This window comes from Apodemus sylvaticus, chromosome 14 (genome assembly GCF_947179515.1).
Source record: "Apodemus sylvaticus chromosome 14, mApoSyl1.1, whole genome shotgun sequence".
Taxonomy (NCBI): Eukaryota; Metazoa; Chordata; class Mammalia; order Rodentia; family Muridae; genus Apodemus; species Apodemus sylvaticus.
The window spans coordinates 67,823,511-68,400,226 of NC_067485.1; the positions used below are offsets into that span (position 1 = coordinate 67,823,511).

General features: G+C 41.6%; 4 protein-coding genes and 1 pseudogene across 6 annotated transcripts; 3 read left to right on the top strand and 2 right to left on the bottom strand.

Annotated features, from left to right (window-relative positions):
- The first annotated feature begins 12,178 nt into the window (after nt 1-12,178).
- On the top strand, nt 12,179-218,997 carry Cubn (cubilin). Of its 2 annotated transcripts, none has more exons than XM_052157465.1 (67): nt 12,179-12,294; nt 12,669-12,798; nt 14,077-14,172; nt 14,738-14,776; nt 17,009-17,110; nt 17,732-17,835; nt 24,388-24,514; nt 25,353-25,515; nt 26,697-26,828; nt 27,428-27,523; nt 28,900-29,021; nt 30,172-30,358; nt 30,790-30,902; nt 32,524-32,758; nt 39,375-39,556; nt 41,827-41,989; nt 43,060-43,250; nt 50,941-51,085; nt 51,861-52,039; nt 52,769-52,934; nt 53,388-53,604; nt 57,262-57,392; nt 66,226-66,415; nt 68,443-68,603; nt 69,137-69,318; nt 70,045-70,201; nt 72,216-72,403; nt 92,586-92,736; nt 108,388-108,569; nt 113,510-113,684; nt 115,666-115,835; nt 131,139-131,298; nt 133,089-133,202; nt 135,256-135,366; nt 136,581-136,709; nt 137,586-137,721; nt 142,246-142,451; nt 143,400-143,584; nt 145,248-145,440; nt 145,731-145,928; nt 150,204-150,350; nt 152,622-152,812; nt 152,949-153,132; nt 156,766-156,940; nt 158,090-158,268; nt 159,451-159,660; nt 160,280-160,420; nt 161,066-161,247; nt 166,608-166,779; nt 168,033-168,239; nt 170,299-170,448; nt 172,026-172,147; nt 173,166-173,391; nt 174,904-175,091; nt 180,380-180,536; nt 181,068-181,217; nt 184,654-184,854; nt 186,891-187,020; nt 189,288-189,505; nt 201,758-201,966; nt 207,501-207,663; nt 208,000-208,205; nt 210,418-210,565; nt 211,503-211,684; nt 214,547-214,712; nt 216,567-216,802; nt 218,574-218,997. In XM_052157465.1, the coding sequence occupies exons 1-67, from the start codon at nt 12,182-12,184 to the stop codon at nt 218,679-218,681; spliced, it is 10,869 nt and encodes a 3,622-aa protein (XP_052013425.1). In that variant the 5' UTR covers nt 12,179-12,181; the 3' UTR covers nt 218,682-218,997. The 2 variants fall into 2 exon arrangements, with proteins under 2 accessions (XP_052013425.1, XP_052013424.1); XM_052157464.1 differs by having other exon boundaries at nt 12,182-12,294; nt 27,428-27,529.
- A 5,784-nt stretch (nt 218,998-224,781) lies between these two features.
- On the top strand, nt 224,782-425,844 carry Rsu1 (Ras suppressor protein 1). 2 transcript variants are annotated; one of them, XM_052156656.1, is made up of 9 exons: nt 224,786-224,982; nt 225,163-225,274; nt 251,284-251,334; nt 269,661-269,781; nt 273,744-273,862; nt 275,586-275,668; nt 275,945-276,059; nt 320,896-321,028; nt 425,190-425,844. In XM_052156656.1, exons 2-9 carry the CDS (start codon nt 225,166-225,168, stop codon nt 425,290-425,292), a joined length of 834 nt encoding a protein of 277 aa, XP_052012616.1. In that variant the 5' UTR covers nt 224,786-224,982; nt 225,163-225,165; the 3' UTR covers nt 425,293-425,844. The 2 variants fall into 2 exon arrangements, with proteins under 2 accessions (XP_052012617.1, XP_052012616.1); XM_052156657.1 differs by lacking the exon at nt 251,284-251,334 and having other exon boundaries at nt 224,782-224,982.
- On the bottom strand, nt 351,364-354,295 carry LOC127665187 (high mobility group protein B1-like; annotated as a pseudogene).
- Nucleotides 425,845-484,629: 58,785 nt separating the features above from the next.
- On the top strand, nt 484,630-491,121 carry C1ql3 (complement C1q like 3). Its single transcript, XM_052157219.1, has 2 exons — nt 484,630-485,255; nt 490,928-491,121. Exons 1-2 carry the CDS (start codon nt 484,668-484,670, stop codon nt 491,105-491,107), a joined length of 768 nt encoding a protein of 255 aa, XP_052013179.1. The 5' UTR covers nt 484,630-484,667; the 3' UTR covers nt 491,108-491,121.
- Nucleotides 491,122-493,725: 2,604 nt separating this feature from the next.
- On the bottom strand, nt 493,726-568,475 carry Pter (phosphotriesterase related). Its single transcript, XM_052157410.1, has 5 exons — nt 568,378-568,475; nt 518,224-518,681; nt 516,274-516,539; nt 500,541-500,681; nt 493,726-494,529 (listed from the first exon to the last, which is right to left on the bottom strand). The coding sequence occupies exons 2-5, from the start codon at nt 518,653-518,655 to the stop codon at nt 494,319-494,321; spliced, it is 1,050 nt and encodes a 349-aa protein (XP_052013370.1). The 5' UTR covers nt 518,656-518,681; nt 568,378-568,475; the 3' UTR covers nt 493,726-494,318.
- Between the last annotated feature and the right edge of the window lie 8,241 nt (nt 568,476-576,716).

The following is a 576,716-nucleotide window of genomic DNA, read 5'->3' on the forward strand; positions in this document are numbered from 1 at the left end:
AAATTTATTGAAATGTGCAACATGTGACCATAAATTGAGTCCCGGGATGTGCTTTTGGTTTAGGGAATATGTACAGATAGAAACAATTCTTAAAATACTGTATTTTGATTTCTAGGCTCCACCAGAGAACACAAATTTATCCTTCGGTTTTTCCCTCAGCATGATTTTAAAGTCAGTGTAAATATAGTTCTATAATATACAAGAACTAGTCGAACTCCACAGATGGAAAGAGTAGCAGAAGCTGGTGTAGGTTCCCATGGCTAGAGGAACGACAGTTACAGGATGTCTACCTCACAGAAAAGAGGTGACTCAGTGCTAGCGATCTCATTCATGCGTTATAGAAACAGAAAATAGACATGGAAGGTCATCCAGTCCAGATAGAAGTGCATCTTGTTCATAACATCAGGGCAGTGGCAGCATCTGCTAGCAGTGTGTCCAAAGCCCTATGGAGGAGGTTCAGGCTCCACTTCCCTGCTAGGTCTCAGATTCCTACACCTGCTCAAGGGCATCATGCAGTGATACTGTCAAGGGACGAAACCACACAGGTGCCTGACCCAGGAAGACTTCCTCACTGGGGGCCATACACTCTGGTCTATCAGAGTCACCAGGTTAACCTGGCCCAAGGAAGATGATGTTTTCACTTAAAACCTTAGCATCAATTGAACATTGAGACCCCTGCAGGACCAGATAAGCCAAGCAGGCCAAAATAACAAAGGACTTGAGAACTAAAGTGTCATCAGAGTAATAGCTTATAAATGTAAGCTAAGACCTCTATGGTAAAAATAAATAAACTTAATGCCTGCTAAAATACAAGATAGACCTGTATGCCTATAAATGGAACCCTTGGCAGGATTACAAATTTGAGGCTAGCCTGGCCTACAAAGTAAGTTCTAGGCTACCCTGGGTCATAGTAAAAGCTCGTCTCAAACTTACCACAATAAAATAAGATCCAGAGTCTCATCGAATATAATAATCTGGTCACCTGCCACACTAGAACCAGGACGATTACAGTTTGAATAAGAAAGGCATGGCATTAGCAAGATATATCAAATGCGGATGTATCAAGAACTAGTTAAGTTTCGGCTTCGTTTACAGTCTGACGTAATGTAATACAATTCCCCATGCACTGGACATTTTTGCTAGAGGACAAAGGCTGTTTCTTACCCAGTTCTATACTCACGGCATCTCTCTTGGCTGCTGAATGTGGATGCCTAATAAAAAATTGTCTGGTTACCTGACTTGAATATGAATGTGCTCAGTATCATCATTATAAATTCTTTCATGGCTTCGAGGAAGTTTTTAATTATTCTATTAGTCAACCAACACAGTGTGAACAAGCTGATGGTATTGGGAAAATATTTGATGGCAGAATTGTGTACAACTCTTAAGGTATTGTTTATGACTCGTCTAAAGATAGTCTAGGAACTGTTGACAAAGCCTGATTTAGCGGTACCTCTGTAATAAATATAGACCAAGCCACCATAAAGAAAACATCCAAAGGGCAAAGGCTTTGTTTTATATAGATCTTAGAATAATGATACTGGAAAAGCCTTAGAGGTGAGGTCATTCCATCCTTCTTCCTGCCCTCAATGACAACACTTTAAATCTTCCCATGGGTCGGTGCTGCACTTCAATTAACAAATCCCCTAGCAATGACAGGCCTTTGGAAAGCATCAGCCTTGTTAAGTTGCCCCCATCATAAATCACACTGGCCTCGCAAAGCTTCTTCTAAGATAAAGGTGCCTCTGTGTGCCACTTTTATTAGTGTCCTCCTAATTAAAATCGCAAGAGGTCTGAGGAGTGCCAGGGATCTGAGAAAACGATTCCTCTGCAGACAAACTCTCACATACTTGCCTCCTCTCGTCAAGCATAACATTTGCTGAAAATGTGCTTTACCCTCATTGAAAACAAAACCACGGTACTGTATTTCTGCCACTGTTGCCTCATTCCCTCATCCACAGTGGAGCCTGGTGCAGGTGTCTTCAACTATAATGCAAATAGTGTCTAGTGTCACACCACTGTCCTGTTCAGAGAACCTGAGACATCAACAAGTAAAAAGATAATTTTGTCCTTTTAAGTTGTTTGGGAAAGGATTTCATTTTATTATTACAGTGTTAATTATGATTTTATTATGGGAATCCATGGATGTCTCCACCAAAGATAAACCCTTAACCCATTACCATACACCTTCGTGGAAATCCTGCTTTAATTGGTCCTAGGAAGTGCTCTACCAGGGGGTAGCAGCTGGGATAGAGCTGTGCTATTTTCAGCTAGCTTTTAGAACCCTACATCCCAGTAGTTACGTTGATTTTGCTCTGTGCTGTGTTTGTAAGAAATCCTTTATGTTTTATGGAACACATTAACTGAGGGCCCTTTAGTGCCTGTGTGTGCCCATGTGATCACACATGCCATTAACCATTAACACTCCAAAGTTTCATACCCAAACTTTATTCTTTTCCCTTACCTCTCTAGTTAGAAAATTTGGGGTTGTTCTTGTAACTGTTTTTTGGCAGGATTATTATTGTTTTAAAAAAAAACGTAAAAAAATAGAAGTTTCTCAAATCCTCAATAGTGTGTAACATTCTACTTGCTAAGGACCGCCCCTGCCAACGCTGAATTATTCACATGTAATGATTAACCTCTGCTGCCTTTTCCTTCTCCCTGGTGATAATTGTAGTCACTATAATAATAAGCATGGGGAACACATGCAGGCGTTATATTACATGACTCAAGATCACACTGTATTAAAAAAGCTCAGCTCAGGAATGGATTTGTTTATTTTCCAGGTGATAATACACTTCCCAGGAAGGAAACAAGTGAATGATTTTAAACTAAATGCTTCTCAATAATTATGTCATAATATCATTCATGGAAAATGAAGACAATTGGATCAATGTTGTGTGGCCATGAAATTTTGTTAAACAAACAAACAAAAAAGAAAACAACTACAGTGGCATGTATAAATGTAGAATTCCTTAAAGTTTTATTTTTATTTATGTGTGTCTACAGGTGTCTGGGCGTCCCCACAGACTAGAAGAGGCCATTTAGATTTGAAGTTTGTGAGCCTTGTAACCTGAACTTGCTGGGATTTGAGCCCAGATCCTTGGGGGGCAACAGTAAGAGGTCTCAGTTGCTTAGTCATCTCTCTCACCCCATAACTGTAGTTTTAAACCAATGCAATAATCCTAAAAAAGAGAATGAGTTGGCTTTTAAAGGTTAAAAGAGATCATCCTAGTCACAAATATTGTATTTAATGACTGAATTTCCAGTAAATTCTAATATTTGATTTAAACTGATGGGCAAATGGACTAGAAAAAGCACCGAAGTGATACTGAAGAGATTGAAGGTAACAGCAATTTTCCTCGGTCTGTCAGAGTCTTGTCAGCAGCTTCAAGCCACCTTTTTATCACAACCATTTCTGCTTTTGTGACTTCCACATATCGATGCAGCTCTCCAGATCAATGTGTCTGACTGTCAGAAATATCACAGAAGGACTGCAGCCTCCAAGGCCCCTGAGAAGCTCCTTGTTACACCTAGAGGTTTGGCCAGCGGTCCCCACCCTGGCACATGCGTCCCTTTTCATATCTTCTTTACCCACCTTTCTCTAAAGATAGCACAGCTGGCCAGTTGCACACTGTCTTCTCAGGCTTCACATGATTGGCTCTGGGCTCCTCTCCCAGGTGGAAGCACCTTGTTTCCCTAATAGCCTGCTGGGACACAGTCTGTCCCACGTTGTCATGTCTGTCTATGTAATACACCTTCACTATCGCGCCACAGATTTGCACAGCAACTTTAAGCCAAAAAAGGCCATAAAGTTGACTTTTTGGGAAATTCCCGTTATAATTGAGGACTTTATGTTATAAACAACAAGTATCTGTCATGACTAAGAAAATGGAATTTTTATAATGCTCATAGGACTATCTAGTAAGCCCTCGGCTATAAAATTAGTTGTCAAAATTGTACTGATGTACCCGTTAGGTAATTTCCAAGCCTGGGGAGATCAGAATAGTCTGTACAACTTTTAGTGAAATATCCAGTAAAAACTTGATTCTAGTAGCAAATTTGAAGAATTCTTTTTATCTCCTTGCAGGAAGTAAATGCCTCAAGGGAAAATGTCTTCAAAATTGATATTTGAGGTTCAAACCACCTTGCTGGATGGTTGTAACACCACCCGTGTACATGGGGCTTGTCTGATCTCTAGTATCTTAAGCTGAAACTGATGTGTTCGAAAAGGTTTAATGGGTCCTGGAGAACAAGCCCCACAGGAAATAGAGCTAGACAAGCCAGCAAAGTATAGACAGCGAACTTAGAACCAAGTCATCAGGGGAAACAAAAGAAAGTGTCAGAAATCGGTCTCACTTTTTTAAATTAATAGAAGACACCAGATCTATTAACAATAAGTTATGAAGTTAAAAGATATAAGATCGTGAGAAAAAAATGCTTTCTTAGCAAGTAGAGCCACAGAAAGCAAAGTGGTAGAGTTGAAGAAAACTTTGAAGAGTAAGAAAAATGGAAACACAAGTACAGTTGTTCTGTTGTAGTGACAGTTGTATCTATAACTGATCATAAATGGGGGTGTCTTTAGAGGGAAAATTTTGATTCAGTAGACCCACCGTAGAAACAGATGTTTGCGCCTGAGTTGGGCTTGACTGGCACATCTGGAATAACAAGGTTCTGGTCTAGGCCACTTTTGGCCTTTCCTATGCCCATGGGAGGCAAGTGGCAGGGTGAGGGGCTGCAAGGCACTTGAGTGGCGCATGTTCCTAGGGTCTCTGTTGGATCTTCCCTCTCATAATCTTTCTCTGATTCTACAGAATGACACCCTATCCTTCTAATTCCTCAAGTGAGAAACATGAATGATACCTCTCCTGATACTGGAAGGACTATGAAGTGTGTCTTTTCCCAGCAGATATTATTGCTAACGTATCTTTCCCACCGTCTCCCATCACCTGCTGCACCGCCATAGCCACGGCCTCCTCGAGCCGAGTCCCCTTTCCTGTGAGTCTCCTAACCCTGGATCTCAGACTTCTCCAACTGGAGGTGCTTGTAAAATGTAAACATGCTTGTGTTTATCGCCTCCCTGGAACACTAGTGTAATTATCCATCATTTAAAGAGCTAGGCTCATTAGATGGCAATTAAAGATGATCTGACTTCCTGGCCATTTTTAAAATTTCATCATCCACACAGACACACACAGGTTTTCTGTAAGCTCTGGAGTGCTCCTGGAAGCTTTGCTCCCCCATTTCTCTCTCTGCATCTTCAAACCCCAAGACTTAACCTGAAGAAGTACTTATGTGAAACCCCAACGGTCTCTGGCTCAGCTCACACTGCCCTGCATAGGATAGTTGTCTCTACATCACATCACCACTGTGTTCCAATAATGCTTTGTGGGTCTCTCTCCCCCTCTCTGTCTCTCTCTGTCTCTGACTCTCTCTGTCTCTGTGTCACTCTGTTTCTGTCTTTCTGTGCGTGTGTGCATGTGTGCATGTGTGTATGTGTGTGTCTCTGTGTGTGTGTGTGTCTGTGTTATGTTCATTACAATGGACCTTTCCTAACCCCAAATCCCCATCCTGTGCAGTTCTTGTGCCCAATATTTACTTCAGTGTACACTCTTGATGATCATATGATTTTCATTTGTATAAATTTAAGATAAAAAGTGGAGGCAGAACTAAGAATTTAGAATATAAAAGGAGATGGACTGGTGTCACAGAAAAAAACAGACATTGTGCCACGATCTTGGAAAAGCTATAAACCAGAGAAAAGAGAAAGCTGCTCAGGTTATTAACACTCCTCCTGGCGAAGGTGGGCGGACTGAGACATCTGTCCGGAAGGCTGTGGAGCTTAACCCGGGAGAAGAAAGGGGACTGGGAACGGTGGAACTGCGGTTAAGAAACCACACATGATTGATTTATTAGTGATGCACAGACCATTAGGAAGGAGTAGCAGATCTCAGCCTAGTTCCATGGAGTGCCTAGGGTCGCAAAGGAAAATACATTTGTCTGTACTTGGCTAAAGCAAGAGAATAAAGAGAGAGAATGAAGGCCGGTGAGTGTCACAAACACCGTTAGGAACTTTGTTGAGCCTAATAGGTTTACTTTAATGAATTAAAAACTTTTCTGGGGGTATTCATGGGTGTTTTAGGCAACACGTTTCATGTTTGGGTCCTTTCTCCAGTATTTAGAAGCTCCTTAAACAAACCTTGCTTATTCAAGGGCTCAGCAGCCAGCACCCCATGAAAAATCCACTCCATCCTGTTTGCCGGTCCCGTTTGGTCAGACTGCTCTTGGGTATTGGATTGGAGTTAATCTTGCGTTCTATCTCCTAAGGTGGCCTTGCTGCTGGCTTCCCGGATCCACCCTGCCTCGGCATCTGACAGCAGCTGACCTTTGCCTTACACTCGTATCTCGGGGTCAGCTATCTTCTTCCCTCAGAGTCCACAGGGAACGATTCCATTCTGGAATCTTCCTTCCTACCCATGGGGTTCATACACTCCTGCATGCACCTAATGTTTTCTTACAGTAAAATGTGAACCACCGTGAATTCTATATTTTATTATTGGTTTATTCATCTGCTTGTTTTACTTTAAGGAATCTGAACCCAAGGGAAGGTGGAGGAGACTGAGGGATGATGCCCTATATCTGTTTATTAATACATGAGCCCATAGCAGCATTATATATGTAGTGAACAGTCCTTACTACCAGAAATTAAATGTGCTGTGCCTTTTCATGTCCCTAAGTATTGAAATCTTCTCTCTGCCGTGCAGAAACAACAGAGAAATGAGAAGGGACCATGAACCTGGATGAGAACTCCCAGGGCCCAGGCTTTTCCTGTCATTTGTATGGTTTTCTCTAGAAGTGAGCCTTTGAGGGAAAGAAACTTCCCCTTATATTAAGTCTGTAGCTTTGAGAAGTTTGCTGCTACAAAAAGGCCCGTGTAGACTTTTAGTAAGTATCTTCTGGATTAGGGAGTAGACAGGAGCTCTGTTAGTCAAAGCTGGACTTCCACGGTAGTGGTGCTTTTGGGAAGGAGAGGAGGTTATTCTGAATGCCATGCATTGTAAAATGATTTCACCTTTGCTGAAGAAATTCTGCATGCAGCCAGGTAACATAATGAATGATAATGTCCCAGAATGAGTGATGGCTTTTCCCATGGATCCCAGAGACCTCTGAAACAGATGACCTGTCTTGTCTATGGATTTGAGGAAAAGCTGAGCCAATGACCCAGATGTAAAATCCCCCAACTCCTCATCGGAGGTCAGCCAGACCTTGGGAGAATTAGCCTCTTTTTTCTTTTCTAACACGATTAAGAATCAGACGTAGGTTGGAATTAGAGTAAGGATTTTACTTTGTCAAACAATAAACCTGTTATTAAAACAGAAAAAAAATGCTGTAAAAAAGCTTTTTTATTAAGGAGACTTTTTACATGAGACAGATCTGCTGAGTCAGGCATGTTTAGGAAAAGCGTAATCAAGAAATAGGTTTGTTCAGACCTTAGGGAGTCTGAATTGTTCTCTGCACAGGAAAATACCAACCAGTCTTATCACTGTGTAAACTTGCCAAATAGTTTCCATTGTCAAACTTCCCTCTTATCTCCCTGCCAGTGGTTAAATTGTCAAAGGCTGGGTCATTGTGTAACTCGTACCTGTTATTATTTATGAGAAAGATAGTGGGTGTTTTTCCATACCATTCATGGGGACAGCAGTATTTTATATCTATCATTTTTTTCAGAGGGTGACTGGTGGTTTGGATGACACTGTCTCCCATAGGCCCACATATTTGAACACTTGCTCCTCTGTTGCTGTTATGGTTTAGAGAGATTTAGGAGGTGCAGCCTTGTTGGAGAGAACACGGGAGGCAGGAATCGAGAGTTTGAAGACTCTGACCATTGTCATGTCTTCTCTCTGCCTGCAAGTTCAAGGTGTGAGCTCTGGGCTTGCTGCTCCTGCCTCCTTGTCTGCCTTGTTTCCTCACCATGATGGTGATCAACATTTATTCCCCTGGAACCATATGCACAAGCAAACCCTCCCTTCTAGAAATTGCATTTCTTGTGGTTTGCCTCAACAGTAGAAAGCAAACAAATACAGTGGTATTTAAAAATATGACAAAAAATTTAAATTAATTTTTAAAAGTTAGAGTTTATACTCATAACAGGTCGTATATTTTAAGCATGCAGTTCTAGAAATCACACAAATAAGGTACCAAATCTTTGTCATAAATGGTCCCCTGAGCTTTCCTATTGATGGTGCCCCCACCGAACCTTGGACAACTCCTAATTAGTTTCTATTAAATGTAACTTTGGCTTTTGAAATAATATCATTTGGAATCATTTACCATATAGTCTTTTTTTTGTTCGTTTCCTGTTACTTGAAAAATACTCTTAAACAAATGAATAGTTGTACACAGGTTGTGAGAAAACACTTGCGAGATATAGATATATTGACTCTTAAATAAAATCGGTTACCCAAATAAATGGTCAACCCTGAAAACCTAACCGTGCAAGAAACATTACAGGATAAGCAAGAGGCAGGCTCTGGAGCAGGCTCTGGAGCAGCAGCATGAGACGCTTCCACTAGTCCCGCTCCATCTCTAGTGTTTTTATTTTTCTCTTTTACCAAACAAAACAAAACAAAGCTTTGCTTTTTCAACCTTCATTATTCTGGTCACTTTCCAAGAATTTGGGAGTTTGAGCCAAAGTCCTAATCCTGAAATATTCCACTTAAAAAAATGTCTTAGGTTCTAGTAGTTTTAGAAAAGTTTTAGGCCTGTGTGACTTTGGGCCTAGAGAAATGGTGAACAGCAAATTTGGATTCACGAAACTTAAAACATTTATATTCAGCCTCAAATACTAATTATTATAAATTTTATCTCTCTGAAAAGATTCTTATATTTATAATTATATGTGTGTGTACATATGTGCATGTGTATGGGTGTTCCCATAGGCTATAGCTGTGAGAACTACGGGGGCTGGAGTTGCAGACAGTTCTGAGCTACTTGATGTAGGTGCTAGAAATGGAAAGTCTGGTCCTTTGGAAGAACAGTCCATGCCTTTAACCACTGAGCCATCTCCCCAGCACACTGCACCACATCTGTCTCTTAAAACAAACAGCAAAACCTGTCACCATTGAATTATAGTAGCCAAAGAGGACAGGAGTCACATTTATCCACTATGTCAAATTGTGCAGCTATATTTGAGAAATTAAGATTTTAAAATTTTAGATGACAGTGCAACTTTTTTCAAATACTGTCTTATTGTACTTTTAATACTAACAAATTGAGTTGAAGAAGCAACTTTTCTTGAGATGGTGATATGGTTTATTTATCAATTTATTCAGTGTGTGTGTGTGAGAGAGAGATGGGAGAGAGAGGAGGAGGAAGAGAGAGAGGGAAGGAGGGAGAGGGAGAGAGAGGGAGGGAGAAGGAGAGAGGGAAGGAGAGGGAGAGAGAGGGAGGGAGAGGAAGAGACAGAGGGAGAGGGAGAGGGAGGGAGGGAGAGGGAGAGAGAGGGAGGGAGAGGGAGAGAGAGGGAGGGAGAGGGAGAGAGGGAGGGAGAGGGAGAGACAGAGGGAGAGGGGAAAAGAGAGAGGGAGGAAGAGGGGGAGAGACAGAGGGAGAGGGAAAGAGAGAGAGGGAGGAAAAGGGAGAGAGAGGGAGGGAGAGGGAGAGAGAGGGAGGGAGAGGGAGAGAGAGGGAGGGAGAGGGAGAGAGAGGGAGGGAGAGGGAGAGAGAGGGAGGGAGAGGGAAGACAGAGGGAGAGGGAAAGAGAGAGAGGAAGGGAGAAGGAGAGAGAGAGGAAGGGAGAAGGAGGGAGAGGGAGAGGGAGAGAAAGACGGAGGGAGGGAGGGAGGGAGGGAGGGAGAGAGAGAGAGAGAGAGAGAGAGAGAGAGAGAGAGAGAGAGAGAGAGATCAAGTATCCTAGATCCTTGCAGTTTAGGGTATTTCCCAAGTGAAGGAGAAGGAGGAAACAGAAGCACAGGAGTCAGAGCTGACTCTTCTCCAGAAAGTTCTAGAAGAGGAGCCACTCTTCCGTCCATTCAGGTGGTTGCAGCTCCCTTGAGCTGCTGTTGACCTGGTCAGAGCCTGTGTTGAGTCAGAGATCTGGGATGAGCCTTGAAAGGCTTGCTGGGAAAGAGGTTGGGGTGCAGACATTGGGGGTCACCCGCTGGGCTCCTACAGTTACACGCCTAGGAATTTCTCTTGGGCTCAGGTAGCCTCTCTCTACTGTGTGCAGCATCTTCAGATGGCAGAAAATCAGGATTAACTATACTTTCAGTGTAAAAGTCATTGGGAAATATACACGACCATCTTTTAATTTTGTAGTTGAGTGTCAGGAAGTCTATATGCTACTTCTGCTTATATGAGCTACAGAAGGACCCAAGGAGCTGAAGGGGTCTGCAGCACCATAGGAGGAACAACAATATGAGTCCCCAGTAACCCCAGAGCTCCCAGAGACATAAACATGAACCAAAGAATACACAGGGAGTTACCCATGGCTCTAGCTGCATATGTATCAGAGGATGGCCTTGTTGGACTTCAAAGGGAGGAGAGGCCCTTGGTCCTGGGAAGGCTCGATGTCACAGTGTAGGGGAATACCAGGACAGGGAAGTGGGAGAGGGTTGATTGGGGAACAGGGGGAGGGAAGATGGCTTATGGGATTTTCAGGGGGGAGGGGAACCAGGAAAGGGGACATTTGAAATGTAAATAAATAAAAGATAGATAGATAGATAGATAGATAGATAGATAGATAGATAGATAGATAGATAGATAGATAGATAAAGGGAGCCCTTGTTCTCCTGCACTGCAGCCTGGGGGAATAGTTCACTATTCTCCTTTTCGGTTACCAATGAGTCAAACTCATCCCGGCACCTCATATAAGTAGAATCATATGGTTTTCTTTTAGTTTCTTTTATCCACATTGTAGTGCTTGTTGATTTTATTTATTTATTTATTTTTTAGTGGCTGAAAAACATTCTATTGAAATTTGGGTGCGGCAGTGCGACCCTGTAAGCCTGGCATCTCTTGTCTGTTCTCTATAGTAGCAGTACCATTTACTGGGTATGGAGTTATGTCTCCTGGTTTTGATTTAGATTCCCCCCGCCCCCCATGACCAGAGCTGCTAACCATATCGTCACAAATGTCTGTCTTTTGTAAGGGGATTTCCACCTAGTTCTTTGGCTCAGTTTTTTTTTTTTTAATTGTGTTGCTTACTTTGTTGTTAAATTGTGGGATTTTATTTTTAAGTTCTGGATATTAATCTCATTTCGTATATAGGGTTTCCAAATACTTCCTTTAATTCTTTGAGAGACTTTAAAAATACAACTCTTTTTTCCTTGACAGTTTCATATGTTTCTCATGTAATTTGATCCTATCTGTCCCATAGCCCTTTCCTATCCTCTCCCTGCCCCCACTGAGCCCCTTGATTCAAAAAACACGTCCTTACTATTTTCATGCCTTTCTGTGTGTGTGACCTACTGAGTTTAATTGGGGTTGCCTATGTGAGCATGGTGAAGATTATTTTCTGGAGAATGGGGCTACTTTCCTGTGGCTCCCCACTAATGTAAGCTGATCCCCCTCAAGTTGCCTTTGAATCCTCTTGAAAAGTGTCCTTGGTGACATGTAGCAGCTTCCAGTATTGACACTGAATCTTTCTCCTCCATTCTCTTTGCTTTACCTCTTCCTACTTTTGTGGTTCGGGGCCAAGAAATGAGTGCAAATTCACAGGCACAATTTCTTCCCTGTCTCCTTCTTTGATTTGGGGTTCTGAAGAACACTCAACAGTAACCTGTATGCATAGTCTGAGATAAAGAAATCACTTCTTTTGCAGACATTCTATTTCTCCAACACAATTCACCAAAAGCCGAGTGCCTCCTGAGCCGGGATTCTTTCAGTGGATGTTTCCAAAGCTGCTGGTTACTGTTTCAAAGGTTAAACAAATAATGATTAAGTTGTGCATCACTTAAGATAGATTTTGACCCCTTACAGGTTGAACAGTACTAGAGATCTAAGATCATTGACATTCTTCAGGAAGGAACAAAATAACTTAAGCCTTCTTGGAAAGACTGGAAAGTTAAAGAATATTCTGCTGATCAAAGTGCAACCGCCCGGTTCGCAGCCCTCAAATTCTGGACTCAGTTGGCTGGAGTGGTCTCCCTCTTGCCGGCGAGCTGGGAGGCTGCTGAGGAACATGTCCTCACGTTTTCTCTGGGGTTTTGTTACTTTATTGATGGTAGCCGGATTAGATGGCGAAACTGGAACGCCGGAGCAGAAGCGACAGAAAAGGATTGCTGATCTCCACCAGTAAGTAGACCCGTGGCTTATTTCTGCTAAGGGACCGGGGGTCTATTCTCACTGTCTGTAAGAAATAACCTGAGAGGTCAAAGTTTCTGGAAAGCAGCGATGTTAAAAAAGCCACTGCTGGTATAAAGAACTGTTTTCTGATTTACAAATGGTCTTTGTTCACTTGTAAGTGAGTTATATCTGCAATTCCTGGGAAATATATCATTAAGAAATTTCCAGAGAAATAGCAATAAATGAATAGAGAGGTTTGCTTAGATTGATGTGTGGATATGTATAGCAAGTCTATCATTATTCAGCAAGAAACTTGGTTTAAAATTTAAAATTCTATGTGCTAATTACCGCTCAATTGAGAATTCTCTGCTCAAATTGTACAGGCCTCGGATGACTACGGAGGAGGGAAACTTAGTGTTTCTTACAAGCTCTGCCCAAAACATTGAATTTAGAACTGGTTCCCTGGGGAAAATCAAATTAAATGATGAAGACCTTGGCGAATGTTTACACCAGGTAATGCACTGGAAAAACACAGATGTTGCTTTGGATATCAATATATACTAGCTTAATTGACCAGCTCAATTAGTCAGCACATTGAATCCTGAGCATAGAAAACACACAGTAAAAGCAGTTCTTAAAAAAGAAGCCTTATGCTGGAGAGATGGCTCAGTGGTTAAGAGCACTGACTGCTCTTCCAGAGGTCCTGAGTTCAATTCCCAGCAACCATGTGGTGACTCACAACCATCTGTAATGGAAAAAAGAAGCCTTATAAAGGCTTCGTGGTGGGGAGAGAGGGGGTCAATGCCAGAAGAGGAGGCTCCTTGCTTAGGGACAGATTCCACAGTTCAGGGGAGATCCAGAAAGTCAGAACTCCTCTACCAGAGAGGGAATAAGGAGGGGACCAGAGCAGGCACAGATGTGCTCTGTGCAGGGTGTGTGGTGGGGAATAAGCAGGGACCAGAGCAGGCACAGATGTGCTCTGTGCAGGGTGTGCGTGTTGTGGGGAGGGGGATAAGGAGGGGGACCAGAGCAGGCACAGATATGTTCTGTGCAGATGTGTGTGGTGGGGAATAAGCAGGAACCAGAGCAGGCACAGACGTGCTCTGCAGCACTGTTGCCACAGCAGAGCAGTCAGTTACTCTCTTGCTTTATTGGATGCTTTCTGTACTCGGCATTGATAACACCGCTTGCTGTGTATCACCCACAGAGGTAGAGCCGGCATTTAGAGCTGCACCAGGTCACGTACTTGTGTTATATTGCTTGACTCTCAGGACTTCCCCATGAAGGTGTTGATTATTATTCCATTTATGAGTTACAAAGTGGGCAAATCTGTTTAATGTCCAAAAATAGACAATAAATAATTGGGGCAAGATTTAAAATTCAAAAGGTCTCCATTTCAAAACCATACATTTTTGTGGTACTAGGAATTGAACCCGGGGAATTTTACGTCGTAGGCAAGTTCTCTCTCGTTGAGCTATATCCGCAGCCCACCACACTTCTTAACACACACTTTAAATGTTATTTTTTAAAATTTTTTTATTCAATATATTTTTATTTACATTTCAAATTCTAAATGTTATTATCTTATGGGAATACATATAGAAAAGTCGATATGTTGCCCTAGAAGAATCAACTGAGCTTTGCCACATCTATTTTGGCCTAATTATTATCATATATGGTATTGCTCTGGAATATATAATAATGAGGCTTTTAGTGCTTGCTCCTGTAAGATGGAAAGAGTTTTCCATATTGTTATTCTTCTCCTTTTTCTTCTTTTTAAAAAAATATTAGATCCAGAGAAACAAAGATGATATTATAGATTTAAAAAAGAATACAACCGGTCTTCCTCAAAATGTACTAAGTCAAGTCCACCAACTTAACTCGAAGGTAAGGCCGACATACACATTACGCTCACGGTAAGAGCAAACGAATTCTTGTCAATCCATCTTTGTACGTAGTGTGCTTTTCAGGTGAACTGTCTGCTCTTTCATCGTTAGCTGTTTATCGTTACATTGTGAACTTTGGGATCAAGTGGCATAGCTGTAATGGAGGCTGGGGAGTGGTAGTGGCAGCACTAAGGCAGGGGTCTGTCGCAAGACTTGGCTATGTTCAAGTCCTGATAGCATCTTCCTTGCCCAAGGCTTGGCTTTGTTCAAGTCCTGATAGCATCTTCCTCGCTGGGAGGGGAGTTATCACTGTCTTTGTGCTGTAATCATCACGTGAAGGAAACAGAGAGTCAGCTTATCAGTCGGCTGTACTTCTTTTTAAAAGATCTTTAAAATTTTACCGGTAGAAAGAAAGCCCAGAAGGGAGGGGAATAAGGAGGGGGAAAATAATGAATGAACACCAAGCAAAGTGAGTCCCTAAAAGACCTGCGTAGCGCAGGTTACCATCACGTGACATGTCTCTGCGCTCTCTAATTGGTGCATTTATTTTTCCCCCACTGCTACAGCTTGTGGATCTTGAGAGAGATTTTCAAAACTTACAGCAGGTAAGTTCTGCGGATGGACAGTCACCGAAAATATGTAAGCAACATTTCTAAGGTAGATACGGCTGCTGCTCCTCGGTAAACCTAGTACTCAGGAGGATGGAGAGTTTGAATCCCGCTTAGGGTACATTGCGAGTTACAGAGCACCTTGAGATGCATAGTGTGACTTTACCTAAAACAACAACAAAAAAAAGCAACAGCAATAATAATATAATTAAGTCAATCATTTCATTTTAAACGGTAGATGATCAATACCAAGGACTTGATTTTTCATTGTTTGATTCCTGTTCCCGCTGCTTATGTTCCCATTTGTACAGGAAACCCCGGGGCACTATGCCACCCTAAGGTCACTAAGAATGTCAAATCTCCTACCTCTTAGTTCACAGCCCTCAAGCCCCGCCCCTTACTGCCTACTTTAGGCATCCTGCTGTGACTCTACTTACAGTGCTCCCCCAGCTGGCAACAATAACTGAGTCTAAAAAAGCGTGTAGCCTCTCTGCACTGAGCTCAGAATACTGAGGGCGTGCACGGAGTTCTCAGCTCCTTAAAACTACCCTGGCTGACAATTCAGTTTGGAAGCACTTCCCAGCGCAAATACACCATAACCTTGCTATGTGTAGGCACAGCTACGTACATTTAGGATTTTCACCTTCCTTGTGAGTAAATGACTAAAACTTCGGTTGAAACCATAACCCTTCTGCCCAAAGAAATGTATAGACTCTACCCAGACTTATGATTCCGAATGCAGTTTCTGCAATTCCCAGTTAATAATGCCTGCTCAAATAGTCACAACTTATTTCCATAATGATCCAAGCATGACTTCCTACTTTGGGCGCTAAGTTTGGTGAACAAGTTCATGTTCTCTGTTCATCACTTTGCAAACGGATTGTGCCTCAGCCTTCACATCTGTAGCTGAGCTCCTGAGAGCGTGCAAAGGGCAGTGGCTGCTGTGGAGCAAAGCATCATGGGGATTTTCAAACTCCTACAGTGCCTCCCAGGTTCATGGCTGATCAAGAACTGGAGATTCCGATTAAAATGAGCTTCCCCTCTGTCCTCTCCTCCATCATCTGGGTAGAGGTTTTTAATGATTTCCAATGTCAATTTCCTTCTACTCCTTCTCCTCTTCCTCCTGAGGGCTGACTGATTTTCATTCCTACTAGAACCTTCAAATCTATGGCTTTGAACTGTGGGGTTTGTTTGTTTGTTTGTTTGTTTGTTTGTTTGTTTTTAACCAAAAACTCGTAAGCTTGTGACCAATGTTCTTTGGCCCTTTACTGGACACACCTCATTGTGGTTCTGAAAAGACAAATCATAGGAGGGAAGAAAGCAGAATTCATAATGAGACACACACGTGTGTAGTCCTGGGACTCGTGACAAGGGCAGAGAAAGAATGGACTTTGCAGTAAACAGCACTGGGTCAGTTGGAGATCTCCTAGCTCTGAATGTTGTCTGCAGAGTTAAGTTGATTTTCTCTGAGCCTTTGTTGGTACATATATGTATGGATGTAACAGACACGCTGTCCCCTGTCTTAAACAGGATTTGACTAAAGTCAATATATTAAAATTCCTTGACTGCGTCATTACTTGTCCTCTATGCAAGTTGCTTCCTCACCCCTAAATCTTTACAAATTGTACAGAATAGAAACCGGCAGCTGACGAAGGGTGAGATCCCCAGTTTGTGTGGACAAAGATAGCCCTGTTTGCTGTGCTGCTCTAAAAAGTGGTCAGGTGAGCAGAGAGCCAAAGGTGTATCTTTGCTGGCCACATTTCAAACAAAGGGGCTTGGAGAGAAAAGAGTTCAGTCATCTGAGCCAGTGGCAGGAGGGGTGGTAATAAAAGATGATCAGTTTTCAAAGGCTCGTCTCCAGGTCCCTGAGATAAGACCACTAGGCAAAGGACTGGAAATTTCCATTCCATTTTCTTAGTGCAAGAGGAACAGTCACTCTTACACCCACCTTTGAAATCTTTATCCCGATCTAGTAGCACGTGTTTCTCAGATGAACGGTACGCCTAAGGAACAGGAAATCTTCTTTCCTATCCATGTCTAAAGTATGTAGGGTGTTATGGAAAATGTACATGATTGATATTTTTACAAGAGAATTGATTAGAAGGAGAAAGAGAGTCATTGGAGGGAGTCTGGAGGAAGCCCTCACAGATGAGGAGAAACCCGCAGGCTACTGTGTACGGAGGACAAGTACTATTCTTTCACTGACTTAACTGCCCTGTCCTTTTTCAGAATGTGGAGAGAAAGGTCTGCAGTAGCAATCCCTGCTTCAATGGCGGCACCTGCGTCAACCTGCATGACTCCTTCATTTGCATCTGCCCTCCACAGTGGAAGGTGAGTCACTCGGTCTTTCACTTAAAAATCGATGAGTGGCTGGCAGGCAGCCAGCGGTGCTTCTTTGGATGCATTCAGACACATCTAATTATCTACCAAAATTTCTAGGATTCTGTGGCCTCACGAGTCACAGTGACTTGTGCCAAAGAGTGGCAAGAATTGATGATTTAAACCCAGGGCCATCTTGTGCAGCTCTCTCAGACGGAGAACTGAGTGGCCAGGCATGCTGGTTCTGTTAGCATCGGCTTGAGTAGTTGAGCGCTGGAGAGCATGGGCTGAATCTTGGGGTGCACATGTGGATATTCTTGCCCTCTTTTAGAAGTAGTGAGAATACTGCAGATGCGGACATCAACAAGATTACTAAGTAACCACCCCCAAGCATAGCAGTCTTTTGAAATAAGGACTCTCTCCTGTGACCACTGTACTCTTGTGAGGAGCATCTTGGTCCTGGTCATTTGAGTTCTAGAAGAATCTTAGCTCCAGATTAATATTATTAATATTGTTTTTACCTTCACCAAGGGCTTATTGTCAACATATAAGTCATTAAATATATTGTGCAAATATTAGCCCATAAATGCCCATGTCCTATGGTACCTGACTGGGTTCTTTATGTCCCTGCAGGGTCTCCTCTGCTCAGAGGATGTTAATGAGTGTGCACTTTATGCCGGAACACCCTTTGGCTGCCAGAGTGGATCCACCTGTGTGAACACCGTTGGGAGTTTCAGGTAACTTCTTTTTAAAATGTCATTCTAGAGGACAAGAAGAACAAATAATTAAAAGTATCCAAATGAACGTCTAAAGTACCAGAAAGCTAGGCACCCATAGGGGTTACCAGACTTTTATTGAACATATTCAAAGATATTTTTTTCTCAAATAAATAAAACTTTTTATCCCATGAAGATGTCGTTTTGGTAGCATCTCTAAGGAAGAAGAAGGCCATCATGACTGCCACAGAGTGGTCAGAAAAACGTGGTGCAGCCTGAGCTGATGCCTGAGCAGGAATCAGATGCTTAAAGGGCAGCTATGAGATGAGTTTATGCAGAGCAGGCACAGGCCACTATTCCCGTGTCCCAGTGCTGTGATGATGTCATGTACCAGCATGCTTACAGTTGCAATGTGGGTGCTTCATTCACACTGTGTAAGAATGTTGACCAAAACACCAAAGATTGAAGTGACATTCAGAGACTCAATTAATCCACTGCATTCTCAATTAGCCACGAGGTCCCAGCCACCATGCCCCACGCAGCTTGTCCCATTATCAGGTTATCCTTTTGCTCAATTGATGCATTGATGGCATCTTCTGATTACCTCACCCACGGTCTCTAAAACCGAACCAGACATCACAAACCTCTGTGTTCCCACTGGGCTTTGGCAGGGTTGGTCAGTAAAGCCAGCTGCCTCTGAAGCACATTCTGATAATCAAGTCGGGAAGTTTATACTTGATCCTTGTCAGATTTACTAGTGTAGAGTTTCTTAAAATCACTTCTGAGAACAACTTGACAGCATCTTTGGCTATATTTTGGCTGGCTGTCTGTGTTTTGAGGCCCCATAAGGATTAGAAACCAGTTTTGGTACCCCATGAACTGCTCATTGCTTGGCAGAATAATCTAACTTGATTAAAGGGTGATTATTTAGTCCCTTCCTGGCACCTCTGGTGTCTTGTAGAAGTGTCCTGCAGAAATGAGTGTAATAATTTTGCTTTAACCTGGTCATCTCTTAAGACACTTTCTCAAAAAAAGGAACCACGGTCTTTTTGTTCCTTTGATCTGAGCTTTAAAACTTTGGTTCGCTCTAGGTTAATACATTTGACTCAGGCAAACTTCTGCCACGCATGTTTACAAATTCAATTATTGTGCCAAAGCAAAAATGGCCACCTCTCCCTTACGTCTATTACTGTGTTCTCTGAGAGGCCAGGCCCTGATGAGTGGTGACATTAACGAAAGCCACAGCTTTGAAGGACATCCAGTGAGCTGTTTGGACTTTGCTGTTCAGACTTTGGATCTAATTGAAACAATGCCCAGTGACATCGCTGCTTTTCACATTCTGGCTGCAGCTGACTTTCATTCCCTTGAAAGCATTATCGCTTGGGTTCTGTTTATGGCCACTTATCAAGCAGAATGTCCAACTGGAGATATCAGTGACAAGTGTCCCAAACTGACTCCCAGCACATTTAATTGCTTGCCTCCCCAATATCTGGTAATGCCCTGGAGATTAGGTATCATTCCAATATTCCTTTATCTCACTACCTTTTGGTGCATTCTGTGCCAGTAAAGCTGGGGTGGTGCGGGCCAAAGGGGAAGCATTCATGGAGGCCATTGCTATTGGTTTTATACCACAGTTTTTCATACTTACCCTATAAAAGTGGAAAGGGGATGGGAACTGGTAGCACTCACAGTTCACAACTCTTCTTTGCATGTCAAGGATGAGATACACACAAGAGAAGGGAGAGAAGGGGAGAAAGGGTTGTTTCTCGGTGGGAGGAAGCATTTCCTTATAAGACAGTATTGGGCTCGCTCTTGTTCCCCATGTAAAGGAAGGCACAAGGACTTCTGCGAACTCTTGGCTCCATATTGTTTCTAGATGCTGCCCCTCATAGGTTGGCTGGGGGACATTTGAAAGCAGAGCATTGAACTCTTAACTTGGTATAAAAATGGTTTATGTGGCCTTGGGAATCCAAGTTGAGTAGTTGGATCTTAAATACATGAATTGAGGTGTATTCCAGGAATGTGTGTTTCTATGTATGTTTTCCTGTACGCATACGTGGTTGTGCATGGATGCACATGTATGTAGCAGCCAGAGAACAACCTCAGATATCTCTTCTCAGGTGCCATCTACCTTGGTTTTTTTGTTCGTTTGCTTGTTTGTTTTGGCTGTTGTTGCAATTTTAAGTATTTTTAAAATTTTATATGTCTGGCTGCTTTGCTTGCATGTATGTCTGTGTACCACATGCATGCAGGCTCACAGAGGCTGAAAGACGTGTTGACTCCCCTGGATCTGGAGTTACAGATGATTGGGAGCCACACCCAGGTGCCCTGGGAAGGCAGCAAGTGCTTTTAACTGACTATGCACCTCTCTAGCCCCTTGGCTTGTTTTCTAGAGTGTCTTCCATTGGCCTGGAAAATGCCAAATAGATTAGGCTGGCTGGCCAGCAAGACTCAGGGGTCCTCTTCTCTCTGATGCTCCAATACCAACATTATTAGCACAAGCTACAATGCCTAGACCTTTTTTTTCCCCTCTCTCCCTTTAAAAAAAAATTAAATTTTTTATTTGTTTCATGTATGTGAGTGCACTGTCGCTTTCTTCAGACACACCAGAAGAGGGCATCAGATCCCACTACAGATGGTTGTGAGCTACCATGTAGTTGCTGGGAATTGAACTCAGGACCTCTGTAAGAGCAATCAGTGCTCTTAACCACAGAGCCATCTCTCCAGCCCTCTCTCCTTTCTAAATAGGTTCTGAGCATTGAACTCTGGTATCCACACTTACAAGACAAGCAATTCACTGGCTAAGCCATTACCTACCCTCAACATCTTGAAGGGATAAAGTAAAATATATAATGCTCATTAGCATACAATTTAGTTATTGCTTTGTGAGTCTGAATATAATAAAAGGCTGAGCATTTAAACCATTTCTTGAATTTTGTTAAGTCTGCGAAGTTAAAATGCTTGATTTCCAGTAGTTTCCCTGGGCCCAGAAGCCTCTTTCGGAAGCTGAACCATGGGTTTGGTGAGGGAAACAGGAGCTGCTTTTGAATGATCTGTGTTAGCAATGTGTAGGTGTGGTGGGCAAAGCCACCTCAACGAGTTCAGGGAAATGGAATTCTTTCTTCACAAGATTAACAACTCATGATTATAAATGTCTTTGAGAAGACAAGGCATCATACAAGTACTATTAGTTGAGATCCTTGTTTTATTGGCAGTTTCCTTTCTTTCATTTTTTTCCCCTTTGGCCATATTTCTTCTTTAGAGTGTTATGTTCAGGACAGGCTAAACCTTCATCTGCTTCCTCCACTAATTCCTGTGGCTCGGGTCCTGCCTCCAGCTGCCATGACAGCCAACAGAAAGGCAGTTTTCCTTCTTGATATTATTGTCTCCTAATCCTTGTAAAAGTCGCTTCTGATTGTCTCCTGACTTGCTTTGTATGTAAGATAGCTCTTGGGGTCTGACTCTGCCATCCCTGGGTGGTGCATGCACTTACAGTGAGGACCTACAAGGCTTTCTAGGAAGAAAACCAGCTGTGCTTATTCCCAGGCACACAAAGCTGACTTGGCACATCTTACGTTATCTCTATATCATTGGCAGAATTTAAAGCATTGCAGCATTGAAGTAGTGAAGATAATCCTGTTTGGTATCAGACCGTAGTTAGGTATTAAATTTATTAATTCTTTTCAGTTATCCAGTACACTGATATTGAGCCATGGACTCTAAGACAAATTAACTAGGACTACGGAAGGATGTTTTAGTGTTTCTCAATTGACAAGTACAGTTTCTGAAGACTGAAATGCCTAGTTTCATTCTACCAGGATGAAACCAACAATAAAAAGTACTAGTAACCAAGGGCTTGAGAGATGGATCAGCAGGTAAACACACTTGCTACAAAAACCCAGTGACCTAATAGGATCCCTGGATCCTATGGTAGGAGAGAACCAGCTCCTAATTTCAACACACACACTATGGAATGAACATATGCTCACACTGACCTACACATCATACATACACATACATACATAGTAAATAAAATTTAAAAGGAATTAATATCAAAGACAAGAATCATACTAAGGTAGTTTTATTATTGCTTCATAAATATTTATTCCTTTGAAAGCCATACTGAGTCACTTTGAAAACATATTTCACATACAAATGCTGTTGTCTTAAAAAGACACTCATGGAAAGTCTCCATACTCACTTTCCCCTTGAGAACAGAAATGTAACAAGGAAAAATAATGGAGAGAAGTAGAAACAGACCTGGGTTTCTGTTTGTTTTCTGTCACACATTGGCTCTGTGGCTGTAGGCAGTCTTATTTGCTGCGTTCCTGTAAAATGAGATGAAAACACTTGCTTTCCAAGATCACAGCAAGGAAGAAAGCCTATAGTTTACTTGGTTGGTTTCTTTTCCCCTCCTCCTCCTCTTCCTCCTCCTCACTCCTGTTCCTCCTCCTCCATTTCTCCCTCTCCTCACCTTGTTCTTGTTCTTCTCATTCTTGTTCTGATTCTTCTTGTTCTTCTTCTTCCTCCTCTTTTTCTTCCTCCTCCTCTTCCTCTTCTTCCTACTCTTCTCCTTTTTCTTCTTGCTTTATTATTTAAATTTAAGTGAAAGGAATCTATCTTGTAGCTGGTTAAAAAGACTCTAAGATTTATGTCCACTCAGCTCTGAGTGACAATAGCTAGGAAGAGGGAAGTGAGAGGTAAGGAGAGAGGGTTGCCCTCAGGCACTTGGCCCCAATCTCCTCTGACATCTTAAGTAATTTTCCAGTGGTTAAGTACTTAGCTATAAGAGAAACACACTACTGAGTACTTCCTCAAGGGGAAGGCCTTTAGAAGAGGCATCATGGGTTAGTAGTACCTTGTCAGAGGTGAATGGTTAGTGCATTTGTTCAGGATTTAAGCTTGCATCACGTTGTCCCCGGGGTTCCCAAATACCCTAATATGGAAAATGCATTTAAAAAAATTTGCAATAATTGGTTCTGAGTTGTTTTATTTTACATGTCAAACTTACAGAGTAAATATTTAGCAACGAATCACATGCTTAAATATGTACAAGAAATGCTTAAAAATATGATAATCCCAAAGAGTATAATTAGCTTCCTTAGAAAATATTCTACATAAAAAATGAAATAGTAAGGAGGAGAGGGAACAGGAAAGCATGGGAAAGGTGAGTAGCTATTAGATAGGGAGCTAACATCAAATCTAATTACTAATTATTATTAATTCATGACCTGGTTTTAATGAGTAAAGAAATTTTGGAATGCTCATAGATGCAATTTATTAATTAAATAACTTTTCTACAATTACACAGTGGTCCTGTAAATTTCATGGATTATGCTTAAATATTTTACAAATATTCATTTACCCGAGATAGAAATTTAGCTGTGCCTCCTGTATTCTAAGTGCCTCCTGTATTCTGAGCGGGTAAGTCTGGCAGCTCTATGGCAGTGCATAGATGCGGTTTTCTACATCTGTCCTCTCCATTTCTGACAATACACATTGTCCTCTTTGTACCTGGAAGTGACTCCAGGTATCACCTCAGCAATTGTTTCTGGGTCCAGCTGTGGCATGCCTTGATTGTTTTGAAACTCACTTCTTTCACTATTACCCACACGTTGACATCTGTGATTATTACCTGAGCTCCTGGTACTGAATGCATATTGCTACAACAAGCTTTCTACTTTGTAGCAAGCAGCTCAAGGTGGGGGGTGTGAGAGACAGACACGCCCTCCAGCGGCTCCCTGATCCTCCTCTTTGACATCAGCACCGACATTCCGTTCCCTTTGGGACGAATCTCTACTAGAGTCTAACCACGACCCTGTGTGTGGCCTTTTTACTCTCTGGGATGTGCTCACACTTAGCCTTTGTGAGTCCTTCATCCCCACCACATCTTCCAGCCGTACACACCCCCTTTCCTATGCTTTGCAGAGGAAATACAGCTAAGCCAGCAACTTAAAAAGTCAACAACTAAGCAAACTTTCCCCATTTGATTTTTGTTTACCTCACATTTTCTAGTGACAGTGCATCTCTTAGTATTTTGGTACCGTGTGATAATTATATTTTGTCACATTAAAATATGACTGTGAAGGAAATGTCCCACCACTGACTACCTCTCCTCCTGAAAGCATACATATGTCCTCTGTAATACAAAGGCACCTGGAGGAAACCATCACCTCTGCTTCTTGACAGCTATTGTAGGATGAATGCAGTGAATTTGCTGATCTTTCGTTTTCCTTTCTTGAATGGACTCCATCACCCATGGTTTACAGACACCTGACCTTTGACAGTACTGTTTGGTGACTGAGATCAAAAGAATTTATTGCTGTCGTCCTATGAAACCTGGAATCATGATTCTCTGACAGTTGATTTGCAAAGATAACACAATCACTCAATGCTTTACTTGGAGGAGAACTGAAGAATTTTTATTCTAAGGTTGCAGCTGACGGAACTATAGTGCTGGTTTATTATCAACCTGATTGGCTTGCAATGATGGATACCTTTTACTGATACCAATGGACAGAGTCTGGTACTAAAACTGCAAACCCTGATCTTGTGCTCTCCTATAACCAACAGATGTGACTGCACGCCTGATACGTATGGACCTCAGTGTGCATCCACATATAATGACTGTGAACAGGGCTCTAAGCAGCTTTGTAAGCATGGCATCTGTGAGGATTTAGAGCGACTTTATCATGGACAGGTGGGTCCCTTCCCCCCAATGCTTTCTGTGGAAACCTGAGTTACTCACTCCCCATGCTGTTACTGACTCTACCAGCACTGTGCTGTTACAAGAGTCTGTAGAGGCGAAGTCCCTTCCATCCCTTAGTAGGACACATACAGGTAAAGGGGGAGATGATCTATACAGAAAACTGAATTCAGAAAATTGGGAGGCAGGGTCTCCTGGCCTGTATGTTTAACAGTGACAAGACCTGGAAACATTACAGGCTCTGTTTTGTCAGCAGCATCTTGTGTCTGGGTTTTTCGGGCCTTGAGTCCCTGAGAAGGGCGTAGTTTATGGATCTCCATCTCCAGTCTTCCTCTCAGCTCTGGGTCCTAGATGCCTAACTCTCAGGGTAGTCTCAGTAATTTGGATGTTATGCAAATTTAGTTCTTTTTAATTCAGTTTAAAAATTATTAAATGATGGAAAACAGTCCCTTCTGGCAGTAGGGGTGTAGGGGAAGGAGTGAAGAGGGGAAGGAAATGGTTGTCCAAAGTCTGTACCTAGTTGGGTGTTTACCCTTTAACTACATAGCTAGCCGAGTCTGTTGACTGTAATTACAGCTTTTGATTACTGTTACTCTTTCCTGGGTATCTTTGGGATAAATTATAGGATCCCTTTGTCCTGAAATAAAGATGTTGCTTTTCCATGGTCTAGTCTAAATGATTAAATCATACGGGAGAGAAAGAGAATCTACTCAACTGACCTGATGCAAATGAACGCTGGGCAAAACACAGTTTGGGGTTTGGTGAGATTTTCAGCCTTTTTCTCTCCTCTTCCCCACAGCCTTTGTTTACGTTGTTGTTGTTTTCCTTTCAGCCGAGATTTAGCTGCATCTGTGATGCTGGGTGGACAACACCGCCCAACGGTGTCTCCTGCACAGAGGACACAGACGAATGCAGTCTCCAGCCTTCACCTTGTTCAGAACACGCACAGTGTTTCAACACACAAGGCTCCTTCTACTGTGGGGCCTGCCCAAAAGGTACTTTCTCGGGGACACATGCGAGGCTCTGAATGCCACACAGACAAGGTACCAGAATCAATTTCCCTCTTCCACTGATGGATGAAAAGATCATTTTTTCAGAGGTTCCCAAACCTACTTGCACGTCCTACTCAAGAGCATCTTACGGCTAGAGCAGGTTCCTGGAGTTGGAGATTTGCTACAGAGTGTGCTAGCATCCAACTTTAGGGTATCACGAAACATGGTAAGAGTTAATTCCATTGTAAATAAGAGAAGTTGAGACTTAGAGGGACTAAACAACTTCTCCACATACACAAAGCATATTCAAGGCCAAATCCAAATCCAGATCTGCCTGGCCCTGAATCTGAGCTGAGCTGCAGAGTAGCCCATGGCTCTGTCACGCCAAGGCACATGTGCACTTAGAGCTGCATTAGAGACTTGCAGTTTAGTGGGTGCTTGCGTGGTGTTGGTTTAGAACTAGCAAAGCTTAGGAGGAGAAAGTTCTAGGTGTATGGATGTGCTGGTGGAGGAGTGTTACTAAAATTACTTTTAGAATTCAATGCTGCAGATGAGTATTAAGGTACCCAACTGTTTTTATTGCCCCTATAAGCAATGCCTGAGTAGGTCTTCTTATATATTTTGTAATATGTTGATGGTTTTATCTACAAAGAAGAAATTTCAAGAAGTAAAATGACTTACTGAGGAATTTATTTGTAAAAATTAATGAATGTTGCCAGATCTCATTCCAAACTGGTTTTAATTAACATCCAATCAACGGTCTGCAATTGAGCCCCCATTTATCTACCACTTTACCAGAATTAGATTCTAAACATTTAAAATAATTATTGGACCACCTGTTAGGAATATCTCATTTTAATCTATAGTTTTGTGTAGAACAAAATTTTATTCATCAATTTTTTTAATTATTCTGTCAATTTTGAGTTTATTTATTTATTTATTTGATTTGGGGGGGGGTACATGCCATAACATGCCTTTAGAGGTCAGATGACAAATTGGAGTTAGTTCTCTCCTTCTACTATGTGGGTCCCAGGCCTTGAACTCAGATGATCATGCTTAGCGGTAAGCATCATTTACCCACCGAGACATGTTGCCAATGCAGATTGATGTTGTGTCTGCCTTAACTATCTGTATTTCTTTCTTGTTGTTACTGATCTTTTAAATACTCTCAATATTTCTTCTAGGTTGGCATGGAAATGGTTACGAATGCCAGGATATCAACGAATGTGAGATCAACAATGGTGGCTGTTCCAAGGCTCCACTGGTCCCCTGCCTGAACACCCCTGGATCATTCACCTGTGGGAACTGTCCAGCAGGTACTACACCTGACTTCCTGATGCCATCCCAAGGCAATGCCCTTGAAATAGAATCTGTTCTCACTTTAAAAATGATTTCTAAGAGAGAGAAAAAAAAGGAATGATGGTCTTGGATGCTTAACTTAAAAGTGTAGATTGAGCATGCAACAGGACAGCAAAGTTAGAAAGGGACAGAAAACAGTGTCAGCAGCAAACAGCAAGACAACACAGGACTGGGAAATGCTTCTGTGAGAATCTTTAGATCTGTCACTCCATCGTGTCCATACATGTGTAGTATGTGCACTTGTGAACCATTCACAGATAAGGCTTACAGACATGATACAAGTTAGTTTCATTTTTCTTCTGGAAAGAGGTCATTCTGACTGTCCTCTAGTTCAACTAAAACTAGTCTCCAAGAAGTTCAGAGAGTCCTAAGCAATAAACTAATATATGTATATGTGTATATATATGTGTATGTATATGTATATATGTATATATAAAATTAGGCATAATATAATACTTGGATGACGACTCTTCAGTGTTGGCTGCCTGGATTCTAATCTTAGACAGCCATTGTCTTTCCCCCATATTCTTGACCTTGTTCCTTGTTCCTTGGTCAGGTTTCAGTGGCGATGGGAGAGTGTGCACTCCCTTGGACATCTGCTCGATCCATAATGGAGGCTGCCATCCAGATGCAACCTGCTCCTCATCTCCTGGTCTAGGTAATGCCTCACCCCCTTTTGTCCTTGGATGTTTCATTCAAACCCTCTGCATGTCTTATTTTTAAATCTTGCAAGTCCTATGGCATAAAAACATAAAAACACCACTATCCATTCATGCTGCACATTTGTCATGGTAAATAATTTATTCCAATTGAGTTCTCCAGCGAGATTTCCTATCCATTCTCTTCAGCATTTGCTGGAGGAGGAATGTGTTTACATTCACATATTAATGTTCATGCTTTATTCCAGCTCTTTTGTAGTGATAAGAGCAGTGTGTTTCTGCAGTGACATGTGATCTTCAGCAATTAAGGAATCTGAAAATCTCTGGATGTTACATTTAGTGGGATTTCCTAAAATATTAAAGGGGGGTACTTGTTCTAGGCATTACAGTATAAAACTGAAAATCTTGGATGTTTTAGTGTTATTTCTAGCTTTTAAGTCACTCATAATTGTTAATGGTACTAAAAGATTCAATCATTTAAAAAAAAAATCAGCCAACTTCTTCCTGCAACCACTTATTTGGTCTTTGCTTGAATTTTTAACATGGAAGTGAAGAGCTTAGAATAAAACATTAAAGAAGCATTGGCGTTTCTATTTCAATTATTGTGTTACTGTATTGTTTTAATCTGTAGTTTCACGGCAAAATTCCCTTGAATGGCTCAAATTCATTTTTTTAAGTGGAGTCGTACATAGGTGAAATCAGCATGTATGCGTGCCTGGGGCGTGAGAACTGCCCCTTTAATGCTAACCCTGTGCTACACCTGGTGCCACGTCATAACGTTTCTCTTGAATTTTCACATTCAAACTGTGTCTCCTTGGCAGGGCAATCTGCATGCGCTTTTATCTATCAAGGTGTAGATATTTATAGCAGAATCTGTTTATAGTTACCAGGAGGATTGAGCAATGCTCTCTGTATGTGTAGACACAGGTATATATTGCTTGCAACATCTGCTTATAGGGTTATTGATAGGACTCAGCAATCTCTGCATGTGTAGACACAGATATAATTGCTTGAAACAGATATTGCTGCCATAAAACTTTTATTCTGTACTGAAGATCCCTTTCTAATGAAGAAGTGCCATTTCCTGTTTTATATTTCCTTATTTGTATGTAACCTTAGATCATCTGTCATGAGATGAGAGCATGATTGCAAACTTCTGTAAGAAATTAGAAACATTTAGTGCTTTGTTTTATAACAAAATGGGAAAAACAGAGATTCTAATCATTTCTCCTCTTGCTTTGTCTTGCCTGCCCAAGACAAATTGTACTTGATGTTGGTGGATTCTTATCTAGACACCAGAATTGAGTTTCATGTCTGCCTCTGAACCAAGAATACCTGCACTTACACATCCATTTTTATTTCTGAACAGGGTCCTTCTTGCCTGTCTGCACCTGTCCTCCAGGATATACAGGAAATGGTTATGGGCCTAATGGATGTGTACGCCTCAGTAATATTTGCTCCAGACATCCGTGTATAAATGGACAGTGCATAGTGAGTCTTGCTCCTCTTGGGGAGATTAAAAACTTGCAAACATTCAATCATAGATTCACCATTTTATTTTATATGATTCTTTTTTTTTTCCTGACAGGGTTTCTCTGTGTAGCCCTGGCTGTCCTGGAACTCACTCTGTAGACCAGGTTGGCCTCAAACTCAGAAATCTGCCTGCCTCTGCCTCCCAGAGTGCTGGGATTACAGGCATGCACCACCACCGCCCGGCTCCTATATGATTCTTAAGTTAGTTTTTTTTTCCTGGTTTTATTTTGTTTGGGGGAGTCATTTTCTCTTTCTCTTCCTTCCTTCCTTCCTTCCTTCCTTCCTTCCTTCCTTCCTTCCTTCCTTCCTTCCTTCCTTCCTTTCTTTCCTTCTTCCTTCCTTCCTTCCTTCCTTCCTTCCTTCCTTTCTTTCCTTCTTCCTTCCTTCCTTCCTTCCTTCCTTCCTTCCTTCCTTCCTTCCTTCCTTCCTTCCTTCCTTCCTTCCTTCCTTCCTTTCTTAATCTGAACAGGTTGGCCTCAAACTCAAAAATCCACATACCCCTGCCTCCTGAGCTCTGGGATTAAAGGCATGTACCACCAGCACCCAGTCATAAGTTTAAAGATAATGATTCAAGCTTTATGTTAAGGTCTCTGGTTCTCAGATTAGAGATTGGTAGTGACTTTGGTTCCCAGGAAAACCAATAAGCCAATCAGTTGATTTTTTTTAAAGATTTATTTATATTTTTGTATGTGTGTGTCCTCGCATGGACTTGTGTGCGGCATGTGTATGGAGATGCCTGCTGAGTTAAGAGAGTGTCAGGCACCACACAGCTAGAATTACAGGCTGTTGCAAGCTGTCAGATATGGGTGCTGGGTTCTACATCTTGGTCCTCTAAAATGCAGCAAGCCCTTCAAAACTCTGAGCAGTATCTTCAGCCCCCATTTAGTTTTTTTTTCAATCAATGATTTTCAAACTAGTAAGAAAAACCTGTAGTATGACTAATTATATTCCACAATTAATGATTTTGTCTACTGGAAAATACATGCTGTAGTTCAATCCCTGTTAGCTAGGTACCTTACGTTGTCACTTCTTTTTGTGATTTGGGTTGGTTCTCTTATATTTTTTCTGCCCATTTGATCTGTAGTATGGTGTTTTCTTTTCTTCTTAGGAAACAGTGTCAGGTTATTTCTGTAAGTGTGACTCAGGTTGGTCTGGACAGAACTGTACAGAAAACATTAATGAGTGCCTGAGCAACCCCTGTCTGAATGGGGGCACCTGTATTGATGGCGTCAATGGCTTCACCTGCGACTGCACAAGCTCCTGGACTGGCTACTACTGTCAGACTCCCCAGGCAGGTAGGGAAGACATTCCATCAACCACAGCTTGCGGTATCGTTGTCCTCCAATGTCCCTTTGCCTGTTTGACAGTGTAAGCCGATTTCTTCGGTTTAGATGCTGAGAAGTAGATTTCTCCTTGCAGAAATAGCATAGAATCCACAAAGTGGTATTTTGTAAACCTTATTTTCAACTGGAAACATTTTTTCTTAAAAAATATTGTTAGTATTTTCCATGTTCTGTATATTCTTTCAAAATGTACCATATACTCAGGAATTTGCATTTCAGTGGATGCGGGAGGGAGGAGGCTTCATGGATTATGGATGCAGGAAGGAGGAGGCTTCATGTCAGCCCAAAGGGACCAGAGAAGGGGAAAGTGTGGGCTGGCAGTACCTGGTCTCTTCCTTTCGATAATCTATGACAAACACAATTCATCCCTTTTATTTTTGCAGCTTGCGGAGGGATCCTCTCAGGGACACATGGAACCTTTGCCTACCACAGCCCAAATGATACCTATGTCCACAATGTGAACTGTTTCTGGGTTGTCAGAACCGATGAAGAAAAGGTAAACAAAGTAACTTTTGTCTATGAGCAGATCTCACTTGTACATTAAAAACTATGGTGCATATGACCTGTACGTGCATGTGTATACACTCATACAAAGTACATACGAGAGTTCCACTGCCACGTATTGGGCGCTTACTGTGTGCTGGGCTTTGGGCTTTGCACTTTATCTTTCTCTAACTCAATTCAAACTCTTTGAAATACACAACATTTATTTTACAGTTGAGATAACAGAAAGTGAGAGAAGGGTTGTAGTTTTTATCTTTTAATACTACTTAGCTTATAAGAGGAACTAAGTCAAGTTTGGTTCTAGAATCTCTCTCTCTCTCTCTCTCTCTCTCTCTCTCTCTCTCTCTCTCTCTCCTCCCTCCCTTCCTTTCTCTCTTTCTTTCTCTCCTCCCTACCCCTTGCCCAACCCTCTCTTACCGCAGTTAATGAAGGATTCCCAGCATTGGTTGTCGAGATGCAGGCCAGTAGTTAATGTGTTAAACCATGCTGTTGCTGCAAACATATTTGAAGATGACCACTGACCTTAGTGGGTTGTCATGAAGTTGGGGCAACTGGTATTAAGATGGCTTCCTATATAGTATTCACTTTGTGCCAGGCACCATATGTATTCTTATACATCAGCGTACTTTAAACTCAATTTAAGAATTAATTTTTATATGTGTATAAATGGAGTCTAAATTGTTTGAAACATTTGTCCAGATATGTGTGTTTTTTAAATGGCACATGGTTTTTTAAAGAAATTTAACTTCTAGCCAACTGACTCCAGTGTTCGTGACTCTGAGCCACTACATGGACACTTAAAACTAAGATCTGAGCCCGTGATTTTTTTCATCGTTTCTGAACTTTCAGATTTCTAAAGTACTTGTTTTCCAGGCAATTCTCAAACGTAACGTGGTATGCCTTAATAGGTAAAATTTCAAGGGGAAAATAGTTAAGATTTTCCCATGAAATTGTAATTTTTCTCAGCAAACTAATGTTATGGAGGACATTGTGCAAAGGTCAAAAAAATATTATTTCCTGAAAAGAAGTACAACCAGTGGTAGCTTGGTCATTACACAATAGAATGAATTCCAAAAACTTTTCCCACTGGGCATGTTGTATGAATTTCCTTCCTTCCATTTAGTTCTAGTGAATTCTATTTCCTGACATTGAAAATATATTTTTCCAAGGAAAAGATTCTGTGAACATTTTTTGTATGTTTATTACCATTTTAAAGAAAATTTATCTTGTTATTTCTCTCTCTCTCTCTCTCTCTCTCTCTCTCTCTCTCTCTTTCTCTCTCTCTTTGCTGATACAATTTTGCATAGACTGCTTGTCATAAGATCTAATAGAATAGAAAACATAAACAACTAATTAACATTTATTTGATTTCCATTTAAAGTTCTCCAAGTAAGAAAATAATTAAATTTCTTCCATTAAGATAAATAGCATTTCCAAAAGTCCCCAGAGACTTTTTCATATTTCTGTGTGAATTATTGTTTGGTTTAAATGATTTTAAAGTAGACTTACTGTCCATATTGGTGAGTAACTACAAATTGATGGCTGTCTCATTGTGTGACTACTTGCTGGCTAATGCTTTTCACTATTAACATGGAAATGCTTTTATCTTCTAGGTTCTGCATGTCACGTTCACGTTTTTCAATTTAGAATCAGCAAGCAATTGTCCCCAGGAGTACCTTCAGATTCATGATGGAGACTCCTCTGCAGATTTCCCACTTGGTAGATACTGTGGCTCCACGCCCCCCCAGGGGATCCACAGCAGCGCCAATGCTCTCTATTTCCACCTCTACTCCGAATACATAAAACGTGGGAGAGGCTTTACCGCACATTGGGAGGCAAAGCTGCCAGGTGAGTGGGAAATGAGAAAAAAAAAACCTAAACAAAATTAAAAAAAAAAACCAAGCAAACATATTTTCATGATATTATAACATGTTTGGAGACCTACAAATAATGCAACATTTTAAGTAATCATTTTAAGAACAAATAATTTAAAAATGAGTTTGATTTTGAATTCAAGGGCAGAAAAACTAGGGTGCATTGCAAAGCTAGAATACATAAGAAGTAATGAGGCCCTTATCAAATTACTGGACAGATTTTTAGGGGAGTTGTTTTAATATAACACTCGTATTAATTGTTTCAGAGCTTAATACAATTTATTCAGATTGTATTTACCCCTCTAGGCCCCCTAATTCCTTCCAGATTCATCCCTTATCTCAGTCAGCTTCATGCTGTTTTTTTTTTCTCTTTTGGTTGTGAATACTTCACCAAGTTCAGTTTGTGCTTCCAATATACTCCTAGATGTCCAAGGACTGCGTACTAGCTGGGCAGGAGTGACAGCTGCCTATAAGCCCAGTGCTTGGGAGGTGGGAAAGGTAGATCCTCAGAGTGAGCTGCCCAGTTAGACTAAGAAAACCCACCAGCTCCAGGTTCAAGTGAGAGGCCTCGCCTCCTTCTGTACGGTGGTGTGAGACTGAGAAAGACACCTGCAGCCAGCCCCCTGCCTCTGCATACACATATACTTATGTACATGACATATACACACGCAGCAAAACACCTTTTCATGTGTGCACTGAAGTGACGTGTTTTACTCTAATCTTCACCCATAGTTTCGTACATGTGGTCTTACTAGTACTCAGTCTGAGATACTTTCCCATCTGTATTTTCGTTTGTCAGTGACCATAGCTACCAGTGTGGTCATGAGGTATTGATGCAATGTATCAAGTATTTGGAATATGCTTCATGGACTTATATGTTTTTATTTTGGTGTTTCCCATATGGTGAGGCAAAACATGCATTTTGTACTAATTGGATATGGCTGTCTACGTCAACTTAATCAGCTTGGTCAGCAGTGCTGTTCAGACATGTTATTTCTCCAGTGACTTAAGGCGCTGTTCTCCACTGACGAAAGAATGGCACTGAGGGATCAAGCTGTGATTACAGATGTTATTAATTTTGTTCTGACAACTTTGCTTAATATATTTTATTTAATTTTCCTTTTTTATTTTTAAATATGTATTGTTCCTTTTTGTTCTGTGTATAGTGAGGATGCATAAGAACAACTCTCTTAGCATTAAGTGAAATCAGTTATTGGCTGGTTACGCCTACGTGCTTGGGGCCAGCATTGTCCTAGCATATCTTGCAGGCAGGACACCACTGTAGGTCAAAGTGGCTAGGCTGGCATTTACATTTTTCTTATGGTAATGTGTAGTGTCTAGCATCTTCCTGTACCAAAGATGCTAGAACATAGGGGTGAGGGCTCTATGTAGGCACCAGCTCAACTTCTTCCTGTTCAATTAGTTGTGTAGGTGTTGTCTTTAACAAATGGGACCTTGATTGGGATTGTTTGGGATTCCCTTGGGGCCTTTGACCTGTCACTCAATTAGATGTACCCCAGTCTTGTTACTACAAGTTTCATTTGGTGACAAAAGAGATGCTCAGTTGGAACTCTTTGCTCTCCATTTCTTCATTTCATTTAGATCTCCTTGTGTGTGTGTGTGTGTGTGTTAGGAAACTTCTACTATATTAGGCTTCTATACTGCCCCTCAAATAGCACTTAATTTTAGCTGTCTCTCCTTGTAGTTCCTCCTCAGGTCCCTCTCATTTGATCCTCCTGTGTCAGCCTCTGTCCTTCCCACCAACCATCTAGAACTATCTACTCTATTTCCCCTTTGTAAGATGAATCTGTATACCCGTCCCTTACTCTATATCTAACCTCTGTGGTTCTATGAATTTTAGCTTGGTTATCATTGACTTGATAGCTAATGTCACATCTATCATGGTTTTTGTGTTTTCTGTTGAAAGCATTGAGTCTATTTTTGTCAAATTTCCCCTCTCAGTCTCACTACAGTTGTCATGGAGCTCGCGTTGGGGAGCCGCACTGTCAGATTTGTTTCTGGCTTTGCTCAGAGTGACTCTTTTGTTTATTGTTGTTTACTTTCTCCTTCGTGGTCTTAATAGGTTTGTATCATGAACAGAGCATCACAGACAACCTGTTATAAGGCCTCTGAGTTGTATTTTCAAAACTGATTTGTATTAACAGGGAGTTGCATTACTGATGGATTGCTTTGATCCAATAATGTCAGAATTGAGAGGGGTGTGTCGAAGTCCCACGGTTCCTAAGAACATGGTTCTTACCACTCTAGCACAGGTTTTCTGAACTTTCAGCTCTCTTCAGAATCTTCACAAAACTCTTTTCCTTCTGACTGGGTCTATGGTAATAGCATTAGGCCTATTCATTCTCTTCAACCTTGGTGTTCTCTGGCTCCTCACCTGGAGCTGGTGGTCTCTGTTAGGCATTCTGTAGTCTTCCTCTATGTATCAACAGTTAAAGGTTCCTCTAAATACCTGGGAAACTCCTACAAAAATATTTCGTACTGTCTCCATGCAACTGCTTTCTTACATAATATGCTGCTTGGCAATTTTGAATACTTGAGAAGCTTCAAATTCTGGGGTTTTGTTGACTTAAGCTAAAAGAAGTCTTGCTGTCTTCTTTGTTTACCTCCCTACCATCTGAAGTTACACACAGGATGAATTCCAGGATAAGCACAGGATTCAACTCATTAGCTTCTCCATTGCTCAAAGAGCACAGTGCAATGTTGTTTGTTCCTTAAGCCCTCCCCCAAAGTAGCGATAAGCAATTATTCTAATACCAAGAATCAAGCATTATTGGAATTTGTTAAAGAAACTAGTTGTGCATTCTATACACCATCCACCCTTGTGGAGTGTGATATTTGCATCCTGTGTGTCAGGTTTCATGTTGTAAACTGGTACCTGGTTCCAAAGTTCTAATTAATTTTTTTTCAGGACAATGTACCCACTTTTGGTAGCATGCCACATCTTCTTTTTCTTGATTACTACTTCTGTCTTGATCAGATTGTTGATCTTCTCATTCCAAAGCATCTCTTTTGTGCTTTCTGCAGTTTTTTTGTTTTTTGTTTTTGTTTGTTAGCAGCTCTTAGATTCACAGGAATCCACAAAATGATGAGAGTATAAGTGCATCATTTACTATCATCTATCTATCTACCAATCTACCTACCTATCTATCTATCTATCTATCTATCTATCTATCTATCTATCTATCTACCAATCTATCTACCTACCTACCTACCTATCTACCTATCTACCAATCTACCAATCTATCATCTATCTATCTATCTATCTATCTATCTATCTATCTAATCTATCATCTGTCTGTCTATCATCTCAGGAGATCAGGAGGTTTATAAATTCCCTACATCAGGTATTTGCTTACAAGTAGATCCTAGAGGACGTTCTCCGTATTTTTTGTCAATTTGATGTAAACTTGAATCCCCTGGGAAAATGATCTTCAGTTGAGGTATTGCCTCTTTCAGAGTAGCCTATAGGTATGCATTTGGGTCCCTTTCTTAATTGGTATTTGAGGAAGTAGGGAGGGCCTATCCCATTGTGGGTGTTGCCATTCCTAGGGAGATCATCTTTATTTGTATAAAAGATCTGGCTGAGCAAGCCATGGAGAGCAAGCCAGAAAGCAGCCCTCCTCCTGGGTCGCTGATGTTTCAGCTCCTGCCTTCAGGTTCCTGCTTTGAGTTCCTCCCTCCGTTTCCTTTATGATGACCGTCACCTGTAAGCCAGATAAGTCCTATCCATCCCTAGGTTGCTCTTGCTTAGCTTTTGTGAGAAGAATAGGAAGCAGGTTAGGAGAGAGGAAATGCGTGATGCATTTCTAATTTGTTCCCTTTTCTGTTGGTATTGGAGTTAATGGCTTGGTTCTCTAGGATTCTTCAAACTGATTGATTATTATTTCATTTTGTTTTGTTTTTCATAAATTAGTAGACTTGATAAAAATTGTTTTTTTTTAAGAAATATCTTAGATTCTCTAAAAATTTTTTTTCATATTTTTTTCTACTTAGTATCTGAGTCTGTTTGAGTGGACCCCCCAGTTACTTTTGAATGTTGCTTTGCTTTCTGGTTCTAAAGGATGTTCCAGGCCCTTTCATATTTTGATGACCTCAGTGCTGCAAATAGCTGCTTCTGGAAAGAACTGTCATTCTTTCCATGGGAAATGAACTTCAGCTCCTACATCTGGGTGCTACAAATGATTTCTGTTGCTGGGTCTCTCCAGAACACTCCATGGACACAAGTAGAAAACATCTTTTTAATATTATTATTAGGAGACTTTAATAATTTATTTTTAAGATTTTTAAGATTTATTTTTCCTTGATATTTATGGCTCTTCTCTCCACACAAAAGTGATCCTATTAGTGTACAATATGAGTGTATAATTTTAGTGTGCAATATTAGTGTACAATATTAGTGTGTCATTTCTGGATTTGATCCTACAAATTTTCCTAAGGCCAATGGCAATATTATCACTAATAATATAATTGGAAACTATTTAATATTTTGTTGCTGATTTTTTTATACTTTATATACATTTTTTCATGGGGGCACGTTGGTTGGTGTACATCTGTAGTCCCAGCACTCAGGAAGTAGAAGCCAGGAAGATTACTACGAGTCCCAAATCTGTATGATATATGTAGCATGGCCCTGTTTAATTAAGTAATTAATGAAACAAAAGGCACATTGCTTTGAGCAGGATCACAGAGTTTTAAAGTCACATGTTTTTAGTATTCACATTTAACTTTCCATTCAGTGAAATTATTTCCTCATATTGGTGATTTTAGAGATTCCCTCCTAAATTTTTTAATACATGTCATTTTATAATCGTCTAAGATGTATGCACAGTGCTAAGGCCTTCTTAAGAATGTCATGCACTTTCCAGCTGTCTAGTTTCCCTTCCTGACTCCTCTCCTGCAATCTGCTATAAGTAGATGGTTTGTAAAATTAGCTTTACACTCACATCCCCAATAACCATATAAGCTAATAGTTCTCCTTCTTAGATAAACGGCAGGACTCCATATGCAGCGGTATTTACTTGTCCTCCCTGGGCCTGGAGACTGCATCAAAGCCTGAACGGAGCCCAGCATTACATAGATGTGTCCTGGTCTGCTAAACCATGTGTCGACCGGACACTTGATCTGTTTCTTGATCTCTACCTTTTTGGAATTCTAAATTTTATGGCAACAAATACCTTGTGTGTTACCCTTCCTCCAACTTCCTTACTGTGCCTTTGGGATTGTTTGGGCAACAGCGTGCATAAGACTTTGCTATTTTATATATTTCTTCTGAATACAGAATGTACTGTATTTTTATAACAATGCAGGGATACTGACTACTTCACAGCCAGTCTTATAGGCTGTTTTTAACATTCTGGACTTTTATGAATTTGAGAGTCAAGAAACCTTATCTCAGTGGTAGCAGAGATCTTCCTATGTGTGCAAGGGATGCTGGGATCTTTTCACTGGACTCTCTCTTCATAATACTCTTCTTTTTTTTTTTTGAAATTTTCTATATTATGGATGATAACTTAGATATTTACATTTGATCTTTAAAATTTTACATTGATTATGTCATTTTATAAATTTAAAAGTTTTATACTCATAATCGGCTTTTAAGTTTTAAAAATGCACTTCTGTCTGATCTTGGATGCTCCCTGCTAGGAGCAATGAAAACCATGAAACTAATTGTTTTGGGTTTTTCTTGGGTAACAACAGCTTTGGCTTAGTGTGTATAATTATATAACTATCATATTATATATACTTAAAAATGTCATCTTAGTTCTTTTCTTTCTTAAGGTATAGTTAATGAAGTTTAATTGGTGTTTCTACTACTTTTTGATTTTAGAGTAACATTTCTTGCAAATCACCAAAAATTCTTCACTAAATAAATGTGAATATTAAAGAGAAACATTTCTTGTAGACATTTATAGTCACTGACCAGCCACAGAAGGAGTCGTGTGGTGTGCTGGGGCTGACATCCGGAAGCTCTGGGCCTGGCATCCACAAGCCCAGTTCAATGCTGTGCTTGCTTCAGTCCTGGGACAGTGGCTTAACCGCCATGTACAATTATTTATAGACAGGAACAATATATTTATTTTATATTTTTTATGTTATAAAATTTATATGTGATTTATATAAGGCTATTTTGTAATTATGTAATTCATGTAAGTTTAATAATTTATTACAGCATAAGAAAAAAACTTTCTTAAAAGAAAATTATATGTGTTCTTTAACTATTTTAAAGGATTTTTTCAATTGCTATATAGAAACTAACCTTCTAAGTGTAAGGGACTGAATTTGTACTCCCATGGTTTATGTCTCAAAAGGGTCAGCTCTGTGTCTTAAATCATATAACTATATAATGTTCTGAGGCATAGAGTTCTTACATGGGTGATTTACTTCCTTATCAGTTGGTACTAACTTTATAGACGTGAAACTGGGCAGCTTGAAGTACTGTATAATTTATGAGGATATCCTAAATACTTCATCATCACATTAATGAAGCTTGCCTTCTGACCACAGAGTTTGGGAGAATTCTATGTGACTTTATCCCACATATGAATTGTCCCACTTGTCTCTTCTTTCAGAATGTGGTGGAATCCTGACTGATAGTTACGGTTCTATTACATCCCCGGGGTACCCTGGAAACTACCCCCCAGGAAGAGATTGTATCTGGCAAGTTCTAGCCAATCCTGGCTCCTTGATAACATTTACCTTTGGAACCTTGAGCTTGGAGAACCATGTTGACTGCAGTAAAGACTATTTGGAGGTAAACAAACATCATCATCAACAACAACAACAACATCCCTACATTTACATAGGATTTGATATAGTATAATTAGCACTCAGGACACTGTGGTTAATGATGCCCACGGATGGTCCTGATTTGTTACCAGTGCTTAGGCAGCTGATGCTTAGTCTCTACTCTCAATTACACCAGTTGGTTATACCATTTTCTAGGGTCCACTTGAGTGTAGAAGAGCTTGCCTTGTCTTGTCTCCCTCCATCACTTACTGGAAATTCAGACTCCTGGAGTAATAGCAAAACCTAGCAATGATTGCCTCTTCCAATACAGATTTTTATTTTTAGTTTCCCAAGATGAGCCTTCAGGGTATCACACCACTTGACTCTAGGGGGCCATAATGATTCTGTAGGAAGTGGTTATCAGTGTTGAATTTCACTGGAAAAAGGTTGACAATTACCCTTGGGAGGGGAGGAGTCTGCCTGCTCTATTCCATTAGCAAAAGGTTAAAATAGGGGAGAAGAAAGGGACTGTTACATTCACATCCTATCCACAATTAGATACATCAAAAATGTGGTTCTCTATTTGTAGACTGGAAAGGTCACCAAGGAGATTGAGTTCTCAGCTAGCTCCCATGCTTTTGCCACTGCAAATCTCCGTACCCCACAGCACTGCCAAGGAGACAGTGAGCCTTTCTGAGTCCATTAGAGAGGGATGGACTGCTGTGGAATTATTCATAAAGGATGAAGGAGACAGCTGTCACACAGGTCTCCAAAGTTGAAGTCATTAGTCATTAGCAGTGGTAATAATGGATTTGAAACCTTTGGGGATGACTCAAATATCAGCTTCTCCTTGGAAAGTCTTAGCAAAATATCCTTTTAAAAGTTGACAGTAAGAAGTGAGTTATTGTGCAATTAATATTCAATAAATCCTATCAAATTAAGATTAAAGCCTTTTTATTCTTACATATTAATTTCTGAATAGCATATTATCAAAAGTATCAATCACCCGGACAATATTGAACTCCCTCTCATTTCTCATCTGTGAATCAAGGAACTAGTTACAAGTAAAAAATAAAGTAACACTGCCTTATAAATTTGCTGCCAATGGAAAAACTGATTTGAGTGAAAGAAATTGATCGCAGGAGAATTTTCTTCGGTTTCTTCACTCCTTGGTACTCTGTGTGCTCTGGCAATTATGTCAGAATTATAGAGTGCTCAATGTGATTTATTCAATACATAGAAAGCCAACAAGGGTTGTTAAGGGCTGGAGATTACAAGAGACACTGGGATCAATCCTCAATCCTGTGAAAAAGGAGAGCAAGAGGGAGAGGAAGACAGGGGTAGAGGAACAGAGAGGAGGAGGAAGAAGAGGAGGAGGAGGAAGCCATCAAGTTGAGGTTGCATCATGGATAGTTTGGGTAGGTGAAATGGCTTGGCTGGTGAAAGCACTGGTCCAGCAAGCCTGAAGACCTGACTTTGATGACCTGATTTCATAATGGATGAAAACTGATTCCTGAATATTGTCCTCTGACCTCCACAAGAACTCCCTGCCCACAAGTATGCATGCATGCTTACAGATATGCATATACCTTTATGCACACATGAACATATATGCATGTATGCATATGTACATATATACCCATATATATGCACACACAAATATATAAATATATATCCATACCTATAATATATGCTCACAAGCATATACACAGAGAATTCACACACATGAGCACGTAGAAAAAGAGTTTGTAAGTTCACACTCTCCGCATGCAGTATACACTGTATGCAGGGCTGGATGACAATCACAGGGATGTCTTTTAAAGACAACTGTATGTTTCTTCCTTCCCAACTGCACCTCTCTGCGTACCCCATGTACCCACCCAAGTTGCAGACTGTTCACATCACTACAACCCATTCTTCTATTTCCTTTGAAATACTCATTTTCTTCTTCTAAATTACCAGGATTTCTTCACTTTGGGGGAGGGAGAAGCAGAAAACACTGAGTTTTACGTCATCCTAAGAAAAATCCTAAGTATGTATTCAGCCCCAGAGTTGAAATTCTAGCAGAAGATGAGGCATCTGAGAGGACTGTGAGGATACATTCTTTACAGAGCATAGACTGTGCGTTTGTATTAATATGTATATGACATGGAGACACCTTCATTTGTAAATAACTGACTTGTAAATACTTAAGTGACAGATTTTCTGAAGTTTATGTCCCAAGTGACTTGGTTAATGAGAACCTGACGACTTTCAACTTAATAGCTTGGTTTTTCTTCTGTTGTTTTGTTTTAGATTCGAGATGGTCCTTTCCATCAAGACCCTGTTCTTGGGAAATTCTGCACTTCACTGTCTACCCCGCCACTCCAGACTACAGGTCCCGCAGCAAGAATTCACTTCCACTCTGACTCTGATATTAGTGACAAAGGCTTCCATATCACCTATCTAACCACACCGTGTAAGTAACCTGCCCACCGAGGACTGACCACACCTTGGGAGTGTGGTGCTAGTTATGGTGATGCATAAGCTGAAAGCTTTCTTAGGTTAGTGACTCGCCTTCATGAATACTTCTTAATTTGCTTCAGATTCACTCTCTATCTCCACAACATTAGCTACTACAACACTCCTTAACCCTTCAATTATGGGATTCATACTATGATGGAGACCAGAGGTACCTAAAATTAACTAATTCAGAACCCCAATTCTTTAGTGGTTTTGTTGCATGCAAGATTGTTCATGGGAACAGTGCTTTCTGTTTGAGAAACACCGGCCTCATTCTTGGATCACGTCCAGTGCACAGAAGCCAACATCCAGGAAGATACTGTTCCCGTTCCTAGAGCTCACTCCCATACACATTGCTATGATGCTCTCAGTTGCATTTATACCTTGAAACAAAGGACACAAATGGAATAGTCTATCGTTTTCATTTGAGTGAGTTAGAGAAGTTTCCTTGCGACACTTATTACTGTGTGTTTAGAGAGGATTCATGGGGGAAACACCTTGTAAGTCTCTGTATTAGGAAAAATAATAAGCATCCTCCTTGGTCCCTTCTCCCTCTGCTTTGGCTTCAGGCTGAATGCACAGTCAATCTCCATAATTCCTAGAGTTGTGTGTACACATGTGTGTACTATTAATGACGACATGATGCTCCTCTGTACCCCCTCACTCAATATGTTTCTTTTATATAGTTATATTTTTTATTCAGTCACAATATTTTATAAAGTGACTTAAATCTCTATGGAATGAAGCAAAGCATTAATGTACTTAAAAGGCAATTTACATAGGAGAACCATAGATTAGAAGTTAAATCACACATCTTGGTATCTACTTCTTTAGTATCTACAGTGATATCCTGAATATATTTGAAACTGGAAACCTTGTAATGAATGGCATGGGCTCACACAGGGTGGCCCGAGCAGAGTGGGTATTTAAATGTAAGGGGGAGCTAAAGTTTTGAAAATTGGACCTAATGTACAGAAGTCAGTCGCATGCTATCTCCATGACCATTCCTTCTTTGTCTGTCCTCAGCGGATCTGTACTGTGGCGGGAATTACACAGACACGGAGGGCGAGCTCCTCCTTCCTCCCTTGTCTGGACCTTTCAGTCACAGCAGACAGTGTGTCTATCTCATCTCACAACCCCAAGGAGAGCAAATAGTTGTCAACTTCACCCACCTGGAGCTGGAGAGCCAGAGGGGCTGTTCTCATACTTACATCGAGGTAACCTTTCTACTCTGTTACCCTTGGGGGACACTCATCCTAGTTTTCATGGTCTGTAGAGTGGTGGTCTTCAAGTGGCCGTCAAGCCAGGTGCACCTAGATCACCAGAGAGCTTGTCAGAATGTCTGCCCTTGCTCAGCATCGCTGAGGTGCTGGGGAGTGGGATGGCAAAGCAGAGAGTAAAGGAGCAAGAGTTCTTAGAGGCTCTGAAAGAACCTGTCCAAAGCAGACCTAAGAAGGCAAAACCAGCAAGAGCTTCAAAATGGAAGCGGCAAAGCTGTGAAGGAAAGTTGAAGCTAGAAACCCAGAAACCCAGTGTAGGGCTACATTCCAAGCTGCTCAGTGAAGCTCTAATCACTGAGGCACATTCGCGTGAGTAAACGTAACTGCATTTATGGGTGGCCTTAAGGCTTCAGAGAAGTTTTCTAGAGCAATTTTGTGTGTCAGACATCATAACCTAGAGAGAGTCCACGATTTGCCCATGGCACCCAGCTAGTCTTGACACAGCATGTCCTTTAAACTATTGTGGGGTTGGAGATCACAAAACTGGCACTCAGCAACTTAAGTCTGTAAAGCAGAGTGACTATTTGTAGTTATAATAGAACTTGGTTAATTTAATTCTTATTTTAGTTCTGTTGGTCCATGTCTATATAACTTCAGGCGATTCTTTTGAGTATTCAGTTCCTTCTTCAGTGGGATACCTTACCTTTTATTTAACCTCTGTGAGACTAAAATTCAGGAAAGGAATGAGAAACACAACCTTAAATGTTATTACAAAACATTATACAAATATAAGGTCTCCTAGACCTAATTTTTCCTCTTGTCTCGATTGTACCAGTTCAGAATCAGCTAGTAAGAGTCTACTGTAGCTAGCTATACACTTATTTACATTCTGATGTGTGCACAGCTTCATAAGGTATTGATGGAGATTATAGAAGAAGATTGCTATCTTAAACAAAACCACTCATTCACACATACACATGTATAAACACACACATGCACTCACATTTTCATGCACAGACAGACACACAAACACACACACACACACACACACACACACCTTGACTAAAATTTCTACTTCTAGAAATACATTTTGCCCATGGTCAGTGTGATATGGCTAAAGAAGAATGAGTTCAAAGACAGATTAATTTTTAGTTCATTTGTTCTTGCCTAAGAAAGCTTTTAAATTGTATAGAACAGTATTACAGATATGACAAAAATCATCTTTTCAGAATAGAAAGCAATGTCTCATTAATATCTTATAAGTGGCTCAAGCTCTCAGAACTACTGTGCATGAAGGACACAGAAGGTAATAATAAAAGTTCAAATTTTTACTCCAAAAAATGCAAGTTGTGGATTGAATAAGAATATTTAAAGTATATGGCGTTAAGGTGGAGACTTGGAAGGAGGCTGTAGAGGGAAATGAATGGGATTTTATACCCCATTTATATTTAAATCCCTAGAACCTGCATTTCACTCAGGGAAACTGTAAAAGAAGCATTACAGGAGAGGCTGATGGACTGGCGTGGCGTGCCTCCTCGCCAAACAGAGGGGTTTCTGGGAAAGATCTTCATGCTTAGAAATGTGTCACATCCTTGCACAACTTCAGAGACCAGCTCTGACTGGGATGGAAAGAGAATGAAAGAAAGCAGATACATAGACAGACAGAAGAGCAGGGATGGGGTGTGCTATGCTCTGATGGAAAACCTGCAGCACCCCAGAAGCTTAGCTTACTAATTATGTTCAGTTGGGCAGAGAGGCAGAGTTCTTGCATACAGCTTAACAAGAAGGTGGGCTATTACTATCAGACAAACAAGGAAACAGAACTATTGTATACATATGAACAAGGAGACTGGTTTAGCTGGCCTCAGTAGGAGCAATCACCCTAGGTGAGGAGTCTTCAGGCCATAGATATCCATAGGGAGAAAGGCAGGGTGGACATTTCCCAAGCACACAGGGCACAGGAAGGCTCTGCTATCCTTTTGAGCCTCATCCCAGGGCAAAGCTTTGACATTTTCCTGTGGGCCTGAGGCTAAGGTGCTTGGCATTGCCACTCGCATATCAACATCACACTATCAGTCAGAACTTTACTCACCCAAGCCTCCTCTACTCCTCACAGACATGGAAATAATGTTATATTTATGATAAAAAATAAAAAATGTATCATAAATGTGAGAAATATACTGTGAAAGAAAAGTATGGAACTATTGACTCGAGTCCTGCTGTGACTGGTTGGAAATGCTCTCCCGGGCACATTACATAGTGGGTATATGGTTGAGCAGTTGGCAACAGAAATATTAAAAACAACAACAACAACAACAACAACAAAAAACAAGGATGCCAGGTACAGTGGCCAATATAGTCCCAGGGACTGGATAAGGCAAAAGTAGGATAAAACAAAACAAACAAACTTAAAAGCAGACTGCAGTGACTAGAATCACAAAGTAGAAAATAAGCTAATATGGGAAGCACTAAGCCGGTGTCACCATATATAAAGATAAAGAGAGATAAAGAGGTTGGGGTGTACTCTGACAGCTGAGGTTCTTAGAAGGCTCTTAGCCCTGTGTCCACCCCAGTGAGTAGCTACAGCAGCACATCCACGATGAGAAGGATGGGGAGGAGATGAAGGAGGATTACATGCTGAGTTTAGAATTAGGAAAGCTGATACTTCCAGAAAAAAAAAATAGATCACATTTTCTTGATCTTAGAAAGTTCATTTAAAGATCAAATAATTTTCTTAGCAGAAATATTCGAACCAACACTATCTCATGAGAGTTCTTGTGTTTTTAAAATGCAGAAATGCTGGCCACAAAGTGGTCAGACATGATAATGAAGAATAAAAAAATAGTAGCCAATAATAATGATATTGACAATGATATTAATAATATCGTTATTACTCAGATACTCTGCCTGGTGTCTCTCAGCATCTATCCCTTGCATGTCATTCTCTCATTTGGGGCTACACTACAGTCCTTTAGTGTGTACCGATTAGCCTAACACAGTAAGATCAGGTCCCTCTGCTACAGCATTATCTGCCAGCCACCAGTTCCGTTCACAGGGAGTATGAATTCACAGTTCACACACTGAACGTTACCATATGGTCAGGCTCTCTTTTCCACCCTGGGTTGGGCCAAACCTCATTTCAGCATATTTGATTTGCTTTGAATTAAGATTTCATACTTACATGGGCTTCAGAATCTGTGATGTAAAAGCCAGTCTGGAGAGTTAGCATGCAGAGAGATGCGCTCATGCATTAAGCACGGCTTGGAGACCTGATCTGTTCCACGTGTCAAAGCCTCTGGCTCACTCAGCTCTGCAGTTCACATTTAAAAATTTGTATGAACTGTGTTTTGCAGCCCAGTTAATCTTAGCTCTCTGTACAGGAAATAGTTCCTTTATAAGAACTCAGGGTTTAATGAGTAGTTTTTCTTTAGGAGCTAGTTCAACCTCTAAATGCCATTTGCAATATATCATAGGCTAAAAAGTCTGGGTTATTCATTATATCCTGGGGCTCTGGGTTTGTAGTACTCAGCATTTACAAAATGAATAAATAAACCCTCGAGAGGCAGGCAACAGTGCTCAGTTGCTAAGGAACTTGTGGGCCTGAGTTTGATCCCTAATCCATGCGCAGGGCACGTTTGTAATCCCAGCGCCTGGGATACTCAGGACACATGGCCAGCACCTGGTTTGTGAGCTCCGGGCCAATTAGAAACTCCATCTTAAAGGAGGCAGAGGGCATTTTTCAGGATGACGCCCTACAGTGTCCCTTGGCCTCCACATGTGGATGCCCCTTCATACCCACGTGTGTGCACCCTAACATACATGTGCACCTGTACAAACATAAACACCCAGACATGTACAGTGAAACAAAATAAATCCTGGAGAAACCTGAGCCTCATCCACAGAACACTGGTGTTTTGCACCAGGTCCTGTCGTTCCTTTGCAAACGTGACCACCAAATTGGTGAGTTTACTGTACTCCCTCTGCAAGGGACCATTGGGTGATATCCATGACTTCTTAAAAGAAGAGAAACTTGGTTACTACAAACCCAGTTTCAATATTAGTTATCTTTCTTTAGGTTGTTTTATGGTAAGCAATTAATAATGTTCCCCAGGGAAATCAAAAGTGATAACAAACAAAAACCACTTCATGGTTCATTAGTGTGTTTATTTCCTGTCAGCACGTTCATTCAGAATCTATTCTGCTCGAGGTTAGGTTGATGTGCCTTTGGCTTTGTAGGACCCAGGCTCTTGGTTTCTCAAGAGGAAAAGTAAAGAAAGATTGAGTCACCTCTGACAGTCAAGGCCTCTGTGTAGAGAGGTTCATCACGGCTACTCACGCTCCTCAAGGCTGAGCAATTGCTGTGACAAAGCCCACAGTCAATGGAAGGATAAGTGTTCACACTCCATCGGGAGACGTGGCAAGTCTCACGGCAGAGAGCAGATATTCAGTCCTCCCACGTAAACGGAGCCAGTAATCACGGAACACGAGATAGTCTATTCTAGCTTACGAGCACAAAGGAAAGAGATTTTCTTTTCTTTGTTTCTTTGTTTCTTTGTTCTTTCTTTCTTTCTTTCTTTCTTTCTTTCTTTCTTTTTTTGGATGAGAGTACAAATTTACAAGCGCTCAGTCATTAAGTACAAATGAATCTGGGGTCAGTTTGAGCACTTGATAAATTTTATTACAGTATCTCTCTTTAAAGTGTGATGGTTAAAGTATTGCTATGCCTGGGGTCCAGAGAGAATACAGGCTTCCAGAATTAATAAGGTTTCCTTCCAAAAAGAGAAACACAGCCAAAATCAATTGTACCTTCCAGGACTAGGGCCCTGGAGGCCTGGAAGCTCCTCTCATAACATCTGGATGGCAGCTGTGTTCCCTTGCTAATGTCCTTAAGCCTCATTAATCAGGACCCAGGGGACCCAGGGGACCCAGGGGACTCAGGGGACCCAGGGGACCCAGGGGACTCAGGCCCACTTCACCTAACTCTGATGCTGTCTGGCTGTTTTTCTTCCTTCTTGTCATCTTCTAATGGACTAATAGGAAAGAGAGACCATATTGTGGAAGAAGCAAATAGAACCCAGGGGATGAGAGCAGGGCACAGTCTTTCTCGTGTTTCCTGTGTTCTAGTCTTCGAGAGCGATAGTATGTACACTGCCTCTGCTAAAGACTCAGTTGAAGATTGTGCACTCTCACGTTAATTGATCAACAGGAATTTGTCAACTACTATAAATGCCTATTTACAGAGGCTTTGTTTTGCTTGTCTTTTTTGGTTTGGTTTGGTTTGGTTTAGTTTTGTGAGATACTAAAGGGACACTTGCTTTTCAGCCAAGTGGCATCACTTGACTTAAGAGTAAGAGATTAATTCATGTTGCAGATGTCAAGGGCTTAGACGAAGGAACCGGTAGAAGCCTGACTCAGTGGCGTGGCCTGCGATTCTCTCAAATGGCTGAGCTTTTAAAATAGCTTCAGCTCTTACCTTTGCAGAACATCCTTGGTTATGGATCCACATGCAAATCTTTTTGCATCTCAGATGTTCTTATGGTAGCGATACAGGCTTAATACCAATGATGCATTGCTGACAAGCATCTTTCTTGAACTTTGTACATCTACTAGTTTTGGATGGACAATATCCCACCAGTCACTGCCTTTAACCTAAATAGTTCTTACCGACCTTGGCTTAAAGACATGTCTCCTGAGCATTCCATAACCACCTGTGTGCATCCATCTTTAGAGTATTCCATAATTCCCTGCCGGTGTTCAGAGCACTTTCCTACTGTAAGATTGCTGTATGTCACTATTTTACTATTTTGAAATGAAATTCACCTATATAGATTTCCATGTACTGTATTAAAACATTGTTATGAGTAAAATGAAGGCAACAAGACAAATAACATATTTATCCCAATATGTGAGACACCTGGGCAAGCCCCAAGCTTGAGATAAAACAGTCAGCTGTTCTTCTCCCAAACTGCCACGACTTCTCCACAATAAATGTGACCAGATGAAAACAGTATTTTTTTTCACTTGTGTTCCATTGATCATCCTGGAAAACTGTGAATATTTAAAATTTCCAAAAGTACCTTGTTTACTATGTAAACAACATCTTGTCCTTCAGAGCAATGCTTTCAGCCTAAGTGACAATCACACAGGACGCCAGGGAATCCTTGGGAGTGACCATCACATGCTAGACTCTCTAGTTATTCCTGTTTGTTTGTTTGTGTGAAGGCGGGGTTTTCCTGTGTAGCCCTGGCTGCAGTGGAACTCATTTATATAGACCATCTCAAACCTGGAGAGCCTCCTGCTTCTGCCTCCCAAGGGCTGGAATTAAAGTCACATGCCACCTCTGCTCCACTAGTTGTGCCTCTCAACTGTTCTTCGCTAGTCACGCCCCACCAATCTCAGAATAATAGAAAAAGCAAACAAAAACAAAATTAAAGACCCCACAGTTTCCCAGATGCCGAATTGTGGTACCCACTGAACTGCAGTCTTGAGCTACCTGGCTGAGGCCTGCTTCTGCACAGCCATTGTGTTTACATGACTCCAGAGAGTGTCTGTGCCTGTCTTAAGTTCCTGCGAGCACTGAGTAGTACTAATATTAATGTACTCTCAATTAGCATTATCAAGGTATTAGTAAGTAACCAGCCCTGGGCTGCTAGGAGCCCCGTGGGAATGATCTCGTTCTTAAAAGGGCAGAAGGCTTAGCAAATACATATCGTCCTCTCACAGTGCTTCCCTCGCAGGGGAAGCAGGTGGAGGAGCTATTCAGCCATACTCTATTTAATTCATGGGGCAGTCATTCCTCTTTTCCTTTTCTTCAGGTCCTTTTACTGATTTATATAACTTATTAAAGTAATCTGTCTTGAGCATTCAAATACATAGACAAAAAACTGTATACAGGATTGCATTTAATTAATTGCATGTTTCTTAGACTGTGTGTTTGTAACTTGTTTATATTTTTTTATTTTGTATACTTAGGAGGTATATTTTTTCACTTTCTTATTAGATTTATCTAAAATTTGCCTTTGGTATCCCCATTCCCAACCCTCCTTTAAAAATCTGTTCTTCAGTGCATTTATGATTCTACTTTCTGTTTTAATAATGAGGTTTAAATCTTAGCATTTTACTTTTTCTTTAATGGATTGATTCTCTCTTGTTCTCTCTCCCTCCTTCCCTCTCTTCCCCTCCCCCTCCCCCTTCCTCCTCCCTCCTCCTCCTCCTCCTCCTCCTCCTCCTCCTCCTCCTCCTCCTCCTCCTCCTCTTCCTCCTTTCCCTTCCTCTCTGGCCTTCCTATCCTTTTAAAAATGTTTTTGGTAATGAACGGAGTTTATTCCTTGGATTGCAAACTTACTTGAACTTCATTTTTTGATATGCTGTATTCTTGGTTTTCATTGATTGGGGAAACTGTCTACAGTTACAATTTATGACCTCTTTGATATTATATATGGAAATTAAGACATTTTAAGAATCACGTAGTTACAGGCTATATTGACTTAATATTGTTATCAATATTTGATACCAGTTGTTTGTATTAAAATTGACCCACTGACTACTTCTAAATGTAATATAGACACTACTAAATTAAACTTTTATTTGTTTTGGATATGCTATTGACTAATCTCCAAACACTACCACATCTACCAAAGTGGCTTTCTAATTATCATTACAAATCCTTCTTTAATTTTCTGCTTAGGTTCGAGACCATGACTTCTTACTTCGAAAGATCTGTGGCAATGGAGACTTGTTCCCCATTAGATCAATTTCAAATAGTGTCTGGATCAGACTGAGAATAGACTCTTCAGTCCAGAAGGCTAGTTTCCGAGCTGACTATCAAGTTGGTAAGGAAACTTCTGCTCTGTATGTGTGTGTGTTTCTATGTGTCTCTGTGTGTATGCATGTATGCACATGGTGTGATGACAGAGGCCAGGGCGTTGGTGTTAAAGCTCATTCCCTTCCCACCTTACTGAGACAGGGTCACTCACTGACCATTGAGCTCTATAATTCAGTCGGATGTGCTGGCCAGTGAACCCTCAGACCCACCCCCGCACCCCCCCACCCCCAGGCTGGGATTGCAGACACACACTACTGTACCCAGCTTCGTGGGTTCTGGAGAACAGAATTCACGCATATACAACAAGCACTTTATTGACTGAATCGTGTTCTCATCACTATCTATTTTTACAATTATTTTCTTATTTTGCACGAATGGGCCTTTTGCATGCATGACTGTCTGGACCCAGCAGATGTGCGCCATGCTCACAGAGGCCAAGAGGACTGTCAGGTCCCTTGAGACTGGACATACAGCTGGTTGTGAGCTGCCTTATAGGTGCTGAGAATCAAACCTAGATCCTCTGAAAGAGCAGCCAGGGCTTTTAACTACTCAGCCATCTCTCTAACCCCCTAACCATCCCTTCCTACTTGTTTCTTAAATGTCAAATTGACACATTATTCTAACATTTTAATTTTAGTTTGAGTTATTGTATGTTCTTGAATGGTAGGAAAATATTTCAATAAAAGTGTCACATTTCTGCTGATTTCTTAGACAGTTTGATTTGTAGTGAATGAGGTCAAGAATTCTTTATTTCTGAGCAAATATGGTTTTTCTATTTACAGCTTGTGGGGGTGTGTTAAGAGGAGAAGGAGTCATTCGCTCACCTTTCTATCCTAATGCATATCCTGGAAGAAGAACCTGTAGGTGGGCCATCTCCCAACCCCAAAGACAAGTCGTTGTTCTTAACTTCACTGACTTTCAGATTGGAAGTTCTTCCTCCTGTGATACAGATTACATTGAGGTAAGAGCAAAATACTAGGGCATTATTACTAAAGGCACTGAATACATTTATATGAAAAGAACCATTGTTCAGATTAACATCTCATAAATATAGACACAAAATTTCATAGCAGAATGCTACTTAATGGATTCCAGTATACATGCACATATATACATAAACATACATACATACACATATATAATGAAAATGGATTTATGCTAGTGTATGTAGATTATTATGTCCTAAAAACCTGTGAATATTGTAGTACAAAATAGAATGGTATCAATAAAGTAAAGGATAACATTTTCACTTAGTAGAATGCACAAAAAAAGCACTTGACAGAATCTATCTGTATCTTATAATTAAAAACAGCCAAAAAAAAAAAAAAAGAGCCATGGAAAGAACTTGCTTACTTTGATAAAGGCACCACAGCCGCTGGGATGCTGTCATACACAGTGACAGAGGTACCAAATGCTTTGCCTTGGTGACTAGTTGGTAGACAGCCTTGTCATCTCCACACCTCTGCTCAGCATTGTACTAGAAACTCTCACTAGGGCCACAGGGACCAAGCATGAAATGGACCCCTAATGAAAAGCAAGAACTGAAACTTGCTCCTCTCATGGTTCCCAAAGAAGATTGATGCCGTGCTTCCTCCACAGTCACAGGCTGCCAAGAGCTTCGCCACGGGCAGCAATTTTCCAAATGGATATTTAACAAAAGTTGACTTGGTTATATCTTATTTTTCCTTAGATTGGTCCCAGCTCTGTCTTGGGATCTCCTGGAAATGAGAAGTTTTGTGGCACAAACATACCGACATTGATAACATCTGTATACAATGTTCTTTATGTTATATTTGTGAAAAGTTCTTCTCTGGAAAATCGTGGCTTCACGGCTAAGTACAGCAGTGAGAAATTAGGTAGGAGCATGTTTCTCTGTCCCCTTTCAAGCTGCCATCAGAACAAATGGACACTTGTACAGGGATGTTTATGTGTGTAAGGCTCTGGGTTCAATCCCAATCTCTCAAAATACAAGTTCTTTACAATAAATAAATTATATAAAAGTCAATTGTTCTGTGAAAAATTATAAAGTTCACTTAAAACAAAGACTATACTTTTGACAAATACTTGACAATAGTTATCCCGTACCTATTAATGAAAGAAAATACTAAGTTATTATAAGTTGCATAAAAGAACAACATTTTATCTTTTGTGCTTTTAATCGATGATGCACACATTTTATACTAGGACCCATGCAGATTAATACTAACTGTTGTGATGACGATTATTGTTTTCATTTGGGGACCCATGTAGCTCATTTGTTAACTGTTGTGATGATGACTATTGTTTACTTATTACTAATTATTACACAGAATGTGGAGAAGTTCTCACAGCACCTTTAGGAACCATTGAAAGTCCTGGTCATCCAAATGTCTACCCAAGTGGTGTAAACTGTACCTGGCACATAATAGTCCAACATGACCAACTGATTCATTTGGTGTTCAATTCCTTTTACCTGGAGTTCCATTACAACTGCACAAATGACTATCTGGAAATTTATGACACCGTTGATCAGATATCTCTTGGGAGGTAAAGAATTCTCTGCTTTTTTATGCTGAACTTTGAAGCATAGTATTTAGATTTTTGTACATAGACAGAGGCAATAAATGCACTTAAATAATTTTATATTTATTTTATTTTATAAATTAGCATCATATTTTGACCTTATATACCATTTTATTTTGAAGTATAAAGTACATAGAAGGTCAACCTTACTGATGAATACATGATTTAACATAGTCACCATTTCATGGACAATAACGCAAAATATCCATCTTGTGTATCATTTTTAAACAAACAATATGACATTGACTATAGTCACCTTCCTATATAATAGATACTCAGAATTTCATTTCCTTTCTAACTTGGATTACCTGTCTTTTACCAACATCTTTCCTTCTTTACCTATACCTCAATTACTATAGTTTCTGGTAACACCATTCATTATGTTCTCTACAATTTTAGAATCATGTATTGGTGAGATCATGTGGTACTTCTGCTTCTGTACCTGGCTTATTTAACTTAATATAATGGCCTCCAAATTTACCTATTTTTGTTCTGAATGGCAATATTTCACTCCTTATAAAATAATGTTCTATGGTATTTATATCCACACCACATCTTCTATATCCATTCATTTGTCTGTTGATGGACACAGGGCGTTTCTATATCTTTGCTACAGGAATGTAGTTACCTCTTCAGCATACCAATTTAATTCTCTTCAGATACAGTCTCAGCAGTAAGATCACTTGACCATAGTTACATTTTTAATTTTAAAGAACTTCTATATAGCTTTCTACAGTGGTTTATTCATATACCCACTCACAGTGCATAAGAGTTATTTTTCTCAACAATTCCTATCCATATATGTGTATATATATACATATACATATAGTAATATATAATATAAACAATAGTCATAATGGGATTAGATTGTAGTGGTGAATGAGAATCGCTCCATTAGCTCATAAGTTTGAATGCTTGATTCCCAGTTATTGGAGATGTAGAAAAAGATTGGGAGGTGTGGTCTTGTTGGAGTAGGTGTGGCCTTGTTGGAGAAAAGATGTCACCTAGGAGTCAGTATTGAGGTTTCCAAAGCCCACTCCAGCCCTGGTATTGCCCAGCCTGATGGCTGCTGATCAGGCTGTAAAGCTGTAAGCTAGTCCTCTAGTGCCATACTGTCTGCTTCCTGCCATGTTGCTAATGGACTAGCCGTCTGAAGCTGTGAGGAAGGCTCCAGTTAAATGATTTCTTTTATCAGAGTTGTGTTGATCATGGGGTCTGTTCACAGCAATAGAACAGTGACTAAGACAGCAATAGTATATCATTGTACTCTTGATTTTACATATCTTTGTTAATGTGCAAATAACAGTTTTCTCATAGATCCATGATTCATCTCTCTGCCTTGTTCGTGTGTCTATTGCCTACTGATGGCTTTCATCCATTGTTTTGATTAGAGCATTTGCTTCCTGTTGATAATACTAAGTGATTAGTAGTTTTCATATTCCTTGGTATTAACTGCTTCTCCAGTGTATGTAGTTTGCCATTCATTCTCGTTCCATGGGCCGAGTATCCATTCTGTTATGTTCTTAGCTTTGGGGAAGATTTGTAGATTGCTAGAATCCTACTTGTCTGTCTTGGCTTGCCTATGCTTTTGAGGTTGTAGCTATATTGTCCAGACCAATATCATAAAGTGTTTTCTCTGTGTTTCTCTAGTCTAGTCACTTCATTTCTCCCACTTAACAGTATTTGAAATGATTTTTTAATCTCAATTTTTTTCATATGCGTGTTTGGATTTGCCATCACTTTGTCCACATGACTGTGTGTAGCCTGTACATGGGTATTGACTTTTCCACGTTTCCGTACCTTCTAGATTTATTTGATACAGTTATAATTATTTTACTATCTTTATCCATTTAGTGATTATGTAATTACTTGTTATGCTTTAGCTGATTATTTTTACTTGACAATATTTGATAGACTGTTCAGAATTTTTAATTTCATGTTTTGGACACCAGGCATTTTACATTCTTGTAAAAATGTATTTGGATTTTGTCCTGGAATGGTGTTAAGTTACTTGAACCCAAGTTGGTCCTTTCCAGTTTCCCTTTTAGTTCATTTATTTCCTGTCCTTGCAGTTTTTCCTTCCTCATTTGATATTAGTGTCTTGAGAGGCACTTGTGTATTTTCCCTAGGGTTTCAGATGTTTGAGTGCAAAGTTAAACCTGGCTTCTATTATTATGTTTGTGTTGAAAGTAGAGTTCCTCTGATTGCCTTTTAAATGTTTAAATATCTATCTATCTATCTATCTATCTATCTATCTATCTATCTATCTATCTATTGTGTACCAGTTTCTTGGTTGTATGTATGTCTCTGTGCCATGTTCATTGGTGCCCACAGAGTCCAGAATATGATCCCTGGGACCTGGAGTTGTAGACATTTACTAACCTCTACACAGATGCTGGGACTTGAACCCATGTCTTTTAGAAGATCAGCTAGTGCATTTAACTGCTGAGCCATCTTTCCAACCTCCTCTGCTTCTTTTTAAAATCCTTCTTGTATCTTCTTTTCTTCTCATCTATTAACTTTGTAAGCATCTTTTTAAAGTAGTCTCTAATGCTGACTTCAATGATCCTCACCTTCTTTTGCTTCTTATCTTAGTCTTTCATCTAAAGTTGCCTTCATCTTTCTTTAAAGTAATATATGAGTGTCTTTTAACTATGACAAAAATGTAGTATTTGCTGAGGGGAATAAGCTTTAATGATCATGTCCCAGTTTAGTATGCAAGGCCATGTATACACAGTTATTTAATCTATCTTTCTTTAGTCATGTTAGGATGATAACTCTCTGTTATCACTAAAATATTATTCTGCACCAAACTTACTTAATTTTCCTGTTTATCATATTCACATTTTAGCTTATTTTTAGTTCCATATTATTTTCCTTTCTTGTTCTAAGCATGCATCATCTCTAGATTTCCATTTTTCTAAGCTCTTCATCCTACAAGTGTTTCCTCAGATAAAATAACATGACATCATGTCATGTACTGTAGCTGTATTTGGGAGATTATGAGAATTGATTTTCTGAATAAAGCTTTCTTTGTTCTGAAGGAACAGTGACATGGTTCACACTCTTACCTGTTTGTAAGTGAGCTTTTTAAAGACAGCAGACAACATACACAGAGGTCACTATTCAGGCACTGTTCTCAATGCTTAGCTACAGTGTCTTACCTGATCCACCTGTTCAGAACAATGTGTAGTCTACAGAGAAAATGACTCAGAGCAATTAAGTCATGTGTCCAAAGTTACAATGCACTGAGTGACAGGGCTATCTAGGACTGTGATGGATGAGTTTTAGATGCTTTAATATGGCAGTAAATATAGTAAAGGAATATACTTCCTTTAATATAGGTCTATGAAAAGTTCCTCAGCACGCTGACAGCAGGTGATTGCAGCCCTTGCTTCCGAGTCTCATTACATTTTTCATGTATGTCAAAGCATTCAGCATGGCACACAGCTCTTCCTGTGTGTTTATGTTTTACTGAAATATACTTGGTTTCAAAGTTGATGTGAAATAGATAACAGTCCATTATCATTTGTATTATTATCATCTTTACATGGCCTATTGTTTGGAATATAAGTTCAAATCTACTAATCCGTGTGTCTCTTCTTTCTTCATTTGGAATAGATACTGTGGAAAATCCATCCCGCCTTCTCTCACCAGCAGTTCTCATTCAATAAAGCTTACATTCGTGTCTGACTCTGCTCTTGCCACGGAAGGCTTTTCCATAAATTATGAAGCAATTGATGCATCATCAGGTAACATTTTCTCTATTGCAAAAGAGATCTAATACCTAAAACACACAAATAATTGCTTGGGATAAAGTATAAAGACAACGTCCACCTGATTAAAAATAGAGTAATTCTGTTAGCAGAAATGTGTGCCTTTTTAGGAATTCTGGGACTTAATTTTTATATCATAGTTAGAAGAAGTTTGATACAGAAAAGTAGCATCCAGTACCCCTACTTGCCAAGAATTCTACAGCTTGGAAGATTTTTTCTGGGCCTGGACATATTCCTCCTGAGAGTCTAGTGTCCAGCCACCTTTGAGATATTTATTTTCTTAAACCTTTTTTCCCATCATAAATAAAGATAAAAAAATTTCTTACTCAAAATCCCTAGCCAGTTTTTCACTTATTTCTCCTCTAGGAATTTTGGTCATTATATTTTGATCCAGGCAAAAGTATTTCAACTTCTGTGTTCTGGATGCATGGCTTTAAAAATTGAAAGTGCAAGAGAAAGATATATATTGATCACTGGTGAAACCCACTCTAGCAGATACCCCATTATCTATCCCAAGCACATGTTGTGTTGAAGCCCAAGGATTTAAAGTATGGTGTGTTGTGCTGTATAATTGACATTTTCATCGAGCCTTATTCAAGTGGTTAGCAGCTAAAGACCAAAGTGGATGCCTCAGAAAATTATAGTGTGTGCACAATTTTCCATACTTCTGTAGTTTCATCTCTCTCATATGTTTGGCCCCAAACCACACCAAATATTAGATTTGGAGTAAGTCAGTTGAACTCTGTGGGGTACAATTTTCTCATCTGTGTAATTAAAAGATTAGATTTGATGATCTTTGAATGTTTTCTGGTTCTAATCTTCTGTGAACACAATTTTAATTTGCTGCATGAATAAACTGGTTGTTTCTTAAATAACATGTAATTCAGGCAGTCCCTCCTGAAAATATCATGGTAATCTCTGCAGTAGTATAAAAGAATGAAACATAGTTCTGTAATGACTGAAGTGATTGTGTTAACACTGCACTAGATCGGGGGAGCAATGTGAAGGGAAGAGATAGCTAGGAGACATTAATATACGCTGGAACGAGGAGGATAGGTTTAAAATTTAATGAAATTATACAGAAAGATAAGATTCCGATAAAACTCCTCAAAGTAATAGGTCCAGTAGACGGGAAGGAAAACTGATACAGAAAGTAGGGAATGAAACATGCTCAACTGCAGAATGTGCTCTGCATGCATGACTGGGTTCAGTTCCTCCCAAATACGTGCAACATAGAAGAGCAAATGGGAGGGAGGAAATGTGTGGGGAGAAACCCCAAGGGCTCAAAAAGAAGACCCTGAAGGAGCAACTGCAAAGACTCCACCCTGTTTCCATGTGTGCTAGTCATGATTATAGCCCCTGCTTGGTCTAGACAGAGCAGAAATCACAGACAAGGGAGCACATCTTTTTCACCACTTGACTGCTCACTATGCAGCTGCCTTTTGTTGGATGAACTCATAGGACTGGTTAACACAGTTCCAGCATTTGAAATAGCGATCAGACCATGAAATGCAGAAAGTCACATGGGTGACTGGATTGCATGCGTTGTTGAAGCTGGCCCTGTAGTATGTCTCAGAGCACAGCTGGCTCAGGAGACTAGAATAGAGATGGTGGCCAGGCAGTTGGCTAATGTTCCCAGGAGTGTGGGGGAAGCAAGCTGCTGGCTGGAAAGACAGAGGTGAGGACTCTCTTTTCAACTAGCATCTTCTTCTGGCTAATTTCTGTAGACTGAAATCATGTCAGATAAAAGCACCAGAAGACAGACAATCATTGCCCTGTAAGCTATTTCCTTGTTCCAAAAGAAGTTATTTTTGGAGTAACGGTGGTGGTTTGGACTGCTGAGGTCTACTTTCCTAACACAGCCCATGGACATTTCCCCTGACTCTGGCCTGAGTTCATTAAATAGAGTCAAGTTTTCCTGATTTGAATCCTGTTACACTTCTATCTGTGGTTCCTGCAATAAGTCTATGATGTCAGCCTTTAAATACGTGTTTGGGAGTAAGGAGATTGGCTTCTTGTTCATACTCTGACTCCCTCCCTAAGCATTTGGCTGCAACTCTCATTCAAACGTTCCCGAGGAGATAAAGAAAACAAATGACATAACACAAATAACAAGCAACGCTGTTGGGTAGAATCTCATAAGAACTCTTTACCACTGATTATGACTTTCAGCATTTACTAGCATGAAGTAGAAAGTATCTGCATATTGAGATAATGTAATTGGTATACTTTACAATTTAAATTATAATCTGATATACTATAGCAGCTATTACTTATCCACTGATTTAATATAGAACTAGTAAGAGAAAACTTTACAAGTATAAATGAAATAACAAATGTACTTAACACTTTCAGATTAAATAACATCTATATAACGACTATTAGTCTTCAAATTAATTCCTGATTCACTCATGACTACATTTATTAAAATATGAACATGAAAGACAAAAACAGTGGAAATTATCAGAGGTACCATACAAAGTTAGACATCACTTCATGAAATCTGTCTAAAAAATCTCAGTAAGCATGATTGAATTTTATTTTTATGAAATATCTAGAAAGTATAAGTAGAGTCTACCCCGATTAATGGAGGCAATATAATTCATCTAGAATGTTGAATCTGTTGTCTGAAGACTAAACAGCTGGCTGGTGTAAGAGCCAAACTAAGCAAGCAGGCTTCACTGTGCTGCCTGACTCTACTGCCATTCTCTCCAGGGCTACACTGAAATTATGATGAATGCTTCTTACATTTTACAACTCGAAGAGAGTCACAGTTATCCAGGGAAGTAGCTAGCATGGTCCAAAGCACAATCTTATGAGCAAATATCCATATAAAAAGGTGAATCCACTGGGATTTCCCAGCCTCTCCTTCCCTCTTCAGTGTGGGTTCTCATCTGTCACCATAGAGTGAGCCCAGGACGGAAAAGCATGGAGTTAGGAAGTGATAATCAAGATGGCCACAGAGGATTTATCTCAAAGAAATGGGCAGAGAACATTCTGTGTCTGTTCTTATATCTCAGTGTGATGAGAGCAACATTCTCAGATTAGAATGCTTATTTTAAAACATCTTCAGAAAGAAGTGATTATCTCAGATACCATGGTTATAAGCTCAAGTACCATGGTTTGGTTAGAAATCCTGATTAAGGTCTTTGGTATAATTTTACAGAACAACTCAAGCAGATCTAATTGAATTTGCCTTTATAGTTTATTTAAAAACGGTTATAAAAGATAACAAAGAACTATTACACTCATGATTGTAGGTCCTAGTCACTGTAGATTGAAAGTAAAGCTAGAGTCGGTCTGCTGAGTGACAGCTTGATACTGGTCTGGAATCCTCGGGCAGGTTTCAGGCCTCCTGCTTCTATACTTTTATCTGAAATTTCTGATATTACATGTTCAAATATTTTTGAGAATTTTTTTAGCAAATATATTACTCTCTAAAATAATTTTCTCCAGTAAATCTTTTATTTAATGTTTGGCTGCACTAATAACCTATCGATTCTCTTCTAGATTGTGTGTGAATGTGTGTGTGCATGTGTATTCATTGGTCCTAAAATGGAAACAGTGCTTAATTGTGATATTCTTAATCCCTTACTAGTCTAAATTGGCATTCCCTCTGTAGAAACCTAGGAATCATAGGCTGGGAGATGGCTCTGTCTGTTATATAAGCATGAGACCTGAGTCTAGATCCCAGGTATCCATGTAAAAAAAATTAAAAGCCAGGATTGGTAGAATGCACCTGTCCTCTCAGTGCTGGAAAGGTAGGAGAATCACAAGGTCTTAGGTCAAATAAGGACCCCATTCTCAAAAACGAAATGGAAATATGATTGAGGAAGCCATCTGACAATCAACCTTTGGTCTCTGTACATACTTCACACACTAATACACATGTGTACACACACGTACACACATGTACACATACACAGAAAAAGAACCTAGGGGTCATTAAAGAGTTCAAGATTTGAAGAGAAAAGAGTTCGAATTTTATCTGGTGTTCAATCTAAATGAATTTTAAAACTAATCTCAAAGTCTCAGATTCTTCTTCCACACCTCTTTAACTAGAGGTGATGGTATGTTATTTTGATATAAAAGTAACATTATTATGGGCTGGGAGGATAGTCCAGTGATATAGTGCTAGTGCCTGCTTGGGTTTAGACCCCACCATCTATGTTAAAAGGTAGACATGAATGTGTGCATCTGTGATCTCAGTGCTGGGGAGGAGGAACCTGGAGGATTCCTGAGGTTTGATGGACAGCCAGGCAGAATCAGTGAGTTTTGGGTTTAGTGACAGATCCTATTTCAAAAATTAAAGTGGGTAAGTGGTGAAGAAAACATTGGTGTTGATCTATGGCCTTCACGTGCACACACACACTTGCACATGAATGCGTATATACACAGAGACACACAAATTATATTACATATGTAAAGGGCGTGGCTTTGCCAGATTTAAAATGTGATTCCTAATATCCCCCATAGTTCTGTAATAGCTTCTTTACCTTTATTTAACATCATCTGATAGGTTATCTGTGAGGTCAAACAAAAATCAGTGACTATAATCTCCTGGCAGCAAACTATACCAAATGTTAGGTTGTTCTTCCCTGAGAGAGGAAAATGTGTAATTTTATCTTCCCTCACATCTTTGCTTTAAAAGTGTAGACTCCAATACAAGATGAAGGCCTCTGATGTTTCCATATCCATTTATTTTATATCTAGAACAGCAGTTCTCAACCTGTGGGTCACAACCTTTTTGTGGTTGAACAACTCTTTCACAGAGGCCAGGCAAAACCATCAGAAAACACAGATACTTACAATTAATAGCAGTCACCAAATAAATCACCATTTTGAAGTAGCAACAAAAGTAATTTTATGGCTCTGGGTCATCACAACATGAGGTATTAAAAGGTCTCAGCATTAGGAAGGTTGATCCTACCACATCTAGAGAATCTGAGGTGATATGCATTCACTCAGAAACCAAGTCTTTAACATGATATTGGAAAACACAACCACGCCTCCCTGTGCAATGATTGCTCTGTCCACAGTACCTTTCTACCCTCTTCTGCCTTCATCTCAGCAAGCTGATATTGTCATGGCTTTGTGGGTTGAAGACCTCCCCATGGTTCCCAGTTTTCCCTTTGACCACCTCCAATGCTAGGGTGTAGAAGTTTTTCTGAAAGTGCTTTATCAGGCAGAAAAACATGGTCATTTTTAGAAAAATGTAGTTTTATAATCTTTGTATTAGTCTACATAGTTCATTTTGACAGTTTGTATATTGTCTTTTGTTGGGTATCTATTAACCTTTGTGTGTATTTGTGTGTGTGTGTGTGTGTATGTGTGTGTGTGTGTGTGTGTGTGTGTGTCTGGGATACAAGTGCATTCTTGATCAGATGATATACTCAAGTCTTTTTTTTCCTTCATTTTATGGTTAGTGGGCTTCTGTTTTCTATATAGAAAATGTTTGCTTGTCAAAATTTTGAGAGCACGTCTCTATGTGTCTTCTAGAAGTCTTATAGCTTGAACTTTTAGGTCTAAAATTCATCTTGATTTCCTAGAATAGTGGCCTAAATTTCCAAGTCTGTTCATTTAGGAACGTGATATTTAGTGGCAGGCCATATCTTGAATCCATCTCCCCTAACTCTACCTACCTCCACACATTGAATTTTCTTTAACTAATTGCTGGCCATTGTCCATGTATATTATGTGGGGGGCTCTCACTCAGAAACCCCTATCCTATCCCATGATGTTCATATTGGGCCTTATAGTAAAAGGACAGTCTCTTATACAATATTATTGGCTTCCGGGAGAGGTTTAAAATAGCATTTGCATTTCAAAACTTTTCTTTTGGTGATTTTAGATCCTATTCATTGTTGTACACATTTTAGAAATGGCCTTTTGGCTTCTTACTATTTTAAAATTTTGACGGAAATTCTATTGAGTTCATAGATCAATTTTGGATCTCAGGACATCTCAAACTATGTCTTCCACCCCATGAGCACATTCTAACCTGATGGTTAGTCATACTTTCTCTATTTCCGTGAGCACTGCTTTAAAGCTCCGAGCATTGACTTGTACATTTTCCCTAAGGTCATCATGTGCTTCATGCTGTTGCATGCTGTTTTGTGCATTACATTTCAGTTTGGCCAATACACCCATTCTAAACTGATTTTCCAGATATTAATCACGTATTATGTAGACTTTTAAAGCTCAGTTATTAGTACCAACAATTTTTTTTGGATACGTGATATGCATAAATTAAACTGCAAATTGCTGGGTTTTTTGCTGTTCTTCCTTTCTCCTTCTTTCTTATTGCAGTGAGTAGGACTGTGCAGTGTTCAGTAGAAAAGGTGAGGCTGGACGCATTCTCATTCTTCATTTTGGCAAGAATGCATTTAGTCTTCCGTTCTTTAAGAACGATGATGGGATCTCATAGATTTCTGTTTTAGCCCTGTTTACTGAGAGTCTCATCAAGGGTAGATGTTGAGTTTTCCAAACAACTTAATCAGAAGATTTTTTAAAATCCAGTTAATACGGTAGATTATTTTGACTGATTTTCCCACATTAAACAATCTGATACTCCCAAAATGAACAATGCTTACGATATCATCTTCACATTCTCTGGAACTGTATGCTTAAGTTTTATATGAGGTATTTTGTCTGTATTTATGAGACTTATCTGTAGTGTTTTTGTTACAAGTTTGTCTGGTTTGAGTATAAATAATAATATTTGGTCTTATTAAATGAGCTAAAGATAGTCATCTCTTCTTATTTCCCAAGTCTTTGATAGTTTTAGTATTTCCTTAGTTTGCTTGACTATCACCAGGAGTTATTCGAATACATTGTTTTCTTTGTAGAAAGGTTTTAATGACAGATTTAACTTCTTGGACTGATTGAGGCCATGGAAGGAGTTATTATTTTCTTTTGAGTTAGCTGTGGCAGTTGGTAGTTGGGAACAAATTTGTCAAGTTTATCTGCTCTGTTCTTTTACAACTGGAGATTCTACAGTGATTCTTCCTCTTTTACTCTTAAAATAACAATTCATATTCTTTCTTCTTCACATGATCACTTGTGCTAAAAATCTATCAATTTTAATTTTTTAAGCAATGGGCTATTTTGGGGGGCTATTTTTTTATATCGTTCTCTATTTCTGTTCCATTTTACTTGAATTAAGTTCTCATCTGTGTTTTTTTTTCTAACTGTATTTCTGTCTGTCTGTCTGTCTGTTTGTTTAACTTGTTTCCCTGGAGAACTTGTTCAAAAGGGAGGGGCATGCAGCTAGTCTTATCCCTGACTGAAGCATGATGGTATTCTGTGTTCTATTGCATGAGAATTTCCTCAGAGTACAAATGCCACTTAGGGAAGGGTGCCCACGCAGCTGGGGCCAGGGTATGCCCACCTAGCCAGATTCAAAGAGCAGTCCTCACAGCAGATGGCCCTCAAGTCCTGTTTACTTTCCTTTCTGTAGTATATTTTGGTGAATATTTCTAATTTAGCCTGATAAACTTTATCGAGTAGTATTCATAACAGTATGAAGCATTTAAGATAAGCGTCTTCCCTTTCCCATTATTGCTTCGTCTCATTCCCACCATCTTTTCTTCCTCTCTTTTAAGTTGATTCACTTCCTCCTTTCTTGCCTTCCCTTTGAGAGAAGGCAAGAGCTTCCTCAATACAGCAAAGCCTTGATTTGTAGAGTAAGCTCAAATATTTGGTGACTGTTTGTTACTCCATGGGACACACATAGAGAGTCGAGCCTATTACATTTTATATGTGTCTGTGTGTTCCCAGTACCAATGATGATTCTCCCCATCATGGATGAACATATGGCAGCCATTGAGAAGATGTAACTGCACATCGTCAGTCTTTATTTCACTTGTAATAAGTTATATACAATAGCTCATTCTCTACAGTCTTTAGTCGTAGATTCTGCTACTCCGATATATATATATCACAGTTAAGCCAGACTTTCTTTGTCAAACATCTCAGATTGTAAGGTCATAAGGGAGTGATTGGTTAGTTATTGAACAGAGTCTGAAGAGACTGAATAGGCAAAATTTAAACAAACTGGAGAAGTTGCTGTTTAATTAGGATGCAGCATTCCAGGTAGACTGCTAATCATCTCATGGGAATAGTTAAACTTACTCCTTATAATTACACTTCTCTTTGGCCTATTCTGTTTGACATATACTGGGGTTTATTACTATGTATATATGGTAAGGCAGATACTTTAGCTGTATCAAACAATACTCAAGGTCAGTAACCATCTCTATCATAGAAAAGAGGGAACTGATATTGGGAAACAGCATGGCTTGCTCAAGTAGCCTGTCAAAACTCAAGACAGGCTTTGATAGAAGAAGGTCTCTTCACCTGTGGGTGCACATAGCCACACCTAGCTCTGGCTTCCCACTCCTCCTGCATGACCAAGACTCCTACCTGGTCACTTCTCATGAATATACGTTTATAAAGGGAAGTTGTGAAGAGAAGTACAGAAATGAATAATTTTTAAGTCTTCTGGTATCTATGTAGTTTAACCTAATTTTAATGTTTATGGTAATTTACACAAATTAGAAATTAATACTTCTAGGACCCAAACAGTTATTCTGCCAAAATACATATAACTGTCTTTCTCATTGTTAAGACTTTAATATTTGATTGCAAATGAAGTTTTAAAAACATTGTTTTAAAATGAGATCAATCTTTAAGTATTAAAAAATACTCCTGAAATTCAAGTACAGGAACACAAATTAATGCATTGTATATTACTAGGCATGTGCAAATGTACAATGATTTCCATTTTTCTCTCTGTTTCTTTTCACAGTGTGTTTACATGACTATACAGCTAGTTTTGGGAGCCTCACCTCCCCGAACTTTCCCAATGATTACCCCAATAACGAGAACTGCATCTACAGGATCACTGTGGATCTCAACCAACAGATTGCACTGAATTTCACAGACTTCGCCTTGGAGGACCATTATGGGACAACGTGTGCAGATTTTGTGGAAATCAGGTATGTGCTTTTATTTCATTATAGCCTTTATTTTGATTAAAAAATCTTCTCAGAAAAGACTAATTGGAACATGGAACGTTTTGTAAAAGTACCTTATATGTTCTGCATTATGAAATATAAAATTTGTCATTTTCAACATGATATAGAAGAAAAAGAGAAATTGTATAAGATTTGATGGTTTAGTTTTAGTTTTTGATTTAAATTATGGTTCTAGGCTTGTATGTGAGTATGGTTATGTGCATGTAGGTGGCTGTGGAGGCAGGGAGAGGATGCTCGATCCTCTGGAGTTACAGGTGATTGTGAGCTACTCATTTTGAATATCGGGAATTGAACTCTGCTCTTTCGTAAGAGCAGTACGTGATCTTAACTGCTGAGCCATCTTTCCAACCTCTTAAGGTTTCTTCAAATTCTTGTATTAGGAATATTTTGCAATAATTGTCAGAGTTTACTCAGGTGAAGGAAGGAAAATTACTCCAAAGGTGGTACTCAATGCTGTTGACATTTAACTTTCGTTTCTGTTGCTGTGATTAAACTATCTTAACAAAAAAGAAACTTAGGGGAAATGGGGTTTATGAGCACACAGTTTCAGGTTATAGTCTGTCAGAGCAGGTGTGCGAGGCGCCAGGCACTAAGTGAGTCACATCATACCCTCAGTCAAGAGCAAAAAGAAATACATCTGTTCATGCTGCTGGCTAGCTTGCTTCATTGCTTGTGGCCAGCTCTGTTCCTCTACTGTCATACAGTTCAGGATCCCCTGCCTAGGCAATGATGTCACCCACAATGGGCTGACTCATCCCATGTTGATTTAATTAAGGCAATACCCTCATGGACAGTTGGCCACTGGCCAACACAGTTGCTGCCCTGAGATTCCTTTCCCAGGTGATACTGGGTTTGTCAATCAATACCAACCACCACAAGTCAAGTGCCTTCATTGTTTATGAGAAGATCAGTCTAAGTGTTTGGTCTTTGCTGTCCATCTCATCTAATTGCATCACTACTCTCACTGTTATAACAGCATCCTTACCTTTTGTTGGAATAATAGAAGTCTAGAATTGTGAATTTCAGTGTGTGACATTTTCTTTCACTGTACTTTGAAAGAATGTATTTTAAAAATTATGTCACTGGCAGTGGTATATTAGTATAAAGATATTTTATTATATTATTACATCAAGTAAAATTAGGTTGACTGTTTTAGCAAGCAGCTATAGCAAATATTTGACTTGTTTCAAACTTGGAATCTTTCAACATTTTATAATAAATTTTATTCTTTGGTGTAATGATACAAAATTAATAAATTATAATTGAACCATATCACACTAAACTAATGCTTTATTTTGGGGAGGTGAGAAGTTTAAGAGTCTCATTCTATAGCCTGAAATGGTCAAGAATTCACTAGCTTGTCCAAAGTGTCCTCAAACTCAGAGAAATCCTCCTGACTCAGCCTACTGAGTGCTGTGATTATAGGTGTGAATTTTCATGCCCAGTTTAATTTTTTTAATTTATAGCAACTAAACCATTCAACATGTCATCCACTAAAAAGATACCTTTAGATTTAAAAATCCCCAACACTTCTTAGGAAAATAATTATTTCTACAATTGTCCCAAACTCAACAAATATGTCATACTGCATCTTGATGATTTCAAAATCAGTAATAAATATGTAAGATTTCTCTTTAAAATATTCATTTATATTGTCAATATCTATAGTTTCTATATTCTGTATCCTCTGATCTATTTGGCAGATGCCTTAAGAAAGTGATGGTTTAAAGATGCCAGACAAGTCATAAATAATAGTTGGGTTTTTTTTGTTTTTTGTTTTTTTGTTTTTTTTACTAAAGTCATTCAAATCCTAGTCAGTTAAGAACCTGGGAACTTAAAATAGTGTTTTTTTTTTTAAGTCCTGTCCAGGTGATGGCAGCTGAGGTGTTGAGCTTCTTTCCTGTATCTACATGCTTTAAACTTACGTGTTTATTGTATGCTCAGTCAAGTTGTAACCTAGTCCATTTTTATGTCTGTCCCTGTAACAGAAATGGAGGCTTCGAAACTTCACCACTCTTTGGGATTTACTGTGGCTCAGTTTTACCTCCTATAATCATCTCCCACAGTAACAAGCTATGGCTAAGGTTTAGTAGTGACCTCATATTCACAGAGAGGGGTTTCTCAGCTTACTGGTACGCATCATCAACAGGTAAGTAGCAAGGACCTTACAATTTACTGGAGAAGCCAAACTGATAGGGTTCTTCATTTGTCATATGATGTTGCCACCTGTCAATTTTTCTAGTTATCCTTTGCCATTCGTCATTCTTTATAATAAGCTCCAACATCCTGGGTATCTTTGGTGTCATAGCAGCACACATTTTGAAGGAAGAGGAAAGTTGTAGCTCCCTGGGAGACTTCCAAGTCACTCATCTTGACTAGACAAAGGAAAGTACATCAATGTGAAGTGGAGCTTTAGAGATGACTTCCTATTTGTGACGCTTTAAAGTAGAGCACAGTTTGGGTAGTGGGGGCTGAACCCCTAAGATCCCAGTGAGAGGCAGGAGGATTCTAAGTTGGAAGCAAGCCTGGACTACATAGTGAGTTTTTGCCTCTAAAAGCCACAGGATTGAGGTGCCTGGCTTTAGCGTGTGAGATCCAGGGCTCCAACCCCAGCACCGGCTACAGAGGTCAGCAGAGCAGCAGTAAGGTGCTTTAGGAGTGGTTTATCTTGTTTCCCTGCAGGCTGTGGAGGCAATCTCACCACCTCCACAGGGGTGCTCACATCGCCCAACTACCCGATGCCCTACTACCACAGCTCCGAATGCTACTGGCGACTGGAAGCCAGCCGCGGCAGCCCATTCCAGCTTGAATTCCAAGACTTCCACCTGGAACACCACCCCAGCTGTTCTCTGGATTACTTGGCCGTATGTGTGATGCGTTTCTATGTCATCTGTTGCTCCCCTCTTACTCAGTGCACAAAACAAATTTAGAGACTATTTTTAAGATTTAAAAAGCAGCGAGATTTAAGAGCATTTACATAAGAGATTTAAGCAAAGTAAAATCTTAAAGTAATAAGGTAAAAATGACAGTCTTCTAAGTATGATATGTACCTAGTGACTTGATACAGTAAATACTTAAGGTAATTTACCATAAGCTATAAAGATATATTTAACATATCCTGAAGAGATATGACTTTATCCTAACTACAACATTCATGATTTTAGATAAGCATTGAAAATTCACAATGCTCTGATGTATTGAGAAGAACTAGAGGATGTGTTGAACTTATCAAGCTATATCTTTTTGTATAGTTCCTGCAGTTTACCACATTCTTCTAGAATCCTGTAAATAAAATGGGCTGATGCTTTACAAATTATACATTTTGGAATAAAAAAAAAAACCAGCAACATTTCTCAGTTATGGTCTTAAATGTTTTATTGAAGTTTCTTCTTGCATGTTCAGCCTTCAGTCTTAGTCTACAATCTCAGTTCACATGCTTATGTCAAGCATCTCAGCTTACTGACCAAGTTTTGTAGAATTTAGGTCGAGCTGTTTTTAAAGCATACACCCATTTTGCCCTCATTCATTTACTGAAGAGTCCTTTGCATCCATAGTCTTGACTGTATTGTGTGTAAAATGTCTTATTAAAGGTGTTTGATGGCCCGAGTACCAGCTCCCATCTGATAAATAAACTGTGTGGGGATACGACACCTGCTCCCATCCGTTCCAGTAAAGACATTGTATTGTTGAAACTGAGGACTGATGCAGGCCAACAAGGACGTGGCTTTGAGATCAAATACCGACAGAGTAAGTGCAAACTCCAGCAGCACAGGGGCCCCAGCAGACCTCCAGACCGACTTAGTGAAACAAGCCAGATAATTTAACCAGTGGTTTGAGTCACTGGAACTAGACTTAAATTCTTATGTGAACACTCCAGAGTCATTGAAAGGGAAAATGCTTGAATATTAAACCCAATCTCATATTACCAAAGCATCTGTTAAACCAAGAAACTCAGGGTAGTTTTTACTCTGTGGAGACAGCTATAGTTGAGCTCACAATCATGTAGCACTCTAATGACATGTAGATATTAGTCATGCTGCATGCTACAATCCTTTAACTAGACAGTGTCCAGTGAACAAAGATACCTCTCAGCCTAGGTTCTGTCTTCTGCCTGAGTTTTATTAAATATAGAAGCATGTATGGAGAAGCCATGTCCTCTACTGTAGAATGTATCTTCCTGATCTTTCTTGTCCATCTCCTTCCCTTGGCATGCTGAGTTCTTCAGAAATTCCTTATTATTCTACATGCTAACATCTTCTTAACTCTCCATGTGAAGTGTATCTGTTTGATTGAGTATGCTGTCATTCCTTTAATTTTGGTATTCCTCTGCCTCTCTTTCCATTGTTTCTTGTCAGGTTATTAAACCATTCACCTTTGATATTTTCCCCCCTCTAATCATTTTTATACACAGGATATCAGTCCTTACAGGTAGAACCAAAGGCTGGGAATATGGGTCAGTTAGCAGAGTGCTTGAATTTCTAAGTTCCATCTACAGCACTCCATACAACTATGGGTGGTGGCATGTGTGCACAATCTAGTATTTGAAAGGTAGAGGCAGGACGGTAAGAACTTCAAGGTCATCCTTAACTATATAGCTAGTTCGATCCTAGCCTGTGCTACATGAGTTCCCTCCAATCAGTCCCTCTCTGAAAAAATTCTTGCCATTTGAAATTGGAAACTTGCTGACAATGTGATTTCTGAGATGACAGAGCCAGTTCTATGAGTTTGGAATACATCACCTCTGTTGTTTTGACCTGCCACTATGTGTGTGTGTGTGTGTGTGTGTGTGTGTGTGTATTTATAAATCCTCTGTTAACAAAACTATGGCCTAGAAATTTTTAGGAATGCACATGGTTATTGTGTCTGCTTCAGCAAAAGAAGAATTTGAAAGGCCACATGATACATCCCCAAGTCTTTAAGTGGTGTCCTGACAGTGCTGAGTAAAAAAATTATCTAGGAGTCACTTTGCAGGGACAACTCTTTCAAAACAATGTTTATTTTCTCATTTACTTTGATCGAAATAGAGAATACTAGAAGTTATCTAAAAGATGGGAAAGGGTGGGTGGTGCATTTTACTTCTTCAGGTCATTTTGATTGAACTTGTGCTGAACCCCAAGATTAGGCATAACTAGTGCTGCCAGGGTGGTACGGCTGAAACTCTTCTTTAGAAAAATGCTACACGTGATATTTCAAAACTTGTTCACAATTGAGGGGTTTTATTTCATTTTTCCCCATTTTGTGTTCCCTCTGTTCACTCAGAACTTCACAATGAATAACTTGAGGAATAAGGGACCTTTGTCAAGGACTCATACTGACAGCTGTGTGTTCTGTTACTCATGTGATAGTCACAAAGGACTTGTATTCTAAATGGCTGCAATCCAATATTAGAATGTTCATTTCTCCAAAATATGAAAGGCTTGAAAACGGAACCACAGAATGCTCACTACACATCTCTAATTCCAGCAGAGAGATGGGAGTAAAGCCAAGTTATTTGCCCACCAGTATATAGGAATCGAATGGCTATTTTAATGTAGATTTTTAATGATACTTCCATGCCTAAATTTACCTATCACTTTACATTATTGTAACTGGGGACTTCTTCAGCATAAAAATTATATGTCATGTACACATATGTATTTATTAATATAGAAGGGAAAGTGGAAAAATCTAGATGTCTTTTAAAAAGAAATGTCCCATACATCTCAGAGACATTATGATATAGATGGAAGTTCTTAACACTCATGGCTGTTTTCCCCCCCAGCATGTGACAATGTGGTAATAGTGAATAAGACCTCTGGCATCCTGGAGAGCATCAATTATCCAAATCCCTATGATAAGAACCAACGCTGTAACTGGACCATCCAAGCAACAACAGGCAATACTGTGAACTACACATTTCTGGACCTTGATGTGGAAGATCACGTAAACTGCTCCACAGAATATTTAGAGGTAAGTGTCCTGAAGTTCAATAAGTAATTCCATGTTCATATCAAGTTAATATAAAACAAAACTATGCTAGAAGCCCTTCCTACTTTTCAGGATTAAATCCTTAGCCCTACCCTGTCTGTCTGAAGTATATCACCCATCACTGTTATATGAATGGGTGTTGTTCATTGAACCATCTTAACACTAACTTAAAATTATTATCTTGTTAGTTACTTTTGTGTTTAATCTATGTGCATAAGAGAAAATGTTTGAATATGCTCAATATTTAATTTTCCAGATACTAAGTATTATTTTTATGTTTTAAAATTCAAATTCACTTGAAATAATTTTTCTTTCATGAAATATACATTTTCTTTGGCATTATGTTTAACATGTAACATTTATTCAAGTTTCTTTATGTAATACTAGTCAATAAAATGTGGAATTTATTAGTCAGGCAATGTAGATTATGTGATAATCTGCTATTTTAGTCATAAGAAATTTCACTTAAGAGAGTTGTTCTGATGATTCAGATATGCAACTTTTAGGATTATAGATTTTCAAAATTAGGAAGAAATTTATTTTATCTAGTTTAATATTAATAATTACTCATGTGAACATTAGATTAGGTTTTGGTTTATATTCTCATGTATCATACAACAATTTAAATTGAACAATGAGCATATATGTGACATCTATTCTATATAATTAATGGCATCACTCTTTGAGTCAGCTGACATATTTCTTTTATTTACTTCTGTGTTGTTAACATATGATACTACTGTGTCCACATCTGGCGCTTTCATTAGAAATGTTTTCCGAAGTGTAGAGGACCCACTCTGACTACACAGGTCATTTTTTTTTATAGTCTTCCACTAACTCTATAACAATGACTTAGTGTAGTATTTTTAAGATTATTAGTGAGGATGTAGCTAATGGAAGAGTGCTTGCCTAGAGTATTCAAAGTCCCAGGTTCAATACCTGTTGCAAAAAAAAGGGATTTGTCTTGTTTAGAAATCTCCCTTGCAAAGGTTTACAGCATTAACACTTGTCAGCTGAAGCCATATCCCCAGGGAAAATGACCTCTTGCACACTTTCCTTAACTCTCTTTTACCAATTTTACTAAAAGACTGATGTGATTACACTGTTGTCTGAGATCACATGCCTTTTCTCAGTACTGCATCGGCTTTTCACACAAAGATGGCAGAACACCATTTCTTTGAGAGACTTTTGCTTGAAGACAAAAATATAAGGATATTCTTTTGTCTGGGGAAAAGTTCTCTTGGGTTAACAAGCACCATCACCACCATCACCACAACAAAAATCATCCAAAACTTTAACCAGCCATGGCGATGCATACTTTGTAATCTCAGCACTAAGGAAGCTGAGGCAGGAGTATTGTTAGCCTGAGACAAACCTGGGAAATAACCAGATTCTATCTCAAATGAAAAAAGAGAACAGTCTAGCAAACGTAAAACATCCCTTCATTTAGGTGTAGAAGCAACAGCATGCAGAAATAGGATTTGCACATCAGAATGCTATAGATACTGGTTGCTCTATATAAATATGCTGCACTACACATCAGATTTACAAGCATGAAGTTAGAATGTTGTTTGCTATTGCTTGACTCTCATGGTTTTGAAACAGAGTCTCCTGTGGTAGGTCAGGTTAGCCTCAAACTTGCTGTGTAGCCGAAGTTGGCCTTGAGAGCATGGTTTTGGGCCTCGGCCCTCTAAATATTTGGATAATAGGTGTGCATCAGCATGGCTGTCTTGTAAATGGTTTTAAGGTCCTCTTTGCTTCAAGTCAGAGGAATCCATGAGCTCAGGAACTGCCTTTTCATTTTACACAACTGAATCATACTTTTCTTCACAGAGGAGATTTTGCTCACGGTTTACATAGCAAGTTTTAGCAGTTAGGACTCTCCTCATCTCCTGGACTCCTAATTTCCCAAAGTGCCAGCTGTCTGCTATTAACTTTAACCAGGCCCTTGCTTTCCGTTGAGACTGCACAAGCCTGAGAAACTGAGGGTAAATAGTCACAACCATATTTCAGCTGTAGTCTTATAATTGCTATTAACTAATGAGAAAGAACTGAGTTTGATGCCAATCTTTCTATAAATTCCTACACATTCAGTACAGTCTTACCTTTGAACACAAGCCACAACATGGGACAGATGCCAAGTGTTGGATGTGTAATAAACACCATGCTAAGTGGGCACCACGGTTGGGATCGGAGATAGTACCCTGAGGAGAGCTCATTAGAAGAGGAAGGGACTGGACTGGTCTTTACTTGGGAGAAAGAATGGGGAGGAAGTGAGAGGAAACACTTCCAGGAAGTACACCTACTTCTTTGGATTGGCATGAGAGTTCAATGCTCCCCAAAATCTCTTCAGGTCATTTTGAGAGGTGTTTAAAAACTCAAATAAGAATACTTGGTCCAACAGCTACAAAACAGCCCACCAGAGGCCCCTCGCGATGGATGGCGTGCCTGTCGTGTTCCAGGCGTGCCACTTCCCTTGTGCAATACTCATGGTGAATGCGCCCAAGCACAAAATGAGAACCAGAAGTCCAGAAAAGCTTTCCAAAGAATGACAGGATTGCCAGAGGGAAGAGATTTTTTTTCCATTGCTATAAGCCAAGAGGCAAGACCAGAGCATAGCCGCAAAGGCTGGTCTATGATGGAAAATTTCAAAACGCAACCATTTAAGGAAAAAAAAAAACCCTGTAGGCATAAAAACTGTAGCTTCCATTACTTTAATAACTTCTAGTTAAAAGGTTGTTTTTCTTTCCCCTTTTCTTCAAGTGACCTAGCCAATTCCCCAATGAGTGACAATTACTGGAGCCAGAAATTAATTATTTTTAATTAATAAATCTGAAACTATAAAAAAAGACTGTATTAGGTCTGGTCCCCATCTCATTGGGAAACAAATCTACCCTTTATGGTTTCATCCTCTGGCTAAACAAAACCCATCAGGCTTAGAAATAGCACCCCAGTGCGAGGACTGGTTGCTTGTTTAGGGAAGTTAGACATTACCTGTGGAGCTTTGTGAAGTCAGTGTCAAGGGGTTGTTCTGTTTCCTAACTTGATCTTGTTCTTGTCTTCATTTTTGTCCTAAGTTTCCACTTAGAGGACATTTCTGCTAGGTGACTGAGGACACAGGCAGAAGTGACCCCTATGTATAAACCCTGTGGCAGGTGTTAGGTCAACAGGGTCATGTGAGTGAGAGGAAGAAGCCAGACAAAGGGGTTACCTCAGTAAAACAAAGAGAGGGTTATGGAAGGTGAAGGAGATTGCTGTCAGAAGGGTGGAGAGAGGGAGGCAAGAATGGAGACAATTCATTGGAAGATCAACATGACCGAGCAGGGCCATGCTGGGGATTAGCAGGAGGCCAATGGCTATGGGGAGACATGATGGGAAGAAAGCAAAATTCCATTGGGTTCTTTGCCTCAAACCAGTATGTGAGGCCATGGCCTTGCTCCTCTAACCCTCCCTTGTATTTCCGTAGCTGGTTCTCATGCAGTAAGCTGTCATGAGAGTGTCCTTCTATATGTTCTTCTGCATGCCAGAATGCTCTAAATGTGACCCCCAAATTGGATAGCACCTCCCATTAAACTGGGAAGAGATGACTTGTGTGAGAGTATATTATGTTTCTGGTATTATAGGCAGACATTACATGAGGTTTATTTCCACCCAAGCTATAGCAAAACCTGTAATCTCCAAGTTGCTTCTTAGGTAAGTTGTTATAGCTAATAGCATTGTGGCTTATAAATCATATTCACTTGTGATCATACAGTTTTTAAAAAGTCACAAAGGGCATTATTTCTAGTAAGTTATATTGGAATTTTTCTGGGAATTTCTTCATATCATGATCCCCTTGAAACTTACATCCATTATTCTTTAGAATTATTCATTATCTATCATGAATGGGCATACAACTTCCTCAAAAATAATTGATAAAAAAACATTGCAGAGGATGGCACCTGATTTAAATATTCTCAAGCAATGGTTTTAGTTTAAATGGGTCCATTGTTGAATATTTTGGGGATATTACTATTTAAACATCCAGGAAATAATAATAGCTAATATTTACTAAGCATATATTATAGCTAGGTAACACAGGAAAACATTGTCTTCATTTTACAGGGGAGAAAAGTCTTGTAGATGTGGCCTTCTCAAAGCTAAACATAATAGTTCTAAGAGCCAGGCAGGCTGAACACCAGGAACTATGCCTTGGACCAGTGCCATTTGGCAGTGACACTTCTTCACACATCATAGATGGCATGTGGTAACTTTCTGCCACCTTCACAGAAGTCATGAGGGAATGCTCATGGGTCCTTGTGACATTGTTGACAAGAGGCATTGGACTGTTTTACCATGGTCTCCTCACGGAAATAGTCTTCTACTATAATCACAAATTCTTGTATAGCCTAAAATTACTTTTAGTATCTAATTTAGAATTTTAGCTGAAATTCATGTCACTCTCACTCATTTTTGAAATGTCAGAACAGAACTTTTCTATATTTTGCCAATTGAAAAGACATTGATGTGGGATTGCTGCTGTGAGAGGCATGGGCCACACTGGAGAGGCTGAGAACCCAGGAAGGGCACAGGAGTAAGCTCTCTGCCCCATCTCCTCTTCTGAAGTTCTGTCGCTTCTCTGTGGCTGTTTCCATCTAGTCTTTTTTCCAGAAGCTCCACAGAATTTCTATGTCCTCGTCATTGCAGCTTCACCATGAACACTGAAGCCATGACTCTGCCTAGGACACTAACCTCAGGCATTTAATATCAGGGGTTCAATGTTTTAAAAGTAGCATCAAAGGTGAGGATCTAGCTTGCTTTTGCAGGGCATCCCTTGCATGCCCAGTCCTCCTCACATATGGTGTCTGCACGAGTGGCAAAAGCTCCCAGCAAGGTCATGATTTCACTGCCATTCTAAAATATTTTACAACAGCCAAACGGTCACCAAGATGTCATTTTTTTTTCTGAGTGAATAGCTATTGCACGATAGAGTTCACTTGTTCCTGAAAAGATTTAATTCAAGTAGCTGGCCTATCTCCTGAACGGAAATTCTATGTCTCTTCCTCCAGTTTCAGAATCAAACTCTCAACTACCTTCTCTGTGTCAAATTCTTCTTTAGCTGAAGGTATCCACCACCAATTCGGGCCTCTTCTTACATCAGTCATAGCTTTAAAAATTAGAAACCGTTTCCTAGATACATTAAGCCCCAAAGTTCAGCTGCTCTGTATACTAATAGGATACTCAGAGAGCTTTGAAGGTCACTTCCTTCCTTCAGAAGTGTCCTCTTTGTTACCTGTCCGCTCCCATGTCATTTCTGATTCATAATTTACATTTTTAATAATCTATCTTTTATCTGGAACTTTCTTTTCCCCTCTTTAAAAACATTTTTAATAGATTCTTTCTTAACCTATATTGAGATACAGAGTATTTTCTCACTTTGTAATCTCAGTTATTCAAATCATAGGTTGATGGCTAACATGCTCAGCTTTCTCAATAGGTATCTTAGTATCTTCCTTAAGATCAGGGTCAGTTTACTGAGCGTTTGACCACTCCCCAACAACCGCTCCTTTTACAGCATTACAATGAATCCACAATAGCACTTCTCATTTCTGAGAAATAACCACGGAAATGATTCAACAAAATCTATGGTTTTGTGGAAACATGACATCTAACAGGGGCCCACATGGTTGGTTGGTCTTCCAATGATCATTTCTGCAGATTATTTGGGTATACCCATGTGGTGTTGGTATTTTTCTTTTGTAAAGACTGCAGTCTAGGAATTATAGAGTTGACTTAGTGGTTAAGAACACTTGTGGCGCAAACATAAGGGCCAGAGTTGTTCAGATCCCACAGGATGTCTGTAAATCCATGAGAAGAAGAGATGGAAAATTTGCTGGGGCAGATTATGGGGTTTGCTGGCTTCCAGACTAGCTAAGAAAAATGTGAAGCCCAGGCTCAAGGAGAGATTCTAGGAAAAAAAAAAGAAAAGAAAAGAAAAGAAAAAATCAGAGAATGATAAAGGACACAAGATATTCTCTTTTTACCACCTAAGGTGTGCACAGAGTACCCACACATGTGACCTACACACATATATTGATAGATAGGTAGGTAGATAGATAGAGACAGACAGACAGACAGACAGATAGGTGATTGGTAGATGATAGAACTTTCAGAAATTGTCTCTATTGATTTAAAACTATGATATTTAAACCTGGCTATTAAAACTAGCTGCAGTCCAAAATCAACTAGGAATCTCATTAGATAGAGCTGACTTTAGTCATTACTGATGGTAATATCTTCATTTTAAATCTCTATTGCAAAGTAACAAGTGTTCTAATAGGTATCTTAGTATCTTCCTTTGTGTACAATAAATATTTCTCTTTAAAATGAATCTTACCGTCTTAGTCAGGGCTTCTATTCCTGCACAAAACATCATGACCAAGAAGCAAGTTGGGGAGGAAAGGGTTTAATCAGCTTATATTTCCACATTGCTGTTCATCACCAAAGGAAGTCAAGACGAATTCACACAGGGTAGGAACTTGTAGGCAGGAATAGACACAGAAGCCAAGAAGGAATGTTCCTTACTGGCTTGCTTCCCCTGGCTTGCTCAGCTTGCTTTCTTATAGAACCCAAGACTACTAGTCCAGGGATGATACCACCCTCCCTCCTTGAGCCTCCCTTGACCTCCAGCCCAGGCACCACCCACAGTGGGTTAAGCCCTCCCTCCTTGATCACTAATTAAGGAAATGACTTACAGCTGGATCTCATGGAGGCATTTCCTCAAGGGAGGCTCCTTTCTCTGTGATAACTCCAGCTTCTGTCAAGTTGACACACAAAACCAGCCAGTACACTTACTTTCCCATAGCTACAAGGGGTAGAATTTCTCCTGCAAACAGTTTGGGAGGACCCAAACTAGCATTAGAATAAGAGCAGCATTAGGCCAAACCCACTACAGGGATGGGTCCACCCACAATGGACTGGGTCCTCTCCCATCAACCACTAATTAAGAAAGTACCTTACAGCTGGATCTTATGGAGACATTTTCTCAATTGAGGTTTTCTCCTTTCAGATGACTCTAGCTTGAGTCATATTGACAATGAAACTAGCCAGCACACTCTTCCATCCCATCTTTCCTCCCTTTCTGTCTTTTTCCCTTTTCAACTTAAGGAAGTTTCAAATGTTTCCTAATTATGTCAGCACCTTCTGTCAAATGCATTTCCTTCCAGTGTGTAAAATCTATCTCATCTCTTGCCAGATCTTACTGATGTCATCCTTCTCAGCAGATGTTTACATCATTATATATTTTACTCTCACGTCCTCTTTTTAATTGAAAAACAACCACTACACTACAGAAACTTTCAATTACAAAATAATGCATTTCAAATAAAAAATGGGTTAACAAACCCATCACCAACGTCCCTGAATTCTCCAGTTTGGCACCATACTCCCTAGGTCTATGTCCTGAGCTATTTTCCATCCCACAGCTGTGAATCACATGGTATCGTAGTCACCCAACACAAGGTTGCTGGGTTTTGTGGAGAACTCATACACACTTACTGATGCTTCATACAAGTTCATTGCTCAGTCGCATCAGAGTCGGAACACGTATTCTTAGCTTTCCTCACAGTGATTCATGAGCGCAGACAACGGGGAAGTCGTTCAGGGTCACCACATTGCTATATGCCGCAGAAGGTAAGGGGCGATTCACCAACAAGAACTTTGAGTTGTACTAAAGGAGGAAAAAGCTGAGGTAAACACAACTTAAAAGGGCTAGCTAATTGCTTTTTAAAGTAGAAGATATTTTAGATACCTAGACTGTGGAAATTAACTGTTTATTGTTAGTTTTTCCACGTCATAATAGATGAAACAGATGCTAGCATATCACACAATAACGATTCTACCAGGGGCTCTGTCATCTGTTGAGAGCGGAAGCTGGTGGGTGCTCTGAAGGCTTCATACAGGGAAGCGATCAAGCTTTTCTGAGGACCAGAGAAGGCAAGCCCGAGAACGGTACCCAGATATCAGAAAAACTGAGAACTGGCAAGGGAAAGCTGGGTCTGCAGACCTGAAGATGGATTGATCACAAAGGACCGCTAGGGTATTAGTAGGAAGGTCATGAATTTCAGTGTTCTTTTTCAGAGCAGTAAGTTTCTCAAGGGCCAGATCAAAGAAATAGCATGATCAAATAGGTATTTTTCATAGTGTAATATTTCCCTTGTATGAATATGTGTGTGTGTGTGTGCTTTTGTTTTGTTTTGCTTTGGTTTAGTTTGGTTTGTTTTTCTTGGAGGGGGTGTTTGAGCCAGGGTTGGCCTTGAACACCTAACTCTTTTGTCTCAGCCTGATGAGTGTTGGGATTGCAGGCAAGGACCACCATGCCATTTTCAGATCCATATATTTTAAAGATGATTCTGGCTACTCCATTACTGGGCTCGATGTAGAAAGTAGAAGAGGTAGCGCCAAGTCGGGCATTGTTGTGGAGAAAGAATGTTCAGACTGAGGAATCTTAAGAACATTCTAGAATTGAATTGTTTTCTTGACTCTTCCTCCATACTCCTGGAGAGAGCTTGGCAATCATCCTTTGTCATTCCTGGTCTTCTCCGGACATTCGAGGAGGATGGTTTTCGCCCATTACAGTATCCCTCTCTTGAAATTGCCATCCGTGTTCCTCCAGCTCACCAGCAGCTCAGCCCAGTGAGATGTCTTCCTCCCCCAGCAGGGAGCTGGGTTCTCAGCAGCTCCCACTGTTCACTGTGGGTGGCCTTTGACTTCCATGTCCCCTTACTTCACATATGCAGCTCCAGTTAGGATTTTGTCTTCTCTTTCTCTTTTGGAATCTGTTTAAAGACAAAAGTTTTTTATCCAGTTCAAGGGCTTTTTTTTTTTATATCCTCTTTAATAAGGGAAGTGAAAGAGGATGTTTGTATTTGCACATAACTGCTGGTCATGTGACCATATAACTGCTTCCATGCAGGACTCCAGAACAGTCTCTCAGGATCCAGACATTCTGGTTTCAATCTATTAGACTTCTTTAGTTCTCCATGAAAAATAACATTGGGAATGATAATTTCTTTCTCGTGCTGTTGCAGAGCCTGTTATTAGAATCAAATCTGTTCAAGGATGGTTTAATCAAATCAGTTGAGCCTGTTGATAGCCGTGGGCTGGTAAGAATAAAGTTTAGTGTTCCCCAAATATTCCCCGGCCTGAAGGAACCCCCCAGTCATCAGGCTCCATGGCGGACCTACTCAGTCCTTCCTTTGCTGCTCAGTGGAGCGTGACATTTCAGAGAGAAGCTTCTAGAGCCAGTGAGCCTGGATTTAAACCTAAGCTTGAATGGCCTTGGGTGGGTTGTTCAGTCTCTGTGCATCCTTTCCCTCAGTAAAATGGAACTATCAAAGTAAATGAGCTAATATGCACGAAGAGTGAGAACAGTGCTTAGCACCCAGCAGACAAACGCTAACTGCTGTTAGTGGTTCCAATGGAGGCAGAGCCCCTGAACCCAGACACAGGAACTCTAGTGCACCCATCCTGCAGGCGGAGGGAATTAGTGGTCCCTCATTTAGGATTCTTTTCTTCTTGCTGTCTGACTACAGCCAGCTTCCTTAATGCCTCTTGGCACCTTCCACAAGTTATAAATGAGAAATGACAACACCCGTATTCTAATCCACTGATTTAACTGAAGCTCTGTGAGGAAACAGAATGGAGAGGTGCCATTGACATATCGAAGTTTGGAAACTGTTATTACAGCTTTAAGAACACTGCTCTGTGGTTTTCTCTAATTCCTTAACAGAGAATGAGTATATTCGATACAATTTAACAGTTTTTGGCTTTTTAGAAAGACAATTTTGGTGAAGGAAACAGTTTTTTTTTTCCCCTTGAATGGTGGTTGCATTTCAGGACTGTATTAGTTGCACCTGCACACACCTCAGTTTGTAGAGCTCCGCAGAGGAGATGGCAGTACAGACTTCATTACAGAGTCGCTAGGCATTTTAACCCCAATAACGCCTGGCAAGGACATGTGCCCATAAACAGTGAGTTATTCTTTTAGCATGAACAGAATCTTCCAGATTATAGTTCAGCCCCTAGACCCTTTTTCACCACATCAAAAACTGTATTTGAGACCTGGGGAGTTGTTTCAGTTTCTGATGTATTTGTCACACAAGCAAGAGGATCTGCATTCAGACGCCTCTGACAGTAACAGCTCCCATGTCTGTAACCGCAGCACTGGGGTAGGGGTGTGGAAACAGGAGGAGCCCTGCATCTGGACAGCCAACCTAGCTAAATTGGGGAGAGACTGAGTCTTGAGTAGAGAGCAGTTGAAGACACCCATTGTTGGTCTCTGGCCTTCACACAGGAGCACGCATGTGTGCTTAGGCCCACGTGTTTGAAAAAACATCCTCCACACATAAATACTTACCCACCTGGAAGCTATAGTCTATGAAAGCTTTCCTCACTATGATTTACAGAGTTGTACACAGGATGTCCCCATGTAAGAACATCAGAGCTCCATCCCTCTGCCTCTTAGCCTTCTTCCAAAAGCCACAGGGCTCCTTTGAATCTGAGCAGCTCGGTAATTAAAATCCCCCTTCCTGGTTAGAACAAAGCAGAGAAACACAAGAGGCTCTGTGTGTGTGTGTGTGTGTGTGTGTGTGTGTGTGTATCCCTCCCCCCCTGCGCATCTGCACGCCCAGCCACAGTGGGTCTGACTCTTCGATCAGGGTGCTCCTCCCTGATCACTTCCTGAGCAGATGAGCAGATGAGTCACACTTCCTGGAACTGTCCTTTAGAGGAAGTCAGCTTCCAGAGCTCTAGCAGTTTGCTGATAGCCCTGCTTACAGTAGGGCGCCTGCCACTCACTAGTGAGTTCAAGAACACTCTATAGGCAGACATTCAGTTTTGTCTCCATACCAGCTGGAAGAGTAGCTTTCTACCAGGATAATCTGCATTCAGAACTTTGAAAAGTAGAGCCATGAAGCTGATCTCTCTTATGTTGTTAAGCGCCAAGAGGCATCCTTGACAAATGTTGACTCCAAAATTGTCTGGGTGAATTGTGATTTTTTTTAAATTATAAAAATATATGAGTTCTTTATTTTAAGGCGATCAAAATTATTTTCAGGCAGGGAGTAGTAGCATACAGCACACACACACACACACACACACACACACAATGCCAGCACTTTAGAGGTTGACTTTAGAGGTTGAGGCAGGAGGATCCATTTAAGACCAGAGGGGCTACATAAGATTTCTGTCTTTGGGAAAAGAAAAGAAAAAAATCTGCCCTTTTCTGACCATCCTCATGGTGAACTTTCAACTGATTCATTTGCTGTGCATCATGATGCTGAGGGACAGCCTTGGAAAGGCAGCCAGCCAGCCCTTGGTGCATAAGAGCTATGGCTTCTGCTCCTCAGATTCTCTGGGATTTGAAGCACAGGATACAGACGAAGAAGAAGAAAACCCATCACAATTTCCCAAACTCCTTTAAGCCACTTACAAATCCCTTTTCATGCACAAGGCATGAAATTATTTCTCACTAAACACTTCCCACTGCTCTTTCTCTCATACGTAGGCCAAAAGCAGGAAAGTACAGAGGTGTCCGCTATTATGCCTGCAGGCACACTGCACAGGGAGGACCATAGGTGCAGGCTCACTGCACAGGGAGGACCAGGGGTGCAGACACACTGCACAGGGAGGACCATGGGTGCAGGCTCACTGCACAGGGAGGACCATGGGTGCAGGCTCACTGCACAGGGAGGACCATGGGTGCAGGCTCACTGTACAGGGAGGACCATGGGTGCAGGCTCACCTGCACAGGGAGGACCATGGGTGCAGACACACTGCACAGGGAGGACCATGGGTGCAGGCTCTCTGTACAGGGAGGACCATGGGTGCAGGCTCACTGCACAGGGAAGAGCATGTGTACAGGCACACTGCACAGGGAGGACCATGGGTGCACACACACTGCAGAGGGAGGACCAAGGGTACACACACACACTGCACAGGGAGGACCATGGGTACAGGCTCACTGTACAGGGAGGACCATGCATACAGACACACTACACTGGTAGGAAATGCTGGTCACAAGGTAAAGTTTTAAATATCATGTATCCTAGTTGTGAATTCTGGTTTAATTTTTTAAATGGGGAATATTTACAATTGCAGCATTAGAGACATTATATACATACATACACATATATGCATAACTACATATATTAGTTTTTTAATTTAGCTTACAGAATAATCACTGCATTTTCACATCTATTTTGATCTTGTGGGCCCCTCTTCATAGCTCCCCACTGCTTTCATTTTTGCATATTAAAATCATGTGAAACAGATTAGTTTTAGTTCTTAGCAGTTTTATTCTTTCTGCTCTGGTGACTTGGAGGAAAAGGCAGGTGCAGGCTCTAGGTCTCCAAGGCTCACGCTTCCATGGTTTGGTTTTGTTCTATGAACTAGACTTTTCTCTGTCCCAGACTCCATCTGCAGCAGATGCTCAGGCCATTGCAAGCCACAATACTATATACTGAAAGCATTTAGTGTTACGCTATGCCAAGACAACCGAAGGCTGTCGCTTATGGAATGAACCATTTATGTATCCGCAGGAGGGTGTTCTTGGCTCTCAAAGTCTTTCCCTTCTCCCCGGGGGAAGGACTAGGCATTCACCGCTCCATCAGTGGTCATAAAATCCAATATTTATAGAAGTTTCTGAACTATGAAATCATAATTTTAAGTAAAAAATTAGAATAATTAATAATAGTTACCATGAAAGAAGATATATGCAGGATTAAAATGGTTTGAAAAAAGTGCTGGAACAGATTACTTTCTATAACAACTTTTAAAGACAAATGTTGATGTTTGATTCTGAACACAGAAAAGAGCTATGGAAACATTTTTAGTGGGCCAGCTGAGTGTCTGGAAACCTAGAGGAGAATGTAATTCTAATAGGGCAAACATTACCAAGACATATTCATATTATAATGTCAACAGTTCTTCAAAGATAATGTATTAAAAATAGATTTATATAATCAAAAAAGAACACATGGTCATTGCAGGAGATTGAGAAAACATAGAAAAGCCCAAAGGAAACAAGACAAAAAAATTTAAATTGCACCACTTCTAATGATATTTAGTGGTATTCATTTCCTGTTCTCCTTCTTATGTTTGCTTTATTTTAATATTCATAGATTATCCCATGCATTCTACCCTGTAATGACATTTTTCTATGGGGCGTATCTTTTATATGTGTTACTTTCCATATTCGAATTCTGTTGCTACGGTTCAGCCTGCTGGGAGGCATTTTGGGCCCTTTCTGAGATAAACATCTTTGCAGTTAAATGTGAGCCTACATCCATGGTTATGCATTGATAAAAAAAAAAAAATGAAACAAAGCACAACCAAAAGAACTGAAATCAGCCTTTGTCCCTTTTGGCATAAGTGATCCATAGAAGGCAGAACTTAAAACCATAAAGGCAGTGGTGAAAGCAGACGGAGAGCAGCCAGCCCACAGAGAGGCCACTATGCCATCTGGATCTGAGATAAACCACTAATTCAAAGTGACACAAAATAACTCAGAATAACTCAGAATGTGGTCGTCTGCTGGTCGCTCGCTCGCATGTGAAGCCTGGCATTATGAGTAACCATTGACCTTAGATGGGCATTTCACATGCCCTGCCCCACCCTGACAGCACGTGGCATCATGGCTTTTCCTGTAGTGAGAACATATGCGTGTGTGTGTGTGTGTGTGTGTGTGTGTGTGTGTGTATGTGTGTGTGTGTGTGTGTGTGTGTGTGTGTGTGTGTGTGTGAGTCCCCGGTGCCAGTGTGCCGTGAGTGAGGAGAGGCCCCGAGGCCCCACAGAGCCATGGTGGAGCACCATCGAGTGTGTCTCACGCACTCTCAGCCTTCAGCAGCCTTTGGTTCCTTTACCTTCTGCAGTTCCATGATGGATTCCACACACCCCAGGCATTTTCCTGTTCCTAACGACAACTCTGTATCAGTATCCTACTCTGTAAGCTTTATTTGGCAGAATTACAAAAACATTCCAAAACCTTTAAATTTTAAAGTGACCTATAAAGGTCACGCTTCCTGAGATAATGTGTGTAAAACTCAACAACATCCATAAGGATTACTCTTCTGCTTGGGGTGTAGTTCACAGGTGGGGTACCTTCTCTGCCTACACAATACCCTGGCATCGTCTACAGCACTGGAAAGACAGAGTCAGTACCATAGGCATTCTGCAGTTGTGGCTTTCGGGAGGAGGAGGAATGAACAGGTGTTTCATCTCCTGCCCTCTTGAGTTCCAGGGCTTAAGCCGCAGGAGCCACAGCATGGCTGGGCAGTGAGGAGGAGCAAGGTCACTAGAGAAGGAAAAGCACATTCGCTTCTGCTCATCCTTTGTCACATGGTGCCAGCCTCAGCAGCTTCTGATATCCTCTCTCTTGTTGGGCTATCCTCTGCCATGATGGACCACACTTCTTCACCCCCCACACGTACACTTAAGTTCCCTCCCCACACTCAGGGTGATCTGGGTGGCTCTACACCCAGAATGTCAGGGAGGGCTGCAGTCACAACTCAAACCAAGGTTACCACAGCAGCGGGATGCAAGTAAGCGAGCAAGGGCTCCCCATCTCCAGGCTTGACTCATTCCTTCCCTGCCTGCTCAGCCAGTGATCATTCAGTCTAGTGTTAAGCATGAGTCAGCCTCAGCTGTCTAGACTCATATTTCATTTCCAAAGCTGCTCCTGGGTGGTTTTTTTAGTGAAGAAAAAAAAAGTAAGTAATGTTCCCCTTATATCAAACCAAAAGTTAGAAGAACTTTTCCAACAAAACTACCATGTAGTTTTCTCTTTCGCCACAGACTGTGAGTGCCATGGGAAACCAAGCTTACATATTCATAAAGAGAGTTCACATTCAAGAAGTTAATTAATTTCTGCAAGAATGTGTGCTAAGCAAAGTCCCTGTAGCTAGACTCTGCCTGACTCCACCCGTGCTCTATGAGTGCCCTGACAAGAGAAAGACTTGGCTGCTCTTTCATTGATGACCCTTGACCTCAAAAAGCCCATTGAAGAACTCCTGCCCAGAGTCTTCATCAGCTTCATTGTATTGACTAGAGTTTCCCTTTTTATAAAGATAGGGGAATCTTTGCTGCACCGGAAGGGTCTTCTTTAAGTTCTTTAAGTTATTTCAGTTACATAAAAATTCCTTCAAATCTGAAGTAGTTTTCCTTGGAAGTTTCCAAGCATTCTATATATAATAGGATGTGATACAAATTTCCCAAGTTTAATGTCATCATACAAGAAATCCTTAATTTGCCTTCCATGTCTTACAATTAATCTTCTGCCACTGAGAAAATGAAGTTTAAGTCAGGCAGTGGTGGCATATGCCTTTAATCCCCACACTTGGGAAGTAGAGGCAGGCATATTTCTGAGTTCAAGGTGGCCCACCTGGTCTACAGAGTGAATTCCAGGACAGCCAGGACTACACAAGAAACCCTGTCTCAAAAAAAAAAGAAAGAAAGAAAGAAAGAAAGAAAGAAAGAAAGAAAGAAAGAAAGAAAGAAAGAAAGAAAGAAAGAAAGAAAGAAAGAGAAAGAAAGAAGCATTACTTCTAGATATGCTTCAAGAAAAGAAAAACAATACTTTTAATTGTGTTTGTGGCTTAGTGGTGCCTACAGTAGGTGCCTAGCAGTGGAAAGATGCTGGGATTGAACTCCAGAATCAAAAAAGAAAAAGTGAAAAGGAAAGGAAAAGTAATAAATAAAGAATGAATTCTCTGTTAATCTAAAGTAGTCACATTCTCATCCTAAAAGATTTAGGAAAATGCCAGTCTATTTATCTGCTCCCTTGTGACAGACCAATTAATTACCATTTTTGTTCATTATAGTCACGATTCAAAAATCACAAAAGAGCATCATAAAACAACTCAAAGTAGAAACCTTTGAAGAACACATTTCTGTTCTTGACAGCTCTTGAGTTTAGTGACCTGCTGGGGCCCAGGTCAGAAAGCATGTGGCACAAGGCTCTGCTCACTAAGACTCTGATTTCCAGTCATTTGAAGGAGCCCACCTAGCTAGGGAACTTTTTTGTTGGTTGGTTGGTTGGTTGGTTGGTTGGTTGCTTGCTTGCTTGCTTGCTTGTTTGGTTGGTTTATAAAGACAGGGTGTCTCTACCTAGCTCTGGCTGTCCTGGAACTCGGGACAACCAGGCTAACCTCAGACTCATAGAGATCCACCTGAGTGCTGGGATTAAAGGTGTGTGCCACTGTGTCTAAATGCCACGGAGAGATGGTTCAGCAAGTGAAGGCACTTGTGCTGCAAGGCTGGGAGTTTGTGTTTGATTCCTAGATACCATACCGTGGTAGAGGGGAGGATTAATTCTTGAACATCGTCCTCTAACTTCTAGATATACACCTATACACACAGGACCCCATACAAACACCATTAACATATATATACATACAATGATAACAAATTACAAACAAACAAAAGGTATCTTCCTGTGCCAGTGAAATGGCTCAGCAGATAAAAAGCACCTGCTGGGCACACCCTGCGAGCTGAGCTCAATCACCAGAACCCACATGGTGGAAAGAGAAACAAATCTCTGAGAGTTGTACTCTGACCTCCACGTGCATGCTGTCTCCTTGCATACCTATACATATATCACGACCAAACACACTAAGCATAACAGACAAAACGTTAAGACCCGTTAATATCACAACAATTGGGCTGTCTCTGTCAGTTACTGACATGCTGTGATTTTAATTTTATACCATCTGCTTTTGGGGAGCCCTTAATATTGAGAGGGGCCTGTGAATCACTGTAATTGAAGTCTGAAGTTACTATGGTTTCTGTGTTTGTACCAGATTGTCAAATACACGGGAAGTAACCAAGTAGGCCATTATTTTAGGAATTGTAGCCTGGACAATGAACTCCTTCCCTGTGTGTCCTGAGAAGGGCTGAAATGTTTCCGTTGGGGGTGGGGAGGATGAAGGATACTTGAATTATAAACATCACATATAAATTGTGTTTGTAAGAGACAAACTGACAAGAGTGAACACAAAGAGTGTACTTATGGTACACAGTATCTATCACATTTGAAATGTGTTTGATGGCCAACATGGCAAAGTGAGAATCATTTCAAGTGTTTTATTTTAAAAAAGACCCGCAGTGACACAAACTAGAACTCATAGCCAAGGTGACGACAACATCTCATCTGCAGTCCTTTGTTTCCCTTCAATGAGTTCAGAGCTTCTCGATGGTTCTTTGGAGTAGATCTCAGGCTTGCTAAAAGCAGAAGAAATCAGAGTTTTACCAGATTCAAACCAGCAAGTTTTCTGGTCGTGCCTGTGAGTCACAGCTGGAATGTCCTGTGGTTAACATTCTGCCTTGAAAACAGAATCAAGAGCAGCAAGACACCACTGGTTTCCATGGTGACTGGTATTTGTATACTTTGAAAAATGACTGTTGCTTTGTGTATGGCGAGTTTACTAGGGAATGAATTGTAGAGGTGACATTAGTCATCTGTGTGAAGATAAACAGACAAACAAAAATCCCATTTAATTAAATGTTAATGTTGAAAGGATATAAAACTGAAGGAGCAGGGTGGGTTATCCCTCCCTCTCTAGTAGAAGTAATGATGTGCAGTAATCAGTTCATTAATTTATTTGACATTTTATATAAGCATTTTCAAATATGTCCACTTGGTGTTTATTGTAATGCATCTTTCCATTCTTCCCAAAGGATAAAAATTAGGTATCATTCATCAGTGTTTCCACAAACCCATATTCCTAGCCCACCTGCCCTGCCCAGTCCCACACACAATGTGCTATTTTTAAGACCACTGGATTCTGGTATAAAGGTTTTTTCAGGCTTCTGGCATTTAAGGGCTCTTCTTCATTGACAAAGATCCCATTAGAAGGAAGAAAAATACCCTCTACATCATTTAAAAGGTCACAGCTCTTAACGTTGTTGATCTGGAGAGATCAAGAATGCTGTACAATTATTGTAATGCACAGTGAGCTTGTGTGGAATCAGACTTTGGTCCTCAGCTTGCTGCCGCTCAGGGCTTACTACAATCCTCCACGTAGAAGGGGCCTATGGCCACCAAGGTGTGTACCTTAAGTTTTGTAAGTTAAAAATCAAGTAATTTCAGCTTTTAGCCACTAAACCACAACCCAGAGTTAGAACCGTTTGGGCTTAAAGACTGTAAGCTGAAAGACTTTCTTATTAAGTCAGTATTTGATGACAGTACATTTATTTTTGCATTTAGTTTCAGAGTAGACTTCACACAGTAAAATTGGTGAAAACCTTGAAACTGAGACAAACACTCTGCTGTTAGACAGTGATTCAGGAGCACTCCTGGTACGGCCTGGGAGCACTCACAGCACACCCTGGGCGCACTCATGACATAGTCTGGCTTTATCTAGTCCCTACCTCCAGCTTGACAGGGTGATAGAGCCTAAGACTCAAGGGAAGGGCCTTGGCTCTTCTCTCTTTTGATTTCCTTTTTATGTTTCTTTTCCTTTCTTTCTTTCTTTCTTTCTTTCTTTCTTTCTTTCTTTCTTTCTTTCTGTCTGTCTGTCTTTCTTCTTTCTTTTTCTCTTTTTTTCTTTCATTCTCTCTCCTTTGCCTGGCTTCTGTCAACAAGGAGGGTTATCAGACTTTTTATTACTGCAATAAAACACCATGTCCAAAAGCAACTCAGGAAGGAAAGAGTCATTTTAAGTTTACAGTTCCACATCACAGTCTATCACCAAGGGAAGTCAAGACAGGAACCAAGAAGCAGGAACAGGAAGTGGGGCCACAAAGGAATCCTGTTTATTGGCTTGCTTTTCCTGGCTTTCTTATGCCCCTTTCTCATAGTGCCCAGGACCACTGCCCATTGTGAGCTGGCTCCCTCCCACGTGAGTTATTCATTAAGATAATGCTCCAGGGCCTTACCCAGAAACCACAAATGCCTCAAGGTTGTGTGAAGTTGACTTGACATAAAACCAGCCAGTGCATGTAGTATGCTAGAAATCTGACAAGAAATACAGGTTTTTAAGCACTAGTATTTACAAAACAAAAAATGTGAATGCTGTGCTCTTAACAGTGAGGGACAGGAGATGTAGAACTGGCCTGTGCCCTTAGGAAACTTGTAGTCACAGGTAAGAGGATGCTATGTGCATCACTAGAAAGGGAGGGTATGTGACAGACTGCCTAGCAGCACAACTGAAGAGCTACGAGTTCACTAGGCATGGTGGCTCAATCCTGTAAAGCCAGCATAGGAAAAGCTGAGGCAGGAGAATTGCTACAAGGTTAAACCACACTAGCTTACATTGTGATTTTTCAAGTCTGCCTAGGCTACAGAATGAGACCTTGTCTCAAAACAAACCAAAGTAAAGCCCAAAGGGGTATGGCGGTTTATTCAAAGGTTAAAAAAAACCCACATCTAATCACTGCAATTAGGAAAGGTTCCACAGAAATACTTTGCAAAATCTGGTTATGAGGGTTTTATAGCTGAGTTTAAAGCACATCATATCACGTTTTTGTGCACAGAAGAACTTACCGTCAGTTTGAGAATCACTGATTCCATATGATGGGTGTATTCACAGATGTTCAGAATGTACAACCACTAAATGGTGAGCAAAAATGCCAAGGGCACTAGAATGATAGGGTGCTTGGTGAGCATGGGGTTGGGCGGAGCCACACCGGGGCAAAAGAGCCTGAGAAGAAGAGCAATCAGAGGCCAGGCATAGCGGCCTTTAATCCCAGCAGTCGGGAGGTAGAGGCAGGTGGATCTCTGAGTTTAAGGCCAACCTGGTCTACAGAATGAGTTCCGGGACAGCCGGGGCTATATGGAGAGATTCTCAAACAAAACAAAATGAAACAAAACAAAAAACAACCACAAGAAAAAAAACAATAGTCCAGGAGGTCTATGTGCATATTTTCCAGTATTTCTCAATTTGTTATTACGGGCAGCCCATTCTAAGGTAACTGGGATAAAGTGATATAGCTGGACTGCGGGAGTGGGGGTGGGGATTCAGAGGCAATCTGATGGCCTGCCAAGTGAGGAAGCCACATTTTGAGGCATTCTCTCTTTCCTAAGTGAAAAGAGAAAGGTCCTTTTCCTGAAGAACAAACAACCCAATGTACACACACAAACCAAAACCATGTGCAGTGGTTCACTCACGAAATTTCTCTTTGATTTCAGCTCTATGATGGACCACAATGGATGGGACGCTACTGTGGAAAAAATATTCCCCCACCAGGGGCTACAACAGGCTCCAAACTTCATGTACTGTTCTACACAGACGGGACTGAGAATGGAGAAAAGGGGTTTAAGATGCAATGGTTCATTCATGGTAAGTAAATCATTGCTCTTGGTTGTATTAATAATTGTTATTTGGCCAAGAATTATTTCTTTGCCAATTCCATCCTTGAAAACAGTAGCATCAGCAAATAATGAAATCAAAGTAGTAAACTAGTGCTAGGCTTTGGAGAATTTACTGAGTCATCTGTGGAATTCAAGGAGATAAATTTTGCTGGAGGTCTGAGAAGAAATGAAGTAGAGGAGATTTGAGTAACTGCTTGAGCAAATGGATAATCTGCCTTAGCGCAGATACATTACACGGTGGTAACATGTGAGTGTCCCAGACCTAAGGCTCACCTTGACATTTCTCAGAGAAAGAATGAGCAGGACAATATAAAGAGAGGTGTCAGAAATGTCAAAGAGGAAAGAAAGGACTGGGGTGAGAGAAATAACAGAAACCGATCATTTGAACTGGATGCAAGAATCTAGGATTGTGTCTTGTATCTGCTAAACAGACTAGGGGATACTGAAGACCACCTAGGAACCAGTGATTGAGGAGCACATGGAAATAATTACTTCCCTAAAACTTGCTACTAACAAGAGTCACAAGACTTCAAAATTCATCTACTGTGGGTCAGTCTTCAGGCTAATGGTCCCAGAGCAATGGTTTTTTAAAATATGCCCCACAGTAACAGGAGTAGCACAGGAACTTTCCAGAAATGGGAATTCTTAGTCCCTACCCTATATCTACAGTAGTTTTTAACCAGGCAAACATGGTGAATATCAGTAAATAGGGAGAGGTAGAATTGAAGTGGTATACCAGAAGTCTCACAGATACCTAAACTACAATCCTCCTGTTAAAATCAGTGGTAAAGGCTGGTGATGTCTCAGTCAGTAAAGTGCTTGCCTTATAACTATGAGAATCTAGTTAAATCACAGAACCCAAGCCACACCCAATAGCATGCTCCTATAAAGCCAGCGACAAAAAGATGGGCGGTGAGGCCGAGCAGAACCTTGGTGCTCACTGACCAGCTAGGCTATATGCTGTTGGGCAGAGTTCTAGATCAATGAGAGGCTTTGCCTTAAACAAAAGGTGGATAATACCTAAGGACCAATACTCAACATTGTTCTCAGACCTCTACCTACAGGTGCACAGTGCATATATATGTCCCTGGTATGATCATGCGTGTGTAAATGCACACAAAACCAAATAGACACAGAGAGAGTGGCAGTCAGCGCAAGCTGCATGTGTGTGTGTGTGTGTGTGTGTGTGCATGAGAGACAGAGATAGAGAGGGAAAGAGAGAGAGAGAGAGAGAGAGAGAGAGAGAGAGAGAGAGAGAGAGAGAGAGAGAGAGAGAGAACATGAATCAGAGGTACTTAAGCCAGCACATGAGCATTTGAGACTTGAGATTTATTGGCATTACACCCTTCCATGTAAATCTCAATACAATTCCCAATTGTAGATCCCTTATTTATCAAGATGAAAGCCTTTCCGGTTTGTGTTAGAGATATATACCAATGAACATACTATAAGGTCAAAATATCTAGAGTCATGTCATGTGTCTAATTTAACAAATTTCATTTTTAGCCAACCTACTTTAAAAATCCCTCAAATCACTTAGGTAACCTACAATTGGGAAACTCATTGAACATAAAGCTTATTTTATAAAGTAACAAAAAGTATTTCATATGAAATTAAAATTTCAAAATATGTTTTCTCTTGATTATCACTTTCAATCATCTGAAGGTAGGAATTGTCCCCATCCATAAGAACATTAGATGCTCTTCTGATATTGTGCACTGAGGGATGAGTATATTTTTATGTTAAACTCTGAATGTAGACTTTTCCATATTTAAGTATTCAGCGGTAATCCACAGGGCTACTGGTAACTTGAAATATAGATTATGATTCTCAAAAGTAAATGAGATATAGTGGTCAATCTTGTAGTTTCTGGATGTTCCTCTTCATCATGTGTGGTTTAAACTTAGAATGGCCAATTTATTAATTTGACTTAATAAAAGGATTTGATTTCTCTCCCTAGTATATTGTATTTCCACTATTCTGCTGTTCAACAATATTGTGATTCTAAGTAATCCAGAGATGATCTAAAAAGACTGAGCAAACAGGAACATTTTTAAAAATGGCCCAGACTATCGGTGCCTGGGACTACTCTTAAAAACAGTGTTTGTCAGTTGTTTATAGCCACAGAACAACTAAAGTTCTCTTTATCTTGTATTTAGTTTTGCAGTGCCTAGGACTCAAAATTAGGGCTTCCTACATGCTAGGAAAGTACTCTACTGATGAGTTATATCCTTAGCCCTCATTGGCAAATCTTGTAAATATGGAGTAGTGAGTTATACCAACTGGAATCTCTTTGTGGACAATAAGGTTACTATTACATGTAACTCAGTTTTAGGGGCAAGACAAAATGGCCTGTACTTGATGAAATAAAATGGTAGAGAATTCTGCTAAGGCATTCAAATCACATACTGTCCTATGTAAGTTTTAAATGGTACCAGGATGGTAACTAAGGTTCCTGAAACAGACAACTTTCTGCTTCAAAGATCTAAAGGGCCTAGAAAGTGTCTTGGGCCAAAGACCTTAGAATGTGGCCCTCAGTCCTAGGTACACATAGGAATTGTCCAGGAGTTTAAACACAGGGGAGCCCTGAGAGATAGAATTCTATTGCTCTGTTTGACCATTGCCACTTTCACTCTTGTCCTAAACGGTGCAGCCATGCAGTCCGGTTGGAAGAATGAGGAGATACCAGCAGTCCTTTTGCTAGCTGATCTCTTTATTCAAGAGGCTACTTACCCTCCCCTCGAGGCTGTTCTAGCCATTCTGGCTAGAGGCCACCCTTGAGTTTGATGGGATGGTCATTGCTGGCTACACTCAACTTACTGTATCACTGGGCTCTTCTAGCCAATATGCCAAGCCCTCTGTTGAAAGCTCTAAGGTTTTGTTGAGCCAAGATTTTTCTTTCACTTCTTTTTGGAACATGTCTTCTTTCAAGAGACTCAAAGGCACCCTCTGTCCATTCTCTTTTCCTGTTTACTATTACAAAATTTTTCCCCATTTGATGAAAATTTGCTAAATTCAGAGCCAGAGTTATGCAACAATATTTTACTAATTAGGACAAAACTTTAAAAAAAATATTTTAACTCTGTACTGCCCACTGTATGTGGACGGTACTTGACAATCAGCTTCTGGAAGGAGATTGTGGGCAGTTCAGATACAAAATGAACTGCTGTGGCATATCATCACCATGTTGTGCTAGTGTAGCTTAGGTTCTATATCTGACCTATGTAACTTGAGAAGGCTTGAGAGGAGGAGGAGGAGGTGTCACAAGTGAGCATCCGGCCGAAGGTCTTCATTGGGAATAGTACCCTGACTAATTATCAGAGGAAAACTGAAGAGTAAGCTGTCATTACTCTGTTAAATCTACAGGCTGAACACTTCTGTACCAGATAGCATGCCACGACTAGAGACACACAGAGCCCTATGCTATGACTAGGGACACTGAGATGGCTTAGTTCTTACATCAACTGCTGGAAAGGGAAGACATTAAGCATGCAAATGAATATGCACAATCAAATCATTAGGGATGAGGGAACACATAGAAAGAGATTGGATAGGATTGGGGGGGGCGGGCTGGGGGGCGGACAGGCGGAGAAGTCTTCTATAAAATTACAATCTCTGAACTAAAACCTGAAAACTAACCAGGTGCTATCTGGCCAAGTAGGGGAAGGGCAAGGAAAGACTCGATGATATAAAGAATCAGGGGGAGCAAGAGAATCAAGATCAAAAGGTAAAGCTCTAGAGGAGACTAGAAAGTCCAGCAGTAACTACCACAACTGGCCCCATAAGACACAAACTGAATTCATAAGGGCCACAGTGTCTTCCTCTTTGCAAGTCCTTCATACTTCATACAAACAGATCTGATATAGGATCCCCCAAGGATGGAGAAGCACGATAAATTGTGGGTCTTAAAAATACAGGATGCAATACAAAATACGCACTAAACAGAGTCATGCATTGTTTAACAACAGGGTCATGTTTCAAGCAATGCCTTGCAGTTAGCCCATTTCATCATTGTGTGCATGATGGAGAATTCTCACAGGTGCTAAGATTGCTACAAGGTCACCTGCTAATCTGTGGGCTACCCAGGTTTGTGCTACCTGAGCATGACTGAGCTTCATTTTGCAGCATGTGACTCTGTCTTCCCACACAAAACTGATACTCTTACATGTGCTTGTGTGTGCTTACATGTGTTTGTGTGTGCTTACATGTGCTTGTGTGTGCAGGATGCATACAGTGTGTCAGCAGACACAATTTAAAGATGAGTCTCTGCATTGCCCCCTCTGGGTTTCTGCTCAGAATCCAATCTCATGAAGCCCCCTCCCTTCTGGCCCCTCTCCACATGATGCTATAGGAGCTCAGCTGGTTTGACAGTGACATCATGTCCTGAGCACTGTGACTGAGGAGCCCCTGCACACTTCATTCATTCTGCTCAGTGATAAATAAATCCGTTTACCCAGTGTGCCTTTTGGTCAACAGCACAAATCTTCTCTTTCCTTGGAGAAAACGGATCTACAAGGGAGCTTTCTTTCTCTGTGGGTCCGTTTTGAAAGTGGCTCTTTAGACACAAAATAAAACCCACACTGCAGTGCCTTTATGCAGATCTTCAAAGAGAATCCCACCCTGGAAATAAAGAAATAGCCACATTGGCCCTGCCTAGCTAATCGGTTCACAGGATCCGGCATTGACAGCATTGTTCAGAGGCTGAATTCTATCCTGGGAGCCTCGGTCTGGGCTGCGGAAGGGTATATAGAACTTCCCATAAGTTGTGTGAATAGGAGCCTCCCAGCCAGCTGCACACACCCCTCCTCCCTTCCCCTGCAGCTCCCTCAGGCCTCCTCTCCCTTCAGCGGGGTATTGCATGCAAACAAGGTCAAGGAGCTTTGTGAGCAGAGTGACATTTGCAAAGGCAGCCCGTGCACTTCAGCTAGGGACCCAGCAGGGGAAGAGCTAAGTGGCATGTGATCAGGAGGTGATGTCACCATGGACTTCCACAAAGGAAAGTGTGGCCTTTTCTTTGGGGAGATAGATGACATCATCCTCCCAGATGGGGGCCGCCCCATTCTCCTTTCTTTTTATTTGTTAATGAGATTTCTGTGACTCTAGCGTTTTTTAAAGGTTGTTTTGCAAGAACATTTTAAAACATTTTTCAAGATCTTCTGTGAGTGACTAGGTTCAAAAGATAGTGCCTCCCTCACTAACTGGACTTTCAGGCCTGCACCAAGGACTCTTCAAATGTTCGCTTACAGAATGCTGGCCAGGAGCCTCTACTGCGTCAGCCATGTTTCTGTCAATCCTCATTCCAGCTCTTGGGGACAGTCAACAGTGTGTGACTACTGTTGGTCTTTCCAGGGAATTTCTTCTAATCGGACACTTTTCTTTGTTTATGAGACTCTGAGTTGAATGCTTGGGTTTCTGTGAGCACTCAACTTTTCAATATTGTCCTTTTCTTAGCAATTCCACAGGGTAGATTCGCTCACAGCCCACAGCATCTATGATCTCTGTCTTAAAAAGAAAACTTCTTTAAAATATGTAGATAACAAGCATCGTGGCATAGCACAGGCACACGCAGTGCACAGGAAATATATCTCAGTATCAAATGCTATGAATAAACAATTAGAAGATATCTTGAAAGGCTCTGTAGGGGACCAGCTGGTAGTGAACAAAAGGTTGAAAAACTCTAAGCAAAGGATATGATAGAAATTAAGGTAGAGCTGGCTGTCCAACAGATAAATACAAAAAAAAGCTAATCATTTTTCCTGCCACCAGGGAAAGACCATAGATAGATTTTTCTCTCTGTTGCTAGGGTTGGATCTCAAGGCTTTGGGTATCCGGAGCAAGCACTCCGTAACTGTTTCAGTGCATCCCCGACCCCCAGAGATGGATTTTTATTTTGTGCTCTGGGTCTATAGGTATATAAAGAAATGTAGTGACTTGCACAGATGGACGTTTTGTGGTAATAGCGTAGGCACTAGGGCTATCTTTCACAGGCACACAGAAACAATGATCTGAAGGAACCTCTGAAGAAATGACTCAGCAATTAAGAGCACTGGCTGCTCTTGCAGAGGACCTGGGTTCAGTTCCCAACACCCATTGGCATCTCACAACAGCCTATAACTACAGCTCCAGTTGATCCAGTGCTCTCTGGCCTCTGTGGGTGTCAGGCTCACACATAGTACACAGACATTCAGGCAGGCAAAACACCATACACATAAATTAAAAACTAAAACCACACATACATATGCATACACATAGGCAAGAATACACAGAAATGCACACAAAGAGACAGAGACAGAGCTGGAGTAAATTGTTGGTGATACAGACAGCACTGTAACAAATTCCAACACCTAAATGCCACATTTTCTTTCCCTGATACTGTCTCCAAAGTTACCGTATAGAAATCATATTATTTAGGTTTTCATGTTTCAACATTATATTGAGACCTTTTAAACTATTTCATGATCACTCGTTTGTGTCTGTCTTGAGCCATGTTTCTTCATGGTGTTCACAATGGAAGCAATATCACGCATTGTGGTCAGCGAAGATCTAATCAATAAAAATGGCCCGTGTGTCACCTGTCCCGGGAGAGCCCTCCTCTCAGCTGGCGATGGAATTGCTTTCAGGGTGGCACTTCCTGCCAGGCTGTGACATGGATAACATCACAGAGAGGAGAGAGCACACAGGAGCTCCTCTGCCTCTCAAGGACCCTCAGTTATGATCAAGGTACACCTCGCTCATGCACCAGACCTTTATGCGAGTGATTGGAAAAGATGACAGAAGAGATGCGGTTCTGCCATTGTTTTGTGGTTATAGTGTGACGTAATTTCTGTTTGGTTTGGACAGAGATTTGAGGAAATGCAAAGGAGAGGCCACTAGTTGTGTTCATGCACAAAGGCAGCTGTTTATCAGCTCACCAAATCTCCCCTCAGATTTTTGTGTACTCTACACGTAAATGTGTGTTTCTATTTTGCCTTCTGATAGTTTAGACTTCTGTCTTTGTGCTACTTGAAAACATGTTTAGGGTTGACGATTAGAAAGGAATACTGCCTTAGTATAGAGACAAGTTCAGAGTTTTGATTTTGATCCTGTACCTGACTCTTGATTTTTGGCAAATTCTCAGTTGTAGCTTTGTTCAAAACAAGTCCAGAATGAGTGACACTAATTTTAAAAACTCTGTTTACCCAGGAAGACAGTGCCTGCCTGTATTTCCAGACATTTAGGAGACTGAGCAAGAGACTCATTGGAGCTCATGGTTTTGAGATTAGCCTGGGAAATGTAGAATGATCTTGTCCAAAAAACAAACAAAGAAATCTGTTTGCCAATAATCCTACTGTTGGGATAATTTTCTCAAAAACAGTTTTTAGGCTCATTTTGCCTCAGGCTCAAGAGTTTTCATGTCAAGTTCAGTGAGTAAATGCAGTGAAGAACTTGTGCAGATCTTTCACAAGGTGTGGAAAAGGGAAATTCCTTCTTTGTTTACATTTGTGTTTTGTCTCCTTGACAACGACAGTAAATACACATACACATACACATACACATACACCCATAAGGTTGACCTTCACTTAGTGTTGGCTCTGAGCCTGCGGCCAGAGCCTTTAGGACCTTATAACCCAGTTCCCACATTGCCAGTGTTTGAACCCCTCTGAGGGCTATTTCCACTGCTGCTCTTTCAAACCGTTATAAAATGGGAAAAAAAATAATAACCCTCAAACAATCATGACCTTCCAAAATCATATATTGCACAATTTAAAATAGTCCTTGATTTGGGTCCAAAGGGAGAGTTTTCTCAAATCTGCTGTTTGTGTTCTGGTTTCTTAGCAACCGCATCCCTGATAGCAATTACACATTCTTTCCAGGAGACTCCTCGCTTTTTCATACAATGTGAAAAGGGAAGCAATCCGCTATTTCTTTTCAATTTAAAAATTGTAGCAAACACAGATGACCAGACTCACACAGGAGAGTCATTATGTTCAGTATGGAACATGATTTTTTTTCCATATCTCTTAACCATTACCTATCTCCAGATTAGTTTTATTTGGTTGCTACTGCGAGCTCAGCGAACACACCATCTTCCTCTCACCAAATAGAGTCTCTGGTGTAGACCAGAACGATTGAAGTTAGGAGAATTATACTCTGCATATATGGAATGAGTGATACAAAATCATTTTATGCTTTTCCTTTTCACTATATAAACTAAACAATGTAAGTTTAATCACCTAAGAATAATTTTAACTCTATCTTTAGAAATTTTTTGAATATTTTATTTATTCATAGTACGCATTTATTTATGTGTATAGTAGGTAGGTGTACATACCATATATGCATGTGGAGGTCAGAGGTCAACTTAGAGCAGTCATCCCTCTGCTTCCATTACAGTAGCTGCCAGCAAGCCTTTACCTGTTGAGTCACCTCTCTGCCAGTAAATCTTTCTCAGGTTAATAATTATGACAAAGCAAATTACATTGGCCTATGAAAATTGAATTAAAATATGATTAATATTTACTGTGCTGATCTTACTGGCATGCTGCTTTTTATCACTCTTGGTGTTGTTATTTAAAAACTAATCATTTCAGTGTACTGGGTACTTTAAAATATTATCTCCTATCTCATTTAATATTTCTGTGAAAGAAGCAACATTGTCTCATATCGTAGATAAAAAATGGCTGAGAAAGGCACCTTCAAGCCATTAAGTGACAAACTCAGACTCAAGAAGTCCAGAGACAGTGGGATCAGCACACAGAAACCTTTGGCGTCAGACCCCAAAGTCTGTGCTTTCAGTCGTGGCCTGCTGTCTGAGATCAGCAATCTCTCCTGTAAGTTTCATTGTGAACAGATGGCATCACACTGTCGTCTGAAGAAGTCCAAAGCTTGCAGCAGCTAGTTTCATAAATGAACTCAATAAACATTTAAATTTATGGGATCTTTCCCATGTAAGTTATATTCTTGTTTCAAGAGCTTCTCACAAATTTACACCATTCATTCATTCATTCATTCATTCACTTACTCACTCATTCATACATCCTTTTTCAGTTCAAGCAGTAATTATCTGTGGAGTCCTGCAGTGAGATTTGAGCACATTGTCAGACAGAGGACTAGCTTAAAATAGCTCGTGTTTGTCCACCTTTCTGCATAATGTCTGCCATTCTTTCCGCGCCTTGAGCCCACACATGTTTGCGAAGCATGTGTCCTACCACTAGCTATGCTAAGGTCCAGATTCATTTTTATAAAGTTCTACTGGAGTCACCAGACATGATTGAAGGAATTAACTCATCTGGAAGAAAACCCAGGGTTATCTAGTCTGTTACCCAGGGTCAGTTCCAGAAAGCAGCTTACAAGGAGGAGTTAGGTTACGATGAGAAGGGTAGGCTAGCTGCCTTCCAGAGAGACTGGATGGTGCTGCATAGACTCTGAGGGTGGGGTGAAGTGAGTGAGAACGTGGCTGAGGTAGTTGTTCTGTTTCAATTTAGAGAGACACCCAGGCTGGCTGGTTCACTGACTGCAGCCCTGGATATAGTACTAACAGAAAATGATCTTGGAATCATCTGTCCCTGTAACCACGACCTGCAGCCATCTTTACATGGCCTCCCTACTTCCATATGCGTGTCTCCCTAGTTTCCCTCTTAGAGGACAGTCTTGAACTTCATCCCAACTGTAAGGCAGCGGCCTTTCCTTGACTCTCCTTGACTTGATTACATCTGTGGTTATATCAACACCATCAGCATGGTGCTGCCTGGTTTTGTGCATTTTTGGATGTGGAGCAACGTCCCTGTGGAGAAGGGCTTGGGAACTGAGGGCAAAGTTCACAGCAGAATTAGAGAGAACTGGGAGAGGCAGAGCCCTGGAGGCTCCCTGAGCTTCTCCCTGGAAAAAGTGCTCTAAAAGAATGACACTGATGATTTGAAGGTTTGAAAACTTTCAAATAGAAATGTGAATGTTGTACTTGCAAATGCTTAAGCCATTAGTTTATTAAGTGTCAGTAGTCTTAGGTACAACTTCTTATTTTGAAAAATATTTGTCCCATTTTATTAATTTCATTTCCTTTGAAGATATTTTATACTACACGTTGTTTAGAAATCTTAAATAATTTCAAAATTCTCTGAGAGGCAGAGACGATCGATGATAGAATAGCTATAATTAATGAATTGATTTATCCTAGAGAACTATAAGCAAAGAATTTCTACTGGGAAAACATTCTGAATCTGATTAGAAATTCAAAATAGAAAAAAGTAGATTTGAAGGAACTGTGTACAGTTCACCTCAATGAAAAAGTGCTGAAACCAGATATATACTTCTCTGGGTTAAAATGAAGGATGTCTATCCTTTATGTATAGGAAATTAAATTTAATATAAAATATGGCCATCCAATTTATCTCTTTCACTGGTGTGCTCAGGAGAAGAACTTCAATATTCAGATCCGGGTCATCTCAGATATTTAGAGGCTGTGACTGCCTTAATCTTACACACCTATATGATAGCTTGCATAGTCATTCCTGTAATTTTATAGCTATAGGTACCATTGATTTTGCACTTCTGATTTTTTTGTTCAGGTAACATACTTCATGATAAGGGGTTTGTTTGCATTGCATTTTGGCCTATACAATTAAAAACAGGTAATTTTACTCCCTATGGCTATATAGAAATCAATTAAAATTTACTCTCAGAAAGTGTGGAGTAGAGGTAAATTCCCCATGGAAGATGGAACTGTCTAACCCTTCAAGACTTCTTAAATCTTTAAAAAAAAAAAAAGTCACTCTTTTAACATGGTACCAGACCCAGGGTCTGTTGCTGGTTTTATCAATGGCAGATCTTTTCTTTTTCTATCCTCATTCTTCTCTAAGCATCATCCAATGTTCAAGAAAATAAATAGAAAGTGGTTAGTACAAGATGCAGGGAGAACTTACATATCACCCTCCTTCCCATGTGACTCTGGAGCTGCTCTATCCTCATGTTGTCAGCCTGGGAGTTGGGCTGCCTCGGTTATGAGCAAAACAAAGAGCTGTATTAGCATCATAAAGCCATTGTACCCAGAACAGGTAGCTTAAGACAACAGGCATGTATTACTTTACTCAAGAAGGCACAGATCTAAAGTCAAGACCATAGCATCAAATGCTGCTCTGGGGAAGCATCTTCCTGCCTCTCCCAACTTGGAAAGTGTTGGGGTTTGTGGCTTTTAGCAGCTACAACCTCAACTTCTGCCTCTAGCTTTACCCAGGAGCCTTCCCTCGGAGTCCAGTTCACTTTCTCTCCTCTCACAAGAGATTTCAGTCCTACGCTAACACAGTAACCAGGTCTTGACTTGATAATGTTACAGAGACCTGCCTGCCACATTTCCAGGTTCCTGGCAGACATGAAATTGGAAAATGACTCCACTTACTCCAGAATGTTCTGTTCTATGACTTTGAACAACTCTTCTTCACTCTGACTTTGTCTGGTTTTCTTGTTCCTGTCTTATTTCCTCCATTTTCCTTAGGAGAATGTCACGTTTCTTGCCTTTGAAGACAACGCAAAGACAAATTCTCCCAAATTTGTCAGGACTGGCCTGAACTTCAGAATTTGTAGACTGATTTTCTAGGGAACACTTGTAGGCTAGCATTTTTCTATGAGAACAAGGACATGAGCTACAGTGCTCACTGAATGAAGTAAAACAAGAGATCCAGGAAATAGTTTAGTTTGCCATGGTTCAGAGCTTCCCTCAATTCCCAGCCTTTCAGTCCTCGTTCCCATCAAACCTACCCCACCAAGAACAGAACTCCACTCCCAGATCTTCCCAGTCCTCTCCAGCTCTTCCTTCCCTCTTCTCTGGCTGTTGCTAAAGTTGCTTACTTTTAAGAATAACTTAAAGTTCTTTTCATAAAAAGAACTTTTTCTTCTTTTCTCCTAATATTGTTCAAGTTCTCCTAATATTGTTTCTGTTTCATCTGACACAAGTCATGTGTTTTAAAACTTCTACAAAAAGTAAAATAAGGCTCTTCTGTGTATCCTCTACCTTCAGGCTTTTGTGCTTGTGTGTTTAAATAAAAACGAGTTGCAACAACACAAACCAGAGAGGAAATAGTCAACTATAGGCAGGGGCACTAAGAAGCCTTTTATGTGATAGAAGAAAATCAGCCTAACCAATGAGCTCATTTCAAGATATTGCAGAAAATGGGTGTGCGTTTTTAGGTCATAGAAAGATTATTATAATATAAATCAACATCTAGTTGAGTATGGGAGCCTTCTCATTTTGTTGTATTTAACATTTGTTTTTATTGTCGTTACTGGTTTTGCTATATGTTGGCTCTTGGGCTTTGGATAGTGATCTCCTGATCTCTCAGGCATGACTCCCAGAAGCAGAGAAGAGGATCTGAGGGTGCCCTGAAAGCTGGGTTTGCAGTTACTCTCCTCCAGCAGTAGTGGGCTTTAGCCTTATTCATTCCATACAGGCACGTGCCTCTCCTGACAAATTGCCTTTCAGATTATAGTGTTAGGAAAAGAGAAAAAAATGAAGAGGTGACACTTTGAGTGACCTTGGGGCACAGGAGGATGAACTGAAACATGTCGCCTGATCATAATTGTCTTAAAGACAGAACACACGGAAGACCCATGCTATATTTTTGTGCTGCAATTTAAAAATTCATACCTTGTTTTAGACAAAACAAAAACAGTATTAGGTGAGTTCTTTCATGAACAAAATTTTAAATTATCTATCAAAATAAACAGACTTAGCAAGGGCTTTCAACTCTTTCTTGTTCAGAGCGCTGTAGAGCAGTGTGCTTCCTGCTGATAAGGTAAACACTTCCTTTTAGCTGATGACTAGGATTTGGAGGGAAATACAATCAAATAGATTATCAGCCACAGGGAAAGGCTTTATAAAAATCAACTGTTTAAAACTGGGAAAACATGTGAGTCTCTTCAAAGCACTATTGTAGCCCAGTTCAGCTCCGTCCTAGACACTAACATACAAGACAGTGTCAGGTTTGCCTTGAAGTCAATGGGAAGATTTTGCTGTTTCCTTTATCCAGGTTGCTGGGGTAGTTCTTTGTTTAGTCCGTGAACAGAGCAGCCGTGAGGATTGGGTACAGTGCTGTCATTACAGCAGTACACGTAGTGTCAGGCAGGCATAGCCAGTGGGCTTTAATGGAGACAGCACAGAACTAGAAATGAAGAGGGGTTGTCTGGGAGGTGTCTGAATAACAGGATTTTCTCTAGAGGAATTCACTACAAGACTTGGACTCACAGATCATCTCTAAAGTGAGCCCCATACCATTCACACCTACTTCATGTTGTTAGGAATTTCAAACAAGATACTATGTTTATTAAAATCATTTTGAAAACTAAACTGCCATATACATATAACGGTTTTTAAAAGTTTACAACTTAATGAATAATTTTGTATCTTTTTTTCTATTGCTAACTAAATTTTTAGACAATAACTCTACTTTAACTCCAAGGTTTTTTTTTAATATAGTATATTCTTATATCTAGATAAACTCTTGCTAAGAGACAACACAAGCAAAATAATTATCCCATCCAAGAAACATTCCCCAAAATCTTATTTTGACTCTTTTATTAACCTATTAAACAATGCTGACTTGGGTACTAATAACCCAGCAGCTGATCAGAAGATTACAGATAGAAAACCACGTACCTGCTAAAGTACCTTACTCAGTATTGGAGCCCATTTGTGTCTTATGTTGTAACTCCCGTTCAGCCCGTATGCTGGGGTGCTTCTGAAAGTGCTTGATCTACCATGCTAATTAAACACTTCTAAATCCTGTTCTCTCCATGAAAGCCTTTGACAAATGGTATGCAAGGAGCCACACCACTGTTTAAACTCTGGAAAGTTTTTATCCATCGTGCCCCTGGTCTCTCATTAGTTGACATTTTAACCATTTTATCTGATTCTCCAAGCAGAGCCCTGGAGTGTCTTTCCTAAGTCAACTTTCATCTATTTTAGTTACAAATACACTGTTATCAAAACCCTCCCTGTTTTTCTATATTTTGTGATGTACATAAAGCAGCACTGGAGTCTGGAACCTGATATTACTACCTCAGGGTGCAGTGATGGGTTGGGGTGTTAGCACCCTATTACATGCAAAGGAATTTACAAGGAAACCTAAAACCTTCGGGAAACACAATGCGGAAAGGGGATGCAGAGCCTTAGATGAGTCAACTATGACTTTGGATTCACTTGGCTGATAGACTGAACCTACGTAAAGATGTAGAGAGGGGCAAGCTCCTCCTCTCCCTCTCTGTAAGAGCTTTCTCGCTGGGCTTTCAAGCACTTAGCATGTAAGCAGGGTGGCTTCAGCTTCTTGTAATTTAGGGGAAAGCTCTACGTTGGAACACAAGGCAGGCTCCTGGGCAGCCCAAGCTCTGAAGAACCAGTTTCCAGAGTAAGTCGTCTGTGAGTGGTGCCCCCTAGAGCTCAACGGAGGTACTGAAGAATTGTACCAGCTGTGCGGCTTTTTGGCTTCAGGAATATTTTCAGTGTGGCTTTACAGTTGGAAAAAGTATTTCCTAATCTTTGATGGCACCTATTGTTTATACCGCTCTCCACAGTCTATAAGTAATATCAATACGTTTGCTTTTAAATAGTGATTTTCAAAATGGGACACACACCACTCCCTCCCTGAAATAAAAGGAGAAAGACTATAAGACATGGGAAAAGTTATATCTTGAGCTACAGATGTAAAGTCTGGAAACACAAGTTTCAGGACAAAGTAGGAGAAGCACAGGAAGAAGGTGGTAGCACTCAGAACTTTGAGCCAGAATCAAGGGCTTGGGCCCTTTCCTTCTCTCCCTCCCTCCTTCTGTCCCTCCTTCTGTCCCTCCTTCCCTCCCTCCTTCTCTCCCTCCCTCTGTCCCTCCTTCCCTCCCTCCTTCTCTCCCTCCCTCTGTCCCTCCTTCCCTCCCTCCTTCTCTCCCACCCTCTGTCCCTCCTTCTCTCCCTCCCTCTGTTCCTCCTTCCCTCCCTCCTTCTCTCCCACCCTCTGTCCCTCCTTCCCTCCCTCCTTCCCTCCCTCTGTCTCCCTCCCACTGTCTCCCTGCCTACCTCCCTTTCCCCTCCCCCTCCCTCCCAAGGCATTACAGGCTATTACCTCTCAGGCATTACAGGCTGGGCTCAACCTTGCTGTGTAAGCAAAGCTGACCTCATCCTCCTGATCACTGATCCTGTCTCCATCTCCCCTGCTAGGATTGCAGATGTGCACCACCATGCTTGGCTAGCATCGGGCTCTTTAATAGACTGGAAATTCTCCTATTGGCTTCTATTAGGACCCCCACTCCCAGAATCCACTGTGTTCCTCTTAGGTCTAGATGCATAGGAATAAGAACTCAGCATTATTATAGAAATAATGTAATAAATGTTTATCTAGAATGAATAAATTTAATAATGATTTTCCCCTCTTGCCCTCTCTGCTGGGGCTTAAAGCCCAGGTCTTATATATCATAAGCATGCGTTCTACCACTCACTTTATCCCTTGCCCTTCTTCCTGCTCTATGGTGGCAACATAAACTTTTGTGTAGCATCTCTCCTATAGGAGTCATGGCATGTTCTTTGCCAGCTTTGGTGAGACGAAGGTTTGAATCCGTTCTGGCTGCTGTTGCCGCTGTGTGCTAACAGATTCCTTTTGCTTGACAGGCTGTGGTGGAGAGATGTCTGGAACCATGGGCTCCTTCAGCAGCCCTGGGTACCCTAACAGTTATCCTCACAACAAGGAGTGTATCTGGAACATCCACGTGGACCCAGGGAATAGCATTCAGCTCACCATCCATGACTTCGACGTGGAATACCATGCAAACTGCAACTATGACACCCTAGAGGTAGGAAGTCAGCTTGTTCTCCAGTATATATCACAAAATCTTGGGTAGAACTGGAGAGCTCCTCATGTTCTTCCCTGTGGCTAATCCTGTTCTGTTCTTAGGCATTCCAGCAAGTATCCTCTCCTAATGGATCATGTTAGTGGGCACAAGGGATTTATAGACCAGTTTGGTTTCTCTCCTAGTAGTGCCCGGGGGCCTTGGCTAGGTGCAGTCCACCAGGAGGTACGTGGGGGTCAGTAGGAGCAAAGAACAGGGAAGGAGCCCCAGTGGGCAGGCAGGGGTGGATAGGAGGCTGAGTCATTGGTCTACCATCTCATGTCCTTGTTGATAAAATCTGTGCTTGGGCTCATTAACAGCCCACACTTCTACTTCTGGCCTGAGGAATCTCCCTTAGAGAAAATGTTCTGCAGTTGGGAGTCAGTGGGAAGATAGGCCCCAGCACACTGGTTGCAAGTGCAACTGACCTCTTCACAGCAGCAGAGGCTGCTTGGGGGCAGGGAACAGGGTGCTACTGCTGCAGCTGCTGCAGAGGGCTGGTTTTGTTTTGTTTTGTTTTGTTATTTGCTTTTGCTGCTGTTGTTGTTACTTAGTGTGGCCTTTATCTACAAAAACTTTCCAATGCTATTTCAAGAGTTTATCTCGCGAAATTAAGACAACCATTGTGAACTTTGGACCTTAAGGCTTATTATAGTCAACTTGGACTTATCAGCAAAATTAAATGGTTTCTAGGCACACACAAAAATTCCCCATCTTGTCAGTGCTGGGGACTTCTATTTCACATAATTCTGCAGCTAATAGCTTGTAGACTCCATGAGGTTGGGTATTTGGTTTGTTCTATTTTCCCCTGGGTTCAGAGTGCCAAGCACGTGACCTAGAATAAGCACCTGAGGCTTATGAATGAGCAAAAGCATCCAAACCTCTGACTGACACTTGGTAAGAAGGCACATATGGTTCCTGACAATTGTACACAACCACATCCTCACTTGGTTGTAAATAGTCCAATGAAGTAAGAGGAGGATGCTGTCCACATAATTCAGTTGTCAAAAAAATCAAGTCTCACAATCATGACCTTTTCTATGACCACTGGGATGGTGGCTGTTATAGGCTTGGATGACATTGACCAAAGTTTCCAATTTCCTGTGTTCCAGGGCAAAGAAGTGGACCTTATGAGTAGACATAGAGTTATTAAGAAAGGGAAATGATAGTGGGCTAGTGAGCTGAGGGAAAGGCATGCACTTGAAAGTGCTGCGCCCAGGGCACCACCTTCCTAGGTCGTGTGCACAGCCCAAGCCTCTCCCACCCACACGTGGATTCCTTGGGCTCTACTTAAGCACGCCTGCCCTTTTCTCTACAGCTAGGGGGTGAAGCATTTCAAGGCTTTCTCTGCTAGCTGACTTCTTCCATATGCTAATCTTCATATAGTTTTCTCCAGAGAGCACTCTCCTCCGTAAATGGAAGGCCTACAGAATGAACTCGGTCACCCCTCTATGCTCTGCCCGGATAAAATAAGACATGGCAGAGGATTGAAAAGAGTAGAGAGTATTTTATGGAAAGCTTTAACCCTTAAAAATTATGTGGTAAGAAGAAATAGGTTTCTCAAGCTGTCCCCTAACAGTGGGTGCAGTCACTTGGAATTATATTCAACACCCTAGTTCCCTCTGCAAGGAGACAGTAGTCAAGGAGGAAAGGAGTCATCCAAAGGGTCATGGGTCAAATCCACCGCCTTCTCAGTGACTCACTTGCTACTATGTGATGCCTGCATCTTACAAGAGGAATGGTGTTTAAAAGAGAACAAGATACCTCCCAAAATTTACTCTCATAGTTTGAAGAAAGACCATCAGCACTGACCCATGAGGTGCTGAAGTGGTTCCTCTACCAACAAGGATACTACATGATTGCATAAAACCCATAACACTTAGAAAAGGCTGGCCACCAAGTCTCTGTTAGGAAAACACTCTGTTCCAGGTTCCAAGTCCTTCATTTTCATATTCCCAGTACTTGTGATTGGTGCCCATTTGGCAAAATGTAAATGGATTCATTGTGCTTTGGGCCTTGTCACACCCATTACATGAGAAAGCAGACACTGGGGGTGTTCTCTACAAGCAGCCTTGGGAGCATAGGACAGCGGAGACTCTGGCCAGCAAGTAGCACTGTTGGGGGTAGGTGGTCCTGTGCCAGCTCAAAGATGCCTATGAGAGAGGCGGCAGCCTGCTTGAATTTACATTTATTAGGACAAGCTGACAGTTCTGTGGGCTCCTAAGTTCTATAAAGAACATAGTTTGAAGGAATATGTCAAGATCCCGAAGGCTATAAAGAGCAACTCCTTTTTCATATCTTTGCCACAGATGGAAAGTTCTGTAGTGAGTCAATGTTAAAATGGGCATGAGTAGGTTAGATTTTTTGTTGTTTTTTTGTTTTGTTTTTTCATCCTTTTGCTTCTTTTCCCCTTAGTCACTGACAATATATTGACAGTAGGTTTCTAAATATGTTTCCCGGATTGGTGTGTGATCCAGAAACAAGGCTAACTTTCTCAACTTGCACACTTACTTTTTTGTTTTTTAATTCTACCAAGCTCGGCCAAATAAAACTTACCATCACAAAACACTGGACTTTCTGGGGTCCACTAAGTTTTACCAGGGGCCATTTCTTCCCCGAATGAATTGCTGTCTGGAAAACGGCCAGTTGCACAAAGCAACTGTCATATAGCTACTCATAACCCCGGAATGCTGACTTGATCCTCAAAATAAACGGGGCTAACAGAGCAGAAAGCAGTGTTCAGAACACATTAACACTGCAGGCTTTGAAATACTCTCCACCCTGGGCATTTTGCTAAAAACACACTTTAATCTCTGACCAGCACACCATTTCTTCCTCCCACAGGGTTTAGTCACCCGCTGGAGTGGAGTGAATCACACCCTGAAATTCTTTCCGTCCTTTCCCCTTTGTGACCATACACTAACTATCAGTTTTGTTTATGGGCACAAAAAATCACCATTCTGTTGTTTTGGTTATGGAAATCCCAGGCAGGTTTTGTTTTCAGTCTCCAAGAAAGCTCTGTGCAGAGCCTGGATCAACATCCAGGAGAGGAAATCCCCTCCCTGGCACAATCAAACAAGACAATTGCTTGGTATGGGCAGTTAGCAGTCAGGGCCTCTCAGCAATGGTCCTTTGTGAGTCCTTTGTGGGGAAGCAAAGACTGTCCGAAGTGGCCGTGTTTACTCTTTTGGAGGCTCCTAGGCCTAGCCAACTCAGAGCCATTATGTTCATCATCTCCAGGGGATAGATGAACAAGGAAAATAAAGATTATTTTGCCGACTTGTAGGTTTCTTTGTCAGCACCTAGTGCCAGCCCTGCATTCTCTGGAAATATGTGCTGGTGCTTGCACTCCCTTGATTAGGAGTACAGGCTGCTGGCTGCATATGCTGGAGACTGTAGCCTGGGCAGGAAGGAAAGACAGACAAGGGGAAGGGGCTCTTGACAAGATGTCCATTCACATGTGTGTATGTAGAAGGAACCAAAAGGAGGCTCTTCCTGAAGCCCTGCCTTTTATGGCCCTCTCAGGGCCTCACAAACAGTAAACATCAACTCCCAGTGAAGAAAAGCCCAGAGCAGTTGCTGCCTTCATTCCTTTGCAATTACTGGCCTTGTGCTCAGCCCTCTGGGAAACAGCAGTTTCTTCTTACTTTAATTCCTGCTTTGCTGGGGGGAAACGAGGGTGGGTTAATCAGACAAAGAAATCATTATAGATTCAAGTCATGTACTCCTCCTCCAAAGTAGGTTTCTTGTTCTCACTGTCTCCCCCAGGGAACTCTGCAGTGAATTCCCCATCAGTCAGCTGAGGCCCTGAGAGTGAGTAAGGAGGGAGGGAATTAGGGAGGAGCAGGAGGAGAGAGGCCCAGTGAGAGGTGAAGGGTTGCTGCCCATTGAGACATTACCCAGAGCTGCCTTCCTGCCTGGCTTAGGCCCTGGGTGCTGCGACAAGCTCAGACACAAACATGCATGAGAACTGTCATCCAAAGTGGTCTGTCTTCTACAAAGCAACTTTGATGAGGCCTTGGATATGGGAGTACGGGTACCAGTGTTTTCTCTTTAAGTCTTATATTTCCTTCACCCGTAGTTCCATGCACACTTAAGATAAGTGGTTAGCATGTAAGTTCTGCTGGAGTAGGGTTGAGGAAAGGAAAGCCCTTTCTGTAGAATATACCCCTGAGTTAAGGGATCCCAGTTAGTCATACAGTTGTGCAAATGTGGAGATGCCCATGAGGGTTGCAGCCATGGAGGATAGTCTTAGAGGGTTTCCGTACAGGAGGTAGGAGCTCCTGGCCATGGTCTTCAGTAAAGACATGGGAGAATGTATGTCACTCCTGTGATGTCCAGAAAACACCTTTGTAGGTTGTATTTTAACTTCCTCTGAAGAAACAAACCTGTTATGTTTCACTCCTAATCTTGTAAAATATCCAATTTTCAGGATAAATGAGATTTCCTAAAAGTGTAACTAGAGAATCAACAGCCTTCAGTGAACTCAACATTCAAAAGTAAAACCAGCTTTCACCTGAGACTTCCAAGATTTAGAAAATCAATGTTTTTACTGTATTATATGCAATGTCTCTCCAGAGAAAGCAAGAATCCCTAGACCTATGAGAAATAAGAAAGAAAAAGATGGAGAAGATTCTAGAGTAATCTGGGTGTTTTCCATCTGATGAAGCAAATAGGTACTTTGTAAGTGACTGTAAGTGTGTGTTCCTAAGGCAGAGGGAGTACCTATAAATAAATACTCAGTTCAGGTTTATAGTTCATCCCACCAAGGGAGCAAGGGAGACTGAGTACAATCACTAATCATAATAGATTCCAAGAGGTGGTTGCAAAAAGGAGCTCAAAACAGGGCTGATATTCCTAGATGTATCTTTTAACTAATATCTTTTTTTTTTCATCCTTGTTAGATCTACACAGGTCTTGATTTTCACTCTCCAAGAATAGCCCAGTTGTGTTCCCGATCCCCATCAGCAAACCCCATGCAGATCTCCAGCACGGATAATGAACTAGCAATCCGATTTAAGACAGACAGCTCTTTAAATGGAAGAGGTTTCAATGCCTCCTGGCGAGCAGTCCCTGGAGGTAGGTGAACACATGAAGGCACCCTAAAAACCTTTGAGTCAAAGTCTAGTTGAATTTTACAACATTATTAGAAGACATGACAGGATAACTGACGACTTTTCAAGTAACCAGTATTGCTGTGCAATATGGTCTTCCTTAAATATCATGACAGGGTTTAACTTTCTAAGGATATGAATAAGCCGGTCCATGTACAAGTAGAATCGAGGTGGTTGGAGAGACTTGCTAGTTGAACACATGACTGGTTCCTATTCTCCAGGCGGCATCAGTAAATTGTTGGAGACTGGCATTAATGCTTTGATTCAGTCGCAAATCCGAATGTCCAGACGCTGAAGATCCTTGTCCCCAATTGGTTTTTGATTGATCAGTAAAGATGCCAATGGCCAATGGCTGGGGCAGGACACTTATAGTTGCTCAGGTAGTATGCAGAGAAGAACAGGAGGTTCCCCATGACTCTGTGAAGAAGGATAGATTGCAGGAACTGCAGGAGATAAAGCCAACCAGTCACGTGAGATTTCGGGTAATTGGACACTTCAGGGGAAGGTTTAGAAGTGCCCAGCCTTTGAGGTAGCCAAGGCATTTAAAAATAAGATAGTGTGTGTGTCTTTCATTCGAGCATCCAAAAATAGCTCCTGGGTGGGTGTGCATGTGCTATATACCAGGAGCTAAAGCAGTGTAGCCAAAACCCCCGCAAGAGTAAGTGTCCAATTACATACATCATGCCAGAGAATAGGCTTTGGATTCTTAGGAAATGTTAAAAGATTAAAAAGCATTAAATTTGTCAAATCCAAAATTAGGAGTTACAATGCTGATTTTTCTGCCCAAGATCTCAGGTTGTCAAAACAAGTTACTTATTGCAGATTTTAAACATTAAATATTATATCACAAAGTGTTTTAACAGACACTCAGGCCTGGTGAGGTTAGTGGTGCTTATGGAATGGTTACTATAGCCCTGGTACTTTTCTAACTAATAAGAATTGTGTCATTTAATCTTTACAAATTACACTGTGAGGGAAGTCTCTTGTATACGCTCATCTTATAAGCACAGACAGGAAACTTAGAGAACTTACTGACTTGACCAAGGTTCCATGACTGAATGCTAGTGCAGAGATGGGACATGAAACCACTTCCTTACTGCCAAGAGAGTATGGAGCTATGTGAAATCTCAGAGTGAATTACATATTAATTTATATGTATAGCAATCAAATTAGCTCCACTGCCCACAAACATTACTGAAATTTTCTATCACTTGTTTGTATTATCATAACCAAGGAGCACTGACAGATACTTGACCACACTGTAAGAATTAAATACAACATATAGAATCGGTCTACCTAGAACATTAACAATTGCAGAGCCATATATTAAGTAATTTATAGCATCATAAGCTATTGGACTATGAAACATTTCAAAAGCAAGGATGATTCTTAGAGTGTATGTTTGAGAGAACAACAAAGGGATACTTTATGACCCATGAAAGCATCAATTCACCTGTACTTAGGTTTATTGCTGTTTTTATTACTTTGAGACAGGGTCATATATAAACTCTGCTGACTCTAGGTTTTCCATGTAGTATCAGATAACTTTGAACTTCTGATCTTCCTTCTCTACCTCTGGATAGGATTGTGGTATGCATGGCTGTGCACAGTGTATCCAGTGCTGGAGTTTGAAACTAGGTTCAAATGCATGTTAGACAAGCACTCTACCAGCTGAATTACAGCTTAAAATATTATTTTAATTAACTTTTGACATCAATATTCATAGCATTTAAAGTATTATGTTAGTATTACCTGTGTTTCCTTATTTGTGTTGGAATGAATGATTTAATATGAATATTTAGTTCTAGCATAGAAAGTTTTAGCATAGAACCAATACTGTAGTCCAGGCAAGTGGGATACTAGCTGCCTGTGGTTGGCACCAGATTGCTTACATTTTTATATAACAGGGACTTCTCTTGTGGCTGAACTGTGTCTCCTACTTGCAGGTTGTGGTGGGATTTTCCAGGTTTCCAGAGGAGAGATTCATTCCCCAAATTATCCCAACAACTACAGAGCTAACACTGAGTGCTCTTGGATCATTCAAGTTGAAAAACATCACCGGGTTCTCTTGAACATCACTGATTTTGACCTTGAAGCTACAGATTCTTGTCTTATGGTAAGTGACACAAATTTGAAACATTGTTACCACTGTAGTGTAGATAAATCTTGAGGGTGTACTTATTTTAGATGTTTTCAGGATCAGCTCATAGGAGAGCTAATTTCTAGCAACTTTAAACATAAAGACATCATTTTGGGTTTGTTGTTTTGTTGTTATTATTATCATTATTATCATTATTTATTATTATTATTATTATTTGCTTAAAATCTGATCAGGAGGTGGATGATCTAGAGGTGTGTTCAGCAGCTGTGTTGAAATAGCTTCAATAGCCCTGTCTCAGTCCATTATCTGGCAAAAAGAGGAAGAGACTGTATGTATGCGCGTGTGCGTGCGCACGCGCGCGTGTGTGTGTGTGTGTGTGTGTGTGTGTGTGTGTGTGTGTGTGTGTGATAATTTCTACAAAAGCCTTCCTATGGGCATGACTGGCTACAAACTAGATCTGGGAAGCTGTGGGCAGCCTTGTCATACCTAGTTTAGGTAGGTTATCATTAAGCTTCCGGGGTTCCAGGAGAGTTTTACTTTTCTTATGATCAGAGTTTTTCAGTTCTAATCAGTACTCTGGTACGACCAAACAGGCTGGGAGGGGGGGGGTTCAGAAAGGGATGCAGCTATTACTGGGTTTTATGATAAAATCCTTTTGCTGCTACCAACAGCAAAATCTTCTGTCTCGAAGTTAATATGCTGCAGTTAATGTAAGAATGAATGAAGTATTCTTCATCCCTGTATTTTAAAAAGTTTTGGATGCTGATGTTTTTATTTTTTTAGCAAAAGATTTTCCGTGTTTTGTTTGTTTATAGGTATTTTATTCTAGCACAAACCAGGCTTTCTTGATTAATGGATCTTCCGATTTTAGCTTTCTGACAGTTCCTTACACACATTCCAACTGGCTAGCTTCTTTTGAATTTGACTCAGGAAAATCCAAAAGTTTTTCCATGTTTCAAAATCATCAGGTCTGATAGTGTGCCCATTTTAAGTATTATTTTCCAAGGTTGGATCATTAGAAAAAGTTTATTTGACTTATGGTTCTATACTCGCACTCCAAACAAGCCTTTATGGTCAGAATGGGAAAGATATCATGTGTAGGACATCCATTCCCCTTAATGCTAATTTGGATCAACTCTCCTGAAAGGAATATTTAAAAGTTGGATGACATTTAAAAACACCTTTCTAAATGTAGCTGTTTCTCATTTAATATGTGAGAGGAAAGTGAGCACAGAATTTGGAGCAGCCTTTGCCTGCTAGGGCTTTGACCATTAAGGAGAGAAAGGTCAGCGATACTTCCAGGGCTTCTGGAGTGATGAGGGCAGGGAGCCCACGGCCCAGAAAGCTGCAGGTACTGCAAAACATTACATCCTAAGGAATATGAAAGTACAATAGCCTCCACAGGGACTGCTTCCAGGCTTCCAGTTATCTGAGTGTCCCCACAAATCTCAAGATAGGGGATGAAGGAGAAAGAATCGTGTGTTGCTTATATGTTTAGCAATGGAAAAATACTCTAAAGCCTTCTGAAGGGCAAAAGGATCATTCCCCACTACCTGTTTTCATGCGCAATGGCCTGCGGCCTGTTGCAGGCATTCATCTACCTGACGGGATGCTATTAGATAAATGAGATGCAGGAGAACAACACACAAAAACAAACCTGCTGGCATGCCAAGCACCGAGGCCACCAGACACATGATTACTAAGCTCCTGAAGATAAAAATCAAACTAAAATATTTCAAGAATTGCGAACTATAAAAAGTCACAGTGCAACCATTAAAAAAAAAAAGCCAACTGACAAGTTTAGAACAACAAAGACAAAAAATGTAGTGCCTAAATTGAAGACTCCATGTTTGAGAAAATTAAATTAAGACAAAGTAAGAAATAAGGAACTGGAAGATAAGTCAAGATAATGAAAGTGAAGAAAAGGACAGGTGAACACGAGAGGCATAGACACATGAAGGAGATGCATAGAAACCCTAGAAGGAAATGAGCAGAGAATAAAACAGAAGCATTATTTAGTGATATAAATTCTGCTTAGAGTAGAAATAAATTCTGATTCAAAGATGGGTCTTCAATAGAAGTTTAAAAGGGTTAGAACCATACTGTTTACTCATAGACTGGGGTAAGAGGCAATTCTCCACTCCCCACTCCCCTTAGCATCCACAGTGTAGCTGAGTGGAGACACAGTTATTCCTCCATCCATTCCATGATCCCTAGAGCTCAACATACAGACTGTGATAAGGTCAGAACCCAGGTTGGAGGCACACCCAGTTTGGGAGTGTTTTTCCTTTCTGTGTTCATGAAGCGACTTTTTCCCCCATGGACCTTGGGGACAAATACACAGACAAAAGTTTGTGTTAACTACTGACATGTCTCCATGCACAGCAGGGCTTGGCTTAACCAACCATAGTAGGAGAGGATGGGCAAGAGGAAGTGAACCTCAGATAGTGTGTCATCAGAGGACGGAGCTGGGCGTGTAAACTGGCAAACAGGTGCTGGGTGGGATTCAGCTTGGCAGATACATCAAAACACAGGATGCCATCATCCGGACACACTGACAGGCTGAAACAGCTGGAGTAGCCTTGGTAAGTGGACAGAAGGGTGCTGAGAAGCAGTACCCTGAAACACTCAGCAAGGCATGGCATAAAGAGTAAACCGCATCCACACTGTGCGTCACCGTAGTGCAGTGGTCCAGACATCTAGGTAGGATGGACCTGGGTCCAGCCCAGACGTGGTCATTACTAGATGTGCTGCTTGAGAAGAGGTCATCATTCAGCTTTAGTCTCATTAACTGGAATAGGTTAATAAGAGGGTTCCTGCCACATTTGTTTTGTTATTTGAGAAAAATGTGGAAGACGTGATTACTGTCAAAGAGAAGCTTCTCGACTATAGACTTTGGCATGCTTCTGTTACTGAGGGGATGTATGATTTCAGGCAGGCATGTTCAATAAAGAAAAGAAAAGACAGCATGGGAATGCTAGGAGAATCATTGGGCTTAGGGGCAAGTAGAGTGCGCCTCATCTCTGACACTGGGCTTCAAACTCCTTAGATGCAGGTTGTCAATCTTCATTATAGGATCCCAGTTGGCCCTTAGTATACCTAGGACTTAGCACACTCCCATCATCACAACAAGAAAGGGGCAGAGAATGATTCTCTAGGTCCTGGAAGCTTTCACACTGGAGGTGGCATTTAAGTGACAAGGATCGTGTAGTGAAGCAAGGGGTGAGGGAGGCTGCCAGAGAAGGAAGGATGGAAAAATAACATGTGGACTTCAGAAGGGGAAAGACAAGCTTTGTGCCTGGACTGTAGACAGTTAAGAAGCATGAAGAACAAAGCCAACAGAAGCCATCCAAGTCGAGTGCTCTACCATGCCTTGGTTAAAAAGAAGAGAAAAAAAATAAAGAACGTATCTTATAGGTAGAGTCAGTCCATGAACATTTTCCATATGATAGAGGAATAACTCACTCAGAATTGTGTTTTGCAATGAGTGATGTAAAAAATAAGTTGGCAGAGAAAGAAAAAAGTTCAGTAAAGACTATTGAGAATCAGAGGGAAATTCTTGGGTGGTAAAGCCTTATTTTGGGCAGTTGTCTTGAGAATGGAAACCAGGTACCATTCATATTGGAGATTTGTCATGATGCCCTAGAGGAAAGCCCATGGGCTAGTTATGTGCTAGGAGGTGACCGGGTGATGGAAGGCAGAGTTAACTATTTGTATAAGGAAGACATGAATGACAAAGCAATCAACTGAATAAAGAGTTAGCTATGATGGGTTTGAATAGGAAGTATTTACAGGGCCACCCTACAGAGTTTGGTGCTCAAGGTAGGAGCCCTTGGTAGAGATGTGTGTGTGTGTGTGTGTGTGTGTCACTGACCAAGGGGCAAAGGAAAGCTAGAAGGACAAGAGAGGGTAGGCACAAAGGCACCTATGGTGAAACTGAATATAAAGAGTGGGTGACTAAAGGTGTCACACAAACCAGAAATGACAGAAATAGGTCACTTGGAACATCCATGTGACAGTTATACTTGTTCCATATTCTGAATTTATTGTTTTCTGGTTTGTGCTATATGAGTAATTCAGCTCATGTGTTCTTGCTACCAGAGATGGAGCCTATCTGCCACCGTGCTTTGTCTGTTATGATGAATTGACGAGGCTGGGAAATGATCAGCTGAGTCAAGACCTCCCTCCCTTTAGTCACCTCTGTCAGACGTTCTGTTGGTAACACAAAATTAAACAAGGCAGTGACCCGGATGGATCCTATAATTGTATATCTTTATAATGAGAAATTAGAATACATGCTCTATTTTTTTCTGATTTATACATGTTGTAAATGGCACAAACTAAGCTAAGTCATCTTTCTTATATAAGTTAGAAAACATCTTCACAATAACATCATTAAATATGAAAAAGGAATAAGGTAAATTAGGATAGAGATCTGCTGTGCGCAGTTACCAAGTACACTCAATTGTGGGATCAGGAGCTCTACAGAGGTTTGGAGCCAGTCTGGGCAATGCTCTGGTGAGGCTGGAAGCCTGGCTCCAAGATATAGTTAGTTATCCAGAGATTCATGAAGGCCAGCATTGAAACCCCAACTATTTATCTTTATGACCAGATGGGCACTGGATGTGAAATGTACCCCGGTGTCCAATACCTTACATAATAATCTCTGTAGCTTAAGCTCATACAAAGACAATCATTCATTTTAGAGACACCAAAGTTAATTTCTTGGTCCTGGTGCTTAGACAGAGCCATTAGCAAGGAGAAAAATAACAGAAGCCAATTTTGCTTTCAATAATGGTTGTATTCAGGGCATTTTTAGCAAAGCTCAAGTGTACCATCAATACCATGGTAAACTGTGCTTAAAACCAGGGACAAGTCATCCTGTTTTTGTGAAAATGTAGTAATTAGGATGATTATAGTAAAAATATCAACAGTTATCAGTCATCGGGTGGGTCATAAAGACATAGAATGCTGAAGTCAGGACGTGTTACAAATCATTCAGTGTCATCTCTGTTAAAAAGAGGGAGATTAATAGGGTCTATGTCAAGGTCCAGCATACATTAGTAGCAGGCCCAGTACTTAAAGGTAACCCTTATCATACATACTCCCTAAAGTAAGAATCAGTGTTTTGATAAAATATAAAAATTGTCTTCTATTTCTGGTGAACCTAGACTTGACTTATCACTGAAAGAAAACATTTAAATATGGAGTGGAAAATGTCCTTGTTTAGAAGTTTGGAGTTCTATATTCCAAGGACTAGCTGATTGACTGTTGCTTCATTCACTCGTCCATCCATCCATTCATTCATTCATTCATTCATTCATTCATTCAGTGTAGGTATTGATTATGAGCAGTCATCACTAGGCCCTTGGTATTGAGTGTGGCATATCCCCCACTCCCTCTGCTCTTGACCTAAGAATCTTAGTTTGCTACAGGCTCTGGGAACCTGGGACATTTGAGAAGAGCATCCACTTTGAGCCTGTGCTTGTGAGAAGGAAGAGGGAAGGGGGTTACAATGGATGCTAAGGGCAATAACCTATCAAAGTCTCAGGACCTCTCACATTCAGTCTCTGGAATGCAGGACACTGGGGTTTGAGTGGCAGTCTCATCTTTCTCTCTGTATACAGCTGACAGCTCATTTAGAAGATAGGGGGAGCCCACAGATAGCCACAAGCTGGAGCACCTAGAGCGGAAAGGTGAACTTCAGCATGAGGAGGAAACATTAAAAATTAAAAATAGGGCCATCAGCCAAATACTACCTTCCCTCTTGAGTTGTTCCTATCAGGAGTTCTGTCACTGTGATGCACAATTAACTAAGGAATAAAGCAATAACTACCATCCATCTTCTTTCATATAACCCACAGCAGTTCATACCCAAAGGCAGCAATCCGATGCTTGGGTTCCTCCCGATAGACACACCGTGAACACAAGAGTGAGTGAGCCCTTGCCATCTGTGCTCCTGCTGGGATCCCTGCATCTTAAGATTTGCAGAGGACACCTGCGGGATTGTGCAGCAATCAGATCACTCCTGCACTGTTACTGACAGAGGACCTCATTATTCTGAGTTGCGTGAGGACTTAGAAAACATGGCACAGGATTATTGTCTAGAATTTCATTCTGCTCTAATGAAAAGGGGTTTCTTTCAACACTTCTATTAAAATGTCGAGGCCCCCCCCCAGGGCTGGCCTGAACTGGCTTCATCTAATTTGGTGACACACGTCTGTGCTTCCTGCTCATCGCTTTCCAGCCTGGCTTTGGAGAATGATAAGTCTTGAGTGTTAGGATCTGCTGGCTGGGCGTGGCTCGGTGTGGTCATCTGGGGAAAGGGACTCCATTACGCTTTCTTTCCTGAAAGCTAAGTGTTAAAGTGACCTCCAGCTGCCAGTTTAATTGCTTCATTAGAATTTCTCCTCTGAGCCTGAGGTACTACGGATCTGTAAGTTCTTATTGGTCTGGGAGAAAATGGCTGCACTTAGTGTGAGAAGGAGGAGGAGGGGCAGACAGAGGGCGGGAGGGGGAGAAGGGAGGGCAGCTGAGGGGAGGGGACACCTAGGGGGCCCTGGAGGCTGACCTCTGTTTCCAGCAGCCTCTGTGCTCAGCTCAATGGAATGTCTGCCCTGTGGGAATCAGCGCTGATAAAAAACAAGCAGAGCACAGGCCATCCTGCCTATTATTTGCAAGGAGAAATACACTCCCTGAAGCAAAGAGCTGGAGGAGGAGGGGAGAGGAAGAGGAGGAGGGGGAAGGAGGAGGGGGAGGAGGGGAAGAAGGGAAGGGGAGGAGGGGAAGAAGGGAAGGGGAGGAGGGGAAGAAGGGAAGAGGAGGAGGGGAAGAGAAGAGGGACAGGAGGGAGAGGAGGAGGAGGAGGAGGAGGAGGAGGAGAAGGAGGAGGAGGAGGAGGAGGAGGAGGAAAACATTCCCTAACTGGTTCGCTTGGGGTTGTTTGTTTTTCCTGAAGCTTTTGGTGCCTATCTAAGGGAAAGGAAGCCAAGTGTCTGATCTGAACTGAAACAATCCAGACCCCAGGCCCCACTCCAAGGCAGCAGAGCCTGCTGTTCTCACATTATCTGCCTACAACACCCAGGGCTCAACAGGACAGGCGCCTAAGGCAGGGTCCACAATTTGTCTTTTTCGACCCCTCCCCCCTTGCAATACAGCCCATGACATGCTTGCTTTTAAAATACAGTCATTTCCCAGAGGATATCAAAGGGAGGCCAGAGTGACAACAGATAGCTGGAGTTTCAGGGAGAGAAAGGGAAACAGCCTTCTTTAAATATTGACTGTTTTACAATGAATCCAGGACAGTCACCCTCCCCCCTTTTAAACCCTCCCCATTCTATCTCTTCTCTCTCTTCTCCCTTCTTTCTTGACCCCCATCAGACATTTTAGGTTGCACTGAGCTGTCTGAGCAAGGGCTTTGAAATGTTTGTTTTGTGACTCACTTGTGAGAATCTGTTTAGCCATTCCCACGCCCAGGCCAGAGCAAAGCAAGGAACTGAGCTCCAGCCACAGCTTCATGGGCCAGCATAGTTATCCTGTTTAATGTCCATGTTGGCTTGGTCTCCTTAAACGTTTCCTTCTTGAGGAATCTCTACAGCACTGCTCCCAGACCCGTTCCCATCTCCCAATCTTCTGAACAAAGTGAAGGCGGAGTGGCCTCAAGTACAGTAACAGTGTAGGAGCAGGGGTCCTGAACTGAGATGGAAGGTTGTCAGTTTAACTCGGTTTTCCATTTCAGAACAGTGTCCTGGGAAAAATCACTGACGCGGAAGCCCGGCTTCCTTCCTTTCTCCCCTCAAAAAAAAAAAAAAAAAAAAAAAGCCCCCACAAGAAGTCATGTTTCTGCATCCTTCCCTGATTACATCTATGACTCTAACAGCGCGGACCATATCCTGAGAGACTCCCTTCTTTGTCATTTAGTACTTCCCCTCTCTTGGGGCCAGATTTGAAGTTGGGAATTCCGTTAGTGGCTATGCTACCGTACATAACGTGGAGGCGGCTCATGAGCTCTCTGTTCTCAAGGTTGAATTTGTACCTCGATATTGTATAAACTAATGACACAACTGCTCTGCGCTATGGGAAGGTTTGACTGTGTGTTAGAGAGAGAAAATATACAGAGGCCTCTGCAAGAGTCTAGAGCAGGTAGAAAAAAGCAGACTGAACACTGCCAGCAGACTGGCCACAGCCAGTGCTAGCAATAGCAGGGGTGTAGAGGGAAGTAGCAGGGGTGTGAGAAGAGAGAAAGTTTAGTGAGGATAGATCTAGATTATAAGAACTGGGGCATGGAGAGGGGAGCAGAGACCAGCGGGAGAGCATAAACGTACTTGTGACTGGGGATGGAGGGAGCCTGGGGCCAGCATGGGCATTGATGTTCTGAGAGGTGCCAGAGGTGTATGTTAATTGGTGAGCCTTTTGTCTCTTTGGCTGGAGGTAAAAGAAAAGACTCCTTTGGTGGTGGGACACTGGCTTCACTAGTTCCTGAGGAATGCTGATTTTTATCTAGCTTCCAGAAACCCACCTATAATGCAGGTTGAGCCCTCCATATTTCTCAATATTTGGAGTGCCTTTTGGAGTTTTGGAAATCCAAAAGTTTCCTTTGAACCTGACAGATATGAATGATTCTTTTACCCGTTCCCCCCCCCCCCACGTATATGGCCCTTCCCCATGCTTCTTTTACTTCATTCATTAAGATTTAATTCATTTAAGCAGAGACATGAGTTGCCAGATGGAGTTCAAATCTAGTAAAGAGAAAGGATCAGGTGGCCAAATGGAGTCAGGATGGAAGTGAGAGACTGTGCTGTGCTAGAGACCGCAATCAGGCCCGGGAAAGGCAGCATACAGTTACTAACATACCCAGGCCCAGAGCACAACCAGATTTAGCAGCCAGAAATATAAATTTTAGGTTTATTTATTAGCCTACACCCTGGGCTGTTTGTCAGACACCTTGATGCATTAGCCATGCTGGGAATGTGGTGCTTGTTCAGTGGAATGCATGGTAGATGTCCAGCACTCTGAAACCCACAGGGGCCCAACACAAGGAGGAGCAGGCTAGATGAACTTGCCTGTTAGAATGAGGGCAAGCAGGCAATAAGGCAAACGCTTCCTTCTTCCTTACGGTCTTATGTGAGCTTCTACCGGAAGGAAGGTGTGGCCCTGCATTCGAGTGAGTTTTATGACCTCAAACGATCCAACCAAGAAGTCCCCCTTACAGGTATGTCCAGCTGCTGGGCTTCTTATTAATTCTAGATGAGTTGATAAACGAGATGAACCATTACAACCCCCTTATTGCAGCCTTCGAAAGGCAGGAGACTCCAATGATCATCTTTCTAAAAGGTCATGGGGAACTCACGCCTCTTCCTAGAACTCTGGCCTCTTAATATTGAGCTAAATTAATGCATTCTGATTTACCTTTCCCCTTTGTTTAATGATAATCAATAAGATGTCAGGAAGACATGATCTGCACTGTTCTGTTTGAATACAAGTCTTTTAAATTTCTTATGGCAAAATGGGGGCATAAGAAGAACCGCCTTACAAACTGTATTTGTGGTACTTAAAGGTGCCTCATACTGCGATGTGGCTGTTACCGCCAAAGTTCCCATTGCTACTACTTCTAGTAGGAGCTACGTTAAAGGTCCCACTTATCACTTTACGTCGTGGTCCTTAGAACACAGAATTGGATCCAGAATCAGCTCTTTGCCCATGATCATCATCGAATCGAAAACAGTCCCCACTTACACATTTTCAGATCTATGATTTTTTCAGTCGTCAATGTATCAACCTTATGAAATTAACACTTTAAGCACACTTTTTTGTTTTAATTTTGTGTACACATGGATATGCCTATGGAGGTCAGAAGACAACTAACTCATTAAAGCTGCTTCTCTCCTTCTGTCCTGTGAGTGGATACCAGGGATCGAACTCAGGTCGTCAGGCTTGTCTGCAGATGCCCTTACCCACCGAGCCATTTCACCAGCCCCCACCTAACACGTTTGGTCATGCTACAGTTGTATTGCTCTGCTATTTCTCAGAAGACTTGCATATGAGGGAACAAGAGTGCCACAAATGGAAATGAAAGCACACACTCTACATTCCCAATTTCTCCTCATACAAAGCTCAACTTGGAAGTTTTAGAAAGTGGAGTATGTGTTACTGCCAAAGTTGCAATTCATTTTGGCCCTGCAATCAGGGTGAGCTTTGGGTCATAAGTGGTGACTGAAGTTCCATTGGGTGATCATGAACGATTTAATCACTTCCAGGTCACTAACAGAGCAGAGCGGGTACTCCAGGCTGCAGTGGTTACTAACTGCCACATCAGTAATGTGTCCTTCCATTCTCAAGGGGAGCCAGTAGTAACTGCTTCTCTCTGATACTGAATACCTGAAGGGCCATTCAGCTTTCCCTTGCATTCCATTCAGAGATGGCACATGGCACAGTGGCAGTTGTTTGGAGACTGAACTGAAAGATGACACAAGGCCGAGGCAGAAAATGGTGATCAAGGCAAGAACAGAATGCTAAGACACCCAGGGGAGGCTCTAGGCATGAGGAGAAGAGACAGAGACAAAGATAAACCAGAGTGAACTGACAGCGGTCTGATCCATTGGGCGGAAGCTAGAGGAGAGATGTAAAATGTTTTGTCACAGGAGTCACGCTCTTTAATGTCTATCTGTTACACACCAACACTATACCAACACTAAACTCTCTTAATGTCTATCTGCTACACACCAACACTATACCAACACTAAACTCTCTTAATGTCTATCTGTTACACACCAGCACTATACCAACACTAAACTCTCTTAATGTCTATCTGTTACACACCAGCACTATACCAACACTAAACTCTCTTAATACTTTTTACTCACTTAGCTCTCCCAAATAGTATGTGATGAAGACTAATATTGGTTCCCTTGCACAGAGTAGGTAACTAAGTCATTATCAGGGAGAAAGACAGAGATGCACTTGTCCCCCAAAGAGGAAACATTACCTCCATTATCCCAGTCCCACATAGAAGCTTATAAAGATGTTTTGCTAAATAAGATTATCTTTTCATCTAAAAGAAATCTGCCATCAATATTTCAATAGCTCATATAGTTCATTAATAATGAATATTTACATCAACATATTATATACAACAGAGTAAAAGATTCTTACTCCATTATCTCAAATAGCCATTCTGTATGACTCGGAATGTAAAGCCCCTCCTCCCAGAGCTGTAAATGTCACACAGAAGGAATGTCAGTCTCTCACTGGAATGATTTTCTTCCTAATGCCACTTGATGTATGGTGGGTGGGTGGGGGGGATGTATTAACTTGGCAATGGTTGACATTTAGTTAAATTTCATGATATTGAAATGTCAAACATGAAAATCCCCAATCCATTAGCTCAGTTCTTGTTTCTTGACTAGGGCTCAGGCTATGGAAAGAGCACACACATTGCATGGTGTATCCTATATCTCACAGACTCTGGGCCGTAGGATAAGTCTGGAGTCTTGGCCCACCTCAACCTTCCCCCCTTCTCTCACTGTGCCAGAGAAAGGCACCTGGCAGCTGAGCGTGTAGAGTTGGCTCTGCCCTGTGACTGCACCTCTGCCATTCACTCCCTGGGCCCAGAATATAGAAAACCTGGCATGACAGCAGCCACAGGGGACCTGGCAGCAGCCACACCTGACCTCACCTCCTCTAAAGAGCTTCTTCCTGTTAAGACTACTTTGGTTTTTATAACTCACCTCATGCGGGAGAGGAAAGCTTCTTAGGGCTTTCTCGCAGCCCATCCATCCCTCTATTCTCAGAAACTATAAACTGACACATCTGGCCCTTCCTGGCTGCTATTATGTTCCAGGTTCTGTACTTTTTCTTTCTTTTTATACACTAAAGTTAGCTTTTTTGGCTTATTAAATGTGTTGCACTAGATTCTTGTGATTTTTATACCATCCCTAATCCTTTCCTGTGGAAATGTTTACCAGTTAACCAAATCAGCCTCAGTTTGAGAGTTCCACTAGTTGGAAATGGTGAACATGGTTGCTATTTTTAATTTTGTGGATTCAGCATCAAAAAAAATCTTATTTCATTAGTGTCACCTAGAGGAAAAGAGCAAGTAGAGAGTTTCGTCTTGTGTGTACACTGCTCTGGCATTTCCTACTTAAGTAGCAGGTCAGAAAGCCAATTCCTAAGCTTAGTGTTACTTGGCTGCCAACTTAAGGATTACTTATGTTATATGAATATATTGACATATATCCAATGATGATACAATTGCTAGCCCTGCTTTGGAAGGTAAGTAGAAATAAAGGGCCATATGTACTGATAGTTTTATGGCAGTAGAGCTTTAAATATGCCTGAACAGAGTTTCTCATATTTTCTTTCTTGAAGTGTTTCTTTCTTGTATAACTTTGCAAATTAAAAATTGAAATGCGACACCATTGTCTTAATATTGCAAATGTCAAAAGCACTCACAAGTAGAATTGATATTTCAAATGCAATTTTAAATACTGTCTCATTGATAGTCTGAGGCTTGGGAATTTTACCAAATGACTAATGTGCATAAAATATTTATTTACATAGTAAGTGTCTTATTATTATAGCCCACTATGGGCTTGAATTGATGATATCTTCCAAATTCTGGGGTTACAAGCACATGACAATAGACCAGCTATCACAAATGCTTTAAAAGAAGCAATGTTACATAGAATTTGATGAGTGAAGATTCATGCTCACTAGCTGTGTGATCTTGGATGAGTTACTAGCTTGTCTTGGATAGGGCATAATTTCATAACAAGCACATTTGTTTCACTTTATTTAAAAACAATCACATGTTGGTACAGACTAACTTGAGACATTTGTAATGGTGCTTATAAAATTACAACACACACAAACACACACACCTGGTACATAACTTCAATTCAACCATGAGAATTGCCTGGGAAGATAATCTCAAGGAGGCATTGTCTTCATTGGTCTATGGACATGTTTATGGTGGATTTGTTTTAATTAATTGACATAGGCACCAGTCCACTTTGGGTGGCACCATTCCTTAGGTAAAATGTTCTAAACTGTAGAAGAGTAATCAAGCTGAGCACAAGAAAGGAAGGACTTTACATGCATCCATTTCTTTCTGGTCTTTTCTTAAATGTGCTGTGATTAGCTCTTTGAGGTTCCTGTTGTGACTTTCCCACAGTGATAGACTGTAAACTAGAATTATAAACTGAAAGAAGTCCCTTTCTTCTCTAAATTGCTTGTTAGGGTATTTTGTCACAACAGCAGAAATTAAACTAGAGCATTTTAATCTTTTTTAAGTGTGGACTTGGAGAGGTTCAAATTTCTATTATTTGGGAAGTTAGAAAATACTTATCGAGTCTAATATTTTAGTAGAGTTTAAGAAATTAAACCAATTAAGAGGTGTGTCTGTGAGAGTTTATATGTTGTTTTGGCTATTATTTGTCTAAAAGAAGCAACCATACCAGATTGGAAACAATATTTATTCATTTTGAAATTCTTATTATGTGCATACACAATTTAGTTTGACCATAATCATTCCTGAGATCTTCTCCCACTCATCCTCAATCCCTCTTCACAATTTCTTGCCCTTTGTTTGTTTGCTTGCTTAATAACTGTATAAACTGACAAGATGTCTATGCCATGGTACGGTGAAGAGGACGGTTTTTACTGTATTGTGTAAGAGAGCGAACAGCTAGAGGCAGCTGGAAGAGTCCAGAGCACAGAGAGCAAGAAGGGTGAGAAGCCTGGGTAGAGGATAGAGAAAACAGAAGCACGAGCAGATCGTAGAAATCACATGGAGCACAGCAGGGCTGTAAAGAGAATGGGTGACTGGGGGATAGGGGTGTGGAGAGAAGCCCTGGAACCAGAGGAGTTCAGAAGGAGGGGAAGGGAGAAAGGCTAGCACACTAGCATGGACTGATGAATACTTTGAACATATTTTGAATTGGCTACAAGAACACAATTCAATTTTCAGTCAATGTTTGTTGGATAAAAATCATTTTTGAAGTTTCACTTATGGAATGTTTGGATTTAAGATATGAACATTAAATGATATGAGGGGAGGTAGAAAGAAGTACTGTTCTAGAACCACATTGACTTTGTATTTGTTACTTTAAAAGCCTGGTCCCTTTTTCTGAGACTTTAAATCCCATTGCTATCTTATCTATTTGCTCGCACAAATCAACTCAGAATGCCCTCCCAACCCTGCTTATGTGAAAGAATTCTGATTATAGCCAGCACTATATTTTCCAAGTTACTTGTGAATACTTTCCTTACTTTAGACTGTTATCTCCCCAAAATATTTAACAAAATATAGATGGCAATTGGTTTTGAATGAGATAGTTGTTATTAATTTACATTAACTTATTTCAGATACTTATTATACCAATATATCTACCCTGTTCAAATGATATCTTACATTGGACAAAATAAGAGTTACAAGTCTATTTTTTCTGACTCAATGTGACTTATTCCCTCTTAGGAGTTATATAATTTATATATGGCTTTGATTGTCTATGAGTTTGTTGATAGAGAAAGAGGTAGAGAAACTGCTTCGAAGAATCAAATGAGAAAGGCTGAATCCAGTTAGAGTATGTAATTAGTGGTAGCAAGTATTGCCATACAAACACAAGTTCACTGGTTCACATGTAAGTGTTCAGAAACTCATGTTCGCTCAGAGTGCCAGACTGATGAGGGCATTTGAGTTTCACAGAGTGATGTAGGGATTTGGGCATATATGATACAAACTTCACTCCACAGGCACAGAATGTAAGTCAGAGTAGCTCCAGCACAGTACTGGACAGAGATGGAATTTAATAGGTGTCTTTGAATGAGGTAATATTTTCCTAAGCCAAGATCATCTCACTGACATTATTAGAAGAATTCTGTCATTTCTCTAGCTCATTACCCATGAGGCAAAGGGTGCCAAGAATGCTGTGTTTCTAACAACGAATGGTTGCTCTTTATCTCTCATCTATTTTGCTTCTGTGTTTAACTTTGCCTCAAACATTTTCAGTACACACTGTGTGCATAGATTGAGGATCATAAAAGAAAGGAGGGTTGTGTGAGGGTCAGATCTTAGAGAGGTGATCGTGGTGCCAGCAGTAAACCTCAGACTGAAATCCTTATAGTGTCTCTAGAAATGACCAAATACTCAGACATGTCCCTGGAATTCTACAGCAAGATAATGAAATATAGCCAATTGTTCTAGATCCAGCCAATGTGCTATTTTACTGGTTCATTGATACACAGATAACCCACAGAATATGAGTCTTATACATGTAAACTTTCAGTATTAACACGGTTTTCTGTCTTCCATCTTTGTAGACATATGATGGCTCAAGTTCTGCAAACACCCGTGTCGCCAGTGTGTGTGGAAGGCAGCAGCCACCTACCTCCATCACCTCTTCAGGGAACAGCCTCTTTGTGAGGTTCCAGTCCGGATCTTCCAGCCAGGGCAGGGGCTTCCGAGCTCAGTTCAGGCAAGGCAAGTATCCCGGGGCTCACCTGAGCCCTCCTTAGTGGTAGAATTGCACCAGACTCCAGAAGCTGATCACAGCTGCCAACATGATATGCAAATGTTCAGAAAGGGAGACTCGTAAGTATTCTACCTTTTATACATTTTCTTTATCTTCATCTACTTTAAACGATGATGATGTCTTAGGACATGCATATCTCTAAAGTGCTGTGTTTTTAGAATAATGTGCAGTGGTATAGTACCAGTGATACATAAGACAGAATTATCTGAGTTAATTTGCCTAGCACTTATCCAAGGAGACACACAACTGTGAAAGAGTTGGGTTCTACTTGCATGGAGTGGTTTTCCTTGTTGCTGAATCTCACAGTTTTCTATTGTTTTTGTCCTTAAGTCACCGACATTTCTCCATTTCCTCTCCCAAGCATTTTCACCCACTGCCATTCACCAGAATTTTCTCAGAGATTAATCCTTATCAAATCATTAGACAGGGAAGGAACACAGAGATTAGAGGGATCGTTAACTGGTTTGAATGGGGCCATGATTTTTATCTGGATGACTCAGATCATCTATTTCAAATAATTTTTTAACTAAAGCAATTGTGCATATATTTACTTGTGCATGTGTTGGTGCACATGTAGAGGTCAGAGGACAACTTATGGGATTCAGAACTGGACTCAGTGCTCTCACCATCTGGATCTCAGGGACTGAACTCATTCAGCAGGCTTGGTGGCAAGTGTCTCTACCCACTGAGCTATCTCCCTGGCCTCACCTCCAATAATGTTTGCCTGCTTCGTCATCATATCCCTGTCTATATCCATATTAGGAGGCTTATAGGTATCACCTTCATGAATGATCCTAGATGGATACAATTTCTGAGTCAGTCCTCCCAAAGGTACACTGGAGCAAGACACTTGGTGTGTTCTATCATTCTCGGTGATTTCAAAGATAAAGCAGTACTTAACAGTCCTTTTTTTATACTCAATATTTCCTTACGTGCTGCTTCACAGTAAAACTTCTCTATAGGCCTGTCTGAACTTCAGTAACAGCCTCCTCAAACTCACCCACCCTTGCTCCACCTTTCTCCCAAGTAACTTGTAAGAGATGCACCCTGATCAGACTGAGCGTCCTCATGGCTACTACTCTGTGTGGCTTAGAAGACGAAAGGCAAGCCCCTGCAGCTGTTAACTCCAGTCCCCAAACCAGTCCTGACCCTTTTACAATGCTGCTTCCAATTCTACTTAGGCCTCACATGCTGACTGTATAAATATGGCCCTCTCCTCACCCAAGTCTTTGCTTAGGCAATCCTTTCCCTCCACCACCCTTCTCACCCTCCAGGTCCTGGCTCAGCCCCGCCTCCTCTGGAGACCAGGACCCAACCATGCAATAGCCTCCTCTCCTTGGTTCCCACAGAGAGCATTGGTCTTCTCTGTTTAACTTGCAATCATCTTTATATATGGAATGTTTCCTAGAGAAAAAACTCATCTATGAATAAATTATTCCCTCTTATAATTTATGAGCAAACAGAGTAAGTGAGCCAAGGCTAGAGTATTAGTTGAGTGATTCAGATAATTCACAACCATTTAATGTGCTGCTCTATACTGTGTGTCCCCACTTCCTGTAATTGAAAGGCATTGTAAATGTAAAGGGTTTTCTTATTATCTGATGGCTTATGTGCGGCTTCCTTGGCAGGTGCTATGGAAATAAGAGGAATGTATTTGCATTTTCACACACCTAACGATTGTTTGCTAGAGTTGATAGGAACCAAAAGTATCTGACATGTGTGTGTCTGTGCTTCCCAGAGTGCGGAGCCCACATCATTACCGACTCTTCAGATAGTGTTTCCTCCCCACTGTTCCCTGCCCCCTATCCTGACAACAAGAACTGTACCTGGATAATTGAAGCTCAACCTCCGTGTAAGTAACAAAAATAAAAAGGAGGGGAGTTGGGACAAGTGGTTCTTTTGGGAGGTAAGGCTGTGGGTTCCGTTTAACCTCTTCAGTGGTAGCAACTGATGATTGACTTCTTTTGCAAGTCCTGGCTCCTGAGATGCATGAAAGCAGCCATTTTCTGGTCTAGTAAGAAAGCATTTTTAAACCGATTCATCTTAATTTAAAAGAATTTTTAAGGCTGGATGTGGTCATCCTAACACTCTGCAGGCCAAGATAGAAGGATTTTGAGTTGGAGACCAGCCTGGGCTCAACAGTAAGTTCAAGGCTAGCCCGAGTAACATATGGAGACCTTGTCTCTGACAAACAAACCAAGGGCTGGGAAAAGCTGTGCTTGCCACTCCAACACACACTAATGTAAGAGAATCAGAAGGTCAACATCATCTTCTATTCATAGCCAGTTGGAGGCTACTCTGGGATCAGTGAGATGCTTTGTTCAACAAAAACAAACAAACAACAAAGAAGAAGACAAAGGATGAGGACACAGTTGCTAGAGCACTTACCTGCCCACAGTGCACAAAACCATAGGTGGGACCCCAGCACAGTTAAAGAGTAGTTGTGTTCATCTTTGTTGCACTAGAAGGCATGTGGGATTGAAGTTATGCAAAAGCAATGCATAGATAAACCGCTCTTGACTTGTGTTCCTGAGCACAGTAGGATAGAGATTGGAGAAATACCTTGCAGTTGGAGGACACAGGGTTGCAAGTTATTGATCACTAAAAGGGAAACTAATTGTAATACCTGATCTCTCCTGCAATGTATATATTTATGAAATCAGTGAAGGCCTAGAAGCCTTCAATAAATGCTTACTTTCACGTCTTTGGAGCATGTTAGAATTCTATTATGTGGCATGGTAATAGTCTGCCCACATTTTTCAGGCTGAGAAAATGAGATGGCCCTTACAGGCATGGCAGAATGGCTCCAAGCAGACTCTTCTAGGCCCCATAATGAATCCTGTTTCATCTGAACCCTACGCTCCTTTCAGGTTCTCGGATAGAAGTTGTGACTTAAGACAAAACGTGGGAAAGCCATTAAGTTCTCTTCTCTCTTCTGTAATTAATGACCTTGTGAAAACAGAACAGTCACTTAGGCTACTCAGGTCCCTGCACAAAATAACTTACCAAAGAGCTGGCCTTAAATATGTTATCTAACACTTTCACAAACTGATAGTATTTTGTGGCTGTGCATGAAATGTGGGAGCTGATGGGTGATGTAATCCTTAGCCTTTGCACATGGAGAGGGTGGAGCCCCAGCCAAGCCAAGATAAAGAAGCCCCCTGCATTGAGCTCAGCAGTTTGGTGCCTCCTGCTTATTTTCTAATGAGCTGCAAAAACATCTAGATGAAAGATCTCGCCGCTACAAGGACAGCAACAGGAAAAGATCCCTTTCTAAAGATTAGAAACGCTGTAAAAACAACAAAAGGAAAATGTAATCCGGGCACTGGCTGTTCCTTACATGATTCAAAGCTTTCTTGATGGATGATTCAGAAGCTCTAGGGCACTGCCTCTGACCCCTAAGTAAGCTTGAGTGTGCTAGGATCCATGTCCATGGGAAATGGACGCCGTAGTACAAGTGCATTTAAGGAATCAGAACCCAAGAAAGCCAATCTGTTTAGGCAAATGCTTTTGAGAGGAACATAGCAATGGCTAACAAACAACACAAAATAGAGCAAAACATAACAAAATGAAACAAAGCCAGCCTAAAATTATGTTTTCTGATAAGATGTCTCCATAAGTTCCTGGGATGAACCTACCCAAGAATCCTGATTTACTGTGCCTGGCATTTTGGATTCTACAGGCATTTTCAAAAGCATTGGTTCTGTTACTCTTGAAAGGAAGCCCTTTATCTTGAGGCTGAGCCCTTAGCTCTGTTAACTCACCCCACCCCCGTGCAGAGCCGCCAGATTCCTTGCTTCCTTGCTGGAAAAGCCTCATCTGAGAATACGGGGGTAAAAATCTCTCCTTTCTGCTTGTCAGTGTCTTATTAAATAACCAACGCTCTTCCCTCTCTTTTTCTACAGTCAATCATATTGCTCTCTCCTTTACTCACTTTCAACTTCAAAGCAGCACCGATTGCACACGGGACTTTGTAGAAATTTTGGATGGCAGTGACTATGACGCACCTGTCCAAGGTACGGGAGATTCGGTCATCTCATCTGTAGTCTTGGCATGCAGTGTGTGTGTGTGTGTGTGTGTGTGTGCACGTGTGCGTGCTTGCATAAGTGTACTTGCACAAGTGTACACACATGCACGCAGGCATTCACAGGGTTGACACTCGAGGTTACAGTGTTTTCAATAAGCACGAAGAGCCTCAGAGCCACATAAGAGTAACCAGAGGGCAGGAAAGCAGGATGATGTGGGCCTCATGAAATTCAACTTATTTGTGTTCAACAGGTAGTTGTGTATTCTAATTTCTAAAACACAAGTCACAGATTCTAAATGGCAATCTTAGGCAGGGGCAGTAGTGTAACAAAGACTATTTCGGCATTAGATAAAATTCTTTCGGAAGCTTCTGGACAGCACTTTAAAATATGTCTTATATTCCACTGGACATGTTTCTTCTGTCTCCAACAAGAGGAAAGCATTTAAAATTAAATAATTGACTTAATTAAAAATCCAACAGTTGGTGTGCTAGACATCCGTGATAAAGTGTGTGATGTAGCTCTTAAAGTGGTTCAGACAAAATAATCTCATGTGCTTTAAGCTTTCCCCATGAGACTATCATGGAAATGTCTCCCTGGCAGAGGGCAAGCTCCACCCAAGGAGGCTTCAATGCTTATTCCTGAGCCCAGAATGGAGCCTGAGAGAATGGTGGGCAAAGAAAAAACCTCACCCCCCCCCTCATTGTAATGTTTGAGCTATTAATCCATCCACATTGGACCAGGATATGTTACATAATGCACACTCCTACCCAGTTACCTCCTGTGGAGTACTGTTCGAAGTATCTTATAAGTAGTAACTTGGTCTTTACATCCCTATGGCATGTATTTAATTATTTCTAATCTGCCCTCCTCTTCATCTGGGGCAACGGAGTCACTGTGCACCCAAGTTACTTGTCTCAGGTTACATAGCTAGTAAGTGACAAACCAGGTATTGTATCCATGGAACCTGGTCCATCATCTGTAGCCTGGTCACACCACTTTTCTTGTTCTCCTGTTGTTTTTTCTATTGGGTTTATAAATCATTCTGGCTATGCCTGAATTTGAGGTTTTTTAGTGGTCAGGCATTGTCTCGACCACAACACTGATATAAGAGGTTCTCATTGTGATTTCTTGTCTGTGCCTGGTAAAGCTGTGTGTGGTCCCATGTCACCACTCACCTCCACATGGTTCTCTTCACCCTTCAGGCCGTTACTGTGGCAACTCCCTGCCCCATCCCATCGTATCATTTGGCAACGCCCTGACAGTGAGGTTTGTCTCTGATTTTGTGCAGAGTTTTGAGGGTTTCAGTGCCACCTATTCTGCGTCAACATCAGGTAAGTAAGAGGTATTAGCATTATTAACAGATGACCTCAGGGTTGGCAGACATGTGATAGAAGTCTTTGGCTTGTTATTTGGGATTCTTTTCATTTAAAGTTGGGAGTTAATTCCTGAAATTTCCCTTGTACCTTTTTTATAATTCAATGTCTACATTCTGACAACCATGAGGCCTAGAAGTGTGGAGAGTCAGCTGGAAACTTGGCCATCTCTTAGCTAAACCTTATTGGCTGGGAGACCTGATCTCTACTGTGACAGCAGTGTGTTTGCTAAGGTGCTCCATGGTTGTCAGTTTGATAGAAGCTCTTATTGGATATACAGCCTCGTGGTTATTCTTCTGTCTTCTGCGCTTGATGGTGGGTTCAGGTAGGTCTGGCTGCACAGGTCCAATGTGCAATAAGACATATAAGCAGAAAAGGAAAGAAATGCCATCCAGCACTGCAGTTTGCAGTTCCAGCCGAAGATAGAACGGTGAAGAACAGTGTGTTTCGCTGCCCTCCCCAGAGGGAAAAGCTGGAAAGTTTCTTTTTTCATGGCAGCCAAGGAAAAGTACCTTCTCTTCCAGGCCAGAGTTGAAGATCATCCTGGCCAAGATTAAAAACAAGTCTTGTATTACGTAAAGTTCTAGTTCACATGGAGAAAGGCTTTTAGAAAGGGGTCGCCTCTGACCCACCATACTGTGGAGTTCTTGGGTTTTTGTTTTCAGAATCCTCCCTCTGTTACTGCGTGTGACACAGTGGCTTCTTAATGTGGAATGGAAGTGCTTTGTCCTTCATTCATAGATACTGACTCTAATGCCTTTCTGCTTGGGGCTTGTGGTGTCTTTCATTTGTTCTTTGCTCTGAAAAAAACCCTTTGTTACTTTCACCTTTCAGCTTGCGGTGGAACCTTCCATGGGGTTGATAATGGCATCTTTAATAGCCCTGGCTACCCAGAAGACTATCATGCTAATGTAGAATGTGTCTGGAACATTGTCAGCTCCCCTGGCAACCACCTGCAGCTATCCTTTCTGTAAGTCCTTTTCAGGGGTGTGGGTAAATCTGCAGGGAGGAAGCACTGTTACTGATAGAATGGTTTACCAGCAGTTCTTGTCGAAGGCATCAACAGAGAGAACATATGGAAGCCATAGGAAGGCTAGCTTCAGTTGTATAAAGCATTAAGAATCTCTCATGAGTATTCTTTCTTTCAACTGGGAAAAGAGAGAGAGGGAGGGAGGGAGGGAGGGAGGGAGGGAGAGAGAGAGAGAGAGAGAGAGAGAGAGAGAGAGAGAGAGAGAGAGAGAGAGAGAGAGAGAGAGAGAAAGAGAGAACTGGAGTCAATTTGGCCTTCTTCACCCACACACTATATTTATATTTCAACCCACCCTTCCTTTCCTATAAGAGAAGTGATCTTGGCTAGGTTTGTGACTTAGGGTTTTTTTTTTTAATTACCTATTGATTCACTTTCAAGTTTCTCATTGAATCTTGACACTTTTGGAACATGGACTATGGATTGGAGTGAATGGGAGATCCTATATGTTTCAAGTAGACCTAGGTCAGACTAAACAGCCATGCTAGTATTTTTCCAGAAGTAGATGTAATGAGGAGATGTTATGTGATATGGGGTTGTCTCATTCCTCAGTAGAGAGGCTCCAATGAGCAGCCACACCTTTAATCCCAGCACTCAGAGGCAGAGGCAGGCAGATCTCTTTGAATCTGAAGCTGACCTCTATGCAGTGTGCTCCAGGACAGCGAGGACTACATAGAGAAACCCTGTCTCAAAATGAATAAATAAATAAAAAGAGACAAACGACAGATAGAAGAATAGATATGGAGCAAAGAAATATTTACTGAGGACATGTTAGCACTTAAGTTGCCATTTTGAGTTTAAAATCATGTGCCATACTATATTACATTATTGGGGCCAGATTGAAATCATTGATTCTTTGCTGCTGCTGTTTTTCCTGTGTCCTCAGTGTGTAGCCCACAATGACCTTACCTTGCTATGCAGAGATAGAAGGCATGCGCTGCAATGATCCTCCTGCCTTTACTTGCCTGCAGGGACAGCAGGCATGCATGGCAGTGCCTGGCTATTGAATGCCTCCACATTGAGAAAACATTCTTTGCTGGCTCTTCCTTGGAGACATGCCCGTCTATGCAATAAGAACCAATTTAAAATGAGGCAAGCTCAAACATTTCGAGTTGTTTTCTTGAATCCATCAGGCAGCCCGTGCCTCCTCGGGGTGCAAGTGACATAAATAAAGACAGTCTTCCTGCACCTGAAAGACAATGCTAGTTTAAACTGCCGTGTGGCAAGGCTTGGGAGTCTTTGTCACTGAAATCCTGACTTTCTTATGTAATAAGAAATTGTACAATTGTGCGTCTAATAACCTCTCCGTGATGTGTGTTTCTATTCAACACATGTTTAGCAGCTCCCTGAGCACATGGAGGATGCATGCTTCTTCCCTGGGGGTGCCTTATAGACAGTGATGAGAAAAGTGCTCTCCTGTCTTAGTGATGAAGTTCGAGGTCCCCCAGGTAACTTGTTATAGCTCCCAACTTGCCAAGTACTTCAACTTCTTTTCTTGGTCTTTTTCCTCTCACTTCTACCACATTTATTTTGCACACCTCTCTGATGTTCAGTGGTTCCAGGAACTAGGGTGGGTCCTGGGAATATTTAGTACCCCTATGCTCCTCTGTTCTTTGTAGCAGCGAGTTTGGGCTACACCACTTAGTGCTCATGGCAGGCCGAGCACACCCACCCAGGAACCCTTTGGGTTCTCGAATGGAACACACACACACACACACACACACACACACACACACACACACCAGTTAATTTTACAATGCCTTGGCTACCTTTAAGGCTGGGTACTCCTGCTATCCCAGGCCACTCACCTGAACTGAGTGACTCATGGCTGGTTGGCTTTCTCTCCTGCAGCTCCTGTGATCCCTCCTTCTTTTCCAACTCATGGGCTTTCCCTTTTCTGTCTTCCCTAGGCCCCCATGTCCCAACCCAAGTAACTCTAAGGGTCCCGCCCCATCTTCCTTTGCCCAGCCATTGGTCACTGGCATCTTTATTGATCAATCAAACACCAATCATTGACAAGAACCTTTAGTGTTTGGACATGCAGATCCGGACTGAATCAAAGCATTTGTAGCAATCTCCATCAGTTCTTGACAAATTTACTGATAAATCAACTTTAGGAAGCTGTTGAATTGAAACCTCAAAAGACTCATTTCATCCTTAGAGGGACAACAATAAACTAGAAGGGCCCCCGTTAGGATTAAACATACTAAATTTTAAAATACATAGCCCAAGGCCTGTAAAGCAGTGATAAAGCAGTGTTCAGTGAAGGCTTTCATTCTTTGTTACGACTGAAGAATCCTCTGTGGTGTTTCAGGAACCACAATTCATGGCCCACACTAGGCTAGGTACTTATCTTGGTTTTCAACTTGACACACAAGGACCACAACAGAAATGTAGCCTGTGGGCTGGCCTATAGGGCATTGTCTTGATGTGGACAGTACTAACTGCTGTGGGCGGGCTCAGCCCATTGTAGTTCTGAACTGTAGGAGAATGGTAGGTGAATGTCAGCCTGGGCTTAAGGCTGCAAGCAGTGTTCCTTCTTGGTCTCTGCTTCAGTTCTTTCTCCCAGATTCCTGCCTAAAGCCCCTTGCCAGATCTGTCCATATGAAGGACTGTAACCTATAAACCAAATAAACTCTTTCCTTGTCAAATTAGTCTTGATAATGGTGTCTATCACAGCAACAGAAAGCAAACAAGGACAGAAAGGGGCATCCATTTCACCAGCTGACAGATATGAAGTCCTAATTACTAAATAGAAAAATCTTGGTGACTCAGTTGTACCCTTGATCACTTGGAGGCTGTTTCTTCGGCCTTTGTGTTCCTTGCTTGAGTCTTTTTTGTTAAAGTGGCTTTTGGAGAATGCAAGTTGCTTTTGCTGTGTGTGTTAATGCTAATAAGAACGGCTTCCTGGCAAGGCCCGTGAGCTATTTCTGCCCTGATCTAAACTATATCCAGATGTGTACTAGAGCTCTTCCCTGGGCTGTGTGAGAGAGAGGCACATGAGCCACACAAGTTCTCACACATAGGGTTTAGATGACAGATGCTGTGGTAACACTGAGCAGGGAGGAAAAGAATGGATTTGTAATGAAAAGGAGAGAGGAGAAATAAAACTTATATAAAACAGATATTCAAAGGGGTGAACAGAAACTGTACTTTATGCCAGCAGAGGGCTTTGAAAAAAAATGGTTGGTTCTGGTAACCAAACAGAAATGAGATAATGAGAAACAGAAAGGGTATTATTTTTGTTACACGTTGTATTTTTACTGATAGATCTTTGCCAAAGGGTAGATTTGCTTATAAAATGTACTAGTCTAAAACAAAGACTTCTAAGAATAAAGCTTTATAAGAACTTTTGTTTGGTTTTTGTAAGTATCACCACTGTGATTCTGATGGGAAGCCATTCTGGCTGTTTACTCTGGGAAGACAGCCCGATAGTTAGGAGAGACAGTCCCTGTGTCATCTCCCTGATCATTAGTCAGAAGTTCAAGGAACATTCAGATCACCTGAGTTTTGCTAATTCCATACCCTGATTTAGTTGCCACTTGGGGCTAGAGTCTCCCTCCAACCCACTGAATAAATAATTATCTATTTTTTATTGAAAATATATTTTCATATAATAGATTCTGATTGTGGTTTCCCTGCCTTGAGCTCCTCCTAGGTCACCCCTCTTCCTCATACAACAAAATCTACACGTTCTTCCTCTAATCAGAATATAATTACATAAAGTAATAATTATTATTATAAAAGAAAATGATATAAAACAAACAAGAATAGCACAAAACAAAACAGAAAAACAAAAAAGGAGAAGCACAAAAAAACACAGAGTCTGAGACACAGTCACACACAAAGAAAATTAACAAACAAAATTAAAACAAAATTAGAAGTTATAATACACATAAAACAAAGTTATAATGCCCATAAAACAAAATTAGAAGTTATAATACACAAGGAAAAAATCTGTAAGGGAAAGGGGGGAAAATAAAGCCCAAGAAAGCACGTGGGGCCCAGATTCTCTATTTCAAATGAGCTCTCATGTGGTGCTGGGTTACTGGGTCATGCTGCATGCTTCAGTAGAAGGCTTTCAGAGTGAGGCCCAGGATTCACCTTCTGAGATGAGAGAAGATTCACCTCTCTCTTTTCTCCAAAGCAGAATAAAATAGCTTCAGTATGTTTCACACTGGGGGTTTATTTCACTAAGTGTAATAAAATTGACCCTGAATTATAGTTTATCTTCTAAGTAGTGCTATTTTGCATTTGCTTATTTCAAAGTTCCAAAGATAGTATCTTTTGTAGAAAGAGATTATATTTCTTATATTTGGGGACATATGTGAAAAATATAAATTTTAGCATATAAAGAAATTGAGTTTCTCTTTCTTACTCCAGAAGGATATCCAATTATTGCAGCAGGATCAGGATAATCTTATATTTGTTCCATGTTTGCTTTCTAACTGCTTGTTTCCAATTCAGATCCTTCCAGTTGGAGAACTCTCTAAACTGTAACAAGGATTTTGTGGAAATCCGAGAAGGAAATGCCACAGGACACTTGCTGGGACGATACTGTGGAAACTCCCTCCCTGGCAATTATTCATCAACCGAGGGACATGGTCTGTGGGTCAGATTCGTCTCTGATGGCTCAGGCACTGGCATGGGCTTCCAGGCCAGGTTCAAAAATAGTAAGATGCTTTGTTTCCATAACGGCTTCCCCAATGTATCCTACCAACTAGGAATAATGATACAAATTTTAGTAATGTATTAACTAAGAAGAATCCTACACTCTTTTTCCAAGATTGTAAAATAATATACCAATAATATACCAGAAAATAATATACTAATAATATACCAGAAAAATAATATACCAGAAAAATAATATACCAATATACCAATATAATACCAGAAAAATAATATACCAGAAAAATCAATTATTTATGGATGGCTCACTGATGGAAAAGAAGTGTGTGCTTGATGCTTTGAGTGTTCTTTCTATGTTCCAGTCTCCACCTGATATTAATGTATATTGTGCAAACCAGCCTTTTAATTTACTTTAGGTAGTTCTATCAAAAACATTGATTTGGTCTTTTAAATACATTCTTCGAACTTAGACCTTTAGAATTATTTTAGGATTGGCTTAATCATTCAGATAAAACCTGGGCTATTCTTCTAAATGCAGATAAAATATTAATTACTTTTATTCTTTAACAAGTTTTTCCATGCTTGACAATACTCAGTATTGATTCTCATATAGAATTAAAAAAATCTTTTCTTTCATAAACAAAGAAAATTCACTCATTATAATTAAGATGTGGGATGGCACCCTACTCCCCAAGTCCCCTGGAGTCTGGGAAATCCTTTTCACATAGGAAGATGCCCCATCTTTTCATACCCTGAGACCTTCTAAGGAGATGGAATTCCATTCAAGAGTCATCCTTGAGCTAATAGTCCAGAAAAACCAAAGGCGAAGCAGTATTTCTTTCCGTGGTCAGAAAAGAAATGGCAGTCAATTAAAAGCTCATCTTTCCCAACAGTCTTGCCTTTTGTCTTTGTTCTCAGTTTAGTTTTGTTTTACATTTAATTAAAGAATGATCATTAATAGATCTGATGTACAATTCTGTTTTCTTTCGTAGTATTTGGCAATGATAATATTGTGGGAACTCATGGGAAAATCGCATCTCCCTTCTGGCCGGGAAATTACCCCCATAGATCCAACTACAGATGGATAGTAAATGTGGATGCATCTCATATAATTCAGGGTAGAATCTTAGACATGGACATAGAATCGACAGTGAACTGCTTTCATGACAACTTAAAGGTAACTTTCTTTTGTGAGGGAGATGTTTATATACTTTGATGGATACTGTTGGCAAAAATAAGTTGAAAGTCATACCTATTCAAGTAAATAACTGACAGAAGGGATGGTCCTACTACTTTATAACTGTTGTCTTGCCACCATTTGTACAAAAGTAATCCTTGTATTGGATTTGTGATTTTCTATTCTATATCAGATTAGTTTTAAGCATTTTAACTGTGCTATTGACTCTGTCTGAGCATGCCTATTTGCCCTTGTTATGTGTTTATTCTAGTTTCTATCCTGTTATCCTGTTTCTTCTTTTGTTTGCTTGTGTTGCTTTGCTACTTTTGTTGAAGCAGCATCTGGTAGAATCAATTTAAGCTTATCCCCAACTAGTTTTCAAGTAAATGAGACTCAGACTATGGTTAATTTATTTGGCTTTGACCATTATTGGGGGCTAACCCCTCATCTATCCTTCTAACTGCTGGCCTGGGTATCCTCCCAGCAGTATACCCCAAATACTTGTTTCTCCTGGCCATGGTCCATCTCCCCTCATGGAAGCTTCCTCATCTTCTGTTCTTCCTCCTTCCTCTCTGGTCTCTCCTCACTCCATGGAGTAACTCAAACCCCACCTTCCTCTAATGCCTCTAGTAATCGGCTGTAGCCAATTCTATGTAACCAGTAGTATCAAATTAAGGAACAAGGTTCTCACAATCAAAGCTTGTAAATGTGAGAACACACTCATAGGCCTAGACTTTAGGGTACAAAATTTAGTATTACAATATGTAGCAAGAGACAAAACCTCAACAGCAACCTGGGCATTTTATTAAAAGAGGTCTTCACTATAGATGGAAGCCCCAGTGTTAGGGAGGAGACAGAGGAAGGAGGCATAGTGCATATTCAGAGTCAACAGACTTAACAAGAGAGAAAGTTATCTGCTTGTTCTAATGTTTCAGACTTAAAACTTAAAAGAATGATATAAAAATATGAAAATGTGACAGAAGAAATTGCCTCCATACATTGGCTATTCTGTGAATTCAGGAAAATGCTTTCATATCCCATAAGGCCATAATCTAATCTCTCTTCTTGGCAGCTCACTGCTCAAAGCAGAACCCAGTGACTGATGGCATGATGCCCATAGGTGTGGAAATACATGTAACATGATTTGAAAGGAATAAACTTAATAGAAGATTTTATGGTTGTTACAATAAAATTGTTTACAGTTACTTGAAAACTATCATAAAATAAATCTCTACATAGGTATGATAGTATTTTAAGGCAGATGGAAAAGATTTACTAAGTATTTTGAGTTTACAAAGCTCTGCCAGCTGTGGTTCTTTCCCTGTTATTTACTCTTTTTCTCTCTTAGACCACAGAATTCTTTACTATCATTTGTACTTCCCCACCCATAGATTTGACTATAAACTGCCAAGTAAGCTGTAGCCTGCACGCATGTTTATTAATATAATTCTGCAACAGAGCTATATGGAACACCTTAAATTATTTATATTAATATATTTAATGTTTCTTTTTGCTTTAAACAAGAAGAATATTCCTGATACTCTTTCTACTTTGGTAAAATCATAAAATGCAAACCATTCTTTAAATTTTGCTTTTAATGAAGAAAGTATATGTAGTTGCCTAATTACGATGCTTTATTGTGCTTTTTTTTTTTCACACGCAGATTTATGATGGGTTTGACATTCATTCCCGTCTGATTGGCACTTACTGTGGTACCCAGAGAGAATCCTTTAGCTCCAGTAGAAACTCTCTGACATTTCAGTTTTCTTCTGACTCTTCCACTTCAGGAAGGGGATTCCTTCTGGAGTGGTTTGCAGTAGATGTTTCTAATGGAACCCTTCCCACCATTGCTCCAGGTGTGTTTGACAATGTATTGGGATCTTTCTTGGACTGGTGTGTGATGTATTGTGTTGTTGTGTTGTGTTGTGTTGTATGTGTCTGTGGGTTTACAGGCCAGAAAAGAGATTGAGTTTCCTGGAGATGGAGGTGGTTGTGAGCTACCTAACGTGGGTATTGGGAATACGACTTTGGTCTCTTGGAAGAGCAGGAAATTCTTTTGACTGTGGATTAGTTTCAACTCCAGAGTACAGCCTCTTTGAAGCACTTCCAGAACAAGTGTCTAAAGGTGTTGTTTTTCATTCCACAGGAGCTTGTGGAGGGTATATGGTGACAGGAGACACCCCTGTCTTTTTTTTCTCCCCGGGTTGGCCTGGGCAGTATGGTAATGGTGCTGACTGTACGTGGATCATTTATGCTCCTGATTCTACTGTGGAACTCAACATTCTCTCCATGGACATAGAACTTCAGCTGTCATGTACCTATGACAAGCTGATGATAAGAGATGGTAAGAAACACTGTAGAAATCACTCGTTAAACTCTGAAATTACTGTTATATTTTTATACTAGCTCCATACATGTTGTATAGATACTGTACATAGATACTGTAACCAATAAAGCCATCAAATGGAATAAGTAGCTACAATGTTTAGAGAATGTAGGGGGAGTATTATATTACCTATCACAAAATGTAAAGGATAGCACACTCTGCAGAGAAAAAAGAAGATCCTTTGAGTGAAATAAATCTGGAATTCCAGACTGTGCTAAATTTTTATTGATACCATGAAAACAGTCATTGACATTTGTACCTATAGCTTTAAGATACAAGTGAAAGACCAAAAAGTATCCAAGGCAGGTAATGTATCCTTTTCTCATCATCTAGAGAATCTATGGGCAGAATAGATAGAGCTGAGAATGATATAGTGTTTCTATATAATGAAGAAGGGGCATGAATAATGAGACCATACAATAGATGTACATTTTCCCTTCACCCTCTGCATGGATTAAGTACAGAAGGGCCCTAGGAAGGCCACTTCCTCCATATCACAGTTTCTCGGTGGATCCCAGAACAGCAATGTCAGCATCACCTGAAAACTTGCTGTAGATGGAGATTGTTAAAAAAAAAAAAAAAGAAAAGATGTTTGACTGTAATATTCAAGAGATTGCTTTCGTACACTCCCATCTCTATCAAGCCTCCCAACGAGAAACATCACTTTGTAGAGATGCATCTCCCCATCTATAGAATGTACTAAGAAGCCCTCAATCAATCATGCCAACGTGATGTGATCATAGACCTTTTGTCCTGTGAACAACCAGCTTTTGGCTCATGTCCAGAATGACTCCTCTTTTCAAGACATCCGTGGAGACGCTAAATTTTATTTTTATAGTGTAATTCAATGGATGCATCCTGTTACAAGTAATCCTGAGTATCCACGATACCATTGAAATCATTTAGAAATCTTCAGGGGGAAATGGAATCAATGGAGTAGCTTGCTTGTTCTCTAAAAATCACTATCTACTGAGTCGCCTTTTGTCCTTTAGTAAATTGGCTTGGAAGCCTGGCCTCTAAGGTGTACTCCCTTTCTTGTGAATTACTTGTATAAGCCTGTATTATCATCTGAGAAGGAGATACATGCTGCTCCTGGGGCCTTTCCTCCCCCAGCATCTTTTTATGAGTATCTGAAAAAAAGCAGTGAATGGAAAATTCTAACAAAAGTCCAAGACTTTTAAAGACAGAGAATTCAGAATCGTTTCAGCTTACTTTATTTAAGTATACACTGCTGACACATTTTATCCATTTTCTTGCTCATAGGGAAAGTTGAAAGAGCTCAGAAATTGTGCTTTGTGCCAAAACAACAAAAGCATTTTATATCGCTAGAGTAACAAGTGGATATGGGTCCTTTTTATCCACAGCCATGAATAGATGGCTTTTAGCTTCCTTCCTTCTCCATCTCTTTGATTGTTCAAAAAAGCCTGGGTTGGGTGCCTCTGTCCGTTGTTGGGTATTTTGGCTATTTTGTCCACTCACATCCTGTTAAAATTCTTTGGAATTAAATTTTACTTTCTCCTTATTTTGTTTATTTAGATTTTTGGCCCACTGGTTATTTTGCCTCTGATTAGTAGGCATACATGGCATTCTGAAGCAAACATCTAAAGTTCATTGACCGCAGAACAGTGAGACAGATGTCATGTGCAATTAGTCAGTCCTCATAGGTGCTTGGCACTTGGTCATAGCATAGCTGTGAGCATTCTCGGGCAGCCCAGGAAGCAGCAATTTTGGAAGTAAGTCAGAGGTTAGTCTCCCAACTAGGATTCCTTTTTTATTATTTAAAAATGAATCATTCTTTTCAGACAACACATATCAAGACATATCAAGTTTTATGTACTAAACATTTGGCCAAACAGATTTTGTAGAACTATCCTGAGCATAGACGTATCTTAGAGAAAGGAAGAAAAGAATAAATGGAGAGAGAAAAGGAGAAGAACAGAAAGGCAGAGGAAATTATATCTGAAGTCAGTAACTGTGGACTGGGATATAGTTCAGTTGGTAGGGTACTGGTGATCCCAGAACTCAGGAAGTGTAGGCGAGTGGGTCCAAAGTTCCAGGTCATCTTTTGCTACTATGTGAGTTCACAGTGAGCCTGGAATACTCAAGACCTTGTTTCAAAAGCAAAAAATAAATCAATCAGTAATTCTTTTTTTTGTAGTCCCACCATATATATCATCTTGTAGAAGAAATTTGGGGTATCTAGACTTAATCTACCAGGGTTACAGTCATTATTGACTTCTGTGTCCTTAAAAATGGTAACCAAACTTGTGTCCCTTCTGAGGCTCTTTCTAAGTATAATAATACCTACCTCACGATGTTTTGTGAAGAAAACAATTAGAATCCACATGTAAGGCACTTATGAGGGATAATAGTAACTGCTCAATGAATGACAGGTTTTTATTATACCTGTTTCCACATCTCTAAGACAGTCGGGCTAGCCTGAATAATCATCAACCCATCTTCTAGACCTGATGTTTATGGTTCCCAGACTTACTGTCCCTTTAAATATAGCTTTCAGGTCTAAAATTGCCATGTTTAATATTTGGAATTTTATCAAAATGCCCAAGAATTAGGTTTGGAGACTAGAAAGATGAGCGAAGAATGAACTATTTTATAGTCATTGAATTATACAACTAAGGAATGAACTAAACAAATGATCGTGTAGGGCTAAGCAATGCTTCATCAACCAGGCTGGGTTAGGACTTGCAAAATAAATAAAATTAATAGGTGAAGCCTGGGATTGCCGAGAAGTAAAGCATGCATTGTATGAACAAACCAAAATTCTGCAGCTTTGATAATTACAGGAAAAGTCATCAAAATGTTAGATGAAATGTACATTAAAATAGTGTGATGAAGTCAGCAAGTAAAAAAAATAATTTAAGAAATAAATGTCATTTATAAAAAAGCATGAGTTTACATGGATGGGAGATACCTGAATGAATAAAGCACTTGCTATGCGGATATAGGCATCTAAGGCCTCAGCAGCCCCGTGAAGACGCTGAGTGTAGTGGTACACACTGTGATCCCAGAGATGAGGCGGCAGAGACAGGCGGCTCGCTGGGCAGCAGGAGAACCTTGACTGCTGAGCCCTAAGTCACAGTGAAGAGATTCTGTCTCTAAAGACAAAGTGAACGGTCCTGAGGAGGAACTCTGGAGGTTGACCCCTGACCTCTGCACACACATGCATGCACATTTATATATCAGAAGCTTAAGTAAACAGGCACACACACAGAATATGAAAAGTACATGTGTATAGATGTAAGGCACTCTCTGAAGAATTCTGTTCCAAGCTTCTTGAAAAAGTTCATATTTATAACTGCCAGGGTATTATTGGTAATTACACGGAAAACAGAAACTGACTTGTCAGTATTTAATGTGTGTGTGTGTGTGTATGCTAAAAGAGCATGTTTCCTCCTGTCTCAAATTCTATATTATTTTCTATAAGTTTGAAATATGTCAATTTTCTGCATATAGGAGAAAGCAAATATTTCCCCATCTGAGGACCCCAAGTCTGTTCTATTCCCCTTTATCCCGCTCAGCTCCTGCCGGAAACAGCTCACAGTTTGCTTGATGAAAACTTATATTCAAAGGAAGCCAAAGGGAAAGGGGGCGGCATGGTGGCCTGATGTCCCTTTGTGTCTTCCTGGGGGCCACATTTACTGGGACTGTCTCTTCTCAGCTTCCACATAACTGTCATCAGTTCACAACAAACCAAAACAAAACTTAAAAAGTACAAAAAAAAAAAATCTCCAGACTGAGGAAATGGTCACATAAACTTTTGGACCTCCTGGTGAATGATCTCTGACTGTGAGCTCTGAGACTGAGGAGTCAGCCTCTCTCTCCTTCAGATACCTGACCTTCAGCCATCAGAGTAACTGAGATCAGAGCCTCTTACCGCCCCTTAAATAAACGTGGGCCTTGATCCCTTTCCAGACCCTCTTTCTGAGTTTTAGTGCCAGGACGATCTGGCAGGCAGTTTTAGGAAGGCAGGAAGACTTGCCTCAAAGATTTTTATTGAAAGGGTTAAGAAAAGGGCAGACAGACAGTGGCAAGCTGGAGCCAGGGTGATGATGTAGAGCTGGCTGCCCCTCTTATTGAGAACACTATCATCTCCAGGGAACTTGGGTGTTCTGAGGAAACTATGTGAGCGGTTTTGGCTGGGCTGAGAATAATGGTGGAATAGATTCTTAAGACCATATATTTCACACTGACATTTCCCTTCTTTGGTCACAGGAGACAGTAGCTTATCCCAGGAGCTGGCTGTTCTGTGTGGCAGAAGGGTTCCCGGGCCCATCCGGTCAACTGGAGAATACATGTACATCCGGTTCACCTCAGACGGCAGCATCACGGGAGCAGGCTTCAACGCCTCCTTTCAAAAGAGTAACGTGACCTAGCATTTGCCATTTTATTTCCTCCCCTCCCCCACCTCCTTCCTTCTTTTCCCTTTTCCTCCTCTCCTCTACTCACTTTTCTCTCAATTTTTTCTGTCCTCTTCTTTTTAAAGAAGTCTTTTTAAAAAATGTCTCCCTCCACCTCTCTTTCTCCTTCCCTTCATCTTTCCCCTTCTAGCTCCTCTCCCCTCTTCTTCCTCCCCTTATCCTCTCCCCTCCCCTCCTTTCTGCCTCCTATCTCTCCTTCTATCTCCTTTCTTCCCACTCTGGTGTTATCTTTTTACTTCTTTCCTAATCATTCACCTTATCTTCTCATACGACACAAGTCAGATCAAATGACATGGAGTTGTCTAGTTGTACAAGACTTTCTCTTAAACTCAGGTATCTGAATGGTACCTCTCACTTCTGTGAGAGGCATGCTTATGATAGACATACTGGAAAGTTCTTTTGAGGATAATTCTTACCCTAGCTAAGGGCTAGACCTGGAAGATAATACCCATAGTTTCCATCAAAGGGATTATGGATCCATACTGCGTCCACTTTAAGAAATCACCAGTAGATAATGATACAGGAGACACCTTCATGAAGGCCTCGGTTGAAATTAATTGACCTGTGTGTGACAGAGAGCCAGTTGCTCTTGAAATAGAAGCTTGTTTAGTCAGAGAATGTATGTTGTCTGTGACATAGCATCATAGCACTGAGATTTTTCAAAACGTGACAGGATGTGAAATCTAATACCTTTGAGGGTAAGCTAGACTGACAAAGAAATTGTCTGTGGAATTTTGAGAAACAGCCATGTATGAAAAACAATTTTAATGTGGATTCTTAACCTAATATTGCAGTTAATTTAGTATTTTCTTCCCAGGTTATAGGTAGCTTTTATAAAGAATAGAACAATCGAGGAAAATGATCTACCTTATACTCAGTGGAAGCAGGCTGTGTGAGGGTTATAGGAATGGGCTTTGGAATTGGAGCTGAAACAAATGTCTGTCTCTGCAGTTTGACTTGTGTGAAGTTTCTGCTACAGGCTGCCTAATGTCTGAAAATGACAACGTAAAGTCTGCCTTATCATTTTCTTTCTTCAACTCATGATATCAAATATAGAAATAGCCCATCTTGATAGATAGATGCCAAATAGGCAGATTGATAGATGATAATAGATATGATATTGATAGATAGATAAATAGATAGATAGATAATGATAGATATGCTATCAATAGGTAGATAGATATGTAAATAGACACATAGATGCATAGATATAGATAGATGATGGGAAAATAGATAGATGATAGATACATAGATAGATAGATAGATACATAGATAGATAGATACATAGATAGATACATAGATACATAGATACATAGATACATAGATAGATACATACATAGGTACATAGATACATAGACATATAGATATAGATGAAGGGTAAATGTATAGATAGATGATAGTTACATAGATACATAGAGATAGATGGTAGGTAAATGGATAGATATATAGATGATGGATAGGTAGACAGATAGATAGACAGACAGATAGATAGATAGATAGATACATACATACATACATATATACATACATGATAGGCAGACAGACAGACAGATAGACAGACATGTAGGTAGGTAGATAGATACACAGGTTACCCCCAAAGCCTTCTCATTTCTTGCACAGAATAGGTTCTCTCTGCTCCCTCCATAACCTCACCAAGCTGCTCTCTGAGTTGTTCATGCTACCTCATCCATTTGGAGTCCCAGCGATGCTCCTCTCACCATATGAAGTCTTCATACCGCTTTCTGGATTTCAGTGGGTTTTTTTCCCCATGTTCACCCAGTTTGATTTCCTTTTCCCATCTAGGTCTCTACTCAGGCCTTATGCCCCTAACTTCTCAAGCATCAGAATATGCCTTTCCCTTGCTCCTTCATTTTTGATTATTGGATTCGCAGCTTTTCCACATAGTACACATTTGTTTCTTTAACATGTCTTCTGCCTCTGTAAAGTCAGCCTTTGTGAAAGTAAGTGCTCTTTCCTCTGTGGCTCAGATCTTAACCGCCACACCGTGAGCATCCAACAGTGTGTGCTCCTTCAGCGACTGTGCCTCCCTCTAATCATTTCTTGATCCCATTTACTCTCAGATTTCTCATCTGCTGCTTACATTTTGAAAGTCTCCAGTTTGGGTGGGGGAGGGGGGGTAGGGAGAAGAAAAGCATGAAAGCCCCATTGTCAATATTGTTTAAATAACCTACCTCTCTTTCTCCCTGCTAAGGCTGTGGTGGATATTTGCATGCAGACCAAGGGATTATCACATCCCCCAAGTACCCAGACACCTACCTTCCCAATCTCAACTGCTCCTGGCATGTTCAGGTCCAGAGTGGTCTCACCATCGCCGTCCATTTTGAGCAACCTTTTCAGATTCAAAACAGAGACTCTTCTTGCAGCCAAGGGGATTACTTGGTGGTAGGTCCTGCTTGTTACCCTTTGTAGTTACTGTCTCTGCAGACTTAATCTAAAATTTTTAAGTATGAAACTTGATAGGAATGTTAATCCTATTTTGGAGAATAAAGGATGTTATATCATTTTAATGTCTTTCCAGCTAAGAAATGGACCAGATAACCATTCTCCACCACTGGGACCCTCTGGAAGAAATGGTCGTTTCTGTGGAATTTATACTCCATCAACGCTGTTCACCTCAGATAATGAAATGTTTATTCAGTTCATCTCTGATAATAGTAACGGTGGACAAGGATTTAAGATCAGATATGAGGCAAAGAGTTTAGGTAAGCATTTCCCCCTGATTATATCTTTATTTTTCCTGAGATTGTTTGCTTTGGGGATTTTAGAAAAAAATACAAAGTTTTTTGAGGTAAAAGCTGCCTGTGATCTAGGATTCAGAGCACATTTCATACACTAGCTATTCAGCCTGACTGTTCAGGATGGTGCTTCTTAAAGAGTGTATTATTCTTTCTACTTTACAGGTAAGCAAAACGCGGCTTTGAGTTTTCCAAGTTACTGTTTTGTTTTCTAGTTAATGGTAAAAGTTAATTTTCCATCTGTAGCAAATGAACTGATTTTAATGGGCCCCCGAAATCCTTTAGCTTTTTCCGTGAGGAGATGTCTAAGTTAAACCCAGTGACAGTAGCATGGTAAGGGTTGGAACCGCTCTCTTCATCGCTGTAGTCTTGCTTTAGAGGGAACACTGACCTATGATCCTATTGTTATTTACTTAATTATCATTCTTATTATATTTCAGTGGCAATCTTTATGCCATCTTCTTTTCTTAATTATGTCTAATTATTATCGTATTTAATTTTACGGCAATGATTTGTTTTTTGTGACATTTACTTTTTAACACCATTTAACTAAATGTCAGTGGAGAGTAAGCAGCAGAACTAAATCTCTTCTTGTCCCCCCAAAATCAGTATCATGAATGACTCTGTGACCTTAATCCCAGATTCTTGGATATGCATCAAGAGGTGCACTGGTCTCAGCAGAGCCATGGGGGCACTGTTGCCATTGCTCCTGCTGCTGTTGCTTGTAACCAGGTCTCCTGCAGCCCACAGTAGCCTGGGATGCACGGTGTATCTGAAGATGACCTTGAGTCCCTCATCCTCTTGCTTTGGCATCCCAAACGCTGGAAATATAAGCCTGTGCCCAACTGAAACTGTGTGTTTTAACCTAATATGATCTCGAATGTGAGAGAATGTCGCTATCATTTCTTCACCTGGGAAAAGGAAACAAAAATCTCTATTAATCAGTCATTCCCCAATCCGCTTACTGGCAAGCAGTGTGCTCAGTCACCTCCTAGTGCACTGAGCCCAGTTACTCGGTGACCTGTTAGTAGCTCTGAGCACAGCTGCGTCACTGCTGGAGGTTGGCATCTTCTCTGGCATCCCTGTCCTCATGCTGGCATTCAGAATGACTTTGAACAGGCTGGTTTGACCTCCTTCAGGACCCACTTGTCTACTTGTTAATGCCAGGATAGAGACAGTTCAGACATACTTAAGCATATTTTCTTTTCAGTTCCTTTCTAGGTGCACCAGTCATGCATTTAGGCTAGCAACCATTATCATCTGTCTTTACTCACACACATGACTGCCCTTAATATTAATATCAAACAAAGGTCTTTTGATTTCAAAAGCTATCTTAGGGCAGCTGAAATCAATGATTGTGCTTATCTCTTCCTACTTACTAAGCCAGACTTCTCCCTGGCTCTCTTCCCATGGTGTCTACCTCATACCACTTCCCATGTCTTCAGTTATGTTCTGGGTGAATAGCTCTTGACATCACTTGCTGAGCTTTATACCATCTTTCTCTTTGGCTATAGCTGATTGAGATTTCTGTGGTCCTGTGCTAGATGGCTAGTGGTCATCTATTCTATTGGCTTGTTAATTAGTTAAGTAAACATTTGTAAAGAGCTTATACTACACCCACTACCTTCTTAAAACATCCCTTTGGACATCATCTATCTATCTATCTATCTATCTATCTATCTATCTATCTATCTATCTATCTATCTATCTATGTATCTATCTATCTATCTATCTATCTATGTATCTATCTATCTATCTATCTATCTATGTATCTATCTATGTATCTATCTATGTATCTATCTATGTATCTATTTACCTATGTATGTATGTATCTATTTATCTATGTATATATGTATGTATCGATCTCTCCTCTCTCTCTCTCTCTCTATATATATATATATATATATCATCATATCATCTATCTATCTCCATAATATCTATCATCTATCTATCTTCTCTCTGTGTCTATATCTATCTCTCTCACCTCTGTCTTGTTCGTTCTGTCTTGTTCACTCTCTCTGACTCCTGGTCTGTCTGTCTGTCTGTCTGTTGGTCTGCCTGCTTGTCTGTCTCTATCTCTCATGTCCCTACTCCGAGACTGCCTTTTGCTCTACTCCCTCCCCCAATAAATCTCTTGCTTTAGATCTCTTGTGTGGCATGATACCTTAGCTGCATACCTTGGCCCCAAATCATTCATGACTCTATCCTGACAAACACAGTAACACTATCACGAAGGTTTTGTAGAAATAGAACAAAAGAAAGCCATGGGTCATCCTGGCAGTTGGTGGCGCACGCCTGTAATCCCAGCACTCTGGGAGGCAGAGGCAGGCACATTTCTGAGTTTGAGGCCAGCCTGGTCTCCAGAGTGAGTTCCAGGACAGCCAGAGCTATACAGAGAAACCCTGTCTCAAAAAACAAAACAAAACAAAACAAAACAAAAAAAAACCCAAAAAAAAACAAAAAAAAACAAAACCAAAAAACAAAAAAACAAAAAACAAAAAAAAGAAAGAAAGAAAAACAAAGTCATAGATCAAAGCTCTTTTCAAATGCATTGCTGAACACAATAGACAAGTAGTTTATAATTATGCAAGGAAATCTCTACTGTCCTTACATGCTAATGATGACATTCTTAGCCATTGGGTATAAAGGCTAGGGATCTCTTAGTATATTTCAAAAGGATATACCTAATACTCATGAAAACAGATGCTATATTAAAGACATTAGGACAATAAATGACTATTAAGGAAAGCTAAATATACCCAAGGTGATTCAGTTCCAGACTGCAACAATCCTCTCTATAATCCTGAAAGATCAAATCAGTTAATCTACCTTGTAGAATGTCAGCTCACATATTCATGTGATGCTGTAAAATGCTTTGTACAATCATCATTTTGTTAGCTTTAATGAAAAAAAGTTCCATCAGAATAGATAATTTGAATATCAGCATGGTGGTGTTTATAATCCCAGCTCATGGGAGGTAGCTGTAAGAGAGTCAACATTTCAAGGTAGCCTCAATAACATAGACAGGCTCATCCAGGACTGACTCAAAAACAAACAAACATGCTAGAGAGATGGGTAGTGGTTAAGAAAATTAGCTGCACTGGCTCCTTTTTGAGACCCAGGTTTAATTCCCAGCACTCATTTGGCAGCTCACAACTGTCTATAACTCCATTTCCAAGGGATTGAATGCTTTCTTCTGGCCTCAAATGGCACCAGACGTGCATATGGTGCACAGACATACATGCAGACAAAACACCCATACAAATAAGGTAAAAGTAAAATTAAGTTAAAAAGTAAAATAAAATGAAAAACAAATAAGCAAACAACACCCCCCCACACACACATACATACACACATTTTAAAGAGAAACACCTGACCTGACAAAAGAGCAGTACAGAAGACATGACAAAATAAAAAGAGACATTCATGGTAGCTTGTTTTATAGAAAATTTGGGGTTTATTTCCTTAAAAAGAACATGAGGATAATTCTGATGAAAGGAAATTGGGAGGGAAATATAGACAAACTCACAGCAGACAGAGATTGTGGTAGCTATGTCTTCATTCACCAGACTGTAGATTGATTTAACTGTTTCTTGACAGCCTGCGGGGGTACTATCTACATCCATGATGCCAACTCTGATGGATACCTGACCTCCCCCAACTACCCTGCTAATTATCCCCAGCATGCCGAATGCATTTGGATCTTAGAGGCACCTCCAGGGAGAAGCATACAGCTACAATTTGAAGATCAATTTAAGATTGAAGAAACACCCAAGTAGGTCACCTCCATTTTAATGTTCCTCCAACCCAAAGTTAGTTTTTTTAGCTGTTGTGTCTCAAGACCATTTATTTCTTCTTTGCTAAGCAGTACCTGCTGCCCAGAAAAATGTAGGGACAAAGAGATAAGTCAATGCCTGACTCCTCAAAGCTTTGCCTGGCAGCTGCTCCTACCAGCTGAGTAGATCATGTGTGCAGGCGTCTGACTTTACTCTCAGCACATTCTCCAAGAGACACTGGGAGTGATGCTTTGAGATTTGTGCTTCCTCTCACAGGAAAAAAAAATCTCTCTTAAATGAGTACTTTTTTTTTTTGGTCTAGCTGCATTTTTCACTGTCATAGGTGACAAATTTATCTGCTTAACAACTAAGAATTTGTGTGGTGGGGCATTAGAAGCCACCAGTGCCCCACACAACACTGAAGCAATCTCTTTACAGTATCCCAGTCTTGGCTGCATTGGGATTCTTAAAGGATCTTGACTTGCACAGCGTATGTGACTGTGCTGAAAACCAAGGAAACTACATAGTCTGTAAAACCAAAGCAGAGCTAAAAGCTGAAGCACAGATCTATGGCTCTTTTTCATTTGTCTGAAACATCCCTGCATTTGTACGAATGGTCGCCTGTCAAAGCAGAGTTTCTGCTCAGCAAGTTTTGATGCCACATATGATATGATACCAAATAAGCATGCATGGTCTGGCTTTACTTTATTAGGGAACATTAGTAAAGACTTGTCTTCTTTTATGGGCATAGAGAGTGCAGCTGTACCCCTAAGTAGCCATGGTTATGGAATTAATAAGAGATGTTGATCTTTCTCCTATGAAGTATATTCAATTATCATGTCTGACAAATTCCACTTTAGCTAAGTCCATAGTTCATCTGAAATGACTTTTATGTTACTAAGACAAACACAGAACAAGGAAGGAGCTATCTCCTATGGTAAAAGCTGTCTGCTTCAGTCACCCATGTAAAGTTGTATTGTCATTAGAAAAACCTATGACATTTAAAAACACTCCAAAACTTAAAGGGACTCATTCGTGTTCTATCATTCAGAAATAATAATTAAGTAATGTCCTTAAAGAAAGAAGTATTTTATTAACAAAATAAGTCAAATAAAAGCTTTTTAAGTTTGATAATTTCTTTCTGCTAGCTGTTCTGGGAGCTATCTTGAATTGCGTGATGGAGCTGACTCAAATGCACCTGTGGTTTCCAAACTGTGTGGGCACACACTGCCTCGTAACTGGGTATCCTCAAGAGAACTAATGTACTTGAAATTTCATACTGATGGTAGTTCCAGCAACATGGGATTCAAGGCCAAGTATTCTATAGGTAATATTTTATTTTTAAGTAGGAAAAAAATGGTTCAGGGGAACACTACAAGTTTAACTATACCATACCTTCCATCTGTCTACTTTTAAGATTAGGAAGAATACCATGTATTAACACATAATACCAATTTTGTTATTTTATATTAGGCTAAAATGCATTTTTTAAAAAAAACTTTAGTATTGTATATTTTCCTAATTTGTGTATAAAAATGATTTCAGCTGTATCAAACTTTGTTTCATTCTCTTACCATAAAATAAGTATAATATACTCACAAATGATAACATTCTTTAGTGGTCCAACAATTACACTTGGATAATGACTTGGAACACTGTATAGCATCCATAGAATGGTTAGACCCTTTCCTGCTGAATCTCCAATGCCGAGCCAGTCACTCAATGAAAAGCACATAATACCACATATTGTATATAATTTAGTGTCTCGTGGGCCTAAATACTCTCAAAACAAATATACAAATCACCAAAAGTGCAGAAAGTCTGCTTTTAACAGTATTTAATCTATACAACTTACATTATAACTTGAGTTCAATTGTATGTAGGTTAATCTAGCTCTCATATCCAAGTGATAAATAATAATTGAATAGTACATTCAAGTCCTAATATATTATTTATTGCAATACAGTGTGTACTTAATAGTTAATCTAGAGTGGTAGATATCCACTCTTGCCAGCCAACCACTGTGCCCCTTCCAGAGGAGTATGGACAGTGTTTGGAATCATGAGTACCAAGCCTTCCCATTCTACCAGTTGCTTCCAGGATGAAATTTACATCCTGTAATATAATAAGTAATATATAAGTAATAATATAATATTATAATATATATAATATATATATAATATAAGTAATAAGTAATAATATAAGTAATATAACAAGTAATACAATAAGTAATAGCTCTTACATTCGACCTCAAGAGAATGAATGCACCATTACAGAATGTGACATTCCACAGTCGCCCTCCATTTCCCATTACTAGGCAGGCTTATGGCATGTTTCTTTTCATTCATAATGGATTTCAAATAATTAGGAAAACCTTAATCAAACATTTTCAAATTGCTCCACTTCGGTCAATATTCACTTGGCTCCTAAAAGTTTTAAATTATCCTGGATTAATCAGAATAAGAATTTGTAATAGAACATCATTTGTGTGTGTGTGTGTGTTTTGTAGCCTCCTGTGGAGGAACGGTCTCCGGGGAAAGTGGAGTCATCGAGAGTATTGGTTACCCGACAATTCCATATGCAAACAATCTGCTTTGTCAGTGGCACATCCGAGGCCTCCCAGGACACTACCTCACTCTCCGCTTTGAAGATTTTAACCTTCAGAGCTCCCCTGGTTGTGCAAATGACTTTGTGGAGATCTGGGAAAATCAAACCTCCGGTCAGTGAAATGCTACTTGCTTTTTTTGTTTCGTTCTTAGTTTATCCAGCCTTTGAAGCATCAATACTTCTGATAAAGGCAAAAGTTTGTCTGATGTCTTTGAAATGTAGATTCATGGGCTCCGGGGCAAGATCAGTAGTTCTCTTCTGTGATTCTAACAGATCACAGTAGATGCTCAGTATCCCAGGAGCCATTCTATGGCTATCTTAGAGAGCTCACTCAAAGAGTCATGCATTGAGAAGGTATCCTCTTCCTACGGAGACCTCTCAGTGCCACATGTGGTTACTGGAGCAACCTCCTGAAACTTAAGGAGAGGGAAGGAATCTCATGTTACAGCCGAGAAAGAGGCACTTGGATATTTCTTTAAACATGTGAGCCAGCCTTCCTCAACTGGCCAAGTCACACTTACCCTAATTGGTTCTCCTCCTTCTACATCCGAGTATTTTTGAATATATTGATGTTTGTTCATGATTTTCTCAGCAGTGGTTGTCATTTCTTCACGGACAAAAGCTGGCCTCATAAACTTGATTTTCTTTGTCCATGCAAAACAACTTAAGTAAAGATTAACAAAAATCAATCACCCAGGCAATGTGCATAACTAATTATTTGCCCCTTACAGGAAGCTTTCTGGGGAGATATTGTGGAAACTCTGTTCCTAGCAGTGTTGACACTTCTAGCAACGTTGCTTCAGTAAGGTTTGTCACAGATGGCTCTGTCACTGACTCTGGATTTAGGCTGCAGTTTAAGTCCAGCAGAGAAGGTGAGTTTAACAGCTTGTTAGAAATGGTACTGATCTCCTCCAGAGGATAGACGCTATGCTAGGTACTGACATGGCAATGATTTGAAAAAGAAAATGGGATGTTCTCTTCTTGAGATAAAAGGCAACTCTAATAAACACTCACCAATTAAAGTTACCAATTAAAGTTACCACTTGAATAAAAACCAAAAAGGAGGTAACTTGTATCATGAGAGATGCAGAGAGACTTCCCTGCAAGGCCCATCTTGAGAACAGTAGTCCATTATGACGCCCTGGAGCTATCAAGAACTCATATTCCTAAATGCCTTGACAGACCTGGGTGATTGAGATCTTGTTTAAAAAACATAGTAATGACTTTAGTTTTCCTAAGTTTGCTATCTTTATTTGTCTTTTATATATTCTGGGCTCTGACACTTATTTAAATGTTGCCAGTGGACTGTTTTCTATGGAAGAAAATGTCAAATATTGATAGAGACAAGAGCTGAATATAGATATAGATACAAATAGTCAAGAGATGAGTACAGATGAGAACTCTCATACCCGTGGAGACAAAAATGATAACCAATAACTTTTCTAGATGACTCATTAAAAACTAATTTTAAATGCAAAAAGACATCTTGATTAAATGTTTTTCTTTCTGTCTTTCAGCATGTGGTGGGGACTTATACGGCCCTACTGGCACATTTACTTCTCCCAACTACCCAAATCCAAATCCTCGTGCCCGGATCTGCGAGTGGACAATCACAGTACAAGAAGGAAGGCGGATCATCCTAACTTTTACCAATCTGAGGCTAAGTACCCAGCAATCCTGCAACACTGAGTACCTCATGGTAAGTGTTCCCTGGAGGCTGGGCTCTGTGTTTCACTGAGTACGGAATTTATCCATACAGACGTGGTAGTACGAAAACTCAGTCAAACTATTACCACCCATGCAACTGCATTTCATGCAAATTCTGAGTATTTTAGACAGAATGAAATCACTATAAACTTCTTTCAGAGACAATAATAATTTCAGTCATCAATAATTGCATGCACAGTTTATATTAAGTAAGTTTTCAGGGCAAACCATCATTAAATGTGACAGGATGTGCAGAGAACAGCAAAGCACACAGGTCAACTTTACCAGTCTCAGTACGAGCGGGCACCAGTGAGTTTAAGCAGATGAATGGTTCTCCATAATCTCGCTGTCTGCCAGAGTTATTGAAAGGTCCCATGTAGGAAGCCAGGGCTATAGTCCTGCCATGTTGCCACTTTATAATGTAAGAGGCATAACTTCAGCATTCCTAGCTTCCTTATGCTGAAGAAAGCAAATGAGCTCCACAAGTATAAATAACAAATATGTTATTGACTTGGAAGTGATATGTACACCCATACATATTTGTATATATACATATATGTACTTATCAATATATTTCTCCACCCATCTTGCTCCCTTTTTCAGCCTTTAAAAATTTTTAAATTTATTCTTTCATACAATACATCCTGACTCTCCTCTCTCCTCTACACCTCCCCAACTCCTCTACTTTTCTCAACCACACCCCGTCTCCCCCATATCCACTACTTTTCCATTTCCCTGCAGAAGAGTAGGCCTCTAATTGATGGCAACCAGACATTGCATATCAAAATGCAATAAGGCTGGGGAAAGACCCTCATAGCAAGGCTGAATGAGGTAGCTCAGTAGGAGGAAAGGGGTCCTAAGAGCAAGCAAAAGAGTCAGACACAGCCCCGCTCCCACTGTTAGGAGTCCCACAAACAACCCAAGCTAAACAAGGTTTCTCTGTATAATCCTGGCTGTCTTGGAACTCATTCTATAGACCCAACTAACCTCAAACTCAGAGATCCGCCATCTTCTGCCTCTTGAGTTCTGGGTTTAAAGGCATACACAACCATGTCTGGCCTCTTCGGCTTTACCTGGGTAAATAATATTTGTAATTGCCCAAGGAAACAATTTTGGTTTATTTTGGAGTTCTAGTTCCTATACTCTATAACTCCATCTATACACAAGAGCCATTGTTTGAGCCTTAGAACAACCGCAGCACCTAACTAAGTTCTTAATCCACCCACTGGCACTGCCTTCCTTCACTTAGATTGTCCTATTAGTCCCAGCTGGTCCACCCTTGACTTCCTGTGTTCTCAGCACAGCAGCTGGGATAATCGTTTTTAGTCTAAACAGGATCATATTGAGGCTAGGAATGTATCTCAGGGGTAGGAACCTGGCCTGGCATCTATAAAGCAAGTCATATTATGTTTCCTTCGAAAAAATCCTTCAGTGATCTCTCATCTCATTCATACAAATCCCAAATCCTAACAAAAGCCACCCAGCCCATCAGTACCTGCTGGTCCTTCCTCTCTTATTTCTCTGCCTTATCCCCATCCTATCCCTACCCCTCTCTGCAGTTATGACAGCCATCCTAGCCTCTCTTCTGTCCCATGATTATGTTCAGAGCTCCGACTGAGCATACATAATCTTGACTGCTGAGTATGGCCTCTATATAGACTGTTTCTCCCAAGATGGCTGCCTGGATCACTTTCCTTTTCTTAGATCTCCACTCTAGTGTCTGACCTCCACCATCTCACTATAAGACCCTAAACAAAGCAAACCCCACCTTTACCTGTTCCTGTGTTGTCATTTCACAATACTTCACACCAGCTTCCTGAGCACCAGAGCTAGGTTTCCCTTGGTGAATCCCCAGTGGTCTGTATTCTGGGAGATAAGGGTTTGATGAATGAATTAGAGAAATAACGGCAATACCTTTAAGGGGGGGGAAGCTATTTTTGTTTTCAGTTTAGTTGTCTGCTGCTCAATAGGAAATTCCAAAATAATGTTTGCAATTTATTTTGAGATCCCATGAGATCCTCTCATCACTTTCTAGTACCCCAACATGGCCTCTTTTTGCTTTCAAATTATAGTCTCAGGTCTAGTATCTGAAGTACTGAAATGTTTCTCCCAGGTACTGAGTATGGAACCTGGGTGGTTTTCTATTATGTTTCTGTTTTCTCTTTTCCTCATCTACATCTTCTTTCTGGGATTCTAATTTCTTCTTGTAGCATTTACACCATTGTTTCTAGCTAGCATTTCCTATTTTGTACCTCTTCAGTTGGTTTTGGGTCTCATCTACCCATGTCCAACTATAGATCCTGGGGAATTAGCTTCCCCCCATGAGAAGTGCACATTGGGAATTCAGAGTTCACATATTATGTCAACTCCCTTACAAATCACACCTGTCACAGTTTCCATGATTGTGGCCCTTTAGTGCTTACACTTGGATGGTTATGGAAACTACATTCAGGCTAAGCCTGGTGGTATGCTGTGCCCACATTTCCTTTTGCCTTTTCAAATAACAATAACAACGGTTGCACTATTTTTACACTTTATGGATGTTAGTCACCAATTTTTCTACACATCTTTCACCAAAGGCATGCAGGCCTATTTTTGTCACCAGTGTCCTTCTGTGAATCCCTGGCCATCTGCAGCAAGCCATCTGGGAGCCATTGTTTGGGGATTTCCCTGCACCATTGTGTCTGTAGTCCCTTCATTCCATTCTGAACTGGCCAGCTGGCTCCATGATGCTGCACATTTCCTTTCTTAGTCAGTTTCCTGTTTTTGCCGAGGTACATGTTCTTGTAACCCTCTAAGGACACGAATATGCAGGACAACCTTTGAGAACCTGTATGATTTCTACTTTATCATAATCATTTGAATACACATATTAAACTATCATAGAATCACAACTTGAAGTTCCATATTGCTTCTCTCAATTTCCATCTCTATTTATACTGGTCTCTGAATTTCATATTGGTTGTGTCCCCCAGAGTCCTGTTTGTTCTTAATTCATGTTTAAGAAATCTGTCAAAAAACTGATTGGGCACTCTATGTACATACCTGAGCCTGGTAACTGGGTTTGTGGAAATAACTAAGACAGACCTTAACTTGTGATCTGCAAATATCATGGCTTCAGATCTTTCCTCATGGGGAGGATGAAACTCCATCACTTTGGGGGTTTATTTCTGTAGGATGATGTTTAAATTCCATTCCTTTACATCACTTTTATACATTGATGTTTACTTTTCTCCTCTGTCCTCCAAACAAGTATATGAATTGCCTTTGCCCACCCTCTGTGTACTTGAATGCTTGTCCGAATAGAGGAGAAGAAAACCCAAGCTCTACAGGCAGCATGGGTGAGCTCTGAGCATCCTGTTACTTGCTGAACACCACACCCAGCTGGACTGTGTGTGAAATTCCAATCTGATGGCTCAGATGGAGGAAAGGCTGTACCGCACAGCACATGGGGTCATGAGATGAATTCCAAGATTGTTCCTCCTCATAGCAATTCTTAAAGCTTGACTGCTGTGTCTGCTCCTAATTTCTGACTACAAAGGATGTTAAAGGACAAGACACGAGGTCACACTTTGGTTGCTTCTAAATGCAGAAAGAAGTCCATACACTAACTGGGTGGCTGCACATGGCCTAGTTCTTATAGTTCTATGGCACCGTCAGATGCAGAAAGAGGCAGTGAAGACCAGTGGTCATTGCCTACACCATGTGCTATCAGCCTTGCAGTTGGTTATAAATCCTTTTGATTCTGAGAACACATTACCCATTCCTGTTCGTAGTAGTATGAAATGTGGACTGTCTTCTGCAGCTTTGCTTTGTGAGAAATTTGGATCCAAATTCAAGTATTCCTAGTTCTTGGAATTTCACCAGACTATAAATCTTTGTACTGTATTGTCTGCATTTGCAAAACGGAGTCCTACTACTTGCCTGAGAGGGAGAGGCATGATAATGATCAGATAAAATAATTCAAGTAGGTAATTAGCAGAATCTAGCTTTGAATCTGCACAAGGATTGATGAGAACATTTCCTTTACTCCTGTAGCTAGAAGGCATTTTAAACCAGAAACCACCAAAGAGCTGAGTTCAGCCATTAATTACTGTAAATGAAAATGCTTGTATCCCTGGGAATACAGCATGTCCTACTTCAACCACTAGAAATAACTTTTAGTGCTGTTATTTCTAATAGGGAGCCATTCAAATCCTTTTTAAAAGTAGGAATACCAATCACCGTATAAGTTGCTATTTATTTCTTTGAATTGTTTCTGCATTCTGAAAGCGTTCATAAAGCCTTGTGCAGAAGCAATCACCCTTCCAGTCATAACTCAAGCCATTAATTGTATTTTGATACCAGTAATAACACAGTTTTTAAAAGCCCAATAAGTAAGAGCACAGCAATTGGTTGTCCAGCGCCAAACAGAAAGTCCTGAAAACATACATACAAGGAACATTATACAGACTCAACAAGTGATATTTAGGAATATCTGTACACATACATATATGCACACAATAACAATTAGTAAAGAAAGGAGAGGCCATGAAAATGAAGGAGAGTAGGGAGGGTTCTAAGGGAGGGTTTGGAGTGCAGAAGGGGAGGGAGAACGGTTATAATTCTATTATAATATCCAATTTAAAAAGTTAAGTCAAATGAGTAAGAATGTAGAAGCTATAAATCTATAAATAATTAAGAAAAAGCCGTTATAGTTACACAAAGATAGATTTATTTTGTACGTTACTTTCCAAGGAGCACTGGAGAACTGCCTTCGTGATTAAGAACATGCGATACTCTTGCAGAGGAAGGAGCTAAGCTCCCAGGAGTGTGAGCTCCGGGCAAACCCAATGCCTCTGGCCTCCTGGCCTCCACATGCACCTGTCCTGATGTGGGCATGGCCATAGGGAGATAGGCACAAGCACATCTCATTAAAAGCAACAAAGTAAAACCACTTAACAGTACTTTTCAAGGTCTTTAGAGTAGATGAGAGACTATATACACGGGTAATTGCTTAAGATTAAGATTTATTTTCATATGTTAAAGCTTCCAAGGCACAACTAAGAAAAGCCACCATTAGTGAACTCTGTGAAATATAAAGAAGGCGCAGTGGCATGTTTACCTCATACACAGAGCAGGGTCTCCATTTATCAAGTGTGCAGTAACCTCACACTTGTCACACATAGAAGAGGACATAGTTCCAAATCTTCCATTTGGTCAACATTGATGCCAAGGCCAAAAAAAAAAAAAAATGCTCAGTGTGACTCTGTGGCTTGTGTTCCTGGGATAGGCTGAGAATGCTCATCCCTGAGGGATGGATATTCAGGAAGGTGGGCAGCATGGCTATAGGTCAAACTATCTTTCTAACAGGTATTCAATGGCATTAGAAGCAACTCCCCCCGACTCGAGAAACTGTGCAGCCGTGTAAATGTGACCAACGAGTTCAAATCTTCAGGAAACACGATGAAAGTGATATTTTTCACGGATGGCTCCCGGCCGTATGGTGGCTTCACGGCTTCCTACACCTCCAGTGAAGATGCAGGTGATCTAGGATGCTGCAAACTCATCTCCTGGTCAGACTCACGCAGTATCCACACACACACTGCCCCAAGCAGCCAAGTCTTCTGTTTTCTCTGTAGCGATCAAAAGTGTATCCACAATCTTCAACACAAGAGCAAAATCTGGAACAAATAGAACATCTGGTTGGGGAATACAGGGTCTGGGAGGAGGAGCAATCATTGTAGTTTTTTGGGGGAGGGAACTTGCATTTTGATTTTTTTTTAAAAAAGATTTATTTGTTTATTGTATAAAAGTATACTGTTGCTCTCTTCAGACACACCAGAAGAGGGCATAGGATCCCATTACATATGGTTGCGAGCCACCACATGGTTGCTGGGAACTGAACTCAGGACCTCTGGAAGTGCTCTTAACCACTGAGCCATCTCTCCAGCCCTTGAATTTTTTTTTTTTTACAACAACATTTTATTAGCATACTTTCTAGCACGGTTCCATGTAAAGACACTGCTAGGATTGAATACGAATCCACACTGTCCGATCCATTATTTTGTGTTAAAGAAAGCATTTGCCTCCTAGGTAACTTACTACCAAAGATTAATTAATTTCACATAAAACTGAATGCATGTTATAATTTTTTGTTCATCTACTTATATGTGTATTTTCAGTGAAAATACTGAAGGGGTTGCACTATTACAAATTATTCCCAAATTAAACATGTGGCCTAGATTTAAAGTATCCTCTTCCTTTTGGGGTTGCTGTTATTTTCCAAGGGTTTTGTATTGTAGGAAGAATGAAAATAAATACATCTTTAATTTTTTAAAATGTATTTCATTGGCATAAGAGATATTTGTTACCATATTGAAAAGAGTGGATTTGTCAACACTTCAGTGTTATATTATCTATTTGATGCAAATAAATTATTGGATCAAATGGAAAACTGTTCATCAAAAGCCACTAGGACCTATGAGCAGTTTGTATATTTTTCTAATTAAAGTATTAAATGAATACTGTGCCCAATTTTGGAGAAACACATGCACAGCCAAACCACAGCCATCTGCAACATTCCAGATGGGAAATAAAGAAACTTAGCCTTGTGTATTTTTCCTTCATAAACCTAAAGGCATTTCTCCTATACTTTTCATGTTCTTTTCCTACTAGCCTGACTACACGTAGAAAAGCTAATCAATACAATCCTATTTACTCATTGAACCTTGATTGTTGGAGTCGGCTCTTACGGCCTGGATCTCGTTACTCATTCTCTGCCTTCTGTTGCCTTAGTATGTGGTGGCCCTCTTCCAAGTGTCTCTGGTGGAAACTTTTCCTCTCCCGGCTATAATGGAATCCGTGATTATGCAAGAAACCTAGACTGCGAATGGATTCTCCATAATCCAAATCGGGAAAATTCATCCATAAGTATCCATTTTCTAGAACTTTCCCTTGAAAGTCATCAAGACTGTACATTTGATGTCCTTGAGTTTCGAGTAGGTAAGTTCAATGTAATAGCATGCTCTCACATTTATCTGCATGTTCTCCTTATTCCTGGGCAATGGCAGGGGTCAGATGAATACTCTCTCAGTACAGAAGATACAAAAGAGCTTTGTCACTACAATGCTGACATCCTGGCTTCCCATAGAGGAAGCGTGACTTATGAACTGCAAATGAAGCAGGTCCTTGGCAAGGAGAACTTCTAGCTCAGGTTTCCTGTATGGGAGGTTCACCTGAGTTTGGTTCCGGAGAGTCTCTGGCCTATCAGTGTGCTCCACTGGTCCCACAAGACTCAACTCAGTGTGGTCAGACTGCCAGTAGTTTCCAGAACTTGCAGGATTCACAGAAGGTTGTTCAGTTCTTTTTAGGTCTTAGAAGTTTAAACACCTTCCACAGAGTGCCAATGAAGAGAAGCACATGGGGCTATTTGGGAAATTATCCTCAAAGACATCATTCATCTTTTTTTCATGATACAAAAGATCAAGGCATATCTGATGAACCAAGCTTCTCCTAAGATTTAAAAACAAACAAAATAAAACCTCTGTGTTCATGAGCAGTTGATTCTAGCTCCTTGTTACAGTTCAGGCATAGATTATCTAACTCTGGTGTCCCCATTGTCACACACTTGCTTCCCAGAAAATAAGTATGTAGACAGCAGAAGAAATATAATAGATAAGCTATACTGTCAAATGTTGGCTGTGTTCTTCTTAATCCCCAATTTTAAAGAACAGAAAGATGAAAGCAGAATGTAGTGGACAACTATAATAATCAGAGGTGGCTGCCTTTTTTATTATTGCCATTTTGTTATTATTATCATCTTTTATTTTAGGGGAGTTATTCTTCAAAGGTCTCCCATAAACTTTTGGATGGTAGAGAACAGAATAAAACACAGGAGAGAAACAATCTTAATGTAACTACATACATTTCTATTAAATATCAAGCTAGAATCATTTGTGTCTATGCAGAAAGTCATATTTTAATATTATATGTAGTGATTATAATATTGGAGTATTGTTGTCAGGCTAAGTAGCCAGTTTAGGAAATCAAACAGGTTAAAGAATGTGTTTCAACTCTAAAGTGTTAAAGATAAGTTCCATCCAGTCTTCATAGCAGCCCTGCACCAACGCCAAAATTGAGAAGGCCTGTCCAGTTACCCACAGTCTCTTTTGAGAACATAGAAGGCAGAGTTTTTATGAAGGACTTTGATATGATCTGTGGTAACAGATCGGGGATTTTTGCAAGAGAATCATCCCAGCTCTCTGAGGCAAATGAGTCTGAACGTGGCCATGGCCATTAGAGAACACTCTCCATGAAAGGCTGATAAGCATTTACTCTCTCTGCCTCTTGCCAGGACATTCATGGAAATAAGGAGAATGGCTGTATATTCAATTTCAGTTGGTTAAATTCAATTTTCTACTTATTCCTCCTGATTTACAGACAGTCAGTAGAAATACTCTCTTGCATGATTTATAAGGTCAGTGGTGTTCATCTGACATGATAAATTGGGAGCAGATAAATGTGCACTCTCCAGGAACTCTGCAAATATTAATCATATTTCTGTTAGAAGCAATTGTCGTGAAATCTATTAAACTCAACCCTGGCAGGTCTTGGCCCATGTGACAAATATTCTGTTCATTTTAGATGATCAAATGCAGCAAAGACTCTTAAGAAGTTTAGGGAATTATTGCCTTTATCCTAAGAGCGGACTTATTATCACTATTGGCATTACATTTCTTCCTCCTTTACAAAGCACACAGCTGAAGGGAGAATTAAATTGGTTTCACCTCTATTTAGGTATGTGAAAGTATGTATGAAGACACAAGCTGGCACAAATTGGCATTGATAATAAAGGCGTCTCTACACCCAAACAGCATGTCTGAGAACTCTATCCAGTGGAATTGACAATGATTATAAAGGAATTTTTTTAAATGTCTGCCACTGAACCACGATTGAAATACACCAGGGGGAGGAGTTGTTATTTTTATTATTTGGTCCTATTAATTAATGATATTTGTCCAAACCCTGTAAGCCATGTCATTTGCTATACTGTTTTGTTCAGGTGATGCTGATGGGCCCCTGATAGAGAAGTTCTGCAGCCTGTCAGCACCAACAGTGCCCTTGGTCATCCCCTACGCTCAGGTGTGGATACACTTTGTCAGCAATGAGCGCGTAGAATATACTGGCTTCAATGTAGAATACTCCTTTACAGGTAAGCCCTGAAACATAACACATACAGCTATATAGATTTACATCTTCGAATATAATGGCTGCATTGCTAATTTCAATGAAAGTTTCCAGGTGAAAATTGTTGATACTGATACCAAGAAATGAATTTTATGGTTTTTATATATTTTCCTTTATCCCAGAGATCCTGCTATACTCTTATGGTTTTAATACTTTAATTTTTATTTGTTTCCCTGTGTAGACAATTTTGTCTTCTTCAAACTGCAGTCTTTTCATTTTGTTTAATATGGTTTGGTTTAGTTCCCAAGTTTGGTCAACTTACATTGACATATTTTCTCTTGTAAACCATTCTTGAATTTCACAATAAATTATACATGGTCCCAGTTTATGTTTTATTCAGATTACTGAATATTACTTATAATTTGTGTTGGATATGCATGTGTGTTCAGAGTTTGTATGTGGAAATTCAATCCAAGTTGGGTAACATAACTTCTTGTCTTGGTTCCCAGGGGATTTTTTTCCTGGCCCCTTTCACTAACATGCTAATTCTTTCAGATTTGTGAAGATGTTCCCTTATGTGAAAGTCTAAAGTTATACCTTCTGTACCTGCCTTGTCTCCAAAACCTTAGTTCCCACCCTGAGCCCATGCCTTGGTCCTTTATTTATTTATTTATTTATTTTTATTTATTTAATGTATATGAGTACACTGCAGCTGTCGTCAGACACACCAGAAGAGGTCTTCAGATCCCATTACAGATGGTTCGGAGCCACCATGTTTTTGCTAGGAATTGAACTCAGGACCTCTGGAAAAGCAGTCAGTGCTTTTAACCACTGAGCCATCTCTCCAGCCCCTCATGTCTTGGTCTTAACCTTCTCAGACTGCCAAACTTTCTGCTTGGCACTGCTCCTCTGTGTTTGAGTACACTTCTTGTTTACAGATTTTAGAAACTTACTTTTCCCTCTGTTGAGTTTGACTGTGATCAACATGTTTTGCATAGTTTTATATACTGTTCTTTGTGTCATCACAAAATTCATGGTTGAAGGAGGGAATAAGCTGAAACATAATCTACATGTGCAACCTTTCACCATCCATTGTTTTTCCTCCTATTGAAAGAAGAGTGAGGCAAAGAAACAATGCTGCTTATATTGAACCACAGATCATATGATGTCCTAGACCCGTAGCATCTTTTCAACATGCTACAATATCTACCCTCTGAAACCCAAGCACTTGTTATGAAATGATGAGATGCTTGATTGTGGGACAGATCATCTCTTCAGGGTACCTATATTCTCATAGCCTGGTGTTCTCAAGAAACACAATGTTATTTATGCTTTCTGTAGTACATTCTTAGCTACGTACTTTGGACGATTACTCTCCATTTACACTAAAGACAATCTCCTATATTCTGTTAAGCTGAGGCTGTCTTTACTATGAAAATCTGTTTCATGTAGACTATTAGGTAGTCAGTTCATTTGTTCCTGTTCTTCTATCAACTTTGTTCTTCTTCAGGATTGTATTATTGATTGATTGCCTGACTGATTGTATTTTTACCAGAAAGTTGCATGATAATAATTAAGTATGGTTTACCAATCTAATTTCAGATTGTGGTGGAATACAGGCAGGTGAGAGTGGAGTGATCTCAAGTCCTAACTATCCAAACTTGTACGGCAGATGGACCCAGTGTTCATGGCTGCTGGAAGCCCCAGAAGGGCACACCATCACTGTGAGTTCTTACGGCTGAATCAAATGTTGACAGGACTGAATCAGGAAAATGGTGTATGTGAGTGTGTGTGTAAGAGTACATAAAAGTGTAATCATGTGAGTATATGTGTGGGTGAGTGGGTATGTGCATGTATGTGCAAGTGTGTATGAGTGTATGTGTATGTGAATGTGTGTGAATGGATAAGAGTGTGAGTATATGTGTGTTTATGAGCGTGTGTGAGCAGAAGAGTGTTTAAGAGTATGAATGTGTGTGAGTAGGTAGGTGTATGCATGTGCATGTGTGTATGAGTGGATGTGGATGTGAGAGTGTGAATGTATAAGATTGTGAGTGTATGTGTGGCTTTGAGTGTATGTGAGTGTAAGAATGTGTAAGAGTGTGAGTGTACATGTATGTGAGTGGGTGTGTGCATGCATGTGCTTGTGTGCATGTATTAGTGTGTATGTATGTGTGTGTGTGTGTGTGTGTGAATGGGTAAGAGTGTGAGTGTATGTAAAATTGTGTAAGAGTGTGTGAGTGTATGTGTGTATGTGTGTGTGGGGGCGTGTGTGTGTGTGTGTGTGTGTATGTGTGTGTGCCTGTGTAAATAAGTGGCTAGACTTCATGCTTATAATCAGATATATGTTTTCTATGAAATTCTTTGTTTAAAGTACACATTTTCATCTACAATTAATGTGAAGAATGTTATCTTTTCCGATTAGTAAAACTTAGTAGAAGGTAATTTGGCCTCCAGGAAAGAGACAGTTCAGTAATGGCAGGTGCTGTCATTTTAGCTTAACAGATTGTTGGGGTTCCCCCAAATGACTCTACTTCTTGGACAAAACTAAACTCTTTTTAAATTCACAAGAGAACTTTTAATAGGGAAAACAGTGTGGCGATGAAAGAATGGAAGAAGAACCAGAAATAAAAAACCACATGGCTTACAAAGAAATGAAATCATCTGTAGAAAGCTTGTCTGCCTGGAGGGGGGGTGGCTCCTTTACAGCCCAAGGTGGCTCACCGTGTCTTTTCTTGTCTGCAGCTCACATTTAGTGACTTTCATCTTGAGGATCATCCAACTTGCACTTCAGACTCAGTCACTGTCAGGAACGGCAACTCCCCTGGATCTCCCATCATAGGACAATACTGTGGATGGTCAGTCCCTGGGCCGCTACAGTCTGGTTCTAACCAGATTGTAGTGACTTTTAACACAAACAATCAAGGGCAAAGTCGTGGATTTTATGCGACATGGAACACAAACACTTTAGGTAAAGAGAAAAAATATATCTCTCTATACTTAACATTTATTGTTATCAGTGAGATGTTATTTTAAACTAGTTTAAAGTATAGTCATTCCTGAACAGGAGTGGGCTTCAGGACTCCACTCAGTACCCGAATCTGTAAGTTCTAAAGTTTCTTGTACAAAACGATGTAGTACTTGTATGTAATGTATGAATGTCCTCCAGAAAACACTATCTCTAGATTATTTGTAATCCATAGTATATGTGTGTGTGTGTACATATGTGTGTGCGTGTGCGTGTGCGTGTGCGTGTGTGTGTGTGTGTGTGTGTGTGTGTGTGTGAGTGATATAGTTGCTACATATCATATTGTCCAGGAGACAATGATAAAAGACAAACAGTCTCACTCTCAACTAACAGGAAGAATTTTCAAAGAGCTAAGACAGCTAGCTACATGAAGATTCTTGATTTATGTATTGTACCTGGAGACATGGCGTGTTATTGAATAGTTTGAGGATGAAAACAAACAGATGTAACTTGTGTTTTAGAATAAAAATAAACACTGCCATGGATTCTGAATTGAAAGAAGACAAGGGATGTGATTTTTAAAAGTAGCATTGTACCTATGAAATATGAACATTGTAAAGTGTCTCAGAAACCGTAGGTGCTTATATTGGATAGTTATGCAGGATTTTAGTAAATCCTAACCATCCCAGGACAATTCTTCATCACAGAGTTGATTAACATGAATATCTCTATAGAATGAGTCTAACTCCACATTAAACCATTAGCTTTTCCTGAATTCACCAGAGAGTTGCAGAAGAACTATTGGCTCCAGGGCAAAAGATTGAATGCCAGAGCAATGCCCCTTAATTTAACTTCACTCTGTTCGGAATCTATGCTTTTCTTTGTTATCTCTTAGCTGTGTGTTTTAAGCTTGTGCAAATAATCAAAGACTTTTTTCTCTTTATATCCCTATGATTTATTCAGAACTATAAATCAGTTTCAATATGAATGAGCAAAATTACTAAGTAGGAGAACCTTTTCCACTTTAAAAAACAAAACAAAACATCTTCTTTAGTTCACTGTCATAACCTAAAATATCAAAGTCTCATAGACGTGTACTCTCATGTGTTAGGAGTAAGACAATGCACAGTGAGTGTGGTCTGGCTATCTGCCTACTACACAGCCTTAATAAAGTAGAAGAGATTGATTGTTTGGAGACAGAATGGAAGCAGACTATCTACTATGATCTGCAAGGCTCAGATCAAATGACTTCAGATGGGTTAAGTGTGAGTGTACCAAAATGGTGAGAGTCATCCATTTAAAGCCCTTCAGATAATGGGTTCCTGCTTATTCCATGCCCCAAAGATGAGTCAGATAGAAGAAAAGATGAGTAATGATCTCACATATAGAAATATTCTCTAGACATCTTTGGTTTCCAAAGTTGATATTTTATAGTTTGGAGATTTTATATATTTGAAGATTGATTTTACATCTTGAAAATTGATGTGTCTTCCTTTCCTTATGGAAATTTTCCAGGTTGTGGTGGAACACTCCACTCGGATAATGGTACAATCAAATCTCCTCATTGGCCTCAGACATTCCCAGAAAACAGCAGATGCACCTGGAAAGCCATCACTCATGAGAGTAAACACTGGGAGATTAGCTTTGACAGCAATTTCCGAATCCCCAGCAGTGACAGCCAGTGTCGAAACAGCTTCGTGAAGGTTGGTACGCACCTTTGTTTAGCTGATTTTGTGAATGGAAGCATTTTGGCTACAGAGGACTCAAAGACATTTTTCAAAGAGAAGAGGGCACAATTTTGCTGCTTGAATTGTTTAGATGTAAAATGGAGAAACTTCAGCTGTTAGAAAGTAAGATTTGAATCCACTGGGTACCTGCTGTACTGCAGCCTTCCATCTCAAGATCAGGGCAGAGAGACTAAATTAAGGACATTTTTCTCTGACCTTTTCTCTTGAATTGTAATGAGTATTGATGGATGGTTTTTCCTTTCCTCTTTCATTTCTTCCTTCTCTACTTCCCCTCCCTCCTTGCTCTTTCTCTTTCTGTTCCTATCTTTGTCTTCCTACCCAAAAAGAAAGTACAATACAAATGGTAGAAGGTCTCACCACAAGGCAAATTTAATATATGCTATGAAAATTAAAGGAGACTGGAGTATCCAGTGACAACCTTTATTCTGGACATTAAGAGTCCACATGGTAAAATAACCATGAAAGATCCACTTAAAAATGAGAGCAACCAGGAAGGTAGACAGGCAGCTATCTCTAAAGCAGCATTTCTTCTCACACACCATTGATTGGCACTTTCTACTTACAAGACCATAACTGTATGTAAGTTCACTTTAGTTGTGCCGTTTTGCATCTTGCATATGGTATCACAGGGAGACTATGCCTTTTAGTAGAGAGACCCATAGGCCCAAGTTATCTCTTTCATACTTACCACCCACATGTAGTTTTATGATTCAATTTAATATTTTCACTTCATCTATAGAATGAAGAGAATGTTCTTTACTTCAGTAGAGTTGTTTTAAACATTACAAGTAATATGACATAATCACATAAATACTACCTAGTACTTTGGAATATAAAAATTGCCTAATGAATGGAAATGCCCTTTTAAAAATCAATGCTATTATTTCATATTATCTCCCAAATTGTTTTATATTACATTGATCTATTCTTCCTATTTAATTGAAAGCCTAATGCTTACAAAATATGCACATAATAAAATAGGTTTAATATACACTCTCTTTAATTGAATTTTCTCATGAAATAGGAGAGCTCTCTTTTTATAAGATGAGTCAGTGCAGTATACAGGCGTCAGTGAAGTCTTCTTAGTTTCTGAATGGGAAAAAGTTAATCTAGGGATCCAACTTGGAATCATATTTCCTCTAGATAAAATAGAAGTTCCTCTGACAGTGTCATACAAGCACAGGGCCAGCACAAATTGAGATCAATTGGTAATATTGCCAAAAATAAGTAACAGAAGAAACACTCTCACTGAGTGCAAGACTTTTCATTGGCAAGATTATATTAACTATGTCATGAAACTCTTTTTATACCAAAGGATGCTTCTATATAGATAGAAGTCATGAGTAAAGAACCCAGGGATAGCAAACTCCCTGGAGTGGGCAGGTTCTTGGGGACTTTGAGTCAAAGATTATTTTCTTTGTAGAGACAGTAGGAAAGGTAGAGAGAATGGTCAAAGGTCCAAAACCCTTCTTTGTTCTGAAAGTCAGAGATGCTCTTCTGATTCCCTACTAGGGTACTCATAGGGAAATGCTACTTGGCCCTCTTCTTTGATGGAGATAAACACAAAGGTAACAACAGATGACTGGATCTCTGTAGACCTGGGAAGCATTAACTAGAGTAGGCCTGACCTTACACTTGTAAAGTAGCATTCGAGAGGTAGAGGCGGGAGGACAAGGGTGCCCAACTCACTCTTGGCTATGTAAGAAGTTTGAGGACAGCCTGATCCATGTGAGAAACTATCTCAACAAAATAAAAGGAAGAAAATACAAGTAACATCCTAGAAGTTCCATAAAAACCAAGGTAAAGACAAGTATACCATAGAGCTTCAGAAAATCCAATCACCATTAGAAACAGAGCCCAGAAGTATGTGCAAAACACTGAACATAGACAAGCAACACTGTTCTGAAATAAAACATGAAAATAGGATCCACAGCCTACTAACATAAAAACTAATATGTTTGGGTCACACAAATGAGGAACCCATCATAAACAAACAAAGACTATTACACATTGAGAGAGGAAAACTAATCAAGTTATGTCCACCCTGTGATGACACAGATTTTGGACAAGTGTGACAAGGATGTTAATACTGCTGTCATCAAACCTTCTCAGAAGTCACCAAAGAGTCCTCTTTAAAGCCTTGTCATGACAAATAAGTAATAAAAAATCTTGACAAAGAAACTGTGTTACAATGAGGAACAAATGGTAGAAGGTCTCACCACAAGGCAAATTTAATATATGCTATGAAAATTCCAGGAGACCTTTATTCTGGACATTAAGAGTCCACATGGTAAAACAACCATGAAAGATCCACTTAAAAATGGGAGCAACCAGGAAGGTAGACAGACAGCTATTCTCTAAAGCAGCATCTCTTCTCAAGCAAATTGTAGAACTAAAAAATACAATAGAAATAACTGTTTAATCTCAATAGGTAGGTAGAAATGACAGAGGGCAGAATCAGTAAGTTTCTGAACAGAAATCACTGCTTAAAACAATAAAGAGAAAATTGACTTTAAAATAGCAATCGAATGTGAGCAGAGCCTTAGGGGACCATGAACAATAACCAAACTATCCTATCACTGTATTTTCAGAAGGAAACAATTCAACTGACAGATAAAGAAATTTAGTCAAAGAAATAATGAGTTCTAAAATAAAAGAATTGTCAGCAACAAATTTAGCATCTTAAAAATGACTCTTAATGTACAAGGGAGAATTCAAAAACTCCCATACAAAAGGAAGCTAATAAAAATATACATAAGGTACTTACCATTAAAGATTGTTTAAGGGAAGATATTCAAACTAAATAGAATGGGGTGGGGAGGAGCCTTAGAGTACAAGGAAGAAGGAAGGAACCAAGAACTGAGCAGAAACGTGAGCATGAGTTAAAACATATCTTCCCATATAAGTTCATGGCTTATATGTAGTAATTTAAACAAAAGACTATAATGATATCCGACGATGAAAAGGGAGACAAGCAATTAAGTGCAGGCTGCATTTCCACACTCCCCTCTAAAGGGCCCTGTGTGAATGTTGGCCTAAGCTTCAGCAGTCATACACATCCATTTTAATACCCAGAACAATAACATCTAACTCAAAGGATAGGAAGCCTAGGAGAAACAGTGCATGTCAATACATACATATATATAATCCAGAAAAAGACACAATGGGTCAAGGAGTGGAGGAAGAAAACAGAACACAAGCAGAAAAATTGAGACACAATGTGTGTGTGCATGTGTGTGTGCATGTGCGTGTGCATGCACACACGTGTGAGCATGTGTACATGTGTTTTAAATAACTTAGTTACACCAAGTAAAATAGACAGGTTATTGGGGCCCATATAGGTAGGTTGAAAGAAAAGGATATAAAATGACAAAACATGGAAACACTAATTTAAAAAAAAAATCAGTCATGGTCATATTAACACCTGCTAAAATATTGTCCAAAGGTAGAAATAAACAGCTGTAGAATGAAACAATCGGTCTACCAGGAAGATGAGATGAATCTAAATCTTCATTCATGAAGAAATAGAGCTAGGAAATATGAGAAAGAAAACTAGAGAGAGCTATGAAGATAGCTTTTCAGTTGGGTTACAATTTCCACACTTGCTTTCCTCAGTACCTCACAGGGCACCCAGCTAAACAACTCACCCAGGTGCAGGTGAGCTCTGAAACTGTGAAGCATTAGGATCCAATCGATGGATGTAAAAGAATCCATATGCTAGCAGCAACATATACATTTCAGATGTCTTTGTCACATACCAGAACAGACAACATGCTAAGATTTAAAAAAAAAAAGAAAAAAAAAACTCAACAAATCAAAGAACTAAACTGCAGAGAGTATTTTCTCTGATGGGAAATGGATAAAGGCAAACTACAAAGTAATAGTAGAGAAAGAGCTGGCCTTCCACACATGAGAGCAAGCAGTCAGCTAAAACAATCAGCCAGAGTAAATATAGAAATCAAGTCTTTAATTGCTTCCTGAAATGGCGCAATCAAGAGGTGAAAGGGACAAAATCGTGGACTCTTCCCATCTCTCTTTTTGATAAGTGCCTGGTGAGGGTCAAGTGGTCAGCATAGAGGGAGGACTGATGTATGACCTGTCTGAATCCCGAATGCAAGCAGAAAACACTCAGTACTGAGTTAAGAGGGAAGGAAACCATTTTCAACTCTCTCCCTTACCCTCACAGAAAGGTCTTGGCAAAGGTGCCTGGGAGTGCCTCCCGCTGGGGCCTCCTGAAGAGGAGACCTTGCAGGGAAGGTGCCTGCCCTAGGAATGCACCAATGTGTGAGAGTGTGCTTGGCCACCAGAGCCTGAGTCTGGTATGGCAATTCACTTCAGAGACTGGAACACATTGGCTGTGGAAAAGTCACAGGAGGAAGTTGTACACAGGGCTTGGCAGGGAAAACTGTCATTACCATCACTGGTCAGGCCTGAAACTTCAGAGAGGAGTTTGGCAAAGAAGACCTCCTCAAATCTCTAAATACACTGACATTAAATACCTTAAAATAACCCATGGCTCAAAGACGAAGTTCAGAGGAAGTTCAAAATCACACAGAAGGGGGAATCAGACCAATAAAGTATATAAATTATGGCAAAAACGTAGTTGAAAAGTGAATTGATTACACTGAAGACTTTGTGTACATTTTAAAAGAAAGTCAAAGCCAACAATCAAGAAAAATAATGATGATAATAGAAATCTATAAATTTGACAATAGGAGTACAATATAAAAATCAATGGAATTCATAAATTTATTGCAAGGCTAACAAAAATCAAAAGTGTAAGTGCAAATCACCAGTATCAGATAGGGTTGAGTTAAGAGACATCAGTATGTTCCTACAGCCCCTAAGACTTTTAGAAGGTACTATGCACAGCATCTTTGCCTTATTTTCTTTAGTCACTTCCTACCAAATCAAATAAGACTAATTTCATGGCCAAGTACCAGTATAGAAGGCAAAATCACCTAAAATAGACCAACCAGAAGGAACTGGATCAATCCTTAAAACCTATTTGCCCCACTCTAAAAAACCAAACAATCTTTTTACAACAACCAGAATGAGGCAAGCCACTCAAAAACCAGGTTCAAAAATTATTCTAAAAAAAGAAATACATTCCAGATTTGCGTGTGACTAATTTAATCTTATGGTTTTTTTTTAATTGAATATAGTTGTTTTCAAGTCTAAATATGGTAAAATATGGACAGGTGAAAACTGTTAGTACTAAGTCATGTTTTTGACCCCAACAGGTATGGGAAGGAATGTTGGAGACCAATGATACCCTGTTAGCCACAAGCTGTGGGGATGTGGCTCCAAGTCCCATTGTCACATCAGGAAACATTTTCACTGCTGTCTTCCAATCTGAGGAGATGCAAGCCCAGGGCTTCTCTGCATCCTTCATTAGCCGTAAGTAATCTAAACTGTTGGGGGAAGGGTGGGGAACAGTGGGAGAGCCACATCAAGGTTGGCTGGATAGGGGTCCCCCGAAGAAACATTGGAAAGGCACCCAGTTCTGATGGAATATCCTTCCTTCAGTAGTCAGTGAGATGCAGACATGGCTGTCTATGCCTGCAGCTTGATAAAGCAAAGGCAGGGAAAACTGGAATGTGAAATTAGTGTAGAGAGTGTCCTCTGTGTTGTTTCTTTACATGAACTATATTTAATCTTTGATAATTTATCTTCTTAAAAATATTGAGATTTGAAGTGTATTGTGTGGCAAAATATCTACTACTTAGCATCCTCGTGATATTCTAAAATGTTTTTATTTTGCACACATGTTGACTTATGAATCAATGACTCCTTCTCTTGGTGCTTTTCTTCCATTTGAAGTCTCTAGTATTTCTAGAGACTTCATAAAATGGAAATCATATCTTTTTTATGAAATAGGCACTACAGATGATAATGAATATCCTGATGATGGTTTTTATTCTCCTGTAGGATGTGGACGTACATTCAATAGCTCCACAGGTGACATCATCTCTCCCAACTTCCCAAAGCACTATGGCAACAACATGAACTGCAACTACTTCATAGATGTTGAGCCTCAGTCTCTGGTCATCCTGACCTTTGTGTCCTTTCATTTAGAAGGTATATTCATTCTTTTCAAAAAATGAATGTTAACGGATAAAAATCATATATCTACAGTGTTGACATAGGGTTTTAATAAAGGTTTTGGTAAAGGAATAGATTATAGCTATGTGAAGCTAGTTAAAATATCGACTAACGTATTTACAATGTCTTCAATTTGAGAATATGTAGAATCTATTCTCTTAGCAATATTAAAGTAGATAATGCATCCTTATTAATATAATCTCCATGCTATACAGAAGATTTTCTGGTTATTCTTTTTGAACAATAAGGTTAAGTACTATGATCTTTGATAAACATCTCCCCTTCCTTGCATTTAGTAACCAGTGTTCTGCTCTACAAGTTCAGCTGTGTTAGATTTCACAGAGAAATGGGAATGTGGCAATGTTTTCCTGTGTCTGGTTTCTTTCATTTAGAATAATGCTTGGAAATCTATCCATGTTGTCACCAACTACAGTATGTCCTTCTTTGTAAGGACAGGATAGTGTTCCCTTGTGTTCTTTCATCTGTCTGTCTGTCTGTCTGTCTGTCTGTCTGTCTGTCTGTCTGTCTGTGTCATTCTCTTGATTAACCATGCAAAGAACATTTGGGTTAATTTCATGTCTTGGCACTCTTGGATAATCATGGAACAAACGCGGAAGGACAGATGAGTCGTCATTTCCTCAGGGCGTATGCCCAGGAGTGGAGATACTGGATAATACCATATGTCTATTTTTAACTTTTTGATATGGCTCTCTCTTCTATAATGGCTGAACCAATTTACAAACCCATGTATCCACACTTACTCAACTCTTGTCTTTTGATAATATCCAAGATTCAGTTTATCTTGAGCAAATTACAAATAGTCAAGGGATTAATGAGAGAAATGTAGGCAGAGTGGTCTAAAACCTCCACTTGAAGATAACAATAAACATCTTCTGAAATGTGATGGAAGTAGAAATAAAACTCCATCCTTTTATCTCCATACCAAGGACTGGACTTGGGGCCCTAATGCACAAGCAGCAAGCACTACAACCAAGCTATAGTCACACACTTTTTATTGAGAAAGTGTCTCATTAAGCTGCCTGAGCTGGACTTGAATTTTGATGTAAATCAGGCATGCCTATAACTCCTGCTTCAGTCTGCAGAGAAGCTGAGGTCATAGGCAGAGCTTCCTTCTGACTTTTAAAGAGCATCAATACCATTTTTTATATTCCATGCAGAACTGAAAGAAATATAACTTTAAAGACATGGGCACCACATAAAATTGCTTAAAGAAAATGCATCTGAAGCCTGTTACATTTTAACAGAGCATCTTACTTTTCAAGCACAGGAGATTGGATTGAGGGATCTATACCAAGATTGGCAAGTGATCTGCCACTGAGCTATGTGCCCAGGCCTATTTCACTTTTATTTTGAGTCTGGCTAAACTACTCAAGTTGGCTATGAACTTGCTGTATTGACTTGGTTGGCCTCAAACTTGTGTAATTCCTCAGAGTTCAAAGTAGCTGGGATTCCAGGCCTGCGCCATCAGGCCAGACCCGTAGCTTTTAATGTATCCATCTGCATTTGTTCTCAGTACACATGCATGTAAACACGTACTTACAGTCTCTGTAAACTAGCCAATGAGAGAAGAGATCCTCTGAGTCAGAATGGGCACCCAGCCCATACTGAAGGAGTGAGTGTGTCGATAAGATTAGAATCTGCTCTGCTTTCCTGAAACAACACCACGAGGATATCCTTTCTGAGAGCACCATCCCCCTTGTTCAGATTCCCCAGTGGCAACGTTTCTAAGTGCACACACACACTGTTCTGCTCATCTCCAAGGGCAGGGCTGTTTGTCCAGTATGGTTGTTAGTGTGAGCCAGGCTGTGGTTGCTAATACACATTAGATGTTTAGTGAAGACAAGGACAGAAATCCCTTCAAGTCAGTGTGTATTTTCACCTACTCATGGTCATAGTTAATCTTTCCCACAAATCAGCAATTTATAAACTTTGATTTAAGTAATTACACTAATATATTTCTGTATCTTCAAGTCTTAGAGGATACATAAAAATCAGGCACATTGACCTAATGTTGAGACTAGGAATCAAATCCAGCATTGGTAATGTTTCCTTGCATTGTGTGACTTTCAGTTTAACAATCTTATACATTTTTGCTAACTAAAGGAATTTCCATAGTCAATGTGGTTGACTAAATAAAACAAACACAAAACATTGCATATTCGGTGATTTCATTTGTGAGAATAGTCTAGAATAAAGAAATTACACACAGAGAAAGTAGTCTCATGGGGCCAGGACCACAGTACAGAGAGATGGGGATTGATTGCCAATGGACATAGATCTCTCCATAGGACACAAGAATGTAGAACTGGGAAGACTATGAAATTTTTTAAGTGTTGTGGGAGTGTCAGCTGGGAGTACTTTGCCAAAGAGCCTTTGGGGAAAACTGGTAAACATTTTTGCCTCAGTTCTAGTAACTCAAACGCTATACATTTGTTCTAACAAATAAGAAACTTCAAATATTTTTGTACAATATGTTTAATTGTAAGAATGCTGAATTTATTCACCCAAGGGCTTTGACTGAACATGAAGTGGTAACTTTTCCATTAAAACCTAATGAGTACATTAATAAAATGTTTGAGAGGACTACCTACTTACATATGATGCTTCTTTATGCTAATAAAATCAGGTTATAATGATTGTGTTTCTATGATGCTCTGAGAGTTGACACCTACAAAACCAAGTGCATAATGGCAGCAAACACCTTTCTAATGCCATTGGAAGCTACTTTATGCTGTCTTGCAGGGGGGGAGTTAGAATACACCTTTTCTTTGAGCTAGAAAACAATGTTGATGTAAATCCCTGAAATTGATGTTCTGTATGAACATTGGAAATAGTCATCAGGAAATATCAAGGGAATCCTCATGTTCTACTCATGGTCACTCTTACCTGTATTCAGGTGCTGTAAAAAGGTTTTCTTAGGAGCAGCACTGTTGACATTGTGGGCTGCATGGTTTGAGGGTTTGTTTGTTTGTTTGTTTGTTTGTTTTGTGGCAGCAGGTCTCAGTGTTTGGGTATGGTCCTATGTGTGCTCAAGCCTGTTTAACAGCTTCCCTGTCCTCTATCCCATTCTCCAATGTGACAGCAAAAATTATTTTCAGATATCACAACACATATCCCCTAGGAGACAAGTTGCCTTTGGTTGATAATTCCTGGGTAAACAGAGTGGTTCCATATAGGAAGGGAATTCTGAGTAATAACCGAATTTACCTATTATGGTCTGCCCATGTTTTGTCTCTTGGAGAAATATTTTATGTGGAACTGAAGTTACAAATTGTTCTCAGAATTTACAAACCATTTCCTAATTTTGTTTGTAATTTCTGTATCAGTTATAGAAGCATGGTATTTTGTCTGCATTTCTGCTCTGATGCTACTTGTTGTATGCTCTGTGTAGATCGCTCGGCTATAACAGGAACCTGTGATCACGATGGTTTGCATATCATCAAAGGTCACAGCCTCTCTTCCACTCCTCTTGTGACCATATGCGGTACTGAAGCCTTGCGTCCCCTCACTGTGGACGGCCCGGTATTGCTCAACTTCTATTCTGATGCACACACCACAGACTTTGGGTTCAAGATTTCCTACAGAGCCATCAGTGAGTAACTGCTGTCCATTGTAATTTTCGTGTCTAGTGTAATTCATAGATGTAGTTTTTGTTATTACTCATCATATGTCACCAACTTGAAGGCTCAGAAACATTAAGGCTAAAAATGATTAATTAGGCACATGGTACAAAAGTAGTTATTTTTCTTTAAAATAAACAGTCAGAGGCTGTGGAGATGGTTCTGCGTCTCTTTCAGAGGCTAAAAGCACTCTCTGCTCTTGCAGAGGACCTGGGTTTGGTTCCCACACTTACACAGCAGCTTAAATGCCCTTTCCATTCCTCTGTGAGTATTCCATGCATGTAAGACAGACACAGATGAGCAGACATATACGTGTGTGCATAATATTTAAAATGTTTTTTAAAAATAAAGTAAGAATTGACATTCCCCCCCCCACCCTGAAATTTGTCTAAGATTACGCCATGAACATAAAACAGAGAATTGAGATTGATTTTGTGGCAGAACCATATCCTGCTCGGCCATGTCAGTGAAACAGGCACACAAAACCATTCCTGAGTTTGTTCTGTCTTTGCCTAACCACACAAATGGCTAATGGTAAGAAATAAAGTAGTTTCTCTTCAAATAAAGTACTTCTTACGTCTACAGAGAATACAAACATGTATATATGCATGAAAAGAGCCTCACAATTTGTTCTCAGTAGCTGTTGTCTGGTTCCTAACTCTCAGTGACTAAAAAGTAAGATTCTCTGTTGCTTTTTATGTCAGATTGCATCAACAGAATAAAATGCATCTTCTCTTGTACTCTTAGATGAAGAGGAAGAGGATTTTTTTTTAATTAACTAATTAGCTAATCAAACAATTTGGATAATTAAGCCCCTGATGCGTATTCTGCTCTTTTATCCCTTGGTTTACTAAAGTATAATGAACATGGTTCAATTCCCCCTTTAAGTCTTATTTTAAGAATATTGTTGCTTCTGGCTTCAAATCTTGGCAGTGTATGGAGATAGAAGTTGTTTGGGCACTGATAAACTTTTAGAGATCACATAATTAACCTCACGTAAAATAGAGCAGTTGCTGCTCAAGCCAACATTTAATTCATGAGCTGTATCCAGGGGTCTGAATGCATAAAGACTTTTGGCACAGAAAAGATTTTGCCTAGTAAATGGGCAGAGTTGAGGCAAAACCAAATAAACAAAAGCCTTAAACAACAGCCACAAAGTTTGTCTAATCTTGGAGATATGTCAGTGGAGTGTGTTCACTGGTAACCATAGAAACATAATCAAAATATACAAGCTTCCTATAATTTTAGAATCATAAAACAAATAAACATGCTCACAAGAAAACCAGCATTAGGTGGGAATATCTGATCCTTCCTAGATGAAATCTATGTAAAAGCAATACCTTAATCGTCATAATGGAACATTATTATATTTCATAGCGATTCCATTGTTGACTATGGGGTATAGGAAACTGCTATTAATGGCTGGAGTTCGAGCAGGGAGTGGGTCAAAAATCCTCATGCTTATTGAAGATAACACAAATTTGTCTACGTATGAACTTTACTAATCTCATAACTAAATACGAATCTGTAGAACCCGAGAGCAAGGCATGTGACTCACGAAAGTGACTGTGACTGACTGTAACTGCCTTCTCACATTTTACTCTGTGTGTATCTGTCCCTACCAGAGAGGACTGAATCCATGTTTCAGATTTCTGCATTGTAGTCTCCTCTATGAACAGAGCACAGGAGGGTTCTGCACGCTGTCTTTGAGTATCTAGCCACCATGTCATCCCAACAAACACATGAAGTCTTTCTTGTTGCTCTCACACTGTTTGTCTTGGATTTATTACCTTCCAAAATGTGTCTTAAAATATTCTTCTATATTTCTTTTCTCTGGAAAAGTCAAATTTATTTATAAACATGATGAAGGAAGTTTAGGTCATCTGAAGAACAATCAATATAAATTTCCTTAGGAGACAGTAAACAATAGCTTATACTATCCCCGAATGATTTGCCTATGTTGTAAATACTCACCACCCTCTGCACATTCCCATGTCTTCTGTTCCAGCCTGTGGTGGAATCTACAATCAGACCTTTGGAATCCTTAAGAGTCCTTCTTTCTCATACACCAACTACCCCAACAATGTCTACTGTGTCTACAGCCTCCACGTTAGAAGCAACAAAATGATAAATCTCCGGTATGTGATTTAAAAAAAAAGAATTTACTTAAGAAAATCCCTTTGACTTTATTCACAGGAAAGCTACCGTGCTGACAGAGGATATGAGTCCTCATAGTAACTCAGCTGGAATCTAGAGAAAGTCAGAGGGGTTCCACAGGGTGGTAAAACTTCCACCCTCCACCCAGTCCAGTAGAGACTGAGGTGAAAATAGAAGCTTCATGAGTTAAAACAGTCCTTGTGGGTGCATGCCTTTAATCCCAGCACTTGGGAGTGAGAAGCAGGCAGATATCTGATTTTAAGGCCAGCCTGGTCTACAGAGTATGTCTCAGGACAACCAGGGAGACACAGAGAAACCCTGTCTCGAAAAACCAAAACCAAACCAACCAAACAAAAAAACCCCAAGAAAAATAAAACAACAACAAAAAAACAGTTTGTAATTTCTCAACAGTTGTGAGGGAGCTTCTCACAATAGCTGTCAAGTTACAAGCTCTTCTTAAAAATCAAAGGATATAAAAGGTTAGGACGAACAGTTGCCATTTGTTAAACATTTTCTGTGCATGAGAAGCTTTGTTCAACACTTTACATGAATGTTTTACTGTACTGTAAAAACCATTATGGGAAATGTACATGTGTGCTTGTATGTGTGTCTCAAAAGCTCTCACATCTTCTCTAAGGTAACACATATTTAAATGAAGAGCAAAAAAATTGGATTCTCATTTATTGCCTCCCAAAGCCAATGTCCTAAATAATTTTTGCCACCTCTTGTCTCCTAAAAATAAACTTTAATCCCACAAAGTGGGATTTATTTTTATTTATTAAACAAAGCAACTCTAAATTGTTGCTTTACGTGATATTGCCTTGGTTAGGGTTTCCATTGCTGTAAAAAGACAGAATGACCAAGGCAACTCTTATAAAGTATAGCATTTAATTGATGCTGGCTTACAGGTTCAAAGGTTCAGTCTATTATCATGGTGGGAAGCAGTATCCAGACAGACATGGTGCTGGAGAAGGAGCTGAAAGTTCTACATCTTCATCAAAAGGCAGCTAGGGGAAGATTAACTCTCAGGCAGCTACGAGAAGGGTCCCATTGCCCACCCCCATACTGACACACTTCCTCCAACAAGACCACACATACTCCAACAAGGTCACATCTCCTAATAGTGCCAATCCCTGATCCAAATATATTCAAACCACCACAAATATGTCACTTGTAAGTTTACATTCTAATTCTGCTTATTCCAAGTAAGACTAATAAAGGAAATGCAGCCCCCATTACCCAGAAGTATAAAGTACTAGTCTTCTTTCTTCTAAGATGGTTTATTTCCATCTCTTCAATCTCACTGATACCTGAAACTTCCAGCATGTAATATGAAATCTGAGGATAGTTGGTAAGAATATAGAATTTTCTACATAGAAGCTTGACAAGCTGGGACAATACCTACTTGGTCCCCTATTTGTGACTAATGGTTTATGATCTCTGAGGCTTAGTTTCAGCATTTGTGTGGCTATTTTAGAAGACAACAAGAGACTGGAAGAACCACAGCCAAGCTATATGAAACCAGAATTTCTTTCACTTGTCTTAACATTTCCCTATAAATAAAGAATTAAATAACACTTCACTTATCGTACGACACAAGAAAAAAAGGAAGAATATATTTTCGGTGATTCTGAAAGTATCTAGCATGTTATTGAGGTGATAACATAGACCAACTTATCAAAACTTGATTTTAGGATCTATAGATAGGTAAGATATGCTGAAAGGGATTAGGTTTCTTGAAGGTGCAATTGCCCTTGCTAAAATGCTAACCTCCAACTGTGCTCTAAATGTGGTAGAGCACATCAAAACAGGACATGGAGGTAGTGGGGTAACTTGACAGATACAGGAAGGGGTTCAGCAGGAGAGAGGTGGGTGAGAGCCAATAATGGGAATCACTGAGGATCAAAAATATGATCAAAACACATTATGTAGATGTGGAATTATGATATCTAAAAATTGGCCTCTGTTGAGCATAGGCCCAGATTATCTTGAAGTGTAGAACTGTATCTCATTCATTTTTATATCCCCAGATCCTACCACAGTTAGTTACAATAGCTATCTAACAAATACTGGCTTCAGTCCATCAGTAATGTCTTATTTACAAGATTCCTTTCCAAGAGAAACTTGAGTACTGTGCTGTCAGGTTTTTGCTAGTCTTCTTTATTGTTACAAGAAGGTAACAATACCTACAGGTATGGTTTAATGGGCATAAAAGAAGACATGAGTAATAACGTGGTGCCCTTTGCAGGTTCAGTGAATTTGATGTAGCTCCCTCCAGTCTTTGCTCGCATGACTACCTGGAAGTTTTCGATGGTCCAAGCATTGGAAATCGATCTCTTGGAAAGTTCTGTGGTTCCACAATTCCACAATCTATTAAGAGCACCAATAACAGCCTGACCCTGCTATTCAAGACAGATTCTTCTCAAACAGCAAGAGGTTGGAAAATAGTTTTCCGGGAGACAATAGGTGAGCATATGAGATGTAAAAGTCTTTTTCTTGTGACTTCTTCTTTTTCTGCTTTTTAAAAATTCCCCCCACCCTCAGAAAAACACAGTTGATTTTCCTATAAATATATAAGAGGCCCAAACAGGTCTCATTGGTGATGGTCCATTTAAAGAATCTTGGGAATTTTAAGCACTGACTTTATGACTGTAGAAAAAGGAATGCTTCAAGGACCCAACACCTAGGAAAAGAACTTAGTGCAGATGTCTTGATAGGAGATGGCTTAGGCTCTAACTGTTACAAGTAGGAATGGAGGTAGAGAAAGGACCAAAGCCCCAAAGGTCCTTAGAAGGCAAAATGCATCAAAGATGTAGCATCCGAAGCTTGATGGGATGCTACTAGGGGATGTAAGTTGAGAATGAAGTCTTATGTACAATTTGTTGAACAGTGATACCTTAGTCTATGTTTTCCAGGAAGAATGTTGTATTTAGTTTGCCATATTTGTAGCTGGCAGGCCTGTCAGATATTTCAGTGAGGATATCTAGGAGAGAGTTGAAAAGGCGTTTGGTATGGAAATGGTGGTCTCAGAGTCATGTGAGATGGCAGGGATGGCTAAGTGTGGGAATAAATTGAAAACAAGAGCCGTGCTCATGGCCATGGCACATGAAAGATGATTATCTACCTAAGATTCGTACAGGAGCACCTGTCATTTAAAATAACAGGCACTTAATCAGTTCTCTGCACTAATTGCATCAATCGTATAATTTCTATTTGACTCTGCAAAATGTTTTGACTTTTCCTTAAATATTGATGAGATCAATGTTTTGAGATCTATGGATCCTCAAACAAACCCCGTACTCTGAGAAGATGCAGAAAGGATGTGAGGAATTTCCCACAATCACCTGGGCTCTTTTTTCCAGGCCTCCCTCTGCCTATTCACCTTCATCTCTGTGACCTAAAAACAAAAGAACGCGTCAAACATCATTTTGTTTTCTGTGTTGTGCTTTCCTGAATTTATTTTAAGGACTTATTTTAGTTATCTGTATGCAGATATCTGTATGCATGTGTCTGTGTGAGTAAGTATGCACATGTATGCATGTGTCTGTGTGAGTAAGTATGCACATGTATATGCAGATCTCCACAGAAGCCAGAAGAAGGTGCTTGGAGCTTAGAGTTACAGTTATGGGTATCTGTGCGCTGGAACATATTGGGCTGGTTCTTAGGTTCTTATGGCTGAGCAGCAGGAGATCTTGACTGCTGAGCCATCTCTCCAGCTTCCTTAAAATACCTCTGAAGGGGATTTATCAGGCAGACATTGATGTTCTATAAGCTCTTCGTAAATTGCAGACACTGTGACAATTGTACCAGAAAGACCCTTTGCCACCTACCTTTCTTAGCTGTCATGACAATGACTTGAAAGCAGGTCTCATAGGACACAGAATGAGGCCTCACTAAAATGGTGAAGCAGGTCTCATAGGACACAGAATGAGGCCTCACTAAAATGGTGTAAGTGAAGCGACATGTAAAACACAGAAGGCTATTTAAAAGGAAAGCCCACTTTCCTTTGAATACTTCAATTTTGTCCACTGTGCTTTATATGAGGAGTTTTATCACTTTCCCATCTGTATAAATGCCACTGTCCACACGAAGACACTCAAGACATAATTTAAATGATTACTTGTGCTTTTGGATGACAGCTCAGGTATTATAATTTTTAATTATAATTATTAATTATAATTATTAATCTGGTCTCACAAAGAATTTTTAGTCCAAACAACTAAGTGTCCTGGCCAGTCTAAGTAGCTTTCAGCTTTGTTTGTTGTTTTGTGTGGTAAGAAAAAGAAGAAGTAAGAAATATTGTAGTTCTAGGGATTCTGGAATCTTTTCATTACAGACTTGATAAAAAAAAATAATAAAAAACCAAAAGGTCAGACTTGCCTAAGAGGATCCACCTTCCTTTCTCATCTCATCCATTTAAGCCACCCCGTCTTTTCTTTAAGAAGACACCTACTCCGTGGACCAGACCGAGTCCTCATTTCCAGGAGAACCAATCTGCCCGGAGAGCAGGGCCTTTCCTAAGTAAACAGATGGAAAGAGGAAACCACTGTAGCCTGCAACATTTCTGTCTAGTTTTATATAAACTAAATTTCTAAATATATCCTTTGGAGCTTTGCTGTTTAAATTATACAGTTGGCAATAATTTATAAACACCCGCTATAATTTTTCAAAAGCCAGTAATTTATATAACAGTGTAGCATCTCCTAGAGCATTTGCTACATTTATATTTCTCATTGATAGAGAGAAGTTCAGGGAACTATCTAGAATGGACAATTAGTAAATAGATAAGGAAGTGGGTCTTCCTTTTGTGTGGAATGTCTGTACAAGGTGAGAATAAGTGAAGGCAAAGCCAGCACCCAGGAGCTAGAATCTGTCCATGACATAAAATTTTCTCATATTCCCATGAATGTCAACACAACATGGGTGACTGATCCAGAAAGAAGTCAGAAATGATTGTACTGAGCTTCCAGGATCCGTGAAACTGAACTTATCTAAGAAGATGAACATGTTTTCTGGATTGAGTGAGTGTGCATCCTTTATTAGACCACCAATGGCTCTGAGATCCCACCCGTCTGTGGGTTTAGATGACCTATGCCAGGCTCCCTGCCTCCTGCTGATCACAGCAGATATGCTGACAATGGAGGCCACTATCTGTCTTCCTTCACTTGGTTTATTAGTCATGTAGAGAATGAGCCAGATGTCTTTAAGGTCAAGCCCTCGGGCTGTGGTGAGAGGAAGGCATAAATATAAAAAACACATGTCTAGCGTGGACAGAATGTATCACAGGTCAACAGAGGAAAGTATATGGCCAAAGAGGAAGAACTGTGTGCCAGAATTCAGATACCCAGGATGCATTCAACCCATCATGCCTGTGATGGAGCCCTAGAAAACCCGTAACCTCTCTACACTCAATGTTTATTTACTAAAGGAGATCACCCTGAAATATTAGCACTTTCTACCTTTTAGTATCTGTTATAGGTAGAATAGATTAGATCCTGGAGCACACCATGGTTATCCTAAAGTATATTTTATAACTTAATCAAATCAGAAGCTAAATTCTAATTAAATCCCAAGGCCTTGCAGAGACTTCAAACATAAATAAGTGTTAATCTGTCACTAGTGGTTAGTGAAAGAAATAAAGATTAATTGGTTAAACTATGCTTACTTTGAAGTTATATTTATATGTGCCATATATATATATATATATATATATATATATATATATATATATATATATATATTCACCTTATTCTCAGAATTGATTCACAATTCATAGAGTTTTTACATGAAAGAAAATGGAATCCCTTTCATCCACTTTGGGAGATACAGGATCTGACTCAATAGTGGATCACATGAGCTTGGTCTCTGGACCTGTTATCATACTCCGGGGAAACATCTCTCAAATGTGCTAACAGTACAGTCAGTGGGAGTAGTGGGAGGTAAGCAACGGGATAAAAATGGCTACCGTCTAATGGGGGATATGAAGGGCAAAGGTTGCAGAGAGCCTGGGGTCCCAGAATGGAAAAATCTTGACTGAACAAATGGAGAAGACTCTCACATGCCCACTTGAGAATTCTGCTTCTAGTTATATTTAGCTTTCCCAGTTGTGGTGTCAAGTTTAAACTCTGATAGGAATTCCAAAATTGTGTAGCCCAACAATAAAAGAATTCTCTTACGTTCACTGATATTAAGAATATGTGTAAGTGTTTCTGGGCGCCTCTGAGCAGCTGGAGAAGGGCTACCTTCTACTCTGACTTCAAGAAGCAAAAATGTAGTCAGAGCTTAGCTGGGTTATCAGTTGAATATTTGGATAAATCACTAGTCATGTAGCTCTCTGAGAAGCGATGATGGGGTTTGACTTGAAAGCAGCCAGAGGATGCTGTTGGTCTGCCCCTTAATGTCATTTGTGTCCTTTTATGAAGTCTGAGAATGAGCTGAGCTGAAACTGTAAACCTATTAAAAGAGAACTAGACCAAGCTCATTTCTGCCCTTTGTAAGCCTTTCAAAGCTTTCACCACTGATTAGCAGTCCTCTCTTTTTAGAGAAAGCTAAACACAAGGTTATCTGCAGGCTATTCTTTGGGGATTCAGGAAAAAGAGTATTTGCCTAGTTTAAAATGCGTGAATGGGATAAAGAAACCAGATAGTTCACAGCTCCTCAGAACCTTACAGAATCATGCAGGAGACAGGAGTTAAATTTTGGATCAGCAAGAAAAAGAGAAAGGTTTTAATAAACATATTCCAGTATCAACCACAATCAAGCATCCATTTTTCTTACCCCTGAATGGCTATGTTTGCCCTGAGTCTGGTAGGGTAGGATTGTCTGTCCTTCAGCAAATAACCAAATGGATTTTTAAAGACCAAGCTATGTGATGAAATTAATGGTCACATAAGGTAATACCATGAAAAGCATTCAGGATAGAAAGAGCTGAGAAGAAAAGATTGGGTATGCCTGAAGCCACGCCCTCTGTAAAATGCATCTCAGCATTGTCTCCAACTGGATGTTCAGGTTAAGTTGTTATAACCATAAATTTCCTGTAGTCATTCTTCCTCACATTTGGATTGGTTTTGATATAGTGTTCTCAGGAACATAAATAGATAAAATAGCAAAATAGAATCAACAATAAAATTTAAACATTCTTTGGTTATCAATGAGTCATTCAGAAATATTGTAGGTCCTATGGGATTGGCTTTCTCTTTGTACTAACTTGAGAGGAGTCTGCTCACTTGGTCTGCTAGCTTCATATTCTGTCCTCTCACAAGCAAAGATGTCACAAAAGCACAGAGCACAATGAGAGCCCATCGCCTGTTTGATCCAGTCCTCAGGACTACCTCACAGGACAGGACTTAACACATTGTACAAAGGAGGAAATGAGAAGCTCTTATTAGAGATTAAGTAATTTGTGGTCAAACCAAGCATTGAAGTAGGTTTGACCATCTCCTAAACCCACACTTTCCTAATTGGCCTGTGCTTTCTCCAGGGCAATTGATAGAAACAGCCAAGGCTAAAGAGAGGTCCCTGGAAGGTTTCCTAAAAGGAGAGTTTGCTTTCCTCTCTCTCTGTCTTAGAACCCATTATTTCCATGATCGTCTTCTCATTTGAATCTACCTGCTTTTAAGTCATAGAATGTCATTCATGAATAGTTCACTCCTGCTATTACTGCATGATACTACAACATGGGATAGTTATATATAAATATTTACATATGGTACATTATAACATAAATAGTATATAACCTTTATATATTTCACTTCACATCCATATGTTATACAATATATACTATAATATAATACTTAAATATATGACTTATTAAACTTTATATCAATAACAGAATTATTCTTTAAATATAATTTATGAAATTTAGTATATAATTATAAACATAATAGGTATATGTGTTGTGTGGAAACAAATATATGTTGTAAAAACTGCCTTTTGGTGTTGGTAGAGAAATGTCACATCTGTCCTGCTGGCTTTGCATGGTGTAGAGGTGAGGGGATAGCACAGCCAAGCACAGCTATAGGGAGTGATCAATACTATACTAAAAGATGATAACTATGTACAACAAAAAATTAGTAACCCCAAATTATGGGCTTCAATTTAGTGAAGTTTCTTACCTTAGTATTCTGACCAAACAAAGGGATTTAGATACTGTATTCTGATGTTGGAAGTATGATTGTTACACCTGTCAAGTCGTCCAGTCTAAAAGTTGGGGAAGTAAGTTACAAGGGAATTAAGAGACATGTCAAGGACAGTTAGCAAGTTCTGAGCAGAGGAAAACTGATCTCTGTCACCATCAAATAGTACCTGCCACCACGGTAGTCAAAGTTAAAAGGAATCAGCAGTATACTTAGTATGAGGTTTCACATTAATGAAAAAAAAAACAGTCCATTAAACTATGGGTTGTTGCATCTGATTTTGTATAAATTCCACCTTTATATCACCATCTGCTTTAAGACATCCAAGTAACACATGACTACTAACATTTCTCTCTTTAAACAGAATGTTTTCACTTTTTAAATTCCTGCTTCTGTAATTGTCAATATTCAGCAAATTCGTATCCCTTTAAATAGGGAGTATGCTCATTAATATGTGTCCTGAACTCTTCAACTTAATGGAAGTGCTCTATATACTCAGAGTATACTGCTGAATATACTCTGCTGTCAGTACACTGTATAGCATACTGATACACTGATGTGCTATACAGTACACTATACAGTATGCTAATACCCTGATGTGCTAAACAGTATACTATACAGTGTACCAATAGACTGATATACAGTACACTATACAGTATACTAATACACTGATGTGCTATACAGTATATTATAGAATGTACTGATGTGTTTTACAGTATACTCAGTACCTACAACGAGACTGCATGTTAGGCAAAGTAGTCACTATTTTGGATCTTTTGGTGAAAATTTTACTACTTTTCTGCTAAATATGCAATTAAATATGGCATGAAAGCTAGAAAAGTTGGCTAACACTCATTGCTAAAAGGGCATTTTGCTAATGTGTGTGTACATGCACATATATATGTGTTTTTATAATAAGCAACAACTTTAGGACCAAGAAGTAGATTTAATTATAAAAATTATCTTCCTAGCCCTATAGTAGAAGGCAAAGATCCATCTGATCATGATTTGTGTTCTATGTATTCCTTCATTGTTTTTACAATATTTCCTAGCTAATTATTATGTGGGCAGTGATTTTAGGAATGCAAAGGTAAGTTTGGCAAGGTCCTATGCTTAAGAAACTCTAAATCAGAAGTCAACAACTCCTTATAAATTTAGCATGATAAGTTTCTTCAACTATGAAAATGGTAGTCCTGAATCTAAATGTAAGCTTTCAAGTATCAGACCCAGTTTCTAATCTTAACAAGTTTGGCTTGGATAATATGCATAGCTATGCTGTCTTGGCCTTCTAATCTATAAAATGGGCACGCTCATCTTTGTATAGGTCTGTGATATTGATTAAACTAGAAAATCCTCTGCATTTATTGGACAAATGAGTACAGCTCTCACCAGTGACTTTGTCTTGGGAGGCTAAGAAAGAGGCACACTGGGATCCATACTTTCTATGAAGAAAAATGATCATGCATAAAATTCCTATGTTCTCCTGGGAGATTAATTCATATCATTATGCAATAACTTTAAAAACACCTTATCTATAATTTCCATTTTCTTGATTTAGAATAATATACATAACATTCTTTTGGACCCTAAAGCTAAAAACTTTAATTGTACATGTGCACATATATTTGCATGATGCATTTGTTGACCTTCCAAACTCTCTCTTTCCTGAAGAACATATTTAGTGGTTGGCTCTTTCTTCCAATTGGAGAATTTAATATTTTCATGTGCAACAGAATTACTGATGTTGTCTGATTTTGCTCAACCTTTGTGCTCTTCTGTTTGTCCTTCCTCTTTGTATGTTCCCTCCACCATCCTTTCTTGCCTTGAAATGTTTTATTGCATTTAACTTTCTACTTATAGTATGTGTATTTGTTTGGGATTGAGCGTCACAATGCACAGAACATCAGAAGGGAACTTTGCAGGAGTCTTCCCACTGTGTGGGTCCTGGAGATTGAATCCCAGTCTGCAGGCTTGGTGGCAGACACTTTTTGTCTGCTGAATTACCTCTCTTGCTACTTTTCTTTGCTTCTTAAGAAAAGTAATCACCTTTTACAACTCTTCCTTTTATGTTATTTCATACATAATCTGTTATTTGTTTTAGCTCTTACCTATTCATCTGCGGCTTGAATTCCCCTTGAATTAGCATGGCACCTACAGAATTGCTCTAAGAGTTCATCTCAGTGAATGGAGAAGTGAGCAGCAGTCCATGGCTTCATTTCTTGCGAGTGGCCACACCTCCATGAAGCCTTCTTTTGATATAGAGCTAAGTCTACTGCAGAATGAATGCAAATTTGGGCTTAGGCTGCTACCTAGTGTTGACGACTCCGAGGTGACTGTGCACAAAACAGACAAAGCCAGTCTCCAACCCTGTTTACAGACACAGCATCCTGTCCTTTCATGGATCCTGCGGGTCTTGGCAAACATTGACTAAGGGGAGGAAGACCTGTCATGCTGCAGCTTGATACACAGGCTATTTAAGGAGTAGCTTTTGTGGACTATAGTTATTCAACTGAGATTTGAAGGACTAGTCTCACCACCTTATCCGTGACTCGCTATAATCTAATTTAAAAATAGTATTTGTTTTTACCATTTTATGATCAGTTCAATGGCCCTAGAACACCATGCATGTGCCTACATTTAAATGTGTACCCAAATATTCCATTTTCTTCAGTGATTACAGAAGGTGTTTTCCAGTCTTGTCCCCCTCTCTTGCACATTGCTAACACATAGAGATGTTATTGGTTTTGATGTGCTGTCATGCATATTTTGACTGACTGGATTCTTGGGTCTAAGAGTATATTTGTAGATTCCTTGGAATTTTCTATAAGGAGAACAATGACACCTGCAAACAGTAACACCTGGATTCCTTCCTTTCCAGGCTTTTGTCCCCTTGAGTATTAATGGCCAAGACTTTAATAATGTTGACTAAGGGTAGAAAGGAAACCATCATTTCTTGTCTTCATCTTGGAGGGTTGCTTGACTGTTTACCATTGTACTACTAGAGACTCTCAACATGGCTCGCTCATCAAAGGGTTTGCCATAAAATTTCAGTCCCCAGCACCCAAGTAAAAAGCCAAGCACTGAGGTGTGCTCCCATGATCTCAATGCTGGGAGTTAGCCAGGAAGGTCCACAGTGTTTGCTGGCCAGGCTAGCCAAGTTAGCAAGCTCCAGAGGAGAGGCTCCCTTTCAAAATATAACGTGAAGAACCATTGAAAAAGACACTGGATACCAACCTCTTACTTTCCCAGGCTTGAACACACACACACACACACACACACACACACACACACACACACACGCACGCACACGCGCCTATACCTTTTTTCAAAAGTTTGCTAATAGCTCTAAACTCTACAGATATTCTTTATCAAACTGAGAAATTTCCCTTCTAATCCTAGTTCTCTGGGAGGTTTTATCCTGAGGTTGTGCAGAATTCTATGAAACCCTTTTAGAGAAATAGAGACAGCAAGTTCATCAGAAACCATGTTGAATCCTTAAGGGAATTCACAGCTCTGGAGCACTTGATGCGACAGCTGGAAAAGGCCCAGTGAGGTTTACTCCAAATAAGGACTCCAAAGCTCAAGCCCCACATGTCTGAAGAGAAGCCACCGTGGCATGCTCTGTCTGACGAGGGCGCTGCTTTTAGATGCATCTGTGTTACACTTCCGGTGCATTTTGTCTGCCGCCCCCAGCCACAGATGCTCCTGAAAGACAGCACTATGCCAAAGTCAGGGTGATCATTATCTCAAGTGCAGCTGCTCACGAACCTCCAGAGACGGGCACCATCCCAAGACCTCAAGAAGGTGCCGTCAGTCCTCAAAATAGCTTCTTAATAAGCCGTCTCCCTCCGCTAAAGCCGCTAAGATGTTTCTCTTAGATACGGCAGCTATTTTTCCCTTATCAGTCAAATGCTGCCTTCAGCCCCACTCTGAAGTTTAATCGTTCAGGATTCAGTTACTGACTCCATTAAGTAGATCTGGCTAGAATCTCTGCTGAATATGGGTTTATAGCTCCAGCTTCCAGCTTCTGAACCATACTCCCATGCAAACATTTTTTTTTTCTTCCCAACTGAAGAAATAGCTCCTGGTAGTTAAATACAGAAGAATGCTATAGTGGTATTTGTTCTTGGGTACAAGGTATGTCACCAGAGTGGTCCTGATAGAGTCTGGCTGGTGAGAAAGGTGCTGGTCGCTAAGCATTTTCTAAATGGCAAAAAAAAAAAAAAAAAAAAAAATTGCGGTAACAGGAAAGATGATTGATTTGTGATGCTGAAACGGAACAATGTTAGGATGTCTTTATCAGAAGGAAAGGAACTTTAAGGTAGCAATACAGAAAATACAGGTATTTTAATACACAGGACTCTTTCCTAGTCATAGGTCCTATTAGAACCTGGCACTCTAGGCATGTGGGCACAGCAATGTGGCCTTAACATTTTGTGGCATTGCTTCCTTCTTATGCTATCATTGCTGTTTCCATCCTCCAAAGGCACACACACTTGCACTTCCATCTGCCTTAAGAGAACTGCAAGCACAAAGAAGCTGCACTGTGTCTAAATGCTAAAACTGGACACTTTCTACCATCATCATTTCCAGAACCCTGTAAGCCCCCTTTAGCCCCTGTGATACTGCTTTTCCTTCAGTCACTTGGTTATTTTGGCCAAAGTTATCTGACTGCTAATATTGATTACTATTAAGTGATATTAGCTTTCCATTTTCTTTGTCTTATATTTTATGAACTGACTTATTTACAATAGTCTGATAGCTCAGACAAATTCTCTCTCTCTCTCTCTCTCTCTCTCTCTCTCTCTCTTTCTCTCTCTCTCTCTGGGGGGGGGCAGTAATGTATGTGCTATAATGGTGATTCTGCTATCCTGATGCCAGTAGCTTATAACAAAAGCATTTATCAGTACACAGAGTTCCTAGCCTGCCTTCATACCAGGCATATCTACCTCATGACATTACTTTTATTAGTAGTGGTATTGTACCATAGGATAAAATCAAAAGCTCTTTATGCTCTAGTTTTGAACTTTATTATGGTTCTTAATTTGCCTCATAGTTTTCAGAACAAAATTGTGTCTTCCTATGCTGAGCCCAGTGTGGCCCTGGTGGGGACAGAGTGACATGCTTCCTGCCCCAGGGCCAGGGCCAGGGCCCTGTGGGGAGTGAGTCTCCACCAGTGTCAATAGCTGCTGTGGGCATGAAGCTGGTGTGTGTAGTGATGTAAATATTTTCTGGACCCAGTACTAGCAGTGAAGGACTCTTTCCTACTGAAGAATGCCCTCCCCGTTCATTTTAATGACTTCATGATTACTAGAAACATCATGAGAGTTCAGGAGCCGAGGGTGCGGCTATGTATCAGCAAAATGATAGATGCTGAGACCTTCAGGACAGCCCTTCAGGCTGTGGAAAAGAACTCTGAAACCATGAGTTCAAAAATATATAATTTCTCAATTATGCAAAAGTATAAGGGTGCAATATGAATTATGAGGGACGTCGTGAATCTAAAGAGACAAAGGCAGCTACACTATGATCCAGCTTGTCAGAAAGATACAAAGGCAGTTATATTCCCAATTTCAAGGTCAGCCTAGGACAGAGCAAGGTTAGACTCTGGTATGGTAGGAAGGGCCACAACAGAGGAAATAAGCTGTGCTTGTGTCCAGTGCAAGGATGCCGACCACTCATTTGAACACTAATTTATATTATTGTGACTACTTTGAGATTAAGTCAACCTGACTTTTTCTTTAGACATTGCCAGCTTTTCTTCCTTTCATGCTCTTTCTACGTCATTTCTGAGATACCTGTTGGGCTGTGGAGTAAACACATCCTAAATCTAGGGGGTTACGCTTCTCTTCTTTCCTGCAGTAGACATACACTCATCATTAAAATGCTCTGTATTATTTAATTTGGTTTTGTATGACTAATTGTTTAATTTCAGTGTAGATAGTTTTTCTCTAATGGATTTTTTTATTCTTTAGTCTCCTCTTGGCTTGGTTTTGGAAAAGAAAAAAAAATACAGAGAATGTGGTTTAATGTAAAGTAGGAGCCAGAGCTAACCATCTCCTAATGGTCTGTTTCTGTCTTAACTATTTAAATGAAAAACTAGTTGGGAGGTAATTTTTTTTTGAAGTATTGGGTAAATCTTCATAAATTCAGTGTTTAGTTTTGGCAGTGTCCACAGAAGTAGAGCATAAACGTCAGGGATGTGCACATTTTCTGCCAGCTTTATTATGCAAAAGAACTCAATTTTCAGAAAATTGAGTTTTTTCAGGGTTGGGAAAGCTTGAATAAGTTGCATGACTAGTTCTACAGAGGCGCATGTGTGCACCCAGTGTGGCTACTCACGGTTTCGGGTATCTCTGAGTGCTGATAAGGAGGGGACTCAGTGATGAGAAAAAAGAGAATTAGCAAGAAGCCAAGAAAAGCGGAGAAACACACACATGCACGCTCACCAGAGCTCCGGGACCTTTTGAAAATATTCACAAATATTTGGGAGAAAATGGAACCTCTCCTCGTCAAAATCCTCCCACAGTAAAGTGAAGATCATTTTCTTCTTCTGCACAGTAATGCTTCTTTCTTTTAACAGGACCCCAGCAAGGATGTGGTGGGTACCTCACCCAGGACAACCAGAGCTTTGTGTCTCCTGATTCTGATTCAAAGGGACGTTATGACAAAGGTCTAAACTGCATATGGTACATAATTGCACCTGAAAACAAACTTGTTAAGCTCACCTTCAATGCATTTACTCTGGAGGGGCCATCATCATCAGGAAGATGCATCTATGATTACGTAAAGGTGAGACTGCTACACCTTAACAGTGTGCTCTAATACAGGGGATTCCAGCTTACAAACTACAAGCATTGAAAATGAGAACACTGTTGCTTACAGTGGCTTCAATATATATTATAGATGCTAGTCTCCTGTTCGAGTTCATCTCTGATATCATCACTCAAACATCTCAAGTGACTTCTAACATTAGCTTCAAGGTTCTATTCTGTCTTGCTGAGTACCTTGTTAAGAAAAGATATATAGGAAGATTAGTTGGATGGAGTGAGATAGTCAGAGGACTTTGAGAATTCCTAAGATAAATGGCAACTGCAGTGCAAAAACACACTGTAATTGGTCTGTTTCTTTTATTTTATATAGAAGGCATCCAAAGCTTCCCCAAAATTCCCAAAGAAACATTTTTTAAGACAAGCTGAAGCTAGACAGCCAAACTCCTATTGGCCTCTAGGAAGGGTGCCAAGGACAGGATGCATCGGGAGAACCGAAAATGAAGGAACAGAAATGGATGACTGAGAGAAAAGCTTGTGACATTCAGTAGTACATGGAAGTCAGGGCAAGACACCTTTCCAAATGATGTGTAGGTGGCCAGAGGTGTTAAACTGCAGGTCACAGGCCAAGAGAGGCTGAGATGAAGAAAGTCAGTCTATTGGGTGACAACCATTTTAATAAGACATGGGGCTAGAAGCCAGTTGTTATAAGAGAGTTCGTGAGGGGCTAGAGGTGACAAAATGCGGGACATGTTCATTCAAGCTTAGTCCTTCTCTAAAATGAGAAGAAAAAAAAGTAGCCAGAATTGCTTAAGAGGTTATTTAAAACCAGCTTCTTTAGGTTCCTGAAAAGCAATAAGATTTGAAGGCAGAAAGCAAGTAGTCCCGTTATGTCCACAGCCAGGAAGCACAGAGGGATCGATTCTGACACACTGCTCATAGTTTCCTTTTTCATTCAGTCCAGAGTCAGGGATTGGCACCACCCACATTTGTGGTGGATTCATTCTAATTCAGTTAACCCAGTCTCGACACTTCCTCACAGGCATGCCCAGAAACTGGTGCCCTGGTGATTCCAGATCTTGTGGAGGTGTTATCAGTATTTACTCTCCCTTTTTAAATGTTGCAATACAATTACATTCTCTAAAAGCTAATGACACAGCTCTCTATAGGTAGTGTATAAGGCACATTATACCAGCTCCATTGCTGAGTCACGCCTACTCCCTTCATTGCTGTCTTTGAGAGTTTTGACTAGGAGACCAAGAGGGACATCTGCTGTACATTAGTGAACTGTGGTGATCAATGACTGTTGAAACCATTGTCACATCTGTCCCATGGAATTGTGTGGCAGTCGTGGCACATAGTATGGGAGATGTGGCAGTGAGTGTTTCCCAGGGAGATGGAACCCATGGGGTGGGGGGGAGACTGACCTGTAAACAGATACATTATACAACATGAAAGCAAACGTTAGATGCCCTTGACATAGAAAGGGATCAGAATGGAGGATGTCGGGCTTCTCAGATGTGAGTGTGCCATGACACTTAAGAGCATACATGGAAGCTCACACACCTTGTTACTTCCATAAAGCAGAGAGTGGTATCAACAAGGCGTATCCTCAAGAAAAGCATAAGGGGAAAGGACGGTGCTGTGTACTACCCAGTCTCCAACTCTTGGTTAGTTTAGTCATCCTTGTGCAGAGTGAGCATCAGTAAGGTTGGTTGAGAGGCATCAAAAGTGTGGTCCTCACTGCTTCCTCCTGCTTGGAAACCGGAAACGGGAGGCAAGAAGATGCTGCCCTCCCAAGGTTTCCTCCTTACCTCCATCCGAGTTCTTGGTTTTGGCAGATATATTTTAAAGTTTCCAGTCCTATCTGAAGAGAAAATTCTCCATACTTACCATCCTATTGGATTCAGAAATGTGACTTCTAAACACTAAATGCTCCAAATGATTGCTGTAAGGCCAATTATAAACTCCCAAACACCAAACTTAATCAAAACCATTCCCTAGAGGTTTATGTCAGCTTCCTAGGAGCCCTGGTGATAAGTCACTGGCCTTTAACCCTTCTGCATAAAATCAGTCACTGGGGAAGGTTGTGTGCCTCTTTGGGGACAGCATCAGAAGACCCTAGGTGCATTGGTTAGGTGATAGCATGACCACTAAGCATTCATATACTTAGTTATTCATTAAATAAGTGTGCATTTCAGACTATCTCATTATAGATATTAGCTCAAACACTAAAATTGCATAAAGAGTAAATAGTTATTACTGTGATAGTATGAGTCTTGCATGTCCCACCAAAGCCCAGCAGTTAAGAAGACATGGCCCAGCATGGGGACCAGTTATGAAGGTAGGTTATTGAGGACACCGCCCAACCACCCTTTTCTTTCTGCATCACTGCTTCTAGGAAGTACGCAACCCCCGTCCCCAGAGTGTCCTTCTGACATGACCTTTGCACAGGTCCAGGACAACAGAGCTCTGTAACTGTATCGCTATAGAGAGTAGTCATGCATGCACTGAGTCCTAGAGACAAACTATACCTTGAGTTGACTGTCGTAGGCATTTTGTCACAGTGACACCAAGAAAGAAGGCTTCTAGGAGGCAAGGTATGCCTGAGTTAATAGTGTTCAGGTCATCATAGACATGCACTTCCTGTCCCAGTGTTGTGCAAGGTCTACCCACTGTAGAGATTTGGTGTTGTCAAGGAACAGAACAGAGATAGAGAGATTTCAGGTCTGACCATACTGGAGGCTAGGAGCCATGTTAGTTGTAACTATGTATTTCCAATAAGCTGCACAAACTCCTACTTTAACGTGGTTGGATGAATATAGTGTCAGCACAGGACCACCTTCTACCCAGTCCTGACTTCTTGTGCTGCCCCTCACATTTTCCAGTCTCTATTTAAAACTCACAACTGCTCGTGTAGAGTAAGACCAAAGCTCCTTGGCATGGAGCCTGACTCTCTCATCCCCAACACAGTTCATTCTTTTAATAGTATGAATTTCTCTTTTTTTATTTGACATAATTACTTTTTATTTTCTTTGTTTTCCTTTTTATGTATTCTTCCATGCATATTTGTAGATGTATTTGGAAACAGTGATACAAACACAGATTCACACACACACACACACACACACACACACACACACACACACTTACATTTGGCCCTTTTTTGCACTATTTCATGAGCACCTTGAAGGTACAGAAAGTTCTTTTATGTCTCTCTATATGTCAACTCCACACACAAAGGTACAAGTAAAAAGCTCGTGGTGATCATAAAGACCACTGTGGTTGTAATGAAACCCCACTTACGAGATAATGTCCACTGTCTTAACCTTGGCAACTCTTTTATGAATTGAGGGTATTAGATTACAGAACTCCACTTCTCCTTGCTTCTTATGACTTGAAATTAAGTTCATATAGGAGAGACAGTACCATCTAGTGGTCAGTTTGTTTACTGTTTAATTTTGAAATTCATCCTCTTCATTTTATAATGTCAGTGGTCACACAGCTCAGAGATCTCTGATCTAATGTGGTTCCATTATGAGCTCATATTCAGAGCTACAGAAGCATGGAAACTCATCATTAAAGTACAATAAAAATTAACTACATAGTAATAAAAAATGAAATCATACTTTGTTTTTTTAGTAAGGTGTTTGAGGGCCATCCAAACCTTCACTATTTCTTTGGGTGTTTGTAAAAGGCTGTTCTGGAGGCTGGAGACACTTTTGCACATAACTCCATTCCTCTTCTTGTGGAACTCACACTTGTGCAGAGGAGGAGCCCAGTAAAATAAATAAGCATTAAGCTGATAGAGTTTGATCACAGTAAAATGAAACAAGATGGCACTGGAGGAGGGCCCCACTGTGTGGTGTCATTTGAGAAGAAGTTCTACAACCAGGGATTATCAGTCCTTCAAGAAAGACTATGTCTCCAAGGGAGGAGTCTGCCAGAGGCAGTGAGCAGCGGGGTGGGAGAGGGGAAACTGCATTGACCAGGGCTTGTAGACAGTGGTCCAGAGGGAAGAGTCTGCATTGCGTACAAGGTATAGTTTTGTAGGAAGAACAGGAACATACTGTAGGTCATCAAACACCTGGACACCATGGTGCAGCACTCCATGAGTGCTCTGTGCGATTGATCTGTGAACCATGTCCTGAAGGCACAGGGTCACATGGCATTGGCACAATATATTTAGAAGGTAGAAACAAGTAGGTATGGTTGTCATGGGAATGGGAGAGTTAAGTATGACTGAAGTTTAGAGTTGAGATGTTTATTGAGATAGGGAAGACTTGGGGAAAATATTTTAGGGGTGGGTGGTGCTGTGGTATGTACATATCATGCATAAAAATGTATATCTTATATCCATATGCTAAAGGTATGGGGATTTTGAGGTATAATTGGCGCTAGATGAAGTCATAAGAGTAGGGTTCTTAACATGGGGTGAATAGCATCACCCCAGGAGAGGAAGAGATTGGAGAGCTGGCATGATCCTGCAGTTCTTCATAGGATGTTCACATATCAGAAGGTAAGAAGGCCCTCATCAGAGGCTGCCCTTGAGTTCTGAAGATTTCTCAATCCTCAGAACTATCACAATTAATCTGTTTATAAGTGACATGGTCTATGGTACTCTGGTACAATATTACAGAACAGACCAAGGCAGGTGGGTAGAGGGAAGGGTCAAAGCACTTACTAAGAATTGAGTGAACATGGTTTATGCATTACACACTCTTAAAGTCTGGGGCCACAGGGTGGGACAGAATAAGATTCTGGGCTTCTGTGGAATGTGGTGTTCATTTTAGAAGGAAAGGCAACAGAATTAGCAAGTTAAATGTGTAACGTGTTGACAGTAATACTTGCCCTGAGGAGAGGAGTCAGGGAATGAGGGCAGTGCTTCCTTTAGGGAAGGCAATGCTGGTGGGTGATAGAGGAGGCTAGATCTCAACAGACTCTGTGGCTACCAGGAGGAGTCTGAGTAAAGGAAGGCAGATGCAAGAGCTGTGGAGCCAGACTGAGCCTGGGAGGCTCAAGCATCCCAGACAAGCAGAGACATCCAGAAAGCAGACCCGGGAGGGTTGGAGAAGCCATCCATCAGGCTGGACAGTGTCAGCATGGGTGTGGTCTATCTATTAAGGGTGTGGCCTATCTATTAAGAGGGTCGGAAGCAGTTAGGCAGCTCCAGGACTTGGCTTCATCTTGGCAGCAGCCTACTAGAGCCTAACAGGAAGCTTCGGAAAGAGCGATGATTCAGGCCGCAGAGACCCTAGCAATGGGTTGCATGACTTCGAGCCCATCGGGCTTTTTTGTTGTTGTTGTTGTTATCATTGGTTTTTTGATATTACTTTTCCTAAGAGAAAAATATATGTTGGGCATCATGTTGGCTTTTTACTGAAAACCATTCTAGCACTATCAATCGAAATGAAGACTGTCTGTAAGAACACCCACATATAGATCCTTAATCCATGGTCTATCACCATGACCTCTGGTGACCTCATAGGTAAGTTAGTGCAAAATAGAAATTCCTTTATTAATAATGAACTACTATAAACTATTTTTTTCTTCCAGGTAGCAGACGGTGCAAGCATAAACTCAAATTTAGGTGGAAGATTTTGTGGTAGCACAGTGCCTGCCCCTTTTGTTTCTTCTGGCAACTTTCTTACGGTTCAATTTGTCTCCGACATAACTTTTGAAATGAAAGGATTTAATGTAACATATACCTTTGTGGACAGTAAGTATTCTGACATATTATGAAATATATGTGTCCTTATGCACTGACAAGAAGGCATGCTTATTATATATAAATTAATTATAGTTTTAGAGGATTATTAGACACGTGAGAGCTAGAGTCCCTGCTCTCAGTTTACCTTTCTTTGACAAAGTCTCACTAAGTTGCCAGGCTAGCCTTGTTTTATCCTCTGACCTCAAGCTTGCAAGAAGGTGGCATTACAGCCCCATGTCACCATGGCATATACTAAATCCTTAAAAGAATATCAAAATATTTTCTAAGTAAGATGTTAAAGATAGTATGTATAATTAGATATTTATTTTCTTTCTTCTTTTTCAGTGCCTTGTGGGGGAACATATAATGCAACTTCGACACCTCAAAACACATCATCACCTCATTTGTCAAACATCAGACTGCCATTTTCTACCTGTACTTGGGTCATTGAAGCTCCCCCACACCACCAGGTCCAGATAACCGTGTGGGAATTGCAGCTGTCCTCACAAGACTGCTCACAGAACTATTTAGAACTTCAGGATTCAGTACAGGTAAAGATCCAGGATGGTGGCTGTCACATTTGCAGACACTGCAAGTGATGAAGCCATGCCTAAATAAAGTCCTGTCACTTGTAGAATTGTGTTTTTTTCAGTAGGAGACAAAACCTTCCTTGCTGGCATACTAATCAACTTAAATGTAGTCCTGTGGGAAAGATACTTTCAAACCATCCTGTGGCTAAGAATCATCTGGATGTCTTGTTAAAAATGCACATTCCTAGGAACCATAACTGACACCAGTTGATCTGCCTAGCACATGTTAATCAATATTTGATAAGCATCTCTTGTATTCTGCCACCAAATCCCAGAGTTCCGTGAGCCACACCTGGAGAACTACATCTATGGCTAACTTGGCTATGTCCAGGTGAACTGGAGAGACCCATACAGAACACCGGAAAACCAGCAAAGAGACCATTTGGTGCCCGTCTAGTGGGGCTACACTTATGGCAAATTGAGAGAATCAAATGGGAAACAGAAGCTTTCTGGGCTCAAAGAGATAAATAGTGGAGTCTTAGTTTCCCATGGGGAAAGATGGCACAACAGCTGTCAGGAGGAAGACACAGAGAACTGAGCATGATCATATCCTCAATCGGGGGTTAGAATGGGGAGAGCAATAAGGGTGGCCAGAGAAAATATTTAAATTCTGAGCCCATAGTCTGAGCTACCCTGAAACTATTGGCACCTGCAGCTGGGTAAACAACTAGCGCACTCCCGCGCAGAGACCATATTTGAATGCCCAAGGCCAGGCTGTAAAGGAGCTCTACCTGTCACCATCTGAATTCTCAAGGCCCTCCTCAATATAAAACTGGGCTTTGTCACTTCTTACAAGTCTCTAGCTCAGAGACAAGCGTCTAGCTTGACTCGATGTGGAGGGTCAGAGAAGCACAAGCTGGAGGACAGCTGAGTGCCGCATAGATCCTGGAGACCAAGGTTGCTCTGAGGATCCTGAGATGGTTGAGAAGTGAGGGGAGCCACATTCCACCAGCACAGAATCCCTATGCCCCAGGGGAAGCCCCAGCAGAAAGACTTAGAGGCAAGCGCAATGAGACCCTTTCGCTCAAAGCACTTTGAGTTTCCTATCTCCTTATGAAGCTAGAATAATGCAAATCAAGGCAGATTCCTTATTAGAAAACAAAAATAACATGTCCAGGTAGCTGTGGTGTACAAGAGCAACAGAATTGCCTGGTTGCAAATATTACTATTGAGGATGTTTAATGTGCTGTCTATAAAAACACTCAGTGCCTCTAAGTCTTCAAAACAAACCTAGGACATAGAAAATCACTATGAGCTAAGATACCACAGAGGATAGACACTATAATGAAGAACACAGCAGAGCCCACCCCACTGCACTGCAACATTGTCACCCAGAAAACTGTGGAGAAAGCCATCATGAGCTGCTGGAGACATGAGAGTCCCATAAGGCTACAAAGTTGAAAGTCTTGGGGTGTAAATATTGGGGGGAGGCTTTAGCAATTCAGTTAAAGTTTAGAGGTTACATCAGACAAACTTAGGACAAGGACAATACGGAAGAGAGTTAGCTAAGTAGGTGAACAAGACAGACTAATAGCAGGAGCCTGGAAACAAGGCTGGGGTCTGTGCCATCAGACAGAGTCCAAGAACTGCATCTATTTGAGCCATATGACAGGGATGTTGTTTGATGCCTTTGGGACACCTGCTTGTACGTGTAGAAATTTTTAGGCATTTACCCTGAGCATTTGACAGGGAATGAGGATTTCCAAAGTGCTGCTGAAGGGCACAAAGTCATTATTATAGGTACCAAGTGCCAGGGACAACAGAAGGGGAACCTTATAGGAGTACTTCCGGCTCTGGCTAATCCAATAGAACTCTAGACCAGGGGTAGCTAGAGTAAGGAACTTGTAGGGAGTTCACATACCCTGGCTCTGTTCCCAGCGAGAACACACACACTTTTGCTGTGATATGGCTCGAGAGGGAGCAGCCTTGATTTCTGCAGGAACGTGTCTGCTGATGATTTTAGCAGAAGCTATGCTCCTTATGCCCCACCCTTCTAGTGAGGTGAGACACTACTCAATTCCCAAGTTAATGCTAAGTGTTTTGTGGTGCCTGAGATTAGAGCTACTTATAATGGCTGGATACTGAAGTCACATATTAATAGAGTTTACTGTCTGGTGTAGCTGCACTGTTCTGAAGCCAAATCTCATGCCATATGGCTTCCATTTCATTTCAGACTAATGGAAACCAGGTGACTCAGTTCTGCGGTGCAAACTACACAACCTTGCCAGTGTTCTATTCCTCAACAAGTACCACAGTTGTCATTTTCAAATCTGAAGTTTTAAACAGAAACTCAAGAGTGCATTTCACTTATGAGATTGCAGGTGAGCCTAAAACCTCATGTTTATTGGAAGAATCAGCTTTGATGACTATCATTGATGGAAATGACACTTGTGAAAAGATCAGCTGTCATTAAGGCTAAATATCCCCATCTGAAGTAAGATTCAATTTAGACTATTGGAAACTAAGCTTTATCAAGGTATAACATATATAAAGTTCACAGTTCAGTGATTTTTGGTGTGGTTACAATGGTAACAATCACTTTGCCTTAGGAAATTGTTTTGTAAATGACCACAGTGCCTTGATGAAATTGCTTGATTTCAGTGATCAGGAAGTGTTTCCAGAGAATACTTCATGTAAGGATTGTTTGTATCTTGATCAAAACTAAAGCAGAATTAGATTTGAATACATGGTTACTTCTGGTTTTGGTTTCATTTAACCAAAAAAGAAAAAGTGTACAAAGAAATATGTGAATTGAATCAGAACGAACAGTTCACCAAAGGAAATCCTTATGCAGATGATGTTTGGGAAAGTGAGCCTTTGGGTCTAGACAAGGTCTAAGTGTCAACCAACAACTCTTCTTCCATGTAAGCAGAAGACTTCAGAAGATGCTGGAGTGCTCCTCAAAGGGGTCTTGCACTCACACCTTTTACAAGGGGGCATGAACAAGCCATGTGACGGCAACTGAGCCCGCACACAGGGCCGTTGCACATGCGCAAGCCCTCTGTACAACAGCTGAGCCTGCACGTGGGGCCATTGCACATGCGCAAGCCGCCGCACAGCAACTGAACATGCGCAATTCTCAGCATCTCTCAGGTCCCTGTTTTCTGAAACATAAGCTCAGAGGCTGGAGCTCTTTCTGAATCCTGCTCAGATTTAGTGGACTGTAAAAGCACTGTTGTGATCAAGATGAAAGACTTATAAATATTTGGACCTGCACATTAACTACGAATCCTGTTTTTTTTTTTTTTTTAATCTAAGACTGCAACAGAGAATACAACCAAGAGTTTGGCAATCTGAAGAGTCCTGGGTGGCCTCAGAGTTATGACAATAACATGGACTGCTCCATCATTCTTAGAGCCCCGCAGAACCACAGCATTTCGCTCTTTTTTTACTGGTTTCAGCTGGAAGATTCAAGACAATGCATGAATGATTTCTTGGAGGTAATGCATATTTGCATATAATTTAAATGGATTATGTGAAAACATGATGGCTCACTAAGAATTGTTTTCTAGCCATGTTAATTCAACAGCTCTCTTTATTTTAGTAAATTAATTGGTATTCTTTCATCCTACAAATGCGTACTGAGCAGATTCCAGTTACAGCACTGGAAGCATGGTTGGGTGGCAGTGTCACCCTCTGTCATGGCACCACCCAGCAATGGGACAGAGAAGACTTTCACAGGAGCGTAGATCTGAGTTCCAATCTTCAGGATCAAGAGAATGCCGTGGGCAAGGACTAGTTACAAGCACAGGCCTTTAGACACAGGTTCCCAGGGGCAGTGAGTGGGCTCCGCACCTTTGTTCTGCTAACTGGGGCTACAGATTTCCTGAGCTCTCTGAATTGGCCTTGTGGCTCTACTGGAAAGTCTCTGGAAGATGTCGACAGCTTCCACTCCTGACTCGGAGTTTCATTTCTTCTCTTACTGCCTCTTTGGTCACATCTTCAAAAGCTTAATCACTACTTTAACTGGGCATAAGTTGGGGTGCCGTATGGTATTCCAAACACATATACAACGTGAATTAATCAGATCAGGGTAGTTACAATTCCTGTGTTTAGTTAGCTTTATATTCCAATTATGCTCTCCAGAATTGTCTAATTTTTGTGGGATTAATAACTTATGGATTCACGCTGCCTCTTTCCCAGTGAACCTTCTTTTCTGTCAGCCTTTTTTCCTGCTGTTTTGTGATGATAACAGATTCCCAGCCTTTCTGTTCACCAGCCCATCTCCAGTGGCCTTGTTTCTGTTCCCCTGTCCCACCCACCCTGTCTGTGTGTGGTCCTCAACCTAGAGGAGAATGGAGTTCCAGTAGATGGTCTCTGCCCCTGTGTTCAACTTTCACAGGCTTCCTCATACCTTACTCTGTAGGAAAGTTCCCATCTGGAATTGAACCCAATGTGCTGTTAATCTGAATCCTTAAGCAGCTGTGAATTCCTAGGGAAAGCTAGTGTCTTCTTCTTGGGATACTTTTCATGGCAGGGGATGAGAACGGGAAGAAATGAAGACACAGAATCTGTGCTGTTTGTGATAGGAAGGGAGTTAGCTTCGGCCTTACCTGCTTACAGAGCCACAAAACCAGATGTTTGTATGAAACAGATGTGCACAGAAACAAAAAGAGAGGGGTATGGAAAAGGGCTAGAGTCTTTTGCTAACCCTGAGTCATAGTCTTAATCCATTCCTAACTCAAGGTACCAATTACTGGCCCTACTTAACCTTGGCCATTTGTCCTCTGGCTGCTGGAAAGTGAAGACTTACTTTTGACCATTGGGTGGTAACAGCTATGCCATCCAGACATCAGTCTCCTCTCGATGGGGAACTTCCTGTTACATTAGCAGAGACAGGAAGCTACCACACCGGCCTCACAAACATATCTGCATCAGGAGCTCCAGGGGAGACTCTGAAGGAATCCCTAGTGTTCTATTCTTTTAGCTATGGTGGGAATAGAAGTCTCCCATGAGGATTCTAGTGTATTGCTAGCAGAGAGGGCGTGGCTCTAGACCCTACTGTGAATATTCTTCCACCTCCCCTCTCCAATTTACCAGATATGCCCCTGCTTAATTTACAAGGTATGTCTCATGCTTCTTAGAAAAGTGAATGAGCTAATCTCTAAGCAGTGTGCCTCTCCTCCCCTGGTCTTGCAGGAGTGATTTAAAAGAGGATCCCCAGGGAAAGAAACTCAATGCTGAGAGTAGAGGGGTATTGGGTAAGGCCTTGTATTGGAATAGGGCAGCTATTCCATGGGCTTGGAGGTAACTGACCAGTCTGTCCTAGCCAGAGATATTTTGTTTAAACATTTAAGAGAAGAACCAAGTGTGTATTGCTGGCTGTTGCCTAGGTCTAGAAGGAGCCTCCCCAGCTCAGATACCCAAGTAAATCTGCCCTTCTGTAGACTCGGGGGACTCTAAAGGCTCGCAAGATTCTGGACTGTGGAATGACGAAGGGAAGCAGGGTTGGCTTCTCACATTGAATATAGACATGCTAACACCAGCTCCTTCATGCACGGCCTACCCATGGCTTGGGACCATGCATGGATGAAGCCTCTCCAGTGCCCTGAGAACACACAGTAGGAAGCAGGAAGTAGGGCCCGACTTGGATTCACGGGTGCTTATCCCCTCCCCCACAGCACATCATTTCCTGTTTGTCCTTCAGGCCCTAGAAAGAGAGAGGGTTCACAGGGTGAGGACTATCACATGTACATGGAGTCATTTCCTTTTCCCACAAGGAAAAGACGCGTTTCTGAGCTTCCTGTTCTTTACTCATTGTGCATTGGGGCCGCTTTAAGTTTTCCAGGGGGATGCATCTGGGCCCCGGCCCCCAACCCCCACTGTGATCCCAGAAATAAAGTATCACAACTGGAAACAGGCCAGATAGTGGCACCCCTTCCCCTTGAAAACTCACTGTCCATTCCTTAATATCGGTGCACACATAACGCTCTGTCAGACCCTGGCACCAGCTAGAATATCACAAGAATGTCAATGTTTCCGTGGCTATAGTTTATCAGATATTTCTAAATCCCAATGCAAATGGCGTGTGGTGTAAATTCTAACACGTCTTCATCAACAAATACTTGAATATGTAAAGCCCCATTCCCAAATTCTGGAGCCTGGGGGCCTGACAGGAATAATGGGAGTCCGAGGCTAGCCTGAGCTAGCCTGAGCTTGCCAGAGCTAGCCCGAGCTAAGAAGGTGATACTGTCTCAGAAAACAAAACCAAAACAAACCTGCTGGATTTATCTCACGTGTCAATGATGAGCTGAAACGGGGTGATCTGGAGAGTCTAACCAACCAATGGTGGGTTTTCACAGGTAAGAAACGGCGGCAGTAGCAGCTCACCACTGATTGACAAGTACTGCAGCAACCTGTTGCCCAATCCCATCTTCTCTCAGAGCAATGAACTGTATCTGCACTTCCACAGTGATGGCTCAGTCACCCACAATGGCTATGACATTATCTGGACCTCCTCTCCTTCCGGTAAGATACTCACTCCGAGGGAAGCTTCTGGAGGCTGGACAAGGTGTCCTTAGGAAATAAGATTACAGATTCAAAGGCCTTTATCTGTGCCTGATGATTTTCTGTTAAAGATGCAGATTTCTTTTATTATAATAATAATAATTATATATATTCTTTATTTACATTTCAAATTATTTCTCCTTTCCTGGTTCCCCTTTTCCGGAAAGTCCCATAAGCCCCATTCTCTCCCCCTGTTCCTCAGTCAACCCCCTCCTGCTTCCCTGTCCTGGTATTCCCCTACACTGCTGAAGATGCAGATTTCTTAACAATGAAAGTACTTAACGAAATTTTCAAAATCCTACAATTATCTATCATTTCTATGATATAAAAGACCGCATCTTACATATAAAAGGTCTGAGGAAGTAAACAGTAGAAACACTCCCATGTAAATGTTATTCTTGGTCTTCTGACTGGATCACCCAAGAGTTCTCTTTGAGAACTCAGTGAACGAAATCACAGAAAAGACACACCAGGAACACATCTGTGCATGTGCAGGCAGCTGTCTGCATACACAGTGAGCAGCGACTGCACGTGTGACTGTGTGTATGTACTTCCAGTGATATGTGATTGTGAGTAGCGCTGTCCTTCATGGTTCCTATTATTTGGTGGCAGTCCTGTGTCATAATTGCTTCTTCAGGAGGATAGGTTCTTCTGATTTTTTTTTTTTTGGTTGACTATTCATTAAATAGCAGGAAATTTAAGTCATGTGAACACATTTAGCTCAAGAAAAGAGGGGTACCTTCAATACTTCAATTCTACACTATCTGGAGACCTACAAAACAAAATTCATGAAAGGAATCTTTTAAGTATATTAATGGATAAGAGAGGGTCTCATTCAATAATTGCAGATAACAAACTCTTCACACCAAAGGAAGATCAATAATTAACTTCCCTGATTGGTGATAAATGGTGGAGCCGATGAATGTGTTGGCTGCAGGCCTGCACTTGAGTGGCTGAAGCAGTGTGGACATAATTTTTGAAGCCAGCCTGACCTGCATTGTAAGAATTGATGTGTGTGTTTGTGTTTGTGTGTGTGTGTGTGTGTGTGTGTGAGAGAGAGAGAGAGAGAGAGAGAGAGAGAGAGAGAGAGAGAGAGAGAGAGAGAAACAGAGACATAGACAGAAGAAATGAACAGGAAATAAAGCATGAAGATCAGTTGTGCAACCACAGTTACCCTCCACCATTTTTTCTGAATCCCCTTGATGTCTACTCTAATGGCAGCTTTGATAGATATAGGTGTACAAACCAATAAAATGGCACCAATACCTCGAGATCTTTGCCTTGAAGCATGCTTTTTACTATTACAGTCAATGCTCCAGGAAACATTTGGCTAACTATATCTTGACACCGGAAATTGGTTACTCAAGGAGAGCTTTTGATCTTGGGACCTGCAGGCAGCCTATCACTATTACACACATGAGCCTCACAGAAAGGGAGACCCTGCTAAAGGCATGTCACCAGATTTAGAAGTTGCATAGGTCTTAGAACTGCCAATGTGGGCCTGATTAGTTTTGTTGTAGCATCTAAGCTGTGACGTCAGTCTGGGTGTACCACAGAATGTGAGTTGATTTTGGCAGTCATTGCTATCTACTCTGCTTAGCAAGCCGGGCCTGCCGAGTCCTCAAAGCCTGCAGATGAAGACTTTTCTCTCGGGGTAACAATTCCATTGTTTTCTAGTTTGTTCCTAGCCTGAATTTAGCAGAAAACAGTCCTGGAGGGCGGTTTCAATATTAGGCGCTTGCTACATGTGTGGAAAAGCAAGCTGGATGGTTTCTATTTTGCTAAATGAAACCTTTGTTCATTCTTTCCTTGAAGGTTGTGGAGGGACTCTCTTGGGCGACGAAGGTATATTCGCCAACCCTGGCTTTCCTAACAGTTACCCAAACAACACTCATTGTGAATGGATCATCGTTGCTCCTTCTGGAAGGCGTGTGACTGTCGGGTTTCCCTTCCTTAGTATCTACTCTCCAGGTGGCTGTGACCAGAACTACCTCATAGTTTTCAATGGTCCAGATGCCAGCTCACCACCCTACGGACCATTCTGTGGCATGGTGAGTAAACGGGTATTTTTAGATTTTCACGTGTGATTTTTATTTTTTATTTTCTATATTCTTTGTTTACATTCCAAATAATTTCCCCTTTCCCAGTACCCCCCCTCCCCATATGTCCCATAAACCTTCTTCTCTCCACTCATTTTCCAATCACCTCTCTCCTTTTTCTCTGGCCTGATACTCCACTCCAGTGCTAGATCAAGCCTTTCCAGGATCAGGACACTCTCCTTACTTCTTCATGGGAGTCATTTGTTATCCCATGTGATTTTTAAACAGTGAAGGTAGAATTATGGGCACATGCAAAAAAACAAAGTTCCAATTCAGTGGTTTTCTATTTTGGGAGCATGGGCTCTATCTAGTGGCAGATATGTCATATTACAGTTACCTCTGAAAGCTACAGAATTGGACCTCACCAGAGAGTTTGGACACTGTTTCTAAGTGTTCTCCTCTTTATTCACATGGCCCTTTAAATCAATCAGGGCAAGAATCAGGGCAAGAATTATATAACTGGATATCTATAGACCGAATATATATATATATATATATATATATATATATATATATATATATATATACACACACACACATATATCTTATTTAAAACTTGTAAAATTTTATTTTTAGAAACATTAGAAAGTACATCAAAAATTTAAAAGCTTCAGAATCTATGCACTTGCCATTACCTTTCTTTGAATTCATACAAAAATTTGTATATTTATTTGTATAAATAAATTTGAATACATACACATATTTGCATATTGGATTACACATATTTGAATGCATACACACATCTGCATATTTTTTGCTGATATGTATAAATCACTTACCAATCCTCCATTAACATCTTCCCTCATTGATGAAGAAACTTTCTTGACATATTATTTTCCATGTTCCTGAGTACAGCCTGGATTCCTAAACAAAGCCCCTGTAGTTGGAAAGTAACTTCTCCCAACTAGTCACCATTACAGCTAAGGATCTGAGAAACATTTGCTGACTATATCTTAATATCGGAAGTTGGTTACTTGGGGAGAGATTTTGTTCTTGGGACCAGGAGGCACCCTGTTGCTATTATTCAAAGGGTAAAATAAAAGAGATAACTTTATGTGATCCTTGTATGGCTCCTGTGTGTGGATTTTAGAACCTTCCAAGCAGTCAGCTCCACCTGAACCCACAGCTGGCAGCCTGTTGTAGGAAGGAGAGTTCACTCTGGACTTTAAAGTACAGGGGCACTGGAAGGTAGATGAGTCCCTCCTGTAGCCCAGAGTCACCTTAACTCCATATAGATAATGGATACTTTGTATCCATCATCAAATTATACTCCTTCCCATCTGTAATGAATTAATTATTTGTTTTATTCAGATTTTACAATGTTAACCCATCATATAAAGTGTAAGAAATAAAAGAAATAAAAACAAAACACTAACAGAAAATGCCAGTAGCCTGGCTTCTGTGTGAGGATCTGCACGTTCTTATGTCACAGTGATGATGTGTGCCATTGTTCACATTAGTACAGATAGATAGAAGATAAAAGACCAGTGCGACCTTACCATCACCTCCACAGCCACTGCCTTGCAGCCTTCTGTCTCTGGAGGCATACTTTTGCATTAATTAATGCATTAATTATTGGCGTGTTACATCTAGAAATATATGTTGAAGTTCACTATTAGAACTTTTACAGGTTTTCAACAGGTAATACTTTAAGGATGCTGATATTTCTAGAAATATGTTTGATTTAAAAATTAACCTTTCTTCCTCTCCTCCTCAATTTCAGGACACTGTGGTAGCACCCTTTCATTCTTCATCAAATCGGGTCTTCATAAGATTTCATGCAGAGTATACAACCCATCTTTCTGGGTTTGAAATAATGTGGAGGAGCTGAATCAGGAGACCTGTGTGTGACCCCAGGACTCTGCGGTTCTCATCCCCGTCTCTGCCCACGCCATCAAACATGGACTGAGCTTCTGTGGCCCTTACGAGAGAAAGAACATGACCAGTTTATCCATTCGGTGCTCTGAAGGCAGAGCACGGCTTTGTTCGACTCAGGTGTACACACGGCATCCTTGCTGGATGCACCATTTAGCAGACACCTTTTAAAACATTCTTTAAAGGGTGGAACTTATCCTGACACATTGATGTACATTTTCTAAAGTTGGTGATACAAATAGATGTATTGTTTCCACTATACAAAAGTCAAAGTACCCATAATAAACATCTCTTAAAACCGTACAGTTCCATTGTCAACATTTCTAATCCATCGGGATCAGGTTGTCACTCTGGCTTGGGCTAGAAGATTTACTCTGGCCTCTGAAACCGTTCTCCATCACAAGCTCCGACATCTCTTTGCCATGCTGAGTCTCTCCTCTGAACATTCCCAAGACTCTGCACTCTCCTGCCTGTTGAGTGTCCACAACCCTCCCCACCCACTCACTTTTATCCATGGCTCCACCGTCCTAGAATGTGCGGTCATCTTATCTGTTAAACAAATAATAATCTGTCTCAGCCGCACTTCTGTACATGAGGGCCGCTTCTTTCTTCACATCTATTGTAAGAAAAGGTTGGTTTTACTCACTGTTTCGGAGGGTTTGTTTCCACTGAGAAGGGCACGGTGGTCCATGCAGCAGGAACATGTACAGTAGCACTCACTTTGCAGAAAATCAGGAAGCAAAGCACTCAGAGTAAGTAAGCCCTAGTGCCCCAGTTCCTCCCACTCAGGCTTTTATGGCCTCCCCAAGCAGCGCCACCAGCTGGAGACCCAAGGTTCTGCAGCTTCCCCCGAAGCTGGGGGGAACACCAGCTGGGGCTCAACTAACTGTACAAATCCAATAGCCATGAAGGGGCAGGTCATGTCAGACTCAACCCACAACACATTAAATGTTCAGAAAAAGTCAACCTTAGTCTCCATTACACAACGACTGTTCCTCTCTTTTGCTTTGCATACATCTTTTTCACACAACTCAAGCATGGTATACTGCCCACATCATACAGAAATGCACACCATACTTCTAGCCTGGGAGTTACACCTTCAACTCACGAGGCCATCAGTTCTTATTCTATGTGTATTTTATTTAACAACTTCATGTTACCCTTCATGCCTTATTTCAAGCTACTGCTGTAACAGGCAAGAAACCAATGAATATTTGGTTGTAAAAATTTGCTGTTTCTGTTGAAAAGGTGTCAGTAAAAGCAAATTCTCAAAGAAAGAATGTTCTGAGAAGGAGTGTGCCCATTCTGAAGCCCATTTTGTATATTTCTATTCAAGTTAAGCCAAGGATATAGAGCATTCTCTGTAGACAATTATATTTATTACCAACTATAAAAGATGCTCAGACCCACAAATCCAAGCCTTGCATGCACCAGCCTGTCCCTGAGTGGTGGGTATGCCATTTTTAGATCACCGGTGTGTTGCAGTTGTGTGTGGTTTCTGCAAGCACTGTCACCTCAGGTGCCCGAACTCTGTTGTACACATTGCAGCTTGGTCAAGGTTGAGAGCATCCCACGGCATGTCATTGCCTCCAGGTGGGTAACTAAGAGGGGTTCTCACTACTTCCTTTCCACATAGAAACCAAGTGTTTTCCAGAGTTTTCCGTGGTCTCCAGCAGATCAGACAACTTCACAGAAAGAAACTTAGTACAGGTTAACGATGCTAAGTGAAGTCTTTGAGACTTGCGGTGAAGGAGAGTGCTGCTTCAGCTGACATTAACACAGGAATACGGGACCTCTGCTTCCCATGGGTTGGATTATAGGTGTGTCCTGCCATGCACAGACTCAGTGGTTTTATCTGGCGAAACTTATATTATGTCAGGTCCTCGGAACAAATTGGCAAGGGATTATATTTTCTCAATCCCAAAGTGCTTCCCCCTAAAGCTTCACTACTGCTGCCAATCAAAACCCTGGCAAACAAAAAACAAAAAAACAACAAAACAAAACAAAAGCAAGGAACCATGAAGAAGGAGCCAGGTAAAACCATCAATGGCAGAACCTCAGTGATAGATTTCCTCCACACTGGGACTCAGTTTAACAAATACACAATCTAAGCTGGGCTGTGGTGGCGCATGCCTTTGATCCCAGGGCTCTGGAAGCAGAGGCAGGAGGATCTCTGTGAGTTTGAGGCCAGCCTGGTCTACAAAGCAAGTTCCAGGACAGGCAGGGGCTACCAAAGAAACCTTGCCTCAAAAAAGAAAAACAGCAACAACAACAAAAACAACAAAAAACCCTTACAAACAAAACAGCAACAGCAACCAACACAAAATCTAAAGATGCTGGGCACCAAGCCGGGAACACCTGGGCCCAATCTGCATGTTCAGGTACACACAGAGACAGGATGGATCCTCTGGTAAAGGTGCTCAGTCACTAAGCCTGAGGACCTGAGGGCCACGCCCAGACCGCACACAGTGAGGAAGAAAAGCAGCTTCTGCAGAGTGCCCTCTGACCTCCACAGGCACAGTCTACAGTGTGGGTTGCTCAGCGCGCACTTTGGCGTGGTCACACACAGACCACATTCCACAAATAGACAACTGTAATAAAACAAAGGGAATTCAAAACCTAGAAAGTGCAGTTTACAAAAACACAACAACAACAACAACAAACCCAAGTAAACTCTACAAACTCCAAACTACAGGCAACAGACTGGGATAATCCAAAGCCCATGAAGAGTGATGGCTTCACTATGGCTGTAATGAAGGGAAAATAGAAGACTGTGTAACACACCCCATGAGAGCAGAACTTGCAGCAGACAGGGAGAAGGAACAGGTGAAGTGGGGAAGGGGTGTCCACTCCAAAATGGGGGGTGGGTAGAGTTGAGGGGTGGGACAAGTCTACCCCATGGCCTGAAAATTGACCACCATGGGCTTCCTACAAAGACAGGGCCTACAATCCAGACAGGGCAGGACAGAGATTCTAGAGACCCTGTAGAGGGAAGGTACAGACGGGGAAGGAGGGCTCAGCTGGATTATCTATGCATGAGCTGTTGTGTGTTTGGAAACAACAGAAGGTGCAAAGTTCTAATAGTAAAACAAACTTGAAATATGAAGAAAAAACTGAAACGAAAGCAGAGCCTGTAAATTTATTAAAGTAAAATACAGGACAGAATGCAAAGATGGTATTAATTGGGCTGTGGGTCCTGAATGGAATCAAACAGGGAATTCGAGCTGTCTTAGGGTTTACTGCTGTGAACAGACACCATGACCAAGGAACGCTTATAAGGACATCATTTCATTGCGGGTGGCTTACAGGTTCAGAGGTTCAGTCCGTTATCAAGGTGAGACCATGGCAGCGTCCAGGTAGGCATGGTGCAGGAGGAGCTGAGAGCTCTACCTCTTCATCTGGAGGCTGCTAGGAGAAATATGACTTCCTGGCAGCTAGGATGAGGGTATTAAAAGCCAAGTCCACAGTGACACACCTACTCCACAGTCCAAGGCCACACCTTCTAATAATGCCATTCCCTGGGCCAAGCATATACAAACCATCACACATAGACACATTTTGTAAAGATCTGTGTATATGTGTGAGTGTGTGTGTGTGTGTGTGTGTGTGTGTGTGTGTGTGAGTGTGAGTGTGTATGTGTGTGTATGCACGTGTCTATGCACCATCATGCAAGTGCAGATTAGTGACTTTGGAAACCAGAACACATTTATCTAGTCCCCTTAGCTGTAGTTTCAGGTTGCTGTGAGCTGCCCAGCATGGGGAGATGGCATGTTCACTAAGATCAATTACAAGAACAGACTCCCCTGAAGAGCCAAGAAGAGACTGTTGAAACTAACTGACTTAGCAGCCAGAGGTAAGGTTAAACTTCCTGTCTTCAGAGCTGTTGAGAAAAAGAAAAATCCATTTCAGGAAGAAGGGGAAGGTCCGGATGTCACAGATCTGCTGTGCTCATCATAGCTGCGTCAAGGACGCACTCCCCTGGGGTGAGGGAAAGCAATGTGAGGGTACAGAGAGAAGAGGCTGTCTCCAGTCTGGGGCAGGGTTGGGGTAGGGGTAGAAGAGATCAAAGCTTCCTGCATTTGACTTTGGACTTCCAGCCTTCAGAAGTATGTCATTTTCTTACACCAGCCCTAAAGGATGGTTTAAACTTATATAGTAAAACTACCTTCATCAGAAATGGCTGGAGAGGAAAAAAAAAAAGAACAGAAACCTTTCAAAAGCACTAATGGATACAATGGATATTGATGCTTTGGGCTTAGAGGGCTCACAAAGACTGAAACTGAAGTGCAGAGCTTGTATTAATCCGTGCTAGATCCTCTGTTCATGCTGTGGCTGTTTAGCTTGGGGTTTTTGCTGGACTCCTAACAATGGGAGTGGGGCTACCTCTGACTCCTTTGCCACCCCAGGGGGCTCTTTTCCTCTTACTGGGTTGCCCCTTTCAGCCTCGATTTGAGAGCATATGCCCAGTCATAGTGAATCTTGTGACATGCTCTGTTGCTATCACTAGGAGACTTGCTCTTTTCTGAAGAGAAATGGAGGATCATGGGATTGGGGGGAGAGGGGGAATGGGAAGGGGGTGGCAGAAGGGAAGGCTGAAGTTGGAATGGGTTGTATGAGAGAAGAATTAAAAAAAAAGAGAAAATTTTAACATATTGAAGCTTTAAAATATTGATGGTTCAGGGAAATTGATATTTTAAAAAAGCCAGGAAGTAAAGGTACATGAAATTATGAATCTAGAAACTCATAAATGGATGTTAAATTGAAGGTAAAGCGACACCTATTTATATAATTCTATAGTTTCCTGTCTTGTAGCCTTTGAACTATGAAGGGAAAGACAGTAGTTTTAGGTGAAGAAAACTGACAGACTCCATATTACTCAGGCAACTATCTACATGGACAGGATGCATTGGCAAAGATGTTCTAGTAGTATCTCTCAAAAATGCATAATTACTGTCCAATTTCAGATACACATACCGGAAGTTCACAGGCAGCCGTAGCATTTGAACTATCTGATCAGTGCTCTCAGCAAATGTCAATCTTAAGAAGTGAAGAGGCTGTGACAGTGCACGTGCCCCGAGTGCAAGTATCACCTTTTCATCTGAAGTGTGTTTAAGGAGAAATCTCTGCTTTCAAATGCAAAGCGCAGAACTTTCTTCTATTACCAGGTTGGCTCATTGCTTACATGTGTGTCTCTAAACCTGTGCATGTCTGTCTGACTGCTTGTCTATCATGTACCTAATACCAGGGGAATAATTCTGCAATCAGTCCCCATTTCACAGTGTGAAATTGATACTAAGATTAGGTTTTTTACTGGGTCATCAAGATCCAGTCATTGGTAGAAGCCAGCAGGAAAGTCTGTCTGTCTGATGTCTATCTATCTACCCATTCTATTTGAAGAGAGTGGGAGAGTTCTAAGAGCCATGATTTCACTGTTCATGAGTGTAAACATCAACTCAGATATCTGACATACTGTTAGCATCTAACCCTAAGGGAGATAGATTCCAGGTTCCAAGACCAAAAGATCTGGGTCAAGATAACTAGATACAGAAACTTATGAGCTTCCAGCTAAGGACACGAGTTTCTGCCGAATCTTTGTCTTTCGAAGCATTATCATAATCCAGATCTCATACCTCCACTGAGTCTGTGACAGCCAGGGACACAAGAGGGACTCAGGGTAAAAACTCTCCTAGGGAGGGGACCGGCAACGAAAGACGCAGGACAAAGAGAGTACTTGACATCTGATTTCCCAGGACTCAACTCCAAATCTCTCAACACAAGCCGTTCTGCATTCTCAATGTCTTATTTCTTTCTCTTTCAGCGCCCAGCTCTAGAATTCCCTGCTTCCGCCCACAGAGCTTTGTTCTTCACGTAGCTTAGTGAGCATGCGCGGAATCTAGACCACATGTACTTTGCTGAGGCCAATCCTAGTCCCAAACCCAAGAAAAATGGGCGTTCCTCAACATAGGGAGGAGTCTCTGAGACTAAAACGTTTATGATTGGTCGGCCTCGGGGTCCACTTTCTTCAGTGGGCTGAGCCTTGCCGGGAGCCACCGCAGGGAAACAGTTCTCCTAATTTGGGAAGTGTCAGGCCGGGAGGGGCGTCGGGTTGGCCGGATTTTGTGTGCGCCTGCGCGATCGCTGGGACAGGGTGTGTTCCTGCTGCCGGATCCTGTATTTGACTGATCCAGTTCATCGCTCTCCACCCGAGTTTTCCCTGCAGGTCCCCAAGCACACTCCACCAGGTGTTGCTCTCTGCGGTGAGTGTGCGGGGTCCCAGTCCTCCTACTAAGGCCCTCACGGTGACGCCCCCCTCCTCCCCTTGGCAGCCCTGGAGAGTTCAGCCCGGGCCTCTGATCCTTTCCTGCCCTAACCTGCCCCTCAACCCCCAGGCTCCCACTTTTGCCATCATCCACGTGCTTTGTTGTCCTTTGCTACAGAACATGTCCAAGTCTCTGAAGAAGCTGGTGGAGGAGAGCAGGGAGAAGAACCAGCCGGAAGTGGACATGAGTGACAGGGGTATCTCCAGTATGCTGGATGTCAACGGCTTGTGTAAGTTCTCTGGACAGTTGCTAAGTTTGCTAAGCAACTGTTCTCTTGGGAGGCGCGTTTCAGAAGGCTACCGTCCCACCTCTGTTTGTAAAGCTCACATGTCAGGAGCTTGGCTCAGAAAGTTTGTAGACCACAGTTCTGCTGGGACTGGCAAACCAGATGAGAACCTCATCCGAGGCCTGCTGCAATTCCTTATCAGCTGTTGAGGTGGCTTCGTGGCTCTGAAGTCGATTTTCCGTGTAGTGTTCCAAGTAGGCATTTTCGTTTTAAGTTTGGAAGTCACGTTTTACCCTATGAATCATGAGCCGGTGGTACTCCAAAGTTACACGACAGTTTGTAAGAATGCTTGTGCGGGAGTATTTTCAACGTTTCTCCTTCATGATGCATTCCCGGCTCATTCTCCCATTTGTCTTCAGGCTTTGCTCTCTCTTGTGCTCCAAGCTCGGCACCCATTTAATTAGGGTGTTGTTTCCAGCCGTGAGCTTACACGGTTCCTATTTGATTGTGTTTTCTCGTCTGTAAACCCAGACAGGAAACTCAGTACAAGTGGGAATGGCCATGGACTCCGTTGTTGCCTGTGCCCCTCTCCTGGGCATCTTCTCTTCTCCACATCCAGACAGTTGCCCCTATGTGAGAATGCTGGACCACTATTGCTGGATTTTGTGTTGAGAATTCCAGTGTCCAAGTTTTCATGACCTTTAAGTGCTGGAAACTAATTCTGGTCTTTGAAAACACTTTCTCAGTAAAGAACAACACTTCTGTAGGCAGCCTGTGGCTTCCTTTAGGTCCTCTGAGGATTTAACTATTGGCAGTGGTAACCCCCGCATTCCTTGGTTGGGCATACAAGGCCAGATTATGATCATGAGCAGATCCACGCATGCTCATCAAAGCGATGTTGAATAAACTCCACTGGGTGACCCCCGGCAGCCAGATCCTCCTGCATTGAAAGTTTCTTGTCTCCTTATTCCTACCCCTTTCCACCTGTAGTCCCTTGACTTAATAGCCAGGAGTCAGCTCAGACATCATAGCCTACAGAAAGCCTTTTCTTCCTACCTTCCTCTGTAAACCCCGTCTTTCTTCAAGGCACAGATTGCATAGCCTTTAATTAATTAATTTTTTTTAAAGATTTATTTCATGTATGAGTACACTGCAGCTGTCTTCAGAGAGGGCATTGGATCTCATTACAGGTGGTTGTGAGCCACCATGTGGGTGCTGGGGATTGAACTCATGACCTCTGCAAGAGCAGTCAGTGCTCTTAACCGCCGAGCCATCTCTCCAGCCCTATTAATTTATTAATTTATTTTTAATCCAGTAGTCTGTCTTCCTCATTCAGATACTAGGAGAACCAAAGCTGTGCAGCATTCGTGCTTGTGTTCTTGAGAATAGTGTCTGGAACACAGCAGGTACTCCAAAATGTTTGATGAGTGAAGCAAAGAGTGTTGGGAGTCAGAGTAGGATGTAGCGGCGGAACGTCAGCCAGACGGGAGCTGTGCAGAGACCTTAGAGTCAGCGGATAGCTTCCTAGGCATGAAGACTGTTGTCTGTTCTCAGGGCACAGGCTGGGATGGCTGTTGATACATTAAGGCAGAAGTGGAATACAGACATCTTGCATTTGGTGGCCATCACGAAGAGTCTCGCCTTGACATAGGTTTCATACTCTTAGCATCTTGACGACTTCTTGGCTTGGGTGACATGTGTTGTGGTGATTTTTGACACTGAAGTGTCTGCAGAGGATCTAGACACACTCCCATTGCTTTGCCTTTATTTCGGGTTCTCCTGCTGTAGAGGAAAGAGAGGCTAAGCAGAGAGCAGGGGACTTGGTACATCTGTGCCCCGCACACCCCCTGGTTCTCTGCCTGCTGCATCCTTCCCTGTGGGCTGAAGCATGAGTCCACATTGGGCAGAGCCAGTTGTATCATTTTGGAAGATGCAGACCCATGTAATATTAACAAATGGCAGGAGTGGCTTTGCTATTTCAGTTCAGCTCCATTATCTCTTTGAAGCCTTGGCTCTTACTACAGGAGAAAAGATAGCCACTTGCTTCCTGAAGGGAAAAAAGAAAATGCTTCTAGTCTATTACTGGGAGATAGAAAGCGAGGTCATTTCTGTAATTGCTCAAACCAGAAACCAAGAGACAACATTAGTACTTCTTGGACCGATCAGTGGAAGTTTGAAAAATCTCACCCCCTCTGGTGGTGTTGGCTTAAGGAAGGGCTGGATGTATTGACTCCTTGCCATCAGCACTCTTAAGAACCTGGAAGATTCTAGAATGTTCACTGGAACCCTGTTCCTAAACTGACTTTACTGCCAGTCACTCACTGGACTGGAGCTCAGTGGTCAAGCATTTGTGTAGAATGTGTGCGGTTCTAGGGTTCATCTTAAATGCCACACGCATAAATTTAAAACAACAAACAGTCGGAAATAATGTGGCTGTTATATGACAGAGTTACCTCGAGTATTGTGTATGAATTCTTGTTGTTTTTATTGTATTGCTATTGTTTTTTTTTTAAACTTAGGTTTACCTGTAGCTGTGACATTTAATATGTAAGCATTCTGATTAAACACAGGAAACCATTAACTTACACACACCGAGAATGGCTGTGTCTTGTACCCTAAGCTTTCTTTTTCTTTCTTTCTTTTTTTTTTTTTTTATTTTTGCATTTACGAATTTAACTTCTTAAAAAGAATGTAATGATTTGGCTTTGAAGATAAGAAGGGAGGATTTGCATTTCTTTGAAGCATCTGAGATGCCAGCATTTCTGCTTGGGAGTTTGGGATGTAAGAACACAACAAAGAGTTTCCTGAGATGTGGTGAGTTGCCTTCTGTTTTGTTGAGACTGGGTCTCACATAGACCAGGATGGCCTTGAACTCATTTTGTAGCTGACGAGGACCCTCCTGCCTCCATCTCCCAAGTGCTGGGATTACAGGTGTGCACCGCCACAGGTTACCTTAAACCTGCACTTGGTGGTCCTGTTGAGGATGCAGTTTTCATTCTGGGCTGTTTTGGGGGGCACATCTCAGTGAGACTCAGGAGCAATGAGTGTATTTTAGCTATAACCTATTCAAATCCCCCCCCCCCCCCATTTTTTTTGCCTCCTGTAAGTTGGTGCCAAGGCCCAGCTTTAGGTTTGAATCTCTTTGGCCGTCTGTTGAGCCTTTGTCAGTTAATGCTGTTGAGGGAATTGAGAACTCCCCTGTCTGTGACTCTGTTCTTGGGCCAGCACCTCTGGGAGGCTTCCCAAGTCCCTTGAGTTTTACCCATCATACCTCCAACTTGGCCAGCTTGTCTCTTCCATGCCTCTGTGTTTTGTAGTGCTGGGAAAGTTTCTGGAACGAAGAATATTACTGCTTTTGGTTAAGAAATTCTTATTTGAAAAAAATTCGATACAATACATTCTGATTGCGCTTTTCCCCTCTTCTGCACCCATCCTCTCTACCCACCCGACTCCACACCCTTTCTCTCTCTATTTTAAAAACAAACATATGCCGGGTGGTGGTGGTACACGCCTGTAATCCCATCACTTGGGAGGCAGAGGCAGGCGGATTTCCGAGTTTGAGGCCAGCCTGGTCTACAGAATGAGTTCCAGGACAGCCGGGGCTACACAGAGAAACCCTGCCTTGAAAAAACCAAATCCAAAAAAAAAAAAAAAAAAAAAAAAAACACCAAACCAAACCAAACAAAACATACAACCTCCCAGCCCCCCACTCTGCCTCAAGAACAATTTTGTACAACAATCTCCAACACACACACAGAAAACCAGAACACAAAATATACAAACCAAAGACCAACAAGGCAAAAAAAATCCAAACTAAGCAATAGGTGACAAAAGATCTCTTAAAACAGCATTGAGTTTATTGTTTTGGCTGGATACTCCTGGACATATCCCGAGTATGGCTAATATGATGAATGAAAAATGGTTGGAGAAAACTAATTTTTTATTTGCGAGCATGTGTCTTATATAGCGCCTTGCTCCGGACTGGGGCCCTGGGTCCACTTCCGCCATTCCGTGCTTGGATCTCATCTGGCTTGAACCTGTGCTGACCGCGCGGCACGCTGTCACACTCTCTGTGAGTTTTTATGTCCATCAGTCGTGTTGTGTCTGGCAGACAGTTTTCTCGGAGTCCTCCCTCCCTCTGGCTCTGCCAAGCCTTCTGCCCCCTCTTCTGCGTAGCTCCCTGATCCCCGAGGGCAGACGCTGGAGAAAGCTGTCTTTAGGACTGAGTACTACAAAATCTCTCACTGTCTGTACGCTGACCAGTTGTGGGTCTCTGTATCTGTTCCCATCTACCCAGAGAAGAAGTTTCTCTGAGGACAACTAAGGAAGGCCCTGATCTGTGAGTTAAAGGAAGAGTGCCATCAGGAGCCATTTTATTGTACGTTCTTTCTGCAGAACGCTGTGTTTGGTTTCCCCTGGGCCCACGCCTTGTCTGCCCTCGGGCTCTTGGCCATCCAATGGTCAGGGATGGTCTCTGTCTCATGGGCCTTAACCCCAATTATCTGTGCTCCTCCGACGCCAGCGTATTTCCTGGGCAGGTCACTGTTGTAGGTTGCAGCATTGCAGCTCGTTTGGTGATGCCTTTCTCCCCTGGTAACGTGAACACCGCTATCTGGAGGGTCACGGGCTCAGGCCTGGCAGCGGCACGCCTTCTCCGTGATCAGTGAGAGTCTGAGTGTTCTCTTCGGGCGATAGGGCCTTACCGTCAGTTTGTGGGGAGCAACCAATAGCCTGAGATATTCGTGGGCTTACAAGGGGGCTCCTTTGCTATTCCTGGCACTGAAAGTTCACCTGATAGCGTAAGGTTTCCAGTTGGGACACTGCCTCTCCCATCCTTTGGTGATTCTACGCATCTCCTTTTCATACACGTATATAGTTTAGGAAGCTTCTGCAGTATAGTGGCCCTTAGGGTTAGTGTCCGCATTCCTTCCTCTACCTCTCTTCCCTCTCCCTCCCCACTTAATCTTCCCACTCTTGTCCCTCCTTCCTGTCTCTCCTTAACAACATATTCTCTTTCTCTTACTTTGGGAGATCCTCTCCTCCCCTCTAGTCCCTTACTACACCCCTAACCACCATGAATATATAGATTATAGGAAATATCCCGATGCCGTAAAAGCAAGCGGCTACACATAAGAGAGAAATTTGAATATTTGTCTTTTTGTTTGGGGGTTACCTCATTCAGGATTTTCCCCCCAGCCCAATTTATTCAATGGAGAATACCATGATTCCCGTTGAAAACAAAAAACAAAAAAACCTCCAGCCATACATGTCATTGTGTAAATGAACCCCGTTTTCATTACTTCTCAGTTGATGGGCATCTGGGCTGTTTCTGGCCATGCTGGACGTCAGAGAAGCACCGAACATGGACTAGCAAGTGTCTCTTTAGAAGGACGCAGCATCTGTTGGGTAGATGCCCAAGAGCGGTGTAGAGGCATCTTGAGGGAGATCGATTCCCGGCTTCCTGAGGAAGCCCCTTGCTGGTTTCCGTAGAGACCACACACGTTTGTGCTCCCACCAGCAACGAATACGTGTCCCCTTTTCTTTGTATCCCTGTCAGCGTATGCTGTCATGTGTTTTATTGATCTTGGCCATTTTGACTGATGTAAGATGAAATCCCAAAAGCAGTTTTAATTTGTGATCTCCTGGTGGTGAAGCATGGTGACCTTTTCTTTAGGTGTTTCTCAGCCATTTCTGTTTTGCCTGTTTCTGCTTAATTCTGTGCCCTGTTTTGTTTTGTTTTGTTTTATAAATTGGGTTGTTTTCTTGAGGTTACAATTTTTTTTTTAATATATGTTTTAGATGCAGTGAAGCCACAATAGACAGCAAATCAGTTGCGTTCGGTCTACCGAGGTTTCTCTCAAATTTTCTAGAGTGGGGAATAGTTTACAGCCATTAGGGACAAGATGCAACTTGTACATCTATCGTTTATTTATTTGTTTGTTTGTTTGTTTTGAGTATTTTTGTTGTTTTGTTTTACATTTTGTTGAATACTGTGAAAGTCTTATCTGGATGAGGAGTGAAGATAAAGAATGGGTGTGGCTGTTTCCGGGACAAGCAAACGAATGAGTGTTGGTATTTGCTGCTTTTTAAGTGTTTTGATTCTCTGCCTCCTCCTGGCTTTTTGTTTTGTAAACAGATTGTCTGTGGCGCTCTGGCTGGACTTGAGTCTTGTGATCGCTCTGTTTTAGCCTCCCCGTTTGTGTATGCCATTGGCAAGACATTATAACTAATGTTTGGAAACTTACCAAGTTTTTAAAGTGCGCTTGTGATTTTTTTTTTCAACAAAACAAAAGCCAAGACACAGACATGTCATGGCTAACGTCCTGTGAATGCCACCACACTTACAAGTTTCTTTACTTGTGTCTCTGGGTATATGTTTTTGTATGTACAGGTGACGTAACAACATCTGTGTGGAGGGCAAAGGACAACTTGCTGGAGTCAGGGTCTTGCCTCCTACCGTGCAAGTACCAGGAACTGAACTCAAGTCCTCAGGCTTGATGGCAAATGCAGTATCGACAGTCATCTGGTCAACCCAAGCTTTTGCAATCACATAAAATGTACAGCAGTGTTTATGGTGTGGAAGTCTGAGGTTTGGGGCATTCTGGAGTTCTTGGCTCACTGATTTCTCTTCGTTTCTCACCACCCTGGCACTCACTACCCCATTCCCCACCTTATTCAGAATCCCTGGAAGTCTGAGGGCTGTGTATCGCGTGCCTTGGCCAGAAGCAGCTGAGAGCTTCCTTGGAGTAGGAATGGCTAGGGGATGGTGAGGGCCACCCACTTTGCCTGTGATGTGTTTGTGACTTGGGCTCTGTCGTGAGTAACAAATGCAATTTAAAAACTTGTCAGGTCTTCAACAATTAGTTAAAATACCATGTATTGTGTATGTGCTACTGACTAAATGCATTTCAATGCCGGGCACTGCTCTTAGAGATTTCCTTAACATTGAATCTTTATCCAGTGATAAATTAATAGTTTCTGTGTATGACCGTAAGGTGTGGTACTGGATAAAAAAGCTGACTTCCCATAAGACATCACGCCATTCACTGCTTTGCTCTTGTACCAACTGTTATGAGACTGGGCGTCTGTGTTAGAGCTGGTGTGAATAATAGCTTAAGATCACCTTTGATCAAGTACTTGCCTGAGAGAAAACCTTGTCTATGTTTGAGGATTTTCTAAGACCCCCAGAATTCTGGAGGTGATTTCATGCAGAAGGAGGCCTCCTGAGTCTTTGACTAGGGAGTTTGCACAGGTTGATAAAGCAGATGAGTGGGCTGAGGAATGGTCCGGCTGTGTAACAGTTTGACCATTAGGGGTCAGGGCTGAGCCGCTTATAAGCGCCATTGCCTCTTCTCAAGCTGCTTTGAAAACCTCTCACCTCTCCTTTTTGTACTGAGGCCAACCACCTAATGCCTCCTGACCTCATGTTGCCTCACCCATGCTTAACATTTTGGTCTGAAACTTCTTCCATGCTGGTGCCTTTCAGACCTTCTCAAAAAAGCTCATGAGTGCAGGATCCAGTAGAATCTTCAGTTTCATCGGGGTGTGATGTTTAATCATGGAAAATGGTAATTTGAATTTAAAATGTTGGGACAGACAAAAAGGAAATATGCTATGTTTTCTTAATATTTTCTAAAGACATTAATTATATCATATATGATATATAAAATATATATATAATATAATATAAAAGTGCATTTATAAATATTTATTAATAAATATATGTTTATATAAGTTTACATAATTATATTTATACATGTTAATATATTATATTATTATAGACAATATATAACATAAATATATAAATATATGTGCAATATATATTATATAAATATAATAATATAATTAATTAATTAATCTCTTAATATTAATCAAGGACTAATTCCTTAACAATATTCTTATAATTTCTAATTTTTAGCGCTACTCTAATAAAATGCCAAAGTCTGGGTTCCTTAAACAGAGGCACAGTTTCTCAGGGGAAGTCCAAGATGTAATGGTAGCAGAGTTTCTGAGGCGTCTCTGCCTCACTTGCAGGTTTCTGTCCTCAGATAGCCTGTACCCTGACTGTGTATGCTCCTGGTATCTGTGTCCAGTATCCCTTCTCTTAAGGACAGTGGCCAGCCTGGATCAGGGTTTAATCACATTTTAACTCACTTAACTCTGTAAATCTTTTAACTAACTTTTCCATTGTACATCCTAATTCATCAGCTTGTGGTGCTCTTTGTGTTACAGCACTAGAAAAGGACTGTGCTGGGGAGATGCGGGTTCGTATGCTGGCAAAATAAACCAGGATGACAGTAAGCTCTAGACCTGTAGCTCTAGAACAGTGACTCTCAACTTGGGGGTTGCAACCCCTTTGGGGGGGTTCAACAATTCTTTCACAGGGATCACCAGAGACCACTGGAAAACACAACTATTTGCATTACGATTCATAACAGTAGCAATTGTTGTGAAGTAGCAATGAAATTAATTTTATGGTTGGCGGTCACCACACCATAAGGAACTGTATTCAAGGGTCGCAGCATTAGGAAGGTGGAGTAGCATTGCTCTTGAAGATTCTTCTGTTCCTGCGTGCTTCTCTGTGTTCTTTGAACGCAGAACAGTTTTTTAATGTTAAGGAAGAACAGGGCCGAATGAGCAGTAGGTGTCATGAGACCAGGTATCTTACAGGAAAGGGAATTTGGTTTCTCAGTTTTTCAGACATTATTATATAGACTCCAGGAAATGACCGCTTCAACAGTTTTCATATGTTCATACATTTTTATTATTTTTAAATTGTTTTTCTGTTTTTGTTGAGATTATAATACTATTGTATTATTTCCCCTTCCCTTTCTTCCTTTCAAACCCTCCCACGTATACCTTGCTCTTTTTCAAATTGTAGCCTCTGTTTTCATGAGCTGTTAAATACATGTACACACACACACACACACACACACATTCCTGAATGCATAATGAAAACAAGTGCTGAGTTTGTAGGACATTACTTGTCTGCATGTCTTCAGGGCTATCGATCTACAATACAACTCCTGAACCTTTGTGGATCATTGAGGGAGAGGAGCAGAAAGAGTAGAAGAGGCAGAGGTATAGCCTGGAGACTGTCTCCTAGTAAAGTCAGGAGCCACACCCATGGAGGTTCACGTGTCTGACTGCCTGAATGGGGCTGACCATGGAAATGCAGAAAGGGAAGGCCCAGGAGGCCTCATCCATAGTAAACAAAACCCACAGGCAACAAGGGAATACTGAGAATGGGGGAAATAGCCTCTAACCCCGGGGACGAGCACACCAGCTACTTATTAAGTACCAAAAGGTCAGCCCTGAAAGCAATTTTTCCTTGTAGCTTTGCATGTTTAAGCCTTCAGGGCATGTCAGATGGATTTACTTAACAGATTATGCATTTGTTTTCTACAAACTGTGTTAAGTTTGTAGAAAACAATTCTTCAATCTTTGTTAAGAAGATAACATGTCACATATATACATATATGTGTCTGAATACATGTGGATAGTGTGTGTGTGTGTGGTGTGGTGTGTGTGTGTGTGTGTGTGTGTGTGTGCGCGCGCGCGCATGTGTGCTCCCGTGCGCGCACGCCCACACTTCCCCAGCCCCCTCAGACAGCCATGATGGCCTGGAACTCACTATATAGCCAGACTGCCCTCCACCTCATGATCTTCCTTTGCAGCTTCCTCTGGGTGCTCATATCACAGGCATGCAGCATATAACACAGGCATGCAGCATATAACACAGGCATGCAGCATATAACACAGGCATGCATGACTGTGCTGTGCTCTGTGGAGTGTATTAACACACACTCACATTTATCACGTACGGCTGTGTGACTCTCTTAGTGATTACATTTTAAACTCATGGCCCATGTGGTGATAAGGATGATCCAGTTAATGGCTGGGGTTGCACACTAAGCAAGCCTACGTTACAGTCAGTCTTCGGTAGATGGAGGAATTGACTCAAGGCCTCCAGATGCCAGGAGCGCCACATTCCTCTAGTTTCCTGTTCCAAACTCTTCTGACAAGTTACATATACACTGTGGAGGAGACGGAGCTAAATGGTAATTGAGGAAGTACGATTAATACTTGAAGCTGAGCTGCTTATGTCCTGGAAGCCATGGTCCCTGGTCCGATGGGCTGGTGGCATCCATCCATTTAGGAGTACGTTCATTGTGGCCATCCATGTCCATGCCATTTGAGCCGAGGGAATTGGAACTCTTTCCCCAAACATTTTTTCTTAGTTATGGTTTTACTGCTGTGAACAGACATCACAATCAAGCCAGCTCTTCTAAGGACAGCATGTCCTTGGGGCTGGCTTACAGGGTCAGAGGTTCAGTCCATTATCATCAGTGCAAGAATATGGCAGCATCCAGGCACACATAGTGCAGGAGGAGCTAATAGGTCTACATCTTCATCTGAAGGCTGCTAGCAGATTGGCTTCCAGGCAGATAGGAGGAGGGTCTTAAAGCCCACACCCATAGCAACACACCTACTCCAGCAGGGCCACACCTTTTAATAGTGCCACTCCCTGGGCCAAGTGTATATAATCCTTTACACATTTGCCCATGCCTTTTAAAAGATGCCTTCACAAACACTTGGTGGAAGGCTTTTCTGTGCTCTGTACTCTCAAAACAGTGCAACTCCGGTGTTCACAACAAAAGACAGCACCGTAGCAGCATCTCAGGAGCCCCTCCCAGACACCATCACTGTCCTGTAGGGGAAGACCGGCTGACCCAGCTTCAGAAGCATAGACATGCTGCCTGTTCTTGTGTATGCCACTGGGGGGCGGGGTCTGAAGGAGGGTGGTGGGCCAGTGCTGCAGTGTCAGGACTCTCCTGGTTGGCCCTATGCCCATGATGCTCATTAGTATGCAGTTATCCACCCAGACACCATTTATCCAGCCCACCACTGATGGGCATTTGAGCAGTGCTTTGGTTTGGATTTGAAATGTTCCCAAAGGTTTAATCCCTGTCTTGTTGCTGTTGAGAAGTGGTAGAAACTTTAAGAGGCAAGTAGACTCTGAGGGAGACAGACAGTCACTGGGATGTACCCTTTAAGGGAAATTTAGTGTCCCACCCTTTCTGCTTGTGTTTTGTTTATTTCACAACCAGGAGATCAGCAGGTTTGCCTCAACCTCCAAGCAGCGGGGCTGTCTTGGTGTGTGGTCTATTGTTGTAAACAGACAGCATGAGCAAGGCAACTCTTTTTTTTTTTTTAAGTATTTTTTATTTATTTTTGTTTTATGTACACTAGCGTTTTACTTGCATGCGTGTCTGTGTGAGGAGGGGTGTCAGATTCCCCGAAACTGGAGCTGCAGACAGTTGTGAGCTGCCATGTGGGTGCTGGGAACTGAACCCCGGGTCCTCTGGTAGAGCAACCAGTGAGTGCTCTTAACCGCTGAGCTATCTCTCCAGCTCCCACGGCAACTCTTTTAAAAGTAAGCATCTACTTACTTGCTTGCTTACAGTTTCAGATGCTTAGGTCGTGGTCTTCACAGTGGGGAGAATGGCAGCGGCAGGCACAGCCCTGGAGCAGTGGCTGAGAGCTACATCCTGATCAGTAGGCAGCAGATAGAGAAAGACCTACCATGGGCTTTTGAAACTTCCAAGCCCAGCGCCCCTCTTCCCCTTCCCCGCCCCCTTCCCCTTCCCCGCCCCCTACCCCATGATACACTTCCTCCTACAAGGCTATATCTCCTGGGGGGCCATTTTCGTTCAAACCAGTCAAGCAGCCAGGAGCTGAAACCTCCAGAATATGAACCCAAGTCAGCCTATCCTAGAGTGTTGCTACATCGGTACAGTTACAGAACGCTACCTAAGACAGGTATTTTCCAGGTAGGGCTACTATAAACAGTGATGCTGCGAGCATATGGAGATACATTTTGGTGAGCATATGCATGCACTTCTGTTGGTTAAATACCAAGGAGCAAATTGCCGGGGGGTGGTGGTGGGATGCGGGTGGAATGTGCACCCATATGCTTTGGAAAATACAAAGCGAGAAGCCCCAAAATAGGGGAAATATTTGAGAAGTGTGTGGCTGACCCACACTGGAGCACGCTTAACGTATAGCGGGCTTTAAAAATGGCACTAACCAGATCAACCAAGGCACTTTCTAGAGCATTGCTCCCTTCAAAGCAAGCTTTTCATGTGTCACATCCCTCTCTGGGAAGCATCACTCTGATGGCTCCATCTGATGCGCACAGGAGGCTTCCAAACATGGCTGCACAGTTAGCAGTGTCCCCGGGAAATGCCTAAGACTGCGGAGTGCAGCCCAAACCCCAGACCAAGAACTACGCAGGTCCACATGTGGTGCCAGGGTCAAGTTTTGCCTTGGAAAGTAAGTTTTGCTTCTTTAGAGGCTTCGTTGTCGTAGCTACTGTTGCCCAAGTTCAGATTATGCGAGTCAGTTGTTCTAGATAAAATACCCTGACAAAAACAATTCAAGCAGGAGGGGTTCACTCTGGCTCACGGTGCAGGTGTCCTGAGCCAGAAACAGTGAACACGTGGTGTCCAGGGTCGGAAAGCAGAGAGCAGTACATGCAGGCATGTGTGCTCTGCTTATGTGATGGTTTGTATATGCTTGGCCCTGGGAGTGGCACTGTTTGGAGGTGTGGCCTTGTTGGAGTAGGTGTGTCACTGTGGGCTTGGCTTTTAATACCCTCATCCTAGTTGCCTGGAAGTCATATTTCTCCTAGTAGCCACCAGATAAAGATGTAGAGTTCTCAGCTCCTCCTGCACCATGCTGCCTGGATGCTGCCATGGTCTCACCTTGATGATAATGGACTGAACCTCTGAACCTGTAAGTCAACCGCAATGAAATGTTGTCCTTATGAGAGTTCCTCGGTCATGGTGTCTGTTCACAGCAGTAAACCCTAAGACAGCTTGAATTCCCTGTTTGATTCCATTCAGGACCCCCTGCCCAATTAATTCTGTCCTGTGTTTTACTTTAATAAATTTACAGGCTCTGCTTTCGTTTCAGTTTTTTCTTCATATTTCAAGTTTGTTTTACTATTAGAACTTTGCACCTTCTGTTGTTTCCAAACACACAACAGCTCATGCATAGATAATCCAGCTGAGCCCTCCTTCCCCGTCTGTACCTTCCCTCTACAGGGTCTCTAGAATCTCTGTCCTGCCCTGTCTGGATTGTAGGCCCTGTCTTTGTAGGAAGCCCATGGTGGTCAATTTTCAGGCCATGGGGTAGACTTGTCCCACCCCTCAACTCTACCCACCCCCCATTTTGGAGTGGACACCCCTTCCCCACTTCACCTGTTCCTTCTCCCCATCTTCTGCGAGTTCTGCTGAGTTCTGCTCTCATGGAGTGTGTTACACAGTCTTCTATTTTCCCTTCATTATAGCCATAGTGACACCATCACTCTTTGTGGGCTTTGGAATATCCCTGCCTGTCTGCCTGTAGTTTGGAGTTTGTAGAGTTTACTTGGTTTGTTGTTGTTGTTGTTGTGTTTTTGTAAACTGCTCTTTCTAGGTTTTGAATTCCCTTTGTTTTATTACAGTCATCTATTTGTGGAATGTGGTCTGTGTGTGACCACGCCAAAGTGCGCACTGAGCAACCCACACTGTAGACTGTGCCTGTGGAGGTCAGAGGGCACTCTGCAGAAGCTGCTTTTCTTCCTCACTGTGTGCGGTCTGGGCGTGGCCCTCAGGTCCTCAGGCTTAGTGACTGAGCACCTTTACCAGAGGATCCATCCTGTCTCTGTGTGTACCTGAACATGCAGATTGGGCCCAGGTGTTCCCGGCTTGGTGCCCAGCATCGTTAGATTTTGTGTTGGTTGCTGTTGCTGTTTTGTTTGTAAGGGTTTTTTTTGTTTTTGTTGTTGTTGTTGTTGTTGTTTTTCTTTTTTGAGGCAGGGTTTCTTTGTGTAGCCCCTGCCTGTCCTGGAACTTGCTTTGTAGACCAGGCTGGCCTCAAACTCACAGAGATCCTCCTGCCTCTGTTTCCAGAGCCCTGGGATCAAAGGCATGCGCCACCACAGCCCAGATTAGATTGTGTATTTGTTCAATTGAGTCCCAGTGTGGAGGACGTCCATCACTGCGCTTCTGCCATTGGCGGTTTTACCTGGCTCCTTCTTCCTAGTTCCTCTCTCTGCCTCCTTCCTGTCCAGCTGCTGCCGATGGCCCAGCTTCCGCAGGCCCTCGCCTGGAAATGTTGAGGTTCTTGTGATGTTAGAAAGCCAAATTGCACTTCCTGATTCTTTTTTCGTCTGAATGGATATAATCCTTCACCAGACGAATATGAACTGGGTTCAGGAGAGCTCTCTAGAAGAGAGACGAAGCAGGGGCAGAAAGCTGTCCTCCAGGGAGGGCAAGCAAATCAGTAGCTCTGTCAAGATCAGACCTTGTAAGACAGAGAGCTTCTGCCCCGACGTTCCCAGCAGCATGTGTGTCTGGGAGCTTCTGTAGGGACCAACAGGCTCTGTGCTGCCCAAGGGTCCCATGGCTTCACTTGAGCGAGAAGCCACACTCGTGGACCTAAGCTCTCTTTTATCCTTTGTATGACAAACAGTTGAGTGACCTGGGGGAGCTGTTAGTGGTGCATTTCTAGGCAGCATTTTTCAGGGCAGCAGATTGTATTTGAAGCCAACCAGTTTCTCGTTTGGATAGTTTTCGAAGGTGTTTCTCTGCAGCCATGAATAAAAGTCACTTGACTTCTCCTGGCCTCATTTTCCTTGTCTGAGTCTGAGAGAGGCGCAGGGAAGGTGACTGTCACTATAGAGGATTGCTTTGAGAAATAGCAGTTAAAATTCTTAGACCTCTGCTTCTATGCTGTGAACATTTGGTGAGCATTCAGGACTGTTGACATCCCAACACAGCGTGTTGACGTCACGGGCCCTGTACAAACATTAATTTCTCTTTCCTTTGTTTCTGTCGCAGAGTCAAATACCTTAGTTTAGCCTTTCCTTTTGAACATGAGGAATTTGTGCTCTGGGGCAATCTAGTGATTTTTATCTTCCAATCTCAGGACATTAGGGTGTGGACCTCACACTGCTTGCAACTATGTCATATCTGCTTTTGACCCGATTCTTTTATACATCTGCCATTTTTTTTTCAAGATAGAATTTTTTTTTGTTGTTCACATTTATACTACTTTTATTATGGAAAGATTTTCTACTGTCTTGTAAAGACCAAGTGAGAATTTATTTTCCCAGTTTAGAAACAATAAGCTCAAGTTGGAGCCTCGGTGAAACCAGGATACACTCTCCACTGTGATGCTGCGCCCTCGGGACACTTAGAAAATAAAAAGTCCACCAAGCTTGTGTTCTCAGCTTTCAAATGTGCTACAGGTTGAGTGTGTCCCACAATCTCTGCGTGTGAGCCGTTTCATCCAGGTCCCAAAGGTACCGCCCTAGAGAGAGGGAAATAGGCTCTGCTGGTGGCTTCAGGAGTCAGTCATTGTCATCTCAGGAATGTGCGAATCATCCTGAGAGAGGACTGCTGGAAACTGAACTGCTTCTCCTCTGGTCCCTTTGGTCCCCCCTACCCCCCCCCCCCACTTTTGCCTTTCTGCATTGGATTATGCAGTCTGCAGTCTCAGGACTTTGAGCACGAACGCCCTAGATGGCAGAAATAAATTATGATTAGTTTTAATTGAGATTATAATATAATTAGATCACCCTGCATATTCTCTCCCATTTCTGCTTCAAATTTACAGCCTCTTTGTTCTTTATTTTCAATTACTTCGTGTATGGCATTTGATTAGAACCATGGCACAGCATGACCAAGACATAGAATGCTTTGGCTCTAGTATTCTGTAACTGTGCAGCTGCTTTTTCACTGTGCTGAACACCACGTCCAAATGGTCAGATGCAGCTTGGACAGGAAAGGGTTATTTATTCTTACAGGTGGCTGGCCCATCTTGGAGGGAAGCCAAGGCAGGAACTCCAGGCAGGAGCTTGAAGCAGGAACCATAGAGGAGCATTGCTTACTGACTTGCTCTCTGGTTCTTGTCCAGTGAGACTTTTTAATGCAGCTCAGACCCAGCTGATCCTCCAGCATCAATTAGTAAACAAGAAAAAACTGCCCCCAGACATGGCCACGGCTAGCGGAAGTAGGCAGTTACTAAATTGAGGCTTCTTCTTCCCAGACGATGCTACTTTGTGTCAAGTCGATCATAAAAACTAAACAGCAGTAACTATAGATTCTAAAAATACATGTTTATGCTATACAAGCATAACGGTTTGTGCTAAAACAAAAGTTAGTTGATGCAAATAAGCAACACAAAAGAAAAAGAATCAAAGGAGGAGATGGGAAGCAGATATGGAATTACACTGACCCTGGTTCTTGAAAACATTCCTCACTGAGCCTCTTTATAGGCATGTCTCTTCTAAGGTGCACGTCTCTCCGTTATCTGCATATTAGTCAGGGTTCTCAAAAAAAAAACGATAGAAATGATCAGTTTTATACAGACGTGCACAGACTTAGAATGAGATTTAGAATGAATGTCACCTCATGAAGTTGTAGAAGACCACGTGGTCTGCCACCTGCAGATTGGAAAACTAGAGGCATTGGTGGTACGATCAGACCGGGACGGAAGGCCTGAGAGCCAGAGAAAGGGCAGTGGTTAGTGACATAGGCCCAGAGACTGAAGGCTCAGCAGCCAGAAGCTGTCATGAGCAGGAGTTGAAGACGTATCTGGTCTGGGTGGCAGCTCCGGAAGAGGAGACACCACCCCCTACCCCTGCAACCCCCTACCCCCACCCCCTACTCCCCACCTTCCCACTCCCACCCCCACCCTCTACCCCCACCCTCCAACTCCCACCCCCTACCCCCACCCCCTACCCTCTTTCCCACCCCCTACCCCCTTTCCCACCCCCTACCCCTACAACCCCCTACCCCCACCCTCCCAACCCTTACCCCCTGTTCTTGCTCTGCTCTGACCCTGAACAAGTCAGATGTTGTTTGAGGTCCTGGAATATCCAGATCTCTCAGTTAGTAACCTCATCATGAAGATTTCTCTGCTCCTGGAGCAGAAAGAAGTATCATGTTTTTACTCAGTAAGTCCCCTGTAATAATCTGTGTTCTTTTTTTTTTTTTTTTTTTGATATATTCTTTACATTTCAAGTGAGTTTCCCTTTCCTGGATCCCCCCTCCCCAAAAGTCCCATAAGCCTTCTCCCTCCCCCTGTTCCCCCATCCACCCCTTCCCACTTCCCTGTCCTAGTATCCCCCTACACTGCTGCGCTGAGCTTTTCCAGAACCGGGGGCCTCTCCTTTCTTCTTCGTGGGCATCATTTGATATGTGCATTGTGTCTTGGGTATTCCAAGCTTCTAGGCTAATATCCATTTATCAGTGAGTGCATACCATGAGTGTTCTTTTGAGACTGGGTTACCACTCAGGAGGCGGTTCGTCCGAAAACTGGGAATGATACTTCCAGAGGACCCCGCTATAATCTGTGTTCTTGTTGAATGAAGTCAAGGTAACCATGTAGACAAACCCTTTATATTAAATGGTAACCAAGTTTTTTGTTTTGTTTTAAACTTACCAGTAAGGAGTTTGTAAACTTGGATAAAAAATAGATATGAAATGAAGAAAAGCTTTCATACCACACTGGTTTTTGTTTAAAGTTTTAAATTATGACCAAAATCCAAATGAATGTTTTTTTTTAATTTTTAATTTTTGTTTTTATGATTCTGAGTAAATTGGTGAACATGCTTGTATTTTAGCTCAGTATTGGACATTCTGTTGTCTGTCTTCATTTTAATATAGTGCCAGAATCTACATACTTTAGAAGGGTTGGATCTGTATTCTACCACCTGGGGTGAAATAGCTTCAGCCTTGGTTAAATGATGACGTTTTAATCTCACATCACAGAGATGCGAAACAAGTCGGTCAGCATTGGTGTTGACAAACCAGCCAATACCCACAGTCTTGTGGTACCTTTGAAACAAAGGTACTTAAGGCTGTCACAATTTCTAAGTCACTGGGCACCAAAATGGAGAAGGCTATTGGGATAATCTTCTATGCAAAAGTCAAAGCAGTCCTTCTTTAATAGTTTACAGTTTGGGTTGTATTTGTATTAACGTGATAGTCTCTGTGTTCATCTATAAATGATATTTCTGTTCATAGTAGAATCATCCGGCCTTTGAACAGTGTCCCTTGTCGTAAAACAAGGTAGCCATGTTGAATATCCAAGGACATGTGCCGTTGGCCCATCAGATTCCATTTTATACCTCAAGAGGCACCAAGATCCAGTAAGCCATTTGTGTTCTGATGATAACAGAATCTCCCAGTTGCTTTTGTCATAACTCGAAGCCTCCCAGATGAACTGATAGCTACAGTCCAGTTATTGTGAACAGAATTAGAAAGATTTTAACTGGGGAGCCAATAAAGGCCAGTTCTGTACAGAGACAAAATTTTCGATCACTTCAAGTTCAATGCTGCTCTGTGTTTACAAGCCTTGAATTCTTTTCTGTAGATGCAAATGTCATTCTGTGAAGCGCCAACTCCCCTCCCATCTATAAAGTGCCACCAAAGGAACCACTTGCTTCCTAGTTTCCCAGTAGAAAGCCTTGGAGATAGTTCTTAGTGTGCCCCATCATTATGATATGTGGGGTCACTTTGGAAATCTCTACAGTGTCATCATAGGTGCGGTGGCTTTATCCTGATGGTGTTTTTCTTCTCATGTTTTCTGTTTTGTGCTGAGGGAGAAGGAAAAACACACACCCTGGTGTAAACAATAGCTGCTTTCCTGAGTGTCTGGAAATGGTGATTCTTCTTCCAGGATTTAACTTGTGTGTGTCATGTCGGGGGTGGGAGGGTTATGCACATGTACAGATTTACTGTGTGCATGCACATATGTATGTGTGCATACATTGGAGAACATTGGCTGATGTCAGGTGACTTCCCATCATTCACCACCTTCTTCTTTGAGGCAGGGCCTCTCACCTAAGTTGGGCTCCAGTGATTGGTGAAACCTACAGTTCCTCCTATTTCTAGCCCACCTGCCCCGTCACAGTCACAGACCCATGTCATGTAGATGTTAGGGATGCAAACTCTGGTCCTCCCTGCTTCTGTGCCAAGCGTTTTAGCAACTGAGACATCTCTCTAGCCCCCTTTCCCTGGAGTTTCTAGTTAGTGTTTGTTTCCCTAAATTTGCAGCATTGAGATCCTGGCTGAGCTCCTGCTGGTTCTGAATCTTCCCCACATTACATCCCCACACTCATAGCCTCTGATTCCGTAACTTCTATTTCCACATGTTCCTCAGAGCCAACTCCACTACACGGTGTTCTTCTGCTTGAAAGCACAGCCCCACCCCAACCCTGACAGGGTTTCTCTGTGTAGCCCTTGCTGTCCTGGTACTCACTCAGTAGACCAGGCTGGCTTCGAATTCGAGCTCATATTTGCCTCTGCTGGGAATAACAGGTGTGCACCACCACCTTTATGTGTGACCTCTTGATGTGTCACCCTACTATAGATGAGGAACATTCTTAGAACATCTTATCTTTTCAGATCTTCTTTCCCTCTGACCTTCTTAAACCAGCATCTAAAGATATGGGTGTATGCTTTCTGTTCCTAAATTGGGTGACCATTCTAGGCCAGCAGATGCTATCTGAGGCCATCTCAGACTAATCGGGATGGGCAGGCGAGTGAATCTCTGAAGTAGAGATTATTGGCTGGTGTTCTTAGTGTGGTCAGTAAATAGCTAGTATGAGCCCTGCGTTGTCTTCTCCAAGAAATTGATCCAACCAACTCCGAGACATTTTCATGCTGGTCCCCTTCCTGGTTATAAAATAAACAGTTACAGTGCCAGCAGCCTTTTCCTGTCCCTACCTCCCCACAAATACTTCCCTTCCAGTCATTTTGCTTCCCACTGTTTTGCTCTGATTCCATGTCTCACCGTTCATCCAGCTAGCGTTCTTGATATAGGAGCTCACTCTGTGTTCCCTGGAACTCACTGTAGCCCAGGCTGGCCTCTAACGTATGTCTATCTCCACTTAATTATTGATCGGCAAGAACAATCACATCCTCCCACAGTCTTGCAGAGATGGGGATTTGGAAACCTGACTGGGAATGATGAAGGAATGATGAAATAATGACACAGACGGAAAAGCTGGGGTCGGGTGGGCGGGACTCTCTGGAGAAGTGACAGCATGCTTGTTACAGGCAGCTGAACATGGAAGCAGGCTTAGCTGATCCCAGTAGTAGCAGTCTTTAGGCTATCCAGGGGGTGACTTTCTGCACACACTATCCCCATGCACACTGGGACTAGAGGGAGGCTTTGCCATCTATCCTCTGAGTCCCACACAGGGATGGTTTTGCCACTCCTGCGTGGCTGAGGTACTGGGGTCATTGACGGGGCAGCGCGCATGTCAAACTTGGCGGTGCGCATGCCAAACGCTGTACGTGCGCTCAGGTCTTTCCAAGCTCGCTACAATACCCACCCCTTAACACTGCTTAAAGCAGCTGAAAGAATAGTGGAGGAGTTGAAACATGTAACTTTGTGGTACATTTCCATTAATTTAGTTGAATTTTGATACGGACTGTGCAAATACTGGGGCAATCATACTTGAATATCGCTTTTGGAGGTGTGCTAGCAATTTGCTCCCAGTGTTCTGGTGCAACGTATGAATAGCAGAGTCCAACCTTAGAGGCATTACTAGCACAGTAGAGGACCTTCCCGGGTGTGATTACGGTCAACGAGGCACCAGGAGCGGGTCAGGGCTCGCAGCCTGTTTCCATTTCTTGGGCATGTTTGACGGGCGGCTTTTGTAGTCCGAAATAACCCATTCTATTGTGGTAAATCTTTTCTTCTCTTTTAGCTGCACAGTTGTCCTAGGAAAGTCACAATGAACCCACCTTTCCCAAGTGGTAGGGAGTGGCCGGTTGTATAAATACGTCCCTGTCACTGGGTCTGTGCCTGTCGCAGGCTTGGCGGGTTTCTCTTGATCCCTTCCAACTTAACTGCCTTCCCTGCAGACTTTGACTTCAGGCCTTTGTTGCCCTAAACATTTTCCTCAAAGCTCTTTTATAAAGTTTTTCTTTCCTGCTCTAATTTCTCTCCGTCTCACCTGCTTTGGCTTGGAGCCCTATAACAATAGTGAGAAAGGAAAAAAAAATTCTAGCAGTGCGGTCAGGCGGACAGCAACAGAAACAGCTCCATTTCCCAGCTCTGCCGTTTTCCTTCCTGCTAAGTGGTAGTTGGAAGGACACGGTGAAATGACTGAAAAGCATTGGCTTCTCCCAATTAAATCTGTCACTGTCAACTGCTCCCATCGTTAAGAACAGTTTTTTTTCCCCTTTCTAATTAGTTACTTGTTGACATCTTAGGAAAGATTAAGGCAGGAGAGAGGAAAAATTATCAATTTTCTTTTGTAATCAGAATTGATTCCCGTGACATTCAGATGTCAGTATGAGAGACTGCTATTTGTCTGCTAGATTTAGTTTGCTCTTTCTTGGTAGTAAAAGCTCTCTGCATTCTCTCTCTCTCTCTCTCTCTCTCTCTCTCTCTCTTCCTCCCTCCATCCCCCTCTCTCTTCCTTTCTTTCTTTCTTTCCAGCCTGTCCTTCAGTCCTTCTGTAGGCAGTGCTGGGTACTGAATGCCCCTGTGTAGAGAAGACCAGGTACAAATTCTCAGAAGCGTCTTGAAGGAAGATGTGCTTTTCTCTCCCTTCTTCTAGGGGGAGTAGTGGTATATGGTGGCGGACCTTGGCTAGTCTTGATATATCTGTTAGTAATTTTTATTAAGCCGTAGATGGTGAGGGTTAAATTCTTCACAGTCCCGAAAGCTGGCATGTTGAGGCACCGGGTACCAACAGATTTGGGACCTGGTGAGATCTCCTCTCCTGGTTTATAGATGGCCACAATCTTGTCTTGTCATCACTGGCCAGAGACAGCAGCAGGGATGTGGAGAAGCAGTCTGTCTTGTGTCTGGTTGTCTAAGGACACCGCTCCCACTCATGAGAGCTGCACCTTAGACCCTAACCTCCGAATACTTTCGAGGGTTACTGCTTCAATCCATGCATGTACGAAGGCAGACTGACCTTTAGCCCACAGAACGTGGGGCTAACTAGGCGTGGGCCCCTAGGGGAGCTCTGCACTGCTTCTGCGTGGGCTAGAGAGGCTCCTGCCCTGCGTAGGAGCTCTGCACTGCTTCTACGTGGGCTTGAGAGGCTTCTGCCCTGCGTAATCCCTGCTGTTTGTTATTTCCTCTCATGAAGTGGAGCCTTGTCTTAAGGGATTCGCCTGTGAGACCTGTTTGGTACGAGGGAGTTTTGGAGATCTTTGTCGCGTCAGACTTCCCCACCTCTGAAACAGAGGACTACTTTATCTAGAAGACAAGAAAATCTGAACTCTTACCAGGAAAAATGGGTGAGGTCTTCCACAGCATCTGAGATCTCGAGAGCCAGTCACGTGGGGCCGCCATGATGATTCCTTTTAAACACTACAGGAGAGCTCTGGGTTACCTTGATCACCTTTCTACCCCCAAATCCCTCTTAGAGACATTATGTGGGACTGAACAGAAATATTCAGGGGTGACCAAGGGTATAATGTGGGGCGGGGGTGGGGGGTATGATGACAATCTTACAGTGTGGGGTATCTTAACCCACACTGGAAGAGGGCATCTGGTAGCCAGGGGCTGGGCACAGGTCGGTATCTGAGTCCAATTAGGAGAGAGCCAGGCTGAGAGGAGGGGTTCAAGAATAAGGTTATTGTCACAGAGATGTGCATATCCTGTGGCCAGAGCCTGTTTCCCATTAGGCCTTAATAAAGGCATGAGCTATCTGACTCAGCAGGAGGAAACAAACATAAACAAGCACTGTGTCTTCAGTCTCTGCTGACCCAGGACAGCTCTCCGGGGAGACTTGTCCGTTGTATGGGACATAGCTGTTTTCATGTAGTAAACCATCAACGGTATGTGAGAGGAGTTTTGGTTCCAGGAGGACCTGCGCAAGCAAGTTCAGTACCTTTCATGTTTGACTGGTCATGGGCGACCTTAACCCTGAGCTGTAGCTCTGTGCCCGAGGTTCCAGGGAACATTTTCAGTGAGTTAGACCATTGCTCTCTAATAAGTAGTTAGTGTAAATCACCTAGAAAAATTTGGATTTTTCTCGGGGTCATGGTTGTTAGAACAAACATGCAGTCATTAGCAGACTGTCTCGTGAGAGGGAAATTGCCTCAGTTGGGAACTGAAAAACAACAAAGTTTCAACTTGGGATGAGCATCGAAGCATAGGTGTGCTTTCATATCCCCCCTTCCCCCCCACGCCTGGCATGGCTGCTTAAGGGGGGGGTGTGACACAGTTCCTGCCCCTGGAGCATGGCCAGGACGTTGATTCCCATGGCGCCCCCACGTGTGCTGATGGTTGCCGTTGTCCCAGAGTTGATCTGATGTCTTCACGACTCTACGTTCAGTCTTTCTTTCCGGAGAATATGCTTCCCCCATTACTCAGAGCTAATCACGCCACCGTAATTGAAACAGATGCGGTTTTCAGGGTTGAGGAATGGAGATGGTCCTGAGACTGTGGAGGATGGGGGCAGGCCCTCCCCTTGGCCTTCAGGGTCCCGGGAAAGGATCTAGACAATGTAATCATAAGGGTCGTAAAAGCCAACACAGTCCTTTTTGGAAATGGTTCCTTGCCAGACTTGGCCTTGATTTCGGAATCCTGAGAAGACAAATGTCCCTCCGGTCCAATGACTGCTGCATTGATTAGCCAGGATCAATTTAGAGATATCAAGGATAGAGAGTTGGAGTAGTCTCAGGAAGAAAGAGTACGGATGGAAAATATAGGAATTTATATATGATTTAGGAATAAATAGTATCGGAAGGAGGGTACATGAGGCTATGGAATTGCTAGGATACGGAAATGAAAATTATAGAGTAAAAAGATGATGTAGAAGCATATAAAAAGTTAGTATTCTGTTTTTCTAGCTGATTGAAGAATCGAAGGAAAGAATGCTTGGAAAGGTATCAGAGAGAACTAACTGTCTTACTGTTTTGCTTACAGAAATTCAAAACTTTGGAAGGAATCATTTTAATTTTAGTAGTCTGTTTTCTGTTTTTATATGAGAACAGTTACTAAAGGCTGCTGCCTGATGTACCAGAAAACTGGAGGAGCTGTGGCCAGCTCCCCGTAAAGAGCAGGCTGTGTAAACCTATAAGGAAGCGTGCTTTTGCTTTGTGCTGAGTTCTGCTCTAAGGAAACAGGGGCTGGGACTATTGATCTAGCATTCATAGAGGTTATGTAGATTTAAGAATTTTTGATAATTATTAACAGTGATTAAAGCCTCAATGATATAGCATTAGTAAATAAAAGACTGGGTTCAGGCTTTATGAGAGGGAAGAAGGAATTAAGCTATTAAGCTTAAACTAAAGTGATCAATAAAGAATACCGAGAAGCGTCAGAGCCTGAACCAGCAGCTTGGATCTACTACAAACTCCAAGGTATTCTTGAATCAGCACCATTCCCATTCCACCCTTTCTCAGGACCCTCCTCCGCTGAGGCAGGACCTTGGTAATCTCCAGCACTAGTTACAATGGACCGGAGGACTGTGCAGACAGTGGAACTATGTACATAAGGGTGGAAGCACTGTTAAATACCCATCCCCAAGGCAAGGGACCAAAAGGGGAGGTAGGGGAGGAGATGGGGAGGCAGTCCCGTAGTTCCCTTCCGGTACTCACTCCTGTGACCTCATGAAGGGCCAGAGCAGACCCTGCTGCTGCTGCCCTGGGGACAACGCCATCACCACATGGACCTTTTGGAGCAGGAGCTGTGTCTGGGCTTGAGAGATACTCATCTAAACCATAGCAAGGACACAATCCTGAATGATTTGGCCTGCAATTTTTCAGGTACCAAGACCGTGGAATTCAAGGACAAGAGACACTCCAAGATTAAAGGGCTGGCAGGGTCATGTGTGTGGAGTTGGAGTTGGATCCTTTCTTGTAAAGAAGTGGGGTGTTCATTGGATGAGGGCTCAGATTACATTTGGCCGTGATATGTGGGATTAGCTTTTGGTTTTGATGGTTGTGTAGGGCTTTGCCTCACCCTAGTATTCCCTAAAGTTTATAGAGTGTCAACTTGGTCTAAGTGATCCAGACTAGGATGGTTTTGTCTTTGTGTTTTGACCTTTTCCATACTTACGCTGAAATGAAAACAGACCATTAGGCATCAGAGCGGAGGTTATGCTTAGGGACGACGCGTACTCTCTGTCTTTACAGCCTGCTGGGATCTGCTCTTAATATCCTTTAAACAAAAATTTTGACGTCATTAAAAGAATGTGCTTAGAGACAGAGCATTGGGAGAAGATTTAGACTGGTTTCTTATATAAATATACATATAGTTTAGACTTCTGAGGGCTCTGCAGAGTTTTAGAACTTGATGTGGGACATGGCAAAGTTCATTTTCCCCCTTCCCCTCACTGTTCACAACTGTTAACCTCAGCTCATTATATTCCTTTATATTTAGGTAACTATTGTAATCTTGGGGGAAACAGACTCTCCATCAGAAGGCTGAAAACTGGCAAGCAGTAGACATTCCAAGTCAGTACGTCAACACATCAACTAAATAATGTTTAGGGGAGGTCCGGACAGGGTTTGCCTCCGATCCTGCAACAACATTCCTGCATAGAGGAATTCCAGGAAGGATGGTGGGCTTACACACTGCTAGTCTACTGACACCAGCTTGATACGAAGGTTTCGTTCAGTTTAGGCAAGGCTTCGAGTTTCTCTCTGCAGTCTTGGACGGTTCTTCTGAGACACACCAGATTGAATGAATGGTCCAAGTCAGGCCAGCTGACCTGGTCATGTGGTGCTAAGTGGTCCTTGGAATGTTTGATCTTGTGACATGCATCTCATTAGCTGCAACTTGCCGTGCTAATTGCAAGATCGATGGCATGCCTTCTTCATCTGGTTTAACGCTCAGCAGACAGTTTACCTGAGTCCTGGCTTGCATTTTGAGAGGCACGGCCTCAATCTTTGAAAATAATGTTGCAGCCTACCGGGAAGAGAAGGAAGTGTGATTGCAAATGTTCCTAACGGTTTCTTTCTCTCTTTCTTTTCCAGTCTCCTTAGCCCATATCACACAACTGGTCCTCAGTCACAACAAGCTAACGAGTAAGTCAAATTTCTCTTTGGTGGCATTCCTTCTGATTCTCTTATTTACATTAGAGCAAGTAATGATAAATGATCACTTGAGGAAAAAAATTAAAGTTTATTTAGGTGACTACTAAGATATATAAGCTTGCCCACTCTCCTTTGAGAATTCCTTGCTGCCCTGTGCCTGCTGGTAGCTCCTCTTTTTGATAGGGTATTAAGTTCTGTGGTAACAGGAAACGTCTGGCCAGTGGTTAGCTTTTCCTGAAGGAAATATTGAGCCAAGTGTGGCAGTATATAACTGTGTCCCAGCTCCTCAGCAGGCCAAGGCAAGAGGATATCTTTAGCTCAGGTGTTCAAGTCCAGCCAAGGGCAAAATATTGGGTCTCCCCCAGCCCCAACTGTCAACAACAAAACAAAACAAAACTATATTAGAATAGAAGTCTTTGTTTTCACCCATATTTCTTCCTCCAATGGTGAAGGTTTTATTGTTGAATGTGCTTTTTTGTCCCTGCTCTATAGATGGAGAAAAACTCACAAGATTGTGTAAATTGAATATATTTTTCTCCTTTTTTGGTCCCCTTTGTAGGATTCTCTTGGGTATCGGGGCTGTTTTGGAGTGGTCCCAAGGTAATAGAATTGATATCTGTTTAAAAGGAATATCTCAAATGACTGATGGGCTATTTTCTTCTTGGCGTTAAGGCTTTAAAGATTTTAATGACAGGGACCCAGTCTCCTTTCTCATCCCTAATTGACTGTCACCCCTTCCCACTTGCCACATTTCCTGCAGCCGTGAATGATTTCCTAATCATGTGGCAAGCATTTGTTAGGGGCTTTCCGAGTCCAGGGAAGTTGAGCGGACTGTCAAGTTGAGGGATTTGTGTTGTGGATTTATGTGTGCGTGTGCTTTATACGGAGCTGGAGGCCATGCCGCCGAGCTGTTGATTATCGAGAATTAAGAATGGCAGTGAAGGAGAGCCCCTCGTGTGCTACAAACAGGCTGATTAGCTCAATTTTAGGCAAAGTGCACACTGGTGGGGAAGGCAGAGAGAGCAGCATCCTTGTCGTGCTTTAGTGGCCCTGACCATCGAGACCCCCCTGTCGCACACGCTCGTTGTCGTGACAGGTAATGCACAGGTCGGGTTCCTATAGCACCCTTGGTGGCCACAATTCCAGGTCAGAGCAGCTTGGCAATTTGTTTCGGAAGGTGCACTACCACATGATCTCAGAATTCCTTAAGACTTTGAATAGGAATTTCTGGCACTCCACATTTGCGGCTGATGAAAACGTTGGCCGATTGGTAGGTCTTCTGCGTTGACGTCCATTTATGCGAGACTGTGGTGCATTCTTACAGATCGTTCCTTGATCTCGACTTTTAAAAAGCATTCCAATAGCTGTTGCTTGACCCCTTTAGCATATCTGCAGAGATCGAAGCCTTAGGAATCTCCAAGCTGTAAGCTCTGAGATACAGGAGAGAGGGGTAAAGTGTGCTGCCTGTTAAACAGATTGACCTTGGAAGAACCCAGACTTTGTCTTCTCTCCCTGATTTGCTCCGTCTGCTTGAATTTGAGAAACTCTTGACCTAATCCAGTAAACGTTAATTAATTGTCTCGGTAGGTTTTCTTTCAAGCTGTCCTGTAGTGTCGGTGACACCCGATCTGTTCCACTAAGGTCAAATTAGCATCTTTTACTATTTTTCTGGCATTTAAACGAATGACTTAGCTGCGGTTTTTCAAGTGTTTCTAGTAAATATGTCCATTTGACGTTGGTATAAATATGCATTAAGTGTTCATGGCCGAGCCCACCCCCTGTCACTTTTTATTCTAATGAGTGTCTTTCACTTCCGTTGTCTAATAGGGACTGGCTGACAGGGCTACATTAAAACCACCGGGATTCAAAAGATAAACCCCTCAGCACTGCTTACTTTTATCTTGTGAAGTATTTGTGTTTTTCCAAGCAGAATGCCAATTACACTGCTGTGTGACATTTTCGCTTGCCTGATCATGGAAGGAATGAGCAGCTTACTCAATCTGGGGCCTTGTTTGGGGCCACACCATTTGCGTCTGAGTTAACATCCGCTCACTGTAGCACTGGGTTGACAGCTCTTTTCCTATTGGAGGTTTTGACCTCCAAAGAGCCACGTGGGGTAATACAAGTGTGGTTATGAATGCCCTATGGCGGTCTTTATCATCCCAAGGTCCAGTATTTTTGTGTGTAGAATGTGTGTGTGTGTATTGGTATGTTCATACTCCATGTGTTTCTGTGTTCACGTGTGTGAATACATGAATGCATAGATATCAGAGGTTCATGCCAGGTGTGTTAGGATTCTGTCTAAGCTCCACCCCACAGTTACCTGGCAACAGCCGGGTAAGCCTGGCCCACTATAAAAGGGGCTGCTTGCCCCTGCCCTCTCTCTTGCTTCTCTTACTCCTGTTTCCCGCTTGCTTGCTTCTCTCTTGCCCTCTTGGGCTCTTCTCTTCCCCTTGCCTCCCCACCCTCTCCACCTGGTCATGGCCGACCTCTACTTCTCTACTCTGTTCCTCTCTCTGCCTTTCTCTGCCTCTACCACCCTCTTAAACCCCCTCCCCATGCCCTGAATAAACTCTATTCTATGCTATACCATGTGGCTGGTCCCTCAGGGGGAAGGGATGCCTTGACATAGGCCCACTGAGGCACCCCCTTCCCCCACACCCCATAGAACTTATCTTAATAGCGTTTTATCTTTTTGTCATCACAACAAGGTGTCTTCCTCACGTGTTCTCTAGTCTACTTGTGCGCCACGGCTCCTCACCGAACCTGGAGCTCGCCTACTCATGTAGGCTGCCTGGCTAGGGACCACATGTCTCCCCCTCTCCCACAGGCTGGGATTACAGATGCATAAGCCTCCATGCTGGCCGTCCTGTGGATGCCGGGGAACTGGGCTCGGGTCTTCAGCTGCCGCAGCCAGCGCTTTACCCACCAGAGGTCTGTGTATGCGAGGCAAGCACTCTGCGCCCCTGGGCGGCATCCCTGGGTCTGTAAGCAGAGATTCTTCAAGTCTTCTGTAACTATGGAACGTCAGAAAAATCTAAGGTCCCAGTTACAATTGCTGGTGATTCGCTTTCATCCCAAGGAAAGCATTTAAATGTAAATGCTGATTGAGTCTGGTAAGGTTGCAGAGGGCATTAATGTCCGAGGTAACTTTCTCAGACATGCTCCAGCCTGTGGTGTATTTAAGGAGGCAGCGAAGAGGAACAAGTTAGTCTTTTTCTTCTGCATTTCTGCTGTGATGGGTAGATATGGCCTGGGACATCAGGGATTCTCTCTGGCTCAATGGGCAGAGTTTCAGAATAAAGAAACTTTAAAAAGTTGCACTCATTTATTTCTATAGTTCTGGGGATAAGCCAGGTCAAGCTAGGTGCTTATTCTTGCTAGGAATGTTAACCTTTCTTTCTTTCTTTCTTTCTTTCTTTCTTTCTTTCTTTCTTTCTTTCTTTCTTTCTTTCTTTCTTTCTTTCTTTCTTTCTTCCTTCCTTCCTTCCTTCCTTCCTTCCTTCCTTCCTTCCTTCCTTCCTTCCTTCCTTCCTTCCTTCCTTCCTTCCTTTCTTTCTTTCTTTCTTTCTTTCTTTCTTTCTTTCTTTCTTTCTTTCTTTCTTTCTTTCTTTCTTTCTTTCTTTCTTTCTTTCCTTCCTTCCTTAACAAGAATCATTTCTGTATCTTGGTTACCTGGGTAAACTCAAGATTGCTCAGAGGAAGCAGATAGTTGGTAAGGAAAACCTGAGAGGAAGCAACGGCTCAGATTAAGTGGGGACCCCTTGGGATCAGTCGACTGCTCTGGGATCATCTGCTGTACAGTATGCCGCCATCATGCCTTTCTTACCGTGATCTTATTCCCAACGCACTGGACCTTAGCGCCCCAAAGAAGCAGTGCGTTGTGTTCTGGAGTTTGACATCTGCTTCATCTACGTAGCTGTGGGTTTCCTTTGTCGTTGAGGTGTGCTGTGTTGTAGTGTCGCTGTGATACTTGAAAGCACTTGGACCTAGGGGACGCTCAGGTCGAAACCACTCCAGGGACTCATGGTCCCGGCAGCCTCCTGGGCTCTCGCCTGCCTCGGCTCCACTTCAGCTTCCTGTTGTTTCTCTGGGTGTGATGGACAGGGGCCTGGGGCTGTTCTTTTATTTAGTCAAAGTTAGTATTCTCCCCTTCTCTGTCTCTGTCTCTCTCTGTCTCTGTCTCCCTGTCTCTCTCTGTATATACGTATGTATTATGTATGTATGTATGTATCTATGTGTCCCCAAATTATCCATTTGAGGTTGGAAATACCATCTTCTCCTTTTGCATCCCAAACTACTCAAAGCCTGTTGATTATGAAATAGGCACAAATGTGGTAATACCAGTCGAGAACTGGATTATTCAGGTGAGGAAATTAACTAATCCCCAGAAGTTTGGGAGGCCTAGCTAAGGACCAGCCTGCTGGGACAGATAGAGTAAGGAGACAAACAAGTGTTTATCACAGTTGTCTGTCCCTGAGTCCCTTTGCCATGACCTTTAAAACACTGTTCTCTGTGAGTGCTAGCTCTGAGTCTTCAGCTGGTTCCTCAGTTTGGTCCCAAGGTTTCATATAGACTTTAGCCTTTTTTCTTTGGGAGATAGTCATTTTAGGGCTTGGCCACTAGAGGTCACTGTTGAGACACACATTTGATTGGGGTACTCCCAGATCTGGTACCTAAGATTGAAAAACAAGTTTGTGTTGTCTGAGGAAATGTTTCTGGCAGCTCTCTGGCTTGGCTTCCAACCACAGGGCATGTTGCTGGTGCCATTTACATAGTGAGGTTTTGTCACATGTACAATAGATCTTTATCAAAAGAGGTATTTGGTCTTTCTGTTTGGTTGTTAAAACTGAACTATATATTCAGTTCCACACACCATTTTTCCCCCACTGTTTTCCTGAGTTAGGAACAATTCCTCTTTCCCCAGTATGTCTAAACAGAAGGAAATGTATTGCTTCCTACACTGTTCTGTATTGGATGTACTTGAAATTTTTCTGTAGCGGGATGTCCAACAAACACGTCTGCAATCGGGTGTTAACTTACAAATAGCCATTAGAATCGAGAAGTATTCATCTTGCTCACATTCACACTGAGGTTTGTACTAATAAATGGCATTGTGTAAGGAAGGATTCTGTGCGTTATGATATGGAATTACCTTCAACATGAGGGAGGAAACATCTCTAGGCATTCCTTTTCATCATGAAACTTCTTCATTTTAGAAAGTGACCCCGTATAAGCATCCGTCTGAGGATACCGCAAACAGCTTCCATAAAACAACAGCATGTCTCATTGTACAGCCTCTACAGGTCAAGCATGGAGCCCCCATCAGTTTCTGCAGTAAACACAGACTGCATGTCTTGCCTTTGCAATCATCAGGCAGCCCTCTGTTTCAGACAGTGTTCTGTAACTCTGTGTGTGTGTGTGTGTGTGTGTGTGTGTGTCTGAATGTGAAATCATGTGACTAGATGCTTTGGACTTTTAACTGTCATGTGGGGCTTTTTCTGAGATATTTCCAGTTATAGCTGCAGTTTTGGGTCTTAGCTGGGGGCTCTATCTTGTCATTTAATGTATTGGAAATGTCTAGGCAGTAAACCCAAGTATTATGGGCCAAATATGAGTTTCAAGAAAGAGATTTCCCATTAGTGATAGCTCAGATACGAATCTGAAATTATGGTGAACAAGAAAATGCTGGGATATTTTCTTTAGCAATTTCAACTCTTGTTTTTTTTTTTAATCAAGGGTGGTGTTCTGAGTACATAAAGAGTTAAGACAATTCATAAATTTTATGTAGATGAGGAGAATATGTAGCATCACAAGTATCATTGTAAGCGAACGGAGCAGACTAAAGATTAAAAAGGAAAATACAGCTTTCTGGAATGTCCAGGTTCAGCTATAAAGAAGAGAACGGAGCAGGCTTTAAAAATGAAATGAATTGAAAACCTTTCCCATAGCCATAATAGATGGTTGGGATGAGTGAGAAATAGTAACCATCTCAATTCATAAAAATGACCTTCAGCGCTCTCCCAAGACCTTGCTGCTCCTAGGTCTGCAGTTCTCCCCCTTTCATATCTTATCTGTCATCCTGCATGCAAAAGAGTCCTGCTCCTGGGCCAGAGTGAAATTAAAGTGTGAGGGGAGAGGATATGCAAAATAAATCTCCCGTGCCATGAATCTCTCTTGTGACAATATCAAAACAACTTGCTGTTTGCATCTTAACAGAGCACAAATGTATTTATAACACAGGGGCTTTGATCAATAGCTTATTTTTTTAATTAGTGCACATTTATCAGGCTTGTTACCGTGCCATCGTTTCAGAGATTGGAGCTGAAAAAGTATGCACATAGTATTTTTGAGCCTGACAGCTATTAATTAAACAATACCGCTCTGTTGGTCCCTGTCATCAGGTTACCTTGAAAAATGGCCTGCAGTTGGCCGCGTGCTGTTATTTTTGGCTTTAGTAAGCAGGCATGTGAGGTCATCATGTGGGAGAGTGGTCCAGCCCCGGGTCGGTCCACAGGCCTTGGGTGCAGTCAAAGGAGATTGGCTCCCACGTCCCGCACCCTTGGCTGACCGGCCCCGTTCCTTGCGGTCTGCTTGCTTCTGACTCTTGTGACATCTCTCCCTCAGCTGAAAGCCCACGTTCCTTTTGTTCCCTTAGCTGCCAGTTCCACCACCTAAAATGTGCCTGCGTCAGCATCCTTTTTCTTGGGACCTGATCCAAGCCAAGGAGGAGGCTCCCTGAAGCGCAACGGGTTAATTCTCCAGTGCTATAGTTTTAAACGGGAGGACATCAGTCCCGAGGGCTTGAGCGACTTGACAGGCTGTGAGGATGGTACGGTGGGGTAGAGGAGCCTGTTACCTTCCCAATTACCTTCCTGTTTCCATCCGAGGGGCTAATCTTGAAGAGGTTTTCTTTTTATTCACAGTTGAATGCCTGCCAAGCAGAAGTGACTTAACAGCAAAATAGAACATGCATAAAGTGTTACCTAATGTCGTAGGACCATGACGAGCCAGCTAAGGTTAAATTGAACACACACACACACACACAGAGAGAGAGAGAGAGAGAGAGAGAGAGAGAGAGAGAGAGAGAGAAGAGAGAGAGAGCAAAGAAAGGTCTAGGATGTGCAATATACAGATGCATGCATTTTAAAAAATAATTTGTTAATTATTCTTAAATTATCGAGCTTCCTTGTTTGTTGTTTTAAGAATTAAAGCAAAACTGAGCGCAATCCCTGCAGAAGCGCGCATGCTCGTGATGTTACTGGCTTTGGGTCCTGCTCTGCCCATGCATCAGTTCTTTAAGCCCATGTATCTCGGGCTTGGAAACCCCAGGGCTGGAGGAATGGCAGCCGTGGTGTGGTGTGTTCGCAGAGCAGATAGACTTGATGATGTTTCTTGAAGAAAGTTTCCCAGAACTTTCAAAAGATGATTTTCTAAATGAATGAGAAACAGGTATAAAAGGTGTCAATAGGCACCACCTGATTTATTAGCTTGAATTTATACTTTAAAGTAAGGATTTGTAATTTTATAGCCTACCTCTAGTCTTGAGTGGAATTTGGTTTTATATGTATATATATATTATTAATAATATATATTTTTATATATTATAAGTTATATAATATATTTAACATTTTAAAATATATACATATATTTTATAAAAATATATTATTAATTAATATATATTATACATTTATATAAAACCACATTTCACTTAAGACTAGGGGCATAATTAATATATATAAATAATAATATATAATATAATAATATATATTAATTTTTAAGCAATAAAATTCTTGTGGCTCCTTTCCCTTTCTCCATCACTCAGCCCAGTAGGACAGACTTGTCCTGATGTGATTAATTACCAGTTGACAGACTTTTGACCTTCTACTCAGTCTCAACTGTCCTTTGTTTTTTTTAATGCTTATTTTCAGTAGCCTTTCTCCTTGCCTCTGTGTTTCTTAGTCTACTTATGTTACCATTTTCATCTCTGACGTCCCCGCTCCTCTGCCATCCTTTGGAAGGCTTAGATGAACTCCCGTTGTTTCTGTGAAGTCCTCTTCTCCCTCAGAATGAACCACATCTGTGTGGCCTCCCCACAGTTCATAGGGTTGTGAAGGTCAGCACCCCCCACGTACGCAGTTAACTGAGAATTAAGCAAGGCAAGAGATAGCATTCATCATGCTGTGTCCTCTGTTAAGCGGAAGGATTACACTTAATGTGGTTAAACAATCAGAGTCAGAGGTTCGGAGTCTCTTGCACTCAGAGCCTCTGCACCCCCATCTCTCCTAACTGCTTCTCTAAGTGATTTATGTGTGCACTTAACCGTCCCCGGCAAGGGAAACCTGGTGCTCTTTGGACCAAGCATTTCTGTGGCTCTGGATCTTTGTTTCCGTGAGACCAGGCGGACTTGGCAAGGCTGGAGGGCAAGCCTTCCAGCTTACGCTGGGTGGGTTGTATCATTCTGTCTCTGGCCATCTTCTTCAGCTTCCCTCTCTTCCCTGCTCACGGAATCACCCCTTTCCCCAGCCTCGAAACATACGGTCTGATCGGCAGAGAAGCAACCCCACGTGGCCTCTCCGTGGCCACTCTCAGTTATAAAGAAAAGCAGAAACGTGGACAAACTGTGCTCTGAGCAAGTGCCGAAGGTTGCACTTCAGTGTTGTCTGCCTCTTACTGTTCCTAATCACACATATCATACATGTGTTCATATTCTACACTATATCAACTATGCTATTATAGTGTATTACATAGAATAAAGCATACGCGTCAAAGAGGCCAGGCAAGCTTCTGACGCTCGGAGCTTGCTTCCTCTGCTGATGGAGGTTGTGTGTCTTTTTATTTCTGTCTCTTGTTTCTCTTGCTGTTTCCAAGCCTTTGAGGCTTGTTTGTTTGTTTGTTTGTTTGTTTATTTTTGTAGCAGGACATCTGTCCTGCTCATCCGTTTCACTAGACGTCACTTCCTCTCTGTCTCCCAGTGCCGTTTCTTCTTCTTGGGATGCTTATTGTCCCATCCAACTCTCTGCTGATGTGGGACTGAGTTAGTGGGGAACCAGAACCACCGGGCTCCTTTCTGCTAAGTTAACGCAGTCTTCAGGCGCCGGCCAAGTTGTGTCTGCTCAGAACGGAAGCAGTTCCCCCCTTCTGCGCTTTAGGAGTTGCCTGCGGTTGTGCGTGCTCGCCCTTCATAGCTCAGGGACATACATTTTTGCTTGTTTGGGTTTGTATTACAAACCCACTCTATTGCTTGCTGGTACCATTTTCTCCCAGTTTTTATATAACTGATGTTTGCTCTGCAGCTGCTGAGAGGTGGAGACCACAATTGTGTGGTGATTAACTCGGGATTTTTTTTTTAGGTGGGGGGGGGCGTGTCCATAAAACAATTTAAGCAACAGAATCCTAACGAGACCCGTGAACCGTGAGCGCCCTTGGGCACAGGTGCTCCACAAATACTTGTTGATTATCCACAGGTGAAATTACTGCGGTCACCTGTTTGTCTAATAGTATTTGAGGAGATGGTGGCCTTTATTAAGGTAGGGGCTTAGATACTTGGTGGATTTTTACTTTTACCTCGGAGGGCCATCAAGAACCTGTTAAATGAAAACTTGCTTCAGTGTTTCATAAACTTTATGTTTTTAAATAACCTGTAACTACCGTAATTCGCGGCTTTAATAGCTGCTTTGGAGGAAATCCCATAAAGTCTGCGGAGCGGAACATGATTAGTTCAAACTTCAGACTCCTACAGTAATATATAATCACTTCATTATTCACCTTGTGTGCTTTTGGGCAGGAAGCTAAGGTAATTAATCACCATAAGTACAAATGACCTTTTTTATTTGCATATAAAATTCCCAGGAGCATAGTTATTTGCATGGGAGAGTTAAGATCTCCTTTTTTCCATGGAGTCGTTGAAATGGCATCGAAGGCTAAGACTCCTGGTTTGCTGTAGGAACCTGCACATAGGTAAGGAGTCTTGACACTATGTCCGGTGGAAATATGGGGCTGGGCTCTAGCTGTGCTGGGTAAGGATTGACGGCCCCGTGACTTGACTTTCACCAGCAGTGTCCTATTCCAAACAGGTTCTGTGATGTTGGCTTCACTTAGGGTGCAGGAGGACAGTGTCTGTCTGGTGTCTGTCCAGAGTCTGTCTGGTGTCTGTCCAGTGGCTGTCCTATACAGAACTGGGAAATGCTAGTTGTCTATCTTTTCTTGAATGATTATATCCTTCCTGTTATATATCATGAGAAGCCTTGCTTATTTTCACGGATTATCCTGTTGTTGGTAGCATTTCCTTTTCTTTTTTTGTAGGAACAGGCTAAGTTAGTATTCTTCACTACTCTTTATACTCTTTCAGTGAAAGGCTGTAAAAGCCTAGAATGGTAAGAAATAAGACCACACATCCACATTCTTTAGTGCAGCATCCAGAATACTTGTGTTTACATTTTTATTCGTTATTGTGAGTGTTCATGGTATGTATGTGTATCTGTGTGTCTCTCTGTGTTCATGTCTGTGTGTGTCTGTGAATCGTGTATATCTGTGTGTGCATGGTGCCTGTGTATATGCATGTCTCTCTCTCTGTGTGTGTATGTGTGTGTGTGTGTGTGTATCTGTGTGTGGTAGGGTGGGTAGGGCAAACACCATGAAAAGTCACTGAATTATGTCACCCAGGAACAAATTCATCATGAGCAAGTGTGGTCCAGTAGAGACAGGTCAGATGTTGTAGGGCAACACCTGTGTATATATCTGTTTGTGCATGACACGTGTGTGTGTGTGTGTGTGTGCATGGTGCACATGTCTGTCTCTCTGTGTGCATGTCTATGTGTCTGTCTCCCTATGTGTTTCTCTCTCTGTGCCTTTGTGTGTTTCTCTCTGTGTGTCTGTGTGCATATCTGTATGTGTATGTGTGTGTGTATGTATCTGTGTATATGTGTGTGTGTCTGTGTTCATGTCTGAGTGTGTGCATGCCTGTGAGTATGTGTCTCTTAGGGGTGCATTTGCCATGGTGTGCATGGAGGTCAGAAGACAACTTTGTGGAGTTGACTCTCTCCTATCTTCTTGTGGGTTCTGGGAAGATCAGCCTCAGCCTCTTAGATTTCCATGCAAGTGCTTTACCCCTCAAAGCGTCTTACTGCCCCTCCAACACACCTTTAATGCACTAGAGTTTTTTTTAATTCAATATATTCTTTATTTACATTTCAAATGATTTCCCCTTTCCTGGCTCCCCCCTCCCCGAAAGTCCCATAAGCCCTCTTCCCTCCCCCTATTCCCCCATCCACCCCTTCCCACTTCCCTGTTCTGGTTTTGCCCTACACTGCTGCACTGAGCCTTTCCAGGACCAGGGGCCACTCCTTCCTTCTTCTTGGACATCATTTGATGTGTGGATTGTGTCTTGGGTATTCCAAGCTTCTAGACTAATAGCCGCTTATCAGTGAGTGCATACCATGATTGATCTTTTGAGACTGGGTTACCTCACTTAGTATAATGTTCTCCAGTTCCATCCATTTGTCTAAGAATTTCATGAATTCATTGTTTCTAATGGCTGAATAGTACTCCATTGTGTAGATATACCACGTTTTCTAGATCCATCCCAGTGCTGTTTGTTTTAATCTGTTTTGACCTCTTCAGGGTGATATTGCTGGGGGCTGTTGGACCTGGGCTAGGTGGCACCTTTGGGTCCCTGGAAATGGACAGGAGTGGACAGTGTTCAGCCTCATACCTCAGCAGACATGCGCAACCCCAGTGCCCCCTTTGTCGTAAGGCAGGCACTTGGCCCTTTGTTGTAAGGCAGGCACTTGCCTGCTCCAGGTCTCCCTCTTTTTGTCCTTGTGGGAATTTGCTTTCTATCAGTGGCTTCCCATAAAGGAAGCTAAAACAGGACGACGAATCTGCCTCTTGGAAACGCATGAGGGCTGGGTTTTGTATCCCAGCTCAGCAGTCCCTGGAGCACAAAATAGCTCTTGGTTCTTCTGTAAAAGTCATCAGAGTATAGCTCACCCAACACTGAAGTTTGGTGGTGGGGGTGTGGGGGAAGGTCATCTCCGGATTTTATGCCCTTGCTTCTCATGAAAAACCCACGTTCTGTGCCTGCGCCTGACTTCCTGGCAGCGTGGGTGTCAACACAGCATGCCATCTATTAGGTGCCCTTCTGGAGCTGCGGGAGAACCACTGTCGATACTAACCATATGGCTCCAAAGACCAGTATGTGGCCTTCTGACCCCTCCGTGGGCTGCACCTAGGCAGAGCTCCCATCCTTCTGTTTTGCTTGATGCCTGCTGTTCCCAGAGCCTGTCACTCTTCAGAGTTTTGTTTCTTAGTTTTGGGAGCCCAAATTCTTTTGGTTAGAAAGCCTCTGGAATGGTGGTACCTGCCCCAGCCAGTCTGCATGAGATGTGCTCAACTACCCAACATTCTGTATGTAGTGCGACCCTGGTGTTGCCCTATAACCCCTGACCTGTCTCTACTGGACCACACATGCTCATGGTGAATTTGTTCCTGGGTGACATAATTTGGTGACTTTGTTTTTTGCCTGTCCTAGCCACCCCACTGTTTTCACCAGGAAAATCTTTGTTGAGGAAGCAGGACTTGACTGGTAATGTTGCAATGGTAGCATCCAGGTTGGGTGGATTGGTCCCAAAGGCTTTTGTTGTTGTTGTTATTGTTTTGTATTTCCCTTTTCTGCTTTTCCTCAATCCTCAGGTTCTTAATTTGGATAAGGTTGCTTATAGAACTCCCACGCTATAATTATGTGAAGTGGGCATCGGCATTGAAGAAATGATCTTGATATCACCAAGAGTTTGAAATCTTTCCAAATTCAGCATTCCGTGGAACCATGAGAAATGGGGGCCCCCAAGTCTGTCCTCATACCACTGAGATAAATCTAGGTCACCCCGTCTGTGACTATTCCGATAGGAGATTTGTACTCTGTGTTTTAAAACCCTCAGCCTTAGAGCAGCACTGGCCAGTGGAAGGCTCTGTAGAGGTGGACATGAGGAGTGTAGAAGCCACGGGCCACATGGGCTGCTTGGCCAGCTCTTCAGTGCTCACCACTGTGACCAAACACTTAGAGTAGTGATGGAGGTGACCTAAAGAATGAAAAGTTTCTTTTTGACATGTGGTTTCAATGGTTTCCAGTCTGTCCTAGTTGGGAAGGCACGGTGGAATGACTCAGTCCGAGATGGCAGGAGCATTTGGCATAACTTCCCATGGCTGTGGACCAGGAAGCAGAGGCCGTGGAGTTGGAACCAGGGACGGTCATCTTCAAGGCTTGTTCCTAGTGACTTACCAGTCATCAGACCACACCTCCTCAACACTCCACAGCCTCCCTGAACGGCTCCATTAGACAGGAACCAAGTGCCCCCAACCTGAGTCCGTGAGATCGTTTGAAATCTGAATCATAACTGTATTGTTTTCCAGCTTGATTTTGCTAGTTTTAAACATCCATATAAATAGTGGTTACCCACTAGGCAGCCATGCTCCAGAGAAATATATTTTACTGTGTGGATAAACTCCTAAAGTGTTTTAAGATACATCATCAGCTACAGAATGGCCAATTTTAACATCACAGAATAGAATTCTGCAAGAGTGGATCTGGTTTTTCTTATGTTTCCTTTGGCAGGTATAGTTTGCTTCTTGCCAACTGGTTGAATAAAACTCTTCTTCAGAGTCACCGATTGGCTGTGTAGCTTCGTCCTGTTATAAACATAAAATGATGAGGAGCTGGAGAGATGGCTTAGAGGTTTTGAGCACTGGATGCTCTTCCAGAGGACCCAGGTTGAATTCTCAGCACCCACATGGCAGGTCACAACTATAAAACCAGTTCCAGGGTATCTGATGTGTCCCCTCTGGCCTCCACAGATATCAGGCATGCCTATGATGCATAGACATACATGCAGATCAAATACCATATACATAAAATAAAATTTAAAAAATATGTATGGCGGGCATGGCGATTGAATTCCTCTAAGGAGCTGCACCCTACCCCAGGAATAACACGAGTTATTGATTTCTTGAAGTTGGAGCTCTCGCTCGTGATTTTTAAAGTGAGGTGGAGAGAGGGGGTGCAGTATGAGACTTCCTGCCCAAGGACTTGTTCTATAATAGCCTGGAACTCACTTTGCAGTTCTTCAACTTGCCCTTCTCCCTCCTCTCTTAGCCTGCTGAATGCTGTATTATGGTTGTGTAACACCGTGCTGGCCCTGATAACCTTAGACTCATAAAATGTTGCCCCTCAAAGATAAGCCAACAAGACCTTTCAAGTCTCCCAGGGCTCCTTGTGCAACTTGATGGATACTTTGGAGAATATTTGCTGAATTGCTGAGTCTAGGTAGAAAATAAAATAAATGGACCTCTAAGATAATGTTCAGGTTTTTGTTTTTGCTTTCCATTAAGTAAAACTTGAAGGAAGACAGGACTGTAGTGGGTTGGTTAGTCTGAAATTGTAGAAACCCCAGAAAGTATTCTTAAACATACCCTGGGCCTAATATCTGGGCTGAAATGTCCCCAGAGGTGGTGTGGTGTTTCCATTGACCCCGATTATCCTTTGGGAGTCTAGGAACCCAAGAGAGCAGTCGGGGACTTTCTCTCAAATCTAGCAACTGAAGTCTCAAAATTAGAGGAACTGTCACTGACAAGACAGAAAGCGCTACTAAGTTCTTCGTGACAAGCGAAGTTCTACATGACTGAGCATCCTAATTGGGGACCCCAACGTTGCATTATTTAAATCTGTTATCATTGATTTTCAACAACTCTTCTCAGACTCATGAAATGTTAAAAGGAGGCAGAAGAGGATTTAAAATGACCACAATCCATCTTTCTCACTTTACACTGAAGGAAAAGGAGGCCCAGAACGGGTGTCCATTAAAACACACAGTAGGACAGGGTAGAGTCAGGAGGTGTCTGAGTCAGCCTATGATGCCTTTGATCAGATGCCTCAGTTTCTCCACTGCTTCTGTGTGCTCAGTTCTGTGTTGTCTATGGGCACAATGCTCACACATCAGATACCTCACAAGTAGATGAAGCAGGGTTTTCGAGTCTCGTGTGTGTGTGTGTGTGTGTATACGTGCACGTGTCTGTGTGTGTGTGTGGGTGTCTGTCTTTATGTCTGTCAGTGTGCTCACACTCACATGCTATGGTGCACGTGTAGAGGTTACAGGAGAGCCTCTCAGAGTCACTCCTTCACACCATGTGGATCCTCAAGGATTGACTGCAAGTCATCGGCTTTGGCAAGTGCCTTTAGCTGCTGAGCCATCCTGCCAGCTACATTATGTTTTCAAATGCTATTTTTTTTTTCTTTTTCATTTATTTTTTCCTGAGGTGTCCCACGGATGCCTTGGAATATTCCAGGAGATGCTTTTGACTGGTAAAATTTTACAGCCACCTCTTCATAATAGTTGGTGTTGTCTGTGCTATGTATGCACGGGATTTATTCACCACTCGCCTTGTTTTGCTAATCTTTTACGTTTGTCATGGCTTTACTGGGATCAGCTGGTTTTCCAAACTCTGGCTCCATTTCTACTTGAGATTATGATAACCCTTCCTTTATAACTTGCTCTCTTTAAATAGCATAGGATGGCTCCCTTTATCCACAGCAATTTCACTATGCTAGATGACAAGAATAGAACATCCCGCATATATGGTTAGCATTCTCTGACTTCGGTTGGATGAATGGTCCTCTGTCCAGACAAGTCTGAATGTTACATTCTTTCTATTTTTACCATGGCTGATGAAAAAATTCTGTAGTTTACAGGGAAATATTAGCCATGCATTTTTTCCTTCTCTTTCAGCGTGAATGGAGTCTTAACACAACACATTCAAATGCACACCAAAGGCTGAGAGAGGTTTGGTAAATTGAATGTGGGGTTATTGTTTGTGTCCACAAAACAAAGTCCTAAATCACATTTAACATAATTGGTGGTTTTAAATTGGACTGCTTTAGCACGGAGAGTGAAATAATCTCTCATCCTGTCAAAGAGGCGATACCTTTAGACCAGCATTTAATTGCATTGGCAGGGTAAGTTTAGGGAGGCGGCAGTAATTCTGGCCACATTATTCTTGGTTTGTGGCTAAATTGAGATCATCATTTTCTCTTGGTTTCAGTAACTTTCTTTATTGCTCTTCAAGCTAATCAGATCACTCTAGCGAGTGTAGGCTTCGTGGTCGCTCGAGGGTACACGAGGGGAAAGGGTTAGGGCTCCGGTAGCTACCCCCTCACTTCGGGCTGTGGAGGGAACATGTGACCCTGAGGGTAAAGGTTGATGGCTTTCTCAGGAATTGCTCATATAAACTGAGCATCATTTATTTACACGAAAGCATATGTACCTAAAACATGCTTTTGCTGCCACTCGTGCGTGCAACTGAGGCTCTTAGTCATGTGTATCCACAAGTCATTCTGGGATCCTTCCCAGCTGCCTAGACCATTTCATAAAATATTGGTTCCTTCATCTGCACCCATTTTGTCATGGGACCACTGCCATCTGCCCATGGCTCTGGTATACACCAGTCTTTATCTTTTATTTCCCCCCTTTCGATGAAATCATGTCCTTTTCATTGTCTCAAGCAGTCCCTTTTAACGAAATTAGGTAATCGATACCTGGGGTATTTCTCAGGGTTGAAAATGATGACTCAGAGTGAGAATTAACCCTGGACCTTTCTTTACTTTGCCTCTCCTGGGAGTTCCCAAGTGCTGGTCTTGGAATGGCTGTTTGGATCCATATCTCAGATGTTTGGAATTTTCATACAGCTGTGCAAGGGTTCTAGGTACAAACACTCCTGGTTCTGAGCTTAGACTTAGCCCAGAGGCAGCAAGGCTGGGCAGCAAAGTGTCTTTCCCAGCCTTCAGGGGTAGATGGAGAAGAGGGAACTGGTGGGCTGGGAAATGTGCTGATATACGACGTGCCTGCTTGCTTGCACTGGATTCAAGGCCACATTGCAATTTTTAGTGATCTGGAAAGTTTGGGTATTACAGTTTCCATGAGCCATGGGCAAACCGGATGTGTTTGCTTATAGAAAAATTAAATAGCAAGCAGGATAGACAAATGACAATATGTTAAAATCTCCTTCTTCTCCCACCTCTCATCAGTGTGCACTCCTGTGATAACAACTTAGAGTGAAACATTTGACCCACTGATGTTGGTTAGAGGAGCCCTGGTTACCAAAATCCAGAGATTCTTAACTCCCTTATATAAACGGGCATAGGATGTGCACTTGACCTAGGCACATTCTCCATGCACTTCTTTCAATCATTGCTAGGTTATGTATAATATCTAATAGGTTGCAGATGCTCATCCAGCTGCATCGTCTAGTAAGTAATCACGAGAAGAGCCAGCTGTATAAGGTCATTAGAGATGCACCGTTTTCTGTAAATATTTTCTATCTTTGGTTGAGAATTCTGGATGTGATTTAATAAAAAGGAAACCCAGCTTACGTATGAATTAGATGGTCACCTTGGAGTGCTATGTCACTTCCATTTGAAAGGGGAAAACATGCTGCTCGTATTTTGTGTACCCCAAATTCACTCCATACTTCTGCCCCCAATGTAGAGATACTGAGGGTTGGCTCTACTTTTGAGGCTTTTAACTTGTATTCAAATGGTAGACTGTAGGCACAGAGATGCCTTGAGGGTCCCAAGTGGTTATCTTCATCTGTGAGTGGCACACTCTGTTCACGGCCTACTACTGAGTGGGCTCTTTGAATTTTTATGTAAGAATGAATTGATCAATTGTTAATTTAACGTGTGTGTGTCCATGTGTGTGTGTATGTGTGTGTGTTTGTGTGTGCAAGCGTACATGTGCGTGTGAATCAAAACACAAGGAACAAAATCAAAAAGGAAGAACACTGAGTATTGCACTCTTTCCGCTTGAGCTCTAGCTGCACCTGAGTTCAGTGATAACAAGGCCAGCCTCAGATGTGGGGTTATTTAAGGAGCCTCCTTTATTGAGAACAGCTGTCTTCAGCTGGCGGTTCAAGACAACCACAAGGAGGAAAATAACTTCAGTTTGTGGCATGGAATTGAGTGCTGTGTACTCTTCCCTGTGAGGCTGCCAACAGGGTGGTGTTCACATGGTCCTCATTTTTGCTTTCATCCCCCCTGTACCTCTGATGATCCCCCCTGTACCTCAGAAACAGGTCTTGCCAGGTAGTTCGATCTAATCACACACAAGGAAACACTTCCTTTCCACCTGCTCAAGAAGTTTTACCCATGAAAGTAAGTAAACCCACAAAATGTGTGTGGACAGTGCTGGGGTTTGACCTCGCTTGCGTTTGATAGGGAAACGTGTCGCTAGCATCTTTGAATTCACCATGTAGCATCTCCATCCCTACAGCTGTGCCACCAAACGTAGCAGAGCTGAAGAACTTGGAGGTACTTAACTTCTTCAATAACCAGATCGAGGAACTGCCCACCCAGATCAGCAGCCTTCAGAAACTCAAACACCTGAACCTTGGGTGAGTATTATAGGAACTTGAAGAAATCACCTCCAGGTAATGAGCTATAAAGCCAACACAGGGTGTGGGAAAGCAAGGGGAAGGAAGCATTTATGTGATTATCGCGTGGGAGTAGTGGGTTTCTAATAGATTTTCATGTATTGGGTTCAAGAAAAGGCTTATTGTTTTCATATTTCCTTTCAGTGTTCTCCATTAGCACATATCCAGTTGAAAGCTAATTGGGAAGCTAGTTGTTGGCACAATAAGGGATTTTTTCATGATACCTTGTTTCCAATAAAATGTTATGTCTGTTATATAATTATACATATGATTATATATGTATATATATATACAATTATATATATTATATATATAATTATATTTGTATATATACAAAAATACATATAAAATATATGTATACATGTTAGAATATTATATATGTATATATGTATATATACACATTATTAGTGTATTAGAAGGATATTAATGATAATCCATATGTGGATAGCATGAAATTAGGAACATGGCCTGATACATGTTAATCAGGACACAGCATTAGTGATTATTATCATATTTCACTAATTTGTTCCTTTATTTCTTGACTATGTAAGTGCTTGTTCTATAGGCGTCAGAAATGATTGTCATGGTGCGACCCTTTGTATTGGGGCAGGATACACTGTCAATGAGCACAGTACAGTCACAGTTCTGTTGTGACTGATGAAACTGTGATGGAACCAGAGACAGGAAAAACATTTGCCAATAGACGAAGTTCCCAGGAGGCTTTACAAAGGCCGAGTGCTGTAGCCCAAGCAATGCATGGGAGTGAGTTACTCAGACAACTGCCAGCCACTCAGGCTGAGAGAGTGACACATTTCAAAGCTCAGAGCAGCGCACATTCTGGGGTGTTGTGACAATTCACTGCTACGAGTCAATGTAAAGGTGAGGAGGGCGGGGCCAGGCGAGATGCCAGAGCTAGCTAGACACTTGGGAATGGCTCCTGCACACCTAATGCATGCCTCTTGAATTCCACCTCACTACCAGGAGTCGTCTGAGGTAATGGTCATCCGGCTGTCCTTGAGCTCACACAACAGTGGGGACACCAGTGGCAAACAAATAGGTGTCAGTGATGGCAGGGAGTCAGGAGTGCTGCCCCGATTCACATAGTGGAGCTCTGGTTGCGGATCTTAGCTGCAGGAATTTGTCCTGCAGAGCAGTGGGTGTGGAATATGAGCAGTTTTGTCTGAACGCTCTGTGAGAAGAGGGTTAATGGGAATCGGCGTAAAGGGCAAGGAAGCGGTCAGTGGGAAAGCCACCTTTGTGTCCAAGGTGATCTGGATCAGTGGTAGTGGGGAAGCAGAGGGACTTAATTTGAAAACGATATAGAAGGAAAATTGCATGACAGTTCCAGATGGGAGGGAAGCCTCCCTAGATTCCTGTGTTGGGCAGCTATCATAGAATTAGAGCTGGAGACAGGTTTGGGAAGAAGAAAAGCTCAGGCCGCTTTAGTTGACCTTGGCCTATCTTAGGACATCAGGGTAAACTTGATAACCGGGCACCTTCGTTACATTCTTGCCTTCTGGAATTGCTCATGTTTCCAGCTCTAAGTTTATTGATTATGTAAAACACCCTCCAGTGTTTGATTCTGTAGCTCCTTAGAGGTTGCCATTTCCACAAAACTTTTCAATTTTGGGGAAAGGAATTAAGATGGGTTTCAAGAAAGGAATCTCTGCTCTTGGATCCATGGAGATATACGCGTGCACTGCCCTGAGCACAGTAAGGCAAGGGAAAGGCAGGATGGAGAGGACTGCTTAGTGTTAGCAGGCCAAATGACAGTGTGCCCTTGGAAGACCACAGGCACCAGGGGTAGGACCTGGTCCAAAGGATACGCTCACCAATCATTGCATTATGCAGTACTTGCCATTTGTGATGATGATTGCAAGACACGAATGAGCCTTAGGCCAGCTTCAATAAGGGGAAGTTTTGATCTGTTCTTAATTTTTAAAGCACAGTGTGCATTGTGTAGTTTACAAGAAATGAAAAGCCATAGATGTTCTGAGTTGTCGTGGCTATAGTTTGGGAGCCTATAACTTCACTGTGGAGGGCATACCCAACTGCTGCGGATGGTCAGCCTAATTTATTGGTAAAATTCTTTATGTAAGCACAGGGTAGTTAGGGAACCAGGCGTGCTTCACAGACTGGCTTCATAGGAGCGCTGACGCATCCTGTCTTATAGGTGAGCAGCTCTAGGAGATTGTGTGGCCTTGAGTAAAGTCGGCCTGGGACTCCCTATCCCTGAGGAGTCCACGTCTCTCTTGGTTCCCTTCTGCTTAGTCATTTCTCAGGAGGCCAGATTGGTCAAGGTGGGCAGCACAGCATTGTGTCTGCTATTAGAATGACCAATGGTTGGATTGATTTTCAATGTCACAGTCTCTCCGCCCTTTCAGTGTCTGTCAGCTTACACTGAAATTGTTTATATAGTGTTTAAACTGACTTGTAAGTATTCTCAAAGGGCGCCTCAATAAGAGACATAATGGATCAAAGGTAATATCAAAAAAATTCTCTTAGATTTGTGTATATGTATATACATATGTGTATATATGTATGTGTATATGTATGTATGTATGTATGTAATTTGGTTCTCTGTTGATAAATGCTAGCAAAAAGCAACTTTGGAGAAGAAAGGGTTTATTTGGCCCAAAAGTTATAGTTCAGCATCAGAGGAAGCCAAAGCAAGAACTCAAGGCAGGAACTGAAGCAGAAACAACAGGGAAAACCTGTTTACTTGCTCACCCCCTCTCACACAGCTCAGGCCCCCCTCTCTGAGGAATGGCACCCCCAGGTGTCAGGGTGTCTGGACCTCCTTATAACACTGAGCAATGACGAACGCCCCGCCCCCGAGACATGCCCATAGGTCAGTCTGAAAGAAGCAATTCTTCACTCAATATTCCCTTTTCTCAGGAGTTTCTAGTTGACAACTAACATTAGCCATCACACACACATGCTCACATACACATACACACACACACACACACACACACACACACGTGTATATATGTATCATAAAAGTTACCATCCAAACCTTCTTGTAGTGTGCCATCCACGAGTGTCATTTTCACACTGCTATACTTTCAGTCTCCAGAAGTTTATTGTCTTGCAAACCTGAAATAACTCAGTTGGCTCCCCCTGCCCCAGGCCCTGGCAAGCAGCATTCTAACTAGAGATAATTCCAATCATGAGTACGTAGGTGTTGAACAGGAAGTGGATTCCTCCTCCCATTACAATGAATGGAGTAAATAAAATAAATATCCCGAATGAATGTTTTGAATTGTCATTTATACATGCTTAAGGGAGTTTCTCTTCAGAGGGACAGGTATTTTAAGTGTTCCTATGTAGAGGGGTACTTGAGTTTTTCTATTGAAGGAAGTGATAATTAAAATTTTCCATACATTTCACCAGCATAGATTGTTGGAGTAAAACTATTAAACTATTAGTACTACATGATCTTAGTGTGAGGTAAAATATGAAGGTCATCTCTACAGAGTAAAGTGATGTTTACTAGATATAGATGGTAGGGATTAGGGAGTTAGGAAATTGTAAAAGGACCAATAATTTCAGTTATTCGGGAGAAGTTCAAGAAATTATTATATACCACAGTGAGTAGCATTAAAAATCTTCACTATATTTGAAAATCACTCAGAGAGTAGATTTGTGTTTATTTTCATTCCTGGTATATTCTCAGCACACACACACACACACACACACACACACACAGACACACACACACCACTAGGGTAGCAATTTCTTCTCATTTGTTAAATTATATGAATACAGTGAATCATCGGGTACCATTCAGTGAACGCAGAGCTGTGGTGCTTTTGGACTTTGATCCTGCTGACCTGGGTTTACAGCGTCAGTTTCTGGTGTTCTGTGTGCATGTGTGCTCTGTAAAAGGTGACTCGTCTCTTCTGTGTCCCCAAACGCAGCATGAACAGGTTGAACACACTGCCTCGAGGATTCGGCTCGCTCCCGGCTCTGGAGGTCCTGGACTTGACGTATAACAACCTGAATGAACATTCTCTTCCGGGAAACTTCTTCTACCTCAGTGAGAAACTTTTAATTCTGTAAATCTCTTTAACATGGTACTTTGGTCCTAAGAGTAAAAATTTATTTGCCAGTGCTGAAACTCGTAAGAGAAATTATTGGACATATATATTTTTCACCACAGAGTCCTTTTGAATATTCCTTCATCGCTCAGCAGTATTTATATTTGATGTATAGTTGGCTGACACCATTGGGCAGAAGTGGGCTTAGCAATGTCACATTAACTTTCCAGGAGAGATCTTAGTACTTCCACGGGCCTCATATTTAGCTGAGAATCTTAACTTCCTTCTTAAAAGAGTGTGAACAAAAAAAAAAAAGTTTTCCCAAGTTGCTATTAATTCCCTGAAATACACAGAGCAAAGATACTCTAGACAATTATTTGTTAACATCTACTCATTCTTCAACTGTTAACAACTGTTTAAAAACCTCGCTCAGATCCTTATTTAAGTCTTTGAAGGACACTCCTTGTACAGATTGACTCAGTCTCGTTTGTAACCGTTATGGAATAGTTCATTGCAGATGGCCACATGTTTATCCTTTCAAAAATTTCTTGCTGTAGATACACATAAAAATCAGGAAGACATGTTTTCTATCAATTCAAGAAATATGTAGGGAAAAGCTGTGTGTTTTAAGTTAGTGTTCTGCATCTCTGAGAAGTGACTTCCGGGTCATGTGGAGACTCTGTTGGTAATGTTCTGTGTCTCTGTTTCTGTTCCTCATTTACTTTTGGGTCATGGTCTCATTCTATAGAGTTATCTGGCCTTGGCCTCAGCTTGGACACCGGTCTCACACTGTGGTGATTGCCCTTGGCTTAACTTCTTGTCATGATGCCCACACTAGAAAATCTGCTCCTTCGGAACCAGCCTCTACCAGACATTCTGAAGCATGTGACATCAATTCTAAATTATTTTCTTGGGCCTCAGAGGAAATTATCTTTGTTACACATGTTAACATTCAATTCTGTCAACCGTACCCATGTTAGAATGTAGGGAGATAGCTGTTAAGCCATTATTTTAAGTACATCTAATTAAGCGGTGCTTTGTTGTTATTCTTGTTGACTGCTGTTTGAGGATTTTATCCTCCAGGGGCTGAGATCACACCATCGTCGTATAATCTGTGCAGGGTGTGACTTTTGTCTGCTCACTTCAGGCTTCAAGCTCTTCAATCTGTGTCATCCATTTAACCCCCTTGTCTTTATCTAGTTTCTTCATTAAACCTAACCGCAAGTAGTCTGATTAGGGGATCAATAAATCGAGATGACGGCACCTATTACCAGAAGGCCCTTCTCTATGTATTTATTCTTAACACTGATCTGTTTGTTTAAGAAAGTGCTAGTCTAACATAGTAGATCCTGTGTGATGCAAGAGGCCCCCTGCTCTGGATTCTGACGTGGGTAGCACTGCGGTCCTTCTTTCTTTAGAAATGCAAATGGTATAACCAATGCGATCTGATGTAAGAGAAAAAAATCCGCTACCTTCTCTGAAAATGTTGAAACTGTGCTTCCTGTCAGTCTTCTTGGATACAGATGTTTCCTGGACATCCCAGTGCCACAATCAACCAGTAATCTAGGTCTGACCTGCTGGTTATTATAGTGAGCCCTAGGCACGTCACAGTCTTTTCACCAAGCCAGGGTTATTAATCAAAGCCGACTCCCTCGTATTGATCAGACCTCAAATGGTTGGATTCCATGCCACCCTGCTTATATATTGCTGTTTAATTTGCAGCCACCCTGCGTGCACTCTATCTAAGCGACAACGATTTTGAAATCCTGCCTCCAGATATTGGGAAGCTCACAAAGTTGCAGATAGTAAGTAATTTATCTAAATTCTTAGAAAATCAATTCACTCCCGCAGCCCTAGAAGGAGTAGAATGGAGTCAATTTGAGCAGGAGTAAGGTTTGTTTTGTAGGAATGACCCAGAGCTCCAGCTTCTGTTTCTTGTTTAGCCACAGACACTTTTAAATGAATTGAAAAAAGATCGAGCCTTGAAGGAAGAGGGGGTATCGGGCGGAGGGTGTGAGTGTCTGTTGAGCACCTCTTTATGAAAGATTGTTTTGACAGCCCCCCTGTTTTCATATCTTTAGCTCAGCCTCAGGGATAATGACCTGATCTCACTGCCTAAGGAAATCGGGGAGCTGACACAGCTGAAGGAGCTCCACATTCAGGGGAACCGCCTGACCGTTCTGCCTCCAGAGCTAGGTAAGGCTGCTTGTCCACAGTCTCAGTGCTGGGCTCAATGAAGAGTTATCCCAACATTGCAACCTCCGGCCAACCTCTCTCCTCTCCTGAGCACCCACTCTCCCGTCACTCAGGTACCCAATTCTGATCAAGTTAGGGTTATTTGTCATTGACTTTATAGATTGACTTTCTATGATACAGCTAGCTATGGGGGCAGCATCTTAACATCGCTCACCGGGAACGGCCTAGGACATGGTGGTGTAGTGGGAGGGGTTTGGGGTTAGTAGTTAGTGCTTCCCTTAGAGTGCTTGTGTATGAGCTGAGTAAACTTTCTGGTTCTTGCAACATTAGTAATACCTTTGTATCAAAGCAATACTCTTATTATCTGTTCGTTCTTTTTTCTTCTTTTCCCCTGAAAAGTTTCACCAACTTGATAAACCGCATTAATTGCAGCTACTTGAGAATGCCTTTTCCAGTGGTGGTTTTGGTTCTGCCCTGATGTCACCTCCAGTGAGAATTGTTGAATGTGTACTTATTGGTAACTCTTTGGGCCTGTTCCTGGTGGCTAAATTTCAGGTCCGGGTGTGACCCCAGCAGATGTCTGGCTTCCCTCTCTCATGACCTCTGAGCACACAGCTTCATTGCTGTAGTGGCCCTCACCTTGTGCATCAAGCTCACGGGTGGCATGCACTCAGAATCATCCCAGCACGTGGAACGTGGGGGTAGGCCAATCACAAGCCAACTTGGGTCACACAGTGGGACTCTTTAAACAGAAACAATACAGGCACAAAGTTTGCTGACTTCTCGTTTCTCCTATCATTTGATAGAACCACCTGGCTTTCTTGAACTGATACTATTTCTTGAGTATTTGGTTCTCCACATCGAAATAACACATTAACAACCAGTACCCCCTGAGATCCCGGGGACTAAACCACCAACCAAAGACTACACATGGAGGGACCTATGGCACCAGCTACATATGTAGCAGAAGATGACCATTTCAGACATCAATGAGAGGAGAGATGCCATTGGCCCTGGGAAGGCTCGATTTCCCAAAATAGTGGAATGCAAGTTAGGAAATTGGGAGGGGGTAGTGAGCAGGGGGAGGGAGTTTGGTGTAAGGGGTTTTCGGAGGGGTAACTTGGAAAGGGGATTCCATTTGAAATGTAAATAAAGTAAATATCTAATAAAGAAATGAGTAGAAAGGATTAAAATAAAAGAAGCAAAGAAAAAAAGAATGAAAAAGCACTTTAAAATGTGCTTCTTCATTTCTATGTAATAGCTTTTGAACATTTGGCATCTTTTGTCTCTTAGTAATCAACAGCAGAAAGCTACCAAACGCAAGTATTAGTAATACACAAAACAAAATAATTTAATATACCGTGCATTGAATAATAATCAATATGCAGCCAATGTTTTAAGATATTTTTAGGATTAATTAATCCTTAGACAAGCACATTAATAATGAAAGTTTGCATTGCTTTTGATTTAAAACAATGACAACACTCTGACTCACACTTGTTGGAGAAAACCATTCTACACACAGGACTGGTGCTTTCAAAGGCTAGCCATGACAAATGAGGAGGTAAGGTGACATGAGAGTAAGAATATTTTCACATCTGTCCCCCACTGTCACCCCATGCGTGGCAGAAGGTATCAGTCAAACAAAACCTACTGACTGACTTTAGGAAGTGCCAGCCTTGGATACTAAGGTGGAAGGAAGGTTACAGATACAGTTTAAGTTCTGTCTAGTGTTGGTACTTCCAGCACCAGCGACAAGTCAGCCGTTTCCCAGGCACATGTGACTCCTGGTTGTTACGCAGGAAACTCTAGTTCTGAAGCAAAGTGCTGTACAAAAGATAAGCAGGTGTCTGGAGAGGTGGCCTGGTAGTTCAGAGCATTACTGCTCTTCCAGTACCTGTGTCACATGGTTCACAACTACCTGGAACTTCAGCTCTTGGGAATCCAACTTTTCTGCAGGAACCTACATACCTGAGGCATACCCTCACACATACACTTAGACAAGCAGTCACCTGATTTCATGGAATGATGGAATGAATACCAGTCTCCCCACTTTTCCCATCTCCTTCCGCCCTGCCATTGGAGGTAGGGTTTTATTTTCTGATTTTGCAGGGCTCAGGGGTAACTCAGCACCTTTCTTCACGGACTTACAAGAAGTCTAGTTTTGCTTTGGAAAGAACAAAATATAGGAAGCCCCCTAAATCTTGTTGTTGTTGTTGTTGATGATGATGATATTGTTGTGGTACAGACTTAGAAACCTAGTAGTTGAGATGCTGAAATAGGACAGTCCCAGGTTCAAGGCCAGCCTGGGCGTAGCGGAGCCTGTCACATGCTGTTTAGTGAAAAATTTCTAAGATATAAAAACTCTCCTAAGGAAAGAATTGGGCAGTAATTGTTAGCCATGGATTTTAGCATTAGCAATACTTGGGGACTTTTTACAGAACATAAATAACCCGCCTCCTCCCACGCTATTGAATCAAAACTCCATGTGTGAGACAGATCCTTGTGTAACAGGATGAAGCTTGCTCAGCGCTTCTGACGTGTGTCTTCGGTTAGTGTGATTAGCAAAATTGGAAAAAAGTAAATATGCATTTGGTTGCCACTTTGACTTTTTTTTTCAATTCTTCAAGCAATATGGTAAGATAAAGTATAGGCTAGGCACTTTTTTATTGGATAGTTTCTTAGAAACGACGTGTTTGGAACCAGAATAGCCCAATCTATGTATTTTTAAACTTTATTCTTTTTTTTTTTACATAAAAATTCCACGTCATCTTTTTTCTCTGATATTTTCTTTAAGCTACCAGATACCAATTGAAAAGACTCTTTCCATGACAATGCTTTTGCTAGCAATACCTCGAAAATATCAGTGTCCACATCTGCCTGGTAGTCTTTTTCTATTTGATTACTTTAGTTCAAAATATGTGACAAAATCTTGGAAGCCTTGGTTAATAATCCCAAATAAAGGTGAAGAGTCTGAGTTATCTTTTTTGAGCATTACCTGGTTTTGGTTATTTTAAAAGCCAAAGGTGGCATACTAACTGGTAATATAAAAACAGGTAGTAAGGCCTTGGATGCTAGGTTACTATGATAATTACCGGGCAGTCTCTCATGCCCTCATCACCTTTCAGGGAGGAGTGACATGCCCATAAGGACACAGCTACAGAGACACAGTGGCTGTTCTTGAACCTGTCAGTCTCTCCTCCTGGCCCTCATTCCTGACCACTGTGATGGGTGTCTACTCACCCATCTGTCAGGAAGAAGAGCCCTAGACATGCACTTCTGAGATGGAACCGAAAGACAACACCCCTTCAAGATAGCAAGGGGGAAAGTTGAGACAGTGAGACCAGTTGCATGGCTGGTCTGTGAGTTGCTTTGCTGGTCTATGAGTGAGGCTGTAATACTATGCAAAATGTGCCGGAGATGGGCTTTGCAAAATGAAGTACTAAGCAAGCACCACAGTAGGAATGGCTTCTGTTTGTGCACGTGACCATCCGACCGTGACCATCCGAACTAAGCCCCTCCCCTCATTCGCCCCTCCCCTCATTCAGTTCGCCCTCTCTGTCTCTGGGGTATCCACTGCCTGAAGACTTGCCTCTGGCTATATTTTCAAGTTGTATTTATTTATTTTTTTTACATATTGGAATAAGCAAGCACTCCCGAGATTTTGTGAAAAATGCTTTCAAGTAAACCCAGAGTTTGTAATTTGAAACCTCATTGGTGAGAGAATTTCAGCCAAGCAAGGGATCCAGATGAGTTCTGACTTGCCAGGCCCAAGGATGTGAAGGAACACAGCAAAATGAAAGTCAGGGGCTTGCTTGGAATTCTTTGACTTTTCTTTTCCTTGTATATGTTACTCAGATCATATTTCTGGTTTTTAAGTGGTATAAAATACTTGCTTCCATGTCAGTCTATGTACCTTGTAATGTTTTGCTTTTCAGGCTCATAGGAATATCTAGATACCATTTCAAGCTATGGGACCTTTAGGAAGCCGAACCTGGTTGGCAGAACTAGGCCACTGTAGGGAGGGGTGTCTTTGAAGACATCTGCCCCTCTTCGAATGCATTGTTCTCTCTTTCCTAGCCTACTACCATGTGACTGTCATTGCCATGGTGGTGAGTTGAAATCCCTTTGAAACCAGGAGCCAAGATAAGCCTTTTCTCTCTTAAGTTGTTTCTGTTAAGTCCTTTCTCAGCAAAAGTAACTAATAGTTGTCTCTAGAGTGTTAGATATAAATTGGGAATTGTGTTACCCGCTCATTCATTCATTCAGCTATTATTGACTTCCTTCTTTAGGCCTTTTTCTTCCCAAAAAGGAGAATTCACTTATTCAACAAGTATTTATTAAGCTCCTATTTTGCATATTTGCTAGGGATAATAAGAGACAGAGTGTCTCATATGGAGCTGTACCCCATATTCTAGTGGGGGTACAGGAAAAGACAGATGGGAAGGATGGGAAGGAGACCAACAGATAATAGACAGACATGGAACGCTAGCTAGGTCAGTAAAGATGTTATATCTATCCTCTGGTGTTAAAAATGAAGCCCGAGGAAAGTGCTGGGTAAGGAGAGAAGTAATCTGAGAACCCCTGCACTTAATTAAAACCTTAAAGAGGGGAGGAGTCTTCATCTTTGGGTTTCCAAAATATTCTAAAGACCACCTGAGACACTTATCCTTGTAGACCAAACAACTACTAAATTCTTGGACATTCCATAGGCCATGGTTGGCCTAGCTGGACTATAGTCATAATTCTAATTAAACTTTTTTTATATAGATATTTGTTCTACCAGTTCTTTTCCTCAAGAGAACCCAACTAATACAGATTTTGGTGCCAAAAATAGTTCTAAAGCAACAGAAGTGTAACAATAATTTTTTTTCTCCTTTTCCTTCTCCCTCTTGCTCTTCCCACTCGCTCTGGCCCATAGGTGTTTTTATTTGTTTCTCATTAAAGATGGTTGTGAGCCACCATGTGGTTGCTGGGATTTGAACTTGTGACTTCCGGAAGAGCAATCAGTCCTCTTAACTACTGAGCCATCTCACCAGCCCAAGGACAATTTTTTTTTTTTTCAGTATCTGGAATGGGCCTTTCAATTTGCTGACACCTATAGTTACCGAAGTCTCCCAGAAGCTTGGTGAGAATTGAAAGCCCATTGGGTGAACTGTTTTCCAAACTTATGGAGACAAATGCCTTTGGGACTGAAGTCAAGGAGGAAGATACTGTGGGTGACAGTAGTTTGCCTCACTTAAACTTGCTGTCTACATATTGGTGATCCTGATGAGGAAAGCCGCCTGTGAATCACTTTCCAAATCCGACAGAGACTAACAGTGGTTCTCTTCTGTCTATATGGTTTCTCTAATCACCAGTATCATTGCCCAAGCTGGCTTCATTGTTTGTCTCTGGTCAAATGAAAGTGAAGAGATTATGTAAGATGCACTATTTTTTTAAATTTATTTTTTTCATTAAAATTTCTATTTTATTTTATGTTTAATTTAACTTTTTTGGAAACCAGTCCTCAGGGTAGCTTAGGCTGGTCTCGCATCTTCTCTGGTGCTGATTAAAAAGTAATTTTTAATGTCATAAAAAATAACTATCCTGCTGTTTACTAGATACTTAGATGGTTTCAGATATTTAGTTCATCGAATGCTAACGGTCAGAGGTTGGTCTTAGATGGTGGTTAAAGATGTATAATAGACACCCTTCATACATTCAAACTATCTTGTGGAAAATGCCAAGAATGTCCCTTGAGGCCTTAATGAACTCATATTGGTTCTTCTGTCCTGCCTGGTATATTTATGCCACCATTGCCTAAGAATACTTGAGTTGGAAAATCTTGCTCTGTGTAACTCTCTGACTTGGGCTCTAGTCCTCCACACAGAGGAGGACTGTGTGGGCACCTGGCAAACAATCACCCAAGGGGTCTTCATAAAGTGACTCTCCTTACTCTCCTTAGCATTAAGTTATCCTGTTTCTTTTCTCTATGCCTTTTAGAAGAGGCAAATTATGATTCTGGCCTTGATGCCCCTGCAGGAATCCTGCAAACAAACAAACAAACAAATACATTAATAAAAGTATATATGGGTCTTGAGGAACCTGACAGAGGGAATTTGGGAAGACATCGTTTTATAGTTTGAATCTGAAATATACCCAGAGGCGCATGTGTTGAGTATTTATTCTCTAGAAGGTTGATGCCATTTTGGAAAGCTGTGGAACCTTTAAGAGGTTGGTGGAAGTTTGACACTGAAGGCTGCCACTTGTAGCCCCTGATTGTGGCATTTCTCTGCTTCCTAAACCCCTCTGCCACCATGAACTCCATCCTGCCTTCCCAATCATGATGGACAGAGAACTTCCAGAAGCATGAGACAAAGAATCTTTGCAAAGCAGTAAGTTTTTGCTGTGAAGTATTTGTCACAGTGATATTAAAGTAGCTGATAGATACAGGTAATGGGCGAAAGTTTCCTGAGGTGAGTCAGGGAAAAGAGAGAAGAGACAAGAAGAGAGACTCAAGAGTACCTGTCTTCATTGACATTATGTCTGTATTAAATATTTTCTTATTTAAAATTATTTTACTCTTCTGTATTGCTCTGAAGAAGACATAAAACAATATAAGAAAAGAAAACCAGTATTTAGTGTATAAATGTGCCTACTCAGTATTTTTATAAGTATCATTTCATTTGAACGCTAACAACCTGGAGATATTGGGATCCTTCTCCCCACTCAGTGAGTGAGCAGCAGAAAGCTTGAAGAGATTGGATGACATGCCAGAGACCATGGAAGCTGTTATGACTGAGTCTGAAATGTCCCCACAGACGCATATGCTTCAGCACTTGGTCCCTGGCTGGTGGTATTGCTTGGGGAGTCTGTGGACAGGAGCCCTAGCTGGTCACTAAGAACAAGCATTGAAGGTCATGCCCACTTCTGTCTCTAGCATGCTCTTTCTGCTTTCTGGTCAACCACGATGTCAGAAGGGGCAGCCACAGTTTCCTGCTACTAAAGACATCACTGCTTCTGCTTCTATGCCCCCACCTCCATGTTAGACTGTGCCATTCAAAACTGTGAGCCCAAGTAACTCTCTCACCTCTTCGGTTGTTTCTGTCGAGCATTTTCTCCCAGTCACGAGAAAAGTAAACTTAAATAGGGGTCAGACTAGGCTGTGGAGTGGAAGTCAGACCACTGTGTGTGGTAAGTTCTCCAGGTTAAGAACAGAAGGATGCTAGGCTGTTGACCACTTTGTCTTATGCCTTTTTTTTTTTTTAGAACAAAATAACATATTATAGATTGGCCTATATAGAGAAAACCTCATTTTAAATAGCTGTATAGATTAACGAGGATACATACTGTAAACGACCTAATGCTAAGACTGTGGAATGATTGGCATGTGGCTTGCTGTGGCTGAAGAGATAGGTATACCAAGTGGCAAAGGCTGGCTTGTTTTCTATCCTTTTTTCAAATTTGTTGCGTGCGTGCGTGCGTGTGCACTTGTGTGTGTGTGTGTGTGTGTGTGTGTGTGTGTGTGTAAGTGAAGGTTCCAGAAGAGGGCGTCAGGTCTCCCCTGGAGCTGGAGTTAAGAGGCAGATTAGCTCCATGAGCAGATGCTGGGAATGAACTTAGTCCTCTACAAGAGCAACAAGTGTTCCTAAAGACTGAGCGATCTCTCCTGCTCCTGCAGTGTTTCTTTCTACCAAAAGCCATGTCACTTGTCTATGTACAAAATTGGTTACTTACATCTTAAGGCTGTTTTTAAACTTAAGAGAATTACACATTACCTTAGTTTTTTTTTTGTTTTTTTTTTTTTTTTTTTTTTTTTTTTTTTTTGCCCAAATATCTCTATTTGCAAAATTGCCTCCTAAACTCAATCTCAGTTGTGGTTTTTCTGAAAGGTGAGCTCTGTGGGGTCTTTGTAAGGGCGACCCTAAAATGGATTGTGATTTGCTGTAAATTACATTGACATAGTTTATGTTCAAAGGATCTGATTTTTAGCTCAGATCTCTTGATTTCAAAACTAAGTGTTCCTTCTGGTAATTTATAAACATGTTGATATTGAGCCAGTGAGGAGGTATAATATCCCATTAGATGACAGATTGTAATGATCCCAAACATGTTCCCTAATTTTATTTGAAAAAAAGAAAGTGAAAAGAATACAAAAATTTTGCCAAACTTTGAATTTTGACTTAGACAGCACTGCTGGCTCTTACATGATATTCCTGTGATAATCTATCTTCCACCAGACTTCCCCAAAACGACCATGTTTCATATCTTTTGATTCCCCATGGCCTTTAGTTGATTATCAAAAATGACCCCCTCACAAGCCTCCTCCACAATATTTTTTAACAAGTCCTGTTTTATTATATTCTTTTCCAGCGAGTCATTGGCCCCAGCAAATGCTTTAAGCACGGATTTTTAAAATTTCTACCTGATGAGTTACTGCCTTAAAGGGGGTGGGAAACTGTGCCGTATCAAATGTTTCCGTTGTGCAGTATAAATTTCAGGAGGCCCGTCAGGTTCAGTGTGATTGAACACACACATCAATCTGTGTTAGCACCAGCTGGTAAAGTGTGCCACAGTTTGCAGTGGGCATCCTTTGATTTAATAGGACACTGGATGTGTTCTTGCCCTGGGAGAAATGCCGGCAGTAACCAAGCTTCAAGATTTAATTTTTGTTATTCCACAGGCATGTCTGTAAATACAGTTCTCATCACCTGAATACATATATAATGCCTCGTAGTTCTATGGCTTCTCTCTCCAGAGCATCTCCTGAGCAGTGCTATGCTCAGTCTGACCTTGCATAATATTACAGTTGTGAGTGTGAATGTTTGGGAATAGCATGGGGATGGGTTTGCTCTATATCGCCAACCCCAGTGATCTAGCAATGAAGCCTCAACTATACTTTATCATAACTCATTACAGATCAGATTTTAAGATTATGTTGCTTTAGGCCTTTCTGGAACTGTTCATGTGTTCTAGTTTTCCACTGTGACTAGTCCGGGATCAGAGCATCTAGAGGTGCCATGTGTACTTAAGTCAAGTTGAAGACCCTGGAGTTCAACGCTAAATAGAAAGCCTGGGCTTATAGTAGATCTCAGTTACCACCCCATTGGTCAGCCACATCCAGCCCTCTCTTTTATACTAGTTTCTGTGTAGGATGCGTTCTTATGTCTGCTGGTTTGGAGAACAAGAGTAAATGAAGCAAATTCCCCCACCCCTCTGATAACAATAATCCCTGAAAGAAGGATGTAATGAAGCAAATGGAGGAGCTTTGCGAAATAGAAATGGCCAGTCATGTCTCAGTTTGCATAGCTGTAGGCTCCCTGTTACGCACCCGTCTGGTCTGCTTGGCCTTCATGTCTTCACTGGGTTGTCGCGTATATTCAGATTCCTTCATCTAAAAGTCTGAAATCTGAGAGTCGTTAGAAGCCGATACAATGCCCTCCTCCGAAAATTCCCCTTCTGACCTCCTGTGGCAAGGTGAAGTCCAAATGCAGATGCCACAGCACTGCTGTATAGAATTGCCCTCCGACTTTGTCTATGGGGGTAGGGGGTGGGGGATGGGGGAAGGGGGAGGCTATGGGATTCAGGCTGTGTCTGCAGTGGCTACAGGTATAAATGGAGTGCTGTTTAGATTTGGGCCCATCCCTATGATATCTCATTATGCAAATGTAAATATTCCAAAGAAGCTGAAACAAATGTAAAATCCCAAACTTTCCTGGACCCAGGCATTTCAGATGAGGGCTACTCAGCCTCAGACAGCCTCCTCCACGGGGTCACAGCTTCACTCTTTCCTGTCAGTTGTCCAGTAAGGCCACCTGTGCTCTTGCTCTTGTAGAACCACAAGTGGGGTGCAGTCACCTCCCTAACTAGAATCTCTGGGTGCATGCTGGGTAGAGGTGTGCAGGTGCTCATACCTTGCCCTGCTGAACAGCTCTTACCTGATGAAAAACCTCTTCTCCCTCACCAGCACACCCCCCCCCCCCCATCACCACATCCAGTGCTGTGAAAGCCAGCTGGAGGGGGGAAGGGGTCACCCAGTCTCCCTGCCAGCATGTCTTCTCTCTCTTCTGTAGCAAGTGGTATGTGGTGTTTTATAGATACTGTCTTACCATCCAGTTCTCTGAATACTTTCTGTTTCTCCAAATGTTTGGTGGTAAAAATTTTAGTGTCTCAAAAATCTTATGTGCACCTTTTAAATCGATGCTGTCTGTCTTTGCTTGGTATAGTTGGGATTTGCATTTCTAGTGTCCTTCCCACTACCTTGAATTGGTCCAGGAGGGACTTTATTAATGGTTTGGCTCTCTCAGAGAACTGAAATAGTTTGTAGTTTGGGTTTCTTTACCTACATTTGACTTCTTCCTAATTTCCTCCCCATTCCCCACCCATCCCAATTACTTTCAAACCAATTACTTTCAACCAGTTTGACCTATTTATTTGTTTGTTTTTAGCTTTGGATAAAAAGTTAGATTTCTTTTTCAATGACTCTTCTAAAGTAAGCATCTAGACATATATAAATTTCCCTTACCATATTAGCTGCACGCCACATATTCAATATTTTCATTATTTTCCAGCTTAAAATAGTTTCTAATTACTCTTCTGATTATGTTTTAGTTATTTCAAAATTGAGAATCTTGGTTCTCTAAAATTTGGCCATTAGTATTTCTATTACTGATTTTAGACTTACAGTGTTGCAGAATTTCTAGCCTTCATCCTTTTAACCCTTAAAATGTGTTGATTGGGAGGTGAAGAGGTGGATGGCTCAGTGATTAAGAGCACTGGCTGCTCTTCCAGAGGACCTGGGTTCAACTCCCAGTACCCACATGGCAGCTCACAACTCCAGCTCCAGGGAATCCAATAGCCTCACACTTGTATGCAAAACACCAATGCACATAAAATAAAATTTAAAAATAACAATAAGGAAAAATATATCGATCTATTTGCTTTATGGTCTACTATATAATAGGCAATGTATATCTATGTCCGTATGTTTTTAATTTAATTAATTTATTAGGCAAGGTTGCATGTAGTCTAGGCTGCTCTCAAACTTCCTATGCAGTCAAGGTCGTTTGGACTTCTGATCTCCCTGCTTCCCTCTCCAGAACCAGCACACCACACCTAGTGGATGAGATGCCTGGGGATTGATCCCAAGGCTTCCAGCAAACCTGGCAATCACACTGTGGTGAGTTCAGGGCTCCATCCCTAGCCCTGAACACTGTGTCCCTGAGAATATGAACTCTGCTGTCTTCCCTTGCAGGCAGTTAAGTATAATTCCAGCTAGGAGTTTTGTTACTTGGAAGCAACTTCATTCTTTGAAGGTGTGTTTCTAATGCTTGATCAGGATCCAGATGTACTAGGGTTAAGCTTTGGACTAGATTACAGCAGTTCATCAGACTTCCTCTGGATGGCCTTGTTTACAGAGAAGGCTCCACGATCAGGATGCTCTGGGCCTAGTTTCTAATTCTCTGCCAACTCCAGTAATGCTTCAGTTACATCTCTCCAGAGTTTTTCACCCCTGGGGCTTTTTGTTTTGCTTTTGTAGATTTGAGGACACTTGAACTAGACATCCACATGGTTGAGCCAATGACTCGTGGAAATCCTTCTGTGGCTCTGGTTCCTTTTGTTCTGTTCCCCACCCACCCCCATGTTTTCCTAGCTTCCTTTTTCTGCTGCCTTGCTTCCTTTGTAGACATGTTGTGAGATCTGTTCTTTCAACTCCGCCATACCGTGTTGTCTGATCTCTCACTTCAGGCCTAACTGCCTAGAAATGCCTGAGCGAGGAAACAAGAATGGGTATGGGGTCTCCCCAGAGCACCTCATCTTTCCGTGGCTCCAGCCCTGAGCTGCACCTTTCCTGATGTCTAGAAACGCTACGGCACTGTTGTCTCATCACATCTGGATGCAGACATCTGGACTCATTTTGATACCTGCACATGTGGAGAACAGTAACCTCATGTGCTTTTGTTACTGCTTGACATAGCTTCAAGAAGGTATTCTTCTAGTGCATTCACTGGGAGTGTTTCTTAGCAGGCATAGATGGGTCCATCGCTAATCATAATGTTTAAATATATCTTGGGCACCATTTCCCTGTCATGTTTTAACCCCCTAGGATAATCTCTTGGTCTTTATTGCCTTTTATGTCACCTCATATCTAAGACTGTGTTAGTTTGCTAAGTAGTGTTGTGCTACAACCCAGGTGGCTCAAATAACAGAAATTGATCTCCTCATCCTGAAGGCTAGAGGTCTGATACCAAGGACTGGATCTTTCTGAGTGTTGGGATTGTAGAAGAGTCTGTCCCATACCTCTTTCCTTCACCCTTGGAAGACTGTTCCCTCTGTCTTCCTCACCTTGTGTTTTCATAAACCTTTCTATCTGTATCTAAGTGTCTCTCTCCTCTCTATACCATGGATAGAGACTGGATTAATGTCCACTCACCGGACATCATTGTTAATGAATCACCTCGATAATGTCCCTGTTTGTGAATGCAGCCACATTCTGAGATACTGGGCCTTACATTTTGGGGAGAGGACCTTACCAGTTCTCCCGTGTCTGTAGCAGTATCTGATGTCCTTTGATGTGGCCTCGTTGTTTAGTCCCTTTAATTTTTACAGCTACTGCTATATCATAAGGCATTATTGTTGATTATCAGAAAATGTTGATTCTGTTGAGAAATCCATGAAACTAGGGTTACATTTCCACTTAGGAAGCTTTATGTATAATTTGGGGACTATTAAGGTACCCTGTAGTTACCCATGAAGCCTTTAATATAGCATTTATCTCCTAAACAGTCCTGCATTAACTTTGTATTTTAGGTTCTTTTAGCCAACTGTCACCTTACTGCCCCTCTTGTAAGTCTCTCATATTTCCTATAGAGTCATGTGCAGTGTGCAAATGAAGATTAAGTAATGGAAGCCCCATACATAAATTCATTGTACTGAGGGGAGAGCTACAGGAAGGGAAACACATCACTCACTTGACCCCCTTCTCTTTCAAATCCAGTTCACAGGGTAAAGTGGTAGGTAGATGGTCATATATTACACTTTCCAAAGAAGTTGGCTTTTCCTCTTGCATTTAAAAGGTTATGTGCTACAGTGTGAGACAAATAAATCACAATTCACTACAACAACCGGGAGGCTGTCAGTTATATAAATTGCCGTTGAAACACAAAATCTGTCACTGAGTGTGTTCTGACCATTTAGCAATTGAAACAGTGTGAACAGAGCCCACTGGCTAGAAACCATAGAAGCAAATGTAGTGGCTCATGCAATTAGCAAGATCAGTGGTTGGCGTTAGAGGGTCACTGCTTGGTCATTTCAGTTGACTGACTCAAGTGAAAGCAATTGCTATCCCAAAGATTCAGCGAGCTGTAATATATTGTAAGAGGATGCAGAAAATGACCTACCCAACTTGATATCCGAAAGAATGTTATTCCTCACTTTCTGTGCTCCTGGGACAGTGACTACAGGATGAGGCTTGCACGATCATAGGTGGGAGGTGAGAAGTTATTTACTTGACCATGGGCAATTTACCAGTGGCTACCACCGAATATGATTCCTTTTCCTATCAATTATTAACTCTCTATAGCTAGGGAGGTATGTGTGTGTGTGTGTGTGTGTGTGTAGTGTGTGTAACATTTTATTTCTTTAACAGTTCTTTGAACACCCATTTATCACAAATTTGTGTGTTTTCTTGCCTATTTGATTGCTCATTGTCGTTCTTAGCCATCATGCCGACCACACCTTTTTTTTTTTTGTTCACTTACAGTTCTACTAGGTAGAACTGTCTTGGGTATTATTTCCTTGGCTCTTCCGTGACCTCTGGTCAGCTAGGGGTGCTAATTGAAAGGAGAGTGCTTTGGCTGTAAATGAGTTCCCCCAAAGTTCACGCGATAGGGAACCAAAAGCTCCCAGTTCATACTGGTGGCTTTTGAAATGGAGTCCATGGGCAATAAGTCCAGCCAGATGAGATCATGTAGGTACGGCTCATTAGGAGGGATTATTGACTTTATGAAGAGAAGAGAGGAAAAGGACAAGGGAAGGAAAGAGGAGGAGGAGGAGGAGGAGGAGGAGGAGGAGGAGGAGGAGGAGGAGGAGGAGGAGGAGGAGGAGGAGGGGAAACAGAAGTAGGTATGTGCAGTGTTCTCTGCCCTGCGATGATAAGGCAGGAAGGTCCCACTACACACCGACATCTTGATACGGCCATTCCCAGCTTCCAGAATGGTGCCCAAAGCAGGTATCTTTGTAAGTTGTCCAGCCTATAATGTTGTATTATATACCAGCAGAAAATAAAATGGATAATCTAGGATCAAGTTCCTTTTGCATCTGTGCCCTTACATTGGTGTTGGTGGGTGAAGACACCATACTTGCTCCAGAGTCCTCTTATTTTGCAGGGTTCCTTGATCCCTGTTCATGTAGTGGTCCCCTCAGGATGTATCACAAATTACCTCTCCTGTGCACAAGCTATATACTTACCCAGGCTTTTGCCAACATGTCGCTTAATTCATATTTCCAGTGACCTGTTGACCAAGGGAATGTTCACAATTAAACCCAGACCCGCTGTGCAGAGTGCATGGTGGGGAGGAGAAGATGGGATTATTGGAACTATCTTACTAAACCATGTTTGGCGTAAGCAGTGAGCTGATGCCCCAAGGAAGAAGGAAGATGCCCCAGCTCACTCAGATCCTGGTTTAAAGCTGTCTCAGGATCCCAGAGGTTTTCCACCTTTCTCTTTATTTTGATTGTTATTGCTTTTTGAGGTAAGGTCCTGCTAGATTAGCCCCTAGATGTGGTGCTCACCACGTAGCCCAAGCAATGATAGTCACCTGGTTGCCCTAGTTAATTCTAAGCCTCCTGCCTCCGCCTTCTGAAGATTGGTATTATAGGTGTGCAGAACAGTAATCGGTGCCTTAAATATATTCTTTCTGAGTATAACAGCCAGGAAAGGGAATTGTAAAGAGCCGACTGGCATGCAGATGGCTTGTCTCTGCTGCCTAGCACACATTCGCTCCCTACTTAGTGTCAGGAGCTGGTGTGGGCTTAATCCATTAACTTGTCCCGTTCTTCCCTCTCTCTCCCTTCCCCTCTGTCTGTCTGTCTTCCTGTCTCTCTGTCTGTCTGTTTTCCTGTGTATGTGTACACATGTGCATGCAGGTGCCTATTCACATGTTTGTGTGGTGGCCAGAGTTCAAAGTTGCCTGAAACTTGATTTCTCTCTCTACCTGACTTTTTAGAAATAGAGTCTCTCAGTGAATCTGGACTTTACTGAATCATCGAAACTGGCTTCCAGAGCTTGAGGGATCATCCCCTGTCTGCCCTCATCCATCATTAGGGTTACCCAGGTTTTTACAACGGTTCTGGGGCTCTGAGCTCCCAAACCTGGGCTTACATGAACAAACACCTTTACCACTGAATGGTTCCTCAGCCCGTCCATTAACTACTCATTCTTGTCTGAAAAAAAAAACAACAGTCACATCAGCCACTGTTAAACAAGTTGGAGGATCCCAGGAGGATGATTTGGAAGTATATTTCAGGGATTGTCATATCACTAATAATATTTCTTAGCTTCCTATAAATGTCAAAACATATGTATCTGCATACTTTCTGTACCAACGTGAGAATAAATTCATTTTACTCCACCTTTTGAAATAGGAGGCAACACCTTGCAGATTTTTTTTTCAATAGTTCCTGAAAGCATGGAACAGCTTAACCGGTGGAAAGGGATATTGCAAGTCTTTGCAAAAGCCCATGTAGGGCTGTATCGGTTCCTGGTGCTGCTACAGCAGACTGTCTGAATCCAGTGGCACAAACAAAACAACAGCAGCAACAACAAACAACAAAAACTAGTTCCTGCAGTTCTGGAAGTCACCGAGCCAGCTTCACCGAGCTAGAGTGAAGTTTCACCTCCTCAGCATTTTAAAGCTTGCTGATGGCGTTCTCCGTGGTGGGTCCGGGTCTCATCCTCCACCCGCCACCCGGGGAAGGCTGGTCTTCCTCAAGGTGCTGCTTCCAGATCCTCTTTCTGCTGAGATTTCATTCTGGGTTTGATTCAGAATGTAGGCATACAAGTGACAGATTTTTTATTATTCACATTGGGAAGAAATGAAATTTATATTTCTTGCCTCCCTCATTCTATATATTGATATTATGATTAATAGCTTTTGACACAAAACTATTTTGACATATGAGTCCATAGTGACGTATTTTGACAGCAGCAATGCCTTGCATTTAGCTCTTCTTGCAAGGAGTAGGTTACAGGGATTACTAACTCCATATTCTATACCTAAGTCATCAACCAAAGATGTCATGTCCAGAAATATCACCAAAATGTCAACCACAGAAATCGTTTTCAAATCATCCCTTTGAGTGGCTTTGAATCTTCCTTCCATGCCGTTCTGAAACATGAAATTGGTTAGAGACGGGGCCCTAAGTTATCTCTTCCTGGCAAGAACGCCAGATGGATGTTGAATGAAGTCCAGTTCTTCGTTTTCCTTCTGATAATTTGTTGAGTTTGCGGTGGTGATTTGGAACCCTCTCAGTGTGTCCTTCCTCCGCAGCCCTCCACAACTCCCCAAAGCCCGGCAGCAGGCTGGTTGCCTTGGTATCTGTTCCTGAAGACTGTCTTGCAGCAAAATGTGGTTGTTTAAATAGCACGACTCCTCATCTAAAAGTAGAAGTCATTAGCACGACGGGGTTTGGCTAGGGGTGTCTTGAATACTGTTTAAAAAAAATCTGACTTTACCGCTTCAGTGTTTACTCATAGCACCCCAGGAGGTGTCCGTGGGCTCCCAGGATGGAGCCACAGGCAGGAATGTGAAAATGTTCCCTTCGGGTCTCCTGGGATTTAGGCCCAAACTGATGGCCTGATGGATAGTTACTGGGTTTTTAGAGGCATCAACTTGAAAGTTCCAACACCATTGGTATGTCATGTGTATGTACGTCATGGTATGTCATGTGATTCACGGGGTTTACCTGAGCTTAGCTGCAGAAGCAGCTATTTGCTGTTGCCAAGGAAAACAGGACATTCCTGTTGGTTTGTCTTGAACTTCAACTGGCCAGAAGCAATGTTTGGTTTTTGTTTTCAAACCTTAGAAAAAGTAGGGTGTTTGTTTTCAGTTTAGCAGAAAAGTTGAATCACATGCTTTGGGCGGATATGTATCTGTTCACCTGCACCCAAAGTATCAGGGCCAAATAATTATATCAAAATGTGCAGCCAGGTGGAACGTCTTCACTTTCTGCCCATGTGACTGGACTCTCAAGCCCTAGACAGCTGTCATTGCAGGTAAGAGGGGAGGGGCCCGAGTGCTCCCTGCTTGGTTGGGGTCTCTGAGAAAGCCCTGTGTTGTAAGGGACGCGGTTAATTAGCTGCTTGAAACTTCTTCCTCATTAACTGGGGACGCACTGTTAGAGAAAACATCGTGGAGTTCAAAGTGCTGGTTCAATAATAAGAAAACAACTGCAGGTACCAGCGTGCACGAGGCTCCTTTCTGCCTGGCAGAGCCTGTTGGGTCATTAGGGGATTTGTCTTGCTTTGGAACCTTGCTCCACTTCTTCCAAGGGATACAGAGCTGGAGGAGAAGGATTACTTAACCATTAAATATCTTAGGGGTTTAGTTTGTTTATCTCCTTTTGGTTTGGTTAGGTTTTTGTTGTTGCTGTTTTTACAAAGTAGGGAGGAAAACTTTGTTTTATTTTTGTTTGTTTGAGCAGTGTCTTAGTCAGGGTTTCTTTTCCTGTACAAACATGGCGAAGAAGCAAGTTGGGGAGGAAAGGGCTTGTTCAGCTTACACTTCCATGTTGCAGTTCATCACTAAAGGAAGTCAGGACTGGAACTCAAGCAGGTCAGGAAGTAGGAGCTGATGCAGAGGCCATGGAGAGATCTTTCTTACTGGCTTGCTTCCCCTGGCTTGCTCAGCCTGCTCTCTAATAGAACCCAAGACCACCAGCCCAGAGATGGCACCACCCACAAAAGGCCCGCCTCCTTGATCACTAATTGAGAAAATGCCTTACAGCTGGATCTCATGGAGGCACTTCTTCTCCTGAAGCTCCTTTCTCTGTGATAAAACTCCAGCCTGTGTCAAGTTGACACACAAAACCAGCCAGTATAAGCAGTTCAGGTGCATGTGCACACACACACATACACACACACACACACACACACACACACACACACACACACACCAATTTTTGTGAATTTTTATCCCAGTATTCTCTCTCTTCCCTTCCTCTTTTCTCGCTGAAACCTACTCCCAACAGGTTCAGCTTCTCTCCTCTTAGGTTGTTATTTTTGTTTTGTTTGTTTGACCTACTAAGCTCAATTATGTCTCTCGTGTAAGTAGCAATGGACACTACCTATCTTCTGGAACTTAGCACTTCTACCCCCTGGCACCCTCTTAACTGCTCACAGCCCCTCGGTGAAGGAAAGGCCTGTGTGAGTGAGGATGACAAAGCAAGGGTAGTGAGAAGCAGGGGCAGGAACTATCCCATTCTTCAACTCACTAAATCAGTTTGGAGGTACATTGTGTTACTGTCATAGAATAATGTGTATATGATGTTTGATAGATCTGAAAATTCAGAAAGCTGAAAATAGTTCACTTAGTATCCCACCACCCTGAATAACAATTATTTATATTTTGCTGATCAGTACTTAGTAAGTGTCAAGGCAGAGGATGGTCAACAGGTAGATATTATTTAAATTAATAAAGTATTTAACTTAGTAAATGTCACCTAAATTTAAGAAAGGAAACTCAAACCAACTAACTTTTAAAATTTGAAAAACTTAAAATTTTACTACTTTTAAATTTTACTTTTTTAAAATTTTACTACTTGACCAAGAATATTAGCATATTTGTTCCCAAAACAGTAAAGATAGAAATTCTAGAATACTGAGTTATTTTATTGCAAACTATAATTTTCAAAATAGATCCACAGGCCTGTTTGACTATTGTTTAACTGGTTGGATTTAGTTGTCCAGTAGGAGTTTTATCTAAATTGGCTCATGTTATATATCCTGTGATTTTGTATATTTGGTACCACAGACTACTTTCTGCTGCTATTACAAAATACCTGAGACTGGATAAGTTAAAGAACAGAGATTTCCCCCCTGACCCCCAGCAGTGGATTTTAAGAAGTCTATAATCAACACTGTCAGGTTTGGCATCTGGTGAGGGCTACTCTCCATTTTCAAGAAGGTGACTTTCTGCTGCATCCTCAAGTGGGGCAGCCTATGAAGTCTTAACTCGGCTGGAGGCAGAAGAGTAAGAGGGTAGAGGGCTTCTATTCAGTATCTTTAGAAGCACACACAATCTCCTTCTCAGGGACGCCACTCTCACAGTTGAATAACCTCCCTAAGACCTCACTCTTAATTGGTGGCTGAGTTTAGCATGAATTTCAGAAGGTGCTGAAAGAAAAGACACATAACATTGGAGAATGTTTGTTCTTGGTTTATTTGAGAGACAATTTGTCTGGGTATAAAAATCTTGTGTCACTGTTGATTTTGCTAAAGCAATATCAAAAGCCATCTTGATTTGTCCACTTCTTGGTAGCCTGTACTTTTTTTTTTTCCATCCTTTTTTTTTATTCGATATAATTTATTTACATTTCAAATGATTTCCCCTTTTCTAGCCCACCCCATTCCCCGAAAGTCCCGTAAGCCCCCTTCTCTTCCCCTGTCCTCCCTCCCACCCCTTCCCAGTTCCCCGTTCTGGTTTTGCCAAATACTGTTTCACTGAGTCTTTCCAGAACCAGGGACCACTCCTGCTTTCTTCTTGTATCTCATTTGATGTGTGGATTATGTTTTGGGTATTCCAGTTTTCTAGGTTAATAACCACTTATTAGTGAGTGCATACCATGATTCACCTTTTGAGTCTGGGTTACCTCACTTAGTATGATGTTCTCTAGCTCCATCCATTTGCCTAAGAATTTCATGAATTCATTGTTTCTAATGGCTGAATAGTACTCCATTGTGTAGATATACCACATTTTTTGTATCCACTCTTCTGTTGAGGGATACCTGGTAGCCTGTACTTTTAACTCAGGGGCCCATAGATATTTATTCTCATCTATATAGTCATAATGTCTATTCATGGATTTTCTCTTCCATATTTTCCTTACATACATGCACACACACACACACACACACACATGCTGTGCCTATAAGGAATTATTGCCATGTGAAGAATAAAGCAATAATGACACACATCAACAAATAGGCTACCTTCCAAGCCTCCAAGGTGCCTTCCGGTCCTCTTGCAGTCATTGGAAAAGCCTTCCTTCCAGCATGTGTGTCATTTCTACCTAATCCTTTAGTATTACTCTCTGGTTTTGCTAGTTTTGAATTTCACATGAAACCAAGTCATCCAGCATGCGATCTGTCTTCTCTCGTTTGGCATTATGACTCGTGATTGCCCTTGCTGCTGCCTAAGGCTGTATTTCATTCGTTTTCATTGCTCCCGTGATGTGAGTTATCTATTTTACTAGCTCCAGTTTTCACTCAGATGACATAGTTGCTTAAGCAACATTCCTGTCACTTTTCATACATTCTCTGCATTGGGACTAGTAGCAAAATGGAGAGTCTTGGCACACTGCTGTGGGACCCTTGTGCACCCTTTCAGTTCTCTAACAATGCATTGTTTCTCATACAAAGGCTTCTTTGAGAGGCCATCACGTCTCTTACTACAGTTTATATCATGTTCAAACACCAAGGAGCTGGGTGACACAACCAGTGTTTTTCCCTCGTTGTGTTCTAAATTGCTCTTCAGTCAACGAGTGCTCATTATAGTTTGTGGTAAAGGGCAAGTGACACTTTGTTTCTTCCTCTCAATGACCCATTATGGATCTCACATCCCCCCTTTCTCAATTGAAGAAGGAGGATATAGAAAATTCATCATTCCATTTGATGGCATCTCCTAAAAGTTACATTAGGATAAACCTTATTAAGACACACACACACACACACACACACACACACACACACGCGCGCAGACGACACACCCATGCACGTGCACAGGCACACACAGAGTGCAATTGAAGTCAGCTGTTTTTGATCCTCTGTGCCTGATATCTTGTCCTCTGCCTTTGTGAGTTTATCTTCGAGCTAGCCCATCCCTTGACTGTCTCACCTTAAACCTGACACCTGCCAGCATCCCTTAAACCATTATTCTTCTTTGACTTCAGTTATCACAAAGAAGAACTTTAACTGGAAGGGTAAATTACGGTACGGGGTTAGCATTATGTTCCTTTATAGGTCTTTAATATCAGTGAATGGAGAATCATTGTATGGTGTCTCCGAGTATGAGCCTGGTATCACCATTCATCATCAAGAAGCATCTGAAAACTGCCAGCCGGGCTCAGGCATGCAAGCCCCGTGGAACTGTAGTGAGGTGCTCTTTGCTCTTCTGGGTATAATTTGTGGCCAGCGCGGCATCTCCCTGAAGATAAAGCCACTTCTTTTCAAAGGCACAGTCATTCTTTGCAGAAGTCTACGCAGGTTAGGGGTTTTAAGTGACAGCATTGCTTCTGAAGAAATATTTTATCTGCAGAATGAAAAAAAATAATAGTGGATCTTCTATACTTAAGATATTTAGGCTCAACATTTGACTGCACTCTTTTCTTTCTGGCCCACCGAAGTGTTTCCCACAGGTAAACATGCGAGCAAGAATAATGAAGTTGATTCTTAGGCACTGTGCACCCTCCGGCCGAGTCACTCCAGTTAGCATCTCATATATTGTTGCTCAGATAAATTTAATAATGCTGTGTTTAAAATATGTGGTTTCAGACACTTGATCTCCTCTATCTGCTGTTGCCATGGATTCTTTTTTATTTTTCCCTTCCAATAATTATTATATAGGCCCATGTCTTTTTAAAATTCACTTTTTTTTTGCTGAAAATAAAGTTCATTCTCTTATATAGTATATCCTGTTATGACCTATCTTCCCGCCTCTCCTCCAAGTTCTTCCACACCTCTGCTCTCATCTGGATCCACCCGCTTTCTGTCTGTCCATAGAAAACAAGCAGACATCTACAGAATAATAATAAAATAAAATAAGATAAGATAGAACGTAAACACATTGAAATAGGACAAAACTAATAAATAGAAGGAAAAGAACCCATGAAAAGGCCCAAGAACCAGATACAGATACAGAGAACCACTGGTTCGCACACTCAGAAATTTTATTAAAAACACTAAACTGAGAGCCATAATATATGCACAAAGATCTATAGACAAAAAAGATAAATATGTATATCTGTATGTATATATAAATTTTGAAAAGATAAATTTAAAAAATTAAAACAATCAAAACCCCCAGGCATCATATAATGAGTCAAGCCTCCCAAGATGGCGTTGAGTTCGTTTCGTTTTCTGTTGGCCATCTTTTTCTAGGCCTGTAGCCTAGTCCCCTAGGGATGGGGGCAGAGAGTCTGGAGAGGCCACAGCAGATAGTCTGTTATAGTCCTGGGGATAAGCCCAGGGTCCTGGAGTTGGAGGAGAGGAGGAGACTGGAGATCTGAAGCTTGACTCCCTGCTTCTCTGGCTGGCTTGGCTGGCTGCTACCCAGGGAGTGGCTCCTGGATCTGGGTGCTGGAAAAACACCATGGATGGGGAAGAAGTTCTGTGTGATCAGCTGGAGATGGAGACAGAGAGGAGGGGATGCCACAGATGTGGCGGGCTACACAGAGGTGACACTGGGGGACTGGATTCGGATGCCTAGAGTAGTTAGTGGCTGAATAAAGCATTGATTGGGAGAAAGGAAGCTTATAGAGGAAGATCTGTGTGATCTACTAGAGATGGGGGCAGGGAGGAAGGGGAAGCCGTAGCTCATGATCTGCTACATAGCCAGGGATGAGGCTGGGGGATTGGGTTTGGAAAAGAGTGGGGGAGTATGTTTAAGTATTTAAAAATATTTAAACATACTTTTTATTTTTTTTTAATTTATTTTTAATCTTTTGGGGATGGTCACATAACCTGTATACCAAAGGTAGCTTAGAATTTACATTCTTCTTACCTCAATCTCCATAGTGTTAGAATTGTAAATATGTGCCACCTAGCCTAATTTTAAATTTTATTAATCATAGGTTCTAACCATGCTGTAGTCTGGATCATAAATGTTTCACAAGCAGTCAGGCATTAAAGATACTGACCCTAGACCACTTGAGAGGTGGGAAAACCCTGGAGAGGAGGCTTAATGGCTGGAGGCGTTTAGGGCACATGAAGGAGCCTCTTTTTCTACGCCTTCCCCTCCTGACTACGAAGCAAGCATTTCGTTCTTCATTCTTCCACCATTTGTGCTGTTCTCACCAAATCCAGAAATAAGCCCTTCCTCTTTGTAAGTCGATTCTTTGTGGTATTCATTATATAGATCCACTTAGCACAAGCACTGCATCCCCAGCCTTGATGTTCCTCTTGCACAGTATTCCGGACTATAAATTGTTCTGTCGGGGGTGGGGTGTGTTTCCACTTTGCTGTTCCTTACCATGTTCAGTGCATCTGAGTTTGTACCTCTCTGCCCCTACCTCTGAGGCTTTCCTTTAAGTTTTCTGGAAGCCTGAGTGTCAGCCCCCATGCCCGGCCAAGTTAGTAGTTCCACAGTGGGGGCTTCTGTAGAGAAGAACAGACAAGCACACACTCCTGCCACAGATGTTCAATGACAGTATTGCCAACAAGCTGTGCATTTAAAACCCCTTATAAATGGTTGAGGTTGACAATTATAATACCCATCTTCGGATGAAGCATCTGAAATACAGAGAAAAAAAAATTGACCAATGTCATGTTGTCAGCAAACAGTTGTCGGAGGGTTGCGTGCACAGCTAGGTAGGAGGACCAGAATGCTCTTTTTCTATTGACACAGTGAGCGCCACCTTCTCGTTTCTCAGCTACTCAGAAAAGTGTGTTCATGTGCAAGTGTGCGAACCCACTAACATCAGAATGTGTACCCTGGATGTGGTCTAGGTCATAAAGAACTATTGATGTTTCCATTCACCATCATACCTAACAAATCACTAATTCCCCACAAGGGTTCATGGCCACATCTAAATAAGCCTTGTAATGCTCTTCCTCTCTATAGAGTGACTACAGTGCTTCTTGGGAAGGAGAGGTTGGATGCCCTGGCTTTGCAGAAACAGTCTTTCCTTTGTTTCTGAGCATGTGCAGAAGAAGCAGAGCTTCTTTACAAGGTTCATGAAGCCCCTAATGGTCAGTCCTCACCTGCCTCTCTAAGCCCTCCCTCTGTGCTCAACTGTTTTCCTTAGAGGCCTTGGTTAGGATCTCTGGAGACTTCTCCCTTTTCCTGGAATCTCCACCTTGTTCACCTAGATTTCTATAACTATCACTCCTCCAGCTGGTCCCACCTGTTAACTGTTCAAGCCCATGGTTACATTACTAAACCATCAGTCCCTTAGGGATGGTTTTATCTTAGGGTTTTATTTTTAAGCATGTTAAATCGGTGTTTGTGAATGTTATAAGATAATCAAGTATCTTGATTAAATTGAAGGTGATACTTAGAACAGTCTTTCTACTCCTGCAGCAGGGAAATTGGACAAACTGTTCTGGGCTGATTGTGAATCTCCTTCCTATGTCTAAGTTGTCATTCCTAGAACTCTGAATGTGACTATATCGGGGGACAGAGTTAGGGAAGAATTCAATTAACTTAACTAATCTTTTGGGGGTAGGCCTTTATCCTGAGTAACTGGCGTCCTTAGAGAAAGATGATATAACTCTACGAAGACAGTAGGAATCAGCTTGGATAGAGGAAAAACCAGCTGATTCAAGTGCTGGAGACAGCAAGGCACAAGCCAAGGAGTGAAAATAACCTTGAGTTTGGACTTTAAGTTTCTAGCTCTGAAAAAAAAGTCTTTTTTTTCCTTTTTTTTTTTTTTTTTTTTAGGCTGTGATGGTTTGAAGGTATGATGTTCTCCCATGTTTTGATTATTGGTCTCTAGATGGTGGAGCTATTGAGAAGGTTCTAAAACTTAGAGAGGTTAAACCCAGCTGGAGAGAGTTGGACCCTAAGGTGGGTCCTTGGGGTGGGGGATATCTTGTCCCTGGCCACTTCCTGTCTTGCTCTCTCCTTCCTGGTCAGCCATGAACGGATGAGGTTTCCTTTGTCACTTGCATCTGCTGCCTTGATGGTTTGCTTAAGTACCATGAGCCAAGACAGCAGCCATCAGCCAAAATAAGACCTCCCTCCCTTGTTATCTCCATCAGGAATTTTTGGTCACGGTAATAGAAAGCTTACTAACACTAAGGCTTGGAGTCTGTGGTTCCTTGTCACTGCACCCCAAGCAGACTAATAAGTACAGAGGCTTATGAGACAACAACAACAACAACAACAACAGCAACAACAACAAACAAAACAGGAAGTTCATGAGCTGGAGGCCAGTCTCGGGAACATAGCAAGTTCCAGGCAATCTGGGTTGCAAAGTGAAACTTTGTTGTGTTCATACACACACACACACACACACACACACACACACACACGCACATACACACACACACACACCAAACAAACAATAAAACCTATGCAATCACCAGAGAAAGGCTTATGTTGACTGAACATATCTGTGCTCACAAACAAGTAGGGGCTGCAGCTATTAGGTACACAAGAGTTTCTCCCTGATGGGTTGACTTAATAGGAGAAAAAGTCCAATGCGTAAGGACACGTTTAGCAAGAACTAGAGCAGATAGCTTTCTGCTTACCCAGGACCAACTATGAAATGAGTCGCTGGGCAAGTCCTAGCCATGCTTTTGACATTGTGTTGTCTTTTGAAGTATTCACAGATCATCTGTATAATACCTTCTCTAGAGTGATGGATAACTGCGTATTATTTATGTTTGATATTTGCTTTCTCCATATCAGTGTGTATAGGAGGTTTCTGGAATACTGTGTTCAGTGACTACCCAGAATGCTTCACAGGAGAGTGTATGCTTTATGTCACAGCCGTGGCTTTGCCTTTCTCAGTCATACTCAGCCAGTTGCCCTGACCAGGCAGCCTACCAAAGGGGATTGGCCACTGATACTCTTACACTTCACCAAATGAAGTGGTGTGGGGGATTGATAAGCAGGAACAGAGTGGATAGCAGGTGGAGCAGAAAACCAGCAGGGTCTTTCTAATGTTGACCCTGCACAGTCCCTAAACCAGGCATTGGTTTGAATTTCAGCTCTACCCCATGCTGCCTCCTGGGGCTTTTCAGCTTAAGGAAACCTTTCCTTAGCTTTGTTTTTTTTTTTTTTTTTTTTTTTTAACTATAAAGCACCTTCTCGAGGTGCAGCTTCGGAAAGTGTCTGGGTTGGAGTCTGGCTCTTTAATGCCTCCTCAGTCCTGCATTGTAGTTAATTAAAGCAAGCATCTTTGTGCTTTTTGCCTGCTCTGTGAGAGACACTGTAAAGGACCCATCTGGGTGTGGTCACATCCCAGAGGCACACACAGAGATCTTCCTATGCAAACCTTAGAGAGCTGCTGGGGAGAGATGCTTGAAATGGTGCCAGGCATTGTCTTGAGTAAGACCTCTCTATCCTCTGTGCCCTGGAAACAGGATGGAGCTGGAGAAACAGACAAAGAGTGAGTGTCCTTAGTCAGGGTTTCTGCTGCTGCAATGAAACACCATAACCAACAAGAAATTTGGGGACAACATGGTTTATTTGGCTTGCTTACACTTCCACATTGTAGTCCATCATTTAAGGAAGCCAGGTCAGGAGCTCAAACTGGACAGAAACCCAGAGGCAGGACCTGATGCAGAGGGCATGGAGTAGTGCTGATTATTGAGTTGCTCCCCATGGCTTGCTCTGCCTGCTTTCTTATAGAACCCAGGACTACCAGCCCAGGGATGGCCCCACCCACAAGGGCTAGGCCTTCCCCCATGAATCACTAATTAAGAAAATTAGTGATTAGTACCACATCTTATGGAGGGATTATCCCAACTGAGGTTCTCTCCTTTCAGAGAACTGTGTTAAGTTGTCATAAAAACCATCAGGACCAGAAGATAGTCATCAAAGGAGTTGTGAAGTGTAATGAACTTTAGGAAAGTGAAGCGCCCAGCCTTCTGTGGGGAAGTGCAATGCAAGTTACCATCTGAAGAGGCAGCAATGAAGGAGTTAAGCTTGATCAGAAAACTGAGGAGATAGGGTTCTAGAACAAGAACCTTAGACAGTGCCCTCAAATACCATGTTAGATGATGGAAAATTATTTGGAAGGTGATTCGTTGGATTTTCTCTGTAATAATTATGAATGGCACTGTATTTTAAGGAATGGTTGTTTCAAATTTAAGCCACAGCTCTGACCATTTTGTGGAGTATAGCTTTGTGAGCTACAGGCTTTTCTACTGGCTACTCTAATGATGTCAAGTAGGAGGCTTGGCCCTTGAATACTCTTCCTTCACAGTTTGTAGCATCAAACTAAACACAAGAAAATTTATTTAGCTTTCTATATGCTCAATATTAACTAAATAGGAATAACAAATAAAATGAAGTAGTCCATATTCACGTGGAATAATTGGTTCACTGCTTGAAGCCGTTATTTTGGACAAAGCAAAGATTCATATTCTGTCAAATTGCTGAGAGTAGGGAACTGATGGGTGCTCAGCTCTAGACAGGGCATCTTTAATCACCCACTCGGAGACCCAGGGAACATTCCTGAAGAGGGGGTGGGAAAGATGTAAGAGCTAGAGGTGGGAGGAGTACCATATATAGTACTGTCTTCTAGAAATGACATGTCCATCCCAGTCGTGAACATAGCAACTGTGACTTCCCACCCACAGCCTACACACACACACACACACACACACACACACACACACACACACACACAGAGAGAGAGAGAGAGAGAGAGAGAGTGGGGGGAGGGAAGGAGGGAGGGAGGGAGGGAGAGGATGTGAAACTATGCTAAGAGAAGACAGGGTCAAAAGCAGGGGTTGGCGATGTAGGGCGATAATACATGGATAAAAATTCTTTTTTTTTTTTCTGATGCCAGTATTAAGATTGGTGATGGACAGGAATATCAGCATGATTGGAAAGTCTCAGTAGCCAGCTGGGGTTTGGGGGTTGTCAAGGCTCTAGAAACCAGTTGCCACCAGAAAAGTTGATTATAAGCATTAATACTTGGAACCAAGCAAGGTTTTGACTCATTCAAGCTTAGGGTTATTTTTTTCCCCTGTACATAAACTGAGCTTCACAGATACCTTCACGCGGTGAAAATGGTGTTGTCATTGTTGATTGTTTTCTTCGGTGAGTAGAGTATGATAGTACTTTCTTTTTTTGTTAATTGTTACTGTGACAGTATTTCGTATTTTTAACCTGAAGCAGTTGGCATTCCAAAAATACTTGGAAACAAGATTCATGATGTAATGATGTAACCATCCTCACCCACATCTGAGAGTGTGGTAGAACTCCATTTTCACCACGCTATTTATAGCAGTGCTTTTTATGGTAGGATTCATAAATTATCAAAGTAGAACCGTAAGAGGTATGGTAGACTCTTTCCCCCGAGTCGTATTCCTGCCTTGCATTCATATTTCTTACATTGCACTGTTACAAGCGTTAGGCTGTATTAGTAGACGTCCCTGTCTCCTGCTTGAAGACAGATCAACAGTAAAGAATCAGACAAGGTCTGTTTCTATGAGTGTATCAGTAACTTTTATATTGTAATTAAAATACCTGTGAGAGTAATTCACAAGGAGTACTTACTTTGACTCATCATTGCTGAGGGTTTATTTCCCCATCCCCAACACACACACATACACACACACACCACACACACACACACATACATACATTCACACACACCTACCTCTACCTTTTGGTCTCATGTGATTAGACAGATATCATGGTTGGCATTGTAGAGAGGATAAGTCTATAATAGGGGTGGGAGATTAGGGACCAGGTTATAACTCTCATCTCCTGACTCCAGTGACCTGACTCCTTATCTCAGCCCCACCTCCTAAAGTATCCAAGCCTTCTACAGCTGGAGGCCAGGTGTTCATCCCGTAAGGTGGTCTGCAGAGTTTCATATACAAACCATACTAATTAGGTTGAAGATATATATTGCATTTTGCACTCAGGAAACAAAAGGATACAGTTGTCTCCACGAGTAAAAAATGTACAGTTCCATTTTCCCCACCCCCTATAGTTTAACTCTGCTGTAGTGAATAGATTTTGCTTTCATTATGGTCAGAAACAGGGTCTAATTGTGTCCTTGTGTGTTTGTGTACATGTGGCATACATTTAGGCCTTTTTAAAAAATATTGTTAATGATAATAATTAGTGAAAATAAGTTTAATCTACACTCATTAAAATGACTTGTTAATATGTAGCCTAAAACATTCATAATTTTATGTGTGTGTGTGTGTGTGTGTGTGTGTGTGTGTGTGTATGAAGATTTGGAAGTCATTGAAAATTAAGTTATAATTACTAGTCATACCAGTAGACTCAGTGATTGTGTCATTCAGCATTGTTAATTATCCTGGTCCATATGTCATGTGACATGGTGTCCACGCCCTTGTCACCCACAGCCTCTACAGAGGATATAACACATAGCACCAAGGTAATAAAAATGTAAGCTTCTGAGCAGGAAGCAAAGCCGAAACAAGCCTTTTTTACATATAACTTAAGTTTAGGTTCTGTGTAGTTGGTTGATCCCTGACTTAACCTTTAATAAAATTGGATTCAAGGGTATTTATATATAAATAAAAAAATAAAGCTAATTTCATTCTCGGCTTCCTTAGGAAAAAGCGCCTTATGCTGCATTACAGTGACACCCTATGTTCAGCCTTTGTCCTATTGGTTGAAGCATAGCCAGACTTTTTCCTAAGAAAGTGTTTATGAGGTCAGACAGGGAGAAAATACGTTTTTGCCATTGGGAGCATTATTGAGATGATCATAGTTCAGATTAAAGTATCATAGCCCAGCCTGCTGCAGTAGTCTATATTTGTTTGGTATTTTATCTCTCTGATGCTATCTAATAAGTTATTTCCCCCTTTTACATGTTTTGGAAATTAAATTCGATACCCTCCTATGCCCTCCATACCCCTTTTAAAGATTCTGCTACTGTACACAATTCTGGATTGTGGCCTTGGAGGTAGTTAGTACAGGTCTGAGCAGAAGGCTGCAGATCAAAGCACGTCTGGCCTTAGATACCTGGACGTCTTCTGGGTTCTGCTAGTCAGGTCTGACCCTTGGGGAAGTAGGTCCAGCCGTACTTCCACAAGAACATTCAAAGCCGCCACTCAGACATTTCTCAGGGGTTTATAATCATTCCCGAGTGTGAGTGACACCATTTCTCTGTGATAGTATAGAAACTTCCATGAGAGAAATAGATGGATTAAGGTAGAATATCCCAGCATCCAAGAGCTGTAGACTTCTGGAACATGCAGTTCTACATTTACCATCCACATTTTCCCTGGAAGACTTCTCTGCCATGCCCATCCTAGATTCAAAACTATGTCTCCCTGTCTTTCCCTGTTAATGGAAAATTGCCTGAGATATTTCTAAGTCCAACATCTCTGTATGCTTTCTTTCAGAAGTGAGAGTCCCCTAATGAAATTGTATTATTCTAAAGGTAATATCCTATTCAATCTACAATTACATAAGACATGAGTCACTTAAAAGCAGAAACTTTATTGTTTTATATACATATATAGTGATTGTTTTATAGAGTACATAAAAATCATCATATCGTTGTGTTGTGACTGCCGAATAAGTGATCATGTATCCATATATGAATGTGGCCTGGTAAAAATATTCAATATTCTGCCCTGTTAATAAGTGTGTGTCCTGGAAGCTGTTCATGGATTTAATGCAATTCCTGTTGAATCTCAACAATAGATAGTCTCAACAATTTCATAGCAATAAAACCCTGAAATTCACATGAAATGCCAGTGGGTCCTAAATGGTCAAAACACTGTTGAAAAGAATAACTCTAGATGACTCATACTTTATGAATTTAAAACATGTGCATAGTTATAGTAATTGAAACAGAGAAGGAAGGGCTAGGGCTGGGGCTCAGGGGCTCAGCTCTTGGCCAGTGTGGCAAGGCCCTGGTCTCTAGCCCCACTGCAAAAAATCAAACAAAATAGGGGTGCTAACATAAACCCAGATACAGGACAGTGGGGCAGAAAACCCTTCATGTAAACTCTCATATACATGGCTGAATGGTTTTTAGTTATTAATTCATTAATTGTTGAAGTAAATGATTTCATGGTGGCATTCCCATCTATGACCCGGTCGCGTTAGGACTACCTCCACTCTTCCTGTGACCCTTGCTTGACATCCCAGTTCCCTCTCTCTCTTCCTGCCAACTACCTTCTCCTTTGAGAGTCTTTCTGTTTTTATTTGTTACCCCCATGCCAGCATACATGTGGGACACACACACACACACACACACACACACACGAGATAGAATGTGCAATACTCGATTTTCTGTGTCTCATTTATTTCCTTTACTGAAGAAACCTACAGTCCCTCTCATTTTAACAGCAAATGACAGGATTTCATTTTTTATGGCTTAGTACTACTCTCTATGCATATCAAACATTTACGATGTATGTAGTTTTATCAATTCAGCAGTTGGGCTGACTTTATAGCTTTGTATATTGAGACCAATGCCACAGCAAGGATGGGTATGCAGGCCTCTCTTGTGCAGTGCCTGCTTTTCCTTCACGTGTATACCTGACTATAGTATATATACAGATCGTTTTTAAGGACGTGCCATAAGAGTTCCACGGTAGCTGTGCTCATGGGGTTTCTCATACACGCTGTACGAGGCTCTGTTGTCCCCTACCAGCATTGGATGCTGTGAATAGTATTCAACCTCTTTACTCTTCTTTGACTTGAAATACAAGTCAAGAAAGCATTAAAATTCCATCTCACTGTAGACAAAGCTCCTGTCAAGAGAAGAAATACACAAATGTTGCCTCAAAGATTTTTTTTTTAAAAAATTAGAATACCAAGACCATCCAATGGAGGGACGACAACTCTTTCAAAAGGGGAGGCTATGAAGTTTATATGTGCATGTGCAAAAAGCAAGGACGTTGAACTCTTACCTAACAGTACATGCAAACGTTAGACTGGATCGAAGATCAGAATGGAGGACTTGTGTCTTCGTTGGGGTTCTTATTGCTACAGTAAAGCACGGCCAAAGCAACCTCAGAAGGAAAGGCTTTGCTCAGTTCATGCTTCCACATCAGAATTCACCCTTTAAAAAGGTCAGGGCAGGAACGCAAACAGGGCAGGAACATGAAGGCAGGAGCCGATGCAGAGGTCTTGGAGGGGTGCTGCTTACTGGCTTGCTCCACATGGCTTGTTCAGCTTGTTTTGTTATAGAACCAGGACCACAAGCCCTGGAATGACACCACCCAAAATGAGCTGGGCCCTCCCTCACCTCCCTCAATTACTAATTGAGAAAATGCCTTGCAGCTCTATTGTTTTTTTTTTTAAAGCAAAACAAAACAACTTTTTATTGATTCTTTGTGAGTTTCACATCATATAGCCTAGTCCCAATCATCTCCCCTTCCCCTTACATCTGCCCTTCTCTTTTGCAGTCTCCCCACAAAATAACACACACACACACACACACACACACACACACACACTATAGAAAAACATCTCATCCTGGAAGCTGTAATATGTCACATTGTATCTCACAGTATATCTGTGATGGTTTGCATACGCTCTGCCCAGGGAGTGGCACTATTAGAAGGTGTGGCCCTGTTGGAGTGGGTGTGTCACTGTGGTTGTGGGCTTTAAGACCCTCATCCTTGCTTCCTGGAAACCAGTCTTCCACTAGAAGCCTTCAGATGAAGATGTAGAACTCTGAGCTCTGCCTGTACCATGCCTTCCTAGATGCTGCCCTGCTCCCATGTTGATGATAATGGACTGAACCTCTGAAACCTGTAAGTCAGCTCCAGTTAAATGTTGTCCTTATAGGACTTGACTTGGTCACGGTGTCTGCAGTAAAACCCTAACTAAGACAAGACTCCTCTGTCCACACATCCTCACTTGCAAATGTTCAATCCAATGAGTTATTGCTCTTTTATCTCTGGCTTCTGTGACACATTATATACTGGATACTCACTGGGTCTCCTCCCAATTATCCAGCTGTTGCCCTGTCATGGAGATGCCGAAACTTTGAATCAGCAGGACCCGCCCTTTCATCTCCACCATTCCCAGATGATACAGATTTGGGGATAGGTGAATTCATAGCCCTGGATCTAGGCCTGAGTGGTAGCTGAGCTGGACAGGGTACCACCTATCCCTTATCAGCATCACCAGGGGGAGGTTTTCATCGCTGTTCAGGCTAGGCCACCCAATGCTGCCTCTGGCAGCATGCCAGGTCTGTTCTCTTGCTCTTGGTGCCTGCTCACCCACACCAACAGCCCCCCTCCCAAGAGCAAGCTCTACCAAACTGCCCAGGTGAAGTGCAAGGCCAGCTCACTCAAGTCCTGCAGCTGGGGAGGGGCAGAGCCAGTTCACCCACTCTCATGACCCCAGGGTCAGCTCTCCCCACTGCCTCAGGTGTTGAGGAACAAGGCAAAGGTCATGTCCCCTTGCTCAAGCCACTTCACACAGAAGAGTGGTGGGCCCAGGTCTCCCTCTCTCACAACTCTGGGGCATGCTCACACAATTACCACTACTAGGGCCCAGTTCTACTGTGCTGCTCAAACAAGGTGCAAGGCCTACTCTCCCAAGTACTTCTACCATCAATAGACAGGGCCAGCTTATCTCCTCTCATGACCTCAGGACCTGCTCTCCTGACTACAGCAGGTGGAAAGAGGTGATGAGGGAGGGTGTTGGAAGTCCTGCTCTCCCAAGTGCTACAACACTGAGGGGCAGGGCTAGCTCTCCTGCACGCATAACCCTATACAGCCCCATCTTATGAAGGCATTTTCTTAATTTTGGCTCACTTCTCTCCGAAGATTTTTAGCTTATGTTAAGCTGACATAAAACTAGCCAGGGCACCTACAACTAACAATAAATCTCTTCAGTGAAAACACAAGGCAAAAGCTTCGTGACATTAACTTTGATGATTTATTTTGGATATGATTTCAAAGACATAAGCACTAAAAGAGGAAATAGACAAACTGAACTCCATGAAAATAAATGTATTGTCAAAAGACAGACTGTAGATAGCATCAGGACCAGCAAGACTTTGTGACTGAAAAGGAGGATCACACGAACTGAGGAGTTTCCGAGTGGCCTGTGGAGCATGGCAGGATGCTGAGGAAAGATGAGAAAGAGGGCAGGGACATGAGACAGTGAAAAGGTATCCCCAAGGATGTGAGAAAATACTCACCACTGACATATCCTTAAATCTCAGTGTTTGTATACCTAAAAAACAGACATGTATAGTGTTCATGGCCCCATCATTTAAAAAGAACCAATTAAATGCTAATTGTGTTTAGTTCTATTTTTCTCTATTTGTAGGCATATATATATATATATATATATATATATATATACATATATATATTATTTATATAAGTACACTGTAGTTGTCTTCAGACACACCAGAGGAGGACATTGGATCCCATTACAGATGTTTGTGAGCCACCATGTGATCGATGGGAATTGAACTCTGGACCTCTAAAGGAGCAGTCGGTGCTCTTAACCTCTGAGCCATCTCTCCATCCCCATATGCATATATTCTTAAGTATATGTTTTTTTTTCTTCTCACTATACATATATATATATATATATATATATATATATATATATAATCTTATAGAAATGAAGATTATTTTCTGAGTTTTACAGCCTATATTTTCAGCCTTCAATATTATGTCATCGCAATTAGCCTATGTCATTAAATTTTATTTGGAAACATTTTAAGTCTATATATTATGCCATCTATAAATGGTTAGTAATTTATTAACCAAGTATTAGATATTAAGCTAAGTCTAGTTGTTCAGGAAGAACACAAGCAATAGTTAAATTGAATATTCATGATACCAAATCTCAGAATAGTTTTGCTCATGTCCGTACCATGCAAATTCCTCAGTCACATCGTGTGAACATTTTAATAGCCTTTCAGAGAACAGATTGCTGTTCTGACCAGCAGTATAGAGGAAATGTTCGTTTCCAGAACCCTGGTCTCCTCAAGGAATTACAGTTCTTTGGGTCTACATCATCTAAACCTAAATGTGCGCCCCCTGGGCTGATGATTTGAATGGTTCATCACCCACAGTGGCACTATTTTGTGAAATTCTGGAAAGCTGGAAAGGTAAAGTCAAGTAGGAGGTAGTGAGGTCACTGAAGGTGGGTCCCTGGCCAGTTCCTGTCTTACTGTCTGTTTCTTTCCCTGCCGTGGCATGAATGGACATTTTCTATCAGGCCTTCCTCGCCACAGCCAACCAAGGATCCTTCCTCTTGCAGCTTGCCTCTGTCTGGCAATAGGGTTGTAGCTACTCAGAAGTAAAGGGTAGGGGACATTCTGAGAATTGAAAAGCAAATAATTTGTTACTTATGTCACAAAGCAATTAAATGATGCCATCATGCATATTATATGCTATAAAGAAAGGGAGTGAAGGTATCTGAGGTAGTGTGCTAACCTGATGTTAAACTAGCTGGAGGAAAAAGTTCTGAGTATTTAAGTTAAATGGACCAAGCGAAAATGGACTGTTGACAGCAATATCATTCTATTAAAATTAGCGATGTACATATTATTCAAATATTATTCAAATAGCAGTTTTTTGTTTTTAGTCTAAATTGCTTAAATAAATAACCCATACCCACACCCCAGTTTCCACATCATCTGAGACTTTTTCAGTATTAGCATTTCTGGTTTCTCAAGAGACTGGAAGGAAAACCTTCCCTGTAGCCTCATAAACAAGGGGATTTAGTGAGAAGTGGGGCCATGGTGAATAAGACAGGCCATGGCCAGTACTCATACAGAAGATAGAGACCACTACTGCCTAGCAAACTCTCAGTTTTCAAGAGAGAAGAATACATTCATCGTTTCTAACCTGCATTGTATCCTTCCTTTATTTTGAGGTGGGATCTTGTTACGTAACCCAGATGGCCCTGGAACTCCCTTTGCAGCCCAAGGTCTTGCCTCTGCCTCCTAGGTGAGATTACAAGCATGCAACCCCTTATCCCTGTTCTTAATCACAGACCTTTGAGACTCTTATGATCAGGGACCTTCCCCCAGAAGAATGGCAGATTACAGGGTTTACATGTCACACCTGTTTTAACTGCATGTTCTCCAAATGCACACTGTTAGGTTTCACTTAAAATTATAACAAAATCAATTTTTATAATCCTGTGCTGCTTTCTGTTCTGCAGCCCCCACTCATGCACAGTGCTTGGCACGGATCCACAACACCATCCACAGATGACTCTTCTCCCTTGGCAGATGAGGAGACTGAAGCTCCACAGAGCCCAGGATTTGCCCAGTCTAGTCTCAGCATCAGTGAATGGAGTGTGCTAAACAGAATGCAGGATCACTGAGCTTTCTTCCATACGATCTGACATTATGTGAACAACACAAGAGAAATCTGGCAAGCAAAAATGGTACTGCCTCCCATGGTTAGAAGAAAGATAGGGAGATCCTAAACAAATGCCAGGTTTAGAACATGAATTATTTATTAACGGCCATATCCACTTGCAAAATAAAGCCACTGTGGTGGTGTTGCTCTGGGGATGCGCTCTGCTCTGTTGCTAGGTAATCATATCTGCAAGTGAGTGAGAAGTAGCACTTCCTGTCCCGTGTTACTCTGGGTCAGGAACATATAAAATGGCCAAGAAATAGATGAAATGGAAACAATGTGAAATGTGATTTTTCTTTATTGGGAAAAGGCTCCTGAACCTGTTTATGCCAGTGTGCACATAACTCAGGGCCTGCTTTTGTTTGTTGCATCTCTTTGGCAGGGGGGGCTCTTGTTTTTGTTTTGTAATCTTTTTCAATTTGAATTATGCTCTTTCCCTGGACTCCCTGGGAAGAGTAACTGTTTATCTTAGCATGCACGATAAGGCATGCATGCATTGCATGCCTAAATGAACAGAATGCCTATTTTCAAAACAGGTCCTCCCACCCCCACCTCACCCCAGAAGAGCTAAACAGACAATTGGCAGACTGATGGTGTGGCCTTGCATTCCCGGCAGAATCAATTGGAGAGCTGTCAGGAGACATCCTGCCCTGCTTTGATTGCACCGATGATGCACAGAAAGAGAGGCAACCTCAGACCCAGATTCTCACTCCGTTCGCGGTCTGATAGACCGTCGTGTGTAGCATAGGCTGTAAGGGCTGCTGCATGATGGGTGCTGGGAAGAAGCCTTCCATACAGTGCGGGCTCTCCTTTGTAAGAGTGACTGTGCGTTACAGATTCGAATTTGTTTTGACAAATTGTCTTTCAATGTCCTTTCATCTCTTCATCTTTAATCTTTTTTAAATTATGAAAATTAGCCACACTTACTACAACACTAAGTTCTTTAAAGGGAAAATATGTTATCTTTTCTTCTGGTGGTTTGCATCTGTAGCTCACCTTAATTTCTCCTGTTTGAGGACACCAGAGTTAATATATCTTGTGAGTATCCCTTTCTTCTTTCTATTTTACACATAAAATTCAATTAAACACACACTATGAGATTATTTTTCGTCTGCCTTTTGTGAAAAGATCATAAGTGTACTGGACACGTCTTTTTAAAAAAAATTGCAAGTAGACCTCTTTCCAGGCCAAGTCCATACAAATGTCTATTTTATTTACTAAGTCACAATTAACAGTATTGCTGTTATCACCTGGCAGTTCCGGTCCCTGAGTTCATTCTTGCAAATATTTACTGTTCCTGTCGCCACATAAGCATCATTTTATAAGCTTCATCAATTTTTATTCAGTTAAGAGGAAACAGAAAATGAAGGGGGGGGGGGACTTTTCATAGTCAGCCAGCTATGATCACACATTGCTGTAATTAGCTGCAGGGTTACACGCCGTAATAAAAAATTATAGAGACTTATGTGTACACTCTCTCTGTCTGGAGCAGCTGTAAATGCAGCTTCTATTTTGTGTTGTCATTGTTTGTCATTAGTTTCTTTGTGGGAATTCAGTGCAGAGCAGGGGGCATCATCCAGCTGCTGGGACACCTCCCGGGGTTCCTTCATGAGCACGCTTACCTGGGCTTGGGCAGATGTGGGAACGTAATGACGGAATACCTTGTCAGCCATGCTTTCTCAGGTTAGCCTTGTTAGACCCAGGTCTTAGATTTTTATGAGTGAGGGAGAACCCGACTTTCCAAGTACATTAATTTAAATGCTCTCCGTGGTATCATTGTGAAATTGGGGAGGGAGGAAATGCCATTTTGATGACATGAAAAATTTACCCAGCTCTCCCCCACGCCTCCCCCCCCACACCCTCGCTTGCTACGTGATAAACGGTGCTCCTGGCCATACGCGTCAGGATCTGGAGTCCTCAGGAAGAATTTTCACAGTGTGATTACGGGAAACAACCAATTTCCATAAGTGAAAATGAGCGTACTTATTAATGGGGCCTTGGTTGCCTATTGCATTCAATCACGTTTATAAGCAGCAAGGCAAATTGATTGTATTGCATGATTTAGAGTTTACACAATTACCACCGCACAGCCAAGCTGGCTGCGCCAGGGGCCAGGAGAGAAGCATATGTGGTCCTTTTGCAGGTAATAAAATGGAAAATCCAATTTGCAATTGCAGACTACGCCTCTGAGTGATAGATGATCTTCACGGCAGCATCGGTCAGAGGGTCGCCGCTAATCACGGTGCTGCCTGGCTTCCCCAGTGGCCCACACCTCCCCGACAGGAGGAACAAGCGAAGTGAGTCTGTCGGGGAGCCAGCCAGCATGTCTGTAGACGCACCACTTTCGAGCCTATTAGATCCTCTTTGTCACAGTGCTTAATCCTGCTGCCTGATCCTTGTTAGAACACCACCAGAGCACAGCTCAGCCTTCTAATAAAGGGGCTGGGTGAGGGCTCCTCGCTGGACGCACTGAAGCGTGCAGCTCGAAGGCGATTGCAGGCTGACAGACAGCAGGGTGAGATGCCGCCCGCCCGCATGTTATTATTTAAAAGGGAACACACCCCAGACAGCTGACAGACAAGCTTCGCTGGGGTGATGGAAACTTGTTGCTAGGCCAATAAGAGACAGGTGTCATCTTTCCTCCCAGTGTAGTGGTCCATCTTCACTCTAATTATATTAACCCTCTTCGGAAACTGCTGCACGCCGGCCTGGTACAGGCAGGTAAAGGAACCCAGAGACAGATGGTTTCTGGGAGGATCTCAGCTACACAGAAGCAGGGATTGTGCTAAACTCCCTGTGACACTGAGTTGAACAACAAAAGATGCTCACCCCACCTTGTCAGGCTCCCGTGTTAATTCTGAGACTTTGCTCTTTTAGGATCATGTGTGATTGCATCCTGGTCACAGGGAATTGATCCCTCATTTAAGGTTTGGTTTGGATGGTCCATGCGGGCTTCGCAGTCCTGGTATCGAACAGGAAGCTAGCTGGCTTTTTGATTTTCTCCTCAAAGAATTTGAGCTTTTCTTTCAGGACTTCCCCCACCCCCATGCCGAGTTCATCTTGGGGCTGTGAGGTTCCTGAGTATTTGCTTCAGTGGCACCCTTTCATACTAAAATAAGCAGACTATAATGGCAGAGGGTAACTCGGATCTCCGCCTCCGCCTCCACAGAGTGGATTCGACGTGACGGAAATGACGATGCTGATCGTCTGTGGTCCTTTCTGCTTCCTCTCATTCTCACACGTCAGGTTATGACTCCTTTTCCCAGAAGGGAACATGTCTAGCTTGCATCCAGCATCTCCTCTGTGCTCCAGTTAGCAGAAGTCATTAGCAATCCTCTGTGCTTTCCCAGTCGCCACTGACAGCACTAAATGGAGACATCAGTGGGGACTGACAGATCCCCAGGGGGCTGTGGGCTTCAGGCGGAAGGGCACAGCTGACCTTTCTTGGCATTATTCCCTTGGGTGTTATCTTCCGAGTGTGGCGGTGAGGGAGCATGGGATTTTTGCACATTCTTTTTAGAAGCTTCACCATTAAAGTCTGCAGGGTTTGTAAGAAGCTGTCGAGTAGTTAACCAGAGGCTGTGCCCGAGTTTCAGTGCATTGGTAGTCAGTTGGCAGCAGACCGTAGATTCTTCAGTTCTGCAGAATTGTGTGGCCGGGTCTTAAGTTCAAGAATGCCACTGCTGTTGATATTAATTGGGGGTTTCTACCCTGCCTTTGATCATTCAGTTCCCAGATAAAAGACACAAACCCTTTACATCTATAATAAGCTTTAACAGCATCGGAGCTGGCCAGTTGTCTACCCTCTGCTACTTCCCTGCCGATAACCCTGAGATAGGACTTGCCGTGTTCCTGGGCTGCTCTCCGTCCTACTGGCCAGGTCTCACAATCCCTTACCCCATGGCGTCTTCGCTTCTTTTCATTTTCTTCTCTCCTCGTGGTCTCTGGACCTCAAGCCTGAGAACCGAAGCCCCGCCTACCTCTCTTTTGCCCAGCTACAGGCTCTAGGCATGTTTATTGACCAATCAGGGATAACTTGGGGGACAAGGTTGCATAGCATCACTTGGTATACACGCGGATCTCCTGGGGGCAACAAGAACTTGGGGGCCAGTATTTAGCATACACTACATAGCAACAGACCAAACCTCACCATGCCACTCTGAACATTCATTTGTACCATTTTTTTTTTTTTGAGACAGAGTCTCTCTATATAGACCAGGCTAGTCTAGACCTCAGTCATCCTGCCTCAGTTTCTCTAGTGCTAATATTATAAATATGAACCATAGAGGCTTGCCAGCCTGTCCCCGTGTCTTCAGATTACTGGGGCAAGCCCTGAGACTTGGCAGAGTCGAGCTCATGATATAATCCAGAGAGAAGAGAGCCCTATTTTCTCACTGTCTTGTGTCAATAGAATTTGAATAACCAATGCTGGTCTATGACATCTTTTCCAGCCCTTGCCATGATCCATGTTGCTCTCACTGATCAAAGCCCTTGAAATCCAGCACGACCAGAAATCCTTTGTGCTTCAAATTCTCTGTTCCTCTTCACAGAGTGATGAAAATCTCATATTCCTGTGGTCCCCGTCTAAAGCACACATTGCAAAGGAAGCCATTGCTGTAGAAAGTTAGTTCATGAGAAGGTGTGAATGGCATAATGTCCTAGGTGCTCGGTGTGCAGAATAGAGTTGGACGCAGTGAAGTTCAGGAGGAGTTCTCAGTAGGGGACCTGGCGTTAGTGTCAGAAAAGGAAAAGAGTTCCCACAGAATTCCCACCAAATGTGTTCACGCCCCAATCCCATCCCCTTGTAGTATATACACCTCAACCCCACTACCTTTTGTGATCTTTTTTCCATTTGTTTTGTCATCGACCCCAGACTGAGTTAGTAGAGAGAGCTTAGGTGCAGGAAGATGACAATATGAACGCTTAGATTACATCTTAGATAGATGTGTCACTCCCAACTTAAGAGTGAATTGTTACAGTAGCGACTATTGCACGGTACAGGGGACCTTCCAGAGGTGACCATACATCCTAAGGACAGTGGGCATACTATTTATTGTTCATAAAAATATAACACAGAAGAAATACAGGCTTAGTATTAGAAATTCTCACCACCCTCATTTTCTTTTTTGAAAAGAGAACTCTAGAGAAATAGTATTAGTGAAAAGATGATATGGAAGAAATGACATAGGAATTTTAAAATTAGATCATAAGACGAAACCAGAGTTACAGAAAAATGTAATTGAGAGATTTGTTTCACCTTGGGAATCCAACAAGTTCCCCTGAAGCAAAGAGGTAAGGACCACAAAGACTGGCTTCCTAGCCAACAGGATTCGGCTCCGAGCAGCTGCTCTGCTGAGTAGAGTATTCTCAACCCTTGAACTTGCATTTACTCCAGGCAGCTCCTGAACGCATGAATTAAGAGAATCAAGCTCATTGATTTCCCAAGTGACATAAAAGCTGACTAATGATATCTAATCATTAAGAAGAGGAAAATGATAATATCGATAATCTTGGAGAGCGATGTATCTGCTTATCTTTGTACTTTATGCCAATGAACTGTTTCTTTGGAAAGATGTGATGAATTACTTCCCTAATATTTAGTCTTCTTTAAAAGTTATTTCTGAGATTGTACTGATTTCATTTTAATTCATTGTAATTTAATTACAATGATTTTCTACCTTCCTTCTTCTTTCTTTTTTATTTCCAAACGTTCCCATTTATTCCTCATCCTTCAAAATCATGACCTCTTTTTTTAAAAAAATTAATATTTTTCTTTCTGTGTTTTCCAGTCACTATAAGAACTTGTTTTTATAAAAAGAAAGAATCAGAGTACCTTTTCTTTATTATAAGAGAAAAACAATTGTATCAATTTTCTTATCAAAATGTTCTGGAGCTGGAGAGATAGCTGGCTTAGGCAGTGAAATATAGACCCCCTCCCCCCATAAAACATGGGGATTTGAGTTCAAATTCCTAACATCCATGTAAAAAGCTAGGCCTGGGCATAATCGTGCTTGTTACAATCCTGACACTGGGGAGGTAGAAGATCCTAGGGCCTTACTGGCCAGTCTGGCGGAATCAGTCATCGCCAAGTTCAGTGAGAGATGCTCTAAAGAAAGTAAGGTCAGGAGTGAGGAAGACTCCAAACCTTTGCCTCTAGTCTACACACATGCATGCACAACACACACACACACACACACACACACACACAACCTGTGCATACACTATACATCATAAAAAAGAAAAAAGTCTATTCTTTCATTTCTGAAGCTCAGATCAACTATAAAGTTATTTGTACTGTGGTCTGCTGTTATCTCAGAACATACTTTCATTGTCCTAGCCATCAGTTCCGAGAGAAGGCCACCCAGGCACCACAACAAGACAACTATGTCACTTCCAAGTGTCTTGAGAAGGGTCACTGCTATGTGTCTCTGTTCAAACAGCCCTGTGCCAGAGACCACAAGGCTGAGACTGGAGTTGCAGAGCAGAACTTTCAGGAAAGGCCCGTGGGGACTCCAGGTCAAGCTACACCCTGTCCTCCCGTGGAAGTGCTCTGCTGTGGGGACTCCAGGTCAGGCCACACCCTGTCCTCCCGTGGAAGTGCTCTGTGTTTGATCTTGTCTGCCCACCATACACTGGCATACTTTAGGAAGCTCCTTCCCATCTCCTTCCCCATTTTCAAACATATCAAAAGTTGGGGCAGAAGGTACTGTCTAATCATGAATAGGTGATACCCAGGTGAGAGGGAGCTTACTAGCTTCACTGCCTCATTGATTGTATTATTGACCTAAATGGACATATAGCTGAATTACTTTGTCCACAGGGGGAAAAAAAAAAAAAAACAAGGTTTGATGCCAGGTTCAAGGTTCCTGGGCTAACAGTTTTCTAAAATGGGGGCACATTAGTTCATTCACCCAGATTTCCATTTCTTCACCTATGAAGTGATGTTAATAACTGACCCTGGGGAGTGCTAGAAAGTTAAATGAGGAAGTAATTTTCAAAGTCAATTTGTAAACCATTTCACTGTTAGCTTCTATGATCACTATGTAAATGAGACTCACTTAGGACTGATTTGCGATGTGTTCATCATGCTTGAGTGGTCCACGGTAACACTACTAGGATAATGCGCTCCTGTTGCTTCACTCTGGTTTTGTGCTTGATGAAGAAAGTTCTGTTGACCTGATTTGCCTTATCCACTCACATAAGGAGAGATGCATCTTAACTTCAGCAGGGGCTTTTTAATTATGTGCATGGGCGGATATGTGCTTGGCTCGGTATGTCCATGGGTGGATATGTGCTTGGCTGGGTATGTCCATGGGTGGTAGATATGTGCTTGGCTGGGTATGTCCATGGGTGGTAGATGTGTGCTTGGCTGGGTATGTCCATGGGTGGTAGATATGTGCTTGGCTGGGTATGTCCATGGGTGGATATGTGCTTGGTTAGGTATGTCCATGGGTGGATATCTGCTTGGTTAGGTATGTCCGTGGGTGGATATCTGCTTGGCTGGGTATGTCCATGGGTGGGTATGTCCATGGGTGGTAGATATGTGCTTGGCTGGGTATGTCCATGGGTGGGTATGTCCATGGGTGGTAGATATGTACTTGGCTGGGTATGTCTATGGGTGGATATGTCCATGGGTGGATATGTGCTTGGCTGGATATGTCCATGAGTGGATATGTGCTTGGCTGGGTATGTCCATGGGTGGTAGATATGTGCTTGGCTGGGTATGTCCATGGGTGGTAGATATGTGCTTGGCTGGGTATGTCCATGGGTGGATATGTGCTTGGCTTGGTATGTCCATGGGTGGATATGTGCTTGGCTGGGTATGTCCATGGGTGGTGGATATATGCTTGGCTGGGTCTGTTCATGGAAAGGTATGTTCTGTGGTGTGAGTGCAACGTACCTTTGGAAGGAAGAGGTGTTGAATTGCCCTGGAACTGGAGTTGCAGGTGATTTTGAGCCAATTTATGTGCGTATTGGAACTAAACTTGATCCCGCTCAACAGCAGTGCACTGTCTTAATGGCTGAACCACCTTTCTAGTCCCTCTTTCAGTCTTGAACAAGACTGAATCTCTGTAGCAGATACCTAGAATGCAGCATGCTGCACTGCAGAAGTGCTTTCTCAGGTTGGTGGATACTTTCCTCTATTTCCTCTCCTGCCCTTCCCACTCTCCCTCCATCCTCTTCTTTCCTTCCTATCTTTCTCCTTCATTTGGTAGCCATTTCTTGAACCAAGATATCATCATCAACATTGTCTAGTATACCAATAATGACTTGGGGTAAGTGCTTTAAAAAAATCAAATAAGTCTTATAACATCCGTGAGGATTTCTCCACTCTCCTTTTATTGGATGATAGAACTTTTAACTTCCTTTCGTTTCTCCTCATCTTTTCAGGCAACTTGGATCTAACCGGTCAGAAGCAGGTCTTCAAAGCCGAGAACAACCCCTGGGTTACCCCAATTGCCGATCAGTTCCAGCTCGGCGTCTCCCATGTTTTCGAATATATCCGTTCAGAAACATACAAGTAGTGAGTAAACCCTGCCTTTCTGAAACACCAGACTGGTTTCTAAAATAATTTTAAAAATTTAAATGTTTTTTTTAAAGCATCTTGTGGTATTTTTTTTTCTATGCAAGCATTCCTAAATGTTTTGTTGAAAACTACAGGTGGTAATTGTCTCTGATATTTGTACAATATTTTTATTTGACATGTAAAAGGGCATTTTTTTTCCTGATTCTGCTTAGAGAATCTGAGTATTTTCTATTGTTTTGGGAAGGAGAATTACAAGTGTCAGGGGAAAACTTGTTAAGTCGTTTATCTGTAGAGTGCCAAGCAGGACGGCAGCATGTTCTGTTACTTAGAAGGTTTTACTCTAATGGGACAATGTGCACTGGAAAACAGACAGATGTAGAAAGAGGAGGGGACAGAAGGAAGAACTGGTCAGCTTTATCACATGGCTTCACCATACCTCACGTTCCCACCATATCTCAAGAGACGCCGTGGGGACCCCCTCTCAACAATACCTAGTTATTTCCCCTTCTCCCTTTCTCGGTGTTTTCGTGGGGTTCGCGGGGCTTCCCCACCTACCATTGTTCTGTCTTCTGTTAATTCTCGGGTCTTGCCCTAGCTCCTAGTCCCCTAAGGTGTTCATTTATCGCCATGCTTACGTGATTCCTCATGCAGAAGGCAAGGACAGTTTTAATTTTAAACATCTGAAGAGAGACTTGAGGAAAATCCAGTTGTACTTTAATCTGCTTCTATTTTCAGCTCCAATTTAAGCATCCGGACTACTAGAGCAGAGCTAGAATATCAATAAAGGACATGCTCTCTCCAGACTCTCTTGTTTTCTTCCTGAGCATCAGTCAGAAAGAGCTCCACCCCTACACCTACCCTGATCCCCACTCAAAACTCAGAGCAGTTCTCTACTGGGCCAGTGTGTCTGGATCATGTGACAAGACAGAACCTATCGGCAAATGGTCAGCTGTCGATCCAAAGTCTACCAGCAGAGGCACTGTAGAAAAGACTAAGCTAAATAGAAAACTAAACACGCCATTGGGAATGTAACTCGGTGGCAGAAAAGCACCAGAAGGCAGAATTTACGTAGAAATTGACAAAATGGCAGCACTTCCTTGTAGGTGATACATAAGCCCTCAAAATAGTATATGTTCAGAATAGGTTGTTGTGTGTGGACTGAACAGGTATGTGTAGCATTATAGATTCAAGCTTTTCAAAAATGCAAATATAGCTCAGCCTTAGAACTTGTTTAGTTAGTGAAAATGTGTGAAAATATAATTGCAATTTAACAGACTATTTTATTCTTCTTGGTAATTATTGCCATCATGTAGTTTGGTTTTTTTTTTTTTCCAGCTCACAGCTGATAATAGCTGTTAGCAAATGCAAAGATATGGGACCTTTATATATGTGGTAATGTACAGAAGTATACCTAGACCAGCCTCTTTTAATTCAGACATAGAGGAAACATTGCATATTATTCTGGCTAACAATTTTTTGATTTACTCTAAATTAATTTATAATTTACAATTCATTGTGTATGAAAATGCTACTAAATTGAATTTCATTTATAAAGATTAATTTGTGAGTTCCTGAGGTTCATGGTACCTCACAGTCATTATTAGGCAATTAATCAGCATTATACACCTTATAAATGGATTCAATTGATTTAAGCCACGGTTAGGATTCTGGATGGAAAAGAGATATACTGGTGAGTTCTTTGGTAGTAATTTGAAAATAAGCACATGACACTTTTAATCAGTAACATATACAGATATATATAAATTAGTGTGTGCCTGTGTGTGTACCTGTGTATACGTGCATGTGCCTGTATATGTGTGCCTGTGTGTGTGAGTGTATGCATGTGCTTGTGTGTGTATGAGTGTCCATGCATGAGTGTACCTGTGTGTGTGTACCTGTGTGTGAATGCATGCATGTGTGCATGTGTGTGTCTGTGTGTGTGCCTGTGTGTGTACCTGTATGTATATGTACATACGTGTGCCTATATGTGTGTGACTGTGTATGAGTGCATGCATGTGCCTATGTGTGTGTGCCTGTGTGTCTACCTACTTGTGTATGCCTATATGTGTATGCCTGTGTGTGTACCTGTGTGTTGCAGGGCAGTGCACATGTGCCACAGTGTGCAAGTGGATATCAAAGGATGGTTTTGGCTGTCAGCCCTTGCTTCCCACCATGTTTAAGGTGGGATCTTAATGTTGTGTATGCAGACAACTGACCTGCCAGCATCTAGGGATTCTCTTTTTATATCCTACTTCTCATCATAGGAGCACTGGTGAGTGCTGCTGTGTTTGCATCTGATTTTACAGTGCTTTTTGAAGATTTGAACTCAAGCCTTTACCTTTGCCTGACAGGCACTTTATCTGTCAAACTACCTCCTCATCTCACTAGTGATTTCCTTTAAAAAAACAAAACCAAAAAAAAAAAAAAAACACTTTATTGATTCTTTGTGAGTTTCCCATCATGCACTTGAATTCTCCTTATCTCCCTATCCCTCCTTATCAGCCCTCTACCCTTCCAACCTTCCCCCACAAAACAATCAAGAAAGAAAGAAAGAATAAAAACAGATAAATAACAAAAACTGCATCTTGTTGTAGAAGCTGTGGTGTGTCATGGTATGTCTCACAGTACACGCCTTTGCCCAAACAGCTGTACTTGAAATGTTCCTTGTAATAAGTCCTTGGTCTGGTTCTAGGCCTCTGGCTTCCACTACACCATCAATACTAGATCCTCACTAGGACTCCTCCTGAATAACCTGCCGTTTTCCTGCATCATGGAGATCCTTCAGCTTTGTTTCTACAGAACTGGCCCCTTCTTGGGCTCCAGCAGGGCTCGGTGGCTGGGACACATGGGAGAGCTGGCCCCACAACTCCCCTGGGCAGTGTGGGAGAGCTGGTCCTAATGGCCTGAGCAGAGCAGAGCTCACCCAATCCCTCGCCTAGGCAAAGCTGGAGAGCTGGCCCTGGTGGCACAGGCATGGGAGAGCTTGCAGGCTGACCAACTCAGCTGCCACCCAGGCTCAGAGCCAGGCCTTTGAGTTGGTAGTATTATGGTGGTGGGTGGTGGTGGTGGTGGTGGTGGTGGTGGTGGTTTTCTCCTTCATTGGGACCATCTACTACCCTGTTCACTGCTGTAGGGCAGGATGCACTGTGACCTCTTCTTCCTCCCCCATCCCCCACCCCTACCGACCCCTTTGGACAGAAAGAGAATGTTGGGTGCTTCCTTTATTTCAGCTTTTTAACCTTATTCTCTTATCATAACTGGCATTGGCTATGTTTCACTGGGCCAAAGTGTGGATTGTTAGCTAGTTAAGATGCAGAATTAAAGCCATAGTCATGAAAACGCATGCACGGTGCCATTGTTCCACTACAGAGCACCAGGGACAGGGACAGGTGCATGGCCATCGTGGTAATTAGATACCAGCTTCACTCTTTTAATGCCATGAGCAGCTGTTACATCTTGTAGTGTCCCTCCAACTATGGAACAAAGGCATTCTTACTAGTACACACTTTATTATTATAAAAGTCCAAAACCGCTTTTTCAGGTTTTGCATGTGACCAGGTAGGTCCGCTCACATCATGTTTGTACAGGCAACTTTTCACGGCCAGTGGCTTGAATTTTAGGTTCTTGAACCCAAAACCGTATACTTTCTTTTGTGAGTGTGTGTGTGTGTGTGTGTGTGTGTGTGTTGGGGGATATGTGTTCATGTGTGTGCATGTGTGTTTCTGTATGTGAGTATGTATACACGTACATTCAGGACAGAGGCCAGTGGAGGGTGTCATTCTTCAGGAATGCTATCTACGGAGACAGGTCTTTATTGGCCTGGGACTCATCAAGAAGGACAGGCTTTCTGGCCACCAGGTCCAAGGCCTGTCTCTGCCTCCCCACTGCTGAGAATACAAGCAGACCACCCCGCTCTTCTGTGTGGGTGCTGGGAATCTACCTCAGGCTCACATGCTTTCCAGCAAGCGCTTTCCCAACCGTGACTTCCCCCCAGCCCGCCTTAGCATATCTGATAACTACTTCTCTCTCTTTTATACCTAATTTATCTTTTACCTAAGTAAAAGCAGAAAGGAATTAGAAGATATTCCAGAAAGTTGGTTCTGTGCCGGTCCTCGGGGAAAACGTTCCCAGTGACCTTGGCATTTGATATCCTCAATCGAGACAGTTTGCATATAAGGCAGTGACAGCAGAGAGGATGGGTCATCTGATGTGTAGGCTTTGCTGGACTATGAGAGGAAACTTGGATACTTGAAACCAGCAGGAACTTTGTTGCTTGGGAAAAAATGAAATCAATGTACTTGGGGATGGTTTCATTTGATTCAGAGAGGAACTTAGTTAGCAAGGTAGGAAAAGGGCATTAAATATCTACAGGTAGGATGTTGATTAGGATTTTTTGTCAATTAATTTGGTGTGTGTGTGTGTGTGTGTGTGTGTGTGTTCATAACAGTCATGTAAGGATCAGAGGACGACTCTAAGGAATGGATCCTCTCCTACTGCAGTCTCCAAGAACTGAATTCCAGTTGTCAGACTAGTGTACAAGCAAGCACCTCTACCCAGAGAACCATCCCACTGATTGTCTCCCGAGCCCTGACGCATGGCTCTTCAGAGATGTTCTGAAGCATTCACTCTGGGTACTCGTTGGGTCATAGCCATTTCCCAGGTGGCGATTGCTCTGTGTTCATCTGTCGTTTTGTCTCAAGGGGGACATACTGACTGTTCTCATCACGCTGCCCAGGATGTCTCATTCCACCGCTAACGTAAAATAAGAAGCTGAGTCTGGAGTTAGAAATCACAGTTAAAACACATCTTCATTGTGTTGCTGAGTCACACATGACCTTTGACCCCCTCTGGGGGATGGTACCCTTCACCCATTTGTTTCTACGTGAGTTCTTTTATTTCTGTATAATTTTGATGGACTTGACACTGCTTGGTTCAGTTCCTCTTTTTATTTATTTATTTATTTTTGGTCCCTGCAGCAAGAGAAGCAAGGTTGAAGCCTCAGCCCTTGACAAGATCCCCTGTGAAAGGGAGTAACTCACACTTTCTGCATTTTCATCTAGGTGTGCACATAGTGACTGTAGCCATTTTAAAAGCTGACATGTTCACTCTTGTCAACAAGTTAACAAAAGAAGGCATTTGACAGATGCTGGGCCGAAAACGTGTTAGTTGAAAGAGAGGCCTTTGGAACACAGACATCCCCCATGAAGGGTGTAATTTTGTGCAGCTTGGCAAGTCTGAATCCTCATTTCCAACCTGGCAGGACACAAAAGGGGCTTCCTCCTCATTCTTCTACCTCAGTGGCTTGTTTTTCTCCAGGGGGAAACATACCCCTCTCAGGAGATTCTCCATTCTCTGGAGTTAACTGAAACGGTGCTCGAGGACTTGTGGGCAATTATAAGGAAAGGCCAAGCATTTATTTCCCTTTCACTAGGAACCCAGCAAAACCAGTTATCTTGTTTGATTTATGAGGACTGGTTATTTTATCTACAGGTAGAATTAAAACAAAGTTACCTTTCTTTCTGCACTGTAGGCAAACCTGTCCCTGGCTATAATGGACATAAATGGGCTTTATTAATCAACTACCGCATCTTCTAATAGCTGCTGAGTTAGCCGCCTGGAAGTTCTTTAAGTCACCAGTGCATCTGGTACCTTGTCTATGGGTCCTTACCATTGCATGTGGTGTCCAATCTGTGGGCTTTTCACTCTAAGAGAACCATGTGTAGTGGAGAGTAATATATAATGAACACCATAAGCCTTTTAGATCTTTCTGGGGAATTGTAAATGGATACACAAAAAGCTACCTGATGGCTTTATAAATATCTTTGGAAAAAAAAAACAAAAAAAGAGTTGAACCATCAGGACATTTTGGTCCTTCATTGAGTATTACATACTTGGTGATCAGTATGCAGAACACTGAAGACCTTTTTATTATTATTATTATTGTTATTGTGTCTGAAAATAACTCAAAATGAACAACATAAAAACAGTATTTCTGTACAGTAGATGTGAACATCAAGGACCATTTCTCCTTACAGCTCTGACACAGAGATTGTATTCAATCTAAAAGGTAACTGTATTCTACTCCCAGTCATTTATATTTAATTTATAGTTGCTACATATCTATGGCTTGCTTCCTATTTAAAGTCAATAAGTTTATTATTCCATTTTGTGAATAATAGGCAACAATGTTCAAGCTGTTGACACCTCTTTCCAGGTTGCCTACAAACATGTTATCTTGAACAAGGGTCACTACAAAGTATGGAAGAGAAAAAAGAAACCCTCTAAAAGTTTATCTGGGGTGAGACTGTATCACATCTCTTCACGTTGTCAAGGGACAGCAACTATTACAAAATCAAAGGCGTAGCTCCTTTCGGGACACTTTGGTGGAGATGGGAGGCCATTGTCTGTCGAACCTCAGACAAGCCACAGCTGACTTTTTGAATGAGGCTGCCCGTGTTCCTTTCCACACACGCTGACCTTTGAGATGTTTTTAAACCTTGCTGGCCTTTTCTGCACATGAGACCACTTCCCTCCAACACTGCCAGATCTTTTAACCGCTCCTGTACATCTTCTTACAAAAGGGTGTGCCTTCTGCAAGGACCCAACCACAATCCCTCACTAACAACTGATACAATACTATACACTAAATCCTCGTCTGCAATTCAGAACTCAGTGTTCAGTGTGGACTTGGGTTGTAAGGAGGAACATTTCCACTTTGCATGGATGAGGAACTCTGATCTGCCGTGTTCTGTCTACAGTGATGTTCTGCTCACAATGAGGCAGCCAAGGAGTGTGGACTTATCCTTTTGAAACTGTGAATCCCTCTCCTCTAAGTTGATTTTCTCATGCATTGCATCACAGTGACAGCGAGATGAATCTAAGCTGCAGAGATGCTCTGGACCTCTGGTAGCCAGCTTCCAAGAAAGCTCTCCGGTTTTTCTTCCCATCTGGTGTCCACAACCTAACGTTGTCCCCTTGTATGTCATGCAATCATGGCTCTCTCATAAACAAAGAAAGTGCAATAGTTTGTCACTACCAGAAAACAAGCAAACAAACAAACAAGTGAAGTATAGTGATACTGCCAGGACTTAAGAATCTCCATGATATGGGCAAGCTGGAGGGTTGGTTCCAAGAACGAGTCAGTTATTTGAAATCATAAAAGCATGATGTCATCACCATCCTTTTTGAGTTTTAATTGCCTCCTTGTTGTAAAACTACCAAGGATGTTTTGAAAATAGCTTGTGGAGCTGGCATGATGACTGGCTTTGGTTTCCAGATCCTTCAGGATGGCTTCTAATGGACTCTATGCAACCCCAGTCCCATGGGGTTATACGGTCTGTTTTTTATCTCTGCAAGCTCCTGTTCGTAGGGACACAAAGTCAAACAGATACCCATTGAGTAAATAAATATAAACAAATCGTTTTAAAAACAATTGTTTGAATTTATTTTCCTGGGTGATGATCCTGTATAGCTCTAATGTACTTCTCTTAGAGCTTGGTTGGGTTGGTTTTGTGCTAAGGTGACAGCTTTATGTCACAAAACTTTGCATAGCTTTTGTTTGTTTGTTTTTATCATGAAGCAAATGGACCATGAGCACATAGTTCAAAAATGCTGGTGTAACATTGGCTGTCAATCTTTGGTCTAGTTGCTCAACTCTTTCTCTATCTCATCATAGTTGATAACCGTGCTAGTAAATTTGTACTTTCCACTCATGGTTAACAGGGAAAGTATGGACTGTCTGAGGAAGAATATGTAATATTTTTCTCTCCTATGTTTTGTTTTTGTCTTTTTGATAGATCACTTATTGCACTTTACATTTGAAGGATTTATTTTTCTTTCTTCTTTTGTGTTTTAGATAGAAGTATGAAATCTACACATAACTAATATTCTTTCTTTGGGCATGTTCACAACTTATCCTGTAAACAGGCTTTTCTTTTAAGCACATTTAGTAAGATTTTGTTTTCTATAGCCTTGTGAAAATGAAATATTAAATGAAATGTAATAAAGACAGGTGTTTGCCATTTGAAATTCCCCATGCCCTGATACTCTGTGAGTTGCACCTGATATCCTCCACCTTCAGCGCGTTAAATGTGAACCTTCCTTCTCTTCAAAACCAGCTTTTAGAACCCCGCTGGTCTTCTGGGTGGCATCTACACTGAAGTGCCTCTTGGTGACAGTATGTTTTGGAATAGTTTCCGTCTCGACAGTTTCCATTCCACATGCTTAAGACGGAAGACCAGACTTTGAAGATGGTCCCTTCTGATGGCCATGTTGATCCTTTTACTGCTTCTTCTGGTCTTCTAGTGTGGCCAAGCCTTGAGAACGCACTCTCCAGAGACGGATTCTACAGGGATGTGGTGGTGCCAAGGTTGACAAGAAGTAAAGCTCTGGTACTGAGCTTGTCTTTTTCTCCGTGACTGTGACTCCTGCACTTGTCATTAAGGATTCTTGATTAACCACTAGAAGACCAAAGTGGGGGCACACAACTGCTATATAAGTGGGAGAGGAGAAGTTTATTTTGAACTTTGCTTACAAATGCATTTACTTAGCATTCTAAAGTGGGGGGAGGGGTGGCAATCTTTCCTCCATCCATGTCCCTTTCCTTTCTCCTTCGTGTCCCTCTCCCTTAGTGTCTTCCATTTCAGTCCTCTCTTTCCCCTTCCTGTCCCTCCTCCTCCTCGTCCTCTTTCTCATCTCCTCCTTTCTCTTCCTTTTCTCTCCCCCTCCATCCTCCTTTTCTTTCTCCTCTTTCCTTTTCTTTGGCTTCAGTGTTTCTCATCTTCTCATCTTCTCTCTCCCCTCCCTCCTTCCCTTGATTGGTGACCTAGAGACCTGCACTGAGCATGTGTATAGCCTGTGATATATGGCATGACACACTATGATATCAATTTAGCATTAGTAGACTTTATGTAATTTCTTACCCTTGACAGAAGGAAAATAAACACCAGCTAGAAACATTGTAGACTCTGTCCACTTTCTACAAAGGAATCCTATCAGGGCACTTCCTGTACAAGAGGATCTGCTCTGATTTCCATGATTAGATAATAGTCACTTGATATGGTCCCACTGACCTATAAGGTACTAACCTCTTCAGTGACTCAGATAGCCAACCCTCTGTATTGATCATCTTTCCCAGGCTCCTGATCTTACCACTCAATGCTTTCCACATGACTATGAGTTATTGCTTGAATTTTCTTTTTTTTATTTGAGAAATAAATTAAAAAGTGGCACTTTTACAATCAAAAGAAACTGCCTGTGGTTTCTATTCTCTATATAGTTGTATCTTTTTTTTTTATTATATGCCTGCTTTTTACTAAACCCCAATCTCGTATTCAGGTTGGACATTGTTGGGGGTGTTATTTATTTGTTACTGTTATTTTGGGCAGTGAAAGGTTTGTCCTTGTTGCTAGGCATTTTGGATCAGAATTAATTATGTTATGAAAGGAGTTTCAGTCAATTTTATCAAATAAAAAATTGTAAACATAAGTTATATTCACAGGCTTTTGTCAGGGTTCCAACCTACTCATCTAGCGTCAGAGAGATAATATTTTCTCTTTTATTCTGTTGTGTTTGTCTGTTGTTTCACATGCGACCTTAGGATTCATGGTATAGAAAGTGTTTGTGGCAAAGAAGATCGCTTCCCACTCTTACTGTTTTCAACTGGCTTCATGATGGGAGTATGTGAAGATTGTATTAGTATTGAAATAATCCTATTATCTCTAAAATCTTCAAGATGCTCCAGTCTCTGTCAAATTAGATAATATTTGTTTGCTTACTAAATCAGTTATCGCTGAGGGTTTTGGTTATTTTGCATGGCAAGGTAAATAGCTTTAAAAAATTATTATATTTTGTATTCTCACAGAGTTTTCTGCCCTGATAATTAATTGTATCTGAACTACTGGAATTGGTTTACTCAGTCCACCATACTGGGAGCCAGAAGTTCCAGGCAGGCCAGGTATGCGTGAGCTTTCTTTCCCACTGGAACTAGGAAGGAGAGTCTGTTCCAGCCTGTTGCCCTGGCATGTGGCCTCTCCCCTTCCCCTGCTGTGTGGGTGTGTCCTGCCTCCCACCCTGGTGTATGGATGGCTGTCTTTTCCCTGTCCCTATTCACCTTTTGTTGCCACTATACACTTTTTGTCTCTGTGACCAAATTTGCTTTTTATTTAGAATAAGAGTACTGGTCGTGCTGGGTTAAGACTCATCCTAACTGATTTTGCCTATAACAACCGTGCATACATATATGGTCACACTATAAACTTGGGATAGAGTTTAGTAGATCTTCAACAATGATAGGCCTTATGGAAGAGAACATTTCACCCCCGTATAACATGTTACTCAAATCCCACAAAATTGAATGTGATTCTCCATTAGCTCATTTTACCATCTTCTTTGTATTCTTGTTGTCGTGGTTGTTGTTGTTGTTATTATTAATTATTTTACTTATTTACAATAATTCAAATGTTCTCTCCCTTCCCTCTCTCCCCCCTCCTTGAACCCCCAACCTATTGCCCTCCCCTTCACCTCTAAGAGGGTGGTTTCCCACCTACCCACCCACTCCCACCTCACCCCTCTAGCCGCCCCCTTCTCTAGAAAATCAAGCCTCCACAGGACCAAGACATGCTCTCCCAGTGAGGCCACACAACTGCCGTCCTCTGCTACATATATATTGGGGGCCAAAAACCAGTCCATATATGCTAGTTTTCTCCCTGGGAGTTCTGAGGAATCCAGTTAGTTTACACTGTTATTCTTCCTCTTGGGTTGCAAATCCCCTTCAGCCCCTTTAGCCCTCCCATAGGGGTTCCCAGGCTCAGTCCAGTGGTTGACATCTGTCTCAGTCAGGTGGTGTTAGAACCTCTCAGAGTGCAGCCATGCCAGGCTCCTGTCTGCAAACACATCTTGGCATCAGCAATAGTATCTGCATTTGGTGTCTGCCCATGGGATGGATCCCAAGTTACAGCTGTTTCTGGATGGCCTTTCCCTCAGTCTGTGTTCAACTTTTTGTCCCTTCATTTCCTTTAGACAGAAACAATTCTGGGTCAAAAATGTTGAGATGGGTGGGTAGCCAGCCATATACCTCAACTGGGGACCATGTCTATCTACTAGAGGTGGTCCCTTCAGGTTCCACATGCTCCCATCTCCCCACTGTTGGCTAATGCCATCCCCATTGGGTCCAGGAAGCCTCTCGCATCCCTGGTATCTGGGACTTTCTACTGGTTTCCCCTTTTTCTCCCAATCTACACTGTTGCAAATTTCTATCCATTCTCCTGGTGCCCTGGGCATCTCTCCTGTCTCCCCCATACTAGATCCTGACCCACCCTTTCCCCCTCTTCCTCCCTTCTCCCACCTTTCCTTCCTCCATCCCTCTGCCTCCCATGACTATTTTGTTCTCCCTTCTAAGTAGGATTGAAGCATCCACACTTGGGCCTTCCTTCTTGTTGAGCTTCATATGGTCTATGAGCTATATCATGGATATTCTGAACTTTTGGGCTAATATCCAGTTATTAATGAGTACATACCAGGCATATCCTTTTGGGTCTAAGATACCTCACTCACGATGATATTTTCTAGTTAAATCCATTTGCATGTAAAATTCATAATATCCTAATTTTTAATAGCTGAGTAGTAGTCAGTCATATAAATGAACCATATTTTCTGTATCCATTCATCCATAGAGGACTTCTGGGTTTCCAGCTTTTGGCTATCAGAAATAAAGCTACTATGAACATAGTGGAAGCACAGTCCTTGTGATATGGTGGAGCAACTTTTGGGTATGTGCCCAGGAGTAGTATTGCTAGGTCTTCAGGGAGAACTATTTCGAATATTCTGAGGAGCCTCCAGATTGATTTCCAGAGTGGTTGTACCAGTTTGCAATCCCACCAGTAATTCAGGAGTGTTCCTCTTTCTCCACATCCTCGCCAGCATCTGTTATTGCCTGACGTTTTTGTTTTAGCTATTCTGATTAGTGTAAGGTAGAATTTCAGGTTCATTTGATTTGTTTGAGGCTATTTTCCACTTTCTCATTTATTATATTTAGTGTATCTGGTTTTGTTTTTTTTATTTGATATATTTTTTATTTACATTTCAAATGGTTTCCCCTTTTCTAGCCCCCCCACTCCCCGAAAGTCCCATAAGCCCCCTTCTCTCCCCCTGTCCTCCCACCCACCCCTTCCCACTTCCCCGTTCTGGTTTTGCCCTATACTGCTTCACTGAGTCTTTCCAGAACAAGGGGCCACTTCTCCATTCTTCTTGTACCTCATTTGATGTGTGGATTATGTTTTGGGTATTCCAGTTTTCTAGGTTAATATCCACTTATTAGTGAGTGCATACCATGATTAATCTTTTGAGACTGGGTTACCTCACTTAGTATGATGTTCTCCAGCTCCATCCATTTGCCTAAGAATTTCATGAATTCATTGTTTCTAATGGCTGAATAGTACTCCATTGTGTATATATACCACATTTTTTGCACCCACTCTTCTGTTGAGGGCTACCTGGGTTCTTTCCAGCTTCTGGCAATTATAAATAGGGCTGCTATGAACATAGTGGAGCATGTATCCTTATTACATGCTGGGGAATCTTTTGGGTATATGCCCAGGAGTGGTATAGCAGTATCTTCTGGAAGTGAGGTGCCCAGTTTTCGGAGGAACTGCCAGATTGATTTCCAGAGTGGTTGTACCAATTTGCAACCCCACCAGCAGTGGAGGAGTGTTCCTCTTTCTCCACATCCTCACCAACACCTGCTGTCTCCTGAATTTTTAATCTTAGCCATTCTGACTGGTATAAGATGAAATCTGAGGGTTGTTTTGATTTGCATTTCCCTAATGACTAATGAAGTTGAGCATTTTTTAAGGTGCTTCTCCGCCATCCGAAGTTCTTCAGGTGAGAATTCTTTGTTTAACTCTGTACCCCATTTTTTAATAGAGTTGTTTGGTTTTCTGGAGTCTAACTTCTTGAGTTCTTTATATATATTGGATATTAGCCCTCTATCTGATGTAGGATTGGTGAAGATCTTTTCCCAATTTGTTGGTTGCCGATTTGTCCTTTTGATGGTGTCCTTTGCCTTACAGAAACTTTGTAAATTTTGTCAATTCTTGATCTTAGAGCATATGCTATTGGTGTTCTGTTCAGAAACTTTTTCCCTGTACTGATGTCCTCAAGGGTCTTCCCCTGTTTCTTTTCTATTAGCTTCAGAGTGTCTGGCTTTATGTGGAGGTCCTTGATCCATTTGGATTTGAGCTTAGTACAAGGAGACAAGGATGGATCAATTCCCATTCTTCTGCATGCTGACCTCCAGTTGAACCAGCACCATTTGTTGAAAAGGCTATCTTTTTTCCATTGGATATTTTCAGCCCCTTTGTTGAGGATCAAGTGGCCATAGGTGTATGGGTTCATTTCTGGATCTTCAATCTTGTTCCATTGATCTGCCTGCCTGTCACTGTACCAATACCATGCAGTTTTTAACACTATTGCTCTGTAGTATTGCTTGAGGTCAGGGATACTGATTCCCCCCGAAGTTCTTTTGTTGTTGAGGATAGTTTTAGCTATCCTGGGTTTTTGTTATTCCAGATACATTTGAGAATTGCTCTTTCTAACTCTATGAAGAAATTCTGGGGGAATTAGTGTATCTGGTTTTATGTGGAGGTTCTTGATCCACTTGGACTTGAGCTTTGTACAAGCAGATAAATGTGGGTCAATTTACATTCTTCTACATGCAGCCTGCCAGTTAGACCAGTACCATTTGTTGAATATGCTGTCTTTTTCCCACTGACTAGTTTTGCCTTATCAAAGATAAGGTGAGCATAGGTGTGTGGGTTTGTTTCTGAGTCTTCAATTCTATTCCATTGATCTACCTACCTGTCTCTGTATCAATAGATATTCATCACTGTTGCTCTGTAATACCGCTTGAGGTCAGAGATGGTGATTCCCGCAGAAGTTCTCTTATTGATGAGAATAGTTCCTGTTATCCTGGGTTTTTTGTTATTCAAGATGAATTCGAGATTGCTCTTTCTATCTCTGTGAATAATTGAGTTGGAATTTTGATGGGGATTACATTGAATTTGTAGATTGTTTTGGTAACATGGCCATTTTTACTATGTTAATCCTACTGATCCATGAGCGTGGGAGATCTTTCCATCATCTGGGACTTCTTTAATTTCTTTCTTCAGACACTTGGAGTTCTTGTCACATAGATCTTTCACGTGCTTGGTTAGAGTTACACCAAGATGTTTTATATGATTTGTGACTCTTGTGAAGGGTGTTGTTTCCCTAATTTCTTTCTCAGCTCATTTATCCCTTGTATAGAGGAAGGCTACTGATTTGAGTTAGCCTCTTTGCTGAAGTTGTTCATCAGCTGTAGGAGTTCTCTGGTAGAATTATGTATACCATCATATTATCTACAAATATTGATGCCTCGACTTCTTCCTTTCCAATTTATATCCTTTTGGTGCCCTTTTGGTGTCTAATGCTCTACCTAGAACTTCCAGAACTATATTGAATAAATAGGGAGAAAGTGGGCAGGTTATCTTGTCCCTGGTTTTAGTGGGATTTCTTCAAGTTTCTCTGTATTTAATTTGATGTGAGCTTTTGGTTTGCTATATATTGCTTTTTATTATGTTTAGGTATGTGCCTTGAATTCCTGATCTCTCCAATGATCAGGAATCATTCGGTGATACTTTTTACATGAAGAGGTGTTGTATTTTTCCAAGGGTTTTTCAACATCTAATGGGATGATCATGTGATTTCTTTCTTTAAATTTGTTTTTATAGTGGATTAGATATATTTCCACATATTGAACCATCCCAGCATCCCTGGAATGAAGCCTGCTTGATCATGGTGAATGATCATTTTCATGTGTTTTTTTTAATTAGGTTTGTGAGAATTTTATTGAATATTTTTGCATTGATAGTCATAAGTGACATTGGTCTGAAGTTGTCTTTCTTTGCTAGGTCTCTGTGGTTTAGGTATCAGAGTAACTGTGGCTTCATAGAATGAATTAGGTAGTGTATCTTTTGTTTTTATTTTCTGGAATTGTTTGAAGAGTATTGGCATTAGGTCTTTTTTGAAGGTCTGATAGAATTCTGCACTAAAACCAATAGGTCCTGAGCTTTCTTTTGATTGGGGGACTTTTAATGACTGCTTCGATTTCCTTAGAGATTATGGGACTATTTAGTTTACCTGGTCCTAATTTAACTTTGGAACATCGTATCTGTCCACAAACTCATCCATTTCATCTAGATTTTTCAGTTTTGTTGAGTATAGGTTTTTGTAGTAGGATCTGATTTTTTTTTTAATTTCCTCAGTATCTGTTGTTATGACTCCCTTTTCATTTCTGATTTTTTTAATTTGGATACTGACGTTGTGCCCTCTAATTAGTTTGGCTAAGGGTTTGTCTATCTTGTTGATTTTGTCAAAGAACCAGCTCTTAGTTTTGTTGATTCTTTGTTTCATTCTCTTTGTTTCGAATTGGTTGATTTCAGTTCAGAGTTTGATTATTTTCTGTTATCTACTCTTCTTTGGTGTGTTTGCTTCTTTTTCTTCTAGAGCTTTCAGACATGCTGTTAAGTTGCTAATGTAGTATCTCTCTGATTTCTTTATGAAGGTACTTATTGCAGTGACACTTACTAGATTCTTTCCCATAAGTGCAAAGGCAAGCTCTTTCTCAGCTTGAAGTCCCAGTTCTCATAACTGGAGCACCTATCATTTTTAAAATCATTGCTCCCCATTTGACTCATAAGATCTCTGGATGAATGGTCAAGACCATGATCACCATAGAGTTCTCTTCTCTTGTTACTAAATTACTTTGCTTTCCTAGCACTGACATTTCATCAATAGAGGACCTATTTTCCTATTCTGCATCATGATAGCATAAAGACTCTGTGACTCTATCGTGAAACCCTGAAAACCCTAAAAAGGAAGAAAGATGCAGGGTAGTTATTCATTTTTATTTATATGTTTCTATAATGATAGACTTACTTTTAAAGTGAGGATTTAACACGTGAATTTTAAGTAGAACAATTACAGTGCATTTTGGTTCTCAGATTTGTTGGTCTAAAAGTAGCTTTAAGGGCCAGTCAAACAGGTCAGTTTCTAAAGTGCTTGATGACTTAGTTCGTCCCAGGACCCACATTTAAAAACCCAAAAAGCTTGATGAAGTGACTTGACTTGACTTGACTTGACTTGACTTGACTTGACTTGACTTGACTTGTTATGATCACTGGAGCTTGCTAGAGAGCCAGACTAGTGTAATTGGTAACTTCCAGGGCAAAGAGACACTGTGCCCCCCAAAGATGCAAACAACACCCAAGAAATCGTAACCACCATCGACCTCTGGACTCCACATGCTCATATGCATACATACACATGTACCTCCCCATACACGTTCCCCTGCAAACACATTCAAGTACACACTTGTGCATGAACACATACATGCATACTCACGCAATCAGAGTGGCTTCTATCTCAATTTTGCATTAAGGAATGACTTTATCAAGTGTTTCGTCTTCAGTGAGGTAGTTTCTAACTGTATCTTATTTTAGGGTCATTCCAGCAACTATTTCTGAGTTCTTTATTATTCTAGGAAACATGGTTTATTGTTATACCAATTCATTATTTTTTAAACATAGTTTAATACTTGCTTTCAACTCCCAATCCGGATTTACTTTATTGATTTTTTTTTTAAACAAAGGAAGACAATGATGACTCTCGAATATAAATTGTTACAGGAAAATGAATACAAGATAAAATTTCCAGATCAACCTTTTTATTCTATACTTTATGGAATATCTAATATATGTTTGGCAGTAACTTATTCTTACACATGAATTCTTGACACTTCCGATTCGTCAGACTTATTAATCAGTGTAGTCAGCAGCAGAGCGGTTTTATGAGACTTACCAGTCATCAAAAATTTATTATCAGATAAATCAAAGAAACAACGAGTGTCTTAATAGGGTAGAGACAGAGGCATGTAAAGGATCATTTAAGGCTCCGCTTTTTTGTCAGTTGTGTGTGATATTTACAACCAATATGTGAGAACTTACTCATAATTTCACACACACAATCAGCAGGGCAATCGTTCTTTTCAGGCACAGCACTTCTGTTTTTCTCCAGAAGAATACTGACTTAACTATGAAAGTCAGGATGTTGTAAGCAGGGGGTATGAACCAACATTTCCAGTGTTGTACAGCCATACGATTTGTATCTTCTTCTGAATTTCATCGTATTGAGCTCTCAGGCCTTTGGACATAATGGCTAAACTGGAATCTTTGCAAACGGACAGGAGAAAGGAGTGATGAGGACATATTTAATGTGTTCTTTCTGAATAGTGGAAGTTAACTTAGGTTTGCTGGGTTTTGATGTTCTTTTGAAAATTTAATTAAAGATTTGGCTTTGTGGTATGGGATGAGCTACTTGGAAGGGAGTTTCTTCTCTTATGCCCACCCGTGTCTTCAATGTCTCAATACCTCATGATGTTCAGAACAAAAAGACCCCAGCCCAGCTGGCATGAGAAAGCTTTTATATGGATCCACTGAGTCTGGATAGAGAATGGCAGGGCTGTGAGATCGCTCATCAGATACCTATTTTTTTTAATATTTTTATTTTCTATATTCTTTGTTTACATTCCAAATGATTTCCCCTTTCCCGGATACCCCCTCCCCATATGTCCCATAAACCCTCTTCTCTCCATCCTTCTCCAATCACCTCCCTCCTTTTTCTCTGTCCTTATATTCCCTTCCCATGCTAGATCCATCCTTTCCAGGATCAGGACCCTCTCCATACTTCTTCATGGGAGTCATTTGTTATGCAATTTGTGCCTTGGGTATTCAGGGTTTCTGGGCTAATTAATATCCACTTATTAGAGATTGCATTCCATGTGTATTCTTTTGCGATTGGGTTATCTCACTTAGGATTATATTTTCCAGATCAAACCATTTGCCTAAAAATTTTGTGAATTCATTGTTTCTAATTGCTGAGTAGTATTCCATTTTGTAAATATACACATTTTCTGTATCAATTCCTCCTTTGAGGGGCATCTGGGTTCTTTCCAGCTTCTGGCTATTATAAATAAGGCTGCTATGAACATAATGGAGCATGTGTCTTTATTGCATGCTGGGGAATCCTTTGGGTATATGCCCAGGAGAGGTATAGCAGGGTTCTTTGGAAGTCTCATGTCTAGTTTTCTGAGGAACCTCCAGACTGATTTCCACAGTGGTTGTACCATCTTACAGCCCCACCAGCAGTGGAGGAGTGTTCCTCTTTCTCCACATCCTCGCCAACACCTGCTGTCTCCTGAGTTTTTTACCTTAGCCATTCTGACTGGTGTAAGGTGAAATCTCAGGGTTGTTTTGATCTGCATTTCCCTAATAACTAATGATGTTGAGCACTTCTTAAGGTGCCTCTCGGCCATCTGAATTTCTTCAGGTGAAAATTCTTTGTTAAGATCTGTACCCCATTTTTTAATAGGGTTATTTGGTTCCCTGTGGTCTAACTTCTTGAGTTCTTTGTATATACTGGATATTAGCCCTCTATCAGATGTGGGGTTGGTGAATATCCTTTCCCAATTTGATGGTTGCTGTTTTGTCCTTTTAACAGTGTCCTTTGCCTTACAGAAACTTTGTAATTTTATGAGGTCCCATTTGTCAATTCTTGATCTTAAAGCATAAGCTATTGGTGATCTGTTCAGGAACTTTTCCCCTGTGTCCATGTCCTCAAGGGTCTTCCCCAGTTTCTTTTCTATTAGTTTCAGTGTGTCTGGTTTTACATGGAGGTCCTTGATCCACTTGGAGTGAAGTTTAGTACATGGAGATAAGAATGGATCAATTTGCATTCTTCTGCATGCTGACCTCCAATTGATCCAGCACCATTTGTTGAAAAGGCTATCTTTTTTCCACTGTATGTTTTTGGCTCCTTTGTCGAAGATCAAGTGACCATAGGTGTGTGGATTCATTTCTGGATCTTCAATTCTATTCCATTGGTCCACTTGTCTGTCACTGTGCCAATACCATTGCAGTTTTTAACACTATTGCTCTGTAGTATTGCTTGAAGTCAGGGATACTGATTCCCCCAGAATTTCTTTTGTTATTGAGAATAGTTTTAGCTATCCTGGGTTTCTTGTTATTCCAGATGAATTTGAGAATTGCTTTTTCTAACTCTGTGAAGAACTGAGTTGGGATTTTGATGGGAATTGCATTGAATCTGTAGATCGCTTTTGGCAAGATGGCCATTTTAACTATATTAATCCTGCCAATCCACGAGCATGGCAGATTTTTCCATTTTCTGAGGTCTTCTTCTATTTCCTTCTTCAGAGACCTGAAGTTCTTGTCATATAGATCTTTCACTTGTTTGGTTAGAGTCACACCAAGATACTTTATATTGTTTGTGGCTATTTTGAAGGGTGTCATTTCCCTAATTTCTTTCTCAGCTTTCTTATCCTTTGAGTATAAGAAGGCAACCCATTTGCTTGAGTTGATTTTATAACCAGCCACTTTTTTTTTTGTCTTTTTTTTTATTTGATATAATTTATTTACATTTCAAATGATTTCCCCTTTTCTAGCCCCCCCCCCACTCCCCGAAAGTCCCGTAAGCCCCCTTCTCTTCCCCTGTCCTCCCTCCCACCCCTTCCCAGTTCCCCGTTCTGGTTTTGCCAAATACTGTTTCACTGAGTCTTTCCAGAACCAGGGACCACTCCTGCTTTCTTCTTGTATCTCATTTGATGTGTGGATTATGTTTTGGGTATTCCAGTTTTCTAGGTTAATAACCACTTATTAGTGAGTGCATACCATGATTCACCTTTTGAGTCTGGGTTACCTCACTTAGTATGATGTTCTCTAGCTCCATCCATTTGCCTAAGAATTTCATGAATTCATTGTTTCTGATGGCTGAATAGTACTCCATTGTGTAGATATACCACATTTTTTGTATCCACTCTTCTGTTGAGGGATACCTGGGTTCTTTCCAGCATCTGGCAATTATAAATAGGGCTGCTATGAACATAGTAGAGCATGTATCCTTATTACATGGTGGGGAATCCTCTGGGTATATGCCCAGGAGTGGTATAGCAGGATCTTCTGGAAGTGAGGTGCCCAGTTTTCAGAGGAACCGCCAGACTGCTTTCCAGAGTGGTTGTACCAATTTGCAACCCCACCAGCAGTGGAGGAGTGTTCCTCTTTCTCCGCACCCTCTCCAACACCTGCTGTCTCCTGAATTTTTAATCTTAGCCATTCTGACTGGTGTAAGATAAAATCTTAGGGTTGTTTTGATTTGCATTTCCCTAATGACTAATGAAGTGGAGCATTTTTTAAGATGCTTCTCCGCCATCCGAAGTTCTTCAGGTGAGAATTCTTTGTTTAACTCTGTACCCCATTTTTTAATAGGGTTGTTCGGTTTTCTGGAGTCTAACTTCTTGAGTTCTTTATATATATTGGATATTAGCCCTCTATCTGATGTAGGATTGGTGAAGATCTTTTCCCAATTTGTTGGTTGCCGATCTGTCCTCTTGATGGTGTTCTTTGCCTTACAGAAACTCTGTAACCTTATGAGGTCCCATTTGTCAATTCTTGCTCTTAGAGCATACGCTATTGGTGTTCTGTTCAGAAACTTTCTCCCTGTACCGATGTCCTCAAGGGTCTTCCCCAGTTTCTTTTCTATTAGCTTCAGAGTGTCTGGCTTTATGTGGAGGTCCTTGATCCATTTGGATTTGAGCTTAGTACAAGGAGACAAGGATGGATCAATTCGCATTCTTCTGCATGCTGACCTCCAGTTGAACCAGCACCATTTGTTGAAAAGGCTATCTTTTTTCCATTGGATGTTTTCAGCCTCTTTGTCGAGGATCAAGTGGCCATAGGTGTGTGGGTTCATTTCTGGATCTTCAATCCTGTTCCATTGATCCTCCTGCCTGTCACTGTACCAATACCATGCAGTTTTTAACACTATTGCTCTGTAGTATTGCTTGAGGTCAGGGATACTGATTCCCCCAGATTTTCTTTTGTTGCTGAGAATAGTTTTAGCTATCCTGGGTTTTTTGTTGTTCCAGATGAATTTGATAATTGCTCTTTCTAACTCTGTGAAGAATTGAGTTGGGATTTTGATGGGTATTGCATTGAATCTGTATAGTGCTTTAGGCAAAAAGGCCATTTTAACTATATTGATTCTACCGATCCATGAGCATGGGAGGTTTTCCCATTTTTTGAGGTCTTCTTCCATTTCCTTCTTCAGAGTCTTGAAGTTCTTGCCATACAGATCTTTCGCATGTTTGGTAAGAGTCACCCCAAGATACTTTATACTGTTTGTGGCTATTGTGAAGGGGGTCATTTCCCTAATTTCTTTCTCAGCCTGCTTATCCTTTGAGTATAGGAAGGCCACTGATTTGCTTGAGTTGATTTTGTAACCTGCAACTTTGCTGAAGTTGTTTATCAGCTGTAGGAGCTCTCTAGTGGAGTTCTTTGGGTCACTTAGGTAGACGATCATGTCGTCTGCAAATAATGATAGTTTGACTTCCTCCTTTCCAATTTGTATCCCTTTGACCTCCTTATGTTGTCGAATTGCCCGAGCTAGTACCTCAAGTACAATATTGAAAAGATAAGGAGAAAGGGGGCAGCCTTGTCTGGTCCCTGATTTCAGTGGGATTGCTTCAAGTTTCTCTCCGTTTAGTTTGATGCTGGCTATCGGTTTGCTGTATATTGCTTTTACTATGTTTAGGTATGGGCCTTGAATTCCTGTTCTCTCCAAGACTTTAAGCATGAAAGGATGCTGAATTTTGTCAAATGCTTTTTCAGCATCCAATGAAATGACCATGTGGTTTTGTTCTTTGAGTTTGTTTATGTAGTGGATTGTATTGATGGATTTCCGTATATTGAACCAACCCTGCATTCCCGGGATAAAGCCTACTTGATCATGGTGGATGATCGTTTTGATGTGTTCTTGGATTCGGTTGGCAAGAATTTTGTTGAGTATTTTTGCATCGATGTTCATAAGGGAAATTGGTCTGAAGTTCTCTTTCTTTGTTGGATCTTTGTGTGGCTTTGGTATCAGCGTAATTGTGGCTTCGTAGAAGGAATTGGGTAGTGTTCCTTCTGTTTCTATTTTGTGGAATAGTTTGAAGAGTATTGGTGTTAACTCTTCTTTGAAGGTCTGGTAGAATTCTGCACTGAAACCATCTGGTCCTGTGCTTTTTTTGGTTGGAAGACTTTCTATGACTCCTTCTATTTCTTTAGGCTTTATGGGACTGTTTAGATGGTCTAGTTGGTCCTGATTTAATTTTGGTATTTGGTATCTGTCAAGGAAATTGTCCATTTCCTCCAGATTCTCCAGTTGTGTTGAGTACAGGCTCTTGTAGTAGGATCTGATGATTTTTTGGATTTCCTCAGTTTCCGTTGTTATGTCTCCCTTTTCATTTCTAAGTTTGTTAATTTGGATACTTTCTCTGTGCCCTTTGGTCAGTCTGGCTAAGGGTTTATCTATCTTGTTGATTTTCTCAAAGAACCAGCTCCTAGTTTTGTTGATTTTTTGTATGGTTCTCTTTGTTTCTACTTGATTGATTTCGGCCCTGAGTTTGATGATTTCCTGCCTTCTACTCCTCCTGGGTGAAATAGCTTCTTTTTGTTCTAGGGCTTTCAGGTGTGTCATTAAGTTGGTAATGTATGCTCTCTCCATTTTCTTTTTGGAGGCACTCAGGGCTATGAGTTTTCCTCTTAGCACTGCTTTCATTGTGTCCCATAGATTTGGCTATGTTGTGTTTTCATTTTCATTGTGTTCTAAAAAGTCTTTAATTTCTTTCTTTATTTCTTCCTTGACCAAGGTGTCATTGAGTAGAGTATTGTTCAATTTCCACGTGTATGTGGGTTTTCTGTTGTTTCTGTTGCTATTGAAGACCACTTTTATTCCATAGTGATCAGATAGGAGGCATGGGATTAGTTCTATCTTTTTATATTTGTTGAATAACCAGCCACTTTGCTGAAGTTGTTTATCAGCTGTAGGAGTTCTCTGGTGGAGGTTTTCTGGTCACTTAAGTAGACTATCATGTCATCTGCAAATAGTGATAATTTGACTTCTTCCTTTCCAATTTGTATCCTCTTGACCTCCTTATGTTGTCTAATTGCTCTAGCTAGAACTTCAAGTACTATATTGAAAAGATATGGAGAGAGAGGACAGCCTTGTCTAGTCCCTGATTTTAGTGGGATTGCTTCAAGTTTTTCTCCATTTAGTTTGATGTTGGCTACCGGTTTGCTGTATATTGCTTTAACGATGTTTAGGTATGGGCCTTGAATTCCTGTTCTTTCCAATACTTTTAGCATGAAAGGATGCTGGATTTTGTCAAATGCTTTTTCTGCATCTAATGAGATGATCATATGGTTTTTTTCTTTGAGTTTGTTCATGTTGTGGATAGCATTGATGGATTTCCTTATATTGAACCATCCCTGCATCCCTGGGATGAAGCTTACTTGATCATGGTGGATGATCGTTTTGATGTGTTCTTGGATTCAGTTGGCAAGAATTTTATTAAGTATTTTTGCATCAATATTCATAAGAGAAATTGGCCTGAAGTTCTCTTTCTTTGTTGGATCTTTGTGTGGTTTTGGTATCAGTGTAATTATGGCTTTATAGAACGAGTTGGGTAGAGTTCCTTCTGTTTCTATTTTGTGGAATAGTTTGAAGAGTATTGGTGTTAGGTCTTCTATGAAGGTCTGATAGAACTCTGCACTGAAGCCATCTGGTCCCGTGCTTTTTTTGGTTGAGAGTCTTTCTATGACCCTTTTTATTTCTTCAGGTGTTATGGGACTGTTTAGTTGATCTATTTGATCCTGACTTAGTTATTGTGTCGGATATCTGTCTAGGAAACTGTCCATTTCCTCCAGATTCTCCAGTTGTGTTGAGTATAGGCTTTTGTAGTAGGATATAATGATTTTTTTAATTTCCTCAGTTTCTGTTGTTATATCTCCCTTTTCATTTCTAAGTGTGTTAATCTGGATACTGTCTCTGTGCCCGTTGGTCAGTCTGGCTAAGGGTTTATCTATCTTGTTGATTTTCTCGAAGAACCAGCTCCTGGTTTTGTTGATTCTTTGTATGCTTCTCTTTGTTTCTACTTGATTGATTTCGGCCCTGAGTTTGATGATTTCCTGCCTTCTACTCCTCCTGGGTGAAATAGCTTCTTTTTGTTCCAGGGCTTTCAGGTATGTCATTAAGCTGGTAGTGTATGCTCTCTCCATTTTCTTTTTGGAGGCACTCAGGGCTATGAGTTTTCCACAGATCTTCATGAAAGGCAAGTTCTCGGCTCAGAGTGTTCTTTCTTTCCATCTTTGCCTATGCAATTCTCAGTTCTTCAGTTTTCAGCTTAAATTGGGCTTCCCTAGAGCCAATTCTACCTGTCTGCTCTGAGGCCCTTTTAATCTTTCTTCAGGACCTTTCCTTCTCCTGGTTGCAATCTTCATGGCAGTCGTAATTATTGCTACTGTTATGTGAGAGTTTGCCAGGGTCCATATGTCTTACATGTCATATATACTATTCATTGCTATTTATTTCTATGACTAATCAGGCATATTTTGCAGGTAATATACATGCATATGTGCACAATTTCATGTGCACATATGTACAAATACACACACATACACACACACACACACTTTTCCCTTAAGAACCAGAAATCATTCTAAAGATGATACTTATGGCTTCCTGATTATGTAGCTTCATATGTTACATGTTCTTAGTGGCTTAGTATGTAAATGAACCATCTCATATGGAGGAGTCTTTGACAGGTACCCTGATGTCTTCAAAATAATACTACCATTCTAAGGTCTGGAGTGGGCCAAATCATATAGTACTTTATTGTTGTTTGTTTGTTTTTTTCAGAGACACTAAAAAATATGTGAAACAGTAAAATGCCTTCTCGATATGTAGTATGAAGTAAATTAGGTCTTCCCAGATGTTTCCTGTTTTGTAAAGCACTCTACTTTTTCAAGCACCATTCTGATCATATAAGTAAAAATCTGCCATAGCAACTGGTGCTTCAGAGTGAGGCCTTCTTATGTGTAAATCTGAGGATTTGTAACCTGTCAACCTTTTGGTTGTCCACCAATGGAAAAAGGATTCCCCAGGGCTGTGAAGTGTGTGGATGTAAATAAGTGAGCAGAATATTTTTGAGGTGCTCACAATAAACTAGGAAAGGTAATAATCTCTAGAGGAGAAGCATCACAAACATTGTTAATATCATAAGGGGAGGGTTCTCGTCATCTCCTTTTAAGTTTAGATGCAGAGGGAACATTTTCTGTCATTTAAAGACCACAATGGGTGGGAGTGCGGGACACAGCTTGGAGGTGCCAGTCCTCTTCCCATACACGATGAGGACTGTTTCTCTTCCCTCCTTCAGTTTTGGGGGCTGTAGGCTAAGATGACATGTGTGTTTCAGACTGTTTATGTGAGATGATGAGCATTTTAAATCTGTTCTTGTGTGTGCTTGATAAAAGCTGCCTGAGTGCTGATCTTTTAATAGCATGTGTCTTGCAACTAGCAAATTTATTTTCGTACCAAATGCTAGATAGTTCCAGAGGAATGTAAATTTTGTCAGTAAAAGTTCTGTTTAGTAAGTCTTGGAAGTCTATTTTCTTAAGTTTTCTGAAGGGAAGTTTTTTTTCCTTTCTTTTTTGTTTCTTTATAACGTTAATTAACAAGACAGAGCAATGAGAGAATTACTAGCCATGAAGAAACTTATTTCCTTTCATTATCATACAAATATATGATTAGAAATGATATAATTTCTAATAGTGGAAACTGTTCCTTGAAACCCACCAAATCCCCGTGACTTTAGTTTCACTGTAGTTGAGAGATGGTCTTATGAGGGTACCTACCCCTGCCCCCAGTTTTTTTCTTTCTTTGTTTAATACCTAAATGGATTCATGTGCGACAGGATTAGTTCCAGTTGCACTCACAACAGAGAGGTGACATTCCTTGTCCACCACCAAGGCTGTGGACTCTGAGGGGTCTGTATCTATGGCCTCGGCTCCCTGACAAGGAGGCCTGGTTCAGAGATGTCCTCATGCACCTCGCAAGAGTCACAAGAGAAACAGACAGCTGATACACTAGACTCATGAGAGAGACAAGCATTGAACTCAGCCTGTCTGCTTAAAGGCCTCTTTCCATAGGGTCCTTGTCCTTTGAAGTTCCAACTAGAACCAGAATGCAAAGGGTAAGACCCCAAAGCACATTTCCCAAATCTTTCCTTTATCTGACTTTAGGGTGATATCTAGGAAGGGATAAAGAATCTGTCAGTCTGGTATGGTTTTATGAGGTTGACCCTCAGCAAGACTCATATATTAAGAGCCAGCTGTTGATTTGGGAGCCATAACCTAATCTGGCTTCATCTGATGGTGGATTTCTAATTTGATTGCACTGGGAGGTGGTAGAGCATCCTTAGCGGGAGGCCTGGCTAGAGGAACTCCGTCACTTGGGGCGTGTCATTAGGCGTGCCAGCCCCCCCTCTTCTATCCCTTTCCTGCTTCTTGATTGTCAGGAGGTGAACAGCCTCCTTTATCATGGATTTCTGTCACCCGGATCCCTCAGGGCAAAGCCATAGCAATGGAGCAAATGATGATAGACGGGAACCTGAAACTGATCCAAAACAAGTTATTTTCTCCTTAAAGGTTGTGTCCTCAGCTATGTGGTCACAGTGACTAAATGTCTAGTATACTTCTTCCTAGGAATCAATGTGTAGAGATTAATGGGGGGTCAGGATCAATTGGCTCATCTGCTTTTGAACCAGCTCACTCTCCTGCAGAGCCATATACTTTCTGCTGTATTTAAAAATAAACGTTCTAGGGGGTCCCCAACAAGATCTCCCTTGTTCCTTCTTTAGTCCCCAAGTCTGTCTTTCCATAATTCACTTTGATTCTGGGTTAACATGTTCTTATGTGAGTTGTTCTAATAGAGTAGATACAGTCGAGTGTTCTGACCAGCTACACCCTGTGCAGCTATACACTCTGGTGGGTGGGTGGGGGGGGGGGGAAGATGTACAGTCATTGTAGTCCACATGGTCATAGTTTGTAATTGACTTAAGTTATTAAGATATGACATTTTATGACATTTAGTGTGTGTGTGTGTATGTGTGTGTGTGTGTGTGTGTGTGTGTGTGTGTTTGGGTGCATGTGGATATACGAGTGTACGATACGAGTGTATGTGGTTGTACATCCACATGGTCATAGTTTGTAATTGACTGAAGTTATTAAGATATGACATTTTATGACATTTAGTGTGTATATGTATATATGTGTGTGTGTGGGTGGGTGGGTAGGTGCATGTGGATATACGAGTGTATGTGGTTATACAGCCCAGAGGAACCCTTCAGGTATTGACCAACCCAGGTGCTGTCCACTTTTGATATAGTACCTCTCATTAGGACTCAGGACCACAGGACCTCATTGATTCTAACCAGAAATGGCCAGCAAACACTAAGGATCCCCCTGTCTCCACCTTCCCAGCACTGAATTACGAGTGTTTCCTAGCGTGCCTGGATGTTTATTTGGATGCTGGTGATTGGATTCAGATCCTCATGATTGTTTAGTAAGCACCTCACTGACTGGGTCATCTTCAGGCAGGGTATGGCTGTTCTGTTGTACAACTGATTCCACTTTTGAATGTTATAGTGGACTCCTGGGCTTTCACAGTTCATCTTGAAGCAGACTGACTTACGGGAGGAAATACACCTGAAGACCCTTCACACCATCCCACCCTGGTCTCTCTGTGTCCTTTATTCTTATTAGCAATAGACTAGGCTTTAACTTTCATGCCCTAGCAAAGAATTGACTTGTTAATAAGGTTGTTCTTTCCTTAAAGTGGAAAATAGTATTAGAAGACAAAAACTAAAGCCCCGGAGCACATTTCTCAAACAAGTCAGGGTGTCATAGGGTCTGCCAGAGGTTTTAGTGACAAAGTGGAAAAGTCACGTATTTGGAGAATTGTCCATTCATTATGATGCCCCATTGGTTATTTGTTTAAGTCTTTTTTTTCTTTTTCTTTTCTTTTTGTCTCTTCTGCATTATCAGCATTTACTGGTCCTTCCCCAACTTAGAGAAGACCACACATAGTACATCAGCTTAAGTATTTACAAGAATTGTGGCTTTGCACTAGAGCGTGCTCACCTTACCAAAGACAGCACTCTCAGAACAGACTGCCCGTCTCTCTGCAGCTAGCTAGCAATTGCCAATAGATTTTTTTTCTTTTAGCAGCAGGCTCTGGTGCCCTCCTCATGTCTCCATACTGGGGTTTGCTCTGGCTTGAACCTGCACAGGGCTACACATATTACCGCGTCCACTGTGTGTTCGTATGTGTAGCCGCCATGCTCTAGAAGACACTGTGTCCTTATAGTCATCCACTGTCTCTGGCTATTACCGTCTTTATGTTTCATCTTCCACAAGCATTCCTGAGCCTTGAGAAGGGGGAATATGATACAGACATCCCATTTAGAATTAAGTATTCCACGGCCTTTTATTATCTGCATCTTGGCAAGTTATGGGTCTTATGATCCACTGCAAATACAAGCGTCTATAATAAGGCTGAAAGGGGGCATTAATCAATGGATGTACTGATAAGTCCTTAAGAGTCAGTTTAGTATTATGTTCATTTGGCAGAATAATAGTATTAGGGTCTCCCTTGGGGCCTATGTCCTGTCTACCACAGGTTGTTGGCCTGAAAGTGATGTGAGGACTGTGAAGAAGAAAGTGCCTGGTTACTTCTGTGATGTGTGTGCCTCTATTTCTCCAGTGGGCCTACCTCTCCAGACCAGACTTTTTTTTTTATAGCTAACAGAATTCATGGAACTGATCATTATTTTCTCCTTTGGTGATATACATAGTACCTTCCAGTACTATCAAGGCTAGCCATTAGGGGGGAAGCATCTACATCTACGAGTTTGATATCTCCATATCCTGTGACTCAGGTACAGGGTATTTCCACCAGCAAGGTGTTTCTGTCAAGTGAATCTGCAGCACTGTCAATGGCAGGCAATGTTTGGAGGTCTATGGGACTAGCACGCCAAAAAGAGGTTGGCCATTCCTGGTACTGGGCCTTTAATTTGTTAGCCTATGGTGTCTACCGTGGGGATTGTCATCTCGTTATAGGATGACTCCATTTTAACTGTATGTGTTTCTATGTGGGAGTTTCTGCAGTACTAGGTAGGTCTCCATGTAACTTATTTCAAAAGGTTTTTAGAGTTGTTTATCCCTCCCAATATTTCTCTGGCAGATCCTTACCTTCAAAATCTTGTCCGGCTACCTAAAATAGTGCTTCCAACTGAAGAACAAGGTTCAAGGTTCATCAGCTAGAGGAGACAACACAAAGTGAAATGGATCACAAGTCACAAAAACTATCTAGATCCTATACTCTAAATCTGAGATCATAGATTAGGGGAAGACATATGCAATTTTTCAGTCATTGCTAAGTCTTCAGGAACTGGGGTACTTTTCTGAAGTGAAGTAAAGAAAAGAAGTAGGAATTACAGCTACAATTAAGGGAGAATTTCTCCTCTTGAGAATGCACGTGATTTAATAGTGTGATTGCTGCCGTATGAGAGACGAGGCAGCTTCACTGAAGCCACTTTTAGCCTGTTTTTGGACAGTGAGACTTTGCAGGTCCTGGAGGTGTATACTTTCTGTCAGTGCCTGGGGATCCTGAAAAAGCATTGTTATTTAAAGGCAGAATGGTGTCTTATAACTGAAGTTGGCCTTGAAGTCATGTTCCTCCTGCCTCTGCTTTCCAGGTCTTGGGATTATAAGTATATACCATGTACATAGCTGGAAAAGAAATTATTTTGAGCCAAAGACCATCTGAATATCCACAAAAGAAATACCAATTGTGAAGTTTCTTGCTGCTACTTGGGCACGAGCCTGGGGCGTGGAGGCAGCAGATCCTTGATTTTGAACAGGTACCACCCTGGACAGTTTGTCAGCCTCAGGACACAGGCAGGATTGATCCACCATGTGAACCCTTAGGAGCTGCAAGCAGGTGGTCTGGGTTCAAATTGCAATCTTACCTTTTGTCATACTGGGGTAGTTACGTATTTGTTTTTAACTGAACATCTCCATTGTAGACTACAAGGCCTACAGTAAACTACATTTTCAAAATATACAATTTGATGTTACACTCCTAGAAGAGTTGACTAACTCTGATAGTCCTACCAACTCCTAGGGTTTCTTTCTTTCATCTTAGGACCCACATGCCTCCCTCTTACACCCTTGCACTTCTGTCCACCTGTATTTTCAGGTAATTATCAACCTACTCTCTGACTACACAATAGTTTAGATTTTTTTCCTTTATTTATTAAAAGAATTTTTCCATACAATGTATTCTGATCATGCTTTCCCTCCTTTGATTCTTCTTGGATCCTTCTTACCCACCCAGTGCCAGTCTTTCTCCTCCTCCTCCTCCTCCTCCTCCTCCTCCTCCTCCTCCTCCTCCTCCTCCTCCTCCTTCCTCTTCCTCCTCCTCCTCTCTCTCTGTCTCTCTCTCTCTCTTTCTCAAGCAAACAGGCAAACAAACAAATGAGAATAAAAAAACAAGAAAAAAAAACACAAATACACAAAATCCATAAGAACCAAAGTTCAGAAATCTTAATATATAGGCAAAAGACCAATAAGTCCAAAAAAGAAATGTTGGGAAGGGGGGATCCTGAGAGTAATATGAGACAAAGATTCTACAAAAATACCATTGCCTTGTTTTGTGTTGGCTGTCTATTGCTGGATATGGGCCTAATTTTAAGTATGGTTAGTATACCCAATGAGACTTCACTGGAAAAAATTAATTTTTCCTTTGCCAAGAGAATGTCATTTACAGATAGCTTCTTGGTTAGTAGTAGGAGCTCATGTCTTCCTCCACCTCTCAGCACTGGGCCCCTTTTTGACTCGAAGATGTGCAAGTGCTATATATACTGTCATAGACTCTGAGTTCCTATGTGCATCAGCCATGTTGTGTCTAGAAGTTCCTTAGTGTTATCTGTCTCTTCTGGCCTCTAATCTTTCTACTTCCTCTTCCACACAGCTCCATGAGCCATGAGGCAGGGAGGATTACATGAATATATCTCATTTAGGACTGAGTGTTGCAAAAATCCCTGTCTCTTCACAATATCTAGTTGTGGGTCTCAGATACTGCAAGATAAAGTTTTTTCAATGATCCTAAGAGAGGAATTAATCCATTAGTATAGCAGAATGTCATGGTGTCATGAGTCTTATTTTATTTTTTTGGTATGTTCCTTTATCAGGAAATAAATAGTATTTAGTTTCCTCTTAGGCTTATGACCTATGCAATCTAAGATTTATGACCATGTTAGCAGTGTTAGGCGTGGGTTCTATCCCATGGAGTGGCCCTTAAATCCAATCAGAGAATGGTTGGTTACTCCCACGACATTTGTGCCACTATTGCACCAGTACATCTTGCAAGCTGGTTGTTATTGTAGATCAGAGAAGTTGTAGCTGAGTTGGTGCTTACCCTTCTCCTCTTGTAGTGGGCAGAGTTCCTCTCAGGACCAGGAACACGAATCAGTAAGGGTGGAGGCTCTAATTAGGCACCAGCTCGGCGTCTCTGTTTCACATAATATGTAGGTGTTATCTTCAGTAATAGGGCTTTACCACAAACTTATGGAGTGCTTTGTCAAAAGCTTGAGATGTTTGGGGATTTCCTTACAGCCCCTTTGGCCAATAGTTGAACTAGATAAACTCCATTCTTGGGTCTGCAATTTTCACTTGATGGAAAAAGATGTTGGAGCATTATCTTCCTTGGAATATTTTCCACTTATATGTCTTTCATGTATGCACTTATTTTAGGAAGCTTCTACAGCAATAGCTTTCCATATAACCCTCAAATTGCCCTTAGTACTAGTTGTGCTTTCCCATATTTCTGCCTCTCTCATCCTATCCCTTCCCCATTCACTGTCCCACTCCAGTCTCCTTATGGACATATTTTGGTTACCCATTTTTATGAACGTCTGATTCCTTTCATTCTCATTTTTGATAGCATATCTTATGCTTTTATTTCCCATTTGTCTAATTAATAGTGATAGTGATTTTTAATAAAAACTTGTATTTACTTAGAAGCATTCAGAGTGTCAACAAAACAGCTGCAAGTTGTTTTTATTTTTTTTCAATTACAGAGTGGTGTTCAGTTAGCAGAATAACAATTATCTTCACATAAGCTACGTCAGAGACAACTGAAAATGGAAAAAATAAAACCCCAAAATAAAACCAACAAAAAACAGACTACTGTCTCCATATATAACTAATTTGTGCTGGGCACCAACAAGAACCTGCTTTAAATTTACATGCCAATTTACAACCTCCAGACTATACCAGGCAAGGTTAGTGGCTATTGAAAATACCACCAGGACAGTGCTATCTGAAGATACATTTAGTAGTGTGTTAGCTATACCAAAAAAAAATAAAAATAAAAAAAGACACTGTACGGTTTCAAAACAAATCTTACATAGCCTTACATTTCAGTTCTTTTCTTTAAAAGGAGTAAGTTGCGTACAGGGGGGTTAAATGCTTTATAGACAAGGGGAAAAAACTGTGCTAGAACCAACTTATTCATCATCATCTTCTTCAGTTTTTTCTTCTTCCTTTTCCTCATCCTCTTCATCATTCTCCTCAGCTTCCTCTTCCTTTTCTTGCTCTTTTCATCCTTGACCGCCCTCTTTTTTGCTGCATCAGGTTTTCTGTTAGCTCTGTCGGCAGCAATCTCCTTCTCATACTTCTCCTACAGCTTCACAGCCTTCTTCTGCTTGTCACACGCTCCAGTGCTGCTCCACATCTCTCCTAGTTTCTTTGCAGCATCACCAATGGATAAGCCAGGATGTTCTTCTTTGATTTGGGGGCAGCACTCAGAACAGAACAGAACAAGAAAAAGGCCAAAGTAGGCCTCTTGGATGCCCTGGGGTCCTTGCTCTTCTGTTTTGTCTCCCCTTTGGGAGACATTCCTCTTTCATAACAATCCTTGTCAGCCTTTGCCATATCATCAAATTTCCCCTTTTCTTTAGCAGCCATGGTCTTCCACCTCTCTGAGCACTTCTTGGAGAACTCTGAGAAGTTAACAGAAGCATCCGGGTGCTTCTTCTTGTGCACCTCACAGCAGGTTTGCACAAAGAATGCATGTGAGGACATTTTGCCTCTCGACTTCTTAGGATCTCCTTTGTCCATGTTTGGTTGATGTCCCCGGTGAGGCACAGAGTCGCCCAGTGCCCGTCTGGCTCTCGCTTGCTCTGGTGCTGCCTCTATGGTGCTCAATATAGTGCAATGGCTGCAATAGTGAGTTTTTACAAGCATGTCATATGCTTCATTAAAATTTTGTACAAATTTTCCAAGATTCTCTTAGTGTAATATAGTATTTATTATCGATTACTGAGGTCTTTATATCTTATAGACTCACCGTTTAAATATATCTGGCCCAGATTCACATGTTAAAATTCTGACCCCAAAATGATATGACTGGGAGCATGCCTTTGAGAGAAGTGTTAAAGGCAAAGACAGAATCCTGCATGGAGGTATTAGTGTTAGTTCCAGTCTGCCTCCATGGTCCTGTGCAATCTGTTCTCTAGTTCAGATCCAGAGAACACTAGGAGAATGCAGAGAGACCGAACAAGCAAGGAAGACAGACAAGCAATGAAGAGGAGTTCAGTCTCCTGCACACTGGATTTGAAATTGCTAAATACCCATAAGTGAGGAGAGTGGTTCTGTAGACTGAAACTGCAGAGAGCAAAGGTGGCAGACTCAAAACTCAGTCTCCTTATGGGCATGGCCCTGGATGAAACCTGGCTTTGATTACACACCATCCTTCCAACCCCACACTGTGCTGCTGTAGCCCAAGACACCTCAGGTAGAAACGATTCCTACCTCCGAGCCTCATGCTTTGAAGAGGTAGGAACTTTATCAACCCATGTGTGAGTTGCCCATTGTGTCAGCTCAGCTGTGCATTTTTACATATTCTTTTATGTAGAATTTTAAATTCTTATATGTCAGAAATAGAGTGCTTAATTTTGTATTTTTCCAAAACACAAAATTAAGAGATACCCGTACTGCAAGCTCACTGAATGGGGATGAATATTTGTCCTTCAAGTAGCAAGCCCAATTTGTAAACCCCTGGGTTTTCTTCCATAACTTGAAATATGCCTAGCTTTATGCCCTTAGTTGATCAGTTGTATAAGCAGTAGAGACAAACACAACCTGATCAGTTTTAGGAAACAGTTTATTGAACAGTCTTGTATTATGTGCCTACATAGAACCTGTTTTTGTCTCAATATTAGTGTTAGAATATAAAACATGGACCTGGGTAGTGCTTGAGACAAATTTCATTTTCTCTTTTTCTTTTCTTTTCTTTTCTTTTTTCTTTCTTTTCTTATCTTTTCCTTTCTCTTTCTTTCCTTTCCTCCTTTCCTTCTTTCTTTCCTTCTTTCTTTCTTTCCTTCTTTCTATCTTTCTTTCTCTCTCTCTTTCTATCTTTCTTTCTCTCTCTCTCTCTTTCTTTCTTTCTTTCTTTCTTTCTTTCTTTCTTTCTTTCTTTCTTTCTTTCTTTCTTTCTTTCTTTCTTTCTTTTCTTGCTAAAATCATCTTTAATCTTATTTTACAGTCAAATCATTATTCTCCTCCCAGTCTGCCCTCTGACAGTTCCTCATCCCATTCCTCCTCACCCCCGCCTTCCCCATTTCCAAGAGGATGTCCTCACTCCCTGGGCCCTCAAGTCACTCAAGGGTTAGGTGTATCTTCTCTCATTGAAGCCAGACCAGGCAGTGCTCTGCTGTATATGTGGGGGGAGGGCTGGGGAGGCTGGGGGGGGGGGGGCTTGTACCAGCTAGTGTATGCTTTCTTTATAAAACATTTTCTGTAGCTGTCTTCTGACTCACCAGAAGAGGGCACTGGATCCCATTACAGATGGTTGTGAGCCACCATGTGATTGCTGGGAATTGAACTCAGGCCCTTCTGAAGAGCAGTCAGTGCTCTTAGCCTCTGAGCCATCTCTCCAGCCCCTTAAAAACATTTTCAATGAATTCTTTGAGAATGTCATATGATGTGTTTTGATCATTACCTATCCTGCATCACCACTACTTCCAGATTAACACCTAGTAAGGAGTTCTGCATCCCCAATCATGTCTCCTTTTTGTTTTAATAACTCATCAAGTCCAATCTGTGCTACCTGTGTAGTCATGAACGTGAGGTCATCCATCAGAGCAGGGCTGACCTACCGGGAGCCACACCCTTAAAGAAAACTGACCCATCCCCTAGATGCCGTCAGTTGTCCGTAGCTCCTTAGTTAGGAGCTAAGTTGATGTAGTAGCTCATGAACCCCTCCCACTCCATGCTGGAATGTTGACTGGCCGGATCCTGTGCAGGTCCTATGCAGCCAGCCGCAGCTGTGTGAGTTCATGAGTCCAGCATCCCAACCACAATGTTGAACTCTGGTCAGAACCCTGACCTCTGGCTCTCACTGTCCTTCACCCCTCTTCTGTGATGGCCCTGAACCTTCATAGGACAAGTGATACAAATGCCCCCGTGTGGCTAAGTGTTCTGCTGACATCTCCTTTCTCCCCTGGAACCAGCTGTGACTTGTTGCATTAACATATTTCAGAGAACTTACCAAGAGTCTGAACTAATCCTAGGACTTGTTGCAGACAATCACTGTTGCTTTGTTTTGACAGTAAATATACTACATAAACACACCATGAAGAGGAGATGAAGTGACCCTTCCTATGAACACTGTCCCTGCCAGGTGGAGCTAGCTTTTACTCTGGTTATGTTTGCAGAAGATAGCAAATAGCCAGACACATGAAGCTCATTGGCTTGAAGAAATTCCAAAGCAGAGCTTAACGGAATCAGGCTAAAATCAGAGGAGTTCTTCAGATAAGAAAGTAAAGGAAGTTTCTCATTTCCAGAAGATATGTACAAGAGAATCCTACAGGCCCTTAGGAGTCATGCAGCCCCTATTTGAATCACAGCTTTTCGGGCTGGGCTACATCACCAAAAAGAGTCTTAAGTGTCCCAAATCTAACATCTTGTGTTACCTGCAGTGAGTGGCAAAGTTGAAGCCACGCTCTGCATAGCTCTAGTCTAGTTTATTTGCTTTGTAAATAAACTCAGCACCACATAGTCCTGGTTTGTCTAAATATTTACAGTAAGGAATACAAAATTCTGATTTCTGTGAGTAGACTCACAGACGGAAGTCCTCCTGAGGGCCAGTAAACATCACAGCTGGAGAACAGTAAACCAGCAACAAAGAGAAAAGGAGGCCACAGAGTGTGTATGCTTTTATTTACAGATCTAGGAAAGGTAATGAGGGTGGTGAGCACTGTGAGGGAAGATAGAGCAGATGAAACCTGAATCTTCTGAAGCGCACACAGGATAATAGCGTGGGCTTACTTAAGTCTGGTTCTAACTTTTTATCTTCACCTTCTGTAGAACTAAAAAGATAGGACAGTAGTTACCCAATGCCCCACCTTACTTTTCAGGAAATAGAATCCAATCCCAGCATGGATAACTGAGCTGCCTACGGAGATGGAGATTCATCAGGATTTCAGTCCCTGATACCAAGCCTGGACCATTTCTCCTACCCAAACCTCATGTCCTTTAAGAGCTACTCCGTCCTCCCCTGTCTGCAGATTTGAGATTTCAGTTCCTTTCGGGCACTTAGCCTGAATAACCCATCCCTCCTCAAGGCCAAATACTTAGAGTAACAGAAAACCATCCCACAGCTAATGGTTACTGGACGATTGTTATTTATTCATCACAACACAGAGATAGATGCTGCTTAAACCTCTGTGTTATAGGCATGTATAGTGTGTATATGTGTTTGTGTGTGTGTGTGTGGTGTGCTTATGTGTATATATGGTATGTGTGGTGGTGTGTGTATGTCTTTGTGTATGGGGTGGGTATATGTGCGTATGTATGTGTATTATGTATGTGTGGTGTGTATACATTCATGGTGTGGAGGTGTGGTATGGGCGTGTGTGAATGTGAATGCGGGGTTGTTTACATATGGGCATGTGAGGATATGTCATGGGGGTGTATCTGTATAGCTAGCAATATATTGAGATCTCTGGTATATTTGTAGTACGCACCTGTGAGTATTCCATTGGAAGCCAAAGCAAGGCATCCAGTCTATTCCCCTTTCACACTTTTTGTTACCTTGACAATGTTTCTTATTAAACCAAAAGCTCGATTTTTGGGAGGGTTGGGGTGTGATAGAGGGAGGTGTTGGGCAGGAGGCTACCTGCCAGTGAGATCTTGATTTTCCTCCTCAGACTGCCGGTGCTATAGGCATGCATATACCCTGTCTAGCCTTTCACATGAGTGCTAGTGATTTGAGTTCAGGTCCTCATGCCTGTACAACAAACACTCTTACACATGGCCCGACTTCTCAGCCCCCTGTGCTCTCTAGAAAAGGAAAACCTGAGATCCAAGGGAACTGAGACTTTCCCAGAGTTCGGCTTAGTATGTGGAAGAGCCAGAAATGGGGCCTTCACATGGAGTTCAGGCCTCGCCTTCAGATGGTTGTCATCAGGATGCTCCTGTCTCTCCCAGGGCTTGAGTAACACAACAGTTGTCTTACAGTCGGTCATTACGATACTTGTAAGCATCAGCAGGCTTAGTTAGTGATCGTGTGGAGAGTGGAGGAGGACATTACTGCATGTCTTAGTTTTTATTTTCATCGTGTTATAGTACCGAGTGCACTGTTTGGAGAATTAAGTAGAGAAAATATGCAGAAAGTATTCAGTAGTTCATTTTCACTGGTAAGAATGCAATCACTCTAAGAGTCAGCAGGCATCGGGTCTTGAGTTTGAGTCCCCAGCACCTATGTAGAATCATAGTAATGGGAATTAGATTTGAGATAGCCTAAAACCACAACACAGAATCCAAGGCCAGGCGCCCTCACTTTTCTTTCTTATTTGTCATTACCTATAAGGAAAATCATTAGAAAAGCAAGTCTTAGAAATGCTCTCTCTGGGAAGCCAAGTTCGGATTCTGAACTAGACAGACAGCTCAAGCATGTTTTATCTTTGATAAATGTCAGTTTCCGCCATGAGATCAAGACAGGCACATAGCCTTTGTGATTCAGTGATCAGGAAACAGCATCTCAAGTGTGGAGCACAGGAAAAGCTCAAACATGTCCCTATTGGGAGGTTATTTATATGTAGTTATGTCCTTTCTGAGCTGTAGCAGGACGCAAGTACTTGTGTCTTTACCCTTTCTTTGATCTTTTGTGTTTTATATGTGTGTGTGTGTGTGTGTGTGTATGTGTGTTATTTTTCCCTATCTTTACATGTTATTTTGAAAGACATAAATAAGAGTTGTTATTTCAAACTATATCCTTGAAAGTAGGTTGGCATCAGAATCTTGGGTATAGGAAGGAATTCATTTGGCAGGGAGTCTGCAGGTCTTTTTTTAGTGGGCAGTAGAGCCTAGCTATAGAATAAAACCTGACTTATAAAATTAATCTATAATACTCACAGGCAAAATGCTGAAGAGATTAAAATTAATCTTTAAAATGTACCAGGCAAAAGGCAGATAGGGTGGACTCAGAAGACAGTGGTATTGATGGAAGTGACAATTAATTATTTAATTCCAAGGGCACATTATAGTCTACAAATATATATCACGTTCACAACTGACTACCTATTTTATGTGGCAGAATACCAGCTTTACATATTTATTAAAATTATTCATAACTGCCTAGCTGCCTAGATGAACTGTTGAGTTCTTGTCCTGTGTTCTAATATATTATTTTGTCCATTTTATCATGGCATGAGACCAGAAATTTGTCTAAATTTTATAGTGATATGTGGCACAGTAAGCATCAGCATCTCCTAATTCCACATTTTATCATTTCCATCTTGCTTAAAGTAATCTTTTAAGATTTAAAAAATAGCAAATATGCATTGAAAAAATCAGTTCTTTTTATCTTTAAGAAACAAGCTCTAGACAAAAATCTTTGTTGAATTATTTTAAGAAAACTATTGTTATGTGGTGGGTAATTAGGTGTCAAATAGTCTTTCTTACCTAAAAATCCACATAAGACATGAAATTTTTTGGAGTGGATAAAACAAAAAACCCAGCAGTTTTTTAAGCATGGTGTCTCCCTTAGGAGTTCTGTGCTGATCTATATGTTAATGTGTTGCTTGGGCCAGACCATACAACAATGTGGGATGCTGACTTCTGAAGACAGTTGGCTTTCACTTCATATTCTGAGCCCATGATGCTTGTTAAACATGCATGCACGCGCGCGCGTGCGTGCGTGCGTGTGTGTGTGTGTGTGTATGTGTGTATGTGTGTGTGTGTGTGTGTGTGTGTGTGTGTGTGTGTGTGTGTATACTATCTAGTGTCCGGCTGTGCCACTCTGTGCCTCATTCTTCCGAGGAGGAACCCGGAGCCAGCCTGTCAGCCAGCAGTCCCCAGTGATCCTTTTCTTTCTTCATCCTCAGTACTGGGGTCGCAGGCCATGTCTACTTTTTTCTGGGGGTGCTTGGGCATCCTCATGCATATACAGAAAACACTCATCCATTGAACCATCTCGCTGGTCTTCTTACAGAACTTTCTGGACATCAGTAAATAGTGCTGGCCTTATAATGTGGCCAGGGAAATGTGCATAAGGTAATGCATCTGGGTCCCTGAGAACTGAGTTGGGCATGTAGCGCTCAAATAGTAATTGTTGTAAGCGACAGTGATGGTGTGTCGTAGAATGTCACAGAAAGTGTGAGCTGGAATTCAGGAAAGGAGAGATGATAAAATGACATTTGCCTCCAATAGTGTGTTTCTAAACTGATAAGGAGCAGGGAAGCCTTGAGAATCCAGACTACGATAGTGAAGCCGCCCTCGGAGACACTGCGGATAAGGCACGTGGATGCCCTCTCTTTGCATAGGTGGAATTTAACTCCCAGTGGCAAGTGGGTTCCTCAGGGTCACCCAGCTAGGAAAGGGGACTAGCTAGCTTCTCCTGGCACACAGCTTAGTCCACAGACTACAACAAAGCGCCAGCTTGTTCACAAGAAGCAACCACTGAACTGCGTGTGGGCTTGTTTAAGGAGCTGAGATTGGCAGGCAGTGTTGGCTAGCATCCTCCCAGGCGCCTTTACCTTGGTCTTCTAGTCACTATTGAGCGTCCAGAGGTGACTCTCCACCTAATCAGGAGTCTGCAGCTCACTCCACAGTCAGGGCAGATAAACACCTCTGTATGTCATACCAGTAGCTGTGCCTGCAGGAAGGAGGACACAAGAGGAATCTCTGCCTTGGAGTCTCTAGAATTTCCCTGGAGACCTCATAAACGTCTAAGATTAAAATGAAGCCTTTCTTCCTTATAAAACAGTCATGTGTTAAAGGAGCTGCATTCGATGCTTTTGAGCTGTATATTTTAGTGGATTCTATAAAATTCTCAATAAAGGGAAGGTCACTGTTGGGACCATAAACAGTGTTTGTAGAGGCAAATTTAACCCGGGTCCCTGGGCCATATGAGTTGAACGAGTTACTTTTCTTTGAATGCACCCCTTTTTCTTGTCACCCCTGGTAAAGGTCCCACTGCCACCAGATCAGTCTCCCAGAGGCAGTAACTAGACTCTGCCTGACTTTGGGGCTTGCCCGTCCCTGAGTCGGAATCAGAAGAGATGTGATTTTTTTTTTTTTTTTTTTTTTTTTTGTCTGATAAACAGCATGTGATTAGGAGCGTCCCTTCTGTCAGCTGCCGTTTGTATTCAAGGTTAAAGTGAAAAGATTGTCGTCACACCCATTTGTGGGGTGCATACAGTGGATTCCTGTGTCTTCTGTATTTTGCTAGGCGACCATGTGGGCACCTAAGAAAGATCAGTGGTGACCTTTGCTTGCTGACGACACAGCTTGTTGTCCTGCACAGTGAGTAGCTCTCCCGTGACCTTTCTGGCTGTCGGTACAGAGAGAGTCTCCTGCACCATACAATGGGGAGATAATAGTCCCGGGCTTGTTCCACAGAGTGGTTTTGAGGCTTAATTGAAGAATATTTCTGACCCATTATCAAGAGCATTAGGAGGAAATGTTCAAAGAGATTTGATGCAGCTTCTTCAATGGAAGAAAGTAGATACTCAAATAAGCAAATTATAACCTTAAATAGTCATCCACCTTTATGTCCAGTCCCTTCATCTTTTCAGAATAAAGACTTCTCTCTTCACTCTGAGGGCAGGAGACGAGGGAGGTAGGGCAGAACAATCCTCAGCAGCACGCATGATCCCCTCCCCCTGGTGTGCGCGGACGTGTAGCACCCTTGTTTAGACACGGAACGCTTTGAATGGACTGTCCTGAATAAATTTATCGCTGCACAGCTAACTCTGTCTGCCAGGCTGCCAGGGCACATGCAGATCTGTTTGGAAGATATTTCCGGGAGTTAGGCATGGAGAAGCGGAGCAACAGTCGGAGGCATCAATGGGCTTTTCTAAACATTATTTCTGTCTCCTTTCTGTTTTTATACCAAGAAAACACGCTCTCAGCCTTCCAGACGTAGAGAAGGCATTTCTTACTGAAGGCCTGTGGAGGGTCGCCCCCTCCTAGTATTATTACCACTGACAAATTCTTGCTCTGTCAGTTGTGGATTAGAGTCAAATTTAGTCTCATCCTCAACTTCACAGAGTATTTAATGTCATCTTGAGCTTGATTCTTTGATGATGTTATCTTTTAATTTTTTTTAAGATGGCAGGACAAAAATGCAGCCCAATTTTCTCTTTAATTAAAAATAAGTCTGTATGAATCAGCATATGAACGATCAGAGAGCATCTAACCGACTGAAGTCTGGAAGCTTCTTTGCTTTAAACAGAAATGGAGCATTAGACATATTGTCTCTTATGGCTTCTTCTCCATCTCTCCATCCCTCCATCCCTCTATCCCTCTATCCCTCCATCCCTCTATCCCAAGGTGTCTACAAATGGGTTGCAAGCCATCAAAAATGCACTTCTGAATCTATGATTAAATTTTGCCACAATTACAATATTCACAGTTTAGTTACGTTCATCAGAAATTCACTTGGAAATTCACCAGCTTCCTCCTTCCTCAGGGAGGCATGGTAGCCATAGATACTGTGAGCCTAGGGGTAAAGTGATGTCTGAGCTTCCAATGTGTCAAACCTGTGTAAATGTGAGAAACTATCTGATCAGTATCTGAGGCCTCAACATTGCAAAACAGTATGAATGTTGGCATAAGCTGTATGATTTCCAGAACAGTTATATTGTCTAACATCTTTCCTGGACAGCTACTTTTAGCCACCTGGAAGAGGCTCCTATTGAAAAGGAAAGACACCACTTTATGGGTGTCTGAAAGAAAACGCAATCATAGAAATGATAGTAAATGGTTCTCCGAGTCTCTGAAAACCTATTTACCACATGGATGGCTAACAGGACAAGTCAGAGAATGGGATTTTATAAATATGGCACTGAACTTGCAAGAGAGCAAAGGAACTCTAAGACTTTGTGGCGCATGGAAAACCAGAGGTTGGGGCAAGCCTCAGGGCTGCTCCACAATCAACTTAGCTGAGAAGCTTCTTGGCACTTGATGTTTAGTTGTGTAGGGAGTAGAGGACAAGGCCTGGGGTCCAACTGAAGGGCCAGTCTTGCAACAAATCACAGACCCAGAACATGCAAAGTGGACCTGTTCTTAATGTAGGACCTGTGAGAGCCAGTGAGCATATGACCAAAATAGTGGACATATGACCAAATGAGTGTTTTCCTGCTTGTATTAAAAAAAAATAACACATGAAATATCATGTTCATCTTTCCTCTTTGCAAGTGTGAATGTATCTAGAAATGAATGGGAAGGGTAAGTTCCTCCCCTCCCTCGTAGCCTTCTGATGAAAGCACCCGCCTAAAATACACACATAGTATAGTTCCCTGTTGGTAGAAGGCTGGTAGCAATGACCAGAAATGCCCTCTGGAGGAACAGTTTCAAAATCCAGCTCCTTCAGGATCACTACAGATCCGGTTCATGTGAAATTACCATGAGGAAATATTAAAAGCCTTCTGAAACTTTCTGAGCAGGGTAATGATGGAAGCCAAAATGTGTAAGAGTCAGGGACCATAGGAAACAACAAAGTTAGATCTCTTGTGTATTATGCCATTGAGATGCTGCCTTCTGGATATAGAGAACACGTGAAAAGTATATTTTTATAAAATCAAGCAACGATGAGACCTTCCAGATGACCAGACTTTTAAAATTAGCTGGATAGAATCACAGACTTGAAAAGTGTAGTAATGGTATCACAGTTGCTTTCATACTTGCTGTGACAAGAGCAGTTCAGGAAGGAGCAGGGTATCCTGGCTCACAGTTTGAGTGGACAGCTGTGGACAGCCATGGAGAAGTCCTGACTAAGTAAACCACCTGGTCACATTGCATCCACAGTCAGCAACACAGACAAGGATTCTGTCACCTACCTCATGTCACCTTTTCTATTCAGTCCAGAGGTCCACCCAGCTTGGGTTCAGAATGAGTCGTCCCTCCTCACCCCCCCCACCCCCACCTCCCCTCCTGGTTAAACCTTCTTGGAAACAGCCTCACACAATTGCACAGAGTCGTGTTGTCATGGTGATTCCAAATTCAGTCAAGTTGACATAACAGTGCCTATTCACCATTATACATGGTGATTTAAAACTCTGATATTAAGAGGTTTCCATGCATCTAGAGAGAGAATGGTCTGGAAGACCATGAGAAAGTTACACAACAGGCAGGCAAAGAGCCATCTGTCATCTTGGGGATGATAGAATACTAGGTGTTCACACACGCCTGTTTGAAATCCCAGAACACTACCATTTTGAACAGAGGTGTTATCAAGAACTACAAGGGACTTTACTCTCATGATAATAAGTAGGCCTACCTCAGTTTTAGGGTAACTACTCTAAGATATGTGTACTTCTGAAATCAGACACAGAGGACTTTGTTTCTTGGGGCCCAACAAATCATATGAGGTTCATGATCAAGATGGGTCCCTCTTGCTCCCCTTGTCTCAGAAATGACACAGAGTGGCCCATAAAAAATTCTGGGCCTGTACAAGATCAAGGCAGATGAACTCCTACTGCTAAAAGGTGGTGGTGAATAGCAACCCCTGTCTCTAACCAAGTTGCTGTCTCTAGTTGATCTTACTCACAAAGGAAATATGCGCTTCCTCCAATGGAGTCTCACAGGTTATACCGCCCACATCTACAAGTGGCCCCAGACTGATACGAAATGAGCTCAATGATACTTTTGTAGACATTTTTGTCACATTATTTAAATATTTTTAAAAATTCTTATTGGTTTTTTGCTTATGTATTATGGTTTCCAATTTTGCAGTGTGTGTGTGTGTGTGTGTGTGTGTGTGTGTGTGTGTGTGTTATTTTTTTTCCTCTCTATCTCTCTTTCTCTGTTTAATTCTGGCTTGTTTGGGATTTATTTGTTTGTTTATTTTCCTATTTGTTTTATAAATTGAGGAAGGGAATGGGGGTAGTTAGGGAAGTGAGAAGGATTTGGAACAACTTGAGAGAGAAGAAACCATGATTCAGATATATCATATGAAAATTTGTCTTTTAATTAAAAAAAATCAAGTGGGCTCTAGACAAATGTGCACTAATTCTGGAGGCAGAAATTACCCTTACCATCAGACAGAGAATGGATTTTACCTCTGCCCAAAGGAGCAAGTAACCATCGTTATCTTTCAAGCATCCTTTGAAAGTTATTGTAGAGTCACTGTGGTCAAGGCCTCTGCCCATAAAGCACACAGAAGTGTGTGTCCCTTGGAGATAGATTCTCCAGTAACAGAGGGCATTTGGTTAAGGCATAAAGACTTGAAGATTTTCAAGAATTTTAAACATCAGAACCCTCAGGGGATGTATATCACATACCAAGTGGCATAGTTAAATACACATTGAGACGTGTCATGTTGGAACTGTAGGTCCAAAGACCGAACAAGAGACATTAGAAGGAGCCAGTGCAGAAACAGAACCTGGCAAACACGTTCTGCAATTGTGCTTTGGTGTTTGGTTTTTGTTTCATTGGGGTGTTTGTTTGTTTGTTTGCTTAATAGTGAAGAATCAAAAATAAATATGACATTTGGGAGGAACAAGAAGAGGAACCATGAATTGCCTTATCACGTAGACCCCAAAGGCTATCTTAAAGCTATGCTAACCAAGAGGTATGGTAGTGCCATATATAAAGTGGGCATAGATAAAAGGCCAGTAGCGAACAGTAGGAAAGCCCGCACAGAGTTTTGTGGTTTTTTGTTTTTATTTTTTTGGAGACACGGCTCAGTGATTAAGAGCACTGACTGCTCTTCTGAAGGTCCTGAGTTCAAATCCCAGTAACCACATGGTGACACACAGGTGTCACACACATATGTGGCAGCTTCCTCTAGGACAGAAAAAGAATTCAAGATGCCTGGGAGAGGTTGGGCCCATTAATTATGCAATTGCAAGATAGCACATGTGGAATGGCAAAGTGAAATCAGATGCAGTTCATAGACGTGTTCTATGGATATTAATTATTGGAATATTTAAATTTAAATTATTGGGAAAAACCTTAAAGGAAGGAAAATTATAGAACTTTCAGAGGACCCAAAATTGAACATCTTTATTTTGTCTTGTTGGCATTGCTAGGTGTCAAGCTCAGTACTACCTTGTGCGTGCCAGTAGGTGACCTACCACCCTGCTTCATCAATAGCCCCAGGAGTAGCCTTTGTTTTCACACATTCAAGAAATATTACTTACCCTGTGTATAATGAACAAACAGAAGGCAATAAACAACAAAATAAAAATTTTTATACAAAACACTGACAAATTCAGTAACATTAATATATGTATGTATATATATTATCCATATGTATATGTATAATATATATATTATCCTAAGGATACCATCAGTAAATTAAAAGTAGGTGCAACTGGGAGAGTGGCCCATACTCTCAATGGTAACATACCATTTAAAACACTAAAAGAGTCTCAGTAAACCCCCTTATTGTACAGCTTAATTTTCTCATAGTACAAGCAGCATGAGCCAACTGTGGTCCAAAAATATTAAATAGAAGATTCCAGAAAGAACTCATTAGTTTGAAATTGCATGCTGTTCTGAGTAGTGTGCTGAAATGTCACTCTGTCCCTCCCAGAATGTGAATCATCCCTTTGTCTGGCATATCCATGGTGTATCTACTAAACACTCGTTAGCCACTTAGTACTCTATTGGTTGTGAGAGAGCTGACAGACTCCATCAGATTTGGTGGTGAAGTAATCTTTGTAGAATGGTGTAGCCTTGCCCACCTCACTCCACCCCAACAGTTAGGCATAGTGTCATCTCCTGTTATCCCACAGGAGATGTGTGTACAGAGAGATAAGATATTCTGAATGACATGAGGATACATCCATACCACTTAAGTATGCTGTGATGGCTAGTCTGCTTTTTGTTTATTCTGCTTTTTGTTTTCATTCATATAAGGTATTATTTATAAATTAAACTGCCACTTGTATGTATGAGTTTACGAGAAAAAGTATGATAGATAATTAGATAGATTGATGATAGGTAAATAGGTAGATAGATAGATAGATAGATAGTAGATATTAGTCATGTTTTCATCCATCCGCCAGGGGCCTTTAGTGACAGGGGATTACTGTGTGCTATAAATGAAATAAAAGTTGACATAATATATGCACAGGCTTTTTAAAACAAGAAACATAATGGACTAATACTCAGAAAAAACTAATCAGCCTTATTCCTAACTAGGAATATACAAGAAAACAACATTGGTAACTATTTTATCCTGCTCAGTGCTGAAATAGGTTTGAATAGTGCCACTGTGAGCAAGGATATGGGCTGCACGAACTCTCACGGTCTCTTTATCTCCCTGTAACAACCAGACAAAGACAGTCAGAGTTCTCCGAAATTACATTAAACACAAGGAGAAAGTAATTTAACAAAAATTAAATATTTTTAAAATCACTTTTTAAAGCCATCTCTGGACGTACATTGAATATTCACACAAATGTCTCTGATATTTCAATATAAGAGAACTGCAGCAAAAGAAAAATCTACAATATATGTTTTAAGTTATTTGTTAAGTTATTATTGTATGGTTTTGTTTTGTTTTGGAGACAGGGTATCACTGTTTAGTCTATGCTGCTGTGGAATTCACTGTATAGCCTAGGTTTACCTAAAATTCACACTCCTGCCTCAACATCCTGACTGTTGGTATTGTAGGTATAAACTCACACACACACACACACACACACACACACACACACATTCATATACCTATGTACATACAGGCACATAAATACTCTCAGGTACACATGCACACACACATACACACATGCCACATAGGCACATTCATGTACCCACACTCACATACATATGTACACACAAACACATACACATACTCACAGACACACATGCAAACATATATGTGCACACATATAAACACATATGTGCACATATTCACACGTATACACACACTGTCTTTGTTTTGTTTTGTTTTGATTTGTTTTGTTTTGTAGTACATGCCCACCTTGGGATCAGAGTATCCAAAGAGAGCCCAAAGGATTGCCCTCCAAAATAGTCCTTCTAAAAGTTTTTAACTTGTGACCCCTGAGAAAGTTTTATGTGAACTTTTTTATTGAGGTATATAAAGCAGTAATACAAATCCAACACTTTTAATAATCATAGAGATTTATTTTTATAATGAGTATTTGCTATACACATAATTTTACTACTTACTGAAGATGAAAGCAAATACCAGAGATGAATGTGCTTCTTCATTTTTACATAAAAATTGAATCTTGCTAGAATGTTTGACACTGAAGGCCACGGCATCCTCGGCACTTTTCATGGTTCATCAATACTCCAGCTTAATAATCACCAGTGCTGAGAAATGACTCCACATAAATAGATCATAGAAAAGGACAAAACCTTGTTGGGCTCATTTCAGAAATTGCCAAAATTCAGCTGTAATCTCAAGCCAAGATTTGCTAAAGTTTTTGTTGTCATTGTTTGTGAAAATCAAGTCTGAACTCAGAAGTTTTAAAAATCAAACATTCTAACAACACAATCTGGATGTGGCAGTTCAATAGTTATTGAAGGTTAAAAATAGAGAAATGCCAACTTTTGGTTTCACCATAATTAAACTAGTCACTATATTTATGAAATGTGAAAACTTTCTGCATACAGTAAAGACACTGCACTGCAGAGCATATAGTGGATTTCAATCAGAGCTACATTGCTTCAGGCAGCATTCCTTAGAGTGAAAAGGAAGAGTATTCACAATGTGGTGTGTGTTTGAAATCAGGGCTGCAGTCAAGGTTTTTGTGAACACTCTCCCCCTTACACACACACACACACACACACACACACACACACACACACACACACATTCAGTTATCCTTTATAGACTGTGACCCGTAAGTTAGGAAGCTGAGCTCTAGTGTGTATCTGCCTTAGTATCTTAGTAGCTATGACACATTTTCATATAAAACAAGGTGCCAGCTTTGTCTCCACAGCAGACACCTGAGGTCATCACCTTCCACTGAGGAAAAGGTTATTATTTTCTGTGCAGCATTGGAGATTTCAGACTCTGGTTAGTTGGCTGTGTTGCTCTGGGGTCTATAGTGAGGTGGCACATGGTGGCAGAGTCTCATGGGCCTGTTAAGCAGTTCATCTCCTCTCCCTTCTGAAGGCCATGGCACAACTTCATGGCGCCGCTGTCTCCCAGCAGCAACATGGGCTGGGAGACAAGATCTTAGCGTCATAGAGCTCTGGAGAGCACAGCACAGAATCAGACATGCAGCGACTGAGATGAAGGGACAAACTGTTAAAATGAGTTTAAAAGGAAGAGAAAACGTGCCACAAATCCAGTTATCTTCTAAAAGATTCCCTAAGAGAGACGGTCCGTCGCACCTTGCCATGAACCATTGGGAAAGGATTCAATGTCATGGATGCAGAGCCTTCTAGAAGGATGATGTCTGAAGCAGTTACAGAATACTCAGTTCATATAAGAACGCATAAACATCTAGAAGAATGAAATCTAAGCAGAAGTGGTGTGTTTAATGGATCCAATGAAGTTGTCATGGTAGTATTCCTTTTAAATGAGGGGAAAGCTTAAAATCAAACTCAGATATCATCTGTCCTGGTCATAACTTTGACTTCTTGGCTTCCAAATAACTTCCCATTTCTAGAGATGGTTGTTACTACCTAATGGCCTGCTTGCTAAAAAACTAATATTGCTTGACTAAAAGTAGGCATTCAAGGAACATTCCCTAACTAGCCAGAGGAGCCTTGGAAGTTGCCCTTTGGGAAGAAATCTCCGAGCTTTGGCTTTGAACACTTGTCATATCTGAGGAGACTAGGTATGACTCAGTATGTCTGCCTGGAAGTCGCGTGACCTCTCGGAGAGCTGGATGTGGTTCCTGTGGCGCTCTCTGTTCTCCGTCATCTAAGTATCTGAGCTTGCCGTTCATAAATTGTCTTCAGCTTGGTACACTGACAGAAGTCTCTGTGGAACAAAGTACTGGTTTGATGTATTTGCATATTTTCAGCATTTAAAAAGGGCGCTTTGGTTTTTTTTTTTTTTTTCCTGGAAACTGTATGTCTCTCCTCATCTTATGCGGCTGTTGAACGTCGCAGTTACCTGTGAAGGCTCTTGTTTTTGTTTCTGCTTATCACTGATTTTGAGCACCAAATAGTGTGAAAACTAAGGAATCTTTAAAAACCTGTAAACAGGATATTTCAACCCTGTTTTCTTTAAAACTAAATAATATTCTGACTTGTTAAAACCTTTGTGTGGGGGTTTGGGTGTGGGTGTAGGTGTGTACACATGAGTGCACACGCATGTTTAAGTGTGCTGACTTGTATATAAGGTCAGAAGTTGATACTGATTGTCTCTTTTGATCTTCACCTTACTTTTTGAAACAGTTTCCTTCTCAGACCTGGTGGATAGTGGGGGTCAAACTCAGGTCCTCATTCTTGTACAGCAGGCATTTACCTAAGTTGTCTCTCTAGCCCCAAACCACTTTTTCTGTACTGTAAATCATGCCTCTGGAAGTGCTCTTGGAAGCACGCTTAATTCTGTTAGATAAGTCCATCCTGGTTGACCCCCTTCCTTCAAGCTCTTGACTCTGGGGGTGCTCGTGTGAACTCGGATGCTCAAGGATGCATCCTGGAAAGGAGTCTGAGGAGGAACGTTACCTGTTTAAATACTTGGTTTTGTACAGTTTTACTAAGCCAACACCTTGAGATAAAATGAAATTATTCAGCCACCGCGCAGTTTATTTTATTTTCTACGTGAGTTAATCCTCTTATCAAACTAGCCTATAACAGCTTAATCTCATTTGTCATAACAACGGTGGGAAACAATGGAGAGCACAGCCTTCCAGTCTGGGGGGAAGAAAACAAAGGGATGAGCCCGGGAAGGTGGGGCCACGCTGGTACCCACTGCTTAATGGCTTTGACAAGTTCCAGGACATAAATTTAAAAGGCAGCTTGCATGCCCATCCTGCGTGCAGATTTATATAGGAAAGAGAAGCTTTGAAGAACACTCCTATGAGGGTGACAATCACTTCCTGAAAGATTAGGAGTTTCTATCTTTATGATTCCAACTTCTTCTAATTTTTTTCTCTGACTTGGGGCAGCCTAATACTTTTCATTTTTATCTACCTCATCTAATAACATTTTACTTTTAATTAACAATTTATCACTTGACAAGTAACTTATGTGTCCAAATAAACTTTCAGAATTTAAAAAATATTAGGAAAAAATAAACCTCGTGTTTTTGTACTTTTAGCCAATCTGCATTGGGTATAATTATTTCACATTAATAATTATAGGTGTTTTTGATATAAATGTAAGTGATGTTATATAGTTATAGACAATCATTGGGTATTAAATGCCATATGCTCTGGTAAACCCTGAATGTAAGGTTTTTTTTCCTTCTCTTTCGTTTTTAAATGTGGTTGTTTGCTAGCAATGACTTTACCTACCTTCATTTGTTTCTGGTCTTCTGTCCCTCATTGTGGAAGTGCCCGTCACTGCACAGAGCATATGGTATAATGAATACAAAATGCATCTCTTTGGTTATCGAGGACTAGGGCATACTTGGGTTGTGTCAGTGGCTCTAATTATTAATACACAGTAAGTGATTCTAGTTTTAACCCGTGTTATGTAGAAGTATTGGACGTAAGCTAAATGCATAGAAAAATGCCTCTAAATGGAAAGGTAAGTGTGCTCCAGTAGCATACTCACACTCCCAGTCCTGGCTGGGAAGCCACAGAATGGGGAGAGGAAAAGGCATTATTAAGGCTGAGCCTATAAGGCTGCTCTCAGGAATTCCACTGATCTCAAGGAGGAGGCATCCGTGAGCTCTGGCATCACACAGGGTGTTAGGGAACTTCTGATTGGACCACCACCTGCCCACCTGAAACAATCCTTAGATCATCAGAATATATATTCTAGGTTTAAGAAGTTGTTTCTAGTGGGTAAAGTGTGCACCTTGCAAGCATAAGGACCCAAGCTAAGACCTGCCCCCCCCAAGCACCCACATAACAAGTCAGGTGTGGTGGTGTCTATCTCTAATGCCAGTACTGGATGGAGAGGCAAAACCAGGTGACCTTGGGGCCTGTAAACTATCCTGTCACCATTTAGTGAGCTCAAGATCAAGGAGAATCCCTACTTCAAACTCTAAGGTGGAGAACACGTTAAGAAGAAACCTAATGTTGTCTTCTCACCTCCATAGCCACATATGCCGGCTGGTACACCCACATACTTCCATCACACAGAGAGGGAGGGAGGGAGAGGGAGAAGAGAAAATGTGTCAATGCACAAACAATGCACTCCTATCTGGCATTGTCTTCCTCATGTACCTCTGAAATCAAATATAGTTAACTTTAAGTTATAACAAAAAATTATGTAGTGAAATAACAAAATCGTCCTCAATATTTGTGGTCAAAGAGCCCTTGTTGCCTGACTGTTTTACTCATGTGAATTTGGAAATGCGGTTATCATCTGTGGCATCCTTGGAGTTGACAGATCAATGATTGCTTGAGAAAAAAAAAGTCCTTGATTATTTCTGTTCCTGCCACACACTGATCCTCATCTGTCTTGTGTGGGCATGAGAGGGAAATCCTGTTACTACAGCGGAGCGCACACAATGGCTTTTATTTTTGTGATTTACTCACAGGACGCACATGGTGTATTGTTTTGTGAGGGGAATCACATGTAGGAGTGTGAGAGCTATTTGTAATCCAGCTCTCCCAATTGCGCGGCTTCAGCAGATCCCTGAGGAGTTCTCTGTATTTTAAAATGGTGAGACCGTTAGTAGCCTACCGGAGGCCAAATGCTTGTTTATGGAAACCAGGTGGTGTGGAGTACAGTCTTTTAATTAGGAGGATAACTTCTGGCCCTTTTCACTTACCCCATCTGAGCATGCTACTTGAACCCATACATGGGTGGTGGTTGTTGTTGTTATTGTTGTTTTGTTGTTCATCATTCCAAATTTAGGGCTTTATCTCAGCTCTTCTGTTCATATCCTTTGGATAAGGACGTATAGAAAAAGTGATTAAGATAATAGTCTCAGTTTTACATATAATGCTTTATTATTATAAACATGCCAGATGTGTAAGTTGATGGATTTCTTTTTTTAATAGAAATGTTATTTGCATACAAATAATTCATGGAACCTAAGCTCGTGGGTATGCATGTATTGAGTTATTTGTGTATGTATGTGTGTCTCTCACTGTGTGTGTGTGTGTGTGTGTGTGTGTGTGTGTGAGCGCGCACATCATGGAAGACAAGGGACAAGTAGGAAAAGCCAGTTTTCTTCCTCTACCTCAGGGATCCTGGGGATTGAACTCTGATTTTCAGGCTTGACAGCAAGTGCCTTTTCCTGATGAGTGGCCTTGCCACCTCCCGGAGTTTTATCTGCTCTTTTAACAACTCAGGAAGTTTTACTGTAGTTGACAATGGCTTCTGTTTCTAGACAGGCTTTAGCTGTCATGGTTAGGGCAGGTGAATCTATTTCACCTGCAGCTTTAGAACACACTGTTCGAACTGGCTCACTCTTACTAATGACATGCTTGTGGATAGGGACATAGTGTGACTTATTTTCCTATAAGCGTTTCCCTGTTGTTTCTTTGTTTTTGTGTTTTTGTTCTTGTTTGGTTTGGTTTGGTTTTTTTTTTGTTTTGTTTTGTTTTTCTTTCTAATGTCTTTACTCTCATTCCTAAGTGATACCTGAAGTACAGGGACCCATGGTTTCACTCCCTGTGCTGAATAGTCACGCAATGGTCTTTAGGATTTTATTTATAAACTCTTCAGCACTGTTTCCAAAATCTGTTGCATTACCTGACCCCTGTCATTACCCAGAATTGAAATAGTTTTTATGTAGAAAAATACTTTCCTCACCCAGAATACAGTAAAACTTGGTTGAAGTGTGAATGAATATCAGTGCTGGGAAGTTCATCTAAACCTCATATCCGTCATTTCTTTGATATTTTTTGCCTATTTTTCCTCATTGTTTTTCCCATCTTGGCAAACACCTGACTCTTAGCACAAAGTGTCCATGTTGTAGTTCAGTTATTTCCTAAAGCTATCTGTAGCTATAAACAGTATTCACAATAAAGGTTTTGAAGTTGTACTCAGAGATGTCGGCCATTGTTTTATTTCTGACTTTTGAGTCTATACCTAAGCAGCCTCAGGGGCAGTGTTGGCTCTACCCGTAGGAAGCTCTATTGATCCGCTCTACCTGTAGGAAGAGTTGCAGAAGGTGTGTAAAGTGCTGTGAGCTCTACCTTTGCCTGTGTGTTTACTCCCTCTAGATTTTGCTTTATGAGCACAACAGCAAACTGTCACTATTTGGTGTAAATTGAAGCTTTTAATAACTATGTCTGTTCTACAACATTTGTCAGCTTTGAATATTCTGTCAGTAGAAAATAAAAATAGCAGGGATCCCAGCGGCAGTGACACTGAGGATTTATCTGCTTATGCAAAAGGAAGGTAAAAAAAATATAATCTTAAGGGGTGCGCGTGTGGCAGTTTTCCTTCCAGTGATATAAATCTGAATTGACTTTTCCTCAAATCTAGTTTCTATGAAACGTTGCCAAAACCAATGAATGAGTGAGGTCTGTCATTAAACGCAGACTCCTTTAGCCTGGAAGAAGAAAGGAAAAAAGTTGCCTCAAATCAGTGGTTCAGGCACCCATGTTTTGTTTGACAGCCTTCTAGAAGATAAGTTATATAAATACATAAAAAGAAACACAGTCACTCAGAGTAAAATTGTGGGTGCATCTAGCATTTAAATTTTTAAACTATTTCATAGTAAAAATTCATGCGCACAAGGCCATCGTGATATGTGACAATGAAAAATTAATTTATCTAATAAAGACAATTCAAGTAAATCAAATCAAACAAATCAAGCAAATTCCACAGTCTACATATTTGTTTGTAAATTGTGTGTGTCGGTTATAAATATTAAAACCCTGAGAGAAATATATATTATGAAAAATTCACTGCTTTCTCTTTTTTTTTTTTTTGAGATAAAAACATTTAAAAAAAAAAAGTTTTCCAAGACTGTTGATTGATGCTGCACTGTCGTAGTTTAGACCCTGATCTTAAGAGTAAACTTCTTGATCTTCTTTCTGTCTCCTTGAAGGATTCTCTTCTCAAGTAATAACTTTGTCATTTCTTTAATAGGCCCATTGTGGGTGTGTAGCAGGCCTACTAAGTGCCATACTTGATTAATGTTGACAGTACCTCAATGTTGTTTTGAGTAGCAACAAAAATATCAAAGATATCCTTAGCCGTGTAACTGTGGACTTCGCTTAACTCCCGTCCTTACTGATTAGTAAGATCACTCGATCCTGTCAGACTATTGACAGGTCTACAAATACAGTTTTAAAAAGAGCCACCGTGTCTCTCCTCTTAGGGAATGATCATTCCCGCATGTTTTAATTTCATCTGGTGTCAAAGCTATTCTACCCGCTCAGACTGTGCTTGAGGGAACGAGTGAATTCATTATTGTCAGGATTAATGAGATAATTTCATGTATGTAATTGTACGAGATACTCTGCTGCGGTGTTTCTAGCTGATGAGAGGGGCCTGTTCCAAAACCTTCCTTTGCAAGGAGTGGAATTTGAAAAGAGTTTCAAATGACAAGACGCATTTGTTTTGCGTTCCTAAACAAGCAACCCTGATCTGATGTTGTGGCCTACTTTTGACAGTGATAAATTGAGAATTGACTTTGCTACTATGTATTAATAGTTAATAAAAAAAAAAAAGCCCAAACTTCTTACTCCAGGCAAGGCTACAAGAGTTATTTCTAATAAAATAGGGATATTAATGATTTGTGAAAATAGCCGGCACTTTCTGTCTGTAGATACTTCACATGGAGTTTTCTGAATATCTTCTATCCCCTGGAAAAGTCCCTTGCCTCTTAGAACCGGGAGAAAAGATAGGCTCCTATTCTGACCTGCTCCTGTCTCAGACTTGCAGAACCGTGCAACAAGGTGTTGAATTCATTTTCTCTCATTGCTGCATCCCTTTCGTATAGGCCAGTTAAAACTGATTATAATTTGTCTTTCGTATCTCTGATGCTAGTGGCTCCCAGGATTTACAGAACTAGGTCTTTCCAGGCACAAGAATTTCTCTTTCAAGTGCTGATAAGATTCTGCCGTTTGAATGTGTTTTTTCATTTTTAATTTTGTTAATTGATTTGGATAAGGAAGTTATCCAAGTTGTTTGCTTCACTGAAGAAATAAGATGCATATCTCAGAAGGAGAGTAATTTAATTCTAAGTTTCCTTTCTGGCTGAATGTGTCTTTGTGATTCACAAGGGCCACTTCTAATCTCCATTTTCTTAGAATACTTGCTTGCTTGTAATAAAAGGGGGGTAAAAACCCTTTTTTTAGGTTTTAATCTGCATTGATGTTCCAGAAATAAATGAAAAATAAAGATGAGGTTGTTTAAATCTTTGTTCATAAGAATCCCATTTTTTTGAAAGGAAGATTTAAATGAATTTCCCCTACCTGTCCAAACATCTCAGATTGAAATCATTTTCTAAAGCATCCGTTGGGAAGAGGAAAATGAATCCCATCTATGACAAGAGTCTCTTTGTGAATGAATGAAAAATTGTGTCATAACTATAGACAAATTAACGTTCTTCAGCTTCCTACTCTTCATAGATCAAGCAATGCTAGGAGTTAAAAAAAAAAAAAAAAAAAGTCTTGATTTTCAGCTGTAATGTATGAGTTACAGAAACTTTTTGTTCCAAAGCCTCTGACTGTATTCCAGGTACATTGCATTCTTTGGAAGGCAATGGTTTGAAGAGAAAGAATGAACAACTGAATTTGCCACTTAATTTCAGAAAACTGGATTTTTGCTGTTTGGTCAGCCATCTGCTTACTTCCTCCTCCACTGCGGCTCCCTCTCTGCTTCCTCAGACCAGCTGTGAACTCAGCTGAAGGGAGGTTACAGATGTTGTCAGCTGTATCTATCCTGTGCAGGCCTGCCTGCGGCATTTGACTTGTCTCAGGCAGTTCAAACGGGCAAGGCAGCACCTTGTCCAGAAGTCAGCACAGTCGTCTCTGATAGGCAGCCTGTTAGCTCGTCATTGATCTAAGTGACTTTACTGCCTCAGTTTCCCTAAAATGGAGTCCCCCCCCCCAACCATGGCTACCGCCACCGGTAAGCCATCGGCTGTTTCTGTTTTTCCTGTTCTAAACATTTCACAAGAACAGAACTGTGCCACCCGTGGCCCTTGTGACTGCCTTCTTTCTCTACGTGTAATAGTCTGAGTCCATGTTGCTTAGCATGGATTAGTGGTCATTCTTTTCATGACCTCATGTGCTCATAGCATGCTTTGTTGATCGACTCGTAAGTGGTGGGAATTTAGTTTGCTTCTGTGTCATGTCTGGAAGAGTGAGCAGTGTTAAGCTTGTATACAAGCGTTTATGTGGACATGTGTTTTCACTTATCTTGGGTTTATCCCTAAAGGTAGAACGGTGGCTTCAGTGTGTGTGTGTGTGTGTGTGTGTGTGTGTGTGTGTGTGTGTGTGTGTGTGTGCCTGTTCACTCATCTAGGTGTACACATGCAGGTGCATGTTCATGTGTGTTTACATGTGGAGGACAGAGGTTAGCTTCTGGTGTCTTCCTCTGTAGTTCTTTACTTCAGTGTTTTGAGGCAGGGTCTCTTTGAACCTGGAACTCGGTGCTGTGGAGGTTGGTTTGGTAGGAAGTCCCGGGTATTCTGTGTCTTCTTCTGATATGCTGAGAATCTAGATGTGCACTACCACAGTTTGCCTTTTAAGTGGGTGCTGTGAGTGAAGTCAGGTCTTCGTGCTTTCCCTCCAAGCACTTTCTCAACCGATCCATCTTCCCTATCCCTATTAGCTGATTTTCTATTAGCCCTCTTAGCAGTAGTATGGCAACATTGTGATTTTAATTTATATTTCCCTTTCAGGACTGATCTCAGCATCTTCTCAACGTGTGTACTTCTGTGTTCTGAGTACTATATATTGTATCTTACACACAATTGCTTACTAGTGTTAGTACCTTTGGAGACAAAACCGCCTGTGTTTTGAGTATTATATATAATACCTTACACACAAATTCTCACCTTTGGAGGCAAGTACCCAGAAGGATCAAATAATATGGCATGTCCCCTGAAGCAGGGAAAGGCTTTGAGCCATGCCCCTGTGACATACAGAGTCAAGGAAGAAAAGAATCGCATACTAAATGCACTTGATGCAGTCTTTGGGGAGCACTGATGGCGTTGCAGGAGGGACCAGCCGGAACCTAGACGTGCAAGGAAAGAGGAGGTTGATGTGGATCAAAGTCATGGTTGGAGAAAACCTTGACTGGTCTGCAGTTGTTTCTCAACCATTGAAGCCAGAAGTAGGACTTAGGGGTGGCTTCTCTGGACAAGTGGCTTTCTGCCATAGACCGGCACAGGACTGCTGACCTGGTGTCTCCCAAGTTTCTTTACTTCCCAGCTAGGGAACATGATTTCTCTCTATTATGATGAGGTGCCATATGACAAGACCCCAGAATAAGAACAGTTCTCCTATGGTTTAGATTGCTTAGCTGCTGCTTTTTTTTTATTGTGGCATAGTTTATTTTTGAATGCGTGTGAGTATCTCCCTCCCTTTCCCCTGATTTTTCTTTCTCTCCTTTTTTCCTTCCTTCCTTCCTTCCTTCCTTTCCTTTCCTTTCCTTTCCTTTCCTTTCCTTTCCTTTTCCTTTTTTTTTTTTTGTATCTGGGTGGAAAATTCTATTAGACAAAAAAAAATTTAATTTACTCTCTTCAACTTATAAACTATAAAGTGACCTCCATAAGTCTTCAATACGTGAAGAATAATCTCTCTTGAAAGGAACCAAAAAGCATGTCGTTGTTATTTGCCTATAACGAGATGTTTCTATGATCAAGGCTTTAAAGAATAATTATTATTCTTTTTTTTCTAGTGTCTTTTATTAGAGCTTTACAGGAAAATACTGCCTTCCATGAAGCATACAAGTAAAATCACCTTTCATACTAAATCTAACGCGCAGCCCTGCTGCCTCCTACGGCCTGGGCAGGACTGCCTCTCAGAGACTGCTAGTGGAAGTGACTCGGGACAGCGTTGAGCAGCCCACAGCTTCCTTCACACTTACTGAATCTGCAACTTGCACTTGGTGTTTAGAAAGCCATGTAACGTGACTCTTCCCCATCGGACGTGGCACATGGAGGCTCAAGGAAACAGAGCCTACGACGAGTCTACACGTCCACTCTCTTCCTGCCTTAGATAACTGAAGAAGGCTTAGGAGATCAAAACTGTTAAATATTGACTTGAACGTGGTTTTTCATAGTTAAAACTGGGTCAGGAATGCAGAGTGCTACTGTGAGAAAAGTCAGTTCTCATAGTATGCCCTGAAAGAATGAACCTCAGAGCCCAGTTGTTTCTTCTGGTATTTTCCTAAGCGTAGTTTGACGGGCCATAACTCATCACGTGCCCTTCTAGAGATCCCTGTTACTAATGGCATTGCGGAAACTTTCATCCTTGTCTGCTTGCTGTATCTCCGTATTGCTCACTGTCTTAGTCAGGGTTTCTATTCCTGCACAAACATCATGACCAAGAAGCAAGTTGGGGAGGAAAGGGTTTATTCAGCTTACACTTCCACATTGCTGTTCATCACTAAAGGAAGTCAGGACTGGAACTCAAGTAGGTCAGGAAGCAGGAGCTGATGCAGAGGCCATGGAGGGATGTTTCTTGCTGGCTTGCTTCCCCTGGCTTGCTCAGCCTGGTCTCTTATAGAACCCAAGAATACCAGCCCAGAGATGCCACCACCCACAAGGGGCCCTTCCTCCTGATCACTAATTGAGAAAATGCCTCACAGTTGGTTATCATGGAGGCACTTCCCCAACTGAAACTCCTTTCTTTGTGATAACTCCAGCCTGTGTCAAGTTGACACTCAAAACCAGCCAGTACACTGACCTTGGATATCCCTCCTCCTCCTCCTCTTCCTCCTCCTCCTCCTCCTCCTCCTCCTCCTCCTCCTCCTCCTCCTCCTCCTCCTCCTCCTCCTCCTTCTTTGTGAAGCTCCAATCGCAAGCACAATCAAATCACTGTGTGTGTGTCTATTTATGTGCAGACTTTAGACATCCACAAAATCAGCTTTAGATCCTAGATATACTTCCTCTTAACTGTGTGGCCTTGAGAACTGTATGGTCTTTTAGATTTTTACATATTGGTTCCTACTTTAGAATATGTGACATCCATGAGCACTTCCACATCCTTGGAATGCTATGATGCGTTGCTAGTCCTAATAAAATGAACTTGGAACTATCAAGGAGAAAAACGGAACGGGAAAGGGAAAGGAGGAACTGGAGACATGGCTTAGTGGTAAGGGTAAGGGTGCTTGCTACATAAGCATGAAGATCTGAGTTCGAATCCCAAGCACTTCCAGTAGAAGCCTGGCATGTTGGCTTATAGGAGTTTATAACCTCAGCTCTAGAGAAGGTATAGATAGGAGGATTCCTGGAACTCTCTGGTCACCTGGCTCCCTCCCAGTTCCATGAGAGACCCTATGTGGTGGTTTGATTATGCTTGACCCAAAGAGCGGCACTATTAAGAGATGTGGCAATGTTGGAGTAGGTGTGACCATGTTGGACGAAGTGTGTCATTGGGTAGGCAGGCTTTGAGGTCCTATTTTCAAGTTTCACCAATGCAGAAGGGACCCCCCCCTCCTTCCTTTGTGGCTGCTTGTAGAAGACACAGTCTTCTCCTGCCAGCCTTTATTTCAAGATATAGAACTTTGGGCCCTTCCAGCTCCCATGCATCCTGCAGAGATGATAATGGACAGAAGCTGTAAGCCAGCCCCAATTAAATGTTGTCCTTTCTAAGACTTGCCTTGGTCATGGTGTCTCTTCACAGCAATAGAAACCCTAACTGACACACACTGCCTCAAGGGAATAAGGTGGCCAGTGATAGAGCAGGATACCCACAGTTCTCCTCTGACCTCCTTCTTTACACACGGGCCCATGCCTGCACACACATATGCACATCCTATATCGCATGCCACATATTTGATTAAAACAAAGGGGATATATATAAAGTGTACATCCAAGTACCAGACACCTGGTAAACAGTAGCAGTGTAATGTCTGATTCTATTTACTTATTAGAACCTCCTTCTATTTACTTATTAGAAAGGGATATTTAAAGTTAGGTCCTGTAGAATGCCAAGGAACATCTTCACTGGCTCAGCATGGCACTTTTAAAAGACGGCTTGTCATCTGAGGTGGTGGCTCCACAGTTAAGAGGACTTGATGGACTTGGGTGGGGGGGGAGGACCCAAGTTCAGTTTCTAGCACTTAGGAGGTGATTCAAATGACCTATAATCTCAGCTCTAGGAGAGTTCACACCTTGTCTGGACACCAGGACCAACATTATCCACTTGCACACACCTCTGCACAGAAACAGACATACACATGATTAAAAAATAGGATTGTTTTTAAAACATGGAACTGATAAGTTGTCCATCATTAGTATGTGTAGTGGTAATCTACTGGTAATAATCATGCCAGCTGTCAGAACTTGGCAGGTGGCACCCAGCACTGGGGTTTAGTCTTGTGTTTTCTCTTTTGACTTCTCTGTAGTCATTGGTGTTAGTGTTGCATGGTATAGATCAGGAGGCTGAGATAAGGAACAGATGACCATCTTTCCCGAGATGATATAGTCAGTGAAGATAGCTGTGTGTGGTACAGTACCGCTTGTATCTGGACCACTTTAAGTTATTGACTGGGAGCAAATATGATACTGAAGTTGTCATTTAAATTCTTGAATAAGCAAAGGTTTTAGTTTCCTTGGCATTTCTGTGATAAAACACCATGGCCAGAAGCAATTTAGGGAGGAAAGTGTTATTTTGGCTTACACTTCCTAATCACAGTCCACCACTGAGGGAAGCCAGAACAAGAAAGAAAGCAGAGATCACGGAGGAATACTGATTGATCCCCATTGCTCGATCACTCACTCTGCATTCTTACACTTCCCAGGACCACCTGCCCAGGAATGGAACTTTTATAGTGGGCTTCTCACCCCCAAATCAATCATCAATCAAGAAAATGCCCCCCAAAGACTTTCCTACAGGCCATTCTGATAGAGCTACTGTCTCAATTAAGGTCCCTTCTTTCCAGTTGACTCTTTCTTGTGTCAAGATGACAAAAACTAACCAGTACAGTGATTAAGATAATAAGAATCTACTATACACACATGTACACACACACACACACACACACACCACTGCATTCAAATAGGGAGCTTTTGTCCATTGTGTGAGCTCCCTAGTTTAACGATACATAATTATTATTAACATATACAAGTTTTTATACGTCTATATGTGTGTGGCATGTGTATATGTGTCCATGTTTTCATGTGTGTGTGTGTGTGTGTGTGTGTGTGTGTGTGTGTGTGTGTGTGTGATGCCAACACTTTAATTGCTAAGCCATTTCTTCAGGCCTTAAAAAATAGTATTTCACTCCTCAAGTATCTACTAGAAATCTACTCTGTGAAAGCAGACCCAGCCTAGGTCTAGAAATCAGCTCTTGATATGTGACTCTTGACAGTGTTTGGCAATAATTTTTTTTCTGTAGCAAATCATATCTTCTAGTCTGTTCTAGAAATTATCATTCCTTTGTTGACATTGTCCAGACACATCTCTTCAGTCCTCATGGCTAGGGATTATTGAATGACTTCTGTGCCGTATTGTGATTCTTATAGACTATAGTTCTGTACAGCTCTGTAGATGTCCTTCGGTGGACTCTACTAAACTCTCACCTAGCTGTGAGTTCCCCAAAATCCACTTGCTATTAAAAAAAAATTAATGGCTCTGTTGTCTGCTGAATAGGCTAAGCAATACACCTTTGCATTTCTCAAAAAGGGCATTCTTACAATTTCAGTTTAAATTAACAGTTATATTGTAATATTGAAGAAGTTGTTGGGACTCATTATTTAAAGAGTAAGCATGAAATTATATCATTTTTATATTCCATACCAGAGTGTAAAATGGTAAAGGGGAGCATAAAAATTTGAAATCTTGAGAAATGAACAAGAATTCTATGGAAAACTTAAATAGAGAATAGAAGGATCTTGCTCAATGAATGGTTCACCTTGGGACAGATTAAACAGCTTGATACAGTAGACTGTTACCACAGTCCTTTTGAGAATATTATAAATGGCATTTCAAGAATGATGTTCTAATTATACATAGCCTCGATGTCCTTCTTAAGCCAAGAATATTTCTCGGTTAACTTCCCACGCGAAACTATGCCACCCAGGACATAATTAATGGCTGGAAATCTTAAGACAAAAGAAAGCAGCTCACTCCTAGGTGTACAGCGGATATTCTATGCAAAAGTTATTGACAAGAAAAGACCAGAGACCTAAATTCTAACTCTAGAATAGATTCCTAGAGTTAACTAGAATTCAGTGTTCAGTGTCTGAGGCAGGCAGTGATGACTTTTCTGCCTCCACTATTCCCTTGTGGATTTCACAGACAACAATTCCTATTTCTTGGTAACTTCTCTATATTATTTAGTTTGTTTTTTCTGGACTTTTCTAACCATGTCCCCTCCCACTTCCTTTCCTTCTTGGTACTTTCTTGTCTCCTTTTGCACATCTTACTGCTTAAAGTAAAAGTAGATATTGCTCTAATTCTCTGTCACAGGATGATACAAAAGAGTTAGACGCTGGGATCAACTATACCCCTTCCCGTAGCCAAGAGGAAAACGACGGAGCTCTAAGTCGTTGCCACAAATCCGTGAAATCAGCTTTACAAACTTCTCTGTGCCTTCACATGTCAGAGAATAATGACGTCATTTGAACCAACTTTCAGATTTCATAGCCAACATACCCAGGCAGTTAGTCCAGGACGGTACCAGTTGCCCCTTGGCCATGTCTGAACACAAATGCTTACACACATGTATAAGTGTACACACTCAGAAGTGCAACTCAGACTGTGCCAAGTCCCACATGCATGCATTTTCTTCTCTCTCTCTCCTCCCTTTCCCTCACCCCCACTCTCCCCTTCCTTCGTCCTTTCTCTTCCCCACTCTCCTAACTTTGGTTCGCCTCAAACAGAAGGCTTCGGTTATTTTTAAAGTAACTTTGGTTCATAACTTTTTCAGATGCCCGGTGCCCCATCGACTCCCATTAATGTGAAGTGAGGGTATTAAACCTTTCTAAAATATATTATCTCATTGATATTAAAAAACCTACAACTGCTGGGCTCTTATTCTACTGGCTGTTGAGATAAAACATGAGCTGGCTGAGTTGCGTCGAGGCGATGAGCCGGAGTGTCTGTATGAATTGCAGTGTTTCCATAAATATTTCCACACACAGACAGGTAGATGCAACAGGAAAGACCTGAACAAATCCTTAGGATGCCAATATTGTCACAGGGTCCCCATGCAGAATGAAGTTGTGTGACAAAGTGTTTCCCTGGTGATTTGGCTGCAGATGAAAATGTCTTCGGCAATAAAATTCTGTACTTAAGTCTCAGCCCTGGGCACTCATCATTCAGCGCCCGACACATCAAGGATCTTTTTTGCTGTATTAGTTAATATGTTGGCAGAAATATGAGAAACATTGTTATTCCCTCAATTTCAGTGCATGGATTTTCCCCCTACCTTTAAACACATTAATTTTACCAAAATATTTTGCAAGCCACAAATTCATTGCTAATCAATAGGAGTGTCTTAGAACAGAGATTAGGAGTTTGTTATTGCAGGGTCTTCTGCATCACCTACAGTAGAACACATGTAACTGGAACAACCATTTGATGAGCCTTTGGGGGAAATTTAAAGGTTGGTTAGGTAATTAGCGATGAGGCTGATAGTAATTATAGTAACTGGACGAACTGCTTACAACTTTATAGATTAATACATTATTATTTAACAGGTCAAAGTCTCACATGATTTTAATCACACTTTGTACTATAGACACACTTTTATTAGCAGTGGAGTTTTATAACTTAATACATTTTCTATAATGAGTTCAAAAGTTCTATTTGCATGATGCTAAAGAAATAATGTACCCCATACATTACCACTCATGAGCCAGGGTGGAGGAGGGGGTGGGGCAGTCCTTGAGGGTCTGAAGTACAGAACTGTCCGAGATCATTTTGCATTGAAGATGCTTACAATAGTGAGATCATTTTACACTGCATCCTATTATTTCTGGTGGTGACAAGCCTGGATTTCACAAAGTAGCTGAGAAAACAGACAGGGATGGAGAGGACATCGAGTCACAGGAATTTCACACATTTAATAAGCTTGAATTACCCACCTATTAAGTTGTGGAAGCCATCAGGTGCTGGAGTTGAAGCCTGCCACTGCACTTTCACTCCCTGCCAGACCTCCCTATATATCAAGAGTTATCATATAAGCTGTTTTGAGCCATGTTTATTTTAATGGGATGTGTGTTTTGCTTTAGCTTAGGGTTTGCAAAACCCCCAAGCATCCTCACCTCTAGGCATGCATTGCCATTTCAGGGAATGTGGTCTCACCCCATTCCCTGACGGCTTGTCCAAGAGCTAGCTCCCTGTGAGAACACAGCCCCTGCCCTTGCATGGAAAGGAGAAGCTGACATGCAGAGATTGACAGCTTCACGGCGAGTACTGTGCTAGCTCAGGCTTGTCGTTTTCATGAAGGTTTTATTTTAGATCATAGACCCGCTGGGGCCTCAGTTCCGCAAAGTGTTTTGAGGCCATGGTGTATGTAATTCTGGAGCAGAATTAGACCAGGGTGATCTGCATAAGGCTCAAGGAGGTCACCAGGCATGAATTCAGACCAAACAAAAATAAAGAAGAAAAATGTTCCACTCTAGAGCCTGGGAGGCCCTAGTGAGGTTGCTTCCTGATGTGCTAGCATGCCTCAAGAGCTCCCCAGGGGTGGGCCCCAGCATGCTTCAATCCCCCAAAGTTACTGACCAAAGAACCTTTAATGGAAGAACATGGAAACATAGTAAATATGCAAATATGAATCAAAATATATAACATAGATTTTAAAATAGGTGGTCCCACTGTTGCGGCTGCCGCACACATTTTATCAGGATAGAAACAATCATAGATGCTGAAAAGATTTGCAAGCTGTAAAGCACCGCAGGAAGTAAGGCTCCTTTTCTTCCCTGATGTCTCTGTGTTTTTTAACAGAGACCAGAGGAAACAATATGCTGAACTGTGATTGTTGAGGGGGGCATCTGAACACCATTCTTTGGTTTCTTTAGTCTACTCTCCTCTACCAGAAAGAGCACTTTTTTCTTTGTCTTCCAGTTCTTTCTTAATATTTATTTATTCACTAATTCATTCATTTTTAGAATATGTGATGGTAATTGAAGAAAATTGTTTATGGTCGGTGACTGACTTGAGTTCTCATTTCAAGGACTTTTACTGGTTACATATGCAGTTTCCTTTGTTTGTTTGTTTGTTTGTTCTTTAATTAATTTATTTTTTTACACTCCATGTTTTATTCCACACCCCACCCCCTCCACCCTCCGACTGGTCCACATCCCATACCTCCTTCCCACCCCCCACCCCCACCCCCACCCCACCTGACCTCTAACCTCCCTGGGGCCTCCGTCTCTTGAAGGTTAGGTGCATCATCTCTGAATGAACACAGGCCCAGCAGTCCTCTACTATATGCGTGTTGAGTGTCTCATATCAGCCGGTGTATGCTGCCTGGTTGGTGGTCCAGTGTTTGAGAGATCTCAGGGGTCCAGGTTAATTGAGACTGCTGGTCCTCCTATACCGTTGCATTCCTCCTCAGCCTCTTCCAGCTTTTCCCTAATTCAACCACAGGGGTCAGCAGCTTTTGTCCATTGGTTGGGTGCAAATATCTGCATCTGACTCTTTCAGCTGCCTGTTGGTTTTTCCAGAGTGCAGTCATACTAAGTCCCTTTTTGCGAGCACTCCATAGCCTCAGTAATAGTGTCAGGCCTTGGGATCTTCCCTCGCGCTGGATCCCACTTTGGCCCTGTCGCTGCTCCTTCTTTTCCTCGGGCTCCTCTTCATTTCCATCCCAGTAATTCTTTCAGACAGGAACACTTATGGGTCAGAGTTGTGATTGTAGGATGACCCTTCTCTCCCTCATTTGATACCTGTCTTCCTGCTGGGGGGTGGGCTCTATAAGTTCCCTCTCCCTACTGTCAAGCATTTCATCTAAGGTCCCTCCCTTTTAGTCCTGTGAGTCTCTCACCTCCCAGGTCTCTGGTGCATTCTGGAGGGTCCCCCCAACCTCCTATCTCCTGAGGTTGCCTGTTTCCATTTTTTCTGCTGCCTCTCAGGGCTTCAGTCCTTTTCCCTCACCCAATACCAGATCAGGTTCCCGTCTCTTCCCAACCCCCAGGCCACCCCTGGCCACTTCCCTCCCAGGTCCCTCCCTCCCTTCCCACTTGTGATTGTTTTCTTCTTCCTCTCACGTGGCACTGAGGCGTCCTCACTTGGGAAACTTAGGCTTGTTGACCTTTCTGAGTTCTGTGGACTGTATCTTAGGTACTATGTACTTTTTAACATCCCCTTATTAGTGAGAACATACCATGCATGTCCTTTTGGGTCTGAGTTACCTCACTCAGAATGGTATTTTCTAGTTACATCCATTTGCCTGCAAAACTCAGGATGTCCTTGTTCTTAATAGCTGAGTAGTATTCTATTGTATAAATGAACCATATTTTCTGTACCCATTCTTCAGTCATGGGACATCTAGGTTGTTTCCAGCTTCTGGCTATCACAAATAAGGCTGCTATGAACATAGTGGAACACGTGTCCCTGTGGCATGGTAGGGCATCTTTTGGGTATATTCCCAAGAGATATCTGGGTCTTTACGTAGATCTATTTCCAATTTTCTAAGGAACCTCCAGATTGATTTCCAAGTGAAAGACCTGTATGATAATAACTTCAAGTCGCTCAAGAAAGAAATCAAAGATCTCAGAAAATAGAGAGATCTCCCATGCTCATGGATTGGCAGAATTAGCATAGTAAAATGGGCCATCCTACCAAAGACAATCTATAGATTCAGTTCAGTCCCTATCAAAATCCCAACACAATTCTTCAAAGATGTGGAAAGAGCAATTTTCAAATTCATCTGGAAAGGAAAAAAACCCAGAATAGTGAGAACAATTCTTAACAATAAAAGAATGTCTAGGGGAATCACCATCCCTGACCTCAAGCTTTACTACAGAACAATAGTAATAAAATCTGCATGGTATTGGTACAGAGACAGACACATTAATCAATGGAATAGAATTGAAGATCCAGAAGCTCTGAATTCTCATGACACAACTAGCATATCAAATGATACACAAGAAGAGGGAGAGGGCCCTGGTTCTGAAAAGACTTCATCCAGCATTGTAGTGGAGTACCAGGACAGAGAAATAGGAGGGGGTGATTGAGAAATGGGCAGAGGGAAGAGGGCTTATGAGACCAATGGGGAGGGGGGAACCGGGAAAGGGGAAAGCATTCGGAATGTAAACAAAAAATATAGAAAGTAAAGAAAAAATTAAAAAAAAACAAAAAAATAACACCGCACACTTAGGGACACTTGATCTTTGACAAAGAAGTCAAAAATATACAATGGAAAAAAGAAAATATCTTCATTAAATAGTGCTCATCTAACTGGCTGTCTGTATGTAGAGAAATGAAAATAGATCCATATTTGTCACCTTGCACAAAACTCAAGTCCAAGTACATCAAGGACCTTAACATAGAACCAGATACACTGAATCTAATGGAAGAGAAAGTGGGAAAGAGCCTTGAACTCATTGGCACAGGGGGAAACTTCCTAAACAGAACTCCAATGGCTCAGGCTCTATGATCAAGAATTGATAAATGGGACCTCATGAAACTGGAAAGCTTCTGTAAGGCAATGGACATAGTCAATAAGATAAATTGGTAACCTACAGATAGGGGAAAAAATCTTCACTAACCCCACATCCGATAGAGGGCTAATATCCAAAATATATTAAAAAAAAAAAACAAAAACAAAAACCTCAAGAAGCTAACCACCAAAAGACCAAACAACCTAATCAAAAAATGGGGTATAGAACTAAACTGAGATTTCACAACTGAGGAATCTCGAATGACTGAGACGCACCTAAAGAAATGTTCAAAGTCCTTAGTGATCAGAGAAATACAAATGATCCTGAGATTCCACCTTACACCAATCAGAATGACTAAAATCAAAACCTCAGGTGACAGCACATATTGGAGAGAATGTGGAGAAAGAGGAACACTCCTCCATTGCTGGTGGGATTACAAACTGTTTCCTTTGTTTTAAAAGTATGTGTGCATGTGAGTGTGTGTGCATGTGAGTGTGTGTGTGTGTGTGTGTGTGAGTGCATTGTGCACGAATTTGTGTGTTGTGTATGTGTGTGCGTGCATGTGATTGTGTATGCCTGTGTGTGCATGTGCATGCATGTTTGCACTTATGTGTAAATGAGAGTAGAAGCTAGGGGTTGAAGCTGGGTGTCCCCTCAGTCACTTTTCCATATTATTTTCTGAGGCAGGGTATATCATTAAACCTGGATCTTGACATTCAGCCAGAATGACTGGCTAGTGAGTCCATACAATATGCCTGACTCCACCCCCCTAGTGATGGGGTTACAGGCTCATATCTGCCGTGCCTGGCTTTTTATATGTATGCTAGGGATTCTGAACCTGTGCTTCCCAACAAACCCTTTAAGCATTGAGCCATCTCTTCTAGCAATGCTTATATTGGCTTCTAAATGATTGACATCAGTTATTACAGTGGCTAGAATAGGTTTTTAATATATTAATATAGCCCAATAATTTGTCTATATGTTTGCTATTTTGGACAATCAATTTTCTAGATCAGTTCAGGCTTTTAACCAAAAGTCGCCAGGGAGCTAATTTTTTGCACACAGATAGTTAATGCCACATCCTTAGTAACCTTTCTGTAGTGTGGCCTCCTCCATTTCTCTCTGCAGCTAGTTCATAATCACAGGAACATATTCACAAAATGAACTGTTTGGGGTGCCAAAAAGGTGCTGTTTTTATTTCACACAGAGTCAAGACTGAATTTCCACATGGTTTGATTCAGCACTGCCAATTCTGCTTCTGGTCTCTGGGATAATTTGTTGTAATTTATCTCTCGTGTTTCAGGTGTGGGGAATAAGAAAACCTGATGCTTGGGTTGTTACTTAGTGGTAAAGCACTCACCTAGCATGTGTGAGGTCCTCGGTTCCATCTTTAGCACTTTGTCTGGGGGGGGGGGGAGACAAAGAGGAGAAAGGGAGAAGGAGAGAAACACACACAGAGAGACAGAGACAAAGAGAATAAATAGAATTCCTCCATCACTTGTGTATTTGATGTTTGTGGTGCCCATTGTCTTCCGCTGGAAACAGCAGAGAGGATAAAGCAGCACTTGTTATCATAAAGTGTGGATTCTGTTGAGAAGAGTTAATGAACACATGCCTGGTATGTTAGGTGGCGTCGAAGGTAGAGGAAGAAGATTGCTAACTAATACACAGTGATGGAAGGCCTCAAAGACCTGAAGCACATGCAGAAATGTCGCAGAAGGATGCTTCCTGGCAGAGGATTCAACAAGTGCTGCCACCCAAGGAAAAACAGGCAGGCACCTACAGAGGGAGCCGTGGGACAAGGCAGGGAGGAGCTCAGACAGGTGGTGTGCAACAGAGTGTCACCATGGAGGTCTCCTGTACCACTGCAAAGATTTTGGCCACCATCCTGGAAGAGGCAGGAAGCAATTTGCATAGATTGAGGAGTGGTTACAATCCACACTTAAGAAAGGAAGGAAGGGAGGGAGGGAGAAAGGAAGAGAGAAGGAAGAGAACGGAAGAAAGAAAGAAAAGAAAGGAAAGAAGGAAGGAAGAAAGAAAGAAGGAAGGAAGGAAAGGAAAGGAAAGGAAAGGAAGAAAGAAAGAAAGAAAGAAAGAAAGAAAGAAAGAAAGAAAGAAAGAAAGAAAGAAAGAAAGAAAGAAAGAAAGAAAGGAGGGTGGGAGGAAAGGAGGGAGGGGGGAGGAGGGAGGGAGGGAGGAAGGAAGGAAGGAAAGAAAGAAAGAAAGAAAGGAAGGAAGGAAGGAAGGAAGGAAGGAAGGAAGGAAGGAAGGAAGGAAGGAAAGAAAGCCCACCCTACTACAAGCAGGTTGGAAGGAAGGCGAGAAAACAAACTGAAGGACTTGCAATCATCTAGGCAGAAGTGGCAGCTGAGCTGCAGGAATGAGGAGACTTAGAAAGCGCTAGGCTTAAAGGGGAGGCTGACAGAATCTGCCAGCGGGTTCCGTGTGGGAAGGGACAGGAGGACAGGCGCAGGGGTGACTTTGCACACTACATGAGTGATTTCCAGACAGAAGTAGGCCTTGCTAAATTGGGGGGGGGGGAGCTTCTGGGAGGGAAACAGATTTGAAGGAGGGGGCAGCAAGGAATGGCGAAGGGCAAGCTGCCTCCAGACATCCATGTGGAGATGCGCAGTAGGCGGGCGGCTGCAGGAGTCTGGAGGCGGCCTTGAGATCTTGGCTGGAGACTGAGATGTGTTGGTTGCTAGTCATGAATCTGGGGGAGAACACGTAGGGAGTGAGTGTAAAGACAAGACATCCACACACTGAGCCCCCAGGCGCCCTGGAGAGGAGGGAGACCAGCACAAGAAACAGGAGGAGCCCCCAGGGATAGAGCAAGACCAGCAGAAGAAGGGAGTGCTGAGGAAGCCAGGCAACCTTGGCATCTCCAGGGTGGCAACGTCCATCGTCTGCTCTTCCTGGTCAGACTGAGAGATGGCCTGGAATTAGAGAGGCAGAGGTCTTACTGAGGCCTGGACCTGGCTGGCTTTGGTGATGTCATGGTACCCCTGGCTCAGTTGTAATAGATTTAGGGTTGCTCCAGGTGGGGACAAATGGCAGTTGCTGGAAATGGGGGTGCTGAGCGTTTCACATGGCGGCAACATAGTGAGTCTGTGCAAATGTAAATGTCCAGCTGAGGGGAAGTCAAACGGATACTATGGGACACAGAGCAATTGTTCCCATGTTTCCTGAGTCAGAATTCAAAGTAGCTGGGGCTACGGGCACGTGCCACCATGCATGGCTAAGGGACTCGGATCCTGGATATAGTGAAGGGGCTTCCTTTGGCTTCTGAAAGTCAGCCAGAGTGAAGGAAAAGAGGGCAACAGACAGCACTGGGACTCCCATGCAGGGCTGGAGACTGCTGTGTGGACCCGGTGAAAGCCTCCTACAGTCTTCAGGAGGTTTTTTCTAATTTTCTTTTCTTTTTTTTCCCCTGCTCGTAAGAGAAGAACCCAAAGTCTGCCACCTCTGAGCTATAGCTACAGCCACAATATTCAGTAAAATGTAATTCACAGGGATAAACAAACAGGAGAATAGAGCATGAAGTACAGTGTTAGAAATGTCTATAAAATAACTGGATAACAGAGGAAGAGGGAAGAGAGAATGAGACAGACAGACAGACAGCAGACAGAATATGGATGTATGAGCTGAAGAAGCAAATTCGGATGGCCAAGAGTTCAAGGGCTCTGTGTGATAATTGCAGTAAATCTCTCTTCTTCTTACTACATCCAGAGAATTAGCCAGAATAGACTCTAAAGCACTCGCTCTCCACTGTTAAATACAGCGCGGTGCTTCACTCCCGTCACTGGTCGTGACTGTTGCTTTCAGTTGCAGGTTATTATAGACAGAGCCGCTGTGGACAATCTTTTTATAGATGTACATTTTCTGAACTAGCTGTTCAGCATACGTAACCAGGCAAAAAGCTTCCCATCCATTAGCTGGGAAGTAACTACCAGAAAGGGAAGCCAAAATAACAATTCACAACCTTGACTTAGTCTTGGCAAAGGGCAGAGCACGGCAAACCCTCGGTAATGTCTGTGGATTCAGTGCCTCCCGGTATTACGTGAAAGATGTGAGACGCCTCTGAGCCTCATTTCAGATCTTACAGTCTTTGACCTGGGGTGGCATTCTGCCACATGGTAACAAAAATCACGTCTCTGCACGTGTTTATTCCACCCCTGTGAGTTGAACACCGTTCAATGCAGTGGACACAGTGAAGAAGTTAATATCCTAAGGTACAGAGACAAGAAGACCAGGCTTCGTGTGTGAAAATTGTTTAAAAAAAAAAAAAAACACTGGAGGGTGATACAGAATTTCACTGTTTTCTTGTATAAAGCATTATATACTTAGGAATAACTTCCATCTGTTTTAAATACAACATATACTAGGAGATGCGATTTATCGGTTCAAGGAAACATGTTTGCAATCAACTGTTTGAATTGCTTGCACATATGCCTCTGTTACTTTTGTAGAACCGCTGAGCGGAGAATTCTTTTTGCTTGCACTCTCTGTCCCAGAGGTGGGGAGGACTTCCTCCCAACAGACAAGAGCAAAAGCCCGATGCCGTCTCGCACTCAGTCTCGTCTGTAATGGAGTTAAGTTGCTGCCCATCTCGCCCCGTTCACTTCCTGGCTTCCTAGCAGCGCGCGCCAGCACTGGATAGTTGTAGTTCACTTGCTTGAAGCCACCTGATAAATAGAGGATGCTAGAAAAGACAGATTGAGGAATCATGTGAGATCACATACTGCTGTCATCTGTCTTTTGGGTTAATGAGAGTCAGGAGTGGGGAGGAGAAAACCAGTTGGAGATGCCCTGAGCCAGGTGGCAGGCGGTGGTTGGCATAGATGTCCAGTTGCTTCCAGTGCCCTGGGGTCGTGGCCCACGTAGGAAAGGATGCCTGCTCACTGCCTGTGAACAGCTTTTTCTGAAAACACGGAAAGAATCTGAACATAGCAAGGCAGGCATAGCCCATGAGATCCTGGGGTTCAGAAATTAGTGGTCGATTAGGCCATTCCCTTATAGACCCTTGAAAGTTCCCCAACTCCCCATCCTAATGTTATCTTGTTTCTGCTTGCAAACCTCCAGGAACGTGAGACTTACTATCTTAGCATATTCACTGTAAGACTCATGTGCTTTCCAGAACATTCACCAAGAAAGAAACTTTACCAACCCACTGGTGTTCCTAACCAAATGTACGAATCTAAAACCAACCTATCCACCCCTCTCAGGCGACTTAGAGGTAGCAGCTTTGGTTGGTTGGTTGTTTTTCCTATGTTTCATCCCAGATGAAGACATGAGATAGATACCAGAAGCATTTTTGGTTCCTTTCATTTTAGGCAGTGTCTTCCTATCTGGTGACCACGATATCTTCAGTAGCTCTGACATACCTGACACTGGTTTTCAAAGACATTTCTGCCCTTGTATTCTGCATATGCTCTTCATAGCTTTTAAAAAGTCCATGGTATACACACACACACACACACAGGAAAACGCTATGCACACAAAATAAAAATAAATTTTTGGGAAAAAAATTAAGGGTCTCTGGGGATTTTAAAGACACTTGGAACTTACCGCTAATAAACCAAGGATGTTAAATGCAGTGAAAGGACCAGTCTAAGCTAGTGAGATCAAAGGGTTTTAAAAGGCTTGGCAGCCTTGAGAGTCTAGGAAAGCAATTTGTTTTCCATAGTTTATAGAGACCACTAAACTTTGTGTCTTATTTATTGTCTGACAGAATTTGGTTTGGTGACTGTTGTTTGGGTAATAGAGATACAAAAGGAAAGAGAAAATCAGCGGTGTTTTCCTCCTTGCCTTTGGAAGGCAGTGATAGGCTGTAGAGATGCACTTCTGATGGGGTCCCGAGAGTGTGAGAGACATTAGCAGAGAATGCTCTTCCACAGCCTTCTCTAGGGTAGGACTCCTGCTTACAGGAACCTGTCCTTGAGGCAGAAATGAATTTGACAAACCCTGTGGCTTCCGAGGACAGACTCCAGAAGCATTTCCTTACCACACAGCGCCTTGAGCGACAGTTTAGAGGCTCTCACCCATTCCTTTGACCCAATCTAAATTTGCAAATGGATTTTCTGCTCCCCTCTCTGAGCTGCGGTACATGTGCTCAATGTCGGGGACTGAAGTGAGAACTGGAAGTATCTAGGTCAAGGAAGGAGTCCTGGGCTCAAGGTGGGCCACAACTTGGGGCATTTCAAGGCAAAGTTTACCAGACAGTACAAGCAAGAAACTTTTCTGTGAGTTGTTCCACAGATGAATAAATCTCTCTCTCTCTCTCTCCTCTCTCTCTCTCTCTCTCTCTCTCTCTCTCTCTCATCTCTCTTTCCCCCAACCCCCATCCCCACCCCCGCCCCTGCCCACACCCCTAGCCTGGGGACACTGTAAAAATTAAACGAGTGGTTTTGCGTTTAAATGAAAAGGGGAAAAAAAAAAAAGGTGAGCTGTGATTTGACCTGGCAGTCCATCTGGAATTAGGAGGTGTTCTAGAGCACAAGGTAGGGGTTCTGATGCAGTAAAGTGTATTTTTTCTTCCTTTGGGGGAAAAAACGAAACCCTTCTGGTTTGCTTGCTCCTACTGTGGGGCTCAGGCAACCCCTAAGCAGAGGCCCTGATGGTGGCTCCCACTGGGCAGTGGCACTCTGAACTGTCACCCCATGCTGCCCATGATAGCTGGACCACGTTCCCGGGCACTGTAGCTCATTCCTGGTTTCAATTCCCTTTGTGCTCTTTGTCCATCCCTCAGAGACCCACCACGGGGCATAGGCCTCGTCACCAACAACTGTGGCTCTCTTAGAAGCTTGTTTCTGATCCTCCCATGGACACCACAGTTTTCTTTGCAATGGCTGAACTAATCATCAGAAATAGTTTGCTGGCAGCCAATTGGATGTTAATTCCGAGTGGAAACACAGGGCTCCTTAAATACAAATTGTGTTTATTGGTTTTGGTGAAAAAGTAAGTCACTATGAAACAGGGAAGGAAAAAAAATTTAGCAGAAAGCGATAGATAACATGTTGCGTTCATTAGATGGGAGATGAAGCTATTGAACCCATGTTATGAAGAAGGGCTTAAAGAACCAGTTAAATAACTATTACTTCCTGGTAAAGAAGGGATTGTCTGGGTTATTTCGATATTTCAGCACCAAAAAACTTGTGGTGCTGATTAAATGCGAGATGACACATTTGCAGAATATCTAAGTCTGATTATATCCTAATTTAACTGCATACTGTGTCCCGGGTTGGTGAATTATTCTAGCAAGTGCTACCCAGGCTGGATTACTTTCAATTAAATGAATCAAGGCCACTGCCAACGAAATCCTGAAACACACCTGTAGCGTGGACCCATGCAGCGAGCGAGTAATGCTTCCAGGGCACAAAGGGATGGATAGATTAGGGACCGGCTGTCTAACGCTACCTTTTCCTACCACTCGCTTCTTTTCTTCTACATTAATGAGGCACAGAGGTGAAGGCCAGCAGACTTCACAGAGGTGTATGACACAAGTTACCTGTCACTGGCTCTGTTAGAACAAACGCAGGGGGCCAGCAGACCCCTGGTCATTGGGAGGCTGGTTCACATTCCCTTGAAAAACTGCCTTAAAAAAAACAAAGAGGCAAAAAATGACCAGACAACACTAGGAAAGTAGAAAATTAAAGAGAACCCCCCCCCCAAATTTCCCAGTCAGTTCACATGGGAATGGGTGAGATCGCTTGGGCAGCACTTGGGAGACAAGCAAGATTCCAAGCCCCCATTGAGAATTAATTAACAAGTCAACAAAAACACTGAAAAACCTTTTGATGTGTTCCATCTTTAACGTGTTCCTTCTCTCAACAGTAAGTAATATATAATTTCTTATTAAATAGCTGACTGATAAAAAATAATGTTAAGAGTTTGTCTGTATCAGTCAGCATTCATCAGGCAAGCCTATCCAAAAGAAACACGCACTTCGTTTTAGGTTTTGCTTGAAATGCAGTAAGGCAGGAACGCCCCAGTTCTATGAGAGACTCATGGACCATTTTAGGCAAACACCACTCCTGGGAAGACTTTTCACAGAGACATCAACAGGTATATTCATGTGCTGGCATCCGGCAGAACAGGCTGTGCTAAGAAAGCAGCGATGTGCTAATGAGCTGTTCAGCATCCCTGAGACTTTCTCCAGTTATACTGGGGTTGACTTCTGCAACACCTTTTCTTGTTTCCAAGATAAGCGTAGTAGAAGCCTAACAAGAATTTTGGGAAGATTATACTTATTAAATCTAATTTCTCTTTGCATATTATTCAAGTCACTCTCCGCCATCTGAAATCTTATCATGCAGTGATTCGGTGACCTCAATTCTCCATCTTATGAACTGGAGAAGAAATCCCTGTGTGCTTACAGAGTCTCAGTCCTTCTCTGTGTGTCCTAGATCTGCTTTGCAGTAACAGCCTGGACGTGGATCCTGATGGGCACCGTGGCTCTGTTGAAAGGGATAAAAAATAAGGTAGAGTCAAGCATACGGGGTCTCCTGTGCAGCATCAGCAGCACCTGGTATTGTGTGTGAAATGCAGATCCTGAGATCCTTAGTCTGCGCATGTGCAAGAGCCGTAAAAGTTCCAGAATATGCTACAGTTTGGCAAGCTCTACATATCTGTCACGCTCCTAGGTATACATTCTTGTATATTTGTTTATGTGTGTGTGTGTGTGTGTGTGTGTGTGTATGAGACAGAGAGAGAGAGAGAGAGAGAGAGAGAGAGAGATGGTAGTGGTGGTATGTGTGTGTGTTCACATGTACTTGGGTACAGGTATGTGTACAGGTATGAAGTACCCATGTGAAGACCAGAGGTTTTTGTTTTTTGTTTGTTTGTTTGTTTGTTTGTTTGTTTTTAAATTGCTCTTCACTTTAATTTCTGAGGCAGGGTCCATTGTGAATCTGGAGCTTGCTGATTGGTTAGTCTAGTGAGCCAAGTTGTTTTGAGGCTCCTAACTCCACCTCTAGAGTATTGGGGTCCTAGGTGAGCCGCCACACCTGCCTAGCCTTTATGTGACTTCTAAGGATCCAAACTCCAATCCTCCTGTTCGCACAAGTGCCTGATCCACTGAGCTGTCTCCCTGCCCCTTATCTGGTGCACATTCTGTGGAACAGTGGTTTACATTCATTGTGTCACTGTTGAGTGTGAGTTGTGCTCTGGCCAAGGGACCAACATTTAAGGAACAACTGGAACTCACTGGACACCACCCAAACGCAAGAGAAGCTGAAAAGCTGAAAGAGATTGTTATTACCTTAATTCTTTCCTTTAAATGGAAAGGGAAAGAAAACCAACCCCTTTGGAGAATCTGTTGGGGAATTTTGAAAGGTCAAACCTTAAGACTTAACTAATAAAATGAAGGAATTAATAAAAAGAGAGAAAAGGGAAACTTAGATATTTGAAGCCAGCTTTGTCAAGCTTCCCATGTTGAGCATAAGCCAGCAGCCTTTTGTCCCCTATAGCTTCACAGCCCCGAGGTGGAAAGTCATATGTGCACAGCATAAAATAATTAATTACTTTGTCTGCTGTTGAGAACGTATATGCATCAGGTGTCAACACTTGCCTTCCCTGCCTGTCTGGTGGAGCCATTTATTAAACCTACATTTTATGAAACACAAAGTAAAAAACAAATGTGAAACTTCTTGCACCCGGCTTAGTCTATTTAACAAGTGAAACAGAAATGTAACTTATTTAGAAGAACATAAATTATGTGTGGCAGTTCTCAGAAGGTTAAAGCAAAGGCAAATGTAAAAATTTTCAAAAGTGTCTACCCTAGCTTCTAAGATCAAGTTCTCCAAACTGCTAATTAATGTGAAGTTGGGTTCATATATTGAGATGTTTAATCAATTGGCAGATTGTCGTCAATAAATATGTGTCTTGAGTGGTTTGTAATGGACAGGATAATGAAGTATCCCCTGACTGCCTGAGCTATTGGGAATAATCTCCCTCCCTTCTGGGCTCTCTGCCACGTGTGATCCATCTCCCTAGAATCCAGACAAGATGCCCTTCACTGCTGCCTCCCTCACTTCTGGTTGGACGATCCAGAGAGGCAGAAAGTAAACTTCATTTTCCTGCCATCAGTTTGTCAAGCAACATGAGGCAGAAAGGAGGGTCACCGATAATATTGGTGATGTTAATAGTGGCCGCGTTCCCTGAGCCGTTGCTGTGCACAGCTCTGTACACAGTACTGTGGCTCCGGCTCTTCCCTCAACCTTCCCAGCATCCCTCAGAAAAAAAGGCACTCCCCCCTCAACCTTTTAGATTGCCTTCTGTCAAAAATACCTTAGTCTCTCCTCTCTCACCCTGATACAGTTTACACAGAGAATATGCCTGACTCTCCACATTTAATGAGCGTATCATTGGATGCACTCAGTAGATAAATGTTGCTCCTGGCTATACTCAGGAATTGGACAAATGTATGTTTGTGTCTGCATAGAAATCCTGGGGTCTGTCAGCTCTAACTGCAGATTGTTGGAGATGTGCGGTGTAGAGGATTTGGATACTATAAGCGGGCATGCTGTCCATCACAGGATTGTATACGATAGCAAGCAATTCTTGGCAAAGCCCCTAGAGTAAACAAGACAAAGGCCAGCTTCACCTCAGCTTGCCTGCTATTGGCATTTCTAAATGGCCAGTTTATGGGCACAATGGGTAGGAAATGCTTCAGGTTCATATATCAGGCATTTCTGCTCTGCTAATTTAAATTCTGACTTCCAAGCCATTAGAAGCAGGGTTTTCTTCTACCTTGATATTTAGTGGGATGCTGGGATACCCTGTAACCTGGAAGACTTCTCAGTGTCTTGCTCCTAAAGACATCTTCATCCCATAAATCCTTGCAATAACATAAGTGGCTCTAGAGAGTTCCAGAAAGCCTGCCAAAGAGTACAGCCACCCTGTGAGACAGGAGTGCTCTGGCAGTTTGAACCGGAAGTATGTGGGGGGGGGGGGCGGTAGCACAGGCTCAGGTTCTAAGTGCTTCTTCCTCATCTGATGTATTTTGTGAGACAGGAAGCACCAGAAGGTAGGGCTGGGTGGAAGAAATGGGTCATGTGGAACAGGCCTTTTACAGCTGTGTTACGCTTACCCCTGGGTACTGATGTGTTCTGTGTGTACTCGTTCACGCTGATGGGAATAAACCCACCAAGCACTCCTGCTGCCGTGAACTGATGCCCACTGTGCCTCTCCACCACGGTGGATTGAAGCCCTCTGAAACAGTGAGCTGAAATACTGCCTCCCTTCTTTATCGTGCCTAGGTCAGGTGTTGTAGTCCTGTTGAGTTAAACATAACAACGTGGACACCAGCAACTAAAGGAAGCTTCAGTTTGGATATAGCAACTGAAGGAAGTTTCAGTTCTTTCTCAAAGGCACAAAGGCAAAAATGAATAGATGCAGGATTCAGGCTAGCCCAGACCTAGCCCACCATTCTGTCCTCCTGAATGGATCGAGACAGGCCAGCATCGCCATAGTAGAACCCGGGAGATTCTGTGGGTCCTCTCGAGTAACTGTAAGAAGAGCTGGTTCAAGAATACACACACCCATGCTTTACATTCATGGTTTAGTAACCTCCATGCCTGGATTCCCTGTAGATGGTGCCTAATGCTCCAACCTCTGCAGTGCAATCATGCAGAATCCCTTTACCCAAATTGGAAAGCTCAATCCTGGACCTTTCTCCACATCGCTCAGCCGATGAGAGGCTGAGCCCAGTTCCAAACTCATTGTGACTCCCAGGGAGGAACTCTTCTACATGATCCTAAGAGCTGGAGCAGACCCTAATAAGGGGGGAATGTATCTATCATACAGGAGCTACCCACCCACCTCTCCTTCATCTCGAGCCGTTTTCTCAAACATTACCTAAGTGAGGAGAAAAAAAGGTATGGAACAATTAAGGTCACCTTTTTACATTTTAATCAATTTATTTTGAGTGCACACGTAGTGTGTTAAGTGTGTATGTGTGGGCTACAGCCCCAGATGTGGATGTCAGAGGCTACTTGTGTGAGTGTGTGCCCTGGGGATCGAACTCACATCACTAGGCTTAGCCCAGGTGCTTTGACTCAACCATCTTGCCTCATTCGTTCATTTTTGAGAGTAGGAGAAGGCACTATCAGAAGGATAATGGCATTGGTTGTGTAGTGATGCCCATTTCGGGTCCTTTGTAAAGGACACTGATAACCACTGAGGCTCAAGCCCTGACCTAGGAAGATACAGTGTGGTTTTCAGTGACTGAGGACCCCGCCTTGCTACCTTCAGTGACCTTGTGGTCATGTTTGGGAAGATGAGAAGCTTGCTCTTTTTTGGAAGGGGGGGGCTTTTTTGAAACAGGGTTTCTCTGTGTAGCCCTGGCTGTCCTGTGAGCCTCAGAACTCACTCTATAGACCAGGCTGGCCTCGAACTCAGAAATCTGCCTGCCTCCACCTCCTAAGTGTTGGAACTAAAGGCATGCGCCACCACCGCCCAGCTAGGAAGCTTGCTCTTTTGAGATTTTTTTTTTTTTCTGAGTTTTAAAAGTGTGCGGCCCAGTGTTTTCAGGAGGCAAGGACTGGTGGGCCTTTTCATGAGACTATGCAAGGAGAGACTTCAGGAGACTTCAGAAGGCCCCCAGGGGACAGAAAGTCATCGGTATTGGTAACAGAGTCTGCTTCCTGCCTCAGACATCACTCCCTCCCTCCTAGAAATAGGACAAAAAGGTTTCTTTCACCTTCTCTGCGAAGCTTGTGCTAAAGGAGTGCAAGGGTCTGCTTCTGCCTGAATTCCCCCAAGCCTCCGCACTTGTCTTTGTTTATTATATTAATAAATACTGTGCAGCTAATGTTCCCATCTGGCAAGGCAGAGGAGAAAAAAAAAACAGCAAAAAAAAAAATGAAGCTGCAGTCTCATCTAATACTGATGAAGGTGATACCCGCTTGGCATGGGAGAAAGGTGGGTCTTTATTTTAGACTTCTTAATTAAGAACCGCCAAGTGACAAATATTAATTAGGAAGCCAGCTGTATCCTTCAGTTTCATAGTATATTTCTTCTTATGAACCTGGGAAGGGAGTGAGTCTGGAGGCTCTTTTAATCAATCAGCCTGTGAACAATTATCTGTTAAGTGTACTTTGTGTGTGCAGGACCAGGCTCAGCAGACAGAGATTTATAAGGCGCTGTCTTTGCCTTCAGAACGTCCACCTAATTGTGGGGTGTGCCCAGAGCACTGCTGATCCAGGTGGTCAGAGCACAGCCCGTGCACCAGGAGCAGGATGAAGAGAAGTGTGGAGCTGAAAGGAGAGGAGGAGGAGAAAACGTTCCTAAGCCGTCATGGCGTTGCTTTCGTCTATGTGGACCTCTAGTTGGCCTCCGGAACCCTCCCCTGGAGTTAGATTGACACAGTCACACATAAGCGAGGGAAGCCTGCCTTTTTCGCCATCGTTGAGGGTCACCCATCCGTCTACAAAGTTGGAATTGAGAAGAGAGATTGTGACTCGTGGGCAGAAATTGTCAAGGCGAGAGGAGCTGGCCACTAACAGAGTGGGGTTGAGATTCCCAGTGGGCAAAGAGCAGTCGACAACCCCCAAAGCTGGGCAGAAAAAAATAAGCTAGTGGGGGACCAAGAATGGACATAATGGAGCAGGTCTGGGGTATTAGTTCAGGTCTTCAGTCTCTCCTCCAGTACTGGTGACACATGGTATATGAATTTCACACAGAAGCATACACCACCTAGCACTGACATCAGGGGTGGTGTTTAAGAGGGGATTCAGGGTATTGTGCACACCTGCCTGGATCACTCAGCTTGCTGATTAAATGGTGCTTAGAACAAAGTCCTCACTATGAGGTACCTGAAAAGCTCAGTCCACATCCTGGAGTCCTAAGTCTCTTTTGACGTTGATGTATCAAGATACATTGAATTCTAGTTTTGGAAATCCCTAGTAACTGAAGGGTGTGTGAAGTAACTCCCCCCACCCCACCCCCACCCACTCTACTTTTCAATATCGAGAGCGGTTATGATCACAAGGCTTTTCTCAAGCTGGATGAATAAATTAATGTGCAGATTTCTAGCAATTTTACACTTGGTTGATCCGTTTGTGGAGTTGTATCCATATATTTTCAGATCTCTTAAGCCACCACGAGCGTGCCCCGGGGTCATCTCCTGCAGTGATCTGAGTCTGTAAAGCTGCAGTTCTCCGTGTACTTTCACAGACTTGCTTGAGTCCTTGTCCCGTCTCTTGTAGAGTACTTAAAAGTGCGCTCATCAAGGGACCTTTGGCTTTGAGCCTAGCACAGGCTCCTGTATGAAGGCTTATCCTTTATAGACTTAGATTCATCCTGGGGAGCTGAGTTTGATACAAGTGTCTTTCTGCAACCTGTACTGTTGTAGTTTGGGCTTTTCTGTATCCTTATTGCCTACTGGCTTTCAGGCAGGTTATCCCGGTGTGTAACTGTATGAACTGTCTCTGGCCTTCGCTTTTAGCCTTTCAAAGCTAAACTTACGAAGCTGCGATCTTCCAGACGTCTGAGGGTGCACACCTGGTGCCATGGCTCTGACTTGCTGGAATGTTCCCACAGATAAGCGTGCATTCTGAGAAGAAGCCTTGAGAGCAGTAGGCCTTTAGTCTTCTTAAAAAGAATTACACTTAGTGTGAATGTGAGAGGGGGTGAGGCAGGGGCAGGGGGGAATGCCACAGTGGGCATGTGTACATCAGAGAACAGCCCGTGGGAGTCGGCTCTCTCTTCCCACCGCCTGGGCCCTGTGGGTCAAAATGAGGCTGTCAGGCCCTACATGGTCTTGGCAGCCACTTCTTTTAATTTTGGAATTTGAAAAGCTGCTCTACCCTCATATCACCATTCTCAACCTAGAATCGAATGTATCCAGTGGCCAACATGAATGGCGTCTAGTAAAGGAACCAAGCATAGAGACAGTCTTCCTCTCTTCTTGTCTGGGGAGTCTGCATGGTGGTAAGAGCCATCTGTCCAGGGAGCGGGGCTGTTCAGACTGTTTTTTTTTTTTTACAGAGATATAGATATGGTAATAAAGGTTCCTCCTCAGCTTTTCTGTCATGTGTCGCAGGAAGAACACATAGTAACAAGAACGTGCCATTCTTGAAGCATGCTTGCCTGCATACATTTCAGTTCCATTGACTAAGATTTCCAGCCGAATCTGCCCTAAAATGTTAGCCACCATGGAATGCCGAGATCTTGGATGCCTCTAGATGCTGTTTTCTTATTTTTAATATTTTAGCTTCTTCTCTGGCACCCTGGCAAACAGAGGCAAAGAGCAGTCCACTGAAAGCTAACCATGCTTGCTGTCTGGCGGTGACAGGCTCCGCCCCTGTGTCCAGTTAGAGAAATGGAATCTACTGGTGATTGTAGCCAAAGGGCTGATGTGGGCATGAAGCCATGAGGGCTCCATGCCTTTGTGCTGGGCAGCGATCTCCAAGTCACTGCAGTGTTGTGGTCCCCCTGGGGATGTCAGCCTACCAGTGATTGCAAGAGCAGAAGGCACAGAGGCATATGGAAATTTTACTCTCATACCTAGAAGACAACAAGCTAAATGAATTTTTCATATTGACTTTTTAAAAGGAAGGAGGAGGGAAGGAGGAAGAAGGAAGGGAGGAAGAAGAAAGGAAGGAAGGGAGGGAGGGAGGGAGGGAGGAAGAAGGAAGGAAGAAAGGAAGGGAGGGAGGGAGGGAGGGAGGGAGGGAGGGAGGGAGGGAGGGAGGGAGGGAGGGAGGGAGGAAGGGCAACCGGTCCAGCATTTCTTTGCTGACATGCCTTTCGGAATTAGTGTTCCTTTAGAAGCAGCCAGAGGAGGAAGGCCTGTAATGTACGCAGAGCAGTGCCTGCAAGTGTGAGCTATAGGAGAGGCAACGATCCTTTCAGAAACATTATTCTTGGTCCTGAATTGAACAAAGAGTTATTACTGCTGGAAAAAAAAATATACCCAGTCACGCGTTGTTAATAGTCTCAGATTTGGGCCTGGAGAACTGTACTGTGAATGGAGTGGGAGATAAATAGAGAGGAAAATGGCAAATTAAGGGGACAAATAACCAGGAAAAAGAGAGAGAGAGAGAGAGAAGAGGGAAGACGCCTGCTGGCATCAGCAGAGGAGAACACATAACCAGCGTCTGATGCATTTCCTAAGGAATCTGTGTGTTTGCAAATTGCTGCAGTACATCTCAGCAGAACGGAATCCGGGTAACGAAGAGCTGACTAGCAGGCAGAGTTGGATAAATTCCCTCAGTACTCCTGAAATATAACAGAGCAAGGAACAGTATAATGAAAAATAACAGAGAGAGTAGCTAGGGGCTTAACTTATGATCAGTGTTCATTACAACAAATGACACTTTCACTGCAGAGTTACCATAAAGATTATTGACTCTTACATAATGTGGGTCCCTTCTGAATAGATTCTAGAACAGCTCAGCCTGTGAATGGGAGGGCTGGAGCAAGAGGAGGCCAGAAGATGTGCCCAATCCCCTCCTCAAGGCTTCAATTAGTACTGGCATGCTGCCCATTCAGAACCCTGGACAGAGCCTTCTGCACAATGGATTCCCTGAGTGCCTTTGGCACTGACTGGGGTGGTCTTGCCTTACTAGAAGAGGAAGAGCCCCAAAGAGTGACTGAACTTGTCGGCTGGTTTTTTTTTTTCCTAAGGACCTTCTGTGTATTCTCTACCATTTCCTACTTTCCTTGAGCATACATAATACAGCATCTTTTAAAATATCTCCCTGGAAAGAAACTGTGTTTTGTGTAAAACTTCGTGCAGATGAACATAAGGCGTCTTTGCAATTCTGTGCTCTCGCCCAGGATTAGAATGGACAACGCCAGTTCTGAGCATGGTGCTCAACAGCCTGGACGTTCAGTACCTGTTCAGTGTTGGCTAAATATTCAGTACTTGGTGTTATTTCATCCTTATAACAGCCCCACGAGATATGTACTGTTGAACTCAAGTGCCTAGTTTACAGATGAGAAAGACCTCTTAGGTTGAGTGACGTGTTCAAGGTTTCCCAGTCACCAAGAATTATAGATGACTTTCAGGATAATTTCTTCAAGTCTTCTGTAAGTTAGTTTCCATACAATGCTGAACATGGAAGAATATGTCTTATCCCCTAGCCTCTTCTCTCTCTCTCAAAGCATACAGTATACTAAGTATATATAGGCTCTCTGCTTCAAACCAGATTCCACAAGGCAAATTGAGCACAGTTTGTTGTGCATTTATACATTGTTAGGGCTGAAGATGTAGGGTCAGTTGTCAACGGTCTTGATGCGTGAGCATGAGGATCTTTGTTCAGTCCTTAGCATCCACATAAAAAGCCAGTCGTGGTAGGACACACTACCCCTGCTATGGAGGCAGAGACAGGAAAATTTCCAAGACTCACTAGCAGGCCAGCCTAGCCTAATTGCTGATCCCTAGATCCCAGGAAATCCTATTTCAAAGAAGAAGGTAGATGACTCTGAATAACAATACCCAAGGTTAGCCTCTGGCCTCTTCATGCACACACCACATCTACAAGCATACTTGTACATGTACCATGTACACACACACACACACCTTAATTAAAAGCGACCCCCTAAGGAAGTACTCCTTGTCAGGATTAGACAGACAGACAGACAGACAGAGGAGCAATATGCTTTGGAGGCACAAGCCACCTATTGTCACAGGAATGAGGCATGGGTAATCTATACAGACAATAAGTTGTTTTAATTTAATTTTCAAATTGTTTTGTTTTCATTTTTTTATTTGAGGTTCATGGAGAAAATACTTAACTAAGAAACAGAGATTTAAAAGTAGTGAGCTTTGATAAACACAGCAGATTTAATGTATGTCTAAGATGACTTCAAGGTTTTTTGTTTTTTGTTTTTTGTTTTTTTTTTACCCTCATGAAGTCTGACTATGATGTCCTCTCATGTTCAATAGAATCTACCTCCTCTTCTACGGACCCTCCGTAGCTGGAGTTGACTGTTCCAGAATGTGGGTTGTTGTATTTGCACGTTCCTTCTATGTATGCACTCCTTTTAAGATCTTCTGTCCCGCAGCGCCATCGTATTGAGCTGGGAGGAGTCTCCACACCCCCTGCGCCTCTGGCAACTCCACCTCGCACGTTTACTCCACCTCACATTCACCATCTGCACATGGAATGTTCTAACACCTTCCAGGGGTGTTTTGTGGGTGAGATTCTTCGATGAAACACTTGAGCTTCTTGGATTCAAAGGGGCTGTTGTGACAAGCATCAGCTCTTTCCTGCACACCCACAGCCACAGCTTTTGCCTGTTGGGGGCATCAGCCACAAGGAGCCAAGTCCAGAGAGGGAGCCCTCTGCACACTGCTTCCCTAAGTCTCCTCAACGCTCCTGGCATCAGCCAGGGATCTAAGAGATCCAGCCAACCTAACCTGTAATCCTATAGGATTTTTAGTCCTTTTTCTTCTTTAAGCTGTAAATTTCTCAGAGGCTCTTAAAAATATGATTTCAATGCAAATAATGCATGATAAACAATCTTCAGAGTAGATTGAGGCAGGAAGTATCTTACAAACATCCTTTTGAGGACGTTTCTTCCCTTAAAACTCAAAATATGGGAATCAAGACTAAAGGAAGATGAAATCCAAAGATTCATCTTTTTTTGAGCTGCCATATCTACATTCTTACTGTCACAGTTGATGCCTTGACCTCAAATACCCCAATCTACTCCCTACAGATCCCCTTGTCCACCAAGAACTTCACTCCTCCCCTGCTGCTATCATCTTCACATCACCAGCTAGAGTTCAAAAGCTGGGATCTTGGATGAAGAAACAACATTGACTTGCTTTGCTATATTTCAGAGATGCCAGTGACCATGCCCCAGAAACACAGCTTACAGGGGGAGCTCTGGCTATGCCAGAACCAGGGCAGAAGGTACTAGCTGCCTCCTCCTACTTTTTCTTAAAGTCCCCTGCGTGATTGCATTGTGGATAAACCACCACATATACTCTGTAGCCAGAGACGTCTTGGTTTTAATTACTAAAGCTGTTTTCTTTTGTTTTTGGTTTTGTCTTAATGATTTGTAAGAAGTGATTTACCTCATCCAATGCCGAAGGAAGAATAAAAAAAAAATACAGCATTGTTTTCGATGTCAGGCATCACGCAGTAATATAAACCAGCACACAGCGGGCCTTTGCAATGCCAGCCATGTGAAGTTTCGTTTAATGTGCTGTGGTTGAGTGAGTTCAAATGACTGAAGTGCACACAGGCTCCAGAGAGTACATGGGATGGGTTGGTACTGAAGTGTGGCCACAGACTCTGGTTTGGTCCACCTGTTCCCCCGTGTGATGGCACAATTTTGGGAGGCCATGAAACCTTTAGGAATCAGATCCTAGCTGAAGGAAGTAGGACACTATTATACCCAACCTCTGGTTCCTCCCAGACTCTCTGCTTCCTGTCCACCATGGTGTGAACAGTTCTCCGTCACATACACATCCCACCATCATCCTCTCCATAAGATATATTTTTTTTTTTGCTGACTGTTGGGTACTAGGCACAGAAGCTTGAAAAATAAAAGTGACTTAGATGTAATCTTTTTTTTTTTTTGTCTTTTTTTTTTATTTGATATAATTTATTTACATTTCAAATGATTTCCCCTTTTCTAGCCCCCCCCCCACTCCCCGAAAGTCCCGTAAGCCCCCTTCTCTTCCCCTGTCCTCCCTCCCACCCCTTCCCAGTTCCCCGTTCTGGTTTTGCCAAATACTGTTTCACTGAGTCTTTCCAGAACCAGGGACCACTCCTGCTTTCTTCTTGTATCTCATTTGATGTGTGGATTATGTTTTGGGTATTCCAGTTTTCTAGGTTAATAACCACTTATTAGTGAGTGCATACCATGATTCACCTTTTGAGTCTGGGTTAACTCACTTAGTATGATGTTCTCTAGCTCCATCCATTTGCCTAAGAATTTCATGAATTCATTGTTTCTAATGGCTGAATAGTACTCCATTGTGTAGATATACCACATTTTTTGTATCCACTCTTCTGTTGAGGGATACCTGTGTTCTTTCCAGCATCTGGCAATTATAAATAGGGCTGCTATGAACATAGTAGAGCATGTATCCTTATTACATGGTGGGGAATCCTCTGGGTATATGCCCAGGAGTGGTATAGCAGGATCTTCTGGAAGTGAGGTGCCCAGTTTTCGGAGGAACCGCCAGACTGCTTTCCAGAGTGGTTGTACCAATTTGCAACCCCACCAGCAGTGGAGGAGTGTTCCTCTTTCTCCGCACCCTCTCCAACACCTGCTGTCTCCTGAATTTTTAATCTTAGCCATTCTGACTGGTGTAAGATGAAATCTTAGGGTTGTTTTGATTTGCATTTCCCTAATGACTAATGAAGTGGAGCATTTTTTAAGATGCTTCTCCGCCATCCGAAGTTCTTCAGGTGAGAATTCTTTGTTTAACTCTGTACCCCATTTTTTAATAGGGTTGTTCGGTTTTCTGGAGTCTAACTTCTTGAGTTCTTTATATATATTGGATATTAGCCCTCTATCTGATGTAGGATTGGTGAAGATCTTTTCCCAATTTGTTGGTTGCCGATCTGTCCTCTTGATGGTGTCCTTTGCCTTACAGAAACTCTGTAACCTTATGAGGTCCCATTTGTCAATTCTTGCTCTTAGAGCATACGCTATTGGTGTTCTGTTCAGAAACTTTCTCCCTGTACCGATGTCCTCAAGGGTCTTCCCCAGTTTCTTTTCTATTAGCTTCAGAGTGTCTGGCTTTATGTGGAGGTCCTTGATCCATTTGGATTTGAGCTTAGTACAAGGAGACAAGGATGGATCAATTCGCATTCTTCTGCATGCTGACCTCCAGTTGAACCAGCACCATTTGTTGAAAAGGCTATCTTTTTTCCATTGGATGTTTTCAGCCTCTTTGTCGAGGATCAAGTGGCCATAGGTGTGTGGGTTCATTTCTGGATCTTCAATCCTGTTCCATTGATCCTCCTGCCTGTCACTGTACCAATACCATGCAGTTTTTAACACTATTGCTCTGTAGTATTGCTTGAGGTCAGGGATACTGATTCCCCCAGATTTTCTTTTGTTGCTGAGAATAGTTTTAGCTATCCTGGGTTTTTTGTTGTTCCAGATGAATTTGATAATTGCTCTTTCTAACTCTGTGAAGAATTGAGTTGGGATTTTGATGGGTATTGCATTGAATCTGTATAGTGCTTTAGGCAAAATGGCCATTTTAACTATATTGATTCTACCGATCCATGAGCATGGGAGGTTTTCCCATTTTTTGAGGTCTTCTTCCATTTCCTTCTTCAGAGTCTTGAAGTTCTTGCCATACAGATCTTTCGCATGTTTGGTAAGAGTCACCCCAAGATACTTTATACTGTTTGTGGCTATTGTGAAGGGGGTCATTTCCCTAATTTCTTTCTCAGCCTGCTTATCCTTTGAGTATAGGAAGGCCACTGATTTGCTTGAGTTGATTTTGTAACCTGCCACTTTGCTGAAGTTGTTTATCAGCTGTAGGAGCTCTCTAGTGGAGTTCTTTGGGTCACTTAGGTAGACGATCATGTCGTCTGCAAATAATGATAGTTTGACTTCCTCCTTTCCAATTTGTATCCCTTTGACCTCCTTATGTTGTCGAATTGCCCGAGCTAGTACCTCAAGTACAATATTGAAAAGATAAGGAGAAAGGGGGCAGCCTTGTCTGGTCCCTGATTTCAGTGGGATTGCTTCAAGTTTCTCTCCGTTTAGTTTGATGCTGGCTACCGGTTTGCTGTATATTGCTTTTACTATGTTTAGGTATGGGCCTTGAATTCCTGTTCTCTCCAAGACTTTAAGCATGAAAGGATGCTGAATTTTGTCAAATGCTTTTTCAGCATCCAATGAAATGACCATATGATTTTGTTCTTTGAGTTTGTTTATGTAGTGGATTGTATTGATGGATTTCCGTATATTGAACCAACCCTGCATTCCCGGGATAAAGCCTACTTGATCATGGTGGATGATCGTTTTGATGTGTTCTTGGATTCGGTTGGCAAGAATTTTGTTGAGTATTTTTGCATCGATGTTCATAAGGGAAATTGGTCTGAAGTTCTCTTTCTTTGTTGGATCTTTGTGTGGCTTTGGTATCAGCGTAATTGTGGCTTCGTAGAAGGAATTGGGTAGTGTTCCTTCTGTTTCTATTTTGTGGAATAGTTTGAAGAGTATTGGTGTTAACTCTTCTTTGAAGGTCTGGTAGAATTCTGCACTGAAACCATCTGGTCCTGTGCTTTTTTTGGTTGGAAGACTTTCTATGACTCCTTCTATTTCTTTAGGCTTTATGGGACTGTTTAGATGGTCTAGTTGGTCCTGATTTAATTTTGGTATTTGGTATCTGTCAAGGAAATTGTCCATTTCCTCCAGATTCTCCAGTTGTGTTGAGTACAGGCTCTTGTAGTAGGATCTGATGATTTTTTGGATTTCCTCAGTTTCCGTTGTTATGTCTCCCTTTTCATTTCTAAGTTTGTTAATTTGGATACTTTCTCTGTGCCCTTTGGTCAGTCTGGCTAAGGGTTTATCTATCTTGTTGATTTTCTCAAAGAACCAGCTCCTAGTTTTGTTGATTTTTTGTATGGTTCTCTTTGTTTCTACTTGATTGATTTCGGCCCTGAGTTTGATGATTTCCTGCCTTCTACTCCTCCTGGGTGAAATAGCTTCTTTTTGTTCTAGGGCTTTCAGGTGTGTCATTAAGTTGGTAATGTATGCTCTCTCCATTTTCTTTTTGGAGGCACTCAGGGCTATGAGTTTTCCTCTTAGCACTGCTTTCATTGTGTCCCATAGATTTGGGTATGTTGTGTTTTCATTTTCATTGTGTTCTAAAAAGTCTTTAATTTCTTTCTTTATTTCTTCCTTGACCAAGGTGTCATTGAGTAGAGTATTGTTCAATCTCCACGTGTTTGTGGGTTTTCTGTTGTTTCTGTTGCTATTGAAGACCACTTTTATTCCATAGTGATCAGATAGGAGGCATGGGATTAGTTCTATCTTTTTATATTTGTTGAGGTCTGTCTTGTGACCAATTATATGGTCGATTTTGGAGAAGGTACCATGAGGTGCTGAAAAAAAGGTATATTCTTTTGTTTTAGGATAGAATGTTCTATATATATCAGTTAAATCTAATTGGTCCAAAGCTTCAATTAGTTTCATTGTGTCCTTGTTTAGTTTCTGTTTTCCTGATCGGTCCATTGAGGAAAGTGCAGTGTTGAAGTCACCAACAATTATTGTGTTAGGTGCAATGTGTGCTTTGAGTTTTAATAAAGTTTCTTTTATGAAAGAGGGTGCCCTTGCATTTGGAGCATAGATGTTCAGGATTGAGAGTTCTTCTTGTTGTATTTTTCCTTTGACCAGCAAGAAGTGTCCCTCAGAGTCTCTTTTGATGACTTTGGGTTGAAAGTCAATTTTATCTGATATTAAAATGGCTACTCCAGCTTGTTTCCTGAGACCATTTGCTTGTAAAATTGTCTTCCAGCCTTTTACTCTAAGGTAGTGTTTGTCTTTGACCCTTAGGTGTGTTTCCTGTAAGCAGCAAAATGTAGGGTCCTGTTTACGTATCCAGTCAGTTAGTCTGTGTCTTTTTATTGGGGCATTGAGTCCATTGATGTTAAGAGATATTAAGGAATAGTGATTGTTACTTCCTATCATTTTTGACGTTATTTTTTAAATTTGATTGCTTAACTTATTTGGGTTTGATGAAAGGTTACTATCTTGCTTTTTTCAGGGTGGAGTTTCCCTCCTTGTATTGGTGTTGTCCTCCTATTATCCTTTTTAGGGCTGGGTTTGTGGATAGATATTGGGTGAACTTGGTTTTGTCGTGAAATATCTTAGTTTCTCCATCTATGGTGATTGAGAGTTTTGCTGGATATAGTAGTTTTGGTTGGCATTTGTGTTCTCTTAGAGTCTGCATGAGATCTGCCCAGGACCTTCTAGCCTTCATAGTCTCAGGTGAAAAGTCTGCTGTGATTCTGATAGGTCTTCCTTTATATGTTACTTGGCCTTTTTCTCTTACTGCCTTTAGTATTCTTTCTTTGTTTAGAACATTTGGTGTTTTGATTATTATGTGACGGGAAGTATTTCTGTTCTGGTCCAGTCTGTTTGGAGTTCTGTAGGCTTCTTGTATATTCATGGGCATCTCTCTCTTTAGGTTAGGGAAGTTTTCTTCCATAATTTTATTGAAGATATTTGCTGGCCCTTTAAGTTGTAAATCTTCACTCTCATCTATGCCTATAATCCTTAGGTTTGGTCTTCTCATTGTGTCCTGGATTTCCTGGATATTTTGGGTTACAAGCTTTTTGCACTTTGCATTTTCTTTAACTGTTGAGTCCATGGTTTCTATGGAATCTTCAGCATCTGAGATTCTTTCTTCTATCTCTTGTATTCTGTTGTTGATATTTGCATCTCTGTCCCCTGATTTCTTCCCAAGGCTTTCTATCTCCAAAGTTGTCTCCCTTTGAGTTTTCTTAGTTGTTTCTACTTCTGATTTTAGATCCTGGATGGTTTTGCTTAGCTCCTTCCCTTGCATGTTTGTGTTTTCCTGTAATTCTTTAAGAGATTTTTGTGTTTCCTCTTTCATGAGCTCAGCCTGTTGACCAAAGTTCTCCTGTATTTCTTTAAGAGATTTTTGTGTTTCGTCTTTCATGACCTCAGCCTGTTGAGCAAAGTTCTCCTGTATTTCTTTAAGTGTTTTTTGCATTTCCTCCTTGTTGGCTTTTGTATTCTCCTGGATTTCTTTCAATGATTTTTGTGTTTCCCTTGCAAGGGCTTCTAACTTTTGATCCATTTTCTCCTCAATGACCTTCATGTGTTCCTGTACCAGCATCATGACCAGTGATTTTAAATCCAAATCTTGTTTTACTGGTGTGATGGGGTATCCAGGACTTGCTGGTAGAGGAGAATTTGGTTCAGATGTTGCCATATTGCCTTGATTTCTGTTAGTGACGTTTCTGCGTTTGCCTTTTGCCATCTAGCTCTCACTGGTGTTACTTGGTCTTGTCAGTGCTGGACTCACCAGTGCAAGCTGCCCCTTCCCCGTTGGCCTCTGGTGCACAGCTTACACTCTGCACTGCCTATAGACAGGGTGCTGTTTTCCAGGCTGTTCAGATCCCAAAGCAGGCACCTGAAGGCTCCCGCTGGGGCCCGCAGGATTTATCGGAGCACACCGACTTTTCCCAGCTGGCCGCCCGGAAGCCCCCACTAGCCTCTTGAGGGACCTGGAGATGTGGCGGCCACCCAGGCTGATCTGAAGCGGAGAGATTTGAGCTGGGGGCTTCTGCCTGAGGCCTTGCCCCAGATTGTGTCTGTGGACCAGGTGGAACCCGTGTGCACCCCCAGGGAGCTCCGAAGGTGAATGTTGCTGTGACCTCCCCTGTGCTCCGCTCACTCCGCTGGGCAGCCGATTTCCCCAACCGGGCTGGCGCACACTAGGTTAGCCTTGTCGCCTGGGCCCTGAGTCCAGGCAAACGCCTGGGAGGCCAAGGTCCGAGCAAAGTTCCCCTAGGGCTATGTCTGTTATTTGGGTCCGCCAGGTGACCCCGATGGCGGGCGTGCGCGTCCGCGCTCCGCGAAAGCACCGGGAGAGTCTGTTGTGCTAATAACCTCCTGGGCTGGTTGACACACAGATGGCCCACCAAGCCGCCCAGTTCTTGGGGTCAGTCCTGTGCCTTTTGGGGCCTAGACCCCCGTTTTGTTAGCCTCAGGCTACGCTTGTTAGCAGTCTCTGCCCTCCCGAGCACTCTGGCTCCTGTAGGCAAAATGGCGGCGCGTGCACCGGCCGGGGCAAAAAAAAAACTCCTGGCTGGGTTGGCGCCCCGATGGCCACTCGAACAGCCCAGGGCCTGGGTGCAGGCCAACGCCCGTCTGGCTCAGACCCCTGCGGTGTTGGGCCTAGGATTATGTTTGTGTACCTCAGTCTGACTGATCTCTGGAGCCCGGGATCAAGATGGCGGTGAGTCTCTCCTGACTGGCGGGCAGCCGAGTTCTGAAGTGGCTTCCGTGCAGCGAAAGGCTCCGCAGAACCGCAGTTGCTTGCCGCCCGGCTGGTCAGCGAAGGTCAGTGGTCGTGGGCGCAGGGCCTAACTGGACCCTGTGTCGCCTTGGTTCCACTGCTGATGGCCCTTCAGCTGGAGCAGCCACTGCTACCGCCGCCGCCGCCGCCGCCGCCCCCCAGATGTAATCTTAATGCCAGAGACATTCATGCTTTATCTGGAAGGCTCCAACAGTGGGATGTTTTTTATTTTCCTGGTAATACTACACCTGCTTTCTTTCAGTCAGCAGACATTTGCAGTGCATCTATAATGTACTATCGGGTATCAGGCAGTTTTCTTCTCTCTGGCCAAAAAACCTGACAAGAATCAACTTAAGGAAGGACTCGTTTGGCCCAGTTTGAGGGAACATTCCATCGTTGTGGAGAAGGCTTTGACAGTAGGAATGGATCAAGGCTATGGTGACAGAGTCATGAGATGCTTGATCACATTTTTATGGATAAATAAATAGAGAATTGTGACACTCACCTGCCTTTGTCAGTGGTCCCTTTTTGTCCAGTCTAAGACCCCAGCCCATGAAATAGTGCTGCCCATACTTAACGTGGGTTCTTCCTACATAGTAAAACTTCTCTGGACACAGCTTCACCAACACACTAAGCGCTATCTCCTAATGAGTCTAAATCAGCCAAGTGGAAAATGAGGATTGATCATCACTACCAAGTAGAGAGGGTGCTAAAGAAGAGAGGTAGGTTCTCACCCTCTAAGTATTAGTCTTCTATTGGATGAGGCAAGAAGCAACAGTAATCATATAAACTACATAAAGCTATTATGATATACAGTAAAAAGGAAGCTTATGTCATCAATGAAAATGTTGGCCAAGAAGACTTGGCTAGGGAATTCATACTTTAAAGCATCAATGAGTGACTGTGTCAGCCCACAGCCTTGCTTTGATGGTAAGCGCAAGAGAAAGAGGCGATCTTATAGTAAGATCAGCCGGTGAGTTTCAGGCACATCGTGGTCTATGGACTCAATTAATGTCACTGGGTACAGTGTCTCTCTGTCCTTTCAGTTATGCTTTATCTATGCCAGTTTCTCTCCTCAGCAGTCCCCTGTCACACTAGGCCAGTGTGAGGTACCAGCTGATCTGGACTCTTATTATTACTCATTAAGTAAAACAAAAAAGGAAGGGAGTTTCTTTGGACCCAAGGCCTGTTTCTCTGGCTGACTGGCATGGACCACCCGCCCATTTGTCATCCAGTTAGCTTAGCCAAGGTGACAAGGCACCTTGACAGACTAAGACTGAGCCGTGAGCCATGTGACCTCCCCAAAAACCAGCAGCATCCCCAGAGCTGGCTGTGTTCTCAGCAAAGTATTTAAGCTTCCCATGCGTCTGTGTGTCTTCATCTGTCAGCAAACATGGTGACGGGACCTTTCTAGGGGAGAATTTGGGAAGAACTCTAGACAGGATGATAGTCAGAAGGTGTCCAGAGCCTGGGATGGGATCAGGGAGGGAAGTTGTACTGCCTAATTTTATGTCAACTTGACACAAGTTGGAATCATCAGAGAAGAGGGGCCTCCCTAAGATCCAGCTGTATAGCATTTTCTTAATTAGTGATCATTTGATGAGGTCTTTCCCACTCAGTAAAACCCACAATCAGCCCATTGTGGGTGGTGCCCCTGGATTCTATAAGAAAACAGGCTGAGCAAGCCATGAGGAGCAAGCCAGTGAGCAGCATTCCTCCATGGCCTCTGCAGCAGCTCCTGCCTCCGGGTTCCTGCCCTCACTGCTTTTGATGAGAATCTCTTTTGAGGAACTGTCAAAGAAATAGAGCGTTTCCCTTCCTAAATTTCTCTTGGTCATGGTATTTCATCACAGCAGTAGCAGTAACCCTAAGCAGTACAAGGGATTGCTGAGTATGGGGAGCTAACCAGGAGCTGGGGCACGCAGGCATGGGCCCTTGTGTGCAGGGCAAGCTCAGCACTGAATGATGCCTCTGCTTCCCTGCAGTAGTCCCATCCTTCTTGGATATGTACAGAATATAGCTCGCTGGTCCCCGCTGCCTTTCCCGGAGGTATAGAGCTCTCCCCTCCCTATGCGGAGCTCACTTTTTCAGTTGATGACCACTGGTTTTGTGCACGGTCTCTTTCTGTGTCTCTGGGTGTGTTTCACTGTCATGCTCGCTGGCCTAGGGACGATGGTGCTCTTTTGGGTGACTTGTCATGTTCCTGCTTCAATCCACTTTGTGCTGATTTATCATTTAACAAAGGACAGTCTCGCTTCCCATATCTTCAGGTTTTGGAGTGGCACCGCAGTATTGGTCCAGCTATTGTAATCCCCTACACTCGGTGATTTTGTGTTGGCAGAACATGAAGTCTAAGGTGATTTATAGAATATGAATGAAATGTCACAATAGCTTGTGGTATTTCATTGCGTTGGCACATAGCTCTCCATGTTCCAAAATCTCTTTGGAACATTACTATTTAACTTTTAAAGCCAGATTCAGGGTATTGGGTTTTCACAGTGGTGATCTTGAAGGATAATTTTGAAATGAGCAATTGGCCCTCAAAAAGGTGCTTCCTTGTTTCACTCTTCATGTTTATGAATTCTTTCTTTTCATTTAAAAAAAAAAATGTCCCTCCAGATACAATGTTTATCAGAGAAGGGGAACTTCCCAGTGTCCTTGGCTTCTTTCCTTTCACCTCTGAGTTCAGTTTGGAAATCGCCACATTTAGCACTTTGCAGTTTAATTTAAAAGGATTACCTATTTTCTTAAATGCTTAAGCAGCGGAGCAAGTTGCGGTTATTGATTTTCTCTGCATGTATTCCGCGAAAGCCGTTTCTGCTCCTTCCCCAGGGGACATACCTCCTGAACTGCATGCTCGCTGGTGACAGCTCGGACCTCTGATACATAACCAAAGACCTTGCCTAAGAGCCTCTCGACTGCTCAGGGAATTTTTATTAAGTAAAAGCATCATTAGAGTAGACAGGATGATGAAGTTTAATGAGTATCCTTTGTGCCTGGTATTGTAGGCTTTGCTCTGCCCAGAATGCACTCTTCTCCCCTCCAGTGGGGCAGAGAGTGAGGCTGGAGTGTGTGGCGTGGCGTGCTAGCAACTCTGCCTTCTATTAACTGTTGTATTTCGGCATAGCGTCACATAGTCCTCTGGGCTGTTTGTCTAGATGCTGCTTACACGTGTGTGTTTGTACAATCTTTTTCCACTGTGTTGTGAACAGTGAACATTGAGAGAAACAATGGTGAAGACGTGGGAGGCCCATATCGCTGCTAGTGAGATCGTGTGGAAGCATCTCTCAAAAAGAAAAAAAAAATCACAGTGTTTTGAATTAATGAGACTTCTCTTAGAAACTGGAGAATAGTTATATATTCTTTTTCTTCAGAACTCAGCAATTTATGTGCTAAGATTCTGTCACCAGTCCCTCATAGCTGCTAGATGAGATAAATAAAAATATCGCAAATGCTTATTAATAATCCGGGCTTCACACTTTGTCCACAGATTTATTTGCAGTGATGTAAATTTAGCATTCTACCATCAGATTACAGATTATAAGCAAAATTACTTCTCATTACTTTTTGCTGGCCATCTACTCAGGTTTTTCATTTTGTTCTTTTCTTGGTCCGAATAAGGGCTTTCCATGGAAACGCCCAAAACAGTAGGGAGGCATATGACACAAAGCAAACGACTTCACAACAGCATATTGCACCTCACGCGTACTCAGCATTCTGAGACACAATATTTACACAGCACACAATGTGTTTCTAGTGTTCCTTAGGTCTACAGAATACAAAAGAAGTGAAGTTTGCATTCCCCACTCTCCAAAAGAAAGCATGGTCCTCTCACAAGAAAACAAGGCTGGGAATGACCGTGGAGAAGGCAACTTAGGAGGTTTGAACTTTCAAGTGGTTCTGGAAAGTTGACCCATGCCTGAGGTTGGAAAGCGTCAGTTTGCTCATTCAGATAAGGACCACTGTGACAGTGAATAATGAGTGTGTGGAAGCCACAGTGGAATAAGAGCGGTGTCATCAAGCCATTCTACTGATGCCTTGAAATAATGAGTCCGGGAAAGAAGTCACTGTGTCAGCTGGGACTTCATGGTGAGGGCCTTGTAAACCCCACTGTGCTTCCTGGAGGCAGAATGAGGCTGGAGGAAGAACAGTGAAAACTGGGGAAGCGGAAGTGAGAACCGACTTAGATAGGACCTAGGCCAGGGTTCTGGGCAATTGTAACACAGATCATCCAAAGCAAAAAAAAAAAAAAAAAAAAAGGCAGATACCTAACCAGATGATAGCTGGTAAAACACTATTATCAGGCCTAGGATTGCCTCGATGACTTTTTTCTCTTTAAGATGTGCATGTGTGTATGTGTGGCTGTCTATGTGTATTGGCTGATGTGTATGTGTGTATACATGGAGATGCAGGGTTGACATTCAGCAGAGGTTGATTTTCCTCTTTATCAATGGAGACAGGCTCTCTCTGTTGAGCTCAGATCTCTGCATTTAACTTATCTAGTTAACCTGCTTGCTCTGGGGGTCCACTGTCTCCCCTTTTTAACCACTGACATTAGCTAGGCCGCCTTTATATGGGTTCCCTCCAGAGGTCTCAACTTCTGTGCTTATATTTATCCAGAAAGCACTTTTTAACCACAGAGCATCTCCCTAGCCCCAACTTTCTCCCCAAATACCTTAGTGAGATCAATGGCGTTATAGATCCACAGTTTCCAAAATGTTGTTAGAACTCCATGGAGGAGGCTCATTGGAGGTTCCTGTCTACTTTGCTATATTTTGTAGCTGATTCTCCAGCTGGCTTGAAGAGGCTAGTGACTTGGAAACCTTGATATAGTCATTGGAGCTATAAAAATAGATGATCTTTCTGTAGAAGAGAATACAAAGAAATAAAAGCAAAGGCATGGGACAGAAGAAGTCTCCAGAGAGGTATTAAGGGGATTCCAGGACAATGCTTTGTAGACAAGAGAGAAAACCTCCCGGAAGGAGTTGTGTGATCCATAACAGTCTTTATGCAACAGCACTCATAAAGATGGTCATAGAAGAAGACTATAGGATTTAACAATGCAAGAAAATGTGTGGGGTTTTTAAGACTGGAAGTGTTGTTATTCTGTAGAACTCATACATCTCATAATGCTTACTAAAAATACTGATAGCAAAATAATCTCATATATTAGGCTGGAACTCGTTGCTGTTCAGTCTTCCCCAAAAGGTAGTAGTTTTCAGTTTCATGGACTTCATCTGGTTGGTGTATAACTGCTTCAATAACATGCTTCAATAAAACTGCTTTTAAAGATAGGGACCTGGTGGCAAGGGCAGTCTACAGAACCATTTCCTAATGGTTGCCCTGGAGATGGTCCTTAAGAGCATCTTCTGCTGGTCGTTCCGGGATAGCTTATTTCTTTTAGTCTTGGTCTTCCCAGATGAGGGTGGAGGGCCCTTGTGTTTCTGAGCGAGGTGGTTCTTAGAGCATCCACAGGCTGATTGTGCCTTTGAAATTCACTTTGGCCTGCTCACCAGGCTTCTAAGAGAATTGGCTCCTTTTTCTGTCACTTTAGGGTATCCTTTGTTGTTGTGTGGGCTTTTGTTGTGTTGCATTGTGTTGTGTTGTTTGATTTTCTAAACTCATTAACCATCTCCCATTTATCCTCTACAAACTTTAGATTTCAGAAGTGAAATTTTTCTAGACTCTAGAAAGGTACACCCAACCCGCACCCCATCTTCCAGCTTGCTTGAACACTTTACCTGCCAGTAGTTGTATCATCATAGGTAATCTTGACCTATTTTCTCTCTGTCACCACTGTCAAAATGACATAGGTGGCAGTGCCTGTTGGAGTCTTTTCCAGAATGGGAACCCAAGGGCACATGGACACCACATAGATTCCAGGTCACACTTCTGGTGTAGCAGTGGGGAGGGGAGAGAAGGAGAGAGAGAGACAGAAAGAGACAGGGAGAAAGTGGGCTGCCTAGGTATCCTGAGCCATGAGTCTTGCAAGATATTAAAGGTGGCATTAGCCATTGTAGCATCTATCATGTGCCAACATGGACAGGATCATTTCTATATGTCTAACTTTGCCTTTCCTAGAGCCCTCCAAGGTTGCAGAGGAATTTCATTTTCATCCTGTGGATGAGAACATCAGACTGTGGTGACTTAAGTGACAGTCCCAAGGCCGTGTAGCACTTGAATCTGAGTGGCACACAGAACAAAAAGAGGAGTACACAGCTGTTACTCTTCTCCAGGAAGCCAGGATCCTGGATGCTGCACAGAAGGAATGTGCTGTCTTGGAAGTGACAAAGAGTGCCCAGGGGTGAGGGATGGCTGGGGTCTGCTCAGGTGCAGGAGTAGAAATGGACAAGACAAGTAGGGAAGGCTGGATTGTCCTTTGGGGCCTAAAGGAAGGATTAGGATGTTCTCGCCAATTATGAGAGACAGACCAGTGATCTGTCACACTTAGCAAATGGCGGTCTCCCTGGATAATAAATGATACAGCCAAGAGTGGTATTCAAGAACTTGGATCCCGAGATACATGTCATTACTGCCCCACCTCATCTCTCAGTGGGCAGAGCTGCTCAGGTTAAGGCTGACTCTCCTCTGCCCACATAGCTGGAGGAATTAAAGGATCACACAGGGGACAAAGGCGTCATCCAGCCCTTCAGTGAGTGACTCACTGAGGAAGTGGGACAAATGCATTTAGCTCAGCCATGCTTGCCTTCTTCAAAGAGAATCAAAACCTTTCCTCTGGAGTGGTTAGAGCATTGTGGTTGATAGAAAATAGCATGTTATTTCTCAGTGAAAACCCCTAATGAAATAAGGCAATCATGTGATTATCTTTATTTAATAACTCTGAGTAGAACTCCACACCATAAGCCCTAGTTTTCAAAAGTGGTCTCTACCTATTTCCAGTAGACTTGCTGCAGTGCCCAGCATACAGCTACCCTGTAAGGAAAGTCACCCGCTTATAGTTGAAGAAACTGAGGCATGGCAAAGTGCGGGTGGGCGGGTAGATGGGTATGAAAGCTGCCAATCATGTGCTCAGAGTCTACACTGATTTAAGGTCAAAACTCAGATAGAGACATCTGAAGTGACTGCTCATCTCTTTGTAGTGACTTGCTATGAAGCCCCCAGGAAATCTAGGCACACACAGAACAGACTGAGTACCAAAGGCTGCAATTAAAACACTGGAACATTCTTGTTCTTTCTCTACAGGAAGGGAAGCCTTGCTGAGTGCCACATGGCTCTTGCCTCCCTTTCAGAGTTGACTTTTTTGGATCCCCACCCCTCTAGGGAACATCCTGCTTGCCCATGTGACTCACCTCATTCAGGCCGTGCCAGTCAAGTCCTGGTTCAACTTGAGCTCTCTTTAACCCTCCATTACTTCTTGTTGTTGATATGCCTTTCCAATACTGTAGTAGTTCTGCAGTTCCATGTTCCATTAGTTAGCCTTTCTCGTTGCTATGACAGAATACCTGACAGACACATTTTAAAGAAGGAAGGATTCATTTTTGTCTCTTGTTTTCAGGAAATACCAATCCATCATGATGTGACAGGCATAGCAGCAAAAGCTTGTGCCATGGGTTAGTCACATTTTGGTGATAAGGAAGCAGAGCGGGACCAGATTCTAACCCAGGCCATAACTCTAAAGATTCTAAAGACTTTCTCCCAATGGCTTGCATCTTTCCAGCTAGGCCCCATGTCTCAGTGGTTCTGTAGACATGCCCTCTTCACCCTCCCTCTGTGTTAAAAGTGTTCAAACACAGCCTTTGAGGAAATTTTGCATTTAAACTAGAACACCTATGAATGAACCGTTTTTTTCTTGTTGGTTTCAATAATGAATCAAATCTGGTGTTGCCTTGAATTCAAGCACGTGTATTTCTTGTTTTCCTTTATGGGGAGAAGAGGTTGTAAAACAAAGGCAAGGCATAAGAAAGCTGTGTAATCACCCATCCGGAGATCAGGGGTGTGCCTGTGAAAACACAGAACAAAGGCAGATGTTGACTGTGCTAGATGAGAGGACCTCAGAGAGAAGAGGCCTCCAGGGACTTGGGGTCCCTGAGAATGAAATCCGTGGCCTCTGGGAAAACAGCCTCTGGGGAAGAGATTGCCGCGGTAGAACAGTGTGCTTCTGAATGTGCACATTTAAGTGGGGAGAAGGGTAGGCAGCTCTGCTTTGGCTCAGGGTCCCTTTTGTTTGTCTCTGGGAGGGATGCTGGCAAGGAAATACGTAGGCAGCAGTGTTGACAGCATGGGAATTGGGTGACAGAACTAAGGTTGGACTTGCTTTGTGCTCCATAAAAACCATTAGTTCTTTCTGGGTTATAGGACCCCAGGTGTCCAGGCCACTCTGGCCATTATGTCAGCACAGAGCTTCCCAAGCTTCTAATTGCTACAGAGCTCAAGCCTGTCTGCAGGCTCCCTTGTAACCTGGATGCAAGAAAATGACTGTAGAGCCTTTCGCCTGTAGAGCAGTCCCTGCGCCTGACTCTGAGCTCCATCTCCTATCTCCCAAGAGCTATACGCTCTGAACTCTCAGCTCTGTAAGGGCAGACATCTCCACCACCACTGTCAGAACAACCAGTTTCTAAACTGACACTTGGAAGACTACAGAGAGAGAGAGAGAGAGAGAGAGAGAGAGAGAGAGAGAGAGAGAGAGAGAGAGAGAGAGAGAGAGAGAGAGAGCATCGTGTTACCTACTGAAACTCTAGTGCCTGGCTCGCCTCCTACCAAGAGGACAACTCCATTTGCCAGGCCCTTCCCTCAGCCTGTCAGCCACAGTGTTGACGTCACTCAAGAACATCCTTGTGTTCTACACTGTGCATAGATACAGAGTTAGCATCAAAAATGGGAGGAAGGTTTAGGTGTGTATCTTAGTGGCAAGGGACTTGCCTAGCATCCTGTGGCCCTGGACTCTGTCCTCAGCAGTGTACGTGAATAAAATAATACCATAAATACACACACACACACACAGAGAGAGACATACACACACACCTTTAAATGAATGGATTTGATTCCTGGAGTAGGTATTAGAACCAGTGGCTTCTTATACAGAGAGGCAAATCTCTTGACTGACTCTTCATTCCGTTAGTAAAGAGCAGGTGCAACTACTCAAGTAAGGCCAGCCCTTTCCTGGAGAGATACTGAGGGCTGAGATATGCATAGGACTCCCTGGAAAACACAGTTATATCACTAAGGGGAGTTAAGGCTGAGCTCTATTTATTTTAGGGTGGCTTTAATTTTGTTTCATCAGAATTACTCATAAATTATGGATTAATTACTATCCACCACTCAGTGAAATCCTCTCGGCGATGGATGCCGTCCACTGTAATTGTGGGGCACTTTGTCAACATTTAATCAGCAGTGCTTATTAATGTGGCATTGATGTGTGGTGGCCATCCCTACACCATCAATCACACATGAGCAGCCAGCATGATCTCCAACACCACTGCTCTTTGTCACATTAACCAGCCCCTGGGCTCTCAGGCCCAGCACTGGCCCTCACCTCTCTCTCCAGTTCAGTGGGTCCTTTGTCCTTGTAGACTTAAACACCCTCAATGTTTTAGAATGCCACCCTGAAAGGGCTTTGTGAACATAACCTCTTCTCACAGTCCTGAAGATCTCTTCTTCCCTCACCCTGCCCAGGAAGTATAAAATACCAAGAACCTTGTCTATAACAGAACACTGTCATACAAGGTGCATGCACATATGTGCATGTCTGTGCATGCATTTGTAAAATTGTCAATTCTTGGAGTGTATGGGGCAGAAAAAATAGAATAGTTTTGGGCTTGTCCAACATTTCTGGTGATTGAATATTCAAAGTTCTTCGTAAGGAAACTTAAACTAGTAAACAAAGCTCCTGATTATCCTCTCTCGCTCTTTCTCTTTTAGCCTCTACGGCAGACACATGCAAGCAAACCCAGAGCCTCCAAAGAAGAACAATGACAAATCAAAGAAGATCAGCCGGAAACCCCTTGCAGCCAAGAACAAATGAGGAGCAGGCAGACAGAGCAGACCCAGAAGAGTTAAGGAAAGAGTTGTCTGGCCTCCCTTGCTCTGTCCTGCAAATAGATGCAGCGTGCTGGTGCCTACTTTTCTTTTTTAAAGAAAATCCTTTTCCCTTTTCACCTCCCAGTGCTTGAACCCAGCCCGACTTTTGCACCTTTGAAATTCTTGTGGTAGGTGGTGCAGTTTTTATAAAGTCTTACATTCCTTCTCATTTGTTTCCTTAAAATTGCCCAAGGCAGAAAACAAAGCTCTCATTCTCCTGCAAATTCCATGGTAGGCACAGGCTTCAGTTCCTTGAATAAACGTCACAAGGCTGCTTATTATCAAAAGAATAATTAAAATCATGTAACCACTTAAATGTCACAGTTAACACTTTTCATTCTTTCTGTTTATTCATATAACTCATTATTGTGCCTTATTAAAAAATCTTCCCTCACCGCCAAGCTATTATGTTCATTTAACTTACAAATGATTTAATAAAATCTTGAATTTATATCACACCTTTCTTCTTGACTAAAATAAAAGAAATAACTTAGTATTGGGGTGTGCACATTTTTTATTACTTCTCTCCACCCCCCCATTTTTTTTACCTCTTTTAATGTTATTGATTGTACATGATAATCTATGAACCTTACCATGAAACAAATACAAAATTAAATCAGAGTTAGTTTTCTCTCACATCAGTTTGTCAGGTTTTGTTTTTTTTTTTTTTTTTTTTTTTTTCCGTCTTCTCCTTTGAAGACTGTTTCTAAATCAGGAAGGAGGAGAAAAACAAATCTCTAGGAGATTCTGCCAAGAGAGTTTTGGAAAGCAGCATTCTTTCACCAAACAAACCGTGACTCGTGCCAGTGTCTGCTAGACAAGGGCTGGGAATCAAGAGGAAGAAGGAAAGCTCAGAGTCGGGAGAGAGTCTGTTCACATCAATGCATACTCCTAAGGGACTGATGCCAAAGAAGTTGTACAAACGTACACAATCTATATCATACCCGACATGGGGACTACCTTGGCAGAGTCAGTTAACGGCCAGTTACTAAGCATCCACAGTGAGCACTTTTGCCCCTCCCCAGCAGCAGTGTGTGGAGATGGAAATAAACCCAAACACAAGTTTTGTGGGCTTACCCTGAGACCTATCACCAATGAACAGGTAAGATGAAATACACTCTCCATGGGCTGTCAGAGAAGAACATGCCCCTTTCCTGTGCTGTACCCATTTCCCAGCTAGCTGTACCTACGCTGTGTTCTAAGCGAGACAGAGTAAGGAAAAAGACACCTTGAACTCACTTGGTCGTGAATTTATCTCAGTAGACACTGCATTTCAAATTCTTGCTTCTGATTAAGCCCCTGGGAGCACATTACCAAGGGTATCCGGGGGAACTCCAGCTACCACCACTTCTTACAATGTCTATATGATACAATGTTTACAGGAACTGAGTTTGCTTTACTATGACGTGTTTTTAATTATTATTTTAAAGCTAAGGAAATTGTAGAAGGAAGAACATTGCCACCACTTTTAGTTGGAAGATGTCACCGCCAATTAAATTAGCAGCAACGTATTAGTAAAAACAGCAATATAAAAGTTTGCAAGGAATTTCTCTTTTACAGAAGATGAGGTCTCTAGATAGGGATATGGCCAAAACATTTAAATTTGTTAGGAGGTAATATCCCCAAGAAGCATAAAGATATAAAAAGGCAAAAACTCACTAGTAATCAAAAAAATACAAATCAAAACGAGGCAATGTGTAACAATGAGAATCGAGAGATATATTTGAGGTGGGCTTTAAATGCTAAAAGAGTAATAGGAGACAAGTATTCTTATATACTGTCATGGGGAATATAAATCTCCACGAAGGTTGGTTGTTGCATTTGAATAATACATATAGGAAAACCCTGAAATTATGTACTTCTGAACAAGAATTTACTTCTAAGGGTTTATCCTGAGGGCACTGCCTGAGGTACAGAGAAATTATCATGGCTGAGGATTGCCTTCATACCATGGAGTCTATCCATGGTTAAATGTAGGGGAAAGCCAAATGACCCAACAGAAGAATGTCGGGCTAGCCACAGGAGACACTGCCATGAAGATACTGACAATCGATGAACAATGTTTAGGGGATATCTAATTATACAAGATTGTTAAGTAGCAAAAAAAAGGGCATAAAACTATGAAAAAATTATCCTAATTCTATTTTATTTTTTAATAAAGTGTTTGTAGTATGTGCATGCAAAACTGAATGGGAGAGACTGGTCATTCCTCTTGGATTGGGAACTAAGATTTTTTTTTTCTCATTTTATTTTTTTAGCCTGACCCTGTACTTTTAAATTTCTAAAATGACCATATAACTTATAATCAAAAGACATTAAATGTGTAGTTTTTTTCAGAATGAAATTGGTATATTATTACATATAACATACTCGATAAAATAAGATCACACATTTAAATTCAAAGCATAATATAAAATGTCACGTTAGCATTTTTTGTTACCAAAATGGATTTCCACATCTTCTTTTAAGACTTATTTTATTATTTATGTATGTGTATATGTGCAGGTGCATATGTCTTTGAGTGCCCACAGATGCCAGAATCAAATCTCCTGGAACTGGAATTACAGATGGGTGTGAATTTCCCATGTTGGGGCCTGGGCACTGCACTCTCATCCTCTGAAATGACAGCAAGTGTCCTTAACTAATGAGCTGTCTCTCCAGCACTCATAACTTCTGGTGCTCTATGACTACCTGTTACCTAGACTAACAGAAATAACACCATCCCATTGCAGAAGGCAGCCTTTGAACAAATAGAGATCAACCCTGAACTCATGCCTGCCTTTCAGTCAATCAAGGTATTTTGCTGGCATTTCATTTTATGACCTAAAATTAGGTGTTAATCATTTATATGCATGTTTTCCACACTATATACAAGATATGTTACATACTATATATAGGATACATACATACATACATACATACATACATACATGTATGGGTTATGTATATTATATATGTATATATAAGGGGTATGCACATATATATTGGGGTATGTACCTTTTTTCTTGTATTTATATGATACATAAATGTCATGTATACATATTATATTTATATACTTATAGAACCATTCCCGTCAATTGCATTTCAGAAGATTTGTCTGCTCTTTAGGAATATCATATTTCTACAAAGACTGCATACAAATACACTGTGACATTGACTCTTACTCATGCTTACCTTGTATATAATAAATATTGAAATTTATTGTTGTTACTGTTTTCCTCTATTTTCTGTTAGGAATGACATCACTTATTTGTTGAGGGCCTCTTGTACATCAGGCATTTAACTGACATAGCTTCTTTCATTCTCTCTCTCTGTGCTCGTAATCAGTGGTAGGAAAGGTGACCTCGGAGAAATTAAAGAATTTCCCCTCAAGACTGCACAGCTAGCAAATGGCACAGGAAGAATGTAAGGCTTTGACTTACAAGTACTTGTCTTTGCGAAGCCCATGTCCAATCAACCTTCTTGGGTCTCCCATAGGCAGTGCACACTACCACTTGGAATATCTGCTTTTGAGATCCTAAAATGCTTATTAACTCATCTAAGTCAGTTTGGCTTAGTTGGGACTCAACACTACATTATCTGTCTGTCTGTCTATCTATCTATCTATCTATCTATCTATCTATCTATCTATCTATCTATCTATCTATCTATCTATTCATCCACCCACACACCTACCCATCTGTCTGTCTGTCTGTCTATGTTGGGCCTTTGGTTTATACTGTCTTTTCTTCATGTTGGTTAGATGGCAGCTTGTCTCTATTGACTAAGTGGTACAGTAACTGAAGGAGGAAGACCTCACTCCAGAACACCCTTGTTCTTTCATCATCTAGAAGTGTACTATATCCAATGATAACCCATTCAAGAACCATAATATGCCAAAGGGATTTTCCTTCAAATGGCCCTCTGAAACTCCTACAACATGGAAAGTGACATATTTGGGGAATCACTTCCTACCTTTGGTTGGGCCACCTGGATAGTTGTTTTTTCAGGAGACATAGAAGAAAACATTGCATAGCCATAGCATCCTCATCAGAAGCCTAGCCCCTTAATCATATTAGACTTCAAATATTACTGCATAAATGAATGCTGTGTCCACTGGATATTTCCAATATCATCTTCCCTCTAAGGATTTATACTCATAACTGTAGTGGGCATGTCTTATTATGGGAAGTTTAGAGGCCTTCTGAAGAATCTGATATGTCTAAAACAGTGTGGAGACCTAGAAGCTGAGAGTGAACTAAGGAATCAAGGTCAGGGCAAAATGAAGTGTTATTAGAAAAGGCCTTGAACTAGAATGGCTTGTCACCAACCACTTAGGCAATATATCAGTTCCTCCAGTAACAATAAAGCAAGGGGTAGGTTACAAATCTGATAGTATATTGTCACTGGAGGGTGAATGTTGTACTTACCACACAAATACACACACACACACACACAAGTATTCCTCAAGTCATCCTAATTTTCAGGCCATAATCCGGAGTTCTAATCCTGACGCTACTATTCCACACACTCTGAAATTGGCACATTCTGTACACAGATGTTGTCAGCAAAACCAACTTCTTTCAGCCCAGAAAGAAAGTGTTACTGTGACTAACAGCTGCAAGTAGGGGTGGGGGAGCCCGTTCCATTCATAACTCCTCCAGAGTACCACCCAAAATATGCCTGCCTGAGACACTCAGCCACAGTCCTGTTGCTTGTGTGGGCTGTTCACTGCATTTTCATTTTTAACAAAAAAGCACTTTAATCTCCATACACAATGCAGCAGCAAGACCAAGGCTGGTTCTGCCTGAATCTGCCTTAGATTGCACATTGTCTAACCATTCTGCTGCTCCAGCTTTGATGGTGGTACGGGTTAAGGTGCATCTTTGGGTAGATTTCAGTGACAGGAGAGTTGATGTAAGACCTGATAGTCTAGAGCAGTTCTTTGCACTGCAGCTATGACACTGCACAGAGATGAAGACACTGAGTCTGCTGCTCTGGGTTGAGTGTTAACCCTTGCCCCCACAAGATTTGAGTTCACCTAGCTCTTGAGACTTGTGACTGTATTTGGAAATACTCATTGCATATACAATCAGGTAAGTGAAAAAAATGAGTTCCTACTGGATTAGAACGAGCCACAGCCAATGACTGGTATCTTTACAAGAAAACTGTGATGACAGAGACACATAAAAGAATGTCATGTGACAATGAAGAACCTGGGTGGGGAAGCAGGGAATGGGGAAAAAAAAAAAGAAACTAATACTCTTAAGCAGCATCCTAAGCTTGAAAAGGCAAGCAAGCATCTTTTTCTAGAAACTTCAGAGGGAAGATGGCTATGCTCACTGCTGGTCAGAACAAAGCTGTTCAACCTGTGGCAGTCAGGAAGAGAGATATAACAAGATTGAGTAGACAGGTGATAGATTGGTAGATAGATAGATAGATAGATAGATAGATAGATAGATAGATAGATAGATAGTAGATAGATGAATGGATGGATGGATGGATGGATGGATAGGTAGATGATAGATAGATAGATAGATAGATAGATAGTAGATGGATAGGTAGATGATAGATAGATAGATAGATAGATAGATAGATAGATAGATAGTAGATGGATAGTAGATGGATAGGTAGATGATAGGTAGTAGAAGGATAGATAGATAGATGATAGATAGTAGATGGATAGGTAGATGATAGATAGATAGATAGATAGATAGATAGATAGATAGATAGATAGATGATAGATAGAAGCTATAACCCCCCAGATACTCTTTCAGTTGTTCACTTCCTCTGACTAGGCTTCCCCTAGTTATGTTTCTATAACTTCCTGTTCTAGTTTTCTCTTCTCTCGTTATGACAAAACACCATCACCCAAAGCAACCTATGGTGCAAAGGGGTTTATTTGGCTTACAGTTATAATCTACCATCAAAGAAAGCCAAGCAGAAACTAGGAAAAAACAGTGCTTACTGGCTTGCTCAAAAATTTTATACAGTCCAGACCCACCTACGTAGGTGTGGCCCTGGCCACAGTGGGCTGGACTCCCCTACATCAATTAGTAATGAACACAATGCCTCACGGGTGTGTCCACAGCCCAAAGTTATCTAGCCAGTTCTTCAGTTTGGGTTCCCTCTACCCAAGTGACTCTGGGTTGTGTCACATTGACAGCTACAGGTAACTATGACACCTTCCAGTAACACCATTCAATCATGAATCTACCCATGGTTAAATAAATCTCCCATGATACTGTCACCAATCAGTGATTGGATATATCAGCTGGGACCAAATTTCCAAAACAGATCTATTAGGGGGACACTTAAGATCTAAACTTTAAGAGTATTTCCCAAACCCAAAGAATAATTATCTTCTGTTTTAAATTGCCATCAGTATAGTGGCCATAGGGAACAAATGCAGTTATGTGCAGCACAAAGCAGACCAAGAAACATAACCAGTAGTGACAGCCCTGTGCCTTTGAATAGAGAAGCAGAGGCAACCAAAACTGTCTGTAGTCTTCATTCTATTGTTGGGTGCAGCCAACTTCCACGGATGAGTCTACTAGTCAGGATAGCTTCTGTCAGGAGCACCTTAAGGGGATTCCTCAGCAGCATCTTACTTAAGAACCTGAAAAATTTCTGTTTCACCGGGAAGCTGCCATTGCTACAGCAAAGTCTTAAGAATGGAATTAACATCTTTCAAGAAAATAATAACTTTTCTGCTACCTCATTAAAGAACTCTCATTTCTTTATAGGCGTTGGGTGACAGTCCTCATTCATATTAATTTTCTGATCCAGAGCTATAAACAAAGACAAAAAAATCAATAGCTGCCTAAATTATTTTTGCTGTCAGCTGGGAAAGGCTTAATTTATACAGTTTTTACGAACAGAGCAAGAAGCTTCTATCTCATTGCCCTCTTGAGTTTTTGCCACAGATTTACAATAATAAGTGCAATCCATTGTCATGTTCACCAGAAAAATACTTGCTGAGAATATGTTAAATGTGTGCTTATATAGTCTCAGATCTCAACAAGAACATGTATATGAGTAGTACAGCAGAACTTGCCCCTGGTGATAGAGGCCGGGGGCTTGCTTTTCAGTGTTAATACCCTTTTAAAAACCTGACATGGCTGGAACATTTAGAATTAGTAAATACCTAGTGTTATATATCCTTGTAAAAAAAACTGACACGAAGTATTTAGGATAGGTAAGCACCTAGAACTTCAACTTTCTTTTTAATATTCAATAATATAATAGTGTTCCTAGCCCTTTGCCCTGCCTTCTGGCTCTTACATACCTCTGATCCCCTCTTGTCCACATGATTCCCTGAGCCTTAGAGGGAGTGGCGTAGGTGACTTGTTTAAGGATGCACCTATAGCCAATTGTTTATTTGCTGCATCTCAGGCAGCTGTGATTGTCTGTATTCACCACTGTTCATTTTTACTGCCCATTTAAATGAGTCAGAGTCACCAGCCGCGTGTGGGTGGCACATTAAGGATAGAAGTCAAAGCATATCCCCTTGGTGCTTTTTCACCAACAGTAAGCCCAGATTTGAAATCTCTACTTCACTCTCCCTGTGTCTACTGCCTGCTATCTGAATCTGAATCTGCGCCTGCCTAAAGGCTGTCTTGTGAATTTGTCTCTTTCCTTTTGTCTGTCTCTGTCCCAACATGTCTGTTGTGTTGCTCTCTCTTCCATTGAACTGCACAGAAAGCATCACATAGAAAGAAATGAGGGCTACTTTACAGAAATCTTTTTTGTTGTTGTTCTTTGGACGCTGCAAGGGCTACCTCTTGGGTTTGTGGTAAATCCCCAAGCCTGTAAGTTTGTTGAGGAAACCCTGTGCTTATTCACCACTGTTCTCTAAACCTGAGAAGAAAACCAAGAGTGCAGTAGCAGGCACCGAGGAGCTTTCGCGCCCCCTCTCTTCTCTGGCTAGTTTCCTTCCTCTCCTATTCCCTTCTTTCTGCTTTGCGGAGGGGACAGTAGAGGAAGAGGGAGAAAAAGAGATTCATATATTTGCATAAAATCTAGGATTCAAAAATGAAAGATATCACACATTATTTTTGCAAGTGTTTATATCACGACCCCCAACTGGCCCCAACTTACCCAAATAAGCAGAAGTATTACAAACTTCTGAATCAAACAATATCCATATGCTGCCTTCAGTATTCAGGGTGGATACTCATTTATAAAGCCATTTTTAGTCTATTTTCTGTTTCCAGAAAATTATCATCATAACACACATGCATTACTCTTGGGTCAGGGGCATAGAAGAGTACATAACTTTTGATTAGAGCTACACATTAGCTTAAGTTGTAAAAGTTGATTAATTAGGAAACCCAAGGCAAGTAAGATTGGCTGTGTTACATTATTCCCTTAAAGGCAGGTTAAACAAATGGACTGAATGCACAGTAGGATAGCATCTCCTTAAGTCTTAACCCCAAGGTGTATTATTATTAACTCTGACTATGCGATCCAGCAAAAGTTCTAGTCTGAGTGTAAGAGATATTTTTATCATAATGCATTGGGACAGACTATAAGGACAGACTTCTCTTTTGTCTCTGGGTGAAAGCACAGCTATTTAGAAAGCAGTGCATGCTCTCTCAGCTTCGTTAAACATCAGAAACCTACTTCTAGAACTTTGTCAATTTATTCTCTAAAACAGTTTTTTTTTAATGACTTCTTACTGAACACTTGTATACGGATGCTCTCCTAACTATGGAGAGAACCATTTAAATGAAGCAGGAGCAACCTTGCCCTTCTGCAACATAAAATCTAGTCCAGTGCAGGAAACCATCCAGAAACTAATATTCACACAAATAATTACAAAATTACAAATTCTAAGCTCCTCCAAAAGGGAAAAATTTGCTAATGTAATAATAGGAAGGACCAAATAAGATTATAATATCATGCAACTTGAAATCATCATATTGAGCAAAATAAGCCAGACTCAGAAAGACAAATAATGTGTGATTTCATTTTTGAATCCTAGATTTTATGCAAATATATGAATCTCTTTTTCTCCCTCTTCCTCTACTGTCCCCTCCGCAAAGCAGAAAGAAGGGAATAGGAGAGGAAGGAAACTAGCCAGAGAAGAAAGGGGGCTCAAAAGCTCCTCAGTGCCTGCTACTGCACTCTTGGTTTTCTTCTCAGGTTTAGAGAACAGTGGTGAATACGCACAGGGTTTCCTCAACAAACTTACAGGCTTGGGAATTTACCACAAACCCAAGAGGTAGCCCTTGCAGCATCCAAAGAACAACAGGATGATATAGATACTTAAAAGGCCACTTGAGAGAGGTTGAACTAAGCAACATATGGATTAGGACCTTCCACGATCCACTGTGTTATGTGGATACATCAGGGAATAATTCCAGTGTTCACTTCCGATAGCAAAATGATACCCATTATATCTCACAGCAATGATGCATTCATACTGGAGAAGCTTGAAGAAACTCAGGAGCCAGAAAAGGCAGTTTAATTTGACTTTTTGGAAGGAGTTTTTTGTTATAACCACTAACTTTTAAGATTTATTTATTTGTATTTAATGTATATGGGTATTTTGACTGCATGTATGTCTGTGCATCTCATATGTGTGTCTGGTGCCCACAAAAGAGTACACTGGATCCCCTAGGACTGGAATTGTAGAGGATTATGCACTGCCATGTGGTTGCTGGTTAGCCCAGGTCCTCTGGAAGAGCATCAAATGCACTGATCACTGAACCAGCCCCTTAACCACTACTTTAGTGATTAAAAAGTAATAAACTGTATTTCTCCACAAAAAGTAATTGACACAGATTGCATTCACCATTGTGTCAATATTAAGCAATTGTCCCAAGATCAGAACTATTGAAGTTAAAGAAGTAGTTAACAGTTAAGAGCTCTTGCTGCTCTTCCAGGGGTCAGAATTGGTTCCAAACATCCATGTTGGGCAGCACATAACTTCCTATAACTTCAGCTCCTGAGGATCCAATGTCCTTTTTGTGCCTCTCTGGTTGGCCACACACAACATAGAAACCCATTTAGAAAAAAAAATGAAAAAAAAAAACCCAAGGCTATCCAATAAGACTATAATAAGAGTAGGTTATCAAACTATCATGCCATATAGTAGATGAAAATGCCGTAAATAGATACAGCCAATCCACTTTATTCAGAACGTTGGAAAATAAAATAATGTCACCACCTCATTCTTGTCCCCCATTGTCTTCATCAAAGGTCATCATTAAATCCAGACATAGGAAAATCTTGAAGAACAGCTCTGGCATATCTTGACCAACCCATTCATTTGGAAAATAAGAAAAAGAAGCTCTAAGAGAGAGAGGGATTCCTTCACCCCCAAGAGTCATACTGTAAAGGAGTTACAAAACCAAGACTAGAATTTAGGTACCCAGGCATGTTAGCAATGTACATTAACATAAAAATACTTGAGGAGACAATGAAACAAACCAGTTCAATGTCTACAGATGTGGTCCATCCTCCAAACCTCACAAATCACTTTAAACACATGCCTCATTGGCTTCTTATCTAAAATGAGAAGATAATATCTGCTTCTCCCCTCTCTTTGATGGGGAATTAAGTGATTTAGGAAATCTGATATTTGAGGAGTGATTAGAGTCATCAAAGATAAACATCAGAGCCCAGGAATGTAGTATAATGGCTACTTAGCCATACTGTAACGCAATTAGCCTCACCATTAGATGGAAGGAACAGCTGTCCAGCATCACTTCAAACTGACTCACAAAAGCAGACTCCCTGACAGCTCAAATGTGCTCCAGAAGAGGCTGATTTGGGTTCTCACAGGGGGTAGCCAGAGGGGAAAGGCATATAATGCCTCAAAGCAAAACCCACAAACCCTTCTGTTAGTTGTCTGAGCAAGCCAAAGTTTAAAAAAAAAAAAAAAAAGTCCAACCAAACAGGAGTGTGTTTCTGTTCTCAAACAATTTGGAAAAGAGCAAATAAAACCAAGGTCTGGTAAAATGGATCTGGTTGGTTGTATATGCCTTTCAGAGGCAGCAGAGATCTACATTTGAGTTTAAAAAGTCTGTCTCGCCCAACAAATGCAACAGAAACACAGAGTTATTAGTTCTCTGTGGATTGGAAACAAGATCTCCCTGGCAAACTAACCGTGAGGGAGAAGAGCAGGAGAATGTTCTGGCATGTGGGCTTGGCTCCTCTGTGCCATTCCACCATAATTCAATCCCAGCACAAAGGAGGAAATGTTGACCTGTGAGTTTAGAAGAGAAGAGTTTTTTTCCCCCTTTCCATTCTCCTAGTTTGGGCTGAACTTCACGTTCCTTCCCGTGCTATCTCTTTCAGCTCCTGACATCCTCAATTTCCAAGTCAAGGTTACAGACTCCTCCAAGAGCCTCTCCCTAAGTGGGAGGGGTCTTGAGTTAATGAAAGAAGCATGGCCACCCTAAGAGCTTGTGATGATACTTGAGAAGAAGAGCTGGAATAGGCTACTTCCAGGGCATCTAAGTGCAGAACAACTAGGAGAAAGGGTAGAGTCTCAGGAACACTCACTATTAAAATTCAAGTCAATACAATAGCTCAAGTCTTTAACAACCGGAACAATCAGGTTCACATGTGCACCCAGTGCTATTTGAAGGAACAATTAATAATGCTTAAATCTCCCTCATGTTGAGGAAAATATATATTAAAAACAAAAAAGAACCAGCACATTCCTGCGCTTATCCTGCCAACTCTCTGCCCTGGCGGCCTGACTGGCCATGCACTGGCAGGGAATGGCCAACCTGTTTTTATCTCCTGGAAACTCTGACTCAGAACTGCAAAATCTCTCCACCCGCAGGCTAGGTTCCCACAGGCAGGTCACTACCACACCATCCAAGTGCTTCAGATCCTCCACAACCTTTGTGGTGCACCTCGGGCAAACCCACCCTTGGTCACTGTACCTTTTTCTCTTGAACCCAGATGAGCCTCAGCGTATAGGAAACACCAACACAAACTTAGTTCAGAGACAATGGTAACTCAATCTCTGGGTGAAACAACGAAATCCTAATCTTGTAAGCCTTATTAAAATCTGATTCCTCTGGTGGTGAATCCTTGCCAAAACTCTTGCAGCTACATCTTACCCATATGCTGTCCCCATTCCAAAAGGGCCTCACTCTCTCCTGCTTCCTCTCTTCCTCAGTCCAACCCGGAAGTTCTGCCTACTTGCCCAGTGATTGGCTCCTTTATTCATTAGGGGGTTGGCTCACAAGAACAGCGGTGGGCCCATCCACGACACCCTCACACTTCCATTTGTGGTATTCAGATTACTTTTAGTATAACTCTGGCTTCCAGATGTATGATCTGAAGTAGCCCTCTTAAGGGACACCAAGCCTGGTCACAAGCATGGGATTGATCCCCTCCCCTCATTCCAACCCGTCCAGTCAGGAATACAGAACAAAGCAGTGGACATCTAACTCTTTGAGGCAGAAAAGTTGAAAGGCTTTTAACTTTTTAAAATGGTGTTGTCTGCCATAATTTGAAGCTTGGATCTGTGTGTGATATAAGTAATTGTTAAGCATTAGCAACAAGGCCTGGCTAAATCCCACCACTTAAAAAGGTACCCAGGGAGGGCTCTCTGAAGCACACAGAGACACAAAAGGGTTCTGCTCTCGATGAAGAGGGTTCACATCTGGGAAGGGTTGGTGACAGATGAGAACCATAGCAGTAGTTCAAAGGCTGTGCTTCTTGAAACATTTTAATGTTCTACCTCCACTGGAATCATCTGTGTCCAAAATAACAAATGGCCCATACTTTGTCCCCTCTGAACTTTGGGAGGCTTAATATTTTTTTCTGAAGTAGATGGAAATTGGTGTGGAAATCACTAAAGAGGTCTAGAGAAAATAAAATCAGCCACTCAGAGCTGCTAGCAGCCCCTGAATCCCCCCACCCTCAACTGCTATTTCCATGGCACAGAGGATTTTTTTCCCCTTCATTTTAAAACATTCTGGGATATTTTCATGGTGTTGTGGCTAACCATTTTTAGTCAGTTAAAAAATGCTTTCACCACCTCCCACCAGGAAACTCACGGAACACACTGTCGGAGATGTTGAAAGTTTTCTCCATTTTCTTTTTTAAAATATTAGTGGTGAGCATTTAAAAGGAAGGAGATGCGTCTCATTTGCCTTTCAGAACGCATAGCTGGACATTAACTGTCGCACCTGTCCCTGTGACTGCAGGTACGGGCAGGGCCACCGCGAGTGGCAGGGTCTGTGCCAGACTCTTCATCCCATGGAGTGGGTGCAAGGAAGGTGCCACTCTGCATGGGCACCACAGGATTTGGGTGGGATGGCTCAGACTGACAAAATTAAAAAAGCTGTGGCTCCCAACCAGAAGGAGGTCTGGTGTCTGGTGGGTGAGGAAGACAGGGGTAAGAGGAGCTGAGAACAGAAAACGCAGCTTGGCATGAGGAAAGGAGCCAGCATGCCCGCTGATTAGCAGCGGCAGAGGACAGTTTCTATTTTGTCCCTTCTCAGTTCCCATCTCCTTCTAGTGATGAAACTCGGGGTTGTCTTCTTTGCATCCAGCTTCCCTCTAAGCCAAGGACAGAGTGACTGTAGCTGTAGATAAAAGAGCGTCCCCATGATGGTCTGGGATGCTCCTGGTGCTTCTCCAGGCAGCTGAAAATACTCATTTGACTGAACAGTCTAGGAAGCCCTTCTGCATTTAGGAGGAAGTGTGAGTTGGGGAGAGGCACCATGCTTTGTTTTGCTGTGCTCTCTATAAAATTTAGCCCAGCCGAGGCCTAACATCTGGTTCCCAACCTTTCTAATGCTGTGACCCTTTTATAGTTCCTTATGTTGTGGTGACCCCCAACCATTAAATTATTTTGTTGCTATTTCATAACTGTAATTTTAATACTGTTATAAACCATAATGTATATACCTATGTCCTGTGCTGGTCATAGGCAACCCCAGTGAAAGGGTCATTCAACACCCAAAGGAGTCATGCCCCACAGGTTGATAATCACTGGCCTAAAGACGTGAAACAAGAACAAGTTCCCAGGTTATAGGCACTGATCTTCTCTCCCATGGCGGGACAAAACATAAATGAATGCAACAGGATTTTCTTTTTCCTCTTGCTAAAAGGAACAAGAAAATAAATGGGGGGGGCAACAAAAGTAAAATCCAGAGAAATTCATCTTTTACAGAAGGACTTCAGGGAGCAGAGCAGCAGAAACAGAGAGACCCTACCTACAAAACAATGCTGAAGGACAGAACTGACTCCCAGAGTCGTTCTCTCACTTCCACATGCAGGCATACACATTTTCACTGTGACTTCTAGTTCTTCTACAAAAGCTTTGCATATGTAAGCATCACAAAGTTTTTCTCGTGTTTTTCATGCTCTGTTTTTTTAGTTTATCGGTGACATTAGCCTTAAATTGAAAGCAAAGTGTTCAGACTTCCAGTGACTCCTGTACCTTTCACTTCCACGGGGCTGGTAAATCTCCCCATTCTGTGTAAAAGAAAGGAATTTCCTACTTACAGGGGACATCTTAAAGCTACTACACAGACCTTGAAGCCCAAGATTTTCATTTCCTTACTTACTTTCACACTCTGGAAAGATTTGTCAATGAAGATATCTGGTCAGTGATGGGCAGGGCCATGACTAAATTTTGTTGTTAAAGTTCTAACCATATCTCAAAATCATAAATGGACATCTTGACCGTGAGACCCTATTTGGAAATAAGGTGATTGTGATTGTCACCTGTTCATGAAATCATTAAGGATTGGGTCACAATTCAACATTATTGTCATCATTATGAATCGAACACTAGTGAAGGTGTGTATATGTGCATGGATGTATGCATGTGTGTGTGTGTGTGTGTGTGTGTGAGAGAGAGAGAGAGAGAGAGAGAGAGAGAGAGAAAGAGAGAGAGAGGGGGGGGGAGGATAGGAGGAGGAAGAAGAGGAGGAGGAGCATGGAGATCCAGTGCAGAACCATAGCAAGGAAATGCCCAAAGATTCCAAAGGAAGAGTCTTCACAACCTGCAGAAGACACCAGCCCCGTCATCTGTCACCTTGATTTCAGATCTGCAGCCTCCAGAGTTGTGAGACAGTACATTTGTTGTTTTACTTCCTCAGCACCTAAAGATTTTCTTACAGCACCTCTAGCAAACAAACACAAGCAGTCCTTTGTAATGAACTAGCATTGCATGACACTTAAAAAAATTAATTAAGGCTAATGTCTACAGAGCTGGTTCTGTGTACCAGTGTCCATCTTGCCTTACTTCCCCTAATTCTCATGCATGTTTGTTTAAGTGAAAATCCAGACAAAGGGCAGAGGTCAACTTTGAGTATCATACTAACCTTTCTTTCAAGATAGAACTCTATGGGGACTGCTTCCTTAACACTGGGGTTGGAAGTGTGTGTCACCTTGTCTGCCCAGTGAACTGAACTGTAGGAGGTCAAGCACTTTAACAAGTGTGCCATCTCTCCTGCCCTACATTTAGTTGTATCACCTCTACCTTCAGTTGTATGAAGACATGATGCCTGGAGCTATAGCTGCCATCTTTATCCATGAGTGGGGACAAACCTGAACCTTAAACCAACAGGTTGAGCATACAGAATTGAGGGAAAGGTATTTAGCCAACATCAGTATTATAACCACCGAGATAACTGACCCTAGGAACATCTCTAATGAGAAGTCCCTTAAAATACTGTCATATCGATAATTAAGCCACATACTATTAGAAGTCTTGTGATTTGCCGTCATTAACATGTTAATGGACACATCCCGCTCCTATTAATGCCTGTTGTTTCCAAGCAGCTTCCCCAGAAAGTGAAGTTTGCGTGGCCTTTTTTTTTTTTTTTTTTTTACATCTGTAGTTCTAGACACAGGGACTAACATATGGAGGTAAAACGTCAACTGGAGTTTGTTGGATAAGCAAATAGGTTACTCTCTCTCCAACAGATACCAGTGACATTTAACAGATGGAGAGATGAAAACTTCGATTTGGAATGATTTGCTGAAGATCACACAGTGAGTCAGTGGTGTGATGGAGCCCCAGCCCCATTTTCACACTGCACTTCTGTACTTGGTGTAATGATGATGTTCATTCCTCATGATCCTCCCCAGTCCTGTCAACCTGCTTCTGATGTGCGCACTCCATGGCTAGGTATCCTTCAGAATGTTTAGTTTGTCTATAAACACTTGATCAATGTGTATAAGGGAGACCCTAAAGCAGAGACCGTATCTGGGCTGATATCTCTCTGCAGTACCTGATCTGGCTCAGGCATAATTTGGCATTAAGAATAGCCTCAGCTTAACAGTGATATCTGAACACATAAAGGAACTCCACTAAGAAGCAAGAACATAGTCTATGTTTTCTTCTGGAAGGAAAATTAATGGGATTTGACATACTTCAAATATATAGTCCAAAACACACAAAACCTCCCCCCTTTAAAAGCTTTACCTGTGTGTGTGTGTGTGTGTGTGTGTGTGTGTGTGTCTATCTGTATCTGTCTGTGTGAAGGAAGGATATGTGTACATGAGTGTACTTCAAAGAGGCTAGAAGCAGTCACTGGATCCCCTGGACCTAGAGTTACAGTGGCTGAGAACTGCCCAATGTAAATGCTGGGATCAAAACTGAGCCCCTATGTGGGAGCAGTATGCATTCTTAACCAGTAAGCCATCTCACCAACCCCTGCCTGCCCTGAATCCCCTTTAAATGTGTAAGTTCAGTTCCTGAGTTCAATTCCTATAAGTTGTGGGTGTAAAGAAGGACATCATAACACCTAAAGCTTGGGACCACCATTTCAAGGTCATGTCCACACACCTGGGACAGGTCAGGATAAAATGCTTATCTTAAAATTCTGGCCTAACATGATCTAGCATGTATGCAAAGGTCTCAGAGGAAGAATTCCACAAAGGTACCTGCACCTGGGTGCTACCTGTCTTTGAAACAGTCTGACTATTCACCAACAGTTAGGTGGACAAGAAAATAGGGTACAGATATACGGATAGAGCTTTATTCATACACAAAGGAAACAAAATTATGGTATTCGTAGGAAAATAGATGCAACTGGAGATCATCAAGTTAAGCAAGTAAGCCAAGCTCAGAAAGAAAATTTTTCTCTTATATGTGGAATTTAAATTTTATAATTTTACATGTACTAATACATGCATATATCATATATCCACATGTGTGTATGGCAAAGTAGAAAGAGGACTATCTGGAAGGAGCAATGGCAGGAACTGGAGGGAGAGAGAAGGACAGAAGACTACAGGGAATGAATATATGGAAAAATGCATGAATGAAAATGGCAATATGATTGCCAAGCATTCAAACTTGAGACTACGGGAGCCATACCTATTCAAACCACCACAGAGAGAGAGGGAGAGGGAGAGGGAGAGGGAGAGGGGTGGGGGAGGGGAGGGGGAGGGGGAGAGGGGGAGGGGGAGGGGAGGGGGAGGGTGGGGGAGGGGAAGGGGGAGGGGGAGAGGGAGAGGGAAAGAGAGGAGGAGAGAGGGAGGGAGGAGGAAGGAAGAAGGCAAAAGAAAAGAAAATGGCAATATGAAACTCACTATTTTGTACAATGAATATTCACAAATAAAAATGACATACCTCTATACACATGTGTGTATATATGTATGCATACATATAACTGTCTGTGTGTGTGTGCATGTGTATGTGTGTATGTGTGTGTGTAAAACTCTGGCTTTCATCTCCAGTTCCCTAGCACCATCATTTTGGGGATGTCTCATTGGGACCATAAATTCAACATGTTCATGCGGACATTTGTGATCACATCTGATCTCAACACTGGGCTCCTTTCCTCACTTTCCAGGTCAACATTACCTTTACTCACATCTGGGTGGTCATTAACTCACCTCAAACTCATCCTCTTCCCTCATATTTTTCTTACCAAGCTAATTCCTGTCCTGCTCCCTGTGAACTGCATTCCCTCCACCAGTACATTTTTCTGCTACTGCCACTGCTACCCACCGTACCACCACGTCTCCTCCAACTGAATATGTCTCCCAGGAAATCTATCCTTGAATTATATGAGAGGTATTCTCCTTTGAAAACAATCTTTGCAAGGATGATCCTAATCTGATCAATTGCTCAAACAAAACACCATAATCTGAGTAGATTATAAACAACAAAAGTTTATTCTTTCATTGTAGAAGCTGAGAAGCACAATGTCTGATTAAGATGCAGGAAAACTTGGGTTGCACTCTGGTCGATAGACAGTGTCTCTTCCTGTAACCTCACATGCTGGGAAGGGTGGTGGGTATCCCTGGGATTGCTTTCATGGAAAATATTCATGAGATTTATAATACCCTCCTATCCTCATGATAGGATCACTTCCCAAATATTCCCTTTTGGTATGCAACCCCCCATTCCTTTTGTGCCTAAGTATATCACATTTTTAGGGTTACTGTAATTTGTCTATGTAAACATATTTTCTAGTTTTCACAATGATATATTTCCTTCAAGCTGGGTGACCCTAACTCTAACCCTAACCCTTACCCTAACCCTAACCCTAACCCTAACCCAGGTAATCTCACCAAAATAAATAACTTGAATTTTACCTTTATGAGCCCCTGATTAATGATTCCATTTGTCCTCTTGACTTACTGGAATCAGCCTGAGCTGGAAGAGCAGTATGACTTTGTACATTGTCACTGTGGTACACCTGGAGGAGATGCTGTCTCCAAGGAAATGTTTGGCAATAACATTTTCTTACTACAGCTTGTCAGGACAAGTAGGGAAAGAATAGTGATCTCTCATAGGACTTGAGCCCAGAGATTTGACTACATATTGCTTGAAGTATGAGGCAGCTTTGAACAACATAAAATTATTGGGCCCAAAATTTTAATGCTGCCCTAATTAGGAAACCCTAGCCAATTAAAAATAAATAAAAGAAGCTTGAGTCGAGGTCATATGTGGTGATGCATACCTGTATGGCCAGCATCTGGGAAGCAGAGGCCAAAGGATCATGAGTTCAAGGCCATCCTCAGCTACATAAGAAGTTTAAGGTTAGCTTGAACTATATGAAAGCCTGTCTCAGAATACAAAAGAGCAAAGTTAAAAGGAACAAGGAGATAAATGAACAAAAGAAAAAAAGAAAAAGGAAAGAAAACAGTAAAAGGCAAGGAGGAAAGAAGGAAATGTGGTCTTAGTCAGGGCTACTATTCCTCCACAAACATCATGACCAAGAAGCAAGTTGGGGAAGACAGGGTTTATTCAGCTTACACTTCCATGTCGCTGTTCATCACCAATGGAAGTCAGGACTGGAACTCAAGCAGGTTAGGAAGCAGTAGGTGATGCAGAGGCCGTGGAGGGTTGTTCCTTACTGGCCTGCTTCCCCTGGCTTGTTCAGCCTGCTCTTTTATAGAACCCAAGACTACTAGGCCAGGGATGGCACCACCCACAATGGGCCCTCTGACTTGATCACTAATTGAGAAAATGCCTTACAACTGGATCTCATGGAGGCATTTCCTCAACTGAAATGCCTTTCTCTGTGATAACTTCAGCTTCTGTCAAGTTGACACAAAGTCAGCCAGTACAATTGTCCTCTTGTCAACTTGACACACAAGCACATCACTATTAAGCCTCAACCCTTACTTTCTTATTGAGCCCCAAGATCTAAATAAATTTAAAGGTCCCACAGTCTTTGCAAATTCTTAAAATTTCTGTCCCCTTAAAATACCCAATCTCTTAAAATTCAAAGTTTCTAAAATTTCAAGGTCTCTTAACTGTGGGCTCCACTAAAATACCTTCTTACTTCAAGAGGGGAAAATATCAGGGCACAGTCACAATCAAAAGCAAAATCAAACTCCAACTGTCCAATGTCTGGGATCCACTCACGATCTTCTGGATTCCTCCACGGGCTTGGGTTACTTCTCTAGCTCTGCCCTTCGCAGCACACATCCTGTCTTCTAGGCTCCAAATGCCTGTACTCCACTGCTGCTGCCATTCTTGGTGGTCATTCATGGTACTCCAAAACACTGCTGTCTTCTGCTGTAACTAGACTTCACCAATAGCCACTCATAGGCTCTGGGTCAGGATGTAGCTCTCAGCTCCAGTGCCGTGCTCCCTACCATAATGATAATGGATTAAGCTTAAGCAAGCTCCCAGTGAAATGTTTTCTTTGGTAAGAGTGGCCTTGGATGGTGTCTTTTCACAGCAACAGAACAGTGACTAGGATATTACCCTAATAGCTGCACATAAGATCAAGTGGAAATGATATTTCTGGATTCCCTTGCATTGCCACCGGGTCTAAGAGCAGACAGAAAGGAACCTTTCAACAAAGTGGTGATTTACATTGTCCCAATGTAACTTTAGGATAAACCAGCTAAGGAACCTTAAGGCAGAAAATGTATTGTTATTCTAGATAAACAAAGAGCACAGTCATTGGCTATACCCAGGACTCTTTACAGCAATATAATTCCTGCACTGTGGGTACCCTTGAGCATTTGTAGGTCATGAAAATGAAATGGCAAGAAATTCTGCAGTAGAATTAGTAACCATAATTGGAAGTAACTTAAATAGGAGGGGTATAAAATAGTTGCTTTTATTATTAATTTTCTTCCTTTTATAATGTAAATGCTCACTTGTAACATAGGTATATTTTGACAGTAGTCTGGGACTTTAAAAATGGCCCTATGAGCTGGTTATAAAATGTGATCATCAATTTCTTGGTGATTACACTGATTAAGAAAATTATTCATGTACTATATTTTTCATCTCAGATATTTTTCAAATGTCACTTAAGCCTCTTAAGCTTAAAATCCTTACCATCAAATGGTCCACACAGTAAATGTAAGACTGATGACACGAAAATTATGAGTAGTGCCTCTTAGGACAGATTTGATTTGTTTGAAGGTAGATGACATTATAAAGTATAGTCAGGATGTCAGGAAAGGGACTTGGTATGCAACTTGATTTACTTAGCATCCTTGTCACTTTATAGATTGATGTTTGATTGATGACAACATTAATATAGAAAGTATGTTAATATTAGAGCAGGCTTTAAGATTACCTACCAGAAGACTCTCCCCCTCCTCAAATTGCTACAATTTGTGGTAAGATGCCCTAAAGATACACTGCATCTGAAGCTTGCTAACCCCCTTGATGTAAGCATTCTTTTAAAAAAGAAAAAAGCTGAATCATTTTTATTGAAGTTTTCTTCATGTACAATAAAATGTGACCATTTAAAGTATATATCTCAATAACTTTAGACAAATTTATATAACCATGTTACCATCATTAAAATCAAAGTATAAAACATGCTATTACCCCAAAGGTTTTCTTTAATCCCAGCTCCCACCCTCCCTTAGCCATAACCAACCAAATAGTACACTATTTTATCACCAGAAATTGTTTTTTTCTTTTCTCAACTTTCATACAAAGATGTCTGGCTTATTTGATTCAACAAAATCCTCTTGAGACTCACCTACATTACTGGGTGTATCAGTAGGGTTTTCTTGGTGAGGCAGAAGAGCTTTTAGTTTATATTAGGTACCTGCTGTTTGCATCTTTTTGATTATCAATATGCTTGGTTTGTTTAATGTAGAGGTTATTATAAATGAAATTACTTTATATAGCCATCGGGGGGGGGGGGGGTTTGGTTGTTGATTTTATTTTTGTCTGTGTCTGTTTGAGAAAGAAAGAATCTCACTAAGTAGCCTGGGCTGGCCTTGAACTTAAGATATTCTGACATCAGTCTTGCAAGTGTTAGGAGTATAGGCATGCTTGATCACACCCATCATGGTGAGTTTTTGCATGGACACAGGTTTCTACTTCTCTAGACACATGTATAGAAATGGTGTGGTGGTTTGTACTAAAATGCCCCACTATGGGCTCAGATTTTAAACACTCGTTACTCTAACTGATTCTTGGAGGATGGTCCTGATGGAGGAACCAGGCCACTTGAGCAGAGTCTGAATGGTTCCAGTTTATACTGTCTCCACTTCCAGTCTGGGTCATAGGAACAGACTCTGCTCCATCTCCAGCCATCAGGCCATGATAGAGTACCATTCTCTACTTTGCTTTCCTTTCCATAATGGACTTGAACTCTGTCTTTGAGTTACAGTAAGCTTTCCATCCTTGAGTTGTTTCTGTCAAGTAATTTGGTCACAGAGACATTAAAGCAATGAACATAGTTGGGCACAGTAGTGGGGTGCAGCATAAACGTGGATTTCAAGTTGAACAGATTTATATTCTCACCAGCAGTGAACAGAACTCTAGTTATTATATGTGTGTGTGAATATATATATTATGTGTATATATATATAATGCATATGTGTGTGTGTGTGTGTGTGTGTAGTGTTACCTGATCATGGGTAACAACGAATGAGTTTGTGCATCTTTTCATGTGCTTAACTTATCAAGCATACAACGTCTTCTAAGTGTTCCTATCTTCAGCTCATGCTTTTAGATATAGTCAAGTATGTCATTTGAAGGCCAATGTTTGTGCATTTTGAGGGAAAGTTTTTTTTTTTTTTTGATGTCTATTTCTTTGTCTCTCCCACAGCTTCAAACTTGGAACACAGCTTTTTGAGCACAAAAGTCAGCCCCATAGTGAGTCTTCATTTTATCAACAAACCAAGAAAAGGGGGGAAAATACACTTAGGCCTGAGCTTAGAACTGTTTTAAATACTGACATTGTGATCCCTCCAAGTAAATTATGCAAATATTTAAAAGCAGGCCACGAGGTAGAAAACATTAGAAAGAAATTGTTGTTCCCATTTTATAGGCAAATGGTAGGAGGGGTGAGAAACAGAAGAGTATGTGGCCCAAGGTAATGAAATTGGCCAGGGCCAAGAAGGAGCAGGGTGAGACTAATTGGTCACAGTGACGGGTCTAATCCAAGCCCTTTGGGGTCTATGCCTATTGCTCAAGCCCACTGAGCTAAATAATTACAGAAAGACTGGGGCCTGAGGGGGTAGCCCAGGTCCACTGCTACTGTCGCGCTTCCTTTCACTTTGCTTCCTTTGCAATCCACACTGCTTTACTGGCTCCTTTGTGTCTGTGAGTCTTCTTCATTCAGGTGTGTTTGGTTTGTAGCTCTTGCTCTCTCTGCCTTCCTCCTTCTCCTCCCCCTCTTCTTCCCCCTTTTCTTCCTCCTTTCCCTTTCCCTGTCCTTTATCATTAGCTGAAACTGATTGTCATGTTGTGCAGATAAGATACCTTTGCTTAGGTCTGTACAATCTCTTGGTGGTGGTAGAGCCAAGCCACCAAGTGCTGCAGGTCCTGGTAATGCAGGTCAGGTTGTAGAGCTGTGTCCATGACTGAAAACATCTCACTCATTTCAGGGAATCGTCTACACACTCTAAATATTTTTCTAGTATATTGAACTTACTAGAAATTATCATTTCCCTACTACTAAAACCTTGACAAAGCAGCAGCTGCCTTAATAGATCTGAAGTGCTAACTCATTCAAATTACATTAAAAAAATACACATTCTGCTTCTAATGTGGATAAAGTGCCAAATCTTTAGGACACCTGCAAGAATCTGTGTAAGTAGGATCTCTCTGCTCCCGCTTACCATTGACCAATCATTTACAAGTCCTACGTGGGCTCCATTGTTTAATTACTGTTTTTTTTGTTGTTGTTTTCCCACCAAGCCCCTTCCACTGCCCCTCCATCACTCCATGTCCCTTTTTCTATTCTTTAGTTGACTTCTCAGCCATTGTCCCCTTCTTGACCAAAAAGAAAAAAAATGCACATATGCTTGAAGTAAACTCAAATATATACAGTTTTAAAAAATAATTTAACCCCAGTTGGGTCCACCTGGAGCACAGCCAGCAGAGACAGGAGCATAGCATAACTGTCCTCTGAGAGGCTCCACCTGGTAGCCAATGGAAAGAGATGCAGAGACACACAGACAAACATTAGATGAAGTTTGAGGAGTCTTAGGGAAGAGTTGGGGTAAGGGTTGTGGGACTGGAAGAAGACAGGGACTCCACAGAAAGGCCAACAGAATCAACCAACCTGGACCTTTGGTGACTCCTGGAGACAGAACTGACAACCAAAGAGCACACACAGGCTGGACCTATGCCTATAACACATTTGTAGCAGGTGTGCAGCTTGGTCTTCATATGGGTACCCCAACAAGAGTGGGTGCTGTCCCTGAATCTGTTGCCTGCCTGCCTATACATCCCATTACCCTGACGGGGCTGCCTTGTCTGGCCTCAGTGGAAGAGGATGTGCCTCAACCTGCAGTGACTTGATGGTGTGTGTGTGTGTGTGTGTGTGTGTGTGTGTGTGTGATACTAGAGAGGAGCTCACCCTTCTCAAAGAAAAAAAAAGAGGGAATAAGGATCTTCATGAAGGGGAATACTGGGAGAAGGGGGAACTGGTATTGGAATATAAAGTGAATAATTAAATTAATTTAATTAAAAAAACAAAAATTAATTTAAAGGCAACTAACCTAAAACTAAGAAATAAGGACCTGGGCTTGAAAGATGGCTCAGCCATTAAAAGGTAGACTCATAGTTTGACTTCTTCCTTTCCAATTTGTATCCCTTTGACTTCCTTATGTTGTCTAATTGCCCGAGCTAGTACCTCAACTACAATATTGAAAAGATACGGAGAGAGGAGGCAGCCTTGTCTATTCCCTGATTTTAGTCTGATTGCTTCAAGTTTCTCTCCATTTAGTTTGATGTTGGCTACCGGTTTGCTGTATATTGCTTTTACTATGTTTAGGTATGGGCCTTGAATTCCTGTTCTTTCCAAGACTTTAAGCATGAAAAGATGCTGAATTTTGTTAAATGCTTTTTCAACATCCAATGAAATGACCATGTGGTTTTTTTCTTTGAGTTCGTGTATGCAGTGGATTGCGTTGATGGATTTCCGTATATTGAACCATCCCTGCATCCCTGAGATAAACCCTACTTGATCATGGTGAATGATCGTTTTGATGTGTTCTTGGATTCAGTTGGCAAGAATTTTATTGAGTATTTTTGCATCGATGTTCATAAGAGAAACTGGTCTGAAGTTCTCTTTTTTTGTTGGATCTTTGTGTGGTTTTGGTATCAGCGTAATTGTGGCTTCATAGAAGGAGTTGGGTAGTGTTCCTTCTGTTTCTATTTTGTGGAATAGTTTGAAGAGTATTGGTGTTAGGTCTTCCTTGAAGGTCTGATAGAATTCTGCACTGAAACCATCTGGTCCTGTGCTTTTATTGATTGGAAGACTTTCTATGACCCCTTCTATTTCTTTAGGGATTATGGGACTGCTTAGTTGACCTATTTGATCCTGATTTAATTTTGGTATTTGGTATCTGTCTAGGAAATTGTCCATTTCTTCCAGATTCTCCAGTTGTGTTGAATATAGGCTTTTGTAGTAGGATCTGATAATTTTTTTTAATTTCCTCAGTTTCTGTTGTTATATCCCCTTTTTCATTTCTAATTTTGTTAATTTGGATACGAACTCTGTTCCCTTTGGTTAGTCTGGCTAAGGGTTTATCTATCTTGTTGATTTTCTCAAAGAACCAGTTCCTGTCTTTGTTGATTCTTTGTATGGTTCTCTTTGTTTCCACTTGATTGATTTCAGCCCTGAGTTTGATGATTTCCTGCCTTCTACTCCTCCTGGGTGAATTGGCTTCTTTTTGTTCCAGAGCTTTCATGCCTGCCATTAAGCTGCCAGTGTATGCTCTCTCCCGTTTCTTTTTGAAGGCACTCAGGGCTATGAGTTTTCCTCTTAGCACTGCTTCATTGTATTTGCAAATGATAAGATAGTATACTTAAGTGACCCAAAAAACTCCACCAGAGGACTCCTACAGCTGATAAACAACTTCAGCAAAGTGGCAGGTTATAAAATCAACTCAAGCAAATCGGTAGCCTTCCTATACTCAAAGGATAAGCAGGCTGAGAAAGAAATTAGGGAAATGACACCCTTCACAATAGCTACAAACAACATAAAGTACCTTGGTGTGACTCTGAGCATTCAAGTGAAAGATCTGTATGACAAGAACTTTAAGTCTATGAAGAAGGAAATGGAAGAAGACCTCAGAAAATGGAGAAATCTGCCATGCTCATAGATTGTCAGGATTAATATAGGTAAAATGGCCATCTTGCCAAAAGCCATATACAGATTCAATGCAATACCCATCAAAATCCCAACTCAGTTCTTCATAGAGTTAGAAAGAGCAATTCTCAAATTCATATGGAATAACAAAAAACCCAGGATAGCTAAAGACTATTCTCAACAACAAAAGAACTTCTGGGGGAATCAGTATCCCGGACCTCAAGTAATACTACAGAGCAATAGTGTTAAAAACTGCATGGTATTGGTACAGTGACAGGCAGGCAGATCAATGGAATAGGATTGAAGACCCAGAAATGAACCTACACACCTATGGTCACTTGATCTTTGACAAAGGAGCTGAAAACATCCAGTGGAAAAAAAGTTAGCCTTTTCAGCAAATGGTGCTGGTTCAACTGGAGGTCAGCATGCAGAAGAATGCGAATTGATTCATCCATATCTCCTTGTACTAAGCTCAACTCCAAATGGATCAAGAACCTCCACATAAAGCCAGACACACTGAAACTGATAGAAAAGAAACTGGGGAAGGCCCTTGAGGACATCGTTACAGGGGGAAAGTTCCTGAACAGAACACCAATAGCTTATGCTCTAAGATCAAGAATTGACAAATGGGACCTCATAAATTTACAAAGTTTCTGTAAAGCAAAACACAACATCAAAAGGACAAATCAGCAACCAACAAATTGGGAAAGATCTTCACCAACACTACATCTGACAAAGGGCTAATATCCAATATATACAAAGAACTCAAGAAGTTAGACCCCAGAAAACCAAATAACCCTATTAAAAATGGGGTACAGAGCTAAACAACGAATTTTCACCTGAAGAACTTTGGATGGCTGAGAAACATCTTAAAAAATGTTCAACATCAGTAGTCATTAGGGAAATGCAAATCAAAACAACCCTCACCTCACACCAGTCAGAATGGCTAAGATTAAATCTCAGGAGACAACAGGTGTTGGCAAGGATGTGAAGAAAGAGGAATACTCCTCCACTGCTGGTGGGGTTGCAAATTGGAACAACCACTCTGGAAATCAGTCTGGCCTCAGAAAACTGAGCATGTCACTTCCGGAGAACCATGCCATATCACTCCTGAGCATATACCCATAGGATTCCCCAGCATGTAATAAGGATACATGTTCCACTATGTTCATAGCAGCCCTGTTCATAGTAGCCATAAGCTGGAAAGAACCCAGATGTCCCTCAATGGAGTAATGGATTAAAAAAAAAAAACAATGTGGTATATATAAACAATGGAGTACTATTCAGCCATTAGAAACAATGAATTCATGAAATTCTTAGACAAATGAATGGAGATGCAGAACATCATACTAAGTGAGGTAACCCAGTCTCAAAAAATCAATCATGGTATGCACTCACTGATAAGCGGATATTAGCCTAGAAACTTGGATTACCCAAGACATAATCCACGTATCAAATGATGTCCAAGAAGAATGGAGGAGTGGCCCCTGGTTCTGGAAAGATTCAGTGCAGCAGTATAGGGCAATACCAGAACAGGAAAGTGGGAAGGGGTGGATGGGGGGGGGGAACAGTGAGAGGGAAGAGGGCTTATAGGACTTTCAGGGAGTGGGGAGCCAGGAAAAGGGAAATAATTTGAAATGTAAATAAAAAATATATCGAATAAAAAAATAATAATAATAAAAGCTAGACTCATAACCAAAAGTATAAGAAATAAAATCCCTCTCATTTAACATTACTTCAGGGACCTTGTTTATATAAACACATAAACATCTATATATAACACATTGTTAAATTCGATAAAAGACATCCATATTTTATATAGCTACAAAATGAATTTACATACATACATGTACCTGTCTGTATATCATTTACATTTATATATGTATAATATATTATATTTAATACATATGCATTTATAAAAGTATATGTAGCCAACTATGATATGCACACATGCAATCCCAGTACTAGAGAAACTGAGGCAGAGGATTGGTTAATTTGAGTCCAGCAGGTATTACATAGTGTTTCGACTAGCATGAGTGTGGGGTATTTAACAAGGCTCTGTTTTAAAAATAAAACAAAAGATATTTGTGAAAATGTTTTTATACAATTTTTAACACAAAGGACATCTGACCATTTGAAAAACTGCCTTAACATGGCATTATATTATATACTTTTTTATTGGCTTACATTTATTTCATTTTGCTTTAAAAACCTGGGTAAGCAGCATGGCACAATATCCCTAAGAGAGGCAGCCGTGGTCGGTCCATACCTTGGTGGAAACCAAGAGCTCTCTATAAATCCACCTAAATACTGAATGGTAGTTAAGTCATGGTTGTTGGAGGAGAATCTACAGCTAAACCAGCATAATTCCTAACAATAATGTATAAACTTTTGTCATTATATCCACAGAGAAGTAGAGCAACTTTATTGAGTTATAATCACCCTCATTGATCTGCCCATATCCAAGTAGGTAAAAGGACAAAATTAGTGTTTTGCAATTCAAACACCTATGAAACTGTGCCCATACTCAAGAGCTTCAGTTTACCCTGATCTCGCTACAGTCTCCTCTGCTACGTTTGCAACTCTCCCTCTCCGTTCTCTCTGTCTCCTGGCACCAGTCAAGCACATGTGGTTTCTTTTACTTTTATTTTTATTTATTTTCTACATTCTTTGTTTACATTCCAAATGATTTCCCCTTTCCGGGTTCTCCCCTCCCCATATGTCCCATAAGCCCTCTTCTCTCCACCCATTCTCCAACCGCCCCGCTCCTTTTTCTCTGTCCTGGTACTCCCCTACAATGCTGGATCAAGCCTTTCCAGGACCAGGGCCCTCTCCTTACTTCTTCATGGGATTCATTTGATATGCTAACTGTGTCTTGGGTATTCAGAGCTTCTGGGCTAATTAATATCCACTTATCAGTGACTGCATTCCATGTGTATTCTTTTGTGATTGGGTTACCTCACTTAGGATGATATTTTCCAGTTCCAACCATTTGCTAAAAAAATTTCATGAATTCATTGTTTTTAATTGCTGAGTAGTATTCCATTGTGTAAATATACATTTTCTGTTCCACATGTAGTTTCTAAGAGATCAGCTCATGATGCCCAGAGTTTGGCACATCTGAATTACCGTTTGTGCTCTTTCTTCGTTTTCTGGCCTGACTTGCTTCAATTAGCATGGTTCTGCTGAGCTCCCCTGAACTGCTGCACAGGTTAGTTTATTCTTTTTCTTTACTCACACTATTCCATTGCACCAGCGTGCAGCAATTTGTTTATCATACCTGCAGATGGTTGCTTGAGTTGTTTTAAGACCAGACCTGGGGGGGAGAGCAATACATACATACATACATACATACATACATACATACATACACACATACATATATACACACATATATACACACATATATACATACATACATAATACATATATACATACATATATACATACATACATACACACATACATACATACACACATACATATATACATACATACATATATACATACATACATACACACATACATACACACACACAGCAGATATTTGATAACAAGACTTCATAAAGAAAATATAGAAGATTTCCCAAAATTCACTAAGAAGGTAACTGTCATAATTTTTAAGCTATACATTTGTTTTCAACAGAGCCTGTCAGTGAGAGAGCTAGCAGTTACCTTCCTCTACATCCTCCTCCTCCTTCTCCTTCTTCTTTTTTTTGTAGTTATATTACTGTTTTGTTTGTTTGGGGTTTTGTTTGTTTGTTTTTGTTTATTTTTAAACATCCATGCTGAGCATGGAACTCAGGTGCCCATGCTTATAATCCATCAAGCACTTTATTGACTGAGCCATTTCCCCGGTCCCTACTCATTCCTTTGATTAAGCAGGGTGTATTGCATGTGAACTGTGCACACAGTGTTTTAAAAAATGTGTGTGTGACTACTGCATTACCCACTCTAAACAGCTCAAATAGCTGAAGGAATAATGTATTAAAAATTATGAATGGATTGAGCAAACACATCACACATACCATTGGCAAATGAATGAAATGCTAATATACCCTTTGTTTGCTGCTTTGCTTACTCACTGATGTGAATGGACACCAACTGGTATTTGTGTCAGAACTCTGCTCACTTGCTCGTCACGGTCTTCTCTTGTCATGCATAGACAGAGGACTCCATCAGCGGCATCATAGAGAATTGCTTGACCTCATTTTGAATCTTATTCCCTCACAGAATTCCCATGAGCAGACATTCTGCATCACATGCTGGTTTGTAAGGGAATATTTTTTTTCTAAGTGGTCATCGTGCTCCTGCCCTAAGGTAAGCCACGATAGATGCTTATTTACACAGCAGTGCTTATGATTTTTTTTTCTATCAACACCAAGAAAGGCAGCCTGTGTACATTAGAACTCACCAGTGAGGGCAAGTCTATGATGACCCGCTAGCCATCCTTGGACACTATTTCTAGGCTTCTGATTATGAGGTACATCACACTAATAGGTCTCCTCTTCCCTGCCTGCCCATGGTTACCTATGGATAAGGCAGCTGGCTCGCTCTTGTGACCCTTTTGCATTCTAAACAGTTTGTGTTGTGAGTAACAGAGAGTTCACCAGAAGTATTAAACTAAAGTCCTGGCAACTATTTTTATTACACACACACACACACACACACACACACACACACAGAGAGAGAGAGAGAGAGAGAGAGAGAGAGAGAGAGATGCTAAATAAAAGGTCAAGGCAACAGTTTCCTTCTTGTTGGATTATTGTGCTTCTGCATTGAAGCATTTTTTATGTATAAGTTTAAGCCTGCCATCAAAGCCTACCATTAAGAAATAATAAAGTTGACATATTCATCACAGTCTTGGAATGCAGGTCCTTTGAGGAATTGCCTCTTATTTAATGCAGGATTCGCCAGCATGGACAGATGACTGGCTTTCTAAAATGCCTTATCTCCATTGTATGAGAAGCAGGACATGGATGTGCTGCAGTTTGATCATACTGAGATGGGTGGGTTCAGGCCAGTGGTGCAAGTTCCTACTGAAGATAGGGGAGATTGATGAAGAAGATGTAGACTTCCCCTTCAGGGCCCCAAAACTGGCCCAGCATCCAGTGCCGATAACTAATGACACCAAAGATTTTTTCTTTTATATAGAGGGTTCTTAAATTAAGGCAACACCCTGATTGTACAGAGAACCTAGTCATGCTTTGTGGGAATCTTGTGAGTCCTCAGCTCCCACTTTCTTCTCCAGTTTCAGACATGGGGCTGGGAATGTCACCCGACTCTAGGGAGTCAAATCTAGCAACACACTCAATATCCCTCACACCTATGTAGCTTTCTCAATAAGCTTAATAACCTGGACAAGTGCCTGTGAACATTATAGATAAATCGTGTTTCATCAGTAAGCTGTCACAAGCAGCTTTAGCTAACTTCCAGGCCAAGAAAAAGAATGACACCAGCCAAAATGATTCCCTGCAGCACTCTTGTTACGGTGCTGCAAAGATTTCTCATGTCTCAACATGGACACATCCATCTCCACTAATGGTGAAATTACACCCACAGGGTGCTGCAAAAGACAAAAATTTGTCCTCATCTTCTGCGTATCTTCTGGAATGTTTCAGTGTGTCACTCTGAAATTCCACATTCCTTTGTGTCTATCCTTTGATACATAGTAGACTCGTGGTTGCCTGCTATCTAAATTTTAGTTCAAATGTCCACCTCCTATCTTCATTTAGAGCTAATATTACGTTACTCTTAACGGCTGGCCTCAAAATTTAGTCTCTCTAAATAAAGTCAGCTGGCAGGAAACAAAGAATATCTATTCTTCCTAATAAAGTTTTATTGGAACCCAGCCTTCTCACTCATCGGCCCCGGATACTTTCTTGCTAATATGTAAAGTAGCTGCTACATAGACTCTGATCCATTTTTCAGTCAGAGTTTCTATTACTGTGATGAAACACCATGACCAAAAGGCTAGTTTGGGAAGGAAAGAGTTTATTCAGCTTACACATCCACACTGCTGTTTATCACCAAAGAAAGTCAGGACAGGAATTCATACAGGCCAGTAACCTGGAAGGAGAAGCTGATGCAGAGATCTTAGAGGAGTGCTGCTTACTGGCTTGCTCCCTCCCTGGGATAGCTTGCCTAATCTTCTTTCTAATACAATTCAGGACCACCATCCCAGGGACAGCACCCTTCACATTAGTAATCCTCATTGATTAATATTAGAGAAAATGCCTTACAGCTGGAGCTCATGGAGGCATTTCCTCACAGAGACTCCTTCCTCTCTGATGACTCTAGCATGTGTCAAGTTAACACACAAAATCAGCCAGTATAGCCCACAAAGCCTAGATACCCATTACCTGACACAAAAACTTTGCTGACCACTGCTCTGAAGCCTGTGGTCCTGTTTAATGGAATCTGCATAATCTCAGAGATTATGCTTAGCTGATTCACTCGCTGGCCTGGTTAGTGTTTTGTCAGCTTGACACAAGAAAAGAGTTATTTAAGAAGAGGAAACTTCGATTGAGAGAATGCCCCTACAAGAATGGCCTATGAACAATCCCATACGGCATTTTCTTGATTGATAAACAGTATGGGGGGGGGTCAGCTCATTGTTGGTAGTTGTATAATAAAGCACACTGAGCAAGCTAGTAAGCAACATTTCTCCATAACCTCTGCTCACACACACACACACACACACACACACACACACGTATATATGTCTATGTCTATAACTATGTCTATGTCTATGTCTGTGATGTGTCTATGTCAATGTCTATATCTATGTCTATGTCTATGATGTGTCTATGTCAATGTCTATATCTATGTCTATGTCTATGATGTGTCTATGATGTCTACGGCTACGTCTACGTCTACGTATACGTATATGTATATGTATATAGTATATGTATATGTATATAGTTGCCTCCAGGTTCTTGTCTTGAGTTCCTGCCCTGACTTTGCTCAGTGATAAAGTGTAACCTGAGAACTGTAAGGTTAAACAAATCCCTTCCTCCTCAAGTTGCTTTTGGTTTGTATCACAGCAATATAAACTCTAATTAGAGTTTAATTAGAGTTTCATAGTCTTCTCTCTTCACAATATAGTCTACAAGGGACAAGGCCTCCAGTGGTAGACTACCTAGTTACTCAATTCAGTTCTATTACTCATATACTGTATGTATGATCTTGATGAAATAATTTATGTCTGGACCACAGGTTTCTCATTTGCTTAACTTGGGATAATACTGATCTCTAAGTTATTGTGGGTTAAATGAGTTATTACAAAGGAGCTCACAGTAGTGTTTGAATCAAATAATCTTAGTTGCTAGGGATTTTTCCTTCCCGTGGGCTACCAAACTTTTCCATACTATTACAGTACCTGGAATCTATGCCTTTCCATAAAGGTTTCTTGCATATTTGGCAGAATAGCTGAAGTAGGAAAAAATGCATATTCCTAGAAAATTAAAGTAATGGCAAGTATCCAAAGTTGTAGACAGATCCCATGCATAAAGCAAAAGTTTGGCTCAACATACTTACAGGAGGTACAATAAAGCAAAACATAAACATCTTCGTAGAAAAGTGGGAAAGGGAAAAAAGAGAGAGCCTTTTTTAGGTAATGTAAATCCTCCTTGTGTTCCACCGTCCCTGCGTTAGTCATCTTTCCCTTACTGTAGCAAAATACCTGAGGTAGCCAACTAAAATAGAAAGGAATGGATTGGTTTTGGTTCAAATTTTAGAGATTTTGCCCCAGCTCCCTTGGCCCCCCACTGATTTGGGCCAGAGCAGTGTAGAGCATCCCAATGGGAACTCATGGTTGGCAAAGGGATAGCTAGCTTAGTGCAACCAGGAAGCAAAAGAGAAAGGAAGGGGCCAGGATTCATGTACTACTCCAGGAAATAACTCCTAGAAACCAAGCTTTCTCCCCTTCCACTATGTTCCTGTCCTAGTAGCAATGGGCTGGGTTTGTAAACTACAACATAAATCTTTAGGGGAAAATCAGTATCCGACTCTAGCACAGATGTCTTTTTATCAGAGGAAAATTATAAATATCTTGTAGAAAGTCTGACCCTCCAATTCATTTGTTTCTCTGAGTTAAAAGTAAGGAAGCCATGAGGGCAACATAATTTTTTATAGTATGCATTTATGGAAGAAAGGTCTAAATCTTCAAGTACTTTATCACTGAATTTGTTAAGTTGGTTCCTAAAGAAATGCCCATAACTTCACTGCAAAAACAAGTGATGCTCTTCCTAGGGCCTCAGCTGCCCACCTCTTTCTCAAGCAAGTGGTTCCTGTGATCTTTTTAGTTTCTGAACACAAGTCAAAACACAGCTCCAGAGCCCTGTCACTACTGAGGGTGCTCTGCTAATTTGCCCTGATTAGAAGATCTTTGAAGGTCTTTGCCAGTTTTTTATCAAGGCATAAAAAGCAATTATTACAATTAATGCAATTTACCATGTGTTAGCCTTCCAGAAAAGCTATTTCAGGGTAGGTCTGCCATCTGTCCCTTTCAGAGTGATGAGCATTATAATTTAACTCCATCCTGAGTCCTAGGTTTTGGATATTCACCCTCAGAGAGCAGCCTCAGAGAGCTCTGCTGCATTTCCTCCTTGTGTCCTTGGAGGTCTTAGGTCCCAATATCAGCTTCTTGTCCACTGTGGGAAAGAAACAAAGACCGCTGGAGCAGGACAGTAAGAAAAATGTCCAGCCACTGAGTGGAATCTCTGTCTTTGCTTCCTGCAGAAGGAGCCTACTCCCAGGAGAGGGAGCATCCTTTTTGCCATCCCCAACACTTTTTCTTTACACAATACTGTTGCTTAAAGATAATGTCTATCAGCATCACTTGTGATAACCAGGAGATGCACTGGGAATGCTCTAGTTGGCATTTGTTGTTAGAAGAAATAGACAACTGCTTACCAAAGGCACTCAGGTTGAATAGGAAGGAGAGGAGAGGAAACCATGACTCTTCCCCTATACTGGGTGGCTGGCATCTTACCTTTTTTTTTTCTTTTTTTTTAAGATTAAGAAAGAATGGGTATCTAGTCAGGGATTGTAGCTGAGTTATTTGGTGGACTCACACAGCACAGGTAAGACTGTGACGAGGGTTGTGACTTTGATCCCTAGCACTACAACAAACAGAGTGACCTTAAAATAATCCGGGTACATGCCTGCAATTCCAGTACTTAAGAGGCAGAGGTAGAGGCAGGAGGACAGTGAGTTTGAGAAGTGCCTTAGCTACATGATGACACTCTGTCTCTATCCATCATGGATGGAGGATGAAGTTCAGTGGTCAAAATAAAACAAACAACATTGAAAACAGCCCTAGCAAGGTATACAGTTCCATGCTCAGTTCCCGGTCCCAGTAGAAGATGTATAAGATCAAAGTCCAAGGCTCAAAGATGTAAGTCAACTACTTCCTGTCATTGGTCTTGTTTATTAAATCAGAATGGTTCCATTTATTTGAAAGAATCTTTTTATTGACTACTATATGTGTGAGTCTTTCTCTGTGTCTCTGTCTCCCTGTGTCTCCCTTCCTCTTCTTTCTGCCTCTTTCTCCCTTAGTCTCTGTCTCCTTTCCTCCCTCCCTCCTGTTTGATCCTCCATTTAGGATGGATGTATATACTCACTGGAATGGCATGAGTGTGAAAGTCAGAGGACAACTTTGTAGATATTTTTTCTTTTGTCTTCTTTGTTATTTTCTTTGTTTTAGCTTTGTTTTGTTTTTGAGACAGGGTTTCTCTATGTCGACTTGGCTGTCCTGGAACTTGTTCTCTAGACTAGGCTAGCCTCCAATTTAAGGATATCTGCCTCCGCCTCCGCCTCCGCCTCCAGAGTGTTGAGATTAAAGGAGTGCCCTGCCACCACCTGTTTAGAACTGATTCTTTGCATGGCCTCTAGAGAAGGAACTCAGATTCCTAGGCTTGAACCTGGAGCCCTTTGCTTACCTGGGCTGTTCACACCACACAGTGCTGCGTTTTATAAACACCTATACTCGCATGGATAATGTCTCCTCCCTCCCACAATCCCTTTTCCTTTTGCTGATCTTCTACATTCGAGCTGGGGGTGGGGCACGGCGTATGTGTAAAATACGTAACATTTAGGATCAACAAATGAGAGAAAGTGTGTTATTTGTTTTTCTGAATTTGGCTTATTTTGTGTAATATAGTCCAGCTGCTTCCATTTTCTAGCAAATGCCACAATCCCACTTTTTTGTTGTTGTTGTTGTTCATTTTGTTATTTCTAGAGTCTTATGACAGCCAGGGTGGCTTAGAACTTGGTATATAGCTGAGAATACCCTGATCTCTTGACACATTTGTCTCCCCCTTTTAAGTTCTGGGATCACAGATGTATATGCCACTTTGCCTGGCTCATTTATCCATTATGCCTGAAAGAAACAAAAACCAAGAAAGTCCGCAATGCTCTTCATTCATCTGTTGAGGCACACCTGGGCTGATTCCATGACTTGGTCACTGTGAAACTTACTGAGATAAAGGAGCCTCTCTGGTGTCTGTTGATACAACAGATAGTTGGGGATACAAATAAATACTTGGCTGCTGTGTTATCTGTCTTTCTATTTTAAATAGATGTTGCAGGAAGTTAGGAAAATAAAGAGTAACATAACCATGCAATTTAACAAGCACCGTGCCAACCGCACGACTGGAAATCCCACAATTTGCCTCTCACCCTTCTCCCTCATTCCTCTGCAAGAAATCTGGCTGCAGGAACTGCTAAGTGCTCTGCGAAAAGAGAAACAGGACAGCCTTTTCCTGGTGGGAACAGGCTTCAGAGAGGAGGGAGAAGAAACCAGCTTTTCTCTTGTTCACACATTTGGTGGAAGCTGCCATTTCCCAAGCTTGCCACCTTCTCCCTTTCCAATAACCAAGATGATCTCACGGAGAAGGCATGTGTGTGTCTGTAGAATACTGTCGGCATCAGTTTTTCTAAATATGAAATAGTTCACATTTTTTAAAAAAAAAAATTCCTGTGCTTTGTCACTGTGCTTCACGGAGCCCTTGGCTTTAAGAAAGGTTGTGGGGTAACAGATGCATTGCTTTAAGACATCTTTGGAAACTCTCTGCCTTTGTTTATCAGGAGACAGGTTTATCCCTTCTTGGCTACCTTCAGATGAAGCCAAGGAATTGGGATGAGAACATTTGTCTGAGCTACAACGACAGTGACAGTGTGTCCTTCTGCAGAAGAAAGGACAGAAGAGGGCCAGAGAGTCATGCTTGCTGCCCTGGAAACTTTGCATTTTCTTCCAGTCCCGTGAGCCACCACACAGCTCTCAGTGATGTGGCAAGGGAAATAGGGATGTTCCTTTTCAGTATAATTCCTTAGCAGATGGTTTTCCTTACAATGCTTTAACCATGTGTTTCCTGTTACATTTTTATAATTACTATCAGACTTTTATTTACAAGATATCTATATTTAAAAATACAAGCCAGATACTGCATGCAAGTTGTCTAAATAGTTCTAGTTATCAAATCTGAAGCTCCATTAAAAATTAACTTTTGTGTGTTAAATACTGTATGCAAATGGAAGTTAATCTTCAAAGCCCGGTAAGTAAAGAGGAACAGGCTCCAAAAGACCCAGTAGAAAGACTGCCATGGTTGCTTTAAGTTTGTGCCTATTTCTCTTTCCTGCTATTTCACTGAAAAGCTGGAAGTTGAGTCTCCTGTAATCACTGAGAGTCAAGTAGAGGGACTGCAGAGAGCAGACACCCTGCCTATGACTATCACAGTCATCAACACTTCTGCAAGGATGGTCTGCTGACAGGTAGCCTCCGCTCTTAATACAACTCCAAGCACAACTGCAAGCAGAGTCTCAGGCAATGTGGCCCCAGGTCTGTGTACTGACCCCATGGGAAGGATCCCACCTCAAGCCACGACTGTAATTTGCTAACCAAAGAAGATGTATCACCTTTACAACCTGAGCAGCTGTAATGGAGCTTAGGACTCCGAGGGGAAAGGAGTCCATGTCTGGAGAGATTCCTGGAATGAGAGAAAGCAGCCACTCCCTTCCTGGGGGCTGGGGGATACTTTCCACTTTCCCAGCTCCCATCTGATGCCTGAAACTATATCATATTTCATGAGAGAGAAATCGATAGATTTTTTTTCCTATATATGCATGTCTGTGACAAAGTTTAGTTTAGAAAAACTAAAAGTTTAGTTAGGTAAACTTTTAGATTAATAATACCTAACAATAAAATAGAGGAAACTTAACACTATACCATAATAAGATATTTGATGTTTGTGATTATTTTTTTAATCTTAGGATTTTTTGTTTAATGTTTTCTTTCAGTCTATAGTTGATGGTAGTAACTGAAAATTCAGAGAATAAAATAAAAATGGGTTCAACTACACTTAAGAATGAATATTTAGCAGGACATAGAGGTGCGCTCCTTAAATCCAGCACTCAGCAGGCAGAACCAGGCAAATCTCTCTGAGTTCAGGGCAGCCTGGTCTACAGAGTGAGTTCCAGGACAGCCAGAGACACATAATGAGACCATGTCTCAAAAAAGAAGAGAAAAGAAAGAAAAGGAAAGGAGGAAAGAAAGGAAGGAAGGAAAGAGGAGGGAAGGAGGAAGGAAGGAAGGAAAGAAGAAGGGAGGAAGGAAGGAAGAGAAAGAATGAATGTTCAGACTCACCAACAAAACCATCAAGTCTCTGAAGATACTGGGCTTTCTGAAGGTTTTCTCTAACCCCTTACTTACGACAGTGCTTGAGAGGCTGTTTCTCAGTAACTCTAGGATCAGAAGTAGAGAATAATATTGTCTAATCTAAGACCGAGAAGAGAACTGGGGTTGTAGCTCAGAGGAAGAGCACTTGCGGGATGTCCACAGTTTTCAGGGTTTCTCCTAGCAGGACACACACACACACACACACACACACACACACACACACTCACATGCACACACATAGGCATGGACAAATGTTGCTTGCTTTTTAACATATCATAAATCTGCTTTTAAATGATGCAGACTAAAAATGACCACTTTTAATTGTCCTGCAATACTCTGTTGGCTCGATTTCAAGGAGCAGAGCCTGCCTGCCCTCATGTAAGTCACAGATGATTAAACAGGTATGTAGGGAATATATCAGCGCCTACGTACCCTTCTAGAACATCAGATGCACTGAGGATTTCTTTAGAAGTAATCCCTTTAGAAGGGAAAGGAAGCCTTGATGTGTTTGTATACAATGGTTCTTCTTGCTTTGTTTCTCTCTATAGCTCTTCAAAATGCATAATTTGACAATATTAGAGGCAAAGAAACACCAAAGAGCACATGGAAAAATTTCAGACCTATTGAATATGTGAGCATCCACATAGAATTCAGTTTCCATTGTGCTGATCTCAGTGCTCACTGGCCTTTATATTGTGTTTTTTTCCTATATTCTTTGTTTATATTTCAAATGACTTTCCCTTTCCCAGTTCCCCCTCCCTATAAGTCCCATAAGCCCTCTTCCCTCCATCCCTTCCCCAATCAACTCCCTCCCCCTTCTCTGTCCTGGTAATCCCCTACAATGCTGCATCAAGTCTTTCCAGGACCAGGGCCCTCTCCTTCCTTCTTCTTGGGAATCATTTGATATATGAGTTGTGTCTTGGGTAGTCAGTTGTGGGTTTGTTTTTTTTTCAGTTTGCTACACAGCCCAGGCTGGCTTTGAACTCACAAACCTCCTGCCTCACTCTCCTGAGTGCTGCAATTATAAATTTATACCAACAGTTGTTGTTTGTTTGTTTTTCACAAAATAATTAAGGAGCATAATGGCATGCTTATATATTCCAATATGAGGATGTAGAGGCAGGGGTCAGGAGCACAAATCCAGCAGGGCTACTTCAGTGAGTTCTGGATCAGTCTGATTGCATAAGAAATGAAACAAGCATACAAATTTTGATGCATGATTAAAAATAAAAGTAAATAGAAAAAATAAACAAAGGAAGGAGGGAGGAATGAAAACAAGAAAGAAGAAAGGAAGAAAGGAAGAAGAGAGAAGGAAAGAAAGAAGAAAGACAAGAGAGAAAGAAGAGAAAGAGAAAGAAGAAAGAGAGAAGGAAAGAAAGAAAAAGAAGGGAGAAGGTATAGAGATGGAGAGAGGAATGCAGGGATGGAAAAGGGAGTCAGGAAGGGAGGGGAGAGAGAATGTGAGAGTATGTGTGTGTGTGCGTGTGTGTGTGCGTGTGTACACATGCACACACATGCACACACGCACATGTGCACACACATGCATGCACATACACACACAAGTTGGGAATCAATCCTATCAATTCTCACTCTTAACTTGGGAAAGGTAGAAGAGCCCTTCTGAGTTTAACTGTTGAAAGCTGTTTTGTTGGGTGAAATTATTCTGTACAGCATGTTGAGCAGTTTACAAGGACTGATGTTACAGAGCACCACACAGATTGGCCTAAACATGTTTTTCTCCAGTTTCGAGACCAGAAGTATAAGTGTCAACTCTAAGGGAGGGGTCAGCTCTGAGCTTTGCTGTTGGCATGAGACAACCTTCAGGGTTTCTTGACTCACTTCCTCTGTTCCACTTTCTCCTTCTTGTAAGGACCCTAGTCAGGTTAAATAAAGATCTTCTATTACTCTAGTATGATCTCATATCTTATTTTTCTTCATAAACCGTTTTTGAGACTTTTGTAATGAGAATACTGAATTTCCATGATTTCCAACCTTTCACCCACCAACTCCTTCCACATCTCCTCCATCACATCCCCTCTCTAATTCATGCCTTCTTCTTAACTATTATTGTTTACATACATACACACACACACACACACACACACACACACACACATACACACACACACACCAGAACCTACATAGTCCAATTAGTGTAATGATTCACCAATGTTGATATCATAACAAACGTAGCACTCAAATGACAAGATGCTAGTAAAAGGGAAATTTTGTGAGGAATAAGAAATATATTGGAAGCCTGTGTTTTTGTCCCATTTTGTTGTATAAAATGGTCTTTTAACGTGTGTGTGTGTATGTTTATAAATGTGTGTTTATGTATGTGTGAATGCATATGCGTGTGTAAGTGCACACAGACATATACACACATGAGTATTCATCTGTATGTAGAGGCCCAAAGACAACTTTTGGTGTTATTTCTCAATCTTAGTCAATCTTTCTGAGGGGAGGAGCGGGAATCAGGTTCTCCTACTGACAATGAGAGTATGCTGATTGGCCATGGGGTGTCCAAGATACACCTGTCTCTGCTTCCCCTGCATAGGATTACAAGTGCAGGCCACAACAGCTTTTTTTTCTTGCTTTGTTGTAGTGATTAAACCCTATCCTTATGTTTACAAGATGCACCCTTTGCCAACTGAGCCATCCTTGCAATGACCTAATAAGATTTTTATTTTTATTGTTTAGAAAGGCAAATCATACGTAAACAGGATAAAAGACCTTTGCTGCCTGCACATATCCAGAGCCTAGAGAGTCACCCACCTGCCTGCCTCTGAGGCGTGGGCAGCCCCTGGCCCTGTGCTACGCTTCCTTTTGACTCTGGGGCCATTCTAGCTCCTCCAGTCTGGGTAGTCTTGTGCAAGTTGCTTCCACAGCCTAGAACCTTTTCCCCCAATTCTTCCTTTTTCCAAGTTTTCAGTTTATGTAATGCAGCCACAGAGAAGGTAACATACTGTTTCCTGCTTTCATGCCCTTTGCTCTCTCTGCTGGGGAGTTGTTTATATTTCTACCATCCATCTCTTCCCTTTTTGAACCCCCAATTCTTCCTCTCACTGATTCCGCATTGATTACCTCTTACCACCTCCCCCAAGACCCGGGCTCTGCTGCTGCTTGACTTCATCCTCATAGTCAGACAGGGGCATCTAAAATGGATGAAATCAAATGATACCAAATAGAAGCGATAACTAAACTTCATACAGAGTGGCTATGCTATGCATTTCACCAACATCTCTTCCTGAGCAATGTTGCATTAAACACAGGAAAAATATGAATGCCCTCGTCCCATAGAGACCTCTGTTTCAGATTTAGCATCCTGGAATTGGTTGGGTAACCACCTGAGTTCATCTCAGCTGGGAGAATTGAGAAAAGTGATCCTGAAAACAGCAAGAATTTAGGAGGTGATTTAGAAGAGAGGTTTGAAAGCGTTGAGTGCTCCTGGTAGAATTTGGAGCACAGGTGTAGAACCTTCCATTTGGAAAGAATCGAAAAGAGATGCTGTCCAAAGCTGTAGATTAGCAAGTGCAGGGGATGGCTTCTCCATTATCTCCAAGTAAACAGGCTTTAATTGGTGAGCTGAGAGGGGAGCCGTGGGGTAAGGCTTTCATGCTTCTTTTTATGGTGAAGGAAATCACCAAAATAGCCAAGAAAAAAACAAAACAAAACAAAACAAAACAAAACAAAACAAAACAAACAAACAAATAAAAACCATACCAAACCAAGCCAAACCAACCAACCAAAGGAACCAAAGAAGGAAGAGACGATATGGCTTTATGCTTGCTTTTTGTTTTTTTTTTATGTCAATTTTGTTTCATTTTTAGAAATTAAATATAACCGAACCTTATTTGAGCAAGAATGGGGGATTTATGACAAGGACATAAGCATGTGAACTGGAAAGCAGTGTGGGCCTGGAAGCTGGCTCCATGGAACTTCTAGAAGGCTCCCTGGGCTGCTCCCATCAGTCCAGCCACGCCCCTCTTTCTCTACCAGTTGTCCTCTTCTACTTTTCCACAAAGTGGGCACTGATTGTCTCCAGACGTTTCTTAGAACAACTGATGTCAGTCTCCCAGCAGAAGCTGCTGTCACGAGTCTCTCAGTCACAATCCACACTCCTGGAAGAAGTGATCTGCAAGGTATAATGCTCACCTGTGGCCCCGGATGCGACCAAGAGGAGGAGGCAAAAGCACATGGTGCAAATTTCCCCATTTCCGTGCTGGTGCTCTGTGTACTGCGGAGGAAGCATGAAAGGATGGGGAAGGGAGAGGATCCCCAGACAAGAGGAATTGTTGTTAGCAGCTCCATTCACACTCCACCCAAGTGTCATGGAACAGGCACATGGACCCTCATTCATTAAATGCTGACTAACCCTCTACTACAAGAAGGTAGAATTTCAGTCACTTAGGAAAATCCTGTTCTTTAGAAACCTGCACTCCAACTGGAGATCACAGTAAGAAACATGCAATCATGAACACACACCAGCAGTGGTTACCTACACTGATCCTGCATCAAACTAGAGTAGTCAACAGCTAGTCACAGATAAAGAGGAGGCTCACAGACCCTACCCTTGCCAGTTGAACTATAAGCAACATGTTGGAATTGAGAGGTGGGGAGTCAATCTTCCAATGAGTACCCCCCAGTGAGCCTAGCAGGTTCCATTAGACAGTTCCATACCCAGGGTCACACAGAGGGTTCAACGCAGTAGGTCATAAGTCAAAACAAAAGACATTAACATGGGACATGGAGCTGTAAAGAGGAGGGAGGTATTGAAAGAAGAATGTGGCAGATATGAGAGAGTGTGTGGGGGGGGGCAAAAGTAAACATATACTCATATGAATCTTCAAAGAACAAATGCAATGTTTAAACATGCATCATGAAAAATTCAGCAAACATATAAATAAGATCTTATCTAGTAAAATATGCGCTGAGTCCCAACCACTTCCCAACCCCCGCCCCCAGGGTGATGTCAGAAATCAAAAAGGCTCATACCCAGCCTTCTTCCTCCTTACTAACAATGCAAGGGAAACCAAAGTACTCCCTTCATTACCAGCAAAGGATGGGCTTTGAGTTGCAGATTTTAAATGCAGGAGAATTGTAGAAATTATGATACTGAAGAGCTAGCATTAATGCGGCAGAGAATATCCATTTGATAGCTACTTCTCTGCTAGTGAGGTATAGATTTAAATTAAATAATTTTCTGTCCTTGGGGTGACTAGACATACAAAGAAATACTGAAGTGTTAACTTGCCATAATAAGGTACCATGGAACACATGGGTTAAAATCAGCAGAAGCTGGTTTTCTTCCAGTTCTGCAAGCAGAAAGTCTGAGATTGAGGTGTCAGCCCTATGGAATTCTTCTGACGACCTGGAGAAGGGTCTATTCTAGATCTTTCTTTGGATGTGCATATGGGAATCTTCTCTCCAGTCTTCAGATATGTTTCCTTGATTTCCCGATGTATCTCTGTACCCTAATTTTTTTTTCTTCATAAGAACAATCCAGTCCTTATGGTTTGGAATCCATCAAAATAACAATATTTCAATTTAATCACTTCTGTAAAGAATCTATAAATATGGAAACAATCTCAAGGACTGGAATGAAGACTTCAACATAATTCAGCTCAGCTAGTAACACCACCAGAAAAAGAAGAAGAAGAAGAAGAAGAAGAAGAAGAAGAAGAAGAAGAAGAAGAAGAAGAAGAAGAAGAAGAAGAAGAAGAAGAAGCTATAACAGTTCCGCAGCCCCAAACACATACTTTTTTTTTGTTAGTGTTAGCTCTTGGGCCTAGACGCCTCCTTCATGCTGAGAAGGCAGCTACAATCTTTGCTTATTTATTTTTTAAATTACTTTTTATTTATTTTGTTTGTGGGTATGTGTATGTGCCCTGGAGTAAGGAATGAAGGACAGCTCATGGGAGCTGATTTCTTCTTCTACTATCTGGTACCTGGGGATGGAACTCACATCACCGGGCTGAGTGGCTGGCTCCTGGGTCCACTGAGTTGTCTGGCTGGCTCTGATTTTCCTTTTATGGACAGCAGCTAATTAAGTTGCCTGGGCTAATCTCGAACTTGACATCACCCTGACTCAGCCTTCTTAGTAGCTAGTATTACAGGCCCACACCAGATCAGGTTCAGGCTAAAGGTTTTTGATCTACAAAACACTGGTCCAGACAAAACAACAGTCAGAAAATGTGTTTCTGAGGAGGCACATATTTTAAATGAAAGTTTTGCTAAAAGATAGAGATAGATATATAGACATACATACATACATACATACATACATACATACATACATACATACATAGAAACATCAAAGCTGGTGGCCTCTGAAGCCATGATCAGCAGTATAACACTAGTAAGGATCCATGCCTGGAAACATATATTAGAGCTGATAGAAGGAACAGAAATTGAACCTAGTCATGACTGCTGGTAATAGGAATTAAAGTCTTAAGCAGGCATAAAGTATAATTAGTGTGACATTATGAATTAGAGATTTATTTTGAGACTCTGAGACAAAACGAGGCCTTTAAAAATCTCTAGAAAGTGGGAAGAACAATGATTAGCATCTCTCAGGATGAGGAATCTCGGCTTGGTATGTAAAATAAGAACTAGGACAAGCTGGAGGCCAGGAGACGAAGCTAGGAAGCTGGAAGCTATCATGAAGGCCCCGTCATGTCGCCACAAAGACATGCTCTAGAAAACATTTTGAAGGAGAAAAAGACACGGTGGAGATCCTTTCAAAAGAACAATCTGAAGGAGTAGCCGTTGAAATCTCTTAGTTACAATAACTAAGCCATGCTCATTAGACACCTTGGCCATGGTAACCAGAAGGAGAGCTATGCTGTATCACCAGCTCATCTGAGACTGCAATTAAAATACACGCAGTTAGGCCAAACTTGGATTGGAAACGCTGATGGAATGTTCTGGCCTCCGCGGATGGATGGCATGTTTCTAGCTGGGCTAGCAACTGGAACGTTCTTCTTTGCCTTTGTCTCTCGGGCATATCCTTGTCTAAGTCACTGTTTCTTTTAGCTCAGTTGTCTCCTGTTCCCACAAACCCATTCTGTTGAGACTCTAATCGTAACGCATAACACACGACTCTACTTGATGTAGTTATGATATGATGATTCCATCTGAGTCTGTCGAATCTGACAGGTCTGGTAGTTTGTGAGAGTGGGATAAGATATGGACATGGAGGGAAATTATGGGAAGACCCAAGGCGAAGGAAGATGTCCTAGCTTTCCTTTCCCATGACACAATCACTGAGCTGGTAGACTTACAAAATGATAGGGCTCATTTTGGCTCCTAATTTTGGAAGTTCCATTACTAATAATTAATTGGCTCTATTGCCTTGAGCATCTGACAGAGTATGTCATGAAAGAAAGGATACACCCACTGTATTAGTGACTTTTCTGTTGCTGTGATAAAACACTATGACCAATGTGACTTATAGAAAACAGGGTTTATTTGTTATCTGGTTCCAGAAGATTCCAAGTCTACCACACCAGGGAGGCGTGGCCACAAGCAGCAGCACAGCAGGTGAAGTAGAAGCCCAGGGCTCACATCTTGAACATTAAGTGCTGACCAGAGACTGGAAAGTGGTGCCTCTCTGTACTCTCGAAGCCTACCTTCAGGAATATGCTTCCTCCAGTCAGGCCACACTCTGTAAACCATCTAAACAGTTCCATCAGCTGGGGACCAAATGTCCAAATGTCATAGACTATATAGGGACTTTCTCAACTTACCCAAACCACCACATCTGCCATGATGAAGAAAGAAGTCATTTACTTCATGGTCAAGACCAGGAAAGAGGGAGGAAGGATGAAAGAGGCCAGGTCCTACAACCGCCTCCTCTTTTGGCATGCTCCCAAGACTTAAACTCTTCCAATCGTTACCCAAATCATGAAAGTTTCCATTTCTTTTCAATAGTAGCAAGCTGAGGACTAAGCCTTTAGCACGTGTACTTTAGGGGAACATTCTGGATTGAAGCTGTTAGAGCAGCTCTCACAAGCCAAAGAGTAAGACCTTAATATGAATCAATCTACTGTTATTTGGGTGTCAGGCTTCTAGCATCTAGAACGATGAGAAAACCAAGTTCCATTAAGCTACACTGTGTTCTAAAGGCTTCAGCTCAACCATATTCTGCTCCACTCACGGCTGCTTCTGAGTTTGTGATGTTTCCAGGAGGCCTCTTGGATCCCCATTTCATGCTCACAGCCAAGTTAATGACTTGCTGTCTTAGCTTAGATGCATTTCTTTCTCATCCTGCCCTTCCCTGAGACAAAGAAACCTCACCAACTGAACATACCACTCCACGGAACAGAGGGCTACTAGGTGCCTCTTTAAATCTAGCACTATTAAATGAAATAAAATGGGTTTACTTTCCTGTTTTGTACTAGTTATATTTGAAGCGCTGAATGATCACAGCAAGTGTAGAACAGTCCTATTCTATCAACTAGGAAGTACAAGAAGACCATATTGTACCAGTATAGAAGTGTAAAAGCCACACAATGCCCTGAAAGTCCCATCATGGCGGCTACAATAGTTAGGGTCTACATTTGTAAGCAACATAAATCTATTTAAGGTACTTTGATAAAGGAGATGGGATAAAGAAGTGGTGGCGGGCCCCAGCAGCATATCCCACAGGGCCTGAAGAACAGGTCAGAGCTCGCTGTTAGGAGAAGGCCTTTGTGGTCATTTTTCTTTGACTTTGTTTGTTTGTTTGTTTGTTTATATGGGTTCTCACTATGTAGCTCTGGCCAGCCTGGCACTTGTAGTGCAGAGACCAGGCTAGTCTTAAACTCAGAGAGATCCTCTGGTCTCTGCCTCCAAAATGTTAGGGTCAATGGCTAGCCTATGACCTTTATATTAAAACTCTGAAAAATCAAGGAAGAGAACCCAATGGGGCTGGTCGATATGGAAGAGAGGATCCACCCAGCTAGATGGGGACAGAAGAAAAGGTGGGTGTTAGAGGCTTGGGGGCAAAGGACTAACGTTTCCCATCCCAGGATCTTCCCAAGGAAGAGCCTTTGTGGGCAGGATGCACTTGCAGGTTCTTAGGGTGCAGCTCTAGGTGTTTTTTAGTGGTTGATCCAGAATGTTCCATTGAACAATAACTATGGAATATGTTCTGACCTTTGCTTTTAGTGTGGCACAATCAGCAGATACCTTTCTCTTTACTTATTGAAGTAAATAGTTCCCAGGCATTACCTGGGTGCACAGATGCTGGTATTAGATGCTACAGAAGATGTTAAAGAGAGTAAGATGTGCCTGGTTCACAGTACTCTAGCCCCTCAAGCTGGTGTATCTCATCCAAAAGAACTGAGAACTGAAAAGGGCGTGGGCTCCCTAGTTTTTGGTCCTTACTTTAGCCTTCTTAATAATTTTAAAGATATTATTCCTACTTTAGCACTAAGGAAAACAAAACAAAACAAAAATAGGCTGCAAGTTTGAGACCCCATCTTCAAACCAGTCATCTTATTTTCTGTAACAAGCTCTTACTGCCAAGATAAAATATGAAAGTGTCTTCTCATAGCCCCAACTGTTATGGTACTGAGACAAATCCTGTAATTTTCCACTTTTATGAACAGTTCATCTAAAAAGAGTTTTTCAATTTCAATCTTGCACATTCTATTTGAGTCCATGTATATACCCACCCCTCCACCATCCCTTAACCCCAAGCTCTGGGATGGCAGGTAAAGGCCACACAAAGATCTGAAATCCTTTAAAAACACACCATCTCCCACAATGAGGCCACTTCATTTCAGAGAACTCGCTTTCAATTAAAGGAGCTTCTATGTTACATTTTAAAAAGGTTTAAGAAATGAATGATTACAATGATCGCATTAGCGGTTAAAAAAAAATCAGTTGCCAATAATTCCAGAATTAATAGTCAGGAGACAAAGGGTGAGATATATGGAGGAGGTGACAGCCTCAAATAAATCTCCCGGAAGACAAAATAGTGCAGTTTTTAATTTGGAATTGTGTCCCACCCAGGTCTGCGGTGATAGCATACATCCATCAAGTTTCCGACGAAGATGAGGGCTGGGTTTAGCATGCCAGCCCAGAACAGAGTGAGGCTAAAGGTGTCTTCCCACCAGAAAGAAGGAAAGAGGAACCATGGTCTGACCCATCCTCACCGTTCCTCTTCCCAGTGCCCATTGGTCATTCTTAACTGTGCTGAAAAAGAGGTAATTGTTGCTTCAAAGAGCATGCAGTCCGATAGATTCTCCCACGGTGCCTTAAAATCATCCCCTGACGATGAGGGTACCCGAGGGCTGAACTTAAACGGCACCGCCATATTTAAAACCCGAGTTATTCTGAGAATGGCTGGTGCGTGAAGCATTCAAAGAAAGGAAATCAGCAAATCATTTTTCTCTCTCATTCACGGTCACCTTTCACTAGTTTAAACCACCTGTATTTATTCTTGCATTTTTATCTCCCCGGTTCCCTTCTCTTTTGTGTCATGTAAAAGTATTTATTTCTGCCGCTGAATTATGGCCTCTTTATTGCTTAGGAAGAGCAGCTAGGCTGTTATCTTTCATGGGTGGGAAAGTGGTACCTTTTGAGCGGTTTCTAGTCGTGGGTATTAATGCAGGCATCATCAGGATGGCATTAACATCCACTGAAGCCACTTCAAGTTCATTTGCATTGTACAATATGTATTTCTATATTTGTGTGGATCTAAGAAGAACTGAAACTCATTAAAATTCAAGCTATACTCCATGCTTAAAACTTCAGAAAATTTCACCGACTGTCTCAAGTGTGCTGTGGTATCTTACCTTGAATGCATTGTCTGTATTTCTGGAGTCAGTGAGTAGTTAACGCTATAATACACCGTAGACTAACGGAGGAATTTACTGGGGTTGAAATACATTCTCTAATTATAAATAACGGTTTGGGATGTGAAGGGGGAATCGTGACATTCATATGTGTAGTGAGTGGGTCTGTGCTTAGGAATACACTTAGGAATATACTTGCCCACACGTGTTAGGGCAACTTTGGGTAACTGAGTAGTCGTGGGTTTACAAGTATGAGTACCAAATAATGAATGGAATGATCTGTGAGGGGGAGAAATGGGGGTGAGGTGGAAGGAGAGGACAGGAGAGAGGGAGAGGGAGAAGGGGAGAGGGCGGGAGAGAGAGAGAGAGGCAGGCACATATTCTTGATGGTCTGCGCATGCCCACCCGGGCCTGAGGCTGATGCCAAATGTCCTCTCTTGCTCTCCACGCTCTGCAGGTGTATTAGTTCCCTCTCCTGTTGCCCTTGGTCAAAGGGGTTTGTTCCAGGTTGCAGTCCATCGTACCAGGCAAATCAAGGAGACTGGAACTGAAACAGCAGTCACATCTGGAGAGAGAGAGAGAGAGAGAGAGAGAGAGAGAGAGAGAGAGAGAGAGAGAGAGAGAGAGAGAGAGAGAGAGCATGAATGTCTGCATGTCTGGGCTTAGCTGCCTCTCCCTTTCCATCCAGCCTCTGAAACTGTGTCACCCATATCCATATACGTTTCTCACTGTGATTAAGCCGATTAAGAAAATCTCTCACAGGCACGCCGGGCAGGCCAACACAATCCAGACAACTCCTCACTGAGACTCTCTTCCGAGCTGATTCTAGATCATATCAAGTTAACTACTAAAACTAACCCTCACGGGGCTCAGTAGTTAGGCGCTTTTACTGCTCTTCCAGAGGACCTGGGTTCTATTCCCAGCACCAGCACAAGGTTGCTCACAGTCATAGAAACAGCAGCTCCAGGGATCTCCCTGTCTCCACAGCCAGGCTTTCCCCTTGGTGCTCGGATTCAAAGTCAGGTCCTTCCTTATTCTTGGAGAGCGAATGCTTATCCACTGAGCCAGTCCTCGCTTGCTGTTTTAAAAATTGGATATTTTGGCACAATTACTAAGCTTCCTATTTGGTAAAGGTTTTTTTGTTTTGTTTTGTTTTGTTTTTTTGTTTTTTTTTTTTGTTTTTTTTTTTTAACAAAATGCAAGTGCATCCGTGACTGCAGTGATTTACAGGATCAGATACTTGTAGGCATGATATGAGAATACATCTGCCAACTGCTTTAACTAACTTCCTTCCCTTCTCCTTTCTCCCTCCCTCCCTCCCTCCCCTCGCTAACAGTCTACACTTGGCTCCCTTCCCTTTTCTCTTCTGTCTTCTAACATGGGATAATGCTACAGGAAGACCCTTGCTAGATACTAAACAGATGGCAGCATTATGCCTTAGATTTCTGAGTGTTTAGAACTATGATTAAATAAATTTCCTTTCTCCACATATTACCTAGCAGGTAGCATTCTTTTAGGCCAACACAAGGTGGATAAAAACATAGCAGGAAACCAGAGATGAAAAGACATTGCAGTCTTGAGATAGCAGGGGGAAGACAGAGAAGGAGAACTAAGCACAGCGAGGTGGGTGTTCTAAGAGGAGCAACAGTGTGCTTGAGAAATCCAGAGGGAGAAGGGCCTAGTGAGGGAAGGAGCCTGGGTGGCCAGAGATGGAACAGGTGTGAAGAAGAGGAGAAAGGAGAGGAAGACATTGAAAGGGTAGTCAAGACAGCCTGGAAACTGCAAGGCTATTTCAGGAATGATTAACTGATAATTGGCCAATGACATGCCAGACAGGGCCAGTTATGCAAATCAAGCCTGGGAATTTAAAGAAGCTTTGTACCAGTCATCAGAGCTTAGGGAATTAGAGTCTCTGACCCCCAGGACAATGGGAAGTCCTTATTTCTGAGCAGTGGTCATAGGCGTTGAAGGATGCTGAGGGGGATGAGAGGATCGGAGGGCTGCACAGACTGCATTTCATTCCCTTTTCACGTGTTTTATACTAAATTGAATTGAATCGAATGGAATGTATTAATGAGAAGATAATAGAACTGATTTATCCAGAGAACTCATTCTCTCCTGTGCAGTCAAACACTGGATAAAACATTAGATTATGGCTTCTGAGCCAGTTGTAATTTCAGAAGGAAAAGCTGACATGTAGTCCAGGCTCAAATTATTGTTTTATCCTGAGAAATATACTTTTTTTGTAAAGTTCCTTTTAGTTGGTTCCTTCCCTGCCCCCTTTGTCCTATTCTAGGACTTGAAACCAAGAGGTATGTGAGCACCATCCTCGGCCCTGGGACAGCGGATGAGAAGGGGTGATCAGAGGTCCGTGTTGTTACTGCAGCACTCATGCATATTCGACATGCCAAAATTATGGGATATCAACCAAGAGACACCATCATAGATATTCAATATTTGGCTTGCATTACAGGGTCATTTGGACTGTCTGTCCATCTATAAAAACAAATAATCAAAGTTAGCTATAAAAAATCACATATATACACTAATGCATAAATATTAACATGTTGATTTGCATGATTAAAAATAAGCATGCAAGATAAATGCATGGATAAATAGATCCATGGATTTATAAAGAAGAGATAAATGTATACATAATGGAGACTACTGTATACTGGGTATGTTTAGGCAATCCTTAATTTAATAGACAATCCAAATAGTTTTTCACAAAAGCATCTATTGAGAGCGCCCTTTCCCTTGAGAAGTTGCTGTTTCACAAAGTTGTCATTCACAGTTGCAGGAATGACACAAACATACAAAGGTCGAAAAAAGCAAAAAATAGGGCTTAGGAGATGGCTCATTGCGCTAAGCGTTTATTTTGTAATTACTAGGAACCTTGGTTCAGATCCTCTAAACCCACACAAAAAGATGAATGGGCATTGACCCACCTGTAATCCCAGCACAAAGGTAGCAGAGACAGGAATCCCCTAAACTAGCTGGATTAGCCAATAGCAACTCCGAGTTAAGTCGGAGACCTTGACTCAATATGTAAGGTGGAGAACTTACTGGAGCATGTGTCCTTAGGCCTTGTTGAACATCAATGAGAGAAGAGGGCCTTGGTCCTGTGAAGGCTCAATGCCCCAGTGTAGGTAAATGCCAGGACAGGGAAGCTGGAGTAGGTGGATTGGTGAGCAGGGGGTAGGGATGGGATAGGGAGTTTTCAGAGGAGAAACAAGGAAAGGGTATAACATTTGAAATGTAAATAAAGAAAATATCTAATAAAAAAAGAAGGAAAAAGTAAGATGGAGAACTGTAAAGAAAGACATGTCAATCTCTGGCATGCACAGACATGTACACGTGTGAACTTGTACATGCATGTGCCCACATACCTGCAAAAATATATACACAAATGCACAAACAACACACAGAGATACATATGTAAAATCAGACAGAAACCCCTGGACCCTTTTGCATATCAGATAAGGCTCATACTGGAAACCCAAGTTACAGACATATAAGAAGGGTCTGATTGAGAGCCAATCTCTTCTCTGTGTGTGTGCTGGCAAATAGAAGGATTTCCATTTGACTCCAGCTAAAAGAAAAAAATGAAACACACAAAAAACAAAACAACAAAACCCCAAAACCACCACTACTACCACCACCACAACAAAAACATCAAAATAAAAAACAAAACAAAAATAAAAACAAAACTACCCCACAAAGTTGTGATTTAAGTATAATTTGTAGAGACTTTTCATATAATCCAGTGCCCAAAATAAAATTATTCATTAATTACGTAATTACATAATAAACTACTTGACTACTTGGCATGTGGTTACTCCAAAGCATGTTATATGGTCACAGGCCATGTTGTTTACATACATTGTTATGAGGTTACACATGTATTGTCTCATGCATTGTTCTAAGCTTACACTCATGTAGGTGTGAAACCAATCACATCCACTGTTGGAGTTCATACCTTGTCTGGGTTGAATACTCTTATGATCAGATTCTAGAATATTAGGTGCTCATATCATGATGTAGCTCTATGGAAAGCCTTCTATGATATCTCCTTTAAAAATGAATGACATCCCTGGGTTATTAAACAAAACAGTAAGGCCATTATAACCCCCATCACTACCTTCCCACTAGACCAGCCTTGAACTCACCATTGTCTTGGGATGACTGTATTCATGTGACCATGGCTGAAGATCATGTATTAGTTGCTTTTGAATTGCTGAAATCAACGTACCAGAGGATAACCTAAAAGGAAGAGTTATTTGCTTTGGATCTTGATTTTAGCCCAGAATAGTGGGGAAGGCTTAGCAGAACAGCTCTGTTCATAGCAGTGGAAATGTGTGCTAGAAGCTGTTCACGTCCTGTTGAGTTAGGAGGCAGAGGACAGGGAACTGCTTTCCCAGCTTTTTTTTCCCCTGGGCTTCTAACCCATAGGATGATGCCACCTACATCCAAGGTTGGTCTTCTCACCCAGCTAATTCTTTCTGAACACACAGATACACCCAGATCTGTGCCTTATCATATCCTGGGTGATTCTAAATCTAGCCAAGTTGACACTGAAGATCAGAAATCACAGGAGAATGATTCATAGCTCATCCTTGGTAGCTTTCCCTCCATTCTACATCAGCAGGCTAATAGGGATCAAGCACTATATTTATGACACGCATAAAACAGCACATTCATGCTGGAGATGGTATCCTCTTATTGATACAATTAGGATCTGGGACGAGTTTGAATACATGTGCTATAGGTAAGTAAGTCTTCTGCAATGAGCTGGTCACAACTAATTTGGTCACAACTGATTTGCCAAACTACCTCCCCAACTCATTTTCCTATGTATTAAAAATTCTCAACCTGATGATATGGTACTGACTTAAAAGCCCTTCAAAGTGATTGATCTTCTGGCTATTGTACGAGCAGCACCAGTTGGCATGTTTGAGAATGATGACAAACAGGAGTAGTTCCCAAATAATTACCTCAATAAAATAGGATCCTCACTTGTTGGCTTCATTGTGGGGTTTTCCTATAGGATAAAGAGCCACCTCTTCATCCTCCACCTGATGTCTGGATTGAATTTAAATAACCTTGATGTGAAACTTTCTTTTTCTTACCTTAGAGTAGCCATTCTTACTTTGAGTTTTGCCTTGCTTTGTCTTAGATGAGAGAAGATGGCTCATGATGACTCCACTGGAGAACCCAGATATTCTTTCTGGTTTAATTAAATCTATCCCACTAATGTCCATTGTATGCATTTCCCTTAAGTTGTACTTTTATCCCACCAATGCCATGCCCTCTATCACCCAATGTGTGGATGCATGGACTACTCAGATTCCCTGTAATATAGTTGCATGCAAATTGATTTGTTCAACATTCACAAATTGGGTACCAATGTGATTATCTGTATTAATTCTCCAATATCCACAACTCTGTGATTGAGATATTAGTGTTATTCTTATTTTATGGAACAGGAAGTTGAAGCTCAGATCCACTAAACAATCTTCACAGCTACATAATGAAGACATCTAGGTCCAAATTAAGACCCAACTAGTTTTCAAACCATAAGGATATACTGTTTCCTTACATATTTTCAAACAAACCCTTTGAAGGTAGAAACTTAATAGTTTTCAGTAAAATAGAGCATATGTTGTCAAACACAATTTGGAGACTCAACATTCAAGGTAAATAGCTGGTCTAGTTCCAATTTAAATAAAAAAAAAACTGTTTCTTAGGCCTGCTTTTCTAGCTTGGACCTATTAGCGTGCTATTTTTCCTTATTAAAGAAATGATATTTCTGGGTAAGTGTTTCTAGATTTGGAAGTCATTCTCATGACTAAACATTTGTTTGCCTGTAAGAACCCAGGCTAGGGTTTTGCTGCCAGTGGGTGTTCAATAAAGATTAATGAATGGCTGTGTATGTCTGTGTGGGCATCTCGCACTTAGGATCTGACCAGCTCTTCGAAAGCAGAACAGAAGATCTGGAAAGATGAAAATCATAGATCACCACCTCGCCACAATCATGGGTTTCTGGACTGGGCTCTTCGAGCTGAAGCCTCCCAAAGGCTCAGATGCAGTAGTAGGAATGCCATGCATGTTTTTGTTGTTGTTGTTTTGTTTTGCTTTTTTTTCCGCTTTAGAAAGGATGTTGTGCAAAAGAGACTCCATAGCCATTTCCAAGATAAATATCAAATATGAGAGACAATTCGCTTCTCTCATGAGCACTAAAGAGAGCTAAATATTTTTTAATTGACACATTTTCTATTATTATATACATATAACGAAGATGAGTAATAAGCCACATCAGATGGTTTATTCAAACTGTCAGAAGAAGGGACGAAGCATGAGTAACTCTCCAGAGACGCGTCTGTGAACTGGAGCAGTAGAAAATGACAGCAAGCAGCCTTACGTTCGTTCGTTTACTACCAAGTCATCCCTGAGAATCTTGCAGACACAAAAGCCGCTTGCCCCCCTCCAAGTGCGTGGTGGGGTATCTCTAGAAGAGAGGGAGGAGGGCAACAATTCCAACTTACTTCATGAAAAGCCCAAATGCTCATGTGGGCCCTCAGAAATGGGTTTCTGACAGAGTCTAGGGGTCAGCCTTGGGACTCTGGAGAGGGTTCTGTCATTCTGAAGAAGCAACATTAGACACCTGAAACCCTAGCAGACGTCCAGGATGTCAGGGCCCTTGCCTGTAACGTCAAACTTTGCATTGTTCTAGGAAAAGGTTAGTGGAGGAAAGCTCCCTGTTACTATTCTTCTCAGGTGCGGTTGGATGTATTAATATTTTGTAGAGCTTATCCCAGCAGGGTCACCAATGGCCCTGATTCTCTGCACACTCTGGGTCTTCCTGCCTGCATGAACAAGGTGAAAACTAATTTCTCAGGGCTGATCTTGACTCTAATATTTCACATTCGTATCGATGGGTTCACACATAAAACGAGCATCTTTAATAGGAAAGCTCTTTGTGTCCTGGACATTTGATGAGCATTTATTTATTGTTATTAAACAACCCCCCCCTTTTTTCAAGACAGGGTTTCTCTGTGTAGCCCTGGCTGTCCTGGAACTCACTCTGTAGACCAGGCTGGCCTTGAACTCAGAAATCCGCCTGCCTCTGCCTCCCAAGTGCTGAGATTAAAGGTGTGTGCCACCACTACCCAGCTAACAAAAGCCTTTTGATAAAAAGGTTCTAGCAAAGTCTTCTTGGTAATGAAAAGGCTTTATGGATTGCGCTATCTTGGAAGATGAGAGATTTTGCTGCATTAGTTTATTTCCTTCCATTATGGACATCACAACTTACCATTTTCTCACTGCAGAGAAAGATCTTTGAGAAACAACCCAGAAGGTGTTAGGAGGGTGGGTGTCGGGATTATGATCTGGAGTGATTGTTCTCCATGTTTGCTAGTGGAAAAAAAAATAATACAGAAACCGGATAGCTCACACGAACAAAAATGTATAGAATATATATGTCAAATGTATTGATGAACATTATATATATATATAAAGTTAAGGTTTTGAGAGACAGGAGGACCGTTCCTCATTACCAGTGGCTAGAGCGCCATCAGCAGCCAGGCTGGTGGGGGAGAGCACGTTCCCCCTGCACCATGGGATGCAAGCTCACCTCCTTGGTGTTGACTCTTTTAGTTGCTAACATTCCTCTCCAGGAAACCAATGAACGTTTCTATCTGTCTGCCCACTTGACTTTGTTTTGAATCAGAGAAGAAGGAACTTAACTGTTGGGGTGGGGTACAGTGCAGAGGGGCTGTGGAATCTTGAAGGAGATACCTTGTCCTGGAGTCGTTAGGCAAGACCAGCATCTGCTGATAGTCCCCAGGGATGTACGACTCACTTGCTATATTATTATTTGTTTCTGCTTCTTATTCCGGATTCCCACCCCATTGTAATAAATAACTGTCTTCCCAGCCATCATTCCTATTGGCAAGTAAATGTCAATTATGTTTGATTGACATCTATCGTTCCTGAATGCAGAAGTGTGATGTAGGAATCAATCCTACTTATTTATTTAAAACCATTCTTATATGTCAGATGTATTTGTGGGTGGGATAACTCTCCTAATACTCACTCTGGGGGGCCCTGTACTAATATTCTAAATTTCAAGTGGTTTCTTCTTCTAGTTCTTCCACTGTTAGGGGTGGTGGCTTTCCTTTGTCATAATTCCCCGTATTTTCCCTCCCCCAATGCATATCTGCTATGGCGCCTACAGAACTCTGTCTCATGGAAAGCAGCACTTTTGCAAATCCCGCTTGCTTTATTGTAAGACCTTTGAAGGCATTTGGACAAGTGATGACTTCTCCCGAGTGTTGCATGTTTAAGCAAATGCAACTCCAATGACGCTATCTCCTGAAGGGTGCTGCAACTGGAAGCTCATGCATGCTCTCATCGTGGTGTGGCACTTGTAAAAAGAACCAGCCCTCTTCCTTTTGGGCGGTGGGCAAGTTCATTTAAATCTAGAAATGTCCTTTGGTTTTTAAAATACACGTCACTGTTCTCATATTAGTTCATCTAGGAGGCTGTGGAAGCAAATGCTAAGGTTAAAAAAAAAAGATGCACATCTACTGACTGGAAAACTGGAGAGGGCCCTCCTTATGTTAAAAGTGGCATTTTGAAAAACACCTGAAGCACCGATCGTGGATGAACCAGAGGAGAAATGTTGTCATCAAACCTCCTTCCTTTCAACCTTCACTTGCACCTCTAACAAGAGCTGTTGGCGCTGGGGAAATAGATTTAGGTGTGACCCTTGAGTCCTGAGAGCAGTTGCCTGTCTCCCTCCCCCCCAGTATGACCAGCTAGGACGCTGCCATCGTCTGGGTTAGACAAGGAAGTATTCAGGATTTCACTGTTCATTCCTTCCAGAGGGGGTGGGGGGAAAGAGAGAGGCCGAAAAAAAAAATCCCACATTGTCAGAGTAATGCCAAACTCTGTGTGAGTGGGCCGAGCAGAGCAGATGCTGCAGAGAGATGCCAAAGCGGCTCCCCTTCCTCTGTGCCTTGGGTTCCTATAAATTGCTCCGGCGCGCGTTTGTCAGCCTCCTCTTCTCCTGGCAGGTGGTACCCAGGCAGAATTCTGCGTTCAGCCTCTCTCGCTCAGCTTTCGGCAGACAGTGAGGCTCTCGCTGCTGCTGGCTAGCTCCTATCTCCGTCCCTGAGCTCCTCTGAGCTGCGGGCGGATCCAGCGAATCGCCGCTGCTCCGCGCATCTCGGGGGCCGCCGGACCCGAGCTTCCGCAGCCCTCTAGGGCTTTGGGGGTGCGCTTCTATTAGAGTCGTGGTGGCTGCAAAAGAAAAAGAAAAAGAAAAAAAAAGAAAGACAAGGACAGACGAGCCCAGCCAGCGAAAGAAAAGAAACAAGAAGCAGGGGGGGGAAAAAGGCAACTTCAGACGGAAAGTTGGTGAGAACTGGCGCAGTCTGCAAAAAAGGAAAAGTCGATCGCGGGCAGCAGCGGCATAAAAGTGTGAGCTGCTCCGGGAGAGCGCAGCAGGCGGCCGCTGGCTCTGCCCTCCGGGTGGCCGCACCGGCACCCGCCGCAGCCACAGGTGCGAAGGGGCTGGCAGGAGGCGAGAGGGCGCCCTGAGCACCCCTCCCCCCAGCCCCCACCCTCAGCTCGGGACTTCAGCTCAAGTCACTTGGCGCCCCAGCTCCCTCCCTAGCCGCATCCTCAGCGGGGGGAGCAGGAGCCGGTGAAGAGCGACCGGCGCGCGCCCGCCCAGGGGAGTTGGGGTTCGAAGGGGGATTGTTTTCGGCTCTGAGGAGGTCCCCGCCCAACCTTCAAAATTTTGTCCAAAAGCAGACAAGAGGATCGGCCCGCGCTGAGCCGGCTCGTGGGCAGCAGGAGGCGCCTGATCGCCGCCGGGGCTCTGGGGGTGGTGATGGTGCTTCTGCTGGTCATCCTCATCCCGGTGCTGGTGAGCTCGGCCGGCACGTCGGCGCACTACGAGATGCTGGGCACCTGCCGCATGGTCTGCGACCCCTACGGGGGCACCAAGGCTCCCAGCACCGCCGCCACTCCGGACCGGGGCCTTATGCAGTCCCTGCCCACTTTCATCCAGGGTCCCAAAGGCGAGGCCGGCAGGCCGGGGAAGGCAGGCCCGCGTGGGCCCCCGGGAGAGCCCGGACCACCGGGCCCCGTGGGGCCCCCGGGAGAGAAGGGAGAGCCCGGCCGCCAAGGCTTGCCTGGCCCGCCTGGGGCGCCCGGCCTGAATGCAGCCGGGGCTATCAGCGCGGCCACCTATAGCACGGTGCCCAAGATCGCCTTCTATGCTGGCCTCAAACGGCAGCACGAAGGCTACGAGGTGCTCAAGTTCGACGACGTGGTAACCAATCTCGGAAATCACTACGATCCCACTACGGGCAAGTTCACCTGCTCCATCCCGGGTATCTACTTCTTCACCTACCACGTCCTGATGCGCGGAGGAGACGGCACCAGCATGTGGGCTGATCTCTGCAAAAACAACCAGGTGAGCGCGGGCAGGCAGTGGGGAGGGCGGAGAGCAAGTGCGGGAAGGTGCTGACAAGAGGGAGGAGACCCCGGAAATGGGGGTGGGAGCCCGCGGAGGAAGGGCGCGGCAACCCGGCTCCCCGGGCTTAGGCGAGGGGGACTCTGTGACAGGCTGGAGAGGTGGGGGTCGTACGCGGAAGAGGGCGCCTCGCAGCCCAAACTGGGTAGTTTTAGGGGGCCAGGTCCGTGCTCAGCGCGCGCAATTGTGAGCATCACCCTCGAGGGGCGAGAAACTGGGATCTTGGCCCTGGGGCCAACTCCTGGACTAAGGGAGTCTTGGAGCAGGGCGGGAATCCCTGGTTGCTTCCAGCCTTTCACCGAGAAAGTAGAAGGCTTCAGAAGCCCGAAATGGGCGTGTCAGGGCTCCAGACTCAGAGGAGATAGACCAGCCCTCCAGGGAGAAAGGAAGGACCCCCAAGAGTGAGTCTCAGACAGGGCCACTCAGGGCTCAGACAGCACTGTCATGGCCTTTGAGAGGTCTTGGGGCCGTGATACTAAAGAGTCACTTTACACTCTAGTTAGTTTCCAAAGGAAGAACTACTGGGAACAGAAAAAGTTGCGTTTACACTGTAAAAGTATAGCAGCTGGCAAGCAAAACGCAGGAAACCCTGCTCTGCAGTTTGAAGTAGGAAAATAAGCAAGGAGGTTGGCCGGGAAGGTGGCGGGTCAGAGCTCAGCCCTTTCAGCACCTGCTGTCTCCAGGGCACCATGGTAGGTAGAGAGGCTCTTCCTAAACCTAGCCTTCTTGACCACAGCTGCCTTGCCTTGCCTTGCTTTGGCTGCAAAATAGCCTCAGATGAGCCCGAATCAGGACCTGGTAGGTGGTGCCACAGGGGCCACTGGCCTGTGGTGCGGGCCAGGTCAGGGCAAAACAGAAGCATCTTTGATCTTGTAGCCACAGGGGGAAAATACAGCTAAAAGTGTAATCAGACCTTCTGCACGCTCCAAGTTCAGGCACCAGGGGGTGAGGCCTTTGTCCTGGTAGCCAGCTGTGCTGAGTTCCTGAGCTGGAAACTTTGCCTACTGACCAGCAAGAAAGATCTCGCATCCCTGTCATCACCTTCAAGATACCTCATTTCCTGCAGTCATTTTGACTGATCAAGGGCTGATGTGCTTTAGGTCTTTGGTCCCCTGAAAATTCAGATGTTATCTAAACCCAGGTTTCTACTGAGCACCTTTAGGGCTTTGCCTGCCTGCCTGCCTTCCTACCGTCCTCCCTTCTTTCCTTTCTTTTTTCCTCAAGACTCATTTTAGTGTCAGATTTTTTTTTCAAAGATAAAAGATGAATGTCCTAAATGTATGATACACATTTAAATGGTATCTTCTTTTCTGCAAAGCCCTTCCAGAACCCCCAGTACACTAGGAATAATAATAAAAAATATTTTAAAAAAATGAAAAATGAAAAAAAGAGGAAACATGGCCACCAGGAGGCACTGACAGAGTTTGTTCATTACAGTTATTATGCACGAAAACAATATGAAGAGAAATAAAAAACTGTTCCCTGGACGGCGGGCTAGGTAGTTGCAGGGATGAGGCGGCTCACTAACAGACCTGCCCTGTCTGTCTGTCTGGCCGGATGACTTGGGAAGAGGCCCCTGGCAGGCAGCTCTCAGACTCGCAAGTTAGGTCTGTGAAGCACTACTATACTAAAAATATATTTTTAGAGTCATTAAAATGTACAAATGGTCTCATTTCATCAACAATATAGAAATGGTAATTTAAAAAAATGTCTGGAGATTGCAAATGCAGGAAGCCCCAGGAAGTAGCACCACAGTCAGATATTGGTGGTTAGACAGTGGAGTCTGTACATATACCAATGAGTAGAGGGAAAGCCTTCTGTATATGAGTTCTAAAATTAAAATGTGCATGTCTTTTAAAAAAAAACAACATTCCATTGGGGTAAGCTGCTTCCTGTAGCACTTGAACATTCAGGTCTGTGGGGATCAGGAAAGCAACTGGGTAAAACACGTCCCTAATGCTCTTCATTGGCTGCTTGTCAAGATGCTGCTTCTTCAAAAAGTGGGTAACAGGTAATTCAGAAAAATATATGCTTCCAAGTTCAGTGTGGATCACCTTGGGAAGTGATTACTGTGATATTACAGCTAAGGAGTTTTGTCTTTAGAATAAAACACTTTTATAAAGTCTGGCTGTAGCCAGTGCCAAGTGGGAAATCTTGTGTAAAAAAATATCTTTTTCACTAATTTTAAAATAAATACTTTATTTTTGATTTTCAGTCATAGTCTGTATGCTTGTTTATTAGTGTCCCCCCTACCCCCGCCCCTGAGATGACCTAATTTGTTTTTATAAAAGGTTAACTCAGAGATCCATGTGAGAGTGTTGTTCTGTGGATTAAGAGGATTTTGAGAAGGACAGAAATTAACAATGAGGAACGAATGTCGTGTTTCACTGTTGGAGGGAGCAATGTCTCTGGACCACAACCATATGAAGGCCATCTTATTTATGCTTTGTGTTGAACGCAGGGTCACAGATGGAAACATCAAAGGCGAATAAATTAACCTGATGTACCACTTAACCTTTTGCTTATGATTCCTCAGGAGTACAATGAAAATCAAATTACCAGAACATCAGTAACAATTAATTTGATTAGCAAATGTTGCCGTAAACATTTTGTATGATAATCCCTCAATAATAAGACAATGCTAAAACTATACAGCCTAGTATATTCTTACAAACATATCATTCACTACAAAGGACCACACAACCCCCATGAAACCATTAGCATACATTTAATCATATAATTTGTTGAAAGCCTATCACAGTGCCTATGAAAGGTAAAAATGGAGCTCAGATAGCTTTACAGGAAAACATTACTAATGTTCATATACTTGTAGTTAAAAACCTGAAAAAAAAAAGACTCTGAGCAGTTAGTATAATGTCATTACAGTATGCCACCATAATAAAAATTAAATTGCCAGAAAATTAGTCATATAAAGTAGAGATAAGCTTTCCACTTACAAGAACTTATTAGGCATGGTAACAATGGACGTGAGCTACATTGGAAAGAGTAATACTGTGGGGTTTCATATTTATTTTTTCAGAAAGAGGGATGATGTACCTGCCAAATGAGTTCTCTCTTTAAAAGCAGAGAAATGCATACCGAAGATAAAGCCAAGAAACTATGTAGTTAACATACTAAGAAAAGATATTAAAGTGAATTTAGGCAGAAGTAGGTATATTGGGCCGGGAAAAAAGGATGCATTATACTCCCCGGACAAAATGCTGAAATCGGTGCACATTTAGGAATCTGAAAATAGCCTTCAGGGCGAACACATTACCTTCCTCAATAGTTTGATGGCTTCGAGGAAGAATTGTTGAAGTCAGTGGGATAGATATCAGTGCTTGAAATTCCATGTCCCATTACACTCTCAGAGTGTGATGGGTGGACAGGCATCTGACATCACGGCCACTGGCAGATGGTGCGTATTTAATTGGGAAAGTCCTGGACTGCTGCATAGGTTAAAATGTTAGGAAATTGCTTTCTATGATAAAGCTACCACACTGGGTTTATTCAACAAAGGAAATAAGAATTGGGAAGGATAGCCTTCTATGTGGGGATTCACACCAAGGCCCTAGCAGGGTTTTCTGGTTGTGCTTTCTGGACTGAAAATGGCAAGATGTACTTTCATTTAGTCTAAAGAACAAAAAGCCACATTGTATGTTTTTGAAAGGTTACAGTCTCTAAATCAAAGACTTCAGTGAGTCCTGGCTCCTAAAGTTTACATGTAGAAGACAATGAAAATGGACAACACTTCAGAAAGCATATAATAAAAATGCTGTAAAACTCTATTCTCATTAATAATAGCTGGGAAGTACATTAGTAGTACATTAGTTTGATGATAAAGCAACATATTGTTAATATAGATAATTGCTAGTTTGCATTTTAATTTTTTTCCATTCATTAAAAATAATCCACATGTTCTAATAGTCAAGCCAGAATGATGATATGCTCATTGTGTAGATTTTCTTCACTAAGAATTAATAACTAAGTGTAATGAGTAAATGAAAGCCTTCAGCTTCTACAAACCAAAGACGAATTCCTAAAAAAAAAAAAAAAAATATTACGAAGTCCAAGAGCATTGCTATGTAATGGTTAAAATGGATCACCTCACCAGTGACAAACACATTTGAGTCAAAGCTTTGAGTGTAATCACACAGCATACTGGTTTCATTATATTAATGCCAGTTAGCATAGTGATAAGCAATTCCAAATCCTTTAAGCCCTTCTCGTCTTTTGCTATATGATACCCAGAAAGAAAAAAAAATTGTTAAAATACTACTCAAATGACATCCCGAGCTCAGGGGTGTCAAAGAGCCTTCTCCTTTATGGCCAGTTCAGCATTAATGTGAGAACATATCTTCCCATGAAAATTTAATTTGAAAACCCATCATTTACATTCTGAAAGACATATATGGAAATTCTTGACTTATGTCTCATTTCTTTCTTTCTGCCAAGTGATAAAACCTAGCCTATTATACCCCAAGTCATGCATTATTACATAGTGCAGGTTTACAAAAGCCACTAAATCATTTGCTATGCTATTCAGGGAAATATCATTATAGTAGAACTGAAACAAGCCACCAAGTAGAAGACGTGTTACTGAAATAAACCACACACAAGCCTGCCTTTTGAAACATTTTTTTCCCATGGCAGAATCAAAATATGTCTAAATGAGGCTGAAGCATTGCTCGAGGAGGGATCGTAGCAGAATGTCTATATGATATGATATGATTGATATGATATGATATGATTGATATGATATGATAGGTGATTTGACCATGTGCAAATGTTTATCAGCCCACTAATGAGACAAAGGCAGAACATAAGAGGATTGTAGTCTGCTCCCGTCCTCAAAGTCAGACACGTTGACAATCACATAAACAGGAAGAACAATTCAACAATAGCACCCAGCAATCCCAATCTTAGGTCACAAATTTAACCCCCTTCTAAACTTTTTGTATCTGGTGGAATTAAATTGTTGATTTAAAGGCACATATAATTAAATGATAAAAAGACACACACACAAAATAAAAAGACGTTTGGAAATATGGGAGATGCAAACAAATATGTTTAAGTGACTCAAGCTGCTTCTGAAGTTCTGGATAAAAGGGGCTTTGCATGTTCAGATTTCCAAAGCTCTAAACCAAAAGGCTTTCTTCCTTTATTTTCCCTTGATCTTTTATTGCTAGAGATATCAGATTTCCAATGATTATGATGACCCATTGAAGTACACAGTTAGTTGGGATGCTGTTATCTGATTTAAATTAAAATGCAAAACAATACTGCTATTTCCATTTCAAAATGTGACTGGATATGGAGATTCAAGGAATCAGAAAAAGCAGCAATCGGAGAGGAAATTAGATTGGCATGCTTTATTTACAAGGATAGAAAGGATGGCAGAAATGTCCCTTATTAAAGCAACATTTTTTTTTTCTTTTCTCTTTCCAGTAACATGGTTGAAGTTGTTATGGAAATTCCTTCTAAACCTATGGGGACAGCAGCAACATCAGTGTGCTACATTGTATGCTATGACTGCAAGTCTGTTATTATGTAAAAGGGGCAACTTGAGGATTCTCTTTTTACAAACTCTAACTCTTGTCTGTTTCATATAGGTGCGTGCTAGTGCAATTGCCCAAGACGCTGATCAGAATTACGACTATGCCAGTAACAGTGTGGTCCTTCACCTGGAACCAGGAGATGAAGTCTATATCAAATTAGATGGTGGGAAGGCCCACGGAGGAAACAACAACAAATACAGCACATTCTCTGGATTTATTATTTATGCTGACTGATAATGCAGAGATTGAGCTTGCTGTTCTGAGTTTGAACGCTGGATTCGTATGGCTAACGTCAGTGAATCAAGGACCCCAGGGCATGCCCTTTGCAGGGCATCTCAGTTGTGTAAATGTGGGAAGATCAAATGCTACCTGACTCACATCTGTATCACGCAGACACATTATGTAAAAAAAAAAAAAAAAGTATTTAACGCAAGATAAGCAGATGTGTGATCCACTACCGCCAAAGCAAATACTCCTTATTGTTAGTGTCCATGTGAATGAAGTCCTATATAGACCACACATTTTTATAGAAAAATCTAAGACACTGAATTATTTCTTCGATATCTATAATACTTTGGTGTACTGTGATCTTGCTGCTTTATTCACGTGTCAGCTTTGGTTCTTGTGAGTTTACCTGCTTATTAAGGTACTTGGAGTCTATTTGTAGTGTAGGGAGGAGTCATTTTTCCCTGCAGGAGAAGGTCTAATTGAAGTAATGCTGCTTGTCCCCAAAGATATTGTTTGCCTTGTACTCTGGTTATCTTTAGAGCTAGACCTGGGAATGATTCAACTTGAAGCCTTAACCTGGAATTTTCTGGATTTGTGGGAATTCCCAAGCCTGTGATCATTTTCACATTTTTTTCTTTACATGTGAATTTTCTTTTCTCTCTTTTTTCTGGTGATAGTCTTAAAAAATAGAGATTGAAATTGTATAATAGGATTACCCTCTAAGTGTGAAAATGTATAATTATGTATGGTATTTAGAAAAAAACAACCCATGTGTGTCCATTTCATCAATAGAATACATTTAGACTCTCTTCAACAGTCAGAGAAATTTTATTCTTTGGTATGAAGTCAGATGGAGGCTTTTGCCTTCTTAGGAACAAAAGATTGTTCGTAACCTAAGGCACAAAAGTTTAACTTGAGCTACTGCATGCGTCACCAAGGGGACAGTAAGTAAGGCCTTCAAACAGTTACCACAAATCTGTAGCCTGAGGTTATTTCAAAATTAGGAGTTTCACATAGAACCAACATGACAACAAAGTGTATATATTTTATATAAATATCTGCCACACACTTATTTATATACATATATGTTAGATGAAAATATTATATATACATGGCTTCAGTTCACTAGGCAGAGTGGCTGTACAGCTCAAAAAACAAATTTAAAAAGTATATATCTATACACACAGAACCATGCACAAATTCTTTGACTTATTTTAGATCGAGATATATTTTAGAAGATACCAATACATAGAGTAGCAAAATGATAAAAGTGACTTCTCTTTAAGTGTTATCCAGAAAAATCAAATCATAGTAGATTCCAATGCCCCGAGTTGCACATGTGAGCGTTAGTTGATCCCATGGTAACTACTCCATATGCAATCCATACTTTATCTGCAATCTTGGCAGACTACCAGTACAGTACCTAGTACTTTAGGACCCAAGCAGCTCTCTCTTACCATGTTTATGAAACATACTCATTTGAGCAGTAAATTCTTTTTTTTTTCTTTCTGTTGGATTGAAGCTGACAGTGTAGTGCAAACCCATTCTCTCTAGTGAAAACACACTGCCAAGAGCCATCTCATTAGTGTAAGGGAAAGATCAAATCACATGCGAACGCATGCTACTCGCACACACTTTCCCCTCTTACCGTGGAAAATCTGCCCCCCTTTCAGTTGCCTTTAAACACTCTTTGACAAGTAGATTTCAAAACCAGAGATTTAAAAATCTGCTTGGTTTACTGGGGAAGGACATTTGCATTTTTCCCTTTAAAGGAATTGGGCTGTTCTTTTGGCTCACCCAACTTTAGTACTTTTTGTTCTAATATACAGAGAGCTTGATCAGCTATGATCAACTGAAATAGCTTTAGTTTAGCAAACTTTTCCAAGAGCTATGCATGGTGTTCCCATCTAAAGGTGGTGTTTGCTGTATTTAAATGCCTTGGTCTGAGTAACTGTCGTGATTTATATGATAAAAACACTTAGATCATTCATCAAGAATAGTGACTAATTGGATTTGGCCCTTCTAATAATATGTAAGGTAACTCACCAATGAATTGCCACACTTTTAATTTCTACTTAACAGCATATACTTACTAAGATGGATTGGAAGCAAGGGATTAGAGATTTGTCTTGGGTACCAAATCACATAGCGAGGATTCAAAGGATTAACTTATAAACAACAGTGTGCATCGATTAAGCATTTTAACTAACATTTTGAAAAGGCTTTATTAGCACAGAACTTCGTGGCTGGATCTCTTCTAAAGAGTAGTGTTTACAAACAGACTGTCATTTCTAATAGACCTGACCTTTTCTTTAGACAAATAAGCATTATTTTCTCTGTTTAGGCCTAAGGAAAAAAGAAATAAAAGGTACACAAATAAAAGGACTCTATAAAAGGCAAACATTTCTCTTTTTCTTTGCATATAACATGAATTAATTAAATTGTGGCCTTTGTTATAATAACTGTAATGATTCATTAAACTATATTATGTAATATATTTTTACTTTTATTATTGCATTTTTTATAATTCACTACTGTTATATGTTCTTAGACAGACTTTTCAAAAACACAACATAGTTAGCAGTAAAAATAGAGACCAGAAAGCCAAAGTCAGTGAAATTGATTTATTATGTTTACATAAATAGGCAGAAAACACATAGTTAACCTTCCAAAATATTTTTATTGTTGTGAATTGGTAATTTTATTGCAGTCTCCTTTGGGAAAAAAATGTCTCAAAATTTAGCTTTCCTTGTTGCAAAAGTGGTTTTAAAATGCCATATTAATCATTAAGCATTAATTAAAGAACAGCAGGATAATTAGTAGGATCATCAATATTACAAGAAACATTAGATTGCTCCAGGAGGGGGCAACTTAGCTAGAAACACTTTCATTTTTCTCAAGTACTGCAGATCATAGAGTCAGGGTTCGGGAAGACATCCAAAATGACTCTTAGGGGATACAGCTTTAAACTTTTGTTTGGAAACATGCTCTTCCATGTTTGTTTTATTAAGGAAAAACAATGGGACTCCCTTGAGCCCAGTAGCCCCAACAAGAGACAAGAGGTTTCCCTGTGGTAGTTATCCAGTTTCTCATAGGAGGGAAGTGATACGTCATCCCCAGTTCTGTGTAGATTGGATTAATGTCTCCTGTAGATTTGAAATCACCGATTATTCTCTGCTAATTTTATCCTCTAGGTCTGGACTCATGAACAGCCATCCTATTTAAAAGTCAGCCATTGTTTAGGGTTTTCTATGAGTATCTTATCAAGTACTCGCTCAGTCAGTCCTCTAAGGAGCATCTTAGGAACGATGTTGGTGAGGATGTGTGAGTAGCCGTGACCTCCGTACTTCATCAGTCGATGCTTTGTGTGTATGTCATGTGCCATGACGATCCGATCTTCATAGCCCTCATCCACTAGAAAATGGACCCTGTGTAAAAACATTAACTCATTACATGCCAGTAGTCTCATGTTTGAGATCTTACCTTTCACTCCTGAACATACTACTGTTCTTATAAAGATTCTGCCTTTCCTTCTGGCATATGCACCAGGGGATTCTAAGTGAATACAGAGCAGGTGTTACTTCACCCTAGTCTGAATGAGGTCCTCATTCTGTGCACACAGAAATTTCTACCAAGACGTATTTCTGAGAGTGTCTTCTCTTTAAAATGCTTGTCTTAGCCTCGATTTTTGACACTATCCCTGCGTCCCCTCCAAGTCACTGGGCACTTGTGATTAAAATATAGAAACAAAAGGAATCTTCAGACAAGTAAAGTCAGCTGATTTTCAAGTGCAGAGTATGTGCTATGTCATTATACAGTCAATGAAAATGGGTTGGCAAAGTTCTCTGTATTCGAGCCATCTGCTTCTCTGAAGTCTACAGGGATTTTGACTTAGTAGTAGTCTCTTAACATTAGAGCAACTGACCAAAAGTTTTTAGTCTGTCTTCCTTGTCAAAAGACTGCTAAAATAGCAAGCTGTTCCTTTAAATCCATAGTCAGTTGACTAAAAGACAGTTTCCTAGCTGTTAAAAAAAAAGTAATCCTCTTTGCCTAGTTAAGAGCTGTAATCTGCAGCATGAGTCACCTCATGACAGCCGCCATCTGTATGGTCTGCACTTTGGGCAGTGTCTGTCCCTGACCATTGTGTGCAGAGGTGCAACTTGCAAATTGCAAATGATGGCTTTTCTTTGGGATGCTTGTACACAAAATCTTGGGGGAGTCTCAAGAGTACCAAATGGATGTAGGTGGATAGATCATGCTCTTCCTCTGGGAGTTGACTATTGGAAAGGTCTTCTTTTGTTTTAATAGGCAGATACAGCCTTTCTTGGTATTCTCAGGTACAAGTCCTATTTAGTAACTACTGTGATACTCACAGGACACTACGCACAAAAATCCATGGCGCAAAAATCTGCCCTCTGAGAACCTTTAAAAGAAGTTACAGTTGAATACTAGACCAATTTGAAGGTCAGAGGAAGGTAAGTGCCAGAAAGAAGATCTAACTTGGGTGCTTGGTAAAGAAACGGAGTTTACAGGCACACACAGATGCCACGCCTGTTTTACAGATGCATCGCATCGTTAACATCATTTATGCCACTAAGGCTATTTGGCTTCTTAAAACTGGTCCTGGAGTCCTGGTCTGTAGTTACTTTCGAACAAACTATATTTCAGGTGTTAGCAAAGGGAGTTAGATGATCGTTTATCACACAAAGGGAAAAGCCTCACAGAATACCTGTGTAATGGTGAACCTCAGGATAGCACGAACGGAACGGGATGTTACAGGAAGGGCAGCTTTTGGGATGCTCTTGCTGCCTCATGGATTTTCCTGAGCATTCTCAAGGTTTTATACCTTCTCTTATTGTCTGAGAACTGTTTTGCAGATGTAGCTCAGCAGACAGGCAGAGCTCAGGCCCAGTGTACCATAGGCACTGGGCTCTAGCTCCAGAACTGCTTAAGAATGAGTGGTGGAAGTGCTCAGGGCTTCATGTAACCCCACTCCAGGGGTTGACACAGGAGGAGTTGAAGCAAAGGGGAGGACAGGCTCACCCTGGGCCTCAGGCCACTCTGCGACCACCTGGGATATTTCAGACTTTTTTTTTTCAAAACAACAAAAGAACAGCTGAGGCCTTCCTCTTCAAGCTCAGGATGTAGCTCAGTGGTAGCGTGGTTGCTTCTCTGAGGATTTTGATATGTCATTACTATGATGACATACGGTCAGACAAATTCCTAGGACATACCTTCGTTCCACCTTGAAACACAATATTCTTAGGTTGGGACGTTGTAGGAGAGAAGGTGACGGATAAAATTGTTGCAATTAAAAAAAAAAGAGAACCCTACAAAATCATAACACTATGCCAGAAAAGAAAAAAAAAAGAAACATTCCAGAAACACAATCATATGCTGACCAGGATTGGAATGTGCCTGGACATGCCTATGCTAAGAGTTGATCTCTCTCAGGGGATGGAATCATGCAGAAGAACGGGAGTTATGGAGAAGCTGCCAGAAGGGAGGAGCCACTACAGATGAGAAGACAAAAAAAAAATCACAGCAATTATAGCAATACAAATGAGTTCGTGTTTTGCAAACAAATATTAGAGAGAGACTCCAAAGTGTGAAAAGGCAGAGATATAATAAGATTTGAGAAATGGAGCGTAAGATTGAAAACAGGTGTTAGACACAGAATTTCTGGTGCTGAGAACCAGAGGTAGGCAGAAGCATGTGTCTGCATTCTGGCATTTGGGAGACTGCAGACTCCCATAGCTGAGAAAAGACTGGATGAACAATGCGAAGCACTTCAGCAACCTCAAAGGCCACTCAGCTGTTTCCATTAGCTAGGTACAGTGAACAAATGCATGCTATTGATTTAAGCACAACTTAGCAAGAGATACACAAGCATACTTACAGCATATACATATAATTTTATATTTATACACATATACATTATTCAATGTTGAATACATAAAAAAATCCTTACATTTGGCGCAATGAGAGATAACCAAAATTAAGTTTTTGTTCTTGAATTAATAGCCCAAAGAAGTTAAGAAGGATTCACTGGGAAGCCCTTGGCCATTTTCCCCACTACCTTATCCCCCTTTTGCAACACCTCTTTCCTGTTCTAGCAGGCCTGGGAGCCTCACAGAAGACATAGTGATGCAGAAGACCCATCCCCACTGAGCGTTAGGAATTAAAAGGAGAACCAGAGTGGAAACTGTCATCTCCAAACTGAATTAAAAAAAATATATTGAGGACATTCATCATGAAAGATTTACAGAAGATCTATTTGAAAAACAATTGTGGTGTGTGTGTGTGTGTGTGTGTGTGTGTGTGTGTATGTGTGTGTGTGCCTGTGTGTTGCTGGGAACCAAATCCAATGCTCTACACTAGAAGCCTTGCCTAGCCATTGCTTTAGCACCACATTTTGTTTGTTTTGTTTGGAGATAATGAAAGATGGTTGTACTGCAGCACATTATTTTAAAATGCAAGTCTGGTGACAAAGGACATAACCCTCTGGGTTAGGCAAAAATTGGTAGGGCCTTAAAGAAACCTGTTTGTCCATCCTAAAGGTGTTCCTGACCATGGGAATTAAAATTATGATACAAAATAAACTATAAGAAACAACAGAGTCAGAGAGGATGGCTCAGCAGGCAAAACACTTGCTACATATGCAAGAAAAACAAAGGTTCAGATCTTCAATACCCATATAAAAAAGTGGGCAGGTATATAGGCCCACTTGTAATGTCAACCTTGGAAAGAGGTCGGGGGTCAGGGGTTGGGGGTCGGGGGATTGCTGGAGCAACCTGGCTAGTTAGAATCAGCAAGCTTTGAGATCAGCAACAGACCTGCTCAGTATATAAGATACAGAGCTAGAAGGAAAGACTCTCATCATTAACCTCTGGCCTCTACGTGCGCATGCGAGTGCGCCTCCTACGCATGCGCACTACACAGACATACACAAAGGGAAAATCAAGAGGCATATAATTTGTTTGCCAAGGAACTTGTTCAAGTATCCAAAACAAGCTTCACTGGCTAGATCGAAGGATGCAGTTTGCTTATGTGGAATAGTCCTCACTTTACACAACTAATGTAAAATGTAGCAGCCAGCCCTCTCGACCTAACGTCACTGAAATGGTAAATGTAGTAGTCTAGGAAAGCTCCAGGACATTCAAGGTCACCTTCCTGCAGGAGCAGTCTTCAGCTTCGTTGCCATAGGCCTGGGTTTGGGACATTCCCCTCAATCGTGCTGTGTATATGTCCCACTCTCGTTACCTCTCAGTGTGTTGGCGTCAGTTCTCAATCTAGCGTTCCTTACTCCTGTCCCAGTAGTTTCCTTCCCAGATACTACACTTCTGTCCTTGTTATCCCAGGATCTCTGGTCCCGAAATCTTAACCTTCCGTTCCCCCATGCTGGTCTTACAAGCTCTTCGTTCTGTTTTCACCCAGCCTGCTCTAACACATATTCTCATTCGCTTCTTAACGTCTGTAGTGTAACTTTTCTGTGACGTCAACCCCAGATACGTACATATTTCTTCATATACCTCACCTCCAGCTTTGGTTCTCTGATCTTCACTTCAACCCTTCCTCTGTTCCCCTGGCCATCAACTAACTGCACCTTTCCGATAAAAGTTCCAACCCTAGATATCTTTATGAGTTCTCATTTAGTGCCTCTACCCACCATGCTTCACAGATACTATTATCAATATTAAAAAATATCTTTTGGTTAAATGGTCAGTAAATCATCCAGTCCTGCAGCCATGATTTCCAGCCTCGCATCGGGCTTGGAAACACATCTAACCCAGCAGTTGTACTCGTTCTTCCTGACCTCAGCAAGACCCTGCCTCTCATCTAGCCCTCCCCCCTTCCTATGGAAACAATTGTGTCTGTCTTGCAGGAAGACTGGAAAACACAAAGGTATGTGGCCTCAGTTCTTGATCTTCTTGCTAAGGTATTTATCTACACCAACAATATTGCTTGCCTCTGCTCTCCCAATGCGAATGGGAAATGCTCTCTCAACTACCTTTCTAAGCATGCCCAGGTCCCACCGATGTGTGTCTCCTTAGGAGTCTGGATGATAATTGCTTATCTTTCCAATATTTTAGAGTAAATATTCATTTAATCTTTCCTTATTAAGTACCAGACATTCCTATAAAAACTGCAGAGTCTATTTTATAGAAATTCTCTAACAATCTCTGAGACTTAGCTTCCTTTCTCCCGCCCATTCTCTCTGCCTCTGTCCCTCCCAACTTTCCATCTTAGCTCCCAGAACTGTGCAACTTTGGAAGAAGGTTCCCTGGATCATCTTCCGGCATCGGCCCCATCTCTCTTTCCTCCAGTGCTTCACTGAAGTAGCCTTCACATGCTCCGCCCTCTTCTTTAACTCCTACTCTTTCCTCAAGCCTTCAACTGAGACCACACCTCCTGATTATGAGTCTCTTAATCTGAAATCCAGTTATCATCCTTCAGCCTCGATCCTTCCTGACATCTGCTGCAATATTGTATGTGCTCACGTCTTTGGTTTGAGGCCTAGTTTCTCACTGAGATCCATTACATTTCCCCTGACAGTATCAGCGTGGAAGCATTTCTACCTGTCCATAAGGTACTGCTCTTGACTCCGTCTATTCAATATTGTGTCCCTGGCTCTCCGTTCTTGTTCTTCTCTCGATGCTCTTATCTATTCCCAAGATTTACACTATCTCAGAGAAAATGACTATGTCAACTCTGGGTCTCACCCCAGCTGATGCTTTGAACTTCGTGTTCCAATGTTAGTTATTATTTTAGGAATAACAATACTTAGATGCTCCTAAACTCAAGTCCTCTTTGCTAATCTCAGATGTATTTCTCCTCTCAGATTTCCCATCTTGGTTTATTTAATCTTCAGTCCTCATGTCATCCTGTTACCAAGAGCAAACATTTTGGACTCTGTCAAAGAATGACTGTGGCCGTGGCGTTTTCTCATTACTCATTAGACAGTGTTGGAAGCTGTGAGGAGTGGTGTTCACATGTGACATTTCATCATTTTAGCTGTGATCACCACTTTAATAGATACGATTAATAAAGCACTTTACATATTAGTTGTAGATAATCTTGGCTTTCGTGTGATCAACTGAGGAACAAAGAGCAGATTTCACTACAGATAAAAGGAAAAATGGCTTTTTTTCTGTCCTTCTCATGGCAAACATGGGGTATTATCTATTTCTTGTCAGCTGTCCATCTGCACTGAACCTCTAAGGCTCTTCTTAGCCTGAGCCTACTTACTATGACTCATTTTGTTCTTGAAGTAATATATAGAGATTTTCTCCCTGGAACATCTCAGATATAATTTTCTCTGCCAATGCTGCCTTAGCCTGCTTACTCTTTTCCAAATCTTTGCTAATACTCACCCAGCTAGGACACTCCAAAAGGGCTGGCAGAGAAGAGAATGTGGCAAAAGACTCAGACTATTTACCTTTTAATTCTTTTGTTATCATCAGGCATATCAATATCTGGGCTTAGCTGGTAATTAAGGAGCTCTGTACCAAAGAGGTCATATTCCAAGTAACAGCCAAGTTGAGCAAATTCCAGCAGCTCTTTCTTACCAAATATAGTCCTAGAGACAATAAGAGACATATTGTTATTAAAAGCATATTCTCTATGTGTATACTGTAAATATATATATATACTATATATAATATATAGTAAACTATATATAATAATATAATTATATATATACATTATATATAATAAGTTGTATATATAACTTATATATCACTATATATATAACTTATAGTTTTATATATATACAATTGATAACTTATTTTATATATATATATATATACATATACACAAAACTTTAGAGACTGGAGAGATGACTCAGAGGGTATCATAAGCACTTGCTGCCAAGCTTGATGACCTCAGGTTAGTCCCTAGGATGCACATGGTATAAGAAAAGAACTGATTTGCACAAGGTGTCCTCTGAACTCTGATTGTTCTCCACGGGATGAGCATACTCACACAGACACAAAATAAATAAATAAATGTCTTTAAAAAAAACTCTGTAAAGTGACCTTTATTGTCTTCAAGTTCAACTGAACAAGGTCAATTCATTATCAGAAATATGGAAACCTTTCTAGTCAAAATAATGTTACCATTCTAAAGTCCTTAGGAATTCTATGCTTACACTAATTTTACAGCTATTATCCAAGCAGAATTTTATAATGCTCCTACAGAATGTTTTTTTAGGATATGTTCCATCTTCTAAAAACCTTCAATAGCCTGTATTTTTCATCCTGTAGCCCTGATAAGAGTTATGGAAGTTATCAAAGGTATTTGGTAACAGGTCTCACCAGACCAGTTAGACCGGTAATGCCAATCTGGCTGAATCAGGAAACTCTTGATGCAAGGTGGCAGCAGGGTGATTTTCTTGAGAAATGGTTCCGAAATTAATTTCAAAGCCTATGTGGGTATCATTCCAACATATTTCAAAGGGACAATACTCATAAGATTAATATGTTTAGGGACTTGGGGAGAGGAATCAGTCTGAGAAGTACTTAAAGCAGAAGAATACGGGTTCAGATGCCCAGCAACAGAGATGGGATCTGTAACCCCAGACCTGGGCGGGGGGAGGGGAGGAGCAAGGGTAGATCCCTGCATCTCATTGGCCAGCCTGCCTGCCAGTTCCTGTGAAAAACCATGTCTCACAAAAGAAGATGGAAAGCAATTGAAGGAAAGCTTCAACCTCAACCTCTGGTCTCCACATGCCCATGTCCATACATGCACTAGCACATATATGTGCACACACTCATATGACCACGTGCATACACCACATACAAATATGCATGTGTTCTTTTATAATTACTTTTGAAATAAAATTTATTACTTATCCATATCTGGTCAAACTAATCGGCATATTAAATATCTTTCTATTCTAGGGTACAGCCATGTAAATGAACAGCAAGGAGAAAATAGAAGCAGAGAATACAGACAAGGCATCAGAGGACATAGTAAAAGATATCTTGAGAAATTTAGATTATAACCGCCAAGAAGGGATACACTATGGTATCCCCAAATAACTTTGTAGACATTCAATCACATGTGGAAAAATAGGAAAGAATAAATACATCCTGACAGAATGCAGTGTGGGAAATAACTCAGGGAGAGAAACTCCATCCGACACGGCGTAAAAGCTTAGAGAAAAATCTGAGAGAAAGGACGTGATTGCTTGGGGGTTCAAACTTGGCCCAGACAGGAAATAAAAGTGCCTGATTATCCTTATCTTGTAGGTTCTTACACACGCCGGCAACGTCAGGATGCAAGGATTGGTGCACGATTACACGTCTGTGAATCTACTGCTAAGCAAGCAGAAGTGTTTACAGAACCTTTCTCCCAAACAATGGGACGATTAGTGAAGGTTCCACGAGCCCTGTGTGCGCAAGGTGCCTGCTCCCCTAGGTGTTTCCACGGAGCAGACCTGACTGCTAGCTGGCACAGGCTGCCTCCCTTTTCTTCTTTTCACCAGTTTAACATTCAGAGTTCACAGTACTGATTTAGGAGCGGATGTGGCTAGGGAGATTTTCCTTTATACTTTGAAATGAGTCACCACTGGACTAAGATTTACTAATATTACCCCCTTTCCCATCTTCTTAGCATGGAGACAAAGTCATGCTTCCAAAATTACTAAGCTAAAGGGGTATATGTTTTTCCATAGTAAATATATCCTGTTTTTCCCAAAGAACTATGATTAAAAACAAAATACACACAACTAAAATACCAGGAGGGAGAAGGAATTACATTAAGTATTTTGTCTTTTGAGTCAAATCTGAATTGTTAATTATACAATAGGGGCAAGCTACTGAATGGGGAAGCCAGGGTGGGAATGGCAGCACGGACAGGTCAGTTAGATTCTTGTTTCTGTTCTTAATATTTCCTCCCCACTTTTTCTTTTGACCCAATACCATGGAACAAAGTTTTCTGCATTTTAAGTGATGTATTAAGGCATACACTTGAACACCAACAATAAAAAGAAATGTCGTAGGTTTGAACCACAAGAAAATCTTTAGTCTTAGTTCCCGTTGAGAGTAAAACACTACGGGCCGGGGAGGTAGCTCAGGTTGGCGGCTTGTTGGCCGAGCAAGTGTGAAGGTCTGGATCTGGTCCCCAGCATCACATAGAAAGTCATGCATCATGGCGGACGTGGTAATGCAGAGCTGAGGGGGTGGGTGTAGACAGATGTCTGGAGCTTGCCGTCCATCCAGCCTTGTCTAACTGGCAAGCCCCAAGTCCCGATGAGAGACATAATTCAAAGAGCATGGTGAACAATTCCCGAGGAGTAACACCTAAGATTGGCTTTCGGCCTCCACACGCATGGGCACACGGATACGCAAATATGCAGATGTGCATTCCCCGGCAGCTGTGCTGTTTTAGGATCTCATTTAATGTTTTCCACAATCCTGTCAGCTCTGATGAACTGGGGAGGTGAAGTCAAGGTAATGTACTAATGTACTAATGATGTCCTTCCTAATGTATTAAACTCAGTTCCAAGTTGAAAGCCATTCTCTCAGTCATCATGCTATGCATCTGGCCCCACTGTCATTATTTATTCCCTCAGTGGAAAAACCCGGAACTATATGGACGGAATGCACACACAGCATTCATCAGTTTTAAGCCTGACATCTGATTTCTCCCCAACACCATGCTGAAACTATGTAAGGAAAGCATGAGAACCAAAGGGGAATATGTTGGTAAGAATGCAAAAGCTCTGGAAAGAGAAGAAAAGATGAGATTATAAGTGCTCTAATTCCCAGGTAGGAGTATAATCAATATGGTAAGTATAATAGGTAATATTAACCCTTTCCGGTTATCATAGACAAAATGGACAACACACTCACGGGAGGAGGAGGAACAACCTTAGTCATGACTACTGTTTTTTTTTTTCTTTGCAGGAGTCTCACATTGCTCTATGCTCATTTGAAATGCTAAGCCATCTACACCAGGTAAGACAAGATGGCTGTACGTGATGGATGCACCACCCATATTAGCTGCCCCCACATCTTTCTCTACTTTGATCAATGTTAACTCTGCTAGGGTTTAATTCAGGGCATGCTCCTCAAAAGCTCATGACTTAGGGCTTGACCTCCAGTCAAAGCCTGGAGAAGTAGAACCCAGCAGGAGGCCTTCCAGTCCCTGGGTGTCTTCTAGGCATTGTGATGATGCCTTTGAAAGGAGTACGCTGGGATGTTGGTCCCTTCTTCTTCCTCTGTCAGTATGGCCATGAGTTAAAGATCTTTGTCTTGCCAAGTGCTTCCACCATGGCATTCACAGAAGAGGAGTTTCAAGGAAATATATCCTCCTGAATGTGAACTCTATTTCCATAACTAAGTTCCCCCTCCTCCTCCTCTTCCTCCTCCTCCTCCTCCTCCTCCTCCTCATCATCATCATCATCATCATCATTCTCCTTCCCTTCCTTCTCCTTTTTCAATTTTTTTCCTGCCACCATATTCCACTATGTAGCTCTGGCTGTCTTGGAACTCACTAAGTATGCCAGGCTGGCCTTGAACTGGCAGAGATTGGCCTGCCTCTGCTTCCCAAGTGCTAGGATTAAAGGTGCGTGCCACCACATCTGGTGGATCCACATTCTTTATAAGTTGATTCATTTCACACATTGTTGCTGTCTGACTTTTATCATAGAATGAAGCAGAGAGAGAAAAGTAAAGGGCCTAGGGACAAGATGTGTTCATTAGGAAGTGTCCCAGTAACTTATTTCTTCCAGTCAGTTACCATCTTCTGTCAGTCCATCCATCTGTGAAGTCATAAATAATCTATGGATGAAGTTACTCTCATGGAGACTCTATCACTTTCCAATGGTTTCAAAAGATGGTGACCAAACTTCAACACATGAGCCCTTTGGAGGAACACACATATGCAAACTGTAACAAAGGCATTTGATATAAATGTATGTAATAATATCTGCAACGCCAGAGAAGCCCTGCTCCATGCCACTGACTCTTACTCTGTGGAGAAACAGGCTCACCCACCTACTGCTCCTTGAATGTTATTTTCCTGTGTAAAACTGAAACTCAGTTAGTTGGATGATATCTAGTGACTGGAATTGTGTTATTGCATTTTTGTTTGTACATATGATTTTCTGTCACTTGGAGAAGGCTTGATGCCAAATGTCAATATGGTTCCCTGGAAAAATGGACTCTATTTGAAGTCTGTAAGGTGAGATCTCAAATCTTCCAGCCATTAGTCGTTGCAAAGGACAGTTCACAGAAATGGAGGTACCAACCTCAGTTACCTCCTCATCTCATAGTTTATATCCATGAATAATTCTATATTCTTTTCTATGCTAATAGCTTCAAGATTTTAAGATAAGTGTTTTCAAGTTGCTCTTCTTTCTCCTGACTATGGCATATGAAAGACCTTTTGGGATTCCAGCATGGCTTCATGAGTAATGGCACTTGCCACCAAGCCTGACAATCCTAGTTCAATCCCAGCAAACCACATTGTAGAAAGGAATGGCTCCCAGAAATTGACCTCTGACCTCCCTATACATTCCATGGCATGGAGATCTCCATACACCCCATTCCTACATATATAAATATCTATCTATCTGTCTATCTATCTATCTATCTATCTATCTATCTATCTATCCATCACCTATATCTAAATATAATAAAAACCTCTTGAAAGAGCCCTTGAACTCAATGGTGAAGAAAGTCTCATCTTTTGATGAATGAAATGACTTCCAGGCCATTTATGAAGTATCTTGGGAATTTCAGAGTGATCATCAAAACTTTTTCAGTCAAGTATTAGATCTTGTCACTCCTAGCATATTATTTAATCCATTGCATACTTTAAGCTTTTGCTCTTCAACTAGTCAATGGATACCACATATATTACAAATTTCTCTAGAAGGGATGTCTGCATAAAACAATAACCTGGACAATGTTTTGGGGACTTTGTACAGAAGAACTAAGGGTTGTGATTCATGGGTATCACCAAGATGTCAACAACATCCACTATTTGTCTGGAGTCTTCTAGTTCACAGAACTCCTAAACACACTGTCACTTCTCACATCCAAGTATGCCTTGTGATTTAGCTTAGCAAACATGTAATGTCACCTGTCTTGTATTATTCTTTATGACAGGGGTACGAATATGAATAAGTCCATCAGCTGTCATCTAGAGTAACTTAAGGTCTATGGAAAAGACAAATATTTTAAAGTAATAATTATGATGAAATGTTTCAGAATTTTTATAGTGCAGAGAAAATACAAGGTATTATGAAAGAACAGTGAAGGAAGGGAATCACTTGAGCTGAGTCTTGAAGTATCTCATTTGCATAAAACTTGATTCAGGTGTTGCATAAGAGGTGCATAATACATAGGAACATCTGTTGAGAGTTAAGAACAGAGCTTATTGCTCTCGAATTTAAGGCAATAATTTATTAGATACAAAGTACATCCATTTGTCCATCCACCCATCCACCCATCCATCCACCCACCAACCCACCCATCCATCCATCCATCCATCCATCCATCTATCCATCCATCCATCCATCCATCCATATACCCACCCACCCATCCATCCCTCTACCCACCCACCCATTCACACATCCATCCATCCATCCATCCACCCACCCACCCACCCATCCATCCATCCATCCATCTATCTATCTATCTATCTATCTATCTATCTATCTATCTATCTATCCATATGCCCAGTAAAACATGTACTCATCTATCCAATTAGTAAGAAATTGATGGCCTTCAAAGACAAATAGCAAATGGTCCTGTCCTTTGGAAAACTTAGTATCTATAAAGGAAAAAAAAAAGACCTAAAAATAATTGTTTTACAGAATTTACCAAGAATTATAACAGTACTTCTAAGAATGAGGTTAGCAAAGAAATAAAAGGCAAAAAGGAATCTTGACTGGTCTGGGGAAAGCTTTGAAGAAATTGCATACCTCCAAACAGACTACAGGAATGGAGTAAGACAGTACTCTAGAGTGCCACATTTGTATGAGAACCTGGAGGCTCAGGACACTTGAAACGAGATCATATAGAGCATGAGCTGGGCACCAGGGACCAAGACATTTGGGGTCTGTTTCTGATCAGAGGGTCTTCACTAACAGTTTTTAAGTCAGAGGACAGGAATACAGTCAGGTTTGGATTTTGGAAGATGTGTCTGGTTGACAGGGGAGAACAGATTATGGCGGGAGGCTACGGCATCAAGTCCTTTTGGGAAATTTTGTTCAGGGGACAAAAGAAGGCAACAAGAGAGGAGTGGATAGGAAGAGCTGTGTTTGGAGAACTTTAGGAGGTGGATAGGTTGGTAGCATGGCCAGATTCCAGGGAGAGAAACAATGAAGCAAGTATTCAGAGTGAACTGTGCTGCCCTTGGTCAGAAGAAGAGGCAGCACTCAGCAGGAGTGAACCGTGGGGGCCATCAGTACAGTGACTAGGATGGAGGATGAACTCAGGGCAGCTTATGAGTTGAATTAAGTCATTTCAAGAACACAAGAACATGGGAGGAACAGGTTTTGAAACACATAATACACTGAAGATATAATTATGCCACATGAAAATGTCATTACACAAAAAAGGAACTAAAGTTTGGATCCTACAAAGCCTACGCTTCCCAGACCTAGTTCAGTGCTCTCTCTACTCCAGGCATTCAGATCTATGGATTCCTGAGCCTAGAGACTAAAAACTGTGAAAAGGACTCTGTCTTGTTCACCAAGCCAGCACATAAGGAAATATGGACTGCATTTTCCATGAAAGCATATACCCTTACCCTTGATCAAATAAAAATTAAAAAGTTAGAAGGCCCATGCAAAGAAAGACATTTGATTATTAAAACTTAGTTTTAATGAATGCCCACTGTAAAACCTTATTACCCAAAAAGTAATTTATTTATCCCTGACCCCTTGAACAGTTTAAAACCAAGGAATATTTGTACAAATAGAATATGTAGAATCTTTAATTATTTTATAAAAATTTTTGGTAGCTACTTTAAATTACAAAACCCAGGTGGAAATATTCATTTAATAGACTAACACAAATTTTGACATCTAGGATGATATTTTGTACAAATAAATAACTTATTATCGTCTAATGCTAATAATCTAATAAGCTAATACTAAATTCAGGCCTGGTAGCTCATGTCTATAATTCCAGAGCATTGAAGGCTGAGGCAGGAGGATCAAGACTTCAAGGATTCTCCAGGCCACACAATTGATTTCAGGCTGATTTGGGTAGGCTACATTTTGAGACCTGTCTTAAAAAAAAAAAAAAAAGAAAGGAAAAAACTCATCTTAAAGCAATTTGCGAACATTGTCCTTCTGTATGCCCTACACTGCTAAGGACAGCCTTACCTCATAGGTAAACTGGAACAACCTTTAATCTGGGGCAAGGTTCTGGGGACTGAACCCATGGAGTCACACATGTTCTGTATATTTCTCCTGCCACCACTGAGCAGGTACATATCAGTTGATACATTTAATTAATTAAAAAGTAAATGTCAAAAAATACAAGGGACAAATACTGCCAACAGATTTTAAGATAATTTTCTATTTCCATTGAATGTTTACCAAGAATTTGAGTTTCATTTAGAATGGTACATTAGATTAATATATTACTTTGTAGTTATCGTTGGAGGTATTTAAAATATCGATTTACATGTTTTTGTGAGATTCTTTTTGGCATTCTATTGTTGGCCAGGGTGTTCAATGTTAGTGATTAGCTGGGGATAAAAGCCAAGAGGAAAGTCATTCCAACTGCCGTTATCTATATTTTAATAAGCACCTTCCACGCTTCCCAACTCTGACTGGTCAAGTCCCTGTTTGATGACATCTTAGGAAGAAGTGATGTCATACTTTAAATGTTATGACTTAAGGTTTCAGCAGCAGGAATGGAAGGCCACAAGGAAGAAAGCCCTTGCTTAAATGAGACAGAACGTGGCTTCTGGATTGTGAAGCGTAATTCAAACTTTTATTTTAAAAGAAAATTCATAGTTTATAAGCCCCAGGAAGAGCTTTATGCCGTGAACTTTCCAGCTGCCACAGAGCACAAAAGAGTCTGCGTTCTTCATGTTCAGCAGAACATGGTTAAGGGGGTGATGGTGTTGAGGACAGGGAAGATAAATCTCACAGACACAGCCGTCCTATTTGTTAAAATGTCACCTTTCATGCGAATGGTGTCAGAGTCATGACAAATTGCTCCAGGGAAAAAAAATTACTAGTGGAAGGTTTGGGTAGAATGTGCTGGGAAGGACGCATGACCAGGGCTGCCTTTCACCCAGATATGGGCAGGTCTACAAACAGCAATTTACAATACTCAAAATCCTCAAATGCCACTGTAATATAATTTTGTTTTATTACAGAGTATTTATATGTAGAAGTTGAGATGCCTTTCAGTGTGTGAAAAGGCTTCACTGGATTTCTTTCCTTTCTTCTCTGTGTGCCTTTTAAGTAGGCACACCTTGAAAGGAAATCCATTGTAAAGAATAATAAAAAGACATTTGCGTGGCACTTTAAGGGTTAAAATATTTTTTCTCTTCTGGGGAAATGGCTCGGTGGGGGAAGAGCACTTGCTTTGCAATCAAGAGGGGCTGAGTTCAAATCCTGAGAACCCATGTGAAGAGCTGGGCATGGCAACACACCCATCTGTGTCTCTGGTGCATGGGTCCTGCAGACAGAACCCTAAGATTTGCTGACCACCATCTTAGTGTCGGGTTGATTGAGAGACCCCGTCTTAAGAAATCCAGGCATCTATGCTCATGTGGGCATCTGCACACATGCAAAAAGTTTTTCTTAACCCCTTTGACATAGGAACAAACAGATGCGGAGACGCAGATCACTTACTGAAAGTCACTTAGCCATGTATGGGATCTACATACACATGTATTACACAGTGATAGCACACATGTTACACAATGAAAACAGACAAGTCAGCAGGCATCAGTCATTATAGGAAAGTGTTATTGGTGAATATTTTCAGCTAAAAAATGTCACTTGCTCATTCTTTGTTGTCTGCACCAGTTTTTGACTCTGGTTGGATCCAAGCCAAATTGAAGGGCTGTTTCCCCTGTATGTGAGAGGCCTGCCGCGCATGCTATGCCTTGCACGTTCATTTTTCCTGATGCATTTTGGACAACATGTCTGCAATGCATGCACATGCGTGTGCCTCGTTATAAACGGTTAAGAAATGAAGCCGCATTTACAGAACTCTAAACACCGCAGACCACGGTGGGTGCACAGCGTTGTAATTATTCTTTTCAAGAATGCCACTGTACTATTTAGCAATACGAAATGTTTTTGTTCAATTCCCATTTTCTAGACATTTGCTTGGAACTGCTTCCGAATGACTTCAAATTAATTCATTAGAACTTATGGGAATTAAATGGGTATGGCTCCATGGCTCTGTGCAGAAGTATATATATGCCTTTCAAAGAAAATCTTAAGGTTAAAAGTCATCATAATTATAATTAAATAATCCCTTTGAAAATTTTTCAGCCAAATGTTTGATATATCCATATGGTAATTAGTCACTCAAATATTTGTTGAATGAATGAAGCGATATTTCACTCTTTTCATCTAATTAACAGCATGGAGGGAAAAAAAAGTGTCAGATTTGTATCCTTCCAAGAGTTCAGCCAATTTGGCATGTGTGATCAAAGGCAAAGAGAACAAAATATTTTTGGCCCATTCCTGAGTTTTTCCTTCTGGTCTTTCAGATACCCTTGGGTCAAATTCCTTTACCTTCCCCAGGGAACAGTTTTCAAAGGGACTGGTTCACTCTTGTCATATCCTTAATTATCATGCCCCTAATCAGACCCTGGATGTCCATCAAAATTCTCTGCCTTGTTAAATAGATATCTACAAAGATAAAAAGATTTAGGTAGAGCACCTGCCTGTTGCCCTCCAGGAAGTTCAAAATTTGAATTGGTGAATAGTTTCTAAATATTTGTTATTTGGTGCATGCTTTGTGTGTGTGTGTGTGGGGGGGGGGGGTGGGATGTTTTAAATTTTTTCCCACTGAGCTTTCTCTGGTAAAGAAAGGATTTTATTGTATGTGCATGATTATATCTACGCTAATAAGGCATCTATGGTAAGCCCTGTTTGAAAATAAATGACAAGAAGAACAGCTGGGTGTGGGGAGGGGACATTCTTTAGAGCACACATAACTTATAATAGACCCACCCCAAGGTCTAGGAGCAAGGGTAGAGTTTTAGAAGGTGGTAAAATTATTACAAATGTTAAACAGTGCAAAGCCATTCCCATTAGAAGCCCAAACAAGAGCCGGGTGGTGGTGGCGCAGGCCTGTAATCCCAGCACTTGGGAGGCAGAGGCAGGTGGATTTCTGAGTTCAAGGCCAGTCTGGTCTACAGAGTGAGTTCCAGGACAGCCAGGGCTATACAGAGAAACCCTGTCTCGAACCCCCACCCCCCCCCCAAAAAAAAGAAAAAAAAGAAGCCCAAACAAGAACACAGGGCGACTGCTGCTGTCTAATGCATGTTGATCTAGGGTGGCTGTCACTGTAAGACAGGCCCCATTGGTGTCCCAAAGGGTCATAGTCACAGCAGCCAACCTGTTCTGCAATAGGCTCCTGGGCCTTAAAGGAAATAGATGGCTAGGAGAGGGCTTGGAACACAGCAGACTTATCAAGTTGCTTCCTGTTTAATGACCTTAGGCTTGTAATCAGTGGTGATGTGATAACAGAGGGGTTTGGAGGTCTTCAAGGAGATGGACATCCATTATCTTTTTATTCTAATTTATTCTATTTTTTTCTTTTATTGGATATTTTCTTTGTTTACATTTCAAATGTTTTCCCCTCTCTAGGTCTCCCCTTCGGAAACACCCATCTCCCTGCCTCTATGAGGGTGCTACCCCACCCACCCACTCCTGCCTTCTTGCTGTGGCATTCCCCCACAGTGGGGCATCGAACCTCTACAGGAGCCAGGTCCACTTCTCCCACTGATGTCCAACAAGGCCATCCTCTGCCACATACACATACTTTTTGGTTGATGGTCCAGTCCCAGGGAGTTCTTTCTTTTCAGCATCCCAACTGCCCCCTTCAGATAACTGTGTAACAGATTCTTTTGGTGAGAGTTTATGTGTGTGTGTGTGTGTGTGTGTGTGTGCACGCGCACGCGCGCGCGCGCGCGCGCGCATGCTGTCTATCTCTCTGATTTTCTGCCTGTCTGGGTAAATTCTAATGCAGATTTCATAAACCTTCCAAAATATTTGACTGCTTCTATAGGATTGTGAGCACACCAAAATATTTTTTATGTTTGTGTTCTCCTAAATGAAATCTATATTTGAGGGGGAAAAAATCCAAGTAATTTTGCAGGTAGTCAGAGCTGAAGATCACCCTGCTCACTTCAGAGCCCTTGTGTTACGCAGTGAGTCAAAAGGCACAGCGGTCATCTGAAGCCACCACTGCCCAAACTTAACAGAGCACAGCTTCAGAACCTTCTGCCTTTGCCCAGAAATATGGGGGAGAAGTGGCATGGTGTTACCCTCGATCATTTGATTGGGGGGGTAGAGGCTGTGTTTTAGAGAATGCTTTTTCTTTTTAAATGTCTATGACATTGTGTCCAGGCTCTTTTATGCGTTGTCCCCATTACAAAGAGCTGAAGGCCCTGCTCTTGCAGCACAGATCAGATGGTATGCACTGCCCAGCTGAGCTCAGACAGCCTGTGGAAAGCTGACCTAGTCAGACTCCAGCCCGGTGACTTGCCTGCTCTCAACAGTATCTTCAAATAGCTCCCACTTCCTGCATCTGCCTCCTGATCTTTTCCTGTTACTTTATTTGGTTTTGTTTTCAAAAGCCATTTTCCCTGGTTGCTTCCCCATGGAAATATTTTCTTTTCTTTTTCTTTTCTTTTTTTGCCACGCACTGGGATCCCAAATGATCCATACCATGGGTGCAGAATGGGCGACTGTCTAGAGATTGTCTCAGGATGTTCCAGAGTGCTTGGGGCTTGTGTGGTGTCAGGTTAACAATTCCATTTGATCCTGGGCCATCCAAGAGGGAAATACTAAACTTAGAGCCAATGGATATCAGGTAATATATCTTTATCATTTAATATAAAAGTATGTACATGTTTACATATATATATGTGTGTATAATGTGTATATAAATCTAGTGAAAACATGTGCATACCACTTGCAAATAAATGCTAGTACCTTTTTTATATTGTTTAATTTTTCATAAGCCAAGAAATATTGTTGTGATAGTGCAGGTTTATTTCACTCCTTACAATGAAAACTTATTTCCAATTTGTGCCAAGCATAATTTTCTAACTTAATGTCTGACTGTGAAAAAGTAGGGATAGTTAGGCTCCGCTTTCTGAAGCATCCTGGTCCAGGTTCAAGCAGTGTGGCAGACTAAACGTTCACGGAACACCTTTCCAACAGAGAATAGAACTGAAGAGAAAAAGCCTCTGCTTTTAAATGCTTGGTTGGGGCTACTGGCAAAGTCAAGTCTCTCTCAGGAGCAGAAGCCATAGGGAGGCGAGAAAGGAACAGCAAGGGCCTCTAAGCAAGCATCTCAGCAAGCATCACGGGAGGGGTTTTGAGAGGTAAGGAGCTTGGGGCTGAACAGGGAGGGAGATCAGTCTGGAGATAAACAGGCAGCTGCCCCATTGCCAAGAACAGCATCTCTCACTGTCCATCAACAGGGAGAAAGAAGGCTTGAGGCAGAGTTCTCTAGAGTATACACTTGCCTCTGTCACTGCTGATGTAGGAGGAAAGATGAGAGATAAGTCTTGAGAATCTATAACTACGACTTTTTCTTTTTCTTTTCTTTTTTCTTTTGTTTCTTTAGAGACAGGGTTTCTCTCTATAGCCCTGGCTGTCCTGGAACTCACTCTGTAGACCAGGCTGGCCTCGAACTCAGAAACCCACCTGCCTCCACCTCCCAAGTGCTGGGATCAAAGGCGTGCGCCACCACGGCCCGGCTTATAACCACGAATTTTATCCAGCAAGCCCAAGGGCAAGAATTCCTGTTGTCTGTGATTTTTGACAGTCTCTCCCATCAAAACTGTAATCACAATAAGCTACATGTGTTTCCAACTATTTGAAGCATTTTGTGTTCAGATTCATGGAGAGGGAGAGTAGAGTGCTCTCTGATACAATCTGGAAAAGGAAGTCTCCTAAACTGGATGCTTCAGATATTTAGGATGATACATTTTATGTTACGTGTATTTGTAAAACAAACCATCATCATCATCATCATCAGCAGCAGCAGCAGCAGCAGCAGCAGCAGCAGCAAACCCCAGCAAAAGCAAAAGGAAGGGCTAAGAATGGATGTGCATGCATGCAGTCTAATGCTTGGATGGTTGAGGTGGGAAGGAGTTCTTAAGTCAGCTGGGCTACACTGTAGGACTGTTTCAAAACCAAGTTTGTCTATCTAATATAGTTAATCTAAAGGTTTTGGATTAGCATTGGCAACACTGTTACATGTTTTTGAACTAACAGCAGCTAGGCATCGGTTTACAAAGTGAAGCCTTTAATATGACATGCAGCCAGTTGCAGGGCACACTATCAAACCACATTTGAGTTTCAACCCTAGGAAGCTCTGAAAGTGCCCTTAATGACAAAAAGGGATTTTAGAGATATAATTAAGGAGCTTGACACAATCTTGTTCTATTAATGAGTGGGTCCTAGATTCAATAGCAAATGTCCTTAGAGGTGAAAGACAAGACAGCCATACACCCAAGGCCTCGGGAATCAGAAGCAGAAACTTGCCATGCAGCCACAGGCTGAGGCTCACCAAGGGCGAAGGAGTAAGTGATGCTAGGATTCTTTCTACAGCTCTGATCAAATAAATTTCCACTGTTTTGAGTTCCTCGGTGTAGCTGTCGTAGCAGTCATAAATACAATGTTTACTATTATATTAATAATCTCAGGAAAATTTCCCCTGTGCCCATGTCCTCAAGGGTCTTCCCCAGTTTCTTTTCTATTAGTTTTAGTGTGTCTGGTTTTACGTGGAGGTCCTTGATCCACTTGGAATTGAGCTTAGTACAAGGAGATAAGAATGGATCAATTTTCATTCTTCTGCAAGTTGACCTCCAGTTGAATCAGCACCATTTGTTGAAAAGCCTATTTTTTTCCCACTGGGTGGTTGTAGCTCCTTTGTCAAAGATCAAGTGACCATAGGTGTCATTTCTGGGACTTCAATTCTATTCCATTGATCCACTTGCCTGTCATTGTACCAATGCCATGCAGTTTTTAACACAATTGCTCTGTAGTACTGCTTGAGGTTGGGGACACTGATTCCCCCAGAAGTTCTTTACTGTTGACGATAGTTTTAGTTATCCTGTTTTTTTTGTTATTCAAGATGAATTTGAGAATTGCTCTTTATAACTCTATGAAGAATTGAGTTGGGGTTTTGATGGGGATTCCATTAAATCTGTATATTGCTTTTTTTATGACCATTTTTACTATATCAATCCTGCCAATCCAAGAGCATGGAAGATTTTTCCATCTTCTGAGGTCTTCTTCGATTTCTTTCTTCAAAGACTTGAAGTTCCTGTCATACAGATTTTTCACTTGTTTGGTTAGAGTCACACCAAGATACTTTTTGTGAAGGGTGTCATTTCCCTAATTTATTTCTCAGCCTGTTTATCCTTTGTCTTAGCTTATAAAATCAAAAACAGGCAGCAGAAACATAAGCAGCTATATTTCTGGTTTCCTTTCAGGGAGAAACCATTTGTCCTCTCTGTATTTGTATTTAAAGATGCATTTATGCCCCAATTGTTGGAAAATACTGAAGAAGCAGGATAGTCATGCTCGTGACATCATATCATAAGACAAATAACTGAAGCAGGCAGTAGTGCCTGGGCCAAAGAGTTATGGAGGATCAAGAAGGAGCCTTTATAAAATGTCTCAGATAGGATGGGGCCCACAAAAGGGACAGACTATAGCACTTACTTTGATTTATGCTCATTACAAGGCTTCATAGACACTGCCTTCTAGGAGCTGTGGGTATAATTCAGTGATAGAATGTGTGATAATTATATGTGTGAGACCCTACATTCAACACTCAGCACTGGGAAAAATTATCTTCCAGGTAGCCACTGCAGATCCCCTCAGATTAGGATTTCATTATTCTCATCCCCAGTGACTTTTCTCCCATTTGCCAATCCCCTAGCTATACCCTGGTCTATGCCAGTTTGTACTGTGACCCACTTACCTGTCAAGGTGGGACATGACTGTTTTGGAGATGTCCGCCCCTGCTTCTTGCAGTATGCGGATGATTTGGAACGGCGCCCCTGGGTTCCGTCCAGGATGGATGATGACGGGACAGCCAAGCTGAGCCTGGGCGTGAGCCGTAGCCTGAAGCACCCTTCTTTCACTGTCAGTCAAAGGCCAGGAGCAGCCAATTTCTCCGATGACTCCACACTTGATACTGGTGCCATCAGCTCCGTGGAGAATTTCATTCATAAGGACATCTGTAAGCTAAGGAAGAATGAGAATGAGCCTATTTTGTAGATTGTGACATATTTCCAAATAAACTCATACTATGCAAATTTTGGACGTGTCCAGAGTTGGGGTGGGGGGAGGGGCAGGGAGGATGAAGCCTCAGTTATGAAGATCCTGGTTCCATCCCCAGATCTCACAGAAGAATGCTTGCTGTGGTGGTGTGAACTGGCAATCCCAGCACTGGGGAGACAGAGATGGCTGAATCCCAAGGGCTCACTGGACAGCTGCTACAGCCTATCACCAAACAGCTCCAATTTGCGCGACCCCAACTCAAAGGAGATGAACAGTTTTCCCGAGGATGATACCTGAGGTTGTCCTCCGGCTTCTACACACATGGCCCTGCCATGCCTGGGCACATATAACACTACACACAACACACATGCGTGCTCAGGCACACAAAAGCCAGCATTCACTTAGTGAGTTTTGGCTAATGAACATAGAATTTTTTTCTCACTGAACTGCATATTCAACAAGTTATTATAAGATTTATGAATCTTATAGCGTGAGGATACAGAAGGGAGAAAGAGAAAGACTGTGTTCAGAAAAAAAAGGGAGGCTCTTTATTTTAATCTGAGAACAGCACCTATATCTGAATCTGTCAACTATAACAAGTGCTTCTTTAATTCTATCCTGTATTTAGCCTAGAAAACTCTTTTTTTTTTAATTTTTTTTTATTCGATATAATTTATTTACATTTCAAATGATTTCCCCTTTTCTAGCCCCCCCACTCCCCGAAAGTCCCGTAAGCCCCCTTCTCTTCCCCTGTCCTCCCTCCCACCCCTTCCCACTTCCCCGTTCTGGTTTTGCCGAATACTGTTTCACTGAGTCTTTCCAGAACCAGGGGCCACTCCTCCTTTCTTCTTGTATCTCATTTGATGTGTGGATTTTGACACAATATTCACATTACTAGCTTCAAAGCATGTATTGACAAATATATTATCCTTTTCATTAGCTTATTCTCCACCTAATATAAATTTATTTAAATGCTTATTGGGACATAGCAGATGAAAATATTTTAAAAAAGTTATTTTAAATACTAACATATTCTACCAAGAGTTTACCTGACATTTTGTACCTGTGAAACAAGTTATGGGAAATAATACATAGGAATTCATACATGCATGTAAACTGGCACACATGTTTAATAAGAGAACGCACACATGGGCAAAACTGTTTTCTTCGGGTCTTTGCAAACGTTGCCCCCTTGTGCCCATTCTTACTTAATATTATAAATAAGGGAACAGACCTTCTCCCGCCGCTCCTGGCTTGTAATAGTAGAGGCTGTATTTGCAAACGCACCAAGTCTCTGCCTGCCAAGTCTCACCCTACTGTGAATTTTCATTGCTGGTTATTATTAAGCCCGAGGGGGGGGAAGCTGAAGGAGCTTATGAGGGGAAACAAGGTTTACAAAGAGACTGAAGCAGAACCACTGAGCTCTGATAGGATTCGTACAGACTACGCATTAACACATTGGAATTGTCAGTGACGAGTGTGTCGAGAGCTCCTTCCTCAATGCTGGAAAGATTCGGAGTCTGACTAATCTGGGTTCTGGTCGGCTGATGTCTTTGTGAGCTAGCTATTTTCTTCACGTATCCATCTACTTCTGAACCAATTGAATTCAGGGTGTCCCGAAAGCATATACAAACAACATTCTAATTACCTGCTCCACTGACATGGCTCTGGTCGCTGAAGAGTGAGTTGCATCAACGTAAAACCCAGCTCCAGCTACGATGTGGACTCCTGTCTGCTCTGCCAGCCACTTCAGGGTATGCACGTCCCTGCTGAGCCCGGTGGTCGTGTTCTCCACCAAGGTCCCTCCCCCCTTAGCCTTGAAATACAACAGTTCTTCTCTTATAGCTTCTACCTCCTGATTCAACTGAAGGTTCTCTCGATGGGAATAGGGATTTTTCTGAATCCAAAATAAATTTTTCATCACGATCGGTTGCTTGGACGTAGCTTCGTAGCATGGAGGAGGCGGGCAGTAGAAATTGTCAAAGGTCATTGTCAGATGCTCATGGGTCAGAGTGCGCCCCAGTAGGCTGGGTTCTACAATGCCCAGAACTGTCTGTGCTTTCCCACTTAAAGAAGACATTTCTGATGATATCTCAGGGATTTGCTCTAGAGAGGAAAAAGAAATATGGAATTAGAAAAATTAACAAAAACATATAGTCTGTTGGTAGAGGGCAGGGGTTGTGGATGTGCCAGTCCAGAGAATCAACGAAACCAGAGATATGACCTCATTTGTCATCTGCCTCAAGTGGGACACATGAATAAGATGTCCCCAGTCACTTCCATCAGGGCTTCTCCGATGGATCAATCCAATATCATTTATTGGAAATATTTCTTCACTGCAGTTCACATTTATATTTCACTTATTTTTGTCTCAGTTTTATCTATGCTTTTTAGGACACTTGAACAAAAAAATCATTTAACCCCCTCCCCCTTCTTTCCCAATAACTTCCATTAAAACCAGTCACACGTTAATATCATTTCAACCCTTTTTATCCATATGAAATACACAGAGCAGAAACTCATGGCACTACCCATTTGCTACTGAGGTAAATACATTTCTGCTGACAGCCTGCTGACATGCCAGAAGCATAACATAAGACCTCTAACCTGTCTGGCTTCATAGGGGTTGGCTACAAAATAACTGAGGGAAGAAGAAATGCATAACTAGGTTTATTAATGTTAAAAAATAAGAAGAAACAAACCTGTTCACTTTCAAGGGTTTATCACATAGCAATACAGAAAGTGACCCTTCAATACACTAAAGAAAACGTTAACTGTAATAATGAAAGTGACTACAATGTTATCGGTGATGGTTAAACGTTGACTGTCAACACCACCCAACCTAGAATCACTTGGAAAGGGAGTCTCAGGGAGGGACTGTTTCCACTGAGTTGGTCTGTGGCTATGTCTATCGGGAATTACTTCATTTCATTAATGGGCATGGGATGACCCAGCCCACTATGGGTGGCAACGCTCATTCCGTTGCTGAAAGAGAAATCAGCTGCCGTCTCTAAAAGGAGTAAAAACCTCTTTATCTCCTACATAGTTTCCTTTCAGACACAAAGATGAAGGATCTGCCCAGGTTTCTCTCAGTGACAGCAAGAACTCCAAATCCAGCACTTCTGTACTCAGGGTACACCCTTAGCAGAAGAGGTTGGATGAAGAAGATGACAGTGAACTTGGTGAATAGCTGACACCACCAGAGCAGGCCAGAAATGAAACTCCACCCACAGGACCGGGCGGACGTGATCATGAGACTGGAACAACAGAGTAGTGTTTAAAGCTTTCAAAGTATTCCTACAACAGACATTCTAAAATTACTTCCCCTATATCTTCAGAAGCCTTCTCTGTATGTGGGGACAGGACAGGGCATAGTTCTGAGCCTGGGCATGTGGAGGTCAGAGGTCACCCTCCAGTATCAGTCCTCTGAAGCCACCTGCTCAGAGACTCACCATACAATTGCCAGTCCGTGCACAGGCCGTATATTTTTTATTGATGACCTCACTGTTCAGAAGAGATGAAGTACACTGAAGGTAGTATGGCTACAGACTTGAACTTACTATTCAGAGCTTTGTTCTTTTCTACTCAAAATAATCAGTATGTAGTTACTCCTTTGGTTGATGAGATCACAGCACCATTAATAATAGATTCAGTCCTGTTAGTGGGTTAATTTTCTGTTTCCTCCCTTCAGCATTTCAGATGTGTTCTGGAGAGTCACAGATGAGGGCAGAAATTAGGATAAACTGATAACACATTACCATGTCTACTAGAAAAGTAACAAACTACACGATTAATTGATGTGTATTTGAAAGAGCAACATGGTATGTTTCAAGCTCACAAGCTGTGAGTCTTTGTAAAAAACATTATTTAAGAAATGTCATCCCTCCAGGGACATTCCTCTAATGCTCTCAGGCAGGGCTGGCTGGCTCTTCTGTGATCACATACAATGTAATACACACTCAGAGGATAAGAAAATATTGAGGAACAAAAAGCAGCCAGCGCACCCTTTTAAGCGAGAATGTATCTTTGAATAGAGCAAGACAGAGATCTGGAATCCATGGTTTCAGTGTGGCGAGGGAGCCTTTTTGCCTGTGTTCTGTCTGGTCATCACTTTCCACACACAGGCAGAGTTACCATGCTCCTTCATCGTAAGGATGAGCACATGTAGAACCAGCAAGGACAAAGGATGAGCATGCTGATGTCCGTCTGTGCAGAGGGGAATGACCACCAACATAAAAGGAGGCTTCCAGCATTTTCCAGAGCTTCCCACAGAAGGTTCAGTATTGAACCCGTATTGGGCAAAGGTAGCGGGAGCTATCAACATATTTGACAGAAGCATTGTTCCACATCAACTGTGAAATCTGCGTCATGTGTGAAAGCACAGTCTGCAATGACTACAATAGCTCAGCCAGAATTCACAGCCTGTGGTATTTAATCTTCAACTCAGAGATCTGGGCTCAGGGAAGGATCAAGCTTCTGGGCATGTGCCTGAAGGATCGCCTAGATGAGGTAAACTCCAGTGCGAAGGCTAAGCCCAAATGTGGGCAGGAGCATCCCATGGGGTAGGATACCATGTGGAATAAAAAAAAGAAAACTAGTTGAACACCAGCACTCAGTTTTCTCTGCTTCTCTCCTGGGAGTGCAGTATGCCACATGCAGGTACTTCTGCCTTGATGGATGCTATCACTCTAACCCATATAATAAATAAAGCCATATAATAAATAAATCCTTATTCCTCAGATTGCTTCTCTCATGTTCTTTGCCAGAGCAACAGGCCAAGTAGCAAATTTGCAACACTTCTAAGCTTTAAAAAATAATTGTTTTTGTTTTATGAGACCAGGTCTCACTCTGTAGCCTATGCTAACTAGAACTCCTGACTCAAATACCCAAGTCCCAGAAATACAGGTTATGTCTGCAAGCACTTCTAGTCTTGCTGGACCTAGAACAGAAAGAGAACATTGAATAAAAAATAAAAACAAGAAGTGAATTAGAAAAAGGGACAACACTGTTGTACTACACAGCCGAAAACTGAAAAATAAGAGGGATTTGATACTTATAAACATATGCACATATTATCTTTTATAATATTTATAAATAATTTGCGTGGTGACTGAAGATCTTGTGAGGAGGAACAGTCTGAATGTACCTTTGGTTTCCATTCAGGTTTTGAGAGTTATTTTGGTCTGACTACTATGATTAAGAGTATTCTGTCTACTTAAGTTGAGTATCCTCTCCAGTTACTCTGATGGTTAATTTATCAACTTAATTGGACTTTGAAGCACCTAGGATATTGGTAAATCACACACCTGGGTGTGTCTGTGAGGAACTTTCCAGAGATAATTAGATCATAATGGCTCTGGCTCAGCGAACAGATTAAGCCCAAAAGGATTCATAAATGGTGTCATTGGGGGGAGTTGGTAGGGGCGTGGCCAACATAGAAGAATCAGGTTACTGGCTACATGTTCTTAGAGGCCATAGCTTATCTGTCCCCTTTCCACAACTCTTTCTCTCTGCTTCCTGGCCACAACAAGACAAATAGCACATTTCCCCTCAGCTGGGGAGTTCAGCATTATCTTGGAGCCAAATCAGTAGTGCTGTGAACTATGTGGTTTGAACTCTCTGAAACAATGTGTGGAAACAGAGGCTTCCCCTTTCAGGTTGTTTCTGTCATATTTTGAGACATTGGTGAGAAATGTAATGGACACAGTTGCCTTCACAGGAATTTCAGAGAAGAGAGAATAATCATATGGATGCCCTGTACATGCAAGTGGGAACTCTTAAGGCACATCCTGTAGGCAATCATACTTTGCCCTGTATCTGACACCAGTGCTAGCTTTAAAGCTGGCTGAAGCTCTACTTTAACTGAAATATAATGGTCAAATTGGCAAGCTGACTTTTTTTTACTGACATGATTTAAAATTCTTTACCCCGACGTCTCCCACAACAGTGAAAAGTCTGTAGCCTTTTATGAAACCCTCTGCTGAATTTCATTCACTTTACTCCATGAATAAACCTTTATTGATGAGGGAGAAGAGACAGAGCTGAGGCCATGCCCCTGTAGAGACCTGTAGGGTATTGCGATAATGTAGAAAAAACATCAGATGGTAGATTGGTCTGAAATGACACCAGTTGAGATGGCAAAAAATGCAGGAGAGCAGATGGGACTTTCTAACTGGACTCACTGATACTAAAAAATACCCTGCAAATAAATGGCCCAAATATATCAACATTTCTATTTTTTATGTGTTGCATCACAGTTCAGCAGTACTCTATAAACACTTACAGCTGACATTTGATTTGCGATAAAAATATTTTAACAACTACACAATATATTTTTTAAAGCTTGTTTGAATACTTCCATCATGTTCAGGTTCAAAACTGTGACACATCTGACCCATCTTTTCTCAAATAGCATGGATCTAGCTGCTGGGACAATAGCAACTCTAGGAGGCCATCTTGCATACAATGTCTGCCTTTCCTCTATTCCATGTACTTATACTCAAGTAAGCAAAGCTCTAGCAGGGCATGATGACTTGAGCTTTCCATCTCAGGTACTCAAGACGCTGAGGTAAGAGGGTCATAAGTTCAAGTCCTGTCTGGGCTACAGTGTGAGTTCAAGGCCAGCTTAGTTAGTGAGACTTTGTCTTAAAGTAAGACTCAAAAAAGAGCTAGAGAGGCAGCTAGCTAGCGGTGGTTGATGGAGCTGGAGGATGAACTAGCTGAACACCAGCACTCAGTTTTCTCTGCTTCTTCTCTACTGCAGGTGCAGTATGACCCATGCAGGTACTTCTGCCTTGATGGAAGCTATTACTCTAACCTAAATAAACTCATATTCCTCAGATTGCTTCTGTCATGTTCTTTGCCAGAGCAACAGGACAAGTAGCAAACACATAACACTTCTAACTTCTTGAAAAATTTGTTTTGTTTTATGAGACCAGGTCTCATTCTGTGGCCTATGCTAAGTTGAACTCACGGTGATCCTCCTGCCTCAGACTCCCAAGACCCTGAAATAGTGGTATGTCCGCACGAGATCTGGGTATCATGTCCTGTGTAGGAGGTAGGGAAGGAAGTGGGGAGAGAGGAAGAGCCGAAAAGAAATGCTATCAAACACAAGGATATAAATGGAACCCAACACTATTCAAAGAGATAACTAAAGCAAAGTATCCCACAGAACAAATCCAATAACTTGAGGAAAATGATTTCACTCACAAGCTGATCCTTTATACTTAAAACATTGACAATGTAGAAATATTACAAAAGGAGAAGACCATATAAGGGTGCATGGCTGAGGATATAGGTTGCATCTTAACTGATTCTAGGTCCATCAAACTGGACCATCTGGTCAACCCTCCATGTCCCTTGTTGTTAGACTGCGGTAATTGTCTTGTTGATTTTGTTAGTTCACTGTTCAGTGAAAAAACTTAAAAGGTACTCTTATGAAGAAAACAAGATGACCAGGGGGACTGTCAGCAGGGATGGAGAAGTAGAGAAAGAAGGGAAGAAAATGGCATCTTAAGTCAAAATGAAATATGACTTATGCCAGTGACATCCTAGAGTCTGGGGAATGCAACAGTCTGTCAAAACACTGTCTAGAATTCTCATCTTACAACCTTTCCTTTCCTTTAGAAGAAGGTTCCACTCTGGCTGCTGGAAGACTTAGAGAAAATGTTTTAATTTCAATACTAACAATAGCACTTTCATTTCTTCCTCCCTCCTCCTCCTCCTCCCTCTTCCTCCTCCTCCTCCTCCTTTATTTGTGTAGCCCTATCTGTCCTAGAACTCACTCTATAGACCAGGCTGGCCTTGAACTCAGAAATCTGCCTGTCTCTGCCTCCCAAGTGCTGGGATTAAAGGTGTATACTACCACTGCCTGGCTTTTTTGTATTCTTCTTCTTCCTCTTCCTCTTCTTCTACTTCTTCTTCTTCTTCCTCCTCTTCCTTTTCCTCCTCTTCCTCCTGCTCCTCCTCCATTTATAAAACAGGATCCTAGTAGCCCAGGCTGGCTTGGAACTCACTATGAAGCCTAGAGTGGTCTTGAACTCATGGTGTTCTTCCTGTCAGGATTACAGAAATAGGATGCCACCCCAGCATCTTCACACAATTTTACTTAGACATCTATTCTTGAAGGGGACTAATGAAGGTGGAAGATCAGTGGGTTTCAGAGTCTATAGTTCTTAGCTATTCCACTAAACAATGTTGTCACTTTGGATAAGTGGCATAATATGCTGAATCTACTTTCCCAACTGTGAAAGATGAATTCCCAAGCTTCAAGTCTGTTCTTGAAGGGAAAGATTTTAAAATACATGTATTACACACACACACACACACACACACACACACACACACACACACACACTCAAGAATGTAGGAGGATAGATTTCAGCTTTAGGTCCTTCAACATTTAAGAAAACTCTAGAAGAATGGGTTCTGGTTTTGGCATTTCTTTTCTGTGTGCTTGAGGAAAACTTAAAAGCTTCTGATGAGTTAGTTTCCTCACTTAAAAACTCACTCTTCTGAACTACTGTATACGATCAAAAGGAAAGGGCTAGCAAGAGAATACCCCAAAGCACTATTTAAATTATAAAGCACCATCTAAATGTTTGGAATTAGTATGAACTTTGAATTATTTTCCAAATATTTGCTTAGTATCCACAGCCAAATGGACCTGAACTTATTCTTTTTAAAAACTAACAATAGGGGGTTGAAGTTTATGAATCAAACTAAGGCTCTAATTTGCTTATAAATGAATTCCTGCACTTGAGACCCAGGATTGTTGGATGTAGATTGACTATTGCGATTGACATCGGGGCTCATTAGGTTTTTGGAAATGCCCACCAAAGTGATTAGAGCTGCGGGAGGTCCTCATTAGCCACAGGGAAGTGTAAGTAGAAATGCCTTTTAAAATGAATGTGTGTACTACAGTGTTGGTTTCCACAGATGGCCTTCATTGAGCTTGACTCCTGGCAGCACCACGCCTGTGCAGTCCCCAGACACTATGATCCTGAGCTGGCCTGAGACTCACTGTGATCAAAACAATATGGGGGAACTTATGGACTGACTAGATGTCAGTCTGAGATCAAAATCTTCTAAAGCAACCTGTTCCATTGTGTTTTACAGTGTAGGAAGTCTGTTTATATTTGCATGTGAAGCAGAAGTCCTGAGAGTCCATGGAAGGAGGAAGCAGTCAGACATTCTGCCCCTCTGAACTCAGCCCTGTGGAGGTAGCAGACAGTTACATTATTGCCATAGACGCTTTTGTTCCACAAAGATCTCAGGTGACTGCAAGCCTAGACTCAGTAGAGTTTGCTAAGCCCAGAGAGTTGTGGAAGATTATAAAATGGTTATTGCTTGGAGCCTCTGCCTTAAGATAGTGCTGTGGACTGAACCTTGAATCATTTGATTGAATCTCTAGACCAAACTGATTGTACTGGAATCCTCATCACTAGTGGTGGTATTCTGTGTGGTGAGCTCTGAAGAAGCAATGTGGTCACGAAAGTGGGGCCCTCAGGAACGAGACTAGTTCCTCTATCAATAGATGACAGGTTCTTTGTCTCTGTTACCATGTAAAAGGATAGCAAGATAATAGGCCATCCATGAAGAGAATAAAATTCTGCGAGGACTGTGTCTTAGACTCTAGGCTTCTAGGGCCATGAATTCTCGTGCGAGACTCCATGCCTATCAGATGAGATACAAAGTTTGTGTTACTTTGTACTTGAACACCAAATGGATGGAGACAGGTAGTATGTTTTTCTGCAAGAGAACACATGTGGAGAGCAATGTTGAATACATTATTTAAAAAAAAAAACCTTTAATCAAGCTATTTTTGGTACCATGCACCAAGTGTCCTAGTTCTGGGTAGACTGAGGCCAGCCTGGGCTACACAGCAAAAACTTGTCACAGAAAGCAAAACAAATCAATAAAGGACTCTAAAAAAGATTCCAAATTTGAAGAATAAAAATGTCATTCAAATACATCATAATTATACATTTGACCTAGCTATAATAAAGATTAGCTGAGTGTTGGATGTGAGTGTTGAGGTAATTTTTCTAATAAATAATGGGGTATTGAATTCTTAACTTATGCAGCACATTGAAAAAAATGCTAGCTTTGTAAAGTTTGTTTGTGTCCTGTCAATTGTTAAATATTGTCACTGACACATTTAAGAAATAGGGGACCAGAAAGGTAAGCAGTTAAGACCAGTTTTCACATTTGCAGAAAACCTGGGGTCAGTTCTTAGTACCATATGGTGGTTCATGATTGACTGTCACTCTAGTTTCAGGGGATCTGATGCCCTCTTCTGACCTCCTTGGGCACCAGGAAGACATGTACACATACATTCATGCAGACAAAACACTCAAACACATAAAATATTTTTTTTATAAAACAGCAACAAAAAAGTACAATATATAAATCAAGCAATGCAGTGCCAGATAACATTCTTATACATGTATACATTGTATGCTATTTAAGTCAGGTTAAACATTTTATCATTTCTGTATGGTGAAGTTGTTTAGATGTCTTCAGTCATGGTTTGTGAAACACACTCCAGACTACTGCTGTCTCAACCACCCTAGTGTGCAAAGGCACACGATAGCTTCTGTCTCCTCTCTCACTGCAATCTAGCCCCCCAATGATCTGTTCTTCTTGTCCCTCTTCTCTCTGTTAGTCTCCCCAGCTTCTGTTGACCACCTTTCTAATCTCGACTTGCATAAGGTCACCTGTTTTATATTCCACATATGGGTGAGATCTTGTGGTATTTATCTTTGTTTTGGCTTTAATATAATGATTCCACCTCTGCTACCACAAAAGATGGGATTTGGCTCCGTTCAGGGTTGGATAGCACTATGATTCCTCTGTGTTTGGGTATCTGAGTTTCACTATATGCCCACATGCATTTCTTTACCCATTAATCACTTGGTTTGTTTCTCTTTCTTGTTTATCACAAACAGTGCTGCCATAAACATGGGGTTGTTGACATGTCTCCCATAGCCTGACCTCACTTCCATTGGATATGTACCTACCCCTAAGATGAATGCTAATTTGAGTCTTGGATTTGTTCTTATGTTTTCCATTACGGTTCACTAATTTCCAAGCTCCCCACCCCCAGCTGTAAAAAAGAGTCCCCTTTCCTTTCCATCCTTGCCAGTCACTGTCTTGTCTTTTCCATAATAGGTATTCTAATTGGAGAGAGGTAGTATTTTATTGCAATTCATTTGCATTTCCCTGATGATCAGAGACATGGATAAAATTTTTCATAAATCTGCAAGCAATCTTCACATCCTGTTTTGAGAAACACCTGTTGAGATCTAACACTTTCAATCAGATATTTTAAAAAAGTTCTGTTCCTTATACATTCTGGGTACCAAGTACCATCAGATACAGAGTTTGAAAATAACTTTCTCTTACTTCCAGAGTTTTCTCTTCATTGTGCTGATTGTTTCCTTTGCTATGATAAAAGCTTTTCAGCTTGGTGTCATCCCACTTGTGAATTTTTGCTTTTGTTCTGTGCTTTTTAGAATGTATCTTTAAAAAAAATAATAATGCCCTCCTGTTTCAATGTCCTGAGGAATCACTTCTGTATTTTTCTACAACAATTTCTGGTTGTACAGTTTGACTCCCTTTCTGACTCCTCTATATTTGTGCCTGATTTTCACAGCATCATTCTTTGAAGACTGTCCTTTGCTCAGTGCTCATTCTTAGCAGCCTTGTTGAAGATCAGTGGGCTGCAGACACGTGGGTTTCCTTCCAGGCTCTCTGGCCCATTACACTGGTCTATGTGTCTGCTGTCAGGCAAGCACATGCCACTGCTATCACGATAGTTTGTTCTTTTTCCTCAGCGTTATTTTGGTTATTGGTCTTTCTGTTAGAGTTGCCCTTTTTTAGCTCCATGTAAGAAGTCAAGGATATTTTGAAAGGGATTATACTAACTGGACAGACCATTTTGAATAGTATAGATGTATAACAATAAACGTTAAATTAAAAACAACTTCCAAGGAGGAGCACAGCATATTGGGGTGTTCCCTATATGAACAGCTGTTCAAAGGACCCACTGACAGAAAGTAGGGCATTAATTTGGGATTGACGTCACCAGATAAGATCTCAAAACATGGTAAGAGAAAAGGCCATGGGATTTCAGTTTGGTGTGAAGAATATTTTTTATGTCTAAAGAATAGCCATTTGGAGCCATGATAAAGCTCAGGAAGTAAGAGGACTTGTTGCCAAGCCTCATGACCTGAAGCTCATGAGGTAGAACAGAGATTTCTAAAAGCTGTCCTCAGATCTCCACTGGTACATCCTCCTGATGCATGTACACAACACAAATAAATAAAATACACCACTTAACACATAAAGTCCTTTACAATTCTATCATTTAAAGACCCTAACATATACCTGCATCCACAGTACCAAATGGCTTTGGGTGATTTTCACAGAGAGAAATCTTCTTTCAGGCGTCAGAGAAAAGCTTTCCATTTCAAATGGTAACTTAGTCCTAAAACATTGGCAAGGCAGTGGTGTGGTAGGGTTCCTTCAGAAAAATTCCCCTGGGAGGAAGTTACAACTAATCTGCCATTTCCCTGAGGAGTTTATAAAAGTCAACAGCACCACCATGAAGCTAGACATGGCCCCATTGCTTTTCTGTAGTAGTGCTACAGAAGTGAAGGTTTCCTCAGCTTTAAAGAAAAACACTTTGGCAATATCATCCATAGTCAGAGACATGTTAACTCAATGATAGGAATCAGTTTTAAGGAGAAGTTTAGGTATGTGTCAAAAGGTATGGACGTACAAAGATTTCATTGATGTCATTATTTAGAACAGCATGAAGTTCTTGGGGGCTGGAGAGTTGGCACAGTGGTTAAGAGCTCTTGTATAAGACCAACTTATGGAGACTCACACCTGCTTGTAACTTCTAGGTGTCTTCTGGTCTCCCCAGGCCTTGCATGAACATTATACACACATTCAACTACACACACACACACACACACACACACACACACACTAAATAAATAAATATTTATTACAAGAGAATGGTGATATATACTATAGTGCTTTATACAACCAGTGAAAACATATTCAAAGAATATTTCTCTCTCTCTCTCTCTCTCTCTCTCTCTCTCTCTCTCTGTGTGTGTGTGTGTGTGTGTGTGTGTGTGTGCGCGCGCGCGCGAGCGCGCAAACATGGGAGGTCAAGGTTGATGTCAGGAGTCATTCTTCATTACTCTGACATTTACTAGCACAAGATCTTTCAATCAAACTCAGAGCTCACTGATGAGGCTAGTCTCCATAGCTAACTCTCTCCATCTCTCTTCTCTGAAGTAAGGGTGGGCTGCCATGCCCACTCAGCATTTACAGAGGTTTGCGGGACCAAACTCTGGTCCTCATGCTTCTACAGCCAGCACTTTAACCACTGAGCCATCTCCACAGCCCACATTTTCAAAGAACATTGAATGACTTAGAATGATGTTCATATTATAATATATTAAAAAGAAAAACAAACTATACTAAGTATGATAAATGTGTGCACAGTCTATATATTTGCATGAGAGCTTAAAACCAGACATATTGAAATATTGTGTTTATTGTAGGCTGATAGAAGACACAAAGATAGTTCATATTTTTCTCATTACAACATTTTTCCTAGCTCTTTGATGTTCAACTTTTATATTTATAATCAGTAAAAGGAAATAAAATGGAAAAAAGTCAACACCTATACTAAAATCACATGAAAAATCAGTTTGAATCTTCCGACTTAAGCACAAAGGTAGAGAAAGTTAAATTATCTCAAGGCAAACTTCCATATTGTTTGGTGTTGTCTCTTAAGCAGTATTTAAGATCCAATCTCTATATTTTCAGTGGCTGTTATAAAGTCTGATTAAATTCCAGTGGTTTCATTGCATACACAGACCTTGGAGTCACCTTGACATGAAAATCCGGAATTCAGAGTGGAAATTCTTGAGCCTGACCACCAATTTGGAAAAGAATCAAAGTCTTGAGTAATTTTTTTCTTTTTTGACAAATAATAAAACATTCATTTTATTGATTGTACAAAAGAGTTTTAACTTGTTACTTACACACTTTAATCAAATTCTCTAATACAGACCAGCAGAACTTTTCTGAAGATATAGTTTAATCACCATGGTTATTTTTTTTCTTTTATCACAATTAACTCACCTAAGAGCCACAACTCTATTTGAGCACATGAATACATTCCTATTCATGGCTAAAAGTGCAAATGGGGATACCAATGGAACATTTTAAAGAAAATTGTTAGAAAGAACAAGTGTATGTGAAAACCAAAAATCAAGCAAGAGAAATTTCAAGTAAAGACAAGAGAAACTTGGAGAGAAGCCTTTTCTAAGGATGGGAATTGATAGATTAGAAGAAAAACAAAAAACAAAAATATAAAAAAGGCAAAAAAAAAACCCAAACAAAAATATGACACACACACACACACACACACCATGGTCACAGATGAGATCAAATTTATTTAGTAGCTATTATGTGCTACACTAGACAGAGAATGGGAGCTGTGACAACTTGCAAGAGGGAAGCCTCATGCTCACTCAGGGGTTGAGAGACCATGCAGTTCTTAGTCATATTCTGTGCCATGTTTACAGAGTTCCTTCCATGTGCCAAGTGCCCACGAGTCCACTTCTCCAGTCTTGAACTTTTGCTAGTGCTTCTGGGTTGATGTCACAGGAGGAAACAGAAGCCAAGGAAGGTTAAGAAACGTGCTAAAGAGCTGGCAAGCTGATAGGGCATATATTGAAGAATGTTGGTATTAATTTTGAATGCTAGTTCACAGCAAGTTTGCTCATGGTTAGCCACGGGAAATTAACCTCTAAAGAACGTAATGGAAGCCTTACTGCATGGTTGCCCTGTGACAAAGGCAGCACTTGGTCACTTACATGGGACATGATAGTCCTGAAGCTTTTTACATGTCTACATTCCTTCTGATACTGCATCTACAAATGCATATGTTACTGTTTTTAATTCATCCTTCCCTCCTAATTTTGCTGTTACTATCTTGGTAGAAGTCACCATCCTCATCATCCTCATCATCATGTTATATCACATACAGATGAAGGTAAGAGCTTATAATGGCTTTTCCTCCTTTGCAACCCATCTCACCAAGCCCCTGAATTGCAGCCACAAACTTTCTTTTCTCAAGTCTTCCTAACTTGACAAATGTGTCTTTTAAAATAGATCTAGCCCCATTCTACCCCTCACTCCTCCTCCACCACCTCCTGACCCATTCTGCTCCGGTGTGGTAGACCCCTGCCAGTTCTGCCACAGGGGAGACCCCATATCCTGATACTTTATGGAGAACCAGCAGCACCCAGGGTATTAGACCCTTGCCAGGTCTGTGACAGGGAAGACCCCCATCTCCTGATACTTCCTGGAGAACCAGCTGTATGCAGGACATTTGAGAGAAAGGGAATCCCAGGAGTACAGATACACAGGCCTACAGGACAGAGAAGCCACAGTCAGAGACAGAAAGACCAGCTAACACCAGAGATAACTAGTTGGCCAAAGGCAAACGCAAGATCATTACCAACAGAAACCAAGGCAACATGGCACCATAAGAACCCAGTTCTCCCACAACTGCAAATCCTGCATACTCCATCACATCAGAAAAGCAAGAGCTGGAATTAAATCATGTCTCATGATGCTGATAGAGGACTTCAAAAAGGACATAAATAACTCCCTTAAAGAAATACAGGAGAGATCTTTGCTGCCTGCCAGAGCAGAAAGACAGCAACAGGTACTGAGATATCCTGAGTTTAAGGTCTCTGGGGGTACAAACCACCAGGGGACTGCCTGCACCCAGGACCTTGGCAGATAGGTGGTTTGTCTGAGCGCCAGCCTGTTATGGGGTCTGTGCCCTACGTGGAGATGGGCACAGGGAGTGACTCCCCACCGCCATCTTCACTGCCTGCCAGAGCAGAAAGTCAGTACCAGGTACTGAGATATCCCGAGTTTAAGATCTCTGGGGGCAAAAACCGCCAGGGGTCTGCCTGTGCCCAGGACCTGGGCAGAACAGTGGTTCATCTCTGTGCCAGCTGGTTGTGGGTCCTGTGCCCTACGTGGTGATCAGCATTTGGAGAGAATCTCTGCCACCATCTTCACTCCATGACAGAGCAGTCGGGGAGCACCAGGTTCACTGAGACAACCCAGGTATAACATTGCTTGGGGCAAGACACAGCAGGGCTCCAACAGCACATAAGAGGAAGGCAGCACATCAGCAATTTGTGCCAGGGGAAACCCAGTCATCCAGTGTTGTGGAAATAGCCTTACAGGCTCACAGGAGGTGGAAGCACCAGCCAGTGACAACAAGACCAACTAACAGGAGTGAGAACTAGATGGCTAAAGGCAAATATAGGAACATTACTAACAGAAACCAAGGCAATATGGCAGCATCTGAACCTAATTTTCCAACAACAGTAAGTCCTGGATACCCCAATACACCAGAAAAACAAGATTTGGATTTAAAATCACTGGTCATGATTTTAGACCAGCTGTTAGAGGAACACATGAAGGACATTAATAAATCTCTTAAAGGAATTCAGGAGAAAAATGATCAAAAGTTAGAAGCCCTTATAAGGGAAAGACAAAAATCATTTAAAGAAATTCAGGAGAATATGGGTCAAAAGATAGAAGCCAATAAGGAGGAAATGCAAAAATCACTTAAAGAACTTCAGGAAAACTTTGATCAACAGGCAGTAGTCATGAAAGAGGAAACACAAAAATCTCTTAAAGAATTACAGGAAAATACAAACAAGCAAGTAAAGGAGCTGAGCAAAACCATCCAGGATCTAAAAACAGAAGTAGAAACAACTATGAAATCGCAAAGGGAGACAACTTTGGAGATAGAAAACCTTGGGAAGAAATCAGTGTAAGATAAAATCTTAGGGTTGTTTTGATTTGCATTTCCCTAATGACTAATGAAGTTGAGCATTTTTTAAGATGCTTCTCCGCCATCCGAAGTTCTTCAGGTGAGAATTCTTTGTTTAACTCTGTACCCCATTTTTTAATAGGGTTGTTCGGTTTTCTGGAGTCTAACTTCTTGAGTTCTTTATATATATTGGATATTAGCCCTCTATCTGACGTAGGATTGGTGAAGATCTTTTCCCAATTTGTTGGTTGCCGATCTGTCCTCTTGATGGTGTCCTTTGCCTTACAGAAACTCTGTAACCTTATGAGGTCCCATTTGTCAATTCTTGCTCTTAGAGCATACACTATTGGTGTTCTGTTCAGAAACTTTCTCCCTGTACCGATGTCCTCAAGGGTCTTCCCCAGTTTCTTTTCTATTAGCTTCAGAGTGTCTGGCTTTATGTGGAGGTCCTTGATCCATTTGGATTTGAGCTTAGTACAAGGAGACAAGGATGGATCAATTCGCATTCTTCTGCATGCTGACCTCCAGTTGAACCAGCACCATTTGTTGAAAAGGCTATCTTTTTTCCATTGGATGTTTTCAGCCTCTTTGTCGAGGATCAAGTGGCCATAGGTGTGTGGGTTCATTTCTGGATCTTCAATCCTGTTCCATTGATCCTCCTGCCTGTCACTGTACCAATACCATGCAGTTTTTAACACTATTGCTCTGTAGTATTGCTTGAGGTCAGGGATACTGATTCCCCCAGGTTTTCTTTTGTTGCTGAGAATAGTTTTAGCTATCCTGGGTTTTTTGTTGTTCCAGATGAATTTGATAATTGCTCTTTCTAACTCTGTGAAGAATTGAGTTGGGATTTTGATGGGTATTGCATTGAATCTGTATAGTGCTTTAGGCAAAATGGCCATTTTAACTATATTGATTCTACCGATCCATGAGCATGGGAGGTTTTCCCATTTTTTGAGGTCTTCTTCCATTTCCTTCTTCAGAGTCTTGAAGTTCTTGTCATACAGATCTTTCGCATGTTTGGTAAGAGTCACCCCAAGATACTTTATACTGTTTGTGGCTATTGTGAAGGGGGTCATTTCCCTAATTTCTTTCTCAGCCTGCTTATCCTTTGAGTATAGGAAGGCCACTGATTTGCTTGAGTTGATTTTGTAACCTGCCACTTTGCTGAAGTTGTTTATCAGCTGTAGGAGCTCTCTAGTGGAGTTCTTAGTCATTAGGGAAATGCAAATCAAAACAACCCTAAGATTTCATCTTACACCAGTCAGAATGGCTAAGATTAAAAATTCAGGAGACAGCAGGTGTTGGAGAGGGTGCGGAGAAAGAGGAACACTCCTCCACTGCTGGTGGGGTTGCAAATTGGTACAACCACTCTGGAAAGCAGTCTGGCGGTTCCTCCGAAAACTGGGCACCTCACTTCCAGAAGATCCTGCTATACCACTCCTGGGCATATACCCAGAGGATTCCCCACCATGTAATAAGGATACATGCTCTACTATGTTCATAGCAGCCCTATTTATAATTGCCAGATGCTGGAAAGAACCCAGGTATCCCTCAACAGAAGAGTGGATACAAAAAATGTGGTATATCTACACAATGGAGTACTATTCAGCCATTAGAAACAATGAATTCATGAAATTCTTAGGCAAATGGATGGAGCTAGAGAACATCATACTAAGTGAGGTAACCTAGACTCAAAAGGTGAATCATGGTATGCACTCACTAATAAGTGGTTATTAACCTAGAAAACTGGAATACCCAAAACATAATCCACACATCAAATGAGATACAAGAAGAAAGCAGGAGTGGTCCCTGGTTCTGGAAAGACTCAGTGAAACAGTATTTGGCAAAACCAGAACGGGGAACTGGGAAGGGGTGGGAGGGAGGACAGGGGAAGAGAAGGGGGCTTACGGGACTTTCGGGGAGTGGGGGGGGGCTAGAAAAGGGGAAATCATTTGAAATGTAAATAAATTATATCGAATAAAAAAAAAAAAGAAATCAGTGGCCATAGATGCAAATATCAACAACAGAATACAAGAGATAGAAGAAAGAATCTCAGACGCCGAAGATACCATAGAAACCAAGGGCTCAACAGTCAGAGAAAATGCAAATTGCAAAAAGCTTGTAACCCAAAACATCCAGGAAATCCAGGACATAATGAGAAGACCAAACCTAAGGATTATAGGCATAGATGACAGTGAAGATTTACAACTTAAAGGACCAGCAAATATCTTCAAAAAATTATAGAAGAAAACTTCCCTAACATAAAGAGAGAGATGCCCATGAATATATACAAGAAGCCTACAGAACTCCAAACAGACTGGACCAGAACAGAACTACCTCCCATCACATAATAATCAAAACCTCAAATGTACTAAACAAAGAAAGAATATTAAAGGCAGTAAGAGAAAAAGGCCAAGTAACATATAAATGAAAACCTATCAGAATTACACCATACTTCTCACCAGAGACCATGAAAGCTGGAAGATCCTGAGAAGATCTCATGCAGACTCTAAGAGAACACAAATGCCAGCCAAGACTATTATACCCAGCAAAACTCTCAATCACTATAGATGGAGAAACCAAGATATTCCATGACAAAACAAAATTTACACAATATCATTCCACAAACCCAGTCCTACAAAGGACAATAGGGGGAAAACACCAATACAAGGAGGAAAACTATACCCTGGAAAAAGCAAAATAATAACCTTCCTTCATCAAACCCAAAAGAAGATAACCACTCTAATATAAAATTAGCATCAAAAATGATAAGAAGCAATAATCACTATTCCTTAATATCTCTTAACATCAAAGGGCTCAATTCCCCAATAAAAAGGCATCGACTAACAGACTGGATATGTAAATAGGACCCTACATTTTGCTGCATAGAGGAAAAACAGTTCTGTGTCAAAGACAAAAACTACCTTAGAGTAAAAGGCTGGAAGACAATTCTATAAGCAAATGGTCTCAGGAAAGAAGCTGGAGTTGCCATTCTAATATCAGATAAAATTGACTTTCAACCTAAAGTAATCAAAAGAGACACAGATGGACACTTCTTGCTGTCAAAGGAAAAATCCAACAAGAAGAACTCTCAATCCTGAACATCGATGCTCCAAATGCAAGGTCACCCTCATTCATAAAAGAAACTTTACTAAAGCTCAAAGCACACATTGCACCTAACACAATAATTGTGGGTGACTTCAACAACCCACTCTCCTCAATGGACCGACCAGGAAAACAGAAAGTAAACAGGGAGAAAGTGAAACTAATTGAAGCTTTGGACCAATTGGATTTAATATATATATTAATATATATATAGAACATTTTACCCCAAAGCAAAAGAATATACCTTTTTCTCAGCACCTCATGGTACCTTCTCCAAAGTCAATCATATAATTTGGTCACAAGACAGACCTCAACAAATATAAGAAGATTGAACTAATCCCATGCCTCCTATCAGATTACTATGGAGTAAAAGTGGTCTTCAATAGCAACAAAAATAACAGAAAGCCCACACACACATGGAAACAGAACAATACTCTACTTAATGATACCTTGGTCAAGGAACAACCCTGAGATTTCACCTTACACCAGTCAGAATGGCTAAGTGTAATTAAAAATTCAGGAGACAGCAGGTGTTGGCGAGGATGTGGAGAAAGAGGAACACTCCTCCACTGCTGGTGGGGTTGCAAATTGGTACAACCACTCTGGAAATCAGGCTGGCAGTTCCTCCGAAAACTGGGCACCTCACTTCCAGAAGATCCTGCTATACCACTCCTGGGCATACACCCAAAAGATTCCCCAGCATGTAATAAGGATACATGTTCCACTATGTTCATAGCAGTCCTATTTATAATTGCCAGAAGTTGGAAAGAACCCAGGTATCCCTCAACAGAAGAGTGGATGCAAAAAATGTGGTATATCTACACAATTCAGCCATTAGAAACAATGAATTCATGAAATTCTTAGGCAAATGGATGGAGCTGGAGAACATCATACTAAGTGAGGTAACCCAGACTCAAAAGATGAATCATGGTATGCACTCACTAATAAGTGAATATTAACCTAGAAAACTGGAATACCCAAAACATAATCCACACATCAAATGAGGTACAAGAAGAACGGAGGAGTGGCCCCTTGTTCTGGAAAGACTCAGTGAAGCAGTATAGAGCAAATTCAGAACAGGGAAGTGGGAAGGGTTGGGTGGGAAAACAGGGGGAGGGAAAGGGACTGATTGGACTTTCGGGGAGTGGGGGTCCAGAAAAGGGGAAATCATTTGAAATGTAAATAAATATATCAATAAATTTTAAAAAAGGAACAAATAAAGACAGAAATCAAAGATTTTTTAGAATTTAACGAAAATGAAGGCACAACATACCCAAATATATGGGACACAATGAAAGAAGAGCTAAGAGGAAAACTCATAACCCTGAGTGCCTCCAAAAAGAAAACGGAGAATGCATACACTAGAAGCTTAACAGCACAACTGAAAGCCTGGGAACAAAAAGAAGCTAATTCACCCAGGAGGAGAAGAAGACATGAAATCATCAAACTTGGGGCTGAAATCAATCAAGTAGAAACAAAGAGAACCATACAAAGAATCAACAAAACCAGGAGCTGGTTCTTTGAAAAAAATCAACAAGATAGATAAACCGTTAGCCAGACTAACCAAAGGGCACAGAGGCAGTATCCAAATTAACAAAATTAGAAATGAAAAGGCAGATATAACAACAGAAACTGAGGAAATTGAAAAACTCATCAGATCCTACTACAAAAGCCTGTACTCAACACATCTGGAAGAAATAGACAATTTCTTAGACAGATACCAAATACCAAAATTAAATCAGGATCAAATAGATCATCTAAACAGTCCCATAACCCCTAAAGAAATAGAAGGTGTCATAGAAAGCCTTTCAACCAAGAAAAGCACAGGTCCAGATGGTTTCAGTGCAGAATTCTATCAGACTTTCAAAGAAGACTACACCAATACTCTTCAAACTATTCCACAAAATAGAAACAGAAGGAACACTACCCAACTGGTTCTACGAAGGTACAATTATGGTGATACCAAAACCACACAAAGATCCAACAAAGACAGAGATCTTCAGGCCAATTTCCCTTATGATTTTCGATGCAAAAATACTCAGTAAAATTCTTGCCCACCGAATCCAAGAACACATCAAAGCGATCATCCACCATGATCAAGTAGGCTTCATCCCAGGGATGCAGGGATGGTTCAATATACGGAAATCCATCAATGCAATTCACCACATAAAGTCAAAGAAAAAAACAACCTGGTCATTTCATTGGATGCTGAAAAAGCATTTAACATAATTCAGCATCTTTTCATGCTTAAAGTCTTGGAAAGAACAGGCCCACATCTAAACATAGTAAATACAATATACAGCAAACCAGTAGCCAACATCAAGCTAAATGGAGAGAAACATGAAACAATCCCACTAAAGTCAAGGACTAGACAAGGCTGCCCCCTCTCTTCATATCTTTTCAATATAGTTCTTGAAGTCCTAGCTAGAGTAACTAGACAACATAAGGAGGTCAAAGGGATACAAATTGGAAAGGAAGAAGTTAAACTATCACTATTTGCAGCTGATCTGATAGTATACTTAAGTGACCCAAAAAAACTCCACCAGAGAACTCCTACAACTGATAAACAACTTCAGCAAAGTCACTGGTTACAAAATCAACTCAAGCAAACCAGTAGCCTTTCTATACTCAAAAGATAAGCAGACTGAGAAAGAAATTAGGGAAATGACACCCTTCACAAAATGGCAACCAACAGATTGGGAAAGGATCTTCACCAACACTAAATCCAACAGAGGGCTAATATCCAATATATACAAAGAACTCAAGAAGTTAGACCCCAGAAAACCAAATAACCCTATTAAAAATGGGGTACAGAGCTAAACAAATAATTTTCACCTGAAGAAATTTGGATGGCTGAGAAGCATCTTAAAAAATGCTCAACATCATTAGTCATTAGGGAAATGCAAGTGAAAACAACCCTGAGAATTCACCTCACACCAATCAGAATGGCTAAGGTTAAAAACTCAGGAGACAGCAGGTGTTGGTGAGGATGTGGAGAAAGAGGAACACTCCTCTACTGCTGGTGGGATTGCAAGATGGATCAACCACTTTGGAAATCAGTCTGGTGGTTCCTCAGAAAACTGGACATGACACTTCTGGAGAACCCTGCTATACCTCTCCTGGGCATATACCCAGAGGATTCCCCAGCATGCAATAAGGACACATGCTCAACTATGTTCATAGCAGCCTTATTTATAATAGCCAGAAGGTGGAAAGAACCAAGATGCCCCTGAATGGAGGAATGGATACAGAAAATGTGGTATATTTACACAATGGAATATTACTCAGCAATTAAAAACAATGAATTCATGAAATTCTTAAGCAAATGGTTGGAACTAGAAAATATCATCCTAAGTGAGGTAACCCAATCACAAAAGAAAACACATGGAATGCAATCACTGATAAGTGGATAGTAATTAGCCCAGAAGAGCTGAATTCTCAAGACACAGTTAGCATATTAAATGATACCCAAGAAGAGGGAAAGAGAGGGCCCTGTTTCTGAAAAGTGTTGATCCAGCATTATAGGGTAATACCAGGACAGGGAAATGGGAGTGGGGTGATTGGGAAATGGGTGGAGGGAAGAGGGCTTATGAGACCGATGGGGAGGGGGGATCCAGGAAAGGAAAGGGGAAAGCATTTAGAATGTAAACAAAGCATATAGAAAATAAAAATGAAAAAAAAAATGAAATATAGGAAAGCATGGGTCAACAGGCATAAGCCCTTAAAGAGGAAGTACAAAACTTCCTTAAAGAAACACAGGAGAACGTGGTTCAACAGGTAGAAGCCCTTAAAGTAGAAACACAAAAATCCCTTAAAGAATTTCAGGAAAACACAAATAAACAAGCGAAGGCACTGAGCAAAACTATCCAGAATCTAAAAATGGAAGTAGAAACAATAAAGAAATCACAAAGTGAGATGTCTCTGGTGAGAGAAAACCTTGGAAAGACCTCAGGAGTCATAGATGCAAGCATCAACGACAGAATACAGGAGATAGATGAAAGATTCTCAGATGCTGAAGATTCCACAGAAAACATTGACTCAACAGTCAAAGAAAATGTAAAATGCAAAAAGCTTGTAACCCAAAATATCCAGAAATCCAGGACACAATAAGAAGACCAAACCTAAGGATTATAGGTATAGAAGAGAGCAAGGATTTACATCTTAAAGGGACAGTAAATATCTTCAACAAAATTATAGAAGAAAATTTCCCTAACCTGAAGAAGGAGATGCCAATGAACATAAAAGAAGCCTACAGAACTCCAAACACATTGGACCAGAGCAGAAAATCCTCCCGTCACATAATAATCAAAACACCAAAATGCATTAAACAAAGAATGAATATTAAAATCAGTAAGGGAAAAAGGTAAAGTAACATATAAAGGCAGACCCATTAGAATTACACCATTCTTCTCAGCAGAAATTATGAAAGCTAGAAGATCCTGGGCAGATGTCATACAGACCCTATGAGAACATAAATGTCAGCCCAAAAGACTATACCCAGCAAAATTTTCAATTACTATAGACGGGGGGGGGGGGGGGGGGGGGGGCGGAGGGGGGGGGAACAAGACATTCCATGACAAAAGCAAATTCATGTAATATCTCTCCACAAATTCAGCTCTCCAGAGGATAAGGGGTGGAAAATACCAACACAAGGTGGGAAACCACACTACAGAAAAGGCAATAACGTAATCTTCTTTCAACAAACCTAAAAGAAGATAGCTACACAAACAGAATTTCACCTTTAACAAAGAAGATAACAGTAAGCAACAATCACTTTTCCTTAATATCTCTTAACATCAATGTTCTCATTTCCTCAATAAAAAGTCATAGACTAACAGACTGGTTATGTAAAGAGGACCCAACGTTTTGCTGCTTACAAGAAACCAACCTCAGTGACAAAGGCAGTCATTACTTCATAGTCAAAGATTGGAAAACAATTTTCCAAGCATATGATCCCAAGAAACAAGCTGGAGTGGCCATTCTTATATTGGATAAAAACCAAAAGTTGTCATAAAGATAAGGAGGGACACTTCACACTGGTCAAAGGAAAAGTCTACCAAGATGAACTCTCAATTCTGACCATTTATGCTCTGAACACAAGGGTACCAACAGTCATAAAATAAACTTTACTAAAGCTCAAAGCACACATTACACCCCGTACAATAATATTGGGAGACTTCAACACCCCACTCTCAACAATGGACAAATCATGGAAACAAACTAAACAGAGACACAGTGAAACTAACTAAAGTTATGGACCAATTGGATCTAACAGATATTTATAGAACATTCCATCCTAAAGCAAAAGAATATACCTTCTTCTGAGCACCTCATGGTACCTTCCCCAAAACTCACCATATAATTGGTCATAAAACAAGCCTCAACAGATAAAGAAATATTGAAATTATTCCATGCACCTAATCACATTCCCACGACCTACAGCTGGTCTTAAGTCCAAACAAAAAAAAAAATGGAAAACACATATGCATGTGGAATTTGAACATTGCTCTTTTCAATGATACCTTGGTAAAGGAAGAAATAAAGAAATTAAAGACTTTTTAGAATTTAATGAAAATGAAGACATACCATACCAAAACTTATGGGACACAATGAAAGTAGGGCTAAGAGGAAACCTCATAGCTCTGAGTGCCTGCAAAAAGAAAATGGAGAGAACTTACAATAACAGCTTGACAGTGCACCTGAAAGCTTTAGAACAAAAAGAAGCAAATACACCCAAGAGGAGTAGATGGCAGGAAATAATGAAACTCAGGGCTGAAATCAACCAAATAGAAACAAAAAGAACTATACAAAGAATCAACAAAACCAGGAGCTGGTTCCTTGAGAAAATGAAAGAGATAGATAAACCCTTAGCTAGACTAACCAGAGGGCACAGAGGCACTAACCAAATTAATAAAATCAGAAATGAAAAGGGAGACATAACAACAGAAACTGTGGAAATTCAAAAAAATCATCAGCTTTTACTACAAGAGCTTATACTCAACAAAGTTTGAAAATCTGGACGAATTGGACAGCTTTCTAGATACATACCAGGTGCCAACGTTAAAACAGGATCAGATAAACCATATAAATAGTCTCATAAGTACTGACGAAACAGAAGCAGTTGTTAATAGTCTCCCATCAAAAGAACAAAACAAAACAAAAAACAAACAAACAAAAAAAGCCCAGGATCAGATGGGTTTAGTGGGGAATTCTATCAGATCTTCAAAGAAGAGCTAATAGCTGATACTCTTCAAACTATTTCATGAAATAGAAACTCAAGGAACACTACCCAACTCATTCTATAAAGCCACAATAATGCTTATACCTATACCAAACAAAGACCAAACAAGGAAGGAGAACTTCAGACCAATCTCCCTCATGAACATTGATGCAAAAATACTCAACAAAATTCTGGCCAGCCAAATCCAAGAATATCAAAACTATAATTCACCACAATCAGGTAGACTTCATCCCAGGGATGCAGGGATGGAAAGCCATGAATTTAATACACTACATAAACAAACACAAGAAAAAACCACATGTTTACTTCATTTAGATGCTGAAAAGGCTTTTGACAAAATCCAGCATCCCTTCATGATAAAAGTCTTGGAGAGATCGGGAATCCAAGGCCCATACCTAAACATAATAAAAGCAATATACTGCAAACCTGTAGCCAACATCAAATTAAACTGAGAGAAACTTGAAGCAATCTCACTAAAATCAGGGACCAGACAAGGCTGTCCACTCTCTCCCTGTCTATTCAATATAGTACTTGAAGTCCCAGCCAGAGCAATCAGACAACTAAAGGAGGTCAAAGGTACACAAATTGGAAAGGAAGAAGTCAAAATATCACTATTTGCAGGTGATATGACTATATACTTAAGCAACCCCAAAACTTCCACCAGAGAACTCCAAAAGCTGATAAACAACTTCAGCAAAGTGGCTGGATATAAAATTAACTCAAACAAATCAGTAGCCTTCCTCTACTCAAATAATAAACAAGCTGTGAAAGATATTAGGGAAATGACACCAGTCACAAGAGTCACAAATAATATTACATACCTTGGTGTGACTCTCACCATGCAAGTGAAAGATCTAAATGACAAGAACTTCAAGTCTCTGAAGAAAGAAATTGAAGATGTCAGAAGATGGAAATATCTACCAGGCTCATGGATTTGCAGGATTAATACAGTAAAAATGGTCATCTTGCCAAAAGCAATCTACAGATTCAATGCAATCCCCATCAAAATCCCAAATCAATTCTTTATAGATCTTGAAAGAGCAATTCTCAAATTCATCTGGAATAACAAAAAACCCAGGATAGCAAAAACTATTCTCCACAACAAAAGATCTCCTGGGGGAATCAACAAACCTGACCTCAAGCTCTACAACAGAGCTATAGTAATAAAAACTATTTGGTATTGGTATGGAGACAGGCAGGAAGATCAATGGAATAGAATTGAAGACCCAGAAAAGAATCCACACACCTATGGCCAATTGATATTTGACAAAGGAGCTAAAAACATTCAGTGGAAAAAAGATAGCAATTTTAACAAATGGTCCTGGATCAACTGGAGATCAGAATGCAGAAAAATGCAAATTGACCCATTCTTATCTCTTTGTACAAAGCTCAAGTCCAAGTGGATAAAGGACTTCCACATAAAACCAGACACACTGAAGCTTATAGAGGAGAAAGTGGGGAAGATTCTTGAATACATGGGCACAGGGGAAAAGTTCCTGAATAGAACACCAATGGCTTATGCTCTAAGAACAAGAATCGACAAATGGGACCTCATAAAACTGCACAGCTTCTGTAAGGCAAAGGATACTGTCAATAGGACAAAATAGCAACCAACAAATTGGCAAAAGATCTTTACCAATCCTACATCTGATAGAGGGCTAATATCCAATGTATACAAAGAACTCAAGAAGTTAGACTCCAGAGAGTCAAATAACCCTATTAAAAATGGGGTACAGAGCTAAACAGGGAATTCTCAACTGAGGGAACTAGAATGGCTCTGAAGCACATAAATGTTCAGCATCCTTAGTTATCAGGGAAATACAAATCAAAACAACCCTGAAATTCCACCTCATACTGGTCAGAATGGCTAAGATGAAAAATTAAGGGGACAGCAGATGCTGGAGAGGATGTGGGGAATGAGGAACATTTCTCTATTTTTGGTGGGATTGCAAGCTGGTAAAACCACTCTGGAAATCAGTTTGGTGTTCCTCAGAAAATTAGACATAGTACTACCCGAGGACCCAGCTATGCCATGCTGGGCACCCAGAAGATGCTCCAACATGTAAGAAGAATGCATGGTCCACTATGTTCATAGCTGCCTTATTTATAATAGCCAGAAGCTAGAAAGAACCCAGATACTCCTCAACAGAGGAATGGATACAGAAATTGTGGCATATATATACAATGGAGCTATTAATTTATATAATTTAGTTATTAAAAACAATGAATTCATGAAATTCTTAGGCAAATGGATGGAACTAGAAAGTGTCAACCTGAGCGAGGTAACCCAATTACAAAAGAACACACATGGTATGCACTCACTGATAAGTGGATGTTACCCAAAACTCAAGATAAACAAGCTACAATTCACAGACCACAGGAAGCTCAAGAATAAGGAGGATTGAAGTAGGGGTGCTTTGGTTCCTCTGAGAAAGGGAACAAAATACTCACAGGAGCAAAAAAGGAGACAAAGTGTGGAGTAGAGAATGAAGGAAAGGCCACCCAGAGACTGTCCTACTTGGGGATTTGTCTTATAATCAGTCACCAAACCCCGACACTATTATGGACAACAAGAAGTGCATACTAAAAGGAACATGTCATGTTGTCTCTGGAGGGGTCCTGTCACATACAGAGGCAAATGCTAGCAGCCAACCATTGGACTGGGTGTGGGGTCCTCAATGGAGAGTTGGACGGTGGTCTGGAGGATCTGAAGGGGTTTACAGCCGCATGGGAAGAACAATGATGTCAGTTACCCAGATGCCCCAGGACTCCCAGGGACTAAACCATCAACCAAGGGGCACTTATGGTTCCAGTCAAAAATGTGGCAAAGGAAAGCCTTGTTGGGCATCAGTGGGAGGAGTGGCCATTGGTCCGGTGAAGGCTCAATAGATGCCCCAACAAAGGGAAATCACGGGGGGGGGGGGGGGAGGAAGGGGAGAGGGGCGAAGGTTGGGGGGTTGGGAATGGGTGGTGTGGAGGGGCATATACTTGGAGGCAGGAGGTGGGAGGAGGGGTTGGGGCTTTTCAGGGAGGGGAGAAACCAGGAAAGGTTTTAGCATTTGAAATGTAAATGAAGATTATATTCAATAATTAAAAAAACAGATCTAGCCACCCCCCTCATGTGTGTGAGTGTGTGTTTGTGTATGTTTGTGTGTGTGCCTGCATGCCTTGTATGAGTGCAATTGCTCATAGAGGCCAGAAGAGGCTATTCTATCCCCTAGAGTTAAACAGTTATGGTGTTTAATGTGGGTGCTGGGAATTGAACTCTGGTTCTGTGATAGAGCAGAAAGGGGTCTTAACCACTGATCCATCTCTCTAGGCCCAGATCTAAGTCTTATCCTAGAGTTTGACAGTTTCCCTAAATCACACTTCACCCACTTGCCAACTACCTATGCTTGGCCACCAACTCTAAACTCCCTAAACTTGTAGTTCTCTCTTGACTATGCAAATTCTCACCTGGATAAAGGTATGAATGGGTATCTTCCTCTTTTGAATCACTTTGTAAACTCAACTGTTCATATCCTTAACCCTGACCTGGCTAACTTGCCTAGCCTTTAGGACACAATTTGGGCATCATCATCAATAAATAATAATGATAATAATAATAATAATAATAATAATGAAATCTTGATATTTCTTGATATTGTTCAAACAATCTGAGTATGTGCCAATTTTAGGTGCTAGGGTAGCACCTTTACAATGTGCTTCTGTCTTATTGCTCTATTGGACTTTGACCTCTGCAGGTAAGTCTCATCTGTTCTCAGCTCTCTGTACTGCCTGGCTCATGGGAGGAATTTTTATCTACATGCTTTTGTTATAACCAAGCTGTAAATGTTATAACCAAGTCTATAAATGACTTACATAAAGAAAACATAATGAAGGAAAGCAATTTTAGCAAAGTAAAACCAAGAAAATTATAAATAGACATACTTAAGATCAGAAAAGTATATTTTAAGCTGATTGTGGTGTCTTGTTCTTATAATCCTAACACTTGGGTTGGCAAGGCAGGAGGACTGTCTTGTGTTTGAGGCCAGCCTTGGCAACCTGATCTATACCTATACCCAAGACTCTATCTCAAAATCAAATAAGACAAAACAAAGCAAAATCACTAACTAAACAAAAAACTCCAATATATATATAGTTCACAGATGTCAAAGACTGTAAATAAGAGAATATGCCTTTTCCTAGAATGAGTATTTAATATGATTCTCACAATCGAATTCTCAGGTAACAGATTCCTCTTTATGAGCATTTCATGAATTCTCCAAATCATGTTGAAAATTAATTAAAAGAATGGAAGCTGTTTTCTATCAGTTTCTGGGTGACAGATTTTAAAACCATGTTTGTTTCTTCAATTTGCCTGTATCTTCACACTCTAAGTTCTTGGAAGACAGTGAACACAACTTTCTAGCTCTTTCTTCTATGCCCCACACAATACTATATAGGGATACATGACTTTTGTACACTTAAAAATAACAGCAAATGACTTCATCTTGATTCCCAACTAAAGTTAGTGGAAGCCAACTGTAAGCCAGAAAAGCACAGAAACCAAGGCAAGTCTCAGTGGTTGTGTCTGGCCAGTGATTATTTTACAAAGAGAAAAATGGAGCCTTGACTTTTAGGCTTACATTTGGGGCATGCATCAGGTGGGGGTGGGCATGCTTGCAGGCTGTTGCTGGAGATCTTCCTCCATCATCTTCTACCTTAGCCTTTGAGAAAGGGTCTCTCAGTGAACCTGAGACTTAACTGATTAGACCAGACTGGCTAACCTGTAAACCTTGAGAATCTGTCTGTCTCTACCTTTCTAAGCTCTGTGGTTGTAAGTCTGTGCTACCGTATCTGGCTGCTTCATGTGGGTGGTAGGGTTTGAACTTGGGACCTCATGATTCCACAGCAAGCACTGTACTGAGCCATTTCCCAAATGCCCCTAGATTGATGTTTTTCAATGTGTTGAACCTAGACCACACACACTAGTATCTTTTTGAGTCAGTTTAATTTTGAACGTTTTCCATGAATCACAGATTCAACTGCACAGCTGTGTATTAAAAGACACTCCTTACAAAATCTTCCCACATCCTTTAATTTGAAGATGAGATCAAAAAGGCTTGAGATTTGCTGCTCTGTTTAGCTGATTGAAAGTTTAATGGAGAATCAGCTCCAGCTCCATGGTTTTAGGTAGCTTGAACCAGTTTGGTGCAAAAAAAGAATAGTTACAGAGAAAAAAACGTCTTAGAGACACAGTTGGGTGCCTTGGAGAACCTGCCAGCCTTCTTCTAGCTCTTGATTTCTTGATATGGGAGCTTGTCTGCTTCCTAACTAGACAACTCTTAGACAAACCTCATGGCATGCTCAATGGGAGGGAGAGACTTGAAGCTAGCCTTGCTTTGATAACTACTAGAAGTCCATTCTTGCTCTTGGATCTGCAGATACCAGTGCTGAGCTCTAACTGTGATCAACAAATGATAGGCACTCAACCAGCAAAGAGCTGATATTTAGACATCTTTCCTACCTTTCGGTTCCATTCCAGTGGCATGTATTTTAGGCATATGCTCTCTTTAGTATTATGTTGTCTTTGCAGGCTTATCATCAGCCATTGCTAGTCTTAAGACAGTAGGAGGTCATGCTATAATTTATAGCAGATACCTTGACACCTAAGACCAGAGCATCTAGGAAGACAACAGGAGGAAGCTAAGATTTCCAGACACTTAACAAGTTTTACCTGAATACATTTCAACTCCATGGAGCAGGTGTTTGCTGAGGATTTCCTAAGTCCAATGGGTGCTATTAAGGAAAATGAAGATAAAGGTGATAATTTTACCATTAGGAAGCCACAGAACCTATGGCACAGTGCAGGCACATGGCAAACAATGAGAACTTAATCGGATGTTTATATTAATTAGACAGGCATTAAATGGTGCAGCATGCTGCCATCAGGAAGGAGGTGCAAGGCAGATTCTGTGTTGGGTGTGCCTGGGCAACAATCACCAACATGAGAGGCACCCAGAAGTCTTTCAGGAGCAGCAGGAGGAAACTGGCATGAATGTATAAAGGCATATTGGGATTTTCAAGCAGCCTGGAAGGTCTCAGCATAAACTGCACTCCAGGTTCATTATGAAAACCGATGACCTATGGTCATGGCCCAAAGATGAGCCCTGTGTTGGAATAACAACCAAATGGCAGTGTAGGGCATGGAAGGAGTGCTGGAGAGAAGAAGGCAGGAGTGGCAAGTTAGGAAAAGATACTAAAGGTCTTGTCTTATACCTTGGAAGCAACATTTCAGGGTACACATTGGCTCGGACGAGCACAGTCTTCTTTTTTCAGTAACATAGAAAAGTGTTGAAATGATTATCACATAAGAAGAAACTGCTAAGTCTTAAAGACTCAAACCAGCATTTCTTGGCTGCTTAAGTGATCTCAGAAACATGTCACTTAGTGGTGGCAGAAGACAAGCCACATAGAATGGCTAGAAAGTTCCTAGTAATTAAACTCTGAACTCAGGGTTCCAAGTGATTCAGCTCCGAACTGAAAACCCACTCGTTAATATAGCATTGGATGAATGAGCACATTTTCATAAAACTGTATTATATCCCCAGCTTTCTATAGAGCGAGTTTCATTGCCTTTAAGAGCTTACTGAGCATCAAAACAGTTATTTACAATAATTTCAGGGGTTTCCCTGAAGAACTTAATATACTCCTGCACACTTTAATTAACTCTCCTAATGTCCGAGGCGAGCAGGCAAGGGATGAAGGTGAGTCACGGAAAAGTACCCAAGAGTGGGAGACTAGACCACAGGATGTGCTTTGAGATGAAACCCTCTTATTATTGCTCCCATTTCAGCAATGAGGAAATGGAGTTCTTCTTCAGGCAAGGGTGAGGAGCTACAGTCCATTTTCACTAAACGCAGAGCACACTGCTGCGGGCTCTGGAAGCATCCCCTGGGAGACCTTCAAAAATAGTATCACAAGCATGACCTGTGAGGCATGTCTTTCGAGAGGCGACCAACACTTATTAATAAAGACCTAAAATGTGTGCCAAAGAGAATACACATCATTTTGCTCTTGGAAAAGAAACATAGAATGTGAATCCCAACATGTGGTACACAGCCTATCAGCTTTGATTAATTGCTTATGGAAAGTGTCTTAAGAACTCCCCCACCCCAGTATGACAAAATACCAGACAAGAAAGAATTTACAGGAGTGGAGGTTCATTTTGACTCCTGATTTCAGAGGACTCCCTCAATGGTTTCTGGTCCTGTGCACTTTGGTACATCATCATGGCAGAGCATGGGGCAGAGACTATTCTTTCCAAGTTGCACTGAAGGGGCAGGAACATGTACAAAGCATTAGCTTTGCTCCCATTAGGATCAACTTCCTACATTTTAACACCACCCACTAATAGCATTATAGTAGGAATCCAACAAGGGACCAATCTACTCTTTATGTCAAAGTTCTTAAGCTGTATCATCACCCAAAAGGCCCATGCACACACTCCTAGCAGTAGGCTCCATCCACCACCAAAACAATCTTCAATCCAGTCACCATATCAACCAAGACTCCGCAGCACAGGTAGCTTGTATGACTCCATCTGTCTAGAGAAGTTCTTGTTCTCCCTATATCTCATGTTAATTTCAGCTCCAGGGAGGCGAGCATGTACTCCCTGCTCCCAAGGGTTGTATTAGGGGTAGGGTTAGGTTTTGTTGCAAATGCAGTACAGACTGGAGGACTAGATGTTGGAAAGATTATGGCATGGCTTGGCTATGGTTTAAATACATCCCCCTAAGGTTCATGAATTGGGAACCTGGTCCTCATTATGCCAATATGAGAAGTAGCATGGCCTTAAAAGATGGAGCCTAGTGAAAATAATTGTCTCATTGTGGGGAGTTCTCTCACGATCTAGGTTAGTTGGTATAAGATGGTTGTGTCAATGAGTAAACATGGCACCTTCTTAGTCTCTGGTTTTCTCTCTCACTAGGGACCTTCCCAGTTACAATGATGTCATGATAGCACACATGATAACAAAACAGTCATGTGGACCCACACCCAAACCAAGCAGATCCTGGGGCCATGCTATTGAACCTCCAAAACTTTTTTGTTTGTTTTTTGTTTTTGTTTTTCCGAGGCAGGATTTCTCTGTATATCCCTGGCTGTCCTGGAACTCACTCTGTAGACCAGATTTCTGGTCTGGAACTCAGAGATCCACCTGCCTCTTCCTCTGCCTCTGCCTCCCAAGTGCTGGGATTAAAGGTGTGTACCACCCCTGCCTGGCTGCTGTGCTATGTAGATTTATTTTCTGTGCAAATCACCCACTTTCATGTGCTTTTCTATAGCAACAGAAAAAATGGTGTATTGCAGACTAGAAAATTGAACAAGTCCTTCCTTTTACTTCTTACCAGTTATGCTGATGTCGACCTAAATTTGGGCTCTGAATTATGTGCAATTGCCATTTATAATCTTGTATAAATCAACTCAGCATCTTATGAAAAAAAATTAAGGCCCCAAACTATTTTAACAGACCAATAGCATACATTCAATGCTCCCTTAATGTCCCAAGAGAAAATTGTGAGCCATGCCCCATAAACAAAAGGACACCAAGTGTGTTAGAAAGGTTTGTCTATGGGGTAGGGATAGCCCAGCAGTTAAAAATGCTTCTCTATTCCTCAAGAAAAGCAGAGTTTGGTTCCCACACTCAAGCTTGGTAGTTTCCAACCACCTGTAACTCCAGTCAGGGAATCCAGCACCCTCTTCTGTTTCCCTAGGCACTGCATGAATGTACTGCAGGAGTACATGTGTGCGTGTGTATGCATGTGAGTACATGCGTGTGTGTGCACACACATACACATACATACAGGCATACAGAGACACATGCACACAAGACACACACAGAGATGCATACACATATACACACAGGTGCACACACACAGACACATGCATACACATAAGGCATAGACAAATGCACACACACTCATATACATACAGAGGCACATGTGCATGTGTATGCACACACACACATGACATTCCCACAGACACAAATGCATATACACATAGAGACACATGTGCACACACATGCACAGACACATGCACACAAGACACACAGATCACATACATATACACACAGAGACACCCCCACATGTGCACACACACACACACACACACACACACACAAATCTTGAAATGTTCATTGAGCACAGTACTTTATCTAGTGCATTTTATTACTGCTTCCTAAGATGTTGTAGACTCATATGTTTATTTATTCTTATTACTGAACATAAATATCTACCTATATTCTTACACAATTGCTAAAGAAAAAGTTCCTTTAGTTATAGCTTATAATACACTTTATCGAAATCTCCAAAATACCTAAGGACTATAATTTTAATCTCTGTTTTTGGATTTGATTTATGTCTGTAACTTTAAGAATTTTACTATGTTTCTTGAATAAAAAACAGTTATCTTAAGTCAAATCACAAATCCAAACCCACTGCCAAAGCAGTCAGATGCTGAAAGGCCACCCAAGCAGGGCGTGGTTTTGAATTTAGATCAATGATTTTACAGTAACAAAAATATTGGATATTTTATTACGTATTAAAAAATCTGAGTTTACAATGATGGTGTCTAAGTTTCAATCAACCGTAAACGTTATGTGCTCAAGAGTTTTTAAGCTGAGAGCGACCATGAGGGTATTTCAATCCCATGTTTTTGTTTTACATACATGAAAACTTGATCTTTGCTCTTTCAAAGATCCAGGAATCTAAACCAGAACTTAGTCTCTCAGCCTCTAAGACTCATATTCTTTCTTATTAAGCTACAGGAACATCTGCTATGACTGTCACAATGAGTTCCCATGGTCTTCTTTAATATGGAAGTGCTACTCCAAAGAAAATACCATTTATTGTTGTTGAAATTAAGCTACAACACTCAAATCCCAACTGCGCTGCTTTTGGGACGTTATGAGGCAGCCGCTGGCTAGCCACGGTATCCTTTCCTAATTATAAAAACAGGGACTTTAGTAATGTAGACTCACCTACTTAATTTGGTTGTTGCAAGAAGCAATAATAAAAACAACCCTAAAGTATACGGCATAGCTAAATGCAAACTAAATGCTTAACAACAGAAGCCCATCTCAACTATATTTAAACCAAGAAGCAATAACCAGTCGGAGTCATAATTAGGAATGAGCGGCGAGAAGCGTCTCTATGTCCTTAGAACACTGGACCAAGCTAATACAGCGTGACGCAACGAGAGGCTCTGGAGCTCCTCAGCTTTCCTGCTTTTCTGTATCCGGGTTTTGTGTTTGCCTAAGCTATCTAACAAATACAGGTTGACACCAAATTAGAAGTCAGCACCTCCTCACAGGTGCCATTGTTAAGCAGGAGGCAGTGTTAAGTAAGTACCTTTGGCAGACTTAAGTAAGCACCTTTGTTGTTGAGGATGCACTCTGAAGCATCTGCCTTGCATTTCTCCTGTAACAGAACAGAACAGAAGCTCTGCCAAAAAAACCATTTGCTAACAGTAAAATATGGCTTCCAAGGTGACATGCAAAATTGTCTAGCTTGAGCTGACCTTTAAAACAAAACAAACAAACAAGAACCTATCGACTGGATTCTCTTGGATAAGAAATAGACTTCACAACAGGAAAGGGTGGGAAGGAATAACTAGTTATATTATGAAAGTGTTACAAATGCAAATTTTTGAGCAAAGGTGAGGATATTGGGCATAGAACATGTGGCCGTGAGGGAATGTCTGTATGAAATGCATGTCTAGCATGCAAAGTTTCCTGGGTACCATCTCCAGCTGCAGGGTGGGTGGGAGTCATCACTGGGGGTGGGATTCTTTAGTCATCACCAGGGGTGGGATTTTTTTTAGTAAAATAATTATTTAGAGGTTGCAACTTAGCTCAACGGAAGATAACTTGCCTAGGGAGATCAAGGTCCTAGGTTCAGTCCTCAGCTCCAGAAAAGCAGGAGTCCAATTTCCCAGCTAAGCTCACACTGTATCACAAAGTCACAATCTCGGGCCTCATTTTTAATAAAAGAAAAATGTATTTTATGTGCACTGGTGTTTTGCCTGCATGGATGTCTGTCAGAAGGTATCAGATCTTGGAGTTACAGTTATAAGCTGCCATGTGGGTGCTGGGAATTGAACCTGGGTCCTCTGGAAGTACAGTCAGTACTGTTTTCTTTTTTTTTTTTTAACTTTAAAAGAATGCTTCTTTTAATTTGGGGTATTGTACTATAATTACATCATTTCCCACTTCTCATTCCTCCATCCAATCCCTCACATACTATCTATCATTCTTTGTTCTCTTTTAAATTCATCATCTCTTTTAACAGCCAGTACTCTTAAACCACTCTTAACCACTGAGCCATCTGTCCAGCCTCAGGATGGGATTTTTTTTAAAGCAATTAAAAGAAAACAAACAAACAAACAAACCTCGTTTTCTTCTTTGTTTTTACCTCTTTCATACATGGATTACTTTGGGGCTAGAGATCACCTGTCTAACATGCATGAGATCCTGGCCTTAACCCCCAGGATCACACACTAGTAAGTATAAACAAACAAATTTTCTGCGGGGGGGGGGGGGGAAGAAAGATTGCTTCGTTCTCTTCTACTTGGCAACATAAAGTATGATGTCCACAGGAGAAACAAAACAAGGGAGTTGGGAATGTGAGTGGCTGGTGGTGACACCATGGTAACTGGAGGCAGTACCTTGGATGGGCTGATTGGTCCTGGCTCTTGATGATGCTGTCTGAGAGAAGTCTCTCCATGCAGTTAGTACTAAGAGGTGCAGCCGAAAACGGCTCCTAAAGCTCATGCCCAACATGCCTTTTTTTTTTCATTTTATTTTAAAGCCTGCAGTTTTCCTTTCTGAATTGCATGTCTCCATCTCAAATTTAAACAAGCATTGCTCTCAGTGTTTAATTACAATTTAATGGAAATGGTACTTGCATTCCAATTAGCTCTTAGTTTTCACATCACGAATGTGCATCCAAAGTTATTGTGTCATTATAATCTCATGTTATAATGGCTTCATAATGCAAGTCCCTGCAGGGTTGAATTAGTAGTTTCCTATGGTAATCGCCCATCGCTATAATATCATAATCACATAAGCACAGTCCCTGCATGCTCTGCGGCAATCATTCTGACATGGTAAGAGCATTTTAATAGTATTACCATAGGTCCTCTAGAGAAATCATCTCATCATCACTGCATTGCCGCACGAGATTAATTACGATGGAGCCAAGTCACTGGTATATAAGAGCTTGAGAAGGAAGGGTGTCGCTCAGCATCATGGCGTCCACCTTCTCCAAAGGATGGCACGTTCCACAACAAGGCGATCAGGCAACCCTGGACTATTTGTCATTTCGTAAGACATTAAGGTTTGGGTTTGTTTGTCAGGACTCAAGCAACAGTAATAAACTGGATCAGCACTTTTCTGGCGACAAAGTAAACTGTAAACATGGTTCCTGTCTACAAGGAGTTTGCAATTTAATCAGGTGTGCAATGAATGCTTTCATGACAAAGGATGTACTCTGAAGTGACTGCCTGGGATTTACTGAAGACTTCATTGCTATTCTTTGCAGTGTTGATGGAGCCCAAGGCCTTTGGCCTGCTAGGCAATGGCTCCATCACTAAGGTACATCCCCAACTAGAAGAAATTGCAAATAACTAGGTAACAAATTGAGTGTAGTGAGCACATGCATCATGGCAGGAAATGGAGTTCAAGTTAAATGGAGTGTCTGCATGGTCTCTTTGTATTCACTAATTCTTCCAGGAAAAGAACTCTAGAATGCATACCCCAGGGCTTCTAAGGAGAGCTGTGGGCTGAAGACTCATATTGAGGCACATTTAACAGTTTGTAAGGGAGCTTGAGACCTTGAAGACTGGGATTCTTGTTGGGGTGACAGGACAAGACAATCCTATGAGGGAACTAATGACAGCTGAGCTTAGAGGATTAATTGCATGTCCCAGGAGTAGGTTCGTTTCTAAGATGATGGGTTGTTTAAAAGGGGCGAGCTAGGACTGCAGAGATGACTCAGTGCTGAAGAAGATGGACTACTTTACTGAGGGCCCAGGTTTGGTTTTCAGCATCCACAAGAAGCTCATAAGTGACAGTAACTCCTGTTTCCTGCTTCTGACCTCCACAGGCTTCTGTGTACACATGGTGCGTATTCAACACTCTGGGCCACACACATATGCGGTGAGCATTTTGGTTTCCTTAAAAAACACAGAATAATATGTCTTACATCTTATCTTATATTATAATTATAATAATAGTATGTTTTCATTTTTTATCCCAGGTCTGCAGTACCTGACTATGATTTGCCTCGTGCTCTAGCAGAGGCATGGTTCTGCCACCTGTAGATAGTTTCTGTGATGTTTGGCATTCTGGGAACTTTTCATAGGGTATATCAATGCTATGGCCCCAGAGGTGGTGTAGGCTGGTTTTGGTTGCTATTAGTAGCCGTTTAGTTAAGTAGTCATGCACAAAGAAGAAAAAATTAGATATTCTGGCTGCGAAGATCAAACTTGCCCCAAGGAACTTGATGTTCCTACTCAGCAGAAAGTAGTCTAATCCCCTTTCCACTCTATCTTTTTTTCCTCACCTATTTAGTGTTAGAGGGTTAAAAGGGTAGAAAAAAAGCGGTGGAGAAGGGTGGAAGAAAGATCACATAAAGGACAAAAGACAGTTACATACAAACACTTTAAATGAATGAATGGTGTAGACTATTCTCTCCCTCATTCTTTACTTTTATTTTATACACATAGAGACAGACAGACAGACAGACAGACAGACACACACACACACACACACACACACACACACACACACACACACACACATACACACACACACACACACACACAGGCTATCCAGATAGAATGACCTCCCTCTCCAGAAGGTATAACAGTGTTATTTGGGTTTTCTAGTTACCAGCGTCACAGGCCAGATAAGCTCTTCAATCTTTTCTTCCTCTAGTGTTTTCCATGCAGGGAATGGAAATGGCGCCGTTCTGGATTGCTAGGTGAAGAAGAAACAGCTTTCCTCATGAAGCATCAGATCAAGCACCAGGAAAAATAAAGTCTCATGATGAAAAATGCTGCCCATCCCCCCCAGTAGTCTCCTTGGCTTCCATCACCGATACCACGGTGTAAAATGACTGTCACTGTGTCAATGACAAATGGCACACATGGCAGGGACTGGCAGGATATTGTGTTCATTGGAGGGGCCTCTAATCTCCTAGTATTCTCGGAGGGGATCCCACAGGAGAATTGCAAACAGATTCTCATAACTCATGAAGAATCTTCCCTGCTCAATGTTGAAGTGAGAACAACGTCACTGCAGCACTTAGCACCATGCCTGGCCCAGAGCAGGCATTCTATAAATGTTTATGGATGGATGAATAAATTAACTTGACTGGAAAGGATATGCTGGGTTTCAGAGTCACTGTGGGTCTGTGAAAACACAGGGAACAGGTTTGAGAGATGTATTCTCTGATGACATTAACGGTAGAGGAGTTACCAACTGTCAGCGCCTCAGATTACTGCTTGTCTTCTTGGTCATGGAACAGCACAGTGTTCCGACCGGCAGTGGTGTCTAATCTTCCCTTTCTGGGGCTGTGGACACCTGGAAGACCTCAAAATTACTCCAAGGCTCTAGTTTCCAAAAAGAAGCAATAACACTTTTTTAATTGGAACACAGAAAGGATAAAGATATATTCTCTAAGTACTCAAAGCTACTTTTACCAACTAGCTTTGTAGCAATATAAACCGATTACATAAACAGAATTAGCTGTCCTTCCTTTGAAGCTATTTTTAACTTCATAGGTAAAGTCTTTACAGCTCCCGCCACTCTAGACTGCTTTGGGTCTTGTTTAGGCTTCCTATGAAATTAAATTTCATTTCCTGGCTTATTCTTTCCAGTAAATTTGTCTCATGCATTTTCCATGATGTACTGGTATAAAATGTGCCTTTATTACATTTGGTTATCAGTTTTTATCATTTGTTCTACTACTAGATATGACTGCAAGATTTTTTTAAAAAAGCAATAATTTTGGGGACTAGTAAGATGGCTCAGTGTTGAGTCAGGGTCCTTGCCACCAAGCATGAGGACATGAATTCGACTCCCAGGATCTGCATGGTAGGACAGAACTTACTACTGAAGCTGCTCTCTGATGCCCACTGCAAGTCAGTGTGTGTGTGTGTGTGTGTGTGTGCCATTTAGAAAAATATTCGATTTTGTCCTCTCATTCAAGAATCCTGAAAGCAATAGAAATAATTCTTGATTTTTAGGTTAATTCCTCCTTCCAAAATGTTATAATGTATAACACATATTAAATGAAATATCTTGAGTGTTACCAAAAGCTGCTTTCAACTTAGTTAGGGATTCAATCCCTGTGATGAAACACCATGACCAAAGCAACTTTGGGAGGAAAGAGTTTATTTGCCTTACACTTCCATATCACTGTTCATCATTGAAGGAAGTCAGGACAGGAACTGAAACAGGGGCCCTGGAGTTGATACAAAGGACATGGAGGGGTGCTGCTTCCTGGCTGCTCCTCATGACTTTCTCAGCTGCTTTTTTATAGAATCCAAGATCACTAGTCCAAGGATGGCTCCATCCACAATGGGCTGGGCCCTCTTCTATTGATCACTAATTACCTTAAAAATACCTTATAGGCTTGCCTACAGCTCAATCTTATGAAAACAATTTTTTTCAATCGATGCTCCCTCCTCTCCAGTGTCTCTAGCTTGTGTCAAGTTGAAATAAAACTAGCAAGCACAACCAATCAATATGGGATACTGGACACAGATTAGGAAAAAGATGGTTTTCTGAAGACATCACAATTTTCCCAAGAGGAATAAAAGCTAGAGCTTTACCAACTACATAAATATCAAAACGGACATCATTATGCTAACACCTTGCCTTTGGGCAAACCAGTCTGTGGACCACAGCCTTTTTTCATGAGCAAAATAGAAAAGTTGAAGAAGGTGATCCATAAAGTGTCTTCTAGATCCAATTTCTAGAGTGGTATCTAAAGAGGTGTTACAAATGTGGCTTCCACAGCTTTTCTGCAAGTTCAACATTTTAATGCTAAAAGAACTGGAATTGGGGTATCAGCCTGAGGCACATAGAGTTCCAGGTCATTCAGGTCTATATAATGAGGGTGGGAGAGAGAGAGAGAGAGAGAGAGAGAGAGAGAGAGAGAGAGAGAGAGAACAGAGAGACAGAGAGGCAGAGAGGCAGAGAGGCAGAGACAGAAAGAATAGATATATATGTAGTAGGCAACTATATATCTTCTCTACAAGAAATATGAAGATTATTGCCTTTCCCTAAAATCCTTCTTTTAAAGTATGTAAACCACACATTAATGGTTTTATGACCCAGAAGTTCCAGGCTGTTAAGTATCAGTTGTTCTTTACACTGCTCATAAGAATAAAACAGAAGTAAGGTACATATAATGACAGCTCCATTAGCCCTCCACTAAGACATTCCAAGGAAGCAAGTCAATACTATTATTTCCTAAGTAACTGTGAAAGTGATCCATGATCTACCTATGTACACGTGTACAGACACATAGTTTAACAGCAATTTCTAATCACTGTAGGAGAAACTATTCTGAAGGTTTGGTGTCAAACAACAAATAATGTTTTATTATTAAGTGGACAGTGATGTATAGTTTTACAAAGCCAATACATTAATCCACTTGGGTTTTGTTAATGTTTCATGAATGTTTGAAAAAATGTTTGATATATTTCTTATTGCTGGTTTGGATTGACATTAGGAGACACATGGACATTTTAAAATGGTTTAATCGAGTATTTATTTCATTCTATTCCAGGAAGATATATAATAAGCACAATTGTGCTGCAATTTCATATATATTAAGGTAAAGCCACAGTTAAATTGTGAATTGGCTGACAATCAACATATAGGAATAATAAATTCTCTTGGAAGTGATAGGACAATGAACCCAGTTTCATTAGAATGGGTAAAATTTGCATTGTTTGTGAAAATTCAGACTGCCAACATGTCTACAACATCTTATAAGGTTCATTTCGAAGCCTGTAACTACCAATATTGCCCCTAACTCATCAGAAATATAATCTTGACTTCTATTTGTGAAGAGAAAGCTATTATCCAATTTCAACTCTCAGACCTGTTTATTGATCCTATAATGGTGGACATTATTTTAAATGATGTTTGTTTAAAGACATAAATATGATATATGGTTTAACGAATATGGACTAAGACATTATTGTCAGACACAATAGAGTTACTTATTAAGCTCTGTAATATTTATAGACTAAAACTCATAAGTTTTGTCCCTCATTCTCTATACAGAAACTACATACAAGAATTTTCTATAGTGTCTGAGGGTGAGAGTATAACACAGGGGTAGCCACAGTCCTGGACTTGATCCCCAGCACCAAAAACAAACTCAAAGAGAAAAAAAAAAAACAAAATATATAAGTGCTGTGAAACTATTGCATTGAAAGTAATAAATAATATTATATTATTTTGGATAGGGTGTTACCAACAAAAATGTAATAAAATGGAAACATTCTTAAACACACAGATACACACACACACACATCCTACAATGCCATGATGTTGTATTATATTTTCAATAACATATTGCAAAATTCCAATAATTTTTAACCATACTATAGAAAAGACAAATAGCTAGTATTTGTATTTTATAGGATCATGAAGGTCCTCCCTGGAACAAAACTGAAGGTGTTCTTACATATGGCACAAGTTTAATGGTTAAAAGAAATTTAATAGAATAAGAGAAATCTACAAACTCTTAAAAAAAGCAGTTTACACCTGGAACTGTTACTTTGAACTCTTTTCCTCTGTCTACACCATAGGCTTACAAAGAGTAGACAGATCCTGCCGGGGAGAATGAAGGGTGACTAAGCTGGGTGCCATTGCAATGCTGAGCACAAGAGCCTTCCCCTTCTGCCCCATCGAGAGCACATCAAAGTCTCAGTAGGGCCAGTAGTTGAAGTAGAAGATCCAATATTACCAAGGAGCTGAATTGCTCCAAGATATTTAGTAGAAAGGAGAAAGAAGACCACCCTGGAAAACGTGCTTGACTGAGTGGTAACGAGTCAAGTTCAAAACAGCATAGAAATGAATGGAACTCTACACCAGGCATGAGAAACAGCAGGGCTGTGAATTCCAGAGGGAGTTTCCCTCTACATGTGGGAGAACGTGGAATACGCTGCAAATGACAGAGGGGACTGGGCCTCAGGAAAACCACCCCTCTGAAGAACACACTCTTGCATAATGTCAACCTCTAAGACTGCTCTTGCTACGGCAGAGGGTGGATTTTAGACATAGCCCTAGACAGAAAGCTCAGTGCTTGGGATGATGGTGAATGAACAGGCTGCTAAGTCAAAGACTGGCTTCCAGAAACCACATCCCAGGACTCTGGAAAGCTAGCAGAAGAGTACTGAGTTGTGAAACTCACGGCACGGCCACAGCGCATGCTAGGAAATAAGCAAACACACTTGGCTACGAAAGGCATTCTCAGAACCTCCTTATGCGAGGGTTCCAGTGGTATTTTCTAGGCGGAACAGCTGGTAGTGTGTACTCGTTACACTCTTCATGGTTGAGACCTGACCAGGAGGAAGGACAAAGAGGAAGAAACTATTCTGGCTCCTGGTTTGAGGGTGCAGCCCATCATGGTGGAGAAGGCATGCCAGGAGAAGTGTGAGGCAGCTGGTTGCATTGCATTGCAATCAGGAAGCAGAGAGAGAAGAACGCTCAGCCCACTTTCTCCTTTGCCTCTTTTTATTCTGCCTGCAACACCAGGCCAGGAGATGGCGCTGCCCGCATTCATGGTGAGTCTTTCCCACTTAAACCTCTTGGGAAATTCCCTCAGAGAAAAAAAATCCGCTTGTATGTCTACTGGGTGATCCCAGATTCAATCAGGTTGGAAATGAAAATGGACAATCACAGAACTGAAGCTATCATTCTTGTGTAAGAATTAGCTAACATATGCATAAAAGCGTCGTCTCATTCCGGCTTGTAAGCATCTCATCTTGTATCACTGAGGGCTACACATATCTTCTGTTTCCTTTCCCTCCTTTTGTTTTCTATGTATTTACTTAAGTCCAACCTGGCCTAGAATTTACTATGCACCCAACAGTACATTTGGCTTAGAGAAAATTCTTGGATTAAAATAAAATGCTTGTAAATTACTGAAAATTTAAAAAAAAAATTGAATGGTTGCTAAGGTATAAAGTTGACTGTATATATTTTGGCTGTCTAATAAATTCTGCCTAATTCACTAAATTATGTTGCTTCATTTTTATCTAATCATTTCAATGATAAGTCACAGGCACAAATTTTCTTTTCAAATAACATTCAAGAGAAGTTCTTGAATAAAGTACACTCCAGGGACTTACATTCATCACTTAGCAGCTCACATTTGATAAAGAAAATTACTCTAAAAGTGGTCATTTCAAGAAACCATTACCATACACTGGAATTATTCTGTCCCCCAGTATCTAGGCCTTTGAATTTCTGACCCACAGTGCATCAGAACAAGACTGCTTGTGGAAAGGGTCTTACAGAGGAACTTTGCCGATCGAGGTTGCCAAGGTAGCACTAACCCAACAGGACTGGGTGTTTTCATACGAAGGTATCAGAACACAGGCATGCAGAGGGGAAGGGGCACAATGTACAGAAACAGGAAGAAGATGGCCGCCTACCAGCCAAAGAGAGAGGCCCCAGGAGAAGAGAGTCCAGCTGATTGGATCTTGAACTTCCAGTCTCTTGACTGTGAGAAAATCCATTTCTGTTTTTTAAACCACCCAGTTTGTGGTGTTTTGTTGTGGTAGAATGAACAAACAAATGTAGTCTAATAGTGGGGGCCATCTAATCTAAACTACCGAAAAGCCCTTTAGCTATTCCTGGAGGTCCAGAGTTCTATAAATGGAGTGGTGATGTTGCAGGAAAGGCAGACCAGACTGTGTCACTCGGTGACATACAATGTGACAGATTTTGATGGTATCATGTGGGAGTTGAAGGCATGGCCTTAGACAAAATAAACCAGGAAGCTAATTCGCAAGTTAAACAGCTATCACATAATGTAAGGGTCAGTGGTATGATGGGAACTGGCCAGAACTGGGGTGAGGCCTGTAGGCTTTCAGAGACAAGACCGACAGCATTTAACTTCTCAGATGTGTTAGCAGTGTGATGGGGTGACTGAGGGGCAGAATTGAGAGTTCAGGAAAATACTTAGCATGGTTTAAAGATCAGTACACATGTAGGTTATAGACAGAGTTAATAGAGAGCAACATCAGGATAGAAATCTTAGTTGATTCTCAACAGTACTGAAGATTTTTGTGGAGGCTTGGCTTTTAATTACACAAAAGAGCATTAAATGAACAACAATATTTACCAATATTCTGTTCAAAATGCTTTTCAAACACCAAGTAATTACCCAATTAAGCCACTGTAGGATAAGCTGTTACTACTGCAGATTTAGTGAAAAAGACTAATAATTATTATTTTAACAGTTTCTGTGAAGTACGACAGTGTTTACTGTGTAGAACTAAGCACACCTCACACCGCCTTAATGAGGAGGGAGAGGAAGAAACAAAAGGCTGATTATCTACATGAACTCAGAAAAAAAACCAGAGTCGCCTAAGAACCAAGAGCCATGGCCTATAGGCAGAGAATTTAATATGCAAAGCTGAGATCAAAATTGGCAGAAGGCTATTTGTGGATATTGTCAATACTGAATATCACAGACTGACAATAGCGAATCTGTGGTCATGCTCTGAACAATATAATTCATCACACCAGTGCTCAGGGCACTCACGTCCAAGCAATTTATCAACGTCATATCACTCGCTTGAGTACCAGAAGGGGGAGTGTGGATTTTTGACCCCTAGGGAGGCTGGATTTATAGCTGGTGACCCTCAGAACACAGCCAGACTCTGCCCAAAGCAAACTGTTCCGGCTTCATTTCTGTCTAAGTCCCAGTCAAAGAGAGTACAATGCCCATAGGATTCGGGGAGCAAAGCCCCGATCTGATGCTCTCACATCCAAGTAAAGATACTCAGGAAATCAGATCTTAAATACCGTTTAAACTGCATGGGAAAACTAATATTAGCCAATGGTGAGTACACATGATTGATTTCAAATGCCCTTTGGTGACAGTCAGTTTTGGAAATGCATCCACTGATAACTACATTTGGGAAGGACATGCTCGTCACAATTCGTCCATGATTATTCGTCCATATTGGAAAACCTGGCAGCATGCTAAACATTATATGTATGTTTGTGTGTGTGTGTGTGTGTGTGTGTGTGTGTTCAAATAAAAATGAGAGCCTTGATTTCCACCCTTTTTGGCTAGTGAGTCTTTATGTGTTTTTACTTCAACCTGGTTGTGCTTCAGACTGTAACTAAGAACTCAATGCTGTTCTTTCCACCTTTGTCACAATCATGAAGGTGACTAGGGCACTGTGGGATCCAGTGCACCTGTCATTCTCCCAACACTGAAGTGAACAGCTATCACGAGAAAAGCCTTGTACAACACCTGCCACGAGGTTCTCTGGGTATCCGTTGAATTGGGTAATCCAGAAATTCCTGGATGCGTGGGGCTCAAACCTCCTGCAGTCTGAAAGGCAGGGCTATCTAGGTGAGGGCGCAGGAACATAGTCTCCAATCCCAGAGGCCAAAGACAACAAATCTAATGCTACGTGACGGTACGTGTTGTCAACTTGACGAGAATCTAGAATTGCTTAGAAGACAAGGCTCTAGGCACATTTGTGAGGAATTAACTTGATTCGATTAGTTGTTGTCCATGCCGGTACGGGATTATTTTGATGACCCTCCCTGGAAGTGTTGTCATTCCTTTGGCTGAGATGCTGACTGAGCGCCAGCATCTGTGATCTTCTGCACCCGGACCTTAGCTGCAATGCGACCTGGGATCCTTCTGCTGTGCCTTCCTCACTGTGACAGAAAGTATCCAAACTCTGAACCAAAAGAAGCCCAGTTCCCTCAGCTGCTTTTCCCAGGATGCCTCAACCATAAAATTAAGAGAGAGCAACATGGGGCTCAATGAATCTCTTTCATCTCAATCTTGCTCTGTGAGGGTGTTTCCAGAGGAGAGAAACTGGTGGGGGAGCCTGCCCTGAGTTCCGGTGAGCAGAAATTCACTGGCTGGCCTGTCTGCAGACTGAAGAAAAGGAAGAAGGGGAAAGCCATCTGGGCGACAACTTTCATCTCCCTTTTCATCTACCTCCTGACTGTGGCCACAACACAACCAGTTACCTCACGCTTCTGTTGCCATGCCTTCTCTGCCTCGGTGACCTGCACCCTCAGACTATGAGCCTAAAAGGAAGCAGATCAGCCTCCTCCTTTAACTTGCTTCAGGTCAGGTATTTGGTCAAAGAGACAGGAAAAAAATGAAACCTACACAATCCTGGCTTACTGTGAAGCACATCTCTTCTCTCTTTCCCCTTAGTGGTCCAGCTTTTTAGTCTTTATTAGCCTGGGCATCTTCTCGGTTTTCAAGGTGGCAAACAGACTAATCTTTGGGGTCCCCCACCCCACCCCCTTTTCTTTCACAGTCACATAAGTCAACAGACTCAAGATCCAAAGTAGTCAACAGAGGCACTCATTCAGTAAATCCTTAAGGGCCTCATTTACATATGGCACAACATGAGTCAGGAGGGAACAACCGTAAAGGCAAACTGCAAAACAAACAAACAAACAAAACAAGAAAAAAAAACCGCAGTCTCTTGGCTAGCCATGGTGACACCTGAAATCCCAGCTTATAGAAAACCCAAGGAGACTCCTGCTTAGGCCAGCTACAAAGCAGAGTACCAAACATCAGGGTTACACAGAGATTCCATCTCTCTCACACACACTCAGTCCCCCAAACAATTCCCTTATAAGAGGAAATGAATAGATAAATAACAAGGTTATAAATGCAGTGTGGGAGTTAGCAATATGGAGGAAGGAGTTCAGCAGCAAGACGCTGAACACAAAGTGAAATGAGGGCACACGAAAGTAAACTTGGCGGAGCTGTAGCGATCACGTGGCACTGCCGTAGCGATCGATCGATCACTTGACATTCCACCTCCCTCCGCTTCTACCGCCACTGACGTCACCAGAGCCACCCTCAGCTTCACCATACCCACCTTCATGTCACCCCCCTGCGCCCTGATGGACCCTGAAAGCCACGTCCTCTCCAATCAGCACCAATCCCTACCTAACCTGCTCCCACCCAGATCTCCAATTTCATCTTGAGCCGGACAGTGAAACCTTCCGGAAGTTCCTTGAATTCATCATATTTGTCCATGCCTTTCCTTCCCTCGTAGGTTCCAGTAAAAGGGATTTCTCTAAATCCTTCTTATCTTCCCACATCAGAATCTAAATTGGTGAGACCTTTCCATCACCAAATCCAAAGCACACACTCTCCGATGTTACCCATCCCAGGCCCTTACTTACGGGCTGTAAATTAATTGTACATTAATTTAATCTGATCTTAATATGCGTATTTGTTTGGTTGCTTCTTCACTCCCAAACAGAATATAAACTCGAGACTCTGCTGCCTCTATTTGGCTTGCTCTCATTATAATCCCCTGGAGTATTCAGGCACAGAGTACATATTTATTGATTGAATAAAGTAACCCTTCCTGGTCACCTTGTAATTTCAACACCAGATGTGACCAAAATACCATTAACTAAAGCAGTATCTTATTTTCATAAATTCATAGAGTATTAGGTTGAGTAAAGACTTGGAGATCAATGACGTCTATTTGCCTAGGAAAGATAAGCAACTTGTACAGAGGTCTGGGACTACTTATCAGGACCCAGAGAGAGCCACCACGTTCTTCAAATCGGCAGCCATCTCCTTTCTCTTTAAAATAAGAAATATTTTTTTTAATTGTTGGGGGTTAGACACTGGGCTTTGAGCATGCTAGGCAGGTACTGCACCCGAGTCTCTTTTTCAAGTTTTTGTTTTGACACAGGGTCTGACTCTATAGCCTGAACTGACTTGGGACTTGAAATTCTCCCTCCTTAGCCTCCTGAGTAGCTCGTATAGGTGTACCGAGCCAGAAATGGTCCTCATGCTCTATCCCAGTTCATGATTTATATGTTGGAGGCCAATAATATTCAAGGTGGAGATAGTCTAAGAAATAAGAGGACAGGCTTTGGAGTCAGAAAATACAAAACAAAACAAAAAAACCCTCCTCCTAACACCTTCCAGTTGTATGGCTTAATCATTCTGCACCTGATTTCCTGATTTTGCTCATCCGGTACCATGAAGCTTTCTGGCAAGGCTGTGTAATGAATTAGAGTTTAGAGTTTAGGTAACCCCCTCACTCTCTCCCTCCCCCTCCCCCACTGTCACCCCAGGCAGCTAACTTTCACTAAATTTCAAAAAATAAATACTTGGTCATACCTAGGATTCAGAAACCTGGAACAGAAACAAAATCTGTTTGCTCTTTGTTTCCAAAACCACATATGTTTTAGTTACCTTGCTAACTCTAAAGTAGCATCCAGCCCCCACAAATAAAAACATAATTTCATAAAGTCACACTTGCCGAATTGGGTATTCAAATTATCTTTTTGAATTATCTTCAATTCAATTATCTTGAATTATCAAATTATCTTTTCCATTTCTGTGTGCACTGCGATGACTTTCTCTCTCTCCATCCTTTCCTCTCTCTCTCCCTCCCTCCACCTCTTTCTCTCCTCCCTCCCTCCCTCCCTCCCTGCCTCCCTCCCTCCCTTCCTTCTTTCCCTCCTTCCCTCCTCCCTTTTACTTTTTCTGAAGGGAGTTGGCTATTTATGGAATGGCACCAGGCCCCAAAGATATGGCTGGGCATCCCTTCTGTCTATGTAAACTAAAATGGAATGGCCCAACTGGGTGTCTAGTCCGGGACCGCTCTTACTCTTTCTCTGTGGCTAGGAAAGCAGGGATCCTTGAGGACAACAAAACAAAGGCTTGTCAGTCACTCCCCGTCGGAGGAGATTTGAAGATGTCCACCCCGGCAGGGATCACTACATTTAAGGCATCCTTACGGCCACCACTCAGCATCAGGGCTGTACAAACTTCGCTCAGATTCCTAAGGAGGCACATTTAAGTGTTGGGGTACAGCTACAAGAAGGTAAACCATCCAGGAGAAGGAGGATTCTGATGTTAAAGTTTGTTAAAGAAATCGGAGCAGGGAACAGCCTCCAGCCTCCATTTCCCCCATGTAGGAAGAGCACAGCTGCTCCAACAGGTCCCTAGAGCTCAGCAGTCAAGCAGAACGGAGCAAGGAAAGCAATGGGGGACCAGCTCAGGGCCTCGAGCTTTCAAATCAGACTTTGGGAGACCTGGATTCGGGGAGTCTAAGCCCAGGCCAGCTCCCCAAGGCTCGAGCTCCTGAAGCCAGGCCCCATAGTCTTTGCAACTCGGGGACCTTCGGAGAAAGGTGCCGGGGCCACTGTACAATTTTCCCTTTCCCAGGATGGGACTCCACGTGGCTGACAGAAGGACAAGCCCTGAGTTCCGGGCCTAAGTCCCCAACTTTCCTACCGGGTCCACAGCTACTTAATCAGCTCCGGGGCTTCCTTCCTCCCGCGCAGGGCGCCGCCTTCCACCCAGGGAACTTGAGCTAGGTCCGCTTCCCCTCCCCTTTGGTTGTCTCTCTTCTACCCCCACCCCCATCCCTGCCTTACTTATCCCCTCCCCGGCCCTCCCACTTTGCCTTTTCCTCTAGCCTTTTCCCTGCCCACTGACCCTAAGTCACGCCCCACCCAGGCTCAAAGCCACTCCCAGCGAGCCCACGCCCGCTCTGAGACCACACCCATCAGGTTTCTTCTCTGCCAGGAAGGCTTTCAGATTTGGGCTGAGCTCCCATAGGCTGGAGGCCCTACTCCTGAGCAAGCCTGAAGTTTGTAGCTAAACTGCTCTCAGAGGCTGGGTTAAGAGCCCACCCACTCTACACCCTAATTGTCCCATTTCTCTTTGGCTCAGCTGATGTGAAATCCCCTAGGAGAAAGGAAAATACTGCATTTTCCCCAGGTCTCAATTCTCCATAAACCAGCCTGGAAATACAGACTCCTTGAGTAATTTTTTCTGTGTCCTCCAAGACAAACACTGTGTTTTGGATCCCTACGATTATCACACAGAATTCTGATCTTCTCTCTCTCATTAGTTTTTTGTTTTGTTTTCCATTTTTCGTTTTCATGGACCTGCTTGCTGCATTTAAAACTAGAGTGCTGTACTAGAGGCAACCCTAGTTCTAGGAGGCACTGAAGCAGGCTTAGTAAATATGTGCTAGTCTGCAAATCATGGTCCTAGGAGCAGCTGTCAAGATACAAAGTAATACCTTTCTGGGTTGAACTACCAGTTCATTTCAATCTGAGCAAAAGAGAACAGATTTAGAGCAATCATTTCTAAGAAAGACAGGTATAGTGCTAAGAATCGATGGTTTACGAAGGCAGTTCTGTTATGCTTTGAAATCACCGTGTTTTCTGCTTAATGTTTAAAAGTAGGGTTTTATTTATTTAAAAGTTGTTACATTGTATTTATTCATTTGTGTGTGTGTAGGTGAAAACAGTTTTCCTGAGATTTCCTTTCACTGTGTGGGTCCTGGGATGGAATTCAGGTCACCTGATCCGATGGGCAAGTCACCCTTATCTTCTAAACCATTCTGCAAGTCCTTGTGCTTAATTTTTGAACAACTTATATATGACATTTTTCTCTGATTACAGACAAGGAAACAGACTTAGAGAATGTTCTTCAAGTTCGACCAGTTTAGTTTATATCCACTGTGGTATCATATCTTCTTAGGGAGTTCTGGTTGCAGGGCAGAAAATACTTTTATTCAAGTCAGAAGGCAAGAAAGAAGAAAAGTTACATAGTTCCCTTTTCATTCTTTCCTTGATTACTTTTCTTTTTAAGCAGTGCTGCAGTAGGGGAAGCCCTTGAGAAAGGGGTTAGTAAGGGCAGAAATGGAGAAAAACGTAACTAGGTAAATCCTAGAATAAACATAGGGCCTCAAACTAAGAGAGACAAGAATAAACGTAGAAGTCAGGAAGAGCAGAACGCCCTCCCGTGAGTTAGTCTCGCCTATGAGTGAGTACTGGGAGACTTGAATATTGCTCCTAAGAGTGGGGCTCACACTGAGATTGTATAATGAATAGATGGGTTGAGGGAGGCTTCTGGAGTGATTTCAGTGCAGGCTACCACTGTTCATTGCTCGCACGGTAACCATGAAGCCATATAAATGTGTGCCGGACAATGGTTGGTACAGAGAGGCCTAAGAGTCCATTATTTATAATGTTCTGTCTTTTAGCAGTCCGCGCTGCCAGGGATGAAATTATGCACAAGGTTCATCTTAAAAACTGACTTCAGGGTTTTTTTTTCCTTTATGGAAATTATGAAGTTCTCCACCACCCACATTAAACCCACTGAGTCTGCATTCAGATTCCACATGCAGACTCTTCCTTCTGTGGCTTTTACACCTTAAAAAAGATCGTTAAAGGAAAATGACCATAGGCTTTCTTAATCGTTAGGGGACACAGCTACTGTGAAATTGCAAATTAATATGCAAACTCTTTATTTATATTTAAACACCCCTCCCCCTGGCAAAGTGAGACCTTAGACAACTGTGAAACAGTCTAGCATGTTGGGTCTGACTGTATATTGTTGTCTTGTTGCATACTGTAAGTCGTTTGCATGCTGCTGCTAGTTAAATAACAAGTACTGGCAAACGTTAAAAATAAATAAAATAGTGGCTGGAGACTTGGCTCATCTATTGCTCTCGTAGAGGACCCCAGTTCCGTTTCCAGACCCCAGTTCCGTTTCTGGACCCCAGTTCCATTTCCGGCACCCAGGCTGGGCGGCTCCCAGCTTCATGTAATTCCAGTTCCAGAGGCTCCAACATAATTCGCTGGCTTCCTTAGGCACCTGTACTGACATGTACAGGCCCAAACAGGGATATACATCCCAAAGCCATGGCTTCTGAATCTTTAATCATTATCATACTTGCACATACATTCTAAGTACAACCTGCTGAGTTCACTAAGTCTCACTCATATGTGTGTAGGGGTGACCCTTGGGCTGCATCCATTGTTTGGAAGCTCTTTCCTGGAAAAGACCGGTTCTTCCTCTCTCAATAGCCATTCATTTTCACGCTTCATCTATGAGTAGGAGCATGTGTGATTTCTGCCACTCACATGGGCATGTCACTTGGTATTGTCATTATAGGGTCTTATTTAGGCAGCCATATTGTTGACATTTTGTGGATGGGTGCAACTTCCCCGTCACGTGTAGAATATGTGTGTATTCAAGATAGGCAGATATCTTGAATGTGTTTAAAAATGTAAAATTAAAAAGCAAAGCCCTTTGGACTGGCCTCAGAATCTATTAGCTTTGCATGTAATGAAGTAAGAATAACAGCCGGGGAAGTGCCGTGCTGTGTAGCGCTCAGTCGTGACCTCACATCCGCTTGGGCTCCTCTTCAGTATTTAGTCTTCCTTTCTGGGGAAGCTTCCCTTGGAGATATGTTTGAATCCTGGGGTAACGGTGCCCATGATGAAACACTGAAGTTTAAAAAGCTCACATTATTAAGGAACCAAAGGTTTCTAAATCAACCTCCCAGTTAAGGATTTAGCTCAAACATATTCTCATTTCTACAGTGTTTGCTTTCCGCTCTCGCCGGGTCTTTGAATTTCAACCATACCTGTACTCAGCCACGCTAAATTGGCAGGGAGAGGATGAAATCAAACCCAGACCTTCCTAGCCCCTTGCTGTCTGGGTTAACATGCAAGAAATACCCAGGTTTTCCACAATCCCTGTGAGTTGTTTTAATTATGCACACGGTTTCTAGAAATGCTCTAGAAGGTAAAACCTAAAGTAATCCAGAAAAGCGTCAGGCAGTTGAGGGTGGGGGCACAGCCCAGGTAAAGCAGACCTGTTGTAGATGCTGTCACTGTAGAGCTTGGTTGTTAATTAGGCATCAGCATCTATGGGGGGCTTGACAAGATCTTAGTTTCAATTTTGATCACAGTATGGTGAACCATTCCTATCATTTCCAGGAAACATACTGGCGACCAATGCATAAAAGGACCAGACCCGAACTCTCAGCATGTAATTTTTATGTTCAGTTTCTATTCATTATATAACCTTCCCCCAAAGTAAGTATTCAACATATTTTATCTTCCTATTTAATAATGATATAAGGCTTGTGTGTGCAAGATCCTGAATTCAATCACCAGAACTTCAAATAATAATAATCATAATAATGAAATAAGGGGAAAATAAATTAAAATCATTTTGACTATTAAAAATTAAGTTGAAAACATATGATCTTCCAGTTGAGTGAAACTTTTACTGAGCAGAACGTCTATAGGTAATTAGACAATATTTCTTAGGGATCAGTGGCCAGTTTGTATTAAAAGATATTTTAGTACAGCCACGCATGTCAATCATGCATCTAATCCCAACACATAAAAGGCGGAGGCAGTGAGAATCTCAAGTGATTTTGAAGTAAGCCAGCGCTGCGCTAGAAAACTAAACCACACCCTACTGTGAAAAAGTTCCTTAAAAAAGAAAGAAAAGAAGCAAAATTACAACATGATCCAGCAATTTCTCTTCTTGGTATCTGTACTGGCTAGTTTTGTGTGTCAAGCGCGCACAAACTAGAGTCATCAGAGAGGAACAAGTCTCAGTTGAGGAAATGCTTCCATGCAGTCCAGGTATAAGGCATTTTCTTCATCGGTAATCAATAGGAGAGGGCCCAGTCCATGTTGGGTGGTTCTATCCCTGGACTGATGATCCTGAGTTCTGTAAGAAAGCAGGCTGAGCAAGCCATGGGAAGTGAGCTAGTAAGCAGCACCCCTCTGTGGCCTCTGCATCAGCTCCTGTCTCCAAGATCCTATTCTGTTTGAGTTCCTGTCCTGACTTCCTTCAGTGACGAACAGCAATGTGGAATTGTAGCCCAAATAAACCCTTTTCCCCAACTTATTTTCAGGTCATCGTATTTTGCAGCAATAGAAATCCTCACACGACAATATCCAAGGGGTGAAATAAGGCCTGACACAGATATTTATACATCTGTGTTCATGGAATCATTATTCACAATCTCTAAAGTAACTATACTGTCCACTGACAGGTAGACAGATAAACATACTGGTTTGTGCACATGGTGGGTAGAAAACTGGCGTGTAGACATAGTGCAATATCATTTACCCTTACATTAAACTTTGAAGCATAAGATATTGTCCTAGGTGAAATGATCTAGAATCACAAAGACAGATACTGTGTTAGGTTACATGTATGATTTACTTGGGATTAATTAAATTCAGAGGAACAGAAGGTAGGATGGTGGTTACAAGGTAATAGGAAGAAAAGAACTGGAGAGGAGGAATTACTTATTAGGTACAGAGTTTCCATTTGGATGATGAGAGATCTCAGCAGCCTGATAATTCTCTATACCACCAAACTACACTTTCAAAAGCTGAAGTGATGAAACATAATTTTGTTTTGGCAAACATATTTGACTCATCCCATGTTGCTCTTAAGTAGCCTCTCTTTTCCGGCTGTCTCAGCAGAGTTGGGAGTATCCTCCCTCTGACTCATCCTGTCAAATCTTTCTCACTTTTTTTTTGTCACTTTGCCCCTCAATGAGACTTCATTTTCAAACACGACTTTGCTTCCTTTTTCTAACTAACTGAACAGTCATAGTTTGGGATTAAAGGTGTGCGCTAAGGGAGTATCTGTATTCCAGCCAGAGGGATTCAAAGTATGTCATCCCAGCTGAATCACACAGACCTAGACGGTCTTTCCGTCTTCCAGAGTAGCCTTATTGCTAGATTAAAATTCCTCTTCAGGGTACAGGAAAATAATTTATAGCTAAAAATAATTGGGGAGTTTGTTTGGATTTACAGGATAGCAAAAAGTGGCAAGTCATAACCTTTCATTTGGAAGGTTGTGCTGGATGTAGTCACATTCTTGGTGAAAGCAAGGCCCCAGACAGTACTGTGTGGAACATTTACAGATGGCGCCACACCTGGCTGAAACCGGCCTCCAAGCCTCCCTCCTCTATTTGCTTGATGTAGGACCCTACTTTTTCTTACTATAGTACCCTCATAATGTTACATTTAAGGATGGAATCCATCTAAAGGAGAAGACATGTTACTGTTTCCTCCTTAAAGTTAATGGAGATGGGCCTGAACCAGCCAGTCACCTGGAAAAAGGGACCACTCCTCAGGAAAGCAGGCTTATCGCCAGTCAAGCTCCTCTATTCTTCTAAGTGCAGTGGTATATCACCCGCACACATGGGCAGGCACACACACACATACACACACATACACGAATATGCACATCAACTAATAGCATTTTTCATACACGTGGAAAAATATGACAGAAATGACATTGTCATTTCTTTTAGGGTTAGGGTTAGGGTTAGGGTTAGGGTTAGGGTTAGGGTTAGGGTTAGGGTTAGGGTTAGGGTTAGGGTTAGGATTAGGGTTACATTGTCACATGGCCCTTATGACTTCTGGTACTCCAGAGGAATGCAAGAAAGCCTGTGGATATCAGGTTCTCCGTCTGCATAGGGCTTGAGTTCTCCAAAGGAAGTGTGTTGATCTTAGTCATGGGCACTAGAGACCTGATGAAGCCAATTGCATTTCATAGTAAGAAGGTCTGTGACATCGTCAGACAGTGAGAAGGTGTTGTCCTCTCCTAATTACTTCAATAAAGATAACAACGTTAAATAACCTGTTTTCTCTGGACAAGGGTTTTAACATCCAGGGTCTGAAATTAATGTTGACTCTGGTTTTGCAGCTGAATTTCACACATCTTTCTCTGCCTCTCTGAGTGTGTGTTCTAGATTCAGAGTCCCAGGAACAACATTGGCAGAGTTCTCAGAGTGAAGATCCTGGTGTCTGCTCTATGTCTGTCCCAGTAGGGTACACTGTGCTTTGAAGCAGCCACATGCTAGCTGAAGAGTAGAAACTGCATTCTTCTACCTGACCTGCCTGCAGGATGGTGAGAAGTCTCTTGTCTCACGTAAGTGTAGCTCCTGCTCAGAGCTTCATGGAGACCTCACATGTCTGCTTATTGTTCATGGCTAACATGTGGTCACACAGGAACTGAGGGATTCTTGTTCAGATTCAGGGTCCTCAGAAAGTATTATTTAAATATGCCTTCCTCACCAGATTGGGGTGGGGCGGGGATGCAGATAGAAAAGCAAAGGGAAAGGTTGAAAAATGCAGTTTGACATGAAACAGAGCTTATTAGAAAAGACCAGTTTCTTCCACTCACGTCATTAATTAGAGTAATTCAGACACTTCGTTCTGAACACTGGACAAAGTTCAGTATTTTACAACAGTAAGATTTCATAAAAACCCCTTCAGAAATAGGATGATTCTTTCCTTTTGGCAAGGGCAGACTCCTGGAAATGTTCATTTGCGTTCCAACTTCTTATTTGCGTTCTTTCCTCTTTCAGATGACAGGACAGCCTGACTTATCAGCATAAATAAGATTTCTGTCAGCATCCCGAGAACGTGGGGTAAGTGTGAAAGGATAACGGCCGTGTCAGCCCATGCTTTTAACCTAAGCCCAGAAAGCAGTAGCTTCAGTAAATTAAAAAAAAAAAAAAAGAAGAAGTTGCAAGCTGTCCTGTTAATTAACACTTGATAAGGCACAAATATTTTAACGCATCATCTAAGGGGCAGATTGCACCTTTTGACAGGTAGTAGAAACTTCTTGTGAAATATTTCCTTGAATGTGAGTGTTAGAGTGGAAAACATGACTGTAGGTGGGAAGAAGAAAACTAAAGCAAAAACTATCTGATTAAAGCAGGACCGATTGCCCCTTCAGTCACAGAGGGATGTGATTTAAAAGCACAGCTACATAAGGAGGCTTTGTTTAATCACAGTGCTGACATGATGTTCTGCCCACCCAAGCAAACCCATCACTGCTCCCATTATAACAAGAGCATCAAGTGAACCCCTAAATGCTTAAAACCAACACATTTAATTTTAAAATCACAGTGGCTATTTGTACATATATATTCAGTCTTGACTAAAGCTCTACTTAACAGAACAAATTAATACTCTGTGGCGTGTGTGTGTGTGTGTGTGTGTGTGTGTGTGTGTGTGCGCACTGCTTGGGGAGCTACTTAAAGGAAAAATCTTCAAACACTTGTTATAAGAGCAAAATCATTAGGCTTGTGTGCATTTGAGTAGTGGTTTTGAAAAACCACAAAACTGGATCTGTCTTCTGGTGAGAAGAGGAACATTAGCGTTTGATGTCAGGGCTGAAGAGGTAGTTCAGTGCAGAAGAGTGCATGCTCTGCATACATGAGTTCTGGTCCCCAAGCAGCCGCTTGGAAATCAGACCTGGCTGTGTGTGCCTGCAACCCCAAAATGAGGATGGGGTGGTGGGGAGGACAAGAGGCTGCAGCAGCTGACCTGCCAGGACAGCCAAAATAGCAAGCTTTCAGTCCACAGGTCATAAATGTGGAGCATTAATGGAAGATATTGATCATCCTGTTCTGGCTTCCACCTGTGCATGCAAGGGAGTGCACACCTGCAGGTGCATGCTCATGCAATACACACACACACACACATACACACACACACACACACATCAAATAAATGCATTAGGAGATTCATAGTGTGTTGGGTGTTAGACAGTATTCATCAACATCTCTTCTATTTTACTCCTTGCAATTATGCTCACTTATATTTGACTTATCAAAAATACTTCTATGGCACTTGCCATGAATTAGGGAGAGCTTTAATGGCTCACTGAAATAAGAAATCGTATTCTTTTTCTTAGCTAGGCTGTGCACAGGCAAAAGATTTTTATGAATAAAAATTGCTTTTACTGATTCCTATTCATGTTTCTTTAGTTTTAGT

Excerpts from the sequence above, each read along its gene's own strand:
- Cubn (XM_052157464.1), top strand. The coding sequence starts at position 12,182 with ATGTCCTCACGTTTTCTCTGGGGTTTTGTTACTTTATTGATGGTAGCC. Across the intron at positions 25,516-26,696 it reads CTGTGGGGCCTGCCCAAAAG|GTTGGCATGGAAATGGTTAC; the intron begins GTACTTTCTCGG and ends TATTTCTTCTAG. Across the intron at positions 39,557-41,826 it reads GCAGTAAAGACTATTTGGAG|ATTCGAGATGGTCCTTTCCA; the intron begins GTAAACAAACAT and ends GTTTTGTTTTAG.
- Rsu1 (XM_052156656.1), top strand. The coding sequence starts at position 225,166 with ATGTCCAAGTCTCTGAAGAAGCTGGTGGAGGAGAGCAGGGAGAAGAAC. Across the intron at positions 251,335-269,660 it reads CAGTCACAACAAGCTAACGA|CTGTGCCACCAAACGTAGCA; the intron begins GTAAGTCAAATT and ends CCATCCCTACAG. Across the intron at positions 276,060-320,895 it reads CGTTCTGCCTCCAGAGCTAG|GCAACTTGGATCTAACCGGT; the intron begins GTAAGGCTGCTT and ends TCATCTTTTCAG.
- Pter (XM_052157410.1), bottom strand. The coding sequence starts at position 518,655 with ATGTCTTCTTTAAGTGGGAAAGCACAGACAGTTCTGGGCATTGTAGAA. Across the intron at positions 500,682-516,273 it reads GTCATGTCCCACCTTGACAG|GACTATATTTGGTAAGAAAG; the intron begins GTAAGTGGGTCA and ends TATTGTCTCTAG. Across the intron at positions 494,530-500,540 it reads GATAACAAAAGAATTAAAAG|GGTCCATTTTCTAGTGGATG; the intron begins GTAAATAGTCTG and ends GTTTTTACACAG.
- C1ql3 (XM_052157219.1), top strand. The coding sequence starts at position 484,668 with ATGGTGCTTCTGCTGGTCATCCTCATCCCGGTGCTGGTGAGCTCGGCC. Across the intron at positions 485,256-490,927 it reads ATCTCTGCAAAAACAACCAG|GTGCGTGCTAGTGCAATTGC; the intron begins GTGAGCGCGGGC and ends TGTTTCATATAG.